At 40.3% G+C, this 452,245-nt stretch overlaps 2 protein-coding genes across 4 annotated transcripts; both read right to left on the minus strand.

Moving 5' to 3' along the window:
* Positions 1-482: 482 nt before the first annotated feature.
* On the minus strand, positions 483-289,534 carry RELN (reelin). Its single transcript, XM_065628247.1, has 64 exons — positions 289,306-289,534; positions 241,499-241,609; positions 208,520-208,655; positions 173,357-173,427; positions 163,598-163,630; positions 162,304-162,382; positions 153,533-153,629; positions 148,150-148,201; positions 132,908-133,004; positions 129,944-130,184; positions 116,353-116,498; positions 112,062-112,213; positions 108,973-109,085; positions 107,075-107,283; positions 103,896-104,024; positions 102,631-102,740; positions 99,640-99,706; positions 98,447-98,680; positions 97,672-97,833; positions 93,329-93,565; positions 86,475-86,667; positions 83,745-83,857; positions 76,723-76,860; positions 75,898-76,084; positions 72,318-72,523; positions 70,419-70,590; positions 69,845-70,045; positions 67,489-67,724; positions 65,307-65,464; positions 64,183-64,390; positions 58,513-58,589; positions 56,963-57,121; positions 54,792-54,980; positions 54,298-54,571; positions 52,733-52,873; positions 52,460-52,637; positions 50,915-50,999; positions 48,306-48,488; positions 46,743-46,914; positions 46,552-46,654; positions 43,799-44,028; positions 40,716-40,936; positions 39,548-39,695; positions 36,040-36,298; positions 34,521-34,770; positions 32,662-32,830; positions 29,342-29,482; positions 27,815-27,992; positions 26,337-26,530; positions 24,983-25,239; positions 24,071-24,225; positions 23,041-23,255; positions 22,186-22,363; positions 20,695-20,870; positions 19,540-19,646; positions 18,877-19,119; positions 18,015-18,190; positions 15,994-16,067; positions 15,033-15,194; positions 14,535-14,692; positions 13,468-13,687; positions 12,253-12,450; positions 11,755-11,853; positions 483-1,549 (listed from the first exon to the last, which is right to left on the minus strand). The coding sequence occupies exons 1-64, from the start codon at positions 289,532-289,534 to the stop codon at positions 1,453-1,455; spliced, it is 10,383 nt and encodes a 3,460-aa protein (XP_065484319.1). The 3' UTR covers positions 483-1,452.
* A 27,349-nt stretch (positions 289,535-316,883) lies between these two features.
* On the minus strand, positions 316,884-393,933 carry ORC5 (origin recognition complex subunit 5). 3 transcript variants are annotated; one of them, XM_065640933.1, is made up of 16 exons: positions 393,883-393,933; positions 393,391-393,396; positions 391,986-392,120; positions 390,385-390,477; positions 386,972-387,169; positions 384,539-384,613; positions 381,748-381,859; positions 381,239-381,369; positions 377,204-377,252; positions 376,557-376,647; positions 374,294-374,346; positions 372,296-372,408; positions 367,922-367,969; positions 361,149-361,259; positions 324,105-324,217; positions 316,884-320,507 (listed from the first exon to the last, which is right to left on the minus strand). In XM_065640933.1, the coding sequence occupies exons 1-16, from the start codon at positions 393,931-393,933 to the stop codon at positions 320,462-320,464; spliced, it is 1,425 nt and encodes a 474-aa protein (XP_065497005.1). In that variant the 3' UTR covers positions 316,884-320,461. The 3 variants fall into 3 exon arrangements, with proteins under 3 accessions (XP_065497005.1, XP_065496987.1, XP_065496995.1); XM_065640915.1 differs by lacking the exons at positions 393,391-393,396; positions 393,883-393,933 and adding exons at positions 366,348-366,464; positions 393,432-393,531 and having other exon boundaries at positions 391,986-392,169; XM_065640923.1 differs by lacking the exons at positions 393,391-393,396; positions 393,883-393,933 and adding an exon at positions 393,432-393,531 and having other exon boundaries at positions 391,986-392,169.
* Positions 393,934-452,245: the final 58,312 nt, after the last annotated feature.

The following is a 452,245-nucleotide window of genomic DNA, read 5'->3' on the forward strand; positions in this document are numbered from 1 at the left end:
AATGATTCTATTGTCATTAGGAAAAATCTCTTCACAGAAAGGGTTGTGAAGCACTGGAACAGGGTGCCCAGGGAAGTGGTTGAGTCACCACCAGGTTCCTTGTGTGCTGCACTGTAGTCCTCAGAGCCTGGGAACACTGAGTTACACATTGCATAGTGGGTTTGCAGATAAATACAAGTGAGAGTGTGTATTGGTCTGTGGTCCCATTTCCTTCCTTGCAACAGGACCTCTTCCAACAACCATGTTATGCTTACAGGTGGAACTGGTTTGTGTTATTTGCAAGTGCTGTTAAGTGTGATCTACTAAATATTAAAAAATACTATTGATGTTTGTATTGGAATCTAGGTATTTAGTAAAAGAATTTGGTCTATGATTTCATGTAAAGCCCACATGGCTTGAAAAGTCTAACTTCAGAATTCTTTGTTGATTATTTTTATTGAAGCATGGATCTTTGCCTTAGTTCACCATAAAGTGAAGCATTTTATTTATGATAATAGACAGTTTGGGGCTATAGGGGCATTATAACGTTGCTGGTGTAGATACAACTTTATCAGAAGATACAAACATGACCCGCAATAGAAACAAACACCAAAGAGAACACAATGAAACGTTCACTGTTTACAAATCACTTCATTACTACAGACACCAAATGGCAGTTACTGTAAGTAAATCGGTTGCAGAGAACTGACTACATTTAGACAGGGAATTGGGAACTTCTGTTTGAGGCTTCATCCACAACTCCTTAGTAGTAAAAAGTTTAATGTCAAGCATTCTTTTTTTATCCACAAAACAATGCTAACCAACAGACATATCAAAGAATAAGACCGAAGGATATCAACGCCTTTACAACTACTTTTGCAATTATCTTCTTGATTAGGTACTTTGATTTTTTTTTTTTAATACATTTTGTCAGAAGGTAAATAGCCCAAAAATCAGCAGCAAAAATATTACAACAACGAAACAAGTAAATACAGTGCCAATGTGTCATGTTGAATACAAAGAGGACAAACAATGATAACTTAATCATATAAAATGACACAGAGCTGAAATACAGTGCACTTAAATACCTATGTGACAAAGAATGTTAAATCCTGTACTTAGTATGTAGGTTTTTTAAACGTAAAATCTGAAAAGTCTTTGTGCTTAAACTTTTTTTTCCTGTTAAGCAGAATTAGTTGCTTACTTCCAATACTGCCACTGTAACTGATATTACAACAGATCACAATTTTCACAGACACATCAACATTAAAACATTTACCTATGAGAAAATAAGTCACTTCTCATTAGTTCACAGTGCGAAAAAGTGGTGTACACTCTGTCTTGAGAAAGGCTTTCAGTTATTCATCCAGCCAGTCGCAGAATAGTCCTGATAGCAGATGCAGTGCTAGATTTAAAGAATGGAAAGCAACACATCACATGTTGGGAGGAAAAAAAAATAAATTTCTCGTTTCTTCATGGATATCGTCTAAGTGACCTTCGTCTTCTGTTGTAGAAATGCCTGAGCCCATGTTGCCGTGAAAAATTCATCATGTAATTTTGTTTGCGAGTGCTGTTAAAATCAAAGGGTGGAGGGAGAGAAGAGTGTCAGTTTCTTTTATATCTACTTAAATTCTTTCAAAGCAGTGAGCTAGTGGGAGAGATTCTTCTTTGTCCTTGCATGACCTTTTAAGCCTGCATAAAGTGGTGTGAAGTGCACCCTTTGTAGAACAGCAAGGTACAAGGCAATTGAGAATCTGTCCCACTCTGCTGCTATTTACAATTCATCTTAGGTAAAGGTTAAGAGCTTTCAGCTAATGAAAACTGGTGCTGCCTAGGGCCAGATTCACTAAAGCTGTATGCACTTCATACCCTCTCAATACAGGGCATTTCTCTTCAGTGGTTTTATACTCCAGTTATCCTTCTGTTTTCAAGCATTAACTGCTTTATCTTGAGAACAGAAAAAAAGCTTTACTCCATTATCTTCCACTTTTACCATATAGGAAGTGTAGTACAACACTTTTATTCAGACTTAATGTTTCTCTCCATTACACACCCCCATCCAAAATTAAAAGAAGATCTGGGAAACAAGCATCATCACATTTGGGAGGAGACCAGGCAAGAGACACCCTGACTGCAGCCTAATTGAAGAAGGGACGCTTGAGGACAAGACCCATCCCACCTAACATAGGTTTCTACTTCTCCCACTGAGGGAAGGTGGAGCCATGAGAGGGCAGCGGTGGATGAGACTTTGGTACCTGAAACCAGTCTAACTCCCAAGGGCTGGATCCCACCTTCAGTTTCCAAATTTCAGCAGCTTTGGAAATGAAGCTGTAATATCTGTGGTGCATCCTTGTGAGTTCACTTATGGCCCATACAGACTTGCATACACCTTGGAGAGAACTGCATGTGCAGCACCACAGACCCTCTACATCCTCCTGCCTCTGCTGTGGCAGAGGTCTGCAGAACAGCCACAGAGCTTTGTCTGGCTGTGCCTTTTCTTGGTCCATTTATATGCATATTAATACATATCCAAACCCCTAGCACATGCACACAAATACAGGTCTACATAGCTCTGCAGCCAAACTTCACTCAGAATTACATGAGAATGAAGAGGTTTGTGAATTCTGGAGTTCTGATAAACGCTGTACAATATCTCTCCTCTCAGATCTACAACTTGCAGTGCACTTGGCCAGACATGTAAAGCAGCTGAGACATTTCTATAAGAGACAGTGACTCTTGCACTCTGCACTGTAGAGTCGCAAGGTATGGAAAAGACCTCTTGATTGGAAGGACTACTTTTAAAAATAAAAATAGTGCTGTCAAACTCTAGGCTTTAGAGCCACCTGACCCCTTTTCTCCACAGTGAAAAATGGCATACAAGAGGCTCGCATAGATGCAGTCAGAGGATGCAGTTTCTGTAAGAGGTCAGAGCGCAGCATTAACTGTGCAGACCCCAAGGACAACTCCAAGGGGTGTGAGGAGCTTCCCCCAGGAGGAATTGCTGGTGACTGCGTGGCCAAGTTTTCTTTTGGTTTCCAGGGGAAAGGGACTGCAAAGTCGTAGTGAATCTGTGCAGTCTCAGGCTAATTTCTGACTCCCTCACATAATCCTCTCTGCCTACTTAAGACTTTGTGTTTTCTAGCTTTTCTTGCAGTAAGAGAAGGACGCCTGGCCTAAGCGTCTGTACTCCAAGGGACTGGATGTCACCGAGACCCTCCAAAATAAGAAGTCCATCAGAATTTAAAGGTGATCTCTGAAGTAAAGGCCTGCAGTGGACATTACAGTCAACAATTCTCCTGGTTTTGGGTGCAAGGCAGGTTTTCACTTGAGAGTTTTCTCTGTAAGAAGTAAATACTCATATTGTAATCAGTCATACTTTTCTCTCTAGTGCATAAGCTTATTTTTAGTGGATATGGCCCTTAGGAAAAAAGAACAATTGCATGCTTTACAAAATATGTCTGATTCTCCAGAGGCACAGACAGATTTTGCTGTAGTATGTTAATTTCTTCTAAAAAAATATGTAAACCAAAATTATGCCCTTTTCAACAGCTGATCTAGAACACGATTGACTAAACTGAATAAAAGCAGTTGTGTCAAAATCTGCAAATACAAGTCGCTTGGCTTCGCAAATTTTTGGCAAATTTTTTAGCAATTTTCTTTTTTTTTGCTGCTGGAATGTATATACAAGAATGAAACAAAGCCCAGCTCCTGGTGGAAATGAAAGCAAACAGATCTACACTCAGCAGAACTTACGGCACTCCCACAGTAAGGCAGAGCTCTAGAGCATTTGGCAATTGAGAGAGGGGTTAATGTTTGAGATTGACTTCCCCTGACTCCTTCAAGTGAAAAGGAAAGGTCTGTGCTGATTTGTAAGAGTTTTGTGTGAGGGAGTGGCAGCGGTGAGTTTATATAGTTTTAATGCCACTTGGTAGCTCAAGGGCAAAGAAGCGTTGAAGATCAGTCTTTATTCTGGTCCTGTAGTCATCTCAGTGGAACATCAGCCTCACTCCAATGCCAAGTGCCTCACTGAGGAAGGCAGGAGGGAAATCATGACCCCAAACCCGCTCCTGAAAGTTGGTCACGAGGCCTGAAATAGGCCTGAATCCTGCCCTCCCTTTAATTCCCATTGCCTGGAAAGTGGGTGGTTCCTTAGACATGGGGCCTTTAGGGCGACATCCCACATCTCAGGAGAGCATCCTAACCATGAAGCGAGGATGGAACACCTATCTGCTGGGAGGAGGCTGCTCTGCAGCCAAAATATAGGAGACAGGCGCCTGGGAGAAAGCACTGCCCAACTTTGAGTGGCCTTGCTCTATGTACATGGGACCAAACAGAACCTGTCAATGTGTTTGGCTGAAAAAAATGCCATTTCTGTACTTGGTTAAATTTAGGACTGAGCTTGACTGTGAGAGCCTCAGCCGAGGCAAGACTTGGACAGCCAGGGCACATGCTGAGCTACAGTCCTTGGCCCAGGGGCCTTCGTGTCCCCCCATGTCCCTCTTGCCTCTGGTCAGTTCATGTTCAGCAACAGCTCGGCAGAGATGCTCAGGACTCATTTTGGACACTGCAAGGTGCATCTGGGCTCTCTTTCACTTCAAATGGCTGACCATTTTGTATCTGGCCTTAAAGTTTTGATGAAGATGTTAAAAACAATGAACAAAGGAAAAAGAACAACAAAAAGAAAGGAAAATAAAGAACTGAGAAAAGGAACAAAGAATGGGTTACCTAATGACTTAAAAGAGATTTACCTTTTTCATGTATATTATTCTGTTTTGTTGTTTTATAAGATGATCAAGAAGTTACAAAGAAACATATGCTTATATCTTACACTGAACAGCAGAGTAGCGCAGTGTGTGAAAAATAGGAGAAATCTTAATTCTCAAGAATTAAATGCTGCTTTTTTTACTTGCACTGACATGGTTCAAACTTGTCCTCACCAGCATCTGAGATAGACTTCCAACTACTGTTTGGATGCCATATAAAAACTGCACTCCTGCTGTAGAAAATGGCATGATTTTCACTCTTGCTGTACATAAATTTGTATAATCTATGTATTAATGTATTGTATCATATTGTATAGTATGTATAGTCTGGCATCCACAAAATCAGAGTAGGTCTATATTTATTTTTCTGAATTAATTTTATATATTGGTAGGAGGCAAGCACTGTATAAGAGAGATCAATAGTGCTTTAAAACATCATGATAAAAATTATATAATATAGTTTGCAAGAGTACTTATGTATTTCTTGCATTTAGTGGATTTAAGAATACTTTCAATGCTATGAAAAAATTAATTTGCATTTTCTCAGACTGAGAAGAGGCTTTACCATACGTTTGCTGTGGTTTTCTTGTTCAGAGCACCCAAAATGTGCTGGACTATATTAGGAATAGACCCCTCCTTCCACAATGGAGGATGCAAAAGGAACTTTTGTTTGTGTATCAGTGGCAACTTGAAGGCTGTGCTGCAAGGGTGTAGTGGACTGGTCAGCATCTGCTGAGCCTTCTGCCTGTTCTGTGCATTCACTGAACCATCCGTGGATCAGAAAAGTACAGATCCAAAATAGTTATTTGTGTATTGCTGATGGAGCAAAAAGCAAAAAAGGCAATTAATAGGAGCAACTGCTGCATAATCTGTCCACTGCATAATTGGCATGGTCTGATTTTAGTGCATTATTAAAAATAAATAGAAGATAATAGTGCTCCAATTTATGTAGGAAACCCTAAATAACTTTGCAGTGAAGTCACTGGAGTTATACCAGTTACATGAAAACAATATGCAGCCAATACAGAAGAACAAAATTATGTCTATGGCACATTCAATAAATACCTACAATAAAGTAATTTATGAGAAGGAGTCTCTCTGGGTATTTAGTCTTTAATAGTACATTCTGGCTGTTGCATGTTTCCTACAGCACAGTTTGAACTACAAGTCTGCAATTTAAAATTTATGAAAATAGAACATAGCCAAATGGAATGAAAAATATGCAGTAAAAAAAAAATCCCAGTATATACAGGCATCATTCATTATTTCTGTATTTTTATTTTTAATTGACAGGGGACAATAGGAACTGAATAGACACAAAAATATTTGGATAACAAAATGAAACATGAACAAATCCTTAGAAAACAGCGAAGGCATGCCTCACAGGCATGGGGTAAATTTTGAGACTGAATTACAAATGCTGTGTTAGGAGGGTACTGTGATGGGAAAAGTGATGTGCTCTGAAGTCCTGATGGCTCCTATCAGCGATGAATGTTCTTTGGCTCTGGTGGGGTCAAGATTTGAACCCAGAGCTCAGTAACTGTGCTGGTTAGTGACATCTATTAACTGCGGCAGCACAAAGCAGCAGAGTCACAAGAAACAAAAGAACTACCTGGGAGACACTTGCTGTGTGTCTAAGGGGCACGCATGGCTGTACCACTGTGCAGATTCACTGACATACACTGCCTGGCTGTGGCTTCAGCTCTGTGTTCATTAATTATGGAAAAAAGTGGGAATTCCCTCTTGGAAGTGAGAGGTTGTCCATGCTGGGTGCCCTGGGTGGCCTCCGCTGGCAGGTCTCATTGCACCACAGGAGAAGGAGAGGAAGGAGGAGGAAGGAGGAGGAAGGAGGAGGAAGGGGAGGAAGGGGAGGAAGGGGAGGAAGGGGAGGAAGGGGAGGAAGGGGAGGAAGGGGAGGAAGGGGAGGAAGGGGAGGAAGGGGAGGAAGGAGAGGAAGGAGAGGAAGGAGAGGAAGGAGATGTCCTTCTCACCACAGGCTCAGTGAAATTCCCACTATGGTGCAGGGTGAGCTGCCCAACACTTTCTGCTGGGTTTAGCTTCCCCCAACACTCCCTGGGGAATTGCTGCAGGATCAGAGCCCTCAAGAGCTACATGGCACTTCTCAAAGGGTACACATGATTTTCCACCAACCCATCATTGACAAAACTTTGTGAAAGAGCTGTAGCTGTAACAGAAACATACATTTGATATTGATTCAGGGAAAGCACTTACCTTATTCTAGTGTAAAACCAATGACAGCAAACAATGAAATACAACACAAGTTAGAAAATGCCTTTCAATGCATGCAGCACTGTGATTAGTCATAAAACCCTGATGAGGTTTAGAGGCAATATAGGATTTTTCATCTCTTTTGAAAATAAAAATTGAACAAATTATTTCCTGATTATTTTCAAATCAATGTTTATATTTTTATTTTCTATAAAATTCAGCATGCACTTTTTAGAAGCATAGTAAAAATGTCATAAAAGCACAGACTACATCATATAAGATTTGGCATAAATGTTGTGAATATTCAGATAATTACCTAATGTTTAAAATATTTCTGTTCTTTATTATAAATATGTTGATACTTTAATTTAAATACATTTTTCAAATCATTGCTTTTTACTAAAAAACTGAAGCAGATTAAAATGGTTTTCCAGATGAGGATTCATTGTTAGAGCTGGAATACATAATTTGTATTTTAATGTTGCAAAATAAGGATAAACATTCATTGCACCAAATGCAACATAAATTCTCACTAAATCATTTGTGCCAAAAATGAGAGAGTATCTTGACAATGAAGAGCATGGGGTGATAGCTATGGAGGGATCTGTTCTGTTATCCAACAGTTAACCATAAAATAGTGGGTGGGGATAATATTTCTCGCATTCCTTACACAAGTCAAATTCGCCTGGATCTCATCGTGAGTTTTGGGGTACAAAGAAAGCAACATCAGACCCTTAGCGTTCACCTTATTGTTATGCTTTCGTTCTCAATACCTTTAACCAGAGTTGAGTTTATGAGCGGTCAATAAGGGCCCGCCCTGTACCCACAGAAATGGCAGTTCCAAATGCACATGCAAAAAAGTGTGTGGTGTCTGTGCAGCAGACAGGCTGGGAGCTGTGCTTCCAGAGAAAAACAAGGTGCAAATGAAATGCAAGTTGAACATGGGCTCTTCTGAGGGCAGAAGTACAGAGGCACAGAAAAGCGCTCCTTAAGTCTGGGCTAAAATACTTTTTCATCCTAAGAAGAGCCACATGGAACATGCGAGAGTTGTGCTCAAAGCTTTCTTTACAAATGGAGAGGAAAAATGCTGCACTAATGAGGAATAATTTGCACTAGCTTTAAAAGGAACTGGACAACTTGATATAATAACTAAAATCCTCTCCCCACCACAGGATAGGTGTAAATAATTTAAATAAGTTGATAAGTGGTTAGTTGGCAAGACCAATTTAATGTATAACATATTCAAAGCAGGTATTGCATTTCACCTGTTTGAAAGAGGTGCTCAGTTTGAGCACCATTTGCAGCTGCATCATATCCCTAATGATACTGCTTTTCAATAAGTGATTCAGGTAATTCATTTGGAAGTGGAATGATCCTGAGGGACATACAAAAGCACCAGCCTTTGGCCTTCCTTATCACCATCAGGTATTTTGCATGCACGTATCATCTGGAGGTTAATTTTTTTCCCCCAGCAAACTATCTTGGGAGCAAAAAGGAAACAAAGAAATTATATCCTGAAAATGTGTTTGCTGGTCAGAGGATAATGGCCCTTGACTCAGAAATCAATTAGACTGAACAGAGTATCGTGACCCTGGCTGTGTGTCAGCTGTAAGTGGCATGTGTGCTACAACTTGGCAGCTGGGCCTGTGACAGAATTAATTTCAAATCTTTGGATTGCTGAGAAGAGTTGAGCCATGAAAGCAGGTATTCACTGATTTGTCCCTGGAGTGAGTACTGTAAGGAGGAGCACGGACATCCCCCATATTGGATGGGAAATAAAATCAGGACAATCTTTGTAGCACCTAGGGCACCTCTTTGCCAGCCCACAGGGTAGTGGAGGGAACAAGATGAGGCGTGTAGAAAGCCAGGAATTTCTCTACATCCCAAACCACATCTCCTAGCATAGGTTGGCTTCTTGCTGTAACTCCACATGGGCTAGAGGCTCACCTGCTGCAGCAACGTGGGTACACAGGTCACAAACAAGCAGGAAAATCTAAGACTTAAACCAGTAAGGATAATTTTGATGGTGCCCAGAGAGGTGTGTGGAGTCTCATTCATGTGGGTGATGGAGTGCAAGAAGACCAAGCACAGACTGCATTATACATGGACCATCAGCTGGTCCTGCAACGAGGGATGTTCATGGCTTTCTGAGAGAAAGTCAGAGTGCCAGCAGGAATTACTTTCTATTCTACAGTATCTTTGCTTTGGGAAGAACAAGCAGAAACCTACTGACACTGCAATGACTCCCTATAGATTTAATGGGAAGAGGTAATGCCAGCACCCTGGTGAATGGTTTCAGTTCAGGCCCTGCATTTCTGCAGCCATGCCCGAGGGCCCTGCATTGCTGTCAATCACGGAGTTCTCCTCTGACAACCTCGACGGAGGGACAGAGCCCCCGAGGGACACTGCTGCCTGGTGGCTTGTTCTCTCCAAGGGCAGGCAGGGTTTCTATGCCTTTCATTGGAAAATGAAGGAATATCAGGAGTTAAAGCTATGTCCTATCCCTAGTATTCCTGATATGAATCATGGTAGCCCTGGTGTGTGCTGGATCATCCAGGGTTAGTGCTACCAGACAGTGATCCAGGCTCCTTTCTGTATGGCTCTGTGGAGGTGTCTTCACCAGGTGCCTTCATTATCCTACAGGTGAAGAAGCTGAAGTGCTGAGGGGCAGAGGGACCAGTGTGAGGTGGCAGAGTGAAACAGCAGAGCTACAGGAAAACCCAGATGGGAGTATCTGTTGACAAGGAAAAGCGTCCTTCCCTTCAGAAAGCCTTCCAAAGGCTTTATTAAACCCTTTGCGTGTTACTTGCAAATAAAATTTAAGAGGCCTACAGAATATCTTAAAGAATTAGAAGGTGCAGATAGAACTTAAGCAAAACAGAGGGGTCAAAGCCACCTGTCAGGTTTGAGCACATGCCAGCATATGAACCAGATGCACCACAGCACATAGTTCTTCCTCTCCTGAGAGCAGCATGTCTCACGTGTTGTAGTTAACAAGGGCTGGGCCTCCACGTCTGGCCCTTGGGAAATACACTGCTATGGCGCTGCATTGCACAGTACTCGCCAAGGGAGAAATCTGTCTGGCTTAGTCTGTCTTCCCCTGTGGGTTGTACCAGGTGTCACTTGAACAGATGGAAATTCTGCCTCTACTGTGATATTTTAGCCTATGCTCAGAAGAGCCTTTAAGCTCTTTAACAGGAGAAAAAGAAGAGAAGGGAGAAGACACTGCCTGCCCACCCGGTTCCTTCTCTAGGCAAGGTGTGATTACTTGGTATAGCATTTCTATTGCTGTCTCCATTCTATCACAACATATCTCATATGACTGACTTCTCACCACTCAACTTGTGTGTCTAGTCTACAGCCTGGCAGATCTCATTGGCAGGGAAGTTCTCCAAAATTCAGCCCAAGATTCCCTTTTAAAAGATCTGTCCTATTCCTACTTATACTCTCTCATTCAATGCTTGGATTGATGGATAATATTATACTCTTTTTTCCATATGACATTTATTTATTTATGTATTTGTTTATTTATTTAAAGGCAGAAAGGCATGGGTGTATTTCAGAACTACCAGTTCCCTCTTCCACAGTTCCCTAATCACTGTGAACCTCGTGCAGGTTCATACTCTTTCATATCTTTCCTGATGCAGCATTGTACAGCCATTGGTTAACTAAACCAAGAATCACATCCATCCCTCTGTTCCTTCAAGCTTTAAGCTTAATGTTATGGAAGCAGAGCCCAGCAAGCTGTGTAAAAGCAGCAGAGCGTGTACAGTTATTTGGTGTTGGGACTAATTTGGTTTGGGGTTGATATGAGTGCCATGCAAGCTGGTGCTTCTTGGTGGAAAGAACAGGGCTAACTAGCAATCAGATAATTCACTTTGCTACTGTTACAAAACATTACTTGCAGTGTCTCTGCTAATTCAGAAACCTCATGGTTATAATTAAACAGTCTGGAGGTTATCCAAGCCTAATTTCTTCATTGTTGGTTTTTAAATTGTTCAATAAAAGGAATGCTTGAACCTATCTATGGAGCAGGCATGCCTCTCTCTGCCAACCACTGTCAGCGATGAGCTCCCGCCTGTGAAGCCACTAGCATTTCACTTCTACTGGAACTAAATTGTTAGAGAAAAAGCAGGTCATCTCTTCGTGATGTAACACCGGAAAAATGGGTTAGCTGCCCATCTCAAGAATGGGAGAATCAGGAGGGTGCAGACACTTGGTAAAATCTTGACAAGGGGATGAATATAGAGCTCGGACCATAGGAACCTGATATAGTGAACCCTGTTTCTCAACTGTATCCTTCTTACTAAAAAAAGGAAATGAATAAGGCGTTAGTTGCTAACGTAAATTTTTCAGAGGCACAACAACATTACTTTGTGCAAAGATCAATACAGCAGACTCTTTAGTACCTTCAAAAGGATATAAATCAGCCTTACATGTCAGCACAGCGTTAAACAGGAATAACCTTTCTTATGTCTCAGCACAATATTTTTTTTCACAGTCATTGCTGCATTACAGGACAGCACCAATACTTGGTGGTGATAATGCCCCACTTTCCCTCCTGCATTTCTCCACGATGCACAACACGTACCCCTGCTGTGCCACTTATTTTGTGGCCTTCTTAACCACTGACGGTTGCCGTCAGGGCAGAGCATTAGCAAAGACTGGTTCTCAGAGGTTTTCCTGGGCCACAGTGCTTCTTACTGAGCTTAACACTTGTGCCATGCTGGAGGAATTTCAGTGCTTTCTGAGGTGGGTGGGGTGAGGTGAAGCTGATACTCACAGGACGACTTCTACGTGGTCCAAAGCCCACTGATCATGACCTGTTCCGTTGTGACGGGGCTGCCACCAGCGCAGTAAGACTCCTTTCATTCGTGCCTCCCTGTTGTCACAAACACAAGAGCCTGTGAGAGCTCCCGACCACTGGTGATTTGCGCATCCCTATCTACCCCCAACAGGAACTGAGAGCAATGTTGAAGTGTTATTTCTGCATCCCTGAACATCAACACACCATCCATACACAACATTTGACGGTGAAGAATGCACACAGATGAGAAGGAATTTTTTCCCTCTCGTATATTTAAAACAAGTATTCTGTTTTTCTTTCAAGTATATTGATAAACGCTCTGCTGGAATTTCTTAATCAGCCTTCTCCTTAAATTTTATGTTGTTTACCCTATCCTCAACCTTTTTTCTTGCACAGTAATGCAAATGTAGATTCTTTCTTAGCAGAAATATATCTTGTGAACTTAGAGGTAATGAAATGTGACTGGGTACTCACAGGGGAACGTTATAAGACACTCTTTGGGCTTGTATAAAGTCCTTTGGCTGATGCTGTGCAATTACTTGCCATGTAATTCCATTATTTACACTGTATTGGAGGAGCACTGCCTTGTCTACAGTGTTAGGATCACTCAGATTGGTATTGCAACTGTCTGTTTGTGAAACACTTCCAATTTGCAAAACAAACATGATTTTGCTGTAAAACAAAGAGAGAAAATCTATTTTCAATATGCAAAAAGTATTCAAACAGGAACAATAGCATTTCCCGGTTTATTGCAGTTACCTTATTAAAACTTTGAGCATCTTCAAGAATCTTTACTTTTAACACGCAAAATAAACTGTTCTCACATCTCTAAAACTCAGCTTCCCTTTCAAAGTAATAGTTTACTGTGTATTACATATTGCCATGTAGTTGGAGGTAATAGATCCAATTTTACAATATATCTGCACAGAATTGAGATACATAAACAGTATAAACATGAAAATGAGTGTATGAAAAAATAAAAAAGGACAAGTGAAGGTTGAATGTAATAAAGTGCCTGAAAGATTTCTTGTATTCTACCTAGGTGTTCAAATAAGAAATGAAGAGCCTGATTTATATCTGGCCCATTTGGCAATTCATCCTGTTTCTAATCTTGCTTTAGAAGACTACATGTAAACCAGTCCAGAAAGCTGCCACTCTGTTAAGAGCCAGCACAGGCTGGTTGCATTTGTTTTACCATGGCCAAAGAAGCTCAATAGATGAAAAAGATACTCCTGTTTGTCGCCAGGTGAATATAATTCTATCTGACAACTGAAATGGGAAAATGAGTCTGTAATTACTAATAGCATCTTTAGCCATGTCCATCATAGGGACACAAACAAACATAGGATTTGTCTCATCAGACCAGGCACTGGTCCACACAGTCTGGCGTCCAGCCTTTGCCAAGGGCTTCATTGTCAGTGCTGGCTTACCAGATAGAGCTCTGTTGGGCACGACGAAAACATCTGAACTTTTCATCTGACATCGCTTCCTCCTCACTCTCCATCTCCCAAATGGAAGTCACAAAGCGTTTTGCCAACCCTAATGTTTATTTGCTGGCCACATCCGACTACACGGCAGAGCCAGGTCAGTCCATCCTCATCAATACTGGCCCCCATGACTGCGTGTACATATAAAGAGTTTCCTTTCTCATGAGCTGCGAAAAGAGCACATTTTGGCTCAAAGTATTACCTTGCTCGGGTGAGATCCAGAGGCTTAGTCACAGCTTGTCTTACTTGACATCCATTAAAATAGAGCGAATCTCCGTGGGCGTAGGGTGCCAGCTGTCCGCATCCATTCCCTATCACTCCTCCCTGAATGGTCTCCCAGTTTATTTCGGTGACTCTTTCAGATTCAAAATTATCTTTAATATAACTGGGGAGGTCATGGCTAAAAATAGAGCAGTCATCACCTAAAAATGACACAGTGAAGTTATAAAACACACAAAAATCAAAAGAATTGAGAAAATTTAGTTACAGTTAATTGTAATTCTATTCAAGGTCATGGCCCAATATACAGTGTGACTACAGGCTGAATATATTTCAGCAGATCTATTAGTAATATGCACATTGCTGTAGAGCATTCATTTTTAGAAAACTGAGGCTGTGAGTTTTATTTTTTTACAGCAGTATAACTTCAAGAGCTGCAATAGATTTTCTCCTATTTTGCATTGATGCCAATACAAGAAACCTCAAATTGCTGTTTGAAGGGAAATGCATCTAAAACAGGGAAGGGTTCCGATCTTACGAAGTTATGTCCTGGAAGACACTGGCTCCACTCCCAGAAAGCACTTATAATTTAGCGAGGACACTCGAGTACTGTTAGACATGCTTAGCTGCACTGTGGGATAAGGGCAGAGAACTCTGTCCTGGTGGGACACAGAACTGAGTCCCTTACAGGGGCCAGTCACCAACATCTGGATCCCACGCACACCTCCCCTGGGAATGGGTGCACCCTTGGAGGGAGTACAGGGGTGGAAGCCATTTCTAGGTAAGCCGATAGCCACATTTTACCTTGGATGAAGGCTGAATGGGCTTTACATACAGCGCCAGACAGCAGAGACTACTGATCCAATCCAGAAAGAGTAAAGGGAGGGAAGAGCTGTTATTTGAAGCTCTGTCAAATTGTTAATTTAGAATTTGTTACTCGAGCATTCCAGTGATGAATTTAGACATAGTACATCACTTTGTCTTTTTGTTTAATTTTGAGCTAGGTTAGTCTATAGCAGATGCATAAGAAATAAACTGAAGAAATGAAACCTTGATATCCTTCATCACAAATACAAATGGCTCCAGTCGTGCAATATCCGTGGCCACTGCAGAGCTTCGGACATGCTTCCCCGATGTACACATGATCAATTGCCCAGCTTTGCTTCTCTAGTTCTTCTCCCTTTTGAATCCACCTGAACTGAGTTGCACTGCAAATACCAAAATCCAAACACTGTATTATGATATCTAGCAATTAAGCACATCAGTACAGTGATATTCAAATATACCAGCAGTAGATGTAACAAAAAATGTTGTGTGAAGGGGTTATCACTTCAATAACTGGGAAGACCCACCCTGAATGAGTGGCTGCTACATCGTTGGCAGTAGGCACTTCTAGTAACAAAAAGCTTCCTCAAAAACATTATGTATCAGATCTAAATCCAACAATAAAGAAGCATTTTTAATTCACCATTTGTTCCAAGTGAACAGTGCCAGCAAGACAGCTGACATTTTATAGGCCCACAGCAAGCTGACCTTGCAGTAACCTACCTGGATGAGACATGATCAGGCAGCTGGATCGTTATCCTTCTCCACATGGAGCTGTTAACAGAGTTATAGATGGTAGCTTCATGGAATTGGAAAGGAGAACAGCCAATGCTATTAGATGAGGAAGGAAGACAGTGTGTCTGGACGAGCTGCCATGAGTCTGTCCTGTAGGAAACAAAAAAAAATGTTTTAGAACAAATGAAAGAATGACAGAAGGATCATGGCATTGCCTATCTTGCTAAACAAATCCAAGAGATTGTCAGCCATAGTCTCCATGCTCTGTAGCCACAAATAGACACGAGGTGAGAGGCTGAAGTGTTGGTTCAGCCAGGGGGGACGTTCCAACACCAGGTTTGAGGCTGTGGATCCCTTGGGAGGGTACACACAGCAGAGAGCTCCTCTGGGTGAGCATGACGGAAGGATTTATTTAGGAGTCTGCTCCTTAGTCTCTCTCTTACAGTGTTGAGAAAAGTCCCAACCAAATTTGCTCCATGCTCACCCACAGTCATTTGAGTACAGGGATATACCTTTGCTTTTACAAATTATGATCCACTACTATACTACAGCACAGGAGAGAGTGTTATTAATTGTTTGCTAGTTAAAGACGAAATTGGAATTAAGTAACTCCCACTTCATTACAGCTTGGTCCTAAATATATGGTCCTGTATCACACTAAAATAAGTTTCCTATGAATGCGGTTTTCTGCGACCACATTTTTAACAAGAGCATGCTCATGACTGTAACCACAAGCTCAGTGCCATGAATCTGTCAACATCTGGGCTAAATTATAAAGAGAATTTATGGGAGTTATGTAGACAAATCCCAGTGCTTGTACACAGGCTTTGTTCAGATCCTGTTACAGGATGAATAGCAAAGTAATTGCTTTAATAAATAAGAGCTCTCTAGGTATTTAACATCATAGTTCTTTTTTTTTTAAATGTCTGTGTATTCTGCAGTCATTTACCTGGCATCCTTTGTATACTCCAGCATCACAGAGTGGAGGTCCCCACATGAATTTGCCTCACAGCCAACCACGATCTATAGCACAAATAAAATTGGCTGCTATAACAAGTCAGATAGACATTTAATATGATACATAATGAAGTCTTGCTCTCCTTTTTTTTCTTTATGAGTTATACAAAAGAGATTGCCAACTTAGATCTTGAACAAAATCTATCGAAAGTGGATGGAAAACAAGACTCAGTACTTCAGATACTGCTTTTACTTAATGAATTTTACTTCATTGCTACTTTTATTTTCAAACAGAATCTTAACACTATGCTCCTAAAGTTCATGTTAAATATCTGAACAAACATTGCTCCTGAAATACAAATATGTGGTAGCTCCTTGGCATTTTAGAAAGTGAAGTACCCATCTATGTATTAATTACCTATGAAATTTATTGATCATAATGATAAGCATGTGGGTATAAACCTCAAGTCAATTCAATTTAAGAACAGGATTATTCTCAATATTTAAAACAATAAACATATTTGTGTCAGAGTGGAAATATTACAGTACCCAATGTACAGTACTGAACAGATAATAAAAAGATAAATGTTAAGACCTTCAAAACCAAATGGCAGCCATGCATTAGAGCTGAATTCTTAGGTTAGAAACAAAATCTTTGCAGAGACAGGTGAAGGAAAAGAAGAGAGATTCAGGAGATAACTTTGCAATGCGAGTTTAGTAGTATGAACTGTTAAATGCTGATGAGTTATCATTATTGAGGAGGAGGAGCAGGGCTGATCTCTTCTCTCTGGTGACCAATGATAGAACCTGAGGGAATGGCAGGAAGATGTGCCAGAGGAGGTTCAGGTTGGACATCAGGAAAAGGTTCTTCCCCCAGAGGGTGCTGGACACTGGAACAGGCTCCCCAGGGAGGTGTCCCGGCCCCAAGCCTGACAGTGTTCAAGAAGAGACTGGACAAGGCCCTCAGACACACGGTGTGAACTGTGGGGTTGTCATGTGCAGGGACAGGAGTTGGACTTGATGATCCTTGTGAGTCCCTTCCAACTCAGGACATTTTATGATTCTATCCTAATTTTGGCCTTAAAATAGAGGAAAAAGATGATAGCCTGGGTAAAATAAGCAGCTTGGGAGTATCTTTTCATTCAGTAGTAAAAAGCATGTCAGGCTCCTCTTTTATATATTCTTTCGAAGGTGGCATGCTGTGTGAGTGAGGGAAGCAGTGCTTTAGGGATTATATTAGACAGTCAATATAAAATAGGCAACGATGTTGAGAAAAGGTAAAAATATTGACTAGTGGAAGATGGAAAATTCTGGAACTGTCTTGTCAAACAGAAGAGCAAGAAAAAAACCATAACAAGGAAATGGATGACTATTTTGATAACCCTGCTTTCACATTAGTTCCTGGCTTAGTTAAGATGTGGTGCTTGGGGAAGGGCCTAGAATGTTTCTGGACAAAACTACATGTTGGCTTTCACCCTGTGCAGAGTGCTACCTTGAAACAAAGTAAAATATTCAGAAATGTTTCTCTGTTTATTTAGGTCATTCGCCATGACACAAGTAAGTAGAAAGGGTATTTGTGCTTGAGCACTTTTGCACTTTCCACGTGCAACTCTTCTCCAGTCTGCCTCGACCTTGCCTTTTCTACTTATCCAGGAGTTAGGGGAAAACATCATATTCTGCATGCTTAGGAAATAAGTCCTACTGTATCTGATGATCGAGTAATTTCAGGAAAAATGGATTAGGCTTCCAGTCACTCCCAGTAACCCCCAAAACATACAGACAGTCAGAATAATTTGACATATAACGTTGATGCAACCTTTCTCATTCCCGTTACCTATATGTCGGAATTTCCTTTAAATTCTATTAAAAAGTAGTTCTTAGTTATTTATCCAACTGGCCATCCTAGTTGGAAGAAGAATATTTTCTGGAGACACATTAGATGATTTTTAATTGCATACTTTAGAGAGAGAGAGAGAGAGGAAGAGAGAGAGAGAGAGAGAGAACATTTCTTACTTTAAACTGCATCATGTATCCTGGCTGTATAATGAGCTCCCTGGAGGACAGGATGTTGTGTGTTTTGTCCTTTTTCTTATTTGGCCAGTAGAGATGGAATGATGGATTTCCACAGAACCCTGCAGTCCTGACTGCATTAGGGTAAAAACTCCAGTTTTCTTCATGAGAGGTGCCTTCTATTAAGATGAGTTAAATACAATTACTGCATTGTCTCAGTAAACATCAAGGCTTAGTAATGAATCCACGGAGTCACTAGATGCAGTATTTAGTGATATAAACACTAAATGTATGCTGTCATGGCGCACAGTCAGTAAGCTACTAACAGACGTAACGGTAGATGTTCCATCCCTTGAGACATTCAAGGCCAGGCTGGACGGGGCTCTGAGCAACCTGATCTGGGTGAAGATGTCCCTGCTCATTGCAGGAGGGTTGGACTAGATGACCTTTGAAGGTCCCTTCCAACCCAAACTATTCTACAATTCTATTATAACAAATACAACAGCTCCAGAGAGGTAAATAAAATGTTTAAATAATAGTACTTTCAAAAAATATGATTACATAAAACTTTACTAATGGGAATTTAAATTAAATGAGTTGGACTAAAATAAAAGTTTTTGCCTTTCTAATGGGTATATACATATATATATATACACGTATCTGAATATACATTTTTTTATATATATATATGTATATATTTACGCATCCCTACTAGTAGCAGGAAGAATAGCATACAAACAGCATTAGTCTACAAAATGAAAAATTTGCAGAGTTAAAAAAAGAAGAGGTGTGCTTGCAAGCTCACAGGGTTTATCTTAGATAAGATAATGCCAGACAACAGATCGGCCGTCACAGCCTGTCTTACCATCATCAAACGTATCTACCAGCTGGCTGGGGTTGATCTCTGCTCCCCCGATCAGGATGTTGTCCAGCGCCCACTGCGCCCGGTCAGGTCCCGGAACCACGATGCCGTTGCTGATGGTGAAAGGCTGCCACCAGCGCAAGCGAGTTGTGTTGGTCAGAGCGTGTTCGGGGAGGAGGATGTAGTCGTGCCTGACTGAGATGTATTTTTGGTAATCCATCTCATGAAGCAAAGTCCAGGATATCCCTAGAATGAAAAGATGCAGGTTTAGTAATAAAAACAAGTGTACGATAGAATCTTCTAAAACACTAAAGGAAGATAATAGGAAATAAAAAAATAATACCTATGGACTTCTGATAGACAAATCTTCACTTCTAAGGGTAGCTGGCAATTGTTACTCATTACAAGAGTAATCTCGTAGTTGTGTAAAGGAATCAAATTGGCTGGAAGCCACTGATAACTGAAATCAGGCAGGAGGATTATGGAGAACTTCTGAGCACCAGATGGAAATTTTAGATGGGAAAAAAAACTTTACAAGGACAAAAATAACTTTACAATTAAAAATTGTCATATTATTTTGGATCTCTCTGACAACTTCTTAGATATTCACAGTACTTGAATACAGAAAAAGGCTGTATCTTAGATTAAACTACAAGATGTACTTGCCTCCATCAATGGAATAATCCAGTAGCACTCCCTCCTTTCTGCAAGTTGGTCTGTGACATGTTGTCATGTTGTTTTCACTCCCAATTCTCCCCCAGTACTGTAGAAATCTAAGAGGAAATGTATAAGTGTATATCTGTTAAACATCTGCACAAATTGAGACGTTTGCTTTCTCTTAGCAGGTGTGCTGAAAATGTTTGAAATGCCAGCATTTTTAAGCAAGTAACATTGATATACAAGTAGAACAAAGATTTCCAAAAACATCGCATAGTAATTTCCATGGGAACCTCATGAAATTAGTCCTGCCCCTGGGGGTGACTAACCACTTGCAATGGTGTGGGCTGGGGAGTGACTGTCCTGGAGCAGCTTTGCTAACAATTCCCTGGGAGTAAAAAAAAAAAGGGTAACTCGACACTGGAAGAAGGAACAAGGTGTCCAGAGAGACTGTGGGATCTCTGTCCATGGAGGTTTTCAAGACCCAATGAGTAAAAGCCCTGAGCAACCTGGTCTGAATTCAGTGTTGACCTGGCTTTGAGCATCAGATTGGACTAGACACCCGCTAAGGCCCCTTCATTCCTGAAACGTTATGGGATTCAGTGAATTCTCGCTGAATTACAGAAGAGTGTATGATTTCATTGAAGCCATACAGCCAAGGGACAATGATGCTGAAGTTGTCTTCTGTGTGATGTTCTTAGCTTGTCTAAACTGACATAATTCCTCTGTTTTCCAGTTCAGTCATCCTTTTCTACAGCATGTGAGTGCAGTGGGTCTTGTGCAGGCACCCAGGAGAGGACAACCAGCAGACATGATGTTCTGAACTCGGTCGGAGACACAGCTGGTGCCTCCAGGAGGGGTGACAGCGGTATCTTGCCTCTTTGCAGAACAGGCGTTGCTGACTCCAGGACATTCCTGGGGAAGGGGACCTGCTGCTTCACTGCGGCATGGCAGACCCTTTCCGCTGTGCTTTGAGAGCCTTGCTCTCTGTCACTCATCTGAAAGCATCAGTGCCCTGAGAATCGTAATCTAATTAGACTCTACCTGAGGTAACACTTTGCTTGTAGTGGCCGAGGAATTCCCAGAGCTACAAGCTGTACCGCCTGCTGCTTTGTCAGCGTTTAATAGAGTTCCCCATTAAAATGACAAGGAAACATGACCTACTTTGCCCCCCGCAGGTCCAGATCTTGAGTGACAGCCTGCCTCACAGTTGCACCTCCAAAATACAGAGTTGTGTCTTCTGCGAGAATCCCACACTCTGTACAGGTATTTCCGCCTTCTAAGGACATCCATACATCTGGTTTAATTTCTTCATTGTCAAAGCGCTCTTTCAGGAAAGTCTGTAAATAAGGTGTTTAACATAAAGCACAGGTAATTATGATCTTAAGCCTTTCTGATGACCACAGCTGGAACTGACCAAAACATGTTTGAAGGGCTCATGGACACTGTAATTTTTTTTTTCAGGGTGACTGAACATAATCACTTTTGCCTGCACATTTTGTCACTTGAACTGAATTAGCTAACTTAGAAAATACATTAGGGCTAGATTTTAACATATTTGGGAGGTAATCCAGCACACTAGAATTTGCATGTGCAAATGAATGGGAATAATTCATAATTGTGGTTATTTAAGACTATGTAACACCACATAGTACCTATCTAGTATGTATGGGAGAAGTTGCTGCTTTATACTTTTTTCCCAGCAAAACCAGTACTGCAATGAAGTTTTAGGGTTATCGTAGTGAATATGCATTTATGCAACTGTCTGCACAAATATTTGCAGTGAAAACCATCTAGAATATATCTCTGACCTTCACTTACCTCCAGGTGTTCAGTAAAAGCAATGCCATGAGTGAAATCCTGGTCTTAAGGACATAGTAGTAAAACTCGCCTAAAATTGCTAGGATTTTATCCCAAATGTCCTTAATGTGAAGAATACATTACTAATTAAAATTTGCATACAGATAGTGATATTTTTTCACATAATTAGTATCTCAGATGAAAACCAGAAGATTATAATAATTCAAATGACATGAATAATTGTATTAGGTAAACAGCTCTATTCTCTTCAGACAGAATGCTGCTTGTTTCTGCAGAGCATGTACCTATTCTGTTCTTATCTGATGTAGAAAAAAATGAGATGGTAAACACTGCATTTTAAACTAATTTGGGGTTCCTTACGTATTCTTTTCTAAATCTCTTATCTTTTAATTTAGCAATATCTAACTAGATTTCACTTGCTTGTTATAGAGTAACACTAATAACAGCTAGGTGAATTAATTTCATGTAATTTTACGTCATTTTCTTGTATTGCCTGCTTCAGTGAAGTCTTTCATGATAAAGACATTTCTTCGGGTCTTGATCAAAGATAATCATATGTGCAAGGGTGATTCAGATCGTATAATGATGATCTAAGTATGAACAGTGAGCTTTATCACAGCTTTATCAGGTGGAAGTTATTTGCAAAGGAATAAACCTGTTATGGGATACTGCAGTAATAGTTTTGTTAAAAAAATGATAAAAGGGTTGAAAATGTATTTGAGTATCTTCAGGCTGACAGGAATCAAAGCTAAATTTCCAGTGGGATCGACTGTCTTTGCTCTCACCACCGAACACATGGCAAAATTCACACTTTAAATCATGCAGTAAAATTACCTTCAGGAATTGTGTCAGGTAGCAGTTTGGTCCCGAATATCCAGGGTCACAGATGCATTGCTCGTTCAGGCAGTCTCCATGACCTCTGCAGTTTTCCAGACAACCAGGGCCCAGATAGAAATTATCAATGGCCCACTGCATATCTGAGTATTTCTGGTAGAACCGAAACCTCACGGGACTAGATATAAAGGGATGAAGAAAACCAGACATATGTATGAAACAGCTTCGCTCAATTGAAAAAAGGTGGGTGAAACACAATATACTTATGACTGTACTACCCTCCAAGCTTCTGCAAGTAATATCTGACAGTGTCTGTTGAAATTGATTTTATACGTATCCATATCTTCTTCTTCACATATGTACTACCTATGGTATATGGATGGATTCCAGAAGCTGTTGAAGCTGGGAAAAGCTGTTCTGCCTTCTTGCAAGAGAATTTCAATTTTGGTTATAGTTCCTGAGCAGATTACTCAAAGAACAGAAGAGATTTTAATTATGCAGAAAGAAACAAATGATTTGCACATGTGTGGATGACTGCAGACAATAAGTGTAAGTTTTCCACTCAGTAAGGTCATAAATCTGCTCTCTAACTGGCTGTGGCTGTCTGAACAGAACAAAACATGCTGTACTGGAGCAGGCTCCAAAGAAGCAAGGATAACTTTGCCCATTGTTCAGACCAAGAGTCATGGTCAATCTTGATTGATAGGAAATAAAATTACGCAGCATATGTAATGAATGTCAACACCACTAGTCTGCACTTTCCTTGAAAGAAAATGAATAGGCAGATGTATCCCCTGTTGTGTTTTTCAGAAGGTACTGAATCCAAGACAAAATGAGTAGCTAAGTCATACTTACTTGCCCACAAGGTTTTCAGGCAGTGAGTAAGTTACTCTTTTCCATCCTTTTGTGGGAAAGAAGACAGACGGCTGCGAAACACTCCCAGAACATTTTGGATCAGCTGGTAAACACTGAGGTACCAAGTAACTCCAGCTGACGCCAAAGTCAGTGGAATACTGCACATGGACCTGATTTTGCGCAAGTTTTTCTGATGTTTTACACCCAACAGACACCTAATAAAGAAGACAGCATTAGTAAATGAGAATTAATTGTGATGGTGGTTAGAGTTTAGAAAAATGTTTGAACCTGAAGACTGCCTTCAGAATTTTACTTGAATTGATGGCAATAACAGTCCTTGTATGGTACTGGTCATCTGCAGATCTCAAGATTCCCAAGACTGAGAACAGGCACCATATTCAGAGTTTCATTTTCTTCTAGTTAGCTCACGTTTCTGGATTTCCAGGTAATGACACTTGAGCATTATATCCCAGTACCGCGTAACTAATAAAGTTTATTTCCCTGCCCACACAACCTAAGATTTGAATATTTCAGAGGAGATCACCCATCTCAATTATGTCAGGTGGATCTTCTTTATTGGAGAGGTGTGCACGGGGCTCTTACAACATCCACTTAATATGGGGTTATTTCTTCAATTTAGGTAAGGTGTGTATGAAGGGTGGTTTGGGTGCAGGTTTGATGTGAATGTGTGCCAACATAGGAGCAGTGTGGACACTTCTGAGCTGCTTTTCCCTCACCAAGCAGCTGTAACAAAATAGGCACTTTCTATATGTGTAATATTCTTATTACACAATGTCCATAAAACTGCTATGCCGGAAGAGAAAACTGTGTCACCTCTGAGAACAGCTTGTGGTATTAAACTGACCAACATAGAGTAGGTGAGAAAAATAAGAATGGCCTACTAATAACACTTTTCCCTTAGGGAACGGCTCATGCGTAGGCCTATACATCATCCTACCTCTTGAAAAATCTACTTAGACTTGGAGCAAAATGTGGTTTTGAATAATTATCTTGCAGACAAAGATTTTACCTTGAACTGCATAATCCAGCCTTCTGTAGGAGTCAGGTCGTGGGTGACTGCGTAGACCTCTCTGCCGTCATGGCTACCGCAGATCATGACACCATCAGGAGAATCACAAAACCTCTCAATCGAGCAATCATCATGGAATAACCAGTGTTCATTCACTTAAAAATAAATGGGAATGTTAGTAATATACAATGACAACATAACTAAAGAAAACAGAGAGTACGGTTAACCACTAAAGGTGACTCATGGCTTTATTTTTCAGCCTACGTGATAATTATTTAGTATTGCTCCTGAGAGTGTCAGTACCCCGTCTTTCCCATGTATGTATTTATTATGTTTATTACATTTATTGCTCAAAGCACCTCTTACTACTTTCTTACATTAGCATTACAGCAATGTTTTTTAATGTTCAAGAAGTAAGGATCTAGATTTACTCAAAACATAAACTTCTATGGCACTGGAAATTATGGGACAACTTTTTACTAGGTGTTGCCTGTATGTCTGCACAAATGGTACCTCAGCACTGTTAGCTATTAAGCCTTATAAACATCCAGAAATACTCCCTCTACAAAATGTAGTTGCAAAATGTAAATTCACTAAAAATGTTTAAAACTTTTAAGAAATAGAAAACAAATTCTCAGGCTAAGAAATCTACTTAGAATAACCTGGTATTTTTTAATCCTTCTTTCTTTGCAGAGAAATTAATCTTCTAAGTAAATTCATGCAGTAAAAAAGTTACACTGCATATTTTAATTTTGCATTTTGTGAACTAAAACCAAAATAAAAGGCCCCTATAGTGGTGGGATTGTCTGTGGCATCTGTCACAGTGAGACAAAGATTCGGAGGCTCAGCAAGATTTGGAAATCACTGCAGTGACTTCTTGCTCTTTAATTCAGATCCACCTAAAAGCTTTACCTGTAGTTTTGTCTTCCATGAACATGTCGAAAGCGATCCTGCCAGTGGGCCCTGCGTCAGCAGGGGAGCGCTCGTGCTGTGGCAGGGGAGCGCTGCTGAAGGTGTCGAGCATCACTGTCCTCTGGTCAGCTGAGCCCGAGATCAACACGTTGTCGATGGCCCAGTCGTTCTGGTCCAGGCCATCGTGTTTAGGCTGCCACCAGCGGAAGCGAGTCCCAATGGTCTTGGCATCATAGGGAAGGAGGATGTTCACAAAGCTGAAAAAAAAGCAGAAATTAGTTGTAGGAAAGCCACAGGAGGAAGACACTTCTCAATGCTCTGTGCTGGGTGCTTTGACCAGGTCCACTCCCGTTGTTTCCCAGAGTATGTGGAAGTTGGGAAAGAAGGAAAAGAGCGGGTGATGTAGCCTGTGTTCCTCTATGGAAGACTGCTGAAAAAAAAAACTTCCTGATCACTCCTGATGTCAACCCCAAGGCAGGCTCAGAGTATGGTGGGAAGGGCCAGCAGCCAGACTGTGGCATGGTTTGAGCAACCTCATGTGCTCCTACTGTGCTTAGGGGGCCAAATGCATCCTTGCTAGACTAGCAAGAAGTGACCATAAGGTCCTAATTAAAGGAAATGTTAAGAAGAAGAATGTTGAAGTAAAATTAAGATTACTATTTTCAACCTGGAACCATTCAGCAGACAGCAATGTTCCAGTACAATTTCCTTGTTTCCATTATAGCAGTAGATGATAGTACACTTAAATCTCTTGTCCAACTAAAGTGTTAGAGATTTCTTGGTGTGTTCAAATGAAACAACAAATAATGGGTCCCTCCCAGCCCCATTTTCTATGAGTCTTCTAAATTAGTGAGGAAAAGGTCCACCCATATCTAAGCATGATTTGAATCTCACAAATATCTGAAAATAGGGCTTGAATGTATCCATCCTTTTGATGGATGTCTTCAGACATTCAGTTTCTCCACAACCATTTTCTAACTAGTTCAAGCAATGACTTTCTGTTCTTGTCAGAAAAAAACCCTAGACTGCAAATGAAAATATCTTAAAGGACAGGATGGACATTATTACAGTAACTCTTAATTTATCTTCCTGCAAACCTTTACAAATCTACCAGACTGCTACAGACTCCTTCCTACCCTTGTATTTGTGGCCTACCAGCTGCACAAATGCTGATGCTCAAGAACATGCGCTAAGGCCATTCATAAGTGCTTGGAGGACTGGACAGGCTGAACTCTTACCAAACTACAGCAGTAATATGTCTCACAGGTTCTTATGAAACATGAACAGGTTCTTATGAAAGACCACCTTACTTTAGTACAGGAAATTATATAGGCAGAAAAAGGCATCTACAAACCCAGGTTTGCTGAACTGATCATAGAAAATTTCCATTAGGAGGCTCCAGGTGATTCCACCATTCACAGAATACTCCAGCAGCACTCCTTGGTTGCGGTTATTAGGAGTTATCAGACATCCATACATGAAATAAAACTGGATGAATTCTGCACTGGTGAGGTTCAAGTCCACTGTAACTAACATACGGCTGCAGCCCTTAAAAGCAATGATAAAATATGTTGGCTGGTGTTGGCTGGCAAAACTTATGAACATAAAAGGTGTCAGACTATGCAGTCATTATTAACATAACTTCATGTTGTAAAACCTTCAAAATTGTACAAAATTATACTAATTATAACAAAGGTAAAGCTACAGCAGAACAATAAATGTTCTTCACTGAGGACATAATTTCAGTTATGTTCTATCTTCAAAATTCCTGTTGTGTATTCATACATGTTGCTACTTGTATCTCCAGCTTTACATTCGGTATCAAGAATTGTATTCACCTTTCTTCTGAATGTGAGAGTTACATAAATCCATGCCTTCCATGTAAAACACAGGGTTTTCCAGAGAGAATTAATGAATCACTGATCATGTACTAATGGCTCAATTTATGCAAACCATCAAATGGTACAGCAATTTTAACAGGTGTGTTTTCCCATAATCCTTTATATATTTCACATTGCTTAGTCTATTAGTGGTGCCTACTTAGTCCTACTGGAAAGAAGTGGAAATGTAGTGCTTCTGCTAGTTTATTTTAGAAAGCTTGCGTCACTTTGAACCTAGTTATAAATTTGCATGGAAGAGATCTACAAGCATAATTTTTACATGTTTCTAAAATACTATTTTGTCATTTTTATAATCCTGATGTTATCTGTAAACAAACTGTAATTCAGCACCCGTCTGGGTTATATACCAATGTATGTAGCTAAACTAGGAAATTTTATGCTGAGCTTACTCTGAAAAAATCCAGCAATTAAATATCCAAAGGATAAGGCTACACATGGATAAATTTTCAAGGATCAAGCGCAAGTTATATACATGCAAATGCCTTATTATTAATTTACCTCTGTGGTCTGATTAGAAGCCGCACCAAACCGTGGTCTCTGGAGGTTGTAAGTGCTAAGAGGCGGCTGTTACGAGTGAGTGGAACTGAATGTCTACATACCTGGACTGTGCTTTAATCTACCATCTCCACCTCCAAAGGCCTCTCCATGGCTCCTTTCAGGAGACACACACACACTATATCTCATTTTCCTGGCTGCAGCATAGCCAGGAACGTGGTATCTGCATTCCTGGAGTGTTTCTTTCTGGCTCTGGTCTGTAGGACCTGTCTGAATTTGACCTTCAGGCAGGCAAAGGATATAAACTTTTTCAATATATGTTTAATATGTTACCCTGGTATTTTTTTAACACCTTGCTATTTATTTAACTTTATAAATCAGTCCCACTTTTAATAGTGTCAAGTGGAGTGAGTTGCCCCCTGTGCTGAGCACACACCCCGCTGAAGTGAAGAGCCATCCCGGAGGCCACGGCCCCGCAGACCGTGCTCAGTCTCCCGCCGTTCACCGTCAGCCAGTTCTGGTTTGAGGGCGAGCGGTTGAAGTTGTCTTTCAGTTGTGTTGGAAGGGGGGTCTCTGGCTCGTCACAGTACAGCCCACCCCAGTGCTCATCGCAGCTGTGGAGGAAAACAAATGCAAAATTCAGCTGGCAAAGGCTCTGCACTGAGGTTTAGTCAATGCCATGTTGTTCCTCATTAAGGTGCCATCTTATTCCGCGTAGAGGCTGCCTGCATCATTTACTAATGCACAACTGCTATATGGGGGTTTCAAACATCTGCCAGTTTTTGTAGTTAATATGAAAAAAAATGACTTTAGGAAGGCTAGTATTATGTATACAGAGTACACTCCAGCACAGACTAAAATCAGTAAAATACATTGTGCTTGGACAGATAAGCCTAACATGACGTGCCAAGCCTAAGAATGTCCTGCTAATGTAAAATTTTAAGTAAATTTCAGTAAAATTTTAGTGCACACGTACTATCTTTTTGTTTCTTTATATAGTCCCTTTCTTTTTTCTTCTCTGAAAAATTTTCTTATAGTGTGTCAAAGATTGGATAACAGTATGGAAACATGTTCTGCTACTATGCAGATTTCACTAAGGAGATCGTGACTTGGTACTTCAGTACTGTCAGGATAGAGGACAACACAATAATTTGTCTGTTCTGCAGCAGAATATATTTCTAACAAACATAGTCACAGCGCAATTATACAAGCATTCTCCCATTTCTGTTGCCATTTGTGGCTGGAAAAAAGCAACGCATCCATCTGGAAGGTATTTCTCTGTTGCCAGACAGACAAATCTGGGGAGATCTGGTTGCCGTTTGTGAGCTTTGTAGGGCTCTATGTGGGCTGTTACACAGACAGTTTGAGGATCAAACCAGTCTGCCTCCACCAGCAAACCCTGCCATGGAACAGAGACATCAGGCCATCAAGCCAACACCAGTCCAAGGCAAAATCTGGCCTTGTGAAGAACTGGCATGCAGCCTTCTTCTTAATGGACATGTCCCACCCCCAGCCCAGGTCCTCTGCACCCAGTGCCAGGACAAGGCCACAGGGACACGGTGTGAAACCCTTCGGGAATAAGGATAACATCTGGGGAGCTCCAAGACTGTATGTCCCTAGAGGGGTGTGCAAACTCAAGGGGTCCCTTCTCCCTGCCCGGTGGGAGGAAGCCAAGATGTAGCTCAGGCAGCAGCAGAGGCGATGCATCGTGGCTGAGGAAAGGATGGGCAGCATCACTTACGATGTGCGAACAGGCAGAGGTCTGGCAGAGCCAACCCCTGCACTTCCCCTCTGCTTGTTACTTCTGTTCTCAAGTGGTCCTAGTACCCTGCTCAGCTATAAAAGCAAAACCCACCTTCCTTTTAAAAACTGAATTAAAGTTTTTCCTACAAGTTCATTAAAATGACAGAGGAGGGGTGAAATGCCACAGCGCTGGGCAGGACAGGGAACAAATGGCACTTACACGCAGTTGTCTTGTGTGCACCTCCCGTGGCCGCTGCACATGTCTATGCAGCCATCCCCAATGTAGACGTTATCAATTGCCCACGTTTGCTGCTTATCGAAAGGAGCAGGCTGGTGCCAGCGGAACCGAGTTGCTTGAGACCTTCGAGAGAAAAACAAAACCACAAAGGTAATATTTCTAACTAAGGTAGTCTTTATTTTGACAGAAAGGAAATGTCAGTCTTGAGGCTAGACTGCTCCTGGAAGATTCATTTGATATCAGCTCAACCCAGGGCTGATTCCTGGCAATGACAAGGTCCCCAAAAAGCCAAGAAAGGCTGCCCACATTTTGAGAGCAGGACGAAGCATGGGTGCTCAGTAGTGTGCTGAGAGTGGGAGGGGTGGGAACAGGGATTGCTGATGAGAGCAAAGCAAGCGGTTTTGGTTGGCACAGTGGGTAGGAAGAAGGTGGTCTGCCCAAAGGGAAAATCAAACCAGTCATAACCACTTCCCAGCACAAATCCAAACTTGAGGGATAGCTGGGAGCTGGATGAAGCCAGAGTCATCCAGATCCTCCAAGTTTCAACCTAAGCCTGAGTTCCATTGCTTCAGTCCAAGTCAGTGAACTAGCCTGACCTCTTCTCTATGAATAGTCCCAACTGCACCAATGTAGCACGGCTCTAGAGAGCGAACTGGCTCCTAGGAGAGATGCTGCTGTTTATAAATCTACAGGAGACAGGTAAAAGTGCTAGTGTGGGGCTTGTGGTGTGACCCTGGTTTTGCAGTTTCCTCTCTCCTCTCCATCCAGGACTTGGCTGGAAATGTCAAGAAATTATCTATGGTGTGATCCTCGTTCCTTTCAGTAAATAATTTTCATTTTGTTGATTAACGGGGGTTAGGCTCGCTATTCAAACACCTTGCTTTGATGCACCTATATGTGAATTAAGTGTCTCAGGTCCCAGGACAGATGCTGAAAACCTAGCTGAATCAGTCAGGGAACACTAAATAGCTATTCAGTTCACGCAGCAGTAGCTGAATTCCTGTAACTTTTCAAGAATAACATTTAAAATCCAAGCTAGTCCATGGTTTGCTATACAGCACTAGATGGCAGCATTGAACTTTGTGTAGTCTCTTTTGACACTCAAACAAAAATCACAGTTATTGTAAACCCCAAAACAAATAAACAGCAATATCTTCAAAAGTTATTCAGTATAAAAATAGACCTTTTATGGTAAGGTCAGTGTTATCCTATGAATTATTTCTTTATAAATGTGTTACATGATGTGACTGAATAACAAGTTTATCCAAAAAGAAATCTACTGCCGTGCTGTCTAGCTGCTCATCAAAGAGCATTTTTAAAAGAAATGCTTAAATTCTGAGGAAGCCCTTTAGTTACAGAGACAAGCACCTATATCTTACACTGCCTGCTTTAGGTTTGGTGCTTCACTAAGAATTTATGGAGCTGATGCTCGTGGGAGAAACTTTGAGTTTGCTTTGCATTTTGAAATCAGCCGTGAATCCAAGATACAACTAAGTGTTCATTGCCTTCTAGAGGCCAGAGGTTAGATAGCACTCTGAGGTACAGGAGCCCTGAAAGGCTGCGGAAGTGTGGGTGCTGTGCACCAGGCCCAGCTACTGACTGTGTAGCCTGCATGTCCCTGAAATGTACAGATACAATTAGAAACACATACCTTCTATTATACAGCTTGAAATAATAAAGCGGCATAAAAAGTATATCACATCTAGACCTAAAGGCCTATTAGCTGCACTATTCTTTATTCTAAAGCTTAACGTCTCCCTTGCTTGTGAGCTAAGCTTGTAATAACTTCTCTCATGCAATCCTTATCTTAGTTTCTTTGGGAAACGGTATTACTTGAACCAACAAATGTTATTATTGGATTGGACTGAAGAGCAATTTTTGCATCAGTAGGGCATCAGACTTCTTCCTTTCACATATACCACTGAAAATCAGTCTTAAAATCACAGTTATTTATAAACCTAGTTAATCTTGGGTGGTGGGATCCTTTCAGGTCCAAATTCAATGGATTTGGAACATCAGCCTCAGTCCTGATTTAGCCTATTCAGCCCCAGAAAACACCTCTCGAACACAGATTTACAGACTTCATATAAGAATTGTTGAGGCAATAGATTTTGCAGACAATATGTAGCGAAGCAGTACAGAAGAGGAAGCAGAGGAAATCAATGCTGGGAACAAGTCCTAAAAAAGTACTATCACTTGACATGAAGCACTGCAGTGAAGACAGGAGAGTCTAGATGCCTCCAAATGATTAGTGGTAGACAATGGACTTTTCCACTACTAGTTTCAAAACACATGGCAACTGTATAGGTGCTCTCAGTACAACTGCTAAAAAATAAAGGTCTCAGTTTCCAAACTCGTATGTGCATTAGTTGGCATCTTGCCTGCCCTGTGGTACCTCTGTGCCTGCAGTTAGCTCAGCCTGTGCCTACGTGGGGAGATTTGGCTCAACAATAAGAGCAAAGATGTAGTAACGTTGTGCTAAGAGCCCAAGTCCACGCTACCAGTGTTTGCAGGGCTTTACTCCAGGCTGGCCCTATGCTGGCTCTATCAGGTATGACTGCGTGGGGGGACAGTCACATCTATCACTGCAAAACAGCATGTCAAGAAGGACGCAGACTTGGAGGCTGAACTACGCAGTTGTCCTGAGGTGTATCTTTTTCACAAACAAAACAAAAATCCAGCAGTCTTTGGGACATCATAGGAATTGTATGGCAGTGCTCCCAATAGCACTGTCAGTCCCAAGCTACTCCTCTTGGTGCAGCCTCCCAACAAATCTCACAATTTTTCTTCTCTCGAAGAAAAAAGAATGTGCAAAAAGGAAGAGAATGTGAAAATGTGCAATGTGTAAAAACAATGAGGAGAGCATGGAAGCACAGAGAGACATGATACAACTAATGCACAGAAAAACAAGAACCCTAAAAAGTGCTACATTTAAAACACCAGCTCATAGCCAAAACCAGCAAGCAAAGGGTGCAGTCGGGATTCAGACAGTCCAATTAGCCACCAAAACAACCAGAATTTACTGAGGCTGATGATAACGTGATTCTTTAAAAAGTTACCCCTGACCTTCCCCAGGACAAGATGGCCAAGAAGTTCCTATCTTTAACTAGGAAAAGTAAACACACATAGTAGCTTTGAAATTTTTATGCAAAGCAAGATGTAGTTTCATTTACTTATTTTTTGCTATATACACAGACCAAACAAAAATGGCAAGCTACAATTATTTTAATGCTATAGTATATCATGCCTCAATACATAGTTATGCATTTTGATTTATTCTGCAGAAAACCAGAGGGAAATACCTGGTATAGGGAGGTAGAGGCAAAGTAATCCGGGTCCACTTGTTGAAAGTGTCTGAAATGAGAATCCTTTGGAGATGGTATTTGTTGCATTCCACGTTAGTAGGAAGACAGTCTCTCAAAATTGGGTGCCAGGTCAGCCCAAGGTCCACTGAATATTCCAGTTCAATAGCTAAGGATGGAAAGATGGTTAGTTAATTTAGAGACTTACATCCATAGGTCTACAATAAACTGGTAACCCCAGACAGTGTTAGTCACAAGTCTACACTGACAAAATAACCACTCAAAACTTTTCAAAGCCTTGTATCAGAAGCACAAAGCTGCCCTCTGTGGTGGCAGTGCTGGAGGATATGTTATGTGATGCTGAGCAGATACATAAGTCAGGAGAAGGCTGCAGTACACCTCCACATCTGCCACCTCACTCAAGGGACCACAGGTGCAAAGACAAAGTCACCTGTCAAGTCACCAGGATTAAGTCAAGCCAATTTCTGTAGCTGCAGTGTGCAAGAAAGTGATGTGACAGCATCATGACCAGCAACTTTCTTTTTGTTTTTCAGGCAGAATGATGAGATTCAGCCGGATATAATAGTTGTGCGAGGCACAGCAATGCTCAAATTCAAATTTCTGGCTCTGTTCCACCCAACTCCAGACCAGCTCATTTCATTATCCAGCATAAACGATTTTAAATTGAGTTTGTTAGTCAGTGAGCTTGTTTTCATTCAAACACAGTCTAGCCACATTAAACTAATGTATTCATTTCTCAGCAAAAATCAGCAATTTCATTGTTTTGATGTTTATGGCTTATAAAATTTATTATGAAAAATAAAGCTTAGTCAAGCTAACTAAATACTTCAAGTTAAACTTTTATGCAGCCATTAAAAAGTAAATAATAATAGGCACAGAACTGTAACTTGAAGTAAATATTCCAGCTGCCAGGCGTTCTGGCTGTGTAAAACATGGAGAGTGTTTGCAGGGACAGGGGTGGTAAATCTGTTTTTGATTACTATAGACCCATTTCTTCTACCCTCATGCACAGAGAATGATCCTTAATCACTCAACCAGTCCCACCTGATGTCTAAGCACAGAACACAGTCCTACAGAAATACAAAGACAAGTGGATACGAACAAGGGTTTTTCATGTGAAATCTCCATCACCAAAATGAAATGCTTTGCTCATCGTGACTGGAAGTGTGCTTAGGTAGTGTCCTACCTATTTTAAGACTAAGTTAAGACAATGGTAGTAGGAACTGTTTCTTTGCCAGTATATACCTAAGCTGCCAAAAAACTTTTAAACTTAGCAGAGATGATCTTAGGATGCCACAGTCTTATTAATACCAAAAGAAAAAAAAAATATTGTTAAGCATGTGAGTAAAATATCTCAGTTACTTCCACTGGCTTCAGAATAGTAAAATCAGAGAAGCAATTTCTGGGACTTGATGTAAAAGCTTTTTCCCTTTTTAGGTAGAATTCTAGAGGAATAGTCAGCAACCCAGTGATTCAACAGATGCTACATGCTGCAACATATTGTATTCTGGAAACACCCAGCTGCTTGTTATTAGAACCACAGCACCACCCCAAGCAGTGGATACCATATACTGGTAAATGGGCTTGAGAAAGACATCTGCTAGTCCTTTTCTTAAACGTATGGAACTGCAACTTAAGTGCCCGGAGGGAATAGTATACTTCAGTTTATCTTAAGCTTCAGACACCTAGAATAAAAATGCTGATATTACAATTCCTAACAAACATGCAGCTTTCTTTTGTTTCTCAGTTCCTGTTACAATGGATAATGGAACCAGAAAATGAGTGAACTTCCCTGTACGGGAGAGGAAGAAGGGCAGGATTTACTAAGAAGTCGTTACCATAACAGGAGTCTGTGACAGAGCAGGATGCTGCAAAATCTATTTGCAAAAAAGAGTCTTCGTTGACAACGATGTCAGTGGTGACAACATAGCGGGTACTGGCTTTCTCAATGAACACGAGAGCATCCCCAGTAGAGCCACAGACTGGCATCTTCGTTCCACCAGGATGGAGCAGCCACTTTCTACTATCCAGTGTGGTGAAATCATCTTCTAATATTGTATTGCCAGAGATGTTTCCTCCAATAAGAATCTGAAACATTAGGAAAGGAATTGTTATTGAAAATAAAAAATGTCCAGAAGTCTTCACAAACTTACACATGACATAGCATCATGGAGAAAGATATTTCCCATCTATGGATATATATTCTGCTGGTCCCAAACGGACAAATTTACCTTGCAAAGAGTTTAGGTTATGAGGAAGGGGAGTAGCTTTTTCCTACAGAGGGATTCTAAGGAGACTGGCTCAGCTATACAAATCTAAAGTTCAGGGAGGTGAACTCCATCCTGGTCGAAATAAAACTGCTCACAAAAATAAGTGTTGGTAGGAGCAAACTGATTACGCTGTCATTTTTTTCACTGACTCTTCGACTCCACTATAACATGATGAACTGCTATCAGATTGCATCTGATGACAGAACTGGGGAAACACTGTGTTTTTTCATTGACTGTAAGATGTCAGCATCTTACTATTCAACAGTAAACAAGGTGGAATTAATTTTCATTTGCTATCCTGAACTCAATTTCTAATTTTTCTAAACTAATATAACTACATTCAGTGAAGATCCAGGAGTGAAAGAATAAGGATTTTTTCATTTTTAAAATGGGATGGGAAGTAAAATTTCATAACCACAACATTGAACCTGGCTGTGAGTTTAGTTTCTGGGTTTTTCCTAAGGAGCTGAACTAACTGCTTTAAAAAGACATTAATAAATATTTAAGAAAATTGAACTTGGACAGCCCAATAACACTACTTAGAGTGAAATCACTTTGTAAGCTTTCTTGAGATTTATACCAAATCACACAAAGCAATATAATCATCTTTATAGAGGCAAATCACAAATATGAAACAAAATTTTGTTTTCAAAATTAGGAGGTGGTCATAGATTGAAGTTTTTCTATAGTTTTTCCTGTTCCAATTCTACCAAGGCAGTTACATATTTGGATAGATTTAAGTGAGGGTTTTTGAAGTTTGAACTCAGACCTGCATGTTGCATAGTAAAACCTTCTGCAATGTGAACCTGAGGCTCTAACTACGTATAAAAGACTTTCTTAGCTCCAAAATGGGTGTTCAGTACCCCATAAGGAAATGGCGTATTAAAAACACAAGATTAGCAAACAGTAATTGTGCTCAATTATTTTGCTAGATTATTATAATTCTGGAAAATATCTATACAAAGCATTTTTGCTTAACACAGTGAAATGACATATGCCAACAAAAGCAAAACAAAAGCAAAACATTAAGACTGAAAACAGTCTAAAGTTGTATCAAAAAAAAAAAGAAACCCAGAAGATTCCTTACCTGGTCGATTACCCAGGGACTGTAGAAATGCCCATTCTCGGATGGTTGCCACCAGCGAAGCCGAGTGGAGCTGGAACGGGCCTTCAAGGGAATTTCCAGGGCGATGTATCGTCCCACGTTGCTGGAGTTGCTGAAGAGGAACTCCTGGAGAAGGCTCCACGTGAGGCCCCCGTTGAGCGAAAACTGCAGAAGCACAGGCTGGCTCCGGGGGTCTGGCACCCCCTTGCCGCACCCCAGTCTCATAAAGAACTGCACAAATCTGACAAGGGGAGCAGTTACTGGAAAGATTTCTGCAACATCCTAGGTAACCAACTAGAAAGACTTGGAGTTTGTCTGTTGACTAGTCCCCTGATTTTTTGTTCTAGGAATCAGTTTTAGGAGATCTTATGATTTTGTTTTCAAAGCCTCCAGAATATGAGTAGACAGACAGGTGGGATGACAAAAAATTCGTTTTGTCTGTGTGGTGTTCTGCCAGGCAGAAGAGACTGAGCAAAGCTGGTCATTTATGGTTTGAGCTTTTGTCTGCATAGCAGATGGTGCTGCAAATATCAGAACCATAATCCTGAGTGAAATTTTTATCCCTGTAGCCCATGAGTACAGATTTTAGTGGCAGAAAAGCAATGGTGCCCTACGTAGATCCTAATTAGCTATGAATTTGCTGAAATGCTTAAATTCAGAATAAGCATCCCTGTTTTCCATTGGCATAAACTAGAGAAAATCTGGACAGGAGAACAAAGCGTGTTTCACTTTTCAGGAATCATTTTGTCCATTTAGTCAGCCTGGGAAATTTGTCTAAATCGCATCACTTAAACATGCCGGCTTCCCTGAAGCCAGCCCAAGCCACCCAGGGACACCAGTGCTTTCATCCCCTATTTAATTGGCTTCTCCAAAGCAGCACAATAGACTTGTATCAAACTGCGAAATTTTTCCCATTAACTGATGTTCATAAATAGCTTCACTATGCTCTTGGAATGGAGGGAAATGCTGCCGTAATGATATTTACCTATCAGACTCGCAGGGATATTACAACTATTAATTCATGTTTGCACAGCTTTTGCATAGATTTAAGTGTCATATCCGTTCTAATTATAATTGCATTAGTGATGCCTGGCTCATGGTTAAATGAAACGGCGCAAAAGTAGTTTTGTATCAAAAGTCTTGCTTTGGTTTGATTTGCAGGTAGATCCTCTGGGAGTGGAGGCTGCAGAGGTGCTGGGCAGACAAAGCTTCAATAAAACACCAGCCCTGCAAGTCAATTAATTCTAGTCCTTGCTGCGACTCACAGTTTCTTTTGCTGCTATATATAACTTCTTTTGCTATAGATTATATCCACCTCTATGTCCCAGACATAACATATTGCTTGTGCTTTAAAGGAGCACTGGGGACCCTCATGGATCAACATATCAACTGTAATGGATTGGATTCACTGCTGGCAAGTCTTTGTGCCTCCTCAGATTTACTCCAACATCCACCACATAATTCAAAGGAAATAAGCCCAGGTGACCTTTTCTCTGTTGAATCTGCTCTCTGTGGATTGCTGTTCCTTTGCCTGAATTTTTACTAATGTAGTAATAACCCACTCAAGTATAGGTAACATAACATCTAGCAGATTAAAAAGGTAAGTGATTTTAAATACCTCTCTTCTCATCCCACACATATTTTGCAAGGGCTCTTCCTATTTTAAAATGGAAAACCAAAGTTTTCTTGTAGATCTAGTAATACTAAAATGTGTGGATATTCTTCTAGTAATTCCAAATGGAAAGGATTTGATCAGATGTGACACCTAAAATATGCTGTCCCTAGTGGTATTTCGTGCTGTGCAGTTTCAGCTAATGGCATCAGCATGACGGCAATATACTGTCCCTTGTGTTAAATTCTTTAAAATATAGATGTGATGGGGGTGGACAGTGGACTGTGGAGTCGCCTCGCAATCCCCAGGTGCTGACCTGTGACTATTGAGTCTAGTACCCTTTAAAGGACCTATTAGAAACACTGCTTTTCATAATGCCTGGCATAACTTGAAACCTCTCCTCAGATCTGTTGTGCTTTGCAGGTGGCCAATAAAGTCAGCCTGGAAATTAAGAAAACCCTACTGCAATTATTTTACGTTGCTAAAGAGCACTCGCCAGCAATGCCATTGTAGGCCGCCTTGCTGTTCAAAAGAGAACATACAGTTTTTTGTTGATAACTGTTATTTTTTATAAGCATATACAAGAAATTAAATGTACTCCTTTGTTTCCCTTTAACTAAGACAGAAGTCATTTATCTCCGTATAACACCTTGAGGTCAATATATGCAAATCCAGCTACAGACTATCATGGAGAAGACAGAAATGATGGTTCTTTGAACACAAGCAATAAGGAAAACATGTCATTTAGTCCAATGGAGTAACTTACAAAATCTCTTGTATCTTTTGTTAAACAATCTTTTAATTTCAAAACAGTCTAGGAAATCAAATTAATGCAGAGAATTGATGTTTGTGTTTACCAAGTTCTAAAAAAATTTTGATGTGAGGAATCTTATAAATTCAGTACAGGGATCTTTAATATTACACCTCACTGGGGGTTACCTAACTGCTGTTCTAAAAAATACAATGGTTAGGAATTAGGCATCTTTATTGATCATGAGGTTCTGCAATTAAACGATTATTTAAAGCTTCAATGCTAATAAAGACAAGTCAAAAGGAGATAAAGTGCCTGTTGAAGTGTTTCACACGGAACATTAGAGAGGAGTAGGGTGTTTATCAGAGCTCAATGGAAAAAAGTCTTGGAGAAAATGCAATCTCTCCAAAGTAATGAGGATATAAGCTAAGATACTGAATAAATTAGAAAACAATGCCTATTTCTTAGCGTGCATGCAATTAGGATATGGTTTAATTTACACTAGTTTAAATTGTTTTAATGTGGCTTGCTTAGCATGTCTCACTCACGAAATATCTCCTCTGCAGGCCATGATGATATGACATAATCTCTAAATACACTACAAATATTTGTTTTTCAATTACTGTGCTCAGTGTAGCTGGTGACAGCTTGGTGGGCATTTGTCAGTGAATTATTGGAAACAAGTGCACACAATAAGAAGAAAGTAAGCTTCAGAAATGAAAGAATTATGAGATGATGAATTTAAGATTTATACTCGCAGCAGATACTCCTGTTTCAGCAATGGCTCATAATACACCAAACTGTAAGACAAGTAGAGCATGTGACGTGCAATCCATTTCTCATGTTATGTATTTAAGAAATAAAAACCTGCATAAACTACTGAAGGTGTGGCATCAGATTCTAGAGTTCTTATTCAAGGAAAAAAGTAACATTTAAATACTTAATCCCGTTAAAGTTCAAGTTAAATTTAATTTGAAATGCTAACAATGGTTAAGATGGAATATTTGCTAGAGCAAGGACCACAGAATATATCAGCTTGCCTTTACCACAGAAGTATCATGTATGTATTATTATGCAGTATATTATTTCTTCAGTGAAATCCTGAAAGAACTTTGAAATTGTGTTACCTGGCTTGTGACAAATCTAGGTCTCGAGTCATCAGCATACGTAAACCTTCTTCATTAAAGAAAAGGTTGTTTCCTCCAGACATGATACCACATTTCCTCGATGGCTTTCCACCACTCACTAGCAAGAATCTATCCGACTCCAGCTGACCTGAATACACAGTAAATACATATTTATGATTTACTCTGAAGCACTCCTACTGCAAAAGAACTGTTTCCAGAGGAAGAGAGCTAAATTAAACATCACAGGCAGAGTGAAGAAATGTTCAGTGTTTCCAGTACAATGTATTCTAGAAAACTGCCACAAATCAAAATAACAAAATAAATCCAGAATTATGAAATCGGGGATCTTACTCTCCAGTTATTCACAAGAATTTCCACTTTTCTTCATTTTTCTTAAGACAACAAGTGCCCAGGTCTATAAAGAAACTTTAGGTACCGTGTTGTAGCATGCAAGCAAGGGCTGGCAAAATATAGAACGAACAGCAGCACCTGTGAAGGGGTGAGTTTGGTTCACAGGTGCTGCTTTATTCAAAATGTGCTTGTCTTGCCGTGCTTGCTGGCAGGGGAAACCTCGGGGTGGTTTGAGAGTTGTGTGTGTGGATGCTGTGTGTGCCCAGGCACACGTGGGGATTTGAGTCCCCTCCTGCCATCACTCGCTTGTGGTCTGCCATGCCTGCTGAGTGGTGGCCCTCACCGCTGCGACACACGGTCTGCTCTGAAACCACGTTTGTCATATTAAGGCCATTTAGATTTCCCTTGCAGTGAGAAATGACACAATCTTAAAGCCCTCCGTTGTTTGCTTCACTTGCACACATTTTGTCTGTGCTGAAGTTAAACTACTATCAAATAGTTATTTTCTCCTGAAATTATTTTCTGGATGTAGAATTTCGGGAAATTCTGTTTCGGTGAAGATTTTGTATTCCAGGATTAACAACTTCACAAAGAGTCAGACACTCCAAACCAGACAACTGATAGCCATCAGATATTCACAAACATTGCTCGAGAATGATGTCTAAGCTATTTGGTTCATGGGAATACCCCCCCAGCATAAATTGTATTCAGAAGCATGCCGGGATGAGGAAGGCTTTGCTGTTTTATCCCTTGAGCCCTGGGTTCCATTAAGACGGACAGGCAAAATTCAGGCCTGCTCCCCCTCAAAAATAGATACCTTCAAAATCATCCTTAAGGAAGTCAGAGTTCTTGGTACTTATTTTGCAGGTTGGCCCAGAATACCCGGGGTCACAGATGCACTTTGTGCCGTTGATGCAGCTGCCGTGCCCGTTGCACATCTCCTCGCACTGCGGGCCGATGTACACGTTGTCAATGGCCCAGGTCACTGGCTGAGATCCAGCAGGGTAAAATCCTTGGTACCACCTGAACCTTGCCAACCTGAAAAAGGCATGAAGCGTACCTACTTCAAATAATAGTTCCATCTTTTTTTGTATTCTGTATATATACCATACCATGCATATGTAAAGTATTCTTTCTGCTGGAACTGGCTAGATAAATAGCTTAATTCTAGAAAGTGACTGCTATATCTAATTCCTTCAGTATCTCATGCATCTTTATGTTGATGTTCAACCCGTATACTGGCAGAAATAAAAATAACATTATTCATTAGTCATAATACCAAAATGGAATGACAGAATTGAAAATGGGATCTGAAATCTAACCACTCTTTTCTCCATCATTTATGGGAAGGTTGAATGGCCATGGTCTGATGGATTTCCTTCTGCTTTGGCATACAGTGTCTGGGTCAGATCAGGCCACTCTCTCCCTGTCCTGGAGAGGAAAATCCTACTTCATGCTGCCACCCTGCCTCCAGTGAGATCACCTGTGGAGCTGGGGTGATAGAATCTCACCCACAATTACGTGGAAAGAAAACATGATCTGTCACGTCACTGGGTATCCAGTCAGCTTTTGGGTAGCTTAATCTTAAACCAGACTGATATTGCAAGCTGTTAATTTAAACTATATCCTCCTTTGGGTGATGTCCTGTCATTTTTAATTCGCCTTGTAAGTGCTACTTGCATCAATGATGCATAGAAAGAGGAACTGACTGGGGAAGGAGGGAAAACAAATTGAGATGGGGAAAAACACTTGATAGACTAATTTTATTCCCAATTGAGGAAATGTTTTAAAGGAGGGAGGAAACCAGAAGAGTGAGAAGGGAAAAGCGCTTAACTGCCTTACATGTTGAATGTGTCTTGTTAGAGATATCTGAATGCAGCAGGTGAATCAATAGCATAGGTAGCTGCTGAGTTTTTTGTCTCGATTTGCTGAAAAGGAATTTTTATGAGGGGATTCAGGTGTTAATGGATGGATAGCTGATAGCTAGGGACACTACTAAGAGTTTCAAGAAAGATACCCGAGAACCAGAGTCCTGGTGGAAGTCAAAAGCATGGATTTCAGTGTGCCCTGAGGTGAAGAACATGAGTGTGAGGCTGGGGGTGTTGTAGGCTCCTCTTCAGAGGAGACCTCTGCCCCACAGGCTGGATTCATTCCACCCCTGGCACACGTCAGCTCCTTCTCTCAGGCTCCCTCCTGGTGAGGGTGAAGCGTGACTCATGTCTGAAGCAGAGTGTGAAATATTGGTCTTGCTGAAGTCTGTAGGGGTTTCTTCACTGGCTCAACAGGCCCTGGGCTTTTCCTTCAGGACACAACTGGAATATAATTCTTAGTTACACAGCTGCCTGCTGAGAACATATATTAATTTCCAAAATAACATATGCAGTGGAAATAACTTAAAACATCTTCATCTTCATTTAATTATGATCACTTAACACTTTGGGGATGAAAAGGCTGCATTTTGTTTGGGTGTTTGGTTTTTTTTTTGTTTTCTTTTGTTTGTTTTTTGGTTTTGTTTTGTTTTTTTAGTATTACACAAGGAGTCAGGTTTGGAGGTTTTTTCTTGTTATCCTAGTAAATTCTGGTGCAGAAAATCCTCCTTTAGCCCTCTGGCCCAAGAGTTTCATGACACTGAATGCTCCCTGGAAGCTGCTCTGCGCTGCTGGGTTTGGCTGACTGTCAGCAATTGGCTTCTGGCCTGGCGTGTTGGGGAGGGAATAGGAGGGAAGACAGGCAAACAGGACAGAAACATTCAGGAACAGAGGACTGAATCAAAATACCTGGAAGGTTTAAATGAGTTACGCGTTTGCACAGTCAAAATTTTCATTTGGAGGGACGCAGTGGGAGTTTGGTAAAGGGTCAGATAATTCTTTTGGGCAAAAACAGAAGGACAAATGAGCTGCTGCAAGAGATGGTTACCTATTCCATGCTTGAAATGTTAACTGTCATAAACCAGAAAATTCAAGTTTAAAATTTAAACATTCTCTTACATTATTAAACATCCAGGCTTTCCAGACTTGGTTCTCATTTCATATATAGGTCTTTTCATACTTAGAGAGACACATATGGGGCCACTTATTTATTGGAGGGCCCATTGCATGCAGTAGTTTTATACTCAGTCTTATAGTTGCATAGATTCACAAAGTCTCATAGTTGCATAGCTCATTTTCATTCATATGTGCTACAGTTTAATCCTTAATGATATTTTACATAAACTGAGTTGATTCTAGAAGACAGTTTTCCCTGAAAAAGTAAACAGTGCTGTTTTATACTTTGAAGTTACATATTAGTAGCCTGCTAGCATGCATTGTTTTTCTATGCTATGCATCTGTTATCATCCAACCTGGTTTGTTCCACAAACTTAAGTTTCTGAGTGACTGCAGCAGTTGTTTTCTTAGAATCAGAGAACTTTACAGCTACAAGAGAACTTGAGTATTTAGATCAGCCCATTTCCTTACACTGAAGTAGAATCGAGTTTATATTGGCTCACATTTTACTGCATTCTCTAATGAATCTCAAATTTCATGCAAGAATATCCTTAATTAATTTGAATGGCTACTGCACTGCAGAAAACAGCATTTGAACTGCTTTAAGGACTGTAAGTTTTGCATTAATTTTACCATGCAACACACTTCCATAAAAATGTCACCAATTAAATATACGGATATATAGGAAATTATCTGTAATTATTCTACATTAGCATCAGGCACAACATATTTTTGGTTATTACCTGAACACTAGCTAACATTCAGGACGAAAAGCAGAGAAAAATTGGTCATCTGGTCTGCTCTAGTGCCACAGTTCTTAGGCACCACTCTTGTGCTGGGAGAACATTTTGGACGGAAAACAGAAATAAAAACAAACCAACAAGCAGCTGGGCAAGAATAGGAGCTGGACACTTACCCACAGAGGTGTAGTTTTCCGAAGTGAACGACCTCCCTTCTCCAGCCCTGGGTGGTGCCTGCATAGTAAGTACTACTGGGGTGATGCTCGGTGGAGCAGAGGGAGCTGAGGTGGCTGCTGCTGCTGTAGCACAAGGGGAGCAGCAGGTGCCAGGTCGCCCCCAGATCTCGTGAGAACTCCAGCTTTACCGGGTCAGCAGAGGAGCTGTCAGTGGTGCAGCCGATATTGATCTGGGGGACAAGACATGAAATGCAGAAGATGGCACAGGGCAGGCTGTGGGACATCTAATCACTCTTCATTTTAGCCTCCTCCATTTGGTGTGATATTTATTTAGCCCAGGAAAATGGTGATTTGGGAACTCATTTAACAACTGGGATGACGCATTCAGGACATGCACATGAACCTCAACTCTTGCACATTGCCCTGCCTGTCCATGGGCATATCACACTCTGGCTTATCATAAAATGAATGTGATACGAAATCCCCAAGTACTTCTACTAAGAGAAAACCATGAAGTTAGACAAAATCCCGAAGGAGCGCTGCTACCATGGATGAAGCAAATGCATTAGCTGTTGCAGTCCTCTGGCAGGGACTGAAGTAACCATAATACCAAAAGCCTGTCCATGTTTAAAACCAAAAATATGAAAACAAAATGTTCAAATAAACTTTTTTTTTTTTTTTTCAATTGTTGAGCTGCACTATGGTCTTCTTATATGTTACACTTTCAAAAGAAGGAAAACTTATGCCACAGGACCATTCAGGGTGTGTGCCGTATCACTTCAGTATCTTCTTCAGCTTTCATACTCGCTACCCTTTTGCTCATGCATAGTGGCAAAGCTCTTGGAGACAGAATTAAGAATAACAGAGCTGGCTTGGATTTAGACTCAATGTCACACCAAAACATAGTTTGGCAGTGTAGCAAACAGTAGAAAAGGCAGAAAACATACACGAACAACAGTTTTACTACTGAAAAAAATAGAAAATTATATTTTGTAGAGAACCTGAGATCTCTTAAGACATATTTTCTGCATGGCTCCAGTGCAAATTAGTCTGCTTTTCTTTCTCACTGATATTAAGATGTTCTTTTAGTTTCAAATTGCTTATATATAAGAAGAATTAGTCCCCTTATGGGATGACTCTGTCATATAAAATAAGATGTACTATACTTACAATGCAATAAATAAAAACTCAGTGCTGATGGAATACAAAGCCTGTACTAAAACTATGAAACATTTTGGATTTTTTACATATCTTTGGAGTGGAATAAATGTCTTTCCTATGTACTACTCTGTAACGAAAATCTATTTATTTCTAAAAAGCAGTAATATTCATAACTGTACATGAATGTTGAAAACGTATCCTATGTCAAATTTCCTTCATCACTCTTCAGTGCACATGAGTCCCATCAACCTACATTTGACTAGAAGTGCTGTCTGCTCATCTGGAAGCTTAGAGAGATGCTTGACCCAATATAGGTTTTGACTCTTGAGACACAGAGAGAAACGCTACTACATTATGCATAACTTCTGCATTTATACTAATGTCCTCAAAAACGTGAGCTGAAAACAATGTTCTTACCACGTATGGAAGTAAGCATGGAGATTTTATGAAGTTAATGCTCTGAAGACCTATGAATACCTTAAAATGGCCTCAAACATTTTTGTTATACAGGCTGTAATCTATATTTTAAAACAGAAAATGGTTTGCATTAAATAATTTATGAATTAGTTACATGACAAACTGAAGTGTGCTTGAGTACACAGCTAAACCTAGTTTTCTTGGAAAACCCTTAGTATTATTTGAGTAATTGTTTAAAAACTGGTATAATTTGCTGTTTAATGCTACAGCACGTTAGGTTTTTGTTAAAAGCAGCCTGGTTATTGTGGCATGGCAATTTACATGAAAGATTCTTTTACAATTTCTTAATGACAATATAATGACCCCTCTAAACTAATACATGCTGGACTAAATTGTTACTCCCATCAGTAGCTGCCCTAGATGATGCACAGTGTAGATTTTTGGATAAACCAGAAACACAGTTTAGTTTTGACTATGTGTTGTCATTATAGGTACCTGTTTCCACCGACTATATGAAAAGCACAAAAAATGTACTCCTCATTCATGAGCTTTAGATAACTCCCTAAGATGAGATGAATTCAGGCCATCATGGGCAAAGAAAACTAGAGCCTCTATGAAAGTGTGGGCAGAAACAAAAGGAAAGCAGAGTCTTGGCTCTCTGAGAAAGTACGGACAGGACAGTTAAGCCAGCATGCAGGGAAAAATGAATTTCTGGCATCATAGATGAAGTCATAGCTCTCCAGTGTAGCTCATGGAAATGCTGCACACTGCTCCAGCTCCACACTGCTCCAGTTTCGCACTTTTCCTGAGCAGGCTGTGAAGGGACAATCTAGACCTTCACTATATTTTGCTCCTTGTGTCATCTGTCAGTGGTAATTCTCCAACTGGTAGAACATGGACTTTAATGCTATCAGTGCAAGTATATATGCATGGACAAAGCAGTAATTTAGGCAAGAAAACAGAAGACTTTGAGGCAGAAATTTCCCTTCTCTGTGTGCTAAAAGCTTCACGGTACACCCACATTACGGAAAGTAGTATCGAAGCAATTACATGGGAAATTAGACAAGCTTCTCTACTTGGCAATCATAACAGCTGGGAGAATACACCAAAGAGCAGGCCCTGAAAGACCAGAACTCTCCAATCAAAAGGCAAAAAATCTTCCTGAAGACAAGTACCTCAAATTGGATTATAGTGTTTTCATTTACACTCAGGTCCCTTGTTGTAATGGAGTGTTCTCCAACTTCATTTGAAACAAATACCATAGCTGAATCTTCTTCCCTGTAAAAAAAAAAAAAAAAAAAAAGGTACTTTAGACTCAGTTTGTTCCACAGTCACTTTTTTCCTAATTTATTGCTGATATGCTTACGGAGCTCCTTTAGATGAATATGGGCAATAAAGCCCAATGTTTCCACCAGGATAAAAAAACCAGTTGTCCTCTTTGGGACCAAAGTCAAATGTATCCAAAAGGATCATGGGATTCTTTAGGTTATTTCCATCAATAATGAAGTCATCAATAATCCAGATTTCTTCTTTTTTGCCTACAAAGAAAAGGGGAACATTCCTATTAAGACCTGATATTCCTATTATTAGAAAGCAGAATAGTAGCCAGTATTTATGGATTATGTTGAGAAGAGGGTGCTAAAGGCGCAACTTCACTGTTTAAATTTTCCATGAAAATGGTCCCTGTACTGCTCTGCAGTCTGACCCTACAGAATTAACTTCTAGTCCTCTAAAATTTACAGAAGTCACAGCAAACTGAAGAGTGAAAAACTTGGGTTGACCAAGTATCTTCTGTTTAAATCACATTCACTTAGGAACTCTAACGTCATTGTATTCTTTAATTACGAATCATCTAAATGAGCAGTTGCTGTAGAGCACGAACAGCCTAAAAGGATGATTTAATTCTGCACCTTTTTCCTTGCACTCAGCAGCCTGTGTTTGCCTGGCAAGAGCTCTTTGAGAGACAAGGAAACTCTGAGTGACCTTCTCTTCAATGGATTATGAATTCAAATGTGTTGCAAAATTGATGCTTTCAAACTGGAGAGGAAGAAATAGATTGCCAGATCTCTTGTGTAACTTTTTTTCATCTGTCTAAAAGCCTTGATCAGTGAAAGTTAAATCGCTTCTTTTAAAATAAATTCCTGCTTAAGAATAATGTCTGGATGAAAAGTTTAGCTAAGTGTTTTAGGCAGGACCCATCAGAAGAGTGAACTGGAACTGGATTCTTAAGACCAGATTTGAATTTGCTTTTTATTAGAGGTGTGCTAGGCATTTGCCTACATGGAATAAATCTTTGCTGTATCACTGTGCCTAAATGATCACTGGAATTCTTTAAAGCCCTTAATGACAGGTTCTGCTAAGAGATGTGCTCAGAGTAACGAGAGCAGAGGAGAGCTTTCTTCAGCTGGCACATCTGTAATCAGGAGTGACCTGAGTTCCTCTTGTGGTTTTGTACAGTCCCTTACAATTTAATCAAAAGATCAACTGCTCACTACATACTCTTTCTAAATGGGTTTTTAATGCCCAGTTAATTCTGAGCAAGGTAGGCCCAGTTCCCATTTACACTTGTGACACTTTTGTATAATTGCAGCATTGTAATGGGGCCTTAATGTAAACTAGAATCAGGTGCATTAAAAATAATGAGAAGAACCTGAGTGAAGTGAACTTTAGCCACGTTGCTTGATCTCCCAATCACCCCAGGACCAAAGCTGATAGTCTTTGCACACAGCCAAGGGGTATTAGGTTAAGGTCCTTTCACTTTTTAAGAACAGTAAACATAATGCTGTGATAATTTTAATTGAAGAACTTGAAATATTAGGAAACAAGATTTATTGTTGAGTTAATCTTCTTGAGTTAAAAAATCTAGCCTCTTACACATGCTGAGCCATGCAAGTGTGGACCTGGAGTCCCGCGGATGTCTGTTCCTTACCATTGTTGTAGGGTTGCCAGAGCCTGAACCGCGTCGCATTGCTTTGGGCTGCGTAGGGCAGAGGAATGTTAATAAAGAGGACATCTGTAGTCTGCGTGAAGTAAAACTCATCTATCAGGTGCCAAGTGATGCCACTGTTGACAGAATATTGCAGGAGGATGGAATGAGACCTCTCGGGGGTGCCTGGAGCAGACAGGACATGCATTTAAGTTCATTATAATCTGTTTTTAAAAAGCACTAGCTCAAGAATGCTTCTTCGAGTGTAAATAAAATTAGGTTACTTTGACATGTATTACAGAGTATGGGCTTGCTTTAACAACAATGTAAACGCTTGAGAGGTTGTGTGTGTATTATACATGTACATCTTCCTGTGCTTTCCCTTGCTTGTCTATCTGCAAAATGCTAATAAATTAGGGGCCAAATTTACATTGCTGTTCATTATATGTACTGTCACAATTAATTTACTTAGACGAGAAACTATCTCAGAATTTTTTAGATTAGAACAAACCAGCTCTTTCTACCACAGACATTTTTCAGTAATTCAGTATTTATTTGCTTGTTGTTCCCAGGTACCAGTCATTATCATCACCATCTGTACCACCTGTAGATAAAGACACAATCCTTATTCTCACAAATTTATAGTCCATGTCTCTGACTGCAGACACTGATATGAGCACATTCATCCCCAGAAATCATATAATTGAGGTAAAGTGCTGAGGGTCTTTATTAGCATGTTTTAACAACACGCTACAACAACAACGAAATATTCTGTGCTTTAACCTGGGACTAAAAATCAGCATTGGAACTGAGAATAAAATTTACATTTTCCGACTACCAGTTCCTCCTTTTTTTCACTTAAAGCTTTAAAGATTCAATAAAGGCTCTATACAGATCTGTGTATTAACATATGCTGATTAGAGCCCAGCACTTGCACTTGATGCAGGCTACCCTGCGCAAGCTCAGTGCCAGGTGTATTTTTCACCTGTACCTGACTTGCTGACAAGGAAAATCAGTGTCTGAGCAACAGTATTTCTGAGCTGAGTTCTCACTCAAATTTGCTGTCTCCACTCTCTTCATAGTGTGGCACAGTGATGGCATGTGCCCAAAAACTCACTCCAAGGGCAGGAACTCACAGCAGAAAAGGACTAAAGGACAGTTTTTTCATCCCTGCCTCACTATGCGTTACAGAGCAAGTTTCTCCCATGTTCTGTTCTTAAATTAACCAAATTTGCTGAAGCCAAAGTGACTGATGTGCACACCCCTGCTCCACTCTGCTCCAGCACAAAGTCTCTCTTGAACCACCACATGCGGAACAGAGCAGGGAGACATTTGCAGTCAGGAGTGGATTTCAGTGCATCTGTGGCAATTAACAGTTATCAGCACGCTGCTCTTAATGCTTACAGCTGAGATGTGCCTAGCTATATCGATTTGCATTCAGCATTAAGGAGCTTGTTGGGACTAAGTCCTGGTTCCAAGCCTAGGGCTAGCAAGCCATATAGATTTAATGAGAAAAGATTTGTCCTGGAGTTTCACTGCTTTACTTCTTATGGGTCAAGTACCAAAATCGAGTCTTGAGCTATTCCTGCCTTTCAGAATTATATTTTTACTCATCATATTTTTAAATATTTTGGCAAGGATCATATGTAGAAATATTTCCAAGACATAGTTTTGTAAAAGAAGCCTTCACAAAGATTATGCTTTTAAACATGAAGTATTGGGCCTGTTGTTTTGGGGCATGTTATATTTATGGCTGCTATTGTTTTCTCACTTTTCTGTAAAGTACTTAAAAAGTAGAAATAAGTAGCCAAATAGATATGATTAAATACCTATTAGAGAGAATCAAACTTAATTCAGAATGAGCTACAATTTTACGTGCCCATACAGAGATTTGGCTAAGATATTTATGTAGGAAGAAAGAGGTGGTTCAAACCTACTTTTGTACTGTCTTTGGGCAAATGATGAGTCAGGTAGGGTCCAGTCCCCGAGTGCTGAGCTTCCTGAAGAAGCTATGAGCATCTTCCACGAAAGGGAAAGGGGTTTTTGTACCTTGAGAGTTCAGTCCTGAAGAGCTGATTCTACAAGCAATGCTGGGGAAAAACTTCTGAGACTGCATGGGAGTGACTCAAACACTCATCCAGGTTAGCTGATCTTCACTGCGTCACTCCTGACTGACATAAAATTATTTTGCAAGACTCAAGATGACAGGGGCTTAGAGCAGGGTAAGACTGAATCATTGGTTTGAACATGCTTGTACTAGAGAAACTGTCTCTAGTTTGTTACACCAACTTGTAAACTTGGCTTGCAAAATCTGACTATTCTTCATATACAATTAAATAGAATTATGAGGGTTTAGTCATCTCTACAATACCTATTAGGAAGCCAAATGGTAAGACCTTTTAATGCAGTTTACTCTTTTACTACACAGATGGCCATGTAGGCTGGTAGCAAGGTAGGGATGATGCAGAATCTCAAACAAGTTCCCATATTATGTAGCCTAAACTGACCATCATGTACACTGAAGCTGAAACTATAAAACCATATTCTTTTCTGTGATGCTACTATGTATTAATAAAGCTAGAGAAGTGATGGGAAATCAACAGTGATCTTACCTTTGGCAATAAATTTAAAGGAAAACTGGATGTAGACGGTATTAGTGCAATCTAGATCTCTTGAAACAAGCATTCTCAGTCCTTCCTGCGAATACAGAATATATGGTGTGAATCTTAACTCCCATTATCAAAGATGTTGTGCAGCTTACTATTGTCTGGATGTTGTCTGTTACTGACTGCCAGTGGCAGCAAGAGAGGCAGTTCTCTGTCCCACACCTTCTCCCAGGCAGAAAATGGGTACAGTGATGGCCTTGGCAAAGTGAGCCATAGTAGTGGAATGGGCTAGGTATGGGTATGTGTCACTGCCAGAGGTACAGCTACATGATCAGGTACAGACACAGGTTCAGCTCATTCAGTTCATGCTCTGAACCACTGGGATATGATCCGATCTGCAAGCACTGACTTACTCAGACTTGAGTCCAAGCTAGTATACTAATTTTTTTGGAAAATTGTGTAGTAGCTAAGCACCCTAATTTCCAGGCAGGAAGACTCCTCTCTAGGAGCTCTTTTCTGTGCCTCATAAAAATGTTTTGTACAAATAATCTCTTCTGGGACAACCTTTTGACTTAGAGCAGTAAGGAAAGGGAACAGACAGGAAACCTCATAGTGACCCCTAAGGTCCTGTCCATCTCTATAGATGAGCTCAATGTTGTGTGGATCCTGGGGCCAGAGCTGGTCCCGGTTCTGCAGAGATCAGGCAAACCACCTCTCAGAGCTTCCCTCTTTCTCAGACCCATGCCCCCAGGGGAGCAACCTGCAGGAACAACCAATCCAAGTTTTAGACAATTCGCATCCTGTGATTTGTGATTTAGATGGTCTAAAGAGGTTGAACTGGAGTCAAGGTTTTGCAAAGAAATATTTCTAAAGACATTTCTGCAACAAACATTATTAAACTTTGCTATTTTGAGGCACCTGAATTCACAGTGTCAAACAAAGACTCATGTGTGAACTTAAAATTTGTGTGCTTATGTGAACAAAAGTCTTTATGTGTTTTGTTGAAGAACTGAGATGTTCAGAAAATATATTTCCTGGCTTTTTTAAAATCTGTAATTAACAAAAAAAATTCTGTAAAGAGCTAGAAAACTTCAAAGTGTCAGAATTATGTAAAACACAGGCTAACTACATTAAACATTGATTACATAGACAACAGTGCTGACTAATTTGTGTTATTCAAATTACTCAAAAGTCAGTCAGGGGATTTCAAGACACAAGCCCAATTGATTGTAATGTGTACCATATTTCCAAATCACTCACTTGGCCTCAAAAGTCTCAGCCACAGAGTCTCATTATTTTCCTTTGGTTGTTAAGGAAGAATTTAAACCACAAATGAAAACAATAGTCAACGAACAGATGAAACCCATTTGTTCATAAAAAACAACTGCAACAAACATGGTGCATATTTAGGGCAGGAAAAAAAAAAGAAAATGTCAAATTCTAGCCTAAAGACTTCGACATAAACATATGGGAGGAAACAACAAAAATTTACTCTCTGTTTTTAACTCTACTGGTTTTAATTCAACTTTTTCAACGAAAGTAATCTCTGACCCCTTTAAAAATGAGAGCTGTTCCAGACTTGATGGTGTCACCATTCAGATTTCCCCTCTCAGCACCGTAAACCTCAGGCCAAAGGTCTGGATGCAAGTTACCATTGAAATCATCCTTCAGGACAGACGGCAGAGGAATGACAGGGACACAGTATGGACCACCAAAGCCTCTGTCACACCTAACAACAAATTGGGAGGAAAAGGTGTTATCCATGTGGCCTAGATAAAACACAACTTCATTTCTCTGAAGCAGGTTTAGCAGGTTGCTACTTACACACAACGACCTGCATCACAGATGCCATGGCCCGAGCACATCCATGGGCACCCTGTAGCCAGGACCACGTTATCAATAGCCCAAGAATCAACACCTGAAGCATAGTTGTACTGAATCCATCTGAACCGTGTTCTGGGAGAGCTGGAAAAAACAGAATAAATGTATTTCAGGCTTCAAAATGTCTGCTCCACGAAGTGCTAAATATTAAAGAAGATCCCATAGACTTCAGGAGAAGAAAAGCAAAATAATAACCATGACTGTCTGTATTTGGGAAAGATTAGTATTCCAGTTGAACGTGGAAGTTTTAATTTCTCAGGTTAGTTTATAGGCAAAATTCCAGCAGACTCTAAAGGCAGGTGCCCAAAGTTAAAACCAAGAAAGTCAACATTGCTGTGACTCTTGCTGGTCAGCAAAGTAGTTGAGCAGAAACTATTAGCTGCATCAGCATTCAACAGCTCCACGTGTTGCTAGCAGAGTTAAGACAATACAATTGCTTCAGTAAAGTTCATTTATATTGTCGTGTAAAGAAATAATGATTACATATGTTTGTACATAAATGTATAACGGTGTATGACTCTACATGTACACACAAGCACATGCATACACAGTCTTGTAATTGCTGACTGCCTTGTCATCCTCAGATGAGGAAATTATTTTGGAAAAAAAAGTCTGTCAAGATGCCACGGGTTAGTTCATCTTGGCTTTGTTCAGGCAGAAAATGTGCTGTGGAGCTGATCCTGGAACAATACACAGAGAATGCACTCAGACTGACGGGATCAGGGTATCATTATATTTGTGAAGAGTATTTTTTGGAAGAAGATGCATGGTCCTTTGAAGAGAACTATGGAATTATAAACCAAGATGTGAACCCCAGTGCCAGCTTATTTACTGTATGTTCATCTTTACCACTGTATTTTCTGGATGGTAAAATTTACAGAGGTAATGCATAGGTTTCTTTGAAGAATTACAGAACTATTCAGAATAATGGTAAGCAATATTATTATCATCCGTTATTTCTAAACTAGAGTGTGGTTTTATTCAGAGAGACGGGCGCCAGCATATCTGCCACATCAATTTACAACAAGGTGATATCACTAGGAGGCAGGCAGAACTCTCCTCCTGGTCAAAAGGGTGGAGGTGGCACATCTAGTAACATGCGTTTTGACTTGCTGAATGCCATGAATAACATGCCTAATAGCTGGATGACAACTTATATGCAATGACAGAGAATACTTTTATATGAAAGGGTGGGTCAGGGCATTAATTCTTGCTTCTTATTGGGTAAATGTTAGAAAAGCTTGCTTTAGCATTCCAGTTCTTGGTGTCACAGATTATAGGCAAGACTTAAGAATTCACTCCTCCAAAGTTGTTACTTCCTTAAGTTCCTACAGTTCACATTATATCTGATGAAATATTTCAAAGCGATATTTAAAATTCTGATGGCGTGACCACACACATTTAATAATTTAAAAGACATGCAGAAAATTCCCAAGCTGGGGGATGTTTACTCAAATTAGATCAGCAAAATCTATAGCATGCTAAACAGTCAGAAGAGCAGTGCTCACTTGGTGGCGGGTGGGAGGTAGACCGTAATTCTCTTCCAGTTTTGGAATCTTTCTGAAGTGTAGATGGAGCTCTCGGTGTAGTGCTGACAGCCAATGGTTGGAGGGACACACTCCTCTGTCACCAGGTGCCAGTCTCTCCCATTGTTCAAAGAGTATTGCAGGTGAATGCTATGGGAATTGCTGTAGGGCTTGCTGCAACCCATGCTCAGCTCAAATTGCAAGAAAGTGGAGGCTGATACATGGAAGTCCCAAGTCTCAGCATAGCGAGGTTTTCCTAAGAGAAGAGAACAAAAGAAAAAATATACCTTATGCATATGCTTTCAGTACTATAATTCAAATTTGTTATCCATATTTTCACTTTTTTTCAGCCTTCTCTTCCCTGCAGATTATGATATACTTGAATTTGCATATACCTCCTATCTTATAAGAACTTGACCCATACATAATTTATAAAATAGGCACACACACATGCAGCAATGTTTGGTGACACATACCAATGTTTTCACTGAACATCAGAGCTGTATCCATAGAGAGGCAGTCGATGTCCACTTGACCTCCTTGTATTCTGTACCAGCTTGCTTGTAAATCCACAGTTCCATCAAATTTATCCTGGAAGCCAGTCTGAGAGCTGTCGTTCATCCCTATAAGGACATCATCCAAAGCCCACTGAGCTGAATGCTTCCCTATAAAAAGCAGAACAGGCAGGTTAGTGGAGTCCCTGGTAGTTATTTTTTATGCTCACATCCTGTGTTCATCCAGTGAGCAGTGTTCAGTCACGTAGACTGAACACTGTTAAACAAGACTAAAACATGGCTCAAGGATGAGTCTGGACTCTAGAGTATGTATCTATTTCAGATAAACACAGGTATTTCCTGCTTCATTTCTCAAGCTTTGGTGCTTTTGTCATCAGATGCTCTCCCTGTGTCTGAAGGAGACACACCCTGAGCTTCTAGATTGGGGATTTTCATTTTATGGCTCACAACTTCCCTGCCATTCTCTGCAGCTAAATTGGAAAGTCCTCTGTCTAGTTCCCAAAGTACCTATTGTATGGAAGAGAATAGTACACAGAGGAAAATGCCGAAGGCTCTCAAAATAGATGATATTCATAGAAGTGCTCTTCACCTTCTCCTTCCTGGAAACCTCTCTTCTCTTGCTCTCCAACTTACAGGCATGTCAGTTCACCATCATCTCCAGCCCTTCATTTCAATTCACCTTTCTACTGGCATGCTGAAAATGCTATCTTGCTGTACAGTCACTGCCCTCACAGGAGAAGGAAAGTCTTAACAATAAACTATGAACTCACAGCAATGTGCCAGAACTTTTGTCTTGCCACTGTGAGGAATGTGGGTCAGAGCTGATATGGCCACTCTGCACTCAATTATAGCAGACAGAGGACAATCTATGAAGGAGTTAATATCTGTAATGAGGAGTCGTTGTCACCTATGGGCACTGGTATGGAAGACGGTATTTCCACCTCCAGTCATAAATTCTGACTCTTACTGGGAGCCACAGGACTGCCCTCAGTTGGTGTTAGAGTGACTGCTCTCAGCAGGGACAGATGTCATCCAGGTGTGCCCAGAGCAAGCGACCATGGGCAGGACACAGGTAGGGAGCAACAGGTCTGACATCGCACCACTCGCCAGTGCAAGCAATCGTGGCAGAACAATGGTCTGGGGTGCACCAGTTGCTGCCCAGCATTTTTCCCAAATGAATTGGCTTCTTAACTAAATCACATCCCTCTTGCCTTGTCTACTCTCTTGCCTAGTGAGGACAATTAACTCCAGCACATACCTTGTAAGAAAATGGATGAATAAAAATCAGCCATCAAAATGATAAATGATATCCAAGAAGCTGCATGCCATAATTGCCTGAGTGTAAGCTGTGTGCTTCTCTCCCCGGGGAATTGCTGTTAAAATGTACTTTGCCATATTTCTGAATATCACCTTATATTTCCTGCAGGGATCCAAGAGCTGCTGCCTTGCACAAAGGCGAGACACTTAATCAAGACACTTTTAATAGTGGTAACATGCTCCTGTGCAAGGTGGGAGCTCTTATAGTGCCTGTAGGTATCAGTCAGCACCAGGGTTTTACTTTCAACTGAGGATGTGGGACGTGGCTGAGTGGGCTTTGGAGGTGAAGCAGAAGGCAGGGGAGCATGGTGCTGGGACACCAGAAATAGCAGGGGATGGGGGTCCTGTTTTGGAGTGTGGAGATATTAAAATAGTGAGATGGGAGCCACCAGGTAGGCAGATTCTGGGCCAAGTTATGCCTCCTCTCCCAAAACAGAGAAAAAGTGAGATAAAATGTGTAAGCCATTTTGCATCCCAGGTCACTCCATACTCAGGTAAATCCACTGATCTTATTTAGGCTTTTCTGTGTAATATTCTTTTCTCATCCCCTCTGTTATCTCTCAGCATTTTTGGTTCAAATTTAGCTCTTAAACAATTTTACTCTTAAACCCACTATTTTTCTTGGTGCTATAAAAGAAAATCATGACTGCAGCGTGACTGGGGAAAGCCTAAACATGCTCTTACAGCACCCACACTCTTCACCATGCTGTATTTTTGGTAAGCTGAGGTTTCTGCAGAATATCTCCATACTGAGAAGCACTGTCATGCAGGTTGTGTAAAGCTGCTTAATGAATTTTTAGGATGGCGTTCCTTACCGTGTTGTGGCTGCCACCAGCGGAAAGCGGTGGCGGGGGTTTTGGCCTCCCGAGGTAAGTCTATGGAAACAACCTGAGGTTCCAGGTACGACATGAAGTCCAGCTCTCGCAGCAAATGCCAGGTGATCCCATTATCATTTGTGTATTGAACGACAAGCCCTGTGTTTAAAATTAAGGCAGGCAGTTAGTCTGACTGTACGGAGCAAAGGAAGGCAACTCTTCAGCCTGTACTCGGGAGCTGCCAACCCCGTCCAGTGCACGGTACTTTTGGTGTCTCCCTTACCCTTTTAACATCTCCTGCTCCAGGTGCATGGCACTTTTGGTGTCTCCTTTACCCTTTTAGCATCTCCTGCTCCAGGAGCATTTTGTGGACAAAGTCCTACTGCAAAGGTGATGTGGGCTCACCAGATACTACATGTTATATTGCTTCTCTTCACCAAACTCAAAGGATCAAATCTTTTATCAATACAACCTCAGTGAAACTAGTGATTGTACCACCGAAACTGTAGGAAAAATGTGATTTTCTTAATATAGTCAGTGTTTATTTCATGTTGGGTATCCTTGCAGTTTGTGTGGGATACTAAGTTGTAATTCTGATAGTTGTGCTCCCGATATGGATAGTTCACACTGCTCATGCTACCTGCACAAGCTCACAGAATCATAACATTTAGATGATCTTAAATAATCTTCATGTCTTACACACAGTATAGCAAATACTAGGACACAGCAGAATTCTGAAGTAACTTAAGAGCTCATCACAGGGAATAATACAAGAAAGAAACACTAATGTATATTTCTTCTCTTAAAACTCTTTTATACTGGAGTACATGCAAAGAAAATGGATTTTCTTGTGTCTTATACTGGTCCAAATGAGAATCAAGCCCTCAGGGTACTCTATGCTGAAAGGTGACAGTTCTGAGTCAGTGTCAATGTAAGTGCCATGCATCAGGCAACAGTCCACTGATGTTAAATAATTTATACTGAGAGGAAAATGACGTTTTCTTGTCTACCAGATGTCAGTGATCTGTCTTCATACAACTAGGCAACTTTACATGGGAAATCTGCTTCTGAAACTCTGCTGGTCCTTCCCAAGTGCAAATACCAGCTCCCCACCCCCAAAACTCTAAAGCATGTGAGTAAAATAAGAGGGAACACAGCTGGGAGAGATTAATTTCTTTAGTCTAAATACATTTACAGCTGTAGCTTTTTAATTTTGCATTCCAAGTAAATCATGCATGAGATTGTGTTGGAAGGCAAACTTCTATTAGATCCACTGGTGCAGTTGAGAAGCTGAACAAGTTTTCAGGCACACAGCTCTTCTTCACGTCAGAAACGGAAATTGCCCACTTTACCCTGAACATGAATTTTATTCCTTTTATTTCAGATCTAAAGAAAGTTCTGTGTACTTCTAGATTTACCTTTTTTTCCACAAGAAAAGCTATTATACCTCTTGTAAATAATCTTTTTGATTTTGTTAAGGCAGTAAAAGGTAAAAACATTGTAGAAGACCCAAAATACAAAAAGCTTATTATAAGGAAAAGAGGCTTTACCTTCATTCCTGGCTCTGGGTCTGTTGCAGGAGTTACCAATTGCCTTGCTTCCAATTTGTACATAAAATTGAACTAGCCTGTTCAAAAAAAACCATCAGGGTAGAAAAGAAGTGTAATTATTGTCTGATAGCACAAGATCAGTCTGGATAATTCACCTTTCTTAACTGATGTGGCATTTTTAGTTAGGTCATTATTCCAGGCTTATTGATCAGGTAATGTTCCCAGTGAAATCAAGCATTGCCATAGGACACCGTGGAGGACCCAAGACAGAAGAAAGTGATGTGGTTTATTGATCTTGTGTCTAATAAATGGTTGCTGGACTGAGTAGCAGATTTTAGCAGTTCTTTCTTTCACACAAAGATGCAAAAACTCCAAAGCAGGCAAATGTGCTCCTTACCTCAGATCCTACCTTGACCTCTTGTACCTGAAAATTGTTTTAAGCTTTAAAATACAATATTACAGTCTTAGTAAAATTATTCTATCCTCACTAAACCACCAATCCATTTTTGGTCCTTAAATTCTTGATGTAAACAATTTTCAGTGAAAAGATTTCATGAGACATTTTGTGAAGTAGGCCCTTTGATTTTGAACCTATACACTTTGATTTCATTGAACATCCTCTTGTTCTCATATCATGAGATGGGGAAAAAAATGTTCTTGATCTACCTTTCTTGCAACCTTCAGTGTAGTCAGTGCTTTTATCACTTCCCTACCTTCTCCTCCTCCTTTCTGTGGTAAACTATGGCAATCTTTTAATCTGTTTCTCTGCATGAAAGTTTTTCCATGTCTTTGATTTTTCCCATAACCATTTTCTGCAAACATTCTAAAGCTGCAACATCCCTTTGAGACAGTGTCACCGGCTTTATTGACAGAACTTTGGCTAAGCCTGGAACATGCCTATCTAGCTATATTTGAATTAATAGTAATCCCATCCTTTTGCTCCAAAATATTGTAAATGTTATTCTCAATCTACCGGGATGTCCTAATGCTCTTGCTGAACTGATATTTTAAGTTGTGACTTTGTGATATCAGAGTAGGTTACATTTCCTCTTAGATGCATACTACTGTGCTATATAACAGCAATTTGTTTTAATTAATGTCCTGCAACTCACTCACCAAATTCGAATGCATGTCTCTGACATTTATCTGAGTCTTATCTGGTCACAGCCAATGTAAAGAGCATTGAGATAATGAGAATGCCACTGCCCTCTCACACCTTCTTCACAGGTTGTCTGCATTGCATATCCAAAACACCGCCTGAACCGAGGAGGGAAGCTGGACTTGTCCCCACACTGAGCTTTTGCATGCTGGATGTTGGTGATGCCATTCTCCTCCTTGTTTCCTAGCCAGTTTTTGATGCCTGTCTGTTATGTTATGACTATTGGAGTATGTGCTTATGTGATGTTTTTGGGAAGCAACTCCTTGTCCCTTGTGCTGAGAGTGTCCTTGTGAAGCACACAGGGAGAGATGAGGTCACTGACAAGCAGAGGTTAATACAAATCTAAAGGAAACCAGGTTTCATTAATTCTACTGCTTGTAGATAACCTCTTTATTTTAAATACTATGTTTTGAGGTGAATTTGTGTCTCTGTGTGAAGAGACAAGGCTTGATTTGTCACCCAAATAATTCCCCACCAGGATAACTCTCTTCATTTTAGGGGATTTGGTCCTAATTTGTAGTGACATCAGTAAAATCACAAACAAGCCAGAGCCAGTATGATGCAGATAGGACTCCAGTTTCCCTCACACACTGCATCATACACAATATCACGATCCTCTTCCAATTCAAAAACCAGCTGTACTCCGATTCTGTTAATGAAATTGGTATCTCCTACCTGAGATGTTTTATGTATCTACAGGGACTAGGACAAGCCAGAACATACTCATCAGTCTCATTCATATTACAACCCCATAGACAGCTCAAGAACAGACAGGCTGACAGTATTACATTATTTAGCCAGGTAGGTCTTATTGTTTGCTGCAGCTCTGTTGTCTGACACAGTGTTCAGGCAATAAAACACTAGACAGTGGTCTCAAAGGTGAAAAGATTTACAGTTCTTTGATGCAACACTCTTTTATGGCTGCCAAAAGTAAAGATCAGTAAAAAGCAGAAACAAAAGACAAAAAACCACCCTTTCTGCAGAAGGGTGAATCAGCCCATCTGATCTGCAAACACTTGACCCAGCACAGCTCTCTGGGAGGGTTGCACAGTCATTAGCAACAGAGTCTGTAATGCAGACAGGGGCCAAGTCAGCTAACAAGCCAGATGTCACTGCTTGGAAAAAATATATATATTCTGTGATTTTTATCTGGCTGCCAGGTAGGCACTGTGTGCAAATGCTCTCCCTCAACAGATAGTGAAGAGTGTCATAAGGGATAGACCATCAAAACAGGAGGCAGTAGCTCATCACTAACCAAAATGCATCCAGGTATCGTATTGTCAGTCAGGAGGATGGAAATATTGCTGGTGAAATTGTGCCTTTGGAGCACTGAGCCATGCAAAAGGGAAGGGATGGAGAGACTTCAGGGCCTTTCTGAAGTGTAGGGCAAAAAATGGTCTGGGTGAAATGAATTTTGACAGTTAAAACTCTCTCAGTGCTATGGGACATTCACCTAATGTCTGTGAAAAAAGTGTAGTCCATCATATAAAGGAATAGGGAGACAACAGGGCAAACAAAGCTAAGATTATGATAGAACTTAATGTACATGCTAAACATCGAGTGCTGGTTTGTGATCATGGGCTTCAGGGTGCAAGCTTTAGTTTTAAATGCTCCTAGCATGAAACCTGAGCTCAGCGGTGCCCTGTTGGGCTGTTTACCTGAGCAGCACCATGCACCTCGGGCTGACAAATCTCAACTCCTCTGGAGCAGAGCGAGCCAGGAGCACCGAGCCCCCATGAACCCCACTCCTCTGGGAAGAGAAGGGTGAGGGGGAAAAGGGTCTCTGTCCTTCTTACAAAAAGGAACAAAAATTCTTCACATCCCTTACATAAAATTTACACTTTACATTCAAAAAGCTGTAAGTGAAGCTAGATGATAGGGAATATGCTTGGGTAGATCTGCAGGAATTCAGAATGAAAATAAAACTTTAATGTATTGCAATAGTTTCCAATTTTTTGCTCTTCCATGCCTGATTTAATGAAACAAGATCTTAAAAGGCCTGGGAAAACACTATTAACCTGAAAAATAAGAAGCTTAAAAATCTACTGCAGGAGTGTCAGCCTTCCTATTCACATTCTCAATCCACATATCTAATGGTATGTCTTTCAAGGCATATTTTCCTGCTGTTTACTCAGTAACCAAAACACTCCAACCAAAAAACCCACACACAAATAAAAGATAACTGTGCAGGGGCTAAGATGACCCTTAATAAGATAACTAAATTCTATGGAAAGCATTACTGAATGCAAAAAGTAATATCAAAATGGGAAAAAGTGCTTCCCTCTAATCGCCTCTTTCAAGTGACATTAATTTTAGCTCCAATAACAGAAAAAAATTATAGTCTGAGGAATTATCTTTTTAGGGTATGGATCTTTCAGTTAACCCTTCACATTCTCACAAACGCCATCTGCATTTGCTTCTAGGAAAAAATGACCCAATTAATGTTACTGATGGTCTCAAACATTTAAGTGTGCTGCACCTGTTCTAAGCAAGGTGTCCAAAGGGTGAATGTCTAAATCTTACATGATCTACCCAGATTCCCTTATAATTAATGACAAAAATACTTGCTTCCAGAAAACATAGCACTGGCTTTAACTATCCCTATTTTAGGATGAGTTGCATTTTCCTTTTGAAGTAGCAATTTCTTTCGTTTGAGCATAAAAGCAGCCTGGGGTAATTGCTGTAGTCCGATGAGTCCATGTTCTAGTCAAGCTACATGACATGGATCCTACCCCTGAGCACAGGTGCGGCTGAAGAAGCTGAAAAATCGATACAAGTCCCATTTGTGTTTGAGACGACTGCTACTTTTGTTCTGTCTAGCAAACAGCCCAAGGATGTGATGTCAAACTTGACTTGTTCAAGGAAGTTAAGCTTCTCACCGTGATGCTTATTAAAAAAAAAAAAAAACAACAAAAAAACCCCCCCCAAAAACCCAACAAAAAACAAACAATGTCTGTTTATTTTGACAGAATGATCAGTCTCAGCAGAAAAGCAGCTCAATTGGGGAGCATGTGTTCAGAACATGGATCTTAGTTGCTCTTATCAGATGCCCCTCTGGCCATTTACATTCTTGGGGCAGTTTTGAGTCATCAGATGACCATGTTCTCAGGCAAAACAGAAATAGTGATAGATTTAAAAAGTCAAGAAAGAACATTGCTCAGTATTTTAAAACTTCTTTTGGCTTTTTAAATGGTTCACACTCTGTAAAAATGGAAAGCTATAAAAATGTAAGTCTGGCATTAAAAGCGTTTTCAAAGTAATCTTAAAGCTAAAGAAAATTATTTTCTTTTATAAAAAAGATTTCTCAGGGAAAGAAGGAATAACTCAAAAAATCCATTTGAACATAGACTTCTTGATGATGTGGTTACTCCCAATATTATGCTTCACAGGATTAAAGACATGAGATTTAAAAAGACAGTGGAACAGAAGTGCTAAGATCATCCCAGAGTTCCAGCGCGAACATGTACTTGTCCAAAGTGTATTTGTCAAACAATTAATTAATTTAATTATTAAGCAATGTACATAATTATATAAATAATTCCCGTGTTTGTCAGACACGCAGGGGACAGAGGAAAGGCAGCTGGCGCTGTGCTGGTGGGTGCTGGGGAGCAGCTAAGGATGTCCCCAAACCCGCAGCACCTGTACTGCCCCAAGGAGCACCACATGTCTGAGCTGGATGGTGGCAGCAGTAACTGGTGGCTAGTCTTTGCAAATGATCACACAAATTAAATAAGCCAGCAAATCACAGCATTACTTACTCTTAGAGGAGAAATTGTCATGAGGAATATCTTTTATGAAGCTAACCGATATAACTGTAGTGTGGGCAAGTTTTCAGGTGCATGATCCCTCATGAGAGTGGACAAAGCAGCAGCAAACTCCAGGCTAAATAATGGTTAGAATTAACAGACCTTTGTTTATCCTAATTACATTAATCAATTAGACAATTTGAGAGAGAAAGGGTAATTGCTACCAGCAGAGCAGGATTTGGTGGTAGCAGGGAGAGAGCTGAAGGCTTGTTAACCTTTGACTGCTCAGAAACAATTCACATTCCATTTTTTTGCACTTCTGGCAAGCGGACTAGTTCACAACATCTGGCAAGTAAACAACAGCTCATTGCTACGCCACCAGTGTGCCTGCAGTTCAACGCAGACAGTGGAAAGCGAGTTTTTCTGTCTAGCTACAGGCAGATTCTTAGGTTTTGTGCAGTCTCAAGACCACATCTTCTGCCTGTCCATTTAGAATACCATGCAAACCATCTCCTCAGAAAGATAAGCAGTTAGTATTCACTAGCTGCTATTCCATTTCATTTCTAACCCAAGTTTTCCATCTCAAGAAAAGGATGTAGTACACCAGAAGGAACAAAAGAGTAATTTCTGTGGCTTTAAGGTTTGTTATACAAGTTGTGATTACCAGAAGAACATTTCACACCTACTTACATCTACACTTGTAATAGCGGAGCGGAGACAACATGAATACACAGAAAATCGTGAGAAGCAGAACTGAAGATTGACCTGATATTTGTGGTATCCAGGGGAACAGTCCTCGCCTCCCTTTTGCCAGGTCCATTGAAGTACAGAGATTTTCCGTCGCTGAGCACACCACAGCCTGTCCCAACCTGACCTCCAGTTATCTTGTACCAGAGAGGGCTTAGCTTCCTCTCAAACCTGTCGAACATCTCGCTGTGATTAGGCACATTAGACACACAGGTTCCATGTGATGCTTCAAGAAAAAAAAAAAAATATATGGGAGATATTTTGGTGAAACTGCTGAACAAATAAAGGTCAGATACAGTACATTGGCAGACAGTTCTGTTGCATCCACACACAAGGAAGTACCAGGCTTTTCTAAAAAAATGCCCTGATGACAGGATGTACCTTTTTGTGTCCTCTTTATAAATTTTTGTAGGCAGAATAAACCTTTGTCCTCTAAACTCTAAGATGGCTTATTTCACTAGATGAAAAACAGCCACACTTTATGTTGATAAGGCATTTTATGTAAACAGAAAAATATTATTCTTTTATTCTGTTTTAAACAAATAGTACAAAAGATGTTAGCTTATTGCTTTGTTGGGGTAGAGGGTTGAAAAGAGTGCAGTGTGCAACTGGTTGTGTCAATCACTGTTATTCTTTTGTGTGTGTGTGTGTGTGTGTGTGTGTGTGTGTGTGTGTGTGTGTTTGAGCATAAAAGCCCCTGAAACCACAAGCGAGCAGAATTTTCCACAGAAGGGCTTGTCAGAACATATGTTCCCTCCTGGTCCCATGCCATCTGATGGCCAGGGGACTGAAAAACAGCAGCAATTCTTTTGAAGATGATCCAAAGGCTTTTAAACAGACTTTTTAGTTTATAATGTTTTGTTTTGTTTTCTCTTTTATCACTCGTTCCTTCCCCATTCCTACAGATGGTGGTGTTCAAAGATTGTGGTTGCCAGAAATATCACCGGTGTCCGCTGCCTTCAGCTGCTCTGTTTGGCCTGCGCTGAATTTTATTTAACAAAATGAAAAGATTCTTGCTGGCAGCTCATAAAATTTATGTCATCATATATTTTTCCAGAATATCGGAGAGGAAAATCAAGATGCTAGATTTACAGCTTTAACTCAGCCAGTGCTTGCTGTAATCCCACCTAAAAAGGACTTACCTGTGTAGCCCAGGTCGCAGAAGCAGACCCCAGAGATGCAGTCCCCGTGACCGCTGCAGTAATTGGGGCAAGGCTCAGAAATGTAAACGCCGTCTAAGCCGAAGGGAGGTACGCTCTTGTGGGAGCTGCTCTCCTGGATCCAGCGGAATCGAGTCTTACTGTAGAGAAACAACAGCAAAAGGCACAATATTACTATTCCCAACTTCAATACCCACTGCGTATTTTATGTGCTCTTTGTTTAAAGGAGCTTTTGCTAAATTAGAAAATATTTCTGACATCCTACATTTTGTGCAACTTCACTTACGGATATTTTTTCCTTTTTTTTTTTTTTAAACGTATTTTGACTTCTCTGGGCCATATCCACCAGTGTGATGCAAAGAACAGATAGATGGTCTTATGAACAAGAGTGAATGATTAGATGTGACTCTGAAGATGCCTTTCACTCCTCAGTTCAAATCGAACTACTGATTACATTTTGAAATCCCAGGACTCCATTTCTTATGGTACTTAGGAAGAGAACTTCAGTAATGGCAGTGATGCAGACTTTATTACAGGATCCTCTAATCCTAAGCAGAAAACCTTGAAGTAATTTAGACACAAGAAAAATCATCCACTTTATAAAAATAATGACAAATAATGAGTCCATCAGGACATGTAAACAGAAATACAAAATTTTTATTCTTGGATGCTAACATGAAAATTCCTGGAAAACAGTGATCTAATCCTGAGCTTGTACAACTGAAACTGCTCTGGGGACTTTGAGCCTACACTAGGTTACTCCAGCTGACTCACAGCACAGGAAATTTGTTCAAGAAAAAATACTTTGGCTTTTAACTTTCAGTCTTTAACTTTTAGCCGAATCATTTTATAGGAGCTCCAGAGGAGAGAACCAACTTAACATCTCATTGCCAATCCAATGGATTAAATAAGATCCTCCTTGTAATAAACCTATTGCTTTTTCCCCTGCTATCCACTGAGATTTGGCAGGTAGGTGATCATTGGGCTAGTGCTTTGTACCAACTGATCACAATGGATGCTCTCCACAGAACCCACGAACCGTGATTTCCAAAGTGACCCACAATGCTGAGACCCTCATTGTACTTGCAATACTTACATTTTTAATGTTTAGCATGAGCTTCTTATTCCTGATCACATTGCTGAACATAATGCCAAACAGATTGCTGCTATTGATTCTGCACTGCTTGTTTTGGGTAAATCAAATCAGCTGGTGTCAGATTTGTGCAATTTGGCACCTGTTTTTATTGGTTAATTACTGAAGAAAAGAAAAACTTGTTACGGTACATGTTGCTATTTCAGCTCCTTGCAGCAAAGGCACCGGCTCCCCTCCCACACAATTTGCCACACACTCAAAATCAGTGCTGGGGCTGGAGGATGAGGAGCCCATGGCAGGAGGATGGAGCTGAAATCCAGGGGCAGCACAGGAGTGGCTGCCAGGGCAGAGAGGCAGGAGGCAGCAGGGGGACAGCAAGGGGCTGGGGGTGCAGCTGCGCTGGCAGTGCTCGGTGCGGGCAGCAAATCAGACCAGGGTGGTTTGTGGATGGTGTAAGAAAGTGAGCAAGGGGAGCGAGAAACTTCTGCCAATCCATGTAAGACTGAGAAAAGCCACTGGATTTCATGGCTTATTTGTGACTTTGACCATTTGATGTTTTCTTGTCTGTGTTAACCCAATGCTGAGGTCGCGTTCACAGATGAGGACACCCATCATCCCTCCCTCCTTTGACTTCAGCTGTCCCAGCCTCCTTCAGTGACACGGCACATTACACAGCAGCTCAAATACCCTGCCAGGGTTTCTTTGCTCAGTGATGACTGTTTGTAAAATTAATCCTGTTGAAATGGCTTATTTGATTCAAGTGACTTATCACTCTCTTGCTGGTGCTTCTGACCTAACTGATATGCATAAAGACAGACAGCACCATGATGAAGAGATTGACATAAAATTAAAATGTTCTGGATTCCTTTTTTGTTAGTTTGTAATTTAATTTTATAGACTCTTCTGGTGCTTTTAAAAGAGAAAGCTTCTTCCAGTATATTTTTCCTAGATCTACCAAATTTTAAGATTGTTCTTATTTACAGCTTGGAACTTTTTTGCTCCTGTAACATCGAAGAAGAGGCAGCTAACTCATGGGTAGCAGCGGCATCAGTGGCCTACAATGGACAGTACCTGGCTGCAAGCGACCTGGGGATAACAATAGTAATTCTTGTCCAATCCTCAAAGTCTCCCGTGTGATATATGGTCGGCTCGCTCAGCTCCCGGGAGCTTCCCTCACATCCTTTTGTGCCCGGAGATGCAGGGTAGCAGCCCTCCTTCACGAGCGACCAGAAGAGCCCAGCATCATGCGAGTACTGAAGCAGAACAGGAGCAGAGCTGCTGTACTGGTTGGTGCAACCAATGTTCAGCTGCAAAAAAGCAGAGCAATAGATATGATCTGAAGAATCCTGTACTTTTATTGATATTTATTGGCTGCAAGCTACCTGTGACTTCGGTTTGGGAGGCTTGGCACTCTGAACATTTGCTTTGAACCCTGCTGGCAAACAGTGACTGATGCTTAGAGTCTGTTTCCTACCCAAATAAGACATTTCTCAGTAAAAATTCCCACTATCCCTTCATTAAAATTACTGGGTTGAGCACACCAAAACATGAAATTAACTTTTTGAAGGTCCTGGTGCATTACAGGCCACAAACAGCAAACTGTGCCCAGGCACCTTTATGCCTGGGAGGAGCAGGAAGAGCTGTGTCCTCCAAAATCCATCCCATCTGCAGTCCACCCAATATGTCGAGGGGATCGGCCTGATTTGCAGGTGCCCCCTGCTCTGGGCCATGAGCCCTGACCACAGCCTCATCATTAACCTGGCAGGAATGATGTCTGGGAGCCACTGGTGCCGTTTGGGCCCCCAGAATAAAACAAAATTGGATGAAGTAGAAAAATGCATATTAAAATCTGAAATGAGAATGTAACAAAGACAAAAATCAACTGTTGATTTGAAGTTTTCAGCTTCATTTTCCGAGCTATCAGAGAAATATTAGTTTTCATTATTTTATTGCAGAAATTCTACTTGAGCTGTAGAATGTAAAATTTAAACAAAATCATTCCTGTAAAATGAAATAATTTTGACAAATTGCTGTCTTTGAGTTTATCAATGCAAAATTATTCCAGGCAGCTAGATAAAAGGGAAATTTCATGAACGCAGGAAAGCATTTCACCGTATGTTTAAAATTAAAGCATGCAAATAGAACTTACACCCTTATGTGCTGGCCAGTTTAAAAGTTTTCCAAAAAAGAGAGGATTATAAATTCAGATCTTAACAGACTTTATGAAGAACTCACTGTTCTCTGATACATATTGTTTATGTTTTGTATATTTATGTTACATTGCCAAGGCTTTCAGAGATGGAAGGTGTAGTTAATATTTTTAAGTATTGCTTTTTTAGACTAAGCCATTTCCGAATTGCTGTTGGTCATCCAACCAACAGAAAGGAGACTTAGTCACTGAAGTGGTCAAGAGGAAAACAGCATCTTTTAAAGGATAAAAAAGGTATTTATATATTGAAGTATTTTTGGTTTTTAGACAGTTTAAGATATAAAACTGGGAGGACTACTCAGAAATTGTACTGCAACCTCTCAGTTTCTATAGCATTTCATTAGCATAACTTTTAGACAAAATGAGATTATTTTACAAATCCCATTATTTCTAACTAACTTTTCTATTTATAGAACTGTGGGAAATATATTTGAAAAGCTGCCTGTAAACATCTGATCTCTTTAATAATTCCACTTGTAAATTATTCAGTGTCTGTATCCACCAATTATGTAAGGACCATGTATTTGTGGTGAGCTCATTAAAATTGCATTGCAACCAACCTCCAGAATTCACCAATGGGATTTCATTATAAACTCAATAAAATTTTGATTAGGGTTCAGAAACAAGAGCTTGTCAAAGCAAATACACTTTCTTTGGAGCCCATATTCTGATGTATTGTCAGACCACTGAAATTTTTGGAAGCCCTTTAGAGAAGAGAATGCTAATTGGAGCCTATATTCATTGACACAATAAAAGTAAATTATAAGAAAAACCCACACTGGAGGACAGAGCAGCTTGTAAGTCCTTAAATAGTTTAAAATACAAAAAATGTACACAAACCACATTGGAGCTTTTGTAGTCACAGAGCCCCAGACGGGATAAATCCTTTTTCCCTTGACAGTGCAGTAGCATTTCCTAGTACTGACTCGAATATAATGACAGTCACTTCAATCCACTTCTGAAACATGTTGAAGAACAACAAGCTTTAAAACTTCTCCAGAAGGGTAAAACAGTTCTCCTGCACCAAGGTTTTGGCTACGCTTTTAGAAAGCAGCATGATATTTTATGCTGTATGAATTCATACTTGTGCTTTTCACATCTTTTTACACAATGATGTAATTTATCACCTTGTTTTGAACTGCGGCCCAGGACATCTTGCAGGTATTGACTAAGGGCAGTTTTACTGATATTCTGCAGGGATTTATGTTTAAGGAATACCTTGAACTGTAAGACATATCCAGGCTTCAGAGTTAAGTCTCGAGTCACTGCAAACCGGTCACCATCTGATTTACCGAAGAGCATGGCGGAGGGGGTGGCAGAGCAGAAACTTTCGTTTTTGGCCATCCCTTCATTGGCCAACATTAACCATACACTCAGCTGGTTCATGGGGTAATCGAATGCTGGCTTTTCATAAAAGTTCTGTCAGAAATGAGAAGAAAAGCAACAATAAGTACTATCACCTTGCAGTGTGACTTCAGAATAATTTCCAAAACCATAAATTTTCAAATGTTGCAATTTGTGTTTTCTGTAATTTTCAAAAAATTGTAATTTCCAAGATTTCTGTCTTGACTTTTTGAGGAGAAACATCATTACATGCTCTATCGCAAAGATTAGGAGTGTGATGTTTTGTAAGAGCCAGGTTAGTACCACACAAAGAGAGCTACAGCTGCAAACACTACAGCTGCGTCTTTAAATACACCCAGCATTTTCAGAGAAAACTGTATTCAAAGGAAAGTCTACTAACAGATATGATGGTTCCTGTTTCATGGGGATGCCCACAGCCTGCTCTTACCTGTGGTAAAGTGGGATTAACAACGGGAATGATGTGCTTCTGCTTCTCTGACAAAATGATGATGTCATCAATGGCCCACTGGTCATACCCTTCCCCAGAAAAGACGGGCTGCCACCAGCGAAACCTGGTGCAAGGTGTCTTGGCTGCAGCCGGCAACTCCAGATAGACAAACCTGAAGAACAGAAATTCAGAAGAACCTTAGGGAACACACTCTGTAGAGAAGTGGGAGAAATGCCACTGAACAGGGAAAAGATGCAGGAAAGCCACGATCTGTCTTACATGTAGAAGTCCTCAGAAACCCTCTGCATATCTGGATACCTATTTATACACTCTATATCAAGAAGCCTTCTTTGTCCTTCTTGTCTGGGAAGAATGTAAACTCCTGAAGACAATGGCTATTTTTTGCTCTCTATTAAATTGCCTGGCAGAGTAAGGAACTGATTTGAACTCTTCCGCTTTGAATTAAACTGTTCAGCAGGTTCATGCTCAGCAAGTCTTAACATTCTTCTGGCGCCAGCAAGTAACAGTGAAGTACTCTGGCAAAAGTAATTTCTCATTCTGTTCTGCTGGTTGGTCTTATTTGTAGACAATAGCATCCTTCTATTAAAATGCAATAGGTTATGTAGCAGAGTTTTCATATGTAGCAGAGTTTTCACTGTGGATAAAAATATTTCAGGCCTCCTATATGGATCTTCATGAAAGAACTTGAGGTCTCCTCAGTTAGTTTGCTTTATGTTCAATTTAGGAAACACCTTACAAAAATGATGTTCAATAAAAGTTAAAGTTTCAAATATAATTATGTTTATGTTAAAAAGTACAATAATTAATTACTTGTTCAGTCCTATTTCAGACAGCTTACATATCTGCATTTATACATATATTTATTTCGGTACTCTTTTTATCATGTTATTTGGAACCACGGATCCTGCTTCACTTGCTGGTTAGGCAGAGAGAGGTGGAGGAATTGTTCAGAGCTATGGGAAACCCTCTTTTTCCAGAGGATACCTAGATTTATGTTTTGGAAAATAACAAATTGGAAAATAAAATCTGCACCACATTTGAAGCAGCAGAAAAATAAATATGTATAGCTATATTCAGTAAGGACCATCACTCTTGCTTTCTCAGAGGGGCAAATGTTTTGTCTAAAAATAATGTATTGGAGGGTCCAGTGATGAAGGTTTCAGTATGTAGCTCCTTTGTTGCATGTGTCTTGTGATTCTGACAAAGTAGAGTCTAAACAAAGTTCAATGGTTTTATACTTCCAAGTGCCTAGATCACCTTTGGAAAAGGAAAGCTTGCCGAGTTACAGAAGTCCGACTGAAAACATTGTTCATTGCAATACAAAATTACAAGATGGGAAGATAGGAATTATTTACGTATTGAAAGACATGAACTACAGATAATAGAAATAATGTTAATAGCTATGCAGACAAGTTTTCACTGACAAGCTATCTTACAGTGAATCTGAAATGCTGAACATGATTTCTTCTCCTCCTTAAACATTTCCTTAAAGGACTTTTTGTGGTATGTGACATTAATATATGTGCATTACATCTGAAACCAGTCAGAGGAAATGGTAGATTTCTACACCTCTTTTGGGCAAGTTCTCTATTTCCTTGCTAGTGTTTTGCACATATTAACATTTTAGTCATGTTTCACATGGGAGGTGAGTGATTGGAAACTTTATGTTTTACTTCAGTTTTTTTTAAGGCCCATTTTCATTAGATTTTTCCTTCCTAGTGACAGGAGTTTACTGTGGCAGCCTCGAAAAGTTTCCATATAATGATGGCTTTTAAGCATTATAACTTGAAATTGTTATTCATGTTTTCATAAACCGAGAAATATTTTTTTTTAAAAAAGACTGATGCAGTATGGATTTAATTTAGACCAAAATTATACCTGGGTTTGCTAAAGTCAGAGAAATACATTTCTGCGAGTAGCTGCCAGTTGATGCCACCGTTATTGCTGTACTGCAGCAGCACACCTTCTTCTCTGCTGTCTGGTTTATTGCATGAAGAACTCTCTCCTCCTATCTGGATGTAAAACTGGACAAAATCCACCCAGGTTGTGTCCAAATCCCAGCTTACCAACTGTCTTTTTCCAGCCTAAAATAAAAAGACCAGATGGGGGAAAATAGTATTAAATATGACACCTTCACTATGAATAGACATATTTAAACTCCAACACAGACGAATATTGCACAGAAAATTGCACAACACGGAAGACGTTGAATTTTATGTTAACATGACCTTTTTTTTTGGTTTTCAGACAATGATTTGTGCTTGACCATCCTTTGTATCTTAATCACTCTGGTGTGATCCCACAAACATTTTTATTATTACATTTCAACACACAATGCAACTTCACAATGCAATTTCAACACAATTATTTTGTCTCATTCCTTCAAGATGCCAAGCACCTTTGGAAGACAAAGAGCAGATCCTGGGTATCCTGGACCAGTTGGCACTAAGCGTTTAAGTATTCAGTTTTTTAACGATAAAGCATAAAGCAGTAAAAGGACATTTCTGAAGTCTCATTTCTCCAGTCGAATCTTGCACTGTGTAGGGTTGCCTGATCATCTGAAATTATTGCCCCTACAATAGCTGTTGCCTGAAGCCCATCTCCTACACACAAACCAGGGAGGGTTTTTTCTCTTCTTGTCTCACCTGAGTAAGATTTGTTACTATGCAAAACTATGCTCTTTTCCTAGTAAGTGTTGTAAACCAGGAGTCTCCCACCTAAAACATGTGGATTTGGTTTCAGGTTTACCCGAGCACAGCTCAGAGAAAAAATCGCCTCATAACATTTAGTCAACAGCTTTTCCATGGATGTTTTTGCGTTCTAGCAGGAAACAGCTCTTGGGTGTCTATGCTGTGATCAACATGGTCACTCTGTGCGTGTTGGCAAAGGAAGACAGAGCATACTCAGCTAAAAAAAGCTTTAAGGTTTAAGAGACTTTCATTGTAACTGGAGTTATCCTGTTCCACTCTTCCCTGGGTGCTTTGCTGCTTGAGGCTGAGCTTGTGGGCTTGCACATTGCACGCCCAGAAGATGCTGGTATGTGGTGAGGCAGGACACGGGGCAAGAGCAGTGTCCCCACAGAGGTGACTCGCATGCCCCGTGCCTGGCACAGCCCTGTCCCGGCACAGCATCATGCTACCGCAAGCTGTTATAGGTAGGGCAAAGCCAAATACGTGTGGCTGGAGAGGGGATGCAACAATCTCACAACTGCATTTATTAGAAAAAGATGCAACCTGGTATCGCCCCCCAAAATGGAGCAGAGGTGGCGACACGCCTACTGGTTTTAATTCCCTTAAAAATTATGGGTTCCTGACCATCTCCAAAACCAAAAATGTATCAAAAAGGGAAACCTGTGCTAAGTTATAAAATGATGCTTGTGTTTCAAGTAGCATTTATGTTTTTCCCTGTCTCTCACTTGTACATGCATGATCCTCCTGACAAATTTCCTGAGAAATCTGAGAAAAGTGATGTGATCTAGCTGGACATAAGTAACAAGATGTATGAGCTAAGATTTAAAATTTCATCTATGTTTTTTAATGTCATGATAGATGAATATAAAACCTGTTCCACTCATTACCTTTTTCTTCTTCCTACCCAGTTCAGGGTAAACTCAGCACAATAAATATCTATTGCTTCCCTTCTCAGAACATTCTGCTTTGCTGGCATTCCAGCCTGGGTCCACAGCTCACTTGTGGACTCTACCAAATAGGCCACATCACACTGCTAGACTAATTTTTGGAAACTGAATGCTTGTGTTTTTGAAACTCAGCTTGCATTGCCAGTGACAACTAAAACCAACACACTGACCCACAGTGGATCAAGCTCTGGCTGTAAAACTGTTCAGGCGGGTTTTCCATATCTACACCCACAGCAACTCTGCCTGTTGCAGGGTTAATTACAGATCCAGGTTAATTGAGAAAGGGCACGAGTGACATAAAGCCTCAGAGGAATTGCAGGAGCTAATTGAAAGAGCTCTGTATTGCAAACACACCTACAATTGATTAAAATGAGTTGTAAACCAAAAGATTGAGGGTTGGCAGAACAAAGCCAACATTAATTCTGGTAGCAGTAACTGATGATGGTAGTAAACATTAAACATTCAAATAAAAAATGGCTATTTGAGCAAATGCAAAGAAATTGAGCCTGTGAATATGAGCTCCCAAAACAATACAGAACTGTTGGGCAACTATAAAAATAATCTTGATTATCTACCAGCATGGCCACTAGAAGCCTTGGAAAAGATCTAAACAGAAATTAAATAAACCACCTTCTGTTGATGGCACACAGACTGCTACTACTCAAGAAATGAATGATAACCTAACCCTTAGAGATCAATAGAAAGAAGCCAAGAATTTCTAAATTAGTTTTTCACTCCTCCTTAGCAGAAATCAGAAGAAAGATCATAGCAGGTTAATTCTAATTTAGCAAACTACTTTGAGAAACTTGGCATAAGGAACTGAGCCAGAAGGAAAAGCATCTAACAGAAAAGACAATTATATAAAAAAATCCAATTATCACAATTAGCTCATTATACTGATTGGTCTATTATAAAATTTTCAGCGCAGAGCTACATTTCCAGGGGAGTTGGATGTGAGACTATGTAGGAGTGCTGAATATAATTTGATGGGTTAGATTTTTGTAATGATGTAAACAACACACAATTACACAGCGTTGCATATTGGGTTAATCTTCTGGGACTAATCTGGCTCTTATGACAACAGTGTCAGTTTGATCAAACCTTTAAAAGAGAAGCATATAGCTGCGTTTATACTCTTCCTCTCAATTAAGAACAAGACAAAACCCAGTAGTAGACCTGAGGAACAACATTAAAAAATAAATCTGTGATTACAACACATAATCTTACATCTGGTCATAAAGACCTCTTTTTATTTTAGCTATAATTGCTATTAATTAGCAGAATTCCCTACATCTCTTTCCTGCTCTATTATTTTTGTCTGCAAAGTGCCCAAGTTATACAAGAGTATCCTTCTACAGGCTAACCACTTTCAAAACATCTGGAGGGGCTTTTTTTTTTTTTTTCCACTAGTATTGGACCTCAAATAAAGCTACTTGGCCTCTGGAAAGTCAAACTTTCTCCATCTGTTGCCCAGAACAGTACAGAACAAACAAATGGGAGTTGCTAGATGTTGAGAAAGAACCAAATCTTAAAACAGAAAATGCACAATTAAGACAGTATGAATGTACACACTTCCCAGCACACCAGAGATTTACTTCCTTCCATTACAGCTGGTATTTCTTGGATACATAATGCACGTGTCCCTCCTTCTCTCTTGATTGCTTTGTTCTTTACCTGCAGAGCACAGCTACACTGCTTAATGCATTTCTCATTCTGTGTGCTGCTTTCTGCCACCTTCCTTTTCTTTGCCACACAACCACATCATGCTCCGTGCAAACCTACAGTACGTGCCTTTCTCAGTCTCCCATCCCTCATTAGTACCTTGTTGAAGTAGAGCGAGGAGCCAGATGAGATGACCCCACAACCTTCTTCAGGCTTGACGATCTCTCCCCCAATAATTTCCTGCCACTCTGTCTTCAAGCTATCCGAATTCTCGAAATCAGACATGATGGTCGAAGGAAGGGGATTTTCAGGCTGACATTCAGTACCCTGAAACCCTGAGTCACACCTGGAAGGAAGTGTAAAAGTATCGAGCTTTTAAAGACTTTATTTGACACTGACAATTACATAATGTAGTGCATTGACCTTTTAAAATTAGATGTGATAGGAATTTTGGATCCTGGAAACAAACTAGAATAACTGGATAATGGAAAAAAGCTACATCTTATTTCTAAAACACCCCTGTTTTGTCCACAAAGTTTGAAGCTGGAAGGCAGTAATCTGTACCCTTGGTATGGTACCTGGTCTGACAGGAGCTGCCAAGTGCTGCCAAACTGGTCCCTGGAGCCCTTGTGACCCAGCGAAACAGCCCCGGCACTGAGCTGGTCCTTGGGGTCCTTCTGCAAAGGGCTGGAGTGGCCACCAGGACACCTGCAGCAGGGCAGCCCCCTGCCACTGAAAGCTCTTCCAATGCCTGCATCTGCCAAGTGTGTGGGTTCTTGGACAGAGATGTGTGGAGCAACTCACTGTTAATGTTACTTGAATGGTCTAACCCCCTCCAGTGCTTTTAGTTTTTAATGTTTAATCTGAAAATAAAACAACGGCATCTCCCAACCCCCAGGAAAAAAAAAAAAAAGTATACAAAACAACAGGATACCTGACATATCAGGAGATCATTTTTAAGAGGAATTGGCAAATGCTTTATACCTGCAAACGCCGTGGTCACACCAGCCATGTCCGCTGCACATGTTGGGACACTGCTGTCCGATGTAGATGTTGTCCAAGGCCCATTCGTCTTGGGTTGTATAGTAGCACTGACTCCAGCGGAAACGTGTGGCACTGGACCTTAAAACCAATAAAAATGCTTTAATTTGTGATTCTTTCTAGAACTGTTGGAAAAAAGATAAAATGTAACTATAAAAAAAAATAAAGTAAGTTGATATCACAATCACAGCCCAGTCTGCAAAGGCTGGCACAAGCAAAACCAGATTTTTGTAAGTGAATTTTTTAGATGATGCCACTTGCTGTGCAGGGCTATATAATGGACTTTCCAGTCATTAATGACATTTGGGAGGAAGGCTGCAGAAGTGTTACAGAGTCTTTATGCACGATGTTAAGATAAACCTATCAATGGATATTATCGGATTTTTATTCAGTGCCATCCTGTGAGGGTGACAGAATGCAAAATTAGAAAGGTCGATATAGGGTATGACTTTGATTTTTATATTTTGGGTCACAGTCAAGAGGCTATAAGTTGTGTAAAAAGGTTTCTTCTGATATTATTATAAAAAATTCTGTGAAGACTAAGTTCTTGAGTGTGAACATTTTTTCCCTTTGAATACTGGCTATTTCCATTTGACAATATTAGACTAGTTTTTATTTGGTACAGCAATTTCCTTTTTTCAGGATTATTGTAAACTAGATTTTGCTCATATAACACTGGTGGCATTGCGATCACATGTTTTTGACAAAGATCCTGTTTCATAGCACATATTTTTTTTTCCATATTGCAAAGTGCTTGCTCTTGGCCGACTACTCAGACAAAATTTGTTCCACTGAAGGTTTGTGGTGGGGAATCATTGGATCAAATTACTTGCCTATATATAACTAAGCTCTAGATACTTGTAATATTCTTCAAGGAGAAAACCTTGCTGTAGTTTCTCCTTTCTAGTTAAATAGTTTCTCTTCAACAACTTCATTTTCCTTTATTATAGTGGAGTCAGGTAAAAGCATTAAAAAGTGCTTGGTGCTGGCCCTCTAGGAGATTGTCCAATGTGATATAGGTATTTTCCATGCTGAGTGACTCCTGCTCGCCAAATCTAGCATGACATCCATCAACCTCAAAAACCAAGGCTGGAGAAGAAACTGAGTCACGAGAAGAGTAAATGTTGTCATCATCAAATCCTTTCCAAGCTGCCCTGCCAACCTGCCAACAGGTTACAAGCATTGCCTAGTGGCAGCTACCAGCTCCATGCTTGTGCCAGAATGAGATTAAGAAAAATGTATTGTGGGTGAAGTGAAACAAAGGTGGGAAATTGTTCATCATGATGGAGCAAAAGGGGCTGTACTGGCTGTGTGATGAGTCTGGGAAAAAAGGGGTGCTGGGGCCAACATGGGTTCTGAGGCTGGGTTGCAGAGCTGTGGAAGGGACGGACAGGGAAAGCAAGGCTGACTGCAAAGAATTAAAAATCAGACGTTAAACTGGGATGGACCTGTGCCTGGCCAAGGGCTGACTGGGTGGGCTGAGGATGAGGGACAGCAGGTTGCTACAAGAAGTGGGAGTTTCTTTCCTAGCTTGTTTCTGAGCCATGTGACTACAGTATGATGGCATGGGATATGATGCTGTTACTTTAATTAAAAAAAAAAAATCCACAGCCATGTAGAATGATCTGTTAAAATGAATGTTGTAAAGGTGGCTGAGCCACCTGCTTGCATTTATGGAAGTAGAAAAAAGTATAGAGGCAGCCTGTGCAGCTAAAACGGACAGTGCAGCAGAACAGTTAACCATCCAGTTGCATACTACAAATATACAAATATTATTTTAGTACATGGTTGGGGAAATTTTTAGAATTGCAATTTTTATTTTTTTGAAAAACGAGTCAAGCTGCATAAGGGCTTGATTTTTAATTGAAATGACCTTTGTTGTCTGTTTTAAGTATCTGCTTGATATGAAAATACTGTAAGCATTTTTATGGCAGGCAGAGCTAATCTGTGGGGGCAGATCTGCCCATTAAATACTCCCTCAGGATATAATGTATTGATGGGTTACATTACAAGAGCTATGAATTATCCATTAAAAGTGCACAATGCAGTAACCTGTACACGAAGGACTTCCTAAGCTTGCATAGGCACAATGGACAGTCAATATTCACCACAATTATTTACTGTTTATTTTCTGAGTGCTCTGAAGCCGGCACATCACCTCAGTGGTAGTTTTCGTGTTTGCTACAGAGCATCAATGGCACCGCAGAGAGCTCTGACAGAGACTATGTGCTTCAGAAAAATGGTAATGACTGGTGTTAACTCTCATGTGCACTGAGGAAAAAACAATAGTGAAACAAAAGAAAGGTTTTATAGAAGGCAAAACCCCTCTGTGACCTTCCAGCACAATAAAATTGTGTCATGTTTTTTGCCCAGATGATGGAGAGCATCACAGCCAGGCCTGTCCAGTTTTAGTGAAGATGTGTGGGTAGAGGTGAGGAGTGCGAATCTGCAGCCCCAGAGGTATTTAAACCAAATTGGGGGGGTTTACAGTGATACAGGGGTAATGTGGACATCTCTTGGAAGTCTCTTGGTGCCAAAAAAACTGTGGTGCCCCCTGAGCACAGTTCCCTGTGCTGCTTGGTGTGGCATCAATGGCATTTCCCCAGCCACTCGCCAGCCGCTGCTGGGTACAAACATCGCTGCAGGGCAGCTGCACGGGTGCATCATGGCTGATTTTCGGGGCACCAGGCTCACACCCGTCCTGCACAAAGAGCGGGGAGAGCCAACCCACAGGCGATAACAATGTGCATCTCAGCGCCCAGGGGAGCACCGCACCTGAAACCGCGCTGAGAAGACCCCCAGCAGCAGTGCTGTGAGGCTGTTCCCAGGGCTGGGTCTGCACCACAGGGCACAAAGCTGACACGAGGGCCAGCAGCCCGTGCTGGGGCTTGTGTGGGTTTCACCTGAGCAAAACATTTCCCTGGCCAAGCTCATCGCCTTGTTCCTGCTGCAGGGAGCTGCCCCGTGCCGCAGGGGACTGTCACCCTGCAAGGCACAGAGCCACACAGCGCCGGGGAGGCTCTGTCTTCCTCCTCGGGTCCCAGATGTTGGCTGCACATCAATCATAGAATCACAGAATAGTTTGGATTGGAAGGGACCTTCAAAGGTCATCTAGTCCAACTCCCCTGCAACAAGCAGGGACATCTTCAACGAGATCAGGTTGCTCAGAGCCCTGTCCAGCCTGGCCTTGAATGTTTCCAGGGATGGGGCATCTACCACCTCTCTGGGCAACCTGTCCCAGTGTTTCACCACCCTCACTGTAAAAAATTTCTTCAAGTTCAAGTTAAGAGTGAGCTCAGCTCCACTTGTTGCTTAGAGGCCTCCCCAGGTAGATGCCGCCGTGGCAGATTTGTTTCTCTCTTTTAAGGGTAGGGGAAGAAGGGAGGAGTCGCTTTGCTGCCTGGAGATGAACATGCAGCTGAAACAGAGGCGTTTGCATCAGCCAGACGGCTGGGAACAGTCCCCAGGGAGCCACGTCCTAGCGGGCAGGGATATTTCTGGCTGCAGACAAAGAGCTCTACCCTGGGGACAGCTTCCCTGCCGTGGGAGTCCCGCAGTCCCCGGCCGTGGCCATGGCAGGGCAAGGGGCTGCCCTCGGCTTCTCACCCAGCAGGGAGGGCATGAGGACACAGGGACAGCGGGGACACTGGCACACGGCTGCAGCCAACAAAAGCTCTCAGGGATCCAGGTTCCTCTTCGAGTGAGGGAAACGTGTGTTAGGCTGAATTCTCAGTTGCAAAAGCAACGGCACTGACAAGACAGTCCTGCTCACTGCTTTTCAAAGCTTTCCAAGGCTGCTCTGCACCTCAAGGTAACAACAGCTTAAGAGGATTATGCTGTTAAAAATGGCAATCAACAATTTAAAAACGCTGTGTTAATTAAGAAAAGAGAATAAGGAGCTGTCAGCTGCGTTCTCAGTGATAAAATACTGGTTTTCTGGACAGTCTACATTTGGACACGTATTCAAATGGGAAGTGTCCTATTGAGGAGTTACAAATGCTTTTTATTATAAGCAAAATAAACCTCCACAGTTCCTCATATTTCTTCCCAGTTTTTTTGATGCTACTGGAAGGCAATCTAGCTTTCTGATGACATTGTATTTGAGTCAGGTTGATGTCAAATAAAAGTCACTGTTGTTATGTGACATTTTACATAAGCATAAGGAAATCATGGTGACTCCCAGATGTACCGTGAGTGAAATTATGTTCTTTCTGTTATAAATTTTTTTGGATATATGATTTCAAATAAAATCATTGTCTTCTCTCTAGATATTAAAAACCCTAACAATCTAATGCAAATTTGTAGCTGATAAAATTATATTTGCTACCTTCCGAGTTACCATAACTACATTTACTGAATTATCCTGAAACTCTTGTTCAGTCATTAGGTGTTGATTTGTTTATGAAGTCAGCAACTGACAGTTGCTTGTATCTCATTAAGGCCTGTTCATATGTAAATGCCTCCCATAAAACTGAAATTAATTTTCATCAGTGTTAAAATGTTCAGTTCAAGTACAATACAATTTCAGCGAGCAGGTGCCTACATTTCATTTCTCCAACACAACTCTCACTGTTGCAGCAGATTTCCTAACATCCCAAATCTTGGATCACACAGGAACCTTGTAAACTCCTGCTTGCCACATGCAGAACACCTACAGATGTGCAGAAACACCAGCACGCCCAGAAAGTTTTAAAAGAGAATTACGGACAATTTTCTGGCTGTATGAGCACAGTAATGCAGCCTGACGCTATCTATGCACCCAGGGTGCAAACCCTCAGCAAGATCCGTGCATGCCAGGATGAAAGCTCCAGCAATCTGGCAGGGTTGCGCAGGAGTGTGAGGGCAGGTCAAGGATACCGAGGGCCACAGGAAGGCTAACGAGACCTCAAGCTCCTGTCCTGAGTCCTCATTTAGATGGTTTGTCTCCCTGAGCAGCAAGCACAGGGCAGGCTGTGTGTTCAGCAGCTCTCGTCTTCTGGGGCTGAGCCAGAAGGATGGTCCCCAGAGTCCCCTTCCCCTTGCCCTGGTTTTGGGAAGGCAGATCTGCCTCTCACCCTCTACGCTGTTTTTTCTGGCCATTACTAACTTTTTGCGCATGGGTGTTTTCGGCAGCAGTGTGGGTGGGGAAGAGAGAGGAGAAGGAAGGAGAGCACCACAAAAAAAAGCCCGGTGGAGCATATTCACTACCAGGCCCCTGGGGCGATGCCCTCTGTGGCCAGGGTGATGGAGGAGTTCTGCACATCACGTATTCACCAGCAACCCCTAGGTTTATAACGGCAGAAACTTGCCCTCTATTATTAAGTGTGCTTTAAAAATGCAAAACACCCTCTCTTTCAATCTCAGCCCAAAGAAGTGACTGAGCCTTCGGTCCGTTCCTTGTCGGTGGAAAGGAGGGTAAGAGAGAAGCGACTGAGATATGCCCGGTGTGCTGAATTGATTTTGGTGGGGAACACGCCACCGTAGCACAACACAATCATACTGAAGATGTGTTTTATGAAGAGCAATGTAATGTTGAGTGGTAATTTGTACCTTAATTACAAACAAAACTCTTCTAAGAGACGGGAATCCCTTCAGATACAAGATAGAGTGTGAAATATTTATGATTTGTGTGCAACGTAAAGCAGGAACCTGGCTATTATTTCATCAGAATTTCTCCCCACAGTCTCCTAAATTAAAATGGAATTATTTGCTCCTGTCACCTCATATGCTGAGGAAAATTATTAGATCCTAAAGAAAGCAAGGCCCACAACACTGATATTAACATCAGCTATACAGTGTATAATAATAACTTTGAGTAGAGCATATATCTTATAAATAAATTTTAAAATAACAGCCTATTTTAGAACATATCCTGCAAAATTGTAGACACTTTTTAAACTCCAGGGTGCCTATGCGAGCCACAGATTTTACAGCTCGTGGCACACAACACCGTGTAAGATTCAGTACATTATAAACTAACTACAAACCAGTTATTTATAGACTTACTTGTGCCATTTGGTATTATCTGACCTGATACAATTTAAGGATTTAATATTTGCCCCTGATATCTTGCCTAGAAATACAAAATTCTGAATAAAGTCTGTACAGTAAAAATGGCCAGTTTGTTGAAAGAAGGTATCATTGTGGGGTGGTTGGTAAAAATAGGTTGTGTTGAGACCGCAGAGAGTGAATAAAAATGATGAAGGACAGGGAAATACAATGACAACTTAATCTGAGCAAGCTCTCCTTGCGGTTGCTGTGATGCATTCAGGTCAAACATAAGCAAGGTGTAACTCTAATTGGAATAATTTAATTCTCAAATGAAGGAAGCCCTGAAGATTATTGAGATTTATGTCAAGTTTTTATTTGTAGGTTATAATAAAGCTTTTAAAATAAATAATGGAAGAAATTATCCAGTTAAATAAATAAAAATGTTAGGGCAGGCAAAACAAGTTTGATTACAATAAGATGAATAGGGTAGTGCTTTTGATAATTTTTGTTGCTGTTTTTTGCAGAAGAGAATGCTATTTCTGAAGACATGCTATAAAAAGAAACAAGAGGTAAAAAATTCCCAGAAATGAATCATTAGTTATTGTTTATACAAGGCTTAGGTCTGATGATGTAAACAATGAGGAACGTGCAAAATAAAAATTAACAATCCAAATAAAGCCTTCCTCCAGTGGGCCGTTTGCAGACAAGCACTACTATTTTTGAAAACGTCTGAACTTTGTTAAAAGAGTCACAGCATATACTACAAACACTCCTAAACAATAGTTTCTGGTGACTTCACCAACATTTCACTCTCTAATTATGTAAGGAAGGCATTTTACGTTAAATACCTGCAACCGAGTCAGTCCCAGTACCTTGGCACCCCACCCACTGGTTTGAGTATGATCTACAGAGGTCTTGAACTTTGTCATAGTAATATAAAAGTAGATGAACTATCTGCACTCAACAACAACAATGACAAGAAAATAAATTCTCACCAAGTCTTCTGTGGTAAAAGGACAGTGATTCTCCTCCACTGAGTAAATTCGCTGGAGTGGTAAATACTTGCTGATGTAAACTCCTGACAGCTCGGCATACTTGGAAGACACTCCTTGAAATAAAATATATCAAAACGAGATTTAATGTTGAGGCAGAACTGGGAACACAAGCAAGGGTTAAACACTCACAGAGCCAGGAGCTTCCCTGGGTCCAGATGTTGTGGCAAAAGACCCAGAGGCAGAAAAATCCTGGCATGATCCAAAAACTTCTCAGAAAACCAACAGTAGTACAATTTAGGATAGGAGAAAGCCATATGACTCATTTAAAGATATATATTTAGCATTAGTGACTGGTAATTATTTATTTTCCTCCATGAGGATTTCTAGCTCATTGTTTTTATTATTCTCACCCAGCATCTTGCACTGTCTACGTAGTAAGTCTACAAGTCCACTATGGAATTAAGCCTATGAAAGTCACCTCCAGAACATTGTACCAGTCATTTCGGAGACCTGCTTGTGAGCCCTTGCCCAGGGATGCTGGCTCCCTCCAGTAGGAACCCCCAGCAGTAGGAAGTAGGAACCCCCAGAGCCATGCAAGAGCACCTAGCTGTGGTCTCTGGAGTTGCTCCCAGAAGCTTTTCCCATGCTCTGCAGCTGTGCTACCTCTAACAACTATGGCAAGTGGTGTAAATTCCCCCTTCCTGCTTCTATGGTCTTTCCTCTATTTAACTCAGTTTCCTAGAGAGGTCTGTTCCCCAAATATATTATTACGCCTTGTTTATACTAAACATAAAGGCAGTCTGTTATCCCAGCCTCTTACAGTTTTCTAGACCTGCCCTTCCCATGCTACTCCATTTTTCTGCAATATTCTGTTTATTTATATGTTACCTGAACAGCACTGAAAACTTTTGTGCTACGGTTTTGATGAGGTATCAATAAAGTGCTTGAATGCTATTACCAACCTGTGTGTTCCTTTTCTAGCTGCCCATCCAGAGAGTCCATTCTGCTACTACTCCCACAGCACAGCTGCTCCTACCTGTCCCCACATCTCCAAGAACCTTTTGCTGTTCATTGCTGTGCTCATCCCCATCAAAGGAGCCTTTGGAACAAACACTTACCTGTGCAAGTAGCATACCTTTACTGCTATGAAACTAATAATAAAGCAGTGATTCTCTATGGTAGTTAAAGCAATTAAGATTATTTATATAGTTAAAATATAAAGTAATAGTTATATGTTAAATATGAAGAAGGGCAGAATATATTATTTTACATATAAATTTATTGCTCTAATATCTCTAATATTGCTCTAATGTCTTAGAGTTAAATGAAGTTATAATAGCTTATTCTGCCTTTTTTTTTCAGTAGGTTTTCTAAAGGCTTAGTTTCCTTTCCAGCAATTTTCAAACATTTTTCATTGATTCATCTCCCTTAAAAGATCTTATAAACCAGGATATGATCAGTGTGTGTGAAGCAAATAAAACTTTCAAACATTTCAATTAATTAGTGTTTTGTGTTTTCACCAGATTACGTCCTTGAAATATACTACAAATAGCCCTCTATTACTCTTTTATCACAGCAACACGGGCAGTGTGAGAAAAATGATTTAGCTGCAAGTTCTCTCTGAACTCAGATCTGCTGAGAGAGGAAAGGAGCACTAAGATCTGAAGACAACTGATCTTCCACTGATGGCAAGGACAAACCCCAAACACCCACTTCTAGGAACTATTCCTGGACACCGTAATGATGCCTGCTAAGTATAAAAGACATGAACATCGTTTGAAATACAGTATTTATAGCTTCCCTCTGAATTCTGTTTAAGGTAAGAAAGAGTTACTTGGATTTGCAAAGTTTAAAAACTAAGATATTGTCATTTCTCTACTCTGCCCACCAAAGTAAATGTGGCTTAAAACAATGTGGCAAAAACTAAGAGGACAATGCTTTCAGTGCTCGCAGAAGATGTGGGACTGGATGGTCAAATTCCTCTGTGAACCTACAGAACAGGCAGCGAAAAGGCCCCAGGACAAGTTCCCTGACACCCTCTGAACCTGCTTGGAGGCAGCTGAAGGACCTTTGTTAGTTCACCCTGAGGGCAGGGAAAGTCCAGTTTGCCATCTCAGAGGGAAAACAAAAGCACAAATTATGGCCAAATGCACTATCGCATTTGTGCTGAGACAGGGCTGACCCACACGGGGAAACAGCAGCCGACACCGCTATTTGCACTTTGAGCAGAGACGGGGAAACAGTCGGTCATTACAGCCCTGGACTGTGTTTGAACCAGGGTTGGGAGATGAAAGGCTCTACATTACAATCCCCTGAAGGAATGTGCTTTCCATTTACGAAATGGCTGCGCACAAGGGCAGAAAGAATTTCTATCCATTTAAATTCCAGGAAACAGTAGATGCATTTTGCTTTGAAAAACAAAGCAATAGCACAGGAAAGATCTCGACTATTACTCTGTAGCTCTGTCTAACTCTGCCCCAGTTATTTTCTCAGCCTTGGTTCATTCCTGTCACAATTTTGTGTTTCAGGGTCTCAGATATCTTTCTTCCTAATGGCATGAAAAATAGCTGAAATACTTTTACCAGTCATTATGACTGATTCTGACTGAGGATTTCTTTATAGAAAGGGGAATGAGGAAAACATCCTTTGTTTCATGCCACAAGTATATTTCAGATGATCTTTGTATAAGCAGAGTTTAAGGAAGACAAAGGCCCTTGTTGCCAGCCTCACCTCCTGAACAAGATGCCACGTGAGGCCGTGGTTGGTGGAGTATTCCAGTTTCACCTGGTTGTCCATATGAGGAGTAAACTCCTGACCACAGCCCATCACCAAGTTGAACTGTATCATATACGAAGCTCCGATCTGCATAGACTGGGTCTCCACGTAGCGCATGCTAGAAGCTAACTTCGAATCTCCTGTAAAACTGAGAAATGTAAGGAAAGAATCAGGATCCATCCCCAAAATAATTCCAAAGGGAACATTATGAATGGTTCTGGGTTAAATACAGTGATGCTTCTTTCTTTGTTCTGCAGATTGGCACGTGGGATGAGACCATGCACAGAAGCATCTTTCCCTTGGTACTTCTGCAAATTACCCGGAAGGCCTTAATGTATCCCAGAGTGTGAAACACTGGATTATTCTGTTAGTTCTTACTAACAGTTCTTTGTATTAAGGCTCAAGTTAGGATCAAGAGAAGGACAATACAGAAAAAAACCAACAAAAAGAAAGTTCGTTCCCCAGGAGTGTCCATTGCCTAAGGTCATGTCACAGTAACAGCTGTAATTTCATTCAAACACTGGACAGTAAAGATACACTGCATTTATTTTAAAATATTCTTATTACATAGACTTTTCATTCAATTGATTTTCAAGTGATTCTATATGCAATGCATTCATTGACTTTTGATCATTTCAGAGTTAATATTGTCTATCCTCAGATTCTTTTCTGCAGGATGTACTGATATAAAAGTTAAATTATCCAGTGGATTGGAGAAGATCATTTTGTCAGTAGTATGACATGCATGCTAACACGATACATAGTTTGAACTACAGGTTATTTCAATTTAAATACAGGTTTTTCTTCTATGCACTATTCAAAAGGAAAAAAAAATACCAAATTCAAGAGAGGTATAAGGAGGAAGTAATAACAACCTAAACTTTGAATCCTGCACACTAGCCTTCAAAAATTCATGTAGAATGAACATTGCCTCCCTCTCCTTAGTTTGAGATGTTTAGTTAGTGTCTTCAGAAGTAATGTAGTCCTTTCAGCTTCAACGTTTTCTAAGATTGTTCTTAGATGCAAACAATTTAGGATAGGGACTGCATCTTTTTAAAGAAAATCACTGCAAATCATCATACAAAAATAAAAAGCTATATTCAGTACAGTGGTGATGAAGAAAATTATCTAGTTCAACTGCCCTTGCAGTTGAGTAAGTTACAGTTTCTCATCTTAAATAAGAAATCCTAATCTTTCAACACCATACAATAGAACATATTATCTTCTACCCCTGCAAAATTCAAGGTCACAACAAAGTCAGTGTAAGGACTAGGAATACAAGTCAGTGTTACTTAGCTTTCTTTTAAATTGATTCACTGACCCACTCTATTTTCTGTAACATCCTTTCCAGAGAGAGCAGTTAAGCCATAAATGTCAGCATCCGACCTTAAAGCTTTAGAAGAAATTAGTGAAAGCTGACATTAGTTTTTTCATTATCAAATTGCTGTTACTTTGTACGGGCTCCATTTTACTCTCTGACCTTGCTCTCTGTGGCTTCATTTCCTAAAGGAGGACCCAACTCATGGCACCGTATGAAACTACCCAGTCTATGATGACACCAGGCTGAGCTGACATGCCTGAGGGACCTGGACAAGCTTGAGAAGTGGACCCATGCGAACCTCATGGGGTTCAACAAGGCCAAGTGCAAGGTCTTGGACCTGGGTTGGGGCAGCCCCTGCTATCAATACAGGCGGGGGGTGAAGGGATGGAGAGCAGCCCTGCAGAGAAAGACTTCAGGGTACTGGGGCATGAAAGATTGGACATGAGCCAGCAATGTGCATTCGCAGGCCAGAAGGCCAATTGTATCTTGGGCCTCATCAAAAGGAGTGTGGTCAGCTGGAGGGCCTGTTGTTATAGGGCAAAGGGTAATGGTTTATATCTAAAGGAGGGGAGATTCAGGCTGGAGATGAGGAAGAAATGTTTTACAATGAGGGAGGTAATATACTGGCACAGGTTACCCAGAGAAGTGGTAGATGCCCCATCCCTGGAGATATCCCAGGCCAGGCTGGATGGGGCTCTGAGCAACCTGATCTAGTTGAAGATGTCCCTGCTCGTTGCAGTGGGGTTGGACTAGATGAGCTTTGAAGGTCCCTTCCAACCCAAACTATTCTGTGATTCTATAATACTATGGTTCTATGATTCTATGGCAAATAGCACTATGAACCAACTGTGGATGAATGTTCCCTTCACTGCTGGGGCACCATCATAGACAACTGGACCAGAAGGCAGCAAGTTGCCTTGGAAAACTGTATATCAACTGTTTGCTGTTTCTGTCAATGTTGTCAGTGTTTTCCTTTTCAACAGGAAGGATAATTTTAAGTTGAGCAGAAGATACAATCTACATTCATCAGCAGTCCAGCTGGTAATCTGTGGTTTGTGGCTTCATTGTTAGAACTGAATCCATCTCAGAAGAATTTGTTTGGACAATGCCTGAATTTATTTTTCTTCCAAACTTGTACTCTTCAAAATGACAAATACCGAAGATTTGAAAATTAAAGCTCCCTTGGTCTGATATAGTTTTAATTTCTGCAATGCAACTTGAAATTTCATGGCTGATGTGCGAAATCAAAGTTTTACTGAAGCCCTCTTGGGAAATCTGTGCCAGTGCAACCAGGCTCTTCAGGTATCAGTCATCCATGTGCATTATAATCAGCTGAAAGTTACATGTAGCAATGATTTGGAAGATGATTTGGCATTGCACACATAAACCTGGGCACAGCACATCACAGTTACCTAAAGCTCAGCTGAACAGAATAAAGGAGTTGAAACTAAGAGTTTGATGAAACATCTGCTCGGAAGCTGTCTTCCCCAAAGTGATAGAAGAAAAGTGAAGAACTGGTGCTCAGCGTAGGCGCAAGAATTAAATGTTTCATTTTGTCTTGTCTGCACAAAATTTCCCTCTATTCAATACTACTCGTGTAAAAATAGAAAACAAAATCTTAAACTCTGATCTTTTTCACTGGTGGCATTCAGGTCATGATTAAACCACTTTAGGTTTAGTATTCATTTTCATGTAACAACTTAACCACTGGATATTGTACACAGTACATTAAGTAAGCATTGTTTTAAAGTCAAAACAGCTGTTTAAAATGGATATTAAGGAAATGTGAAAAAATAAGCTAGTGAGGAGATTAAGAAAATCTGTGATGCTTCGTAAGAAGCTCTTTTACGGGGAGGAAATCACATTATAGGTTCACAAAGTCCTTTATCATCCACAAATTGCCGCCAGCTGAACAAGGGTAGCATTAAAGGTGGGGGTTTTACCTTACTTGCCGCTTCTTTGCTCTCCAGCTCTCCCACATATGTGGGTAGGGGTATGCTCTTCTGCTGGAATACCAAATGTTTTCTTTCTTTGTTCTGGGAGTTACGCAGCTGAATACTTCTCCGCATTTTGTAAAAGACAGACTAATGTCTGTGGCGTAACAATAATTAACTAAAAAATTTTTCAGAAACAAGAATGCAGAGGCTACATTTTTTGTATAAATATGTAGCTGTGAGTTGGTTTCTAGCACGTCTATAATTAGACCTGTGGAGGCGCAGGAACACAATACCCATAGGTGCCCTCAGAACAATCGCTCTCCCTCCAAGCACTGCCAACTAATTGGTACTTCTGGGAATGATATCACAGCCAATGTCAGCCAACCTGCGCTGCTCCAAACTGCTCTGGGATCTCCAGAGTTACCACATTTTCAAGGCCGGTACTTTCAGGAATACTGAAAAGCCACAAGGATGCAGTTGGTTTTGTAAAGCTGCATTCACTGAGAATATTGACACGACGGCCAAACGCTCACTCCAGCCTCAGCTGGAGATGTTTATGTCTTTTTACATCACATCATACCTACTTTGTTAAATAATTCCTAAATGTATTAATATATCTTAACTAAGTCATTTACCCAAAAGAAACTTTCTGCATGTTAGGGAGTAAAAATTGACATAAAATACAAAACATTTTGTAAACACAGGTAAACTATCAAGCTGATGTAGGGCAACTGTATTACATTGCTCCATAAGGATAGTTCAGCCTGTCCCCATGCTGCTCCAGGGACAGTGGGACAACCTATTGCCCATTACATTGAATTAAATCATAATGTTGTAATCTGACTGAAAACAGTTTATTTATATAATGCTATTTTATTTGTGTTCAGATGAATATTAAAAAAAAACCCCAAATCCAGAAAACTCACAATAAAAAAACTAAGTGGTAGCATCTTTATCAATACTTAAAAGCATTCAGCAAGTGGCTGTAAATATTCTGTAACACTCCAGAGGCATTTGGGTCAAAACCTTGCCTGTGTATAAGCATTTTGGAGAAGTGATGAATTAACATACATCATGAAACATTTCGTTTTAAAAGTGTTCTGGAGTCCTTTCAGTAAACTCAGTACATTTGCTATAATAAAGTCTAAGAACCCATTTGAAACAAAATGTTAATGATTGCAACCAAATAAAGCCACTGTTCCAGATATAGACCATTATAAAACACTCATAAATCACACTTGCTCAAAATATATGTATATCAACAAACCCCTCTTTTCTAAAAGAAGCTAGATATTGAAAAGAAAAACCTCCCCCTTCAACAAAAATAAAAATCCCCTCCTCGGTTTCCTGCAATTTTAAGGATAAATATTTCAGGTTTATAGATTCTGAGGTAGGAATAGAGGCCTAATAGACAATTAAAGGCAACTCAGTGAAAATAGGCCTGGGGATGACACCCTGTAAAATGATTTATAGCATACTAACCATAGTTCCACAAATGAAAAGCAGTTGTCAGACTTTTCCCAAGAGAATGATGTCAATGCTACTGAAACTCTGCTCATAGAAAGTCATGAGTTAGAAAATGAGAACCAAATGGACTCACAGCTGGGAAAAGCCAACAATAATTAATTTAACTAGCAGCCATTTGTACAGACTTTGTGTAAGTTTAAAAATTTCCCTTGAGAGAAACAAGGTCAGTAAAGGATAGAGTTCATGTCTTCCAGTGATAATGAAAAATACTTATACATAAATAGTAAGGAAATATTGCAAAGGCTTTGATTCTTTATTGATGCATGGAATGTTCAATATTTCCACTATGGCTGAGCACTACAAATCCTACGCACTATGTGGGATGGAGAATTTAGCTTAGCATTTTATTATTTTGATTCTGATTTAGAGACATAGGAGGGAAACAGAGGAACCTCTGCTATCTTAAATAACCTACCCCCCTACCAGTGATAAATTGGTCTTACAAGAACAGAGGGAAAACAATGTCATTAAAGGGCTTTCATTCCAGCTCTTTGATGAAGAAGATGCAAACAATTTGAGCCCTAACATGTTGTTTCATTTTAATGAGCAGCGAGTACCTTCCTTGTCCTTATTAAAGTGGTTAATGATGCTTCTACCGCCTCATTATCACCGGTAGAACACATTTGGTTTTGTTCCTACTGCTAAGCCAACTCCTTTTAGTTTGACAGATGATCAGAAAGTCAAATCAGCTTGCTCAGAGATACTTGTTAATAAAATTCCAACAGTGTTTCTCTGAGTGTCCATGGGGACGCTAAAATTCTTTATATTTTCTTGAGGTTTTCTATAATTGCTGTGATTGTACTTTCTCCAAATAAATATATCTGCGCCAATTAAAGCCATACTGGGTTTATATGTTGATCAGAGTAGCACAAAATTGGTGTTTGGTTTTAATAAAAATACAGATTAAACTGAGCTTCATTTGTATTAATTCCAAATTTTACACTTATGTACTTCAGAACTTAATTTTTGTGAAGCAGATTAATATTTTACTAAAAAAAGCTTATTTTTACACAATCAGAAGAGAGTTTTCTTTTCCTTTGTTATTCACTTCTTTTTCTCTTCTCACCTTTTTTTTTTTTTTTTTTTTCCTTTGAGGCAGGTGATGTTTTCTCACTTTTGTTCTAAATACGCAGCACATTTTAGGCATAATTTCAATATGTCATAATGATGCACAGTGTAAATGACAAAATGGATATAATATCAGAGAAAATATCTACAGATGGCTAACATCATTCTACCAACATTCTGCTTCCTTTCCTTTTAGGAGTGTAACCTAATGGCTACATAAACAGATATGAACACCACTTACAAAATATTTGGAGTCTGTACTTAACTGATTTTTTTCATAACCTGGATACTCATATTAACCTGGTTGGATTTTAAGTGAAGATTATAAAAATTTTCTAAATAGTTTCTATTAGGATATTCTTTAAATGTTTTGTGGGGAAAGAATTCTACATGCAAGAATCACAGAACCACAGAATGTTAGGGATTGGAAGGGACCTCAAAAGATCATCTAGTCCAATCCCCCTGCCGGAGCAGGAACACCCAGATGAGGTTACACAGGAAGGTGTCCAGGTGGGTTTTGAATGTCTCCAGAGAAGGAGACTCCACAACCGCCCTGGGCAGCCTGTTCCAGTGTTCTGTCACACTCACCGTGAAGAAGTTTCTTCTCAAATTTAAGTGGAACCTCTTGTGTTCCAGCTTGAACCCATTACCCCTTGTCTTACTGTTGGTTGTCACTGAGAAGAGCCTGGCTCCATCCTTGTGACACTCACCCTTTATATATTCATAAACATTAATGAGGTTCCCATCAAAAATAAATATCTGTGCAACGGGGTGTAAAAACTTATTGCTAATTGCAATTTGATTAGTAACAGTATTTTTGTCTATAATGTGAGGAAGAGACACAATTAGTCTGAATAGCTGCCAGAAAGACTCAGCTGCAGAAGTCACTTGGTTCTTAGCAGGATTAATAGACAAGGAAAACAACAGTAGAGCAGAAATGAGTATGTGTTTCTCACCAAAGGGTCCAGTCATGTCCACAGTAGGGCTGAACATTTCCCAGGTAGAACCCCAGAGACTGTGTGACTTCAACTAGGTTGGTGAAGTCCAGACTGATGCTATTGAAGAGCACAGAGGTCATGATGATTTCATCAATTGCCCACACATCTTCTCCTTGAGAAGAGTGATACGGTTGCCACCATCTGAACTGAATACCAATCTGTCTTGCATCTTCAGGCAGCTCCACTGAAATTATTCTGGAAAGCAAAACAAAGTTATTACTGAAAGTTTTGCTGTTTTTAATAATTCCACAGGGAAGTATTTTATGGTTATGTTTTTCTTATTGACTCCAAAAATCATGGGTTAAATTCAGCCCACAAATTCCTTAGCATGTACTGGTGTACCTTCTACCAGTGACACGGACAGGGGAATCATTAATTCTCTTGGTAGTCAATGTATTTATTGAAATATATGTGTAAAAGCCACCAATTTTGTAATTTTTGCTGCTACTGTTGAGCTCTACAATTTTTACAGTTGCTTTTGCTTACCAGAAGAAACCTGAATGCCCTCCATCTGAAACCCAGCTGCAGACCAGGGGTTTAGACTGCCAAAGGGATGATCAGCTGACAAAGATTTACAAATTCCAGCTCCACTTTCTCAGACTCAGTGGATTTTATCCTGATCTGAATAGATGCATCTTCTTAACATCTGTGCTTGTTTAGGCACAGCACTAACGTCATGCCTGTGTTGCTCTTGTCCTAGAAGAACACGTGTCTTCAAATTGCCACGTTCAAGTGGAAAAGGTTTGTCTTGTCGAACACCATGATTATGTGTAGTCTCTTATGGCACACACTTTTCCTCTGTAGTTGCCTAGGGAAGCCACTGGAAGTGAGTCCCAGGTTTTTCTCCTGGTATGCAAGGTCACCTGGTTTGTCATGGCAGCTATGTCAACAAACCTATAATTGACAAACTGCAAAGAAAATTAAGAGTAATATCTAATTTCCAGGAAAAATTATTGTACATAGCAGCAGGGAGCATGTATTAATTGCCACAGCAACAACACCTTCTTGAAAGCTCCATAAATCACCAGGACCATGGTGTCCCACACAACACATGTGAGCTGTGAAACAGACTGGCAAGGGGGACATTTGTCTCCATTGGTGTATGATTACTTGCTGGCAAAAGAGTTTTCAGCAAGCTCATCATGCATCTGATGTTTTTCTTTCTCTCTTAGAGGAAATGTGGATAAAATGACAAATCAGGTAAATTGGAAACATCATTTTGTACTTTAGCACCAAGTTTTTCCAGCTTTAAGGCTTTCTAAGCTGCCTGTTGTAATGTTTTGTTCTGTGCCTATGAAAGTCTTGTGCCTGCAGCACTCTTTGTGCAAAACCACACTCTTAAAAATGACTTGCTAAACTGTCCTTGTAAAGAGTAAATTTATAATGCTGCTGTTTTATGTCACGTTGATTTTAAAGAAGAATTCATTAATCAGTTAGCAAGGAAAAATCAAACAGCTTGGCTAAACAGGTGGAAAGGACTCAAAAAGTCCTGGCTGGTGTTTCTAGGAGCCGCTTTCTGCCCGTCACAGTCTGGAAAGAGCAGCATCACGGGACAGCCAGAGGTGACGGCTGCTGTATCCCCATGGCAAGGGACTAGCAGTGCACACACTTTATATGTGGCAGGTACATTTCTTTTGTGGCTCAAATAAACATGCTTGAATGACTTCATACCCATCTAAGAGAAAGACCAAGCCCCATTACTCTCTGGCATGTGAATAAACTATTCATACAAGGAATTTCTCTCTACCAAGGGTTCCCTAATATGCAGAAACTCTGTGACTTTTGGGGTTAATTTTTAAAGGCACAAATGACACTAAATGGCTACTGATGCTAAAAGGAACCAATATTTTTGTCTTTCATAGGCCAGTAAGGTGAACCTGAGGACAGCTGGTACCCTGGCTAGGAGGAGCACTGCATCCAGTGTACGCCACGAAGCCCTTGGCACTTGTGTGAGCTAATGCTCTGTTATTTCTCTGCTGGTGGCTGTCTCTGATGCCTGCAACCTCCCTTTTACTCTTAACTCTCATAAGCTCACCCACATGGACACTAATTCACGCTGACAGTAATTTACAGAAAATCCTAAATCTTGACATACATCACTGATACACCTATGGGATGTTAAAATATTTAACATGTTAAAATAAATTTCTCATCCCAGAGGACTAAGCAAACACAATTTAAAAACTTTGGTGTAATCCACTGTATGTGTCACATAGGTTAGTACGCAGAATCTGACTACATCACCAGTCATAACAGCTTCTCCTGTCTGGCTTTGATTTGCTGTAGATAAATGGAGAGGGAGGGGTATTCTTGCTAATGACTTTTCTGCTGCAGGAGAGAAAAGTGTTCCTACTAACATTACCAGCTACCATTAAATTTCTCAAAAACCAGCTGAGAGACCTTTGCTCTGATCTCATTCTTTCAAGCTATGTGCATACCTAATATTGAAAAGCCACCGCTGTTCTGCTCAGAAGAAAAATGCAGCTGTCAAGTGTTAGCAGATTAAATGCACCTTTTCAGCAAAACATTAAATGTGTAATTATTTTTTGTGTGACTGAAGATTAATTAAATTTCTGGATACAGATTGATTGCCAAACTTTTCAGCAGTTCATCTATGTTACCAAAAATGCTGATATTTTCAGACAACATAATATGAAAAGGTGAAGCTTTCTTCATGTTCTTCATCATAATTATTGCCAGCATTATCTTCAGGTTTGTGCATTTATCATTTTTCTTTCTACTCAGAGTGGAACATACATATCCCGTGGCAAAACCTTTCTAACCCTTGTATGCTGTGCTTAGCTCTTTGCCCTGTCAGAACAATAGAAATTAAGTGTTTCATACTTAATCTCAAAAAGCAAAAAAGGTCTCTAGCGTCAATATAATTTACTACGTTTATGTCTTAAACTTCATTAAAATCAGTCACCTGAATGTACATTTTCCTTTTTGTTATAAAAATTTCATAGTGCTATATATTAAAAACCTTTAGGGAAATGTAATCCCTACAGCTGTAATCTTGAATCTAAGAATTAGAAACAGGGCCATATAAAATATATATGTGACTATAATAAAGGACAGGAAAGGAAATTTTGAAGAAGGCTTATGAGTATTCCAGTTCGTAGTATTTTTCCTTTGCAAATATTTAAAACTAGAAATTAAAGTTCACATGCAGTATACTTCTACCAAATACAGCCATTCCTCTCAGATTTTTGAGTATTTGTTATAGCTCCCATGAAATATACTTAATGTTACAAGTTTTTTCCATTAGAATATTCTTAAACATCTTTTGTATATTGCAATTTTTGTATTGAGTTCTTAACAAGATGAGGAAATATATATACATATATATACATTTTTTTCAAATGAGCTGATCAGAGCTCAATATATATAAACAATGAAAGTTTATATATCCCCGTGGAGGTCTGAGTGGGTTTGCACAGAACCAGCCCAGATTCTTCTGGGCTTGCAGTACAGGTATGGTTGTGTATACCCCTAATTTTGCATGTACTTTATTAAAATTGGTGGATGGTCTCACAAATGTATAATAACAGTAAATAATTCCTTATTTAAGTAAATCAGATACATTCCTCTCTAATCTGACACCAAACACAGGCATGGCTAAACAAAACGAGCTCTTTGTTCAGCTTCTTTGTGATTCGCATGTTGGTGCTCAACAACAGGATGAGGGGCAATGGGCGCAGACTGAAAAGTAGGAGGTTCCATCTGAATATGAGGAAAAACTTCTTTCCTGAGTCCGGCCCATGGGCACAAGCACAAAGTCCTGTAATCGCCTTCATAACGGGAACAGACACAATTTCCCTGCTGACCTGGAGAAACCCTGGTGGTTAGATTTTGTCTCAGCTGTCCTGAGCTGCCTACAAACTCCTAATCCCAGAGGATGGTGCAGTGAAGGTATCTATGGCTTCAAGGCTACAAATAATTTATGTTAATTTATCTTTACAAGGGGCTGCTTCCATGGGAAGAGACATGCTCTTATTTCCCAAAAGTACATTTCTTCCCACTCATCCTGCCCTGCCTCAGCTTGTTCTGTCACATCACCGGAGACTTGGATGCCGTTAAATCCATGAGTTCATTCTTACAGAAGTGGGCAAAAATGGGAAGTGCCCAGAACAGCTGAAAAGTTATAAGGAAAAGTGGTAACTTTCAGCATGCAGTAAAAGATCTTCACTCCGCTTACTCCTGCACCATGTGGGTCAATGTACTGACCCTCAGCACTGCAGTGACTATCGCTACCAGCATTAATGGCATATAGAAAACACTCATAATATTTATGCATATACCTTGGCTCGTGGTAGTTGAGGTAAGAATAGTGTTCCAGTAGTTTCCAGGTAATCCCGTTGTCGTAGGAGTAGTGCAGCAGCACTCCTTCCCCGGGTTGGTCGGGTGCTTTGCAGGTGCTCAGCACTGACTTGCTGCCCAGGCGTAGCGTGAACTGCAGGAACCTGGATTGGAATTACACAAATATTTACAGGGTACCATTTTCATAGTCATGGTTCTTTTTTTTTTTTTTTTTTTTTTTTTTTTTTTTTTTACCCTAACCAGGTTGTTTTCAGATCTTCCCAATCTAGACAAATTTTGATAAATATCAGTTATGCGGTTTTGTACATGCGATTTGTTTTTACTGTCAAATAATGCAATGTGGCACACATAGCTAAAAAATGCCAATCATTACAGCATTTAATTATTTATTAGGCACTGAAGGGGAGGGAGAGTTAGTGAATGGATCTAATCAGCTGCCACAAGCTGTCAAATAAACACAACCTCATAAATAATTAATTAGCACTTGGCTTTGACACTCAGGTTTGATATTAACATTTCATATTTTCCACCCGAGCTGTACAATAACTTCCCTCCAGTCTGTTTTGGGCCCTGTTGTTTACAAAGCAGTGGGGAAAAAGGCAACGATATGAAATCACAATTAAAATATGGAACTGGGAGTTTTAAAGAACTTTTCTTCCTGCTAAAACAATCAGCCTAATAATACACAAGGTTGTAGCTGGAAGGGGAGGGGTTCCCCAATTTTTTTGCCTCACATTTCTGCTCTTCCCCTCTCACCTGGACTGGGAGCTGTCAAGGAAGGAGGTGATGAGCTGGCGTCTCCCATCCTTGTTGAAGACCAGGGCCTTGCCGCTGGCCAGGACCCCGCAGCCGAAGCTGACCTCGGCCCCCCGGATGGAGTAAAAGTTGTGGTAGGAGGAGAGGCGGGAGCTGGCGAAGCTCTCCGAGATGAACACGGGGAAGGTCTGCGAGGCCGTCTCACATGCCGGCCCTGAAAATCCGGGGTCGCACCTGCAGGCAACGGAGAACGAACAGTGTAATTAATGACCTGTCTTCTCCTGCCGTTGGTTAGCAAACCAACACAGTGGCTGCAGTTGTTCATGAATGGAAGACGCCTACAAAGTCCCTCTCAAATCCAAGACCCAAGAAGCTCTTTAAACTTTATTTAGGTTTTGCATAGCCAATGCCTTTCTTTCAGCTAATACTTACTTTTCCAATTAAAAAAAAAATCATAGTTATGAATGCTCCTCTCCACCCCCAATGTATATATAATGCACAATACAAAAATACTATCCTTAGTTTTTGGAGCAAAAATACTGCTGACATAATTCGTTGTTCTTCACAAGTAAAATTATTAATTCGCTTTTATCTGTAGCTTGTCACATGTGATTAGAAGAAATTATGTAACAAAACAGAACACCCCACGGCTCACGCTCTTGTTAATACCCCAAAATAGTTATGCCAATATTTTGCATGTGCTTACTGATTTTGAGTAAAGTACCTTTACTTTTTAGGCTGGAACAGTTTTAACAAACCAGATTCAGAAGAAAAGTGGAGTACTGACATTCTGTCCTTGAGGTCTGTTAGGCTATGGGATATCACAACTACAAAAATTGAGATTCTTTCCCAAAATGTAATATAAAAGTAATACAGTCCTAAATCACCTCTAAAACCAGAATAAAGCACGTATCACTGGCATTTCAGTGTGCTCTGTGGCACATTTTATGGTGAACCAGAAATTTGACTCTGTCCCAAAAGAAAATTATTATTAAAAAAAATTAAATATGCTGCTGTTTAGAAAGATTGATCTTGAGCTCTCCAGTAAGATTTATGCATTCTGGGGTCTATGCTAGTTTTATATTTAGCCATCTCAAAAAGCAAGGGTTGAAATGAATATCACTTCAACTTTCAGATCATCAAGTGAAGTATGTGACAGAAATTGAATACAGGTACTGAATTTTAACTCTTACTTGCAGCCATTTCTAGTACACTGTCCTCGCCCTGAGCAGAATTTGAGGCAAGATGGACCAATATAAACTGCAGAGAAAAGAAAACAGTTAAATGAAAGGCTTTGTTATGTGATAAGCAGCATAGAACATGTACAAGAAAGAATACAGGCTTGATCATACAGTTACTGTATTTATCTTACTCCCACTAGCTGGAAGAGGTCTACAAAAGGATAAAATGCATTTGATTGCATCCTACTGTAGAATTGAGTAATGGAATTTTGTACAAGTATAGCCAGGGGTAATTTATTACTTAATGGGTAATGTCTATATGTGGCTTGAAGCACTAGTGATGTTTTAATTAACGTACCCGGTATTTCTAAGATCATGAATGAGATCAGACGGGTTGCTACATATTGTCTATTTTCTTGTATTTCCTTTTCTTCATCTTATTTCAGAGATATAATCCAATATATGTACTAGTACATTCCAGTAGTACACTTCTAGATTTTTTAAAATGTGCCGCTGCTTCTCTGACTGATATCCATGTACGTCATAGGATTTATTGGAATGAGAACTTGCCCTTATATGTCTTAAGTAATTATTAACTATCATACACTTTCACTGATTCTTTCAAATGGAATAAAACTTCAAATCATATGCACTCGAATATATTCCAGACTTGTTTTACTCTTTTATTTCTTCTTCCTCCATTGACTCCAAATGAACAGTGTTGATATTTTGTGAAGAATAAGGAGGAAGGAAAGACGAGCAAATGTCAGTATAATCTGCACCTCATTGCACTACTATAAAGAAAAGCATTAATATGGGTATAGTCCAAAGTGTTAACCTATGGGCAGTGTTCTTTCAATATAATATGACAAGCAAGCCTTAACCATGAATATTGTAACCTTTTCTGTTGAAGAACGCCTATTACTTGGAGTTACCCAGTTGCAGTGTGACTTTTGGAACATCATCCAAATAGCCACCAATTCTGAATAACCTATAACAACCAATATTTATCCCCTCTCTTAGTTTTATGATGCTGCCCGTCATAGCGGTGTGTCGGTACTCCCTGGCAGACACACTGTAAATCCCTGTTAGCTACTCGCTGTAACTAACTCCCCGTCAGACCTCATGTGATTTCTAGATTTTCTCACTTTTCAGGGTGCAAAAATGCTGTTCTGTCTGTTTGATTCATTTGTCTCTTTCAAGGTCTTTTTGAGGGGGTGGTAAAAGTTGAAGGGTTAAAGACGTTATGATGTCATTCAAGATGAAAAAAAGCTTTATGAAAATTGGCGGGTTTCCAGTGTTTCTAAAAGATGGCCAGCTTCCAGATTTCATTTAAAACTTAACTCACATAAGAAACAGTTGTGAAGCTAGAAGTCAGAGTGCCGAATCCCTGAAAATCTTCCCCTCCTCAAAAATTTGGATGGTTTGCCAATGTTTATAAGTCTTTCCCTACAGTACTGAAGTGCAAAGCTTCATTTCCACTAGTATCTAACAAAGGAGGCACACAAAACCTCATTAAAAAGTTTGTCTTTAAGACTTGATGCCCATGTCACGGTTCTACACCTCAAACAAATGTCAGAGCTGGCACTTCTTAGGCAGATGGTTGGTAAAACTGCTTTTGAGGTGGTACATGCTGGAGCATGCAGCATCCTTTGACGGAATTGTGTTTAGTTCTACAAGCAAAGGAAGTGCATTTTCAAAATTTTGCTGCTTTGCTCTTTTGTAAAGCATTTGGATCCTTGAATTGATTTAATCTTGCTCATGTTTCTGTGAACTTCTGGGAGTGTCTCCAGCATTTCCAGTCTGCATTTTCTTAGGTAGGAACTCATCTTTGCAAATGCTCACAGACATCTTCTTCTGTACACATACCTAAATTTTCCTGTCATTTTACTTTCTTTTTGATGTATATCATCATCTCTAAAGACAAGCATTAATTCTCTATGCAGAATGTCAAGATGATGCTGCTTCCCATTAATGCAATTAAGATAATAATTTTCATTACTTTTTGTGAAAAACTTTCATTTGTGGCATTATATTATCAAGGCAGTTTCAAGGATAATCTTTGCAAAACTAGGCATTAATCTATTTTAAGAATTTTCCAAGATGTAACTATTTACCATTCCCAGGCTCCATATCTAACCTTACTGGGAATCACTTCAAAATTTCACAGGGTATTGTACCTCACCTTAAATCTTTAAAACACATACTTCACATATTTAATAAAACAAATTCTGGATCTAGTTTACTTAGTCCCAAATCATTTAAGGCTAACGATCAAGCTAAAAAGATTGCACCTTGTCACAGTTAGTCCTTTCAATCATACTTATTTCTGCATTTCATACCATGTATCTATTCTATCCTGTGTTCCTAAATATTTTTTTCTGTGCTTTAAAGTATTTCCTTTCAAGTTTGGCCCTGGTTACTCTCTGCACTACATTTTATAATTATATGAGTCAATATAAGCTCATCCCAGTTGTCCACATCCATTTAAAGAACAGGTAGGTCAAAAATAATTTCCTAAAAGAATAGTTCCCTGAAACAGATGGTCCTTTCCCCCTGAAGATATTATAAACAATATTAAAGTTTTGTCAGTGTTTTGGTAGCAGCATTGCTTTCCGAAGGTCTTCTATGTCCAGAAGGAAAAATATGTCCCAGTTGCTATAACTGCCGCTTAGGCTGGCACAAAACGTGTCCTTAATAGCATAGAGTAGTACCTATTTATGTAATTAGGACCAAGCAGTCAGAGGAAATGTTATATTAAGCCCTGGCCGCCAATATATTTTCCTGGAAAGCATTCAATTAAAAGAAAAAGCAGGGTAATCTACCAGGCGATTGCATTTTCAAATGACAGAATTCCTCTCTAGCTTCAAAATGCACCTGTAACCACATACAGATAAGAAGAAAAGGAATTTTGACCTGTGATTCTGGAAAATACGTTTACTTGGAGCAGCATGCAAAAATTTACTCTTCTGATGTATCATGATTGTGGATAAGAATACTAACTATTATCGATTGCCCACATATTTCCAAGGATTGGTCCTGTTTGTCTCCATCGAATCCTGGTGTCACTTGTTAATGCCGCATTGGGAAGGGGAATAGTTATTCGGTTCCACCTGAAATACATATAAAACAAATGCTAGCATTTTACACTGATAGTTGGTAAGCAACTGTATGTTTTACAGATGTGTTTACTTATACTTGAAGCTTTGTGAGGTTCTTTAATTCTAAAATCTGGTCAAATGAAGCAGTGAAGTTACTGCAGCTTTAGAAAATATACATGGAAATAAAGATCGGGGCCCACAATATTTTCATACAATATACAAATGTCAGTTATTCCATTATAAAACCTAGCCATTTTTTCCCTGTATGAATGTATGAAGTCATCAAAGATCTTAACCTGCTTCACTGTAGCAACTTCTCCATCACAATGAATATCACTTAAATTGCATACTGCATTAAACCTTTCAGTACAACTGAGCTGTTTGGTGGAAACCCACGTGGGTGAGAAGAGGGACACAGACGATTAGGCCTGCTGTGGTCAGGGCCATCATTCTCATATCATCCACAGGGGCTACACCTGCTACACAAACCAGGGGTAATGGTTCCTATGAAAATGGTACAGAAATGGTGGTCACCAGATCATAGCAATGCTTCAACTACGCTCACTTCTCGTGGTCATACCCACTGCTCTGACGTGTCTGTGGAACATGGGATACAGAGGGATACAGGACCATGGGATTTGCACTGTGCAACAAGATGTCACTGTTAACTTTTATGGTCAGAATAGTACCGAAGAGACTTAATAAAGACAAGGATTGATATAAGAAAGTGACACTAACAACCATCCTCATCTGCAGAACTACAGAGGATGTGCTTCATTGTAATCCAGTACTGGGATTCCAAGTGAGTAAAGGTGGATGTAAATATAGCTTTGACTGATGGTTCCTCTGAGTAACAGGAAAACTTTTGTGGCTTTGAGATGGTATAACTTTTATTTTATGTACCGCCATGCTGCCTACAGGATTTTATTTTTTTTGTTATTTATCTTTAGCATCAGAAAAATAATGTTATACTGCAGAAGTAGCCCCATATATTTCAAATTTCATTACTGGGCAGCCAGGGAGACCAGAACACTCCTTCCTTGCTGTCCTCAGCTAGTAAAAAATGAAAGATGACATGGGGTTGTATGCTTTGCTGCTTTCTTCTGTCACCTATAATTCACTTCTCTAGTATTGCATCTCCGTTAGCTTTGCAGAGAACACTCTCACCCGCTGTAATTTTCAGAGGCGTAGACCGTGCTGTGGGGAAGGTGAGGCCCAGCACATATCTCAGGCAAACACTCGGTGTGGAGCAGGGACCAAGAGCGACCATGGTTGGTTGAAAACTCCAAGCTGACACTGATACCACAGTGAAAGAAAGAAAGAAAGAAAGGAGAAAGACACCATGAGCCTACCTGGCATAGATATGAACATAGAAGTATCAACACTGAGAAACCACCAACTCTGCTGTTCCTAATTACTGATGCTGAAGTGTGAAATAATTTTAAGCAGACTTTGAATACAAAAAATCCTGAAAATACAAACATGAAACAAATCTCAGTGTTTAAAAAACAAAAAGGTAGTCTACAGACTAAGGACTGTCTAAACACCTAGTCCTTGTTTGGCCACCATCTAGCTAGTGTTTTTATGCTGCCACTGTTAAATAAGCTGATGTTACTCTCATATTTCAGCTAGAAATGGTTTCAAAAATAATGAGGAGAAAACTTGGATTAATCAGAGCTAGAAAGCATTATGGGAGCACAGGACACTTTTAACTGCCAGCTACTAACATTACATCTTCACCAGGTGGTAAAAGACCACTAGTTATTTATGCACTGGCTGGCTCTTCCCTTCCATTGGTGACGAATATTAACTTCATTGAACTTGTCAGTCATCTTCCTCCTCCACCCCTCGTGCCAGAATGGAGATCAGAAAGCACTATGGAACAGTGAAAATCACCAGCCCCCACCGAGGACTTCAGAGGGTGGATGGGACCTGGGGAAGGACATCCTTCAGAGAGCCCCTGGAGCAGGCCAAGGCCCCGGGAGCTGAGGGAGCCTCTGCGCTGCTGGTCTGTGGAAGCTTCCTCCCATCCCACAGAGCCTGGAGGGCACAGCGGTGAATTTTGGTGAATTTTGTGACATAACTGTAAGCAAAAACTCCAGATTTGCTTGGGACAAGTCTGCTGTTCTCTGTTTTCGTAGATGAGTGCTAAACCAAACCATTGATGCTCAGGTAGTGACATTAGAGAACAGGAAACTGAGCCTATGACATATATCCACTGAGTCTATGACACAGAGTAATTAAACCCATACTCCCAAAAGCTCATTGACAAGTTCAGATTTCAAAAAGTTATTACTAGATCTTTTTCCTTCCCTGTTTGACTGCATATTTTTTTAAAAAATGTTGTTTACAATCTAGGGTATAAGGAAATCCTTAGATCATTTACATTCTGAAGATCTTGAAAAAGTAATATAGAAAGTGCTTGATTTATTAAGGATTTAGTATTTTACTGAAAGATTCTTGTAATTTCCTCCATATAATTAGCTTGTAATATTCTGTTTTATTTTAAGTAACGACAATGGAACATTATAAAAGTCATAATTCATCACCTCAGTACTAAATTATTGGATTATAACTGTTCCTTTTCATTATGATTTGCTGACAATATTACTTTATTTAAATGTACCATCACTGTGATATTGTAAGTGTGTATTAAAATGGTTTATGGAGGTTTTGACTAATTTAGTTCAGATTTAACTATACTGATACCTTGGAGGCTCATATTTGCTGCATATATTCAGTGCGAGTCTCTCACATTTGCAGTAATGAAAGCATTATGAAATGTGCTGTAGACCAGGAGATGGGAAATGCTGCTGTATTTGGGAAATACAAATAGGGATAATGGGAACCTAGTGCTTCTTTTGTCATGAAAAATCTCGCTTCTGCTTCAGAAATAGTTTACACAAAGGAAGAATATTGATATTTCAAAAGATATACTAATCCCAACCAGGTAACAGACTGAGACAGAGACTTTATATAACACATTTACAGGCCAGGAGTGTTTACAGGCAAAGTTTTCATTTTCCACGTAGAAAAATGTTGCTGCCTTCCCTTCCTATCAATTATAAGTGCAATGCCTTGATTTTTGCTGCCCCTTGAATTCTGCTACCCTGCATGGCTTCTAAGAACGTCAGTGTTAACACGGCTCTTTCCAGTTGGAAGCAGGTGCCATGGGACATGGATGTAAAAGCACTTACAGTCTCCTAATTTAAACTCTTGCCTCTGGAAAAATATAAAGTTAGTCCTCACAAAAGATCAGGATAAACAGTCTCACATGTACATAAGGAAAAAGAGTCAGTGAACAGTTTGGTTTTGGGTGCCCTGTTTGAAGAAGGATGTTAAGCAACTGGAGAGGTGGAGCAGAGTATGACCAAGATGCCCATGACCTAGAGCACTGAGCTAGAAGGGGCTAAGGAGCTGGCTTGCTCAGCCTGGTGGGCCTGTAATGGTGTAGAGGGCACTCACAAGGGAGGCAGAGCCAAATTCTCCTTATTATTGGCAGGCACAGTAGAAAGGCCAATGGCCATAAAGACCTGGCTTCAGAGGTTTGGACTGAACATTAGGAAACACTTTTTCACTTGAGGAGGTCACCCAGAGAGGTAACACAACGTCCATCCATGGAGGTTTTCAAGTCATGGATAGGCGAAGCCATGGCTGACCTGACCTATGCTGGTAACAATCCCAGCTGCAGCAGCAGGTTTCACTAGATGACTTGTGAAAGCCCCTTACAACCAACATGTCTAATATTCTACAGAATATGAATCAGCAAATGACTCTCTTCTTTCCCTTTCCCTCTCAATTAACTCCATGGAAAAAATAATGTTGAATGTCCAAACAAAGTGAAGCCAGTAAAAGTGAAGTTCAGTGGTCAATGTACAGGCAGTGAGGTCTCCATAGTGATGGTCGTCAAGACGAGGGCCTTTTATCACCAGTCTTGTATGAATTAGATCTGCTTGTGGCACCAGTAATCTCTGGAAGGTCAGCAGGGCAGGTTTCTGCTGCTGCCTTTAATACTTTCATCCTTACACAATATTAAAAGGTAAATCGCATACCCATCAGAAACTGGAGCAAAAGTCACTCTAGATCATGAGCATATTTCAGAATAATGGACTAAGACAATCAAGTTTTGACCTGGAAAGCTGTTTAATAGACTCCTTATTGCATATGTAGTATATAAAACTGGGCCTGTGGAGATCAGGAGAAACATTAGCTTTTGAGCAGTTTATAATTGTCATTATTAATTGGCTTCATTGTTTCTGACAAAAAAATCAAATATTCATATAGATGCTATAAACCAAAATGTGCTATGAGGACGATAATCAAAAGAGAAATCTCATCTGTCGTACCTGTTACCAGGTTGATAAGTTCCACAACCCAAATTGATGGAAAACTGGATCATGTGAGTCACTGTGGATGGGAGCACTGGAAGGATGTGAAAGTAGTCCACAGCCCAGACATTCCTGTTGTGGCCGTGGTGATTCTTTTGTTTCAGGCAAAACTTGGTTGCCGGAGTCTGCAGGTCTGGACTAATGACGACAGAAACCAGAGATGGAACCTTTAAAAGAAATTGAATCAGGTTTAAATAAAACAAATAGTATTTTAAAAGATACTGTTTAAAATAGAAAAGCGACTTCAAATGTGTTGAACCAAATGTGCTTTTCTCTCTCCTTACTTCATTTATGTTAAGTCTTTTTAGCCACCTCCTTCCACAGAAGATCCCAGATAAAAATATCTTATAATATGTGTACAGCTATTAAGACTATTGATACCAGTGCTAAATATCACCTTAGTGGGATCAGTTTGTTTGGTTGTAAACACCTTGTAGAGAAGACTACCTTCTATGTTCTGAAAAATACCTGTTTATTTGGTCAGTGCTCAGTTGATAATGGAAGACGATATTTGTCCTGCAGCCTTTCAGCCCACAGGAGCAAATGCAGGGTAATGGCATATCTAGGCCGAATATGTGAGAATGGAGTAACAGCCTGAGTTCACAGGCGCGTGTAGGGAGGATGTTATGTTGTGGAAATAAATGAAAGCACTGCCTTATGGAGCTTAGCCTTTGTCCTAAAGCAACGTAATTAGACCTTTATTATGTCAAAAGAGGATGTCAGCTTTAAAACTGCTTGTTTTAAAAAAAACCCTCCACAATGAATTCAGCGTAATTTCAGATTCTATCTCTCCCCAAGTTCCCCAATTAATTTTTTATTATTTTACAATTACAGTTTCCTTAGTTTTAAAAAAGTTCTACTCCTTCTTTCACATAGAAGCAGGCGAGGAGGGAAGCCACGCACAATGAAACAATGCAAGTGACTCAACCAAACTCAGGCCAAATCCTACTGTAAACATTTGCTCTCTGAATGCGAGAGTTACAGTGAAAATGCACACAGACCTGTGCTCGAAATCAGCTGCACCTTTACCGCCAAATTTTCCACACACTGTATAAGCATACGGCATTTCAAACTCTAGTGCGTCCATGTGTCTATATATTACATATCAATTTTTGCTGTCTTTTTTACAGCAGTAGGGTAAGGACACCTCAGGGCTGGGTTACTCAGGCTGGTCTAAGTGTTTCCTTGCCCTAGACAGGAAGGATCCTGACAGCAAGCTCAAGGTCATCGTTGTGCTGCCTGGGTGGTGGGCATGGTCAGAAGGAGGCTGTATGACCAGCAGAAGAGAAGCTGCCTGTGCACACTGCTAGCAACTGCGTCCTATGGCTGAGGTCAGGCTCGCATCTCCGTGTATCCTCTAAGAGGGCACACAATTTTATTTAAACTGGAAATAAAGAGTGTAAGACTTGAAAATTCCTGCACCAGGCACGGGAAAGACATCCAGGCATTTCCAAGTCACTCTCCTCCCAGCCACTGATCCTATCATGACTGATGCTCTCAGGATGTAGCTCCTGAGTATCAGGCCATGGCTACCAGGAGCTTGGGTAGAGACAGGAGTGTTTATTTGCAAGAAAATGTTATCACCAAAGTTTTCAGCTGATGGCTAAAAATTTTCACTTGGTGCCCATTTTCCCATTATCCTAGCACTAGCCAGCGCTGCAGTCCTGCTCTGGGGTGAACAGCAATAACTGCAGAGCCCCATCGCAAAGGCACCCTGTCACTGTGAGATCTGCCCATGATTTATGTCCATGAGAAAGACATGTTTGACTGCCCCTGTGGAATGTAACATACAATATTGTTGTGATGGCTTAAAAATGGATTGATCCGACCCACCAACTTTGTTTAAGATGATTTACCTTGTAAGCAGCATAGGTCAGGGTATCAAGAGGAATGTGTTCCCTTCTGCCTTCAATCTTGGCATAAAGTATGACATCATTTTCATGGGATTCTCCAGAATCGCAAGTTCCTCCTGTACAACACATATTTGAGGGAGAAAAGAATTAATTGAAGTCCTTGTTATTGGAAAGTGGAATCATATTATGCAGCCATAATTATGAAAATAATTACAGCCAGATGCTATTGAATTTAGGATATGAAACAAAAGAACTTCAGTCCTAAGGACACAGTGTATAAGAACTATTTGACCAGATACAACATGCCAGAAATCGAGGGTGTTGGCAATTATGAAAGCCTCAAGTAGCTCCGTTAATCAACTTATCAAAATAATTTTAATAGAAAATGTTGTGCCCAAAGCAATACTTCTCTCTGTATGCTTTAAATCCTATTTACATAGAAATGTTCTGATTTTTGAGTTCTCATCAGTAAAATGTTATTTAGTGCTCACACTCCTTGCAGCCGCACACATCATATGTGGGGACCTCTTCAATACTTCTCAGCTGATAGTTTGGCAGCTGGGAATTTACTGTTGGCAGGAAATGAGGAAGACTTGTGTGCCTTATTTGTTGTGCTGTTTCTTCTACTGTCTACATCATATCCTAAAAGTGATGGATAGGGTCTACTGTATCAGACAAAACCTGTGTAACATGGTTGCTTCACTGGAATGGGTCAACATTTGAAATATCTTCATATCAGTAGAACCAAAACCACTTTTAACCTTCTCCAAAAGAGCAGATGTGTTGGCATATATGGACATTAAGCTCTACATTGTAGTTATGAAATGGACATCATTACACCAGTTTGGTGTTCTGGAAAAAAGTTTTAAAAATGAAGTATCTGTAATTGAAATAGAAAACCTTTGCCTGTACACTGTGGGTACTGCAGGTACTAAAAAAAAAAAACAAAAAAAACCCCAAACAAGCCCAGATGAGGAAGCTCCTTTGAAAAGTCTGTAAATTAGAAAAGCTGCATATATGAAGCACTTCCTCTGCTTTTTTCACTACAGATGCCCAGTTTTTGGAATGGACTAGGGAAAGCAGTCCAGAAAACTAGATAAGATGTGCATCTTTGATGTGTATTATACTGTAATAAGGAACATACACATATTTTCAAATATTCTGCTTGCATGAATGTTTAAACTATTATTTAATTTACAAGTATGGACAGAACACATTTTTCAAGCAATATCTCCCTATCCTCTGTGCCTACATGTGTTGACAACTTCTCCCCTAAGTTCAGAAGGTTGAGCAATTTTCTTTCCTGTTTCTCTTGCAGGTGTTGTAGTGCTTGGAAGAACTGGGAAAAAGCATCCTCTTTTTCCTGTTCTTTACTGGTAATTCATGTAACACATAGGAGATGTGTGACAATTTAGGATAACAACATGAGGTCTTCCAGTCATTAAATAAAGGGTGTTTTTTCTTGTTGTTACAGAAGGTTGCTTGTGGAGGTCACAAGTTTTGTCTCTGCTTCTTCCTTTATTTTTGTATTATTCTCTACTTTTAAGCAAAAATCCTCACCTCCTCTAAACATGGTGTTGAGAGAATAATCTCATGCAATTTCCTTTATGTGCAAAATAAAAGTTCTGGAAAAACACCATGAGGTACTGAATGATTATCACCATGTGCATAGGGATTTTGGTCTGTTACAACACCAAACTAATGAAGTTGCATTGGAAACAATAGTGGGGAGGGGAAGTGCCAGGACAGGTTTGCTCTTGGTTGCTTTCTTAGCCCTAGTAAATCCCTGAGGTTGTACTTTAACCCAGCAGGGAAGGTCCACAGATGATGCTAACACCAAATCAGTTCTTTTCACTAGGGATGCCACGTGTAGGACATTCCTCCTCCAAGACTGTAGCACCATTAGCACACTCTGTGTGAATCTCACCCTGGGCCAATACATTACCAGAGGAAAATATTTATGAATATAGTAAGAGCTTTTGAGCAGAAACTATACTATGTCTTCAACCGGATAAGCCTGTCCCACCTCTGTGCTACTTCTATGTCATCCTTATGTGCAACTGTGTTGACCCTGATGGATTAACACCAGAGTCTACACAGATATGACTACAGGAGGGTATGACAGGTACCTATAAATACTCTATGGTGTGGTAAGGATGACAAAGACATGACTAACTCTTCTAATATTGGAGTAAGGGGCACTGAGTGAAATTAGAAGATAAAAGACAAGAAGATGCTTCTTCACATGAAGAACTGTTAAACTATGGAGCTGTTACAGGATCTTGTGGGCACAACAGGCAGGTTCAGTTGATTAAACAGTAATACCAAGGATCATTTTAGACACTGTGGAGGGGTCTGCCTCACCTACCTGCTACTCTAGCAGGCTGTGACTCTTCCCCAACTCCTGGGTTAGATCTGCCAGCCTTGTGCTGATGTCTCAGATACACTTGGACACCTCCAGTGGCAACAAAAACCCGTGCTTATGTAATGAAACCTGTCTGAGGATCGAACAAGAGTGAACCCACACCTATGTGTGCACTGGGTGCTTAAGCTTGCATCACATCAAGGGAGCTCCAACCCATGCAGTCAGTGGAGTCCAGGGAGCTGCTCAGCTGGTCTAGCAAAGCTATCTCATGGTAGGCTGATGGGTTTTTCCAGTAATTTTGCTGACCGCATCCACTCTAACTATAAAGGAAGTTTAGACACTGACCTTAAATGGACACACCTTTGTGTAGCTTTTACGTTAAACTGTTTTAACCTGGAGATGGCTGGGTAAATCCATGGGAGTAATGCTACTAAACTCAGAATGCCTCGTCTCATTCAGAAAGATTTGCATCTGCAGGACAGTGCCATCTGGAACAACATTTTAGGAAAGCCTATTTAGTTGCCCACCATATTTGTACACTTGTGTGGGCATCCAGAAGGATGAATTCTTGGTCTGGCTGAGGTCAGTCTTACATCCTCATTGGCATGAGAGTCATGAATCAGAGCTATCGTCTTCCAAAGGAGTATTTAAAATTGTTCTATGCACACTGCACAATTTAAACCTCACATGCTCCACATGTTGTACTACATTAGGAATACATACTCACCCATACTGAAATAAAATCTTAAGTTCCCATAACCTGTAGTGTCCATGTATGGAGTGCATATTTTTCTTTCTCCATCTCTGAGAAATACCATAGCTGAGCCAGATTCCAGTGTCCCACATTCAGTACCAATAACGGCTCCAGAGATGTCCCACCTGGAGAGGTCAACAGTGGGTGGAGAATGTGCAGCAGCACGTTACCGATAAACTCATACAGAACATTTCCTAGGAGTTCTTTTGTAAGTACAAAAGTATATCTGCTTCTGTTCTTACACAGAGGATAAGAAAATGCAATTTTTCAAATATGATTTCTATGACAATACTTTCATATTCCATGCTAGTTTTTAAACCTAGTTGAGTCAAATAAAGCCAAGCAAATGTAAATATTTTAAATAAATTGGCAGAAAACCACGAATTACTAAAAAAATGAAGTTTTTAATGAATGCTGTTACCGAATATTCAGTGTTGTGTTGTTCTATCATCTTCACTGTTTTTCTGGCATAAAAATATTTAAAATATGATTGCATTATTTCATTTCATATAATCTAACGTTTATAGATCAATGTAACCTGAAAAGGCACATACCCACCATATCTGCTATACAGTCATTAAATATGTAGGTAATAGCTGAAAATGCTTTCTTTTAATCTTTTTGAGCATTTAGGGTAACAGTTTTTGACTAACACATGAACAGAATATGAAAAAAGACTGCTGTGTTTTTAGTATGTGATGATACGATCTTTCTCAGTTTTTCTGTGCAGCATTTTCTCTTATTTTTATTCAGTGATAATTAAAAGAGCTGTTGCAGAATTTCCAATTAAATATTTTTTAATTGAAAAAAAAATGTTTTCATCATGAAAGCATGGGTTTCTTCAAAAGTTGATTAAAATATTTTGAAAGATTAGAAACTATTGAAAATTTGTACATAATTTTCATCTGATACATTATTATTCATGTTGAAGTCTTAATTAATTAATACTAAAGTATTTTAAAATGATAAGTCTGATAAAGCAATGAAATTATTTAGAATCACTGAATACTGATATTCTAAACATTTAACGAGTAAGTGTGATTCAGGATGAATGAGAAAACATTGAAGTTTGGAAACCTTTGTGAGAAGGCAAAGCCTTTTCCTGTCTGATTCCAGCAGAAACAATCTCTAGCAGTGATGTGCCATATGACAATTTCAGAAGCTGTCATTTCAAGAATTAACAGTCTATTTATCAATTTAACCATTCCAACTATTTCAAAATGTATTTCTAGGATCTTCTTAAAAGCTGCCAGTTTCCTGAATGACCTAAGCTGTGACACACCAGCAACGTGCCTGTTTGGAAAAAACTGTCAGTCAGTTACACAGGAACTAGTGAGCATAGCATCACTGAAAAGCTTTTTTGGTATAAAAATAAATATGTTAATGAAAGCACAGTTTAACCTAACCCTAATTCTGAGAGAAGTATTTTAGTCATGCAGACTTTTAAAGGGTAATGTGCAGTGCACTCAAAATACAATTTTGAAAATGGCTCTCTGGGGTTGAAGACAAATACAGAATTAAACAGTTGTGCCTACTTTCACTTACATGACAAAATCTCACAATGCTCCATTGATCTTTTGTATGCTCTATTTAGCTCAATTAAAACACTCTCTGTAGTGACCCACAAAACAACTCAGGGTCATGAATGATGCAGATCATGGATGTTTCCAGGGATCCTCTCCTTTTAGGTAGCATTGGAAGTGAAAAGCAGAAAGTTCTAAAATGTTAAAAAACTGGCACTTTAATAAAAATACATCAAAATACTGCCTGTAAGGATAATGGAGAAGGAACCTGGACGATGACATGACAGAGATGTAGACACTCTTGATTAAACATTACATTTCTATTCCTTTATCCCTCACATGACTCTTGAAATTCTTCTTTACAAAACAGATGATAGAGTGATATATGGATCTAGATTAGATCTACCAGACACGGAGGTCCAAAGCTGCAATGTCTCTGCTCGAGGAGCCAGAAGCAACCTGATGTGTGGATTTGTGCACTTTTAGGATCAGGCCCTAATTTATGCAATTAAAGAGAAACAGAATGGCAGTGGGAAGACACATGGTACTAACAAAAGCAACCCCTATCCACGTAACCTGCTGCTTTAGGTAGGACATGCCAAAAATACCAATCTTATTAAAAATAATGATAGGCTCCTCTGTCCTCACTGCTGAGCTCTTTCAGATGTCTCACCTCCACGTGCATTTGGTGCAGAGGAAGGTGGTGGTGACCCCTACACATGAGCTTCCTTTTGCTTTCCTGTGCAAGGGATGCTTTTGCCTTTCCCTTGAGAATTGACAGAGCTGACAGGCTCCTCTGATGTTACAAAGAGGAGCCTGAGAACTTCCTGCGAGCTCTGTCTCAGGTATAAAGTGTTTCTGTGGCTACTTGAATACAGTAAAACCATATTTCAAATATAGCTGAAATAACATTCAAAAATATTCCTCTAAGAAGGAATTAAGGAAGCTCATCTGTTTGCAGTTGTGTACAATTCCCAAAACAAAGCCAAAATGTTGCAAAAACAATGGTGGTGACAATTTTATATGATGGGGTGTATTCCGCTTTCAGTGTGTATTCATGGCTGCATGCAATTTTAACCTCCTTTCTTATCACACCAATTGAAAGAAAGAAGTTTCTAATATGGAATAAAATTTGCAAAGAAAAAAAAAGGTTGTGAAGCCTTGTGCTGGATGCTTAGTGCTCTGGAAAAGAAAGTCACTCCCTGCTAGGGCAAGCTGCCAGGCCACCAAGATTTTACATGGAGGGGGGCAGATCAGGACTTGTCTCCTGGGACTGCATACAGGGTGACACAGGGTGGCGGTGCAAAATGCATCTGCTGGCAGCACCTTGACCTGCTCCGAGCTGGGACTGGTGAGACCTGTGGGCTGAAGCCAGATGCTGTGTGACAGTGAAAATGTAGTATTCCTAATTCAGAAGAAATTGTGCATTTGCTAACCAGGGTAAGGTATAAGCATTTTATTAACATTTCCATATTTCTACTACTGCAATTAATTTTTAAAAGTTTACTCATTATCTATGAAGGAGGTATTCTGATTAGAGCAGCTGATGATGAGGGGTCTGGCCCAACTTAGCTCAACTAAACACCTGGTCCAGCAAATACAGGATCTACAGACAGGGCAGATGTCCCAGGTAACACTTCCCTCCCATTTTTTCAAGATGGAAAAGAGACCAAGAGAACAGCTCAAATGTATCCCACACGTTCACCTAACACACAACACACAGGGATTCATTTTCTTTGCCTGCAACAGCGCCCACTGTGCCATGGGTTGATTATTCAAACTGGGACAGAGTTCACAGTGAGTATTTTTTCTGTAAGCCCCAAATAAACCACGTGTCCATCGGACACATTATCATGTATTTCTTAAAAGATGCTGTTTACTTTCAGCACAGCATAGGCAGCATTTGAACCAGCTGCTAATGATCTGAAGTACTTCGTAGGTCAAAATCAACACTCAGGAGAGACCCAGAAATTAACAGTATAAGTTTCTCACTGCCCTGGGGTTACCACAACTAATGATTTTTTTTTTTTTTTTTAATAAAAAAGAATCAAGACCACGTTGTCAAATTTGTACACTGAGGTATATAAAATGATACTTCTTTACCAGGACACTTTTTTTTTCCCCCCTAAAGCTCACTCATGTTTTGATAAGAGTAGTAATTTTGCTGTCCTAGATGATTTCTTCGCTTTCTGTGCCCTCGCAGCAGTCCCTGCTGGATTTGGTTTTACAGGTACTCTTTGAATGCCAATGTATATATTTGAAGCAAAAATAATAAATTATCAGCCAGATTCTCAGCTCTTGCACAGCAGGCATGGCCATGCTCTGGGTGCTGGAAGGTGTGAGCGGGTTGCTGCTTCAGCTGTCCTGCCTCCACCTCCACCTCCTTCTCCAGCACCTGCACAAGCAGGAGCTCTCTCCTGGCAAAGCATGGCTCACAGCAGGGTTCATCAGGGGAATGAATTTCTCAAAGAATTTGATTTCATGTAGATGTGAGTTTGCTAACGGCACTCAGGTGTGACAGAATGAAAAAAAAGATCAACATTGTGTGTTTCTTCAGAATGACTATATAATTCGCAAGCACAATTTTTCATTAAAAACTTTGGTGACAGGATGGTCTGGAGACAGACTGTTGCTCCGGGGCTTTCCAGACTTGTTCCTTCCTAAAGTCCACAATCACCTGTTATTTACTGTATTGCTATTTATTCCAGTCTTTTGGCCCTACACAGGTGAAGGGCACTCACCCTTTAGGCTGGCTCTCAAACTCTTCTGCCCACTGTTCCTGGGCATCCTCCGTGGAAAGGTCCACGTCCCGGGTTGTGGCGAAATTGAACTCGCTGCCTTCTGTCCCATGGAAGTAGATGGAGTTTCCATCCGACTGGCAGCTGTGCTGTGGACAAAAGGAGCACATGGGAGGTGATGTTACTTCAGGTAGGTAAGGTGTCCTGCTCACACACGGTCAGAGCTCAGAGTGAGCTGTACATTATCTAATGGTTCATCAATGACTGAAACAAAATTAAAAAAAAAAATGGACAGTCATCTTTTGTCTTTCTTGGCCTGTTCCCAATGATGACTGCATCCCAATCTCGTACCTGCTTCCCTACAAATGCACTACAGACCATTGTAAAACTGTGTTTGCATAGAAAAGGCATGTATCATATCTTTGGGTGTTTATTTCTATCTTAAAGGATTGTCATTATGTCTGGCACATACACAACTGCGTGCACAAATAACTTTAGTAGTATATCAAATATTGGTATGGGTATTTTGTCAGCATAAGAATTTCTTGCTGTGAAACACATGAGATCTCCATGCCTGAATTTTTGCCAGAAGAGGTGTTTGTATGTGAAATTGCTATGCATTGCCATACAATAAACTTTGGGCCTGAAGAGTATTAGTGAAAAGGCTCTATTTGCTGTATTTAATTTGAAGAGCATAACAAATAGCTCTCTAAGCAACTAGCTCTGGTGATACAGCAGTCTCAGGGGTCCTGAGGCTGCCCCAAGCCCAACGCATCTGCTTTTCCTATTGCATTTTTGTATATACCACCTCAGCAACACCAAATGAAGCCATGTGTCTGCCCCAGCATGTCCTGACTACTGCAGCTCTCAAGGAGCATCAGCCTGGAAGAAGCTGTTCTGTGAGGAGCACATAGGGGTTCCAGCACAGATTTTCTTCTTTCTCTCATCCTGCTTTTGTGTGTCTGATAAACTGGTAAAAGTCTGCAAAATCCATGTGGCTGAAACAGATATTGAAAGCTTCTAAAGAAGATCCACATGCCCTTAACGCAAACTGAGAACTTGACTTTTAATTGAATTGTTTGCATTAAAACAAATACTAATAAAAGTAATAATTAGCTCAAACACTTTTTTCGGAGTGGAAATCTTGGTCACATTAAAAGTGAACGCTGAAATAAGAAATGATTAATTAGAATAATTCTGCATCCTCCAGTTCAACATCTGAAAAAGAGGTACCATAGTGCCAAATTGCATTGACCTTTTCAGTATCGTCTGTGCAGTGCCCTCTTGTCTCTGAGCCCCTTCATAACATGCCAAATGAAAGTATGACGATCATCTCTTCTGTGTTTAAAAAGGTCATGGTGGTGTCACGTAAGTGAATATAATTACATTTTTAATAAAGAGAAAGAAGTGGGAAGAAATGAAAACTTCCCAATACATCTTTGTCTATGGAATTTTATGAATAAAATATATAACACATTTTGTCATATTCTATAATTCTTTCATCATATATCAATGGCAAAAAAGGACGAGTGAAATTCTTATGTTGATGATTTTCATGTGTGGTTGCCTATAACTTAGCAATTAATTTATATTTGGAAATGTAATTTGTGACTGCCTTTGTAGAGGTGCCTACATATTGTTAGAAAGAAGTCTGAGTACATGAAATATGATTTTTGTATAGAGACTTTCTGGTTTATAGTTGAATGACAACACTATGTTTATTAACACTGACTAAATATCACTTAAAGAAATAAACACACTATAGAAATTTAAAGACTGTTTCAACTCCTAAGATAAACAAATTGCTGTTAAAGTGTCTTTCTTCCAAAGAAAGGTCAAAAGCAATAGAAAGATTCTGAAGTGTTGATGATTTATCACAGAAATGAAATAGATTTTGTCACAAGTCTCCTTAGTCTGTTAATGCACCATATGCACAGTGCATCGTATATGCAGCTGCTGCCACTGAAAAGGTAGAATAATTTACACATAAAATATTTTATAACTAGTAGAAATTAATGAAACTATTGTATATTTTACTTCTCTTTGAGAAACACTGTTTGTACTATGCAGTTATTTTTAACTGACTGAGAAATGGCTTTTGTTCTCTGCTTTTACCCTTCATGCTCACAGGTATTGTTAATCTCAGAATTTTAAGAATAATTTGTTTATTTTGCTTCTTGCCTTTCAGAATTTCCTTCATTTGCTGAACAAAAACAAAGTGTCCTTTATCTGTCAAGCAATCTGCCACGAATTCCTATTATCTGTGGGCAGTCAAGTAAACACATTAAAAATAAATATTCAGGTTAAAACTTAATTCAAATTTATATGTAACCCTTCATCTCTCAGGAAACAGATAAATAGATCGTACCGAGCTAGCTATTACAATTGCATGCAAGCTTTGTAAAATCTTTTATACACCTTACTTATTTTTCAGGTGCTAAGTTACATGTGAGTATATACTTGATAGTGGGGCATGTAATTAGTAATCTCTTGCCTGATGAAAGCCACCTATTAAAATAAACACAAAACACATACAATCCCCATTATCATTTAATGTTTGTATGTCCTTCTGCTCTCTAACAGAATATTTACTGAAGTACATCTGACGGAGTTTCCATTTAGGTTGTTAAGATAAATAAATGGGCAGTTTGGCAAAAGGGTGAATACATAATTATTTATACAGTGTTGTATGATCAACCCTTTATGAAAGCTCAAAAGGATACAGAAGCATCACTTATTTCATTAGTTCTATAAAACTACCTCTATGCTTTTATCGACAGCTACACAGTATCTACAAATATGTATTTTATTCATATTTTGAGTGTTGATAACACACACAACATATGGCTCAAATCAACGTCTGTTCACATTAGCTTTGAATCTCATGTGAAACAGCTAAACAGAAGAAAAGTTCAGACTGGGGTTTAACTCCTTCTCTTATTCTACATACCTAGAAACCAGTAATACAAGCTCGTTATCTTTAAAGAGAGTAAGAAAGATGCTCAAAACACATCTATGGATTTTTTTTTTTTTTTCATCCAATGGTCTGCTGAGGGGTGAATAACCTCAAAGAGCACTCAGCCAAATTTTCCAGGAGCAAAAGAAGCTCCACAGGAGATGGTCCATCACCGGCATTGCCTCCAACTACCTTGTCAGCCTTGTTCAACATTCAGGAGGCTGCTGACTGTGTTGGATTATTTTGTGGTTTTGTAATAGCGCTTGAACAGATTATAGACTGAATTGAAACCATCAGACTCATTTTCTCCTGGGTTGAACCCAGGATTTTAATCCAAGCCTTTAGAATTAAAGTACAATTTACATACTGTGCTGCCTCTTTCCCAAATTAAAGGCTTTACACTTGCAATGGTAGTCTATATTTTTCCAGTACATAAGGACTGAATTTTACAGGTATTTTTTTCTCTTTTTCTTCTTTTTAATTTTAATCATTCTAAAGTGACAAAAAATGTGGAACGATCATGTACTGTATTTTGAAACTAACTGCATTAAGTTCTGCCTAAACTGGAGATACTGCAGATCTCCCTATGTAGATGTAGAGTTCTCTCTTACAAATTTAAGATTAAAATTTCTTCTCTGTTTCATTTGTGTTTACAATTAAATGATTTATAAGGACAAATTAGCTTGCTGTGCAGATTTTGTAACTAAAAAGGCCAAATGACAGCAACTTGTTGGATATTCATCTTTGTTACCATGGAAGCATCAGTTGTGGGTCTAGAACTAAAGCAGAGTTTAATTTTGTATTCAAAAGAAGATTAAAAGGATATGAACCATTTAGTGTGTCCTTGCACAAAGTAGAACACTGAAAAGTTAACTAATTTGTGAGAAAAAAATAATTTTGAGAATAAATCCTTTGACAAATCTGATAACCCTCATTAGACAAAGTTTTCTCCCAAATCAGCCATGTAATAGAACATAGGACACTTGCAAGCACTTGAATGGAGCCACTTCATGACAGTAGCTATTTCCCATTGTTTGCAACTGGAGTGGGACTATCAGCCTACCATAAATAAACTGTTGTATTCCTAAATAAACACCCTTTGCCTGTTGCCAAATGGAAAGAAGCCAAGTTCTGTTCCGGGACTGTGGTCATCCCAAGGAGAAAAAAAAACCAGTTTATTTTAATCTGGCACTACCAATACCATTATTCACTAGCTGCAATTGTTAAGCTATTGCTTTGCATGAATAGGACAAAATGAAAATTGGCTGGATTCATTCCCATATCTCAGCATGCTTTGATTTGCTTTCAATCTAATCCTCACTCTGAATTTTCTGTGTTTCTGATGTTTGTCTACTGGATAGTTATGGTATCACTGCTTTTTCCCTGCTTCCAAGGCCCTGCAAGGCTCATCCTCACCTGCCTCCACCATCTCCCACATGCACCATCTTAAGGCTGACTTTTTCTTGACTGCTGATGCTTACCACGATGTGTGCTGGTGAGACGACCCAACTTGCATGCCCGTGCCCATCCTGCCCACCACACTTGTCAAATTCCCCACAAGATGATGTCCTTCAGACACTTCCTTGGTGCTTTCCTCAACAAGCCCTATCACTGATTACTGAAGAATGCGCTGCTTACCAGGACGAGCACTCTCCCCTCTTGCAATATTTCCTGTTACTCTCACATCTCTCCAGCCCCAGTTTATCTCCTGTTTTATAATTGGATGGCAATTTCCTGGAACACCAGCTATATTTTTGGTTTGCATCTGAAGAGGTAGGAGTGGTACATTCCTTGCTCAGGGCTCTTTGATGCTACAATGGTACCACTATTACAAAAGATACACTTTCATGCTAAATTTGCTTTTATTTATAAAATTTCTAGTCTATGTGTACAGTTCTTAGACAAGTTCTCTACAAGAGCCAGCAAGTCTTACTAAATCAGATGAACTTTCTGTTGTACATTATGAGGGCATTAACTAATAATTTGAAGACACAGACTACAGGAGAGAGTAGTGCATGGTTTCAAAATCAAACTTTTGTCAAGAGTCTGTCACCCTCTTCATCCTACTCTGTACTCCTTACATTTTACAACTTCTACCTACAGCTTTCACCTTTTATTTGGTAGGTGCTTTTAGGAAAGCCTCTTGATCATGTGAGATGCAGAAGTGTTTCAATTAGGACTGCTCAAAACCATTGGTCAGCAAAAGCAGGAGAATCAGGTTTGATGAAGCAGGTACTTTTCAACTGGACCTATTTATGTTTCCATAAAGAAGTATTGGCCAACTTCCCGCAGTATCTAAATGGCTTAAGGGCCCCAAGATCTCAGATCCTGCATCATGTCCCATGCCAGAACAATCTCCATATTTTGAAAGACTTGCATAAGAGCACCACATAAGGAGGCATCTGGCACCCTCAGTGTGGCCGTTGGCTGGGAGGGACCTCTGGAGGTCTCCTGTTCATCCTGACATGTGAAGTAGCACAAGCGTCAACCAGATCAGCCTATGCCGCAGTTGCAGATAAGGACACATCCCTGAAGATATTTAGAAGCTCAAAAGACAAAGATTGGGAATGTAAACAGAAGCATTGAAGTTCACCAAAACCAGCTGCTGTCCCAGTTGCTCCAGTCAAACTTGTGAATCAATAAATAACTCATGGCTTTACAGTAAGGGATTTCTTTACTTGGAGAGCAGAACAGAGGACAACTGATAACAACGGTGCCATTCAGAGAAACATCAACAGGAAACACTAGTGTGAAATTCCTCAGTGTAGCAGATTTTTGGCTGAGGTGCTGCATATCATTTTCCTGAGGCTCATCTCCACGCTCACATGAAAATGTCATTCACCTCTATGCCTTTAAAGTATCCACAGTCATCTTTACCATCATTTAATTAGGTTTTTATCAGAGATGAACACCGATGCACCTCTTCATATTATCTCTCCTGGGCCTAATGGCCCCAATGTTTCTTTCAGACAGCTGTAGCCTCACAATTTATTTTTTGGCGACATTTCTTGCATTGGAATGAATGTTTTGGGCATTTGGGCAGTGCCAGCTTGCAAAGGGCTGACGGCAGATGGAAAGAAATCTGCCCAGTGTGCCTTCACCTCTACGTGAGCAGAGGGCCATCAATTTCCCCCATTAAGGAGTTGTCACGCAGCCCACCCAGCTGGAGGAGCATCTCTGATAGCCAGGCTGGCTGGCGTATGCTGTTCAAATACAAAACGCACTTTAAAATGAAACTAAAATATCGTTTGTCGGCAAATTGAAAATGCATGGCTTTGACCGCAGCCAATTTTTTAATGACTGTAATATTTTAAGTGATTATTTTTGCCACTTCAGATTGCTCCTTCGAGAGGAGAGGTTTTTTTTTAATTAAAATCTAGGCAATGCAAACAGATGAGATATGAGAAGCAGAGGAACAAGAAAAAAGATGAAGAAAATTAATTAAAGCAGCATTGTCAATGGAGCCATAAATTAGATATTGTGTCTTTCTGGGAATGAGTCACACAAGTTTTTAAAATTTCTAGATGTTGACATGATAGCAGGTAGAAGGATAGATTCTGTCTTGATAAAATCATATTCTGTATGCAATGTCTTAGCCAGTAAAGGTATGGTGACTGCATTTAGGACAGATTCTAAGTTCTGTGGATTTGGTTTTTAACGCTCCTGTCCTCCAGTCCCTTCTTTAACCAAAGGAAAAAACACAATGTGATTAGAAGACTTTCCCATGAGATAAACAGGGCTTTAATCTTTCCCACATGCTACATTAGAATATCATTTAATATAGGTTACAGAACAAAAACCTTGGCTGCACAAGCAGGCCAGGTGCATGGAGGGTTAGAGTTCACCTTCCCTTTCCAAAATAATGGGATGAAACTTGTTCTATGACGTAGTAAAAAACAGTTTATCAAGTGTATTTTCACTCATCACTTCTAACTACAGATTGTTATTTTAAGGGTGGTGCTCAAAACACTTCACTTGTTTATGAATGATCTGTATGATGTGTATGGTTCTTAACTTTTTGGGACATTTCACGATGTTTGTACAATATTCTGACAATGACCGATTTCCTTAATGAGTCATTTAAGTGGCATGAATTAGTCTATGTTACTGGGAACTATCGATGTTTCTAACGCTCAGCAGTGAGCATGATTAGACCTCATCTGTTCTTCTTTACACCACTGTAGAATTAGAGTGAGAAAGAGTCAACCGAAGTAGTTTCTACTTTTTGGCCTCTAATGGGTCAATTCATGTTGCTTTTATTAATGTGCATCTCATAGTGACCTGCAAAGACTAAATTCTTTCCTTCCACGAGGCAGGAAATACCCCTGGTGCTTTGACGCCAGCTCAGAGCTGGCGCTGGCTCCCTGCCACCCCCCACCACACTTCGGAGCCACGGGGAACTGGCACGGAGAGAGGGGCAGGCTCAGCATTGCTGCCCGACAGCGATTCTTAGCTGCTTGAACAGCTCACAGCACCACAGTCCGCCACCCCTCAGCTCCAGGGACCCCCTAGGCTTTGTGTCTAAGTATTATTATTTTAATTAAAAGTGTGATTATTAACCACAAATAAAAAAGCAAGAGCAATTCCATGCATGAGCTAGATCCAGTCCAATGGATATGAGATGACTCCTCACGGGCTCAGCTCAGAGTGCCCACACCCTCACCAAAGGGAGCCAGTCGACAGGTTTTGTGCACCCTGCTCTGCTTTCCTCACCTCTCCTCCCCTCTCACACTCCTCCTTCCACCCACAGAGAAGCAGGAATGTCTCTCAGATGAGGGGCAGCAGGAAGCCTGCTCACCTCTTCCCAGGAAGATGTGGTGGATAAGGGCTCCTGCGAGGCAAAGCAGCTGGCAGAAGGCTGGGTTTGGCCCACAGGCTAGATACTGCCTTGCTATATCTTATTCAAAAAACAAGAGTGTTGTCAGAAGCATCTATATCTGTGCAGTTTTGTCCAATGAAAGGTCACAGCAATTTCAATCTGCCATTTTCACACTGGCATAGCTAGAGCATCACCTTTCCTTCTGCAAACAAATAAATTTTATCTGATCCAATGGGTACCTCAAACAAGAATTTAAAACCAACAAATGGAAAAAAACTTTGTTCATTTCAGCACAAGCAATTAAATTTGACAAAGACACATATGGAATGTCAGAACGTTTGTTTTGAAAGAAGACTATCCAATGCCATTCCTGTTAATTAACAGAGTATTCAGACATTTAGAAATCTGCTCTGGAGCTGAGGGTGTGGAATAGCTTAATCAGCCTTTCTTTTTGCCCAACTCCTAGGCCTGCGTGCATGTCTTCCCTGCTCAGTGACACACAACAACACAGGTTCAGGAAGGATTCTCAGATCTAGGATGTGCATAGCCCTGATGTGCTCAGGGTGTGGTGAAAGGTCATGGGGTTTTACAGGCACACTTTCAACATATTTTTCTGAGTGTGACTGTTCAGTTCTCCTACTCTCTTCTCATGCAGTTTTCTTCTCTGCTAAGCTGGCATGAATTTCTGGGAAATTAAAATGAACTGAGTGGTGATGACCTGTCATTTAAGGGGCTTACTCTACCAGGATATTGGGACTGGGGCATTTTCAGGATGTATTGGTCATGTCCACGGTAGTGAATAACATGCATCATGTACCATTCCCTGGCCCTAAAACCGACTTGCTCAGTGTGGCTGGCACAGACCTTCCCCTGTTGCCCCATCCCATGCTATGCGAGGCTGCATACTTGCAGCTCAGCAGCACAGACAACCTCAGGTGTCCTCCCCAAGTCCTGCAGACCAAACAAAGTCAGCTGATCGGCTGGATTGCAACCTCCAGCTACCAAGGGAGGAGCATCTGCAGTTACCGTGAGACAGCAATTCTATAACTTGACTCTTCTCAAAGGTGGGAAGTGTCACTGGGTTAACACATCATAACCAAATACATTGCCACTCTAATGTCTCTAATGATCTACACTACTTTTTCCCAGATGTGGAAAAATTCCAGAGACAGGTGTTTTGGTCTCAATGCTATTTTAATGTAATCAAATCACTGCAGAGACATGAACTATAAGACTGCTGAGGTAGTCTCCCTTCTCAACCTCAGGTTTTGAGCTTGCACATCTAATCAAAGAAAACTAAAAAACTTCGCAAATGTTGTACCTCAAAACACAACAATTTCTGGTGAAATATATGAGATATACGAAGTGCCCACTGAAAGATGAGATCACTTTGCTGTTCTGTGGGAGTAGAGATCCAACAAGCATTACTGAAGGAAGATTTTGTCTTTTCCCTCAGTTAGGTATGAAGTGTTGAGGTTCACAGACCTTTAACAACTCTCAGAGCATAGCACGGCTTCATGTGTTTCAGCGATCTCAACCACCAGTGCAACATCCCCACCATGCGCAGTTGCAAGGCTGTGCTCACGCTCAGAGCTGTCACTGGAAATACTGAAATGCAGTCAGGGATTTATCCTGTTCAACACCCTTCCACATGGTCCAACACCGATAAATACGTTCCAGCGGATCCAATTAATCTCCTAAGGGTTGCTTGGCCTTGCTAACAGCGTCTTTCTTGTCTTTTGCTCTCTTCTTTGGAACTGAAACACACAAATTCAGTGGCTTATTTCTCAGCTTGCTTCCTATCTCAGTAGCCAGTTCCAGCTGCGTCTGCAACCAGCCATGTGCTTTCAAACGAGTAGCAACTGCTCCTGAGCGCAGCAAGAAACGTGATGAAATTCCTGTTCCAAGCTCAAGCAGGCTGGGAGAGGAGGAGAAACTGCTTCCCAAGCTGGGCACAGGCAAGTTCCCACAAGTGCTCATTGAGAACACACTGTGCAAATCCACCAAACTGGAGTGAATGCATCAGTGTGTAATTACCATTAATGCTTGCACTGGCCACTCCAGTGACTGAATCCATCAGAAAACCTAGCCCAGGGCCCAGACAGCAGTTTTCATGGTAGTACTTTTCTTCATCTCAGCTGCTTTTTAATTTACTAATTTAAGCAGCTACTAACCAGAGCAGTTTTACCAGCAAAACTCCTGAATTTGTAATGTTTGCTATTTATTTTAGTAGTCCTCAAGTACTACCAAAGCAAACTTTCTACAGAAAAAAAACCCCAAACTTTTCTTTGCAACTTGATAAGCATCCAGCAAGAGTATGTACCAAGTATAACAAACAATTCTAAAAGCCACCTCCTGAGCAACTATTGGTAAAGAACTTGCTGAACCACATCTAACTATGTGAACAACAATAACACTGATTCTAAACTACCAGCAAACTATATCTTAATGCTATTTTTATTAACATAGTAACCCACTAGGGCAACAAAATGGTATTTTATAAGAATTCCCTTAAAAGGTTTGGGGTGGCTGAAGGGATGGCCGGGGTGGGCAGTTCTAACATGCTAGGATTAGGCCCGGATCATTCTCCGCCCTTGACAGCAAATGACACAGCAAAGTTTGCACCCACCTGGGCACACTGTCTCCTCCCAGAAGAGCAGTGTCATCCTTGCTGCCTACTGGAAATGTTCCCTGGCCCATCCATGAGGGTACATCCCTTGAAGGCAATGCCTGGGAGAATGCACAAGCCAAAGCCAAATACAGGAGTGTTGTAACAACTAAAGTGTGCAAGATCATGGGCTCATGATCATACCTTTGTTTCCTTCATTCACTACCCTTGATGTGCTACAGACCCTCCAAGGAGAAGGTTCCACCACCTGAGCAACTCCTACTGGGACACTCCAGAAGTAAACAGTTAGAGAAAAAGGAAACACTTGGAGGAAGACTGTTTCTACTCTTTTTTTTAATACCAGAAATAAGTATGTGCTTTTTCCTCTTCCAATTCTGATTACCAGCTGGATGAGCTATCTCAGACTGGCACTGCCTATCCACCTGAGAAATACGCAATATCAGTCATCCTAGGTGGTGAAAGGTGGTCTCTTGGTCCAATGAAATGACTTACCTTTATGGCACAATTTCGGAAAAGAATTGATCCACAGTTTTGTATATAGTAACCAAAACTGAATTAGACAATAAATAACATCCAGAAATGTGACTGTTCATTTGCATTGTCAAGGAAACTTAAAAGGAAACAGCACTGAAGGAAGCCAGTGAAGAAGTTAACACAAACTTCAAGAAAGATTTTTAAGGCCAGTTTATCTAACATACCAATTGACAGGGGACAGGAGGATATGAATTGAAACTTATATGGCACAAACAGGCTTGGATGGCAGAGAAAAGGTCTCATCAGCTTGAAATGGAGTTTGGCATAGCAAGTATGGGAACTTCATTAAAAAGCAGGCAGGTGAGAGTTAAAGGTAGCATAGCGAATGAAATGAAATTTGCTTATCCCTTAGTAAAAATGCAAGTGAAAATTAAAATTGCTATACAGACTTACTGAACAAATAACAAGACTATTTAGTTTTAGATGTCTGGGAAGCAAAAGGACTTGTAGGAAAAAGAGAACTAGAATTAGTTTTGATGCAAGCTGTCCCTGTAGTATTGTCAGTCTTCCTCCAACATTACTTTGCAGGCCAATGCCTTTGGCTATGACAGAGAAACCTCCTAAAAGCTTCCCCCAGTTTCTATGAACTCTTGCAGCCTGAATGCACTAACAATACTAGCAATAACAATATTGGGAATCTTGTGAAAATGTGCCACCCATCGCTGTCGTCATTCTGCCATTCTGCCAGACAAGTTATCTGTTTGCTGTGAAATGCTGCTTGAAATAGGGTTGACTGGTGTGGTTCCATTTAAAATGTGATGTAAATGTCATTAGGACAAGGTACAAAGTTTGTTACCTTTCTATTTATACAAAACAGCATGTTTGTGATGAACTGAAATTAGAGCTATGCTAAATGTTTTGAAGAAAATACTAGGAGTTTTGGTAAAGTTTTATGTAATGTTCCAAACCTGAAAAGCACAAAAACTTTGTCAAAAAAATTGTTCTTGGTGCTATAATGCTACAACAGGGTCTATGCTGAATCTGATGTAAATCTTGACCCAATTTATAGTTTTACTTTTGATATAACATGAAATTCACATTGCAAAATCTCTTCAAATTATATTTGGCAAGATAGTTCCTGAAAATTTGAGGAAAACTGAAGGAAAAAAAAACAATAAAAATGAAATTTGAGTACAGGAGTGCTCTGCTGATGATCTAGATACACTAAAAATGTTTGAAATAACTATGGGCTCCTGTGAAGAATAAAAGGGCTATGTCTCACATAGCCTTAAATTAGTGTGTCTACATCATAGTCTTACACATTGCCTTAACCTGGTGTAAGTGGCTACACATAGCTGCATGTCAGCTTGGAACAGGCAGATGCACGTTTCACTTGTCCCTAAACCAGATGATGACCCTGGAGGAATGGCAAGTTGGTGAATCCTCACTCCTGTCTTGTGCAAGGTTTGAGCTTGAATGGGATTTCTATCTAGAAGCACTAAGTGATCTCTGAGTTTAGGTCCCTTGTCTTTCACATAACCATAGCTATGTATTGAAACAAACTGGCTGAGTTTTACTAAACAAAATCCCCAAACAACAACAACAATTTTGAAATTCAAAGACTGGCAACACAACAAATGTGAACTGATCACAGAAAATTATTTCATCACATATGCAGGACATTATTTGATTCTAAAATTTCATATAAAAACTTTGTCATTGTATCTTAAATGGTCTTACTAAAATAAAACAAACAAACAAACAAAAACCACCAACAACAAGAAACTCCAGTGAATACGCAGGTACTATGAGTAGATTAGTGGGAGTATTTATTTCTAAAAAGATTAATCTGAGGCCATTCATATCACGTTCTGTGGGAAAAGGATAAGGCCAAAACCAAACTCTTACACCCTCGGTATTTGACATCTGTTTCCTGTGCAATTGCCAAAATCATTACCAGCGTCGCAAATGAACCTCGACATAAAAACTGCCTTTTTTTGTGAATGAAAAGTGGGACGAAAACAGTCATCTGCTGTTCAAATTGTGGCTGCTTGGAAACATAGAAAGCTAGAATCCAGCTGATTATCAAATGTTGAACAACCCTACATTTGAAGGAACTTTATGCACAGAGATCTTGTTGGGCTCCTTGGAGTTTGTCCCAAGGTAGTATGGTCTTACTGGATCTTATATATCATATATAGAGATCATATATCAAAACAGGATCTTACTGAAAAAGAGACTTTTAAGGAGCAGCCACTAACTGAATGTATGCTGCAACAGAGATGTGATATTCACAGTCAGAAAAAGTGGGAAACCATATTTTTTTGTATTGGTTTGTGGCAAAGTCAGTAGCAGTAGCCAGACATCACCAAGATAAACAAACAGGTAAATTTCAAATTATGCAAGAGAGAGATTTGAATTTGTTTCAAAAATATTGGACTGTTTTGCTAAAAGGAAGCTGTTTCCCATTTTATGTTACATGATCTTTGACATGACAGTATAAACTGTCAATTTGTTTTCATCACGGCAGAGAAGTTGCATTGTTCTAGAAATCCCTGTTGGGACAGAGAAGAGGTAAAAACAAAGTAAAAAAAGAGCCCAATTCTAGAAGCAGATGGAGGGGCCCAAACACCCTTGTGTGTTCAGAGTTTGGTTAGATGTTACCGTTGTCTTCTCCATATAAGAGTAACAATAAGCCATAGAAAATCAGACTAACCTTAACTGTGGCCCCAGGAAAGAAAAGCCAATTGCCAGTATCCACAGGATCAAGATTATCTTCTAACACAACTTTTTTGTGAGCAGCATTTATGATCAGTGTGTTGTCCAATGCCCAACAGGCTTCATACACATCACCAGCATGAACATAATCCTGTTTCCACTGAAAATGGATGTTCTCCCCTTTAGCATCTTCAGGAAGGTACAAGATGTGGATGATGGTGCTGACGTTGGAAGGAGCGCTGAAAGACAATAATATGGAATTAGACCAAGTTTAAGCCACAGCCAGGAATGCTTTTTCCTCATTTAACACGTTTACTGGGTATGGCACAGTTGTGCTGATGTCCCTTGTATGCTGATAAATCTTCAGTGGAAATCAGAAAATACTAATATCTGCCCTGAGCCAGAGTCCCACCAGAGTCCACATACAGCCAGAACAGATGGCCTTGCTTCAAAGAAAGTGCAAGCTAAGGCAATAAATAACATATCAATGCAAATGTTTGGAGAGCAGGAAAGAAAGAGCAAGGCAACATTCATACTCGATGATGGTCACAGCTCCTAGGTGACTGGGCATTGCTGGGTATTTTGGCCAAAAGGAAATGTGAAGGAAGTGTTTTACAAAAATAAGCTTTTTCCAAAACACAAGAATTCTAGGGAATCACAGATCCAGATAAAGAAGAATGGCTAGAGGGAAAAGGGGTGAATTTTCTCTGACAAATCCGTCCTTCCAGTCCAACGCCTTTCTTTTCACTTTCTGCTTCAAAAACAATACAGAGGAAACAATCCACTTGTTCTCTCTCTTCCTGCTGAAATAGAAAATGAGGGGAGGAGAGGCAGACCTGGAGGCACTAGCAGGCACTGATAAGGGCTTTGAGCTCTGTTTCCCAAAGCCATCCTCAGAGCTGTAAAAGGACTGAGGTTCACCCCAAGCTCTGGGTAAACGTCTTAACATTGCTGCTAGCAATGAAAGGACTGAGGTCTATGTGCAAGGAAAGGATGATGACAATTATTATTTTTGTTTTGTTAATCATCCAGCAAGGGAACTAGCTACATTTGAACCTCAGGCTGCAAGGAGATACAAAAATAGGGTTTGCAAGATGTCAGCTACTCAACCTAGTTTCTGCCTTGGTAGTGATGCTTTGGTGGGTTAATAGTTTGTCAGAGACCATCCAGAGCTTTTAGGGAAAAAAGGCACCAATTACTTGTCTAAATAAGACAAAATAGAGGAACATCTCTTTGTAAAGCAAAACATTGGAGTGTAGTGAAATGTCAAAAAGCAACTGTATTGGGCCCATATTCACACCCAGTACGTTCCCCCACGAACCACCCTGCACTTGCTAAACATTTTGTCTGTCAGGCTCCACTGCAGCGCAGCTCTGAGACATTGTCCTTGCTTCTCCCTGAGCCCACGCACGGCTCCCACCTTCCCTGAGAGATCCTTCCCCTCCCTCCTGGGAGTCCAGAGCTGAAATCCCACTGACACAGCGCACACCGACACTCTGGCACACCACCCACCAACACACTGATGTAACACCCACAGACAAACCAACACGACATCCACTGACGCACTGACACAAGACCTTCCCTTCACAGCTGCTCTCCTGTCCCACCTCTCCCCAGTTCTCCCACCATTCCTTGGAGCTGCATGTAGTGCAGTGAAAGCCACTGGAGCACATTCAAATAAATACTGTAATTCATACGGACCACAGGAGAAACGAGCATCCTTTCATAATTCATCCTCTCCACTTTGCATGACATTGCTCTATTGACCAATTTTCTACTGCCAGCTCCAGCAAAGTTAAAGGAACACAGATCAAACCGTATGTGCATTAGCTTTAAAAAAATTTGGTTTCAAGGGCTTCTATTTGCACCGCCACAAGTCTTGAGTTTCCTGGCTTGCAGAGCTATGAACGTAACTGAACTGGTGGTATGGACTAGGTGTGGTTACTCTGAAGCAACTCCAGTGGCTGCAGTAAAGTTATTCTTGCTTTATATCTTTCTGAGATAAGAATTAGCACCATTAGTTTTACTGAAATTGTTCATAATTTGTTCCTTCATCAATAAAATCATAATCCCACTCCCACGAGGAAAGGGAGGATGAGATACTGAACTCCACAGCCCTGCAGCTAGAGTTTTGCTTACTCATCAGAAGTTAAGTAGCCTTTTGCTCTGCAAATTGTCTCAATAGACTGAAAACAGGCTCAAGCAAATCACCTGTGTGGCACAGACACTAAGGTAATGCAGGAAGGCAGACTGAGATGCTATGAGGACATTACATACGAATGGCATTTTTTCTTCCTCAGCTGTAGAACTATGTTTACATGCCAATGCACAAAATACCTTTCCTAATATTATTTAATAAAACATTGGTTCTGCTCTCTAGGAACAATCCACCTCTGACACTGACTCTCTCTTTAAGGGTGTGCATATTGCAATAAAATATTTTTAAATCCCCATTCATAATCGTTTGTGCTTTCATGTAAACGAGTTTGTTTAAAAACAAGGCATAATTCACCATCATCTTGGTGTTAAGAGTGTTAGGAGCCAAGAGTTTATATTAAACCATAAACTATTTTTATTGAACATTTATCTTACCAAAGTAGAAACCTGTGACACTATAAATTATGGCTCTTGCTGACATCAAAAGTGATGCTAAAATACAAAAGTCATCAAAGTTTTGTTTTTTCAGGCACCTGAACCTACTGGTTATTGGAGTCACATTTCAACTCTGAAGTAATTTTCTTCCTTATCTCCCACATCATCAATGGATGAAATTGTGATTTACTAAACCCAGCAGCAGTTCTGAAATTAGGTTTAGTGACCATAGTTTCACCCCTCATCTTTTAATGTGTATGAACAAGTAGGAACAGAAAAGATAACAATTAAAACAAGTTTTAAAAGAGCCAGGTTTCAACATCACCTGCTCAGCCGGAAAGCAGGAAAATGATTAAAAACTGTAACAAACCTGATTTTCTCCAGCTGAGTCCAATCTGCAGAACTGTTCTTACTGTAGGACACGGTGATGCTGGGATCTGAGTAACTAAAGCGACATGAACCTGATCCTGGGAAAAGCAATAAAACAAGAAGTGTTACGACACAATGAAGCAATAAATGATCCTCCAATAACCACAGCTGCCAACTGCGCCTTTGTCACATCATCGCTTCTCCCAATTTTAAAGCGCTTTGATTGATGATGAAATTTCCTGTGATCTGTTGCTGAAGGTAAACACAAAATAATGCATGCTTTATGAGTCAGTAATAAAGTAGAAATGATAAATCACAGTAGTGCCATGTAATCTCTGCAAATTTCCCAGGGGAAGCCAAGTAAATTACTTAACACCCCCTGCTGCAGGAAAAAAAACACCATATAATGTTTAAACAAAACCTTCTTATTAGAGAATAATCCACATAGCAGAATTCATAAGGAAAACAGCAAAAGACTGTTTTTCATATTATTATATAGAAAAAAAAATCAGAACTAAAAATACAGAAAGTGATAGGAAAATGTATAGAGAACTACATGACCCAAGAGCAAATGTGCTTTAGTAATTTAAAGGAATAAAGACATTGTAAAATTCGTTATTTTAAGGATGCCTGAAGAGAATTAAATTAAGAAATCATCCAATATACTCACTAGAGCCTATAATTAATAATAAACATTTGATGCTGATCTGGGAATCTCAGAACACTTTACAAAAATGAACTAATTAAGCCTTATGGCACTCCTGCAAGGTAGGGTAATATATTTACTTTTGATTTATAAAAGGGTGCCTTCTGGGTGTTGTCACAAAAGATGAACTTAACAATTAATAAAGGGGGCGGTCAGCTTCATGAAAGCAGGGATTGAAAAATACAACCTAGAAAACATGATAAACAACCTGAGTGGTAATTAAATACATTAAAAAAATACTATTTCTCCTCAGACACCAGATAATTCATCCATCTTGGAAAATTCAACACCCAGTGAAACAGACAAATCCTAACCTGTGCTCCAAAGATCAAAATTTCTACTTTATAAGCATGTGGAAAAGTGAGATTCGAAGCAGCAGACATCAGCCACCTTCCGCATTTAAGAGAAGCAGCTCTCAGATAGCACCTCTGATGGCATCAGGATACTAGTGAGTACCACAGCTTTGCTCACAGTAGAAGTATGTATTATGTGTGGTATGAGTAGTATGTTATGTTTATGTGTGCCTCAGATATGCTCAGTCACATTGAAAGTTATGTATATACGTATTTTTATATATGTATAGATGTATATATATACCCAGATGTGGAAACTGCTGACCATAAAATAGTACCGTTTTCCAACTCAGAGTGCTTATTTTTGTAATGAAATAAATGGCCTGATTAAAAAGGTGTTAACCACTTGTACAAGAGAACAGCTTACATGTTTTAATGGGAACATATGTCATGAAGAACAGCGCTTGCAGCCCCAGCTCCCCTGAGGCTGTTCACATTCCCAGCTCCTCAGAACCGCTTTTCTGCTCTGAGGTACACATCACATTCCTCTGCAGAGGGAAAACTACCCCAAAATGTGGGATGAAATCCTATTTCTGTAATTTTGCCTGATACATCAACTAGCATCCTGGAAATGACCCACAAAGTTGCTTTCTTGTATCTTTCACTGATGTTAAACTGTGAATAGAGGAACAGATACTTCCGAGCCATTCCAGCTGCATGTGGTATGCTCAGCTGGTCTGACACGTATTCTTGCTGTAATGAGGCACAGAATAATTAATATTGCAAAGGCAGCAGGACTTTGAATTACCAGCCATGTACCCGAAATGACTACAAAGCAACTGTCTGGTTATGTTTTACTGACAAGGCATTTTATTTCCATCATATTAAAACCAAATGATGTCAGGAAAAGCCTTTGCATTTCATATTTGCCCATCTGCTGAGATGGTCTACTTTACTGAGTGACATCTGCTGTCGGTTCCTACTTCTGTGGCATTTAGGAGTTCCAACCCTTAATCACACTCGTTCATTATATTTCAGGGGAATCCAGTTCAAAAATCAGTGAACTTCAGCCAGTTTAACCACTTTGGCTGGCCAGAGGCTGTGAGGAAAAACAGCGACATACTGAGTTTTCTGTTAGACAGAAATTAAAGGAAGATAAACAGTAAAAATAACCAGCAATATAGACTTTATAACGTGTGCCGTTTCAGCTAGTCTTACAATCAACTTTTGGTACAGCGCTCTTCAACAAAGCCGAGTCCAAATATGCTGCTAGAAAAGGGGAGAAGACCATATTTGCTGCCCATACTGCAAATATTATAGGAAATGAGTGTTCTCTGTCAGTACAACAAACATGAAAATGCTGTCTGTTAAATCTGAATGCTCTCGAACTGCGCAACGAAGATCAAAATTATGGCTTAAAAGAAATGGGGCCACTGAAAAAGGGCTTTGCAAGGTAGATGTGGTAATGCACTTGTGTTACTGTAAAGGGAGCAATGGAGACAGAATGAAAAAAGAGGAGACAAGAACAGGGTTTTATTATTATTTTGATAAGCAGAACAGCTTGTATTAAGATTAAAATTAGTTTGGGAAAGTCATAAAGGTAAATGTAAGCAACAGTTACTGGTTGTGACGACAAATATGTTTTGATATTCTTGATTCAAAAATCATAAGATAGCAAGATGATTTACCTTTTAAGTGTCTAATTCTGTAAAAATTGAACTGATAAAAGAAATAAATTCATCCATTTGAAAGAAATCATCAACAAGGTTCAGGAGTTTTTCTTTGCCATTCAAACACTTTTTTTTTTTTTTTGAATATACAAGAAGCACATGGATCTGGAGTTTAGGTCTTTTGTAAAAGCAATATTCATCTTAGCTTAAATTAAGAGTTTCTTCCCAAGAAAATGGAGGAGGGTGAACACACAACTGCACTCCAGGACAGGGTTTACTGAGATGTTATTGAAAACCACTGGCTTTCAATATAATTTTCAATATTACTTTCAATATTACTTAATACTATTAATATTACTCCATATTACTATTATTTCAGTAAACCTAAACTAAGATTATTGAAATAATTTTACAGAAATCTATACTCTGAGTTTCTGAACAAACAAATGATCAAAATTCAAGTAGCAACATGGCAGGAACTGATGGCAAATTCCCGCAGTGATGGGCTGTGTCCTGCATGCTGCTTCCAGCCATCGTCATAAACCACTTGTCAGCCCTGAGCAGAGCAGCAGGGGCACCATGTCCAGCTGTAAATCCTCATACCCCCCTGTCCTCCAAAGAAAAAGTTGTACAAGATGACATAAAACCTTTCGAATGGCATTAGAATAGGCTTGTTTTAAATCAAGAATGCCCAAGTTTTGAATTAGCCATGAAAACGGGTGATAAAACATGCACAATGATTACCATAAAGAAGTCTGCATTAGTGAGTTATTGCATTAGAGAAAAATGCAGGTTTTTTTCTTAAGCCGAGTATGTCACAGCAAAACTGATACCTTGGTGAGATTATGGCTGGCTAAATCTGACTAAAAGTTAAGATTATACTTTCTATATATTTATTTGAGGAAGAGAGGGGAACCAAACCACCCTCCAACCAAGAATAGCCCATTTTTTTAATCTACATGTGTATAGGCAAGCTCGTCCTTGGGTTTCAGGAACAAAGTAATTTTCTCCTTTGAAATTATTTTTCTCCTTCTGATAGGCTTCTAGCCGAAGTTCAGAGACTTCTAAAACTTTTGGAAAAAAGCTAAAGTAGACACAACCTTCATGGATTTAATTTTAAATGACACATTTGAAGATCAGACAGCAAGTTTGTCTGTTATCAAAAACAACGCACAGCTTCCGTTATAAAACTCAGCTATTTTCATATACTGAATATTCTGAAACACTAGTATATTTGGATTGTGCTTTACAAGCTTGGATTTCACCCCAAAGCAAATTTTAATAAAATAAATTTTGCTTAAATTTGAATCCAGACACTGATGCTAATAGGGGAAAGTTTTGACTGGCAGAACATGCGAATGCTAGACAGCTCCTGACTGCTGCTTTGTTAATTCTACCTAAACCAAATAGGAAAGAATACAATAGGGAAATAGAAGTACGTTTCTCGGTTGCTTTGCTACTTGTTTCAGAGGATTAGTAACCCATACCCAGGACCTGACTAGCACTGACCAGCTGCAACATGTCCAGCGGAGATGGTCGTGACTTTTGCCTTTTTCTCTAAGCCTTGTTAAGCTGATTTTGGTTTCCTTCCATGCCATCTAAAGTAACAGTGAATAATTTACATACCTTATTTTTAAAAATGTCATGTAGGTAGAAGTACTAAGAGCATAGTGCTAATATTTCAGGAGAGATGTTATGAAGGTACTTCATGTCAGGTATTTGTATCCAGGTATTCAGTTATTTGTATCCAGGCTGACAATGGCAGGCAAAATTAATTCTCACTACGGCTTTGCCTCCAACTGTGTCAGATTTACAGAAACCCAAGTCATACGGCTGTTGGTCTCTGAGATTTCTCGACAACACTGATTAGAAGCTGGTGTTTTGCTGAGATAAAACTGGGTGCCATCTGCAAGGGAAGCAATATTTTCCTCCTTACAGCCTGTGACGTCCTCTGCCTCTTGACAACCTCTTGATAGTTCCTGCGAGTGCTTCTGTGGATAAGCAGATGAGATATCTAATGCTGGCTGTAAGAAGAATGAGTCTAATGTGGAACTGTGCAACAAAAAAATCACAGAAAAAACTGTAGAAGGGTTTGAATTGTGTCCTCTGGCCTGAAAAACAAAAGGGAGCTGAAAAGAATCGTGTTTATCTAATGCTAGAAGATTGCTTTGATTCATTTTGCTAATGTGATGAATAATGATTAGTGTTTGCTAGGGATTATGATTTGCTGATATCACTTGAATTAAGCCAAACTGGGTAGTATAAATTACCAGTAGTCAAATTTGGCTAGCTTTCGAATAGTTTTTTCCAAATTAATGAACCATACAGTCTGGTATAATGAACACTCCACAGATCCTTTTTTTTTTTGGTGTTCAGACCACAAATAAATATTTTAAGTGTAAAAAATCTTCACATTAAAAACTGCAAGAATTGTTTTCTATTTTGTAATTTTAGTCTATCTTTTCATGGAAATAATTAAGTGTTTTTATTGCTGGCTACTTTTTTCTCCCTTGTGAGTAGAGCATTTTGACTATCTGTGCCCTTTTGTGTGTTCTCATAAACAACTGGAGATAAATACCTGCCAGTAGAAAACAAAAAAGTCAATGGTGTTTGCCTTTGGTAAAAATCAGTTATATTCTATCTTTGGTGAGAATTATGAATTTTGAAATAAAGTCTCACCTATTTATGTTCAGCAGGTTTCAGAGAGCAACTAGCTTTTTGTCCACTGGCAGCTTTAGGTTGTTGTTTCATTTTGGAAATACTAGGTAGTTATATCTAAATAAAAAGAAAGGGTTGGAAATCTTGCTAAAAGCCTCCACCATAAAACTGTAGAAGATGAGAAGAATATTTACTAAATACATTTGACAAAAATGAATCAGAAGGACTTCAGAAATGAAGTCCTCAAATGTAATTGGAGGTCAAACCCCGATGGGCCAGCTGTCCTTGCCCAGAGGGTGGCCCTGGCTGGAGCATGGGGGCAGCACTGGAGCAGATGACATTCCATGGTCCCTTCCCACACGCCTCCTTCCAGGATTCCCAATAACAGCAAACGTACTTTTAAAGAATTAATGCAGCTAATTTCCTTTAGAGGAGAAGTACAGTCTGAGGAAATACTTATCTGGCAAAACTTCCTCTTAGTCTATTTATATTCAGAGATATGATGTGCTTCCTGTGCTCACATAAATTTGCTATCTTCTAATGGAGAAGATCAGATCACAATTCATACTTCTTTTTGTGCTGAGCACATTAAGGACAGAAAAATAAGCCAGGCAGAAAGCTGTATTTCCCTTATGCCAGTTTCCAATGCATTCTGATGTAAAGATGCTCAGCTATTTATAGCATCTCTTTCTGAGATACAGCTGGCAGGTATGTACTTGGGTACTTTGTCTGTTGCCAAACAAATAATTAAATGATGCTTCTAAATTTAACCACATTCTTAAGTGCATTAACATTGTTTAGAGTGCCTTGCTGAAGGCAAAGTCAGTGAACTTGTTAAGACCTAGATGTAATGAACATCCAGTAATTATGGCTACTGAAACAATAATATCATTAACTCCCCAGAAATACTCTTACAGTGGTTCTCGAATGTCTGACCAAGCAGCAAGCCCAGTGCTCAGTAAGAATTTTCTGCTTGTATACCTATATTGCATGCTTTAACATGATTGCCATTAAGTACTTAATATCAGATTATGTGGAGATCCTCTACATGAGAGGTGGTCTTCCATTGAAGCTAGGCAAAATTTAAGTTACACCAACTTAAAGTAGTTCAATAGAACAGTAATGTGTATTGATAAGTAGAAAAGTACATTCTGTTTAACCCTGTTTAGCAGCCCGGGTCAGCTGTGAAGGTCAATAATCAAGAGCATAAGGTGCTCATAATACTGCAGGAAGGTACATGATATTTTATTTAGATCCCTACAGCCACTCCAGAGCCAGTAGAAAACATACATTGGTTCTAAGAACTGCTGTGTAAAAGGAGATATCTTGAATATAAAAATCTGAAAGTACTTTCCTTGCCTGCGTTAGTGGAGTTCCCAGGCACCAAGATAATCTGGGAAATATCTTTTCTCAAGCCAAGTCCTGAGCTAAGTGCTCTTTTCTGAAACCTGTAAAACTGACTATCTGCTTCTAACTTTGTATGTGAGTAAATAATAACTGGTTTGGCGAAAGCCTTTTTCTGCAGTTCCTGATAGGCTATTTTCTATTTTTATCTGCTTTTGCTTTCATGGAAACCCCCTCCCCGCCCCCACTGGGGAGAGACCCAGGAGCGTTTTGCCAGGCTGGGGGCTTCTCTGTTCCCCCCCCCTCCCCGGGGAACTACAGGTGCTTTGTTGTTTGAGTTAATTCAAAAATGGACAATTTTAATCATGCAAAAGTGTTATCCCCATACAATGACATGAGCAGGATTAAGATGAAAGTCAGTCTGTAATCCAGCATTTATTATTTGCAGCAAGCAATTCTGTAATGGCCCGCGTTTGGCCGCAAGGCCATGGCTCAGCCACCTGCCCTGGCTCTGAATCCTGAGGCTCTCTCTGTCTTCTCTGCTTTTCTCCGTATTGTAAATCTGCAACGCTCACATTTTAATTCCTAACAGAGGCAGAGGAGCCCTGGTATGGAAGTAATAAAGACAGTATTTCATTGTAACCTTGGACTAGCCAAAACAACACAAATCATTTTACCCCAAGGCCATTAAAATGTCTTTCAAATAGGGCATTAACTTTAAACCCTGGTTTCAATCTAGGTATTATCTAGGCAGCCCCTCCTGTATAACTCAGCAAAATCAATAAACACCACCTAACATTTCCACATGCTATGTGAAGTGTGCTAGATGATGTTACTTACATGTCTTACTCTTTCACATTAGATGTAATTTATAACCTATGCATCTACACAAAGGACTTCTCTGCCAGGAAGGTGAAACCAGCGGTTTTCATGTCAGGTGATAGCAAATGGCAATTTGTGTGGCAAGTCAAAAACCTTAATATTGTTTTATCAGGGGGAAACTGGGAAACGAAGCAAGCAGAAGAAATGCAGAATGGTGAATGACACCAGTTTTGGCATTGAATTACATCAAATTCTCAACCTTTTCCCACGTATATAGGAAAGAAATTAAGATAAAACAACCCGGGGGGTTCAAGATATATTCGGTGCTCTGTCCTCGCTGCTTAGAAGGGACTGGATCTAAATATGGCAACAATCAAGCTTAATTTCATAATCTCATTTCTTATGGATATTAGTGCTTTAAATTACCTATTGTAAAAACTGGTTTTATGCATTACTTGAGCTCAGTTCATACAGGGTTCTAACACAATTTTTATTAAGCAGTTTTTCAGCAATGAAATCCTTTAGAAACTCATGCTAGCCCAAAAGTGCTCCACATTCGCCTAATGCAAGATAATCTATCTGTCCTGTGGCCACCAGAACTGGCCAGCCTCTTCACTGCTTGTACCACTATCAGCATGGCTGTATGGACATGCCATACCTGCACACCAAACCTGGTGCTTCCTGGAAGGCACTGGAGCAGGAGAAGTTTGGGTGACTGAAGGAAATCATCTGTGCAGGTGACTAAAGCGACAAGGTGGCTGAACATGCCCACAACATTTGACGCCACAATTTTTCCATGAGTTTTTTTTGAGTTCAGCTAACAAGATAGTGAGGGATTTAGAAGATCAAATATTCTTCCACGCTGAATTCAGAAGGGGCTTATTTTTCACTTTGCTATTTCTCTAGAGACATGTGAGTGAATTTTCTTAGCAATTCTGAAGGAAATTACTCATGTCTGTCCAGTTCAGCTGAGGGCAAGTCCAGTGCTACCTCAGAAAATGGTTATTACAGCATTTGTTAGTCATCTGATAGCTTCTGCTAATTGTAAAACTAACTGAACAAAACTGGAAATTAAGAGAAAATGATCAGCAATGGTGCCTCTCAGCCAAAGCTAAGGCAAATTTAACAAAACATGTTTGGATGTGTGAATTTCTATCGAGTAGTCTGAGTCCAAGCAGAGGATAAACGGACGTCATAAAAGCAGTACTGTCAATATAACAGCTGCCACCAGAACTGAATTAAAACATGATAAACATATAAATGATAAGTGTTTTCAGATTGTTGCATGGGGCCAAATGCAGTCATCATTGTTCACGTGGTTGAGTCAAAGTGGAATAGAGATGTTTCTGGCAGGAAGGAGAAGGAATCACCATCCTGCGCAGATGCTCTGCAGAGCCCTCCAGATGCTGCTCAAAGGGACAGCCTGGAGAGAGGCCGTTTCCTCCCCAGAAATACATGGAGGTCAGTGAAGCAGCTGCACTCTTAAAGTAATTAGATAACTTTTGTAACATTATTTTTTGTCCATTGCAGTCTTCTATTTGCTCAGGTTAATAGTGAAGTAAATGTGTTTTCTGAAGCATAGAAGCTTGGCAGCTGAGGACTAAGCCAAAAGGCACATTCAACAATACTGATTATTATTATTAATAAATAAAAATTAGAATAATCTGTATTTTGAATATGCATCAGGGTAAAAGAGAAGTACTTCCATTATCTACTCAATCAATTACATTTTATAATTTAATTCTGCAAGACGTACACTGGTAACGAAAGAAAATTGCCATTATAAAAAAAGAAGGAAAATAACTAAGCCAGGAAAAAAAAAGATCTTTTTACTGAAGGTGATAAACGCTATCTGTGCTTTGTCTTCAACAAGCATCACTGACACCCTTAGCCCACAATTTGCTGAGCAAAACAGCTCTCATGCAGATCACAGCAATCTTGGTAGTTCAGGAAAAGTAATAGAGGCTGCTGGTTAATGATTCACTAACCTGATGTCTCAAGGTGAGGCAGGACATGACATCAAACCCCTTTTGGAATCATTATGTCAAAGATCTGCATCCAAATCAGTGACACTTGCTCATATGGTAAACCAAATGCAATCAATAGTATGTTTTAAACAGTTTTCTCCCTGACAGAGGACTGTGAAATCAGCCAGCATTAAAAATAGACTGTAAATAAACTAAGACAAATTGGAAATTCTTGGTATGTGCACTGCACATGCACCTCACCTTTTAAAAATTGACAGTATAAGTATAAAGTCATTGCAGGTAATACAATTACTCTTCAGCTAAGTACAGCTGGTGGTCTGATGGATTTAAAAAGCTCAAGAAATTTGAAATGAAGATGGGTAATTACTCAACCAGAAAATAAAGTTGCAAAAGTGGAAAGTGTGTTGAATAAGATTGGAGAAATTATTAGATTTGTTACTGGTTTTAGCGATTATACAACAATACTGTAAATGAGATATTCATGCATGCAAAAGAAGAAAGTTTAGCATTTTTTTTTCCCTTTTGGGGAAGATAGAAAATAGAGACAAAGGGGTTACCACTGAAGGAAGACCACCCGAGTAATATCTCTGCACCCAGAATTAGTGAGGTTTTGTCCTTACTGAAAAGTCCAGAATAGCTGAATACCAATAGTAATATTTTTCTTCAATAATATTTTAACTGTATTAAAACCAATAGATACACACGTTTATCCTTGCTATAGGGTTCCATTAGAAAGGTATTAGGGGAGGTTAATGAGCTGCAGGTAGGTATGGCTAGTGATTGTAATAAATTTGTTTTATTCGTATGGAACCCTGTAGGTTTTATCTTTGTTAAATACCCTTGTAATCAACAATAAACTTGGTCATCTGATGGATGTTTAGACAAAATAAGTTGGAAGAATGGAAGGGACAATAGCAACAGATGGCAGAGAAGTGACTGGATGATGTGAAAGACGCTAATATGCTTTAACATTTGGTCAGCCTTGGAATGGTCAGGCAGTTGAACTAGGTGATCATTGTAGGTCCCTTCCAACTGAAATATTCGTTCCATTCCATTCCATTCCATTCCATTCTATTCTATTCTATTCTATCCCAGAAGCTACAAGAAAAAAAGGGCCATTCTTACTCTATGAGTAAGGTCCAAACGCTTCTGGTTCCAGACCAATGTACATATCATAACATGAGTGACACATCTTTTGGATAATACGTACTGGAATTTTCCTGTGAGGACAAACAGAGTCCATCTGGTAAAATCACGAAGCACTCTCCCAGATTAAAGCCTACTACTAAAACCCCAAACTGAAAACTGTGTTTTTAATGAAGACTGATGTGCTAGATGCATGTTTTTCTTCACACCAAGTCTTTTCTCTACCAATAGCAGGGAATAAGCATATGATCCATGCAGCACCTAAGGAATAACCCTATAATAACCCTATAATAACCCTATAATACCTAAGGAATTTCCAGTGTCAAGCCTGTTGGTTGTCCAGGCATTGAAGGTCACCTTTGCTCATGCATCCTGCCCCTTCGAGTCTTTCATGTTAACAGTGAATAATGCTCGCAGAGAGAGGCACCTTCTTCGCCAGCTCAGTAGTACTCTCAGTGCCCACCAGAACTTTAGGGACTGGGTTTTATGATTTTATTTATTGCAGGAAGAGTTATTTTGCATCATCTCGAGTTTCTTATAAGATATTTCATTTTTCACGGTGAATATATACTTCAACATTTTAAGGTATGCCATGGTCTTGCCACTTTAAATCTGAAGTATAAAAACTGGTGTCCTAGGAAATGGGTAGCTGTCACAGACTTTCTGTATATCCTTTTCTGGATGCCAGGAATTCTGGCATGATCACCACTAAGCTAACAGAAAGGTGTTTCAGAAGACTGAATTAAGCATAAAACAAAAGAAAGATTACAGTTAACTTTTCTTGATATAGCTTGGGCATGGACACTGATGGATTTCAAGATTTATCTAACATTTCTTGATTTCTAAATAAGATTTTACATACTTTTAAAATTTCCTTTTTACATTCGCTCTCTGTTAAGTTCACTGCAGTCCTTCATAGGATAATTAAATGATGCTTATATAAACATAGTATATAAATGTAGTATCTCCACTACAAGATCCCAATGAATTAGAAAGCAAATCATCTCTGTCAAAATGTGCTATTTCTGTATATGAGACAGCAGTGTGCAGAACTGATAACAATGAGTTGCTGAGAGATTTCATTCTTGGGAATTCATGCAAATTATTTTTTTTGCTTTAGTAACATATTACATGGCACCTTTTGTATTTAATTTCAAATTCCCTTTTGCATTAAACCAAAGCCAATGCTACACACATGAAATGATAATAACTCAAGTAAAATCAATTAGGGAAAGACTGGTTACGATCAGAAACAGATTGAAAATATTGCAAGTCACCCATGTGCCATAGAAAGGTAGTTTTGGGGGTAACTGAAAGTAAGGATTAATGATTGAACCAAAGCAAAATCTGTCAGATTTGGGAACCCAACTTTTGCAGAATTTATCATGATTTTTTGGAAAGGTGAGTCCAAGTCTTGAGCTTTGTGTTTGACTCAGAGGCACTGTGGAGGAAGGAAGGATGGAAAGAGCCTGCCAACGCTGAATGCCCCACACAGAGCATGCACAGCCCACGTACACCGCAGCCACAGGAGCATATGCTTGAAGAGGACACACAAGGAACAACACATGAGCAGAACCACTTGCACACCTCACACCTTGGCATCATTTCCTTAAAGCCTTTCCTCTTCTCCTTCTGGGATTTCATGGGTCTCTCTTCCTGTGCTTAGGTCAGTTGCTAACCTCAAAGTAAAATGAGTCACCTTCCATCTTAGTGGCCTCCACTAGTGACAGATCATGCTTGTCCCTGGAGAAGTTCAGGGATGTAGCTCAGGGCAAAAGTCTGAGCTTTGGAATGAGAAATAGAGAATAGTTCAGCTAATGAATCAGACTAACACTGTGTGGTAGCTGCATCCAGAGGCTTTTGTGCAATATGCTGCAATCCCACACTGTCAAATTACATGTTCTGGCCTAAGAGCCCAAAGGCATTGCTTTAAATATCTCAATTAACAATCCCACTGAACATTAAGGAAACTGTTAGACTTTGTCTTTCATATGTCAGGGTTTGGTCTTGGAGAACTGTAGCCATGGATGATTAGCACATGCAGAATAACTGAAATTTTCTGCACACTTGGGCAGAGAGTGCATGAATGTAAATGCCACCCCAGCCCTGGACCAAAAGGCAATGCCACCCGCTCCAGGTGGCTCCAAGTGGATGCTGTGTGGCAGACAGGTTGCTCTCACTTGGAAAGGAGACTGCACAGTAATGTTGTCCTGAGTGCCGAGCAGGCCTTACTAATTACCTTTTCACCCTAATTAAGCCTTGATCTTAAGTGTGCCTTTTCAACCCTGTTGCACTTTAAAGGGCAAGACTACCAAAGAGGTGACACATGAGGGAAACGACACAGAATGTCAACTAATGAAAAATTCACTAGGGTGTTGCCCTTTCTGACCACACAGTCCAAAAGGATCTGGGACTTATGGTGAAATCAGGACCATTTTTTGCTTCATTTCCCAGTCCTCATCTGGTTATATACCTGCAAATACGAAATTCCATCTGATGATTAGTGGTGAGAGATATCAAAGGTTATGCACTTTAACGTGGCCAAAGCTAGGTGACAAACTTAATATAAAGATATCCCCCAAAGATTACAGCTTAAGCTATTCCACGCTCGATGGAAAGTGTTAAACATTCTTTAAAAAAAGGCAATTCCCTTGGCTGAATCCCTAAATAGGGGTATGATTAAATCGGACATTTGGGAATAAGGCGGAAACTGACAAATGCCTAGTTTAGATTTATGATTTTAAAGCCAAGTACTGCTGAGCTCAGCAGCAGTCCCCCGGCTCATGCCGGTTTTTATCAGTTACAAAACCAATCTGTATTTCAAGGCTAACATAGGCACTTGGGGAAATGTGATACATTTTGAAGTTCAGGCTGAAATTTGATTTACTGAGATGTGCACCTACCCACCTTCTGCTTCATCATAACAGAGGTTTTAGTGGTTCCTACCGGTGCATGTTAAGTTATTCTCACCATATATTCATGACAATCGTGTCATATAGGGTATTTCCTACTCAGCCTGTCCTTACCCTTTTTTATTTGACCTTCCCCAGCTGATAGGAACAAAGGCTACTAGTGAAATCTGAAGTCTAATTTTGAAAGTTCTGGGAGGCTGCGCCCCTCTGCAGTTCACCTGCAGTGGACACCAGCCGCTCAGCCATGACATCAAACGTTTCCCCACCAACCTGTCCCACTCACACAGCTGTTAACCACTCTGGGTCACTGTAAGAATAATCCATACACATTTTTTCTAAATTTTCCTGAAAAGCGAAATTCCTCCACCATCACAAAGCTGTAGCATTATAAAAGTCACCTCTCCTCGGGCACAGCCAAGGGTGTGAGGGCTTCTGTGGGCAAGTGGCATGTTCCAGCAGATCAAGTGAGCTGCTCCCCTTGCACTGGCTGGATGAAACTGCAGGGTGGCTCCAGGCTGGTTTTCGCTGGAGGTGCCCAATATTTATGCAATAGTTCAGTTTAGGAATGAAGACATTTTTTCTGGCTTTTTAAAAACAGTTATTCAAAATAAAAATATTGATACCAGTCCTTAGAACTATTAACGTTGCAGTCAGTTACAGGGTGACAGGTAATGATGACCTCAAATAGTCAAATGAACAACTTCAGGTAAAAACAAATTTAAATGATGTATTTCTGAGCCTTCTAGGATTTTGATTTCCAATCCATTAAAAAACCCAAGCTGCTTGCCAAGCTACCTGATAGCTCTTATTTCCAGCTGAGATTTCCAGAGTTTAATCACATGTCTGCTGAGATACTTTTGGAAAATTACTTTTTTAAAAATAGCAATATGATTTGGAAGCACACACCCAGAAGTCCATAGAGGAAGCAGACTACATTTCCTTCTTGCTTTTTTATTGAACCATTTATATAATAAAAATATTTTTCCTCCACATTTTGAACACTGAGATATGACTTAAAAAATTAAGTGTGTTCCCAATTTGCCCTCAGCCCAAGTCACAACTTCTGCCATAATTTATTGCCACAACTACACAGCAAAAATGTGCAATAACTTACAGCAGGTATTCTGAGTAATAACACATACAATCACACTGTTGATAATATTAACTAAATACTGTTTAGTTTTGGTCTGTCCTACCTATTCTGTTTGTACAGATGTGTTAAAAACAGCACTACTTAGCCATAACTTGGAATATATCAAGGGATTAAAATGTTAAAACAGTTCATTCTTTAGAAACAGTAATCACACTTCAGAGAAAGAGCAAGAAATTACAATGTTATCCATCAGGTTATATAGGAAGTGGGAAACAAGAAAAACTAAACAAAACAAAGAAACAAACAAAAAAACCCAACCAAACAAAAAACCCAAACCAAACCAAAACCAAAAATCAAACAACACAACCAAAAAATCCCCCAAAAAACCCACAAACAACCAAAACCAACAACAAACCCAAACACGACTATGCCACCCATCATCAGAGTATCGACTGGAGTTTCTCCTTTCCAAAGTTTAGGTAAAAGATTTTTTTAATCCCACATATTGAGTGGAACATTGACCAGAAAGGTAAATCTGAACTTGAGGGCCATTTTCCTTTACAGCAATGACTTTTAACATTTTCTCAGGTGAAAGAGTGAAGTAAACTTACCAAGGGAAAACTGAAGGACGGATGCAGTAGTTGTGTTAAGGCCAGTGGTGGTCTACAGAAGGAAAAGCAAACAGCAGAGTGGTTGTGTTAGATCAGCAAAACAATACATTCATCATTTGTTTTTCTTCAAAAGCATGGAAACTCCCTGGATACCTAGATCTCCAGAGCATAAAACTATTAACAACCAGCCCTTTCAGGTTGAGTGATCATGGACATTTCTGTTATGTCATTACAATTATTGATATCTCATCATATGTCAAAGACTATTGTTTCTCTTTTTTTTTTTTTTTTTTTTTTTTTTTTTTTTTTTTTTACTGTATTAATGTCTACAAACTGAGCACATTTACGTAAAACATTGGCACTTGACCAGTGTTTAGTAGATTGAAAAACAATCCTGTGGTGTATGGTCAGCTTAGTATAAATCTGTATATACCGAATGGCTTTCACTTATTTGTTCCAGCACTAATAAGAACTAAAAATGTTAATAAATAAATAATAAAAATAACATTAAGTAAACTTCAAATAATAACATGGAATATTATGAGGGAATAACAAAATCTAAGTCTTCAACAGCAAATGAAACAAAAACTTGGTGATGTTACATAATATATACAATGAAATTTTGTGGTAGCATCTATGTGTTGTTGATATCCAACCAAGACCTAGAAATACGCAGAAAACACTGAGCAGCTTTCTCTGTATTCAGCATACCACCCTCCTTTGAGGACTTTCTTTCTCCCTTCTTTCAATGCCCCTGTATTTCAATAGTTCAAACCAGGATTGTTTTCCTGAAAATGCTATAAAATAAAAAGCACTGGAGTGTTGCGAAGGACATGTGTTTATTTTTAATTCATTTTGAAAGCTGGACTTTCTGTTACTGCTACAGAACAAGCAAGGCAGAAGCACTGCCTAAAACCACTGCCTGATCTAGCTATTTTGTCAAAGAGCTGAAAAAGCATTGCAACTGTTAAGCAAGCAGAAAGATCAATTGGAGATTTCACCCTAAAAAGAGGAGGTTCAAAGTCTGGTTTATTTGCTTCAACAAAAAGATAATTTATCATCATAAGGAGATTGTAAAGGCTACATTGAAGAAGAGAAAATGTACAAGCTGAAAGACACCAGCGACATTACATCAAAAGAAAACAGGGAAAAAGACATGACCTGGGCAGACAGTATGTTTACACAATCATAAAAGAAGTCATCTAATTGGAAGAACAGAGACAACAAACACCTTAAAAAAATTCATCTGATACTGTTGTCAGTGATGCCTGCATCCTAGATTTCAAGACCTTGAAGTTGTCCTCCCACATCAGACCCTACATGCCAATAATTCATGTCATTTCCCATGAGAGCAGCAGCAGAGTCTTCCATTGGATGTACTCTTTGTGATCTGCATCCATGCACCACGTCATAACGTGGATATGCCACAGAGAAGACAAATTTCTGAGCAAATGCAGCCGCAGAAGAAAGTTCCTGAGGTCAGCAAGCTTTGGCTACCAGATCTCAGCTGGGAATCTGCATGGAGGCAGCTCCAAGTGGAGCACCCAGAGGACTTGAATGATCCTCCTGCTTTGCTTGTATGAGCGATGTAGAGGAAAGCAGATGCTAGGTAAGAATGAAAGAAAAAGTGGTAATCAGCAAAATATAGCTAAATATTTGAGCTCACGGACACTAAACTGTCATTGTCTAAAAAACCCACCACCCATGTAAAGATTAGACTCAATGACTTGGAAGATGCTACATTCTTTCAAGCACCCGTTAACTGTGGCAGTATTACAAAGGCAGTTTTATCAGTATTTGGTAATGATGAACAGTATAATTTCTGCATAATTTCCCTGAGCCACACTGTGAAAGCAGAGATTCTTCCATTATCAGGTATTCCAGTGCTCTTTAGTTATCTACTATGCAGACAAACATGAAAACTGCTGAGAGAGATCTCTCTCATGTCTGAAGTCCCTTATTACTCTGTGCATCACTGCATGGCACTGAACAAAATCTAGTTCTAAATGTAGATGTTTTCTGGCTGTTATTTAGGACTCCATTGATACAGAACAAATGTTACCTCTCAGTCACCTGTATAGGTTTTTCTGTCTTTAGAGACTTTCAAAAGAACTGCCGTATCTTTGCAAGGGTATATACAGAATGTATATTCAAATATGTATGATTAAGACATTCTAGGTGATCATGCCCTCTGTTCCCTTCCATGTACTAGCATCAGTTTTTAGGTAGCTACATGTTAAATCAGTTTGAATAGCAGACTTCTGTTAAACTAAAAGTATTTTTCATTTGCAAATCAGTTATAACCTGGATTCATTTTCTGGTGTGACAGGCGATGGGGCAGTAGAGCAAAAGGGACTGGAGTTCTTCCAGTGCCGGTGTGCACTTAGTTGAGGTATTCATGGAATGATGCCTTTGAAAATAATGGATGGAGACCTGCATGAGTTGACAGGAGGTTTTGGTGTGTTTTGTTTCTTTTCTACATACATATTACATACAGGAAGGAACTTGTTATAAATATTAAAGAATGGGATCTTCACTAAGATGCATTGAAGATCAGCTGATAACAAGATATGCTTTAGGAGGGTGCATAGAAATTTAGGAAATTTATCACAGCTATTAATGCTCTGTGAACTAAACCAGATTCAACAGGACAGATTGCCAAGGTTTCACAATCATCTCAGATAGCAGCATTTAAAACTACTTGAAAATTTGGCACTACCTGTACATAATGTTTACTTAAAATACAGTTTTCCTCTCTTTGGAATATTCCTAACAGGTAATTTTAGTCTCTCAATAAAAACAGGGAAGATGCATTTACATAACTCCTTTAAAAACACAGTCACATCCCCATTTATGTCCATTCTGTCAGGATTGATGCAGTATTAGGTATCACATTTATCATGCCAAATAATAAGGTGCTTTCTGACTTGAGTTATGAGTACCTATTATATTAGTTTACATTCAATTAATTCTGTTGTGCAAGTTCTAATTTGAAAACAAAACCCTTTATCAATGTTCAGTAGACCAAATCACCAAGAAATTAAATGTACCAGTTATCATAGAAGAGGTGTTCACATAGACTTAAACTAGACTATGTTGTAAGTCACTTCAGTAACGCTTTAGAAAAAAGCATTAGACATACTAAAAACTTTTTGCAAAGTTCTGTGAAGGACAACTAAGTCCAGATGCTGCAGAGAAGCTGCGAGGGAGCCTTCAGTAGTTGTTTTCTTTGCTTGCAGCATCTCTGACACCGTACATCTTTCCAGAATTTTGCCACTGGTAAATTCTCACCAACAGCCATAGAAGTTGGCATTAAGAAACCCTCTGCCTGCAGAAACAGGCAGCTGCTGGGAGTCAGGAGAAGAGAGGGAGACCAAGGAAGCAAATCAGCAGCTGTCACAGCTGTTGATATAATACATTCTGCAAATTCAACTCTTCTTGACTAAGTATTTTGAAGCAATAATGTGGCAGTAGGAGCCACGAACAGGAACTGAGATTTCAAGAGCCATTTCAAGCAGGGACAGACTAGGATTCAAATGGTAAAGGTGGTAGCATAAAAATGCACAATGATTGAAGAAATGAAACAAGTTTTAAAATTAGTGACAGGAAGAGATATGTTGTGAAATTGTTGAAACATGACTATAAATCAGAAACAGTTTGGTTCTCAGAAAACAAGGATTTAAACCTATGTACATATTCAAAAATAAAACTAGGTCAGAACTCTGGCATGAAGACTGTCCTGTGCTCAATCAAAACCTTCAGTCATTAGCATGTTCCTTCAGAAGGTTTTCATTTTTCTGCAACACTGCCATAATATTTATAAACAATTCCATTATTAGGCCGCTAACTGTTTATAAGCACAATGATTTTTTCAGCTGATTGTTTAATCACACCACTTTGGCATAATAAAATTTTTTTCCAGGCTCCTGATGCCATGGTAGAGCTATTTTACCACATGGTAATACGACAAATACAGTCCAACACCACATTTTGAGGCCAATTTGTGATTACTAAGGATAGTCTAAATTACATATCAGCAGGGAGAAGACAGCTAATTAATGATGTTTCAAAACCCTCATAGCTGAGACCCTGGTTTTGCTAAATGTCATAAACAGATCATTTTTTCAAGGGGTGTTACTATGCTCAATACTACAACTAAAAGTGAGTTTAAAAATTGGGAAAAATAGCCCAGTGGTGTGACTTCATTTTTTGCACAGGACATAAACCAATGCATCTCTAGTTAATGAAGCATAGTACATTCAAATAGGATTCAAAGTAGCAGAGGTAATTTAGCATCCCTGTCAGGATTCCCTTGGTGGAACTGGCTGCAAGGGAAATGACTGAAAATATCCTTTATCTGTAAAACATCTGAATTAGTTTTATATGGGTTTATGACTTTCAGTCACCACACCAGCAATATCTACATTGCATTTGTGGCATTCTGGTCTCAGTTAAGGACGTAAAATTAACCCCGTTAAAAGAATTGTTACTGTCTGAAATGAAGAGAAGATGCCTGGCCAAAACCACATCTATTTTATGGCCCTCTTCCATGTGTGCTCTTCAAATAGCTCTAATCAGGCTCTCCCTCCACCCAGAAGACTGTTCAAAACATGAAAATTAATTTTGAATTACACAGGCTTTGAGCTGATCCTTTAATTTTTCAGTTCTTTCCAAAACTCCCATTTTACGTACATTGTTGCAGTTAGCTACCCAGCATCAGCATGTGGGCATTGGTTATTTATCTTTCAATTCATTTTCCATATGCAGATGATGACAAGTTAATGCAAATTGCACCATGTTGTTTCTTACAGCAATTTTATGACCAAACTAACCTGCAATTAAATTAATTCTGTCACCTTCATCATGACTCAATTTGTTACATACACTTTCCTGAGACTGGCAGGTGCTTGCCCCAGGCTGCATTTAAGCCTGTAGAATGCATTGTTCACAAGTGATGTTTTACAGTCAAATTAACATTTGTCAACAGCAACAAGAAAAAAATAGGACACAGCTAATAAAATAGGGGAAGAAAAATGAACCTTTTCTAGATTTTATTGTCAGAAATAAAAAGAGAATGATGTCAGTTTGACAACACAGTTCTATTAATATTTCTTTGCTTTTCCAGTCATTTATAGATACTTTAAATAATTTGGATGCACAAGAGACTTTCCCTTGCAAACTACTGCAATAACCTTGGGTTAGCATCTATAGTTTAGAACACTGGGATGCTCTCGAGGTGCTCTTCTATGCCCCTATCACCTTGCTTAAGGGTGTCTCCACTGAACATCAAACTTTCAAAGCACCCCAACATTTCTGCAGCCTCGGCGGCCTCGGTTCATAGCCTGCAGTCCCAGCCCCAGCAGATGAACCAGCCTTCACTCACCAGTTCTCTGGGACCATACGGCTCGCAGAACGTGACGGCATTGCCATGCATGATCACCCCACACTGCTCTCCAACCTCGCAGTTGCTGCACTCCAACCTGCAGGAAGAAACACCATGTTCAACATGGAAAGCAGAAACTGTATGTTTGAGACTGCATCGGGTTTGTAAACTGTAAAATAGGACCGGTATATCTTGGCACTCAGATAAATTAGACTGCTTTGTCATCATGGTGCTGAATGTAAAGGTTGAGCAACTGTATGTGTGATGTACCAGAGCTGCCTCTTGAGAAAGGCTCTTGGGAACAATTACTTGCTCTCTGCACACTGTCCCCTCTCAAAAAAAAGTGTCCCTGCTTGCTGACTGCAAAACTTCACACCATGGGAAACCAAGTTGAACTCTCAGATTTATAGATTACCCTGAAGTCACTCTTCTTCCAAAATCCTTTCCGCAGCTTTGGTATACCATATGTAAACTCACTGCTTCAGAGTTACCGTGCAGGACAGCTCAGGAGAAGGGGTAGAATGGGCCCCCCTCCAGCCCTCGGGGTTCTTTACCCCAAAGGGCAGACTCGAGACTGCAGAATCTACCCAAAACGTGGCACCGAGAGGCTCCTACAGCCCAGCTGCTGTAACACAGCTCTTACAGCTGCTTTTTATTCATATTTGTGATATCCCATATTCCTGGTAACAGGGGAGGTTGATAGTGCTGTTGAGCCAAATAATCATGTCTCTCCTGATATTTCTTAATTTAATATGAAGGGCTTTGCAGGCAGCCTGGCTGTGGAGCAGAGGGAAAGGGCTTTCTCCCTCACCTTCAAGGATCAGGGTATCAGCTCTTAGCATGAGCAGAAGGTTTTAAAAATATCTCGGAGATGCTGCCAGGCCCTGACAAACTGCCTCCGACAGTGCTGACCAACATTGCCTTCAGACATCCAAAGCTCAGCTTTAACTAAGTCTAAAGGCTCACATTTGCTCCTGGAGCAACTTCATTGTAAGCAAGGGTGGACTCACTCCAAACCTTCTTATTTCTTTTTGACTTTTGTTTGTACTTTCATAACCAATATTTTTAGAGTTCTAAGTGTGATGGACTCATGGAAGGGGTATTTAGGCAGTTTTTTCTTTGGCTTCTCCCACACAGAGTGCTTGGACACCCTTTATAGTCTGTAATGTTGCCAAAATACACATTCCCATATATACAGCCCAGATGTAGTTTAGTAGTCTGCAAAGGTTTTGTTTTCTTCTGGCTTTTCATTCTCTGGCTAATTTCTGGATGGCAGACCTTACAGAAAATTGGATGGAAAGGAAAAATCCCAAGGAGATAGGGACTTGCTGTCAACATATATGACAGAATTTTGAAAGATCGTAGTTGATTCCTACACAAGTTTCCTTGTTTTTTGTTTCACCTCTTTCCCTAATTTATATTTCTTGCCTTTTCATTAAAAAGTGTTCTGTTAAACCTCTACAAGTCTTTCTGTAAACTGCTTGGAGCAGGATTTTTCTATTCCTGAGTATCTGAAAACCATCAGCCCACCGTGGCTCTGGATGGGGCAAAGGAAATCTCCAGCCACATTGCTAGGAAGCGGCTGGCAGCGTTGTCAGCCAGCCCATGGGGCTGGGCAGCTTTTCCCTGCAGGGGCCAAGCACCCAAAAAGTCTGAGCAAGAGAGGATGGGCTCTTGCGAGCCCAGATAGTAATTATAAATAACGTTTAAATGAATTTTTAAAGTATGTGTTTAACTAAGTGGAACTCCCTCCTGGTCTGCTCCCGCAGCAGGCTGGGGGTCCTCATTCCCCCCCTGGCTCCCAGGAGACCTTCCCAGGGCAGCAAAGTGTGGGGAGCTTTTGGCAGAATGGGTTAACTCTGCACAGCATAAAATACCCTGCAGGTCTATGAGTGCTAAGCTGTGCTGACTGATAGATGTTAGGTTTTCAGATGCATAGGATGTGGTGAATAATTGATTGTATTTGTTATTTTAGGTCTCTTCAGTTGGTCCTGGGTGAATTCAGCAGAGGACTGGCTTTCTTTTGCCCAAGTCCATCACAGAAGTCAAAGATAAATGCCTCTTTCCCATTTCCCAAACCGCTCCCTTATTCTGAAGATTTTATTAAATGTCAATTTCAGCTGCACTTTCCAAAACAAAGTCAGATGTAAAAAATCCTTGAGGTTTTTTTCCTGTATGAGCATGTCAATAAAGGCATTTAGCAATTCACATCGGTAGCATTTAGCATTTTGGATTTAAATAGCAAATTTAAATCCTCTAATACAGTAATGTAGTTCCTATCTACTTCAATGAATTAATATTTAATTATAGAAGCCACAGACGGCAAATAATATTATTTCTCAATATAGGGCAAGAAGAGAGCATGTGAGTAAACCAAATTGTATTTTAAAAGAAAGTACAGAAACAGAGTTCACAAAGTATGTCTTTTGTCTCTATCTAAATTTCACTTGATCCCTAAACTCTGATAGCTGAAGAACAGGAACAGGAACTTGAAGAATACGTGGAATTCTGTAGGTTCTGGCTGTTTATCAGCATTATTTTCATTAACTGCCCCTATATTTGGGGGTTTTATAGTGGAACATCTGCCTGAACTCCTGTTATGTACAGGGAGAGGGCAGATATGGCAGGAAAACTTTGCCTATGAATGCAATGTTGGGACCACTTCCACCCTCATAAATGGACAGGATACATAATCCAACGGATATTTTAATTTTGTAATTCTCATATTTCAGTGAATACAAAGTCATTCAGCTACTCTACTTCTGTAATGTGGTCTATGAAATACTGTCTGGAAATCCAGAAACACTGCCCTTCTAATACAGCTGTTTCATCATCACTCATCTTTTCTAGGATGACTCCTCTCATAAGAAATTGGATAGCTGTTGGTAATCCTGATCCAAACCTTTGTGCTCTCTTTGAAATGCCTTACCTCTGACAATAAATTGCTCAGTAGCTTGACAGGAATGCATGAAGAGTAAGATAATTGATCTGCTATTCCTCAGATCATCGTCGTCATATAACGTGCTTAGAAACGATCCAATTTGCTCCTCTCCTGGTGTAGACAGGAAGGTTAATTTCTTTTCCATTTATACAAACAGGAGACAGCATTAATTGCCCTGGCTGGGTGCAGCTTTTCACATTATTTTTCTCACCTGCCTAGTCTAAACCTTAGCACATTAAAATCACTTCAGCTTTCTCTTCACAGCTGGCGCTCACTGCCACCGTTGACACACGTCATATTCATCTAGATGTCTTCTCTGCAGACCTGCCACCACTCTCATCTCTGGCTTAGAGAGTCCCACCTCTCTCCGCTATTGTTCTTCACTTTGCTGAAGGGGAAACATCTGCTGTTTCCTCATCCCTATTTGTCATCTGGTTTCCCTATACAATACCTGAGTTTGTGGACATTATATTGACTGATGTATTTTGTGATGTCTGGAATATAAAGACGATAAACATCTCAAGCTGCCAAGAGATTTTTAAACATAAATCCTTCTGAAGTTTAATCCTGCAGTTTTAGTGCAATTTGGAAACCACTTTAGGACTTCTCTCTCCTGTCACAAAGCTTTCCTCCACCTCTTTGCCACTAGAAATATCACTGTACCTCTTCATTTCTCATATGCCATGAAGAAGTGATGGAACCTTTTTCTCATTGATTGATTTTACAGGCTCAGCTTTTCTTCATGTCATCTTTGAAGAGTATGTCTTCTATAAATGACTGATGTCTGGAGTGCTGATAGGCTTTGAGATGAAATATGGCATGAAGTTGGAAAGGAGATTTTAGCCAGCAACAAGCTTCTGTACAGAGTCTTTATTTTTTAAATGGACTGAATCCCCTACTGTCTACAGCCCCACTGTTAAAAATGTTTTACACAGCAACACACATTAATGCCAGCATCTCTTCTTTACTAATTTATGCATCTTCTTCTTCCTCTCTTTTTGTCTCAACATTAGATAATTTATCATAAGATTAAACGGATTTTTTTTCTAGATTTGTTCTTGTTTGTCCTGTTTAAGTTCATATATAGCACCTTTTTATACCCTCTTCTGCATTTTTCTGAGGTTACATGGAGGCTAGATGGTTCCAGAAACAGGTGTTCAATGACCTAGGCAGTCTTCCAGATATCACCCCTATTGGGCCTCTTTTCATCCAGCCATTCCTTGGCCTTTGCCTGGCAAGTACTACATGGTGCAGAATTCCTTTCCCTTCAGGGGAAACCAATCACTTCCACAGTTTGTGAGATTTCTGGGCCAACACATTTCTGCCAGTTTTCAGCAAGTCTCATGGACCACTAGTCACCTGTACTATTAGACTTCTTGTTGAAAAATGCACTAAACATTACTGTCTAATTACTTCCGCCAGTCAGCTGTGAATCGCTTAGTATGGCCATTGAGGCTATGTTTACCATGGAGTGAGAGTCACCTACCTTAACTTCCACAGATAGTATGTGTTAGACATAAAATACGTTGGACACTTATGAAATGTGTGAAGCATAGGCAAAGAGATCTTGGTAAAGCTGGTGGCAAATAAGACCAAGAAAATTGCTTAAGTAACCAGGTGTGTGACTATGGGTTGGGGACTTTGGAAATAATCATATTCTGATATGATTGCACACTGGAAGAATATAAAAATCAGTTGGACACATCACACAAGAAAATCTCCATGGTGGTTGAGTCCCAAGAAAATAAGAGAGATAACACATGCTCCCATTCCTGCATTTCTAGCACAGAAATCCTCCCTGCTTCCTTCTCACTACATGTCCTCTCCTGCTGCCTCCTCTCCTCATCCTTTAGCAGTTTCTCTTGTTTTCTTTCAATCGCCAAACTATGACTTAGATCAGAAACCTGTTCCCAAATGCTGTGATTTTTCTGTTTACAAAGAGTCCCATCCCAACCATCCCTTTCTTCTCCCCTTGCAGCTCAAGAAGTACTTGTAGCAACACCTTCCTCACTCCTGAGCCTCTGAAAAAACAGATGGTTGTTGAGTAGGATGTGTCTTTTAATGATTTGAAAGAGCAGAAATCCATAAAAACCAGGCACTCACTCTCAAAATCATACAGTGCCCTTGTGCAAAATAGTTATTCGATGTGAGGCCTCTCCCAGCGATGGAATGACACACCGGCTCTGCTGGGACTCATAAAATTAGACACAGACAGAAGCTATAAAATGCTTTGCTTGTGCACTTGGACTGTACATCTCTGCCAGAGTTGCACATGCCAGGAAGGGGATCAGGAGGATCGGGACAATATTAATCACATCCAAGCCACTGTTGTGTACGATTTGGGAAGAAAAGACCATAGGAAAATACAAACACTTCTCTTTTCATCTTTACACAAATAATGGCTTCAGAAAGTATTAGAGTGGCTTAGTCTAACTGGCCCCTGGTGACATGGCACTGCTGGAGTGTCGCTGCACACACGGCAGCTGCTGCCGCACGCTCTGAGCACAGCAGAGCAGGGACAGAGGAGGGCTGGAAATACTGCTGGAGCAGTTACCACAATTGTTTGTGGTGAAGATGGGATTTAGCAGCTGTCAGGGGAAAAAAATGCATTTTTAGGTTGGATGGCATAAACTGTTAATAATCCCTGATTTAACTCCCACTAGACAATCAAATGAGAATGAGCTTTCTGCCACTAAGTGGGTCTTCGCTGGAGGCAGAGCTACTGTAGAAAGCCTTTGTGCAGAAAAGCTTATGATACCCCATTACAGTTTTTTCATTTGTACTACACTTCTATTTAGCATTGCTGAAGATATTGTCTTTCTGGTATTATTACAGGAAAATCTGTCTCTGGATTGCAATGAGTTTTGGGACTCTCCCTGCCAGCACACACCTCTCTGCAGTGACCCGCCAACTAAGGTGGGTCAAGGTTATTCCAGGGGGACCAAATCCAAATCTCAGGGACAAAAGGAGAAGGAGACAGGGGGCTCTGTTGGTCTGAAATTTCTCTGTCAAGACTTCTGTAAGGCAAGGATGAATTTAAAGATAAGAGAGCAATGGATAAATAAATCATGGAGGCTCCCAACAGACAGGCCTTCTGTGAGTTATGAGACATCTGCAGGGAAATAATGCCTCCTCTCATTTCTTTCCACTCAAGTCTATTTAACACACTGCTGCTAAAGCTATCTACCTTGGCAGCTATTCCGTAACCCATTAAGAGTCCTTGATCTATTCATTCCCACAAAGAAAGAGGTTGGTTATTTTTTTTCATATTGTAGTATTCCAGGTCCTTAATGCATCTGTCCAGAAAAACATTTAAAGAGATCATACAAAAGGAACAAAAGGAAGGAAAATAGTAGGCACATATTGAAAAGTATTACAATAAGTATGTGCAAAAGAAAAATATCCATAAAATTCCATAAACCACAGTCTTTTTACATAAGGTGGTGAAACTGTGAAAGACCTGCACAGATGGAAAACCGTGACAGGCCTTAACAAAAAGGAAAATGAAGATTTTACAGAACAAAAAATGTATTCCTAAGTAACAAATGCAAATAATTGCTAAAATGAACATCAAGAATTTATCTGAACAAGACAAACCAAGCCATTCAAACATTTCTATGTCTTGTATGAATTAAATTAATAAAGTTAGTTACATTTCTGAAATAGGATTGGAAACAGTAGAAAAGTCAGTAACAATGTCATACAAAAAAGGTGACTCCAACCTTGAAAACTTCACGTTAAGACTGATGGATGGGTTTATCTGGGTATATTATGACCAGTAGGAATATTCAATATACAGAGGATAATTGTTTTTGTACTATAAAAGACCTATAACTTCCTCTTCTGTGATGTACATACATATATCATATGAAATTATACTCTATCACTATGATTATTGTGGTGGTAAAATTATTAATGCTTAAGATTGAGAGTTCTGGCTATGAGTTATCTTTGCTAAAATAACACTTGACTAAAAGTTAACAATCTGCAATTGTTTCCAACTCCTCACTTCTGAGCAAAGATAATACTGGGTGTGCCACTCCCAGAGGCTCCACCAACAGCCATCTCTCCATATTGTCATGTTATTTATTGTTGGAGTCCTTAGAACTGCGGCAGTGACTTAGAAAGTCCATCCCTGCCAGAGGTGGATACTTGGCTTTATTAACATTGAAATTATTGTTTTTCCTCACCTCTTTCCTTGTTTTTTTGAAACAGTGTATGGATGGGGTCTCTGCAGTCACTGGGCAGAAAACTGGGTAGCAAAGGGAGGGATGCTGAGTGCTCTCTCGCTATGATCAGAGCTCATATAGCTTCTGCCTGACCTGTCCTAAATTGTACTTGCCTTATTACACATGTGGAGTGCCGAGATTCTCCAACAGCATCTACTGGTTGAAGAATTACAACAACTTGTTCTTGCAGTTGCTGATGTAGACTGTGATAATATGAATAACCCTACCCAGGAATCCCACTGAATGAAAAGTACCTAGGAAATGGAAGTTGCTGTATGGAGCTGGGAATGGAAGGGTGTTCCTTCCTACACAAAACAAAAGTTTTGAAAAAGTTTGCCTTCCACAAAAAAAAAAAAGGAAAAAAAATCAGCCTAAACTTTTTCAGCAGCTGAAAATTAGATGGAGGTATTTAATTCCAGCTATTTTTTTTCTTTTGAGTGATTTGGAAACATCTTATTTCGGTTTAGGAGGAGTTTTTACTTGTTAGCTTCACCAGAAATATGTACTACATGAACATGAAAAAAAAAAAAAAGTTCAATTATTGAAATTCATCACCTCTTCCATGAAATGATTATGATTTCAAAAAATCAAAATCTTCATAGAAAAGCATTCACTGAACTCAGTTCCACTTCTTTCTATTTTCAGATTAGTTAAAAATTTGAAGTCAATGAGAATTTGTCACTCACTTCAATGGGCTTAGAATTTCTCCGTCAATAATCAATTAATTAATAGACTAATATATTTAGGTGCCTGTGCTGGTTTGATTGAAAATGGGTTAATTTTCTTCATGCAGTTAGAAACCTTTCTTTTTCATAGCTAGCATGCTCATTATTTGGACTTAGTTTGAGAACAAGCAGATAACATCCCAGCACAGAGATAATGTGTTGAATTGCTCTGGTCTGAGAGCCAAGGACGTTCTGAGTGCCCTGCCCACAGGTGGGAGGCAGCGAGGAAGCGGGGACAGAGATGGAGCAGAGCTTGACTGACATCCAGATTGATCAATAAGAGTATTCCATCCCATTAGCATCATGCTAATTATTTAAGGAGAGTCGGGATCTTCAGGTTTTGCTCTTCCGCTTCTTCTTTACTTGCTCTCGAGCCAGGGGAGGTTCAGTTGGGACGTTTAGTCCTTTCACTATTTTGCAGAGGCCTTTGGGCTTTTCTGCCTTTTTCCTCTCTTCTCTCTCTTTGGGATCAGCTGCTGGGACCGGGCTGTTTCCTAGGACTGGCTGCTTAGCGTGTTTGTGAGGAATTGCCTTGAGTATCTTTTATTTCTACTATATAAATATTTACTAGTAGTGTATTAGTATTTTGTTATTTTATTAAACTGTGTTTATCTCAATCCAAGTTTCTCCCTTCCCTTTTTATTCTCTCCCCTGTTGGGGGGAGGCAGGGAGGAGGTGAGTGAGCAGCTATTGTGGTTGTATTGTTACCTTGGGTTAAACCATGACAGTCCCAATGGAGCAAAGACACATATAAGCTTACACCAATGTGAGCTGAGGTATTTAGGAATTAATTCAATACAAATACTTCACCATAATAGCTGAAATGTTTAAATTCGCTCAAATGCATATAAAGGAAAACAGACGTCTGAAACTCACCACATGGTAGGATTCAATTCTTGCTGCTGGTAAGAGTCAAAGTCATCTCGTAGGATAATGCTGTCACTGTGCATTTCAGCTACAAAAGAAAAAAAGCATAATATGAAAAAAATCCAGTGTGATAAACCAGTGCTTTCTAAGTGTTGTTTTACCTATAGCTAAAGTAATGCCTTGTAAAATGAGGAAATCAGCTTCTAAAGTATGCTAGTTACTAAAGCAGGATTTTTTCAGTTACGGTTTGTTTTTCTTACTCTGGATCATAGTACCACATAAAATTAATCAGTCTCCCAATCTATCACTAAAATGTGATGGCTATGAAAAGATGCAGCCATCAAGTACATACAAAATGTTTTAAGAACTTTAGTTTGAAAATGTTCATTGTTCTCAATGTTCAGAAAAAAATCCAAATTCAGATTTTAAAAGCACTGGCACAAAGAGGGATGAGATGTCCTGGTGACTGTACTACACTTCTAATAGTCAGGGGGTTCATTCTGATAACTCTTAAGCAAAAATTCATGAGCTCATTGGAATCTCTCTGCTGCTATCAGTGGAGCTGACAGTAAAGGTCAGCTCATGTATGGAATATAAACTGTGAGTTATGTTACTCAAATGTTTCTAACCATCGCTCTGCAAACTTTGGACTCCATCTTTCCCCCTAGATTTGGGATATCATTTATATATGATGACCAAAAAAACCCACACATGCCAAAACTTTGGCAGCTGTGTTTGTATCAAGCAGAACTTTCTCTGCAAATACATGCATTAAATGAATGAAGTAGCTGCCACCTGCTATTCAAACTGAGCAAGGATGCCAAAATCTGTCCCAGACTAGTCAAATTGCAACACAGGGATCGGTGGGTGCAGGGCTGGAGCTGCTGTGTGCTCCATGTCCTGCTCGGAGAGCAAGAGAAGCAGTTTCCCGCTGCTGGGTGCACCTTGGAGGTGCACTGGGGCAAAACCTTCCTCCTGGTGGCCCAGGACTGGTGTGACTGTGTTGTCCCACACTGGGGGTTACAGGTCCTTGTGCAAACAGATGCTCTAACGCATAGCTAGGATGCAAAGCTCTGCGGCATGATATACGCACACTGCAAGGGCTCCAAGGCAATAAATAAATAGCAATAAAAATCACAACAAAAAAACCCAACTAATCAGAAATAGACATAATTCAATTCATTTTATGTGTCTCATTTTTATTTGAATTCCCCAGAGCTAGTTTCATATGACCTTACAGATTGTTTATTATAACAAAGTTAGTGATTTTGAGTTCTAGTAATAAGAATGACAAATCACCTACCTAGGTGAGGGTGTAAGGGAGCTTCTGTCGGGGCTGTGGAGAACAAAGACACACAAGGCATGAATGTCTTCTACAATCAGGGCTTAATTGCAGCATTAAAAATCGATTCAGCATAAAACAAATTGTACAGTACATGTTCAATTAAGTCAACTATTCAGACATTTTAATTATGAAAAATGCGATACACAGTAAAAGTTATAAAAATATAAAAGGAAAGAAAAAAATTTTCTAACTAAAATAAACATCAGTAATAAATAAATGACATTTACAGGTTATACAGTGAGGTAAGAAAGATCACTTCTAGTCTAGGGTTATGAGAGATAATTAGAAATAATTTGGATAAAAATTCAGTAATTCAATGATGGATGAAGAGAATGGGAATTAGGCTGAACAAAAGAAATAGTCTAGGTGAGGCAAAAATGCCACACTTTGACCCTTTATACTGCACTGGACAACATTCTAGTGGGTATTGTTGGGAGAAAAATCCTAGTATTTCCAGGGTGACAAGTAACAGATTGACTCCACAAATCACTGAATCAAACACTTTTTTAAAAACACATTTTACATCCATTGCTGGAACAATTCCCTAGTAGGTCTTTGTCTTCTGAGAAACAGCAGAATACCATAACGACACGCTGCATGGGGGGCATGTGTGTGAACTGACAAACCATTATTAAGTAGTCTTCTGCTAACACTTTACAACAGGTGTCTTGGTGCAATGTTACACAAATGAAAACAGAATGTATCTGGAAAGGCACAGCTACATAAAAAATGTGAGGAAGTCTAAAAGGTGACCACACAGTGTGCTAGATACTCCTTGGTAGCTACTATACCCATAGCCTTGCCCAATCTTAAATCCAAAATAAGTTACACCTCTTTCATGGAGGCAAAGAGGATACATATAAGCAAGCTCCAGGGGAGCAGCTACCTCTTTTGCCTCTCAGTACCTCGCCCGTGCAGCTATGTGTGTAGCTGCTTTTTGAACTTTGGTAAATAGAACACCAAAAAAATACAATTTTTGAAGCCAGGATTCTTTTGATGAGTCTGTGTTTCTTGTTGGGCACTGACCTAAATTGTGTCAGTACTCCTGATTTCTTCAGAATATTTGCAAAAAAACTACTGAAGTACTGCAATTTCTGTCGTAACATCTGACAATTTAAAAATAGATTAAAAAAAAACATAAGAATGAATGCAGCAATCTGTGTAGAGCCCTCACACATAGATATTTGAATAGAAAGTCCAACACAAATCTCAAGAATTTTGTTTATCTCTTCCTGCTTTCTGCTTAAACACTGGGTTTGCATGCAGGTGTGACATTCTGTAATGAAATTGCAACATTTCATGGGGAAGTTGGTGATTAAGAAGACTGAGCAAGAAACAACTGAGGTACCTGCAGACCAGAAAAGGATGGCAAGCAGTCTGTATTTAGCTTAGACAGAAATCTTTGATTTAACTGACTTATAACTTGGAAGACCAACTCCATTCAGTGACCTTGTATGTATACAGATGATGCTGAAAACAACCACAGAACCACTGAAAACTTGACTGTGGTGAAGAGCAAAGGCATTCTTAAGAGTCTGATACTGAATAGAAATTGCCGATGCAGAAATATGAAATCTTTTTTCTTTAGAGAGCTACCTTGCTCCATTTTTTATAAAGCAAACTTATCCATGACATCTTGTCTTCCCCAGAGGAAATGCCAATAATGGCTGTAGCAATGGCCAAGACCTCTCATCATGACGGTACAAAACCTGGAGCAATACAACTCCAATTGCATATTAAGCTTGGCACTGCCTCCATGATGACGCTGGGCTGCACGGGCGGGTACAGCACAAGAAAAGACTGTGTTTGTTCCTTATAGTCCCAAACGCTGTTTTTCTCCATGGAAGGACATATAAATTTCTCTAGAAAACTTTTAAAAACTCTTTGCACAGAAGAAATGGATTAAGTTTGATTAGCTGAATTATTTCCCAGATTGAGCAATGCAAGCTGCTCTGGATTTTGCCTGTAGGAAAAGAAGTACGTTATAGCATGGGATATGAAATACCTCTGATGTTGTAAGAAGTCAAGCTTAAAGTAAGACCTCTGTCACTGATGTTCTGTATTACCCCTTTCACTAGTTCCAGACCATCACTAAGTTATGATCCATTGTGTACGGAGGTGTGGCTGAGAGCCAGTCTGCTAATTGTGCATCTACAGGGAGGATGGTCATGTCAGGACACATCATAGGCAGACTCATTACTTGACCAAGCAAATTCAATTAGCCATTGAGCATAACTCAACAGAAAGAGAACTTCCTCTCCAACAAGAGCAGTTCAGACCTCAAAATGAAAATGAAAAACTAGGTCCTCATTCATTCCAGGTCACCTGGAATTGCTCTTTGGAAGGCAGTCAAGCCCAGGATACACACAATCACTAACGATACTTTGTGAAGTTATTATGCAAAATTTCAGCATTCAGCCAAAAGGCACAGGTATAGCACAAACATGGAATCTTTATGTTTGCAAACTCCTTTGACTTAAGCATTTTAAAAAATATAACTAGCTGTTTATGTGTCTGAAGAATAGACAACTGCTATCTGAGAATTTTTCCTAAAACAGCTCTTCAGTTATGTGCATAGTATATTGCAAAACAAAACTGCTTACCAATAGACAGAAGCAAAAGAATTGTGCAGATACACACGAGTGCTACTGATCACTCATTTAAAAAACAAAGGTGGACTTAATTAAACACTTAATGTTTGACAAAATGTTGCTCTTACAGATAAAGACTTTATGTTGAGGTGTTATTTTTCCCAGATATTTACAGGATCTGAGAAGCCAAAGCATTTTTGCCTCAGGTATTCCATCATCTAAATTGTAATTCGAATTCCAGAGTTGAATATGACAAAAGATTGTGAAGGTACCATTTAATTAGTGATAAACCCAGACTTAAACCTTTTTATGAATAATTTCTGTGTTACATTTTGTACTTCATTACAAGAGACCACTGTGTTGATCTTCAAATATTGTAGTTGAGGTCTCCAAAATACTAAAGATGTAGAGCATCACACAAAAACAATTGCAGTAGTTCTAACATATTTTCACATCTGTCTTTTTTGTCAATTTCATAGAATCATAGAATGGTTTGAGTTGGAAGGGACCTTCAAAGGTCATCTAGTCCAACCCCACTGCAACGAGCAGGGACATCTTCAACTAGATCAGGTTGCTCAGAGCCCTGCCCAGCCTGGCCTGGGATGTCTCCAGGGATGGGGCATCTACCACCTCTCTGGGGAACCTGGGACAGTGCTTCACCACCCTCATTGTAAAAAATTTCTTCTTCATATCTAGCCTGAGTCTCGCCTCTTTTAGTTTAAAACCATTACCCGTTATCTTATTGCAGCAGGCCCTGTTAAAAAGTCCCTTTTAAGGATCGAAAGGCTGCAACAAGGTCTCCCTGGAGCCTTCTCTTCCCTAGGCTGAACAACCCCAACTCTCTCAGCCTCTAACGTAAATTAATTTATTATTTGATTTTTAACTAGCACCCTGAGTACATACAGAGCTTTATAAAAGATGAATTGTTCTAAGCAAAGAATGGAAATGGAGCTCAAAGGAGTTCACAATCTAAGAGGCATGAGCAAACGCAACATGAGAAAATGTAAGGAAATGTAGGATCCTTGTCTTCTATCACAGGCACTCACAGGCACATCACAAACACAAGGCAATCCCTTGGTAAGGAAAACCACAGAAGAAAGTGCACAATGCAAAGTGATTCAGAGAAAGAAAGGCCACAGTCAACTGGAAGCGTGAGAAACTTGAGGGAAGTAACAGGGAATTCAGAATTCATTGATGTCATTGTGGGACTCTGTATCAATAGGATGGGGGAGAATGAAGGCATCTTTTGGAGTAAAAGGTTAAAATTTTCTGTAGATGATGTAAGGCTACTGAAAAGTTAAACCAATAGAAAAATATACCCTGTTTTGTTTAAACTGAAAGGGAAGGAAATACAAGAGAACTAGGAAGGGAATGTCATCTTCAGATTGAGAAGCAGGAATACGAGGAGGGAAACAAGATTTTGTGATGGTCTTACTGTCGGTGGAAAAAAATAATAAATAATATCATTAGATGTGGTAATGATTAACTGCTAAGCAAAACTAGCCTTCATTAAGATAAAAAGAGGTAGCATAATGCAAATTAAACATGTGTTCCAGAAACTCCAGTTTGTCCTGCTGATGCCAGTATTCCATAGATCTGTGGGGTCAAACCTGTTTACAAGAATATGTAGGGAATACAGCATAAGACAATATTCTTAAAACTCACTGGAAAATTAATAGACTTTTTTTTTTTTTCCCTCAGAACCCTGAACTTTTTTATTTTTAAATATAAAAGGAAAATTAATTACAGAAACAAATGCTCAAATGTTCCCAGAGAAACACTGTGCTCAGAGGTCAACAACCAGCAGCCATTAGCTGGTCATCACAAATGAGATATGGAAAGAGGTATATTCTATTTTGCAGATTATGAAAAAGTCTAATTTCCTTGTCATTAGCAGCCGGATGAAGATGAAAAAGAAAATGAATGCTTTTATTTAGGCTCCTGCCAATACTTTCTCTCTACTGGTAAACAAAGTTGTTATTGAGTGATAGAGGCTGAACATCCCCTTAGAGAGAGTCAGTGTGTTGCCCGAGGGCTGCATTATTCTCGCTGACACATAAGCCAAGGAACAATATGTCAGCTCTGAACTCCAGTCTTCTGTTCTGTAAAATACTGCTCTGGTCAAGCCTGAGAGCCTGCAATCTGTTTTGCATTTGTTTTTCAGAGTGTTCTTAAATCCATATTTACAAGGTACAAAACATGCCTAAAAGGTCTTCCACAAACAGTCAGGCAAAAGCTATCAAATAAAAGAGAATCTGGGCCAGTTCTCAGGATTTATTTTCATATGGAAACATCTGTCAGACTGTAGAGTGGTTTCTTAAGAAAGGAATCCCAATCCTATCATTTGTGGCATTGAGTATGACATTGTATAAAATTCTGGGAACTACGTTGAAAGGGATGATTTTGCACTAGGAGAGAACAACTTCCTTCATCTTTTCCATCTCTTAGGTTTTACTCTTCAGAGATTCTTCTCTAGTCAGTCAAAACTAAATTACATGCTCATGAATCTCCCAGTGTGGTCCTTATTCCAAAGAACTGGAGTACTGGTCCAAAGTTACATAGTGTACCAGGAACATGGTCTCTTAAACCCTTTAAATTTACCTGGTGCAGCAGAGGCAGGCAGGGTTGTGTGATGCAAGTGCTGGCTGCATCCATCCCTGCACCATCAGCTGCTCCTCCCAGCAGCATCGCTGTTTTCACACAGACCTAAATTCTTTTGAGTTGTACCGTACCATGCAGCCGGGTCTGATGTTTGGTCAACTCCATTTTAATTATGCTGCTGTTTATTAATGTATGATTTTTGTTCTACTCAAGTCAGGAAAAAAACCAGGAATCAATCTGCACAAGTTTATTTTCCATTTATTTTGCCATTAGATCATCGAGTTAAAGATATTGTTAATTAAAGATATTATTAATGGCAAGAATATCATCAGTCATTAGCATACTTATTTGTCCTTAAAAGTATTTACAAGACATCTATCTTTACTATTCTGGCTTATGCAGGATTTGTGTTCTTACCTATTTGTGTTGAATTGAGTCTTTTGTCTGATATTCTTTACATTTCCTTTCTTCAATATCCAATAAAATTGTTGTAAACTTTAAAGCTCACATCGGTTCTCAAAGATCTCTTTAGCTTCCTAAAATATGCATTATATGCCGACCACACAGCTTTTCGAGTGATTATTTTAGTTTCCTTGCTGTCTTTCCCTATAGCATCATTCCTTATTCCATTTACACTATATATAGGGTTGCTTATTTGGCATTGCCATCCCTTAACGCTGCCCTTTATCACCCTCTAATTCTCTTCAAAATCAGACCTATATTTTCCTTTCACTGCACAAATCCCATTAACTCTGTTAGGATTTACTAATGCGCATCTGAGGGTGGACAGCCACAGTCAACATGATTTCTGAAATTCCTTGCTTCATCTATATCCTTTGTACTAGTTACAAAGTCTTATATCGTCTCCAGTGAACATACTTATTAAAAAGACATTCTGTAATAAATCCATGAAGTTGCCCTGTGGTTTTGTTTTCTTTACTTTATATGTTATATCATTTACTACAACACTTCAGCATAGTAATTTTTTGGCCAGAAACAGACCATAAAACCTCATTTATGTCAATCTACCCTGCTATTTTGTATATATCTTAATATTATATTTGCATCTAAATAAATTCACTAATTCTTTCTGAAAGAACCCTTTCTTTAAATTAATAGTGAGGTTTGCTTCAAATAAAGCATCTTTTTTTTGAGTAGAGATTTTAATCCTAATAGTGTAAGAGCTATGACAGTATACACTGGTTAGGGTGACAATGCAATGCTGAAGAAATAAGAATAAAAGGGATGAGGAGAGCCTGGTGCTGGAATGGATGGGAGGAAGAGCAACGGGCAAATGGGATAGTTGACTAGCTGGGTCAGGAAAACTGTGGCTAAGGTAGGAAACTAAGGAGAGAGAGGCCTTCATGAGGATAAAAATCTGGGAGAATCATAGAATCGTTTAGCTTTGAAAAGACCTTTCAGATCATCAAGTCCAAATGTTAACCTAGCACTACCAAGTCCACCACTAGCCCATGTTCCTAAACACCTCACCTATGCATCTTTTAAACACTCCCAGGGATGGTGACTCCACCACTTCCCTGGGCAGCCTGTTCCAATGCCCGACAACCCTTTCTGTGAAGAGATTTTTCCTAATATCCAATCTAAACCTCCCCTAGTGCAACTTGAGGCCATTTCCTCTTGTCCTATAACTTGTTACTTGGGAGAAGAGACCAACCCCCACCTCGCTACAACCTCCTTTCAGGCAGTTGTAGACAGCGATCAGGTCTCCCCTCAGCCTCGTTTTCTCCAGGCTGAACAGTCCCAGTTCCCTCAGGCGCTCCTCATCAGACTTGAGCTCCAGACCCTTCACCAATTTCCTTGCTCTTTGGACACACTCCGGCACCTCAATTCCTTTCCTGTAGTGAGGGACCCAAAACTGAACACAGTAAAGGACCGAGAAGGACCAAGAGAACTTCTGAGAAGGTTGCACATCAATATTAAAGGGAAATATGACGACTAATTTTATAGCCATGGCTGTTATACACTGTGTACTGCTCATAAAACACTGATCCTTGACTGCGTCAAACCTGATGTTTGCAGAGTTACCACAATGACATCAAATATTTTGGAGGAGACAAATCCACAAAGTCTGTGAAGTGACTGTATAAAGCAAAGAGAATTGATAGGAAACTCACAGGTAACATAAAATAATGAGGATGCAGGAGACCGCAACAAGGTGGGGAAGCTGGAGGCCCTTTCAGGGAAGCGGTGCAGGACGTGGCTATCACTGGTTGGGTGTGAGGAGAAGGCAAAGGGATTGTCATGGCTGAGCAGTCAGTGAAGGCCCATCTCAGCATCTTTTACTCTCTACACACAACTGATACACAAATACCATTTTCTGCCAGTCACGCAGAGTGCCTGTGAACTTGGGGACAATAGACAGTACTGTAATGACTTACTGTTCTAAGCAACGAAGTATTGTTAAAAGTTAGCTTATGCTCCAAAACTGGAGAAATGTAAAGCAGAGAAGGGTGAAAGAATTGCAATTTCTGCTGTCAGCTTTCGGACTAAAAATTCCTGGTACAGCATGTCTGAAGAAAGGATTAACAAAGCCTGTATGGATGGATTTCTACTCCCTAGTCTCTGCTTATCAAGGTATTTTCTTCTAGCAGGGAGAAGTCTCACTGCTTTGCCTGTGTTCTCCTTTACCATGCTACCAGTTCCGACACTGATAGTCATATATTTCCTCCCAGCTTGTCTGCATGTAGCTTTCTTCACGCTGGTCACTGCCAGTTCTCCGGCTCTCTGTCACTTGGCCATCAATATGTCTTCTACTTCTTTCTCCTTTCCTTACTTGTTCTGGCCACCACAGACCGCCTTTGGCCACAGTGCTCTCACTGCACAGCCCTGCTTCAGAGAATTTAATCTGATTTGAAGTTTTTCACCATTTTATGCTGATGACTCCACATATTGATTTTTCCACTCTTGACTTGTGCCCATCCCAAGAGTTGCCTGTGTGAGATACCTTCACCATCCTCCTTAGCACACCCCAAATGGTGATCCTGCCAGCACTTCTGTTCCCAAACCCCCTGTACTAGCCACTGAAACGCTACTCTTCCACATCCACATTATGGGAAACAACTTATCTCCTGTTCTGAATACCAAATGCATTTTGGTAATTTTTCCAGATGTTTTCCCTGCCACATAGTAAAAATACTGATACATGCCTAGCTGAATCACCCTCCACTCAGATCATTATAACACTCCCTTCTGATTGCCAGTACCTGTGTTAGATTTTTCTAATTCATTCAAAATATAACTAATTCTATCTTCCCAACTTGTTAGCTGACAGCTTCAGTCACCTCTCTGAATCCCCCTTCCTACTTTGCATTGAAATATTAAAATTCTGAAAACTCAGATACTGAAATTGAAAATAGAAATACTTTCCCCTCATTATCGTGGAGCTAGTATTCATACCTTATATGAATAACGCAATATATGCTCCTGACATAATGTTCAACAGCTTCTTATTGCAAAAAGAATTGCACAGATATTCCCAAGATCATAGGAAACAAACAAACACACACACACTAGAGGTCTAATGCCCAAAAAAGATCTATTCTGGAGGATTTTCTCTTGTTTGTTAATATGACAACACATTTCTAATTTTGAAATAATTATTTCAGACTGGTTGGCCTATGTTATGTTGTCTCTTTTCACATGGAAATATCACTGGAATTTTGTGGAGAAAACTGGATCAGCACAGAAATTCCTTTCTCTCCTGTACCAAAAATGATAGATACTTTCTCTACTTCCCACTGTTTTAATAAAGCAGGTTGAAAGCAGTGTACTGTTTCTAGACAACAGCTCACAACAGCACATTTATTTTTAGGTTATTCATCAAAAGGATATATATGATAAGCTATGCAAACAATTAGATTTGTAAAGTTTGCTTAAGTCAAACATTTTGTTTAGCTATAAAAATGATCAAATGCTGTAAGTGACAGGCAAAAATTTGATGGCCTACTTTCACAAATGGGAAAGCAGGTTCTTCACAAAGATACATGTGAGCTGGATGGCAAATGAAGCTTTTGCTGCAGGCATGTTGCCTTTTTTGCTTATTTTTAATACAGTGAGAGTTAAAACTCAGCTTGTGGCATTGACAAAAAACAAATGTTGGTTCTTACGGGCTGATTTCAAGTGAGTGTATGATGAAATAAGATTTGCTATAACGTTTGTATATTCCCCCATGTTCAGCAGAGAGGACAGAGAGTTTCACAGAATCACAGAATCACAGAATGTTAGGGATTGGAAGGGACTTCGAAAGATCATCTAGTCCAATCCCCCTGCCAGAGCAGGAACACCTAGGTGAGGTTACACAGGAAGGCGTCCAGGCGGGTTTTGAATGTCTCCCAGAGAGCTAGTGGGAAGTATGAAACCAAATAAAATATCAGTTCTAAGAATATAAAGAAGATCTTGACACTATGTTTTTTAAGAAATAGCTTTAATGATGAGCTACACTGACATGCAAGTAAAATAGAAAACCACATATACCAGATACTTTTTAAAGGGTGGCGGCTCTTACCTCCCTGTTCACACAGCTGTTGTGCTAAGGCATCCTTGAATATAACTTGGCCCCTATGAGTAGCTGTAGCCCTGTGAACATAAAAAAGACAACAATAAATAATGTAGCGAACTTATTTATATATGCATATGTATATCTACGTGCACGACTAATCAAATCAGAAGTCTAATTCTGCTTTCTTACTGTGCTCTTCTTTCTGTACTTTTTTAAATTTGTAGAATAATTTGTAGGGATTGTTTCTGAGCATAGCAAAAGAAAGTTCCTAAACCAAAGAGATCAGTAAGGGTAAGCACATCGCAAAGCTAAGCACATCACAAAGCTAAGCACATCACTTTGCCTGAAAAAATCTACCCGTCTCACGGCAGAACAGAAGAAATGGTCCCAAAGCTGCTGCCCTGTGAAATTAATGTTCACACAATCCAATAGGCAATAGCAACGGCAGTACTGTTTTATGCTACTGATAGAAATATAAAGGCTGAGCTGGTGTCCAGAAATCCTCTCTGGAAACAAAGGGAGAGATGAGTAAGCTGACTGCCCTAGGTCTTTGCCAAACAAAACAGGAGATCCTTTATTTGTTGTTGTTGGGAAATCACTTTTTTTTTTTTTTTTCTCAAATTAACAAGCCCCGTACCTCACACGCCCTGTCCTCCAGCCATTTACTTTCTGAACAACGTGCTCTTTCCTTGGTCTCCTCTGGTATCTCTCAGTCTGTCTCCATCTTTGAGGAACTGATATGCCTACAGCTTCACATAGAGTTTCTTACTTGAAGTCTCACCAGTTTTGTCTAAAGAATAATTATTTTCCATTAATGACCTACAACTAACAGACCAGCTAATGTACCATGGAGAAAGAGATGTCATTTTGTTTTCACATACACAGCTAGATACACAATGCAATCTGATATGTTTTTCTCCTACAGAGCTGTCATGCTAGCAGTGCTAGTTATTCTTTGTTTCCAATTGCTCATTTAATCCCTCTTTTCAAAGTGTAGTACTTCACAACTTCAGTTTCATCTTGGAGATTTCAAAACCTTTTACTATTTGTCAGTGTTGCCTTTGAAGTCTGATTTCTTGCAGTCAAAGTTCTTCTAACATCTGTCTAGACTCATACGCACTCTTCACACATGCTCTTCATCCTTTCTCCAAGTCAGTAATGGAAACAATTAACATTAATGGGCTCATGATAGATCCACATGAACTCCTTGAAATAGCCTTTCTGTTCTGCTTGTGGGATGAGAGCTCTATCACTTTTTCTTGCTGCTTGGACCTTCCAAGGCACATGTAAAGCTGGAGCTGAGCTTTAAATGTAGCAACAGTATTATAGCCACAGTCCTGGGATGGCATTATCAATGTGAGGTTTTGGTTGTAGTCCCTACCATGTGCACCAGGGAAACTATTTTAGGATTTCAAACGCTTGTGTAAAATACAGCAAAACATCATGCCATAGCTCTTCATCAGCATTTCTTCACCTGCTATCATGACCAGTGACCATACTGAGTAAAAACTAAAATAAAACCAAATACATCACCCCAGCACATAAAGAAAGGCAAGAAAGCTGAAACTTTAAATCTTATTTAAAAGCATGGACTAAAACATGATAAATATGCAAGAAACCATGATCACTGCATACATTTCTACAAATTCCCTCACAGGCACATGAGGGCAAACAAGTCAAAATGGGACCAAACAATCTAAAAAATCAAATGTGCCCAGGCTTCTCTAAAATCATCAGATACAGTGACTTCCTCTAGCAGATGAAATTGGCAGAGCATCCCACAGCCAGCTTGGGCTCCAACCCAGCACAAACACATATGTTTTGCAAATATGTTTCATAGTGGGAATTTCATGTTTTGAGCAAAAAAACCTGACCCATTGTGCTCCTGGGCACATAGAAGAAAATGCCACACCTAAGGCACAGAAGGTATTTTGTACAACATTTCTCTCCCCTCCCCAGGCTGACAGGCTGTCTTTGCAGACAGTAAGGAAGAAAACTTACATTAGCAGTGGACTGAGACTTCAGAGCTGCTGTTTATGCAACAGCCCAGGATACAATTCAGGATCTACGCAACAACGACGGCAACCACAAAATTCCTTTATGAGGCAGATAGGAGCAAACTCTCAAAACACCGACCACATGCAGAGGGGAGCTCGAGTATGTGTCTGAATGCAAACAAACGCCAATAATACCAAACCGTGTACTGTTTACTGGATCTCTGCATGCGTGTGAGAAAAAGGGGATTTGGGGAGAGAGCCAGCAGCCAGTTGAATTATCTGCATCTTTCCGTGTCTATCATCCCTCGCTTGATAATGCCGACTAGGAGCCAATTATTGCTGCTCCACAGCAGGAGCGATCTGCACCCTGGGGACAGCAGGGCCATGCAGGAAGGGCACCACTTCCTACAGCATATGCTTACATTAGCATTACTTTTGCAACAGGCATATGCATGAGTTCTGCACCGGCCGGCGTAGCTTCAGAGAATTACTAAGGGTATTGCTTCTGTCAGTTTTCCAGTATTATCTGCTTGTTTTTCTCTGTAGTTATGCTTTATTCATGGAGCAAATGACAATAATGCAGTGAAATTATGTATGAACTAAGCTACTTTTAGAAAGAAGTGCAAAATGTACCTTTTCTGTATTGAACTTTCTTTGTTGGTGGTATTCCTACCTGACAGGTGAGATTAATTGAACAGGATCATGAATGTGGATTTCTCTCTTTTAAAAATATGTAACATCCAAAAACATATTCAGCCCTATATTGATATTCAAGTCTAAAAACTACATAGTATTTATAGTAATTACAGGAAAAATAATACTGGCAATGCCTGAACAAGACTCTACTAGAGAAAGAAAAATATTCAATAATTAATTATGGGCGTTTGCTTTCTTGATGTATATAGATATAAAACAGACATTTTCACCATGAGGATGGTGATGCACTGGAACAGGCTGCCCAGAGAAGCTGTGGCTGCCCCATCCCTGGCAGTGTTCAAGGCCAGGCTGGACGGGGCTGTGAGCAACCTGGTCTAGTGGAAGGTGTCCCTGCCCATGGCAGCGGGGTTAGACTAGATGACGCTTAATGTCCCTTCCAACCCAAACCATTCTATGATTCTATGATATCCATTAACTGATATCTATGCTGTTTTTCAAAAGTTCTGAACCGTCTTTAATGCTGTTAAATATTGCTTAGATGAAGGGTTTTTACTAACTATTAATTGGTGTTACTCCATACCTGTCTACAGTCCCACTCTGTCACTGTATGCCATTTATTTCCAGCTAAAGGGCAAGTGACTAATCAAATCTAGCCTGTCAGTCAACCAAAAGGCAAGACATATGCTCTGTGTGTCCCCAGAGGTAATTTCTCACTAGGAATGAATCTTTCCAAAGGGGTGAGAAATAAAAGAAAAATGGGAGGGAAAAAGAACATCCTGACATAGTGAGTGAGAGCTTAGAAAGAAAAACGACTTAGAGGTAATAAGGTTCCTCTTTATATTAACTTCACACTTCCGTTAGACTAGATGTATTTGTCTGCTTGCGGCTATGCAAGAGACAGAGGAAAATGTGTTTTTAAAGGTACCAAAAGGAGATAAACTGCTGACAGAAGAAGAGATTTGAACACAAGAAGACTATATCAGGTGCCAAGGCTCACTGGCAATTCAAGACATTACTAACCCCACACTTCCATTACAGCAATTCTGTAAAGAGTTTTGCGTCCTAAACCGCAACTATTCAAGTTGAAATCAGGTGCCAATAAAGACTTTTAGATTGTCACTGAAAAGCAAAAAAGAAATATGACTTGCTGATTCTCTACTTGAACTATAGGTAATTCATGTCACCTGTGAAATAAGACTTAAAGTGCCACCCTGCTCAAGTGCTAGCAACCTTCAAAACACTTCATTCGAGTGCAGTATTGCCAGCTCCTCTGAACATAGCCTGAGTAATATCAATTTGTTCCCTGTGTGGTGACAGAAATCATGCCAGGTGATTCGTGAGAAAGAAATCCAGAGGTGCTTGCATACATTCCTGAACCTGTAGACAGAGAGATGTCCCTCCAGCCTCCTGCTGATGTAACACAGCACACTGAGCTGTGCTCCCAGGAGCAGAATACTTGTCCCAGGCCTTCTTCTGAAGTCATCACCATTTGGTCCTGCCCTGAGGTTCACACACATGGTGCTCTCTGCCCTTGCAGGGATGCTCAGCATCTGCACCTTTCCCTGGCGAGGGAAGGCACTGGGACAAATTCGTCTGGGTGGGGGCTGGGAAAACACTCAGGTTTCCTACAGTAAAATGCTCCACTTGTGATGCCCAAAAAGGTTTTCACCAGGACCAAGGAAAACAAGATTATTTTTTTTACCTGCACCAGCAGAGTTCAACTCTGTGTCTGCTGCTAGCAGCTGCATTGCTCTGTGCAATGAGTCATGACTGCTGGAGGAAATTTAGGGTGACATCCACTACACCAGCTCCAGGGAAATCAGTAACTGACCATACGAAGCTGAGGCTGGTCTTCCCAAACCCCACAGTACTGTCCCCTCAAATAAGGTCTGACCCACTGACTGAGAGGAGACCTTATCGCTGTCTACAACTACCTTAAAACAGGTTGTAGCATGGAGGGTGTTGGTCTCTTCTCCCAAGTAGCAAGTGATAGGATGAGAGGAAATGGCCCTGAGTTGCGCTAGGGGAGGTTTAGGTTGGATATCAGGAAAAAATTCTTCAATGAAAGGGTTGTCAGGCATTGGAACAGGCTGCCCAGGGAAGTAGTGGAGTCATCATCCCTGGAGGTGTTTAGAAAGCGTTCAGACGATGTTCTTAGGGATGTGGTTTAGTGCTAGAGTTAGGTTAGGTTATGGTTGGACTCGATGATCCTGAGGGTGTCTTCCAACCAAAATGATTCTATGATTCTGTTCTATGACAGTACAGACCATGCTCTCTCCCTGTCGCTGTGGGGGGTGGCTGATGCTGGGCAACTGATGAGCTGGGGCTGGAATGGAAAACAGAGCAATGCATACCCATTAATTGCTGTTGTGATTTTATGCTGAAGTATCTCATATTTCACACTGGATTCACATGCATTGCTAGCACACTTTTGTTAGTGGGTTGCATTTTAAAGAGAGTGTTTCAGCTGAGGGGCACAGGCAGGAGGGTAGGTGGGACTGAGCCGTGCATGCACACTGACTGCACGGACACTACACTGACGGCACGTGCGCTGACTGCATGGGCACTGACTGCACGGGCACTACACTGACTGCACGGACACTGCCCTGTGCTGCCTGGCTCTGCTGGCTCCCTGTGCAGAAAGGCCGCACGGCAGCAGTGCCCTGAGGCCAGGGTAGATATTTGCCCTCTTTACGCAAGTAAACTGTTTGATTTTTAATGCATTTTTAAATTTGCATGACCATCTCTGCTTGAAGGGTTGTCCTATTGTAGCTGTTGTCTTTTTTTAAAAACATATGCTTCTCCAATACCACCTAATTAAGAGATATTCAAATAAAATAACTTCGAAAGCAAGATAGGGAATAGGCCTTCCGGAAATTAAATACACAGGGTAGTTTTGTCCAGCCTTTCTTGGCAGGAGAGTGAAACATTTTCTTGCAGTGCCCTGCAAAGGTGATTTGATGAGCATTTACTGTGCATGGCAGAAGGTGAACCTGAGCTACAGTTTAGCCCGTGTCTCCTACCATGGCTAAAACATCCAGTGACAATTTCGTCCAACTGCAGCCAAAACTAACATATTAAACCTGACTGGGAGATTGTGCTGGTGTTGGGGCCAGCAGGAAAAATGCACAGAGCACTCATGGCTGCTGATCCAAAAGGTGCTTGGGCAGGAGGCTTTCAGCTACTGGTTAAATGACTGTAAGTTGTTTTTTCAGTTTCCACTTGACATGCAAGCACAGTCTAATTAAAGTAGCAGGTATTAGTGTGTTTCAAAACGCCTATTTTTGACACTGCCTTTTCCTGCCTGTCTCCCAATGGTTTCTTCCCTGAGATACTACAAAAAAAAGTCATCTGTCTTGACCATATTCAACAGAAACTGTCAAGGAAATTTGGAAAGATGTAATCACTTATGTAGACATTTGTTCAGGAGACTGGAATTAGCACACTTACTCTGAAGGCCTTGATCAGCAGTGAAAAGTTTTCATTTTCATTTAAGATTCCTTTGCATTCATATGGAGTAAATGCAAGAAGAACAAGAAACACATCACTTTCTCTCATCTCTGAATTCATCTCTGGGGCCTGCCCATGTGGGGAAAGGGACTTGAAAGGGTACTTTTCTAAGGGCACTGTGAACACTTTGATTAAATTTTGAAAATAATAGTAAAGTCTAAGAGACAGAAAATGCAGAACAAATGTCAAAACCTTTCTCAGCAAGATTCAATAAACACCAAGGAAATAAATCAAAGTGTCCTTTTGCAAATGTTTTTGGTATTAGAACAATATTTAAAGCCGCATGTGTGCATTTCTGCATATGGAAGCAAGAGCATGTGTACCCATATTGACTAGCTTTACCTGAGACCACGTTGCCACTGATGAAGTCCACACCAAAACATTTATATTTCTGGCAGAAACTCAGAAACTGTCACTGGGTTGGGATAAAACACACTACGTGCAGTGATGGGCTGCTTCTCCCTCCCACACACTATCTCAGCACCCTGGAAAGCTCATTGTAATCCTTTCAGTGTTGCATTCAATGTTTCAACCTGTGCCCAAGTGCCCTTGCAGAACTTTCATCTCATTCAGTGCATCCCAAGCAAAACATGCACTTTTAAAACCTACAACTTCAACCACACTTCAGCTGAGGCACTTTTAAAGTGTGCAGTTGTCTGTGCATCATTCTGGGTGTTGGCATGATGTATACGTTTTTGACTGTAGACATGGTCCAGCACACACTTACAAGACAAGTAGAGAATGGGGCTCTGAGCTCTTTTTCTAAACATATTCTGCACCTTTTTTTCTAATGTGGCTATACTACCCCAAAACCACATGCAAAAACCACCTCTTGTTTCAGTCAAAAGTATTAGTTGAATTATTGACAAAAGTGAGTTGTTCATTTTTTTTGCCAGCTTTTTACTTCCTCATAAGAAAAAATAGTGCTATAATTTTTCATGTTTAGTCTCTTTTAGTGTTGTCAGAAGAGCTGTCTTGTGAGTAGGCTGAGAAAGCCACCCTCCACCTTGACAGACAAGTTTTGAGTCAACTTCAAAACAATTTCCATTTCATTCATTAGGGTGAGGTGGGTTTCTTGCTCTTTGGCATTAAAAAAAATACGCTTGAGAATATGATGATTTTCCATAAACCAGAGTAAATATAAAGAGAGGAATATGGCAGTTAAATGGTAACATCAGCCCAAGATGAAGCAGATTTAAGTTTTTATGGTTTAACATAGAAACCTATGCTAGGCTGCTTACCCTTAGGAAATGCTGCTCTGATTAGGGATTGATTTAAGCATCTGTATAAGTGCTTTCTTTAGCCAAGATTTGAATAAAACAAATGTCATCAAATAGAAAAACGAATGAGATGAACGTATGATTATAGCTTGTATTACAGAGAATGGATCTAAGGTTACTGGAAGCAGAAGGGTACACAGGCAGCTCCAGACTCTACATTTTACAATTTATAAGAACTTTCTTTTGCAGTCCTAAAAACCACCAAACTTTTATTTGGTTGAAAGGTGTGAGTAGAAAAGAAGGATACAAGAGAACAGTAAATAGCCATTATGAAAGAGGAAAAAAGTAAGAACTACCATTTTAAACTGTATATAAACATTTTCATCTTCCTTTCCCTTCTATCAGAGAACAAAACCACGTTTTTTAAATTCTATCTAGTTTTATGTGACTGGAATGATTAGAGCTTCTTGCTGACTGAAAGCAGATGAGGACAATACTTTCTTCTCAGCTAAAGGAAATCCAACATTTTCATTAGTATTTTGCATTGTGTGATCATAAAAGAAAGCAAGTTCTATTTTTTCTACATTTTAAATAAAGGGTTATTGCAGTGGCATCTGCCAAGCAGTCAGAGAAATAACAGAACAAGAATCCATTGTCTCTCTGCTGACACAGTGCCAACAACTGTGCCTCCATTTTCCACCTTTTCTAGTGTTTGGGAGAGAGTGTTGCCCTTGTCTGCTGTTTTATGAGCTATTGCACTCTATTATCACTGATTGTATGGATTTTAGGTTTTGAATGCACTGAGTATTCATAACTATTTGAAATCTACATTTAACCCTAAGCTAATGAATATATTACAACTTTTTGGTATAAAACCTACTGTTTTTTCTAAATTTTGCTTGTGTAGTCTTCTAAAGCCTATATTCAATCAAGACATCATTCAATCACCTAAATTATTCTTCAAAACTGAAAAAAAATCTTTGTCTTTTCCTGTATTACAAGAAAAAATGTTACAGTTACTGTGGATTTTAAAGTAGTTGACACCTCTAAAGTAACACAGAGGCATTAAGTAAATGGCCTTGCAACACATAGTTATTTCCTATATGCTTCTACAACGAGTATGATCCTTTCTTAACAACACGTACTGATCAAGCTTGGCAGTGCCGATCTGCTGGGGTCAGTTCAGCAGAGGCCACCAAGATGGCCAGGGCTGGAGCACCTGCCCTGCAACGAGAGGCTGAGGACCAGGGCCCATTCAGCCTGGAGAACAGATGACCATGAATCATGCAATGTCCTGAGCTGGGGGGACCTGACAGCAGTCACCCAAGGGAGGCAGGGCAGTTTCTCTCCATTGTTGCTGATTTTTAAAAGCCCCTGAGAAACCTGGTCAGACCCTGCTTTGAGCAGGATGTTGGAGTAGAGACCTCCTGAGGTCCCTTCCAGTCTGCATTTTCCTGGAGTCCCATGATTCTAAGGTTTTGCATGGCAGGAAAATGCAAAGAAACGAAAGCAAGGTTTGCGTCTAATCAGATTAATCAACGCTTATTTTAAGAATTGCTTTTCATAGCGCAGAAGAATTAATCAGTTCCTTATGTCCAACACTTTCCCTACATACCTTGATCTGGATTCTCTCTATCCGTGAGTTTATGGCTGTGTATTTTAGAATATCTACTGGAAGTGCAAAGGGGTTTGCATGATTCCAGAAAAAATGTGAGTTTGCAGGTAGTTGATGCTCTGGGGTTTTCTGATGTGATACATTTTTACATAAAATTCAGCTATTTTATTAGCACAATGAAAACTTCAAAACACTTAAAATCTAAACCAGTAAAATCTGATACAGCATATGAGATCCTATGCTGAAAACAATGTTGGTCTTAAAAGATCCTAACTAATGGAAAATGATGGTTTTAGGACCACTTTTCAGTTCACTGCTCCCATGCCATCTGTATCACTATCCATTTCACAGTTAAGATTTGAGCAGTCTGCTCTAACCTGCTTTAGCTGCCTGCTGTTCCCAAAGGATGTTGTCAACAGCTGTGGATGAGCTGGACCAAGTGAGAATCTGGAACCTTATCGCCTGTTTTTGTTTTACAACCCACATAGAGAAATCCTCAAATAGCCAAATTAACCCCATTTCTTAACAAACACTCATTTCAATATTAATTACAGAGATGCAACTGGTGCATCCACAATGTGCAAAGCAGCTTACAAGGGAAGGATAAAACCTGACTCTTTAGTCTAAAGCTAGAAAATGTTCCATCAAAAATCAAAATGTCAACAGGCTGCACCCCAGAGCACACGGGACAGGTTTCCCTTCCTAAGGCTTCACTGAACACTGAAATTAATATTACATTCCTTATCTCATGTTTCTTTGCACTCTTCCCACTGTCACAAATGTTTTCAGAGGACTGAAAAACCTTTCACAGACTGATAAAAATCAAACTATGGGACAACTTGCTACAGTTGTTGTTGAATAACTGTTATTCTCTCCCTATTCTCACTTGTCTCCTGCTTGCTGGGAATATGGTGAACCTCTTCAAAAAAAATGCAGGGTCAGTAATCATACAAGCGGCAGTTATTTCCCCTTCATGGTTTTTAATTTTCAGCCAGATTTATGTGTTGGAAGAAAGCATATATCCCTGAAGACCATAGCAGCTCACAAATAGAAACAGACAGGTGAAATACTGCCTTAGGAGAATAATTAATTTCATCAGCCTCTGAAAAAAAATGACAATTTTTTTAAGTATCGCAGAACTCCAGCCAAAAAAAGAGCAGGTGGAATGAGATCAGATACACAGCATAAACTGGAGAGACTATGGTGAGGGGGTCTGGCATCAATAGCAAGAGCTGGGTGTTCTGGGGAAGGGTGGGAGGTTGTAGGGGGAGCCTGGAGGTATTGCAGGTGAGGCCGAGATATGGTGTGAGGGCACCTGGGAGTACTATGGTGTGGGTGCGATGGGGATTTACTACCCAAAGATGTAGGCAACTAGACTTCACGGATCCTGCCGCTCGTGGCATAGCCAGGTGTTTCTTCAACTAAGATGTTTGTTTCAAAGAGTCCCATTTGAGTAATGTCTTAAGGTTCAGATTAAGAGACACTCAGAGACCTGAATTAGCTAAGAGACATTCAGAGACCCAAATTATCTAAATCGTACCCAACCTGTCACCCACCTTAGCCAGAGAGATGAAATAATAACAGATTTAAAAGAGAACAATCTGTTCTCTGCATCCTTACACAATAGGTCCTGTCCTCCAGCCCTGCTTTCCGAACCAGCAGCTTTCAGTGGCTGTTAGGGCTGCGCAAAGCCCTTTTGCTCTCCTCTCAGGGTGTCAGCAATGCCTTGGCGCTGGTCCCCACTTCTGCTGTGGCTGGGAGCTCTGATCCCACAAACTGGCACTTTTCCCCTGGTGCCAGCTCCAAAATGGGTGAATTCAACTTCTTCTGGTCCATAGGCAGACTTTTTTCTTTCTCCACCCAGGAGACCATGGCCTGCCCACACAGACTCCACTTCACATCCCAGAGAGGATCATAGGATCATAAGAAAATCCAAGTTGGAAGGTACCTCAGGAATCTCCAGAACAACCTCCTGCTCAAAGCAGGGTCAGTTACACTGATACAGCCCTGTGATGCCTTTTCCCACATTGCCCAACAGCATGTCCAGGCTCACAGTTCTGGTATCTGTGAATGTTTTTGCATAATAAAATACTGATAGAGTTATTAAGATTATTTTAAACAAAAACTGATGTGTGAACTTCAGCTTGAATTGGTCGGTCACTTGACATGGGCATGAATACTCTCAATTTACAACTCATTTGGACAGGAACCTCCCATACAAAATACTCCTCCAACAATAATGAGTTTGAACCTGTGTTTTTTCTAGCAAACAATCCATTATTTATCTCATTCAGAAATAAATCACCCACTAAGCTACATTGCCATAATATCTCCTCTTGATACTGTGTTGACAGTAATTCTTGAAGGCTGTTATTATAAAGAACATCAAACTCTAAAAATCCTTCTCTTAAAGTATTAATGAAGAGATTTATAACCACAGCCTTGAAAGAAACAAAGAACTTAAGCAGTGACATAAGTACTTTCGGGATAGATGGCTGGTCTCAGTTATTCGTTACTGACTCATTTTTCCTCTGAACACAGGTTTGCTTTCAGAAATTTTTGGCAGAATGAGCACAACAACATTAGAATGAGTTTTTGTAGGAAAATATCTTGTTAATGTTCTGAGACTCTTTAGCACAGTCCCAACACTGGATTCCCTATATCCCAAATGAACGAAAATGGTAATATTGGGTAAAATGCAACCAGACTTTGGCTCTTCATTTTTTGCTAATGACAGTTTCTAATCTAAAGGAATAAATTGGGAATTCAGTTCAGTAATGTCACCAGGAAGGTGAACTTTTCCAATACACACAAATAATTATTTCTGTTACATGAAATATTGCCTGGGAGCTCAAATTCCCATGTCTGGAATCCCAAATATCATGCATTCCAGATGAAGGCATTCATTGGAGACTTGCACATCTGGTGCTGTACAAAACAGAGTGGTGCTGGAAATTAGGGAAATTTGTCTGTAATTTGTGTAGCTAAGAAGTTTATGGTTCATTAATAAAACACAATAAAAGGGGACCTCTTCTCAAATCTGATATTCTAATGAGCTTTTCAGGGTGTCACATTTTTAAAAGATTTTTCTTTTAACTGCATCAACTAAACAACAACAATTTGTTCTTGCAAAGCTCTCATCTTCAGCTAAGGAACTTTGCGTAGTAGGTCCACCACTGTACTCAGTACAAGCCCTGTACCATTAGGGAGGACACACTTCCCATAAGCTGCTCGGGATGAGTTCAGGGTAAATCAGACAGGTTTTCTAAAACCTTGGTCCTTCTCAGCACTCCCTTTGGCAAAAATATCCAAAGTATTTGCTCCAGGCAGAGCCCCGTGGCAGTGGGAAACAGTGACATCCTATCCGTGAAATAAATCTTCCTGTGCCGTCCAAGTAAAAATGACCAGATACCTGAGCATCAGCATACCATAACAGATACTAGATTTGAAGGGAGGTCATGTAAAGGTACCACAGGTATTTCCCATTTTACATGGAAATTTTCCATTTTGAATGGTCACCAAACATCCCATGATCTCTGGAAAGGAAATCACATGTCTGCACAGAGAATGGCTGAAATCTCGAAAAATTGCAATCAAACCCCAATATACCATAAGCTGGGATTGATGTGGCTGTGAGTCAAAAGACTTGAAACAAGACTGACCAGGCAGATGGAAGGAATAACAGTAAACTGTTAACTAGTAAAGGCTTACAGATGACAGAGATACAATCATCAATTAAGAAGAAAATAAGACATATCTGAGAACAGCATCCCAAAAAATCTTCTAAAAATAGCAGCACCAACTATGCAGTACCACTTATTTGGCACCCACTAAGGAAACAGGCAGACTTCATTCACTGGCAAAGATTAACTCTGCTATGTTATTCTAGCAGGAAGACTCTGAAAAACAATATATTCCAAACAATAAATAAAATGTTTTAAAATACAGCTGGCGATCTACACCTTTTAGCTTCCAGGTACATCCATTTCCAGGGATCTCTCACTCAAAGAGCTCATAATAAGTTTGGATTCCTTGGCTGCCTGTCTCCTTTTTATTTTGTTGACCTGAGGCCAATCCTTTGCACTTACACTGAAGATCTGGGTTTATATATCAGTAATATCTAGTAGACACACATTCACATGTACCTTTTAGTTTCAGAATTTAAAGTGATGTATTTATATATATTTCTCAATATATATTGTTTCTATATTCTGGTTGTATTATTCACTCTGTATAAAATGATATGAAAAATTATCAGAATTCTTAACCTAAGAGAAATAGAAAGCATCACAAACATTTTTAGATATATTTAGTCAACCAGAACATGAATCGTATCCAAGCTTCCATTCACAAATCTTTTAATCTATGCTTGCTGCAAAAATTTTCATGTTGGCTTGATGTAGGAAAATACGTTACTTTCTGCAGCTGCCAGTAGTCTTGTGGAAAATTGCTCTTCAATATTTTCCACACTGATATTTTATCTTTCAAAGAGTTTACCAATAATAACATTGTAAAGATTTTTGATCTGTTGGTTTTAGAAAGCATGATGATGCACAGCAAAATATGTTACATTTCAGCAAGTATTTGTTTCTCAAATGCTAAGGTATATTCTCTATATCATAAACATCAGTTCCATTTAATTGTATTTTAAAGAAACCGCACATATACTCCTTAATAGTCTATTTTAAACACTATTCATGGTTTGAAAAAATGTTTATATGAATTGGCACTTCTGAAGCTAGTATCAAAATAAATAATAAAATCAAATTTTAATTTCTGGGAATGCACTTTAACAAAAAGATCCTATTTAAAGCTTTGTACTCCTGAAGTCAGAAACCCACAGCTGCATTCCTGATGCCCAGTATGCTGAACCATGCTGCTTTGTGATTTTAAGATAAGTTTACTGGGTAGTGGTTTAACTGGATGTGTTTTCCTGTGCACTGTCTCACAGTGGGAGCGGACATACAGGCATTCCCCACCCGAAGTAAGGAGCGTTGTGTTCCAAGCCACAGAAAGCCCATCATTTGCAGCCACCTTGGTATCATCATTCTTTTGATCTCTCAAGTCAAGTAAGTCAACTCAAACTCCTGTCTGAGGAGGAAATTGATAAAACACATAATCAGCTGAAGCTCCTTTCCAAGCCTGAGCTGCCCCAAATTTTTCTCCCTGTCATCCTGTTGTATATGATAATCCTCACCACTGTTTCCTTCAGCACAGTCCCCTATATTCAAACACCCAAGATAATACATTTAAGACACTTAAGCTGCTGGCAGCTTTCATTGGAATGGACCTACAAATTCAAAAATAATTAGTGTAGGGAGAAGGAGGGATGGACAGACAGCATTATCACTCCACGAATATATCTTAGGCTGAATGAAATGGAATTTACTCAAGTATTTTTCTCTTCCTGTTTTTAATTGGCACAGGTACCTTTTAATGTTGATGACAGAAAATTATAATATTATAATATTACTTGGTGACTGTCTGAAAACTGGCCACTTGCCCAGGAAATGGATCTGTACTGTGTCACCATGCACAGCAGTTACCCATTTTAAAACATAACCTTCCTAATCAAAGGACACACAACATAATGAAGAATAATTACCCTAGTCACTGTTTTTTCAGAAGTACTAGAAGATTAAATGAGCTTGCAGTTAGTCACTGCACTGCTAACCTCTGATCTTAAAGGAGTTCTGTGCTCTTGAACACATTAATGTCATTAGGTATATGATAGCTCTTCACTGAGCACCCTTATGATCCTAAACTCAGGCTTTCTAAGAATATTTTTTTTACAAAAGCTAAAGGGGACAGAAATATTTACATAAAATTAATAAAAATTAAACAGATATTAGATAAATACTCTTACAGGCTAGTTGATGCTCTGGATTTCTATGCACGAATTGAAGAGGAGCTTAAAGTGGTAAGTAAAGAAAGAATAAAATAAAGAGAAGGTTTATTTACATTTGTGCAGGGAGAGAAGTGAAAATAAGAGTAAGATTTTTGAAGTACAATTTAAATAATCAACAATAGTATTTATTGCACAGAATAGTCAAGACTTATCTTTAAATTTATAGATTTCCTGAAGAATAATTTAAAGTATATTCATGTACATATATTCCTTTTTGTCTTGTGGTAAAAATAATGATACTATTTGTACCCAAATAAATAAAACCACAAATGTTATTCACTTGACAAGCTGCACTGTACTGCTATATATTATTCTTACACAGAACACAGGGGCATATAGAGAGAGTCTAAAATGCAATCAGAAGAAGTATTGTAAAGCATATTTTTGACATCTTCTAGGCCAGACTACACCTAAATGAGAGATTCGTGCCTCTTATGAATTAAACATAATACTTGATTTATGGTCCGTTACTCTTGTATCAAAACCCATAGTTCCAGAGCAATGTCGCTGTGAATTCATTTAATGATATTGATGATACATCTAACACAGAGAATACAAAGTAACAAGCAGTGCAGAGCATGGCTTTATAAATCACTCCTATAGAGCATTAGGCAATAAATAACAAGCCATTAATTCACTTTAAATTATTCAAAAATACTTAAACTGCTTGTGTAGCAAGTTACAAATACCTGCCATTTCTGGTAAAAAGGGAAACTTCTGACCAAGAAATTTTATCAAATCACATCACATATGTTGGTTTTCAGATTAACTGGATTGGGATTAGACATTGTTTCTTTAAAACTCAAAGCAAAGAATTGCAAAGAAAATACTGCAGCTGTGTTGTCCTCAACATTATATACAGTCCAAAAACCCAGCATGCCAAACTGCTCCCAGTACCTGCATTTCTCGATTATCCATCTGCTTCTACGAGTCACTGACTTCACCGTATAGGCATCTATCCAAACAACTGGCATTCCAGTAAGGGCATTTCTGAATTATCCATCTGCTCCTACGAGTTACTGGTTTGACCACATCAGCAACTGTCCCAACAACCAGTAGTGCTGCTGCAGCTCTTCAACTAAGTATGAAGACCCAGGTCCTGAGAACTCACTCACTTTGAGTTATCAGCCCCTTGTCTCATGATAAGATCTCACGTCGGTTGTGTACACCCATACTCACAGTACTCTTAGTGAAGCTCACTACTCGTGCAGTACCATCCTGTGCAGTGTGACTCGAAACAGCAGAATCTGGTCTAACAGATTGGGAAATATTTTCCTTAAGAAAATTAAAATTAGAGGCCAATGAATGATTAGTTTACAAACCGTCTGACATTAAAGATACTGAAGAGTTGTTAAGGTTGAGAGTCTTTGGCAGGGAAACCAGATAATTTGTTTCTTATGGTCTACTTTCTAGTATTTTGAGGAATTTACTTCCAAGTGTTGGCTTTTCTGCAATTACTCAGCACGAGTTATGCATCTTTTTGTCTGTGTCTGAGAAATAGTAAAACTACCTCCAATTATACTTATTGGTCATAAGTTTCTGAATCTTTTAGAGATCCAATTTCAGATGCTGTACAATTTGTCAAGTACCAATTGTAAAATTGGATTGTAACCCTGTTGTGTAGGTCATGAGTGGTGTCGTGGATGTAACAGCCACAAAAGAAGTTTTCTTGCCCAGACGCAGCAGCGTAGTCCAGACACACAACCCCAACAGGGAAGCCCCTCATATGAAGTTGTGCACAAACATTTCTCCTTCCTTATTGGATCTGCTAATGGCTACAGAGGATACGATGAGGAAAAAAGTAATTGTGCTCAAAAGAGCAAGATTGTAAGCCTAAGAAATCTGGTTAATGGACCATGCACCCCAGCATGCTGGCTGAAGCCCAAATATAGCTCTTTCAGGATACTTAGCCTGGTTAGTGAAAAAAAAAAAAAGAAAAAATAGTCTGACAATTTGTACACTATTGCACTCAGGGTGGCTGTTTTATTCTTTCAAAATTCTATTAACGCGAAGGACAAATTCTGCTGTTAAAATCACAGTGAGAAAGCTGAGGGCCAGGGCTGACCGCAGGAGATGGACGCTGTCCCCATTTCACACACATTATGATAAAACTTTTCATGAAAAACTTTTTACCTTAGTTGCCAAACAGTGCTTAAAAAAGAGAAATAAAATTGCTTGAATTATTAGAACAGGATCTGTACTGAGCCTTGATTTGGGCTTCCCCACACTGTTTGGGCTCCTCCACCTCTACTCCTCTCCCCAGTAAACTGGTGCTGAGTTACCTCATAATCTGACTTTTTGACAGTGGAGATTTGTGGACTCTGACAGGCACAGACATGCCAGTAAAACTAAAAAACAAAATAAAACAACAACAACAACAAACCAAACCAAAACTCAAAACTTTCTGGAAGAACAAAGAAGTAGACACTCAATGGTTTCTACTTCTTCCAAAATTTCCATAGGCAGGGTGCTCACTTTCTGCATAGACTCTTCCAAGGATGGGGTTAACCTGCACCACCACAAGCTTCACTGTCTCACCACAAGCTGGTTTTTTCTGTCCCCATCCATTTTTGTATTTCCCAAAATAATCCTAACGATTTGCCAATGGGAAACACAGTAAACAGTTCTTTCTAACTATCCCATCTGGAATTATATCTCTCATTTTAACTTCTCCTTTGAAAAGAAACCACTTAGTCTATCATTGTTTTAACTATTTTTTTTTTTAGAATAAAAATGTAATTATACTCTATGTATATGAACTTCAACACTAAAATTTAGCTTCATTTATCCATAGCTGTATATCACTCACTGGGAGACCAAGGATTATGCTACTCACTGTAGGTCCAACCCTTGCTTTTAATTTCAACAGCCTCCAACAGCCTTTTATGTACTAACAGCTGCATAGCACTTTTGCTCTTTAATTTGTTTCAGTGGTTGCGTGAGCAGATTGAGGTCAGTATAATGCCCTCAAAATTCCTAGTGGCAAACCGCTGGTGTTATGTACATTAAATCTGAGATGGCCGTAGCCCAGACTTTTCCACATAAAAAATCCTGAGTCTGACCCAGTTACCCAGCTTTGGCACAGGTTATTCTGTACAAAAGGAAATGTTCCCAGAGAAACATAGCAGCAGAATCTAATCTCATATATTGCAAACATTAGATACATCAGGAGTTCAGTCTGTAGAGACCTGGATCAATTGTGAAATTCATCAAAATAAAGCTTTAAAATATAAATACAGACTCTCATATGAATAATGACAGCCCAAGTCATTACTGTGTTTCTAGCTACTATCTCAGCTATTTTTCCTAATTCTAACAAAAGCCTGAAATTAAGCACTGCCGGAAGCAAAAGTTGAAGTTTTCATGTTTTGCCTTAGTAGACCAGCAATCACTCCGTAGCTGAAGACAGCTATTCTTAGTTTGATGCTATTTTGGTTACACTACTGGTGATTTAACATCACCCACACAGCCTCTGCGAATGCAGAACTCCACATGGTGCAGCAGGCAGGCAGGTTTCTGCCCAGCCCGTTGGAAGTGTTTGCAGCCTTTGGCAAGTGCTTCCTCAGAGTAAATCTGCAGGAATGCACAGCCGTGAAAGGTATTATTACATTGCTATTTGTTATGGTAATTTTGTTAAGGGTCTGTCTGAATTTCATTATAAACCATATTTTCAAGGGGTTCATTAATCAGCCATGAAATGTATTCTGCATTCACACTTTCACACAGAGAATAAGCCCTAATAACATAATTATTTTGCCAATTTAAACAAAACAAGAAACAAGGTTTATTAAAACCTGATGTATTCATTTTTCAAGTATATCTGAAAGTTTACAGGTATTATTAAAGCACTGGTAAACAGAGTAACGCAATGCTTCCAGCACTGGCAAATGATGAGTTTCACTTGCCCTATGATTTTATTATTTTCTGGAAATCTAATGAAACTCATGAAGACTTCATACACTTGGCTTAATGTTCATGTTTCGGCTGAGGCTTGTACCCTTCCCTTTCCCTCTGTTGCTGGGTGTTCAGTGCTCCTGAATCTACCAGCGACACGTCAAAACCTCCGTGAGGCTGAGAGCCCCAAGGCACGTGCCGCAGCCTTTGAAGGTTCAGGGCATGCACAGCTGCACGTAAAAGAGATAGAACAAGAGGAGATGTCCTCAAGTTGCACCAGGAAAGGTTCAGATTGGATATTAGGATAAATTTCTTCCTGAAAAGGGTTGTGAAGTATTGGAACAGGCTGCCCAGGGGAGTGGTGGAGTCACCATCCCTGGAGTTGTTTAGAAGATGTATAGATGAGGTTCTTAGGGACATGGTTTAGTGCCAGAGTTAGGTTAATGGTTGGACTTGATGACCTTGAGAGTCTCTTCCAACCAAAATTATTCTGTGATTCTGTGATCACTGAGAAGGGTTAACTGCTCTGTCCAGTTTTGTCATTCCCTGGTAGATCCAGCTGGGAATTCCCATTAGAAGTCACATTGCAGACCAGAGAAGTCTTGCTGTCAAAAACTGGACAAAAACTTGGCTCTGAAATCCAGCCTACCTACCTATGAGACAGATCAAGAGCCATAAGTTGCTGATGCAAATAAATAACCTTTACCAAACTAAACTACTGTGACTAAACTACCTTTACTGACAAATGTTATAGTCATCCAATAGTCATCTATATCCCATTACACAACGTGTGTCAAACTCAGAAATACTTGTTTCTGACTTTTAAATTATTTTTTATTTCTTCTAGTCCATGGGGACTTGTAGCCAAAAGTATTCCAGAGCTATGAATATAGTCACAAACAATAATCTTAGCTACTAGTTAAGCCCCTGGTGGATTACAAATCAAACACAGAAATATCCTTAAAATAAAAGTAAACTGTCCTGACATATCCCAAATACTAGAAAGACTGAGATCTTTTTGCTATTTTATTTAATTCAACTAAAACATACTAACCATTTGTAACCATGAAATGTCTGCCTGAGATGCTTTGTTTTTCCATCACAACAAAGCATTAAAAGATCAACCCTGAAAAGCTTAACAACAAAAAAGGCCAAGTGCAATCTATATGCGCTGAAACTAATGACTTTTATGACAATCTACTTATCCACCACATCAGTCTGGCAATCTAATTCAGGAACTCCTGGAGTCTTAGTGTCTGCAGGTTGTGCCATATGGCACTGCAAAGCTGGATTTAAATTTGGTTTCAGAGTCACAATGATCATCTCTTTAAAGGCACAAATAGATATACTAATAGACATGTGAGGAAAGTATTCATTTTCAGGAAGTTAACACTAAACAATTTGTACTTTTCTGAAGCCCGACTTACAGTGACCACAGTGCCCTACCAGCACTGTGAATTTTTTCACTATTACCAGATATATTGCAATCACAGGACATCTACAAATGAGCTTTGTAAAAAGAAGAAAAGGCTGACAAGGATGTTCTGCTGCTGGAGAAGGCAGGAGCCACCACAGCACAGTTACTGCCTCCTGTCCAGATGGGCAGAGACCTCCTGGCAGTGACCATCACAGCCAGGCTAAGGTAGACGGAGAAGGACTTGGGCTACAGCCAACAACATTAGGTGATAGTGCGAAAGGCAACTCAGAAGCAGAGCTATCTTTTTGATCCCTTTACTCACTTGACTCATTTGCTGAGAACAATGAATAGAAAAAAGTCACCTAACAATTTAAAGGCTACACAGAGTAAGAAACTCATTGCTCAAAACCACTGGAGGAAACACCACCATTCTCCGAAGCAATGGTATTTTCATTGTATTAAATAACAACAGAGGTCTGGCCTCTTGGAACCTTTTTTTTGTGTGAAGGTGATTCTAAAATAGACTCCTTGAAACATAAAAGACAACAATTTGCACACAGATAATTGGAACAATGACCCAGTTGCCCATAGTATTTAAAACACAAAGATCTGGCTAAAAACATTGGTGACCCAATAAACAGTGCCAGCTCTGGCAGAAGAGGGACAGTAGCTCCAAAGCAGGGCACTTCACCCAAAGGAAAGGTCAGTACTCCCTGGCAAGAAGGAAAATACCCAAACAGATTGCATGGCTGCTGGCAAGGACAAGCCTCATAGCTGAAATGTTTGCCCTTGCAGACATCACAGTTGAAATTTCACATGACTTTCAGCATGACTTGAGTGCCATAGGGGGATCTAGTGGTATCTAGGGCACACAAACCTGGGAGAGCAGCCTGAGGAGCCCAGCTCCAGATGCACCAAAGTGCCTCACCAAAAGTTTCCAAGGCACATGGACTCAGGCATGTGCAGTTTCCACAGCCCAATGAAGGCAGAAGATCTCTCCCAAACTCCCAGAAGGAATACCGGTGTCTAATCAGCCATGTTCCTGCTCATTTACTTTTCAACTATGTCCTGTATCCAGCTTCAAGCAAAGTGGCCTCAGTCACTACAGTAAACCATGGGTGTTAGTGACCCTTTCCTCCTTCTTTTCAGTAACAGATCAAACAGCAAAGCGGCAAGCCTGGAAATTATCTGTATTGACTCAGTTCCCACCTTGGTCCAAGCATGTCCCTTCACAGAGCAGGGATTTTCCCACTTATTGGCAGGCTAAAACCTTCCATTAAACCCTGGCACTGCAGTTTCTTACAGCCAGAGAACGGAGTCACCAAAAAATCAACAGGGAAAAGCCTAACAGACAGACAAGGGACCTGAGTTTTAATCCCTAATTCTTCCACGGTGCTGGAGTCCACGTGTCTCTGCACAGGTACCTGTTCCAGCCCACAGGCTTCAGGACACCACGCCATGTGGTACGCAGCAGAGAGCTGAGCTCCAGCTCCTCCTAGCCCAGGATGGCTCCACACAAAGCCACCTTCACTATCTCATCTTTCTCCATCCACTACCTCAAGCCTTCATCATGTGAGTTAACGAGCGGTCCTACAGCCCAGACAGAATGGGTGCTACCACCTCCAAACCCAAATGCAGTCCTGCAGGTGCAGATCAGGTATCCCTGGGCCACACTCACCAACACATCATGCTGTCACCGGGTTTTCTTAAACTACGCAACAGCAGGTATTCCCCGGGAACTGGTGTTGGAAACCATGAAGAGGAGACACATGTGACCCGTACCTGACACGCTCAGTTCCCCGAGGAGAAAGCTCCTCTTGGGGCTGGAAGCTGCGTGGTTAGATAAATTCTACCATTTGCTAAGCTATGAAATCTCCATACTAACTTCACTCAGACAGGAAAGCATTGACTACATAACATCCTCTTCAGACTTGGTTTTGCTTCAGTAAAGACAGTTACTGTAAAATCAGCAAACCAAAAAATCCCTAATGTTAGTTGATATTATTTGCAGAGGATGAGCATTTACTCTGCTGTTTTAAGAGAATAAACCTTTCTAATAACTGTACAAGATCAAAAAGGCAGTACTTCCAAATGCCGTTGGATTTGGCCCTCTGATTTAAATGCATTTCAAATTGTTTGTTTGTTTGTTTGAAACTTTGGGATCTTCTGGAAGTGCCATTTTCCCTTTTAATTTTGGCAATCTTACAAATTTTAGGGAAGTTTCCCAATACCTCATATGCTGTTAGAGCATCTTCAAGCCATCCTTACAGCTCTTCTATCATATTTTGTGTAAAGAAAAAAATTTAGCTCATCATTGCAACAGCTGCTAATGAAGATCTCTAGGCTTTCTTCTATTATAATTGATAAAGAGAGAATGACGAATATTTAAAGTAGCTATTAAACTGTGCTAAATTAATGGTGATTTACACAGAATTTCTATAGGAGCATACAGCACATCCACTTTAATATCAAATGCGTTAATTGTGATCAATGATACTACAGTGGAAAGTAAATGAATTCTTAATGAGAAACTTTACATGTTACAAAAATAGAAGCTAGTAAGAAAACTCCTTGCTGCATTTTTCACATTACATCATTAGTAACTACTACTATGTTGAAAACATTAAAAGGAAAACATGAGTATTTTAAAGACTTTTATAGATCAACACATTTACAACATAATAGGGTTGGGAAAAAAGGATTTTTTTTTTTTTAACATTCATTGTTTCTCTACATTATTGGAAATGTATCTTAACAGGTGTTAGACTAATTAAAAAGTTATCATCATAGAATTCAGGGTCATTTTTTTAGCCCCTGAATGCCAGACTGGAGACTTTACAGTTGTCCTTGTCTCACTTTTACAACCTCTTTTGTTTGACTTGTAGGTTTTAATGTGCATCATAACACCTCTCATCCAGCAGTAAGAAATTCTCTGGGGAACACTTGCAGAAAATAGGACATTGAGTCCATAATTAAAGTAATCTCTTCCCGGGCAGATGCTTCAGTTGGCTCTGTTATCACATATTACAAAAGGCATCTTGAGGCCTATAAAATGTGTGGCAAATGGCTTTAGAGATGAGAAACAGCAATTTTTCATCTAATTTTGATCCATAGACATGTAAGTACTGTATTGCCACTTTTTGGTATGGAGCCAAATAACTATTGTGGTTGTTGAAATAAGCTTGGCAGCAACCAAAATTAAAGAGTACTCCAGCTTTTATCCCCAGTCAGGAAAGCCTTTTTCTAACCATCTTTGCTCTTAGCAAATAAGCGTGCCATATCAAATATGCGAGTTAATGCCTACATCTGGATTTATTAGAAGAAAGGCTTTATGCAGCTTAACTCGCCATACATATTCTCCCTCTGTTTGCTTGTTAAAACGATCATTCAAATTATGGCCCTAACATCTTCACTGCTTTGCAAAAGGGTCTGTGATACTGATTGGAAGTGTTTCTACAGTTTATCTTTTGTATTTTAGGATGTTTAGGATGTTGCTCTTTGAATGCGTAAGTAGGTTCTGCAAAATAATTTGTTCAAATCAGTTATAATCCTTTGCATAAACACTAAAACTGATAGAAGCTGAGTTTATGAAGCATGCCTTTGGGTCCTAACTGCAACTGATGTGTCGTATGTAGGCAAAATTTGACCTCAAACTACTGAAATACTGGGGGGGGGGGGGGGGGGGCGGGGAAGATTGACTTCCATTATTCATTTCTTCAAACTTGCTATTTTAAACTCTTCCCTGCTTGGGTGGGAAATCATAGAGATTGCTGAAGAGCTGCTTACTGTTTAAGACTTAAAAAAAATGCATTTTTCACTGAAAATGTCTCAAGTAAATGTACATTACCACTTGGGCTAAACAGCTTATGTTGAGCTAAGAGGGATATTTAGACGGCTGTAAGAGCAAATGCTATATTTGCTACATTTCTAATAAGAACTAAAAGATCCAAGCCACTCAAGAGTGATAAGGAAAATAATGCCATGTTAGCAAAACCCTATTTCATAATGTTACAGTGGTATTGTATATGTAAAATATACGTTATGACAACTGCCATTAATCAGCAACAAGAGCCAGAAAATGGTACGTGAAATACTTCAATAATTTGCTCTTAAAATAAAATTTATTTGTATTTGAATTAGGGTAGGATCTCCAAGTCTTGTCCTAGGTGATAACTCTTCTGTATCACAACAGAATGGAACAGAACTCTCACTGAGAGCTGCTATGATGACCCCATCATTACAATGTCCTTATGGCATCCACCATTACACCACCACTGTGTCATCATTATCAGAGCAGGTGCCATCAGCGCAGATGCAAGTAATGTAACACTTTAATACAGCCATCCTGGCCTTTTAACAGGGCTAGTAAGGCAGATACGATGACTTGGGAAATGGATGCACTGTTTATTAATTCTGAAAGTTAATTCTGTGCATTTCTCTTTCAGATCACCTCCTTCACTTCCACATTGGATAGAAGTCTCCAGGGCCCTGTTGTATGGGCCAGCAACAGACACCTGTTAAAATCTGCTTTCTCTTGTCACACAGATGGACCCACATGGGCTCCTGCCTGAAAGGACCAGGCTGCCACGGTAGGGGAGAGAGGATGCTCACCCGGGGAGGCTGTGCACATCTGATGATGGTGCCACTTACCACAGGGATTTTCAAAAAGGGTGTATTCCAGGCCATAAGAGAAAAGGAGACAAGGCAGACATGCCACACTGGATTCAGGAATGAGTCTCTCATTCAGGAGTGACTTTCATTTTTTCCAGAGGACAAACAGTGCAAGATAGTGGAGAAAAAGGGAGAGACCTATTAAAAGATTCTGGTTTAAACAATCTCTAATGTAAAGAATAGAAGAAAAACAAAGTAAGTTAATACTATTTCATTTACATCTATATATTTTCTCTTTTACTTGCCACATAATAATTGTCTCAGAAACCTCTGCAAGCTTCAGAGCTGTCTTGACTGCAGAGGTCTTTGGCTCTGGAGGACAGAGTTCATGAACTTATATAGAGCACAATATGATCCTATACAGACCACTGCATTTAGGCAATGTTTGTATTCTGGATGACATCGAAATAATTAACTGTCATTTGTGAATACTGCAAGAAAATCAGAGAAAGATAGACACTATCAAATATTTTCCTAGCACAATTCCATTCTGATGACATTTGTATAATGTACATACCAAGGGTATACAAGGATCATTATATTTTATTATTTATTCTGTACTGTTTTGTATATAATACTGTTATAATATTTTATAATTAATAATTATAAACTGGTTGAATTATACCTCATTCTATACCCACAGACAAGAATTATCTAAATATTAATAATAAATTTGCATTTCTCAAACTGAGAAGGGAGTACAGTTAAGTACAGTTTAAATTATAATTATAAGAGATGTTTTAGAGTTCATTCTGTCAGCTAGTTTGAGGTCATGGCCATTCTGAATATTCAAATCTAGATTTTCCCAGGATGCGGGCAACAAAAGCTGATCTAATGGGTTTTATATCTTCAAGGATAATATTTCTTTCTTTCTTGTTTTTAAACTTTTGCTAGAACTAGATGTGAGGAGACCATCCTAGTGCAGAAAAAGTGAAACATTTTTTTGTCTTATTGGATATTCACATTCATCATTAACAAAGTTTTTACATTTTATACACATACATGAAGTCTTGCTGAATATTACTGCATGTCTACATAATACTTTGTAGATCACTCTATTAAAGTTCATCCAAACAAACAAGGCAAGAAAAGTAAGTTAACTTGTGTGAACTGAGAATATGGACACAGCATCCTTGTAGGTCCTTGCTTGTGTACACAGACAAAGCAAAATTTCAAACAAGTAATTCAAAGGCAGGACTTTTAAAAAATACAAAAAGGATTTTCTGTGCCTTTGATAACAGCATGGACACACATGATTGCTCTGCTGGATCAAGGCCAGTGCTCAGCATCCTGTAGTACTGAGCTCTTCACAAATGTATTTAGTAATAGCCCCTGCAAGAAGTCAAGTGCTTCCCAAAGAAGTATACAGACAATACACTTATCTCAAACTCATTCATGCACTGGACACATGTTGTATTATCCACTTGAGAGATGGCATTGAAATTATCAGACTCTCTCAGTAAACCAGGGGGATATTTCAGAACTCCTGATGACCAATGACAGAACCCGAGGGAATGGCAGGAAGATGTGCCAGGGGAGGTTTAGGTTGGACATTAGGAAAAGGTTCTTCACCCAGACGGTGCTGGACACTGGAACAGGCTCCCCAGGGAGGTATCACGGCCCCAAGCCTGACAGTGTTCAAGAAGAGACTGGACAGGGCCCTGAGACACATGGTGTGAACTGTGGGGTTGTCCTGTGCAGGGACAGGAGTTGGACTCGATGATCCTTGTGAGTCCCTTCCAACTCAGGACATTCTATGATTCTATGAACTACAAAGGGCTTCCATATGGACAGCATCAGGTTGTACAGGCTTGTCTGCAGTACTGAAATTTAGCTTCCTAAAAATTTGTACTCTGCCTTTGCCCTTACTTGTGTTTTTATGCACTATATGTTTACCTCTACAGAATGGTTCCATGTATGTTTATTGCTCACTCTTTGTATAGCCAACATTTCCAAAAGGATTCACAAAAACTGTTTCATACCTATTTTATTAAGCATACTACTTCTACCACGTCATTTTGAAAGGTTTGTTATCGAACAGTTACTAGCAGCCAAAAGATGTTTCATTCAATTCCTCTGTTATACAGGAAAACCTCCTAGTGGAAGCAAACTGAGTGCGTAAAATGTATTTCATAGTCTAGTCCTGTTTTCAAAATTAAGCCATCTTGAGAAAAGAGCAAGACAAAGTGCCTCTTTGAATGCAAAGATTTATGTGTTGATGATCTAAAATATACTCTGAAAAATAACCCTGAGGTTAAATTTCAGAGAGAGGAAAACAAAGTTCAAGAGGGAATTTTAAACATGACTACTGATAACTGTACTGCAGATTGTGAATTGATGGTCTCATGCACAAAAATAATACGTATGTTGCTCAAAAAGTGAAGAAAGTAAAATCTAATCTCTGCTTCTAGAATTGCTAAATGAACATTTGTAAGAAGGGAAGTAATTCTCACCACAATTGTTTTATTATTTAGATAATACCAGTAGAAAATGATTAAATTTCATTTTATTTCATTTCATGCAGGAGGTGCCAGAGTCGTATATGGAACCATGTCAAAATCTCAACAGAGTAGCCAAAGGCTATATTGAGCTGCCTTCTGCTATCATATATTACAAGTACGTGATATATTAAATTTGTGTCATTCAAAGAAAAGAAACCATCCTAACATTGCACCATCTTGCAGTTCCCATTCTGGCATTACACAATGTTGATGAAAGTAGCATTTTATGCTTTTTTACTCATCTTCTGAATTAAGTCCAACTAACTTATCAATTGAATTTTCATGTGCTTTTATTTTTAATAGATGTTCACATACCCATTCTTCCTGGCTTTGTTGGTTCTGCTTTTATTGCTCCTACACAGCATGAGGAGCCTAAAATAGCAAATGGCCAGTGTCTGCACACTTGGAGAAGACATTAAAAACTGAACATTCCTTTCATTAAAGTGGACTTTCAGTAGAAATATCAGACATCTGAGAGAATACTAGACAACAGGCTTTACCTCCAAGGAAAAAGGAAAAAAATTGCAAGATTTTATTAACTTTGCAAAGTTGCCTTTTTTATTCATACTCTTCAGCAGATTTCAACTGTTCAGCATCCTGCTCATTGGAAATTCTTGACACAGACAAAGCTACTGACTGTTGAAAGTGGTAGGGATGAAAAATTCCATTTCATGATTTGTACAAGGTGCTTATGTTTAGGCAGCTGAGTCTGGGTGGGTGGGATTCAGATTCTGATTTTTAAAAAACTTAAAGTAGATGCCTGTATAAAGATCTACATGGGAGCTGGGTAGCTAGTGATCTATTTGGGTCAGTGGAAACCTAGGGCTTGATTCAGCTGCCTAAATATATCTAAAATAATTTTGAATGTCCTAAGGAAACTAGTAGAGCTACAGAGGCCTTCTAGACCTGCAGGTACCGCTCACTAGATGTAGAACTGAGTATCAGGCCCTAGATGTCTCTTGGAACCAGATTACGCTCTCGTTAAGTCTCAAGGGAGTTACAGATGCACAGCTCACACATTAATAGCTACCTGGAGATATCTACATATCCTATCTTCAGTCAAAAACAACTGAAAATCCCTTTGAGGGGTGGAAAATCAGATGCAACCAGCTTCCATCGCCCTCATGGTTTTCTTGCTTTACTCTGAACATTTTTAAAAATTTACCATCATGGTACACTTTGTGCTACCATTTTCTGCTAACAAAGTTTCTGAAAACACACAGATTTTCTCTACTGGTCATCTCTGTTTGCTTTACCACCACACAAAATAGACAAAGTTCAGACAAAACTAATAGACAAGCTAAATTTAATTCTGTACAGTCAGTTGAGTCTATGCTGCTTGGGGTCACACTTAGAGAAGCCACAATGACTCCATGCACGGTGTTTGCATTTCACTGGAAAATTAACAAACACAGTAGATGAAGGAGGTAATCTGGGCACCACATCAAAATGCGACATGAGAGCAGAGCCAAGATCTGAAGCAAATATTGGCTCGTGATTTTCAGAATGTTACACATAATGCTGATTGACGGTACAACAATGCCTCTACGCATGGAAGTGGAAAACCAAGCAAAGGAGTAATTTTTCTTCATAGTGCCAGTAAACTGGCACACCAACAAGGAACAATTACTGATGATTTCTTTTTTTTCAATAAGGCATAAGTTATAAGCAGCATGGAAAATGACTGCAACACTGGGCTCATGTCAGAACTACCCTAACTATAAACAAGGATTATATCTTATTTGGTGCCTCTACGACCCTTGTCTCAAACAGAGTCCACCCCAACATCACAGTGGTAAGAAATACCCTGCTTCACCCTTAGCTTGCAATAAAGAGTAGGCAGAGAAGGGCAGCACTTAACTGAAGCAGGGAGCTGGTGCTTCACAGAACCCCAAAACCAAGGCTCTCTACACATAAAGGTTTCCATGTGCATTATGACACACTTTTCAACCAGCTGCAAAGATTGCAAATCATAGCAACAACTAGGATGCTACAAACAATGATGTATTTCATTGTACAATTCTGTTTCATCATAAGAACATAATTAAGAGATGAGTGATTATATATAAATACAAGAGACCTAAGGGACCTTAGTACTGACATTTGTATTTTCTGTTTACTTTCTACTTTTAATATTTGTGTGTGTTATCACTGTGTATAGAGTAAACATGATTGTGTACTTAATCTTGAAGATAATCCTCTGTATTTCTTTCAAACAAATGAAAAAAAACAGTAAACAGTGTCTTAAATGACAGTTTAGCTAAGTGGTTTACCAGGGGAATGTGGTTCCTTCAGACAATATAGCTCTTTCCCACCCTGGCTAGAGGATTAGTATAGAAAACCATGTAATCTTCTTGGATGTTTATTCAATATTTCCATAATTATTATCATAGGTTTTCTATAAATGCTTTAAATAGGTAACCAAGCCTCTCAATCACAGTCTTTATGTTCTGTAGTGTTTGCATAACGTGATATTTCAAGTTCATATATTAACACAGTTGCCAGTTTCTAGAAACAGGCTTAAACACATGGGCATGAAAAGACCAGTTTTGGAACAGGGTACTTCAAATTTCCCAGAAAGGAGTTGTATCTTTAGGTGATTATGGGAAAAGGCATATTCTCAGTGAAAAACACATCTCCTTTCCTGAAAGTTTCTTTCAAGTTTCTTTCAATTGTTCAGCTGTTTACCTCAGCATTCAGTCTCAAACTTTTTTTCCAGGGGTTATGCTGAGAACCAGTTGCTCTTGCTTCAGGAGAAGTGATGTGCCAGTGCCCTGGCCCAGCAACCACAGCTCCCTGACCTCTGTATTCCCACAGGGACACAGCTATTCCTGTTCCCTTTTAGCCATTTTCACCATAAACTATGCCAAATAGGTGTCAAATGATATATGATTGGGCCTTGTAGTACTTCCAAATTCTTCCTAATGTATAGAATTTTAAGGGCAGTGCTGATGGGTCACATCTCTTACACGGGTTATTAGACACTGCCTACAGACTCAGGCAGACAGCATCACAGAAGTCCAGTCCACGATTAATAGAGTTTATAGTGAATATATGTATAGACACAATCATAATTATAAGACACCTGTTCAATGACTAGCAAAAATGACTATATAAGAAAAAACCTTGTTTTCTAAGGTAGTTTCTATAGCAAGCTGCAATAAACCATGCTGATGGTCAAAACACAACTTGCTTTTGCAATTTAGGTCAGCTTTATCACTTTTACAAACTAGTAAGTTAAGCCATCTGTAAAAAAAACAGGCTTAACAACCTAAGATGTAAGCCAACGTGCCATCCTGCTCAACAGCCATTATTATCCCCCCCGACAGGCTGAGCTTTAACTAGGTTAGCAGGAGTTTAGAGCAGAAATTACAAAGAGTGAAACCTAGCTGAAGGACTATGAATATAAGGTTTTACAAATTTGCACACGATCAGATAAATTACTTACTAGTGTAAAGGAGGACCTACTATTTTTTTGGTGGTAAAGAGCATTTACAGACCCCAATAATTTGCTTAGGAGCCTCTGGTGCTCAACGTCTGTTTAAAACAGTCCTAAATTCCTGCTAAGAAAACTATTCTGCAATAAATGATGCATTTTAGCTTTTATTTCCCCAACTCATCTGGAGGTATCTATGGTGAAAAAATACTAAAGGATTATACCGACATGTAGTATGGGGACACCAGCAGCTTTCTGTGTTTCCCTTAGAAGTGTATTTTATAAAAGGGCACTTCTAAATATTTACTTATTAGCCATAACAAGATACTTCAACAGGACAATTAAGAAAAAGCAAGAGTTTGCACATCATCAGTGAAAAAAAAAAAAAAAAGTGCAATGGAAATAACTGGAGTACATCAAATTGTAGAGATGAGGGATCTTCCAGTGAGGAAGGAAAGAAACTGAGTGCTGTGCTGGCAAGCTGCTGTACAAGGCGTGAATCCCAGTTTCCTGCATCCTTGCATCTCCCATCTCCAGGAATAAGCCCACCTTCCTTGCAGGAGCCCCCTGTGGACCTGAGCACCACATCCCTCTCCGCAGCATTCCCAGTTCCCCTCATCCCAGAGGATGAAAGCTTTGCTAGCCCTCCTTTTCTGCAACAGCAGCAATACCTTGGGTGTCTATCACCGTCTGTTTTAGTAAACTAACCGTGGCCAGGAGCCATCCTCCTTGGCCATGCCTGGGAATGCGTCATGGGCTGGGAGCTGGAAACGGCCAAATTTATGCCAGGAAGATTTCTGGCAGTTTATAAACAATCATGTGGTACCAGGCAGGGCTGTTGCTGGGAATGTCCAAATTTACTGGTATAAATGCTCTACCCAGCTACTGATTTTTATGAAACTTAGTATCTTGACATCTCAACACCTCTGTTATGTTTGTTTTATTACCAGTAGGTATAAGAGCTACAGAGGAGGACATACTGACAGCATCACCACACAATCTTGTTTCTTAGGGGTCCAACCTTTTTCAGGACAGAGCTCTAGAAGAGTAAATCAAAAAGCATGGATGAAGCAAAAGGGAATTTTGCCCATGACATCTACAGGGTTGTGACTTGTCTGTGTCATATCCGTGTTCCCTGTGGAAGCCAGAGCAGGTTAATAGTATATGCAGCTAATAAAAGCTAGCTGTGCACTGGTCTGTGGGAGATTTGCCTGGTGACCTTTGTCCAGTTCCTCCCAAGAATTCTCCAGGGAGAAGTATCAACACTGCAAAAAAACCACACACCAAAGCTAGTGCTAATTAATAACCTTATTATTCATCCCCAGAGAGGTCAAAGACTAATGAGCTGATCTGAATCACAGATGTATTGGCAACAAACAGCATAGGAAGCTCTTACCTATATTGCGCTGTTATCGGAGTCTATCAACTCAAGCACATTTTGTAACTATTTTTAATTTACATTAAACTTAAATTAAAAATGTTTTAATTTATATTAAACTTAAATTAGATTGGTAATTAGTCTCAAGTGTTAAAAAAATCTTTTTAAAGTTAATTATTTGCTATAGAGGAGCAAATGGAGTTGAACAAGCTAGAGACAACTGGAAATCCTGAAGTCAAGAGAACTGGGTAAGGCAGGCAGACTAGCACCATGCCACAAAAAAAGCTTTGTTTACTGCAGCTTGTGATTTAGTAGGCAGGGGAAACAGCAACTGAGGCAAGAAAGAGTGGGCAGCTGAAGAAAATATGAGGAGGATAAGAGGCAAAACATATTTCTCTGCCCTTCATTTTCTTCAGCTGATGATCACATTTCCCCAGGAATCCTGCAGCCGAGTGCGATCCTGGAATAAACATCAACTTCAGAGAAGCTGAGGCTTTCCTCTCTTGTCTGAATGTGTCCTATGGGACACCAAACTGATATAAACTGCACCATTTTGCTCATCCTCAAAGCCAAACAAGTATCACCCACGGAGCATACTTATACCACAGGGTGAGGCAGTCTGTAAAGCCACTGAGACTGATGGACACCTGGGTCAGGGACCTTGGGAGCAGCTGCACTGCTGAGCTCATCAGTGCAGGATCAGACCCCTCAGCCCTGCCAGTTCCATGGACAGCGAGGAAGGACAGTTTTGCTGTCCCTGCACTTTGACTGCTGACATATGTAGGTGTGCCATCCATGCTGCAAATTACACAGTCAAGAAGAAATCCAGATTTCTGCTATGTATGTTCTGCACACCGCAGCGTGGCTGAAGACTTTATTAACATAGTGCAAACACCACAATTTCTGAAGAGCAGCCGATGCTGAAGAGGTGCATTATAGCTTATACAAACAGGGAATTGCAAGTTGGATTTCCAAAACTGTTCAGTGCTGACTTGACACTTTTTCCACTGAAGCCAGTGATGAACCTTGCATTGATTTCAAGATAGGCAAGCACTCATTGTCTCAGAAAAAGTCCCTTTAATTCCACTTAATTTGGAATCAGCAGTCATAGTATTTGTACTTCTATAGAGCTCTTTGTCAAGTCTTCTTCAATAATTACCAAAATGAACAAAAAACCCCAATACAAAATCATTAAAAAAAAAAAAAAAATCAGTCACAGGAAAATAAATAACTGTTTGTAACTGACCTCAAAAATTGCAATGGAGGGTCACATCTCATATAAATAAAAACATTCACAGTCGCTGTGCAAGCTAGCACCAACAATTATTTCTTGAATACAAGGAAAAAAAAAAAATCCGAGAAAGAAAAGGAGTAAGCATGAGTATGCAGAGAATATATAAATCTCATACCTTATTTTTCTCAGGCAGCTCAAAGAACAAAATTTAGCTGCTACAAGATGATCAACAAAGGAGACTATTTTTAGAGAGAAATTAAAGGAAGTATAAAATTCACAGATTTTCCACAGAAAAATAACACAGTTGACAGATTTCCTCAAAGTATATGCAACTATTTTATGAAGCTAACTTTTCTGACACAGAATTTAGGTTAAAAAATTACAGTATTTCCTCAAATATTTCATCAATTTGACTTTTGTCTAATAGTGAATGGGAATCTTAAATGTTGTAAACATCTTCTCTGGTACATTGCAGAAGTTAATGAGAAACAATTACATTCACTCATCAAAACTAATTTTTTCCCAATATACCGTTAGATGTTTAGAAGAAAAAAAAGGCTAGAAACAAAAATGTCTTTACATTGTCATTGCAGCTAATAAATAATGTGTGGTAACAGTGCAGGCAAAATATGTGCATTATGTAGGAATAGGGAAATATCAAAGACACAAATCAATAAATCAACATGTACTGTGTTCACCATCAGCAACTTATGTTCTCAAAGAAGTATGTTACTCACTTTTTACTTTTTACAACATGTTACACAGTAAAATGACATGATTAAGTGGGGCACTCACCTGCAGCTTCTCAATACATACAGGGAATAATACTCAGAGGAAGATTTGTTTTGACAAACAGGACAGTCACAGGAACACTCAAAAGGTCTCACACACCGAAATTTTGCAACCGTTCATTTATCTGATTAGTGAGCGGCCTGACTTTTTTCCTATGGACGGGTCTAACTTGAAATATGTTCTACTATCAGTTCCACTCTAGGTGTATTTTATCTCTTGAATCTAATCTACCAAAATTTTGGGACAAATAATTAGAAATTACTAAAAGGTAAAATATAGTGATATACATTATAAAAATCCATGTTAAGCTGTGTGTTTTGTTGGTGCTTTATGTGGTGCTAAATCATCAAATGATGACTTAGGTCTTTAAAACAAATTACCAAAAAACCCTGTAAGAATGACCTCTTGATTTTTTTCCAGGTTGTAAAATAGATGAATTAAGCAGAAGCTAAAAGTTATTATTATTATTAGGAACAGTAAATACTTGAGTATGACTGCTCTCAAATACTTGTATTTTACATTGGTGCTTACAATCCAAATAATACCTCTATGTGATGTTCTAACTTTTATTAAATGCAACAGATAAAAAGTTAGGTCAATGCAAATGTGTTGTATACTTAAAGGATCAATGACATGATTAATAACTAAGAGGAATCAATTTCTATTGAAATGCTAGGCTTGATGCACTTGCACATTATTGCTCTGATGGCACGCTACGTTACAAAACAGTCTCCTTCCTACATACTTTGAAATATGAAGTCCTAATATGCACAGAAACTATTCAGCCAGGAAGAACTCAATATTCTTACTTCTTATTAAAATCTACACTTTGCAGAACTGACTCCCTGACCCAGACATAAGGTTCTAGTGCAAGTAGGTCAGAGCATTTAATTATCTCCAAAGTGATTATTTTCTCATAGGTGCTGCAAATATACCTACATGAAGTTGACACAGCCCGTCCCCGCAGGTGGAGCAATCCAAACAAAACTGAGGTTTGTAGTCGGGAGGTGGCTCACATGTGATGCAACCACGCTGCACATAAACTGGTTTCCAAACTGGTGGTCAGACATAATTCCTGTGAGAAAGACAGGGGGGAGATAAACAATGACACGTTAATGGCTCATTGCGAGGTGCTAACAGACCGAGAAATACATCTGCCATGTGTTTCATCATGGCAACATGGAGCGGAAAAAACAAAACCAAACCAAAAAGTATGCCACTGAGTAATTAGAATTAATGCCAATGAAAACATTGGAACTGGCCTTTGCTTGAGCCAAGGTTGACTTCATATTTACTACAAGGCTCCATGTATTTACTACTGTTATTCTTCAGGGGACCAATACCAAAGGAATGATTTGCATTTTTAAAGGAGGAGCTGGATGACAGCTGCTGTAAATCAGTGGGATTCCATTACCTGATTTACACCCAGAACAGATCTAAAAGAAAATAAAACCTGAAGGAAATAGTGCTGTTTTAATAAGCAAAATAAAGCTTTTAGAGAAAGCTGCTATCTTAAAATAGACAGGCACAGCTATTTTGGAAAAAAAACCCAAAAAAACCCCCAACAACAAAAACCAAATGATCTTTGGATTCATGAACTTGTCTTCTGATGTGAAATAAATGCAGCAACCTTCAGCAGCTTTACCAGTATACATTCTTTTGACTTTTTTTGAATCAGCCTCTAATACATGGATGAATGTAAATGTCATCTATTAATCCCTCCCTCTGGAATTCACTGCAGTTCATCATCAGACAAAAGAACTGTATTTTTGAACAAAAACCAACATCAGACAGCAATCTTCTCCCCCTCAGAGCCCTCCTGTAGTTTCCTACAAATTAATGAAAACTTACTTGTTTGTTTAACAACCTTTGGCTTAAAGTAAGGCAATCTCACCCAAGTGGATTACTACACCTTTAATCCTAGTACATTAAGCACTAAATGTTGAAACTATTCTTTTGAATGCATTTATCAGAAGGAAATACCTTGTTCTGAGTTACTTCAAACATTGAACCTTCAATTCAGAAAATACTGACATGGCCTGAAACATTGTTAAAGGGATCAGAAAGAAAAGTGAATGGTAGCAGGTACTTCAGTGCTCAACACCGTTAGCTGTTAGGTCACTGTATCTCAGAAAGTTCATAGTGGCTCGTATTTCTGATATTTACTTGTTGCAATTCAATCAACAACGAAGAAATAAAACCCACCTCCGACTCTCTGAATCTCGGCCTGGTGCCTCTCCAGGGGCTGCCAAGCCAGCTGCACCGCACAGGGACGGGGCTGCCTCACAGGCAAACCATTTACTGTTTTATGGATCATAACCAACGTCTGAAATCCCATCCAGGTACTGGTGAGCGTCATAGACTACAGCTCGGGGTTATATGTGTTATTTATCTTGAGGGATGTTACATTCTAAACCAGCTTCAATTTTGGGGGAGGAGAAATGAAGCCACAGTGAGTTTAAGCAATCTGTCTCAGGAATGACAGGAGGCAGTGGCCGATGGTGGCGGTGCCTGTACCTTTTACAAACCACCACAACCTTCTCACTCTGGCTTTTTCAATTAGTTCCCCGATGAAGCATACACCTGAGGTCTTCCATCATTCCATCATTCCCACTCCCTTCAGACTCCCATCAGTTACTACCTTCAGACATGGACCTGTTGGAGCAGGCCCAGAGAAGGCCACCAAGATGATCCAAGGGCTGGAGCACCTCTCCTGTGAGGACAGGCTGAGAGAGTTGGGATGTACAGCTGGGAGAAGAGAAGGCTCCAGGGAGACCTTATTGCAGCCTTTCAGTACTTAAAAGGAGCCTACAAGAAGGATGGGGACAGACTTTTTAGAAGGGGATGTTATGACAGGACAAAGGGTGATGGTTTAAAACTAGAAGAGGTGAAATTCAGGCTAGACATGAGTAAGAAATTTTTTACAATGAGGGTGGTAAAATACCAAAACAGGTTGCCCAGAAAGGTGGTAGATGCCCCATCCCTGGAAACACTCAAGGCCAGGCTGGACGGGGCTCTGAGCAACCTGATCTAGTTGAAGATGTCCCTGCTCATTGCAGGGGGGTTGGACTAGACAAGCTTTGAAGGTCCCTTCCAACCCAAATGATTCTATGATTCTATGAAATCCCCAGGAGATGCTAAAGCCTGTTGGGTCAGAGATGGCTCAGGCTCCCCCGGGTGGAGCCTCTTTTCTGGAGAGCAGTAGTAGGGAAATCCAGGGAGACGGTATTTTACTGACTCCTGCTTATTGCAAGACACTAGATGCAGATGAGGTTTGGCCACCTCTTGCCACGCTCTATCGCCATTTTAAGTCTTTATTTGCCTTCCTTGCCTAACTGGGACGGGTGGTATTAACATCCTAAAAGAAACCCACTTGACTGGTGCCCAGTCTCACTGCTGAAGTCTATCCAGTAGTGCCCTGCTGAGGCAGATGTGTCCAAAAATATATATACCCAGAGAGGTCCCTTGCAGGGCAAGTGGTATTCGGGCAACTGCTTTGCTTTGCTGAGGGTAAAAGGTGGTAAGTCAGCTTCTTTCCCAAAGTTGTGGGTCTTGTCCTTTCTCTTTGAAATTTGTGCTATGCCAGTGACTTCAGTGATGTGGGATGAGGTCGCTGCGACTGTGTGGAGCACCAGCTCTCATCTGTCATCACCTCTGTCTGTACAATGGGAAACAGAGCCAGCTATAGTATTTAGCAGGTTAATTAAATAACAGACGCTGTCAGGGGGGAAGCAGGAACAGCCCTTCAGTTTGAATAAATCCCCCTTTCTCCAGAGCCAGCCAAATACAAGAGAGGACAAAGACTGCTCTAACACATTCCCCAGCCAGGGGACAGGCACACCAGCTTGGGAAATGTGGTCCCTTCCCTCCTTGGCAGCAACCTGTGAGTTAATGAATTCCCTAGGTTTCAGGCAGCAGACTGCAAAAATGTGCCTAATACATCAAACACATACAACATCTGTGGAGAATTTATTTTTCCTTTGATTTACAGTTTTAAAAAAGAACAACTTTGCAGGGACTAGAATAAATTCTAAACAATGAAAAACAACTCATTCATTTTTTCGGAAAAATGTCAATGAATTGCACAGAGAATACACAAAATTCTGATTTTATAATTTTATCACCATTTAATCTTCATATTTTATTAATAATTCATTGTGATAATTTTTACAATAAAAACAACCACTCCTACTTTGCTGGATGTTTACTGGGTACCTCAACTCCAGTTTGGAGCTCAGAGTCTTCAGAAAATTTCACAAAAATTAAGTGCTAAAACTTCAGCAAGTGACAGAGTAATATTAAAAGAACCTTTATGATGCTTAAACCCAAAGTTTCCTACTGAAAATGTGAACATAAAAAAATCATTAAAATGTGAAAAATGCAGCAATACAATTGATACTAAGAACTCAGTAAAATAAGGGTAAGGACTTGCTTCCAGCCTTTTTGCAGCCTCTTGCTGTGGAAGGCAATTCCTCCCTTCTCCTCCATCCCCTCTCCAACCTGGCAAGCTGCTTCCCAGACTGAACATTTGCCCCGCAACAAATCAAAGGACAAATGCGAGACAGCATTCTGCTAGAAAAAATAAAATTAATACAAGACAAGCCCTATTATATAGCAGCTCTCAGAATAAAACTGTATCCTGTCTGTACCTCAGACAGCTTTGAAGACAGCGTGCCTTCGCTTAAGGTGCTTGGTCAACCTTGTTCTACAGGCATCCCCTGGCCCGTCCTGTTGACCAGTGCAACTATGTATGTTCAAGTCTAATGTTTACAAAAGTAATAATCTTAAGGTAAAATTTTAAGATCTGTCTGTATAAGATTCTACAAACACTTTTGCAAATAATCAGCTGTTTCTATGCGACTTATTGAATACTGAAATGTTCAAAGGTTTGTGACAGCTGCACATCCACAGCTCTAAAATGTGCTACATGCAAAGATACCATTAGTATCTCTTTGAACTCCTTTTCACTTGTTTCTTACAGTGTGCACTCATCATACTGGCATGTTTCAGACATCTGCACTTTTTAGATTTTCCATCCCCTAAAGTTTCTGAGGCTTTAGGAGTGTCAGTGTAATCAGTCAAATCCCAGACATGTTTTGTACCTGCCAACAGCCTTGCTAGGAGAAGAACTAGACATGCTCAGTCCCTCTCAAGATTTTACTCGGCAGCTGTTTTTATTGTGTAAACGTTTAAAAATGTGCTTAGCCCTATTCAATACACCATCTATAGTCAGTGAATCAAAGAACTTCTGTGTGAAGAGGTAGATTTCAAGAGACAGATTAAATACAAGAAATCCAGGGATAAAGAAAAAATATTGAATAGAAAGTCTTAGGTGAAGTCAGATGATGAATACCTAACTTTAATCTTTACACATGGAAAATTATTTTCTTGATAATCAGAATCACCGGTAAGGATGCAGCAGCTAATGGAGGGAAATAGTTTCTCTCTTTTATAAGGTGGCATACAGGAAGGTGAACAAGATGTGAAGATTCTGGTTTGGGTGGTCTATAAACGGCCAAGCTGAAGTGCAGAGATGCAGTAAGATTAACATCCTTTTCTACTTTCTAAGTCTGAGAAACATGGATCCTGATAGTCCTGATTTACACATGCTAACTATGTAATGTTCTTTACAAGAATATTACATGTCCTCCTTACATATCTTCCTTAGAAAACAGTTTCCTAAACCAGAACTTTATACAAGTAACTCTGCATCGGCACGTCAAGGTCCTTGGCAAATCCTTCATTGAAGCTAAGTCTCCATAGACTTTCCGGCACTGAACCAGATGGTAGGTACTCTACCATTTCCTAGCTATTATATTAATTATGACAGTAAAGGAGAGGGTTAATGTTAAATACAGGTGTAAAATGAATGACTATATTTTGGGTTTGCTGCCTCTAAACTGGTCATCTGCTACATGCTTCCATTTTCAAAGTTGTGCATAAGAGTGATAGCAAAGTGCCAAACATGAAATACTGATGAAATAGCAAGAAAATAAAGCTGTAAGTGCCAAATCACTCCAGGATCCTTGGGAAAGTAATAATTCCTGATTAGTAGATAATGAACTTAAGTCAGAAACAGACACTTTCAGACTAGATTTTGCATTATGTAAAAATGAGGTAGCTAGTCTTAGGAACAGCCTTTTCTCTTAGGAAACAGAGCTGAGGACCTGTGCTCTTCACCCAGGCTCTGGCATCTCAAAGGGTGATCCATAGACCCACAAGCTCAGCACAGCTCTGCCTAGTGTTACTAAGCAGGGAGTGATGCAAACAGGACTGTGCCAGAATACACCTCCCACGCTGAATCCTGTCCTAAAGTATCCGAACCAAAGCCTGAAGATTGGTTCTTCCATGCAGCACCAGGGATGTGTTCTGAGAGGGGATACAGGACAATTGCTTTTTTTTTTTTCGAAATGGAGAGATGCTGATAGCCACATCTGTTATAACAATCCATCATTTAAAGCAATCACTTTGGCAGAGAGCTCATGCTCATAGTCTCTTCTTCTCAGAAGCTCATCCTCCCTATGAAGATTAATTGTATATAGAGGTCACCCCACTCTCCTATTGCATATAAGACCACACTACTCAGATGCAACAGTGTTGGGACAGGCTTGGTGGCTACAAACATGGAGCCTATTCAGTAAAGTCCTCAGGAAGGAAGGACCCAGCCCTGTAGACAGGTCCCCAGGACCACCACAGAACCAGGGTCCCCCCTGGAAATTAAGGGACAGCCACGTGACGCTACACATCATTTGAGCAATAACAGAAGTTGTGTTGCGGTTGAGCAGGTAACTGGCAAGACCTGAATTTAGAGAAAACCAAGTGCAGGCCCTAAGGAAGTTTTTAGTTTAAAATCTATTCACTGAATGTAAACACACTAAGTGCATTTTACAGCTGTTGGAGCTGCTGGTTTCAGAACACATTTTCAGAGATAGGCATCTCCCTTTTTCCTAAGTCTCTTTGGATATTTAAAGAACCTTTGTGATCCTTACATGTAAACACATGTAAAAATGAAATACATGTTTTCCCTGTGTACTATAGCAAGTGAAATAATGGTTTATTTTTAGTTACTGGAAGAATATTTGAGCATCATCCTTAAACTGTTACGAACCCCTTTCAGGACTCTGAAATGTCTCAAAATTCTGTGGAGAACTACTGGTAGGAAGAAAAACAAGTTTCTTTCTGTTTGTGGGGTTTTTTAAAAAATACATATATGATTAAGAAAAACATCAGTAGTCTGTGTTAAAAAAGGACTGTTGGGAGTAAAGAAATATCTGGAGCTGATAACAATAATTTCTAAAACATGAACACAAATGTACAATTATGAGCTTATGCAGTTTCTACTCAAGCAAGTAGCCAGTTAAAGGCAACAGAATTGTCCATGCAAGTTCCTTTCAAAGTGAGTAAAGGTGCAGAATCTGGCCCTAAGTGAACTGCACCCACCCAGCTAAAATATGCTGTTGCTGATTGATTTTGGGGGGATGATTTCATTCTTCTTCAGAGGAAAAACACATCATGTTTGATAGAACGGAACAGACTGAAAAAGCACTTGGTGGCCCTTGTGATCAATTAAGGGTCAGGATGGTTTGATAAATTATTAAATAGCATGAAGAAAGAAAAGACCAGCAACCATTAGACACATTCTTCTACCCAGCAATATATTACATTTATCTTTCTTGAAGTCTTGTTTGTTTTACTATTATTATTATTGTTTCATTATTAAATAATAGATCCTTTCCGTGTATGCAATATTGGGGAAAATACCATCAAAAGGCTAATAAGAGCAGTAGAAGAAGAATGGATAAGTGTATAACAACTTAATAAAGTCTGTCACTAAAATCCATAACTCCTTTTGTGGTCAGGAGATGACTGGAGCCTGAATACAGCAATTTGATTCCTGGTGGGGTACTGCTGTGCTGAAGTGACTCAGAGTCTGGACAAAAAGCATGCGTTTTATAACCTTTTGCTACGTATATCAAATTTAAATGTGTTTTATTTATAGTTCTGAAAACAACTATTTATTGCAAGTTCACATATGAATTACATTCACAATTTGGGATCTAGGTATGAAGCAGATCAGGTGTAGGCATTAGATGCTAACAAGAACAATGCTTTATGTTCAGATTTTTTTGAATACTTACTGAAGTGAGCACTTCACTAGAAATGCAGGTTTGCAGGAATGAACTCCTAATGTACAGATTCATGAAAATTTGTTCTGAAAGGGAGAATAATTTTTTGCCTAATCTCTCTTTTAATGTTCTACTTTTAAGGGATTGTTAATCGAAACTTTAGAGCAGCCTTTTGTTAGAACCCACTTAGGGGTATAATTTCATCTCGGGGATTTATGAGTGCCGGTCTCATTAAACCTAACGGGAGTTACACATATGGAAATTGAGGTGCATGAGGAGGAGAATATCCCTTTTCATTTGCATAATTCCCCAAGACAGTGAATGAGCCCCTTGTGTAATGTGCAATATGGGAGGCGGGTTGGTGAGACCCTGGTCTGCAGCATGTTGGTGGTTTTAGGGTGGCCATTGTCAGAAAAGATGAGAGGAAAATTTACAGCTGAATTTTAAGTGCTCTATAGAGAGCAACATGGTACTAAATGCTCCAAGGCAAGTAGATTTAGCAACAGTAAACAGGGACCAGCAGTCATATAAATAGAAAATGCTAATAAGCTAATGTGTTGCTGAAATATAGAAGAAAAAAAACATATTTTCAAAGGCTCGAGCCAAAATCTATTTTAAATGTTTTCCTAACAGCCTCAGCATGTTTTATAGTAGAAACTTTTTATATTTTTCTTTATAGAAACCTGTTAGGCTGATACCTTCGTTCTGTACTAGCTTTTCACAGGTCTATTTTAGCAATGTATTCCAGTTTACTCTCTTGCAGAAAAACAGCCGTCCCTGGTTTGTGTTCACTTTTTTTTTTTTTTTAACTGTTATTGTATTTGGCTTGTGAGTGTCTCATCCATACAAGCAACTCTTGTACAACTTCCCCAAAATATCGCATTGTTCTGAATCTTTCTACTTTGCAAACCTTAGTAGGTGTCCCAGGAGCTGAACATCAGACGCACCGCTTGATAGGTTTTGTACCAGTGACAAATGTGACAAAGGACAACCCTTTATCACACCAGGTATCTGCTCCCACCAGACTCACTGTCAGGGCCAGCAGTAAACCCATCCTTCTCCTTACGGCGGTGACAATTCACCAAGGCGGCACTAGAGCCCCTGGAATTGCCCTGAACTTTCTTCAGTAGAGGTGAAACTGCAAACTGGCATTCTTAACTGATAAAACCACGCTGACTTGCCCACTTAAATGGAGCCGTGAACCAACCAAACCTCCCTGCTTACTGGTGCCAGTAACACCAAATGAAACATTGCTGTGCAACAACTAGAAAACAACTACACAGCCAAATAAAAGGTAACTGCTCAACACTCACCTAGAACACGCATACACACTGTCTGAATCTATAAAGCACCCTTTCCGAGGCAGCAGCTTACATTTTTTTTTTCTTTCAATTAACTAATCTTCACCCCAGAGTCTAATTGTGCTGGGCTGAGCAGTTTGCACTCTTACAACACCCTACAATGCTACACTGGCATTGGTGACTCATCCCAGCAGCCTGTTTGCTCTTCTCTAGTCTAGTATGACTAATTGGGATAATGGCTTCGAGGTTTTACCTACAAAACACTAAGTCTCTTTTTAATTTATTTTAAATGAACGTAATGGTCTCTGGCAGCAGTTTGCCTTGTAACACATTTCCTCTATTTTGATCCTTTGCCCACAGACATATTTTGCATTTGTCCACATTGCTGTCGCTGCCTCAGCCACTGAAGGATGCACTCAGTGCCTGGTATCTTCTTTGCACTTTTGCACTTGCACGGTCCCTCTGTTATCAATATTATCTGTGAACTCTGATGTTTTAAACTTAATAATTTCCTCCAAAGCAAATTAAGTCAGTCAAACCAATCAATAAGGATAACTATATAATGAAACCAGAGTGAATTCCATGGAAATATTTTTCCAGATGGAATATTTGTCATTTATAGACATTGTTTCTTGTTTCGGAGTGAGGTTGCTATGCAAATTCCTTATTTCAGATGATCTGAAAGACAACTTGAAAACACGTATTGTGTACAGAAACCATGGTGTGTCCTCTCATGGCTGCAACACCCCCACAGAACTGCAGACAGGAGGCAGTTTCTGCCCAGAGGAGCAGTCCTGGAGGTTCTCCAGGTCTCCTGATCCCACCTCCTCCCAATGGCTCGGCTTACAGCAGCCCCAGCAATGCTCATGTTTGGGTGAGCCATGTACGATCTCCTACAACCCTATGTCACCTTTTTGGGACACCAAAGTTACCTGCGGCGCGGCCAGTCCCAGAGCCTCTGGGAGATTTTGGGGGTAGGGGTGTCTCATAAAAACCGTTTGTATGTGCTCAGGAAAGACTGTGTGCAGGAGGACACCAGTGACACAGGAGCGCTGGTTTGCCTTTTTGAGAGCTGAGGAAAGAGCTACGAATTCCTCAAGATTCATAAATAAAAAAACTAGAGCTGTAAGTAAAGCTGCTTGATGGGCACCATGGTCATTCTCAGCCTCTGCAAAAGGGATGAAGGGAGCTGGGAAACCACCGAAGAAGGTGGGTGGTAGGAGAGGTGAGGAAGAAGTAGGGGAGGAAAAATGGTTTCGTGGGTAGAATGGAGGAATTTCAATTAAAATTGCCAGTCTCCAGGAGTTCTTTTTCTTGAAACTATGCCGAGATTCAATACTGCTGGCCAAAACCCACCAGTATCTCTGCCCAGATCACATTAGCCAGTGGAAGGAAGCACAGTCCTGCATGTGGGCTGCAAGCTCCACAGGTATTCTGATGTATCAAGATAAAAACTGATGGATATGTCTCCTCTTTAACCACAAATCTATTACATTTACAGTGTTTACAGCAGAGGAGAACCGAAGTGGGGATGCTTTGGCTGGTGGGGATGCTTTGGGTCTGGGCTAAAGCATCCCCATGAGGGTGATCATCTGCTCATGTGGGTGCTGTGTAACCAACAGTGAGATGGAGGATGAGGGAGCTCTGAGGTGGCAGCCAGCACGGCTGTGACAGCGGGCTGAGACCAGCGTCAGCCACCGGTGCTCGACTGGCCCTCGCCAGGGTGATGCCCTGGCCCGCAGTGTCACCTTACTGTCACCAAGGATGTTAGTGGCGGGCATAGGGACTATCTTTTTGCGGAGGCAGAAGTTATGATATTCAGGTACTCTGTAAAAATGGAGTTTGAAAATCAAAGTGTTGCCCTGTTACACACTTCTCACACTTTCTTTCGTCACTAAAGCAGCAATATCACCTGTGATTTGCAGACCTCTGTGGTATTTTTGTCAGTAAAGAAAAAATCCTTATCTAAAAACATCCAAACAGTTGCTTTAATTCTTCATGCATCTTTAATATCTTTTTCTATTATTGTTGCAGGAAAAAAAGAGAAAACTGGAACTTAGTCACTGCGAAGTCTGGCAGTTGTTCCCTTCCCTTGTGAAATGGGCAATAGTTTACTTTGCCTCCTGTTCTATCTTAAAAACTGAAATGATCCCACTCTTTGCAACTTTATGTTGCATTTCCCCCACTAATCATCAATGGACTATAATGCTGAGAGTTATTTCACTAAGCAGCTACTCAAGAGAAGAGCAGCATGTCCAGCAGTCTAGATTTCTGCCTACTGGATGCAGAATGGTGCCCACAAAGAAGAAATCTCCTCAGAAAACACATTACAGGCTAACAAACAGGAACAGCAGTAAATCTTTCAGGAAAAAAGAAAAAAAAACCTAAACACAAAACTTTACAGACCAAAATAAGAAAGAATAATCACAGTCAGCAAGCCCAGAGGGAGAGCAAATTATTTTAGTCATTCATTTTCATATTACTACTTTTAAACCTAGTGAGAAAAAAACCACGCACGAGGGAAAATCTGGTGCAGTGCCCCCCAGCCATATGGTATATATTAAGACATCCATACCACAGACAGAAAATTATAATACCACACTTTTGTTTCTATCTGACAACACATACTGTCCATTGAGAGTCGCAAGAAAGCAGATAAGAAAGTAATTCTGCATTTCATTCCTTTGCCTGAAACGTACGTCTAGATAAAACATTATCAATCCCAAATATGCAAGAGCATTTCCAAATCAGATATAAAAAAAGCAAATAAAAGCAAGCTACCAAGAGCAGTAACCCTCTTGTAAACTATCAGTCAATGTAAACCATAATTTGAGGGAAAAAGACTGCTGTTATTGAAATATTTGTCCTCGAAAGAACATTTTACAACAATCTTAAAGGCTAATCTTCTGCAGTCATTTCATGTTCAATATATGATCTTAAAATATCATCCTGGCAGTGCTGTAAGGAAGCTGCTGCCGGGTCGGTGCAGTGGTGGGGCTGAGCCGTGTCCCCCAGCCCAGCACACACTGTCCCTGTCCCAGCTGCCTGCCCTGGGTGAGCTGCAGCCCCCTCCGGGGGGTGTCCCATGCACTTGTGGGGCACAAAATTAAAGCAGCAAACTACATTCACATCTGAAGCTTGGCCAATATTCGTGGGATAGCAGCTAATGCCACGATGTGTCCTCAAGAAATAAGGTGAAAGGGACCTCCACTACATGACCTCCAAACTGCCCCATGGCTTTGCTGGAAGGAAGCTTTATCCAGAGCTAGGGCAATACAAGGACAAAGCCAAACAAACGATCACGTGTAAGAGGTTTGAGTTGTTTTCCAGGATCTGGGACAGAACTGGGAAAAAACCATCTGGGGTGACATGCAGGGGGTGAGTGGGAACGGAGCATCCTGGGTGCTCCTGCTGCTGCTGTGGGTCTTTGGACCAAATGCTTGAATTCAAACTTAAAACTTGCTTGATTCGGTTCTATGAATGAACGGTTAGCTTAAAGCCTGCCTGTCCGAGCAAACAAACCCCACTGTGACTGTAGTAGGATAAGCTTTCCAAGATTTTACTGCAGTTTTAAAAAGTATTTTAAAAATACAGTAAGTCAAAATAACACCCAAGGGACTTATAGTATGGAGCAGCAGTCCCATTAACATATAAAGAGAAGGCCAAAAATATGAAAATCAAAACATGGCTTTTCTTTTTGGCCTGCTAATCTGCCCTTAACAAGAAAAACATCTCAAAGAGCTGCAGCCCTATAGTGAAGTTCTTGCCTTCTTTGTTATTTTGCAATATGATGAAATCAATAGGAAAGTGTGTGTGTCACAAAGGGAGAAATTTGACTTTTCATCTCTAGGTCTCAACTACGTTTTTTCTTGTTCAAAGCAGATTAGCAGTTCAGTAGGGTTTCTAATTCACATTAATCTCAGCTCTGCCACGTATGCTAATCGAGGTGTTTTCTTCTAGGACTTCCATATGCTTTGCAGTTGCAGCTTTGCTATCTCACACATCAGGTCTCACAAATACAAGCCTTTTCCACACATCCATATTTTCTATTCTGATACACATATTTTCGTTTGGCATGTGAGGCCTGTGGAAAGCATCTATGAATTTACAAAGAGAATTAGTGCTTCTGGATCTTGCTCCCCATTGACAGAGAAACTAGTATATAAGAAGATATTTCTGGTAAACGATATGCTTGCCAAATCTGAGTAGATTAGCGAGTTTCCAACTGATCTACAAAGATGGGTCAAACATGCAAGATAGCTTGGTCTAGAAAAATGAGGGAGCCTAAAGCAAGCTAACAGAGTACTAAATGCAGTGGCCAAAACATCATTGAAGAAGGAGATTGTGTTGAATAAACTGCTTCTTGGGTAGATTGAAACCCACTTTCACAGGAGCAAACCTAAATGGTGACAGAACCATTCTGGAGTGAGGCTGAAAAAGCACCATGGTGGCCTCCTGAGGAATCTCCTCAGTGTCAACAAGTGAGCAAAGGCTTGGTGGAGCACAGAATGCCCCTGTTTCCTGCTTCCTCCAAAAATGTTGACGGTAAAACATTTGTGATCACTAATTTGGGCTGTAGTTAATTTTATATAGTCCATGCTTTTAACACTACCTGGTCTTTATTTTGCAGTTTATTTCAATGAATCACCATATTTCACTTTGAAATAATTTGCATAATTAGTCTTCCGACTATTTTTCACATAAATATTTTGAAATATCAGCAGTGCATAACTAGAGCTGCAAGTTGTCCTGGCAATATGTCAAAAGCTCAAGGGCTGCCAGTATTCTGCATATAGGTGTATATGGGATTTTTTTTTATACACATGCTGGTTGTTACTTACACAACTCTGTGTAGTACAGAGTACAGGTAGGTCTTTGGAAATGACATCTAAGCTTAAAATGGGGAGTCATATTTTGATAGCCATAGAGAAATAATAATAATAAAAATGGAAAGATCAAAAACATGTAATAGTATCTTCCAGCTTTTGAATGCTTCTTTTTTCCTTGTTGCTTCTTAAATGATACATCTACGAGATTTTTTTTTATAGTAAATAAAAGAAATAAAGTATTTTATTACATGCAAATACACAGACCCTCACACAGTGTAACCTAAGCCCAGATATGTCCAACCCATATCTGTAACTTTTACTACTTGAACCAATTATCTTACCTTAAAGTTTAGCTACACTGAAATTGCTCCTCTGAATAATTAGGCTCATGTGGACATCTCCAAATTAGCTTTCAGCTGCCTAAGTCAGCTACTGATAAGAATATATAAAGTTGTAAAACTTTTACAAAAACTGATCAAACACTCAAGCAGTGAGCCCCTGATAACTCCGACAAGCATGATCCAGACAACTTGAACCTACTCTTCAGATGCTTAATGAGCCAGCCCTCACACAGTAAATGATTACACTCCTTTTATAAACAATATGGAGAGATAGGTGCCTGTGATGGGCTCCCAGAAGGCTACCTACAACTTACGTCACATTCAGTTGCACAAAAATTTCAAGCATTTCTTGATAATAAGGACTATGAAGTACAAAAAATTAATATATGAAACAACAAGAGATTGCCATTTCCCTTAGCTAGCCCTACAATACAACTATTTCCAAGAAAATGAAGGAAAGAAATAATTTTCTTGCAAGCAGGCACTTTTTTTTATTATTATAAAAGCCCCCTTGTGTTAGGTATCACAGTCTATAAGCCAAAACAAATTCCCAGTATTCACTGCAGATGTGGCATTCAGAGATTTTAAATCTTTTTATAACTAATTTTACTCACTGTGCAAAATGGCGATTTTCAGAGACATGCAGCTGGATTGTTTTGGGAGAATCACACCATTAGGGATAGCTACCTCAGTAAATTTAATTTGCTTTTGAAGTGGGAAAAAAGAGTTACTGAAAGATTGATTAAAGAAGAACATTAAGGACAGCAAAGAGAGGCTGAAGTGAAGAGACAACAAGATGAATCTCTAAGTAGTCGTAGGTGAGACAGGTTGGTTTTGGTGCTCTCTCTGGCTTGCTTTGAAATCATGAGGGTAACAAAAGTTGCTATGTTAGTATAGGAAAGTTGAAAATAATCTTCAAGACAAACACTCTATGAAACAAACAAATCTTTGCTGCTGAAATGTGTATTATTCATAAAAATGACTGCACGTCTATATTCAAAGCTGAGCTTTAACTGTCTCAGAGCATCTGGACAAGAAAGTAATAGTAAAACAACTACATCTCTACAAGTATAGCTGTAGATATAAGCGTGCTTCATATCAGTATAGGTCTTCTTACAGGGAAAATGAAGAAACTAGTACAGTATAAGATATCTTTATCCTGTTAGAATTGGATCTCTGCTAGAAATTATACCAGTTTGATCACAGCTTCCTTCCTAGAGCTCCTGTTGTTACATTAGTACAATATTTTGTGCATAAAATATGTCTTGAAATACACTATATCTCAGAAAACCTTATTTTAGAGTTTCTGAGACTTCTTTCCAGATGAGATTTCTTGAAGACAAGCCTTTCTTTGCCATGATTACCTAAGCAGGAATAGCAGTACTTCTGCTTTGAGGCTTATGTTTTTCCCATGGAGCTTTACTGAACTATGATGTGGTCATGCAGTTCTTCCCTATAACTGCTCAAAAAAAGAACATCCCATTCTTCACTCCTTCCTGAAGCACCGCCAACTGATCATGTTACATCAAATTAAAAAATACAGCTATGCCACACATTGCAGCACATTCCATGAATGCTGACTGTGAATTGAAGGCATTGAAGGCACTTTCAAGCATTTTGTACCAACCACTAGTTCTAACTCCCTCAAACCCAACATCTGAGTGCTTGGATTAATTTTTCACAAGGAAGAAGCAGGTACACTTTGATTTGAACAGCTTCATCTCTGTCCATTCCTCTGTTCTCATGTCTACTTCTCCCTCACATTGCTTCAGCAAACCTCCTTCCCCTCAACATTTCCACCACCCCTTTCTTCCTAGTCTACCTCCTTCCACACTTTCTGTAGACCCTCAAATGTCCCTGTTCAGATTTTCTCTACAACCCATCCCTTCAACCTGTTTCCTCAAGTAGCTCTCAAATGACAATCCTCACTGAAGAACTGCAGAACAGAGCTGCCTCCACCTTCCTTCTCGAGAATAAGCAGACATAGGAAAATATTAAATAGCCAATTCCATAGCAAACCACCAGCGCTCAGGAAATACAGTGTACATTGGTCAGGGGTTTCTCAGTCACCAACCTCCTCGAAATGGTGTGCTCACAAAATCCGAGAGCTCCTGCTCCTAGACATACCTACCTGTCAAGTATCCAAGCAATTTCTGGAAATATAATGTTTTGCAAATGATGAAAAACATCCTTTCATTGCAAAGTGCCATCATGAAGAGAGCACTCTTCTATATTTTGTGCAGCCATTTGGCTGAAAATTAAATCTGCAGACTTCCAGTTTGGTTCATGACAATTGTCAATTCCCGTTGTTTCATTCCCATTATTTAAAGGGCCTTGATGTTTTCAGTGTCATCTAAACATAACTGGCCTATGTTGTAATTAAACTTTGATCAAATTTTTAATGGGATCTCAGAGGAAAACAGTATTTGACTAACATGTATTATTCTGCATCTATTAATCAAGTGAATTCTTATTGAACTGCCTGAATTTCACATAATAACTACTCTTCCCTGTTGTTAATTAGCGGAACAGAAAAGGATAGAATGTTTTCTCTGAAATAATACTTTTGTATCCAGAATATTTTGAAACTTTTTATTTTAATTGTCAACTCCTACTCAGATTCAGAATAGCATTTTTAGCCCTTTCTGAGGCACTTCACTTAAAAACACAATATCCCTATATTGGAAAATAGTCCAGAACAATATCAAACCACACATTTATGGCATTAAGTGCTTGAATCACTTACGCCAGCTGTCCCTTATAAATCACCATTAAATAACATTTTTATGAGTATTGCTGTTAGTCAACATTTTCATCAGTAATCTGGAAGCAGATCTGAAATCACCAACGGCATCACTTTCTGAATGCTACAAACATTGGCCAAGTGGTAACAAGTCCTGAGCCAGGTTGTTTACATGGAATATGGTAAACAGTCTTTGGTAAACTGTGTCTACCTTAAAACCAGTGCAAACCAAAACAGAACACCCACAGACCTGTAGGGGCAATGAGTTGAGGCTACAAGAGTACCTGTTGCTGGGGTTCTCCTTTTTAGAAGGAAGCTGAAAATTTCTACAGTCTGGCGAAAAGCTAATATGCCTTATACCATCTGCTCAAATCTAGAAAAGATTCCTTACTTAGGAAAACTTAACATTTAGTCTCTATAAGTTATAATTGATTTTTGCAAATAGAGAAGTGATTTGATTTCAGTAGATAAGTATCCTAGCATAAAGAAAATATCACCTGATGAAGGACTTTCACACACACCATAGAAGACACAGCAAGAACCAGCTTCTGGAAGCTCAAATGACACACGTTAAAACTAGAAATTAGGCACTTTTTTGAACAGAGTATGATTAACAACTGAAAAAAGTAGACAAAAAGATTTCTTTGCCCCTTGCAGAAAGTGTAAGGTTATAATAAACTTCAGATAATAACAAGAATACTTTCAACTATAAGCTAGAAATGATTGAGGAGGAGAAAGCTCAATCCCTATTAGTCAAGCACAGTCTGACAAAGAGCTACCAATGTGAAAAAAGGCAAACACTGCCCTAGAATGCACCAGTTCATTTATTTCTAGTAACGATCTGGGAGTATTAGTATGGTACTGGTAAAGCATTACTAAGGCATCACTTCAATTATTGTACGTAATTATGAAGGCTTGTGTTCAAAAAAGATTAACTTAGGCTGGAGCAGCTGCAGAGAAGGACTACTAGGATGATGAGAAGAATGTAAAATATGTCATAAAAGGAGATAGAAAAAGGTTGTCTTGTTTAGGGAGAGGATGACTGCTATCGCTCAATATAACAGGGTTGTAAAGGAGCCGTTTTAGCCAAAGGACAATTATAGTGTAAGAACAAAGGGTGGAAACTGGACTTGAATAAATTTATTGTAATTTGGATCCTTTTTAATCACTAAGCAAATGAAGCATTGAAACAATTTTGCAACAGGAATTTGGGAGATAAATGACACTAACCAGCTTTAAGACAGAGTTTAAATCCACTGACATTCAAGCTACAGCATCATTGTCACAGCTCGTGCAGCACTGGTGACCAGAGCCAAACGGAAAGGTCCCCTCCTGGGGATGGTTCACTGGCGCCACAGGGGACAGTCAAAATGGGTAAATCACCCCCAAACTGCAGGGACTGCTGAAATGAGCATCGAGCTTAAATTGTGATCAAGCCCAGAAGTTAATATCTAACTAACTTATCTTCTCTCTCAAAAAAAGACAATTATATCTTCTTAGAAGCAGCATAGTTTCCAGCCTCTCTGTTGACGTCAGAAATTCACTTTTAGAAACTTGCAGTAATCATTCATTTATTTTTTTTAAAGTAAAGCTCAAATTACACTGAAAATGTCACAGTTAAATGGACTTTACTAAGGTTCATATACAAATAGGTAGCATTTAGATTAGGCTGCCAGAAATAAAAATTACCTGGATATCAGACAATATTCACTATTTCTCTTGTACTTCACTGGAGCAGGAAGCACTGCTTCAGCCACAAAATGACAGGTTAGCATTCATTAACTGGAATTCATCTCAACATTGTCTCACTCAATTAGATACATCTTGCTGCAGGTACCTTTCTTGTTGCATATAAAGTGATGAAACAGTGCTTTAATAGATATCTAGCTGCAGTATGATCATATATTTTCCTCTCAAAAAACTCTGTTTATTTAAAAAAAAGTCATTTAATTAAATTGGCTTCCTGACACATTTCAGATTTGTTCTTTGTCCTCAGGGCGCAAAAAATACAAAATCTGTTTATGAAGACTCTAAGCTATTTTCCCTTGATTAGAATAATTTTTGATCTACTTATAGCTTCCTACCATGCTATCAGCTTTGGCTTTCTTGAATGCCATGGCTGGTCTAATTAGATTGATAGTTTCTCGCTTTGTTATTCTGAAAGCTGTAGAACTATACTTAAAAAACAAAACAGAAAAACCCCACCAAAACCCAACACCTGAAGAAACAAACTTTAAATAAAATGGATGACAATTTAACGTTAATATGCAAGTTCCTCTGTGTTTGGAATTATTACTAAATATTTGTGATACAAGGTATCTTGTTCATGTGGCTTGTGGAACCCATAAAATCATGCCTATGATTATCTCCCCTGAAAATATCCACTTGACAGTATCCCATTTTTATCAGTTCTAGAGTTCATGTTTTTTCTCTGGTACAACTACTTGCCTTCAAGATGTTTTGGTTTGTGACAAAGTTGAATAATGTACATTTTCTTTTACTAGTAAAACAAGGAAAAAACTTTTGTCAATTAAAAAAGACAATGAAAATGAGGACAAATCAGGATCTTTTGTTATTTATGTTAGACTGTGATTGATGAAAGTGAGCACTAGTCAAATGAGTTTTTAATATGTTTCCAGATATGGCTGGGATTTTTTAAATAACTGGCACTGATTTTTGAAACTATTTACATTTTATTTCATTCATTTATAAATAAATATCTAGGACATACACTCAAAATAAAGCATGCCACAAGATTACAATATGTAGGACTCAAGAACCTGGACCCTCTCATAACCTGTCAGCAGACGTCTCTGTTGGAAATTGCAAATTAATTTAGTTCAAAATTCAATGCTTTCTGAGTAATTCCCTAGAGACTGGAATTCAGCTTTTAAATACACATGGGAAACCATAAAACGCGAGTCAATAAAACAACTCATGAAAAGCCACTTGTCCTGGCGAGACTCTTCTACACCAGCTTTTGAGAAAGCACTTCAGAGGGTTTGCAATAGCACGAATTCCACAGCCAGCATAAAACCAGACTCTGTTAACAGTAACTTTTCCTCCTTTTTCTTACCCTGTGCCAGCAAAGTGACATTTAACTTAAATTAATTTACTTATTAAATAAAAAAAGAAGCTTCCTGTAATTTTTAAGCTATGCTTAAAGGAAGCCATAGCTGCACTTCAGCTATTCCCAAGACTGAACTATGAAGCGGTTTGTTATCACAACCAGACAATAGCTGGAGTCCCTGCAGCAGAGAAGCCAGGGTGGGACTCCACTCCAGATGGAGACAACGTAGACGTGCCTGCGTGTGAGCAAGGGCTCCCGGTTCCTTGCAGTCAGTGGAGGTCTGATCAGCCCAGGACGTAGGACACCCGTCTGCCTTAGGACACTAATTCCCTACCACCAGCTGTATGCATGGTGACATCTAATGACACTTGAGATATCGAGAAGATATAAGACCTAATGGGGACCCATGACCTCCTCTGGCAGGTGCTGGAAGCTGAGCGATGGTTGTGGGAACCTTGACTTGCTACAGGTGTGGGCATCTGAATCTGGCCCTAGACTGAGCACAAGGGGGCTGCAGTGGATATTCCTGCTCTGAGATGTGTGAATGTACATCCTGGCCCAGGTGACATTTTTAAATTTCTTTAGAGTGACATTTTCGCTTGGGACAGTAATTGGGCAGTATCCACCTTCCTAAAGACAACGATGGAAGGGAAGAGTGCAGGAATTCATACAAGCTCAAACGTTTTATTTTGGAAAGAGTTTAATCTCAGAAGACAAAATTCTGTGTTTCTTTCTTTAGTGTAAAAATCTGTAATTCAGTGATTGCTTTACACTCAAATAACTCTAAGTTGGAACCATACCAAAATACCCTAACTCATTTTTCATAAATACACAATTTAAGTCTCCATAGTTTACTAACAAATGCTGACATTGTAAAGTTCAGTCACAGAAAAGCCAAAGAAAAATAACCACTTGTAAGGTGGTCTTGCCTTGTCTTTGGTGAAGGAATAGGAAAGGCTCTCTTACTGGAGAGTCAGAGTTTTGTTAGCATTTTACTTAAAGGACAAACACCCTAGTCTGTTTCTTCTGGCTGGTTTGTAAACTTATACTTCAGATATTAATTAAAGTAAATTTACCAGATGGAAGTCCTCTGCTACAGGCCAGAGACACTATGCCACTGACTACTCTGTATTAAACTTTTGATATTCTCATAACCTACTTGAAGTAGACAGCTTTTTTTTTTTCACGTGGATTATCACACAATTCTAACAAACTTTATACATCTCTTACGATGACAGTTAAAATCTTAAAAGCTAGTTTTCTAAGGAACACTCCAATCAATTAAGTTTAAAATGCTGCATATGCTATTAAATCAAAATCCTACGTAACAAACTGTTCTACGTTACAAAGTCCCTCAGCCTCTATGAGCCAATCTGTCCCCCCTTTACAGGTTCACTGAATGCAGCTTTTTTCCATGTGAAGTGACTGCAGCTTCTGCCTTGAGCATATACATGTAACTGCAAACTTACAAAGCTTCAGGAACAGCCCAGTTTAACCCTATTGCTTCAGTATTTAACCAGCTCAGGGACACACTGCTCTGTTTGTCCTGAACGTACCTTATACATCTTCTGTACTCCCTACCAAGGGCAGATACAGCTCCCTTCACATTTGCTTTTTCCCACAAAATTGCGCCCCCCCCGCTAGTCTAACAATTAATAATATGACTGATACTGTATTGTAACAGTGTATAGTTGTCCTTGCAGTGTCTGCATTCCCTGCACTTCATATGTTTTATAGTCTTGTATTTTTCCATCAAATAAAGAAGTAAATGTGATCCATAACTTTTTGTGTTGAGGTCCAGAGCTGAGCTACTCACCTAGGTTCCTACCAAAATCAGTATGAAGAAATCAGGACTTTTGAAAACAAATCACAGAATGTTAGGGATTGGAAGGGACCTCGAAAGATCATCTAGTCCAATCCTCCTGCCAGAGCAGGAACACCCAGATGAGGTTACACAGGAATGTGTCCAGGTGGGTTTTGAATGTCTCCAGAGAAGGAGACTCCACAACCCCCCTGGGCAGCCTGTTCCTGACTAGTTCAGATGGCAACTGCAGGGTAGGAGGACCCACGTCCCCACGGTGCCGGTCTCTCTCCCCAGAGCGAAGGAAGCCCAGGGTGACCAGCTCAGCTCCTCTCACACCCCCCCTGCCGTAACAGAATATGACAGATGTCTTTCAACATTCCTCTGCATGAACAGCAGCCAGTGTCAGAAAATTATATACGCAGAAATACTTTGCATTTCAGTGTCAGCCCTTGGAAAACGGGGCACCTGAAGGCACTTCTGTGTGTGAAAGACTCAACCAGCCAAGTTCCCCATGTTATACACAGCAAAAATAAAGTACCTAATGAAAGAATCCTCAGAAATAGGCTGAGGAGATCCATCTAAGAGTAAAGCACAGAAGAAAACCATAAATGTTGCTGGTTTTATGAATGCAAAAAATTCGGTAACTAATTCCTCAGTATAGAAAGCATTCTTAAATTTTGCATATCCTGCTCAGCATATTTCAGTGGAGAAGTAATAAACATTTATTTGTTCCATGCTAAGCAAAAAGTCCTTTAGATTGTGACACATATTTGACAAATTCTTCAGAGCAAATCCGACTTCTGTATTCGTGCTAAATCTTTAGCCAAACTTCAATTAGAAGCCAGCATACACTTTTCTGATAGTGTCAGGGAAAATTGCAGCTAAATCACATCCCAATTAATTTTTGTTGAACTCTTGGCAGATTATGACTGAAGATTTTTTTAGAGAGTCCATTATATCTTTGCCCTCCTTAAGCAAAGGTTATCACAAAACTGCCTCTTTGAGTGAATTATGACTATGGGGTGGTTACTAGTGCCTGTGATGTTACTTATTACATGTTCGGTGATAAATTTAAGTAGCTGGTCAACACAGAGAAATCTTTACCGAGACCTTTATTACAGAATCTAAAAATAGTAAAGTTTCATTTACAGGGAGAAAATAATGAGCTTAACATATATATGTGCTGAGCAAGCAGATGAAATATTTCAACGAATTCACTATTCACATTAAAATTAAAAATTTAAACTTAATCTTTCTAAGAATTAAGACTTGCAGGATAAAACAGCTCTGAAAGATTTTTTTTTTATCTAGACTTCATTAATGCTCATATTCTTCATCTTAACAGCTAATGCTGTCAGCATTTATTGATTCAGTCTTTTAATAATTACATCATCTTTCCGGCATGTCAGAGAACATCAGGGTGACTGTGATGCCGTATGACTGGAGTATGACTCTAGTGTCACAAAATATTTGTGTTAGCTGTTTATCCAGAAACAGACACATAGCAAATCTCAAGGTGTTAGAGGCAAAAGATACTGACTTTATTAATAATCTGTTATGTAAAAATATTTCATCACTTCCTGTAATGCTGCCAAAATAGCATTGTCAAGTAACTACTTAAATAGTTTTATTTAAATAAACCAGAACTCAACTGGGGTGCTTTGACCAATTTCATATCTTCCCAAAACACCACAAGGTCTTTCAACATTCAGCCATTCAATTTTATGTTATATGAAAAAACCCCACATTCTTACACGGCTGCAGAGGTTCTTTACTTTCCTGCAGTGAGGCTGGATATTGTACTTGTGTATCACCTGGATTTCTCCTGAAGGGTTGTTTCCTTCAAGCATTCAACCAGCTCAAGCTTAGGCTTATGAAAAGACAACTACTTTGGTTACAAACTGCACCAATTTTAATAATTGCATTATGTTGCCTAAGGGCTGAAATGAGGCAAGAATTGCAGTACACTGATTCATTCGGTAAGTGTAAAAAAAATCTTGGTTTAAGGGATTTTTATATCTTGAAGTTATGGTTTTGAACTAAGATGCATTTTTTTCTTTTCTGTAGCAAAAGTCAGTGTTCGTATGACAGCAGGTCCAGTAGATCTTCAAAATAATTAAACTCAAGTAGTAGATAAACTAATAAAATATGAACACATTTTCTGAAATGAATTAAAAATAATAATTCTTTTCCCTTCTCTTTTAAAAACTTTTTAAAATAAGGTGCCAATTCATGCCTAGATTGACACGATCACCCTGGAATAATGGATTTCATTCAGTAATAAGATGCAGCAGAGCGGATCTGAGGAACAACCCTACTCCAAAGAGTAAGTTCTTCATGTGAAGGACTGCACTTTTTCTTCCTAAGGATTTTATAGCGAGGATGACTGGACTGAAATCACTTTAAGACTGACTCGGGCTCTTGTGAGGTGATGCTCACATGTGAACAAGTGCCTTTTAGTAATTTCACAATTTTCACCTCAACCTACCCTCTGTGAGCATGACCTTGTGCCCATACAAAAGCACGATCCCTCCTCCTCTCCACTTACCCCCACTGCCGGTGGCAGCTGAGCAGGAGCAGCGCGACGGGGTCTCTGCTCCTCCCTGTGTGCACCATGACATTAGGAGCCAGCCCTGCTCCCACCTCACCCCACAGCAGCATGGGCTTGGTAGCCACCTTCGCTAGTCCTTATATTTCGGCATCTGATAAGGATTGTAACCATATCGATCATTCCCTGCAAACAGCAATTCACTTTCATTGGAATATGCTTAAAACTGGATTATTCGTTTTTCAAGACCTGAAGCAGATTTTTCTTGTGAACCATCACTGCAAACACACAAATAGCTATCAGTCACAACACTGATAACAGACAAGCAAACAGTGAAATCAACTGGTAGGACAGGTGACGATCAGGATTTTTACAGATGGCTCTTGAGTTCCATTTTCCTGTAAGCCTGAATTTTCACGACATATAATCAACACCACTTTGAAATATAACAAATTGGCAGATATGGGGAAGCAGTATGATCACAACATTTGTTTGTCATAATATGTCAGAAATTAGTTTACAAACTTGTCTTCGAAATTACAATAATAACCATTTCCCAATATCATTTCACATTTGCAAGAGCCTTCAATGCATATTAATTGATGAAGTCCAAGAGCCCAGTAATTTCAGCTTGAATATGCGATCACATCCTGATAAACACAAAATGCAGGAAAATAAGGCCTGGCACAAGGGGAAAGCTGGGGAGCGAGGGCTCTGGCTGACTGCAGCAGCACAACACATGACAGGCATCGCAGAAACGATGCGGTGCAGCACATCAGCACCGTGCAGTTCATGCAGCCATGGGAACATTTGCTTAATATATTCTTGAGGCATACACACACAGAATGCAACTTTAAGACAGCCATGAATTTCTAGATGGTGGCCCTTTTTCCTTTATTGAAGATACCTCTCTGTTACTACGAATTACCGTGCAACTTCAGCCTGTCAATCCAGCTGAATGTAGCTCTCAAAGCATAACCACATCTTTTAGAGGGGAAAGTATTTTGTTATTGTTGCCGCAATCAATGAAGGATTAATTTGTTTTTCCTTCACTTTTATGTGCTGTTATCCATATTATAATAACAGTTACGAACAGTTAAAGATCAGGTTTTGTTGTGCCAGCGTGTCTGTACAGAATAAAGTCCTTGCTTTAGAGATCACGCTCTAACTGCTGAATAAGACAAATGTTGTTGTTAAGAAAATAAAATAAATTATTGAGAAATTGACATTTCTGTGATTGATGACTTACCCGTTAAAAAAAAAAAAAAAAGAGAGAGAGAGGGAGAGAAGATGGATTTTAAGGCAAGATTTCAGCGACGGCAAGTAGCTCAGCTACTCCCTTCAGTGCCTCCTGGGGTATAAGAGTGGGCAGTTCAGGCCCTCAGACTCTATGAGTATTTTAATTGCTAATCTACAATGCAAGAAAATGCCCAGACCAGCTCCATGTACCTGGTTGCCCCCCAAGTCCTTCTCTTCCAGCTGTCTTTTGTTTGTCTGGTTTTTACTGAATTCAGTGCCATATAAGAGAACTCAAGTTAATCTGGTATATCAGGTTCTAGCAGTTACATTGGGGCTACTTGGCTGTCTCTTGGTCACAGCAGAATTTAGATAGAAGATTTTAAGGTCTCGACACCAGGTCACCTACAAGCTTATAAAGTAGCCCAGGAAAATGTATTTCTGGGGTTACTCTTGAGAACAGGCAAGCTAGCTTTATCTCCAAGATTCAGAGGCTTGAAGTATAGCTATACTGGGGAATATGCTGGTTAACAGCATTCAAAATGCACCAGTTAAACATGGTATTTGATATGAGGATGAAAAAAGGAGAGTGAGGACCAAATACATATATATATATACATATATATATATATATGTGTTGTGTGTATATATTTATATAAACGTTGTTTTCCATTATTAAAAGGGCCTACAATTTGTACACTGCAAAAAGCATTCCTTTTTACTCTCAGTAAGTACTAGTATAGATAAACATCACCAACCTGTCACAATTAATATTTTAATCTCTTAAAATATTTTAATGAAATCCATACCTTATTTGCATCAGAATCCTCTCAGAGGCATGAGGCAGCAAAAACCCTGATCTTACAGCTTCACAAAGTTTTACATCAGGTTTTTACTACACATATTTTATTAAAAATTAAAACGCAATTAAAAAAAAAGAAAACACATTAAGATTCAATGATGCTCTAACTTTTCCCCATACCATTTTTCTGGTTACCCAGGGGACAAAAACAGGTGTATATAAGACCTGAAAAAACATCACTCCTGAATAAATGTACTTGCTAAATTAGACCAAAATTGGCCCCAACACATCAATTAGCACTTTGGTTTTGAGTATGTAAAACTGTCTCTAAAGGCATTTTCTTGTTTAAAAACTCCAGAGGCCCCTTTACAAGCACCGCCACACCAGAAAATGTTCCTCTGCATCCCAATGCAGCAACCACCTCTCATCTCATCTGCAAAGCATTAAGTTTTGCCTATAGAATTATACATGCAGTATTCAACGCTAACAAATACCAGCAATGTTCCATGTGCCACACTTCTACAGAGGTTCATTCCCCTTTTCAACCTTGACCACATAGACACTAGCCAGAGCTCCAGGTATATTTGAAAGGTGGAAAGCTTGAGTTATTTTACTGTCATCTTCATAACACTCCAAAGACATTTGAAATATATTATGGAGCAGACACCACCACTCACATTTATGTGTGTTGAAGTGCAGAGTAACTCAGGGCTTCTCAGAAGATTAGGTAAAATAGGATTTTGATGTCCAAGAGCTGCTGCCGCCATGGCAGGGGGTTAGGGCAAACTCAACAAGTACAAGAGTTCTTGCAGAAATGAGCAAAAGTGTTCAGGGTGATGGGACAGGTTCAAACTAGACCCAAACTAAGCTAGTTTATGTATTTTCTGAGTAGGCTCCTTCTCCAGGTAGCTTGCTCTTCCATTGGGGCATTGCTGTCTGCCTTACCCAGTTACATGTGGGGAATTTTCCTCAGCAGGTAAAATAGTTGGGGACACAGTTCCTTCTTGGATAAGCATGAGCAATTACTGCTTATGCCATGGTAATGAAAAAATGCTCTGTTAATAAAGCTGAAACCCTTTCCATAAGGCACGTATAATAGTCAACCTCTTGTAGAAATGGTCACCTTTTGGCCATAAAAACATTTAAGTAGTAATTAAACATCATGACACACAAACTTTGAAAATTTTATCATCATTATGGTTTAGTTCCATACCATTTGCAGGGGGGAGTCTCTTAAAACTAAACTCAAATGTAAACTTTCTTGACCAATGTCAGTTTGGCATCAACTCACTATTTAATTGACTGTTAACAAATTCTCCAAGATATGACTTCTATACAGATACTTTATCTTCCTGTTAATTGGTAATTATGCATTGGCAGGAAAAACAGTGTTTCTTTCCAATTATTCCAAAACTCAGTGATTATTTAAACTTTGCTAATTAGCAGCAGAGGGTTGGTACATCTTCTGGGCAAATTGTATTTGATAATCCCTATTAAAATATACATGGCAGTAGTTGACTTGTAACAAACAGAAAAAAAAAAAAAAGTAGCAGTTCAAAGGGTATTAGATACCGCATGAAGCAAATGGGGGCCTATTAAAATTTCCCCAACTGTTCTAATGAGAATGCCGAGGGTCATTTCTTCCTAGTTTACCATCTGTTTGGTTTCTGGCAAATATCTCCAGTGTGAAGGAAAGGTCCTGGAGCCCATTTGGCTTGTCATAAAGTGAACCAGGGATCTACAGCAATTTCAGTGAGTTACAAAACTGCGCTTCAAGAGTGGTAGCATGTACATAGCTGAAATATTTTCTTTTTTTATGGGCTGGCATTTGCTGATTATTCCTTACTTTTTAAAGCTGTGAACAAGCACAGAGAGGCAAAGTCTGAGCAGGAGGGATCAATCACCTCACAAGAAAAATCCAACAGTTGGCCTTTTCCCATCTCACAATTTTAGTGGGGGATATTTTCCTTTATCTGTCAAAATCTGAAAGCAAAACATTGCCCCAGAATCAACAGTGTTAGAACATAAACTGATGCCAAAACCAAGCCTCTGAAGGCTGGAAACCATACGTCCCATCCAGGAACAGTGGAAGCCTCTGATGCCTCCAGCACACAGTCTGGACTGATGCACCAGCAGAGCTGGGGACCATGACCAGAGCATCTTCTGTGGTACCCTCTCTTGGAGATGACACTGTGGTACCCTCTTGGAGATGGCACTGTGGGTGCCCTCCAGCCACCCTGGCACTCTCTCTGCCCTTATTCTTCTGGAGATGAAACCAGCCACATCACCAATGACATCCACCTACAGTCACTCTGCCCGAAGACTGCTCAGGACCAAGGAACTACTTTTATCCTTTTCCCCAATCCCCAACTCACATGGAGCCAGATCAAAACGATCCTTCATACATAAACTGAAAGGGGTTTTTGGTCTTGGTCTGCTATGCAAAGATGTATGTAATCAAAATACCAAGCAGAGGATTATGTAAAAGCTGCCTTAATCCTGTCAAAAGGCAATAGAATAATTTAAAAAGAGCATAAGATATAATGTAATGCCAAGTAAATTATTTCTGGTGATTGCTTTTCCTAAAATTTCCTCTAGGAACTTTATTATTCACAAATTTAAATATTTATAATAATATTTAAATTTTTATAATAATATTTAAAGACTATTTGTAACTATTCAGTTGGGGTTTTTTGTTTTGTTTTGTTTGTTCATCGGTTTTTGTGTTAGTGGGGTTTGTTTGTTTGTTTTTTAAATCCCAGAGACTCGACATATTACTTACAGTGGGTGTGATCACTTTCATGGTATAGAAACAAAGAATTACAAACGAGGAAAGACTGCAAGATGATCTTTCATATTCTATTTTTTGCTTTCTAGCAGATGCAATACCCCTGTTCAGCCACTAAAATATCTTCAGGTAACATCACTCTTATAAAGTAGCCCACAGAGTTAAACAAAAACTAGAATTCACCAGCAATTCATGACCTCACAGTAGAAAGGAGACATATTTTTTAAAAATATAATAAATTACAAGTTGTACAAACCTCCACAGAAAATAAAGCAAAAATTTTCTGTTACCCAATTAGGCCTGTGGCAACTCTTCCCAGTGTAATGACAGCTTTGAGTTTACTGTCTCTACTTAATAGAGTCTATGAACTTTCAAAAGGACCTTTTCCATTGAGGTTGAAAGATTAATGTATATACAAATATTATCATTAAGTCACTTGTTTATTTCACATTTATTAAAAGGTAAACATCAATGTAATAATTATGATTTTGCATACAATTAGGGGGGTGAGGAGCTTAACTATAAAGTCTTACATTTTCCACTGTAGTTTGTAAGAAACTAATTACACCAAACTTAAATTTTAAATAATTTGTCATTTGTGCGTGATGTGAAAATCTACCAGGGAGCTGGAAAGCTTTGGGAAGAACCTGAATATGGAGATGCAGCGTGAGTGGCAGGTCAAAGGCAAGCTTTGATGTGCAGAGCCCAGCATGTCTCTCTGCAAAACCAGCCTGCCAGCCGGGACGACCCCGTGAATGAGGCAGATTCAGGTCCTCAGCACACAGCGCTCCTTACCGGTGCTGAGGGATTACGCTGTAGTCTTCTCCTTTAATTGCAGAAATGCTACTGCGTTCCTTGCTCTCCAGTGCACGTGGCTTTGGAGGAGCTGAGCTGTATTTTCATACTTATCTCACATTACAGACCAGTACCCCTACAAGCCACCAAACCCATTTAACTTTATCTCATTTGCAAGCCATCATTCCTATCAAAACCGCCACTGCATTTGTAGCTTTCTAACACGGTTTTTAACACTCCTGTCTCCCACTTTCCTCATATATTTGGAAGAAGTCAAGCAGTGGGAACCCTCAGTGACTGTATGGACATCCTGGCTGTATGGGAGGGCAGTCTTGGTGGGCCAATAAACCCCAGAGCATGGCCAGCAGGTACCCTAAGCTGCCGAAAAGATGCCAACAAGGACCCTCACAGTCAAAAGTAGAAAAAAGGAAGGACACAGAGGGATGGAGAGCTCCCACAGGAGTCCAAAATGCATCTCCAGAGAGAGAGATGGGGTGTGACAACACCGAGGGGTATCACTGACCATGTGGCTTGAGAGCAGGGGAGATGAAGAGCGGGGTTGCTCTTGAGCCCTCAGCAGGCAATGCTGAAGGACGTGGAAACGGGTCCCACGTATGCACCGCACTGATTAGGAAAGGAGAGTGGAAACGATACTGGAGAGATGCAGCTTAGGGTATTCCGATGTATCAAGGGATCAAGCCAAGAAAGAAATGCTGTTCTTAAAGGGTAGATTTAGGGATCATTTTTTTGCAAAGGATCCTTGCAGCTTGGTTACTGAAATTTCAAGTACACATTTACATTTTATCCTAGTTTTAATTTTAGCTTTACAGTTTTAGTTTTACCTTTATCTGAACCCGGACAATGGCTCATCTTAGGACAAAAGACACTATTAAGCTTTATCCCCAAAAGCTCACCCATTTCTCCCTAAAAGAGTTGTTAGAAGGCTTCCCAAATAAAAATTTCAGCAAGTTTTCACGTCAGTATAATCCCAGAGAGGAAAGCAGGAACTATTTCTTTGGCTACAGAACATATACTGAAAAAGGAAACATAACCCTTAGAATTAACTCTGTTAGCAGTAACGTATTTTATCTTTTTTTTTTTTCTTCAAAGCTTCTTGACATGGTTAGCTGTGATAACTGACAATGATTGTGTCCCCATCAAATGACTTCCTAAATGGGGTAATTAAAAGATTGTAGCCACAATACAATAACTTACAGCACAAAAGACAGATACATGTATGTTGGGAAGACTTCATATTGTCGGGGCAGACTGGAAGATTATGATAATCTAGCATGACCTCCTGTGTAACACAGACAAGAGCATTTCAATTGTAATATTGCAAGGGAGAAAAAACATTCTTCCCTGATCCGTAAGCAACCACTATCAACGCAGTTTCAGAATATTGCTATCTTCAGATTTTAAAGGCCCAGCTTTGGCTCCCCATCTAATCTATGATAAACCACTCAAATCTTCGAATTGAGGCCTCTGAACCTGACATAGTCCTTGACATTTTTAATAAAATAATTTCCAGCAAGCTAAATCTAAACTGAACATCACTATCACCTGCTGAAAAGGAGAAGCAGCTTTCTTGCTAATTGGAAACGATGACATAAACGGATCCAAGGTTTCTGGAGAAAGCACTTTACTTTTTCTTCAGAAAATGGAACAATGCCATTCCCATCTACTATTTCATTAAACAGGATACTGAAAATTGTGGACACCGCTCTTTCTTTCAACTGCAGATGATAGATTTCAAAATAGTTAATTTTTAAAGCTACCACATTGTTTTGAAAAGCAGATGATTTGCATGCTATACGCTTTTTGAAAGAGACCAGCCTTCTCATCTCTCTTTGCAGAACAGAAAGGAAAAGTTTATATAGTTCTCAGTCCTGAGAGGCATCAGTACATCATGGACTGAATATTCACAAAAAATTAAGTTTAAAAGCCATTGATATTTTTCCTTCACTGTTTACTTTTTTACTGTGACTGCAAAGACACTGTGCAAGAGCATTAACTCTTTGAAACATTCAGATTGGGCTTTTTTTCCCCATATATATGCAAGCTTGGGCACTAGCAGTGAAAAACAGCAAAATGAGATTTTTATTTAAAATGTTGCATAACAGCCGTGACACAACTGACCATACTGTTTGCCTACAGAAAGTTCAAAAGAAAGGTCATGGATGGCAGGCGTTTTTCTCTGACATGGATGGAGGCATGCTCGAGATGGAGCAGCAGACCTCCCCGGGGCATGATGTTTGAGAATCTTCATTTACGAGCAAAATGAGGTACCTCCAACCACACACGACTGCTTTTGCATCTCTTTGGCTTTTGTATTTTCCCAGCCTGTAGGTTTTGTTCTTCTTTTGACCTACAGAATGCACGTGTCACCAGTTTAGTTGTTGGTTATTTACCAGTGACTGAATGGTCGAAGTAACACATCAAGAGCTAGAAAATGACCTTTGGCAAGTTAAAAAAGGCCACATATTTTTTCCTGTCACACATCAAATGTTACTTTAACATCTGTCTCAGTGAGACACCCACTTTAACAGCCCTGTTCTACTGATGAAGATACAAATTTAGGGAAAAAACACAGACATACTTTGTAAATGCACAAAGCTATTTAGGTACTTAAAACCTTGCTTAATTTCCATTCTTAAACATTTAGATGTGATTAAACATGACCTGTATACCTTGCCCGGTGAGTTTGTTGCATAGGGCAATGATCTCCCCAAATGCAAGTGCAGCACAATAGGTGTCTCATACAACTGGTATCTATTTCCGTACTTTCAGCCCAGATTGCTTGTTAGTGGTCACTGAGATCCTCCAACTGGAGGAACGCTATTCTTACAATTATTTGTAAGAACATAAAAAATGCTATTATACCAAATAACAAACTGCAGAGGGTATAGCTGTAAATTACTTGTACAAATTTATTTTTAAAAAGTGCTTGTCCTTAGCACAGCTGACCTGGATACTACTGCCAAATGCTACAGCAGAATTTGAAATATATAATAATTCTGCAAAACCTGTCCTACCCTTTTTACTACAATTCTGGTTTTTGTACATTGAAAATAATTGGTTATATAGAACACCTTGACCAGCATTTTGGATTTAAGGAAGACTCTGTTGTTAAGTGAATGGAAAAAGTAGGTTGGTATAAGCTCAAAGCAATTAGTTTTTCAGCCCAAGAACAGCTAGACGCTTTGGGGTAAATGCTTTAGTTTACACCAAATGTCATACCACCTAGAAATGGCTATTTTAACCAGTTTAGCTGCTGAGGTCTTTCTCTCTTAGAATTCATATGATTCAGTACACCAGTACCAGGGCTGAACAAAGATGAAAAAAGTGGAGGAAGAAATAAAAGCTGTCTAAAAGCCATCACTGCCTTATCTCATTGACTCCTGCTGACTTCCATGTATTGTTGATTATTCAGTCTAAATTAACCTGTTTCAGTAACTGTGTTGTTATTGATGTCCTCTGAATGATCAAGTATTCATTACCCTGGCTTGCAGAATATAAATTACAGTGGACTTACCAAATCCAAAAGCACTAGAACCACCAACACTCTGGGAAGCCTGAACACTGGTAGAGGTGTAGAGCCCAGTTACCAGCAAGCCATCAAAGAAGGTACTTGTCGAAATAGTCACTGAAATGAGAGAAATAAAATATGTGTGATTATTTATAACAAGTACTTAAGATCTTATACACATTCTATAAGCAGACTCTTGCCCTTGAATGAGAAGTCATCATTCAGTACAGTGAAATCATTCGAATTCCCCCAATATTTGTGGCACTTCAGTGACTTTAAATTGGCTTTCCCATGTAATTTGCTCAAACAACTTCTTCAGTGTTCAAGCTGCGCGTGCCAAGTTTCAGTATGCTCCTGTACCATTTCCTCAGGGAAGAAAGAAAATTGACTGGTTTAGAGGTAAACAACTGGCATTTATTGGTGTTTGACTCAGCTTTTATTCCTAAATGAACCATAAGTCATGTACCAGTAATCATATGCAGCAGGAACCAGACACAGATTGAGCATTACAACAGGATCCAAAATGAACATCAAAGGGTGGTCATGGACATCACTGCTTGGGAAGTTGCCTGGGCTAGAAGCACAAAACTATACACTAATCACACAATGAGTTAGTAAAATGTAGGATTGGAATATATGGTTTGTAAGTAATTGTCAAGATATTAGAATATAGTAAAAGCAATGAAATAAGCAGGATTATGGTATTGTTCTTGCTGGACTTAAATAGAGTGGTTATCATACATATTGTACTATTATATACTTAAGCTGTATGGGCATCTGAGTCATTACAGAGCATGTGTTTCAAAAACTCATTAATATATTTTTAGGAGATTCTTAGATATTAGCAGTAAATTAATCATCCAAATAGCATCTACAAGTAACAGTGGGATCTATATATTCTTTGTTAGAACTGACAAATATTGCAATATTTATTTACTTCTTGCAAACACTATTTCTCACATTTTTACTTTGGTATCTTTCAGAATGTATCATGGTATGCTGAACATCAGCTTCAGTGGTTCTATCTTGGAAAGACCTAAATTATTAAGTGATAGGTTAAGGTTTTTCCTATTAGATAAATGCGATATCCTCTATGGCCAGAATGACTCCTCTAATCCTACAGCAGTATGCAACCTTCTTTACTTCATAATAATCTCCTGCCCATTTCTAATTTTTTTTTTTAAATATTCTAATGCTAGGTTGCATACCTCTGAATTGAAAATTTGAACTAGGAAATTTTACAAAAATGAATTAGATAGCCTTATAGAGGGGTAAATTTTCTTCTCTGTCTCACCTTCATCTGTTTAACATCATCCTTTTCTACATCATTTGTTGTAAATCTTTACCCATACCTATTTAAACGTGGGTAAACTGTGTCACAAATTGCATTGCTATTGAATAACACTTAAACCCCAAACAAACAAACCCCAACAACAACAAAAAACCCACAAAAAACCAAAACATACCACCAAAACCCCCCTGTATTGCCAGGGCAAAGGACCTGCCAGGAGATCCACACAAAAAGATCTCCCTGCTGAAAGAGAGTCCTGTGACTTGTAGCCTTGTATGCTGAATCTATATCAAGATCTTAGTTACCACGCTAGTTCTGCTTTCATACTTTAATCCTTTCCCCCTCCCCCTTAACACACAGAGATCAGCGATTGACGGGGACTGCTGATAAACTCTGATCCCTCCCTACATCACGTTCCACCTCCCTATATTGCACTCCCTTGCCGGAAACACCATGAGCCAGTCAGTGGCTGGGTAAGCGAAGCAAGGTATCGCAAGGTGACTGATAGCACATCCACTGGTGATACACATCCCCCAGCTGGGGTTTTTAAATCCCAGACATTAGTCGTTCCATCTGGGCTACATATCGACTTAAACTTACTATTAAATATCTAAAGAACATGCTAATATTATCAGGGGCTTTAGTTGTTCTGAGCAGGGGAGCAATATTTACCATGTTTAACTTATTTTTCAACTCTTTATCTTCCTTTCTTTGATTATTCAATAGCATACCGAATAATTCCTGAATCCAACTTTTCTGCTCCTATGACTCCATATTTCAGTCTTTTGCATTAGAAACTTCCCTGAACGCAGATGCAAGTTCAGAGCCATATGCTCAGTTTTTAAGCAGAGGCCATTTCTGGGGTATATGTTAAAAGAACAGCAAAAGAGTCCAGATTTTTAGAAAATAAGTATAATGGAGAGGGAAAAAAAAAAAAAAATCAAACAATTAATTCTTCCTGCATTTGATGATGAAGGAGTAAATAAAGCAGAACCTTTTCTTCCCTTTGTGCTTTTAGGCCAACAAAGAGGCAAAACACATGTTGAAAAAATATGCCTATGTGTTATTTTTTAAGACTTGGCAAAACAGCCAGTGAAAAGCACTGAGAGAAGGGCACAGGGCCAGTGCTTTGCTGCCATTTTGTTTCCCTGTGGGGAAGCATCTTATTCTTTACTGAATGGGATATAATGCAAAATCCTACTGTGAACAGGTGACCAGTTTCTCTCTGTGAAAGAAGTGATATTTTACAATGCCTATATTTGATTTTGGACATATTTGTGTGATTGTCAACCCTCATTTTACATGAGCATGTAATAGGTCAATTTTTATTGTTGAAAAATTTCCAACGCAGTATGGCTCCCTCATTAAGCTTCTGGGAAACTGCACAATGCCTTTAGCACATTTTTTAAAAACAGAGCACTAGGCTGTTATTATACACGTGTCATACATTTCAGAATAATTTCATAGTTCTCTAAGAGGAAAAAAATTAATCATGACATTCTCAGTGATGATTTTTTTTCTCTACCCAGTGGTGAAATACATCAAATTCCCATAAAATGAAAGAAAACACAATCCAAGCCAAGTGTTAATGACCAATAACAAGAAAGCTGTGCTAATGCACAGCCCGGCAACAGGACTGTGATTTTATGTTGGGACTAGGGCTTGTTCCTGAGGGCTCTCAGCTGCCCCTTCCAAGAGCAACCTGAAGGTCCCTCTGAGATCCCCTCCACCAGGCTTTGTTTCTGCCTGTACACTGGTTCATGCACTACATTATATGTAGTTGATGCCCAACATCTGGCACTTCAGGAGCAAGGACCAATGCCAATACCCACCCAGACCTTGGAAAACATCTGGAAGGGCACAGCTGGACAGAGCACCCAGGACTGGGCAGTCAAGTGGGGCCCTGGCGCAGCCCCCCCACAGCACCCAATGGGTGACACAGCAATGAGTCTCATCTACAAGCCCAACCAGGCTCTGCTCTATCTCCCACAAAGCCCTTCCTTGCGAGGAGAATTTGGGTGAGTGAAGAGGTGAGGAGCCCTTCTCAGCCCTGGGGACTGCTCAGCCAGGCACAGGGGTGCCAGACCCTGCTCCCCCCGGCCAGGGCAGCACCCCACAACCAGCCCTCCTGGCTGCTGCCCTGAGGAGAGCGGGAAGCCCCAGTTTCACTTCTCTCACCCTACACACCAGGGATGAGAAGGGAGCTTGTGGACAGCCCACGGGAGCAGGTAGCCCGTGTACAGTTGTACGTAGGAAGCCCTCGGCTGACTTGAAATGGCCCAGCAAGAGGAACAGAGAACATCTTCCCAAGAAATGCAGGAGGGCTGCGCTGGGAACAACCTACTGATCAGGCAACAGCACACTGCAAATATTAAAGGCAAAGCTGATAACATCTACTTTAAAAGTTGTCCAACATTTCCTTCTATTTTCAGTTCCTGACGTCTTTGCCAATTTTCACCCTCTTGGGCTTTTTTTTTTTTTTCCATGGTAAGAGTCTGTCTCAGACCGATTTAGTTATTTAAGAGAAAAGGAATTTCAGTCAAAACACTTCATTCATTTCTGAAGTGAGGTTAGAGCAAAACATTGTGCTGCCCTGGCTGAAAAATTCCAGTGTCCTTTGCTTTCAGCAGCTCTTCCACTCTGAAGTGCGAGAGCTGTCCTCCAAATTTGGACAAATTATATTAAATCTTTACACACAAAAATACAAATCAAAAAAAAAAAAAATCACACGTGCTCAGATACATTTTCATTTTTAGCATCTAAATATTTCTGGAAATCCTGTCCTCACTTAGCACTTTTAGAGCACTTACTGACTAATAGAGCTCACTTTAAAAAGTCCCATGAAATACATTTCAGTCCAGAAATACTGCTTTGTTGGAGAAGAGGTGCTTCATGGGGCTATCATTTCCAATGATTTTTTGATGTGAGAAATGTCTCCATTTTAAAGCAGGAAGTCACGTCTGCCGGTTGGAAAGAAGTGGGGAAAAGAGAGGGATCCTAATCAAAAGTTTAAGCCTTCTGATGAGAAAACATCAATTGAGCAGAATCTCGCTTCTCAAAAAGCTGAAAAATGTGCAAAATGTGATGAAAGTCAAGTTGCTGCTAAAGTTTGATCATTACCATCCACATGAGGGCAGAGGGACAGTGAGTGAACTGCGGTGGGGAAGGTGGTAACACTGGAACCAGTACAGGGAATAGGGAAGAGGCACTTTTTGGAGAACAACTGGGGGAAGAGAGGACCACGGCTTGGCAAATCAGCAGAGAGGAGGTGACAGAAGGGAGAAGATGCAATCTGCAGCTGTGGCCTGGAAACCCTGAAGGAGACGTTCAGTACTAGGGACTGGCACAGTGACTGTGAGGAGAGACCAGACGCAAAACCACTTGTAAAACGCAACAACGAGGTGTAGGTCAGCCTTGCACACTGGTTGACAGCCAGATGACAACCCACTACGCAGCTCTTACTTTGCATCTCAATCAAGTGAACAATGTATGCACAGTGGATGTGAAACCTTCCTGTCCATGAATTACTGGATAGGAATACACAGGTAAGGTGGATAACTTCAGTTTACTTTGTAAAAGCCTAGGAAGTGGCTCCATGAAAACAATCATATCAGAGCTGGGAATGCCACAGAAGTAGCCTCCACTTTGCCCTACCCGTCTTTCTGTAAAATGGTTGTGGACACTTCCCCCCCCGCCCCCCCAACCTGTATTTCTGAGAATCACAAGGTTCCCAGTTCAGTTTTCCAGCCAAAAAAACAAACGTGGAGAGCTGCTGACGGCAGCCCCCTGCGCGCCCAGCACACACCAGCTGCTGCGCTCGCCTGGAGCCGCTACAGAGCGCAGCTAAGAGAGCAAGCAGGCTGGCCCCATCCTGCCAACACCACCGTCTCCCGGGAGCTTTGGGGTGCTATTTCCTCGGGAACGGAGGGGATGAGGCAATCCCTCTCCAGAGACGCCTCACACTTCCCACAACAGGTGTCTGCAGGAGCCCTGGAGCTGGTGCCTCCCGTGGGACGAGGAGCAGCGGTGCCTCCGGCGATGCCGGGAGCTGACATGTCTTGGGGAGGAAAAGGGTCAGGAAGAAGGAGGCTGGCAAGGATGCTGCTGAAATTGTACCACGGGTGGAGGTAGCAGCATAACAGAAGAGACAAAGTGAGTTTTGAACTTGGGTTATTTTCAGATATTTCTGAGAAACTCATGTTCTTCTTATGAACATCATTTTCACTCTGTTTCCAGTGTTACATGCTACACATAATATACACAATATTATAGAAATCTATGAATCTGTGTAAGTAATTGCATAAAATTTGCCCTATGTTCTCTCAAGGAAAAGGACGAGATGTAGAAATACAGCTATGACACATAAAACAGCATGAGTGGAGATTTAACAGAGGTCGGGAAAGAATTAACGAAGGCAAAAATCTTTGAAGCCCTGTATGCTGTTTATGTGAGTTAGGACACATAGCAGCGGTGTAAAAATGCACTCTTGTATATCATGAGCAAAGCAGAAAATAAGTTTGGTATGTGAAATAGATCACCACAGAGAGTGGACTTCCCAAAATGAGACTTCCCTGCATCAAAGCAAGGACAGGCATCTTTTTAGGTTCTTCTCAAGGTTGAAGGCAGTTCCTTATAATACTGTGCATCATTGCACACCTGAGCCACGGCTAGAAACTTCCCTCTTAGGAAATAAATTACTTATACTGAAGTTATTTTGGTTTTTTGCTTGACTCCTCAAAAAATATATCGGTCTCCAGGTAATGCAAGTCAGGTGTGCAATGGCACAGTTCAGAGCGGCCTCTGTTCCTTTGCAGTGCCACGGCTTTCAAGAGACTGCAAAAAGAAATGGAGACTAACATCACGTACAGCAAGGGCTGCCACCGTCACACCACATTCAGAGCCAAGCAAAGCTTAACACTTCTTAAAACAGCCAGCCGTGGGAATGCAATCGAAGGCAGACTACTTAGGACCAGCCAAGCTTACATGTTTGCACGCAAACACCGACTCCCTTACGCAGCTCAAAGGATCAGGAAGAAGGGCTGACTCCTGAACAAATTAGAGGATTCACCTGGGAGACCAGCGCAGAGACACTCCATCCTCTGAATCTCATTTTCTGCTGCCTCATCAGCAAATTCTGGGTTTGGTTAAACTGCAGCCATGCCAATCCTGTAGGCACTAGGCATACAATGTGCCAGCAGAATGACAAAAGGCTCATCAAAGCCAACACACGTTCCCTGGTAACCACTCCCAAACATCTCTCTGCCCAGCATCTGGCAGCGGTCACAACTGTTGTCACTCTTGTTTAAAATCACCTGCTATATAGCGTGCTCCGCCTCATGCCAGAGCTGTCACCTGGTGCTGCACGTTCTCTCCACAGCTGAGAGAGGCACCATCTCTTTGCAGTCGGCAGAGAAGAGACAGCTCTGCCATTAGCAGGTTCCCACCACACCATCAGGAATGGTGAGAGGCCGCACCACAGCAAGGTCTCACGCTACCCCCAGCACCGGCCTCATCAGCTCAGAGATGGAGCTGGGACAGGGCAACAGCAGCCCAGCGAGCGTGAGGAGCTCCAGCAGTGGCACGTGCCATGGCTATCTGAGCCTCAGCATCTCCTGGCCAACATGACATGATCTAAAGCCCACACTGGGCTCCTTCCATTCTGAGTTTTCCCGTCTCTGGCTTTGTTTACAATAGCTTTAAAAGTAGAAATGAAGCGGTGCTGCCAGAGTGGGTTTCTGGACTCATCACCTGCAGTCTCGGCAAGCTGGGAGGGGTTTGTGCAAGAGATGAACCAACACATGGAAGATGTTCTTCATCCCTTCCCAAGCTGGTCCCCTCTTTTAGGCAATGGTGCCTCTATGCTACTGTCACAAAATGCCAAACACAAGCGTCCCAAGTGTAAACCCATCCCAGCACATAGTGCCGTCTTACAGGGCACAAATAATACTAAGTCCAAATCTTTAAAATACCAGACCACCCCCGAAATATCAACTACAGATGACACTGTTAGTAAGAAGAGAATAAGCCCTGATGCCTTATTTAAAAGTATAGTGTTTAGACACTGCAGTGACAAGAAAGCTATAAATACTCAGGTAGAGTTCTAGAGGTGTGCATTCAAAAGTGTGCTCATAAATGTATTTGTAAATTAATGGTGGAGCAAGCATTCTTACAAGGATCCAGAAACTGTATACACTTAATTGCATTCAGAACCTTAAATTCCTTTTTTTTTTTACTAATTAAAAAACCACAAAAAACCTAGTAACATATATGTTGACATCAAACTAACCTTTACTGCTCACAGAAATAATTTGCTTTCAAAAGAAACCAAAATCTATGAATTCATAGTTATGCAGCAGTTTCAAATATGAATGCCAGACAGATACCCCAAAACAGTGCGAATCACAGGTCTATACCTCACCCAGCAAAAACAAAAGCAGAAAACCCATGGGATTCTTACTCATACTCGTTTTGATTTTCCCCAGGTAGGTAGCTGGGATAAATCAAAACAGAAAGACATTTCGGCATGGGTAAATAAACAGGTATAGCCAGGGGACACCACTCTTACAACTGAAAGCATTCTCAATTAACTAATGGTTTTCCACAGCCCACACCAAAGCACTAAGCTCACAAGAGCACACCACTGAACTTTTCTTGAAAATGGGCTGATGGTGTGTTGAACAGCACCATCTCTAACCTGTGATGCCTTCACCAATAACTCCAGTTACCAATAGCTCTTGGGAGGAGGGGAATAAAAATGCACAAGTTTTGAACCTTGCTCTAGACAGCTTAAAATCAGATCTGGTATTGCTTTATGTTACAGTACTAGTTTCGGTGGTTCTACCCCATGCTCCATCAAATCTCTGTCTCCATAGCTTTTCGGTTCCTTTCCTAAATTGGTAATGAGCAACAGAGAACTGAAAATAGATTGCAGATGTGTGGCAAGATGTCAGTAACATGATATATAGAGACATCATTTGTCATTGATGCAAAGAGTAGCCTTGTCAAAGAACTATTTGCAGAGACACTACTTATAACATCTTTTTGAAAGTTCATATCAAGACAGTGACAATGACATCAGCAGCAGTATAAGCAGTGTTTATTCTTATATACCTAAACTAGAACAGATTGGTCACATTCTTTACAAGGTCTGAGATGCTACAAGTAAAGAGTCCAATGGTTAGACCCGTGAACAGACTCAGGCACCTAAAACAGGTGCACGATTCCAATATTAGACCCAAGAGCCTAACTCCTCATGCATAAAAATCCCTAACTTAAATATGTTTCTAACCACACACAAAGCCACCAGAAACTGTCATGCTGAGCAGTGAGGTGCTTTGTTCCAGCTGGCATCACCAAACGTGATGGCACAGCCCAGAGACCTGGCAGAGGAGAGATAAGACTGGTTGCTGACATAGCGGTCTGCTTCCGAACCAACAGATGGGTAATTAAGGCTCTCACCTAGGTAAGAAGATTCATACCTGAATTTACCAAGCAAATATCCTAAAATATTTTAAACCCCAGTGTCTGTGTGGCCCAGTCACTGTCCCTCCACTACAGGCATTGCATTTTGAATGGGAAAAGTGAACACCAGCTGGCACAGAGAGAGGCTTGTTCTCTATTCCCAGGGTTGGGACAGCCTTCTTGGAAGGAGGAGATGGAGGTTTCAGCCACTGTCCCAGTGAATATGTGCTACTGCTATATAAAGCTCCTGAGAACATCATATCTATTTATGTCACCCCATTTAGCCTGTAAATCTCACGCTAATGTTGATATCTAAAACAGGCCAGATGAATCACACTTGAGAAATGCCCAATTCTCCCCACTGACTATAAAGGGAGCCTAAACTGTAAAGCTCAGCTGTAGATGTTAACACTGAAGATGTCCAAACTGAGGTGAACTCCACCAAGAGGCACACAGAGGAACTTAATTATCCAACTTCTATTTAGATGTCCAGCTATCACCCACGTCAGAGGGAGCTGAGCAGGAATTAAGCATCCCAGCACCCAGAGCTCACCCGAGGACACTGGAGACAATTACTATCTTTATCTTCTTTCTTGTGCCATGCCAAATATATAACTAATGCTTAGCAACTTAGCGAGCACTGTTGTAGCACTGAGAGATCCAATGGATATCAGCAAATGTCTGTTACTCCATTTGATAACTCGCAGAGCCCTGAACAGCATTAATGAAGTTTAAGCAGTAAAAACAATCTGGATATGAAACAAAATCCGTTTCACAAAAATGTACATCAGCTATGTCTCTAAAAAGGGTGTCTAGCAGAAGGTGCCAACAGTCAAAATTCAACCACTAAATTATATTGCATACAATTGCCAAAACAAGAATGCTCATCTAAGCATTATCTCCTATAATGACTAATGAGGACTGCCTTTTATAGTTTCTGTTTATGTAACACAAGCCAAATCATATTATTTTTTAAAATTCACCTCAGTGCAACAAAATATTGTTGAAATGAGAGTTAGCAACATAACCAACATATGCTTTAACAGTAACTACATGATGGTTCGACTTAAATAATTGTGAAACATATTTTGCCAGTCATAGTGTATTACTTCTCTCCAAAGCCCCAGGAGCAGATGGGAAGAGTACCAGGGTCATTCCTAGACCCCATCAGCTACAAAGGGTATGAAGTAAGCCTGGTTGCTGGTCTATGTAGGAACAGTTTTGTGTCCTTATTCAGCAATCACCAATCTCCTTATTAAGTTTCAAATTCAAATTTTGTCATGCTTCTATGAAATATGCCAACATAAGGTTTTTATTGAAAACAGATTAAACGTTATTGCGATTACCTTTTTATCACTCTAAGCCTGAGAATATTGACCTCTGTTTTGAAGTCTAACCTTATTTTTCATGCCTTTCAAGTTTATGTGAGGTTGCCTGTTTGATACTCATACATGAAAATTTCATATTGTTGGCTGTGCTCTCAATAAATTATTTAGAAGGTCTGAATATTACTGCAGTGTTCAGATTTTCAGAAGAGTTTGGTAAAACCCTTTGTTTTGCTGTCCTCGAAAGACAAACAGCTACTCAATACCCACCTAACAATAGCATGAAAAAATAAAATGAAGGCTATCTTGGAAGCCAGCATAATTATCAACTGGGAATTTACTATAACTCAGTAAAACATTTGCAGGAACTTTTGTCTTAATTTTAGCTAAGGAAGCACGCCAACTAAAACCAGGCCATTGAAGATGTTTACCTCAGGCTAAAATAATACAAATCCTCTTATGGACACATGAATTATGATAAGCAAATATAGTGAAGTGCATGAGTTTGAGTGATACTGGAGGATAAGCAAATATCTTCCAATCAAAATACACACGTGCAATGTTCTTCCATAACTACTCATCTGTAAAATAAAATATAAGCCTAGATAAATACAGGACAATAGGTCTTTTTCTAAATATCCTGAAAGAAATTCCCTACAGTTTGCATCCTTCAATTACATTTTGTATAGCGTTATTAAAAAAAAAAAAAAAAAAGAAAAGCCAGAAAAGCCAGGTCACTTTCTTCCTTGCTTTAGAACATCTTTAATTTGCCCTAGAAACACACTGAAATCTTAAACACAGGTCACTGAAAGCCTGCTTGTTACTCTCAAAGTGTGTAAATAATGTTTATCCAAGTCCTAATGTACTGCAAAGTTATACTGGTGCATTATAAAATTTAATACCTATTTTCTAGTAGCGGTGCAAGTGTGACAGTGGTTGCATGGTGGTGCACACAACCCATGTTGCCTACTTTCAAAAGCTTTCAATGCTGGATTTTTTTAACATGTTCTAGAGAGCAGAAACTCCGAATTGCAGAGCACCGTTAGCTGAAATACAAGAGCTCAGGTGCCAAAATTCACTTCAGCTGCTCAAAGATGGGTACATTCTGAGGGACTCCAAGGAGAACACAGGGAGGCAGCGAGTGCAGCACAGGCCGAGCGGCAAACTCCTGCCTCGTGGACTGGCAGGCAGGGGCTGGGATGCTGCGTGTTATCACAAACAGCACTACGTGCATCTAGGCAACTGAATTATCCCACTGGGCTGACCAAAAGTTCCTTCCGCCCTAGCTGTCCTGGCTCCAGCCACCTGCAGATGCTTTGAGAGGATTACAAGAAACGGGGCACGCAGAGAACGAGCCCTGCATCCCCTGCACGTGTGCTCCCACCTCAAGGTATGCTGAGGTGACAGAACACTGGAACAGGCTGCCCAGGGGGGTTGTGGATTCTCCTTCTCTGGAGACATTCAAAACCCGCCTGGACGCCTTCCTGTGTAACCTCACCTAGGGGTTCCTGCTCCGGCAGGGGGATTGGACTAGATGATCTTTCGAGGTCCCTTCCAATCCCTAACATTCTGTGATTCTGTGATTCTGTGATTGTGGCATATAGTAATCATCAATGAACCATTAAAGTGTTCATTTAAATAACTGTATTTGTACTTTTACAGCTTTATATGGAAAGAAGTTCCATAATTTAACTATAGGGAAAACCTCTCTTTTCTGTAAATTCTTGCATTTTCAGTAACAGTGAAAGGTTTTTGTTTTATTAACAGCATTCAACATTTATAGACATCTTTCATATCTCCCTCAACCATACCTTTTCTCAAACTAGTGATACTAAATTAAGTTTCCAATTGCACAGGAAGATGTTCCTTCTCTCTCATCATCTACTTTTACTGTGAAGTTTCCAAGCAGAGGCCATCAAATCTGCCCATAACACTGAAATCTGAGTATGTCATTGTACCGCACACCCAGTGGCAAAATGATGCTGGCCCTTTTACTCTTCACTCCTTTCCTTGTACATCCTAAGGTTCAATTGGTCTTCTATTGAGTCATGCTTAGCACAGAAATGATGTTGACATTCACTCCCAATATCCTGTCCCACACATTCTGCATTATTTTCCCTGTGTTTCCACACACTCACCCACCCGCCTTCTTTTTAATAGTAACACAGCTGTACATTTGACTATCTTGAACAGTATGGTATATGATGCTCTTAAGCCCTCACGATCACTTTGACCATGCTTATCTTCAGGCGTCAAGCCATGACAATGACACTGCTGCTTCAGCTTCGGTTCTCCCTCCTCACAGTTGTGTCCCTGTGTGATATTATTCAAGTGAAAACTGGCATAATCTTATAGTTTAGATCATGAACAAGAGACAGCAATAAAGTTTCTGACTCCATTTATCTTTAATATATTCACGCTTATCTTCCTTAAACCAGAGATTAACAGGATTGCTTAATGGACCGCAGCAGTAAGAGACCTTAAATAACCTGGTGGTTTGCCATCTAAATATATTGGGCATCCAATACCGCAGCTGCACATTATACGTGCAGATTTTTGTTTTAACGCCAGACTGGGGATTCATCTGCCTGGACATGAGTGTGGAGAATGTCGTCCTCCTCACCCAAACCACTCATCTCACAGTCCTTTCTACACAACAGACCTACCCAGTGGAGTCAGCAGTGTCTGTCACAGCCTGTCCAGCCCCAAAGTAGACACCGAGTCAGGCTCTGCGAGCGCTGGCTACAGCTCCCTGGGGAGCAAGGGGCTGAGAGTGCACAAGAGTCCTGATCAGAAAGGCAAAATTAAAGAAAATGAGTACAGGAAAGTAAAGACTGAAATGCACTGAGAGTTACTGAGAACCATGAGCAGAAGTAGGATCAAAATGCATGATACTGATTATTATGGGAACAAGACATAAGAGTTTAAAAATATTATTTAATTTTGTATGTATGATTCATGCGACAAAACAATTCTGGTTAAGCAGTCCCTCATTTAGTTGGCACAGAATGCTATCAAAAAAAAAAAAAAGCTAGACAACTCCCATCTAAAACCTGGAACATAACTACAAAATAGTCTAGAGATTGATTGACATATTAAGTTAAAGCAGACAGGATGGAGCAAATGAGGATTCATATGGGAAAAAATATAGTAGGGTTTATACTAAATATAAAGTAGTATTTATACTGAATTCTGGCACATAAATGATGACTGGACTGTGACAAATCTTTATACAAACCTTTGACCATACATGGTATATTAATATTGCAATGTCTAATCAATGAAAAATACTTATTTCTAAGGGTTCAAATCAGAAAAACATGGAAAAGAATGTGAAAAAAAAAATCAAAACAAACATTCACATGTTCCTTGACATTTAAAAACACATCTAATGAAAACTGAGCCAAAGTAATGAAAGTAATGTGCCTAAGAAATAAAATTCCTAAAATAAGAGCAATATTAAAGCTCAGTGGCATCTGTTTGTCTGTATGGATGTGTGGCTACATGGGTCAGAGACCGAGATGATCACACTAATAAAATACATATACTTATCCTTTACAGTGCAATTCTTTGCAGTTTGTGAAGGGTGGGCATTCCAAGCAATTGATGGCTACCTCACCAAGGGTATGACTGTAGGTACATTATTTTATGGCAAATGGTTTCTTCCTTGTATAAGATTTGTTATAACGGGCAACTACTGAGCAAGGAAGACCAAGGGCAGGAACAGCGGGACCATGTCAGGTTGTGATCAGGAACCATTTGGTAGGGATCTGGGGGAAAATCCACCAAGTGCCCCCTCTCTATTTCTCTTGGGCAAAGGTTTGGATCTGAAGACAAAAGGGGTCCCTTCCAGACTCCTGTTTCTAGTCACTTTCTAACAGATGCTCTGCCACCCTTACATGTTCTCAAAAAATCTGAGCCCAACATTATGGTAAAACAGCAAGCCATGCACACACAAAAAGAATAACCGCAGCACAATAACTTTTGTATCATGAACTTATCATTATCATTCAGCTGCTTGTTAAATGCTTTATATACACAGCAAATTCCCCAATGGTCACTTTCTGTTCTTAAGAAAAAAAAGGAAACAGGATGGTTCTTGTCCCTGGTGTGCACAACTATCCCAGATAATATGAGTACAAATTCCCCAGGCAACTAACAGATTTTTAACAAATCTGTTCATGTCCTCTTTCCATGCTGAAATTCTTTCTGCTCCACACATCCCAGTGAAAGAGATAAGTATTCACAGCCATGTCCCTGCTATGACTCATATTTTGTTAGAACAGAAACAGGCACTTGGTTCTCTGGAAAAAAAAAAAATCCCACAGCCGCCTGCCTTGGTTTGCTGCAAGTCTACAGCTCCCTGGGTTGTGGTCTGTTGTGTCACAGAGGTCCTCACAGGAGACAGTTACTGAGAAGTACCTCCAGAATAAGTGATGTTCTTCATATTATTATAGGAGGGTGGCAAGGGCTAAAATGGTAAAGATACTAATGCTTCAATGTAGCCTTGACAGTTTTCATGCAAGAAATCAGCAGAACAACTTTATGTCATAGTGAGAGCACTCAGAGCAAGTCCACCTTAAGCAGAGACGTGAGTCGGTTGAGTGGGATGGAGCTATAGCAAACCTCATGTTTAAGGGCCTTGCTGTTGGGAGCATGAAACGTGCTCTTTAGCAGTAGAGGGTTTGAAGAGGACTGCAACAAATACGGGTGGGATATCATTTAGCATCTTTAGTTACTGTGTTGATTGATGCCTATTTGAGATCAAAAATTTCCATTCTTTCATGCCAATTTAAAAAGGCTCACAAGGCAGAGTTACAACATGAGAAAGTCAGCTACCTGGCAAACTGAGATGTACAACCACCACAGCCACTCTCTGGCAGAGAGGTGGTCAGTAACAGGGAGAACTGAATTGCCAGAGTAACTTGCACTGGCATCTTCAACAAGAAGCCAAGCTAGTGAAGAGCCATGGTAACTAGTGGATCTGTGCCACATATAGAGGTTTTTCTCTTCCTAGCTTTTCTTCTTCAGTTTGTCAGAGAAAATTTAAGGAGTAAAGAAAGCAAGACTCCCTCCTTCAAGAAACTGGCAGTTAGTCAAGTGTATTTGATGTAAACATCACTGATTGGACTAAGACAACATAAAATGGGGAATGCAGTTAAATCCATAGGCCCTAGCTGGTCATCCTGTCTCCTGTTTTGTGGCATCTCTTTACACCAGTGCTTAAAATGGGTTATCAAATAAGCTTCCAGGAACACCAGCCACCCGTGAGAAGATAGTATATCAATGCAGGCATACTAGCTTGTCTCAGCTAAATGTTGATGTTCTTCCAACCCACTGTTTCAGTGTGGAAAAAGAAGGCATCTTAATCATCTTCTCCTCATGCTTTTGCTAAGGTCAAGGTAGAAGTGACACCAATATGCTGTGATGGGTCTAAAACCCAACAGCGCTTCCCACAGAACAACTAGGAGAAAATATCCTGCTGTGTCATCAGCAGCAGATATCCGTACTTGGAAGCAAATTCTGAGCAACTGGTGGGAAGAAACATGTGCCTGAATTTGGAAGAGCAACGTTTACCATTTTGCCCAGTCCAGACTCACCAAGAAAGGTCACCATGAATCTCTACTACCTTGAGTAAAATCAGATGAACTTTCTACTTAGGTGAAGACTACTCTGTTTTTACTGCAGATGTTGGAAGTTGGACTATTTGAGAAGTCACACATTTCAAGAAAAAATGGCAAAAGTGTCTGGCTCATCTTCAATGTCTCCCTCTAATTCAATAATTAAAGCACAGAGGAATGGCCAGACACCATTAAATGTAGTCATGCCACTTCAAACATCATAAAGATCTATCTATAAATGAATTAAGTATAGATAAATGTAAGTAGCGTGTATCTAGGGAACCACATATTCAGTACTGTCTTCCATGTCTGCTTTGAAATTCTGCAGTTGATTCAAAGAATTACTCTGACATCTGTTTAATCCTCTCAGTGTTGCACATGGAAGAATGAGTAAGGAGAATCAGATAAGCAGAGGTTGGTACAGAAAGATATGTCTGGATACGAGTGTGGTCTATGCATCAGTCTGGATGCACTGTACACTATACTTGCAAAACATGCAATACACAGACAGAAGTCAAAAAGAGCACACTGAAATACATTTTTTTAAAAGTGTTCTAGGAATCCACTTCTGTGTATCTTTCACCACATTAGCTCAGAGGTAAATGCACATTCTCCTACTCAAAATTACAAGAAACTTGGATTGTGCACCTTTGCTAAACAAGACTTTTCCAGAAATATTGTCAATAATTGGTACAGTGTCAATATTATTTGAACATTTATCTCAGATACGAAAAGTTGAAAAAATGAATCCATTTTAGAAGACAAAAATGCTTAAAAATTCATTAATGATAAAACATTCTTACTATGTTTTTTCCAATGAAAATGAAATACTTTGATCTTCCCAACTATCATTTCAGCTTAGAGTTTTTCAGTTCATTCTGTGGAACTGAAGAAAAAAGGTTTATTTTTTATTTACGTCGACATTTAACTGTCCTTTCCAAACACTTTGTGCTGAGTGTCGCCTCCACCCAGGAAGGGCACTTCCCTGTGTTTCAGGTTCTACAGTCTGGTTAATATATCCAACCTACTGACAGAATAAAGGCAGCAAGATCCTAACCACAGACTTTGTGATACTACATATCAAAACAAGAAAATTCAACTTAATCTTGAGGTGACAAAGAACAAAATGTATTTAATGAATGTCAAACTCTTCCTTTCAAAACTTTTGTTTTCCAAATTAAAAAACAAAAGCCAAACCAAAACACAAGTGTTAAGAAAAATGGAGGATTTTTTCCAAGAAAAGTTTTCATTCTGGAAAAGCTACATTTTCTATTATAAATCATTCCTGCTGGAACTGTTTTTATTCCATTTCCTAGAGGGCAAAAGTACACTTTGCCTCTACGGAGTGTATTATAATGCCTCCTTATGATATTTTTTTTCCTCTTTTATATCTGACATATTTTTCCGTATTGCCAACGCTGAAATAGACATGACTATACACAGTTTTCCTGTGAGCTCCCATGCAAAAGTAGCTTGGGCAATGAATTCATTTTGCTGTTTATATTATCCAGTTGAAAACAGGGAGAACTTGGCACTTTCTCAAGTCCTGAAGAGCAAAGTCAGAATGAAACTGAGCTGTCACTGGGCAAGATCTCTGAGCAGACTAGTGCAGAGCTGCAGGACTTGCCTCAGTTCAAGAGGCAGTCTCCCTCCAAAATCCCTGGCAAAATATCAGATTATGTGTTTTACAGTGGTTTTAGACTTCCACTTTCTCACCCAAGGACAACTTCCAAAGGCTGGAACCATGTTCCTCAACCTCGTAATGAGATGGAGGGTGTGCAACATCCTTTCCTTCACATTCCCACAGTTCTCCAAGGGCAAGGAGACATACGTGTTACAGAGACAGATTACAGCCAACCACCTCAGAAAATCCCACAGATTTAACTCAAGCAAGTACTCTTGCAACTGGTATTTATGGATGCACACCAGTGTACCAATCTGTAGCACTTTCGTGCTCATTTTCTTCTCCATTAAACTTCAAGTTTGCTTTTTGCAGCAACTAGAATTATGCACTGTGCTGGAGAGAAGCATCTTCAAAAGGGAAAAAACACTGCATCAAAGCAAGATTTCTACCTGAGACCGCAGCAAATTTCTTGACCAGCCTGTTATTATACTCCATGCATTCTCAGGCAGCTGGGCCTCATTACAGGCAATGGAGCTTTAGCCATTAACTTCAGAGAGATCAGGATAAATCACTAAATGTAATGAAGATAATTTAAAGCATGTTAAGCAAGAAAATGAAATGGTATAGAGCATTGCTAATGCTGTAAGCTAAGCATGCTTCCTGTTGGGTGTAGGAAGACCATATATGCCTTGGGACAGATGCTCCTATGGGGTTTTTGTTTTCTTTCCAGCGCAGCGGGGCATTGCCCTGGTGGGGGCCTTGCTGTGCCACAGCAGAACAAAGAGCCAGAAGATGAGGTCCATCGCTCCTTCCTCACTGTACCAGTCTCAGGGGAGGTAACATTTCCAGGCAGAGCACTGTTGCAGAAAGTAGCTTTGGGAGCAGAAAAATGTATGTTAAGAGTTTCCCTGTGTAGGATTTGCCAACTTGTTTGTTGCGAGTTTTAACAGCACTGATGTAGTAAATTGGAAGGTAAACGATATGGGCATTGGGGGTCAGACCAGACTTAGAGTTAAGTTTCAAACAGATCTGTAGCTTTCCATATAGATCTTTACCTTCCATACACCACAGGTAAATGCATGAAGCTGTCTGAGCAGCTGGACTACAGAAGGGAGGACTCACAAGGGGCACATGTAGATGGACAAGCCCAGGATGAGCAAGGGGGAGCATCTTCTCCACGCCCCCCTGCTCAATTCTGCTGCACTTTGTTCTGCCAAAGAATGAACCATCAAGGTAGAGACTTCAATGGAAACTTCAACAGCAATCAATTTGCAACTTCATAAAGCTAAACCTGACCTGACTGATGCCACTTTCAGCCCTACCAGATGGCAGTGTTGCACTTAGGGTCCATTTCCCAGGTCTCTGAATGTAGTAAAGGTGTTTTGTTTGGGATCAGATATTACCATCCTGTGAATTTTGTGGAGCACAGGAGGGGAGTTTTCTAATCTACCAAAGTCCAGATACATATTTTTAGAAAGTTTTGAACTTTTTCAAAGTCTTTAAAAAGCAGCTCTTTCTACACCATTATTCATTCCACTTGCGCATGACTACAGTGATTTTTTTTTTTTTTTTAAAATCTATTTGAGGTTCAGTAGCCATATGTCAACACACCTGCCAGGTCTATCCTACCTCCTCCAGAGATACTAAGGCTCATTCTTCAGCTTTTTAGTGTAATTTGCTCATTGTAATTTAACGCACTTCCGAGATGATCCAAATTTAACCCCAGCCTAATTCTAGGACCAGTTTAGCCCCAATCCCCCCCCCCAAAATATTTCTGTATTTCTAAGGAAATGCTTAAGCCTTGCCAAGACAGAATTTCAGCTTTCAGCCTACTGAATTTGTGCAAATTTTAACTGAACTGTATTTTTGTGAAGGGTACATGTAAAAAGAACTTTAACAGCTGCTCTCAGTTAGACTTTAGGTGATTAATTCTGAAGTAGGTTTTATGAAAGAATGAACAATAACAGCAGATGGTCCAAGCATTAATACTAACCTGTAATAAAAGGAATGACATTTAAACCATTCCTAGAAATAAAAGATGAGTACCTGGTCCTACAGTGCTGGAAGAAGCACATAGCTTAAATTATATCCAATCAGACAAAATATAGATATTAAATATTTATGAGTAGCTCCGATATAATCTGAATTAATCAGTTCCGCACATTTAAAATTTTTAATATTTAATGCTGCTACCGCAACCAACCTGCAGGAATATTAAACTTTCGTACAGTCTTTTAAAAGGAAAGATATTTTGCCATACATATGATCTGAACTACGGCTGTAGGTTTTGTGCTGGTCTGTGTTTTGTGGAAAACCATGATTATAATGTATTGAACTGCAACCGAAATTCTCAACACTTTCACCACAGATGAAACAGGAATAAGGACAGTAGTAATGAAAATAACGATTATTAAGCCAGCGTTAAGCACATCTGCAACCTGGTTAAGTCTCCTAGGCATGATGGATTACTCATGAAGGCTTACTAATAGCATACTTTCACGAAATCTCTCAGATGAGTGTAAATGGCATGCTGAAGGCATTTTAGATATTGTAGCGTATTAGTGTTAGTGTGTTAGTATAGTAAATCTCCAAAACGCCAGCTGTGGTAACCAAATATATATATAGATATAGATATTTATCTGTCCACAAATTCCCTCACTGTAAAAAGCAAGCACTCCAAAATTTGTCTTCACTGCCGGCAACAACAGTAATTTTAAATACAATATATAAGAACTGTTATAAACATTTATGGCTAGTTTTAAAATACAGTGTTTCAAAACATATTAAAGTTGAAAATGCAGACATTAAGACCTTCTTTAGAAGAGACCAAGTCATGTACAATGCTGATCCCATTCTTACAATGCTTATTTTGATTATAAACACATTTCTGAGATTTTCTTCTTTATTACTTCTGAATAAAGTAAAAATCCCTTGGAAAATTCCTCAGTAGAACACTGTAAAAACGCAACACTACAAAACTGTTCAAGATTGGTGGAAATTGTGAGACGACAACAAACAGTGTAAAGCCTACACTAGGAACGCTTGTTCATTTTAAAATCACTTGGACTGACAGTTTGGAGATCAAATCCTGCAACACCAGAACTCCTGCCTATCTCTTTGCCCCTTGTGACTCATTGTAAATTCAATAAATAGCTATCGTTCCACATGGCTCTGCCCACATTTTTGTTATAGACCACAAAACTGAAATTACCAGGCTATAAACCTAATAGTAGTGGGAAGTTCAAAGAGAACCATTTGATTTTTTTCCAGAAAAGCCAGGGGGTGCCTTGCAGATAGATGGGATTCTTCTTGCAATAGCCAGAGCAGACTGGGGGAAACCCATTTTCAGGTCAGAATGGTGAATTAATTAACCAATTAGCAGCCTGACCTGACTGCACAGACCAAGTTTTTCTCAAAAACAGGAGGCTAGGAAAATTTGGACTAACTTGGAATATGCTAAGAAAGAGAAACTCAAACACAGATCTTAAGAGATAAGCAATCACTTTGAGAAAGAGATTAAAGACTTCCAAACCACAAGGACATCAGTCATCTGAATGCTGAGTTGGATCAACCAAAAGGTTTCTGTAATGACAAACATCCACCACGTTTTTCTTCCACAGCTGAACATGTAGCTGTCCCAAATGAAAGCTCTGGTTATCCCACATAAACGATAGAATAATCTTGAGAGGGAGGCCTGCGAGCTCAGACCAGCTTGCATCAGATCAAAATCATGTCTCATGTGTGATAAGATAAACAAAATTTCCAGAAACCCCAGCAGGGGTTGTGTTAGGAAAAAATAAGCCTGGATCTGAATTTCATTACGTTTCTTAGGTACATCTTCCTCTGGAGAACAATATTCATATCTACATGGGGTACAATGTCCACATGCAAGTCCTGGAAAAGGCCACTGGTCTGGGTTGGTCAGACAGCCCAGCAGTAGGAAGAGAAGAAAAGAAAACAGCAATTCTACATTACAAATGGCCTGAAAAAACTTCTGCTCCTGGTGTATCAGGGCATAAACATGGAGTCAAAAACCAAAATTAGTGTGCAACAACACTTGTATCTACACAGGTGAACTTGGACTTGCGAACCAGTATCAGAGAAAGGATGTTTTTCAGTATGTAATATGAACAACAAATGAAAGAACAGTGAACATTGGCTTGGACACCACTATTGTTTCAATAGACATAGGAAAAAGGCTGGAAAGTGAATCTCTAATTGGCTGTGTATGTTGCTGACAATGCTGACGAGATAATGTGTCCCCCCGGAATGCGGAAAAACAGGATTTGATTGGAACAGATAGGAATTTGAGAAAAATATTCAGACAGTTAAGTACAAAATCTAATACCCTGCTCAAATTTAAGGATGGGAAAAAAAGCCACCAAACCTTTATAAGACAATAAAAGCCAAACGTATTAAAAAATAAGTGTACTGAGATGTAGCTCCTCAAGATCCCTAAGCAACTGGCCATTGTGAGCAGTGGTCTCACACTTCCCTGGGCAGAAACACTGAGGCAAGAGGAGAAGGTCAAGGAGTCGCCAACACTCTGCAGAGGCCCAAGGTCTCAGGGGAACTGTAGCTGCTAAAATTTCTGTGCATCTGAGACAGCAGCCCATCCATTTGCAAACTGATACTGAAAAGCTACAGATAATAAAGATGGGAACTGTGGTTGTAAAGGTAAAAGAGCAGATGTAGAAAATGCTGGTGTGGGAAAGCTGTAAAGACAAAAGAGGGTCTCAGCCCCTCTCATGCTCATCCCTGTCCAGAGGTATTACCTGTTTTACATCTAAGCAAGGAGTAGCAGATAATTCTTTGTGAGCATCAGGATTCGCTCTCCAAACCAAAAATCATAAATAAGAAATTCTTGTGCAACAGATCACACCACACTGATAAGCTGTAGAGAGGGACTGTGGAGAATCAGCTTTCTTTTAAGCACAGAAAGCTAAATAAAGATATTTTAAAGGCTTCTTACCTTTTAGCATGCATAAATAGATATTATAGCAAGTTCAGCATGCTTTCCACAAATTGATCTGAAGAATGGTAAACAGCCAGTGGAAGTAGATCCAAATGGCAAGGTAAGCACAGCTTTCACAAATCCTCACCATTTTGCATTGATGAATGTTGCTTTACACCTGCCATGTGGGAGGAGTGACACAGCAGCCTTTCTTGGCCTGAGTGCTGTATCTGGAGGATATCCTAAGGCAGGGATTGGCAGACATTAAATTAAGGGAGAATGGGAAATGACTGATGTGGATATATGTAAGTCAAACATGGAAATAAATACCACATATATAGCACAACAAAGACATACCTATGCCATTCTAGTGATCAATACATAACTAAGCACCTTGCTTGCAAACCAAATACCTTCAAACTTATCACAGATCTACTCATCAAAGGCAGAAAACCTGCAGGTCCCTACAGGCGGCCTATGAGTTCAACACATACAGAACGGAGCTGAAAACTGCACAAGTTTAAAATACTGATTTGAAACCTGATTTTCTTTCAGCAAGCGAAAATCTTTTTCAAATCAATCAGTAATTATAAAATAGCCATATGTACGTCTGCTAAACATCTGTGCACCATTTTCATGAAAGTAAACCTTTAGGAAACATTGATCAAAAGGTAAGGTTATTGGAAAGTTAAAAGCAAACTCGAAAAGAATTTCAAAATGAGGCTGTCTTCTCAGCCAAAGCTAGAGCACTGTGTAGATCCTTCTGTGCTATGGGAGGGGTCAAGGAAATAATACCAGTAGCATAATTGTAAAGCGTGTTGGAAAGGCAGGTGCTGCAGTTCATTGTTATGCTAAAAAACTCCTAACAATCTTCTATAGCAATTGCAGCTGTCTTTCTTTTACCAATGTATAATAATTATCCATCTGATTAGCAAATGTAACACCTGCAGTTAACTGGTTTACCAGTTTAGCTACTTCAAAGGAGGAAATGCCTCTAAAAATCAGACAAGTTAATGCTAAAACTGAAATTTACTTTAAAAGTTTCAGACTGAAATATTTCAAATCGCTGTGGAATTATTTGCAGTCTGGTACAAGTGCTCAGAAAATGGTTTTCCAAAATGTGAAAAAGTGTGCTAAAAATGGCCTCAATAAATTTTAGAATACCAGGTAGTTCAGTCAGTATTCCATGAAGGACCATTACTATAATCACATTTTTATTACTGAATATATCTATCACACTACAGACACCCAGGCACCTCAGAGAACACATTTAAATACAGACAGTATGGCCAAGTTCTCATCCTCTCCTTCTCCCTCCCTCCCTGTACCTCTCTTTGTCTCTCTCTCTTTCTTCCTGCTGATCACAGTCTTCCTTCTTATATGTAAAAAGCTGTTCTTCAGTATTCTTCACTCAGACCCATAAAACTCTACTCAGTCACTTGCCCACAGCCATTTGGCAGCTGAGTATTATTAGTTTTTTCATTAACATAAGTCACCATAGTAAAGAACAAGGAGGGTAGGTTTTCTGTCTAAGCTGGTAAATTTTCACAATTTTGATAGAATGACCTTGCTCTTCCATTTACTCTCACCAGATAACTAAATATTTAGTAATACATGCAAATTTTGTCAGTGTCCTCCTGTGAGATGCACAAGTAAGACTGTAAAAACTACACTTTTGGACACAGATTTTTATTCAGCTCTTTAGTGTCTCTCTTTATGTAGTTATTGGCTTCCGGGTAATTTGTAGATCACATGTTTTTCTTTCTCTTTCCTTGTCCCACCTTGAGTTTCCAAATGTTCCATCAGAACACGTTCACATTTGAAATCTGCTATTTTATTTACCTACCCTTGTAGCTTCCTTTTAAATCTGAACAGGAGTTTATTCCACTCCTATTCTGCTTCCTCTCATTTAAGATAAGGCAGTCAAGAAAGGAACATTTCATATCAGGTAAGTCTCATTTCCACACAGAAAGCAGCATAACAGAACCACAAGTGTGTTTCCCCGACACCTCTCTCACTAACTGTTGATCCCACCAGCTGATTTCAACTAAAAGCAACAAAAAGGTAAACATCTAGAAACTACTGTGCTTCTGTAAATCCTCCAAAAATCAGTGATGTGAGAAAGGCACATGGTCCCATCCCTTCCCCTGGGAAGGGGCAGCCACATTAGTAGACACCAGAGAACCCATAGGGCACAAGACATGATGTGCTCCAGCTGCAGGAAAAGCCCCGCTCACAGCTTGTGCCTCATCAGATGAGGACGAATCCCAGCTCAAGGCACAAAGCCACAGGGAACCAAGCTCATAAGTTCTGCTTGGTGAACTACTGGGAGCAGGGAGTTGTTTGTGGGGGTTTATTTCAAATTTTTCTTTCTATTGGTAATGGACAATCTTTTGATTTAATCAGTAGTTTCTTGACATAAACACTGAAGATCTCACTAACCTACGCAGTTATGATCATCATATGCGAAACTATCATGGCAAATATGGACTACCCTTTAAAATTAACAATAATATCGTAATTAGAAGCAGAAAAAAGTTTGCTTTTTTCTTAATTCACGAAAAATATTATATTCTAATTTCTGGGTAACAAATCACAAATTTATGCTGTGCTTTGCAAATAATTTCCCCTCTCCAAAAAGATAAAATATCAAATTATGAAGGTACTATGTGTAATAAAAAACCACTGCATCATTCAAGGGCAAGACTTATAAGCAGAGGAGAAGGTGCTGATGTGCTCTTTCTGGTGACCAGTGATAGGACATGAGGGAACGGAATGAAGCTGCATCAGAGGAAGTTCAGATTGGACATTAAGAAAAGTTTCTTCACTGAGAGGGTGGTCAATCACTTGAACAGGTCCCCAGGAAACTAGACATGGCACCAACCGCGTCAGAGTTCAAGGAATGTCCGGATGATGCTCTTAGTCATATGGACTAGTTTCAGGTAGTTCTGCAAGGAGCAGGGAGTTGAACTCAATGATATTATGGGTCACTCCCAAAGAGATATTCAATGATCATCAAGAAGACAGAGATGGAAATAAAAGAAAAAGAAGGTGTGGGAACACATTCTCTGCTGCAAGAGGGCTCCTGGAGCAGGTTAGGCCCCTGCAAGTTTCAGCTGTGTATTCAGGCTTCTCTGGACCAGAGGTTTTATTCTGATGTAAAAGTTATCTTCTGACTTTCATCCTACTGTAGGACAGTGGCATTTAAGAAGAAATTCACATACTTTTAATCTGCTTTTCTCCTCCCTCAGATGGGAGGAAGAACTGCAAGCAGCAGTGGAGCTTTCTGAGAAGAAAACTCTGACAAAGTTTTCGCTGTAAACAGAAGTTTCCTGCCCACATGTGGATATAAGAACCAAAACTCCCTAGGGACTCCCAGATTTACAGCTCCTGCTGTATCATTGTCAGTATGCCACCCACTGGTGGGATGCCAGGATCCCCTAGAAGTCCTCTGTGCAACTGAAATCCCTTCCTCTCAACCCACAATCCAAGGAAGAAGCAGCCCCTTGCATGACAGCAGAAGACTTGTGCCCCTTTTTTACGCCTTGGGATTCTTTGTTGTTTCCTTGTTCTAGGTCACATCAAATTTCTATGAAACCTCCATCCTATCAAGCAGATTAGAGGTGCCTTGCAGATTGCAATGCAGTTGGAAGAAAAGTATGGAGATAAAGTTATTATGAATACTTTTTAATTACTCTTTATTTTCCAGTTCTCTTGAAGAAGGTACAATTCCTGGGTGTAGGAGCAAGCAATGTAGCATGTCTTGCTATGTTGAGTTTGTCTCGATGTCCACGGGTTTTGGCTTAATTTCTTCAACACTTAAATGGTGGTGTATCATGCACTGTGTTCATTTTGGATTTGTAACAAAGTCTCTACAGACTTTGAGCATTGTAGTTTTCTTCCATTTGACTTTGTAATGTTTCTAAGCCACCTGAATTTAAACATACTGCACCTTTTTCTGTGCTAAATTTGACATTATAAAATAGACTCCACAGACTTGTAATAATATGGTTATGAAACTACTGAGACATTGGAAAATCTCATTGAGGTGAATGGAGAATTATTGTCTTTACAGAAGACACTGTGTCTTATGGAAATTGAGTTCAGGGTGCACTCAGTAATCATTGTCAGACCAAAATACAACAGCAGTTGAAAGTGTTTTTATACAAGAGAGCAGACCTCTGTTACAAACACCTTTTCAGTGCATGCTATATGCAAAGGCAGGAGAAATCAGGGACTACATTTTGTAAGCTGTTTGCTAATTTCGGGGCCATAAGTTTTTGAGCCTTCATCTAGAAATATCTACAATCTGAAATTTGCAAAGATTTTGAACAACAGGATTCCCATTGACTTCATCTGCACTTACGTGTGCTGGAAACGTTTGAATACGACATCAGCACATGCAATGGGCATTTAAAACCTGAGGCAGCGCCCATCACCATGCCTTCAAGTCTGGGGTTTTGGAAGCTGAAAGCAAACCCTGCAGGAACAGAGAGGGAAGCTGAATCATGGCTTTATGCCGGGTTGAAGTAGAAAAGGATAACTATGTAAGTGCTCAGCACCAGGCAAGTGCTAAGCAAAGGAGCTCTCTGTCTTCAACCCTACCACCTGCTTGGCTGGGCTGAAGGGTGCCAGGCTGCCAATTTGAGCCCTTCTCCTTATGGCTTGTCTCTTTGTAACCTTCATCATTTTATGTGCTTTGTCTAACACATCTTTTTTAACAATTGAAAAATGTTTTTGAAGTTCAATGGGCAATAAAATAATGTGCATATTAATTTCAACAATAGTGGATACATTTAAGCAAGTCTGTATCAATGCAAATTTGCCATTCAGGATGAAATTATAAACATAAGGAAATATACTTTTATGCCTTAAACATTAACCTGAACATGTACCATTGACAAATAGAATCATAGAATCGTTTTGGTTAGAAAAGACCTTTTAGATCATCAAGTCCAACTGTTAACCTAGCACAGTCATACATACATAATCATCCAGTAATGATTCAGAGTAAGATATTATTAAAAAAATTCAGGAATTTTGATGTTTTAGGTTCTGTGGGCTTCTGTTCACAAGTCAACCTTGTTCTCTCCAGTTGCTCCAGTAAAATCCACAGGGTTACTTGTGTAAATCATTGTCACAAAGTCAGGATGGAAATCTGCTAAGAAACTGAAATTTTTTGAAGAATTAGGTATTGAGTAGGGAATTCGGGATATTTTTTTTACTTCAGAATTTGTGGGGTTTCTTTAAAGAAAAGCAAGGAGGAGATGAGTAGATGCTCTAAGTGTCTGATCTTCTTGGCACCTTTTCCAACTTGTCCTCTCTTTGAAACAACGGAATTCCTTTTTTCTACTTTCTCTTCCCAAGTGAACACCTCTCTTGCTTCCCAAAAGAGGGAGCCGGGGGGAGCCCTGAGCCCCTCGAGCCCAGCTGCACGCCAGGCTGCAGCGCCGAGCACCTCCTGGCACACAACAAGCCTCAGCACGAGCTGGAGCAGACAGAAAGGTCCATTAAAGAGCCATTTGCTGCCTGCTCACCCTGTTCACTATGAAGCATCTTCTGAAGGCATTTTTAAACACTTCTACAAAACTGTAATTTGAAATGTATCTCGTTTTTGCACTCATTGAGAATAAGTTGATGTGTCAGTTGGAGGCTGGCATCAACCTTTTTTGGATGATTGCCTTCAAATCCTCTAATCAGCTTACCATCCAAATAATTGAGCTATGTGTTGGGGAAGGCCCTTTGAGGTGCAAGTGAAGACATCCTCCCTCCAGCCCTGGAGCAAAATTAGAGCTGTCATTTCCACCCTCCCGCGTTCCCTGCACCTTTCTGTGACAGCCAGCCAGAAGTGTATCCTGACCCCAAACTCCCTACTGCACACGTAGCTAACCAAATTGCAGGGCACCTTTACTTTTCTAAAAAATATTGATTTAATATACACGTAGATTTGAAGCTAAGATTTAGATATATATTTTTCTTCTATTTTATCGAAAATTATAACCCTCACTAAACTACTCTTACCAGACACTCTACAAAACAACAGAAGACACTGTGATTTTCATAGAAGCAGCCTAATTCAGAAATAATGTAAATAGCAAGGAAAATATATACATCTGTTTGGGCTAGAGTAATGGATGCAGAGTGAGATTTTCTACTTGGACAGGCAGCCCATAATGGGCTTTAAAATAAGGGTGGCATCCTGTGGGGTGATTTCATCCCATGCTGTCCTTGCTTAAAGGGAACAAATCATTGCTTGCCAATAGGGATGACGCAGCTGCCAACTTCAGCGCTCCCTTCCTGGCCACCCCACCTGGCGCAAAGCCCCCTCCGGAGGGTAAAATGCCAGTTTTCACCAGAAAAAAATGCACTGACAAAGTTTGCCTGTTCCTCCTGAGCTCACATCTCCCCTGTCTATACTGTCCAGGACAGCTGCCCCCTCTACCCCCCTTTCACAGCCCTCCCTTGTTTCCAACAGCTAAAGGAGAAATGGGTTGGGAGCTCTGTTTTCCTCTTCTCTCACAATCTAGCATGCCCTGTTTTTTACATCTTCCCTTTATTATCTTCCTTTTATGATCTTCCCTTATTTCCTAGTTCTCTGTAATTACATATTGGGACATCAAACGGTGAAGCAGGGATTGCTTTTGAAGGCTTTTATAATTAGCTTTTCTATTGTGTCCTCTAATACCTCCTCTGGCTTTAGACTTACTTTTTTCTGTTCACAACCTCCTGAACATATGGTGGTAAATATGCAGCATGCTGTGAGCTTCACCTGGAGTCTACTCACAATATATCTGCAATGTAAATAACAGACTTCATGTCAGTCAATTAATCACACACCACTGCTTGGCAGAGGGCAGGCAGATTGCAGGAAGAGAAACTGGAAAGTGGAGTCTTGATCAGCATTGGACTTCAAGTATTAAATATTACCTAAGCCAGCATGCTTCTGTGGTATCACTGCTTTTGCCTAAAAATACTCTGTTACAATTTCATTAGACATTGCCTGATATAATAATGACTTGATTCAAGGCCAAGTTCTCCTCTCATCAAGACCACCTTGATGCCATTTCACCCATTGGAGTCATGATCTCATTTCCACCAGCACAGAATATGACCCAAATGCAAATTTCAAGCAAAAATTAAATTAAATTTAAAGTGATCTCAGGATGATACACAAAATTTAAATATTGCCATTCCAGTAAAAGTGTTTCTGTTTTGTAAAATTAATTCAAATGGATTACTTTACAAATGTTTTATTCTTGTTTTTGCAAGAATGCAAATGAGCAAGACAAAGTACTTTGTTTACATGATTCACCTTATTTAACTCAAGGGATTCATAAGAGTATCATCAATTATAGTCACAAATAAATCGTTTTGTGTTTTAAAAAGTACTCTCTACTTCAATAGAGCTTTTCTAATTTTCTGTTCTACATTAAAATCCCTGTCATTCCCATGGAGGACAAATGAAAATATAGAGATAAACCACCTTTTAAATGCACTTGGGTGAAGCACAGCAGAAAAGTTAAGATCTAATAGGGAGAATTTTCCTAACAACAATAAAGATCCCATCAAAGGCAGAGAAATAACCTCTTTATGGCCAATAGTCCCATGTGTCGCTGGAACTGGCCCTGGACTCGTCTCTGCTGCGGCTGGTACCCATGAAGGGCCTTTCCTCAGGGCTGCCTTCAGGCATGGGGACAAACAAGTGCCCTCAGCCACCTTCCACCCATCTTGTGCCACTGCAGATTGGCCCTACAGCTCCCTGGAGGGCTTGTGTTATTGCCTTCATCCTATTTCTTCTGACACTTTATTCCCACTAGGATCACTACATACTTTCCCCACAGCTGCAGAACCTGCCCTTTACAGAAAGCTCTTCTTTAATCAGGAGCTGAAGAAAAGTTTCAGAGACCACGTCAACCTTTGGCTTAAAAGCCACTGGCTTTTGATGGTCACCAGAAGAACTGGTTATGTGTCCAGGACAACAAATTATCTCCCAGATACAACTGGAAACCTTAACTCCATCTCTGTTCCTAAGGGTTTTGCTGCAAAGGTGTGAGCAGAGGCAGCCCAGTGCCCTGACCCCCTGGGGACCCCTGCTGCCCCTCGTCTGTGCTCATCCTGACAGAGGTGGCCTCTCTCCCCATCACTGACAACCTCTGCTCGGCTGGGACCGGGCCACATGGCTCAGCAGCCCCTGGGCCATCCTGAACATGAACCAATACCCCAGGACAGCCAGGCCCTGATGCCCAACGCCCCGTGGCTGGGATCCACAGGAGACACTGTAGTAGAGTAGCTTTTATTTCCAGTGGGAAAATAAAAACTGTTTCTGGTGGGGACCAGTGCCTCATTGCTGAATCCTGCAGTGTTTGTAGGGTATAGCAGAGATTTATTGAGGCTCTTCTGTGCCTGAGGCATGAGTTCTCCTGGGGTTAATAAACAGCTGAACTCACCTGACTGTCTTCAGTTTCAGTGAAGGTATTACCCTGGGTCTTTTCCCTCTGCTGCCTACCCAAATTCCATCAAGCTTTCAGGTTCATAGCATCTTTGAGACACTTATCCCTGTGTTACATTTGATTGAAGTTAACCAATACATTCAAAAGCTGGAGGACAAACAGCCTAATGAGAGTCCCTCAGAAAAGGGCCTGTTCACATAAATCTGCTTCAGGGGCAAATACATCTATTTGCAAATATGAGCATGCAGAACTGTCCAGTTCTGGGCTCCCCAGTTTAAGAAGGAAAGAGCATTACTGGAGGGAGTCCAACAGTGGGCTATGAAGATGATAAAAGATCTGGAGCATCTTTCTTATGAGGAAAGACTGAGACAGCTGGGTCTGTTCAGCCTGGAGAAGAGAAGGCTGAGAGGGGATCTCCTCAATGTTTATAAATATCTCAAGGGTGGGTGTCAAGAGGATGGAACCAGACTCCTTTTGGTGGTGCCCAACAATCGTATGAGGGGCAACGGGCACAGACTGAAGCACAGGAGGTTCCATCTGAACATGAGGAGAAACTTCTTTACTTTGAGGGTGCCAGAGCCCTGGAACAGGCTGCCCAGAGAGGTTGTGGAGTCTCCTTCTCTGGAGACATTCAAAACCCACCTGGACACATTCCTGTGTGATCTGCTCTGGTGAACCTGCTTTAGCAGGGGAGTTGGACCAGATCGGAGTGTCAAACTCATTCTCACCGGGGGCCACATCAGCCTTGCAGCTGCCTTCAAAGGGCTGAATGTAATTTTAGGACTGTATCAATGTAACTACTCCTACATTCATACAGTCCTAAAATTACATTCAATTCTTAGAAGGCAACTGTGAGGTTGATGTGGCCCCCGGTGAAAATGAGTTTGACACCCCTGGACTAGATGATCTCCAGAGGTCTCTTCCAACGCCAGCCATTCTGGGATCCTGTAAAAGGCAGCCACATCATAGCAATGTGAAGAACATTTAGTTAGCATATTGGTCTACAATGTCTTGTTATGCCAATGCAAATAGCACCAAAGCAACAGAAGCAATAAACACATACAGGGACATTTTATATATTATGGACATTGCCATGCTGTTTCAATGGTCCTAATAACATGAGTAAAAGTTCACATGTCTAAACAATGGAAGCTCTTGTAGATATGTAAAAACGAGGAAGGTTCTTTTTTTAAGTGTTTGAGAGAAGATGAGTTTGAAGGGTTTAAATAGGTAATGACAAAACATACACAGCCAGGTTGTACACTGAGCTGCCTACCCTAAGGAAGGGACAGGTAAGGCTGCATCCCCCAGCCTGTCCCCCAAGGACAGGAGGGGCCAGGCAGCGTCCAGCAGGAGCCCAGCCCTACCCCACAGCACCAACCAGCTAGCTGGGAAAGCAGAGCAGCAAATTCAGAGCATCTCAGCCCAAGCCAGCCCCTGACCTCCTATTCCAGAGCAAGTGCTGTCAGCAAGGCTTGAGGGGGCTGGCACCCCTCCACATGGCGTCCTGAGAAATCAATGGGTGGAAAAGGCAGCACTCAAAATACCTCGCTGTCCATATCTCCTTCATTTCCCCTCCAAAGTGCAGGCATTTCATTTTGGCCTGCACAGCACTTTTGGCGCCCGCATGGTACCTTGCACCACGGGCATGGATGGAGGCTGCAGCAGAGTCAGCCCGTGTCCAGCACACGGGGGGAAGAGGGCGCTGGGTTCACACCAGCTCTGCCTCGTGATGGACCAGCAGTTTCACACTGCAGCCCCTGCTGGATTCAATTACGGGGCTTTTTTCTCTGGACAGGACTTGACTAGGGAGCAACACTTGAGTCAGAAACAAAGACAAGCCCTGAGTCAGAAGATGTTGTAATACTTCTAAGTTAATTTATAATCGCAATGCTTTTACTCTTAAAAGATATAGTAAGATTGTGTTGTGATTAAGGTGCAGAATATCTAATTTGAGAGATGCATAAAAGGAAATCCGGGAGTGCTATCTATCAGGAAGACAACTGTAAAAGGATCAGGTCTTCTTCCACCCTTACTATAAATCTTTCCCAGAGAACTACTAGGATATAAAGAACAAGAAATTCAAAAAAATAAAAATTAAAAAGGAGACGTGCTAAACACTACCTAGCAAGCTTCATGACATGAGCACAAAAGTCTTAAATTCAATGTCGTAAATTCAATAGCATCGAAAGATTCAGCTACTATGTCCTTAGAGACAGTACTGTGTAAGTCAAGCACAATATTAAAAAACATTGAAATCTTTAGTATCTGTTAAATATTTTAAATTCATAGATCTGATTCACAGAAATATCACAGCAGCATCATCAACCAGTTTTTCCCTTCTGTCACTTTTTTAATAGATGTGCCACAGTTTCTGCAATTAAAAGACTGCCCAAACATTTACAGAAAATGGATGAGCCAGAAAACTGCCCTTGTGGATACGATCGTATGCACTTATCACGCCAACTCCAGTAAACATCCAAATATGCCAAGATTAATACCTGCATATGTTTTAACTACCACTTTGAAAGATTAGATTTAAGGTTTCCCTCCCATTCCCAGGGGCATCATGCAGTGATTTTTCCTTACAGGTATTGTCATGTGGAAAATACCTTGTTCTGAAGTCCTGAATGTTGCAATATTGCCATATATAAAAACCTCTCCTTTTAGCTTCACATTTAGGGCACATAAGCCTTTATTTTCTGTTTAAATGTACTAATCTTCTTAACGGTATAATCAAGCCTCTAATATATAATATTAGTTTATATTTAGAAGGAATAACTGTCACGTTAGTGGTGATGGACATATCTTTCCATTCATCTGTCTGAATTACCCTGGATAAATCCCTTTCCCCAATTCATTTCTGCAGAGACAGCAAGCAGCTTTATTTTATTTAAAAGCAAATCATACAGTTGCAAGATATTTATAGTTAATATGTAAAAATCCTGCTTTAAATTTGAGGAACATTTCTTTCTTCCTCCATTTCTCACAGGGAAATGTTCCAGTTGGTAGCTTTTTAAATAATACAGGGTTTTGCAGGCTACAAATTCAACAAAAGGTATTCCTACAGTGAAGGAGTCATAAAAACTTAAATTATGTTTGCATTCTTTCATAGCTTTGTGTTCTTGGAAAGCAAAAAATGAACCTGAGTCTTTGGATACATTTGAGTAAGTTTATATTGAAACATATCACAGGACTCTTTTTTTTTTTTCTTTAAGCAGAACTGGAAGTTCTCCCAGTAATTCCTCATTCCCCCACAATATATTACCAGCTATGTACCACATAAAAGGTGCCCCCGCCAACACGAAACCTAAGCCAGATCTAAGCCACAGAAATGTGGTCCTCTTGGGAGATATTAAAGGGGGATTTTCAAGACACCAGACAGTTGGGCTGTCTTTTGGCATATGATAGGAATTACGTTAGGCCTGCCATGACACAGATAGAAAGCATAATAAATAGCTGATAAATACCCAGGATCCTGAAATATATATTAAGATCTCTGCCACCTCACATATATTTTCTTCCAGCACCTCTTCTGATTCTGAAGAACACATTAAATGACTAGTCACCCAACACGTATAACTCTTTATCCCAGCAGTATTCTGATTGCCTGCAACAGAAAAGCTCAAGAAGCAACAAAACAGCTAGGTGTGTAATAAAAGATACCACAGAATATGCTCTTAAGTGTATAACTAAAAGAAATTTACTATTATGCTTTCATTATACCTAAAAATTTCCAAATTGTTCAAGAGGAATAGAGGACATGTGATATGTTATCCTTCATTCCTGGTTTGCCCCAATGTTAAATACCTATACAAGGTACCAGCAAGAAAAACCACAAACTAAAAAGGCCATAAAATTCTGGTCTAGCTAATTACAAAAGCATCAGTCTCTCTTTATACCAGAGTACAGTGTTCTTGACATAAAAAAAAAAAAAACGCACCAAAAAGATGATTCCACTCTAATTCAAATTCATTACAACCATTCTGCATGCTAAACATAATAAACACATGTTAAATTTAGCAGAAGAGATGAGAACTGAACTGGCGGGCAGCGGGAACATCATCCAGATTGTTTGACCTGGGCATTTTTTTTCCTACTAATATATCTGTCTAGCAGTTTTGAGGGAGAGCTACTAGATGGAAGCTGTTGATCTGGCTACATTCTCTGAGCCCAGCTCTTTGGAAAAGGGGAGAAGAGGGGAAGCATCTGATAAGCTCCCTCACACATGTTCATCCCTTCCATCTCACCCTTCTGCACTTGGGTGCCAGGTTCTTTCTTGCCACGATGCAGCACTGCTCCAAGAGGGATGGAAACTGGCTCAAGGAGTAAGTTAGCAAAATTTTCAAGATGAGAGCAGAGTTAAAGCTTATCCCCCTGCCCAAAGCTCTTATCTCACCACCCATATTGCATGATGCACCAAGGAGCTGTGGGCTTTGCTGTCACGGATCCTCTTTCATGGGGATTCAAACCTCAAGTGCTCCAAGGTGTCAGGCAGAACATGCCATTTTTGCTTGTCAGTGGTTTTGCTGGTCTAAAGATTTGAGGTACTATACTTACCAGTGTCTGTGTGAGTTCTGCACCTCGTAAAAAATCTACATGGTCTAGAGAAAACACGTCAATTAAAAAAAAAAGGAAAAAAAGGTTTCCTGTTTCTGACTGTTTTCATGTAGAGAACACTTGGTCACAGCAACAAGTGAAGGCTTTGTAAATCTGAAGCGAAAGGTTAATAGTTACAGTGCAAGTCACTCAGTAGCATTTCTTAGCAGTTAGTGATGTGCAATCAGAAGAAATATTGTACCGCAATTAATTTTACAATGTGTGTTTTCAAACGGAAAATGTTGCAAATAGCAGGAGAATTGGCTCTCTACTGTAATCTCACTAATTGGGTAAAAAGGGCTTGGGGGGAGTTGGACATTGGGATTTTGGGCAAGATCCCAAAAGAAGAGTAGCCACCTCTGCTCAAAGACTGTTTAGAGTTTAAAAAAACAATTTGTACTAAGAAAACAGCCAGATGCCATCGCATTGGCTTTCCCTCGGTGATGAATGGCATGAAAGCTCCCTAACATCTGCTACCACTTGATGAAACAAAACTTACATCTCTTTGAGTGAAAAGGTCCACAGCTGCTCACTGGAGTAATCCCGGCTGCCTGAGGCTGGGGAGGGACCGGTGCTGCCAGCCCCAGCCAAACCCGCACGTTGCAGATTCTGCAAACAGCACAACTCTGCTGTAACTCCATTATACTCCATAAATGCATGAACTATAGGTTGAAGGAAAAGCAGAGCAGTGAAAAACAGGGGGGGATCATTTCCATGAATGAAATAAACCTGCATCTCGCAAAGCCAATTTCCACTTCTGCTCTGAGCAGTTCATTTCTATTTGAGGTGGACAGCCCTGTAAATATTATTGCTTGAAAAAAAAAAGAAGATAATTTTAAAGACATGAAGGCCTATTTGTCTAGTTAAACGAATCACAATTCTATAGATGCACTACAGCAGCTTTTCAAGTTTGGAAGCAGAAATTTCCTTTAACTGTAGACATCTAGAAGGAGCCAAGTGACAGATCTCCTCTAAGCTTTTTTTACTGAACACTGAATCAGGGAAAAGATTTCTGCTGAAAAAGAAAGCTGAACAATGGCTAGATGTAAAGGAAAATGTGGTCAATGTATACATCAGAAGCCACATAGAATGGCAGGTATCATTATAGAAAACATGAGTTTGTTACATTGGAAATGCTAGTATTGTTACCAGCTGCACTTTGGTGCCTTAAAGACCAAATTATTATTCTGTAATTTATTTTGGGAACAAATGTGAGGAGAGTGGTGAGGGTTACTTGTCTGAATCAGATCTGTTCAGTGGCCGGAAATTAAATGGTCAACTTGTCAGAAGTAGGACTGTTCGATTTTTGGTTCAGTGACCAAAATGAAAAGAAAAAGAAAGAAAAAGCAATCAGCTTGGGTTAACATAAAAAGAGAAGTACTGAGGGGTTTAGCACAAAAAAATAAATTAAAATATCAGTTAGGTCAATATGAAAATCTTCAATGAACCAAAAAAAATTAGATAAAGAATTTTGTTCAAGCAGAAAAGTCTCATTTTATTTTCTGATTATACAGCTAACTTCTTTTTTTTTGTTATTTTTCAGTCGGTCTCACAATTAAGATACTTTTCCAAAACAGAACCCCAAACTTTGTTTCGAAAATATCAGTATTGTATTTCCCCACATTTTCCACTAAAATATTTACCAAATTCTACTCAAATACATTATCAGTTTTTATCCTTCACAAAACCAGATTTTAGATTAATTCACTACAAACGTGGCAATTCCAGATGAATCAATTCTCGAGTCCCGTGTCTCATGCAAGAACACTATCACCTCGAAAACCCATCTGACGGGGTATCAGCCTTCAGCAAATCAACTATAATAATTGGAAATCATAAAAAGATTTGACAGCAGTTTTTGATCTTCGTACTAACCAGAATGAGGTTCTGAAGGCTACAGTCTTTTGGGGCCAGAGTCAGAAGAAATGCTCTACAAAAATGTTTAATGCTGGAATTTAGCCAGAGATCTCTTCTTTCAAATTTACTAGGAACTTTTTTTCCCAGCATGTTCTAGTGCTGACCCATTAGTTTTGATGCCTGGTATCCCCACAAACAAGCCTGCTTCATTAAGCCAGGGTCTTTGCCTCAGTCAGTTGTGCTGGTTTGTTTCACTCTGCAGTTCTCGCTATTGATAATCATTTCATCCAGTGCCCAGATGAATGCGCCTAATTCTGGAAGGAGGGTTGTTTTTTTTCTAGCAGTGCATTTCCCCCACGAGATGGGAACGCTGGAAGGCTATTGTGGCCTGGAAACCACAGCTTGTTTAGCCAGAAAGATAAATATTATCTATATTTCTTGTTCTTTCCTATCTATTGTATTGTCCTGGGAAGCAGCGGGAAAAATGTAAGGCAAACGGTAGAGACCTTGCCAAGCCCCGTGATGTGATGAATGACTTCTCACATCCCAGGGCCTGACACGAAGAGAGGCCACAGAGGGTCGTGCTGCTGTTTTCAGATGTTAAAAAGGCCAATCATCTACTCCCTGCTTTCATTTCTGGTGTGGGAAGAGCTGCCTCGCTGCAGGACCTGCACGGGCAGACCCAGCTCTCCCATGAAGAATTCATCTGCAGGAGCACAGGCAACATACACAGGAAAACTATTTTCTGTGTCCTTGCTAGCTCATTTGTGAGTATTCTACCAGACATGTTGAATATCATGACCACAGAGTATCTCTCAGCCACACAGAGAAGAATATTCCCAGATTTCTGTAAGTCTTCTGGCCAGCGAGTGTTGTGCGCTCTCTCTTTTCCATTTTCCTTCCCTCTCTGCTGTGACGTCAACTTTCATAGTCTCCCCGTACGTTCCCAGGGAGCATCCTGTACACGCTACCCATGGAAAACCAACACGCAAATCCCTTCAAACTCAAGCTGGGGAAGGCCTGGAACCACCTGCAGATGTAATGTGGCAGGACAAGGAGGGGGAAACCACACTTGCTCCCAGAAGCACACCTATGCATGACATGGAGCTTGCTTGGTGGATTTCCCTGTACAAACGGAGATTTTGCTGCTTTGCCAACTTTTGATCTTCTAACTGCACTCTCAAAAATGACATCAAGAGGGTGGAAAGACATAAATGGTGAGGTCCCTTACGCTGTGAGTTTTTCACCAGCAAGACCACTCTGTGTAGAGCCACACAATGGCCAGGAGCTGGCGGGGGACAAAGGATGGGTGCCAGTGCCTGAGCACCCATGGCAGCAAGGAACGGTGAGCTGGACCGGAGACGCGCTGCAGCGGCTGCAGCCGGAGCTGGGGTTGGCAGGCAGACCCTCTTCTTGCCTTTCAGCTCTGTCAGGTCGTACACACTTATTTACAAAACTATCCAAGCAGACACTGGGAGGAATAAATAACTCTGGCTAATCTGAACAAATCATAGCTTTGCTAAGCCCCATGTAAGAGCTCCCAGCATTTTTTCTCAGTCTGGTTTATAACTCGATCTCCTCAGCCTGATGTGTGGAGCCTTGTCTCCTGTGGAAAATGAGCAGCTATTAATACAATCACGTGTACATCTGAGTAGATGTCATTCAGGGAACACACACAGATTTTCAGCCCCATCTCTGATTAATCTGCTTGCCCTGCTGAAGAAGAGCAAAGGCACTGCCAGTTCCCCCCATATTATATCTTGCAAAACCAGGGAGAGAAACCAGCAACCACCCTGCACATTTGCATGTCCTAGAGCTTCCGTCTCAGGAAGAGACACAGCAATAGGTTTACACACTGTTTCGCAAATATTTCCAACACCTACTGATCCTCTACACCCAAAAGGCTGGGCTTATTAATAAGACTTCTCATCCATCAAACTTTACTCTCGGCATCTCAATCAAATACTCTGAACAGCCCCTGGAGCTGTTCCCTCCTCTGAGCAGGCAGAGAGAAGGAGGGGAGGAGGGACGGGGCTGGAGGCATGTGGGGCCACCATCCATCTGATGGCACCTGGCCCTTCAGCAAGGAGGTGGGGACAGGTTGTCCCGCAGGCAGGCACAGCACCTCCCTCCTGGGGAGCAGGCAAGGCATCCCCCCAGAGAGGGTCTGCAGGGAGTACTGGTCCCACTGCAGGGCTGGATACACCCTGTGGTGTTTGTCACCCCAGCGCATGTCCCCAGAGCATGGGAAACTGGGACAGCACCTGGACACGGCACCGAAGCACTTGCACGTTTCAGAGAGAAACCTGCAGCACACATAATTTTATGAAGAAGGTTAATGTAGAAGTCTGCAAGAAGGGTTTTGGTTTTGGTTTTGGTTTAAACTTAGAGTATTGTAGGGTAAAGCTTGCACCTGAAGGGAGATGTATTTGTCACCTGCTGTCAGTCAGGGCTCTTGCAGGTTTAACTTCAACAGACATGGGCTGGGAAAGCGCCATTGACTTCACCCCTCAAGGAGACACTTGTGAAACTCTCACAACCAATATTAATATTGAAGTGCCTGGAGAGAAGCAGGGAACAGTCTCTTCTGTTTTGTTCTCAGGATGAAGAAATATAGCAAGAAGGACTTTACAAAGACTGGTGAAAAACAGCCTCTACTTTGCAATAAAAGCTTTGGGAAAGTGTCTGAACTCCTCACCTGCTCCCCTGCAACTTTAACAGACCACTCACGTCCAGCACCCCACTCATGTCCAGTCTCCTCAGACACTTCCTAGTTTCTCGACTGGGATGTTCACATAACAGACATTGCCTACAATAGCTGAATAGAAAACACTACAGTCAAGGATGTCCTGATTCCCTGGGAAGCCGAAGTATCCCACTAGGGCAGACGGAGAGGAACGGAGGGTCCCAGTAGCCTTGTGGAGACCACTACCAGCATGCAAAAAACACAAACACCAACCGGTCTCCCTAAACATAAAGCCATGCTGGCAGCAGCAGACCGAGGGTGAATAACTATCAGCTACACCAATGGAAGTCTGGAGTGACACAGGTGATGCTGCGGCTGGTGAGACAAAGAATGAGCCCAGAGACGGCTCTGTCTGAAGCCAAGCTGAACCCAGCTGCCCAGGAAACTCTGTGGTGCCCACAGGCATCAGCTGCTCCAGACGGTTCCAGGAGCAGCTGGCAGGGATCCTGTGGCCCCGTGCCTGGCCATCGGGTGCCATCTCCAGCCTCAGCCAGGACCCCTCCAGATGCAGAGGGACAGAGTGCTGGACTACAGAATAACTGGGCACAAAACCTAATGCCCTTACAAACCCTGGTTCTCCTTCTCCAAGCAAGACATACAACTCTCTGACATTGCTTTATTTAATGCAAATGCCTAGTGAGAGATAAATTAAAACAAAACAAAGTAAAAAAACCAACCAACCAAACAAACAAAAAACCCCCACCAAACAAAACCAAAAAAACCCTCCATGACCCTGCTCTTCTCTTTAGGAAAAGAGTAAAAGGGCTGTCGTCAGTGGGAGGCATCTGAGCACCAGGAAAGACCTGAGAGAATGTCCCACGACCATGGACCGGAGGCATCTCTTCCTCCATCAGCACAGCCCAGCTCGCACCGCGCAAACTGCGTGACACAGGCTGTGACTTTCATTTCCCAGGATGGACCTGAGGGGAAGGGGAACCCAGGAAGACCACCCGCATCATCTGATAAACTGGGAAGGTCTTTTGCACACACAATTTGTTCTTGGGCTTTGACAGATGTTAAAAGTTGCACTGTCAGAGTTTGTCCTATGTTTATCCCAGGGGCTAGTCACAACTGGGGGAAAAAAAAAAAAGTGGGAATTACACAAATATTCCAGACACACATTTGCACTCTGTGCACCTTTTATGCCCAATGAAAAGGCAGGAAATGTTAACACAAAGAAAGGAAGCATGTTAAAAAGACTGAACCTTTCATCAGAGACTATTGAAATTCTCATAACAAGGGCCGGTATGAAAGGTTGCTTATTCTCAGAGGTAAGACAGTGCCGTTTCCTTCCCACTTCATGCAGCAAACACTCATGACAAATCTAAACCACAGCTGCAGGGCATGAGACACACAAAGCAAATAAAGGTTGCATCTGAATCCATCAGTTGTACCACCACGGCTATTATCAGACTGTAAATCATGCTTCAGCCAGTCAATATGCAAATACTGCAATACTGTACTATAGCAAAGTGCTACAGTATTTCAAAAGCAGTGGCCTTGAAAAATCCAGATCAAGGGAACAATAAGGAAAATGAGAAATGCCGCTGGTCTGACAGTCTCGCCCTGTTCTACCTAATGAACCAACAGGGTTTTGGTGGAATAATCAATGTGGGAAACATTGCAGAAACGTACTACGTGCCACCACGGCACACTAACCTACTTATAAATCATCTACTAGTCACCTTAGGTCTTGAAGTGTACAAAGTTTATATCTTGTTTTATACATATCTATTTATATCTAATTACAACTATTAATTATTTATAAGAAAAATATATTTTCTTTTTAATTTCTACTAGCGACAGATTTGAGCAATGAATTCCACAGATGAATTATACATGTTAAAAAAGCAACTTTTAAACTCAGAAAGCAGAAAGTATGTGCAATATCCCCACTGAAACAGTATTTTTGCATCCTCTCACCATTTATAGGCTTCTTTTCTTCCTTGACTTCAATGCTGGTTGACGGGCTATGGGAAAGGTCCGTGCACACCCGCCAGCTCTCACACCGAGCTCTGGCCTCGGACGGTGAACTCAGTGAGGCAGAGATCATTTTTTTAATGTATACAGACAAGCCCAGCATAGTCGGCCCTACGTAATACCAACAATACCGTTTCTGTCCTACAGTCAGATGTCACCTGACAAATGTGGGTCACGCCAGCACGCCATGCTGACTTTGATTTCTGTTATTTGGGGCAATCAAGTCTCCTATGCAGGGGGGAGCAACCCCTGATGGGAAGAGAAAGGATTTAACCAGAGATTACATCTCTTCTGCAAATTTGCAAGAAAGACTCATTTAGGCCTTTGTGGACCTTCTACCTCCTTTCGCCAATCCCATGCCTGACCATATCTATGGCTGAGCCATCTGCTGACCATTTACTTGGCCCACGAATTAGAGCGGTGACAGCTGAGCCCGTTAAAATGTAACATCTTCCCTAGTGAAACAAAAACACACGAAGTAAGTCTCAGACCTGACAAATTCAAAGAGACCATCTAAAGAACAGGTCACAGTATTCAGAAATCAGCTTTGCTTTTGCGAAGTTTAGTTTATGCAAGAAAATCATAAATACGACGGAGCACAGCCATGGTCCGCTCTGGTGGTTTTGGTGGATGAGGACATTTTTAGTAAATGTTGACCCTAGATGAATTTTTTTTGTGCTACAAAACCCTTATGCAGCTGTGGGATATTGCTAAAGACCTCAGAGGAAAGAAGATACTTGAAGACCAAGAGTTTTCCCCATTCTTAATAATTTCCTCTCCATTGCTACCAATAGCCAGCCTCATGCTTTTAATTTAAGTGCCCCTGAAGAGTTATAGAATAATCCCTGGAGCTGACTGGACTCCCATGACCAAAAATTTCTACACACTTCTTAATTTAAAACAAAAAATGATGGGAGTCTCCATTTTTCCAAAGATCAGAGGAGGATGTAAATGGGTGAGATGAAAGTGTTTGAGGGAACACACTGCAAAAGACTCAAGAAGCTGATCTGCTGCTCAGGCTGATGTTGGAAAACACGGACCAAAAATTGCTCTTCTGTTAGCAATACACCATCACTAACATCACCTCCTGCACATTCTTTACCTCTACTGACTCACAAAAAGCTTTCTATGCTGAGGCATAAATGGTAGAGAAAGTATCTGTAACTGAGTTTCTTCAGCTCACTTATAATACTGTTTATAGCTTAAGCAGCATCGCTACTTACTCTCCAGTTATCTTCTCTTCCCCTCCCTCTCTTTGGATTCCAACATCTCATTTTTATTTTTTAATAATCTGAACAATAAGAATTTACAATGAAAACATCCACCAGATCAAGCAGGTGCCAAAAATGCAAGTAACCCTAATGAGAACAGATACTAAGTCAATCTGTATTTCTTAAATACAGCAGTTAATAAAAAGGTGGAATTGGCCAGACTTTAAACAACTTTTTATCAGTGCTGAAAGAGTGCATGACTACTACTTAAAATAGTTGAAAACTTCTTTTTTTTTTTTTTCTCTTTACAACCTATCAAAGCAACAATTCCAGACAATATACAGTACAGCTAAGAATAGTAACAGTCATTGATGGAAACTGATAACATTTGGGGGCTGAAGGTTAATCTGTTCTGGAAAAAAAGAAAAAGGAACAATGGAGAGTGAAATAGAAACGCATGTCTCATTGAAGAAAACTATTTTAAGGGCAGAATTATGAGTTTTAACATTAATCATGAGAAAACAGTTCAAAGTTGTTCCTAAAATATCTAAAATTGAAACCGTGGGAAAAAGGCGCTGTTCACAGTGACAGAAAAAAAAAAAAAGTAAGGGATAAGCAAAAATATCGTGTAAAGGTAACCTGTATTTTTTAAGCACTACAAATCTGACTGTTAATTTTTAGGTTCTTGTGATTAAGAGCAGTGAAGACTCAATGTTCAGTCAAGCTTATAATTTTTTCTTTACAAATTTCCAACATACTTACATGCCCATAAATGATGGCACATGCTCTCAGCACCGAAGGCGAGTTGACATTGATAATCAAAATTGACCACAGATTGGAAAGAAACCCAAAAGAACTTGCATTAAAAAACTCAATACATACTGTTGCTGATTTTTTTTCCTGAAGAAATTATTTTCTGCTCTGCAGATTACAGTGGAAAGCCCAGGAGAAAAACAAAACAGGATCATTGCTATTTAACAGCAAAGCTACACGCAAGCCAAGGAGACCCTGATGCCTGTCTCCAAACACGCAACCATCACTTGGCTGGAAGAAAACTGAGCAGGTGCCTACATTAAACCAGTGCACATTGTGTCAGTTTGCATTTGAGCAAGTGCTTAAGTGCTTTGCCAGCCCAAGGACTTAATTAAATTTGAAATAAAAGTCTGCCAAAGGAAATAATGTTGTTTACTGATTTATCAAGTCAGTCCTGTATATAAAAAGAGCATATTTACATGCAGCATAGGTCTGGTCCTATTCAGTCAGTGAATGCATTTTTAAATATTTACTGATTGTAGGAGTAGGGCCAAATCTGGAGTATTTTTAAGGGTTAGGGCAGAAGTGCTAAATCCCAAAGTATCTAATTTAACTGTGCAAAGCAGGGAATAGTATTGCCTTCATTTTACTTATGAAATTCAGATGCATGGGGAAATAAGGTGCCGGGGCCAGTGTCTCAGAAAAGCCCCTTGCAGAAGCTCCTGTGCTCGCCTGTTTCCCAGGCAAGTGTCTTTTGCACTGGATACTGTTCCTCTCCCGGGGTGTGGGGCAGCACAAGGGACAGTTGGGCACTGGGATGAGAGCCGGTGTCACAGCTCCACTGGTGGCAAAGTACCTAAACAAATTAACAGAAAGTTGTTGGCTGATTTTTCTAAAGCAGATTTTTTTTTTCTCATCCAGCCCTTGGTTTCATCCAATTCACACCTCTTTGCACTTGATGCTCTTGCATGCTGCTGTCACCTGTCCCTGTTGAAGGCAGGGGCAGTAAGTGTAAAGTGGGGCCTCGCTGGGACTTGGGAAGAGTTGGAGCAGTGTATTTTAATATGCTCTCCGAGCAGGTGAATTTGCGTTGTACATATGAAAATCTCCCTTTGTCTTGTGCTTCTGTACTGCATCTCAGAACTCTACCTCTGTGTCTCCACAAGACCACCTTCAAAGTTTGATTTTTAAATGATAAATGTTCAACTGGTGCAGACCAGCTTTTTTCAGTGACATTAAATGACACTATATAGAAGGCCAGATTGCTTCAAACTGTTTCTTCAGATTGTACACTTTGGGTTTTTTCTTGTGCTATATTTAACATCGACAATTGTTATATTTAAAAATATTCAAATGAGCTATTTCAAAATATCTGAGTAAGTGTGCTTAACTCAAGGGTATATCTGCAGTGCTGTGCATAGCAAACAGGCAGTGCTTCTTGCCTTGTTTTGGCACAGGTAAGTGTTTAATCAATGCACAAAATTAAGAAAAATTACCATTGCAAGATAGAAATGAGATATGAGGCTGGCTCACGCCGGGGTGTACTTACACCTTGTACTGTGTAAATAAATTAGTTTTCAAGTTCAATCTGTGGACTTTCTTCTGTGTTCATAAGAATTAGCATGATCCTGTGAATGCGTCCAATTTGTTTATTCTTCCTTAACAGAATGGCTTTAAAAGATCCCCGGGCATGCTGAGGTTGCAGCCCCGGGGCAGATGTTGGCCTCTGGCAGCGCTGACGCCGAGGGCAGCGCAGCGCCCACCTGCCCGCTTTCCGACGGAAAAGCGCAACCACGCTCAGAATTTCAGCCGGGCAGCGGGATGACAGAGCCCCCGGGGAGGATGCAGCTGCCAGCACCTATCGACGCCCCGGCCGAGCTTCCGCTGCGCACCCGCGCAGGGTTGGCCGCGGGGAGAAGCGCTGAGCTGCTCCGCGGCGCGCAGCGGCTGCGCGGGGGCGCGCAGGGCCGGGGCAGCGGCGCGCAGCTGGGGCGCAGGGGTGGCAGCGGCTCCGCGAAAAACCTCCGGGCGCCCCGTGGGAGCGGGTGAGTTAAAAGCCGAGGCACGGAGGTACATTCAAAGCCGCCGCGTTTTGCTCTGTCAAACGCAAAACGGCGACGGAAAATCCACCCGTGGCTACCTGAAAAGCCTGGCGCGCATCTGGGGCGTCTCTCTGCTCGTTTTAAAATTCAGAAACCAGTTTTGGAGGGCGAGAGGCAGAATAGCATCCCCGGAGAAACACCCACTGCCGCTCCTCACCTTCCAGGGCCGGGGCAGCCCTGCCCGCAGCCCCCCCGCGCCCGCCTCACACCCCTCTCCCCTGCCCAGCAACGGGGCTTAAACACCGGCTGCAGGCTGGAAAGGGAGCAATTCTGTTACTGAAGCACCTGAACCATATTTTTAAAAATCTAGCATTTAAAATTGTGCAGGGTGGAAATTCCAGCTTCTTGTTTTCCCCTGAGCATTTGTGGTTCAGTAGGTTGAATGCAATTTAAGTGATCTGAGTGTGTATTATCGGGCTCTAAGGAAAAAATGAACCTGATAAAGCCATATAATTTCCATATATGGTTTGTTAAAAAGGACACCAATATTTTAAAAGCAAAACTTTCATATGAATTTGGTAAAACTATATTGTTAAAGGTTATACAAAGACAAGAACTTCAGGACCCCTTAGACCTTGTGAAAATGAATATTTCATGTGTTCGGGGTTTTTTTCTGTCTTTACAATTAAGAATTCAATCAGAATACTCACATGACTCAAAGATTCTGTGATTTACCTAAAACTGATATAACCCAGCTCAGAATTTAAAAGTCAGAAGTTTAGCTCCATCTTTAGCCAGGGGCCATTGCACAGTATCTATTTCTGAGCAAGGTGTTTTAAAATAAATATTTATTTTTAAATATTCTGACTTTTCAATGCCTATTGCAGAGTTAGCTGTTATGTAGCATGGCAAAACCTCAAACAGACACAAAGAGAGAAGAAGGATTAGTGAATATACCTTTAAGCGGTCTTCCGTGGTTATGAATTTAAAAATGTTTCACACATATAAAGTTTTCTATATAGAGAAATAGTGATAAGGCTGTTGAACAACACGGTTGCTGGTTTACAGAGGCAGTCTGCAGCCGAAAGCAGTTTTCCACGGCGGGAAGCAGCCCCTCACCCAGCACATCAACAAAGTAAAGACCCCACTTGCGTGAACAACTTTGCCCACGCAATTTAATTCACCCTTGAAACTTGAACACACCCTCAGCCTGAGTGTTTACAAAAAGCAGGTGGCTTATTTCTGGGCACGAATTTCCATCTTCGAAGCCACCTGTGAGTGCCTGACCCACCGTTCTCTCCCGTGGCTCCCGCATCGCCTCCGCGGGGAGCGACTGGGCGGCTGCCCCGGCCAAAGCTGCGCCGCGGGGTCCGTGCAGGGACACGTCGTGGTGACCCACGCGTGGCAGACGCAGCTGCGGCACCGCACAGTCGCCGGGGAAGGGGCGATGCGCTCGGTGCAAAGCCGGGTCCCAAGGCCATTGAAGTGGGAAAGGGACGGACTTCCAGCAACTTAGGAGGTTCTGGATGCGGCCCCGGGTCGCTTAGGGAGACGGGACTGGGAATTTCCTCCGGCTCTGGGCCTCGCAGGACCCACGCCGGGACGGGGCGAAGCTGTGCTGCGACAGGGGAAGCGGCGGCGGTCCCTGCGCCCGGGGCAGGTGAGGACGGTCCCGCACGGCGGGGGAGCCCCGAGGAGCCCCTCGCCGGGGCTGACCCGGGGCACGGCACACGGCCGCACGTTTCCCCGTCCAGCGCGCCCGTTTCCGCCCTCCCCTACGCGCCCGCGGAGCCGGGGTGCCGCTCCGCTGTGCGGGGCCTCCCCGCGGCCTCCCTCCCCGCCCGCCTGCCCGCCGCCGGGGGACGCGCAGCGCCGGGCACGGCGGGCGCCAACACCTACCGTGGTACTCCTGGCCGGGCACGTAGGCTGCGGGGCTGCCCGCGATGTGGAGGGCGATGAGCACCTCGCCCTGCTCGCCGTCGCCCTCCAACTCGCCGTGGTGGGTGCAGAGGAAGAAGAAGGGCGAGAAGCGGGCGCGGGGGGCTGCCGCCCGGCCCGCCGCCAGCAGGGCACCCAGGGCGGCCAGCAGGCAGGGCCAGCCCCCGGGGACGCCCCGCCGCCGCTCCATGATGCTGCCGCCGGCGCCGCTGGGGCATCCAGGGCACGGCGGGGCCGCCGCGCCGCTCCGCTTCGCGCGGGACGGGGCGGGACGGGGCGGGCGCTGCCCCCCGCCGCGGCCCGCGGGAGTTCGGGGGAAGGCGGGCGCGGGGCGCGGAGCGGAGCGCGGTGCGGGCAGGGGCGGCCCCTCCGCGTCCGCCGAAGGCTGCGCCGTCCCCGCCTGCCGCTGCCGGGGTGCGGGGCACGGAGCTGGGAGTGCGAGGGCTGGGAATAATTTATTTCCCCCGGTGTCGGGGTGGGAGGGAGGGGAAGGTCCCTCCCCTCCTCCTCCTCCGCCTCCCGCGCCGCCGCCGCCCGCTCCTCCCGCTCCTCGCTTTGCGCGCCCGTGTGCGGTGCTGCCGCTGCGGGGACTCGAGCTGCGAGGTGAGCTCTGCTGCCCGCCCTTTGTCTGCCTCCGGGTCCCTGCCCCTGCCTTGCCCCTGCCCCTGCTCCTGCGTCCCCGCCCCAGCTTCTGCCCCCGTCTCTACTCCTGGGTCCCAGACCCTGCCACTGCCACTGCCCCGGCCACTGTCCCTAACCCTGGTCACCGCCCTGACAACCTGACCTGAGTCCCTGCCCCTGCTCCCTCCTTGCTTCCACGTCCCTGTCCCTTGGCCTCAACCCTCACCTCTGTGTTTCTATCCCCCTGCCCATCCTTTTGCCCCATCCCTCTGTCACCCTGCTCTGTCCCCCGTGTTGTTTTGCTCTGTCTGTCCTTGTCCTTCCGTCTCAACACCTGTGCACCTCTCCCAGTCCCTCTCCTTTTGCCCCTGCCCCTCTGCCCTAGCCCCTACCCCTCTGTCCCTGTCCCTGCCTCAGCCATAGTCCTGCCTCTGCTGTACCCGCATTCACTGCTGGGAAAAAGCGAGATTTTTACTTAAACGTTCTCCAGTACCATCTTCAAAAAGATACACATACACCCCTAGAGGTGGTCCCTGGAGCTTAGGGAGGTCAGTGTGTGAGTCCTGGCGAGCGAACGGCAGGTCCCTAGGAGGACGCTTCAGCCCCCTGAGAGTGTGTGCCCAGGCCCTTCATCCCAGCAAGAGAAGCAAACCCAGTAGGGACCACAAGGAGAATGAGTAGCTGAACACTGGCAAGTAGAATAATTCATAAAAACATACATTTTTAACAAAGCAGGGCTGGCAGAGGGACCACAGCATCAGGAGATGGGAGCAAATCTACCAGGGTTTAAAGCATCCACCATGCTGCTGCTGGATCCCAACCAATGCCCAGAGACAGCCCGGCTGAGCAGTTTTGACACAATGTAATCGGAAGGGAGACGCTACCTGCCAGCATTTTCGAAGTGTAAAACTGGCACGGTCCAGGGGCTCCCTCCTGGATTGGTTTCAGTGCCAGAGGGAAAGGTTCCCTCCGCGGAGGCGCGAGCCACATGGACGGCACCACGCAGCTGCCCTGTGTCCATGCAGGCTGCTTCGCTGGCCCATCTCCCTCCCAGCTGAAGGAAAGCCCACGCGTGGTGGCCCGGGGGGCATCCTCGCCATCTGCCCAGCCTGCCTCTTCCGCTGGCTCTGCACCCAGATGGAGCTCACCGCCACCAGCAGAACTTTGCTGCAGTTTCCTGTCTTACTGGGTTGTGCCTCGCTAGGGGTGGAGCGAGGCCACGTCCCTCGTTTGCTTGGATGGAGAAATGCACGGTGACATGATCCTGCTGTAAAGATGAAATGGACTGGAGGTGCACGGCATTGGGGAAGGGGCAGCTCCCACCATCGCTCCGTCTGGCAGGTGTCCCGGGCCACTGCGATGGAAACTGAGCCCCAGAGCAGCCGCTGAGGAATTGATCTGGCTCCGAGGCTTCATTTTTAGCTGGGTTATTTATTTTTCAGCTTAGGGTATTTGTTTGTTTTGGTGGGGTTTTTTAACATCTGTGTCTCCTCCACAAATTTCAATGTTTGTTAAAGTGACAGACTAGCAATATAATTTCCTCATGCCAAAATCTCATGCGGGCAAAAGCTGTGCGGGCTCACTGGTGAAACTGCTGCCAACGGGACATGTTCTCCCTCGTGTGCTCCTGCCTTCCTCCACCAAGAGCCCACCAGCGAGGCCAGGCTGTGCCAGAGGGGCTTCAGCTGAGCAAAAGCACTTTGGCTCATGCCCCCTCTGCCCAGCATCCACAGAAAGTCAACCAGTTAGTTTGGGGGGACTGCCAGACATAACAAACCCTCTTAGTTTAGAAGAAAGAAGGTGGCAGAGGAAAGTGGCGATGGGCTCCCACCACCGCGGGAGGAGGGGATGCCGGCTGCCTCTGCCAGGGTGCCACCGTGCCAGCTGCCAGCAATGCCTTTTCATTTTTTTTACTCTAAGAGATAATTCCCTAAATAAGCTTGGGAGAGTGGAGGTAGCTAACCTGCCCCTCCTTAGTCACCTTCATCCTCCATTTCTTTATCTTATGCCTGTCTTATGACTCTCTCTCCTTTTTCCTTTGTTTCTTACTCTTTCACAAGACCTTCAACCTCTTCTTCATAGGACAAGACAGGAAAGTCCCACAGTCATGGCCTGCCGTCTCATCCAGGCTCTGTTGGTGGGAAATCCAGCAGAGACCTTGGACCACTTATATTTAAGGACACAGGACTCAAAGGGACTGTTTTGGACCTCAAACCCCCTTTCCTGCACCCACCAGTAATAGTGTAATAGACATTTAGTCCAGACAGGATACCTGCCTTCTCAGAACCGCCCATCTAGGTCAAAAAGTATTTCGCAAAACTCTCCTGCACATTTCAGGCTCATCTTTGCGTAGAAGAGTGATGTTAATGATGTCCATCAACAATAAAGGGAGATCCAGGGTATTGCAAATACCACAAACCCCTCAATATTTTGCATCTGCCTACAATAGCAGAGTGACATTTGCTGAGAACATTTGCAGGGAGCCAAGGCTGTGACCAAGCCCCATGCATCCGAAGCAAGTAAGAAAAAGAAGCTTTCAGTCCCTCCCAGTCTTTATCTAGAGGAAAATTTCTTCCTGGTCAGAGCTCCAGCCCTATCTCACCCATATGAGCATAATTTACCCATAACTCACCCCAAACTTCACCTGGTCTGAAAGGTTTCGTTACAACCAGGAGCACCAGCACATCCAGCTCATCCCTTGCCTCTGAGCAGCCTGGCTGGGCAAGGACGCATGCTCCTGCCAGACTGTCCCCACTGCAGAGGGCCACCAGCCACACAGAGGCACATGCCAGACCCCAGGTGGCCTTTTCATTGGCTCCGTATCCACTCACTGCTCTGGGTAAATACAGTACCCGGGTTTTAAAGATGAGGGATTTATGCAATGTCTTTGGCCAGAATTTCTCATTCATCCTTCTCCCATTGACAGCAAGGCTAAGATATTATTATTAATAACAATAAACTAGCTTATTTAATAAAAGTGACTAAGACTAACCTGCTCATATCAAAATAAAAGCTTGCAAAAATAATAATAATCATCTCTATTTTCACACTCATCTGATCCAAGATTCTTAATTTAAGTTCCAGCTATTCCCTCTTAAAGGCAGAAAGTACCTATTGTGGAGGTTACCATGGGCTTTCACTCCTAGTACAGTATTTTTTTAACACAGAAAACAGCAAGGAGTAAATCGAGACAAGAAATCAGTAAAGACTGTTGTCTGCAATGGAGAATGCAATAGTTGGAATGTAAATAATTACTTAGGAGGTATAGGCCCCTTCCAGTCATGGGCGGTAGGGGGAAATCACAGCACAGATGGACGTGGCTGCAGTCCATATTAATTTATGAGTGATTATTCAGGCAGAGGAGCTGCTCACTTCATTCAGGGAGAGAGCTCACACCCCAAAAGCAGAATCAAAAAGCGCATTAACAGGTGAGTAGCTGCTTTATTAATGTGGCCACAGTAGACTGTTTAGCAAGGGTCAGGGTAGGCTGGGGAACTATTAAGTAACACTGAGCAATAGGGAGCTTTGTCTGAGCTCCTCGTGTCTGGGTAAAGGCTTTCATAGAAGAACGTAGAAAAACACTCTTGTCACTGTCACCATGTGGAGAGTTCTGATGCACATCTTGTCCCCAGCTTTTAACAACTTCCTGTGATAAATACTAAGGAAATTGCCTCGACTTTCTACATAAGAGAGCTATGGAGCACCAGGTTGCAAGTGCCATTTATTCATTGTCGTGCAGTATATACACGTATCACCTGAAAACGGGACAGCCAGTTGAAGCCCTTTTGACATTCTTATGCTAATAAAGACCATAAAATGGACTTGCCAAAGTGAGATCTTTCCACAAGTGTGTTTGTTTTCTACTCATCCATGCAAGCACTCCGTGTTTCTCTGTATGTGTTTCCTCTTGACCATCAGACAGACACAGAAAGCAGACCTGCTCTTTTTGCTGCTTGGAAGGTTTTGCTAAAGAAAGACAAAAACCAATGGCAAGATAAGGATGATGTGATGGATGTGTAGAAGAAACCACTGTTGCGGCTGTTACAAGGGATGAGATGCCTATGATCACTTCACCCTTCAAGAAGCATTGCTACATGACTGGCGGTGACTGTACCCCTGGGCCCAGCAGGCACTATAGCTCATGTGTGTTCTTGTCATCCTGAGACATAAGGGATGAGTTTATTGTGCAGCAGCTGGTCTTCTGGGAATGCAAGGTATTCAGCAAATATTCACACTGAAACCACAGCACACAACCAGACTGAGCTACTTGGGGCCAATGTGCCGTCCCATCCCAACCCATCCCAACCCATCCCTTCTTGTCCCAGACATAGACTAGAAAAAATACAAACTGTTGAGGTGGACCTCTTCCGGCCGCCTCAACAGAAGGGCTATCAACACCACCAATGAACTTCAGCTGCAGTCTAGAAAGCCCTCCCTCTGTCATCCCAAGGTGTATGGGGTCTCTCCATAATCCCAGTCGGGGAAATAAACGGGGATGGTGGGTCTGACCATGCTAAAGTGAGATGAACCCCATGTCACCTCACTGAAGCTTCAGTGTCAGTAAAATTTGGCTTCAGCAAAGTTGAAGCATCTGCCCTGCAAATGCTCGACAGGAAAGTCAGAAGTAATTAGTGGCTAATCGATCTCGCCTCTGCTTCCAAAACAAAGTCTTCTGTTCATGAAGACTCCTTGTTTTCTTCTCCTATTTATGCAGGGACTTACCAGAGAGGGCTGGTGCTCTGGAGCTGCCTTGGCCATGCCAAATAACCCTTTGGGATGAATCCCTTTTTTGTGCACAGGACTTGTCACAGGCGGATAATAATGCAGTCTTGCCTTGCCAGTTACATGAACTTTGCTCTTAAGTAGAGCCCAAGTCATTTCTAAACAAAGGCCTAAATGTGAAATTATAGGCAACTTCCATGCCTATGTTATTACGAGATTTTAATTTTTCTAGGGTAGGAACAATAGCAGCTGTTTCGCTGCTCCATTTTCCAGTGGGCTGGTACAATATTCATCTTCTGTAAACTGACATCTCATGATTTCATCTCAAAATAGAGTGTTTAACTACACACATTTTTCTCTCTCTTGTATTGCACTGCATTCTAATGGGTTTAAACTTGTATTTCCTTATTGCTTATTAACTTCAATGAGGTATGAATACAAAAGAGAATATTAAAAGGCTTTTCTTTTTCAGAAAGACATTTCTTTACAAACAGTGTTGATGCTATCAAATAGGTGAGCCTAAACCCTTAAATTTACTATTGATCTTGTAGCCATTAAAAAAAAATAATATATGATTTTAAAAAACTCCAAACCAGGGAACAAGTATTAACAACTTTCTATTGTCTGGCTTAATAACGGAACTTAAGGGTGAGTACTTTCAAAGGGTAGAAAGTTTTTCTGTTTCAATACCTTATATACTTTACGTTTATGAAATTGCTTTAAAGATTTAAATCTCCTCCAGCAAATAAACTATGGTCATGCTTAGAAAAGAAGGTATTGGGAGGGACTTTGAGCTTAAAATTATTCTGAATATCTATTATGCATAAAAATAAAAATTGCTGAAGACACAACAGTCATTATGATTCTTGCTTTTATCTATTCCTTATTCGGATGATCTTTAACGTACAATTTTGGATGCAACACAGGCATAAGACTATACTTTTTTCTGTTTCCAATCCACTGTGCTGCTGTGCTCTATTAGCACCACGTGAGGAGCATACCTAAGTATATTTAAGGAAATTCCACTTGACTCTGGTTATTTACAATTCTGATGTTCAGCCTTGTTTTGCAAATCTAATTTTCAATGTACTTTAAATAAACATGTCATATAAAAAGGCATCTCCCGCAACAAGTATTCATGTCCATGACTATTGTTTCCTACTATCCATTCCCTGCTCTGGATTTCCATGAAGAAATGCTGGGTATTTACCCATGTTACATCTGCATGCTGAAGTTTCCAAGGCTTTCATTAACTTGCAAATATTTATCGTGGGTAGCCTTTATCTGAAGAATTTTTTAAATGTCACTGGCCACAAAAGAAACACTTAGTCCATTTTACAGCCTAATTTATCTCTCCACTTCACTATTCTAGCTTGAATAACCCCAAGGACCCAAGGTACACAGGACTAACAGGCCAGGACAGTTTTAACAGTTTACTTTGTGAAGAAAAGTGGGATGTAAATCCTGAGGAAGTCTATAAAAGATATTCCTTCTGCTTTATTAAATGATCACTAAACTTTCAGAGACCTGGAAAAGATATTCCTTCTCTTTTATTTAACAATTGTTAAACTTGCAGAGAGCTGGAAATACATTTTACAGTGGGTTTTGAGAACTTCCACTTATCATCTTTGCATTTAAAACATATCTAAAATATACAATTTGTATGACTGAATGTCAGTGGACCTGTGTATGGAGATCCAAGACTCAGCACTTTTATCTAAGGCACACGACTGCAGCCCACGGGGACACAAACATTTTGCAAGTATATATTTTGTTTGCCTACCATCTGACACAAAAACTTTCAAGGCTGTGGGTGCAAATATGACCTGAGAAAAAAACTGACTGGTAGTTGCATCAAAAAGTTATTTTAAATACCCACAAATCTACGTAAACCCTGAGGATTAGCCAGAGCCAGAGTGACGGGCTGGGGCGTGCGGGAGGAGGGTGTCCCCCGGCAGAGACCGCTCTGCAGCATCCATCCCACCACCCCCTGACCCGCAGCCCAGGGCAGGATGAGCACTGAGTGTCAAAGCTCGTAACTTATGTGAGAAACGGTCACTGGGGCCACCGAATGCTCAGATCCATTTTGCAAACCATCGACACACGGGTTAATGTCTTGTCTGCCCTCAGTGATTAAGTCTTTGTATTTATGCACTAAACTAAATATTTTTTAATTTTTTCTTTATTTTTTTAAAATTAATCTTTTTTATTTTTTTCCTTTATATTTTGTGGTTTTGGTTGGTTGGTTTTGTTTGTTTGTTTGGTTTGTGGTTAAAGAACATCTTTTGAAGTGAGAGTGGGAGCCTGGCTCTGGCTTTTGACACAAGTGGGCTCCCCACAGCAGCCCAGCAGCAGATACTGGCTGGGTACCAAGTGAGAGTGATGCCAGGGATGAAGGCGAGGGCGTTTTGCACCGCCCTGAGGGACAGTTACAGAGTGTGAAGGGACCAGACGTGCGTGTCCTTGCGGGGACCGATGGTCTGCCAGTCACTTGGTACATGCATGGGGCAGTCGGGTATCACCAGCAACAAGTTCAACCCACAGAGGTGCACACTGGATGAAAAGCCACCTCTGCCACAGCTTCAGGGACCCCTAAACCCAAATACAAATGGGCCTGAGCCTGAAGGTAACAGTACGTGGGTGTGATGAAACAGGTGATGCGAGCAGGCTGACACGGTGATGAAAAAATGGGAAAAGAAAACAGAAATCTTCCTTTATTGAAAATACCTTATCAGATCCTTGCATCCCCAGAGCTGCACAGTCATACTACTTTTATTTAATTGTATCTGCTCGTAAATTGTCAAGTTAGTTGTTTTTCAGAGCAAGCCCTATCCAAGAAATTCATCAGGACCACAAAACACAGGGCAGGATACAGTGGCCACGTGAATGCAGTAAGGAAGTTAGGAAGGGTACCTCCACTCCAGTCCTGACCCACGAAATGACTTTTTCAACCAAAACAAGACTGCTTGGAAAATCAGACTCATAGGTTAATTAAAAAAATAAATAAATAAAAAATCTTAATTTGTATTAGCAGTAAAGCAAAGCATTAGGATAAGCCAGAATGTTACAGAATAAGCAGATATTTTTCATTATTCCAAATCCTCCACCAGAAGTCTAAAATTCATCACTTATGAGTCAAATATTCCTCCCAGCTCCCTTTAAGAAGGTCACTGAGAAATTGCTAAGAGTGGCTGTCAATGAGAATCTTTTGTATAATTTAAAGTATGAGACCACAGCACTTTTATCCTCTTGAGGAACCATGGTTATACTGCTAACAGGTGATCTGGTCATCAGGAGAAAACTGTCAAGCTCCCATCTCTGCCCCTGTCTTCTCTTAGGGAAATCTGTCCCTCTGTGTCTCACTGTGATCAGTTTTAACATGAGACCCTGGATGGGCAGTGGGCTCAGCGTGTGACAGTTCCATGTTAGATACTGATTGCAGTGCTGTTAAACTTCCTTTACACTAACAATGCTAAGTGATCTTGGTAAAACAAGGAGTCTTGTTCACCAGGTTCCAAGTAGCAAGGTACTCCTGACATGGTCCCAGTGTCCAGTAAGGTGGATCATGGGGCTCCACCAGGTTAAATCTTGTTCCAGTTCAGGGCTTTCTGGCCAAGCTACAACCTCATTTTATAAGGTCTTAAAGATTTCCAGTGCCAGAAACTCTATTGCTCTTTCTTCAGGATGATATAAGGGCACTTTTTAAACTATTTGACCTACATCACATATTTTCATTCTTAATACAATTGTCTTTCCCTTCTCCATGTTAGACTTGGCTCCACCAGTGCTAGATATCAGAGCTGAGTCACAGCAGAGGGAATCTTCCCACAAAGGCATGTCAGCTATGTTCTTGTCCATCTCTTCAATAAGCTGAGCAAATCCACCCCTGTAAGTCCCAGCGATCTCCCTGCTCAGCCCTCCATGGGTGGTAACCCCTGGAGAAGCACCCCCCAGAGAGCAGCATCTCTCCCTGCCAGACGCGGGTCCTCCCGTTTCTTGTACGACACGATGTACAAGGCTGTGAAAAGCCTCTACACTCCTAACGCTGAGCAGGCTTTTGGAGAGCTGCCATGGAGGGGAGGGGATGAACCTGTGAAACTGGTGTCTTAAAATATGCTGCTGGGTCATCATGTGTTGACCTGTAACAGGTTTAAAGATTTCTGATGGGTGTTTATAGAGTGGGAACAAATCCCAGGGTGTACCTGTAAATCCCTGCTCACCTTTGCTGGTCAGGACATTTCCTTCACCTTCTCGGAGTTTGTCTGAAGCCCCCCCAGATGCCCCAGCCCCACACAGGGGACCTCGGTAGCTCCAGTGCAGCCCCAGTGCTCAGCCCCACTGCTCAGCCCCACTGCTCAGCCCCACTGCTCTGCTTCATGTACCCATCTAGGCACGTCTGCCGCTCAATGTGCCAGTCCCACGTTGCTTTTTCCATGTAGCTCCTTTTACAATAGAAACAAACGACCAGCCTGGGTGCCTGCGTGTCCCTGCAGCACCTGGTCCATTGGCGAGGGAGCGTCTGGCAAAGCAGCGCCTATGAATATCCATATCCACTACTTTTCCCCAAAAGACACGGCAGAAGACACCCAGCTGGCTGGAAGACCCCTGTGTATGCCCACCACAACCGGTGGTGAGGGAAACCCCCTCTCCCTTGCTTCCTCACAGAGCTGTGGCTTTGTCAGGCACCCACTGCCCTGGGGGTGTCCCTCTGCATGCAGGGGTCTGCAGAGCCACGGAAGGGGGACCCAGGGTGTCCCCCCACGTGAGGAGAGCGGAGGAGTTGCTCCCAGCTTAGGATTGGCCGCTGAATGTCAGTGCTTCAAAAGCTGTCCTTCCTGACCCTTAGGAGGAAGAGCCTGGGCCACTGGAGGAAAGTCCTTGTTCTTCCAGGGTGATCATCCCGTCACGGTGGCTGCTGCACCACAATCCTCTCCCCAGAACACTCCAGCTATTCAGAAGAAATTCTCTGAGGTTTGAACTTTTATTCTCTCCAAAATCCTATCCGGAAAGGCACGTGCCACAAGAGCATGTGCCACCATCTCCTGTCCCTAAGGAAGAGGTAGGTGATGTCTCCTAAGTGACCTGAGAAGACTCAAGTTTGCTGCTTAATAACTTAAATATCTTCTGCCTCCTGCTCTCAGAAGGGGTTGGGACCGTTGTCTCAGCTGCTCCACGGTCACAACACAGCTTTATCAGCATCGCAGGGGGCTCAGGGCACTGCTCCTGGCAACGCTATCTGGCTAATTTCTCGGCCTTCCCCTTGCTCCTCCTTCCAATAAGATAAGAGGAAAGGAGTTATCTCCGTTAGCTGCACACACAGACTTAATTCTCCACCGCAGAGCTGGAAATCCTGTGTTTCCAGGCACGGGTGCTGCTCCCACGCTGCTGCAGATGCAGCTGCACGGGCAGCCCTGCCCCGGGGTTGCCAGCTGGTTCCACCCCCCGCTCTGCACATCCACCTCTCCTCCTCTTCACCCAATGGCCAGCCACAGCACAGCCATCAAACCTGGTGACTCCCAGTGGGATTTCTCTTGAAAGAAGAGGTTTTGCAGAGGTACCACCACTATCATGTTCAAGTGTGAGATCACCGCAGCTCTGGCTTGCAAGAGGAGGTAGAAATGCAGCCCAGTCTGCAGCCACCTCTGCCTTTGCTCTGCTGCAGCACATCTGCTGCTCTCCTGCAGTTGAACATCCGTGTCCCACCTCCAGCAACCCAGGGAGCGGGTCAGGGAGTATTTGCTGGGTGGGACCCAAGTGTCTGTGGCCACCTGCCAGCAGCCTGGCTCGAAATCAAAGGATGTTTGTCAAATCTTCTAGGAACCTTGAATGAAAGAAGATATAGAAATGCAAAGCATGGTATTATTTTAATTTTTTTTTCTTTCTTTGGCAAATGGCCTAGAAAAGTAACAAAAAGAGACAGAAATGCCAAAAAGTAAACCACCTACTGTTGTCTCCTAGAGATAAACCAGAACGTTGTTCCAAGCAGCAGAATGCTGCTGTCACTTCTCCTGGGAGCGAAGAGGGCGTCACCCAGTCCTGGGGAGGGGGCTGGAGGAGAGAGAAACAAGTGGTTCAAATGGACCTCTGAAAAGGAAGTCGAGGTAGTGCCTTTAAATTTGTTTGGCTCAGAGCAAAATAACACATGATGTCACATATTTAGAAAAGTCATTGCTGCGGGATGTTAACGCGGCTTCACAGACACTTGTGACATTCCACGGGTTATAATCGTTTGTTGTGGATTGTTATGACTCCCACTCCTGAGGAAAGATCTTCTGGGCATGAGTCACGGGGACCCTGTCTGGCTGTGCTATTCTGTCCCATGGCACCCTATTGTCTATTCTATTTCCCCCACACCAAAAATGCAGACTTTCAAGTATACAATTCCTGACATATGCAGCAAGGACTGAAGCACAGGGACTGCAGTTTGCTCTTTGTGCTCTTCATCCTGTTTTCTCTCTGATTTTGTGATTTTAATTATTTTGGGTATAATAGCGGCTTTTAAGCAAGATGCCTCGGTTTGATTTAGTATTAGTTTGCGTTTACTAAAGCCCAGCTCCATCACTAATGATATTAACATCAGAGTCAGAAAGATCTGACCTTTCATGTGGGTAATAGAGAGGTTACAATAATCAGTTTTTCCCTTTGAAGATAATTGGCCAACAAAACATAATCTTGGGGCAAGAAGCACAGAAAGTGCCTGCAGGCTCTGGCAGAGCAGCGTAAGCAAATCCTGCAGGAGTAGCTCAAGTAGCTCCTGCCCTGTCCTGTCCCCATGCTGCTGCTAACGTCACTCCGAGCTCCAACACAGCTGATTCAGCACCCAAATCTATCTGCTCCACCCTTGTGCCTCAGTTCGAGCTGACTCGGGCAGATATTCTCTGTTGCTGACACCATTAGAGCGGCTGTAACCTCTGGCAGGCAGGTGGGAGGCAGCTCCATCTTCGGCCGCTGTCGCTGTTTGCTTCACTGCCCATGAGCCGAAGCCCTGAGGAGCTGAAGCTCCATTTGCAGCCAGAGCAAGCTGTGGAAAGTCAGCAATTCACCTTTCCCATATTCTTTGGGGATAAAACAATGAAAGCAACAACAGATTTAATATAGTGATGTGCTAAAGGAGCTGGATTTTTGAAATCACATATGCAGTAACTCACTGACCACTACCAGGAACTCTCGATGGCATCTTTATTCACTACAGTCAGCTGAGTTGAATTCCCTTAACGGCTGCTTCCCAGCCACAATCACCACTTTATTTCTGCACGTTTTCACGCACTTCACCCACTGAGAGGACATTACCTGGCCGTCTTCATGCTGCTGGGTAGAGGATGCTCCCAGGTGGCAGAGCAGCGCTGTATCTCATTCCTGCCCGTCGTTACAGTGACACACACAACTAAACCGTTGATGGATTGTATTCTTCCTGCAGGCTACTGGGTCTGTGAAGGATCAAAGTCAAAGTACGTTTTCATAACTCCAGGTGCTTAAGGAAAGTAATAAATAACGGCAATGCTGTGGCTGTGTATAGACTCTATACCCAGGGACAAAGCATTTCGCAAACGCAGGTAAGAAATGCTATTAATATTTTATACAAAGGGGAGCTTACAACCCAGCCAATAGATAATATTTTTCCTTCTATGTGCTCAATGTATTGGAACAAAAGCTATTTTAATAATACTACATTTGGCACAGCTCTGCAGCATGGACTCCCGTGTGCAGCTCCAAAGCTATTCGTTGCCCTGAGCAGGAAGGGCATGCGGGCGACAACTGCTGTGAGCGAAATTTCTGGGCTCAGGACTACAAGTGGAGATGCATTAATGCTCTTGTATGCTGGTACAACCATGTTCTGCTAAAATCACTTACTGGGTGAGCCAGGTATCCAGCCCTTGCAAGCCCCTACGCTGGATGAAATGCCGAAATAGGACCAGGCTTTGGCCACGACTTGCAGCAGCACGCTGCCTTTGCCTTCCTGCTTCACATTCGCCTAAATATTCTCTTGTGAAGCGAGGTGATGGGGAGCATCAGCCCCAAAAGTGTGTGTGCAGCCTTTGGGGCTTGGACAGGTTGGCTCAGGGCATGCCCAAAGGACACCACATTTAGCATGACCTGGTGACCCAGTGACCGGTGCGGGAAGCTGGAGGCTGCAGGAGAAACTGGAGGGGACAACTTTCTTCTTTGTTTGAAATAGTGTTTTTCCCACTCTCATTAAACTGCACTGCAACTCATTAACTATTCAGGTATTGTCTGCATCATTAGAGAAGGAAACACGAGATGACAGACTATTTAACAAGTTCATTTTGAGCACAAAATGTGTTTAAGGCAGGAAAAAATATTACTTCATGCAAAACTTGGGTCGGTGTAATTGCAGGTCTGACTGCTTCGAAGATGAAAAGCCTCTTTCTTAATTCAAGGCAAATGTAGCAGAAATAATGTTTAGGAAAGAAGTGCAGGTAGGTACACAACAGGGAGTGCAATTTTAATATCCTGAGTACAAGATTTTTTAAATCTTTGTCTGACCCTGCATTAACACACTTGGTTACATTTCATCTACCACAATCATCTTTGTCAGTTTCTTTTTTCCCCCTGCGATTTGTTTGCCCATTTTTGCTCATGTTTCCTTTCAGGGCTGATGCTCTTGGCCAAGTTCATGCCTCCTCAGAGACCCAGAACTGACCCTGTGAACACCATGGAATGAGGTCCAGCTTAATCCTTCATGGACAAAACCACTTGTGGTTCCTCCAGAGTCTGCCAACGCAGGTACATCTTTGGCACAGGGAAGACACACTGTGTCATCCAGCCTGTGGGCCACTGCCCTTAAAAATATGCAATGAGACCAGGAATTCATTAATCAAGAAGGCAGCAGGTAATTACGCAGAATCACAGAATGGTTGGGGTTGGAAGGGACTTCTGGAGATCATCTAGTCCAACCCACCTGCTAAAGCAGGTTCACCCAGAGCAGACCACACGGGAATGTGTCCAGGCAGGTTTGAATGTCTCCAGAGAAGGAGACTCCACAACCTCTCTTGGCAGCCTGTTCCGGGCTCTGCCAACAAGCTCTGAAGTTCAGGGCAGATCCACAACCAATGCTCTAGCTGTGCCTTGCTGCAGGGTCAGAGAACTCCCAGGTCCGGGACCTATCTTGGATGCATCCCAGTCCTGCTCCGGGGCAAAGCATCACTGTGGACCACCACCAAGCTTCTGCAGGAGCCAGAAGCCCCCAGCGCAGTGCTTCCATCACCTCTGGCTCTCGGACCCAACCTGCCATTTGAATATGGACCCCAGCACATTGCCAAATCTCAAGTCCTTTCCTCCACGCTTTGCAGGCTGGGTGGCAGGGGTGCTCATTCCAGTGCAGAAATATTTGCTAAAAAAGCAATGTATCCAAAAGGTCTTACAAGGGGATAATAGGTGGAAGGTATGTGGACTGAGGGTTCTGACACCCTGTGCTAAAACCCGTTGGTTTGTGCTTTTCCCATCAAGGCTTGTAAGCCTGGGACTCCACAGGAGCCAGGAACTCACATCAGCACTGAACCGTGGAGCAGGCAGGAGAACTCTGGCTCTGCTGATCTTTTCTGAATATTGACTTACATCCATGCAGGGCAGCTGCCAGGATGGGTGACATTCAAGAGGGAAGCAGGGAGGAGAGGCACAGCTCAGCCAGGAACTCAGATAACCTTGGCCACCCGTCGCTCTTCCCTCTTTGCTCAGTGGCCCCAAAACGCGACCTTTAAGTTTGGCCAAAATGAGAGCTGCTGCCCAGGCTGGGTCTCAGCAGCCTCCTCAGCTTCTCCATCCTCTACATTCATCTACCTCCTCAGGCTGTGCCCACTTTTCCACTGAGTTCCACAGAGGGACCCTGAGCATCCCACAAACTCCAGCAGAAACTTCCTGAAAAGCTGAAAACCTGCTGATTAGCTGCAATATTCCTTGTTGGGGGCACTGAATTTCATGCTGTTTACTAAGTCTCACATACCTCCTGATTCAATATTTTGTAAATTTGGCTCTTTCCAGCTTCAACTGATGTGTGGATGCAGATGCTCTCGGGTGCTATTTATTCCACAAGTGAGAAATGACTTGATAATTTATGGGTTGTAAACCCAAAGTTGTACAGGATTTTACCTCGGGGAGAGAATAAATACATGTCTCATTTCAACACATTTTAGACAATGTGCTCCTTTTTAATGGCTTCCTTTGATTTTACTCTGAAATACGTAGACACTTCCTCCCAGGATTCTCATATGGGAGCTTCATGCTGTTCTGTCAGGTTGCATATTTTCCCCCTGAATTTCTTAGAGAAGATCTCGCTTATCTGAATCACAAAGATGTTAACATTGTGTTGTCACTGTGAATAAGGTGTTCAGGTGAAGATTTTATTTTGATTAAGAAATGGAAGACTTGGAGAATAATTACTGCATTGGCAATGTGAAACTTGCGGATGTTGCAATTAGAATATGTTTTTATCTGCAAGTAAAAGAGCTTGCACATGCAGCTGTGAAGTGTAGTTGAGGCCATGTGCATGCTATTTGTACCCTGAGAATATAACTGTAATGGATATACATTGGTGGACTGGGTGAGGAATTTTTAGGCAATGGCATTTGACATTACAGTTCAAGGATGGAAAAGATTTATTGACCCATGAGTTAAATAGCGACCCTTGTTTCACCTCTTGTTAGTGCTCTGTGGGTTGTATTTAAAAACTATACCCCACTGAATCCTTAGACTCAGATAAATGTAAATACTTCCCTCGGTAGATCACGAAGGAGCAAAAGCCTGAAGGAGATGCTTAGCTGCGCCACCTGTGTATCTTAGAGGATATTTTCATTAGATTAGGGTCAGTTTTGTAGGATTCCTCCATCTTTGCTTTCCTGATAACGTCATTTATTTTGATCTATAACGACCTCTCAGGCCACTATTTGTAAACAGTGACTGAAGTCATGAGTCAACATCATCTCAACGTACAGGATGTCAAAGTGGACAGGAAGGTTTATTGTGTCACTGGGCTCAGCTTCACATCACTAAGGTAATTATTAAACCCGGGGTAAACAGAACTTTGATCCCATGTGTATTTTTAAATGATTGGCAGCGGCTGTTTTTTCAAAAATGTCATTTTGAAAAGCCATTCTCCATAGGAATTCATTTTGTCAACATAGAAGGTGTCCAGTGCAAGGTTTAGCAAAGTAAACTGGCCTGTAGAAAAGGTGCTGGCATGGGGTGCTGTGCGAGGAGCTGCGGGGCCTCCTCTGATTCCCAGCCAAGAGGAGTGTGAAAAGCAGAAAGCAATTCCCTCACAGCAGCGCTACTGACTGGTGAGAAAAGGTGACCATGGCCAGGAAAAAAATGGATGTACAAAAGGTTAAAATCGTGCATTGTAAGAATGCAGCAGGACCTCTCTGTCTTTAAACATATTGTTTTCATCTCTCCCTTTGGTCATAGGAAGACCACTGTCTAAGCATCTTCCCTCTGTGGTCTTCTCCATGGTCAGCTTCAAATTGGTCAAACGTTGTCCACCTTCCTCTGCCACATCCCTTCCTGCATGAGAAAGGTGCTGAAGTACCCAGTGAAAGAGGTGGGCAACTATGGGCTCCAAAACATCGTCTATGACCAGAGTAGGCTGCTGGAGGTTTGTGTTTATGCATGTGTGAAAGTGGGAAAATTGGGGGAAAAAACGCCAAGTTAGGGAAGAGAGAGAACACAGGAGAAGTGAATCTAGGTGAATTCAGGTGAACCTCTGGCTGCAAACAAGGGTCAAAAGCACCCAGCATCAGAGGTGCAGATCGGCTGATGGGAAGGGACCCCCCTGCAGAGGTGCACCAGCCCATCTGTCATGGGGAAAGCTCATCCTTGCAGTGCAATAACTCACGACTGAGAACAAAATCCCTGGGACACTTTGGTAACCATCTTACTTCGCAGGCCAGGTCTGTGCCTGTGAAGTGCTTACCTGTGCTTTGGACTATGGACAGTTAAGAGTCCTGTAGCTGGTCAAGAAATGGCACGAGGGCGATACACAGACGTATCTTGGCAGTCTGCCGTGGTTCTTTAGGTTGCTACTATAGGACCAAAGCGAATGGGTATGCGTAAGTCTAAGGTATGGATGGGCAGAGCAGTGAGCAGCAGCATCAATGTTTTCCCTCTCAGTCTGCTTTGCTGTACAGGATTAACCAGTGCTCAGAGCTCGGGAAGGCAAATGGCCAGGGTAAGCACAGCTGCAATCCCAGCACATGAAGCCTGAAGAGGGATAACCCAATTCATTCGTTTACAGTTCTACTTAATTAAAGAAATTCTTCCGAAGATTTCATTATAGAAATAATTTCCGACAATGCGCTGGAATAAAATTATGTTTCCCCCACTAATAAAATTTTGTGGAATAATGTAATTATACAGCTCCTGTATTTGAATTGTAAGATGTACTGCACAGTGGTGTGTCGTATGACTATGTAAATTTAAAGCCCTAAATATTTCATACTAGCTGTAAAATAACATAGTGTAATCAAAACTATGCCATAGCTGGAAAGGATGGGCTGGGTGTAAAGATGATGAAAACTCATCTGCTCGCTTGGCACTGTCAGTCGGGTGTTACTTGTCTGCCTTTCTTGAGATCTCACAGGTAATTTATGGCAGATTTTGCTGCTGTTCTTTGCTACCTATCCGCATAGACACAGTCATTAATGTGTCCACAAAACACCCTGCTCTTCTGCGCCTGGAGGGTCTCTCAGAGGAGAATGCCACGGCCCAGCACCCTCTGGGAGACACCCCCAGACCTGGAAGGGGACCCCCTGAATCAATGCTGAAGTACAACTGGTGGCTTGAAATAATAACCAAGTCACTGAAGAAAATGTCCTCTTATTTATAGTGATAAAAAATATCTGCAGATGGGCAGATATTTGCAGAGAAAATCTGCAAAGAACTAGCAGGTGAAACCTCAGCATGCCGGCTAGGCTGCTTCCTAATAGCTTCTCTGTATCACCTCCAGCAAATGGTATCTACAGCAGTGTCGTTTATTGTTGATGACTGATAATAGGATTAGTGCTCCCACATCTAAGAAGCACGGCATCCCAAATAGCATCGTTTCATGCTGAAGGAAAGACGTTATTATCATGTCCTGACTTTGCATACTGCTCAACCTGTTATCTGTGCAGGACTCAGTGTAGAGCTCTGAGGCTTTATAGGATATGATCATGTTATATGAAATTCAGGCTGCTGCAGCTATAAATCAAGAGGACACCTCGTATGGTTGCTGGTTCTCCTTGGAACAGCATCTCTAAGCAGCGGCTCTGCTCTCTGAAAGATTAGAGTGTGATTTAAAAAAAAATGTTGCCAATGAATGTTAAGCTTATGAAAAGGGCAGGTTTAATAACGTTGGTGTCCCCTGTTTAGCAATGTCATATATATAGCTACAGCATAAGCTTGTCCACAACTCCTTAAGAGATACCCCAAGCCTGACTGCAGAGTCCCTACTTTGCAAGACTAAGAGGATAATTCATTTTAAACAGTACTTCTTAAGCAGCATTTCCATCTATAGACAGTGGCTAGAAGAGTGCAAGCTGTGCCACTGGCCAAATGCGAGGAACATCTGTCTATAGGGAAAAAGGAGAGGCTGCACACATTTAGGGTGCAGGCTTGGGGGCAGCTGAACTGATCCTAAAGCTGGTGGCTACCAAAGCCCACCCTTCCTTGCCCCTCTCACCCATTCTGGGGACACGGCAAAAAGCTCTCCAGTTTTTTAGCTGAATTAGTTTTTTGCTCACAGCGGGGTGAGACCAGCTGCAGACCTGGTGCAGAGCAAGTGGTGGCAGCACAGGGAACAGGGCAGCTGGGGGGAGAGAGGCCCAGCCTGTGCCTTGTGGGCCTGAGCTCTGCTGTGCTGGGGAACGCTGGAAGCTGGAGACGCTCAGCTGGGGCTTTGCTCTCCAGCCTTGCACGGCCCGTGAGGATCGGGAGCGCTGAGTCTGTGGGTGCCCAAAAGAGCTGGTACTGCCCCAGGCACTGTGTATTTATCAGCACAGGTCTCATCTGAGCCCCTCTCTTGTGTTCCTTCACCACAGGGAGGGAAAACTGCATTTGTTGGGCACAAGAGGTTGCTTGACCCTTGCTTCAGAAACTATAGCTGGAAGAGAAACACCACCCCCTGAAACCGTAGAGCTGTGAAAGTACTGCTAAATGTAGAAGTTGGAGTAAAGGCAACTGAGTACCAAAGGGGAAAAGCAGAAAGCTTTGCTCAGCTCTGCATAGTTAGTCTGAGCTTTCCAGTCTGCCCAGGTTAGAGCCTCAGCTGGAGCCACCTCTGCTGGGCTGCTGACTCCGAACATTTGAGCAAATATCTTGTCTCCCTTTGCTGACAGGAGCCTGTATTATTCACACGCCAACAGAACCAGGGCATGCAAAGCAGATTAGGGTCAAACATTAAGATATATTTATACAAACTTATCCTTAATTGCACTGTGAGGTCAATTCCATTTCCAGGGATCAAGATGCAGAGGTGGTCTCTCCTATCATTAACCTCAGGTGTATCTAGAGCCTCCTCCAAAACCCATTGGGGGCAGACAAAGTCTTTGGATCTGCCCCTCAAATGCTGTTAATCCTCAGAATTTTAAAAACCTATAATGAGAAATCAAAGCTAAAATTCCAGCAACAATGAACTAATTCTCCTGATGGCCAAATATGCTTAGGAGCTGACCCCAGGAAGTTAGGCTGAAACAGCAGGTTTTCCTACAGACTTTTCACCTGTGCTGTTGCTTCATTTCTTCACAAAGAAACATGTTAAATTAATTGAAGGGACAAACTTTTGCACACCCCCAGGCTTTCTATTTCACCTGTGTTTTCAAAAATAGACCTGAGAGGGCAAATGGCAGGTTATAAACTGCTAGCAGACTTAAAACTCATGTGTCTCTCCTTGGGACTCCAGCAAAGGGAAAGGGAGTTACTGGCTGCACTGGGGAAAATCATGTTAATAGTAAATTAAAAACCAAGCAGTCTGTGAGAAAAAGAAACCCTCAGACTGACACTGTTCATCATTTAGGATTCACTCCATACACATACGACACAGGAAAAATGTTCGACAGCATCTAAAACATAAGGATCACACTTCAACATCCTTTGGAAAAGTACAGAGACATCCGAGTGTGTACACAAAGGTAGTTGTTTGATAACAAAGTTCTGTTGGTTACAAGTTAAGGCTTTAAAATGCCCACTCACTATAAAGGCTTGTAATATTTCAGTAGATTATTGCCTCTGAGAGGTGTTGCCACTTCATTATACATTTTCTGATTGTTCGAAAGCCGACGATGCTAAAGATGTGCTTTCTTCTGCCTGAAATAATGCCTAAGACTTGAGTGAGGGAGTGAATGTATGGCGTATGCTGCTCATGAATAAAAGATGTTTGCAGCTAAGCAATCTAGTGTTCCTCTCTTAGGGGATTAATGCTATTCATCAGACATTTTGAAAGAATCATTTTTAGAGACTTTTTTTTTTAAAAAAAAAGAGGAGAAATCCAATTGCTTGAGGACACTGTAGTGAAGGGGATGCTGGGGAGGGAACTGAGTCGGACACTGAGCCTCGCCGTGGCTGGGGGAGACACCTCCGCGCCCCAGGTGGAGCCGAGCTCTGGGCAGCGAAACACCACCAGCGCCGGTGAATCTTGCTGGCTGGGGACAGGCACAGGGAAACTCGCCCCGTGGCAGAAGCCGTGATGAAAATACAGCCTTTTCTAAGCAGGAGGCTCAAGGCATCGCTCTGGCACTTCAGAGGAGGCGTGAACACAGCCAAACACGGCAGCATTTTAATTTTCCCTCTTTCACCTGGGGCGTCCGGTGCACACTCAAGCTCCTGACTACCCTGGGCTGTCCGAAGGGGTGACCCTTGGAGCCGAAAGAGGAGGAGACCTCGCACCCACGCCTTCAGACACGGCCCCAAGTCCTGGGACACGCTCTGGTCACTGCTGGGCTCCCAGGTACGGCCTCAGAGGCTGCCTGAGGTGCAAAACACCTGAGCAGCATCTCCCCAGCACACAGCCGGCCCGGTGTCGCCAGAACCATCTTACGGGATTTATCGGAGAAGGGTTTGTGCAGGATCGAAGCAGCGTGAGTGTGAAACTGTTCTGCTGAAGTGTAACTCCGAGGCTGGCACCCACACCGTGCTTCTGCACATGCAACCAAAATACCAGCGACAGTCAGTCGAGACAGAGAGAAGGGGAACGTGCTGCATATGCTGCCACAGGCAGCTCCTGGCAGTGCAGCCATTGCGCCTGCCCGTCTGCAGCACCGCAGTCACACCCGAGAGGCCCAAAGCTCTGGCCACACCGCCCGCCTTGGGCACGGAGCTCCCGGAGGACTGAAGGAATTAAGGAATTAAGTATTCAGCAAAGTCTTCATTTTCTCTAGAAATACTTTGCTTTAAATTCCATATTTTCTTTTCCACACTTTTCACTTAAAAGCCTGCATGAGCTTTTGTACTGTTGCCAGGCTTATTTTTTTGCTTATGTGGCTCCAGCCCAGAAACACACGCATCAAGTTCATCTCCATCCTCACAACAACAAGGACCTTTTACGCTCGCAAACGTTTCAAGTGACGTATTGGGAAGCTGATGGCGCTCCTGTGTCCAGCCAAGGGGGAAGCTACAGCCAGTGCTCTCCGGGTCCCTTTTCTTTTTGGTAGCACGGATGCTCACACTCATGCTCTGTCTGGGGCCCTGAAAAGCCTGTAAGTGATGGATGTCCCTCTGTCGCTCTGCTCGTCCCAAGCCTTGGCGGCACAACCAGGTACAACCAGTGAAAATCTTCCTCCTTCGTGGAAAGTCTCTGCACGTAACCCATGAGGAACTGCTGTGTACATGGAAAGAAAGGGAAGACTCCTGTGTGCCCATGAGAGTTTCATCCTCCAGATGTCACCTCTTCATCCTACAGTCCCCATAAGACAATGATTTTTTTCTTTTTTGCTATTGAAAGTAGTTCTTTTTCTTTTAGCTTGGCAGTGAACGATCAAATTTGTTCTGTGAACAGCCCCAAAATCGTGACAAAAAATGAAAAATACTCCTGTTTCTCTAATGCCATGGCTCTGCCTGCAGGGTTAGCAAGCGGCAGATTGCAATTACAGTTTAAGTATCTATTCGTTTTATTGAAGGAAAGGCATCAACACGTGTGCTGTATTTTTTGGCTTTTAAACAGCACAGTAAATGTCTATAAAATTGAGAGGTGATGTATAATAAATGAAAAGAAGACATTTTGATCTGTGCAGCAAAATGAAACGTATGCAAATTATTAGCAGTTTATATGGAATAAAGTTTTACTATACATGATTTTATGTGCTCGCACAGACAATCTGTAATCACACTAAGGAACATTCAGTCTACCTATAATGAATGGGGATTTTTAGAATGAAAAACCTTTTAAGGTTTGAGCCAATAAATATTGAAAATATGGAGATTAAAAATAACACTGGAATACACATAGTAGCCAAACAAAATCATCACGTTTGCACTTAAGGAATTAAGTATTCAGCAAAGTCTTCATTTTCTCTAGAAATACTTTGCTTTAAATTCCATATTTTCTTTTCCACACTTTTCACTTAAAAGCCTGCATGAGCTTTTGTACTGTTGCCAGGCTTATTTTTTTGCTTATATACAAGTTCTTGCCATGGAGATATGTTCCTGACATGAAGGCATCCAGTATAGGAAATGACATGCAATGCCTTATTCTTCCAGTTTAATTAATGCTCTGACAACTTGGCAATGAGGCTGCAGTGAAGAAAAGGTCTCTGCAGGGAACCGCAGGTTTTGAGCAATAAGAAAGCTGTCAAGATTTTACTATATATCTATAGTAACATATCGAACATCCAAAGATTTCTGGAAGGCATCTGTAGAAAAGAACTCAAAAGAAAAAAGGTTAGCATAAAAATGATGTTCCTTAACCTACTAAAAATAAAAGAATGACTTTCTCAGCAGCCAGAGTTGGAACTGGGTAAGCAGCCTGCGCTGACTTACTTGTTTCATGCAAAAGAATTTCCAGTTTTTAATGAGCAAAGACTGTTTGACACAAAACAGCAAAAAGGATTAGCCCGATCCCTGTTGAGACTGGTTCTCTTCTGTGATTTAAACAAACTGAATTAGATGTAGATCAGTTCCACACAGTGATCCACATAACCATTCTAGATCCCCGTGACCCAACCCATAAGCCCAGGTCTTCTGCTCCACAGACTTCTCGTCCTTCTCCGCTGAAAGCACAAGAGCAGCGCCTCGGCAGGAGGGCAGGAAAAAGCACCACCTCTCTCCTCTGACTGGCTCAGTGTTTTGGGAAGCGGCAAAGATGACACCCCCAAAAGAGGCTGCAACAGCTCTGAAGGCAGCCCGCAGTCACAGACCTTGGATCACCAGAAACCCGTGATGATCCGTGCCTCATCGAGAGTATCGTTTGATACTCCTGATCTTACTGTGCTCTATCACTGTCCTCGCTTTCCTAGGAAAGGAAATTGAGAAGGAAACAGCAGACCAAACCCAGCATCACCTGACTTCCTCCAATATCTCCACATCGTGTTGGCTGTGAACATGCAGAGGTAGCGCTGTCTTTCCTGATGGATGAGCTATTCTGTAGCTACTGATGGAAAACAGCTGTCCACACTCCCACACTTAATTGCCTTCCGCACCAAAGATTCATGAAGTTGTGCCATCTCGGGAAAATATAAACCAGACACATATTTACGTATCTTTCTGAAACTGGGACTTTCAGCTCTTCCAGTGTGAAGGCTGTCAAGTCATGGGAAAGTTGTAGTTATCACAGACTACTCACTACAGAGCAATTTGAATTTCCAGTCTCATCCCCTGCTTCCTCACTTTTTATTTTAGTTAAGAGGTTTATTTATTTCTGCAAATACATCCCAAATGAATCAGAGGAATCAGCTTCCCATCACCAGTTTCCCTCCTTTGCTTATTCACATCACATCTTTCTTGAGGTTGCTGCTGAAGATCCTACAGCCTGAAAGATCACAGAATCGTAGAATCATTAAGGCTGGAAAAGACCTTTAGGATCATAAAGTCCAACTGTAAACCTAAGGCTGCCAAGTCCACCACTAAACCATGTCCGTAAGCACCACATCTACAAGTCTTTTAAACACCTCCAGGGATGGTGACCCCACCACTTCCCCAGGCAGCCTGTTCCAGTGCTTCACACACTTTCTGTGAAGAAATGTTTCCTAATACCCAACCTAAACCTCTCCTGGTGCAACTCGAGGCCATTTCCTCTCGTCCCATCACTTGTAACTTAGGAGGAGAGACTGAGACCCACCTCACCACAAGCTCCTTTCAGGTAGTTGTAGAAAGCGATGAAACAACCGGCAGTCAGCAGAGCTGTTCTGGGATGGCTACACCTGGGCTGGCGTCCAGCGCAGGGTCACAGACACCACAGGGCTCTTGCTTCCCCACACAAATTACTGGCACAGGTGGGAATTTTCAGTGCATTGGGTGCAATGGGGTAGGAAGAAAAAGAGGAGCTGGGATTGTACTGATGGAATGGGAGAGAGGGAGAAACAACACCATCATAAATACTGCAAAAGCTCTTTAACTAAAGAGAAACAAGGAAAACAAGAAGAATATAATCAAGGCTTTTGCCACCAGAGTGGTAAACAACTTCCCTCTCCATCACTGTCTCTTGGTTACTTTCTTCTGCTGAATTTTATAGAAACATTCTCCTTCATCTGGCAAGGATGTCTTAATGTACCTTACTCTCTGCTATTCTCCTTCCAACTATTGTCTGGCTCTCAGGATTAGGAGTTACCTGTGTGAAAGTCCTCATTACCTGTGTGAAGGTAGAGAAAGTGTTCAGCTGCTGAACTACAAACGCATGGGCTTCAGAAAAGCCTGCTAGCGAAGCTCTGTTTCCCAGCCTTACGGCTCCTATTTTATTCCTCTGAACTGAAATATCTGAACAAAGTACATGAAATAACAAGTAGCACATATTTCCCTGAGCAAGAATCGCATGCAGAAAGGAAAGTATTTGCACATTAGTACTCCTGTTCTGTAGAAAATCTGTATGTGCCAGGAAAACAGAACATATGTGCTGAATGAATTTAGGTAAAACTGCACCTCTGCTGCGCTGCTTATGAAAAATCACATCTACTACAGCGGGTCTGTCATGGATGCTTTTCATCAGCATTTCATCAAAAACAAACACCAAGAACAAGACGACTGGCTATACAGCATTCACGGTCCAACATATTTAAGCAGGATTTGGAAAATAACCTTGCTGAAGCTGAACACCTGCCCTCGAGTACCCAACAGAACTCCCCTGAGTATCCAGACAAGTTGCTGGCAGGACAGAAGACAGTATGTGGCAACAGGTGACTTGAACAACACAAACCTGCGCCCAGGCAGCTCTCGGCTGCCCTCCTGCTCCCCAAGCTGGCGGGAGAGCCCTCCCGAGATGTGAACCCCAGGAGCCGGCTGCGCTTGTAGAGCAGCTCTCTGCAAGAGCCATCTCAAAAAATATGCAGAATTGTAGCAGGATGGTACGAGAATGGTTGGACTTGATGATCTTAATGTCTTTTCCGACCTAAACAATTCTGTGGTTCTAAGAAGAAAAAGAAGGGAATACAGAAGCCTGGTAGAGTTCTGGATACATCAAAATGTCAAATGTGTCAAAGGAGCGAAGTTCAGCCCCACTTCACCTCAGAGGGAAGTCCAGCCCTTTTCCATACCAGAGGCACATGGCCGTACCCAAACAGTAGGCAGTGAACATGTATTTTCTTTCAGTACTGTGCTGTCTGGTGGTGTTAACTTCCTTGGAAGAGCTATATTACAAATCCTTTCTGGGAACTGCAACACCAATGGCGATGATTTGTAACCAAAGCAAGTACTTGTCTGGTCAAAACCAGTGTTTGAATCAAATGAAAGGAACTCAGGGCTAGTTCTGCTGCTGTGGAACGTCCATTTCTTTGTTCTACTCTTCTGTTGGTCCCTCTGTTCAGCTCTACGAAAGCTCTTCCCTTGCTCAGTTCTGGGGAAAGAAGTGGTGTCGGTCACTGATAGAGGAAGCGTTGTAAGTACAATACACTACAACACTTCGGACATTAAATCCACCTCTGGTACTTTGTCCATCATGTCCTCACTCCAAGACCAGTTTGCTTACAGATTGTCCTTTACTCGTTCAGCTTACAACAGTGCAGAAACACTGATGGTCACGGGCTGCCCAACAGACTGTCTCGGTCCTACTTTAGTATTGTACTTCAAAGCTTCTTGATATGAGAAGCCTTGATATTTACAAATATGTGGTTATTCAATATATCAGCCATATACAAATATGTGGCTAATGTCAAAAAACAAGCAGTACTGATGTTCTTCAGCTTTCTGTTCTGGCATTGACACTGCCATTAAGCTTTTTAAAGACATCCCCATGTACAGTTTTCAGGTAATCTTCATGATAATGGTTGTACTTCTGTGATTTCAACTCTGCTAGCACACACAAACTATTTCTGTACTGTTTTCAGGTTTATTTTTTAATGGTTTTAACAAACACACACACAAATAAAGCAACAAAAAGTCAACCTGAACTTACTCCATGTTTACCTCTATCTGAGTATAGTACAGCTTATACGAATCTGCCTGTTCAGAGTAAAATCACATGGAAGCTGAGATAAAAAATACACAGTTTTTGCTATTAATTTCCTATCTAATATTCTAGTGCAGCCATTTCAGTATCTATAGACACATAAAAATTTGGTATTGTGTATGATTAGACTTGCTAATCAAGTTGTATCTTCATCCCAATGCATATTTACTAGCAATGATAAGGCTGTTTTGTAAGTTATGCCATTCTGTGGTTGAGAAAACTGGAGAAGTTATTGTCACCTCATGTAGCATTTTCTCCTGGATGGACTAAATCTTCTTCAAACTAGTCTGGGCTGACTGAAACGCGTAGTGTGCTGATCTCCAGGCAACCCTCAAGAACCCGCCGTTTCCCACTCTCTCCTGCCATACCTGCCAACAGGAGTACAGAGGGAATATCTAAGCCTGGGATACTCAACTGTGTACATTTTGCTCACAGGTCACAGACCTGTAATATCTTCTTCATTCCTGCTGGGACTCCTGTCCTTCACACTACTCTCCTTGCATGGCTGCTGTTCCCGTTAGGAGGGGAGTATAGAGTGTCTGAACGGTCTTGGCAAAAGTACTCGGTGGGTACTAGAAAAATTTAACCAATGGTAAAAATTGATACATTCTCACATGTATAAATCATGGCATATAGAACCACCATAACTTAGAAGGTGCTCAAACAACTGAAATACTTCTTTAATTTGCACAAAACCAGACACGATAGCTAGGGGGATTATTATGGTAGAAGCAGCAGGTTCTCGGAGAACCAGAGTAAGGTAAATCATTATCAAGAAAGAATAAATCTCCTGTACTACGTGTGGATGCAGCCTTGTAAGCCTTCTTAAAAAAGAAATGAAAATGCAGCTGTTGATGAATTCAGAGCTATTCAAGGGCACTAATTTCTTTGCAACTGCATCTTATCTGCATTTCTTTCTCCATTACTTTCTTCTTGTAAGAACAAGCCCCAGCTCCTGTCGATGTTTGGATCAGCCACTGGAGACAGGCACGATACGTTTGTAATTTTTACAGTACTAGAATGCTTTGTGACTCAGGAATTATGAAAAAAATCTCTGGTATTTTTTAAATACATACTGCTGCACTACAGTACTGAGGGATTTCTGATTAATCGAACAAATGTCTTGTTTTGCATCTTTTGCACTTCTTAAAACCACCCGTGGAAGGGGTGAACTCCTGGCCCGGGGAGGCCAAAGGAGGCGAGACCTCACCCATGAAAACAGGGGCTCAGAATGGAGTATATTGCTGGGGTACCTAGTAAGAAACTCAGCAGTAATTTATAAACTCATTGACATGGATATATAGAAATATCTCTGGTTTGTCAGAATAAATCCTGCTATTCATCATCAGCACAGTTATAGCCTACATCAGTCATCCGCACTTCAGTCACCTTGTTCGTTCTCATACTCTGCTGATTCAGCTTCAAATTTTACACCACTGATAGGAGTATTTCACAAAGGTCACAAAAGTGCATCCGATGTAAGGACAGTGGTTCGGTCTAATGGATTCTCAGTAACTACTCTTTCTCCAGCTCACCTCATTTCAGTCAAATTAACCACTTTTCACACAAATTTGGATTTACACTGGACATGATCACCAGGCTAGTCTGGAAGAAATTTCATTGAAAAAAATACCAGCAGCACTAAATTTTGGCAGAGCTTATTTTCTAAGACCCTTATTTCATGTCTTCCATGATTTGTGCTCCAAATTCGCAGCTGGGCAGTTTTGAGGGTCTGGTCTACTGCACGGGTGTGATGGGCTTACTGAAAACCTCTGAATTTGCGTCTCATATCTCATCAACCCATCATAAGCAGCATTAGAAATATTCCTGAAATGGCTGTGTCCTAAGCCAAGTTTTAAAAATCATATTAATTTTCTTACTGTAGGAAATCAGATGTAAATTTTGCCTGAAAACGTCTCTAACTCGAGACACACATTCATTGTGCATCCATATAATTGTGTAGGGCTACTTGTAAAGCTGTCTTCTATGCTCCCCTTGTATTCTCTTAATATGTATATCTGGAACTATTTTCAAGTATTTGTGATATTTTCATGAAGTGGGAAGTGAGATATTATTCATTGGTAGTAAATTTCCTAATGAAGAGCTGCTTACTTCTGCTTGGTAGGTGCTAAGGTTTTCTGCCATCCTGACTACCACTAAGCAGGAGCTTTGCAAGCTGGCCCTGGCCCTGCGCAGCAGCCCTGTCCTGCCCCACTTTGCTGAAAGGTGTAAACAAGGTTGGCTGGGGAGCTTTTGCAATTTTGTGACTCAAGAGTTGTAGCACTTAATTAAATTAATATCAGTCCCATCACGTTTCATATATCAAATTCTAATCTAGATCAGATGTCACAAAAACCTATGATGTACTGCTGTTGCTTTACATGGACTGCTTTACAGAGGAACATGCCAAACTTTTCTTCTCCAACTTTCAGCCCGAATAGTCACACAGGAGATTCAGAAGAGCTGAGCTCAGCCCAGCACTAGCTCCAAAAGCAGAAGACAGTGTAAAGTTTAGCCCAAAGTTTACATTATGTACATTTTTATTAGTAAAAACAAAAGTGGTAGTAAGCATTTTGAAACAGGTTATGCGTCTGCATCCCAGAACTTCGGCAAGTGTGACAAACGTTGCCACCTTATGGACAGGTGCCAGGTTTGATTCAGCTCAGCGGTAGGAAGGAAAGGAAAAGGGATCACGGAGATGAGTCATTGTTGCCCTTTCATACTCTCATGAGAGGGGAAGCGACAGCTTGGCCAGAAAGATGCTTTTGTCACTTAGGTTCACCTGGAACTTGTTCATTTGGGTCTGAATCCAGAAGCCTAGCTACACACCCGCACTTGGGAGAAAAAAAAGAAAAAGCTACACATGTTCAGGGTATTTGACTATCTCCAATATCAGAGCAAGGGGGGGTAGGAATGATGATTTTTTTTCTTGGAAAAAAACCTAATTATCAACATAGGACACAGCACGGTCTTGTACCGTCAAACAGTCAGTGGCCAGCATGCAGGGGTAAAACATCTGAGTAACGGGCTGTGGGACCTGGAGTTTTCAAGAGAGTGACAGAAATCTTCAGACTCATGGAGACATTAATCCCAAACTGGATCAGGGGATTTTGATACCCCATAAAGACAGCAGCAGTTGGGAATCTGCCACTTATAAACTGGAGACAAGTGTAATTACAGTGTATTCCACCATGTATTTCCAAAGTTCAAGTTTTATGTTGTAACACCACACAGATTATTCACTATGCCACCTCTTTTGGGGAACAGCTGCAGGAATACTCCGTCACCAGTTGAATTTCTCCCTTTCCGATGGGAAGGCAGCCGTGCCGTCGTCCTCTACAGGACAGACACTGTTACAAAAGCCATTAGACAGTGTGTATCCTAAAGTATGTTCATTCCAAATGGCATTATAATTAGCACTTAATGTTACTGGATGAGCGTAAACGGATTATAAAATGTTTAAACAAAAATGAAACCTTTCAAGTTTGACATTGGGATAGAACTAATGATAGAATTAATGATTTTTTTAAAATAGAGCTTTGTAAAAATAGATTCATAGTCAACATTTATGAATGGTCTGAAAAAAAAGACAGTACGGTGATTAACTGGGAGTTTCCCATCATTGTGATCTCCATATAACAGTGTAACAGTCTGCCTACATATGACTGAAGAGAAAGGATTTATACCAGCTTGATTTTAAATATGTTCTTCTGTTTATTATATTTTGCTACTCCACTCTCCTAAAATGGTGGCCTCAGGAAAAGCTGCTTTGGCAGGCGATCGCAAAGATTCCTGTGGAGAGGAAGTGAAAAGACTGGGCATACAAACAAGGGCTGCTGCCACGTTCAAAGCACTGGAGAGAGTTCATAGAGCAAAATGCAGTCCTAAGTAAATGGGTTTCAGGCAATTTCAGTGTTAAGATAACATCATTAAGAGTAGAACAGATTGTGCTCAAACCCTGCTGTTTATAATTAACACATTGCTTCCAAATACTCCAGGGTCCCTGGTAAATAGTCCTCTGCTCAGATCCACCCAGACCAATCAGAGTATTTTCATCAGGTTCCATGCTGGGCCAGCACCTGTTTGGACAAGTCTAAAAGAGCCAAAATACTCTTCTTTCTGGCCAGCTAAGTAGAGAGATGAACACAGCTTGCCTTAGTCATTGTCACAGTGTCCATATGGCTGTGAAGCTTGTTTTCACAAGAAATCGTACAAGTACTTTATTATGTCGAAGTTCACGGTCCTATAAACAAAAACACAGTATATTAGAGCAATCATCTTAACAGTGCTAAGACTTTAACTTGTTTGGAGACAGCGCACGTGGGACATTCTGCACAAGCAAAATCAAGTAGTATCCCCAAAAGAAATGCAATCAAAGAATGAATTTTTAACTTCTAGTGCTATTTACATTACCTGTCTTCTGATTATTTCAACTTTGTAAGATTCTAGAAAAAAGAAATAAAGCAGCTTTCTAGTAAAAAACGGAACATTCTTATTTCTATCATTAAGCAGCAAAAAAATATCAAAGTTAATAAGATTATATTTTCATATGTTAAACATGATACTCTAGTTGGTGATGCAAGGCAGCAACCTTTTATGCTATTGAATGCTTTTTTCATCTTCCAGACCACCTGTTTTAACATGTACTACGTAACTCCTTCATCTGTACTCATTTGCAGTCTGTATTCTTTCAGTCTTGACACTAGTTGACCCATGTTCATAGCTAAATTTGAAAAATCCAAGAATGCCACTCAATAGGATAGAAGATTTTAATGTATACTTTTGTACTTTAATGGCAGGCAGAATGAAACGGCAGTAGAATAAAACATATAATTATTTTTTTGTCTCTAAACTCATTCTGCTACACGATCTAACACTCAGACTTTGAGGTTTACTGTTTGAATAAATAACGCAAATTACTGCATATAATGACAAGTATAAAATTAAAAGTTTTTTTAAAAAGTATTCAATGATGCAAAAATAACTGCTCACAATGCTAAGTGGGATTAACTGGCTGAATGTCTTATTTGTTAGACTACAATCATTTAATATTCTCTGTTCATGAATCATTCTGTAACCCACTTTTCAAAAAGTTTCTATAAAACATCATATTGGGCAGAGAAGTTGTTCAGAAATGCCCAGGATATATAATAAGAAACGTGTTTGAATCTACTTAATAATCCAGTGACAAAATTACAGAAATTAACTCCCACTGTTAGACTCACATGACATTGTGTCACTCGAGAAAAGTGCTTTAGTTACAAGGCTTTGCACGGAAACAAAATCATGCACAACTAAATGAAACACAACTGTCCTGTCATAAAAACTGGGTTCATTAGAGACTCTATGAGAAGATCCATTATATTCAACAAACATTAAGAGCTCCCTACTTCAGCTACAGAAAATTTCTGAACTTAAGTCTGAAAGTCCTAAAACAGAAATGAAAAGTTTCTAACAGAGAGACGTCTAACCTTTCCTTCAGCCAAATGTGTAAATACTACCTGGTAAAAAGCATGGGAATATCTCTGCAAAAACCAGACGTGCAACAGAACAGAGCCAGGCATGAGGTTCTGTGATACTAAAAAGAAACTGTGCTCAGCCAGCGGTTATCATACTAAAAGCCACCAGGAAGAGACATTAAGGTTTCTGCTCTTTTTTTAAAAAACAGGTGGCTTTTTTTTAAATGCAAATTTCACTTTTCCTTAAAAAATACAGGAAAATGAAATTACAATCTTCACAGCTTGAATAAGGGTGAGGAGGGGAAGAGGAGAGCATCATTTTCTGTCTTGCTCTTTGCACTCTCTTCAGCCTTCCATTAGGAATTATGCTCAGTAGCAAGACTGAGACAGTAACAAGGTTGAGGTATCTGGAGATTTTAGTGACTAACAAACTTATTTTACTACTATTGCAGTAACCAAGAAAAAAAATAATCAAGAGATGGGCTGCTTACTTGATGTGCACTTCGGTTGAAGTGGCAAAGTAGTTCTCTCTCTACAATACATACAAACTCCCCCGTGAGTGGCTAAAAACTACAGGCAGCTGCAAGACTACAGTGCAGCTAGAAAATGAGACTTCTTAAAGCACAGAAGAGCATGTCTTTCCCTATAGCTAGCCCGATCAAGACAAGGGGAAAGCCCATTTATCACAGGTTCATGAAATCTTGTATCTTTATGGATCATCCTTCTTAAAGATTTGACAAAGACTGTGGATCAGAAAAGACGCTTAATAAAAGAAACATAACAAGGGAGCAAAGCAAAGAAAGAAAAAAGGGGAGAATAGGAGAAAAATAGAACTGGTCAACTTAAAAATCTGTCAGATCATTTAAATGGCCCTATCTATGCAGTATAAAAACACTTCCAAACTACTTGTGAGGGAGAAAGAATTGCTTTCTTCCTCATAACATGTAGGAAAAGTCAGTCAGATATATATATATATATATATACACACACACACACACACGCCTGACCTAAAGCAAAGCAAGCCAAAGCACAATACCATGCACTGAGGTTTGCAGTGATAGCGTCTCTGACAACTCCTTTCTCTGGTAAGCATGAGCTGCACAGCACAAGTTTTGAGCCCGTTTTCTGGCCATCTCCACCTTCTGGCAACACTAATGGAGTCAATAAAACTTCTAAGGATGTTGAGGTTGCAAGAAGAGGACTGTCACTTCAAGCATCTTAATTCAAGGACCCTCATAACCAGTACAGAGTCTATACACTGGTCTCTGTATTCACTGCAGGAGTCAGAGCAGACAAGAACTTGGGGACGTCTGTACACACACCGATCCATGCTGCTGAGCAGATGGTTCGCTGTACTTGGTACCAGTGGGAGCTTCTCCAGGGCATCACTCACCAGTGACTTCATTGCTGGGAATAGCAAACTGACATAGCGAAGCCGTGGAGATCCTGGCAGTGTGGACCAGCCAGGCCTGAACCAGATGAAGTTTTATTCTGTGGCCTGTCCAACTGCAAATTGGAATTAGTGTGGCTGTGGGGTTTACTGACAAGGCTATTGGACATTTAATAGCTCAGGAGAGCAACGTGTGCACTGAGGTTATGGGATATAGTCTACACCACAGGTTCCTCTGAAGTCCCACATTACAAAGAAGAGTTGGCCTTAGAGAACACTACTCCTTTTCACCACATGTCATTTCTGGGCTCTGTTCTGGCTAGAGACACTTTATCCAAGACCTGCTAATAAGCTGGCTGCAGCAACAGGTGTGAGGTAATGCTCTTGGCATTTCATGAAAATGAGGCAAAGGCTTGATTGTTGCCTATGTATTGCATGCATTTGTGTCTGTAACTTATCATCTCTCCTGATGGACCTGGAACTGTTCTCAGACTCCAAAATTGAAGGCTCTGAATGAACAGAACACTGAGGTACCTACATTCATTTATTGAATTAGTTTGCATCAACTACAGATCATACAAGATAGACAATGTGGAAGAATTCTTATAACCTATGTATTTTTTATATCATAGGTACAACAAACACTGGTAAGAACTAAATATCATTTCAGATTAAAATACAATAATGTGCCTTTTGGTAATGAAATGGATTGACATTTTAGAGCAGTATTTATGACCTTTATTTAGCATAAAGACAGCATGTTACTGTAACACATACTGCCACTGTAACATAATTTTTTTTCAAAACAGGATTGGACTATACTTACCTGAAGTTCAACACTTCTCATAAATAAGACTCATTCATTCATTCTTAGAAAACATCCACAGATTTCTATTCTGGTCTGCAGAGAGCTATAGACTGAGCGAATACTGCATTTGAAGTCTCTTTCAAGTCAGCACATACAACAGTAAACAATCACTAATAGGCTCACCGGGCAATAGCTCTGATGAAGTCCAGAGATACGGTACATTTATATCGTGGTCCATCAAGCTGGTCATTATGGCCAACCACGGATAACAGCTGGAGAGTCACAAGAGAGGTGATCTACAAACAAGACACATTAGTAATGTTAGTCATTTTTGCTAACGTGAACAGCAGTGGCCATTTTTTTTCCCCTGTTTGGCATCATTCCCATATTTCTCTGGAAAGTCACTCATACTTGCTCATTGACTTTCACATAGCTCTGCAGCTGGCAAACCCCAGAATGTATACACATTTTCATCATTACATTTTCAGCACAGGCAGTGAGAGACACAGGCTAAACCCTTCATCCTTCCTATCAAGCGTTATCCTGGAGTTCTGCTCAGAGAGAGAAAGGCAATGCAGGGAAAAGGAATAATAGGCATGACCCAAACATTTTCCAAATCTCTGTCTGACAACCAGGAGAGACTTTGATTCTCTCTCCTTTATACCCAAAGACCTCCTCTTGAACTTTCACACTCAAAGTTGGATACTCCTGTGCCAGCTCATACCACAGATGAACAGATGGATGCATCACTCTACTCCAGAAAAAAAATAACTTGAAGGTTGGAAAGGAAAGGCTAGAAGATTGTGTGCTTAAAAAGAGCAAGGCCTGAAAGGAGAGAAATTTGTCTACAAACACACATACAGTGTCTTGACAGAGCCATTGATTATTTTACTAAAATGGTAATGTACCAGCATATTTTTAATCATCTTCGTTCCTCCAAATGATGACTGTGCTATCACTAAAGTGCAGTTGTGGGATGTCACCACTGAGCGAAACCAGCCTGTTCTGTCTCAGGAAAAACGCTGTGGTGATTCCACTGTCTCCCTGTCTCCTCCCAGCTCCCAGGGGAAAGAAAGAGGTAAAAGCAGAAAAGAAAAAAATTCCCTGCTCTCGCTATAGATGCCACTGACAATTCAAGGTGACAAGGTTACATTCTATGAAGAACTAGTATCTGACCACAGCTCCACTTTTCAAAAAAACACAGCCAACCATGACCTACCTCTGTGTAATGATAATAGCATAGCAAGGAACTTCTGAAGAATAAATATATCTGGAAAGAGAGTGTCAGTTCAAACCTTCAAGGAAGCGCACTGCTATAAAAAGCACCAGCAAGCTCTTATCAGTATCAATCAAAAAAAAAACACCCACCCTAACTCAGTAATAACCCCACTCTTCTGCTGAAAGTGAACTTGGTCTTCAGATTTGTGACAGTGCTTGCAGGAAGTAGGAATAATTATTAAAGTCTTCCCTTAAGCAGACATAATATAAAAAAAAAATGACACCTAGCTGTGGAGAATAGAAAAAAATATGGTCACGAAGAATGAGGCAATTTTTATAAGAGCCTGTGCCTGCTTAACTTTCTTTTATATGGCATTAGACAAAAGTTGTTTGGATGCCATCGTTCTGCAAAGTCTTTGGAGTTTGGTTATGGCCTACACATATTCACAAAGACAAATTCTATTTACTTAATTCAGGTGTATAAATTACATTTAAGAGTAGCACAATTTACAAATTGTTAGCATTTATAGCATTTAAGAAAACTGAATTCAGTATATGGTGAATGCCTCTAAATCCAGTTCATGAATCACTGAATTGGGACCAACCTCAAACCTGTTTTGTGTTTATCTCCTTACAGAACTCATGAGTTTGAGAGCACATTTTTCTACATTCTTCATTCAACATAGTTTTTAGTCACTCAGTAAAGAAGCATTATGGAGTAATCCGCTGTAACTATTGCTATTTCCCACTCCAGTGCACCATTACTGGCGAGGGAACGGCAGGAGGCTCCTAGAAGCTCCTGATGAGCACCGCAACAGCCTACGCAGGTTGGAGTTGCACCCATTTCATTTTTATATGTGATGTAAAAGTGACCCTTCTGCTGAATTACAAATGCTCCAGCAATACTTTAACAAATTGTAACCATTTTCTCTTCCAGCTAGCACCAATGCGATGTGTGTAACGTAAGGTCGGCAACGTAAAATTCCTTTCTAAAGGCTGTCAATAAATCTGAAATAGCATCAGACTACATACCAAGTTTCATTAATGTTTTTGACCCAAGACATTAACTCTAAAGACCCAATATACAATATTACAAGACAAATGAAGCTATTGATCATCACAGTAACACAAACTTATTGGCAAACTGCAACCCTTTACTCATTTCTTTCACAAATCCTCTCTTTATTTAGCTTAATAACAATGTCATGACAGGGAAGTGAGTGCTGCAACAGCGAGTCCTGATCCTGGGATTGCTTAAAAAGACAGAAGTAGACAGAACTGCCATTTTCAATTCATGCAGGTAAGAAACAGTTTTATCTCTGAAGAGGCTCAGTAGAGATGAAGAGAAAGAACATGCATTTAAAGGGAGTAAAGAGGGACCAGCTGCCCTACGGACAGCCAAATGTTAGAAGCTGAAATTTAACTTGTGAGTCTTTGGAGCAGAATTCAAACCCCAATTACAGCTGCCTGGCCTGTACGTGGAGAAAGGCAGAGACCTCCTAAGGACAAACCCAAAAGCCACCAGCTCTGCTTGCACAGCTCGCTCAACAGGTTCACGGAGAAACAAAACCAGCAAGAGTTCTGGCACCCCAAAGCAATGGCTTCTTCATTTTTTTTGCTTTATACAATATCGCAGGATTCTGTCACTGGTAAGTCAGCCACAGAATTAGGCAACACATGTATTTTTTACAATAAACTGCTTTGTCAGAAGAAAAGATTCAATTTTGGTAGCTACGGTATTATTAAGTTCCTCAAACATTTTGCCCTGAACCTAAATTTGTAGACCTGATTCACAAAAATCAGATAATTGTCTTCACCAAATGGATAAGACACAGAAGGGTCGGTTCCCTCCTGACACAAGAGGTCTGAGCACTGAACATCTAACAGTTTTCATGTTCTGTTAACTCTTAAGGTTGAAGTGCTGCCTACGGTTTACACACTGAAAAAATGTTACTACTTCAAAAGTTCAGGTGTTGTAAAACTTTGAAGGCAATCTGATCTTAAACGAAGATACATCAAAAGTTTGAAACACAGTTGGGAAGAATACGAATGCAATGTCAAACTAATCACACTTCTTAGCAAAAAAACCCACAACCCAGCTTCATTTCATTATCACAAAAGCCTGGCAAAAAACATCTGGCAAGAAGAGACTAGAAACAAGCCAGAAAAACTGTGTGGGTGACATAAGAAAGAATTATTAAGCGTCTTTGGAATAACAGAAATTACAGTTGGAAGAAATATTCTAAAGCTATTAATAAAATTAAAGTTAGATCTGGTAATGATTTAACGCCAGCAAAAGTTTATAAGTAAATGGAGTTTTCTACAGGAATAACAAGAAAATCTGAAGAAAAGTTAGTGATCTGAAAGATATGAAGGAATAGGTGTCACTGATGGGTTTAAAAGCAAGCCAAGACTGAGTTTCCTTTGAAATACATCTGTGTGAGAAACCTGCTGCTGAAAGCTTGGAGGCAAGGTGAGAACAACCATTAAAGCACTGCTGAGAGCTGGGAAATGACCGCTCAGATTGCTTCTGGAGATTCACTGGTCAACTGTGGACATTGAACCTCTGGAAAAAACAAAGCCGCCCACAAGCCATCCTTAAAGGCCACTTTTTTTCCTATCGGTCTGAGCTAATAGCTGGGCCTTGCATCATTCCCCGAGCAGACACAAAGACCGGCTTTGTCAGCACGAGGCTGCGTGGAAGTGAGGAGGATTCCCGAAGTGAGGGCTGTCTGCTGAGAAAGGCCAGGCTCTCCCCCAGGACACCACCAGGAGCCAGAAAGCATTCGCAGAGGTGCAAAACATGAGCAGAATTCAGACCCGAGACACAGGGAAACACACGGTTAGTTGGGGTAAGCAGTGACTGATTGTCACAGGGAAGAGTCTGGACAAAGTGTGTGGCACATCTCAAACCCATAGGATAAATCTAAATGGAGAAAATGATGCTGACTATTAGGGGAAAAAAAAAAAGCCGTTTCCTCAGAGATGTGACTGAAATCTCACGGAGTGGTACATTTTAAACTGGACTAGGCAAATACTAATGAAAGACACTAGCAGGAACAATCTCAAACTGTCAGAGACATACTAGATGATCTGTGAGGTATTTTTCATCTCCACAGTCTATAATCTTCAATTATCTTGCCCAAGATGCAATGTTAATTGTAACTCTTCAGTCTGACTTAATTTCAACCACAGCTTTAATCTGTTTTACGATTCTTCAAACCTATGAAGAAATTAAGAACATTCGTTATTTCAGTACCATCAGACAGCAGTTCTACATTCTCCCAGTTATATTAAATTTTATAGGCACCCTAACGCTTTGCAGCACCATTGTCACTCGGCTCGCAAAGCAAACACGCAGCTCACTGCACTTGTCTGAAACCACCACTGCCAGGAGTGACGTTCACGCATGTGCTGCAGCCAGTGCTGGGCAACAAGACAGTTTGAAAACCAGATGCTATTTAGAAAATGCATTTCAGTCAAAATGACTGCCGAAATAGTCTCCTGGAGTTAAATTCAATGACCCTAGTACAAATTATGTGAGCTAAAAAAAAAAAGAAAAAAAAAAAATCAGACCTGCTCAAAAGGATTTCAATCAAAATTATAGTCAGAGTATGCTCAGTATGTCAGCCTTGTTAGAAAAGGCTCATAAAGAAAGGTAACAATAGAACATTACAGTTATATACATTTAAGCCAGTAATTGCTCAAAACTGTTTTTATAAAAATTAATAAAAATAAGTCAACACTTTTCTGAACACTTAGATTTTAACAATCAGATTTTGATTCTGAATTATGTTTTGTGCAAGGCTTTTAATGCATGGAAAAACGTCTAACAGAAGAGGCTGCACTTAGTGATATGACCTACCATTTTATCAGATCTTAAATGCTTAAATGTGGGAAATAATTTCAGTGACTCCCTTTCTGGGACCTTTTTCTGTTAGTATTTGGTCAATTTTTCCACTTGGTAGTAGCGCTTCAATATTGCTAACTATATCACACCACTCTTGTCTTATTCCAAACCCCTGCACATTGCTGATGATCTTCATGTCTGCAATTAAAGCATTACTATATGATTCAGCTATGTATTTTATCTTTTTCTCAGCTTAAATTAATCAAACTCTTCTTTAAACATCTTAAAATCTTAACATCAAACTGTTTTTGACACAGACAGAACTCTAGGCTGTCAGTTTGGTAACATGCACATAGGTGGCTGTATAGAATTCTACATTGCACAGTGAATACAGGGACCCAGTCTGCTCACAAGCCTTTTTCTTCTATGAATGTTTGTGTTTCATGTCTGTCTTTGTCCTATATTAGTTATTTTCTGTATTTCTCTCACATAAATACGACTTCATAATTTTGTATCAGCTCTCCAGAAGCTTGCACATTATTTCCCCATCTGTAGTAGTCTATACCACACTTCTCAATTTTTAAGTAATTTCTGCATATGTCATCAACGGGGTGACAACACTTTACCAGAAGACTTCATCAGATTGGGTCAAACAGAATTTAACACTAATTACTAACTTGAACAAACTTTCAAGACATAAATGTGTTGACAAATTCCAGATGTGCGAGTGTTACATTCACTAAATGTTTAATTACTATGAAGCAGGGGGAGGGGGTATGTGGGAAAGGAAATCAACTGACTATTACTGCAACCATTTATCCTTTAAAAAACGATGTTGCTTAGGCTAACAGATCTTTCTTTTATTTTTATACCCATTTAAGGATTTAAAGATGTTTGTTCTATCACGACGTTAGGGATGTTTATCTGTTACTAGGAAGCACTCTTGACAGCCTGGCAGGGAAGGAGATTTGCACCACATTTCCCCTTAAGAATTATCATGCAACGTCCCTACTTTCAAGCCTTGAGTACAATAAAGAATTTACTGGATGGAGATCAGTCCATGTCACTGAAGCCATCATGTCATACCATCTTTTTCATGAATGTACTCAATTTATCACAAAAACAGTAAGTTTTTTCCCTCTAACACAACAACTCTCATAGACTTTTCCAGAATCTTACTGATACGCAGATAGGAAAACTTGCTTCTTTATTTGAGTACACTCCTATATCCTAATGAAATCTTTTTGTATTTGTTACGCTGTTACTCTGCCTTCACTGTCTCCTCTGACTTCACTCAAGGCAAATCTATGTGATTTACAGATTTAAACAAGTGACCCCTTTTGCTTTTTCAAGGCTTCATCATATTGGTGGCTCAGTCATTTATTTAGACAGCCAAAACTTCCTCCTCTTCCTTGATCCTTCTGTTTTTAGAAGAAATGTTTATTTACCCTCAAGTATATGACCTTGAAATTTCATGCTGTTAAACCCACTCAGTTTGTATCATACTCACCACCCTCAAGATACATCTTGAATGTCTTCATAGCAGAACAGTTTGCTAAGCTCACGGTGTACAACCTTGAATTTTACACTACAAAATTCTTCTGGTTTCTACTATGCAAGTCGTAAGAGTCATTCTCATACGGTGTTATCCTCACTGTATAATCAGTGTTCACCACTTCTTTCTTATTCCACTCAGCCTTACTTTTTGTGTCCCATTTACATGAAATAATATTAGATTAAAAGTCTTGCCAATTTCATAGACTTGTTCAAGGGACAAAAGTGCATCTTTTGCTTTTTTCCTTTTCCCCTTCTTCCTTTGTGCACCATCCCACCCTCTCCTGTCTTTCAGACCAAGGAAAACTTTCTGCTACTAGAAGCTGCTGTACTTCTAGCACGTTCTCCTGCAATTTGCTTCCTTGTGGCTTTTGTCTTCAATCTCGAGTGAAGCAAAGGTATTTATTCTTTCGAGGAAACACTTCCTCACCTTGCCCTAGAATTCATATTCATATTTTAGAATCAGCTCTTTTCAATTAGCAGTCTGTCTTCTTGTTTGGTTTTTTTTTTTTGTTCAGTGACTCTAACTTGCTGCAAATCTTGACTCATCAGAGCAGCATCCTTCCATCTCTCCTCTGTGCTTTCTCGTTACCTCTAGTCCTCATATCTTCTCTTCCCAAAAACTCTATTTTAAAAAAAATAAAACAACAACAAACACCACTATAGTTTTTTAAAGTGGTGACACTGAAACTAGACCCAAGAAACATCCCAGGGCACTAAAAAGGCTGCTTAAAGGCAAAAACGAAACTCAGAATGAGGTATTTCTTCATCCAAATTTGTAGTTAATCTGTGACATACTTCACAACCGAAAATTCAGTGAGGTGGTAAAAGGGTTTTACTGGACGCATTCACAGAAGGAAATACAGTCACAGGCTGCTAAACACAAAGAACATCAACTCCATGGCAAGCTTTTAAGCCACTGGTAATAAGAAACTGTAACATACACCAGACTAAAGTCGTCCTCTGCTTGCCCATCTTACATTTTTCCTGCATGTCTGATATTAATCGGAAGTAGTCAGTTTTACTGTCTTATAAGTAAAACAGTGGGTAAACTCACTTTAGGTCTCACTTAATGTGGCTGTTATAATGCATCCACCAACGGTAAAGTATATAACCTGCATCTTCTACCTCCTATATATCCTACCACTTTGTGTTTCCTCTTCACCCTTCTCTTGGGTCTCTGCAAGGGCTCTGTCACTATTAGTTACTGTATTCCCTTCATACTCTGCTATCTTAAAAAAAATATATATGTGATGAAAATCCAGCTTCCCCCATCATCTTCTGGAAAACTTCTTGGTATCTCAAAAGCATTTGCACAGATTAGCCCAGCCCACTCACTGTTACAGCAACATCACTTTTTAAAAGCAGTCCAATAATTTATTCATTTTAGAACTATTATTAAAGGAATATTTCAAAGTATTAATGAATTTCCTTTCTCTTCATTATTTTTATTCAATATACAAATTAGGAAAAAGCCCCTTTTTTCTCTTAGCACATTTACTTAGCATTATTCAATTTGCTTAAGGAGAAAAAGAAAAATAAAAGGCAATTCACAACAGTCTTTGCCTCACTCTGCTCATCAATTTAAAACAAAAAAGTATAAAAAGCTCTACAGACTGATGCATGGATAAATCAGCATTGCTAAGTCAGTTCCCTCACTTTTAGGATCAATTAAAGTACTTCATAATGCCCTGAAAGTCATGCTAGAAATTTGCTTCATGTGGTATTTTCTGAGAGCATCAGATTATTTTCAGTATCTGAGGATGTATTTGGAAATATTTTCAGAAATTTCTTAAGACTCCTGCAACTGGTCATGGAGGGAGTTTATTTTGATCCTCCAAAACAGGCAAAACCAAGGCTTGAATGCACTTGCAACATGTTGGACGTGCATGCATCGAATTTAGTCCATAACAACCTGGGAAAGGCTAGTCCTAAGCAGAAAACCCACAGATATGAATCATAGACAGATAACTCAAAAGTACTCACCTTTCTATTCCGTACTTCAAAATCAGAGCAACCAAAGATGTAACAGATGGTCAAAGAAACACTCGGGGAAAGACGTTTATAGTTAATTACTGAAGTCAGGTAGCTTCAGAAAGCAGAACCCAGACAAAGTGTTTTTTTAGAAGATGAGGTGGGTGACATGAGACTGTTTTCCAGCAGCAAACCTTTGTGCAGCTGACCAAGTGTATAACCTTAAATCCATAAATCTAGAAAATTTTCAATTTTTTTTGGTCCTTCATTTATAACATTTCTGTCCCACAATGGCAGAACTTCTAGACATTGCAAGATAGGTTCTTATCAATAACAGAAAAAAGTAACCTTAAAAATACTACCAAGTATCTGTGATATTGATAGGACTTGATACACTTACAGAAGGCCCCTAAATTTTCAGTGCTATTTCAGTAAGTGTACGCAGAGTTACTAGCCTTCTACTGCTATGTGACGTTTTGTTTGCAAATATGATTTTGTATTAAAAAAATAATTAAAGCAACAGGATTTCTAACATGTCCTGACGACAAAAAACAGTACTCTGTATATGCCATGAGCAGAAATCATGAAATTAAAGAAGACTTCTCATAATCAGATGTTTGGGAGTATCTTCTGAGACTAAACCACCTTGCTTTCTCCAAGAAAGACAAAGATTTTCAACATGTCTTAACTGCAGCCTATTTTTGGATGATTATGATAACTAAGTGTTGAAAGAATATTGATCCAAATCTTGTACAAAACCCCAAGATATTAAGAATTTTTAATTAAGACAACCACTCCAGGAAGATTCGACCCAAATACTTCTGAAATGCAAAAATCAGATGTTCTAACCACAAGGCTAGACAAATGGTAAAATACACTGTAGGCTGAAGTGGGAATCTTCTCTGAGAAAATGACAATTTAAAGATGATACATTTATTTTGTACCTTGAGATTACTAAACCAATTCTTCACAGACTTTCCACAGTAGCACCCTGCATCCCAACTACTCACGAGAAGAATCGCAGAAGTCTGCAGTCAACACTGCATTCATTGTGACTACACAAATCTCTGCACGTTTTAGTGGTTCCATAGTCAGAATAAATAGTAACAAAAATAAAAAATAGGAACAACTTGTATCAATCACTGAAGTACATAAGTACATCATGCTGGTAAAAAACCCAAGATCCCTCCTGGCCCAATATGCCATTTCTTGAAAGGACCAGAAAAGGATGCTATAATAAAATTGTAAGTGAAATGAATTCCCCACCATACATAACTGGCTCCCAGTAATCTTCATTTCAGAGACTTCAGTAATTAGGTATGAAATCATTCACACATATGGATCTGACTTGTTGAAATATGACATTTCATGTTGCTCTTGTATCATCAAACTGGAGCTAAAAAGATTGTTGAATTGTGACGTTAATGCACCAAATCAACACATCAGACGAGAATTCTATTATAAGGCTGCACATGAACACCAAGAAATTAGAAACAACAATACTATCTAGGTCTCAGCAAGAGCTGCATGTTGAGTCAAACTAGCTTTTATGCCATACAGTGGAGATAAAAAAAAATCTGATTTAAAGCACGCACTTTCATATAAGAAAGCAATTAGAATTTGATTTGGTATGTGATGTTGGATCCTGGACGAACCAATGGCTACAAAGCTCATACAACAGCAACTGAGAGCAACAGTCACTCTTGTGTTCAAAATCTTCCGTAACAAAGCCGGAACATTCAAGTTTATATTGGTGTACCTTTGTTCACAGGTACCCTTAAGCAGAACAAGGATGAACACAGGTTCAGGTTCCAGGTTGGCCGACTGTCACCACGTAGCGGGAGGGAAGAGAGGACTCGGTAAAGCTGCTCTTTTCAGCAGTAGGAAATGGGCAGATCTGGGACCTTCCCTCCCAGAGTGTACCCAGAAAGCAAACACTTGTCCTCAGGGAGAATATTCTGCTCTTACTCAGTAAATCTATTGCAGTTTGGTTCTGCCAGGAGCAAGAGAAAGACGAGGATGAAGGCTGTCACTTAGGAAGTCAATTCACCCCTCTATTTGCTTGAAAACCAATGAAACTCTAATGTAACAGCACAAAGCTGATGGCTGTAACCTACAGTGAGAAATTTTCATTTTATCTAAAAAAAAAAATCTATAACTATAATTTAAGTTTAGGTTTGCTACAATAGAGGCTATAAACTTACAACATCCATTTGTATTAGTCACTCTACAGCAAGTAAAGCTTTCAGTCATCCGTGAATTGATAAGTCATGAAATATTAACAATTGAAGTTCAGTGACCCATTAAATACATTAGATGCAATTGCAAAAGATATTTATAGATATCTTTATACCTTTTGCATAGATGATCCTGCAGAGTGGTCATAACTACCGGTTTTCCACCTTTTATCCAGTTATCCTTGGTTTTATCATATAAAGAGTATGAAACATCATCTGTCAGCATGAAACATCATCTGTCAGCAATTAATTGGAAAGGAAAAAACCCTTTTTCAAACACAACACCATTTTTTTTTTTAATGCAGTTCCCATCACCCTTTAACACAACTGTGAAATTCTACTAGTTATAGCACATATCACTCAGCTTTTCTAACCTGGAGAAAAACAGTTTCTGACAGCCACATGTTCGGCAAACGCATGTGTTGGGTAACAAAGTCAGCAGCCAATTCGGGCAACCAAAGAGCCAGTGAAGCAGTGTGCTGGCACATCTGTCACCAGTGCTGGACACCGAATTTAACTGCCCTGTATCTGTACACAAGTGATAAGCAGGAAGGGAATGGTCAGGTTGGAATGGGAGAAGAGATAAATTTTGTATCAAATACTATTACACTTCAAGAAATCCCCTGGGATTGTTTTGCTCTTTGGAGCAGTGACTATATACGTGTTCCATTTAAATACCTGCAATGGGAAGTATTGCTTAGGAACAGTACTCAGTCAATCAGTATTTCTCCTGCCTTTATGGCATTCAAGGATAAAACCATTTAGATGGACGGAAACACTGAAAGACACAACCTCCCCCTAGATTCTTAAAAACATCTTGCTATATACATTGAGTTAAAATTTGTGGAGTTACTAAACTTTGACTACATGGTTCCTACATCATCACAAATCATTTATGGACCAACATAGTCTAAAATACTAATGTGCCACACAAGGCAATTCCCAGGTAATTCAGAAATAGATAAAAGCATAAAAGAACTTACACAAGTTGTCCTATTTTAGTTTCAGTGGACTACAGTGCAATCAAGAAACATAATTTCTCAGGTTTCCATGACTATATAACATATTTATTTTTGCAGCTGATGGTTGTGATAGCCATTGTAGTTTTTGAATAATCACTTTGTCAAGACTTTTCTGTAATAGTCAGTGATTATAAATCTGATTTTTCAAATGTTAAAATTAAATCACCATAAAAAGGCTTGATCACCCCAAAAGTACTATATCAATCACTAAACTCTGAAAAATTCATACAAGAGATCAACTGAAATATGCAAAAAAGCAGGAAAGAATCAAACCATCAATGAAGCCTTTTGATCTCATGGATGAAAGACAGTCACCCTCCTACTAACACAGCTATTTGCCTACCGGAGTGACAAAATGCAAGAGAAAAACAAAACTGAAGAAACAGAGGGGAAGCAGTAATGATTTGGCAAATAAACTGCTAAGGTCTGATGAGAAGCTACTTGTCGTTTCAATCGACTGTGCTATATCCTGAACACTTTTCCACCTCCCTGGAGGCCTGTCATGTAAGCTGTACATAATGGATAGGTAGCTCCCAAGGCTATCTTCTGGAATCTCTTCAGTAAGCCGAAACATAAGTATTCCTCAATTGTATTTTAACCTGTCCATAGCAGAATCTGCATTGTAGTCACTAAATGTTAAAAAAATTGTATCAGAATCAACTGATCGAGCAGCGTTGTTATCAGTCTGCTCTTTCTCAGTAAGAGAAATTCAAGCAGCAGAGACCAAAATGCTGTCTGGGGTATACTCTGCTTGAAAATATTTACGCTGGAGGCCTTTGCCTCTCTGTCACTGAAGACTCAGATCTGCTTTGCAAGAACTTCTCAGTGTATCTTGTCCAAGATGACACATTAAAACCAGAAGACAGGCTAGGTGACTACTGCCAGCAGTTGCTTATTGGATTAGGACATCAGACCATTTCCTTGAGGTGCTTGGCAGCCTGCACCCTCTTAATGGCTGTATTCAATTTTACTACTAGAAGTAACATTCTACAAAGTAGCAGTGCAGATCTCCTCCAATCTAACCAGTTGTCATGGTTTAATCCCAGCAGGCAACTCAGCACCATGCAGCTGCTCACTCCCTCCCTCCTTCCCTCCTGTTGGGCAGAATCAGAAGAGTTAAAGTGAGAAAACTCACAGGTTGAGATAAATACAGTTTAACAGGTAAAGCAAAAGCCACACACACAAGCAAAGCAAAACCAGGAATTCATCAGCTGTTTCCTCTGGGCAGGCAGCTGTTCAGCCATCTCCAGGACAGCAGAGCTGCATCACACGTAATGGCTTCTTGGGAAGACAAACGCCAACACTCCAAACACCCCCCCACTTCCTCCTTCTTCCTCCAAAATATATACTAAGCATGACATCACATGGTATGGAGTATCCCTTTGGCCAGCTGGGGTCAGCTGTCCTGGCTGTGCCCCCTCCCAGCTTCTTGTGGCCCCCCCAGCCCACTGGCTGAAAAGTCCTTGACTTGGTATAAACATTGCTTGGCAACAATCCATACATCGGTGTATCCTCAACATTCTTCTCATACTAAATTCAAAACACAGCACTATATCAGCTACTGGGAAGAAAATTAACTCTATCCCAGCTGAAATCAGGACATCATTGTTCAAAACTAAACCCCCAAAACTGTCTTTGCACATCTTGTCCCATAGAAACACTACATGTCATTAAAACTTGACTGATTTTGACTGGGAAGTGTACCGAGACTTCGTCATCTCAAGAATAATTTTAAGACCCTAATCTCAGGAACTGCATTTCTAAGACACAATTTTGTACTTTAAAAAATAATAAATAAATAGAAAGAAAGAAGAAAAAAGAACAGAACAAATATTTATACAAAGACTTTTCTGTCTCTAAAACTGTTCTTAATTTATTTTATAACAGAGAAATTGTGCAATATGAATGCTACCATGGTAACAACTCACTTTATTGAACAAGAGAGAAAATAATTATCCCAAACCTGCATATCATGCAAGCACATGCAGTAAATTTAGTGCTGCCCTTCTTCCCCTTACTATTTTTCTTCTTGCAAAGAGAAATAGATTTTGAATTTATACCTTCTAGCAAGCCAGGCATCATTTTGCTTCTCCCTCCCACTTCTTTGTATATTTTACACCTCTTGAGTGCATGATGTGAAGGACTCAGTTACTTACAAAAAGAGAAAGGGATTAATGAATCAGAAATGCTCTTCCCCCTCCTGAGTTAAGTACAGAAGACTCCTATGTAAATGCTTCACACATTTAAAAAAAATGAAGCCCTAAGGCAAGCACAGCACATGCTTAGTATTCACTCAGTATACTTAAACAGGAACCCTTAGACTTATAGTAAACCAAAAGTTATTCATCTCCAGACAGATGAAAACTGATTTCACTGTTCTGTCCAAATATTCTTTGTGATATTGTGTTTGTGAACATATTGTTATATTTTATATACAAGGGACTGTAATATTTTCAGAAGAACTGCATGGATTTAGCCATACAAATCCAATTAATCTCAATAGAAGTTGTATGGCTAAATCCCTGTGCTCAGCTTTGACATTTTGGAAGCAGTGGGGGAGGTTTTTCAAGCAGAGAATATGCATTATATAAAACTCAGTTTTCTCAAAGAGAAATAAAATTGCATGCAAATACTTACAGATATCAACAAACATATTTATGTGACTGTCAAAAAAATCACATTCCTAGCAAGGCAGGCAATGATTTCCACAGAAGTCTATTGTACCAAAAATAACAGTATTATCCTGCAGCCTATGAGATAAAACTAATCACATGTACATATTAGTTGGATAAATTATTCTTACTTTACCTTCAGTTTTGATCTTTTTACTTCATTTGCAGTGGATTTGCCTGTCTGATACAAAATGTTAAGGAATGAATTTAATCTTGCGTTCACAGCTAGGGGATAGCCAAAACAATGTGTTTGGGATACATAAAATTCATGTTTTTAAAAGGTCACTTTAAGGAAGTGACTTGGAAGTGCTTTTAAAAGAAGATGATCTCATTTGCCACAGATCTTCCTCACTTTTTAAAAAAAAATTCACAATCCTAAACAACTTAAAGAGTAGAAACAAAACAACTCTCATCCAACTTCAGCAACAAAGAATGAAGCTAATTTTGTCTATTTCTTCGTAGATTTCTTCAGCTACTAGAAACAATTTACTTGTATACACATTCATGTACACATACAATACAGGCTGTGCGAAATCTTAATTCAGCAAGCTGTCTTCATGGAGCTGGAACTCTCCAAACCATCCAAATACAACTTATCTTGACACAGAATTCTTTCTGAAATGTGTACTGTAATGGTGTGTCCTTCGTAAATACACACATATACACCTAAATATCTTTAATACCTTCCTATGAAGCTCTTAGAGAAAATGAAAGCATAATTCCGTTAGTTTAACTGGTAAAACTTATAATTCCATATAAAAAAGGCCACTCTTAGCTGCCTTCTTTCTTGCCCAAAAGTCCTCAACAACCAATACCAGGATGTTACTTCATAGATATCAACTGGCTGTTTTCCATCTTAAGAAACACAAAAACAAACCCACTAGCGATGGATATTTCCAATATAGCAGCTGCATAGTTAAATCCCAAGAGTGTTGCAGCTATAGAAGAGATATAATGTCTTGTTTTACAATAATTTAGGTTTTGCATTTGATAGTACTTTTCATATGGACACTTGTTTTTTTTCCCCAGTTAAAGCATAATTTAGCCAGTGGAGATTCGAGGGGTTTTTTTTGTTTGTGTTTTGGTTTTGTTTTTTTTTTTTTTTTTTTGGGGGGGAGGTGTTTGTTTGGTTTGGTTTTGGGTTTTGGGTTTTTTTGGTTGGTTGGTTGGTTTTTCTTTTTTTTTTTTTTAAGGAGAAAGCAAGCGAACATTTGGGAATTAGCTGGACATATAAAGTAGTTAACAAGCAACTAAATGATAAGAATAAATTCACCCAACAAAAGCCATCATGCTGCAGTTTCTTTTCCCTGCGTATGCACAGCTTGGCTGGTTGCTTGCAGGAAGGTTTAGCCCATATGCTAGTTGAAAAGTTTTATTTAAAGCTTGTTACATTTCAAATTTATCATGACCATTCAAGTACCGTATTCTCAAATAGAGGAATGATAACTATACTTTTTGCCTGAAAAGGATGATAATGCTGTTACTTCATAATAAAATAATGCCATTAGAAATAGAAACATTGCTATATAACTGTGAAGTAACATTTTTCTGCAGTGGTATGTTCTGAAAGCCTTATAAGTGTGACTTAAAAAAAGCTTGTAAAAGCATTAGCATGTTACAAAAAATACATGTCGTCAATTGGGATGTTATCTGAAATAGTAGCCTCTCTGGCCAGAAAGCCAGCGAAGCCTCTCTCCACAAAGCCTACTTTGAATTTTGCTTTATATAAAGTTGTAAATTCTGGGGTACATAACTTCGGTATAACAAAAATGCTTAACATATTTAAACATAAATGATAAAATGTTTAATATTTAAAGAGACTTAAATAAGAAATTGTTTTGTGAGGAAGACTTTTATCCATTAACTTTTCTCAAGGCAAAAATCTCAAAAATCCCCCTGCCCATGTCTCTTACAACTTCAGCTACTTCGAGCCCCATCACAACCCAGAATCACTGAATGGCTGAGGTTGGCAGAGACCTCTGGAAGTCACCTGGTCCAAACCCCCTGCTCAAGCAGGGCCACCTAGAGCAGGTTCCTCAGGACCATGTCCAGATGGCTTTTGAATATCTCCAAGGATGGAGACTCCTCCATTGCTCTGGGCAATTGGGGCCAGTGCTCAGTGATCCTCACAGTGAAAATGTGTTTCCTGATGCTCAGAGGGAATCTCCTGTATTTTAGTTTGGGCCCATTGCATCTGGTTCTGTCACTGGGCACCACTGAGAACAGATTGTCTCTGTCCTCTTTGCACACTCCCTTCAGGTATTTACCTACATTGATAAGATGCCCCTGAGTGTTCTCCTCTCCAGGTAGAACAGTCTTGGCTCACTCAGCCTCTCCTCATAGGAGAGATGCTCCTGTGCCTTCATCATCTTTGTAGCCCTTCATTGGACTCTCTCCAGTATGTTCATGTCTCTCTTGTACTGGGGAGCCCAGAACTGGACATGGTACTCCAGTTGTGGTACTCATCAGTGTTGGGTAGAGCAGCAACTCCTTCCAGTTGCTTGTTACATCCCTTTACACTCCACAGACCTTCCGCTCCTCCTGCTCCCCCAGTTCTCAGCAGAAGATGCTCCACACCCTGGGCCTGTGTCTTGGTTAGGTCCTTGCTAAATGGCCAGCACCAGGTCAAATGGAAAAACAACCTGTGGACATGCTGAAGAGTCTCCTGAACAGAGGGTGTGAACATGGACATCAATTTTCGTTAGATTTGTAAGACTATCTTCGAAACTTGTGCCTTTCTGGAAATAGACAAGCTAAATAAAGATGTGAAGGACACAAACAGGGTGCAAGAACGGACAGATATGCAATTGAGTCTGTTTCAAACCAAACTAAAAAAGACACTCTATAAGAAATAAAGTAGCACTCTGAAAAGCAGATGCTCTGCATATGAAGTACATGCTAAAGATCACCACATTCAAACATATTAAGTACTTGGACAATGCAGCCTTACCAAGAGTTAACCTCAACAACTGATGCTCCAGACAAAACAAAGTTTGGATGTGGAGGAATGTACAACAACTCAATAACTAAACAATGACAGGTTTATCTTCTATTTCTAGTTGGGGGGTGGGAGGCCATTTGTTTTTATTGTTTTTCTTTTTGTTGTTTTGTTTGGTTTGGTTTTGGTGTTTGTGGGGGGGTTTTGTCTTTTGTTTGGTTTGGGGTTTTGCTTGTTTGTTTTTTTTAAGATATAAACCAAATCCTTCTTTAAAAGAAAGAAGAAAATCTGGAAAACTAAAACAAGCATGAGATGCCCATGCAGCCTCCTCTGAGCAAACCTTCCTGGTGGACTCTTATAATAGTAGCTTGTTGAAGAAATCAAGGATGAAACACAGTCTGTAGCTATTGCCTCGCAAATAAAGTGTTAGTTATCAATTCAGAAATGTAATTTCCATTCAGTTGACTAAGGAAATGATACCTCACTGCAAGGTTTCTCAGAGGACAGTCATCATTGTTACCTGGGTTCAGGCTTAGCTTTTAGTCTCTAAACGCTTAATTTTTTCAAGTGAGAAGACTCTCACACTTCCGCCAGAGCGCAATCCACAAAAAACCGTGTCTCCCAGCTTTTAGACTGGCTCATCACCAGCCAGAGACCGAGTTACAGTTCCCAGTAGCAGAATGAAGCCTATTCAAAACAGCACAATTAATTTAACTAAAAAAAGAACCACAACCAGAGAAAAATGGATTAAAAACCAACAAAACCCTACATACATATGGTGTGATCTGAGACTTGCCTTGTTAACATTCCACTTTTTGCAGCCACAGGGTGAAGCACTTGCTGATACTGCCTGAGTGCAACTGCTGCTTCTGACACTAAGACCTGAATCCTTCCCCCTCTCCAGCACAACCCAAGGCTGAATTCAAGTATTGTTCCTCCCATTACAAAGCCACTGAAAGAAAAGCCCTGCCAGGTTCTCAGAAAGCTGGGGAAAGGCTTAACTGCGTTTAACCCTTTGGGCTCCCTGGAACCAACCTCAGGAGATCCTCTGGTGCAAGGGGGACACACAGCACCCATAATTCCCATGTTCCTCCTGTTCAATGCTGTAGTATTTGGAAATGCCACAGAGGACACAGACACAGAGCGTGGAAACGGTGCTATGGAACAGGAAAGTTTCATTTGCTTCGGTGCGATCAGGTGTTACAATTCTATAAAGATCTAATGGCAGGACTACAGATGTAATATGGTATTAATAACTATTCGCTTTCTGGTTTTTTCCTCCAACAGATAAACGTGTTCAGCTTTCCAAATCTGTTCCCCAGGTTCTCTGTAACAGGAGAACCCAATAATGTCGTGGACTGACAGGAAAGCAGCTGTGCCCAAAAATACACTTTTTACCATTTCAATTGTAAGACTATTCATTATTCACAATAAATATATGCTGCTACATTCCTTGTGCTCAGAATGGGAAGCAAATATAGCAGTATATATGTTATGTTTATGGATGTCCAGTTTATCACAGCTGCAACTCAGTATTTATATCTGACAAAGAAAAAGCTGAGACAAAGAAAAAGAAGTATCTCAAATACTGATGAAAGTGAGTGACAAATCTCATTTAAACAAGAGGTTAGACTTACATTCAGAAGAAAAACACTAGTAACTTAAATTGGGACATACAAATACCTGACATAGGCAAAGATTCCAGGGACACAAACAGAATTACCACTAATCTAAAGTCAGTTCCTCAGCAAAGATGCAGCCCAGACATTAGAAGTTATCACAGCTGTATTTTTAGCCGAAGTATTAAGTCTGTCACCTTAACCTCTATATGGAATTAAATAACTTAACAAAAAGATGGCCTATTTTAGCACAGCTTAAATGGCTTTCCAAATGGATATGCAAATGTTTCCTTGCCTTCTACAGTTTAAGACTAAGTTGTGTATTTTTATTTATAAGTATTGTCACTTAATATCACATCCTCTTTCCTTCAACCTAGATCACTGTAGGAAGGTACAGTAAAAGTGTCCTGACCTAACAGTCATTTATAAAGCTGATCAAGTTGATGTGTGTGTGTCACTTTTTATAACGTACTCAACTATGATTATGTAGAAAATAATCTAAAAATACAATTCAAAAAAGACAGACAAAAATTTGCACCTTTTCAGAAGCTGAAAAATGTAATCTTCCATGCCTCCACTTATGAGCAGTGGGCAATCAGAAGATGCCCATACTGAGCCAGTGACTTCAACTACAGAATAGCCCTGTACTAAGGATATGTCTTGCATGTGGGGGGTGTGTGTGTGTCTGGAGCATAGGGCTAGTTCCAGTATTCCTCCAGAACAGAGCTTGTTTGTTCTAACATCACTGCAAAACAAATAAACCTTAAAACAAGACCAAAAAAACCAACAAACCCCTGCACCACAAAAAAACCCAGGAGACGAAGAATACACAGTGGAACTTTTATGCTCCTTGTTTCCAGTTCCTGCCTTTTCCTCTTTAAAACATGTTAGGATTTAACACCAAAACGAGCAGCTTTTCTCTTACTACCAAAGCAAACCAAATTGAAAGTATTACGAAGATGACAGTGACTGACAGTTACATGATGACACGCTTGACATCTGCCAATACTTTTTTCCTCATTCATGTAGGTTTATTTTTTTCTTTTCCAGAAGAATGTAGTATTTATTAGTACAACATTTCCTATTTCAACATGCAGGAAAAGTTGTTTAACTAGCTTTCTAACATTTTGTTGTAAAATAAGAGCTAATTAATTTAAAACAAATTAAAACCCTGAGTTTCAGTATTTTTATTCACATGAATATGACCTTAAGCAAGCCTATCATCTGATGCAATAGATACTTCATAGGGACAGCACTTCTAAAGGTACTACAGATAAGAATATCGTTCCGCTCATGAGACAGAGGGAGTTAAATCATGAAATATTCAGTTTTAATTAAGATTACTGTATCAAAGGCAAGGCTTAATGCAGAATCGAAGCAAGGATCAAGGTTAATGTCTATTCTAAAGCAAATTTACATAAATTATGTTTCACTAGTGTACCATAAGTCTTTATTTTCTCAATTTACACCATGTGAGATCATAGAAATTAGAGATGGAAAACCTCTATTAAGTCATCTTCTCTCTCCTCCATCCAATGCAGAATTCTTTCCTCCAGTTTACTTCCAAATGCTTTGTCCACTGCCATTTTCAATAGCTCAAGCAGTTGGGCATTCCACTGACACTTCAGGGGAGACTATTACACACTTTAACATCTCCCATAGAAAGGGTTTTTCATGGTATTCAAAGCTAAGATCCCCCTCATCTTGTTTCATTACTCCTACTTAGACCTCTTTGGACTCCTCTAAACAAATCCTTTCTTGGTATTTGAAGGCTATAAATACTTTCAGACATTTTCATCATCCCCTGGTACCTATTTAGCCAACTTAGTGTAGGGATCATCTCTCTTCATCTCAAACTCACCAAGCACAGAGATAGCTATAAGTAATAATTACATGTGTTCATTTCCTTTAATCTTTCTTCACAAGTCATTCCCTTCTAGCCTTTAATTTTTGCCACTCTTCATGCCTACATCTTCTTTTAAGTGTTACTGCTTTCCAATTATTTTCCTTTCTCTGAGCAGCTTTATTTCAGGTCATTTCCACTTACGCGTGCTAGCTTGAATTTACACTTCACCCTCACTTTTCATTGAGGTATGTAGGTTTTCAGTGTGTTGATTTTTTTTTCTAATAAAACATCACACTCAAATCTCTCCTCTGTTCATGTCAAACAACCACAGAGAATTATTTACCTTATTAAACATATAAGCATAAGTGCCTAATAAATTCAAACTATTTACATTATTTATTTTTATTTTTGCTCCATTTTTCTAAGATTTAAGGCACCATCAATTAGGGGCAATCAGTCTGAAACACCTTTGGTTTTCAGAGTACAGATAATTAACCTTTTTTCTTCGTATTTGTCTTTTCTAGTATCTGCATAAACACTTTTACCAGCAAGAAAGTAAAATCAAGACTTCAAGCATTATTTTTTATCTCTTATCATATTGATGACTCCTATTATGTTTGCTCCTTTTCTTCCTGACCACTCCAACACATCAAGCTATCACCAGTGCCTGAGCCCAATGTAAAGTCAGAAAAGCCACACCTGAGCCAGACCGAGACGGCTTCGCTCTCATCATACGGCAGCCTGGCTCACTGAAGTGAATTCCAGACACTGAGTAGAATTTAAAATTAGCTATTTTTGGTATGGGAGATGAGAATAAGATATTCTTGGTTTGAGTAGGTGTTAATCTAATCATATAAGTAATTAATGGAGATTTCTTTTCTGTTAAGGAGATACTGCCATGCTAACTCTCCACCTGTACCTCTTGATTTCTCCCAGTCATTAGCCTGGATAAGAGAAGGCTGAGAGGGGATCTCATCAATACTTATAAATATCTGAAGGGTGGGTGTCAAGAGGATGGGACCAGACTCTTTTCAGTGGTGCCCAATGATAGGATGAGGGGCAATGGGCACAGACTGAAGCACAGGAGGTTCCGTCTGAACATGAGGAGAAACTTCTTCACTTTGAGGGTGCCAGAGTCCTGGAACAGGCTGCCCAGAGAGGTCATGGAGTCTCCTTCTCTGCAGACATTCAAAACCCGCCTGGACCCATTCCTGTGTGATCTGCTCTGGGTGAACCTGCTTTAGCAGGGGGGTTGGACTGGATGATCTCCAGAGGTCCCTTCCAACCCCAGCCATTCTGTGATTCTGTGATTAAGAAGTGGTTTGGTTCTGGTCACGGCTGCAGAAACATGTTAAATTCAGTGGTCAAATAGCACTCCCCAGACTAGTGCCTTGACATGTCTACCACAGGGTTAAAAACAGTGAGGTCTCAATGCTTTTTGCTTTGCATAGGAGGGAAGGGAAAAGCAGACCAAGCATGTGTTGACTGGCAGACCAGCCTACCAGCTCCAGTCAGTCACCACATGCTCCCAGTTACCCGTCCTTCCCCTTCACTACTTCTGCTGGTGGCCCAATGCATTTTATGATAGAGGTTGGTAACTTAAACTGAAAGTTCAGCTATGTCAAAAGCTCATTAGTAAGAGCTCAGCATCCAGAATGAAGTTAAATGGCAAACCTCTGTCACTATTAGCTAAGAGACAGTCAGCTAAAATCAAAAGATAGATTTTTCAGGATACAATTAAAAAGCAATAGATTATGCCACTGATGCCCCTGCTATACCTGTCCAGTGAATCAGAACAGATTACTTCAGTCTCCCAGTCTTCTAGACTGTCAGTCTAACATCTTTCACAAGCACTACAGTCACACAAATTATTAAAAAGCTTTTCTCTACACCATCAGTGTTATACATCCATTAGAGGCCACTCCAGGCTAGAAAACATCTGTTGTAAAAAGTCTTCCTAGGCCATATGCTAGTAATAAATAAAAAAGACGGGAAAAGATAATTTTGTAACAACAATCTTCAGTTTTTTTCTCATGTCTGTGTGGTAAACCGTTAAGTCAATCTGTTTTCCTCTCTGTATAAACTACAACACTTTTTTGGTGTCAACTACACGTTAGTTCGTCTTCCAACCTTCTTTTTTGACGTTCTCCTTCATATTTCTTGCCTAGATAGCTAGAACATGGAACTTCCTCTTGTTCATTTTATATAGGTCACAGATGGTCTACAACACATCCAGCATTCCTCAATTATTAAACTACATCAACTTGGGTCTTCATCTTCTCTATCTATGCGTTTTAATAAATATTCCAGCTACCACCCCTCATATTTTTTAAACTCGCTACTAACCAGACTCTGAATTTGGAACCTTTCAGAAGACACAGATGTTCCATCTGTATATTCTACTCCTCACACCGCAATGCTTTAAAAGGTTCACAAAAGGATGATGGATTTCCCATAGTCCATTTGTACTATATTTCAAGAAGAAAAAAAAACCAAACAAAACAGAACACATGTAAAACACACACACTAAAAGATACCTTCAATACTCTACAGGAATTGTTACGACAACGTGGCATTCTGCCATTTTAGAAATGGCAACATATATACATTTTAAATCATATTCAGAAATAAATATTGGTTATAAAACAATACAATAATTTAATGGTTAAAATACAGAGGTTTTGGTGCCGAGATATTTTTTTCTTTCAAAAGAGAGCTTTCTCTACATAGATAACAGCAGCGTAATGTATGTTCATCTGAATTAAGTTCAAGTTGCCTCCTGACACGTTAATGAAACACACAGATCAGCACCTGCATTTGGCTCATCCGAACTAGATCTGTCTTCAAATATTTCAATTTTATTTTCAGTTGTTAAGCTGTGCCCAAAAATCCACTTTGAACAAGCTAAGACATAATTTGAAATTTTACCTCTAAAACATTTCCTGAACTTTAAATAACTGGCCTTTCATTTTTTGTAATTCTTCTAGGAATTCCACTAGCAGAGGTTATACTTTGCCCTTCATATTTCAAAACAACAAAGGTAGAAGATCTTTTCTTGTCATATTTTGCTTTCTCATGTGGAAAAATATGACTCTTAGAGTGTATTCCATAGGACACTGAGTTCTTCTATAGTTGCTGTTATTGAAATACGGTTCGAAGAGGTATGGTTCATGTTGCAATTTCAAGGATGTAAAATGACAGAGATCATAATACAGAATTCTGCACAGTAAGTTTCTACCAGGAAACCCTTGTCATTGAAAAGAGTTTCAGTCTTGTTCTCAGGAATAAATCAAAAGTAGCCCTGCAAAAATGGATGGGAAGGCCAACACCAGCTTGCTAGCAACGCAGCACAACCCTGGGTGTGCTCTTCCCAAGTACACAGTGCAGCATAACTGGCCAACTTAATCCAGAGGAGTCAAAGAATGAGCGGGATGGTGTAGAATTCAATTATTTCCCCCATTCTGCAAACGTTTGGACTAGGAATATGGTTTCCAAGAAGGTAACTTTGATAGTGGGGGTTCTTTGTTTGTTTTACAAGCAACTCAGAATAATTACTGAGAAAACACCTTTTAGTTAATATGAAGAATACTGTTCTTCTTCCTCAAAGGTAGAAACACTTTAGATATCTACAATGTAAATATTTGGATCTGAGGCTGTCTTGACTCCATTTCTAGTTGATAGAGCAAAATTGGTACTTTCAGGACACGGTTCACAGATTTTAAAACTTTTCATAAGCGAGGTGGTTTTAGATGCTCATGTCTATACCAGGGTGCATGGGGTGATGTTCTCTGTATGCCTATTTCTCTTCAATAACTAGAAAGCACACTGACTAGCTCAGATATACTTCTACCGTGCAGACACTTATATACAAGTAAAACCAACCTCATCCAAAACAATTGCATGATTTCTTCTGTCATCTGCTCTCCTTCACCTCGTGTGAGAAACTAAATCATAAGGTAGTAAGGACAGAGACCTTGTGCAGCACCTAATGCACCTTCAGATATTCAGCACCATTTTCAGCCTTTAAAATAATGATAATAATATTATTAATAATATTGTATGGCATATTCATCTGTTGATTAGCCAAATCACAGGGATTTTTTTCTAAAAACGTTTTCTTTTGAATCAAGCTTTTCCAAGCCTGAGTGATGGTAGGATTTGTTTTAGCTTCTTATTCTGTGACTCTCTGTATTTTAAACAAGCAATATTTGCAATGTTTACTAAGAACATAAACTTCTCATAAGTGAGATTTTCTGCTGTCAATTTTCCACACTACTCCTCCAAATATTTTCCAGCTTTCATTTCTATAGATGGAAAAGAGAGATTATATAAATTCTTAGGCATTCCTCATCTATCACGAGGCATTCTTTTGTCAACAAGCCTCAAATTTGAAATTCTCTCTTTTGTATTAACTGTAATGTAGCTGCTCCTTTTGTCCAAGATACTGTGGCAAACCCCACTATCCCCCCTACAAATGAACACAGAAAGCAGCAGAGGGTCCTTGGCAGAGGAGGGATGCCAAGTAAAAAGTCAGTAGCTAGAAGTGACTGCAGCTGGCAGGGCAGAAACCGTACAAGTATCCACTGAAGTGATCCAGCATATTCTTTAACGTACCATTTTGCTGCCTTGTCCATGTACACAGCCTCGGTCCTTTCCAGCCTCATCAAAACAGGAAAGTGTCCCTGGCACAGATACAACGCTACAGATTTATTTCACATGTGATACAGCAAAATCAGTTGTATTAAGTGACAGCTGGGGTGTAAGGACCTGAAGAGAACATAATATAGACAGGGAGATCTTAAGAGCAATTTAGGCAGGGAGAGTAGGACAGAGACCGGATCATAGTTCATATCAGTAAAAAGAAAATAAAATTATAGCCTACTCTTTGACCTGTGATTCTGAACCAGCTTTCATGCCCTTACTGAAGTTGCAATTACATTTATTACTGTATGTGCAGGGAAGTTAGAGACATTTAATAAGTGAATGCTTGCAAAATTAAGATCTAGACAGGATGTCTGCATTCTTCTAACTCCGCTGAAGTAAACAACAAGGAGCAAGTAAAACCATTTAGGCTAAAAGACAATGCAGCAAAAAGTAAAGCAGGTAAAATTGGCCCTGAGTAGTTCTTAAACCTGGAACTAAACAGCAGTTCTAGTCACCACAGAAGTGAAGAAAGAGGGACACCATATAACTATTTGACCACAAGGGCTGGTTCTAGTTTTGAAATCATATTTCACTGAACCAGTTTTTATAACAAATGCTCAATAAAGAGATGGTTCATTCCCCCAAACAGGTTGTGATTCAAATTTTCACAGAAACCAGACAAGTTATTTTTAAGAAAGAAACAGATAAAATTTATGACAAGTGTTAATGATGTCACGTGGGAGCTCAACGGGTTTTTTTCTAGTCTTGTGTCTTCCTAGACACATAATCTTAAATCAAGAGATTTGCAAGAGAACTAAGGAACTCTACCCTACTTCTAGTTACCTTATCTTAGTGTTGTGTCCTAACTTATTTCTATGAATAACTGGTGATTCTGGAACAGATTATACGCTAAATGGTTAAAGCAAAGTGATTAAAAAGCTTATCATATACAGGCTGTTTTTAGACATATATGTTATCAAGAGAGGTTGTGCAGTACTTGCTTAATTAATCTTTGCTGTCTTAACAGATGAGCCAGATGTACTATTATGTTCTTTGTTCTTCCCTAAAGAGGGGATGAGCCGATTATTTATCTCCAAACAATAGGAGTTCATGTACCACAGCGAAGAATTTTTTTTTTAATCTGGGAGGCAATCTCTAACAAGCCTCAGCTGCAACTGCTTGATGTAAACACAGTATGAATTTGTTTCTGGAGCATTAAATGATGTTCCTTCCATTAAGTACATGAAACCAATTTCTAAATAAATATGTAAAGAAAGGGATGGAAAGGACAGTGTTTGGAAGAAGGAAAACTCTGTTTCATCTTTCATGTACTCATATTTACTTCTTTTATACACTAACACATTTTCAAAGATAAGTTAAAATTTGAAGCTTCAAATACTGTTTACAAATAATGCGCCAAGAGAACGGCAGTTAAAGAAACTGTTGGTTGATGCTACACATTCACTACATTATATAGCATGGAATCTAAGACATGTGAAGGGCACAAAGAAATATAACAGTAGGTTCACAGGGCCACAGGAATTGCTTGTGAAAGTTATTAACAAATTCACAGTTCATTACTACTGTAGCAGACTTGTATACTTACCTCAAAAATCACATTTTGTTTGATTATATTTGAAAAGTACAAGTGTATTGTAAATCAATTTTAGAAAGCCTTAACATACAGCAACTTACTGGCTTATGTAAGTTTGCAAATTCTTAGGGAGATGCTACTAAAATAAAAAACTAAGATTAAATAGCAAGGAAGTTTCGAAATGAGTCATTTTTTCTAGATAAAAGACAGAACAAATTTAGAAATTCCATTTATCTCCTTATAAATTCAATCTCATCTGAAGTCCTTGCTCCCTCCCTCTCAATAGCCTTTCCCTTGTCATAACCAAAATTTCTTCTATAAAACTGGTTTTCAATAATTCACAACAACTTGTCTTCTTAAAGACATTAAGAGTTTTTAAGACCTAGATTAAGTGCCAAGCTGGGTACTATTACCAGAAGCTCTTCACAGAAATAAGTTTTCTACTTTAAATTACTGAATATAAAGAATTCAAATAGAATAGAATTTGATTAAGAAAGCCTTCCAAGAGACTGTAAAGCTGTACTAACTGTACACCCCCCAAAATGATAACAAGATCAAACTACATCTAATAACATAACATAGCTAAAACATAATTTGTTTTTCTGAAAGATCTTTTCTATATCATCTAAAGCTGGAAGAAATCAAGCATATTGCTTTCTTCATAATTTTAATTAGAAAGTACTACTTGAAATAAGAATAATTTATTTTTATTCACAGCTGCGCTGAGACAAAAAAAAAATACAGTCGGCTATTTGGTTACGAGTAAGTAATGTTTTCTCCTTTCCTTTTGCTTAACAGCAGGCTCACTCTCAAGCTGCCATAGTCGGTGCTAAAGTGCTAACCTGTGTCACCACGCTGTGCATCACATTCAGTTCCCATTTCAGCTCCTGAATTTCTGCCAGATTTGTCCAGTGAACAATAACAGAAAATGGGAAAATAAGAGTTACTACTACTTATCACCATCTTCCCAAATCTACTGAAAATCAACAGTGCCTGACCAATAGATTACTGTACTTTCTAATCAGCAGACAGAGCTAGCAAAATGAAGCGTGTTCAACACATAATACACCTATAAAAGAATACAGGCATTAGGATCAAATACAACAGTAATAATATAAATTTATCACACTTATCAAAAAAATGCAGCTAGCAAGTTGCCAATTGCTAAGAAACTTGTTCTAGCAATTTAAAAAAAATCTTTTAGATAAGGGCAACGATGGAGACACGGGATCAAATGGTTGCATTAGAAATACACGTGGACAAGAAACCTGCAGAGGATATACAAATTATATATGAATGTTGTATACGACGTTATATAAGACTAACAAATACACTGTGATGGCAAGAGGTACCGATATATCTTCAGTCACAGTGAAAGAGGAGAAGTTTACTTGAAACAGTAATGAGAACGAGATAACCCCAGAGTCTATGGTTTATATTCAATCATTCCTGTCATTGGGAGGCCGTGAAGCAAAGGTCTTCTGACGGACTAGATAGAGAGGTATACCATAAATCTTAATGGTTCTCATGAAGAAAAAAAAGAAAAAAAGAAAAAAGAAGTGTTTAAGATCTTTTCTGTCTAGTTCTTTTTTTTTTTCTTTTTGGTAAAAGTACATGCTCCCCACTGCAAGAAATTATAGCAGGACCATTCTGGGGATGAAAACTTCTATGGCCAGACTGGATTAAGCTGTGTAATTTTCTGTACTTTCCTCTGAAGCAACTGGAGGACAGTAAAATGCAAACAGTCCTTCGCAAATTAAATCATTAGGACAGAAGCAGAGGCTGATGACATCCTCTTTTGTAATTTAAGTCTAGAACTCAAGAAGTTATAAAAATAGGGAAATATTTGAGACCATGCTTGTTTATACCCCAGAAACAAAATTTAAGAAACTCTACATACACAATCAACTCCAAGAGCCATCAACTTCTACAACTATCTCACTTTTGCATGTTCACTACTTAATATTCAATAATTCAACATTTCGACAACATAAGAGATGTATTCAAATATATCCAGATTTTTGTACACACCTATTCAAACCTCTACCTGATTTTGAGGTACTGCTGCTCAGTACTGCCTAATGGGTGTCTAAAGCAAAGTAAGACAATCTCCAAATTCAGATGCACGATATACTGTAATTATGTCTTGAATCAGCTTGCAATACTATCTATGAGATTAAGCCCCACCATTTTTAAAAAATGTTCAACGACAACAACAAAAAAAAAATCTCACTACAACATAAACTTCAATCACAACATTTTAGATGCTAAGCTCATCTGAGAACAGGGTAGAAATATATTCTACTAAAAAAAAATCATCCCAAACACTTACTTAGCTAACATTTTGTACAAAAACTTCTCAATTATTTCAGGTAAAATCTTAGCACTGACTCTACCCGGTTTCCAGAAAAAAAGACAAGCACAGCACTTCTGAACTTTCACAGTAAAAGGGAAGCAAAGAAAAGCGGTTTCAGAGAAGAAAAACAGAATCAGCAGGAACCTTAATTTTTCTGGTATTTTGCTTGTTTTAATATAGAATAATGACAAAAATAATCTACTTATGGACATATAACCAGTAGAAGACCAAGTTCTGTATTTTTCACACACTCTAAAAATAAAAACAGCTCCCGTGCTTCTTCATTTTGCTTTGTAAGGTGGCCTCTTAAGGAACAGCCTAGCACAACATGCATTTTTAACCAGACCTTTTTCTCTAGAAACTCACCTATCTGCTCTCTTTTCAATGGAGAGTATTCTATTATTGGTAAACACTCTGGTCAGGTCAGACATAATATGTTCCTATGAGCAGCCCCCTCAACACCAAGGAAAACTGGAACACAATACAGGAACAGCCGATCCAGCAAAACCAAATAATTCTCATTCTGCCAAGAGCTGTCAAGTGCAAAATGGAAAACTTAGTATTTTCAAACATTAACACAATCTGAACTTGCAGAAGCAACTACAGTGTTTTCCATTTCAAAAAACTGTTAAGTTGACAGTATTCTCTTTATCAAAGTTGCTACATCGCGAGGATTTAACACAACGCACTAACAGAGTTTGTACTACAATTGTGATGTGGGGATCTGGTGTCCAGAAACACTACACCATAATAAAAGCAAACCCTTATCAAATAAGTAGGTAACAAAATCAGACACTTTTCCAATCTTGCAATCAGAATTTCATCATAGTCGGCAATTTACCAAAAAAAATAAAGCACAATTTAAATATCAAATTATAATCTGAAAAAGCAACATAGGAAGTGCACTTCTAACAAAACAGGGACAAAGAAATCTTGCAGGTTAATTGCCACACGCTGTTCCAGTTTGCATATATAATACCAGCTACTCCTTGATCTGTCCATGTAAGGCAGACGAGAAAGCAAGACAAAAAGAAAACAAATCTTTCAGACTGTTACGCTCCAGGAAAAGGCACTTTTTTCTATCCTTTTTAATTTTTTTTTTATTTTTATTAAAAGAAATTATATTCCTCTGGCTCCCTCCAGCTGGAAGCATGCTACGTGCATCAGTGGGTTTGTGTATTTCCAATAGACTCATACTGTCACTTAACACACTCCTCTAGATCTCATATCTGCAGACTTCCTATAACTTCAGATAAAAAGGTCTTGCTCTGTGGCCAACAATTTGCAACGCTATTTATCATTTTGCCAGATTGGAAAATCTTATGTTTGTTAACGCTCTTTCCAAATTCTTACACATTCATAACTACATTAGTTTTAGGAATTTGTGGTACTCTTAGGGAAATTTAGATACTTTTCGTAGATCCAGTACCAAACAGATGAGAAATGTCTACTGAATGAAATGTAGACTATGATGCATAAGATACCTGATGTCATGATATACCTACAAATAGCCTTTCCAGAAACCTGCTTCCGAATGCACTATAATCAGAAGTGAATTCTAACTATACAACAACCTGAAAATATTCCCTCAATACAATGAGTAACAGTAAACCCAAACTAAATTCTGAATGTAAATAAAGACTAAACTTTTTTTTTTTATGACCTAACAGTCAAATTTAATGCACTAGAGTAAAAACACAAACAGAACTGAAGTTACTGACCAGTTACCTATTCAGTAATTTTTAGGTATTGATATATTCTGAGAAGTTATCACATCTCTCTGCGTAAATATCTTGCCAAACATTCAGGGATGTATTAACAAGAATAAAACACGCAAAAGTATGCCAGACAAAGGGTTGAATTCCATTTTATCTAGTAACAACATAGCTCAAAAAATAAAGTGGATAAAGTCAATCCTCTTTAAGAAAAGCATATTTGACAAGAAAGCAGAAGTGAGATGAAAAGTGTAGAAAATGAAAAATGGTTGGCAGAATCGAACCGATTTGACGAAGCAGCTTAACAATCATTTTGGTAGAGGAAAAAGTATTGGTTAATTTTGGTTTGTACACCATAGCTATAACAACAAAAATATCCACTTGCCTACTGGTTGTAATATGAAATTAACGGCCCTTGTCCCCTTCAATGAAAATTAGTTGATTTAATTTGAATTGGTGTTCATAACTCTTGCACGATGTTTCATGCATAAATTCACTCGTGTACTATACTAAGGCACATTTTTATAAAAAGAATAATGTCATATTTCTGTCTAAATGTGGGAAACCTAAAATGAAATACTGCTCTTCTACAAACCATAACTGAGTAGACTCCCAGAACCTCTGCAAAATGCACTCGCAATAGGCATTATAAAGTTTCTTTGTATCCTTCCATTCTGTAATAACTGCACATGGACACAATGCACATTTCATATTCTGCACAGTGGGTCCACGTGGACACACAAATCATACCCCTAGTTGTTCCATAAGCCTGAAAAAGCATCAACTGCGGCACCTAGGTAAGGAAACCCTATGAATTATTGTTTTTGTAGGATGCAGACTGCATATCCCCCAGTTGCACTATTTTAGCATTGTGTGAAAGTACACTTGCATTTTTCCCCTATTAAAAAGAATGGTTTATCTTCTAAAATACTTCAGCCACATGCTTGACCTAGCCATAAATCCAGCCAGAACATCAACTGTGCAAGTTCTATCCCAGGCACAGAAGGTAACTGCCCAGTGGTCGTGGCAACATCATCCTCACTCTGTTAAATTATTACACAAAAGTGCATCTAAAGAAAAACATTTAAAGATCTTGTCTTCTGAAATGGCTGCAGAAATCAATAGTGCTTTAACCTCCCTTATCTCTTGCTTTAAAAACCAAGCAAATAAATTCAAACAAACAAATTCGGTGACATGTTACAGTAACTCACAATGCATTAAAACCAGTGTCACGACAAATTAGAACTACTAAGTAGTACAGTGACTATTCTGGAGGAAAAGGAGCACTGAAAACTTCTCAAGCGAATAAAGACCCATATTCACACATGCACATCAGTAGTCTAAAATGAAAAAAAAATTAAAATCTTACTTTAACTTCCTCTCAAAACAACCTTCACTAGATGTGTGAAAACTTTATTTTAAGATAGCACAAAAACAAGAGAAATTTCAACATTTAAGGGGGTAACTGAAAGAATTTTCATTTGTAGGAGTGGAAATTTTCTTGTTCTTCCCCCCACCCCCGTCCCACCCTCCCCCACCCTCGGGTGCTACTCTCCTGTACTAGTTAGTGAGGAAAAACATGGAACCCAATTACAGCAAAAAGTTACAGCAGCAAAAATTTAGTCTCTTATCAACTGCAAAGATCCCACTTCTGAAAGGAACAGCTTAATTTTTGCTTGAAAAAGTATGAGGACATTTTAAGGACTAATTAACACAAAAAGGTGAAAGTTAGATTAAGATTCAAATTTTAAGTTGAAATTCTATTTAGTAAAAATGAAATATTTTCAACAAATCCTAGCATTAAACAGAAAACTGAAATTTTGCTGCTTATTAGCATCAAATTTCATTTTCGAAAAGCTAATAAGCAGAATTTTCATGTGAATAGAAATTACGCACAGAAACAAGAAGCAATAAGAAATATCATGAAATCAGCAACATGGGAGATCTTAAAGCAGCTGCCAGTCCTTCTTGAATCTTGACTGAGATTGTTGATCAACTCTAAAGCCAAAGCATGCTATTTTCTGGCAGTACATGGGGAGAATTAATAATTATTTGGTTCATGTACAGCCTTTCAGTTAACAACTTAAAGAGCAAATAAAATTAATGTTGAATCAGTTAATAAGCCAAATATTTTATTTAAAACATTTTAAACTTCTGTACAATTCAAGAACGATTTCCAAGCTGTACGCACAAACAAGAAAATAAAAGCTTGTGGTATCTAACAGCAAAATGTAGTGATACTGCTACAGATAACTCGGCTCCTAAATATTTACTCTATTTGAAAAATACATTTATAGGATAACTAAGGCACAAATCAGTGGAATATAAATTGTATTAAACTTTTCAAGACAAAAAATACAATTAAGTGTCATGCCTAGATCAAACTACTTCCAAAATTTATTTTAAATTCTGTTGCATTTTATGTTACTTTATATCAGACATTTCAAGAAGTTTTAATTAAAATTTAATGTGAAAATAGTTTTCATAATTAAAAATATTATTAAAATAATGTATAAAATTCTATTTTGCTATAAACAGACTTAATTTCAACTTCTTTGCCCTAACCTAGTTAAGGTTTAATATAATCTTTTTATATCTTCACAGCGCAATGTACATGCGTTTAGAAAAATAAAGAATTACAGCTATTCTTTAATAACACTGCCATCTAGTGTACACCCTAAGTTAAAGAACTTATTTGAATTTTTTTCATTCTGCAATTTAGTCTAAGGGGGAATTATACTCCATGTACTACTTTACTGTGCATTGGCATAATGACTTTTTTTTTCTTATCTGGAATGCATGTTAAACATGCAGACATTAATTTTGCAAAATGTCCTGGTTTTGTTAAAAACAAGACCAGTTCTCTTTTAGTGAATTTTCCTTTCAGCTACGTTCTTCTAAGTACCTTCTAAGTAACTGCACTTTTCTGAATTTAGCTACATGTTTTTTGAGACACTGTTCGCTCCGGACTGATAAGATGACCAATGGAATGCAGAAGAAGGTCATGTTAAATTTATTGCTATAACAACCAAGAATTCTGGTAACAGGACATATTTGCAAGGAGAGGCGGACAGAACAGGTGACTAAAACTGACCAACTGAGTATTCCATAATCGTCATACACCCTATAAAAGAGGGAGATCATGAGAGTCTCGCTCTCTTCAACCATGGCCGGCATCTGAAGAGGCCCCTGTCAGTGGTGCCTGTGATGCGAGGCCTGGATCCAGACCCTGCATCCCTAAATCCAGTTCCGGTTTGCTGTGATGTCCCACCCAGGACTTTCGGGTGCCTGCCCTGCAGCTGCTGGAGGCATGCCAGCTCCATCCTCCACCAAGGGAAGGGCAAAGCTGCGCTACCCCAGAATATTCAAGATTGGGTTTGTATATTTTGTATCTCTTCTCCATGTATTAGTAGCATTAGTAAAGCCTTTAAAACTTTTTTTTCCAACTAGTAAGGCTCTCTTCCTTATCTTTTCTATCACCTTTTCCTATGCAGAGGGTGGGGGGGATTAACAGAGAGCATCTGCCACGGTTTGTCGCCTTGCATTAAACCTTAACACAAATACACTGCAAAACTCTGTTATCTAAAACATTCAAGTCTTAAGTATACCAAGTTGGTTTTGATAGCCAAAAATAAGACAACACACAGCTAACACCCTATACACAAATTTTACTACACAGTACTCCCAGTCTCGTCATCATCATTCCCCTTCACATTACTTGAAAAAATTAAACTGAAATTTGTTCCTTCAGACTGACAGAGTTCAGGCAAAGCCCTAAATTTCACAGTTGCAGTTGGATAGCCAATTGTTTTGCTTTTTGACTGTTCTTTCATCTTATGCCTTAAAGGTTGCACTCTTTCCATCTTAAAAATGAAATTTTTTTGGAAGATCACTGTTACAGTGTCTTAAAACACGTGAAGAAAGAAAGGCTGAGAGAAAGAAAGGCTTAAAACAAGAAGTATCTACGTGGTGGATCATCAGTAGATTTAGAGCACAAGTGAGACAAATCTGAACATTACTTGGATTGTATCTTATTTTCTTCTGAGTTTCTATAACAGTCTCATAAGACTCCATTTCTCACTAAACTAAACCTAGATCATTGCTGATAAACTAGCACCATTAAACAAGACAGTCACCTTTTACCTCAATATTCTGATATTCAGCTTCAACACTTCTTGTCTTTAATCAAAAAACACACTACTTAGAGCAAACCACAAAACCAGTGTCCAGTAAGGAAACAGGTGTGACCAATACCTTGACTGACAGACTTGACCGACAGACTTCACAGTGCAGTGAATTAAAGAATCGACACAACGTTCATACAAAAGCAATTCTCTCAGGCTACATCTGACACTATCCAGAAGCAACAAGTCAATAGATATAGCTGACCCAATTCATGCATTTTTATGAACACTAAGGTCTCTGTGTTCTTTGTACTCTGAAGTTGCTCTAAGTAGCTACAAGGCTGCAGCTCTCATCCCAAGGCTGGTCAGAAACTGCTTGACTCAAAAACCTTTGAAGTCTCTTCATATGGCATTTGCCCATAGGAAACTTCACATAGCTTTGAAATACAGAGTCAGGGTTCCTTCTGAAAGCACAGTGAATTCCTGAGGTGCTGTGAGACGACAGAAGAAAGGCACAAAACAAGTATAGGGTGCATAAATCTGTCTAAACTTGATTTTTTTCAGCTATATCCTGAGCACCTCTGAAAGCTACTCTATAGACCACTCATGGGGGTACAGTCTGAAGGCTGAAAAATCACTCATCTAATTACAAAAAAGTAAATGCTTGTAATAACAGATTTTTGAGGCTGCTGTCTAATAATTTCTCGTGCCTCAGATCACATAACAACCTTTAACTAAAGGAGCTTGAGTGAAAGCATTATGTGAAGGTGTAAGTTGCCTACAGCATCTGTAAAGCACCTGGGTCCTCACCACTGACAAATATCTTCATATACCATTGATTAAAGTACTACAATTCCCTGACTCCTCTATGGCCTCATTTTACCATATGTATATTTACCATTGGTTGTTCTACAGATACGAGAGATTAATTTTACCAAACATTTGTGTGAACCCTGTACAACAATGATTAAGGCAGTAGCAAAATTTTTTGGGTATCTTGACCATATGTTCCCCAGAACTTCACATGAATGCAGATATCAGGTTTAAATTGGTTCGATTTGAGACCTAACAAGGAAAGGTACGAAATATTTCTGTAAGTAAGCGGGGTGGACTAGATGACCTTCAGATGTCCTTTCCAACCCAAACTATTCTATGATTCTGTAAGTAAAAATTAAGCACAACTAGAAAGCAGGAAAGAAACTAAGATCTTCTAAGGTGGACATGAAAGATCCAAGAATCAAGCTGACAACAGGAAACTATCTTCACTTATACAGAAGAGATTTTTTTTACACTTTGCAAAACCAGAGCTCTAGAAAAAACTCTAAATTTGCTTAATTCCACCCAACTCTATAGTTATGCTGCCATCTAGTGAAGTGGATACTGACTCTGCAAGGCTGTTAAATTTGGTCCAGATGGAAAACATTATTCCTAAGATACACGTATCACAGCAAACACCTTTCACCCGCAAAATCTTATCCTTCCCTCTGCTCCTTCCTCACCACTACATTTTTGTAACATGCTTTACAAGTTGACTAATTTTGGCCACAGGATAGAACATTTGTACGCTTAACTTCGAAAGGCTAAAAGACGTCAATGAGAAGCCAAGGACCTAATCAATACAGATCACAGTCCGGGATAGTGAAAAAGTTAGTTATTAGAAGGTTTCAGACCATTAGACAGATAAAATCTTGAATTCATAGCTAGTAATAAAGATAAATATTACTCTGAGCCTTCAACTTAAATTACCGTTGTCATTGTTTTCTCAAAACATTTCATTAGAACAATGACTTACAAAAGCAATGTAAAACCTCTTCAAAAATTCCAGACAGTAAAAAGGAATCAAAGAAAGTAAGTACACACTCACCTGGGAAAATATATTTGCAGTTGGGGCAACTCTGTTGTCCACAATACTATATAATATTGCTAACAATCTGTCCAGGGGAAATGGCTTTGGCCCAAGGAGGTGATTGCTGGTCTGCAACAGAAAGAAGATTTTTCAATACAACAGATCTTTCCTGGAGCACCAAAAGATGTTATTCTCACATCTTTTTAGTCTCTGGGAAGGCACTGTAATTCACAACAGTCTTTCATACAGCCAACTTATATATTATGGAAAACACTGAATACATGCTTGATTAAGATACAGACATGGACCTCTATTTAACATGGCAAGAGTTCTAGCTGCACAATAAATAGGAACATTTTTGAGCTATTACAGAGGATCTGATGCCAAATTCCTGTGACTAGATTTATAGATTTATTTATTTGTTTATTTGCTACATTTTATGGGATTCTCAAGGTGCACATAGTTTTCTTCACAGTTTATAAACAGTCAGACAAGTCAGGTTTCTTAACAGCACAAAGAATTTCTAGCCAGCAAAAAAATTTAAAGGTTTAGATTTATTCTATTGTCTATAGTCAGTCTATAATCCACTATCACCTACAAAGAACTGCATATAACAGAAAAATAGTTTTTATGAATCTATAAAATCGAACAACTTTTATTCTTGTGTTTTGCTTACTGAAGACAAATATTTTACTAGCATTTGTGTTTTGAGAATAAAAAGAGAAGATTCTGCTAAAGTATCATTGTATCCACTTTCTTCGAATCATCTTAGCCAAAGCCTTTTCCTCTCGCAGAGGTGCAAAGTCATAGCAAGAGATCCTCATCTCAAATGACATATTAAACTACTCTAATAAGCAGCCATATGGTCTAGAACATGAGTAGAATGACTTGGCGATGGGCATCAATTTTAACACAGGAAACTATACTTAAACATGAGGAAAAAAATGTACATTCCTGAGGGTGGTTAAACACTGTAACTTATTGCCCTGGCATGTTGCAGAGTCTCCATCCTTGGAGATATTCAAAACCAACTGGACATGGTCCTGAGCAACCTGCTCTAGGTGACCCTGCTTGAGCAGGGGGGTTTGACTAGACCAGAGGTCCTTGCCCACCTCAGCTCTTCTGTGAATTTTGCTTTCTAAAACCAATTTTTTTTAAAAATTCTATCAACTATCTCTGGAGGAATAAAATGTATTAACTGCTCATTTGTTGTTGTTTCCCCCCCCCAAATTGCTGACTTTTGAATATTTTTGGCTGGTTCTAACTTTTTAAATTTTCTCTTTTGCTTCCTGTATATCACAATAAAAATGTTACCATTTTGGTACTAAAACCAAAGGAAACATTTTTGATCATGAAAGTAGAAATGATAACACTTCAACAAATGCCTTTACTACTATATTTCTACTTCCTTAACATACACTCAACCACAGAGTAACTGCAGCTGTAAGGGACCTTAGGAGGTCTCTGGTCAAACCCCTCCTGGTCAAACCAGGTTGCTCAAGACTTCATCAGTCCCATCTTGGAAACCTCCAAGGACAGAGACTGTGTCATGTCCCTGGGAAACCAGTGTCACTGCCTGGCTGTCCTCATAAGGAAAAGGGTTTTCCTTATATCCAGTAAAAAGAACTCATTTCAGCTTACACTATTTCTCACTCTCTCACCACTGTATCTGATAGTCTTGATGATCTCCCTGCAGGTACAGGACAGGCTGCTTTTAGGCCTCCATTGTCCAGCCTGAACACCTGCAGTTCCCTCAGCCTCTCCTCACAGGGCAGGTACCCCAGCTCTGACCATTTTGATACCTCTCCACTGAACTTGTTCCAGTTTATTGAGGTGTGTCTTGTACTGGAGGGGGGACAAAACTGGACAGAGATGCAGCCCAAAGAATGCTGAGTGTGAGGGCCCACAGTGCATCCATCTCCCATGAGTTTAGCTGCCTAAAATAGAGTTGAGGTGGCTGAGCCCAAGGTCAGCTCCCTTGAGGTAAGAGCTGCTGCATAAAGAGCTACCTGCCAGCTACAGACAAACTGTGTTGTTATCAGAACACAGGATATTTACTCAACTTTGCATTTACAGAGATATTCTGTCCCTTATTCTTCTTTGCACCATACACACGGTCTTCTCACCTCAGTTGACATCGACGGACATTCTAGGCATTACAGTACCTAGCAACATTGAATTCAACTGAATTCACAGAAATATGAGTTCTTGATTTGTTAAATATTTTTAAAATAACCAGTTTTACAAAAAAGGAAAAGTACAGCTCATAGGGCAAAACTGGGTATAACAACAACTCAGGCAGCATTGTTAGGACTACAGCAATTTATTTATGACCCAGGCTGTCAAAAGTGCTGACAAAGGAAATACAAGTATTTCATTCTCTCTACTTTGACATCGAGTTTCCTTTTCTGTAGCGTACACTGATTTATTCTTACTAGCACAACAGTCAAGAATGAAGAGGAATTTCAGAAGGAAATTTGTTTAAAAATGCTTCTGGGAAAGAACGCTTCTCAAATACACCACCAGCACCTCTGTGTCATTAGTCATCAGAAAAACATGATCACTGTTTTCTTCAGCACAACAAAAAGGTATTTCCAATATATGTTTTAGCTTTTGAAATCCAGGAGGTGTCCCCAAAGCTACCTCTTGGCTAACAAAGAAAGCAGTGTGAAAAACAATAGAAACGTGTATTCAAAACTTTAGCACAGCCCCTTCAGTCAGAATGCAGGTATGGTGTAAGTTATGAACTGTACAATCCCCTGCCCTTCTGCTTCTGAACACACCAGTTCTATGAAGCATATTCTTTACTCTCGACAGCAAAAAGTTAGCAAACATACAGTAATTAAAATGCATACGCTCCAAGCAGCTAGCAAGCACAATTAGCATATGGCAATCCCTGAAGTTGTGTTTAGTACACAGTTCCATCACAAGTTTCTTGGTCTTAATACAAGCAGCTCTCCACTTAGAATACTGACTTAAGTTTTCAAATTATTGCAGAGAAATGCTTTCTTCTGGAAATGCCAGTGAGTTAATTCTGATAGAGTGTAACTTCTAGAAGAAGCACTTCATTTTTATTTCTTTAACAGAAATGAATTCCTGGAAGAATAGGAATGGCTTAGAAATTTCTCCAAATAGAACATAGCAAAGAATAAGACTTTTTCAAATCTTCTGCAAGGAGCTAAGGCAGAATACTACATAAGAACAGTAGTTATAAAAATCCAAGGAACTCTTCATCTCACTTAAAACCAAACAAAGATTACCTTCCACATTCAAAAAACCTCTTCAAAAAGTTTTATAGCCATCATATGAACTCTGTGTTTTCCATCATCTTTCCACCTTGGCAATACGCCCGTCTAATGGTTCGAAAAAGACTTTTCCGCTTTTGTCACCATCTGTTCTTGTGGTTTTTATCTACAGTGTCAGAATTTCATGTCTCCACTGTTTAACTGGTCTAAGTCTTTCATCATCACACAACTGTGAGCCACATATTCACATTCCAAAATTTCACAAACACAATGAGAACCAAAAGCATTCTTTAAAGAGTAAAAGCTTAACCCCAACTAAATTACCTGCACAAGAAGGAGAAAGTCCCTAACCTCAGTTGGCTGAATTTTCAACCCTTTTAGCATATACTTAAAGACAGAACTATACTTCTCACTTTTTTTAGCAGAAAGCATTTCTGACCTTCCCTGGTTGCTATATGAATGAAGCATCTTCAGTTGCAAGCTAGAAATTCTGATACAAATTAAGTCCTAGACGGAAGTTGAAGCAGATATACTAGATGAACTTTTTTTCCAATAAAAAATCTCACCAACACACTTGATCTCTGACAGACCGACATCTGAAAAAAACATATTCCTGCAAAAGTAGCTTCACCAGGAATGTATCTCACTTGTCACTGAACTAGAAAAACATTGTTCCAGGGCGACCATGCAAAGAAACCCAACAAATTCTGCTGTTATCAGCAACAAGGCAATTAATAGAATGATAAAGTCATTTTTTTCCTCTCGTTGACAAGTTTTACTTTTTCTAATTAAAAAAAACACGGCCTCTGGACCGAACAGTTAAAAATCAAATTTTTAGCCTGCCTGTACCTAAACTTTTAAAGAAGGATTTATTTCATCTAACGTCAGCTTCCTGCCAAGTAGGTATGTACAGACAAAATAGTTTCCTAAGTTCCCATTATAGCCAGTAGAAATCAAATCAATACAGTTTATGGTGCAATTCATCTGACTGAACTTAGAACCTACTTTAGCACGAGATGAATCACACCCTACACTCCAATGACTGCATCGACTAGCTCTGCACTGTCTATAAAAAGACGCCAGCTTAGATGCAGGCACCCACATGGAGTTCAGTGAATCTGATCTGTAAATCAGTCTTTAGACGAGTTTCTCTGAGGGAAGGTGTATTGATCTAAGCTGTCACACCAACTGAAGCAAATGAGCCTTTATTTATAAGACTACGTTTGTAATCCGTTATCCCTATATTTCAGTTTCCCTCACTATAGAATCATAGTACCAAAATATACAAGTTTACATCTGGGTGATTGTATCTCTGTGCAAATATTTATAAAAGTTACAGTACAGTAAAACAAACGTAGGTCTGGAAGATCCTCTTGGGATCTGTAGTTCTGTTCCCCACTATCACAGCTACCAGGCCTCAAAAACTTTCAAAACTAGACTGTGCTCTGACCTACAAGCAATTTTGGTTTCTGATATCAATGCTTAAAGCAAAAGGGTCCTTACCTGTAAACTATAAAGCAACACATAAGCAGAGAACCAGTGCTCTGTAACTAAAAGCAAAGGTACTCTTGAAATACCACAGTGTTCCTGTTCTATTAATTAATCCCCAAGACATCCTCCTGTTTCTTGTATGCAATCAGAGTTTAATGTAACACAGTCAACTCAAGAGATATTTTCTGATAACTGCATTTGATTTACTAGGATTACGAAGTTCTAATTCTCTTCAAAGTAGCACTTATTTTTAATACAACAAAGAGGTGCAAGAATTAGATCATTTGCAGTCTTAGAAGTCTTTGCTGATTATGCAAGTTACTTGTTAAAGTTGAACAGCAAACCAAGCTTCTTTAACCGCACACGTCTAGTCATGCTTTCAGAATACCAGTTCAACGCTTAGGTTGTAGGGTAAATGTAAAGTATACAAAATTAGAATTAGTCTCATTAAAGTGAAAAAGTAACTGAAATGTTACTCAACTTTTTGACCATTAATTTTGGTTACATTACATTTGTTTGAGTTACCCTCATTTACAGTTCTTTCCTTAGTAATTCCTTCTGTTCTGTTTTTTGCACCTACTCGGTAGCATATAGTTTGCTGCAGGAACAATAATACAAGGAAAGTTAATTTATCATTAAATGCAGGCATTTCTGAACACTAAGCAGTGAACTCAGATACAAGTCCATTTAACATAAACAATGACAAGAGAACATGCCCTAAGGTACAGTTAAGGTGATCACAACCTCAGTATTTCTTTATCAAATGTCAATTTTTCTGTTTATTTTACATTCCTAGCTGTTCTCATCATCCAAGTTGGAAATCTATTGCCAAGAAAGAATAAAACAAAACACCTTTTCTGCAGAGGATGCAAGAAAAGAAGAACATGTTGATCTAAGATACAATAATTATTCCTTCGCCTGAAAATTATTTATCACCTAATTAAGACATGGAGGTATTTCAAGAATATAGCAGTCCTAAAAATCATCAAATGCTCCAGAAGTTCTCAGGAATTTCACATGCCAGGGACAAAACACATGAGGTCTACACGTACAGGACACATGCATTCAGAGACTTCAGAATTCTTGAACTTACATAAATATCTACCTAGCAGCATAACACATTGCACTGTTGAAGTAAATCCATGCATATTTACACTTTCACCTGCAAAAACTGTGCCCATACAGAAAAAAGAGAACTTGGAAAAAAGTCTTTGGATAGCCAAGGACTCTATCGTCCTCCAGGGGCAGGAGAAAAATTAGGGAAAAAGCTATAGGTAGGATCAGAAGCAAAGGATTATTAGGCAAAGCATCCTATTATTTTTTTTTTCATATTATTTACACTGCCTGTAGCACAGAGAAGAAAAGGATATAATGATTGTTTCATCAGGGATTTAGTGCTGTTTGCACTTATCTTCATTTACAGATTTGTTTAAAAATAAGTCAACAATATTTGATTTCTCTTTTTACATTACAGTTATAAATACACATACAGGTATTTGCTTTTCCTAGTATATCAAGCCTCTGTCGGTAAAAACCGGTATAGTTCCACTGAAATCAATGATATTAAGCTATTTATAACCATGAAAATGATAGTTAATATCTGATGGAATCCTAAACAAGAGACAGGAGTGCAAAGTTTCTAAGCCTCAACACACAAACATAAGCTCTTACATCTCGCTGCAGCACTGGGAATTAAAGCAACTTGACTTTCAAAACTACTAACCACCTATTACTCCAACATCTTTGAAAGGAATTCTGATATTTGGCTCTTCCATGTATGATGTCCTTTAACTAGCTTTATTAAGCACATTTTCTTATACACAGAGATATGGCTTTAGGATACAAATTTATGCTACAGTTAAATTTCAATGAAATAAAAATGTATGTATCATACAGAAATTTGTATCATATGAAACAAATGCATCACTAATTGTTATGTATGCAATTGTGTTGTTTCTACAGTGAACAATGAGGCAAAACAAAATACAAAACCAGCAGTACAGTAAAAAGAAAATATTTGTTGCCAAGCTCAGCTTATGAAGATAAAATACGTACCTTTTCATGTTTCTTCAAAAAGTTAGTCTTTCTAATTTTCCCATGATGCTGTAAACAATAGACAAGAGCAAATATTAGATGTAAATTATTTTACGCTCCTTTTGTAACGAAGACAGAATCAAAATCATCAACAGAGAATTGTGCCTTATAGATGGTAGTACACTAGTCTGGGTCTGCTTCTCTAATATTCCTCCAGCATTTCTCTCTGATGTTACTAGTAATCCTTCTTGCTAGAAGCCCTAAAATTACACTTGCCTTACTTCACGCTTCATTGTGTCTCAAGTGGCATAAAGCCAAAAAAACACATTAATATTTTTTGGTGACAGGCATATTTTTTTTTCTGATCTAATCAGGGACTGATGAGAAGAGGCAGTAAAAATCTGTTCTTAATAAAACTTCATGCCAGCATCCTCCTCCTACTTCCAGTCATCTGAAACAGACAGGTGTTTCATTTCTTTCTCTTTCCAGAGAAGTTTAAACAGTGGCTACTTCATTTTTAAAATGTATCGATATATAAAACCCTGAATATTCACCTTTTATCTGCTCCATTTTAGAATTTGGATAGTGCACAAGTTGGTAGAATGACAACCAGGAATTAAATCAATACAATACAAAGACAGTTTGAGATGCAGGAGCTCAAGGACAAACAAAAAGGAGGAGGAGGTCAAAAAAAGAGGAACTTAATTTACAAAGTTGCAGCTTTAAAGCAGCCTTAAGAAAGGAAGGGCTGTCCAAAGAAAAGATTCAAGTGTCCTTAGATCTCAACTGAAAATGTGAGGGCAAGACAAGGATAAGATATTACAAATGAATGGGTAAAAAAAAAAAATTAAAAAGACAAAGAGAGACATGAACATGACGTGTAAATGATGTAAAATTAGTGGAGAGTTACAAGTATAATCTTTAAACATAGTTAAGTGCTATTTCTGAAAATATGACCTAATGAGTTTTTCCACAGGCTTGAGAAGTACACCTTCTTAATAAGTATACCTTATAAGCATGCTCAATGACTCATGGAAAAGATCTCTCAAATGAAGGAATTATTTTTTCATTATAATGTTTAAAATCTTGTACTTAGGATTTCTGGACCTCAATACTCAGTCATGTCAAGATGATCTCGGTAACTGTGGCTTTTCTTGACTGACTTCTGAAGAGCTTAATATTAGATAGGGCTTTAAGTTTCCTTTAAATAATTTGCCAGACTAAAAAAAATATAGTTAATTCAATTAATACATATCACAGTGTTGTGGTTTAAACCCCAGACAGCAACTAAGCACCACACAGCCACTCACTCACTCCTGCCTCACCAGTGGCATGGGGGAGAGAAGTGGAAGGGCGAAAGTACAAAAACTCATGGGCTGAGATAAGAACAGTTTACTAACCGAAATAAAATAGGAATAATAATAAAAATCGTAAAGAAAAGGAAAATAACAGAGAGAAATAAAACCCAAGAGAGACAGGTGATGCAAATGAAAACAATTGCTCACCACTAACCGACTGATGCCCAGCCAGTCTCCAAGCAGCAGCCCCCTGGCCAACCTCCTCCCTAGATTTATTGCTGAGCATCATGTCGCGTGGTGTGGAGTATCCCTTTGGTCACTGGGGTCAGCTGTCCCAGCTGTGTCCCCTCCCAGCTCCTTGTGCACCCCCAGCCCACTCACTGGTGGGTGGTGTGAGCAGCAGAAAAAGCTTTGACTCTGTGTGAGTGCTGCTCAGCTGTAACTAAAACATCCCTGTGTTATCAACACTTTTTCCAGCACAAATCCAAAACATAGCCCCATACTAGCTACTATACAGAAAATTAACCCTATCCCAGACAAAACCAACACACACACACATAATTAGAGGCAGCAAAATAATCCTTTTATCATGCCTTCAAAGACTGCCATGACAATAGAGACCTTTTGGAGAGAAAAAGTGATGAAGCCTGAGGTTACACAGCATGCTAGTAATGGATCACAACAAACTGCATTCAGGCATTTTAAAGGTTTTGCTGGGATCTCTATATGGTGTATTCAAGTTATATCAAAAATGTTTCAAAGCAAGTGAGCAGATGCCCTATTTCTATGCAAGCATAAAAAAAAAAAAAGAAATTCAGAGCTAATTTTCCATTAGTTTTTAATCCTGTTTTCTATTAAAATAGTAAAATGAAAACTTCATATAGATTGCTATTCTTTTTCAAAACCAACTTTGTATTTTTCACTTAATCTACTGCAGAGCTCCTGAATTTTCACATAACTAATAGCAGTGCTGCCAATTGTCACTTCATTGCTTTCTCAGGCTGTTAGCGTTCCAAGCTGCCACAAACTCTGACTTTAGCTGTAGTATAGCCCAGAACCCATAGCAGTAGTGCAGATTAGCAGACCAATGACCACCTTTTTGTTTTCATCCCTTTTGCTGTCTAGCAGTCTTTAGTCAAATCACTCCAGGTGATAATTTTCTCCAATCTACTCTGAATCTCATTACAAACCCGACAAAACCATATTCTATTTGCACAGTCCACATGACTCATAAGAACACTCAACTTGAATGCTCCCCCAAAAGCACTGGTTTTGTTGGGCTTTGAGATGCAGCTATTTCTGAAATTTGCCTAAGGGCTACCTGCTATCAGATGATACATGTAGCAAGAGCAGCAACTTCTCCTGCTTCACAAATTCTCAGGAAAAATACTTAATATCACTGATTAAAATACCTTCACAGTCTCTGCTTGGAAAACCTTAGAAGTTCATGTTTATTGTACTAAAGTTTAGTAGGATTCATATACAAGAGCGGAAAAAAACTTCAGACATACTAAAAAAGGAGAGAGGAAAAAAAAAATTAGAAGGTTGTTCAGTGAACACAAACAAGGAAGATGTGGCACTTTTTGATAACCTGCTTTACTGACTTGACTCTTGTAAGCTTTCTTGTTTCTTTGAGTTTCAAGACTGACCTGGAAAAACTTGGGCAAAACCACTTCTTCAGCAAACAAATCTCTTACAAAGAAATTGCTTTGGCCAAGTGAAAATAACAAAGGTTGATCATAAAGAAAACTTGTCAATCTGCACTTACTACAAGTAATCCTCCACTCTTCTCAGGAAAGGTCTAGAGAGAAGAGTGAAACACCTACAGCTTTCAATGTAAAATCATACCAGAAATATGAAACCATCATTTAAACTAAAAACATTTTACTATATCATCACTAGGAACTGCAGTAAATTCTCAAAACATGTATCTAAAATTTTTCAACAGGAAATAATAAAACAAGCATATTTTTACAGATTTGTCTTGTTCTCACTTTCTTCAGTTGTTCACACCTATCTATTGTGAACATAATGCATTTATACACACATGCATATGTTAACGCATACTGTAATAATGTAGAAAACCTTGAATTTGGTAAAATGCATCAAAAGCATAACTGCCCAATCACTTTTCTGATATCTGTCTTTCTGCCTACATTTTGTCAAATTCAGACCTCAAACAACACGAGGCAGGCTTGAGGAGCACGAAGGTACTGGGTAAGAAAGGGACAGACTACAAACTGTGCCACCACAGCACTTATTTGCAGCATGACCACAACATAGCCCAAATAAAAAAAAAAAATTAAAAAAATTAAAAAAAAAAAATTTGGTAGTCAGGATTAATACGTTCATCCTAAAACATGCATTATCACCATTTCAACACAACATGTGCCACCTAATGGAACCACATCTTCCGCAAAAGTAACTGTTTCTATATTTCTGTTTCAAAAGCTTAAAATTGTATAAAATTGTATAAATAAGTTAACAAAGCACTACGTCACTTTACCTTATTAAAGACTAACGTAGTTGTAGTTTGTATCCTACACCAGAAATCTAAGCATGGCATATACCAAAGGTTTTGCTGGTATCTCTATATGGTGTATTCAAGTTATATCAAAAAGTTATATCAGGCTGCCCAGGGAGGTTGTGGAGTCTCCTTCTCTGGAGACGTTCAAAACCCGCCTGGACGCCTTCCTGTGTAACCTCATCTGGGTGTTCCTGCTCCGGCAGGGGGATTGGACGAGATGATCTTTTGAGGTCCCTTCCAATCCCTAACATTCTGTGATTCTGTGATACTGCAGGTGCTCTACTAAAATGTTTACTAAATGCACCAGCTGACAAAAGCAAAGCACAACACTTGTGCTATAGCAGCATTACACATGTTTTGACATGAAGAGGAAGTTGGGTTTATTAGACATTAATAATAACTAAGTGATCATTACCAATCACAACACGTGATCTACAGAAAAACTTCTGATCAAATTAAATGAACCACACACAGAAAAAGAGCTCAAAATGAATGGTTGAAGAGTTTTACACTAGGAAATTAGGTATGCAGGAATCCAGTAAGTAACACTTAAGAAAAAAATCTCATTACCTTAAGAAAGAACCTCTTATCTGTCCTAACAGGATTGTAGGAGGCAAGGTAAGCAGCTATTAGAAGAAATTTGGAGTAATAAGGAAGTTCCACGTGTGTATGTGCAGAAAGTCCTATAAAATAAACAAACCATTTATGAGTCACTGAAACTCATGCTGCACATCCACAAACTTCAAATTAGACCTTTATGCTTTTCTCCTCTTTTCCTTCTCTCCTGCTCTACTCCTGTAACTGAGTGTGGCTACTGCTCAACCCCATTAGCACAGATATAAAATCAGTAAAGGGCCAAGGAATAGCATGAAGCTAAACAAAAACTGACATTATTAATTCTTCATGAACTCATCTCAGAAACTGTATTTGAAGCATCGAAGATTCATAAATCACTAGGTGTGATCTCCCTAAAAAAAAAAAAAAAAAAAAAAATCCAGGCTACTTTCATGTAAGACAATTTTTCTGGCAAATAGGACAGATGAAGAGATGTATTGAAATACAACAAAGCTTTTCTCCAAGACCCAACCTTCAGGCTGCTTCAGATTGTGCCGGACTGCTCAGCCAGGAACAGGGCTGGCATGGTGGAGCACTTCTGAGAAACAGTTCAGCATCTCACAATTTTTAGCCACTATTTTGTTTCCTGCAGAAAATGGTTTTGAAATTTTAAACTTGATCCAGTTGACCTAGCCTGCTACATGTATACTACATTAAGACTGAAATCTTACACATTAAAACACACAAAAATTACAGTCTAGTGAGTATTTTCCTTCCCTCTTCTGACTTTTACTTTATATTTTTCCCTTTACATTCCCCCACTCTTGTCACCATAGTTGCTTCTTCTACAGTTTATGCATATGAATAGGATGATCAAACCACCTTACTTCATCAGTTGTCTAACTATGGAGACCTCTAAAAGGTCTCTCTTGTGCCTTCTTTGCTTACAGGTTTTCAGTTAAAGAATTTCTTGTTATGCTTTAATCCACTGATATCAGCAAATAAAGATCAAGGAATTAAACCTGTTTAAAAAGTCAAGATTCAGAGCCTTCAGTGTGATGAGAAGCATCCTAGATGATAGGTAGTAATAATTTCCTCTCACATAGGCACAAACGGAGAGCAGTTTTAGATTATTTACAATCAAAAGACTATTTTGTATTGCAAGTTAATTACAAAATGCAACATCAAATAAACTCTTACATACAGATAATTTAGTTTAATACAGAAATACCTGTTTCTACTCCATTCTTCTGGTCTGCCAATACTGTACCATGCATTGAACTATTTACTTAATTATATCCACAGTAAAAGATATAATAATTGCAAAAAAGTCTCTTTTTACCTACTATCTGAATAAGAATTTTTTTCACCACAATGAATAATATGGAAAAGGTGTTCTCAAACTAAGAACTGGTCAAAACACCATGACCAGCTGACATCACCAGGAAAATGTTTTAGTATTCCTTGCTAAACTGTAAATGAAGGCTGACAGATTTGAGATTTGACTTTCAAATCTGTTTGAAGAATAAAAATCAACAAAGCTGTACTCCTCCAAGGAAAGAACAGAAAAAAATCTTGCAATGCTGACATTTCTTTGCCAAGAAATAAGGAGATAGGACACTTCGTTTTGTTTAGGAATGTGCAAATCCAGTATAATGTCCAGGTATTGTACTTCCTTCTACCCACTCAGACAATTCTGCCAGTTGGCACACTGAGGTTTGACCATCAGGAGTCAGTCCATTCCTCACCTATTCTTACATTAGAAATAATAGTTTAAAAAAATCTGCTTTTACCCACAAAGGACCTTAGGAAAGATTACTCCCAGGACATATGGTAAGGGAAAAATAGTAACAGTTCTTTGTAGAACACCTTCTCGAAAAACATGATTCCCCTGAACTGTGACTGGATACTAACAGGTAGCTTCCTCTATATAATTTCATTCACATGTTTTAAGATAACAATGACCAAGTCAAACTGAAAACTACACTCCTACAGAATCACCGTATCCAATACCTTTCAGCTGCCCAGGTTCTCCATCGTCATGCTGTAAGCGCTCCCACTGTGAGCTAAAAGACAGATAATGCAAATATATTAAGACAAAATATTTGTTAATCTTCTAGAGAAAACTACCTCCTTGGTATATGTATATTTTAATTTCATGATACTGGCTAGGATACAGGTAGTAAAAGAATAAGCAAAAATACCAAGTCATAATACATTGCACGTAAGTTTTAATGTACAGTTTCTGAAAAAACTGCAGAAAGTAATGTTATATTAAGGTATGAAAGTAAAAGTGAGGACAAGCTTATTGTAAAAGACCAATTTGTTCCATCCAACCATCACCAGTAAACAAAGATCAATAGCATTCTAAGTTTCAAGAACAATGCAGAATTGGATAAGAAGTAAAAACTCTGATAGCTTTGATTTTTTTTTATCTGCTTAATAACCGTTTATACTAGTGAGAACAATACAATAATTGCTTCCGAATGTAATTTTGAATTCTACGTAAAAAATAAAGCAATATTCATTCTTTACTGAAAAACTTTGAAGACATCGAGATGAAACATTTTGTCAGTGAAAAACAGCTGCAAGTACTTTGGTGTTTTCCTAAATAATAGAAATGACATAGATAAAAATGTCATAATTTTAGATTATAATTTTGTATACCACAACAGGATAAAAAACAGGCTTGTAATACCACCAGTGTTTTTTTCTTTTCTTTTCTTTTTTTTTTTTTTAAAAAAAACATGATCTTTATGAACAGGGTTTATCAGTCATAAAACTTACGAAAACAGTTTAATGAGAGCTGATGTAATACTCAAATTATAATGAATGACCAACCAAATCATCAATGAGTAAAGTTTTTATTTAAAGTCTATTTTACAGGTAGAAAACAAAAAGTTTCATTTTCATCTCAGTTCAGGAAGGACAACAGCCAACAGCAAAGTTCCATTGCTGTAACTTCCAACTTGAAGAAAAGCCCAGGGTAATTACAATTCTGTGGCCAGAAAAACTGGTATGGTCATTTTAATTCCTCAAACAATTACCAGTTACACAGAAGAAAATCCTAGAACTATTATGCAGATAGCTGAAACTTATATTAAAAAACCCAGTAAAGCTCAAATTTATAATCAAAGAAAACTCTAAAGAGGGAAAACTAGTTATTTGGAAACAATTCATAAGCTATTTTGTATCATAATCTTACATTGCACTCTAATTAGAGCAGACAATTACACAATTTAAAAAGTCAGGAAGATCCTAAGTAGACTGTGCAATGAAGATGAATATTGACTATAAACACATATTTGAGGCAAGTAGAATAAAGCCTCATTGTACAGTGAAGTCTAGTTCATATGGAATAAAATCAATTCTCTTTTTGAAGGAACTTTTCTAAAACATTTAGCAAAGACTTCTACTACACATGCAGGTTCAGTTACCAGAATTCTCTATGGCCTCAATGACATTCAAAGGAAAGAAATCATTATGTTCATATCAAGATAAAGAGATCAAATGCTACTGAATTATCTCTCTTTACATGGTGTAACATCAGAATCACTGACCTTGAGAAGACATTAAATCTGAGTCAACTGCTACCATTAAAAAATGAACAGCACAATATTTTTTTCTGGCAGCCTGACAAATTAAGAAATAAACAAAGAATCTAAAACCGTATCAAGAGAAACTCAGTCCATTAGCAGGACACCAGCTTTTAATGCTGTTAAAAATGGTAATTCCATATAAGGCAAATTTAGCCCTTCAACAAGAAAACAAGGCTTCAGAAAACACAATAAACACACAAACCCAGCTCTAGTAAATAAAGCTAAGGAATACACATTTTCAAAATCTATAACATCTCTCAAGAATTTTGAGGCTTGCATGAAACTTTGGTACAGCGAGGATCTGCAAGTCAACTTCACGAGTGTATTTTCAACTGTGTATAAACTGGTGGTGGATTCCCATGCTCGGCAGTTCCCCATGTGACAGAGAATGGATCTATCTGCGTGACCATCAGTGAAAAAGAAAACACAACCTGCTGCCACTGCTTTACTTATTAAACATTTTATATGCTACAAATACTGTTCTGTTTAAAAATTCTTCCTGAGATACCCTATTTCTTACATTATATGGCAAGAAGGAAATGCTCATTGAAGAGAAAAATATATATGTAGCAAAAAAGAAAACTAGCTGTGAAACATGATAGGGTAAACATTTAGAGAAGAAGTTTGTTAAAAACAGCAACATGAACAAAATAAACAAGCCCTCTTCCTGAAATTACCTGGATATTTCCCGAAGATACACAGTCTGCATTGCCTTCTTCAAATGAGGTTCAATATTTTTCCAGAGTTTGCGGGTGTCACGTTCATTTGCTGAGCCAAACCAGAATCAACTCTGTTAAACATTTAACTCACAGAACATTAAAACTCTGCCTTTGGCACCTGAACAGCCACAGGCATGACATAAGTCTAACACCCTGACTCTGAAACTCTGTGCTAGGATGACACCCCACCATCATCCATTTGCAAGCACACACACCATGCAAGGCTGTTTTTCTGTGGTTTATTCTGAGAGATTCTGGGACAGTTTAGCAGAACCTCTGCTCTAATTTTCTCCTCTTAGCCTTGAGAGAGAAATGACTTATCCCATTACTCTGCAGAAGTCCTGGTGGTGGAGTGAGTAGAAAGCTTTATAGGGGAGAAGCAAATTTTCATGGTATTTCCATAAAACATGACCAACAAATGTCATCTACTGCTTGTACTGCAAATGCTGCCTGCTGGGTGCAACGGGAACAAACAATGCTGTTGTGTCCAGAGAAATGGTCACAAGATAAAGGGGATCAAAGCCAAGTCTTCCACAAAACCCACATGAGGGCACCAGCACTCTCGTACATCAGCTCAAATCAAAGACAGAAGTTTACCAGCTTACCTTCTCCTCTGACCACTGGTTCACAGTATTTAGAAAAATTGAGCACTGCCTACAGAAAGTAAAAAGTACAACATATTAAAAAGGTACTATATATTTGATCAGCTACAGAATATAACATCAGTGTAATTCATTACTTTGCCAAACCAATGAATTATTTTTCAGTCAATAACTATGCCACTTGCTTCCAGACATTATACTGTAAAACAATACAACAATTCTGTAGATTAAAATACAAACAGAAGGAATCTATCACAGGTTACTTCGTTTTGAGCTCAGCAAAATCTGTTTACTGTACTCAGGGGTTGCATTAAAAAAATGACGTAGTAATTAAGCATTATAAATGCAATAAAAATGTTTTCATCAACTTCATCATTTTCAGATAAAACTTTCCATTCCAGTAACAGTTCAGCATGTTCAAAAGTAGGCCACACATACTTACACACACACAACACACACAAGCAGAAATTATTAACAAAAAAAAAAAAACAAAACCAAAAAAACCCAAACAAAAACAAAAAAACCCAAACAAAAAACCAACAAAAACCTGCTAACACGTTCAATATTCAAACTAACTCCTTTTGTCTAAGGTAAGATTGAAAGATTTTTTAACAGAGTTGTAATCTAGATTTTTTTCTAAAATGGTTAAATCAATATCACACAGAATTTTGTAAAATAACAGTACTCACATTTCATTCTCTTTGTCCTACTGCACCTTATTAAATCTCTGCACTAGCATACAGAACTCACGGAATCATAGAATGTCCTGAGTTGGAAGGGACCCACAAGGATCATCGAGTCCAACTCCTGTCCCTGCACAGGACAACCCCACAGTTCACACCATGTGTCTGAGGGCCTTGTCCAGTCTCTTCTTGAACACTGTCAGGCTTGGGGCCGTGACACCTCCCTGGGGAGCCTGTTCCAGTGTCCAGCACCCTCTGGGGGAAGAACCTTTTCCTAATGTCCAACCTAAACCTCCCCAGCACATCTTCCTGCCATTCCCTCGGGTTCTGTCACTGGTAACTAAAGAGAAGAGATCAGCACCTGCCCCTCCTCCTCCCCTTGTGAGGAAGCTGTAGACTGTGACGAGGTCTTTGCTCAGTCTCCTCTTCTCCAGGCTGAACAAACCAAGTGACTTTAGCCGCTCTTCATACGACTTCCTCTCCAAACTCTTCACCAACTTCATAGCCCTCTTCTGGACACTCTCCAGTAGCTTTATATCTTTTTTATCCTGTGGTGCCCAGAACTGCACACGGTGCTCCAGGTGAGGCCACACCAGTGCAGAGCAGAGCAGGACAATCACCTCCCTCACCTCGCTGGCAATGCTGTCCTTGATGCACCCAGGACATGGTTGGTCCTCTTGGCTGCCAGGGCCACTGTTGGCTCATGTTCAACTTGCCATTGACCAGAACCCCCAGACCCTTCTCCACAGAGCTGTTTTCCAGCATCTCAGCCCCAGTCTGTAAGTACAGCCAGGGTTGCTGTGTCCCAGGTGCAAAATCCAGCACCTGCCTTGTTGAACTTCACGTGATTGGTGACTACCCGGTTCTCCAGTTTGTCCAGATCCCTCTGCGGGGCCTCTCTGCCCTCAAGAGTGTCGACAGCTCTGCTCAATTTTGTGTCATCAGCAAACTTACTAAGCAATCCCTCAAGTCCGGAGTCTAAGTCATTTATAAGATGGATCCCTGCGGAACCCCACTAGTGACTGGTCACCAGCCCAACATAACCCCATTTACTAGAACCCTTTGAGCCTGGCCCATCAGCTGATTGCTCACTCACTGCACTGTGTGTTTATTCAGCTGTGTGCTGGACTTCTTGTCCAGGAGAATACCATGAGAGACAGGATCAAAGGCTTTACTGAAATCCAAAAAGATCACGTCGACAGGCTTCCCTTGGTCAGCTAGGTGGATAACCTTGTCATAGAACAAAATTAAGTTTGTTAAGCAAGATTTTTCCCATCATGAACCCGTGCTGGCTGAGACCAATGACTGTGTTGTCGTTCAGATGGTTTTCAATAACTCCCAGAACGATCTTTTCCATTATTTTGCCAGGAACAGAAATGCAATAATTTCCACATATAAATCTAATATCATTCCAGAATGTATTATTAATAATCATGCATAATAACATACACATTTAGAATCTACGTGAGACACTATGTAGTTGTCCATAAGCTACAGACAGTTGTATGTGTCTGTCATTACCTTCTACAGAAGGGACTTGTCAAGCACAAAAAGAATTCAGGGTCCAATTATGTAAATCTTTTCATAATGTGGGTATTTCCCACACACACAAACAGTGCATCTAAAGCTAATGAAATTATTCTGATAAGCAAAGCAACTTGGGTATGTGTCTAGAAAAAGTGTCACCCTAGTTTCTATTTGTGTCTCCATCTGATTTCAGCAATCTCATTTAAATATAAAATCTGTATAGTTAACAGATAAATTCAGCTGAAGTTTAGCTACATTTTCCTGATGGAAATGCAGGCAAGACATTCAGGTAATCTCACCAGCACTAATTTGTTCACTGGCCATAACCACTGATCATTTCAAACTTGTAAAATTTCCTTTTACACAGTATAGTTATTTAAATAATAGTCTAATGAGCTAATAATTGTTATTGCCATTCACCTTTTCTTATGCAAAGGTCACTGTCAAGTAATTTTTATTTTTCTTTTGTTCATTTCTTTGCTATTCCAAATATCTTCAATGTACTTTTCTTCTCTCAGGCATGACTATATTGCAGGAACTTTGACTTATCTACTTTATTCTTAATTTCAAAGAAAGACAATGAAAACATTTATGTCAATCTTCACTTCCCTAGGTCTTTAAATCAAATCAATATGTTTCTGTAAAACTGCACAACAGCTGCTTCTAGCAGCTTGGTTACCTTAAAATCCTCTGCAGGAGGTAAATCAAGTGAAAATTTTACATTCCTCAGTAATATAGGAAAGTGTTTCAAATTTTGAGTTAAATTTTCCATGAAGTTGAAATATAAAGAATGTTGGGTGGCAAGGTACGTTTAATAAACACAGGAAACAATAGAACTTGAGGTTGGACATGCTAAGTCCATGCAATTGAAGTTATTCATTCAAATGCTGAAAGCAATTGTGTGGCATTCCATTGAATAGTCCAGGTTAAAAAAAAAAAAAAAGCCACACAACAGAAGGCTGGTTGGGGATTACAGAAGCCCACATAAATAACAATGTAGCAAGAAGAGCAAAGTTACGTAAGCACATGTAAAAAGAACTTGAACAGAAAAGCAGCACAGGGAGGCCTGTCATTGCTTGAAAGAGTAAAATCATAACTATTACTTCCTCTAACTGAATTGCAAACAAAAAAGTAAAAATCATTAGCGAAGTCTGTAATGGAGTTGTCCCCCAAAAACTGCTGCAGTTGCAGCAATTGCCTCTACTATACTTGTCAGGAGGTATAAAAGGTTTCATCACATTTATCTCCTTATCCCAACAGGTGAAAATAGGCAGCCTGGTCTTCTCAGTCACTCTCCAGTATCAAGGAGCGGCTTGAGCTCAAAATCCCCTACAGAAGTTCTAGGCTGAGTGAACCACACACAGCCTGGCGTCTCATTAGTGCAGTATTTGTTGCCTCTGACCAGAAGACTACATAGCAATGGAAATCCTTTACATCCACCTAAACAATTGCAACATTTGTTATGGGATTTTAGGGAAACTGAATTTTGAGCTAACACATTCTTAGGATGGTAAATTCAGACTATACATAGGGAAGAAATTTTTTGTGATGAGGGTGGTGAAACATTAGCACAGGTTGCCCAGAGAGGTGGTGGATGCCCCATCCCTGGAGACATCCAAGGCCAGGCTGGACGGGGCTCTAAGCAGCCTGATCTGGTTGAAGATGTCCTTGCTCATTGCAGGGGGTTGGACTAGATCACTTTTCAAAGTCCCTTCCAGCCCGAACTATTCTATGATTTTGTCTTTGTCCATATTGACAAATCCAGACTTTCAAAACTCATTTGACAAAAAATACTTCAAAACAACAATGCTAAAGGAGTTCATCTCACCAGATGCTGAAGTTCTTTCAGGTCCCTGCAGACCATGTAGAAGACACCAAGCAAAATATTGATATATGCAGCATAGAAATCCGCAGAATATTCTGGAGGATGATTCTGAGACAAGATCTTCTGCAAGTGTCCTACTTAAACAAAAATAAGTTTTACTTATTTAAAGCTAACTTAATAAACTGAGCACATTTTACAAGTTAAGTGCAAAAACAATCTATAGTTATGATTAAAAAAAACCCCAAATCCACCAAAAACTACACTGATTAAAAGAATCAGCAAATATAATGGCACCAAAATGTTACTTTGAGATGTTTTGGAAAGTAGAAAAAGACAAGACTTTTAGAGGCTGTCTGAATATAGACTTTTACATTCCAGTAGCTATTACATATTCCAGATACTTCAGAAGGCATGATAAACATGGAAACATGGAAACATGGAAAAAAATACTAAGATTGTTTTTAACAAAGGATTATTCAACCCCTGAAAAATAGATTAAAGAATTGGTTTACCTATGCTGTAATCAGGAAAATACAAGGTCAGTGGCTCAAAACATCCCGTGTTTGGACGGAACAGTTCCCACACTATTTCACTGAGCAGGACAACTGTCACATTTCTGTCAGTCTACACAGGAAAGATGGGGGGGAGGGGGGGGAGAAGAGAAAGGGCAGACAAAGAAAAGAATAAAAACTGCATGTTACAGTATCAATGACAAAAATTATGATTGTGACTTTTCTGTTCCACAAAAATCATCAAATTTAGAGTTTAATACAAATTGCTAGCATAGTTATAAACCTTCAGCTGCCCTAATCAAGAAGCTCATACATTTGCAGATTTCCTTAATTATATGAGATTTCTCTGTATCCCTTGCCATCTCACTGACATGCTTTGTGGGGTAGACAGAGCTCTGGTACTCGACAATACTAAGTAGATTACACACCTTACTCCCAAAATTAAGACAGCATTTTACTCTGCTAATCAAACCCAGGCTTTCAGAACAGACAGCAAGAGCTAAAAAGCAAAAGAAAGCTCTGTGCTTTCTGAAACCAAGCTATCTAGTACTTTATTTTAAAGGTAAGCTGGTCTCTAAAAACCAAAAAACCCACCCCAAAACAAAAACACAGTATTAACTGTGTACTCTGCCAACTGTTTTACTAGTTACCAACAATGACTGTGTGTAGTAACATACTTTTTTTAAACTAAGTTCTTATGGATAATACACCTGCCTTGAGTGTGATGTTTTGTTCAATCACAAAACACTTCATATTAAAAAAAAATATTCCTTATTTTGATCACACTTCAATGTATCGGCTTTTTAATATGATGCTAACTATCTGTGAAGATAACATGCCATTTTTCCTTTTTGCAATATTTTTGCAACCATACAAAAAATTCTGCATAAAGAAAGATGCTTTTAAATATGGTTCTTCAAGAAAGACATTTCAAAACTATCGAGGCACCTCAGGAAAATAAAAGGAAGTAACTTGATTGAATTGACAGTGTTTAATATGAGCTATGAATGACCTGACAGAATAGTTTAAATGCTATTCCCCTTCCCTGAAAGTCAGGGAGAATCTGCCTTTATTTACTCTTCCCACTTCTTGCCAAAGTGACACTCCCCTATATTCTTTACTGTTTATTCTTTCTCTATTTTTATGGAATCTTTTTTTTTCTTTTAATGAGAGCGCATCTTCCTGTACATTTCTTTCAGTTGTGTTCCCCTCCCAGATTTCCTAGTATTTTAGCTGAGAAAAGTACTAAGGTATTTTCATTTCAGTTTCTGAGACACCTTCCAATATGAAAAAATTAAGTACTTCCCATCATAATTCTCACGGAAATCAAGCATCCTATCACCAGTGATCCTCCAGTCCCACAAAATCTTTCACCACTAATGAAGTTTCTCATCTCCTTTCCCTCCAGGAAAGCAAGAGATTCAGTAGATTTGTGCCTACAACATTACATTCCTCTGCAACATCAGCTGCACAACAGTTTTACAAAGCCTCAGTCCAGAATCCAGAATTGAAACAAACAGAATCTCAGCATTCAGGAAAGCCAACAAACTTATTTGGAGGTTACTTTTGAATTTGAAGGTCTTAGCCTATGTTTTTTTGGTCTCTGAACAGCAATCACAGACCTATGTTTTTCTCCTTTCTCCCTGTCAGGTTGTTTCTGCTTCGGGGCAGCAAAATCCAGAACATGGGCAGAACAGACAAAACGTGCCAGAAAATGCACCAGCTGCCAGGATTAAGAAGACAGCTGTGAATCAGTCTTCACCCAGTAAATAGAGAAATCAGCATCATCAGAAGATTAAGAGTACCACACAAAAGTCTTGAGATGACAAGTATAATTTCAGCTATTTAGATGTTCAGACATTTCAAAGTACCGCAATCTAGTTTTGTCTTCAGTTTCTTTTCAGAGAACGCGCCATAGGCATAGGCTTTGATAATTCAGAAGTGAGTGAGGGAAAGATACAGTGGTTTACTCCAGTCAGAAACACACTGTGGCACAATTCCAGTAGAAGTGTAAAAACTCTCTGCCATCATAAAGCACCTTCACAGCTGCTGAGCTGTGCAGCTCCAGCCACAGTTAAATAGCTGGTGATCTACTGACCATCCTCAAACCGGCCACCATGCAACGGTGTGAAATTTCACATAGATGAAACCCAAGGAAGACAAACATTTCCCAAGTTGTACATTCACGCTTCCGATGCTGAATTCACTTCAAGTGGTTGAGCTCTCTGAATCATTACCTGACGCAGAAGCAAACTCTGGATTCCCACACAAACATCTGACAAACTCCAAAAGGGGTTTTATTTACTTATCTGTAGCAAGGCAATAGGAGCTGTGTTGAAGCTTCTCCTTATAAATTATAGTCTGCCTGAGATCTTTTGTCTGTGATTATAACAAAACTTTAAATGAAGAGCAGAAAAATTTAACATTCTTCTTAAAATCAAAAATATTCTAGAAAAGATAGCTATGTATCTGCCACCAGCCTCAAAAGAATCTATGACAGATTAGATATCGTAAAACTATTAAACAGAATTAAAACAGAATTAAACAGAATTTTAAAATAACAGTGTAAGAAATACCTGCCAATGTTTAAATTCTGGTTTGATTTCTAGTTTTGGCCACTGACAGTTAATTATTTGGGGGAGGGGGTGGACGGAAGGGAGGAATGGGAGATTAGTTCTGCAAGAATCTAAGAATCACTCATCTTGATCTGTGAGCCGAGATGTAGAGATACCATTTTCACTTACTTTCACTATGCAGGAAACATATGTTAATTTTTTTTCCAGACACTTACCAACTCTTGAAGCCTAAGAAATGCTGGCAGGATGTTCGCTTCCATTTCCCTCAGCTGCTCTGCTCTATCCAGTACCTTTTAACAAAACAATGATCTTATCATACCAACAATGTCACCTTCCATTCTAACATGCACTTAAAATTAATTCTTAGCTGCTGGAAACTCATTTAATCAATGGCTCTTAGACAGAAGAAACCACTTAAGTATCAAGACCCCTTAAACAAGCAAGATGGGAGGGATTATTGCTTCAGGTGTGCTTCCAGGGAGTCCAAGAAGCTCCACCATCTAAAAACAGATATCATCGCCAGACAAGCAACATTCTCATGCCTTATAGCAGTAAGAATTAAAATATAAGTATACCAGCCAAGAATATCACTGACAAAGCCATGATATCATTAACAACCACTGAAACCTCAAATTTTGTCCACAATTCTTATATGAAGAAATCACGCATAGTGCTACAGCACTATATCAATATGCTTACTTTAGGAGAGCTAACTTTTCCCGCTATTAGATTATTTTTCAGAAATAAGAGCTGATATTTTCAAAAAGTTAGCTGTCATCTGGAATTCACACAACTGAATTTTGAGAGAAATTTTTCTTGCCATAGCTTGCAGCCTACAAATTTACAAGATTTATTGTATTGTATGCAAACCTGGCATAGTACTAATAAATATGTAGCAAATGTACAGCTTAAATAGGAAACACTTTATCTAAACAACTAACACATTTTGGAGCCTAGAGGAAAAAAAAAAAAAAAACAACTGAGCATAAAAACATGCATGGCTATCTTTGGGAAAAAAAAAAATCTGTATTCCCAGTACACTTAAAATATTGATAGGAATGAAAAAAGAGAAGAGAAATACATTTCTTTTTTGTTTATTTACTACCCACAATATAAATCAAAATTCTGAAGTTCATTACTTCTTTTGAATTACTGCTGTAGAAACTATAGTTCCCGAGAAAATAGTATTTTTCTATCCTTTTATACTTCCTCCCCGCACAAAAACATTAAGACATCATTCCTGTTGCCCACAGCAAGAAAAAGAATGTCATGTGGACAACCAAGAAACATTTTATGAAAATGGTATTTCAAAATCACACCATATAGGAAAAAAAAAAAAAGAAAGAGCAGCATCTCTGCGATAATAGCCCACACTTCTTGGGAATTTATTTAAAACTGCAATATAACATGATTTTATATTGACATCTGCATTTGGTTCATATAATAAATGACTTCAGGGATGACAATTGCTTTACATTACTGACCAAACAGAGGCTACATATTTTTACTAATAAAGTACTGCTTATTGGACCCAGTGACATTCAGCTACCAAACACAAAGCTTTAAGGTCTTCACCTAAGTAGAACTCACTTTTAGCTAAGTAAGAAACAAACTATAGTTTCTACTTACAGTAGAGAAAATATACTTTGACCCTGGCTTGTGGAATATGTCAAGTGGTTCAAAGAAACATCCTACCCACAGGCCTACAAATCCACACCTTATTCTAATTTTGAATATAGATCTGCTACCATTCCACTTTTTTTAAAAAACTATACATTTTAGAGCCGTCTGCTGACTTACATTAAAAACAGCAGCTTGTAACTTCTGTGAAAAACTAAATATTGTAAATGTATGTACAACTACAAGTTATATCAGTTCCAATTTTTTGGGTAGTTAGAATGAATATGTTCATTTTTCACAAGAAATCACAAGAATTCAGCACCGATGCTTGGGTTAGGAGGATCATTCAGAATCCTTTCCTTGAAAGTAAACATTTATCTTAATTTGCTATGAGTTAATTGGGCTGAAATATTACATTATTTACTACTGAAAACAAATAAAATAAATTAGTATTGACAGTTCATGTTACCAGCATGCTGGTCTTCCATCAGTCTCAATTTGAACCACGCTACAATAAATCCAGATGACACAGGTTAATATACACGAATTGATTTCCTCCATTCTTGTCTGTTCCCATGCAGAACAGAACTGCAATACTAATTTAATACTTAATTTTTCTGATTCAGTAACTATTTATGTGATACAACTGAACTTTTCTAGGTATTTAAAGGTTTGCTTTCTATTACCATTGTTCAAGAACTTTCTAATTTTCTGATGATACTCATTTTCGTATAACACATGAAGCATTTTTTACTGATTTAGAACAGTTTTTTAATTCAAATATTACTCTGAAAGTAAAATTTTACTATATAAAGTATTTTGTGAAATTCCCTAGAGGTTATTTTAGTGCTAAATTTTGTTCTTATGGTATTGTTGAAGGATGCCAATACCAGATTCTGAATTAGGTCCACAGGGAAATTTTGGGAAAACCGATGTATGAGCACATATTTCACATATAAATTATTGATAACAACTACTCGCGCCCTCTTACCGAAGCAAAACTGGAACACTAACATTAAATTACTTACAATGTATAATGTTTGATCTTGAAGCTTTCGACTCACAACAGCTTGTTTAAACAGACGTACAAAGTCGTTGAAATTATCACATGGCACATGAGAAGTCTGTTCTGTCTCAGAAGAACAGCTTTGCAACTGGATGAGAATTTCTTCTAAAAGAAGTCGTGAAGTAAAGTATTCCACACAGTTCACAAACACATGAGGAAGCTGAAGAGGATAAAAAAAGATACAACTCTACTTGGCTTTTTCAGTGTAAATACTCCAAAACCCTTTTTCTCTTCAGATGAGACAATGAAAGAAACCCCACTCTGCCAACAGAATACAGAGTATAAACCAAAAAAACCTTGCCAAAAAACAATTACTTATGTACCTAGTCAAAATATGATATACCACAAAGTGAAGGGAGATCTGATGAATTCTCATACAAAACATACAGTGTATCTTCTAATTATGTTTTAAAAGTGTGAGCAACACACAAAAAGAAAGTTAAATAGCATTTAGATCAAAGAAAAGCCAGACAATTGTAACACATTAGAGTATCATCAAATAGTCCATTACCAATTACGGTGTCTGGATAACATGAACTTCTCAAACTTATATTACAAAGAAAGTAATCTAGGAGCACACTGCCTGAAATTACTCTGAATGATTTTGGCATTCCCTGCATACAAATGAGAAAGTATAATCTTCTATATCAGACACATGTAATCAGCCTGCCTGTGCAGAACATTTTCAGAAAAGCAGATCTTTTCAGAGTAAAGAGAATGTGAAAAAAAAAGAGTATAAGATACATTTTACGGCAATCCATAAAATGTACTTTTAAGTACCAATTTAGTAACGTTGAAAAGTTAAGGTCATTTGTCTATTAATAACTGACACTATAAACTACAAAATAGCACCAGTATGCAAAAAATACATATGGCAAAAAAAGTAATTTTCTAGCAACCCTATTTTTAAGAAATAGATTACTTGTGTAGCTCCATACTCTCTGCTAAGGCATATGCTCTTTTTTACACTGAACATTAAAACCTCTGGAAAACATTAGTCATTGGAATACATATGCATTACTTGCAAAATTAAACTTCTGATACAGAAATGTATGTGTGTATAACAAAAAAAAAAATCTAAGTACTTCATTCTAGCCTTCCTACTTAAAATACAATGTATGGCATATGATTCAGCAGATGTGGGAAAGTGGGAGTGTATGCTGGCAATTCACTCAAACAGTGCGTAATAAGAAGTTTTCTTATGATTTGGAACACTATTAAAAGAAAGGGGCTACATCTCCAAAAGCACCTATTCAAAGTGCTGCACCTCCATAGCAGAAGGAAAGCTGGGTGCCTCAGATGTGATTCACAGCACCACATTATGTAGGAAACACCTGTATTTGGCAAAAGGAAGTTCTGTAGAAAGAGTTGCTGCTTAAATCCTGCTCCTTCCCAGGGTCTGGCCACATCTTTGGATATGTCACAAGTGGGTAGCACAGTGCTAGGAGCATCGCACAAAAGGCTGCTGAGTGAAACATGATCATGACCACTGTCTTCCATCTTTCTCCCTCTGTAGAATTTTTAATGAAAGGGACAAGATCGCTGCGTTTTGCATAAAACCCAGTCCTGCAGATATGTGAAAATCACACACTCTGGACATGCCTAAAGTATCAGGGCTGTGAGAACAAAGTGGAAATGTATGGTTTAAGTGTGAAGTAGGCACCTGTCACTGGATTTAAATCCCCGAAGTATGTGACTGACAAAAACACAGGCATCAACAGGTTTACATGGAAATTTCTGTGATGACACCCTTCAACTTATCAGGACTTTAAAACCTGTTTTAGGAAAAATTACAACAAGGAGTAAAACTAGCATGAATATACACATTTGCTAACAGAAAAAGAAGGGCCACAAAAGTGGCAAAACCCTATTACTTAACAACTCTTTTCGTAAGAAACATACATTCAGCCACAATGACCCCCTACTTCTATGTAGTTCAATTCTCACATGATGTTTAAAGAGTAGATTTCTCTGCCTGTGGTCCTTGCAATTGAAATAAATCCATTCCTGACAAAGTTCCTACTTCAGGTTAGTAACATATAGCAACTCCAGTATTAATCATCAAGGATATAGGTCATCTCCCAGTGGACAGTATTAAAGTAGTTTTTTTCCATAACAGTTGAGGGGAAGAGAGTTTGCCGTCCCAGCTCCCTAGGAACGTAAGGTTCCAAACTCAAAACTGTACAATGAATTCTCAGTAGTTTCCACTTCACATATTCCAACATCCATCTTATCAGTCCTCCTGGACCTACTTGTGTCTTACTTCTACATTATTTTCTAAGAGCAGGAATACACAAGAAGTTTATGTTAGATGGCAAAGCTGAAAAAGAACATATGGTCCTAGCACCCTGTTTCCTGGGGTTTTTAACTTATGATGCCTATCAAGCTGTGTTTGGAGGATCTCAAATAAATTGAAGTACACTAAATCTATATTTTCAAACAGGTTCTGAAAACATAATACTAAAAATGGCTATCAATACACTTTTTTCCCATTTAAAGCTGATTCATTAAGCAAAAGAATAACTGTTTATTGTTCAGGAATTGAATGAGTTGTTCCTATGCTACATTGCTCCGACATTTTGAAACGCCTGCATTGTTTCCTTTTCAAAGTGAAAGACAGATTTTCCTGCTTCTACAAGATGGTTGATTGGAACTAACCAAATATACAGTAATTAATAAATCTCAAGTCTGAAAAAAAAAAATATTGGTATGACGACAAATAGCAGTTGCCTGGTATTCAGCTAGTGATTTTCACCATTTTGGACTTTCTTTTTTTTTCAGCAAGCACATATAGCTTGTATGTTGGCTTTAAATGCTTTTAACAACTCTACTAAGTTTAAGCTGACATTAAATAGACCATACACATCCAATTGAATAGAACTAAAATGAGTTTGTTAACACAAAACAAATAAAACAAAATTCCACTACCGCAAACTCTTCTCACTGTTCTTCATTTACTCTCTCATTCTTTTCATGTACAGATGGAATTAGTTCAAAGGAGAACTACAAGAAGACTAAAAAAAGATACAGTATAATTGACTCTCAAATTGAATGGGAATCATCATAAGAGCACTTCCTTGTCCCTGCAGCTATTTCAGGTTAAGTCCCTTTTAGAGAGACGAAGAAAATTTGGCTCCTTTTTTTTCAACTTTCTTAGAAAAGTTATTATGATTTATATTATACCTCAGTATGCATGTCTTCACTAAGTGCACTAGTGAGAAGACCAATGTGTTCACCACGCAGTAAGTAGAGCAAAAGAATCATGAAGGCAGAAATGGCTGGGTAAACAACCATTTTGAGAAAGTAGAAGCTAGTTTCAGGGACTATCTGTTACAAATAAATTCTAAGTTCAATATCCATTCTGAATATTCTTACCTGTAAGGTGTTTAGAAGAGTCTGCATCACATAGGTCTTTCCACTAGATGTATGACCGTAGATAAAGATGGACGGAAAACTAAACTGCTGACGCTAGGGAAAAAAAAAAATGTTGCTGTTTCAGTTCTTCTTCCTTTTCATTCAACAGATAATAGATTTATCAATGAAGTTTTCCTCCAAAAGAAAAGTTATCTTTGAAGTTGAGTCATTAAATATAAAATATGCTGATTATCATGGAATCAGCGTGATCAAGTTTTATGTTTCATCTTCACTTAAACACTGGGAGGATAAGTTCCAAGAATCAAGTATCACATAAAGCCACCATAAAGTGAAACTGCTATAACATGAGGATACATTTTTCTTGGGAAAAACAAAACAAACAAACTAACAAAAACAAAGAAACAAAAAATGACTACAACCCAAGAGGGAAAAGGGTGGGCTCTTAATTCAAATTAATTAATTAAGTGAAACAAAATCTTGGCAAGCATAAATTGCAAGCTTTACATTGTCCTAACTTCTACAAACACTACAAACTGCTTTTCTTTCCATAAGCAAATAGAAAATAATTAAATGCTTTGGTGGAGGAGCTCGCTCTTCTCTCACAAGGCAATATTTGATATAATACCTCTATTTATTTAATGGTACTGATGCTGTAGATTTCATGTTTTTTTAAGATGCAAGGAAAATAATTAACTTACTTTTTTACTTTATTCTAAACAGGTATTTACTTTTGTGGTTTTCTCATTTCTAAGAATCTTGTACACTGGCTTAAAAAAAGGAATACAAAAATAGATTTGACAAATGTTTTTTCGAAAAAAATGATGTTCAATGAATCCAAGATGAAAGCACTCTTGTGCATGATATGTCAATACCCCAACCTGCATATTTAACAATAATTTAAGTATCTAATAAAAATCTATTTATTTGAGAAGACTTGTTGCCACTTTGCTTGTAATAAACATATAAAACTTAAATGCTGTAATTTGATGTAATTATTATTATCTATAATTAATGGCAGAACTAGAAACAGACACTAATTTCCATTTTGTTAAATGCAGGTAAACGGATATATGAACTGCTTTTAAGTTTGCTGATAAAAATTTCCATTGCTTTTTACCACAGCTTTGCCAAGTAGTAACAGATTCAACTAACAAGCCAGTGATTTCCAAATGTTATGGGCAGCAACAGAACTACTAAGAATCAGACCAATTTCACATACTTAGAATTCAGGCATGCAGATATTACATTAACAAGTCAATACAGAATTTCTACACTGCCACTGACAAAAAAAATACCCTGGAACTTTAGACCAGGGAAGAAGACAGTCTTACTTCCTGGTACTAACTGGCAAAAATGGAAGAGAGTCATGGAGAAATCAGGTTTCAGAGACAGAAAGTAACAAATAGCTGTAAGCTTGTTTGGGTCCGTCCAGCTACAAAACAGCTTTCAACTTTCAAACTTATTAGAATCTATCTGCGAAACACTAAAGATGGGTAACTAAAAAAAATGACATCATAAAAATGCCCTTAAATTTCTACTCTTCCCTCTGAGACAGCAGAACGTCTTCATTCTATTCAAACATAAAATAAAAAAAGCACTACCTCTCCAAATATTGACAGCAACATGGACACTTGGGATTCTCGACAAGGCATCAAACTTTCCAAGTGAAGCAGAGTATCTGCTGGGTACGCTGGATGTTCAAGATTAGGCATTTTGACGTTCCTGTAGTTAGTTACCTAAACACACATGTCCCATTTGAAGTACAGAGACAAGAAGTAAAGTGATCTGGAAAATAAAATGTTTTAATTATAATTCACTATTGCATATATAAAGAAGGAAAATGAACAGGAATTGACATGAAATCTAAACAGACATTCTGTCTCAGGATAATGGTATAACTATGGTAGACTTACAAGGCATCATCAAGATCAAACTTTACTATGTAAGACATTATAAAGGCAATTTCACAACAGACAGAATCAAAAAATCAAATAAAAAGGGAAAGGCATACAGGGTATGAATAAATCAACATAGCAAAGAATTGTAATAGTTTAACTAACTGGAGAAATACATATTTAGTTCTGGTTTTACATACATTTAAAAGTAGCAAAGGATTAAAAATAGGAAAGTATGTTAGTCATAGACCATCACCTCCCTGGACAACAAATAAACTAGGATTTACAAGTAACACAGAAAAGGCACAGCATAAGGAAGGATGAGGATGATGAAATAATAGCTCTTCACATGTTAACAGGAATGCTTACCCCAGCTTAAAAACAGCAGAGGCATATGAAGAAAATCTAGCTGGTGGTAAAGACTGGAAATACCCCCTAAAAACAGTAGGAGCCTAAACCAGCTAGATAAAGCTGTAACATTAATTACAGTCTGCCTTTTAGACAAAGGAAGTCAAGGAAGACTGAGGGTCTCGATTAAGGTTGCTCTCCAAAAATGAGCTAGGTATAAATAACAAGGATGAAAAGAAAAAAAAAATTAAACAGTAGCCTCTAAAACAGAGAACAAACGAGGAGAAAAAGAGTTTTAGAAAAGGATGAAAAGTTTGTGTGGATTTAAGAAAAGGACAGCTCTTTTGTTGTACTGACTACACGAGAACAGAGCTTGACTAAGTGTCCTGAATGTATCTAAAGGCATAAAGTACTTCAGCTTCTCCACCCTTCTGCCCAACTGCACTCCAGAAAAGCAGGAATCACCTGTGGGTCACATCGATCCTGCCAGCCCTATTTGCTTCTCAAACACCTTAGCACATGCCAACTTATAGTAAACACATTTAAGCCACTGGATGAAAACCTACATCTCTACTGACTATGTTGGTGTCTTTAATCTTCAACAGGATCCCATCCTAGAGTTCACACGAGAAAGGCTGTTTAAAGAACAAGTTCATGAAACATTCAATTTAGACTAAATGGCAATGCTGACACAAAGACTCGCATCAGCCAGAGCCTGAACTCAGGGTGCTCCTGGCCAGTGAAGCTCAGACGGAGGTTGTACAAGTGACTCCAGCCAGATTAGGAGGGGCAATAAGCACTTACTTTCCAGCTGAGTCCAGGTAAGGATACCAAAAGCACGAGTTCGATTTCATGGCTGGATTTGATGATTTAGGACTCGTCTCAGTTTACCGGTCTTGTCATGTCTTTCTACGCTTTGTCACAAAAGCTGACAGAACTGAAAAGACTCACACCGCTCTGCTCCCCCGCAGGCCGCACGAGCACTCTCTCCCAAAGGACACGGCCGGGCCCCGGCGGAGGGGAAGGCCCACCCCGCCAGACGGCTCCTTCACCCGCCCCGGCGAGGCCCCGGCGCCTCACTCCCGCGCGGCCCCGCACCGACCCGCAACCGGAACGCAGCAGGAGCAGGTCAGCCCCTTCACCTCACTCCCCGCCTCCTCCAAGTGCCGGAAACTGGCCGCCTCCTCCCCGGTCGGAGCGGAGCCGAGCCAGCCCGCCCGCCCCGCTCCGCCCGGCCCGGCCGCTCACCCGGTGCCCCACGCCCGCTCCGTCCGCCCGCCGGCTCCCGCCACCGCCTCCGGCGCATGCGCACACCGCCAGCCGGCCCCGCCGGCCCCGGCAGTGCGCAGGTGCGGAGCCCGCACGCACGCACGCGCCGTAGCGACGTGAAGCTCGCGGCTCCCGGCCCGTGCCCGGCGGGACCGCGAGGGGCGGAGCGGCTGTGAGGGGAGGGCGCTGGGCGGTGTCAGCGCACAGGGACAGCCGTGGGCGGCACACGGCCCTGGACGCGGCTGTCTTTGGAGCCCTGTCTTAGAAGCAGCTTGGCAGCGGCTCCCCCAGAGCGAGGAGGATGTTACAGAGCAGCCCCGCAGAGAAGGGCTGGGGGGTGCTGGTGGATGGAAGGTCGGACATGACCCGGCGATGTGCACCCAGCAGGGCCGCATCGACAGCAGCGCGGCCAGCGGGTCAGGGAGGTGATTCTGCCCCTCTGCTCCGCTCAGGTGAGACCCCACCTGCAGTGCTGCGTCCAGCTCTGGAGCCCCCAGCACGGGACACACACGGACCTGCTGGAGAGGGGCCAGAGGAGGGACACCAAGATGGTCAGAGGGATGGAACAGCTCTGCTGTGGGGACAGACTGAGAGAGCTGGGGCTGTTCAGCCTGGAGAACAGGAGGCTCCGAGGAGACCTTATTGTGGCCTTTCTTTACTTAAAAGGGGCATCTGAGAAGGATGGGGACAGACTGTTTAGAAGAGCATGTTACAATAGGGCAAGGGGTAATGGTTTTAAACTAAAGGAGGAGAGATTCAGGCTGGACATGAGGAAAATTTTTTTTTACAGTAAGGGTGGTGAAACCCCAGCCCAGGTTGCCCAGAGAAGCTGTGGATGCCCCATCCCTGGAGACACTCAAGGCCAGGCTGAATGGGGCTCTGAGCAACCTGATCTAGTTGAAGATGTCCCTGCTCATTGCAGGGGGGTTGGACTAGATCACCTTTGATGGTCCCTTCCAGCCCAAACCATTCTATGATTCCAACGTGGGGAACTTTGTGTTGCTGGTGAGAAGAGCAGTGGTGGTGTCAAGGGGTAAGGCCTAGACCTGGGCACCGAGTCAGAACAAAATCATGGGCATGTATGTGGTTGTTGTGGTATTTGCTAGTTTGACTCCAGCCACCTCCTGTACAGGCACACAGACAAGCCCACTGCGTCTTGGGTAGCCAGATGCACAGAGATGAGGGTCAGCTTCAAGGTGCGTCCTGTCACAGGAGGGGTCTGGAGGTGTTATGTCCACCCACTCTTCACACCTGGAAAATAAATGTTAGAAGAAAATAGACAAGAAATTGTACACATAACGCATTTATGTTAACACAGGTCACAGCTTCAAAGAATAGCGGTGGAGCCTCTACTTCAGTCAAGGTTTGCAGACAGCGCTCTCTAAAAACACACAGCAATACATTCAGATTACAGTTCAAGTTTTATTATGCATAAACATTGCATATGGTGTTAGTGGGGTAAATACGACAACTGCATCCAGGGTTATGAAAGCTAAAGTGATACTCTCCCTCTGTAGTCTGAGATGGGTGAAAGGTTAAATAAGTGAATAAAGCTCGTGTGAATTAAGCATGATTTCTTTTTAACGGTTTTTTGTATATATATCTGTGCATGCACTATCATCATAGCTTAGCATGAACAGAATTTCACATCTATAGATATATACCATAAATTAGTGGACCAAAACCATCCTGAATGGAAATAGGAAAAGAGAAGCAGAAAAACATGCAACTGGTTCTGTGTTGTGGTTATGTATAACAATTTGTGTACAGTCTTGTTTTTAAAATGGCCTTTTATAACAGTTTTGCTAAAACATAATAATAATATGAAAGTATTTTTAATGTTGCTGGGTTTGCATATATGTGGGCAAAAGCCATAGTTTTACTAAATCAGTCCACTTCTTTGCTTGTTTAAAAAAAAATCTTAATTTGAAATAATAGGTACATTTTAAAGCATTGTATCAAGGCATATGCTTCCCAACAGAGCAAAATATTTTTTTTCCTAGCTCTTAAAACCATGGAATCTGTTGGGGCAGATTTCTCTGCATACAGATAGGCCATGTTTCAGAAACAAACAAACAAACAAAAAACAGAAAACCAACAACAAATGTAATAACTGCAAGGAGTCTCAGAAAGTCCACATTTCTATAGTTTACGTGGGAGGAGTTCTTAGTAGTGTTCAGAATTTGCATCTTCTACAGTTTACTTCTGAACAAATCTGAAATTTGACTTTGAGTTGATCAAGAATCCTAAAATGAGGGATCAGTCTTTGAACAAGCTGTTTTCACTTCAGCACTTGCTGATAATGTGGCTGTTCCCTGATTCTGCAGGAGCACTGGTGGTTCCAGCTCCAGTTCCTTCTGGGGTCAGTTCTGCACAGCATAAATCCATATTGCCTCAAAGAGGTGAGTCTCACTCTCCTGTTCCACCTGCATTTTCTAGTCCTAGGATTTTGTGGTTATGCAGAATGCTCAGGGAACCAGTCCTGCTGAAATTAAACCAAACAAAAAAAATTAGTTTCTTCAGTATTTGCAGCCTTGGACCACCACTACCATCTCATTTAGCCTCTAGTCTGAAATACAAGCAAATTTTTAAATTATTACCCAGTAATAATGCTTTTTGTTAATCCAAAGTGGCATCATTATTATCGCGAGGTAAATAATGAAAACTTGTGTCTGTATAGCTTTAATAATTTAAAGTTATTTAGAATATCTGTATTAATTGAAATGGTGGGACTATAATGCTACATTTTTGCAGGAGTGACCTGAATAAAGTAACACAGAATCCTGGACTCTTGTATGTGCAGATGAAAAACAGAGATGACTGTTGAACACTTCTGTCCAGTGTCTCAGGCCTGTCAGTGTCTGTATATTCCTACAGGAAGTCTCTACTTCTCAGTAAAACTACTTAAATTTTCTAAGTGTGATTTTTTATTTTCATTCAAGAGGTCAAAACTCTTAAGTAGCCATTGCTACTTTAATAGCCTAAGTATCTAATTGTTTATGTGTAGTGTGATACTTTTGTTTCAGTTTGTATCTTTCATCAGCCACTCTTTTCATTGCTATTGTTACTGAATATGCATTTCTGCACAGCTTTATATTTTTTCTTAATTTATACTAAGATTTCCCTCATCTTTTTATCTTTTTTGACTATGATGAGTTGCTTACAATATAAAATGTATTCAAAATGAGAATGCAAATAATAAACCAAGTTTTGAAACTTTTGAAACAGCAGGAGAGAATCTTTTCTCATTGCGTTCATGGTCCAATAGTTAATAGTGTTAATACTTTTTTGTTTGCGGAACTGATTTTCAGTACAAGTAATTTTCATTTAAGTTTTCTTCTCCATAGTTCCATTTCAGCAAAAATCTTTAATTATAGAATATACAATAATTTCATTCAGATCACTGGGATTCCTCATTCTGTAAATTTACAAACATGCTTAAGTGAATTACAGGATTAAGTAAATTATATATGTAATTCAATGTATACATAGAAACATAGAACTGTGTATAGAAAATGTACACATTCTATGTAGAACTAGAGAGAGAAAATTATGTATATAGAATATGTGCAGTATTTCATTTTTTATTTCTCTCAGTCTTTCCAGGATACATTTTGCCAGAGATGCCACTGTGCAGGATGCTATGGAGAGTGCATATGGATTATTGCTTAGCATAGTCTTCCTATTCAAAAATGTCAATTCAAGCTGACAGAGGTACAAAAAAGGGCTCTGACAAAGAACAACAAGATAAATTCTTGCTCTGGAAAGATGTTCTCTTGAAAGCATCATTGAGGCGGTTTAGGAAATTACTGCAAGTGCATGTTCACTGCCTTGCTGGATGATACAGTTGTCTTGGCCAAGCCAGTGGAGAGTGTCATCATCTACCTCTACACAAGGAGCAGCCGTGTCAGTGTCGGGGACAAGGCCAGTGGTGAGCAAAGGTTCTCAGAGGTTCTCTGCCACCAGCGCTTAGCAGTAAAATCTGCAACCAAGGATCTGATCCTTAATTTCTCATTAAGTTTGCTAAAGATAGACAAAGATGAATGTTTAACAATCTGATCGTTAGTGATTATAATCACCGACAGTGGATTTTCAAGCAATTAGTAGTAATTAAGCTCTCATTTATAACTCATTAATATGAAAAGCAGTAATTCTGTGGATTAAATACTCCCATAGTATCTAATGCAGAGGATTTTGCAGTCAGAAATATATTATGAACCATCTAGAGTTTCAGATTTCCAAATGAGATTTGATAAATACATCATCATAGCCAAATACTGCTAAAATTTCAGTTGATTGCTCAGACCAATCTGTTGCACAGTAGCATAACAGTTTGCTTAGAATTTAGGCCCCAAGGGGAGCAATCTGTTAAAGGTAAAGGAGAGAAAATAAATATTTTTTTCTCAGACTTCCAATAAACAACATCATACTGTAGATAGTTTAATTTTTAGTTACATTTCCATTGATTCTAGGCACTGTTTATTTTCCAATTTATTTTTCTGGGAAACTGATGTCCTAGCACCAACCTCTTCAATTAAATTAGTGTATTGAGTAGAATGTGTATTTCCTGTATGTAGCAGCTTGCAGTAATATAAGTACTCGGCACAGAGAATGCTTTACCAGAACATATCATTTTTGCATATGAAATTGCTGAGTTTTTATAGGTTACATTATGCTTTTCATAAACCAAGAGGACCAATCAAGATGGATGTTACTGCACATAGCTAACCAAAACCTTTTATTTATCATTATATGTTCAGATTGTAAAAGTTATGCCAAAGTGACGCCACTTCTAGCCGAAGTTAGTTCTGCCTGGATATTCTTGCTTTACTTGCCTAAATGCCTGAAAGTAGACTGAGTTAATTAGGCATCTGAGTTTGGACTTAATGACTTTCCATAACTGGCATTCGTGTGTGCACTTCAGAAAAAATGAACTTTTGTTTGTGAGACTGCATCTGATGTGTTAGTGACTTATCAATCCTCTTTCAGAATTCAGTAAAAAGCATAGATTTACAGCAAATCATCAGCAAGTATCTAGTTATTTCTCTAGTTATGTTTTAGAAAAATCTTATGTTTGTAATATTTATTCTCAGTGAATTAAGCTTTTGTTTACATGTTTCAATATGCTAAATAATTTTCTGCTGGAATCAAACTGAAAACTGTTGCTTATCACAGAATTATAGAAACATAGAATAGTTTGGGTTGGAAAGGGCCTTCAAAGGTCATCTAATCCAACCCCCTGCAATGATCAGGGACATCTTCAACCAGATCAGGTTGCTCAGAGCCCCGTCCAGCCTGGCCTTGAATGTCTCCAGGGATGGGGCATCTACCACCTTTCTGGGCAATCTGGGCCAGTGTTTCACTACCTCCCTCATAAAAACTTCTTCCTCATCTCTAGTCTGAATCTTCCCTCTTTTGGTTTAAAACCATCACCCCTTGTCCTATATCTACAGGTCTTGTTAAAAAGTCTGTCCCCATCTTTCTCAGATGCCCCTTTTAAGTACTGAAAGGCCACAATAAGGTCTCCCCAGAGCCTTCCCTTCTCCAGGCTGAACAACAAATGATGCTATTTGGTTTTTCACAGGATAGTGACAGACTCAGAGAGAAAACATTGAAAAAAAATGCAGTTACTTTTAGGTGAAAAGACTTTTGCTCTTCTGTGTCACTAAGCAGCGATTTGGCTAGCTAAATATAGTATCTGTAGCTTAAAAAAGGAAATATTTGTGTCAGCTAATCTGTTGTGGTGGGTTGACCCTGGCCAGACACTAGATGCCCACCAATGCCTCCTCAGATGGACAGGGAGAGAAAATAGAACAAAAGGCTTTTGGGACGAGATAAAAACAGGGAGAGATCACTCAGCAAATACCATCATGGGCAAAACAAACTCGACTTGGGGATAATTAAGTTAATTTATTACCAACCAAATCAGAGTAGCATAATGAGAAATAAAAACTAAATCTTAAAATGCTTTCCCCCACCCCTCCCTTCTTCCCAGGCTCAACTTCATTCCTGATTTTCTCTACTTCCTCTCCCATAGCAGCACAGGGGGACAGGGAATGGGGGGGTCAGTTCATCACATGTTGTCTCTGCTGCTCCTTCCTCCTCAGGGACAGGACTCCTCACACTCATCCTCTGCTCCAGAGTGGGATCTCTCCCATGATAGACAGTCCTCCATGAGCTGCTCCAAAGTGAGTCCTTCCTGCAGGCTGCAGTTCTTCACGAACTTCTCCAGCATTGGTCCCTTCGATGGGGTGCAGCCCTTGAGGAGCAGACTGTTCCAGCCTGGGTCCCCCATGAAGTTACAAGTCCTGCCAGCAAACCTGCTTCAGCCTGGGCTCCTCTCTCCATGGGTCTCCTACTGATCTGGTAGTGGAAATATTGACAACATATCACATCATTGTAAAGGAAAATCATCCATTTACAATTGATTAAGATAGCTTCCCACATAGTTTTACTGTCTCAAGTTGCTAGAAATGTAACATGTGAAAGCTGAACCACGAGAGATGGAATGTGAGTATCATGTGAGGATATGCCTGATGTAGCCATATATATGGGATGATGCAACCAGTCAATGTGATGCAATGCGTCTCACATCACTGTTTCCTGGAACAGGAAAAATGCCAAAGTGCTGTGTCATGTATAATGACAGGTTGTAAGCTGTGCACTGACAGCAGGGTAAGGCACCTCGATTAACAAGAAATTAACCAAAACTAAACATGTGGATCCAGGCTGGGAGAGTAGCTAGTGACTGATGTTACTCTCTATGCATTTCTGATACACAAAATCTGTACTCTCGGTTTCTCATGGATCATGCGAAACAAAACCACGGCATCTGGTCATAACTGCTCCAATCCTGATACATGTAGCTGTGCTGGGGCGAGGTGAAAGCTGCACAGCCACACTGACTGAATCCTGTGGGTTTAACCGGGTACCACCATGGGCAGCTTACGCAGGCACTTTGGTAGAGACCCCTTATCACCTTCATTGGTTCTATTGTTAATTCTGCTTCAACTGCATTTCCTTAATTGTAAGCTTATACAGGAACTTTCTAGATCCCAGTTAAAATTAAAGTAAACCTGAAGTTGTTTTCACTTATATTAAACTCCCTGTAGTGCCAAGAAGTAACTCCCCCTGCATTTATCCTTGCCCGTGTCCTGGGGTACCCTAAACAGAGCCTGCTGACAGCCTTGTCTTACAGTTTTACCCCCATTACAGAGTCTTCTGTGCTGGGACATGACGTCCTAGAAACTTCAAAGTGGTTTTTTTTTTCTCCCGTGACATCATTTGTAATGTGAGATTCACGTTCCCAGGGAGCATAATCTGTTGGGGGAGTTTTCCCTTCATTGAATTGGGCATATAGCTGTTGAAACATTTAATGTGAGCCAGTTTTCTTTCATCTGGCCTTGGTATTATTTTAAAAGTGGTTGAGTCAGTTGCTGTTTCATAGTCCCAGCAATATCATGCTCAACTTAATTCCTGTGGGGTTTTTTTGCCAGCTTCCAGTAAATTATGAGAGACAGATCCCAATGCATTTTTGTCAATGTAGAATTGAAAATTAATTTAATCTTTAAATAGAAAATCAACTAAACATCAAAGCTGCAGGAGGAAGCAGCAACTGAGTCATCACATTTGTGGACTAAACTTTAATATCACAATTTTAATCTATAAAAGTAAAAAAGCCAGTTAAATTTCACCCTGGGCAGATAGACTGCTTACTGAGTCTAATGAGAAATCTGATCTACTTCTCAGTTTGAACTTTTCTTCATCTTATTTTCTGTGGCCCTGCAACTGTCTCAGTCCTATGCCAACCCCTCAGCAAAACAAATTTGGCATTTAACTAAGTGCTGAGGAGAAAAATTGTGCGCTAACAATTTTTAATAATCCTAATTAATTATTGATTAGTGCTAATGACAATAAGCAAAAAATTGATTTGCTGTTTCTACTGAGCTGAAATAATTTGCTTGTAAAATGAGAGTGATTTTCCAGTAAGACTAACAGTGATAATGTAATAATCTTCCATTTCTAATTCACTATATTAATAAAAAGGTGTCTGGTGAGTGATAAGCAAAGGAATGCAAGATAGTTGAGGCAGTAGATCTTTCATTGCATTTATCACTAGTGTGTTGCGGTTTCTTTCAACTACAATAAATAATACAGGATTTGGGATGAAAAGCTGTAGAAACCTTGGTAGATACAGATTTTTTTTCCTTACAGTACTGTTTGGGTAGCACTAAACGCTGATGTAAGACTGACCTTTTTCTTCTTCATGGCTTTGTAAATATTTCTAACAACTATAGTTTTTCTCAAAGCATTCTAGCACTTAACCTACACAACCTATGATCAGGTTTTATCTAAAGAAAAATCTGTGCTGCCTTTGAGAATTTCTGCAGTTAGAAATGTTTTTTCTTCTCTTTACTTACTGATACAGTCTCATAGTCAGTTATATCCTGTGCTTGTGACATGCAAAAAATATTTTTGCTTATTATTTTAATAGTTAAAACTGAGTATTTAAAAATGAATTCTGAAACCACATGGAGTATTTCACCGATATCAGATACTGAGCATTGTATTTCACCTTCAAGCTTCTGTTTGGTATTCCCTATCTGTAGATCCAGCAGTTGCTTGCTCCTTAATTTACAGCTTTGTGTGAGAAGTTCACAACCAACAGGCTAGTTTAGATGACTCTCCCCTACAATCCCCCAGGATTTTCATACAATATTATTTCATTCCAATATATGATCACATACTTCATAATTATGACCTATATATTCTGTTCCTGTGGATATGTGTGAGGTTGCAGTCAAAAAGACTAGAGACTGACAGACTGGAGACAGATCAAGTTGATCAGCAGAATAAGCCATAATCAGTGTAGTGGAAGCCTAATGATCACCTTTTTTTAATTTTTCTTTTCCTTGGTATATATCATAACAAAAGGCAATGTTAAGGAAGGAATTGGAAAGAGCTCGGCTGGTATTTAAGAAGATGTGTAAAAACGTTTTTTAAGTGTATGTGATGTTGATTGGAAGGACAATATTGGTTGACACCATGAGCTGATCAGAGATGCAGGCAACGTTTCCCATTAAAGAGTGAGGAGATGAGTGTGCGGTGATGGGCGATATCAGCAACAGTCGTGCTGAATGGAGACATCATTTCAGTGTAAAGAAATCCAAGATGGTGCTTGGGTTGCAAGTGACCAGCAGGGTGGAGATATTGCCATGGAAAGTCAAGAAAATAGGCAGAGTCCAGGCAGGTTAAGGACTCTGGTTTAGAACCTTTTAGTTCGGCATGACTTTCAGTCTCAGAGGACTGATGTGAGAGAGAGAGGCTGTGATTTTTACTTTTGTCAAAAGAGGACTTACTTGAAGAGAGAGACAGAGTTAGTATTGCTGAACTAGAACAGAGGTAGGAGCCAAATTTGTATTTGATAGAGAAGATGAGAAGATTTGGAAAAAAAAAAAAAAAGGTCTGCTGATATTCTATAAAGAAGAATTCTCTCAACTATGAGTAAGAACATGTTTCATTTGAGGACATTTCAACTGATTATTTCAAACTTCCAGAGTAAAATAACTGTTTTCTCTGTGAAACTAGTGAAGCTGCCAAGCCCTGTCTTTGTGTCACTATGGATTCTGCTGCTAACTCAGTTTTATTTGTTTACATGTCTCAATACACTGCATGTGTTGAATTCTGTTTCATTCTGAAAACATCAAAGACAAAATGGTGTAACAGCTGCATCAAATATTTATGAATCAAGTCACGATATTGAATGTGTCTTGTTCTAAATATGGCTATGGCTCAAAAGGGAACACCAACCTCTGCTCCAACCCAGCATAATTCAAAGTTGTTCGTTTTTAAATTGTCATTGTTACCGAGACTGCCAAGGCAAATAAAACCCAGCTGCATCAGCGATTCTTGAATCCAGGCATGGAAGAAATGCCCAGTACTGCAGATCTCACGTATGTCCTGGTTGGTTGTCACATGTTCACAAAATACTCCAGAAGCCTTATGTACGTGACACACTTGGTATATTTGTTTTATTTCCAGTGGAAGCTAGTAATTAGAACTATCTTTGCTGCTTTTCCCATCCCCATCCTCATGATGTACAGTGGTGGCAGACATTGTACAGTCTACTAAGTCTGCTTCATATATTCTACTATGTAAATTACTGACTGAATTAGGAATAGCACAATGGCCCAGAGATGAACAGCATGTATGGCAGCAATGGGCCATGAAGGAGGAAACCAGAGAGACTCTGGAGAGTAGCAGGCAGGAATATTCTGAGGCAGAAAGTGCAGTTCACCGAGTGTGGATGCTGGGCTGGGGACAGGGAAGGAGGGCTGTGATGGAGAGTCTTGGGGGTGCGAGCATCTAATGAGAAATAAGAGTGTGCAGGAGTTCCTGTAATAAGTATGGATAGATCCTTGACATCTAGTAAAACAGTTTGCAATACTCTGTACCCCAAAAAAATCACCCAGAAACAGGGATGCCAGCTCTAAAACAAGCTATCCAGCAAAATGCTGTCATTATATAATGAAGTATGCTAGTTTTCTTCGGGAAGTTGAACGTGCAAGAATGGACTAAATCTTGACAACATTTCCACAACAAGTATGAACAAAAGGTGTGATATCCCATGTGTCTCTATAATTGAAGATATAACTCATTTTGGTGACAGCTAAGATAGTGGAAGTGAAATACCCTTGACCTAGAAAATATGAAATCTGAAATAATCGGGCAAGAGGTGCAAGTGTGATTCAGACAGATTTGATGAGAGGCATCTCAGTCATTTTCACAGGAGAAAGCTGCAATATTATCATCTTTCCGAAAGCGGATAACAGCAGGGCAAAGGCTGTCTGTCTCACCGCTATGCCCTGCAGTGGCAGATGTGGCCAGTGACTTGATGTCACCAGCCCAAGGGGGTAGTACAGAGAATTACCCCAGGTTCTTATCTCTGCCCAGTGCCCGCATCTCTGGACTTGGTGAGTGCCACTGTGCCTGGGAATCAGCAAGGACGAAACTCTCACTGCAGAAGCTAGCACCCAAAGCGTTTGTACATCATCTAAGGGGAGAAAGCTCTCTCTCTGGGCTTCCTAAAGCAGATTTCCATGCTGTCACACCTTCAAGGCAACAGGGCACCATTTTGCCAAAGCTTTACTTTTTAAAATTTACACCACAATAAATATCAACTCAGTTTATTAATAAGTCCAGCTCATCCATCTAAGTAATAAACTAAAAATCTGTAACTTAATAAAATATTACTTTATATTTTTTATTAATTCTTTTAGAGTTTGAGAGATGTCTTCAAACTTTTAATGAATTATGTTGACAGTTTGATATGACTAGTTCATGGTAGCATTTATAATAAGAGATTTACAAATTTCATTATAACCAAATCATATACAATTGCTTTTTCTAGCCTCCAGTGAGACTTGATCACATGGTCAGTTATATTATTTGGGTTGTATTAGAGTTTACAAGATTCCTTTTTCTGCATTTTATTACACTTATTTATACAGCACCTTCGATTTCAAGCACTGGATTCTCAAAATAGCGATAAAGCAAAATATGGAAGAAACCTTGGATTTTCATAACCACTTCCTTTAGATGTTGTGCAGATCACAACAAATAACTTCCATTAAGTATATATTTGTTATAGGTAAATTACCTCAATTAATGGAGTTTTAAAAATTTCTATCATGCAATTTACTTTTAGTTTTGCTCACTGCTCCTTATATTTTGAAAAGAGCTGCCTTGTGTATTACTTGAATTATAAAACCGCATGCTGAGGCATTCCACCAAGCGATGGGCAACTGAGGAGACCTTCTGGGAAGCAACAAGATGCAGATGCCTCTCATAATACACCAATCAGTTCATTTCTTACTGGCCTTTTTCTTTGAAAGCTGATTTAAAACAAAGATTATCTCACAGCACTGACAAGTCTGTGTTATATACAAAGAGCACGCAGACTGTAAATAAACAGGTTTCATAACCCTGCACAGATTAGACGCTTGCAGCCACATACTGCTACCTGACTCCATCATCCGCAGTGCAACAAATGTACTAAAAGTAGCTGATGAGCCCAGAAACTGCCTCTCTGTGCCCTTCCTGCCTGAGAATGTGAGGCTGTTATGGGAAAGTTCCTACTTGTGTTTCAGCCTCATGTGGAACTGGACTGGGACTGCAGTAGTGAAAATGCAGCTGCTTGGACTCCTGGTTCCATGGGCTACTGCACTGGGGAGCCTGAGCCTTCTTCTGTCCTTCACAGTCACTCCTGAACAGCACTGGCTTATAAGAACACACTTGAGTCCTCGGCTGCAAGAGATAAATCAAGAAATAACAAAACTTGGTACAGATTGCAGGGATGATCCCACACTCTCCATGCAAAGTTATTGATGGAGGATGAACACATGCTGCAAGAAAGCCTCCTTGAAATATCTGGCAGGATTGTAAATTGCTGAGACAGGAGAAGAAATTCCAGAAGACAGGAGAAGAATAAAAAGGAAGAGAGGTTCTGCTTCGTGCCTGCTGCTGCTAGCCAAAATGTACATCAGTATAGATCAGGAGGCAAGAATAGAATTCTTAGCCAGTGGCTGGTCCAGGTGGAGTCCATTTCTTAGTAGCAGTTCTATTCTGAAATTCCACAAACATCTATGAAGCCACCAGGGAGCAAGCAGAAATAATTAGGGAATCTGCACATCCATAGCAAAGTTAAGACCCCTGCTACTGACTCCTGCTTCAGTGCTTTGCATGGCTTGGCGGTGCCCACAAGCTGCCAAAATGTGTCCATGGAGAATGAAAACAGGGTTATTCAAAACAAGTGTAAAGAGCACCTTAACGTCCCTGTGCAGCTGCCCCAGCCTGAGCTTCATTTCAAGGCCCACAGGCACATGTGACACAGAAATGCCAGAGAACACCCTTCACCGAACTGGAAAACAGAATTTCATCATATAGGTAAAATATTTTCCTGTTCTCTGGTGAACAGTGTCAGTTTGGCCTTTGCTACCTCAGAGGCTTAAAAGCCTTTTTGAAACCAGCATGTAGTATTTCTTTAAAAACAATTTGCAACTTCCAGGCTGCATGGGATGGTCACTCCATCGAGCTTAACTGCTAATGCAAGGAACCTGTATCTACAGCTCCAGCTCAGAAAAAGTAAAGGAACTTTGCTCAGCCTTTTGTTAGAGTGTTCTCCTAAATAAAGATGAGTTTTATCACATAACCAGGCTTTCCATTCAAGAAAGCACTTTTGCTTTCTAGTGCATCTCTAAAACAAAATTCAGATGTATTACTTTGGTATTAAATTCATTTGAGAGCTCCCACTGTTACCCTGAAGCTGTGTTTCACCTCCAAAGCATTATATTGAAAAAGAAAGATATTTGCAAGTCAGTTTTTAAAACTGTAATATTTCACTTGAGTTTCATTTATGCAGGGAGAGGAAAGAACCTTTTCAACATTGTTATTGTATCATTTACATTGCAATCAGGTTCTCGATAGCCCACTTAGCTACTCTTTGGCATTTCCCAGCTTGCGCTGTAGTCTCCATTAACAAACCCAGCCAGGATAGGAGGCCACATGCCACACACACCGTTTAGTGGTGACCAAAGCCCTACTCATACCCCGCATTGAAGCATTTAGCTGGGTTGGCTCATCCCAAGTGAGCTCACACTAACTGTATGGAGGAAAACAAATTCAGCCCATATTGCTCCAGGATCTGGGATGTTCTTCATCCCCTTTCTCCAAACTGCAGTTCCGTTGCCTTTCAGTGGCCCCATTCTGCTGCCCAGAGCTCCAGCTGAGCACAGAGGGTAATAGTCCGCCTCCGCTCAGCCTGTTCAGGGGGTATGAAAGCTCTTTCTTGTTCCTTTCTCCTTGTTCTAGGGCTTCATCCAAGGAAAGTTTGCTACAGACCAGCAAAAAAGCAAGCATTTGATTCATTTTAAGAAAAGGGGTACACTGAAATGAACTAGATCTACTCACACACTTAATGCAAAGCGTATGCTTAAATGCCATCAGGATCCCTAAATCTTTGCAGAACTGAGCAACCTGCACTGAAACAAACCTCTACTGGAAAGAAATGATCAGCCTGAGGTGATATGCACCACCCCGCATTTGGAGTACAGTGGTTTCAAATGTGTTTCCAAAGCCTCTGTGTAACTCTTACGCATGTTTGATTTGATCACTGCATGTGATAGCCTCAGGGAAAAATAGCTTATTTTTTAATGTACTTTATCAGTTGCTAAACATCATCTGAAGGTAGTCAGCATGAAGTATATGCAGTATGAGAAAGACTAATATTCACGCTTCTACCATATCACTTAGGCTGTAGCCAATCTGCAAAGGTAAGGGCTCTGAAAGAAGCTCATAGAGCTCCTTACTGATGGCAAAACCAGGAGCCTTAAATTTGTATTCCAGCCTATCTTACCACCTTAAAAATGCAGGTCTTCATTAGAATTGAAATTGGGAGAGGAGTGAGGAGCCTGTTTTGGGGCAGATAGACAAACAGCGGCTGCTTCATGCTGCCTTTCATTGTCATTGAATGCACCAGAGCTTCTGTTACTGTTTCCATTAAGTGTTAAAATTGTCTTTAAAAATAATTAACCATCCTCTTTGGTATTTGTAGTATGTACTCTGCAAGAGATTCAAAACAATGATTACTGTTAGTGCCATCTCTTCTTCTTCCATCCTGCCCACAACCGGCCATGGGTTCCCCTTCTCCTTCTGTCTTCAGGCTGGAGGCTGCTCAGAACTCCTGCCTTCTGCCTGGTTTGTCTCCTTTTACAATGGTCCAGAAGAAGAATGGACTATTTCACAAGAAATTGGTTTAGCATTAATATAAGAAAGATCTTTGAAAATTATGTTGTTTGTATCATTCAGAACAGTGTACTATGTGCCAAAATCCAGCATCATTCTCTGGGTTTACTCGTCTATCCACATAGACTTGGACTGGGCACAGTCCAAGCAGAGTAATTAACAGAGCAATACTTTGATGACAAAATACTTGCAGTTTTGTCCATCTTCTTTGGGATCTCTCTGCCACAAGGTCATTTCATTAGTTTGGCATTTTGTTGTCCGTGGTATGTCCAGAGCATCCATTCCAGTCTTCGGAGAAACACACAAAGCACTGAGTGTCAGACACAATTAAAATAACCTGGGTAGGGCAAAAGGCAAGCCCAACCATTCTCATTTAATTATGTGCCATGTTTCTTTCAGCAGGGTGTATGCCTGTCTCCTGAATTATGTGGGCATACTTCTCACCAGGTGTGGGAGAGGGAAACATATCTTGAAGCATAGCCGGAAGCAAAATTTTTCAAGTTTACCTCAAGAATGGGCAAATTTTAAAAAGAGGTACTAATCTCTCTTACAACTTGTGGACACCAAGTACAGTATAATCATCCCCTTGTCTTTTTGCTAGGAGCATGCTATTCCAGTGCACTGTGTGGCCTGAAACAAGGGGAGTCCTGGCAATTGGACAGTGTAATCTGGCTGTGATGGGTTCCTAATTTCAAGTGCACTGGCTGGCTGATCCTTGTTACAGCTTTATCATTTCTTACTTAGAGTCTTTGACAAGGTACAAACGAGCAGGTGAGCTCCAGCAGAGGCAGGAATTGAATGCACGTGTTCCAGCTCACAGGCTGCCACCCTGAGTGGCCATCCTTCCCCCCCGCAGCAGCAGAGGAGTTCACCAGGAGGTATCTGAGGTGGATACTGGCCCCCGGGGACCAACACAAAGCAAGCGACAACCTGCTCTCCTGCAGCTCCAGCTGCAGAATCCCTATGGCAACTTAGCCAAAATGAAACTGTCTTCACCCACACATCCCCGCAATTGCGGGAAGCTCTCTCTGAGTGCCCAAAAAAGCAAGCGAACCCAACAGCAGATATGCTTTCTTGTCACACCAGGGATAAGGTATATATCTTCAGCAATTTTTTACAGGGACCATCTTATCCAGATCATCTCTGTAACAATAAAAGTCAGCACTTTCCACTCTATTCCTAGGAAGAAAAAATCCTCACAAAACCCCCACAACGCTCAGCAGCACATATTTCACCGATCTCTGCAATAGCCACAAATCAGCAATAACCTGGTCTTTTGAATGTATTGTTAGCACCACAAAGCAAAGACCACAGAGAACATGTAAAGAGATTGAAACAGGTGAGCATAATGAGAACATTTTAATGGTCATTTTAAGTCCTCCTTAATCCAACCTTGATATTTGAATTTACAGAGAGTCCATGCTACAAGTTTTTTGTTTCAACATCTGTACATCATCAAATACTGCTGGAGGGGCACTCACGCACTTAGACTTTAAAAAGACTAAAAAATCTGAAGAAACCTTCAGAAAACATCAAACGACTCTCAAGCATTTCAACTTCCCCACTAGTAGCAGGGAAGATACCAGAATGCTTTCTGCCCACAAGCTTTTTGTGTTTCTTCTTAGTTCTGTATTGCCTGTGAGTAAAGTTTGCCTGAGCACAAGGAATTACTATTTACTTGAGTTTGCCTTCCCCATTCTCTTCACTCCTGATATTTCGGTTCTTGTAACAATAAACTGCATCTCACTTTTATTCCAGTCTGTTTTCAGATAAACATAAACCCCCTAATAAAGTTTCTCCAAACTTAATTTTAGAATCAAAGGAATTTCCAGATTTCCCCATATCACTGTTAACTGCAGTCAAATACACTGCGGTACAGGAGCTCCAGCTACAAATACTTAGAGTTCAGGGGAGTAAAACCAACTTCTCTATGTGTTTACAATAAGCACAGGCAGTGTTCATCTTTTACTGGGATTTTTGAGTAACTGATCACTCAGGATCTCATTGAGTATAATATTTCATGTTGCTTTCCTACACTATGAAGTCAGGAAGGCTGTGCTTTTAGGTGGATGGGCCACTGACAGGGCACTGGATCAGCTTGACGGCTCGTGGTCCCTAATCTTCAAGAAGGCAGTAGTTTCCTGTATTTAGAGAGGTTCACTAAAGCCTGATGTTAAGAAAGAGTTTTGAGGAGAAGACATGATAAGAAGCCCAACAGGTTTTGGGGCATTTTGTACAGTTTGTATCATGTATTGGCCGTATCTCTGCAGGCTAGATTCTTGGTTGAGCACAGCTGGCAATGGTCACCAGCAATGCAGCTGTGATCCAGAGGAAGGGTGGGTGGTGAAACTCCATGGTTTGAGACAGGAAAATGCACTTAGGTCTTGCGTATTCCTGTACACCGTGTTTCTGACACATCAGGGATGCAGCAGACCCACCGAGTACATGCTGCCTACATGGCCAAATGCACTGTAGCTCCTTGTTCCTAAACCCGTAGAAGGGTAGCCCATTAGATGTTATTAGTGGAGGAGACTTTTGATCACTGCTGCTACACATTTGATGATTTAAAGTTGTAACACACATTGCAGCTACATGGAAACATTCATCATATACTATTTAACTATGAAGAATTTCGAACATTTCTAAAGGACCTGATAGTTGTCTTCAACTTATTTTTTGCATCAGTGTCTTTTGGAGACTTTTGTGCCAGGGAAGTAATTTCAACCCTACCTCCAAACAGATGTTTATGTGAGCCAAAAAGCTCACTTTTATATACATATTTAAGCAGATGTTATGTCTCCATCTTTAAAAGAATACAGGACAAAATAATACTCAAATCATATGTAATCCATATTTTAAATGTAATTTCCAGGTACACTTCAGTTATGCAAATCTTTCTTTTTGCAACTTGGGTTAAGACAAAATACAGCTGAAATGCCTCTGAACAAGCATATTAATTTGAGGAAAGGCTGACTTCGTTTCATTTTAATCTGAAGAGAGCAATAACTATGCAAAATGCCTAATATTAATATGATTCACTAACTGCAACTATATAGAAAGGTATGTTGACTGGTAAAATCTTCAAGATATACATGAAGATTTTAACGAAGTTCATCCTAGGAGCCTTAGAGCTGGCTGGGTCTTGAGCTGCAGCAGCCTGGTTCATTTGCGTACCTGATGCAATAGCATTTTAACTTACAGTTGTTGATCCAGAAATGCTGGAATTAGATGTTTGGACCCTCACTTTAATTTTCTGCTGAAGGACATGCAAAAAACTCAGCACTTCCCCTATTTTATTTCACTTTGCTGAACTTTCAGTCTAGTAAATGGTTGCATGACTCTCAGTGGGTTTGATTCATACAGAGCTCTGGTTCACACTCACAGCAGTAAGGAAGGGAAAATATCCTTGTATTCCTGATGTCAAAGAAGTAGGACCTTTTTTTTCTGTCTCTGATGGTAGGCCAGAATATGAAATATAAAAGTTTCCCTGTAACCCAGGCTGGAATATTCAGAAGTAGCAACTGCTCGTTTTTGTCTAAAGAATAAAAAATGTTGTTCAGTCTTTCTTCAGTGCAAAGACCTACTACTGAATGAATCTCCTTGTTTCTGAGACTGCTGAGAAGTAGAGACTCTATTGTCTGAGGCTTAAGAAAGCCTCTCTTGAGTTCAATAGACTTTGAGGTAAAATGTTCAAGAAAAGGATTGTTTAAATCAGAGTCATGTGTGTGATGATTTAAGAATATAAGCAAAGTGGGCCTTCGAGGGGGTGGTAACAGCTTATTAGACCAGTAGGAAGTTGAGTAAAAGGAGTGCATTTTTTATCTTACCCAAGGGGCTTTCATGCCTGAAATCTCTTCTCTCTTGTTTCCAGCTGCATCAGGCAGTCAAATGGAGATGTAACTTCTCCACACAAGCCTTGTCTCTATTGGGAAAAAATATCATCTCTCCCTGCCTGTTCTGATGGGGAATTGCTATAATTTGTAAGCTGATTTTCTTCTCAAAACTCTTCTCACCGTCTGAGTCCGATTCTCTTGGAAAGCTTTAAATAATAACACACTTCTCCATACTCAGGTTCCCTCCCTATAGATATTTACAACTTAAGGATAAAGTATGCCAGTGTTAAAGCAAACTGTTCTCCTTTTACCACCAATACAATAAAAAACAGGTATTTTTTTTTTTTTTTAATTCTGCATGGCCGAAGTCCTCATGGAAGAGTAGTGTGGTTTATCAGCTGGAGTATGGATCCCAGGTCAGGAAATCAGGCTCTGTTCCTCATTTGCCACTCAGCCATTTTGCCATGTGAGTAAAGTGAGAATTTTGCAGGCTGTGCTGATCCGCGTCCAAGCAGAAGCTGCACCACTACAGTTAAGGTAAGGCTCGCCACACACACACCCTGCTACGAGAGAGTTGCACCTTTGGTTCAGTGCCATGCCAGCACAGTGCAGGGCTGACTCTGGGTTCGGGGCAGAAATAAGTTTGTATCTGGCTGCAGAAGAGCCCACAAAGAGGTGCCTGTGCCTCCAGATCTCGTCTCACTTATCCGCGTGTTCATTATAAGTTTCAGGGAGAATGGAACAGGGATTTTTGCATCCATTATAACAGCTCTTGCAATTAAACTGTAATCTTCTTTGGGATGATCCTATAGAAATTACTAATTAATATGGCACATTACTTAATATTAAAAAAGCAGTTGTCAGAGTTGTAAGGTACAAGGAGTCCAGGAAATTCATTAGCATTCTTCACCAGATAAACCTGGAAATGTAGTGGCACATGCTAAATGATGAAAAGATGTTCAGGTACCTTTCTCAGGGAAATGATTTCTCTTCCCTAGGGGGTTGTTGTGATTGTTTGGAAACTGCATAATCTGAGGTGGTGATGCCTGTCTCTTCTCCTGAAGGATTAGAAACCTTCCCTGTCAGAAAATATTTAGGGTATAGTTTGTCTTCCATTGTGTTCAATTCCCAAAGCAATTACATCAGAAAGACTTAGAACTGGACCAGTGTGATTTTCTTTTAAACTGATACAGTTTTATCACTAGAAACCTGCTATCAAAGCATGTTCTGGATGTGTGGGTGCCTATTCTTCCAGAATTGTTATTTGCCTGGTGATATTGAAAACTGTCTCCACTTGAAGAGGACGGTATTGCTCTACCTTAGTCAGTATGGATAACATTTTGTGAATTCTAGTTTTGGCAAGACCTAAGAAATAGATACAAGTTTAGTTCAGAGGGTACCTCAGCTTCCCATTGCTCTCTACTCTTCGTTCTGATTTCTGTACCTGACCAAGGGCTGTTGCTGCTCTGAGGACAACGACTATGGATTGCCTCCAGCTCTTACATTCAGAGGTTGTGGAATATGCATCCATAAAGTGAGAAATACTTTCTCCTTTTATTACAGTGGTGGCCAGATGGGGTAGCAGTGTTTGTTTGTAATTATGTCATCTAAATTTGTTTGGCCAGTCACCTCAAGGCATACATCATCACATGCTACAGTACAATTCCCCTAAATACGAAGGGGAACACTAATTTATGAGATAAATCATTGTATCTAGCAAAAGCATAAATATGCAACTAAAAGTCAAATGAAAACTTTTCAAAGTCTTTCTTTTTAATTCCTCTTTATGTCCTTAGGGAAGAAAGCAAGATATGGTAAAGCAATAGCAGAGAACAGAAGGAAGATATCTGGCAAGTGTGTCAAGCTACTTAGAGAAAGATTAAAAAAAAAAAAAAAAAAAGAATTTAAAAAGAGTTGAAGATGCAAGGGGGGAGAGGAGACAGCTGAATGGTCTAGTCATGCCTCCTCTAGAACTGACCCATAGAATTTAACCGGCATTTGGCTTAGCTGTATTTTGCAAAAATACATCTTCTAGCAAGTCCTCCAGCCCTAGTCTATGGTCTACAGTTCACAGGGAAATAAGTTCACTTCTCAGGTAACGCAAACCAGGAGAAGGATTCTGGAAAGAACAGACTGAGACTGACAGCTACACTGGAGAGGCCGAATGTTTTCGTGAGAGGGATGCGGGATGGGGAGAAGAGTGTCTGCCCCGCTCAGCTGTGCCACCTCTACAGTGTGGGGCTGGATTTTAGTTTCCATTGTGTTTAGGAATCCAACCCCAAAATTTTAGTTTTTAGCAGGCAGGGTTGTGGGGGGGTTTTTTTGTTTGTTCTGGGGTTTGTTTTTGGATTAGTTTCTTTGTTTGTTTGTTTAAAGGCAGTGCCACCACTGCTTTGTTTTGGTTTTAATACATTCAAGGGTATAAATTACTCTTCTGTCTCAGGCTATTGATATAATTTTGCACCTTTTTGCTTCTGAGCTTGTTATCTCTTAGAATACTGGTTTCTGTTCTGGCTAGGACAGAGAGCCACATAACTTTTAAATATAATAAATAATCATCCACGATCAATATATTTCAGACAGCAGCAGCAAATAAGTCAGTAACTATCTCTCTCTCTAGGAGTGATTGTGATTTGCTAGGCATTAAGAATCATCTTAAGATAACTTCGAAACATAATAAAACTATAGACCATTTTTTAAGGCAAAATAAGGCATTCAGCTCTTTCTTCCTTCCCATACTTTAATGTCTTTCCCCTTCTCTCTTTCCTCTTTCAGACCAGGCCTCTGAAAAGGTTAGTTGTGTTTCTACAGTAATCTGAAGAACTGAGTAATTCAAAAGAGGAACATCTTTCTCAGTATTAAGTAGCTTGTCCATCAGCAAGATACTATACCAATGTGTTGAGACACAGTCCTAGTGTATCCTCAACTATTCTCAAGCTTTCCTGCTGTTTCTCCAGTAACATCAGTTCAAGCTTTCAGGCCTCGACACTTCAAGGAGCATTAGCCCCATGTTGCTTAGAAATATTTGAAAATATGCAAAATGTCTTTGAGACTTCCCCCCACAAAATGAAGGAAGTAATTTAGGAAAAGCTGGTGTAATTTAGAAAGAAAAGGCTCAGCTTCCATTTCATCAGTTATGCAGTACTGAAGGCAAGGGGGGATCATTTACCCAGAGTGCAGAGTTCACCTGCCATTAGCTTCAATATTTGCAGGTATTTTGGTAGGGTTTGGGGAGGGGGATGGAAGTCTCTTTAATGAGAGGGTATTTCACACATGGCAAAGTCTGAACAACTGCTCTGAGCACCTCATTTTGAGCTTTCTGTAGGGCCTCAGCCTCCACTGTACTTGGCTCAATTGGTGCATTCCATTTGGGCTGATTTCAGCAGCTAAATCTCACAGGCTTGTGTCATTGCTTGCAAATGTTGGGTACCAGAGGCACAAATGAAGGAGCTATGGCAAAACCAGACAGCACACTGTATGAACTCAATTAGTTGCTGATAGAGGTGAGGAAGACAGAAGAGTAATCTTGGCCTTTTCTTTCTAAATGTGTCTTTCAGAGTTACCTTTTGATCACTTTTGATATCGTTAAAGTGGCAAAAGAGTAAGAAAATTTTTAAAAAAAGACAGAAAGTTACATCAAGCTGAGACATCCAGAGGTATTTTGGGATAGTGATCGATGAGTATCCCCACAGTACTTCAGCTGCTGCAATTTTAGATGCTGGGTCCATACCAAACACAAGAAGTGGACATGACATGCAGGGAGCATAAGTACATCACACAGACAGGAGGAGGGACTGTGATTTTTCCTGCCCCTTCCCAGGTGTCCTGTTTGTAGGTACTCTGGATGCACTTCCAACAGGCCAGTGACACTTTTCAAGGCTGTTTCTGGTTCCCAGGCTCACGACTCCAGGCTGACAGGCCTTTCTATGTCAGTATTTTTTCAGCAGACAATTTGTTCTTTTTAGTAATTTGCACCTTCTAACCCAGCCACCTTGCTGGCTGCTCACATCAAGGCTGGTTTCTTGTCTTTTTCTCTGTTACATTTGTCTGCCAGGTTTGAGCCTCTGTACATTTGGTTTATGGCTTCCTCCTTTTCCTTACCATCCCATTTGACATGGCGCTAAATCAGATGGTCTTACTGAAATAAATATTATGATATCCACATATCCTTATCAATCAGTGTGACCATCTCCCATCACTGCCTTCTGTGTCAGTTGTTGGTTAGGTTTGGGTCTCTGCTCTCTTGCTCGTGGCTTTCTCCTTTTCTTACCATCCCCTTTTGCATTGGAAAGGTCCTTGCCCAGACACCCTTCAGGGAGCACACACTCTCTCCTTCTGCACACCCTTACAATAATCATTAGGATCTTGCCAAACAGTGTGGAGCATGCTACCAGACAGCAAAAGGAACTGGTGTAACATCCAGCACATTCCATAATAGTAGCAGGACTTGGAACTTGACACAAAATTTCAGCAGAAGCCGGCATGCAGACTTTAAAATGGGAACATTATATTTAGACAACTGAGTGCCCAAATGACTGTGAGCTGCTACATCCTGTATCAGCTGCATTTGGGAGATAACATGGTTGGTAACTCCTGCAAACAAAGAATTGCAATAATCCAGCCCTAAGAAGCCAAACCAATTCAAAATCCTCCCCTCTTAGGAAGGGACACAGCCTGCCGATATTTCATAGCAGCACAAAGATGGCCTGGTAATACAATGCACACATATCTGTTGATCAGTCTGACAACAATATGAAAGCTTAACTCTGGGTGATGGATTTAAAAGTGCGAGATGAGGTGAACAGCAGGATGGCAGTCACATTCAGCAAATGTCTCCTAACATAAGCCTTATTCAGCTCTTCATGATTGCTGTGCTGACTTGCTTCTCCTGTTTCCTTACAGTTTGGCCTAATACAGTTGCTGCTGTCTCCCCTGCCATGTTCTGGGTTTGTCTCCCTGATGTTTGTTTCTTTTCTGTCTTTGTGGTTTTCGTTTGTTTGTTTTTAATGCTGAAAGCTCAAACCTGCCATACGCAGCCCCTGGGACCCTATCAGACAAGATATCCGCTATGATTAAGAGTAAATCTAAACAGAAACTGGTAAGGCATCCACAGCTGTAATCATCAAACAAAACAGATTTAACTGATAGTACGGAATGGTGCAAATATAATCAAAAACGTGAAGATTCAAACTTACCGTTGTTTTTCCTCATTTACCTGTCAGCTGGGTTACAATAGTGAACAGGCAGTGAGATGAAGCACAGCAGAGGAGAGGTTAAAACTCCTTCTTTGCATGAAAAACTGGAGCCCCAGATCTGCCCAGCACTGTCCATACTCCCACCTCTCACAGGCGCCTGTGCCCATCCCCACTGCGAGCAACGCGGGATGGCAGCTTTTCTCCACACTCCCTTCCTCGGAAAACCCTGCCTCTGCGGGGTAAGGCAGCGTTAATTCGGTCTGGAGAAACAGCAGAAAGCCTGAACCATTGCAGTTAACAGAGCAGTGTACAGCAAGGGCAAAGACGCACCTGCTACCTTTGTGCTAATCAACGTTTCAAATCTATCACATGCCTCAAATTAATTTCCAGCTGAAAAGCAATCCTTTTCAAGCACTTGATATAAACCACGCATAGAAATTCGACATAGCTTTGATTTATGATAATTTTTGTGATCAAAATTGTTATTTATGACAGTTTCAAATTTGATGAAATAAATTCATTTCAGTAAACTCCAATTTTTTTGTTGACAAAACTGCAGAGCATTCCCTTGGCAATTCCTGTGCCAAGTACCCCAGAGATCCCACCTAACCCTGTGTCTGAATATCATCTCATCAGCACAATCAGACCTAGGGAATACCTCCACCGTGGTCGCTGATGTGGTTATATGGCACAGGAATGTTCACATTAACTCTGAACTAGTGGGGACAGAGGGGATTGTGCAGTTGATGGGACACCCATTAATAGTGCACAGTCAGGCAAGGTATCACACAGTGTGGTGCAGCTGTGCAGTTGGGCTCCTCCTTCCCTCTCCCATCAGCTCAATCAAATCAAGCTTAATCCATCCTTGGAGCTACCTTTGTCAGTCCTGTGACAGCCACAGAGGGCTTGGAGAGGACTAATGTAGGCTCATCAGCAGAAAATTCTTGAGGAAAAGAGCTCCTCGTTCCTCAGTCATCACTGGGAGAGAGCGGGCACAGAACTATTAATTTGGAATTGCCCTAAAAAGGGGTATTCGTTCCCAGAGAAAAGCCCTAATCTCAGCAAATTACCACAAAGCGGTACAAGTACACGTGGCTGGCGTGTTCGGTCTGTTGTTGGCTGGCTCTAGATATGGCGCTTATGTGCTTGGAGCTCTTGCAAGTGGTTCTATCAAAGAACTAGCTCAATATTTCAAGTCAGCATCTGAGATCTCCTGAGCATATTTCCTGGGCACTGAGGTGGGCTTCTTCAGTGCTCTGGTTGGACTTGGGCTCTCCTACCAACCCATTGATCACCTGGCAAGAGGAGAACACAAACCTGGGAATGGGATGCTGCTGCTTCCACCCTGAGATGTGCTCCTGATCTGCTCTACAAGAGCAGGGGAAGCAGTGTCCCATAGGAGCAGAACAACAGAGGAGAGACAATGGTCCTTCCTTACCTGCTGAAGGACAACTAAGCGACAGTCATTTAGCGAAGTGCCAGTCACCTTCCCTGGCCGAGGAGCTGTCTGTAACGGTACAACAGTCACAAAGAGAGCTTGCCATTTGATGCAGGTGTACAGCTCCCTGCCACGCTTTTCAGAGGCAACCCAAAGTAACAGCAAAGCTGTCTACCAGTATCATTAAAGCAGGTAATAAGCAGTGAAAGAGGCTGTCTGTGGTGTTACGGGGGAATACAGGTAGTTCCTCCAAAAGGAATAATCTCAAAATAAATTTGCTTAGTGCTAATGAGAAGGTACTGGTATTCAATTGCATGTGGTTTCCATGCATGCTAAAAAACCACGCAGTCTCATTAATCCCCTTTAACCGTGAGGCATTTTTCTTTCACTTCTAATATTCTCAAGCCCAGGAAGTGCCAAGGGGAATACAGGACAGGCTGACTACAGAGGAGTTATTTCTTCTGAAATTACGCTCATCTGTCTGTCAGGAATTCTTGAAACAACTGCAGTAAATTCTGAATTTTTAATATGGTTCACAAGTTCAGAGACAGAAAAATCAGTGCTCAGACAGCGGGGATTGCGGTAGTTATCTACGATGTCAGGATACACATGTTTCTGTAAAAGGAAATCAAACAAAAAACTGCATTGAAAAAAAGGGTGATCAAATATAGTCAGAAGACAAAGAATGACTGATGGAAAGTGGAAGAAGATGAGTCAATAGAAATGGGTCTGAAAGGGCCAGAAGAGAAAAATGAGCTCTCTGCCTGATTCCCGAATATATGGGTCTATATTTGCCAACACCACAAATGTAAAGTAATAGTACCCAAACAGTGTAACATAGGCTGCTGTGTTAACTCTCAAAAATCCGGATAGCCTGAATCCTTATAGATTTCTTGGTTGTAAACACAGCAAAGTAGCCATGACTCCAGCGGAGCTACAGATTCCTTGAGATGGCCTTGCTGCCCACAAATCACTGACTGGGAATGACTGGTACAGGCTGAAATCTCCCTCACAGACCCCTCAGCCTCAGGAGGGAAGTACACGAGGTACACAAGGAGGAATGGCTGCTGTACCACAGGTGTTCCTCAGACGCGGTTGTGGCCCCACTGAAGCTGGAGTATTGAACTCCACACTTATGTCAACATAGCAAAATACATGCGAGGACACAGAGATGGAATTTACATTCAGGAAGACAGATGTGCATATGGATATTTACATCCATATACATTGAGAGAAGCAGCTCGGTCAGAAATGTCTTCAGGAGCTCCCGTAGGCGTGAGGCAGGAGCCAGGTCAGGCTGGAGGGTGAAGCATGAAAAGGAAACACGAAGCTCAGCTGGAGCTGGGGAAAACAGCAGAAAGAGGACATGGTTCACAAACTGCAGCAGACCTTGTTTTGTCCTACCACAATGGGCAAGACACTGAGGTCTACCTCTGCCATGTCCAAGCGCCCAGTCCTGCAGGCAGAAGGCCAACCTGCCGTGAAAGGAAGATGGCCTGAAAGTCAAGGAAAGCCAAGAGACTGTGCATTGCAAGTAGGTGAAATAGAGGTGATCTGCTGCCAACTTTGGCAGAGTGACCAGTGAAAGTCTATGATTAAAATGTAGAAATGTCAGTGGGATTTATATGCGGTCACATATGGCCGATTGTCTATGGACGCACTAGAGCCAATTGCAGTCCAGTCAGTGTAGTCCATGGCTACTAATGTAGGAGGGTAATTGATCTGTTGAGAAGTAAGTTTCTGCTTTAGGATGAGATGAATCATGATATCAGCTTTATTGACTAGGTTTCTATTGATTATAAAGGGACTCTAGGGTTGTTTGCTGAGATGTAGATGCCTGCAGTCTGGACATACACATGAATCCAGCTGGGTATCTCTAAATCAAAGAACAACAAGGAAAAGTCAATGACAATAGCAAGTTCTGGCCATTACATGCAACAGCGTTCCAGGAAATAAACGTGATTTCCCGGATCAGTAAAAGTCAAATACACTCTTTCAGGTTTCCAGGAAATGTTTTTTGAGATCTGTCTGAATGCAACAGCATCAATCAAAGTTAGTGGTGAAAAGATGTTTTGAGAGAATCTCTTCACGAGCAGCCAACAGTTTCAATTTCCAGCCACTGTGCTTGCTTATGTAGACCCTGTGTATGGATAGGCAGGGTTTTCTGATAATCTTGATGGCTTCTGATGGGGTTAAGTATGTTGAATTGGTCTTGAGACATTCTGCCTACTGCAGAAACTCAAGATTAACTGGCGCCGTGTTCTGGGCTAGCCAGCACAGACCTTTCTTGCCATGTAGATGCATTGCCTGGATGTTCTGCCTGAGTATGGTAACCTCTCTTCCTAGCTAACTCCATAATTACGCAATTTTGCAAACTTCCTGATATTAACCAAAACTCTGGTCTTACAGCTCCAGGGATCTCTTGAGCATGCAACATTGATTACTGCACTAAAAGGTTTCTCAGAAATGAGAGGTGGTTTTACAGTGGAGCAGTTTGGAATCAGGGAATAGCGAGTGATGCAAGACCATAAGACCTGCTAAGAGATCTTCAAAGCACTGAGGAGAAAAGAGCTTCAGGTATTCAGATGTTGGTAACACACATACTACCAAGAGGGTCAAGATCTGAGCCTAAGCTATTCCTTCATATCAGAATATTTCTGCCAGCTAAGCTGGCTGGCTTTCTTCAGCCCTGGGCTACAATGGGAACTAACAGTCCCGTGTTTTAAGGATGGTCAGGCAGCTTGGACTTTTGTTAGGTGGCAAGTCCTAGCTAACACCGTGGGGATATCTGGTTAACTGCTAACCCAAATACACACCAAGGCCAGACATAGTGATCAGAGGAGCCCAGACAGCCCAGCCCATGGGAATCGGCCCCTCCCTAAGCCCATCACAGGTGAATGATTAAACAATTGCCATGTTGCGGAACTCACTAAGGCTTTCAACAGAAGGATGTTGCTCTGTACTGCTGTGCAAACCAAAGGGAACTGTTGCTAAAAGGACTTACTGTGGGGTGTTGGAGTGTGCTACATCTGACGGTCCTTAACAAACACCACAATGGAAACACATCTCCACAAGAGCCTCGCTGTGGAGAGGTCATCCTTGCAGGACGCAGTTACATCTTTCACCATCAGAGTTTAAATAGGGATTGACTAGGTCAGCCTGAAGCTTATGTAGAAGAGCTTGGTGAGCAAAACCTACATAAATCTAGGAGAGACAGGAAGCATGAGTGGGAGTGTGTCCAGAAAGGGCGAAGAGCTTATTTTTTGAGTGTGCATGTAGGCTTGACACTGTACTTAGACTTTTGTACATTGAAGATGTGGGACCTGGATATAGTGCAGCAGATTGATTAGCTGGTTTTACCCCAAATGTAGGTCATATGAAGAGACAAAGAGTGAAAAAGAAGAGGTCCTGCCCCACTAACTCTGGGCTGCAACCAGGTCTGCCTCACAGTTTTCTCTGGGTGGGATCTTCATTACTGTATATGCCATGCACACAGAAACCTGTCGCAGGAAGGTCTCTTCACTGCATGCAGACACACTGCCAACAGCCATCCCCACACAGCTCATTCCTCTGCACATAAATCAATTCTCGCACTTTGCCTACGGAGAGCTCACATCCATCACAGCAGTGACAGCACCTGTGGCATCATTAGCCCATGAAAAACAGAGGCAACTAGATGGCACAGGCTGTTGTACAAAATCAAACAAATTATGAGAAATAAGGAATTGGTTGGTAGGGGCTAATCTAGAGATGGCTTAAGTGATAGTTAGTTGTTTGATTCTTTAAATACACAGAAAGAAATAAAGACTATTATGCAAATATAGGAATATAATTTGCACATACTAAATTGCTGTACAGAGCTTGTTGAATGGTGCAGACAGAGCATGACTTCCAGAAGAGCAACAGTCAAGGACTTTTTACATTCTAAGAACAGCAGCAAAACAATTCTTGCAGTCCCTTTTGTATGCCATGGATTTTAGTGGCAGCTGGAGCCAGTTTAGCTGTAAAACAATACTTACCAGCCCTCTAACAAGCATCGACGGTGGATCTAGGGAGAAGTCCCATTTGTGCCTTAAATGCCCACTTTCTGTGAGAGGAGCTGGCACTGAGAGCTGTTAAGGAAGCTGTTCGGTGCTCACAGATGGGAGGACGACTTGTAGACATCTTGAGGATGTAGTGTTGTCTCCAGGATTTCCAGGCGGATGATTGCCTGGAATGCCAGGTACCTGAAAACTGGTAGGCTGCTGGTAAAATGGCAGATTTCTGGTGAAAACATGAGTTTGACACCAACATGAAAGATATGGCAAGTGTGTGTAATTACAGGAATTTCTGCAGCAGCAGAAGGTCAGTTTACTGTTCTGAATAATTTCAGGAGAGTGGGAAAAGCTGGTTGATTCACATAGAGTATCTATGGCCAAATAATAATTCTTAAAAAACTACCAAATGAAGAAACAATCTTCTTTTAAAAATCTCCTGGAATTTTGACTAGTGATTTCAGATCGTGGGTGGAAATCTGAATCTTGACTCTTTCATTGGTCATTCTGAAGTAGAGCTCAGGAGGTGCTGAGCTCCCATGAAATAGGCAGATGTCCCTCCCTAATAGCAGGGGTCATTGAAACCATCAGCCCAAGAATAGCTTTATGTTAACAGATTGCAAATGAATACAATTATAGCAACACTGTAGAAGGTGGTCCGTGGATTCTTTTCTGATTTGGTAGTCTTTCATTCAATAGCCTGAGAAGCACTAAAACACAAATAGATGTCCATCAGTGCTCCTTAATGCTGTTTTGACGGATTGCACTCTATGAGGATGTCCATCACATACCTACCAAAGAAGTTCACTGTGTGGGTTGCATGCATAGAGCTCATGGTGAAGCAAGTGCAGAGCACTAACTAAGCAAATCACTTGTCAGATGTGGCAAAATCCATGATGAGTCCAGCGGCAGGCTACGAAGATCATGAGGGGTCTGGAGCATCTTTCTTATGAGGAAAGACTGAGAGAGCTGGGTCTGTTCAGCCTGGAGAAGAGAAGGCTGAGAAAGGACCTTAACAAAGCTTAGAAATATTTCAAGGGTGGATGTCAAGAGGATGGGACCAGACTCTTTTCAGTGGTGCCCAATGATAGGATGAGGGGCAACAGTCACACTTCCCTCTCCACCTTGAAACACAAGTTGGCATCTGAGTCTAATGGTGAGAAAAAACATTTCAGAATGTGTCTGGGTAATTTAATGCCAGGAGCTGGTTAGTGAAATGAGCAGGTGTGCAGACAGTTTACCTAATCCAATTGTACTGCTGACGTCCACAGAGGTAATCCATCCCGAGTGCTGCTTGCCTGGATAATGGCTGTAGCAGCCCGGCTCTTTGAGACCAGTGTTTACAGGGAATCCCCTGGGACAAAAGACTGTATCTTCGAATTCCTGCCAGCTTTCACTCACAGAAGGTAGAGCACATATGTCTCCTTAATTCAGAAGAAAACCTGATTTTGAAATAGCCGTAGCACCCAACTCTCTAGCAAATATGCACGTTGTATACAAAGCGGCATGTGCATGCAGAATGAAAATCAGGGTTCACAGCAGCAGAATGCAGCACCAGATCTCCCCGTTTTGCAGTGGATACTGACTTCATAAAGTATGGGCGGAGCTCCTTGCTGCAGTTATAGCTGCAGTGTGTAGTACCTAAGCCTGCTATCTGCAGTTCCAGTATAGCTTATAGTCACTTGTTTCAATGTTTGAATAGGTTTTTGGTTTGTCTGCTTGCAGTCTTCTCCAAAGCAAAAGATGGAATGGAATCGCCCAAGGTGAGCAAAATGCTTCAGCTAATAGTGGATGGCAAAGCTTAACTGGGCAGTTAAGTTCAATGGGATGCTACCAAAGTTTTCTGGCACTAGGAGGTCTTCTGCTGTGGGAACAGGTGCTATCGGCTGATAGTGGGACTGCAACTGGAACAGCGGTTTTATCTGCAGAAGCGTTTTGACATTTGGTGGATCATACTGCAGTATGTCTGTGTGCCCTGTCTCTGCTGTATCAAGGGATGAGGGACCAGTTCACCTGCCAAACACAGAAAAGCACCAAGAGTTGGTCTGTGAACAATCTCCAAGCAAGCCACCATACTAGTGAGTTCAGGTTACCACCACATCCTAACTAAATTATCCTGCACCTGTGGGACAACAGGAGAAGACTTCTTACATCCTTCCAGCTTCCTGATCTAGCACCACATCCCAATGCATTCTATTCTGGGAAGGATAACTTCACTGTGAGACTTTTCTCAGGCTGGTCAAAGGGCATTTTCACCAGCAAACAGGCATTCCTAGCACTGTGTAGTGCTCCAGATAGAAGTGCACCATTATTCATCATTTATACAGTAGTACGGTAGTTTTCCTATTACTCTGAAGTCCATACTGACGAGTCTGCTTTTGTCGCTCAGGAAATTTTGGTCTTCTCTGAAAGTGACTGCTTCATCTAGTGGAGGTTTAATTCTCCATTTCATTTGCATTAGCACGGTACAAAGTGGCTGCAGTAGCTCAGAAAATTTATGCCATTTATTAAAATCTTTTTCTCTTCTCTTTCCACCTGGACAGATTGCTTATCATAGTATCTATTATCACCTCCACTTCTCATTACCACTTGCTGACACTAGCCAATTTGAAACCTTCTTCAATAAGTCCGTTCCTTCCCCTGCACTAACATCACTGTGAGCTGGGACGGGTTCATTTCCTTGAGTGCAGCACCCAGCAAGGAACATTACATTTGTCAAGAGAAATCCCCAGTCACACTGTTGTCTCATCCGTCACCTTTCTAAATCATCTCTTCCCCCATCTTAAGAAAAGTCTACCATTCTGGAGTCATCCTTGCCCAGAAACTGGCCTTTGCCTTCCTTGTTTCTGCATTTTGCATATCTGCCCATTAATCTGCCTCCTAATAAACCATTTCTGCTGGTTCCCGGTTGTGCATCTGAACACGTTCTTGCTTTCTGCCTGGACTACTGCAACCCAATCGGTACAGTTTCGGGTCTATATTCCTCTCTCAAAAGACCTCTCTTGGCTTTCTATCAGCTACAAAAACACCCTAATTACCCCTAAGTTCCTTAATGGGGCTAATGGGTGGTATCTGTGCATATTACTACATTTACTCCCACTGACCTCCACGTTGTGGCTCTCAGACCTCAGACCAGCCTGAGCCATAACCTTGGATCTTCTTTCCCATTACAGGGCCCAGTGCTGCTGTCACGCCAGCTACGAACACGATCGTTTCGCAGGCTGTTATACACCTGCCTCATTAACACGTCATCTCTTTCAAAATTACAGCTCCAAAGTGCTCCAGTCTATTTTGCTTACGGCCTTGCAGGCTGTGCCCCGCTCCGTGCCTTGCTCCTGCCGAAGCCTTCCCCAGTTTATGGCCCCATATCTCCTCTGGTTTTATACTGCTACATTCTACGTTTTCCCTTGCTGCAATTATTGTGCTTCCTAAGGTTTTGTATGCACAATGCCTTATAAAAATAAATTGAACCTCTGCTCTTTTTACTGTTTTCTGTCCACAGGGGAAAGTAATTCATTTGTTTGAGGGAAGGGGTGTGGAGAAGGCACCATCACTAGGTCAAAACTCCTCAAAGCTAAAACAGATTACACTTCATTGCAAGGCAGAGAGATCAAAATGTTTCTTCAAGCACTTTTCCAGACATATGGAGATTAAAGTTAGAAATAAAATTGGTTTGTATATATTTCCCTTCAACTTGTGTCACTTTATCAAAGATAGTCATTTTCAAAAATGTCTCAGTAATAAATCAGAAATAAAACTTTGGAGAAGCCAGTGCATCTTCTCTTATTTTTCCAAGATGCTTTTAACTGGATAGCATCCCACAGATACACATGATCTTCCTCTACCTGGATATTTATTACTGTTTCACCTGCCTCACGTGCCTTTTAATAAACATATTAAACTGTCAGTTAGATTCATAGCATCTCCAGTAAGAAGTAATTTTGCATCTTTCCCTTAAAAACTAGTTTTGAAATGTCCCAAAGTAACTATTCTTCAGTGAATCACAACAGACAGCTTGATATTGTTAGAGAAAAAGTGCCTAACGGTGTTGCTCCTTCATTTTCCTCAGGAAACCAGAACAACAGCAATGGCACATCCATCTTCATCTTCATCACACCACACCTCCAACCCCTCTGCTCTGTATGCCTCAAGGCAAAGAAGTTCTTCATTTAAAGTGATGATCTCAAAACATGTAAAAAAGCATTTCAAAGGGTGGTTATGTAAAAGTGCAGAAGACTATGAAAGTAGTTAATAGCAAGAGCTACACACATTTTTACTCTAAATCATATAGCATTTTATTTCTTGACAAATGAATTATTTATGACACCTTTCCAAATCAGTTCCACATGATCTAATCCTTCTAGGACACATTACATCGGTGTTGCTCTCCTCTCTCACAGCAGGAATTGTGTGCAACTTCATTTGCAGTTTGTATTAATTACAGAAGACGGCAGTACTAAAAGTAATTATGATGCATGGCTGATTGGAAGACTACTTCATCTTTTACTCCCTCCTCAGTCTGGCTTTACAGAGGCTGTAGCACACCAAAGCCAAACTGGGCTTCAAGGCAGAAAAAATTATGAGCTCTGGGGCAAAGAGAAATTTCAATAACTGTAGGTGAATTAAAAGGGTTGGGTTACATTCAATATGAATTTGAATGATTCCTTGTATTATTTAATTATGCTAAACATTATTATAAATACTATTTCTATTAGTTCTATATTTCCTTCAGCTTCCTCCAGTGAAACATTTTGGGAGCGCCACAGAGTTTTGAAAAACATGAAGGGGAGATTGATCTGTAGGCACTCAAGACTTTGTCCTACATGGAGAAAGTACAGGGGGATCATCCCACCATACTCAAACAGTGTGGGATCATCCGTGTTCATGTGAGGATCCGGGTACTCAGGAGGTGCAAGTCTTCTCTTTCTCCCCTCACCTCATTGCCTTTTCTTTGTGGGACACCAGGTACTTCAGACGAAGAAGCAGAGGAGAGGACATGTAAGTTTAGCTTTCCTAAATCCACATGAAATAAAGGAGATGGTTTATTACTAGGGGATATTTTTCCTATTAAATTCTCTTTATAAAGTTAAACAAATAATTGACTTCTGGAGATCTATAAGACCATCCTTGGAAGTAGCTGGAAACATTAGTATCAGAACCTTTAAGACGCAAATTCTGCTGGAAGTGCACAAAACTTCAGTAATGAGACGGATGTGAAACACTGTGAAAAACTGAACCACCAAAATCAGAGTTCAGACTGTTTTAATGTCCCAGGAATAAATCAAAGATTTTGACCTGCTTACATTATTTCATTATTATTTGTGTCTGGACTTAATTATTTGTTTTCTTCAATGCGGAGATCCCATTCTGAAGAGATAAAGACAAAAATCTAGTTTTGCTATTCACTTCTGTGAGAGTTAATGGTTCGGTGTCTTCAAAATGAACAGCACATAGCTCACCAAGCCTGAATTTGGTCCACATAATATAAAATGAAATATGCTTATGCAAAACAAAATTGCATAAAAGTCTTAACGGATGAAAGCTCACAGTCCTGGAACGCACAACAGAAGCAAGAAGTGAACAGGAGAAAGTCAAACTCTGCTATCATAAGATTTCACTATTTTTTTAAGAAGTGTGTGTAAAATGATATATTTCTTTATGCGGGTTGTTTCTTTACCTAAACCTCTCTAGTCTTCAGTGATAAGCCTGCTGCAAATAACACAAGTGAGGGCATGCCAATAATTCTAAAAATGCTGTAGAAATTGAAAGGATTTTCCTCTGAGCAGATCTCCAGTTCTTCATTTAATTTTTGGTAATACCACTTTTATTAAATTATTTTCTGTAGCTTCAAAGTTAATTCCAAAAGGAATTGAGGACGGCAAAAACTGCTTAAAGAACAAAGTGGGAAAGCCTACTTTACATTAACCTGCAAATTGAGACAGACAACAGAAGAATCAAACTCGAAGATCTTCTTATGTGCGTGCATTATACACAAATGTAGCCCTCACTTTGGCTCCATGCTCCCTGTTGAATAAACTGGCTTCCAAGAACCAATATTGTGAGAAATAAGTACAGAGAAGAGGGGAAGGGATGGAAATCTCCTGAAATATTACTGGAGTGAATGTGTCCACCATCAGTGGGGCAGAGTATCTTCCTTCTAGAATTGGTGCTTTTGCACCACAGAAGTGCTGACTAGGAATTCAAAACTGGCTTAAAGTTAGTTTAATTAAATCCCGTGCTTGTCGATCTGTCTCCTCTTGAATAAATCACATCATGATATTTTTAATCAAGGCAAAGCCAGAACAGATCAGCCCACAAGATCAGAAACCCGGCTGTGCTCTGTACAACATTGCCCAGCTCTTGTCTCAACCAAGAATGTTTTGAGAAATATCTCGCCTGAATGGCACTGCAAAGCATCCGACTACCTTAGTAGGACTACAGATTTGGAAAATGAGGGCAAGATAATGATCAGTGAGGAGTAATTTGCAAGAAACTTTCCCTTATCACCATCCCTTGCTCACAGCTGCCTTCATCTGCAGTCCTCTTGTCTCCCTCTGCCAGGCATGAATTCACACTCCACGGTGCTTCAGGTCACTGCCGTGAAGCTGCAAAGGGTCTGCTTTATTAAGCACATCCTCTTCCTAGATTTCCACTGATGTAGCACTATTCTATCCTTCCAGCATACGAGACACTTTTTCTTTTATACACTTACTGAGCATCAGATGAGTGCAAGGTACACTCCATATATTTGTTCTAGTAGTTTGATTCTCTTACTGATATTGTTGACATCAGGACCAGCTCTAGACCAGATCCTACCAAGCAGTGCTCCTAGTTCTGTAAACTTTGGTCCCAAAGCTTCAGTGGCTGTTTGCCTCATGCAGCCCTTGTACTCCTGACTAAACTTGCACATGCCGTATTCAGCCCAAGACAGAATTCAGACTGAGAACTTGACAGTGAAATATCTATAAGCTGTCACTCATTAACTCCTCCAGTCTCCAGCGATACAGAGGAGGTAGGAGATCGGAAGCTCAAAAATGCAAATTTTGAAAGCCTAATGCAAAAGGTGCTTGTGCTACAGCAGTGCCTGGGGAGGTGCTAGTGTGCACACTTGGAGTGCTGGTGTGGTGTAAGTCCATCATGTCTCAGTCCTGCTTCAACCAGTGCTAAAATAAGAAAAAAACTGTAAAAGAGAAAAGTGTGGTGTTTCCTTATAAGCAGGTCATAGGTGTTACTCTGTGGATTGGGCAAATGACATCAGCTATGAACCTTTTGTGTGATTCAGTCACTGTGGGGTGATATTCAGTAAAGATGGTGACAGTAGTGGGAATATAACATATGAATGGTTTCCTTCATGATAGGCAGAAACAAGCACCTATAAAAAGTACATCGGAGTATTCAAGGATTTAACAGAGAAATTAGGTAGTTCTCTCTTTCACTAGTAAGAGACACAGCACAAAAAATAATTAACAATTACATTATTTTAGTGCCTTTTATTTAGTTATCTCAGAACATTTTGCAAAGCTGAGTCAACACCCAGAGAAGTTGAGCTGCTTCACGTTCAGTGTTACAAAGTCAATTGGTCTGGGCAAATCGGGAACAGGGTCTGATCCCTGGGGTCTGCTCCAAACCTACGGAGTTCAGATTCACCGGGGTAAGTAGTGCAATATCAGTTAACAAAATCATTACCTGTCAGGTGGACTTTTGCACATTCTGAGAAGAGAAAAAGGCCAGTCCCGGTCACTTTTTCATAAACTATTTATTATTCACAAGACCAGACAACTAATTCTACTTTCTTTAGATATGGTGATGTTAGAATTCAGATGCCAACAAGCCTCTCCTACAACTCATTTCATACATCACTCTTTTATAATAATGCATTTCCTGTTTCATCCCCACTGAAAAAGTCTTAACCCTGTACTAGTTTAAAAACACTATCTCCATTGACTTTATTGATCTAGTTCTTTGAAAAAACTTCCACTATGTCCACTTGAAGATTCTTTAATAAAAAGAAACATAGCTCCTTTAACTTTTCTTTATAGCCTGTTTTGCAGAGCTAGTGCAATCTTTGTTGACCCAGCCTGTACCTGCTCCAAGGTAGTAATAACCTATCGACATGTGCAGGGACTGATGTAGCACTCAGTATTTGAAATAATGCTTGACAAGAGTCTTGTACAGAAAAAGCATCACCTTTTGTAGCTTGTCTTTTATTGATACAACAGGAGGATGCACTAATGCATTAGTTGGCATGAAAATTCCAATTATTATTTTCACACAAGCTCCCAGTCTTATTTGATTGTTCCATTTAGCACATATTTCTTGGGCTGTTTCCTTGATCTTGCACTAATTATTTTACAGAATTCTACACTGAATTTCCTTTACCATCTGCTGGCCTAATCAACCTAATGATCTGTGTCCTCTGGAAGCAAATTGCATTATTCCTCATTATTTGCATTGCTTCTGACTTTACCATCATTTGCTCTGTAGACTGAGGACTTGGTTCCAGTTCTTGGCTAGTGGTGAGGGCAGTGACGGCACAACTTTAAGAAGATTTTAGGTAAGGTTACCTCCAGAGGTATGAGCATCGTCTCATAGTGCAAATGAGAGTAGCCTAAAACTACCTGAAATGAGAGCGAGCACCATTGATGCCCACAGCTACAATTACTTAAATCAATAGATTAAAAAAATCATGGGGTTTGGTGTTTCTTAGCCACACTTTAAATGATGCCAGAGGAGGGTGTGGATAACACAAAAGACCCCTTAGTGCCTGTGTGTTACCAAAGATTTCTCCTACCAAGACTGACTTAATGGCAATGTTATGCTATCTTCAAGGTGTAAAGCAGCTGAAGTTCTGTAAAGATCAAGGCCTTGTTTTAAAATACTTCTTTTGATCATTTTGATGTAAAATTGTTGAGTGTATGAATCAGGACCCTTAAAACTGACTCAGAGCTACTCTAGTTGTAATGCCAGTGAAGTACTTAAGTAACTGCTGAGGATCAGAATGACGCTTATTTTTTTCTGTTTTAAAAGTGTACAGCTCTGCATTAAACCAAAATAAGTTGGAGTTTCAGCAACAACTGCTGTTTAATCTCAGATCTAGGGTCTAACTTAGCTACTCATCCTCCCTACAACTTCTGTGAAGGCAGTTGCAGTGAACACATGAACTGTGAGACTCCTTACTAAAATAGCAAACCTACTGAATAGAAAAAATACTTCTTACAAGCTGAATGCTTCTCTGCTCAGGTATATAAGTCACTGAAAATATTTATAACACATCTTCAGAATAAAAGTCTGCAGTAATAAAGTTTCTGAGGGTTGGTGTTACATAATTGGAATGAGTTGCTTTAGAAAGGTACCTGGATTCCCATGTGTCTTGGAAAAGAGATACCTGCTTTAGTTTCTTCTGCAGCTATGAACATTAGGGGTCTATATTCAGTTCCCTACAAAGAAGTTGTGAAATAGCCTAGAGTATTGGAAACACGAGGGCGAACACTAATCAAGATCTATCATGGAAGACCCTTCTGAGGTGACAGCTGGAGGATCTAGGGGATGTTAAATGGTCCATCTCATTGAAGCATAGGCAACTGAACTGAGTCCCAGAATATACCCTCAGTGTACACACCAAAGCCTTCTCCAACATGACATGGAGATACTTTGCAGAGACTGTGGTGGTAAAATCCCCTAAAATAGTGGACAGTGTCTAAGAAGGGCAAAGTGTTGGAGAGAAAGCATTCTGAATGACAAATTGATTATCTCTACAATGAATATGTCAGATGTTATTTTTGCAAAAAGCTAGTGAAGCTTCCCTTGCTTCCAGCCTATCCAGGGCATTGCACAATTAATACTTCTTTATCAGCTGTGATTTATAAGTTCTTTTAAAATTAAGGAAAATATATCCATTGCACATCCAACTGCCTGGGAGGGTAAAGCACAGATAAGAAATCAATGTTGCATAAAGGCTCTGCAGAGAGAGCTCATCCTGGTCCCAGACGAGCCTGGCGACGTTTGCATTCTCTCAGAGAAGAAGAGCTAATCAAAGCTGTGACACGGTTAAGTTCCCCTAAATTAGAAGATAAGGAGGAAGGGGAACTAAAGTCCCCAGGAAATTATTTGATACTTCATTTACACTCAAGAGGCAACCCGACAACTGTCACTGTCACAGGGGGGACAGAAATTCAAGAGAGATGCTGATTCCTGAGGATAACGCTGAAGGAGCAGAGCACTGCTGATTTCTTTCCTTGGCTTCTGTGCCCCAGAGAAATCTCACAATGACAAGTACACTGGAAGTTGCTTTTGTTGTTTGTTGTTTCCCTTCCAGAACCTGGTTTGTAAGCAGGAATTTAACCTTTGCTTTTCCACATAGCGTGTTTCATAAGTGAAGTTGAGGTGAATCTGGCAAATCCGCAGCACATTGCGTTGCCTCAGAGGTGATGAATTCAGGGAGCATGCAGCTTGCAGGCACCCGCTGGAGGGGAGCTGGCCTGGAAATCCAGAAAACAGGATGTGTTGCTCACTGTTTGGAAAGTTTGGGTTCGGGGGCTTGCAGCAAGGAGAGAACCACAGATGGTGCGGTGTTACCAGCAAGGAATATGAGTGAGAACCATGGCACCATGGTGCTGAAAATTATTTAATACAAATAAATATGACAGTATTATTTCAAATGCTCGGCTCCCTATAAGTGTGCATTAAAAATTAAAATGTGTTTAAAGGCGGCTGCATTCTTTGGATGAGAGTATGTGAACCCCAAGCCAGTCTTTTCTGCATTATAGAACAGGCTGGGAGTTGCCCTACCTGCATAGTTCGGGCCAGAAGACCTCCTTAAATAAATTGTGTTTGAGAGAACATTTGTCTAGAGAGACTTCTATTTATTACCCGCAGGGTTCTTGGCATGCGGGAATCACAACAACTCTAGAATTCTACCACTGCATTTAAGAGCCTATACCTTAGCTGGAATTCATCTGAATTCAGTTTCTAGCCAATGAATCATCGTCTGCTTTTGTCTGATGGTTAGGAGACATTTATTAGCATGTTTTTGTTCTAAAAGTATACATGGGTTGATCAAGCCCTTTTGTAGCCTCATCTTTGCTAATCAGACAGATCTGGGATCCAGGGTCATTCAGGTTAAAGCACGTCATCTTCTTTCACTGCTGTTCCAATCTTTCTGTGAACCATTTGTAATTAATTAATATCCTTCATTAACTGTGGTACCAGCGTTACGCATACCAGTTGCACCACTGCCAGATACTCCCACTTGATTTCATTCTGCATGTACATCTCAATTATATCTACAGAGAAGTCTTCTATCACTCATATGTGATGTAGATTATTTATAACTTTAATTTGTAAAATTAAATGTGTAGTACTAAATTAAATAACATACAAATTAAGTAATACTGTATAAATAGTTAGGATTAATAATATTTCTTTAAAAGCAAAGATGCTACTGTGAAGTCTTTATTTTTTTTTCCAGATGTGTGTTGAAGGTTGGTGCAACTCCCATAAAAATTTTTTACATGGACTTAATGCTTTGTCTGTCTCAAGAACGTCTAAAGACTACATTATTACAATGTATAATTCTCTGAGTGGGACTTTCAAAGACCACGGTCTCTGTAAAATTGATCTCTGGAAGTGATCCTAGGAAAATGGCTTTATGAAGAATTACTATTTATTTTGTTGGCATAATGCAGTTAATGCTGCTAGTCCTACAAATCTAATGTAGTGACATTGCTCTTCAACTTTCATGTTTTAGTATGCTCAAGGTTTTTATTAAGTTTTACTTTGGGATATTTTGCATATTAAAAAAAAGCTTCTATTTTGTATTTGACAGGACAGATATTAAATTTTACGGCACCTATCTATGAGAGGCAGATGCCACTCATTTAATTGCTGTCTCTGATGTTAAAGCATATGACAAGAATAGGTGAGGAGTCAAATGCTCAGATGGTTTAGAGCCATAATGATTGAAACCATTTAAAAAATGGTTCCATTTGAAATGCAAAATTAAAATACTAACCTTGTGTGCAGATTTGCTGTGTAGAAAGATGAAATGTTTAGAGACTGATCCAGCCTGTAAAATGCATCTGTTGGACACTTTTGATAGTGTTTAAGAGACGTGTAATTATTATACTAAACAGCTATTAGCCTGTTTAGTGATACAGTGTCACATTGAGATTGTGAGAAGCAGGCAGAAGGATTGAGTGTTCAAGTCCTTCAGGAAGGAGAGGTGGTTCTGCTGGTTGTAGTGATGGCAGCTCCTCTCCCCGCTGTCCTGGGGGACGACAACCCCTGGCGAGGTGCAGACTACTCCATGCTCATCTCACAGTTTACCTGCACTCTCACAGACAAATAGAATCATAGAATCATTTTGGTTGGAAGAGACCCTCAAGATCATCGAGTCCAACTGTTAACCCAACACTGGCACTAAACTATCTCCCTAAGAACCTCATCTACACATCTTTTAAACACCTCTGGGGTGGAGACTCCACCACTTCCCTGGGCAGCCTGTTCCAATGCCTGACAACCCTTTCTGTGAAGAAATTTTTCCTCATATCCAATCTAAATCTTCCCTTCTGCAACTTGAGGCCATTTTCTCTCATTCTATCACTTGCTACTTGGGAGAAGAGACCAACACCCACCTCACTACAACCTTCTTTCAGGTAGTCGTAGAGAGTGATAAGGGCTCCCCTCAGCCTCCTGTTCTCCAGGCTAAATACCCCCAGTTCCCTCAGCTGAGGAGCCAAGGCAGCCACAGGAGGCACATAGACAGCCACTCACCAAAAACCAGAGCTACGCCAACTTCCCACACCTGAGGTCTCTGGAAGAGCAGGGAAAATCCAGCCAGTGATGCACATTTAAGAAGGCTGCAGAGGATGAACTGGTCTCTTGCCTGGGACCTGCTCCCTGCTTTTGTATTGATGAGTCTTTTGAAGTACAGCTGAGTTTGATCAAACATTTCAAACTTCAGGGGAGTCACTGAATGTGCTGGAGTTGTGCCTGAGTGGCACTGAGAACCTGCTCTAAAGTCCACAGTCATTCTGCCATTGTTCTTCTTTCCAATAAGAAAGAGATGCATCAATTAGGAAAAAAAAAATGTCTTTTTCAGTCTATACTTGCTATAGACTTGAATTTACTTTTGACTAGCAAACAAGATCATGTTTTACTTTCATGTGATATGTAGGAACTGAGAACAGTCTCTTTTTTTTGGTCACTTGTCTAAGTTTGTCTTTGAACAGTTACAGCAAGTATTTTTTCTTCTTTTGGACTCCTACACAGGAGGAGTTTTCTTAGGTTTTACCTTGCTTTGATATAGCTATGTATTAAAAAATAAAATAAAAAACCTGCAACAACTTTGTTTCATCAGTCACACTGCACAAAACACAAGTAAAGAAAACAAGAGGAGGCTCAGTAACCTTCTCATGCAAGATGAGATATTTAAACATCGTATCATTCAGGGAACAAGGACATACTTGACCCTGGGAAAAGAGGATCTATCCTCTGCATTCCTGTAGGAAGCATTTAAACCTCTGCTTGAGGTCCAAATAATATCATAAAATGTCCATCTAGAAGAACATGGAAGATACAGTTGACAAATAGACTTCAAGGAAATCTCTCTGCAGGCAGACTTCTATGTGATCTTTCCTGCTCTGCTCCTCTGGACAACAGCAAAAAAAAACCCAAACCAAACCAAAACAAAACAAGAAAAAAACACAAACCAGACAAACAGGGTGTGGAGAAAACTTTTTGCTCAGCTACCTTTTTCTTGGATTCAGGGATGCATCTATGCAGAAAGCCAGCTCAGCAGGTCTATGTGCTCCTAAACACAACTCCTGTGGGCAGCATTAACCTGGTAACTTCTCTTTCCAGTCCTTTTTCTGTCCTGTGTATCTACATCATGTTCCTGGAACTGACAGCACGTGAGCTGCTGAGCCCTGGAGCCACCAGAGCTCTGCAAGCACAGGCCACCCACATTTGGGCTTTAGGGTAAGGCAAATGGGCAACATTTCATGTGGCAGCAGTTGTGTCTTAGGAGACATAGGTAGGATGTTTAGCATGGTGAAGACTGGGTTCCACCAGTGGAGGTCTGGGATACCTGCTTTCTCTTGGAGGGTAAATGCTGGATAAATCACAACACGGTGAGGCTGGACTGTGGTCTGGTGATAACCACCGGGCCATGGACTCTTTCCGAGGTGTCTGCAAAAACTGACAAAGTGAGTCTATTGTTGATCTATCAAAACTTACTCTACCAGCTCTGTACCTTCCCTGGGAAATGTTAATGGGTCTGCAAGCTGGAGAAGGCTGGGGCTCTGCGTGTGGCTCTGTTCAGAGCACGGTGGCTGTTCTGCTGCAGCATTACTGAGAAAACCATCTTGGGAGTGTTCTTCATTCAGCCTGCCCAGACGGCAATGAGTACGGATTCCTCAGCAGGCAGCAATTCAAGAGCTGGAGCAGAAAGGCATGAGAGCAAGAAGGGAATCAGCTGGCTCTCCAGGTGGCAAAGAAAACCTGATGTGTTACTGTCGGGTAGTTAGGCATGTTCAGAGGCACAGCTTGCTCCTTCTCCTGCGTACCTGAGGAATAGCTCAAGTTCTGCTTCTTACGAGAAGCCTGCAGCCTCCCTGTCCTCCCACAGCTTGCCAACTGCTCTTTCCCAGAATGGTGCCACTGTCACTTACTGGCTGCCACAGAGGCAGCACAGGATGTGCCGCTATGACTCAGGGTGGGAAGTCACCAAGGTGCTTGTTGAGACCAACTGTGGCCCAAGGTGAGGATACCCACTCTTCGGAAAATTATTTTGCTGAGCATCCAGCTGGTTGGGAGGAAGTTCGGTGGCAGGAAAAGGATACAGAGCAGAAAGTGCAGCCCTGAAAAAGAGTAAAAATATCCTAGAAAAAGGAAAAACAAATATGCAGACAAGGATACCAACCTAAAAATAACCCCAAACCCAGAAGAGCAGGCTCTGGCTCCCCTGCAAGGCACATCGCTGCATACAGAAGAGGGGCCAGAAGCTGCAGTGAAGCTGTCAGCTGGGTCAGGTTTGCCAAACAGAAGGGACAAGCAGTTACCTAGGGCAACAAAACATTCGTAGCTGCTTATGAAGGTGGCTGCAGCAGGGCTGACAGTCTGTCTGCAGCAATGGCCACCTCTGGTCGGCAGCTTCAGGGGGCGAACAGCCCCAAAGGTGGGGCCGGGGCTGAGCTCGGCAGCGCACAGCACTGCTGCCCCTTCAACCGGCTCGGAGGTGCCAGGTTGTGTCAGATAAACATCTTCATCCAATTTAAGTAAAATTATTTATTCATAAACGTCTCATGAGAAAGGAAGGCACGCCTTATTCAATATTTTATGTAGCTGATGTGGTTTGCGAATGATTTGTAACTGACAGGTTGGTAAGCAACGTTTTCCAAACTCCTGCAGAAGAAGCAGACAAATTCTTTCAAATTCCTGCAGAGAACATTGGGACCCCAGACACTCTTATGTCTCCTCACTTTTATCAACAACAGAATATGTTTATAATTTTGCAGAATATACAGTAAAATAATAAAAAGTTGGGAGCTGTTTTCTCTAGGAATGCAATTGTGCTGAAATATGTTAAAAATTACATCAATTTCAATCATATTTGAAAGAAAAATTGCTAAAAATTCAAGGCGGAGATGGGATCTTCCTTATGTTTAGTTCTTTGTAATTATCTTTACTCTTGATTTATTTAAATATTGATATTACACATTTACTATTTTTCTTCTTTTTTGTGCAAATGAGGTAGCTCAGTAAGGTCATGTCAGCATTTATGAATGGAATTATTTTGTGATTTCAAAATTTTCACTTTTGTTACCCCTGGGCACAAAAATCAATCCCATTGTCAATATTGACCTTGGTAGTGGAGCAAACTCTGTGGATGCAGAGTGCAACCCAAAGCACAGACAGACAACATGGTAAGATCAGGAGAAGATGGTCCTGTGGGCTTTTACAGTTCCTTACTCCTTGTCATGCATCCAGCATCCCTGGGAGCAGACTGAAGGAGATGAAAATCCACGCGAGCTCTGTACAAAAGAGGCTGTCTACAAATAATTGGAAATGATTTGCAGTGAGATCTTTAATTCCAAGTCTGTCTGCTTTATAGAAGAGTTGGGATTTAATTATACTTGTTGCAAATCTTTCCCGACATTCTTGAGATTCCTGAGCACATCCTTAAAGCAGCAAACTCTGCAAATCACTAATGTTAATTTTTCTTTATAGATGCTGGAAAAATGGAAATGCTGTTTGAAACCGATGTGGCATTTCTTAATCATGCTAAACAGACGGCCAGCAAATTGTAGGTCAGTAAATGTTACAATGATTCCTAGCAAAAGAATGGGAAATGGGTTTTTGTCAGATTAGTGTGTCAGAGTGAGAATTCCATACAGCATTTAACCTCCTATTGTGTGACACTTTGATTTAAAAATTAACACTATGCAATATCAATATTGCAAGTACTAAGTGGATTAAAAAGTAACTGATATGTTTTATGGGCTATTTCTTACAGAGAATGCTTAATGGAAGAAGGTGTCTTGGAAAAGCTCTGCAGTGATGAGTGCCTGGCCCAGTATGGTTCTTTCTCTTTTTTTTTTGAAATAAAATAGGAACTGGCTAATAAAGTTTCTGAAAATTCACACACTAGCAGAATGGTAAACTATGATGAGAACTTACACAAAGTAATTCTGGACCACTCTGTATACTCAACACATACTGAAGGGAGGGAAAAAATCAAACAAAAAAAACCCTACTGCAGCAATTGACAAGATTCTTGCTGCCTTTGACAGAGTTGGGTTTTTACGTGACTTGTTTTAACAGAGTCAGACAAAGGTTAACGTATCTGTAAACCCAAACTGCAGTTCTGCCTGTGACGACTGGGGCATTGCATTAGGACAAACAGGACTGGAGATATTTGTGAGTCATGACAGATCAATCAGCTGAAGAAAAGCACTGCTGCTAAGACTGATGCTGCAGGGCTGGACCGGGAAGCAAGAACAGCTGAGCCTTGCTGAAACCAAGTCCTTGGCCTGAGCAGGTCCAGGAGCACCCACCATGTTACCAAACAGCTGAGTGGCCCTGGGGCCAGGCGCTTCACTTTCTCTGCGTTCATTCTGTATTTCCTAGTTAATGATGCTGCGGGCCAGCCTGAATGTTCCTTTCATCTCAAAAGTCAAATGATTATTGATAAATTGGCAGAGGTTCAGAAATGAGATGAGTGAGTAATCCAAAATCTGTGAAGTGCATATTACGGTGATAAAGCATCTCTGGCAGCTTGGCTTTTTGAAAGAGGAAGAAGTAACTCGATCAAGGTCTTTCGGTACATATGTGTGAAGAAGATAGCATCTGATACATTGCAGTTCTGTCATCTATTAGACAAAGGTACAACAAAATCCAATACCTGGAGGCTGAATCTTGACAAATAATTACCATTATATGATATCCTAAATCTCGTTTGGGGTCTTGTCACAGGCTGTCCCTAGACACTTTTCTGGACAAGTAAATCTGCAAAACAAACCTAATATTCCAGTGTAGCATCTTGATTTCAAAATCCACACTTAGCTTCTGACAAGCTACTGTCCTTAGCTCTGGGGGCCTCAGGCCAGGCACAGCAAGGAACACTGCAAAGGAAACAACTACATCATTTCTTACTCCGGATTGTTTTCATTTATGAGCTGCAATATTGGAAACAGCCAAAGCCTGAAGGCAACCTCCCTTTGCGAGGTCTCCCCAGCCCAGGCACGCCAGCCTTTAACATCTCCTTGGAAAGGGCATTTCCCATGGTGGTGGCAGGAACAGAGATGCTGTGGGCTGAGAGCAAGGGCCAGCTCTGGCTTCTGCCCACCATGGACTTCCACAGGGAGACATCCTGCATGGCCCGGCTCTAAAAGCCTCCCTGGTACCACAGGGAAGAGCTTCATGATGCTGATGGCCCTTGACTGCTTTGCCCCATCTCCTCCATCCCTGGTGGCTGGCATGGACCAAGGCAGTGGGCCATGAGCCAGCACTGTGCCCTTGTGGCCAACAAGGCCAATGGCATCCTGGGGTGTATTAGAACGGGGGTGGTTAGTAGGTCGAGAGAGGTTCTCCTTCCCCTCTACTCTGCCCTGGTGAGACCTCATCTGGAATACTGTGTCCAGTTCTGGGCCCCTCAGTTCCAGAAGGACAGGGAACTGCTGGAGAGAGTCCAGCGCAGGGCCACAAAGATGCTGAAGGGAGTGGAGCATCTCCCTTATGAGGAAAGGCTGAGGGAGCTGGGGCTCTTTAGCTTGGAGAAGAGGACACTGAGGGGTGACCTCATCAATGTTTATAAATATATAAAGGGTGAGTGTCACGAGGATGGAGCCAGGCTCTTCTCGGTGACAACCAATGATAAGACAAGGGGCAATGGGTACAAACTGGAACACAGGAGGTTCCACTTAAATATGAGAAGAAACTTCTTCTCAGTGAGGGTGACGGAACACTGGAACAGGCTGCCCAGGGAGGTTGTGGAGTCTCCTTCTCTGGAGACATTCAAAACCCGCCTGGATGCCTTCCTGTGTAACCTCATCTGGGTGTTCCTGCTCCGGCAGGGGGATTGGACTAGATGATCTTTTGAGGTCCTTTCCAATCCCTAACATTCTGTGATTCTGTGATTCAGTGCTGCCAAGTGAGGGTTACAGCCCATGGGGACTTCTGCAGGACTTTCTTGAGACCAAATGGGATTTGTAGTTTGACAAGGAGAGCTCCTAAACTGTGAGATGTTTTCCTAAACACATACCCTAAACATCAACCACAAGGTTTTGGTGTAGAGGCAGGGCATTCTGGGTGAATTGTTAAAACCTGTGTTTTGCAAATGAGTCTATTGTATTCATTTCTCAAAAAGACACGTTATGAATCAAAAATCAATTCACATGTTGAGAAATTCATTTTGGATAATAGTACCAGGGGAAAAAATACCCAACAAACAAAATAAACCAGAAGTGCTCTGTTTCAATATATTCAAAATTAAACTGCCTTTGTTTTGTTATCTAATACTGCTTCATTCTAAAATTGATCTAAATTTAGTGTTAATAAATGGTAAAAATATGTGAAAAGAGAGCAATGTATCTCACTGGATATTAGTTTTCCCTAATTTATTTTCAGTTTGGCCACCAAACAGAAAAAACAATTATTCTCACAACTCTATTCACTACAAATAAATGCTTCTCTTGCAACACACCACTCTTCACAGTTTTCTCCTCATTTATGAAGACACTTTTACCAGATATAGTAACTTGTGGTTTTCCCCAGATAATATTTTCTGTTATTTTCATTCACATAAATTCGCCTTGATTTTTTCTACTGTTAGTGATGATTATAACCAGCTAGCCTCTACTGTAAGTTTAATTAACATGATGTTTATTGCTTCTTTCAGATAATGAAGCTATTAATTAAAATTGTATCTAGAAGATTCCACTGGGTATGTGACTAAATATTTCTCGATGGTTAAATGTTGGTTTTGATTATTTTCATTGTCTTTCAAAAGGTTTTCAGTACACATTGTAATGAGCCCATCCAAGTCACTCTGAATATTTTGGACAAGATGTTACAAAACGCAGTACCGCATTCTTCAATGAAATTAGAATGCGATCGCCCTTCCCTCCTGTTGCCATTCAACTGGCAAGAAGTATGTTGGCTAAAACACATACTGTGTAAACTGTTATTGTTTACTGCTCATTGGCTTCATTAGCCTCTTTATTTCAGTGGCCATCTGCAGGTATTTTGCCCATCATTGTAGGTACACATATTTTATGCAAAGAGTGTGTGATATTGCCAATTTCCCACTGTGAAAATCTTGCTGCTTTTTTCAGAGCTATGTAAATGTTGGCTCCACTCAACAGCTGTTTACCTTGGTACCACCATTAAGATGAAAAATTAGTTTAGAGACATTTTTGAGCCAAAGATCATTTCAGCAGTACACGTGAAGTAAATATTTATTCAAATGACCGCCTGGGGCTAAAAACAAGGAGGCATTCCAGAAGTCTGTTAGCATCAGGAGAAAGATCAAGAGACTACAGAAAGTATTGTTTTACTTCTTAGTGGAAAGGGAAAATTTATAACAGATGACACGAGGACTGAAATTTGGTGAGACATTTTTTCTTTATCATGGATATTAAATTTGATCATATGATTAGCACCGTTAGCATCACTATAAAGAGGTAAAACTCCAGGTATGGAATAGGAATAGGCATAGGAACAGGTTAAAGACCACTTAGATGGGTTTGCTAAACAGGGAAGTCCATGGTAAATACTGAGGGCATTGTAAATCTTAAGGCAAGAGGCTGAGGTAATATCATGGTATGCATGGGGGATGAGTAGTTTTAGAATATTAAAAAGATTATTAAAAGACAAATATAGTGTCTGCATTTAGAAAAGGACGAGGGAGGAGTATGAACGTGGAGAACAGAACTAAAGGAGTTGGTCTGCCAGGTCTTAATTCGTATAATAATATGGAAATAAACAATGTTTTTTTATGAACACATGGAAGGTAAAACAGGCATGAGTAACACCTAACATGGACTTATCAAGGAACAATCTGGTCAAATTTAATTTATTCTGTTCTATTACAGGATAACTTGCCTTGTAGATAGAGACAAAGATATGAGTCCTATATCTTGACTTTTAAGGCTTTTAATGCCCTCTTATGTAATGTTTTCATAGCCATATGAGGAAAGGTTGTTTAGGTAAAGCTCCTGAAAGTCAAATGCATAGGTAGATGGCAAGGAACGCTTTAAAGAGTAACTACTTGTAGCTCACTGATATATTGAATGTGCGTATCTTTAGCAATTCCACAAGAGTCTGCCTTGGGTTTGGTGTTGGTCAAGAGTGTTATTAATGGCTTGAACAATGAAATAGGTTATGTGCTTATTAAATCATTAGATTGTATTAACCTAAGTGAGCTGCAAGCACTCTGGAGACTTAAGCAGTTAAGTACATAAGCATGATGCCGTGCTCAGGTTAGTGTAACCTGTTTGTCATGAGGGCTAATTAATCACATTGGCAAGTTGCCAATGTGACCACACTGCTTGTGGTAGCTGTAATATCTCTGAATGGCACTGCATTATGCCACGAAGATACTCTGAAAGAGGGAAATTCCGTACTTTTTCTATTTAATCTCCTCCCCTAGTCTGCTCCAGGTCAAGATGCTGATTTACTGGCAGGTCACTTTGGTATGTTTAAACATTTTACCATAAATCCTCCTGGAAACACAGCAGACTTAGTTGTGCTATGTTGTGTAATGCTGGGGTGAATGCTCGTTTCATGCTAGAATATCATCTTGTGCAGCATCAAAATCACTCTGCAGCTCCCAAGCTTCCCTTGCAGATTCCTCTATCCTAGTATTGATCATAGTCCCTAATACCTACACTTGAAGAGTGGTAATTTTCCTGCTTTTCCTGAAAATATATTAGACTGCAAGGTGACTATGATTCTTGCAGACCAATGTCAGAGAAGTTAATATCACCTACTTTTGCATCCCTGTAGTATAGTTCTAAAATTAGAAACAAGCAATACACTCTGCAGCATCTTAATTGGTTTGTAGCTCGGGTAAAGGAACTGCCCAGCTTCTGACTTACTGGAGATCAGAAGGTCCTTCTCTTGCTAAATCCTCACTGGTCTGTTATTTAACCTCTCAGGAAGAAATATTTGGAAATAAATGTAACAGATATTTAATTGGATTAGAATGTTAATCTATTTAAAGGATTGTTTTTTGTCCAGTATGAGGTAAAATATCTTTAGTCATTCTCCACTGTGAAAAAAATTACCTGAAAACACAGTAAGTCACATCCTGGCTGCAGTAATATTACCTTGCTAAGGGCAGAGAAGGGACTTCAGCACTGGCAGGTACAATTTTTTAAAGCCTCATCAGTATTATGTTTAGCATCATATAGTTCGTTTTCAAATGACTGAATGTTCATGGTAGTAAAGTTGCAGCTACCTACATGACGCTTGGGGGTCTGGAAAGAAAATCTAAGTGCATATTGTTGGCAGAAGAGTTTATGTACTTATCTTAAAGTAGGCTGGTCTAGATAAATATAAGTCCTCCACATGAATTCCAGTCTAGGAGACATATCTTGACTAAAGTTTTATTATACAAAAAACATGTCTAGACACCAGCCTTAACTGCACAGCTATCTTTGAAGATATACAATATATAGCCTGCAGCATGGTATTTCACAGCGCCTTTTGTATTGGATCTACTGACCCTCTGGCAAACAGCTGCCACAGCAAGAGAGGGGAAATTTCGATCATTTCGGGAGGAGTCTCTGATGGTGTGTCTGAATGGCACAACACAGTGAGCCACCTGAAAGCTCTGTCTGGGTTAATTAAGTAGCACTGCCGAGCAGGCTCTGCTAGAGGGGCAGAGCACTGCACTGTGTGCTTGCTGTTGGGAGCGAGATGACTTGCTCAGAGAAGCTCTGGATTGCAAGATGCTGCACTGAGCCATGCAGAATGCCCTTGACGTTGTAAAATAGCTCAGCAGGCTCTGAGAGCAAGTTTTTCTTGGTGGGCAGGACTGGAAAGTTTAGATCCCCAGCTCCCAAGTGGCCCATAAAGTTTAATTTTAACCAGTGTGTTTCAGAGTTGTTCTGCAACTCCTCCAAGTTAGAGAGGCTGAGGGAAGGAAACTGAAGCAGGTCTTAGCTGAGTTGTGTGTCAGAGTGCACCAAGATCTTTTCTTCTTTGCCATAGATATCAATAGCTATGTTCCCACTTTCCCTGAACTTACTTCATCAAGTTCGTCTGTACTCCCCACCTGCTTCCACCTCCAACAGCCACTGTTCATCCTGCTTTTTCGCGGGTGAACCTATCCTGGGTTATGAAGTCCAATCTTCTGCTGTCACTGGGAATCCTGCTACTTAGTCACTTTTCCGTGTTTTTCTTTCTTTCAAAAAGCGGTGGGATCTTCCTTTCAATCTTTGCTTCCACACACAACCCAGGCATTTCTCACCTTCCTCACATCCTCTGCCCCTCACTGCAGCCCTTGCCCTTGCCTGACCACCACTCCTCGCCAGCCCCTCTCTGTCCACTCTGCCTTGCTGCCAGCTCTGCCAGCTCTGCCAGCTGCCTTGGCTCAGGGTACACTTTGGAATATGTGACATTTTCCTCATGATTGCACCCCATTTCCCAGTTCTTTGGGATATCCAGTCCTGCTTGGGATGCAGCTCCAGCAGGGCCATGCTCTGCTTCCCAGCTCTGCCCTACTTTAGGGGTGCCCTATAGGACTCCCCCTCTGCTATCACCAACAAGAGCAGGACTAAGTTCAAGAGAAAGTGGGAAAATCTTCTAAACTACTTACTCACTAATTTTTAAGGTAGACATAAATTGGTCCATTTCTGACTGAAACAGTGATGACAATAGCAGTTTCACTGACACTGCTAGCAGTAATTCCAGCCAGCCCTTTGCTGTGCCTCTCCCACAGCTGTAAACACTACAGAAATAGAAAGAAATGCCATCTCCCACTCCCCGAGAAGGAACATTTTACCAGTGCAGCCAGGGCCCCTGGGGGAAAGGAAGCCAAAACGTGCTGAAACTATAATAAAAAAAGACATAATGTAAAAGTTAATGCTTTTTGATAGACAGCAAGAGCTCACGAGTGGCGAGGCTGCGGGTTGCCATGGTGATGGGGCTGCACAGCAGGGCGGCCTGGGCTCCCGGCACTCGCTCCATCACCCTGGTCTCCAGTCCATGGCTCAGAGGGAATCACTCTGCTACTCCTGGTAAACACACCAGCGACTGCTTGCAGCCAGCTCCAGACACTGTGGGACAACGGAAAGATTGATCCAGAGTGACACATGCTTCAAGGTGCTACCTACCAGTGCTGGCACCCAGTTAAGCTGTAATCAAGCCCCAAACATGCCTCTTGGTCATCAAATAAATGGCATAAAAATTCCTGTTTGGCCTCTAATGTTGTCCCAGCTTCAGCTCACCAAGCACAGCAAAGTGGGGAGCAGAGCACAGACTTTCTGCTTTTTCAGCTTCTGCTTTGGGTGCCCCATATACCCTTGCACAGGGCTGGACACAAGCTGGAGTGCTTCAAGATTACTGTAACTTGCCTTGTTCCTCTTCCAGCCTCAGGATTTAGACCAGTCCAAATTAGATGAGTTTGTTCTTTGAACATATCTATATCAGTTGTGTTAGAAGGTTATAATAGTTATACGTAGATATTTCAGTGGGCTCAGAGTGAAATTACCAGTTGCTGATAGGCACTGAGTGAACATGATAGCCAGTGAGTGATACCACAGGAACCTGGGAGGAAAGTCCCAGAGAAGTGAAGCAGTTCATGCACAGCTACAGATATGAAAAGCTATCTGGCAGCTAGACCCCTCTGTGAAGCAGATTAACAAAAGTCTCTGAGGCAGAGCTGCATTTCAACAGGGCTGGATGGGGAAAACTGCTCAGAGAGGTGGGCGAGATGTAGTCATGTGCCCCATGGAAGTTTGCTTGTGTCTGTGTGAGCATCTTCTTCTGTGGTCAATAGTTTTTCCCAGTCTCCTTGACTGTCACCCTAACAGGGTTTAGCCCCATAAAAGTGATCATTCATTGTTAGACAGCTTTATTGCTATTTATTAATTAACGCGTAAATTCCTACTATCCCACTCCCTCCTCACAGGCTCCTTTTCTGTGTAAGTCCTCTTGTTGTGTATTGATAAGGATCGTGGCTGAAACATTGTGGCAAAACTAGTTCCTCCAGCCCCAGGATTGTCAAAGGCTAAAAGGAATCATGCCTCAAACATTGTAGCAGGAGATGACACATTCAGTATAGGGTGAACTGCGATTTACATATCAACGACAAGCTAACGAGCCACAGCCCAGGCCGGCTGGCCCATACTGAAGGTGGGGGATGTGCCGGAGGGTGCACAGCTCCATCTTCTGATATGCCCAGCTTGGCACACAAAGGGGAAAAACTGAGACCCTTCAACGTGGCTGGAGACTCGTTGAGACTTGTCGATCTTTCACAATCACCCCTTCCCCCCCGGACTTCTGCATGGCACAAAGGGGAAAAGCTGAGACCCTTCGACGTGGCCTGGGACTTGTTGAGACTCGATCTCTCGCAATCACCCCTTCCCCCCAGACTTTCCTCTACTTGGAGAGCTATAAAAAAGCTCGCTTAAAACAGCACTGGTAGGGAACCCACCACCTTGAGGACCTTCTGCCCACCAGCCTCGCTGCGGGAACTGGACCATACAGCGAAGGACGCTGCGCTCCCAAACTACAAACCCCAGCATCCTTGCCGCGGGACACCGGAGGCCATACATCATCAAACGAGTCTCATCATCCACACTGCGGAGCCGTAAGAGTGGCTGGATCCCTCACATTTTTCTTTCTTCCTTTCTCTCTGCTCTTTCCTTCTCTCCTTTTTTCTATATCCCTATTTCTTTGTCTTTCCTTCCATGAGTGGTGATATATTACTCTCTTTCTCTCTCTTTTATACTTTAGTTTTCCTTCCCTCTCTACCACTCTCTTTCTTTCTTTTCCTTTTGAACATATAAGAGTAACATCATCTCAAGCTCTGCTGTTTGATTCTGGTTGAATTTTGTATTATAGCTACTAATGGTTGCCAATACATCGCTTGTAGAAGGTCTTCTGCTGTTATACTTTTGCCAAGCCACTATTCGCTGTTATTAGTATTCCAACACGTGCTTTTAGTAAAAATCATAATTGAATTGGACCCCTGGAGTGATTGTCTGTCATTCACTTCACATAACAGCGCAGAATTAACCCAGAGTTAACTCACACCTGATCTCATCTGTTGAGTCAGGGCGCGTGTCACGTTCAGAGTTAACTCATCTCTCATCCCATCTGTTGGGACGGGACACCTCTCACTCGTTCTTCTCCAACCATGCATTCACTCCTACATTCCACCATCTTTCTCTTAGTTTCCCAGCACGTGAATATCAATGAATTCCCAGATGTGGATTTCTTGCCAGACATCACCCATGGCTCAACAACTGCGTTCATCTGTTGTTCTTAGCCACCATGTCTATGGGTGTTCCCAGCACAACATACAGCCGTTCTCCACAGTGCTCCAAACAAAATGTTTAAGCAGTTCTACACTGCTGCCCCACCACTGCAAATAATTGACAAGTTCCAAAGAGAAATCTGTGATTAGAAACATTAGCCAAATAATAAGCTTTTATTTTGTGTTTTGTGTAATGATCTGTATATACAAAAACCAAACATATTTGTGATTAGATAAAATGACCAATAGTACAGTCTAGGCCAATTTGGGGCACAAAGTATACTTTTAACGATTATATAAATTATCTTTAAACTTGCCTATGTTAACCACACATGCACACAAAAATGTTTTTAAAAACAATATTATGGTTGTAAAATCCAGTACTGAACAGGATGTGCCAAAAAAAGGGCTGTCAATGCCACTTGATTTACATCCCCTTTGTTGCGTGTTGCGTGCTCACATGCTAATTGGTAAATGAGATCCTGCCTTATCAGATGCATGAGACAGCATCTGCTGTCCAGGAAGATCAGGATGATGAGAATCTTGTTTCACCTCTCGAAGAAGCTTTTCATGAAAATCCTGGCTTAAGACGCCGACTTTTTTAGATGAGACTAGATGGCAGCCACAGGGCTGGAACCCAGTTAATTCATAGGGAGAAAAACAGTAGAGGTACAACAGGTTGTTGGAGAGAAAGTATAATCTTCTGAGGATTAAGATGATGAAAGCTGTCCTGAAGAGCTGGAGACTATCTGGGCTTCTGCCACAGAATTCTTCTGTGATGCCAAGCCAGATGCTCAGAGCTTTTTATAGATGAGCAGCAACTCGATATGGCTCCTTCTGAGGCTTCGTTTGCAGAACTGCTGCAACCAAAATCCACAGGAGCTCTGCTTTGAGAAATGAGGTCCAAGCTGCCTTTTAACTGTTCTGTCCAGAATATACCCACCTTCTGTATCTTGAAGACATGATATTTTCTGAGACTGTGAAGCACACAAATAATTGTGGTAAGAACCACGAAAAAGCCTCCTGAGCCTGTCTTTGGGTATTCTGAAGAAATGTCTGATACCACAGAGTGAGACTAGAGGATTCAAAGCTCTAGAGAGGTACACAACCGGAGTGATTCAAGGTGCCTTGAAAAATAGACATCCAGTACCACTTTCTCATTTTCAATACACTAAACTGAAGGACTAGTGGGTATCACTTATACTCTGTGGGAAATCTATGCCCTTTTGGTGCTGGAGGCCAGAGAGGACATCCTGGGACAACCAAACCAGACACTGCCTGCACACAGGCAACCATGTCTTCTTTCCTACACTCTTCTACTCAGCTCATCAGCAGAATTCTAGTTTCTTCCCCTGCTTCTGGCCTTTCCCCTTCTTGCCTAGACTGGCTCGCACATTTCCCTCCTTACCCCAGTCTGACTCTCCTCCTGCAGCTTCTCCGAGCTCAGTATTTCTGCCCTCCCAGCTCCCTTGGCCCATCTCTTCTGCAGAACACATCATTTCTCTTCTCCCAGCTCCTTCCCAGGTCCAAATCTCTTCCTACTGCAATACCAATTCCAGGTTTTATCTTCCTCGTGCCCACATTCACAGGCCCTCCTAACCCTAAACCTCTCATTTGGCCCAGACCCCTTCCCCACTACCTCCTTTCTTTTTGAACTCTCAGAACTTCTTGCCCAATCCTCACTCCAACCTCCATCCCTAAATTGTTTGTCTCAGGCCACTTCAGGTCTCCTGCCTTCTAGGTATGGCTGATATTGTCTTCATTTCCATACTCAGATGGCCCTTTAGGGGACAGGAAGCACAGACATCCCACATTGAGCCCTGGGGCTCAGCCAGCCTCAGCCTGGAGAAAACAGGACTGAGAACCGAAGGGAAAGACCATCACTCCTCCTGCCACTCGAGGCTGGAGCAAGTTCAGTTAATCTCTGAAGGTGGTGTATGAGCAGTCTGGTCTCATGCAGCAACTGCAGTAGAAGCACAATGAGGCAGCGGAGCACACACAGGCACCTCCATCAGCATTGAACACAGCATGCTCAGTGGGAACCAAATCTCCAAGAACTTTAGCTGTCGCTTGCATTACTTGGACCCACCTTCCTAAGACAGGGAAGTAAGAGTATTTGAGGTCCACACCGCCTGTGTCTGAGCAAGCCCACACCATGTGTGCCGCTCTGCTGCCCTCCAAGAGAGGAGCGCTCCTGCATGTAGGGCAGTAGCGGCGTGACTGCACTGAGGCAGCTCCCCCTGTGCCCCCACCTTTCAGCAACAGCTTTCAAAGCTCTGACTCTGCCACCAACAGGAGTGTGGCAGCCCAAAAACCTTGTAGCAGGTGCTGTCCCTTCCTAGCCCCTCCACGGCAAACTTGGGAAGAGCTGACGTGCTCGCTCCATTGGGCTGAGCCTGTTTCTTGGCAGTCACAGGGCAGAAATAGAACTTTGTCTTAAGCAAATGATTTTTTTTTTTTTTAACGAATGCCAGGAGGAGCGCCAGTGTTTAACAGAGTGCGGCCCTCTGCCGGCACGGAGCAGCAGGCTGCTGCGGCTCGGGCCCTCCCCAGCCTCCCCCGGCTCCGGCTGCGAGCGCGTCCCAGGAGAGGACAACAGAGCGCTGATGTATGTGCCATCGATTACTGTTATTAACTCGGGCTCAACGCGTAGGTCGGGGACTGCAAATCTAAGTGTCACTGGCATAGGAATGATTATTACCAGATGCTAATTGCCCATTAATATATGCTAATCACTGCTGCACGCCAACATGCTCAGCGCTCCGAGTGCCAGGCGAGAGCCACTTGACCGGAGAGGCGCTGCCCTTCTCCCCCGGTGCCACCTCACCCACCCACGCCGAGAGCTGCCACCGTGGCCCCACGGCCGCTCTGCGTTCACGGCGGTGGTCTTCTCCCCGGCCGCCATCCCACCTCGGGAGGTGAGGAGCAGCCCCTCATTTCCAAATTCCCCAGCCCCAAGACCTCCCCTGGCGCCAGTTCGCTTCAGGCGGGACACGCCACAGGGGATTTAGCAGTTACAGCCCCCGGCTGCAGACAGACGGATGTTTTGCGAGGGAACGGATC

Source organism: Caloenas nicobarica, chromosome 1 (genome assembly GCF_036013445.1).
Source record: "Caloenas nicobarica isolate bCalNic1 chromosome 1, bCalNic1.hap1, whole genome shotgun sequence".
In the NCBI taxonomy this organism is placed as follows: Eukaryota; Metazoa; Chordata; class Aves; order Columbiformes; family Columbidae; genus Caloenas; species Caloenas nicobarica.

What these genes read in the sequence shown, in the direction of transcription:
- RELN (XM_065628247.1), bottom strand. Translation starts at nt 289,534, where the DNA reads ATGGAGCGGCGGCGGGGCGTCCCCGGGGGCTGGCCCTGCCTGCTGGCC. An exon ending in TGTGATGCAGGTCGTTGTGT is followed by an intron (nt 52,638 to 52,732) that starts GTAAGTAGCAAC and finishes ATTTGTTGTTAG; the next exon opens with GTGTGACAGAGGCTTTGGTG. An exon ending in GGAAAACTACACCTCTGTGG is followed by an intron (nt 40,937 to 43,798) that starts GTAAGTGTCCAG and finishes TGCCTTTTTCAG; the next exon opens with GTTGGCAAGGTTCAGGTGGT.
- ORC5 (XM_065640915.1), bottom strand. Translation starts at nt 392,096, where the DNA reads ATGCCTAATCTTGAACATCCAGCGTACCCAGCAGATACTCTGCTTCAC. An exon ending in TGAAAGAACTTCAGCATCTG is followed by an intron (nt 377,253 to 381,238) that starts GTGAGATGAACT and finishes TACTTTCTGTAG; the next exon opens with GCAGTGCTCAATTTTTCTAA. An exon ending in TTTTGAAGAAACATGAAAAG is followed by an intron (nt 366,465 to 367,921) that starts GTACGTATTTTA and finishes TTGTTCCTGCAG; the next exon opens with CAAACTATATGCTACCGAGT.